The sequence below is a fragment of the Macaca fascicularis genome, chromosome 4 (assembly GCF_037993035.2).
Source record: "Macaca fascicularis isolate 582-1 chromosome 4, T2T-MFA8v1.1".
NCBI classification, from domain to species: Eukaryota; Metazoa; Chordata; class Mammalia; order Primates; family Cercopithecidae; genus Macaca; species Macaca fascicularis.
The window spans coordinates 39,834,548-40,386,266 of NC_088378.1; the positions used below are offsets into that span (position 1 = coordinate 39,834,548).

The following is a 551,719-nucleotide window of genomic DNA, read 5'->3' on the forward strand; positions in this document are numbered from 1 at the left end:
TTCCCATCAAACTACCAAGGACATTCTTCACAGAACCAATAAAAACTATTTTAAAACTCATATGGAACTGAAAAAGAGCCCAAATAGCTAAGGCAATCCTAAAAAACAAAAAACAAAAAACAAAACAAAACAAAACAAAAAAAAGGCTGGGGGCATCATGTTACCAGATTTCAAACTATGTTATAGGGCTACAGTAACCAAAACAGCATAGTACTGGTACAAAAACAGATAAAATAATGGAACAGAATAGAGGGCCCAGAAATAAGTCCATATGCCTAAAACCATCTGGCCTTTGACAAAGCTGACAAAAACAAGCAATCGGGAAATGACTCTCTGTTCAATAATTGGTACTGGGGTAACTGACTAGCTATATGCAGAAGATTAAAACTGGATCCCTTTACACCATATAAAAAAATCAACTCATAATGGATCAAAGACTTAAATGTAAAACCCAAAACTATAAAAACCCTGCAACATAACCTAGCAATATCATTTGACACAGGATTAGGCTAAGATTTAATGACTAAGGCACCAAAAACAATTGCAAGAAAAGCAAAAATTGACAAATGGGATCTAATTAAAGAGCTTCTGCACAGTAAAAAAAAAAAAAAAAAAAAAAAAAAATTATCAACAGAGTGAACTGACAACCCACAGAAAGGGGGAAAATTTTTGCAAGCTATGCATCTGACAAAGGTCTAATATCCAGTATCTATAAGGAACTTAAATTATAAGAGAAAAACAAACCCCTCAAAAAGGGGGCAAAAGACACGAACAGATACTTTTCAAACGAAGACATACATGTAGCCAACGGGCATATGAACAAAAGTTCAACATCACTTATCATTAGAAAAATACAAATCAAAACCACAATGAGATACCGTATCACACCAGTTAGAATGGCCATTACTAAAAAGTAAATAAACAACAGGTGTTGGCAGGGTTGCAGAGAAAAAGGACCGCTTATACACTCTTGGTTTAAGTGTAAATTACATCAACCATTGCAAAAAACAGTGTGATAATTCCCCAAAGACCTAAAAACAAAACTATCATTCAACCCAGCAATCTCATTACTAGGTTTATACCCGAAGGAATGTAAACTGTTCTGTCATAAAGGCACATACAGGCATATGTTCATTGCAGCACTGTTCACAATAGCAAAGACAAGGAATCAACTTAAATGCCCATTAATGGTAGACTGGATAGAGAAAATATGGCACATATATACCATAGAATACTATGTGGCCATAAAAAAGAATGAGATCATGTCCTTTGCAGAAACATGGAGAAAGCTGGAGGCCACTATCCATAGCAAACTAACTCAGGAGTAGAAAACCAACAGTGCATATTCTCACTTACAAGTAGGAGCTGAATAATGAAAACAGATGGACACATAGTGGGAGCAACAAACATGGGGCCTAGAGGAGGGTAGAGGGTAGAAGGAAGGAGAGGATAAGGAAAAATAACTAATAAGTACTAGGCTTGATACCTGGATTACTAAATAATCTGTATGACAAACCCTCATGACACAAGTTTACCTATATAACAAATCTACACATATACTCCTGAACTTAGAATAATTAAGTCAAAAAGAAATAAAAAATTTGAACTGAAAAATTCTCTGGATGTGATACATCAAGGAACATTTTAATATTTTTTGAAAACTAATAATATAGAGATATCTTAATAACAGAAAGAAAAAAAAGACATTATAGACAGTGGAGCTAAAATAACAATGATTACTGAACTGAATACAAGCTAGAAGGCTATAAAATGACATATTTCATGTAACAAAAGAAAAATGGGCCAGGTACAGTGGCTCATGCCTATAATCTCAGCACTTTGGGAGGGAGGCTGAGGTGGGCGGATCACTTGAGGTCAGGATTTCAAGACCAGCCTGGCCAACATGGTGAAACCCCGTCTCTACTAAAAATACAAAAATTAGCCAGGCGTGGTGGTGCACGCCTGTAGTCCTAGCTACTTGGGAGACCGAGGCACAAGAATCACCCGAACTTGGGAGGTGGAAGTTGCAACGAGCCAAGATTGAACCACTGCACTCCAGCCCGGGCGACAAAGTGAGACTCCATCTTAAAAAAAAAAAAAAAAAAAAAAAAAAAAGAAGGCTGGACGCGATGGCTCAAGCCTGTAATCCCAGCACTTTGGGAGGCCGAGGTGGGTGGATCACGAGGTCAGGAGATCGAGACCATCCTGGCTAACACGGTGAAACCCCATCTCTACTAAAAATACAAAAAATTAGCCGGGCGAGGTGGCGGGCGCCTGTAGTCCCAGCTACTCCGGAGGCTGAGGCAGGAGAATGGCGCAAACCCGGGAGGCGGAGCCGAGATCGCGCCAACGCACTCCAGCCTGGGCGACAGAGCGAGACTCCGCCTCAAAAAAAAAAAAAAAAAAAAGAGAGAAAAAGAAAAGGAAAGAAAAATGGAAAACTCACCATTGCCAAATAATAATCGACAAGAAGCAATTAGATCTGTGACCGAAGATCTTATTAGAATTGTGATCAAAGGGTAAAACTCAATCATTAGAATTTTATTTTGTTCCCCTTCACAGGTACTACGTGGGCGGTACCAAAGAAAGAGACATCCGTGAACTGAAATTTTATTTTTCTGTTCTCAACTAACTGTGCAACTGTCTTACTGTCAAACCTCTAAAACAGGTAGTCAAACTAAATCTTAGACTCTTCTAAGATTCTTTGAAATTGTGATGTGGAGTAGAAGAAAAGTAATATCAAAATTAATGCTTCCTGATAGAGCATCCAAAAATGTTTTCTAACTGCATATTTGATGCAAATGTACCCAAAGAATTTATTATCTAGACAAATTATATTCAGGCATATGTATGTATGTGTGTATATATGAGTGTGTGTATATACATATATATATGTTTTAACATTAGAAATGCAATTCATGACATTGGAACCATTTTTATATTGAATTAGATGTAAAATAAATTGATACTGATTCCATTTTAGGAAAAAATTACCACATAGTTAAACTATAATAATTTCCATTGATGGAAGTTAATGCCACTGAATTACGTAAGACTGTAAAAAATATAGGCATATTACTTTTGTTTTATTTCAGAACATATTTCTATACCAATGAGTAAATAATAATTCTATGTTTCTTTGTGGTAAGCAGAAAGAAATGCAGACTACTCTTTTATTTATGCTGATTTAATTACCATATTTACATATTTTCTGCCTTTTGATTGGTTCATACATCTGTTCTTAATGTTTCTATGAAAATTATATTAAAACCACAATGTCAAGGTTTTGATGAGTAGCTCAGAAGCAACCCAAATACAAGGCTAACATCAGAACATAATGCTTTTCATGGCTAGTGATGGAGTGGGGCCATTTATCACAGAGGCTGCAAAGCCAAAAAAGTCAAACATTAGAGATACATCAGCCTCCATGTTTGAGATTTTTAAAAATAGCTAAATGCTTCCAAATGTGCAAGTTTACCCAAAGCTACTTTAATTTTACTCTGTTTCTATACTAGGAATAAAAGTTTCCAAGGATAGAGTAATACTTTCTTATGAAAATTCCAAATCATCATAGGTCAAAAATCCTGTTTAAAGGATACAATGTCATAGTGATTTTCTTGCATGTGAGCAACACGAAAATATAAAGACAGATCTTAAGAACTATTTAATGAACACATCATAAACAGTGTGTTCAAAATTGAGCAAATATATTTGACTATCTTTTGAATTTAGGCTGATTCAGATAGTAACCTATCAAGAAATAAACACCAGTTTAAGAACTACAGAATAAGGGAATTAAGTAAGATGTAAATTGGAAACTATAGCTAGCACTGATGGTTTAATACTGGAATAATCAGGAATACAAATTTATCCTGTGTCTTCTTGAGTGGTTCAAGTGCTTCTCCCAGATGGAGCACTGAAGTGCCATCCTTTAGCTTCTTTGGCCTTTTTCTTCACATCACTAATATGTGGAGATTCAAGTAGCCAGGTACAATAGACTCAAATATCATTATTCTGTTCTTCTAAGATACTTAATCTAAATACAGAATAATGAAGCAAATGAAATCTCATTATCAGTGATAAGATTCTTTGTCAATGTTTGATTTTGTTTTGTTTTATTTAGATACTGAGACAAAATTATAACTAATATAAGCACAAAATCTACAGGAAACTGAGTATTCACTAGGAATGGCTACCACTCCCTAGTCACTTTTCCAAAATAAGTTAAAGCAAGAAAGAAAAGATAAAAGGGAAAAAGGATTTATTGTTTTTCAGTTCTTATTCCCTATCCTTTCCTGTTTAATACAAATGGTATTAGACACCTGGAAGATTTTAAAAAATACATAAAGAAGGATATGATTGTATGAATTGGTTCTACCACTTGGGAGAGAAGTTTGGCTCAATGACAAATATCTCCAAAACATTATATTGAGAAGAAAACAATTGATAGAATATTAAATCTTATTATTGGGCACATATCAATATAAGAATAAAACATGCATGTAAACAATAAACATGACATCAGAATAGTGTTTATACTGGGGAGGAAAAGAGGAGTAGAAAATCCAGAGAGAGAAAAACACAGAAATATCTTATTATAATGATTAATATTTGTATACCAAGTGTTAGGGGTGTTGATTGCAGTAATATTTTACGTTTTGACATTTCTGAAATATTCCATAGTAAGAAAGTTTGAAGAAAGCAAGACTATTTAGCTTGAAACTAGAAGAGTGACTTAGTTTTTATGTGAAGCATGAGAACTAGCTGTTTTCTGCCTCCATAAATAGAATTGGAAATTTAGGTTAACTACAAGGTTTACTTTCCTAATTTAGTGAGTTCTTAAATATTGCCATAGGTTGCAAAGAAAATTTATGTGACTTTCTGTGAACATCTTCATGATGAGGCCGGATTCTTATCTTTGTTAAGGAGCTTGGGTGGCCCTGGTTTAAAGTGAACGACATCGCCTCCTGCTCCTCGCTAACTTTTTAGTTCCTATTGAGCGATTACAATCGTTTAAGATGAGGAAGCAGAAGAGGGAGAAAAGAACATGTATGAGTATAAATATCAGAGATTAAAGCTCCCAAATCAGGCCAGATAATAAACATCAGAGAAATAGTCTGTTTCGTTTTTGTCCTTTATTGTAGCACATTTCTAAGCCAACTAGATTTATCTTCAATTTTCATTTCATTCAATGTTTTGAATCATTTTTTAAATTGTAGAGGCAGTCGCCTGGAAAAAGACCTTAAAAATATCCCCAAATATTCAGTCAAATGACAGAGTTAGTTGGAAAGAATGCAGTCATTCACTTTTCCATTTCTATGTCCAGTTGAGATTGTTGCAGGCAATGCCCGTGTTCATTATCTCTTTTACTGAGACAAGATTTAACTTTACACTACATTTGGAAATGGGACCTAGATCAGACCTTTTACTTTCTGGCATTTCTAGATGAGGGACCACATTCACAGACTCTGTTTTGTAAGTACTATATAGGAAGAGCAAGCATTTTTTCAATACCATTTATCAATTGTTAATGCTTAAATTTCTGTTTTGGTGTGACATTTCTGAAATTCAGCCTCTTCCGTTACATGTTTAGGAATCAATGTGCATGTTTATGTAGACAGGATGGGGTTTGTTTTATTTCTTACCCCCTGAATATTTGCTCACTATGTCTGCTAGGGGACCTGCCAGTTAGAGAAAATGGCAATCATAAAACTAAGATTTTTTGCATTAATTCATTATGCAGTATAGACACATTTTCCAGAAAATCACTTTTGCCAACCAGGCAAAAGCACCATGACTGCCAGGATTTTTGTCTGTTGTGTGTGTGGCTTTTTTATTCCCACTAGATATAAACAAAAATAGTTTTGACTTCTCAGTAATAAATGTTTAACCTAAATGGTAAGGGATGAAGTCATTTTTTAATGTTAGAGGAATTTGGAAAATCCAGAAGTTCCTATCATATAATCTCAGTTATTTCTACAATAGTACAAAATTTGCCATTTTCTTGTATCTTGTATACACACACACACACACACACACACACACACACACACGTCTGCTAAGGAGGAAAATAACATATGGCATGAACCAGGTTATTCAATAACAATCTGGAAAATTTCTAGCTTCCTTATGCTAGGTCTTCCAAAATATTCGCTATCTATGTATTTCTTCCTGATACTATTCTGTTTCAATATGCTTCTCAATGGGTTTCGCTTAATCCACTGTGTATATGCAGTACAGTTAAATGGTAGAGATTTTTTAAGGTTTTTCCTAAATTTCTTTCCCAAACAGTAAGACTTCAGGTTCATAAGTGAGCTTCATTCCTCTCTGTCTCCACCATGGTAACAGTAGGATGATACTCAAGACCACACCAAGAAGAATCCAAGAGAAGAACCAGAGAGAAACAACACAAGCATGAGATCCCAGTTGACTAGGGAGGTAGCAGTAATGTGGATTGGATTCTGGAAGGTCTGAGTCTTAATTCTGTGTTTGTCAGAAGTCGGTTGACGAACCGGGAAGTTACTTAGCTCAAGGAGTTTACTCTTCTTCTATATAAAGTTTGGGAATAAATAGTATGAGGTTCTTATAAGTTCTCAAATTTTGTGAACCTATTTCTACTCCACTTTTATGAAAAAAATATATATAGAAAGTATCCAAAGCAAAATGTTGCCCTTTTATAAGACACTTTTTCTTATTTTTTTTTTAATCAGCTCTCCTTCAGGTTTTTAAAAAATCTGTCAGAATTATTTTCAGTTTTAGTAAAAAATAAAACTTTAACTTCCAAATTTTAAGAAATTCTTATTTTTCGAATCCAAAATCAAAATTTCCTGAGATTCTTTAGTTTATTTCTTTTCTTATTTATTATTAAATCATTGTTTACAAGATGCAAGTATTCTACAGCCTGTTCTTCTAAATTGGTATGTGCGATTATTTAGCATGTTCAGCTTATTAACTGTTAGGAATGAGGCTGCCATTCATTTTGATCAGTAAAACAAGTATCTTTACCTTGGAGGAACAATGTATCCAAAGCAATCAACAAGGGGGCACTTGTGAACCTTGTAGCTTTAGTTAAAGGAAAAAAAGTAGACTCATAACACACCAGTCTTGACCACAGTGATCTTTCCCCTGAGCTGCAAGGATTGTGAGGCATATTTTGTGAAAGCACCTCGTATGCTCTCCTCCAGTGGTTGCCATCTACACTTCAAAGTCCTAGTCCCCCAGCACACTGAGATGCACCTCTACTCTCGTGTTCATCTAGAAGAATTATTATTATAAAAACAAAATGAACTACGAAAAATAGCCTTTTTGAACACAAATTAATTTGGAGTAGACCTTATATAGTTATGAGTCAATTTTTCTTCCACAGCAAAACACAATTCCCACCAATAAACAATTGGTGGATTTTATAATAATTTTATAATAATTTTAAATCCAAAACCAAGTAATACCTTTGTATGTGTATATGTATATGTATATGTTATTTACACATGAATATAGTATGTATGTGTTATTTACATGTTATTTACCCACACACAAAGAGAGAGAGATTTTAAGAAATGAAGGAATGGCTCATAAAATTGCTGGAGCTAGCATGACCAAAATCTTCAGGACAGGCTGCAGGCTGAAGACCTAGGGAAGTGTTAATGCTGCAGCTCCATTCTGAATGCAGTCTGAAGGCAGAATCCCCATTTCATTAGGGGACTTCAGTATTTTTCTTTTAAGGCCTTCAAGTGATTAGATGAGGCCCACGTACATTAGGGTTGGTAATCTGCTTTACTGCGCTCTATTGACGTAAATGGTAACTTGATATAAGAAATACCTTCACAGAAACATTTAAACTCCTGTTTGACCAAATATCTGAGTACTGTAAGTTGACACATAAAATTAACCATCACAATGCTCAAACTAAATAACATTATTCTTTGCTTATTTAAGAAATAAACTGGCTGGGCACAGTGGCTCACGCCTGCAATCCCAGCACTTCGGGAGGCCAAGGCGGGCAGATTACTTGAGGTCAGGAGTTTGAGATCAGCCTGGCCAACATGGTGAAACCTCATCTCTACTAAAAATACAAAAATTAGCTGGCCATGGTGCGTGCCTGTAATCCCAGGTACTTGGGAGGCTGAGGCAGGACTCCAGCCTGGGCAACAGAGTGAGACTCTGTCTCAAAGGAAAAAAAGAAAGAAAGAAACTAACACACCCAGCAAATGTCAGAGTGGTACAGAATCTATGGGTGGTTTAGGAAATAGTTACCAGAATGAAACTTTTCTCCTCCACACATTAAGCTTTTTGCTCTAGCACACTCTATAAACATTTGTAATTCTGAAATGTTTTTCATGAATTCTGAAACAAGAATTTTGAAGGAGCATATGTCTTCTGGAATAATTTTTCAACACTGGAAATACTGATTTACTTATGTTATACATGAGGAAGTTCCTAGAAATACACTTTTAACTGAAATTGTTCAAGGGCTGAGGGAGAGATGGACTTTTTACATTGTATATTCCTTGATTCTAACTCAAGTAATTTAAAATGCAGGGGGTATAGTGTGTTAACAAAAGGGATCTCAGGTGCTATGGGAACAGAGTAAAATGATAGCCAGTCTGTGAGGGAGGGAATAGAGGAGGCAGGCTGTCCAGAGACCTGCACATCTGAGCTGAGAAACTGTAAATAACATGGTGGTTATTAAAGTGGCTCATGAGTTAGGTCAGCGAGGCTCAGATCCATGCTCTGGTACTAAACAATTGTGTCATCTTCAGAAGTTTATTTAATTTTTCTAGTACTCTGTCTTCTCATCTATAAACATACAGTTTCCAAAGTATGGAAGGATTAAATATGAAAAGTATACATAATACATCTCAGGCCTTGTAGTCAGTGGAACATAGTGATTAATATTATTATTATTATTGTCACTAGGTAGAAGATGAGGGACTAAAATGAACATGTACTAGTTACATTGATTTGTTCTGGTGTCTACATGGGATTGAATATAGGTGTCAGAAGGTATAATCAAATAGTAAAAGAAGAAAAAAAAGAGGAAATGATGATTTTCTGAAATCATTGTACATTTTAATGCGTTTAAAATATAAAGTAGGAAGGATGTTTTTGTAAGAGACTATTCTCTAATATGTAACTTTAGGCAAAATGGAATTGCTTTTAATAATTTGTGATAGGAGATTTAAATGTTCCAGTTAATCTATCTCTTTTAGATAGTCACCTGGAAAATAGCATTTTTCTTCTAGTGATGCCTCCATTGACCAAAAGGTTTTTGTGTCATCAATTTTTCTGTTTGTATTGTTTCGTTAGATTATGTCTTTTATGTTTCTTCAGTGTCAGGAAATTTTTTACTTTTAAATGTAATTCTGAATTTTGAAAGCTAAAAAACTGCTGGAAACAAATAGGGTGAACAATACGGATTATGTATTTTTTTAGTTTTTAGTTTTTGATCGTGTGGCTTGGTTCTGATTTTGAGGAGAGGCTGAAAAATTAACCAGGAAAACAATTTTCAAGGAAGTTTACAAAAAACATTTTATGATAGAATAGTTAGAATTGTCTTTAACATCAAAATGTAACAAACTGGAAGATACATAATAAATACCCTTTGCTTTGTTTGTAAAATAACAATTTCATTAATTTATATAGAAGCATCCTTTTGTTCCTTTTTATTGAATATATACAATTTAAGTAACATTACTGATGGCAAAACGCTAATGGGCAAACCAGAACCTAAATTCAGCAGGAAAAAAAATTCTACCTATGCGTGTGCTTTTTCCTTTCTCACACAAACTTATACTTTATTGACATTGAAAAGATACGATATTAAATTAGGACAGACTTATTATTTTCATATGCACGAAGTGTGGCAGTCTTTGCCTATGTCTAACATATTGGAAACACGGTTAATAGGAGAATGAGCCCTGGACCAGAAGCCAGAGCACCCAATTCCGGCCCTTGCTCTATGCATCTCAGAGTTATCAAGAGCAAGATGCCTAACCTCTTGATGCCTCAGTTTACTCATCTGTAAAATCTGGCTAATGGTATATATCCTCATTCCCTCCAAATGCTGTCATAAAAGCTAAATGTAGTTGTACATTTTGAAAGTCTGAAAAATGTAAAATACCAAGCAAATGCTAGGTACTGAAATATGTGTTCTTCATACAATTTCCTGGGGAAAAAGAGTCCCAACTAACAAATGCATTTTATAAGTCCTTTTATTTCTAAAATTAAGTAGATAAATTAAATCCCAGTTATTTTAGTTTGCTTTCTCTTCGTCATCACATGTGTAAAAGTTGACCTGCTTTAACTGTAATTAAAGATATAAAAAGCTCAGGTTTTTGGCCACACCCTTTTTGAATGTAGTAAAATGCAGAGGCCACTCACACTGTCAAACCAATTCTACAGGTTGAAATAGTGGTCTACACTAATTAGGTGTGCCAATGTTGAGAGAAAGTCTGTACGCTCTGAAGCCTGTCTATTCATGGAATATTATCTATTTTACCCACAAACAGGAATTTCCCCACAATGTACTGTCATCACAGAGCAATTAAATTTATGGTTTGCATGCCTCTCAATGGTAAATATTTTGCCTGGCTCATAAGGTCATATGTCACACATTTGTTTCTATTTCTGGCTAGAAGAGATGAATATAATAATTTTATTCAATAAGACTGGAATGTAATCCCACCTATGGTAATTTTTTTTCAAAACACACACATATATATATGTATTTTCAGGAGAGTTATTTTATTAAAATAACGAAATTTAGAAATCAGTAATCTTTTTTTTTTTTTTTGACAGAGTCTAGCTGTGTCGCCCAGGCTGGAATGCAGTGGCACAATCTCAGCTCACTGCAACCTTCACCTCCCAGTTTGAAAGATTCTCCTGCCTCAGCCTCCTGAGTAGCTGGGATTAGAGGTGCACACCACCATGCCCAGCTAATTTTTTTGTATTGTTAGTAGAGACAGGCTTTCACCATGTTGGTCAGGCTGGTCTCGAACTCCTGACCTCATGATCCGCCCACCCTGGCCTCCCAAAGTTCTGGGATTACAGGCATGAGCCAAATAATTTATTTTTAAATTTCAAATTTATAGCCAGAAATTTGGGTTTTGGTTTGCTGTGCTTACCTGTCCAATTATAGGTGGAAGAAAAATAAAATATTAGCATGTTTTTACCTATTTATTTGTTCTCTCAAAATAACATATTTTGAAGAACATCTATCACCCTGCTAACTAATGCTTGATTATTCATTAATAAAAATTCTTTATAACTTGAACTTTATTGCATAATTATTCAGACTATGAAACTCCACCAAATATTCTCATTAATGTAACTCATGTTTGGGATGTAATAAAGATAGCGAATTCTATAATTATCCCAGGTGCTATAAACATTTGTTGAACATGCAGAGCAAGGGGACTACAGACTTCTGCCAACACAAAGACAAGAGAAATTTGCTTTAGCAAATTTGCCTTCTATTTCTTTATTCAACCTGAATGAGTATGGTAGCAAGACAAAGACTTTTTTTCTGTTTCTGGTGATTTAATTGCACTGTTAATGTTTCAGAACCATATGGAAAAATTTCCCTTTAAATTAATATAAATGAGAAAATGTACCACAGTCTCTTTATATGCTTTGTTGTTTCTCCTTTAGAGCCCAATATTTCATGGCAGTCGAGTTTCTGGAATTATAAAAAGTATAAAATTATTTTAAAAACAGTAAAAAAGATTGTGCATACAAAAATAATTCTTCTAAACCCATTAAAAATAGAATTACCTTTTTCTCAGAACTAATAAGCAAATAAAACTAGCTGAGATTACAGTCACTCAATGTAAAAATTCTAATCTTAGACGATTTGAAGACAAATATTTTTCCCAAAGGCATAATAATAAGCACATCCAAATGTTCTTTCCAGCAGAGAAGAATGAAATAAAGCTACACTCTATAAACTTCAGTGCACGATGTGTCAGCTCAAGGGTTACTGTGTATTTCAGAAAATAATATTGAAATTTGTGTTTTTATTACTTAGAAAAATTCACTTCTGTAAGTCAAATTTATTCATATCTTTTTATTTGTTTATTAAATGCTAAAAGACTTCACATTAACATCATCACAAATATTTAGCCAAGAATGCCAGCTGTTGATTATGGGCCTATGACAGAGGACTTGGCGTATTTCCAATCAGATGCTTCTACTGTATCCCAAACAGAGCATTTTAAAATACAGTGCTTCTCTGCTAACGGATGTTAAATTTTCAAATGAGCATATTTGGGAGAATGCATCTAGGTATTGACACAAAACCATCAGACGTGGCCATTGACATACAGCTGAAAGGCAAGGACATATCCTAATGATACAGCACCGCCAAAAGCCAGAGAGGATTGTAGTCGCACACATACAAACTCCCATATACTCATGTCCAGAACAGTGATAGCTCATATTTCTGAGTATCTGCACTGTATAGGCTAAGTGATTTATAATGACTAGCTCATTTAATCCTTTGAAGCAGGTACTATTCTTCTCATCATTTTAGAGATGAAAAAACTGATGGCACAGAGATGTCACATTATTTGTCCAAGTTCCCAAAGCCATTTTAACTTCTAAGCCCACACTTTAAATCACTGTGCTATGCAGTGCTATCTCACACACACTGGAATTCAGATGCAGGGAATAAAGATTCAATTCAATTCAATTTAATAAAGAGACAATCGTAACATCAGATTAGGCATATGGTACTTCGGAAGTGCCTTATCTAGCACGAAGTCAGAAAACAAGTTGAGTGGCCTTTATCGCTCTGAGTCTTTTGTCTTTTGTTTAAGCATCACTGTGCCCAGAGTTGGGATTTATCATATGGCTACATTTAACTAAATAAAAATATCATCCTTTTTCAACATACAAAAATCCCCAGACTTCAAAGTTGACTCCAAAATGTGCTTGTTTTTAAAAATTGGCACTCAAGTATTTAGGGGTAAAGGCCATTTATGTTGGCAACTTATTTTCAAACAAGTCAGAAAAATCACTCATACACACATACACACACACACACACACAGACAAAGTAAATCTGATAAAAAATTAATTTGGGAATCTAAATGAAAGTATAGGAGAATTCTTTGGCTGTATTTGTACTTTTACTGTAAGTCTAAAATTAAAAGCTACCTGGAGATTCAAATAGTCAAAAAACTTATTGAGGAATAGCAATAGGAAAACTAAGGATAGAAATATATTCAGATTGACATGTCCAAAATAAAACTTATTCATTTTTTTCCCTCTATATGTAGAAGACTGCTTAACACCCCCTATCTTTTTTGCAATATAGACTAGGAGAGAAATTAGGACCTAGATTATATTTTCCTTTCTATCTAAGGCCCCTATTTCAGTTCTAGCTTTCTATTCGTGGGTTTTTTCCTCCTTCTAGGTCACCCAATCTGCTTTCTACAAGACTGAGTTGCATTTGAAAGTTTCAACAGAAAAACAAATTAGAATGCAAGAAAATAGCCCTAATATCCACAAAAGAAATATAATAGATTCACCTTTCTACAGTGAGGCTAAAATTGAATTTTGAGGCATTAGGTGAATTAGTGTATAGTCAAAACTATCCTAAAATAACCTTTACATAGCCCATCAAGTGGGGGATCATTGTTTTGTATGGTAATGATTATGCCAGTAAATTTTGACAACCGCTGAGCTGAACAAAAGGAACAAATTAAAAATTTACATGCAAATGTCTAAGCATTCAAATGATTTTGCTTTCAAGATAATTATCAAATCCTGAGCAGTATAAGGTGAGGAATAGGGGAGCAGTGAGAAGAGAATTTTAAGTGATTTTGCTTGATGTAAAGTTTATTCCATTTGGTTTAATGTTAAGTCTCTACAAACATAATATATGTAAGCAGATTTGTTTGTCAGGGCTAAATAAGAGTACAGAGATAAATTCTACTTCCAGCCGTGATGAAGGAAATCATATCACAGTAGGCCTTCTGTCACAAGCAAGTGTAAAAGTGGACAAAATGTGTGAAATCACTGCTTTTAGACATTGAACAAAAGGCACCATGTGACTATGACCCCTGAAAGAAGGGCAAAAACATGAGATGAGTCCTGTAATTGTACCAATTTTCTGCCTGGTGTCACTTCCTAGGCTGTGATTCGGAGAGATGGTGCCCAAACCAACACAGCAGTGCCCCAGAGCGGAGGAGACAGAGATTAGAATACAGGGCCAGTGAGGTGATTGGAATTTGTATGGCAGGATCAAGAGGGAAGTGAGCTGAGCAGAGAAGGAGTTCCAAAAATCTGCATAGAAGTCTTTTTGGAAAGAGGTCCAAAAATCTCATAGAGGCTTGAGTCTTTGAATAGTAAGCTGTTTATATTCAGATTGAAACTCTCTGAGGCAGGACAAAATATAACTCTTAGGAAGAGAACAAATATAGAAGAACTGTGAGCTGAACTCTCAGAGCTAGACAGAGTGCAGAGATATTTGCATTCTGACTTACCAAAGTGAAAGTACCTTACTAAACTCTGTAGGTACAATATTGCTATAGTTTGCAGCTTTGTCCCCTCCAAACCTCATGGTAAAATTTGATCCTCAAAGTTGAAGGTGGGGCCTCATGGGAAGTGTTTGGGTCATGGGGGCTGATCTCCACTAAATAGATTAATGCCTTCCCTGGAGGGCAAGCTGAGTGAGTTCTCATTCTATTAGTTCCCGTGAGAGCTGCTTATTAAAAAGAGCCTGGCACCTCCCTCCTCTCTCTCTCTCTCTCTCTTGCTGCTTCTCTCACCATGTGATCTCTGCACATGCCAGCTCCCCTTCACCTTCTGTCATTAATGGAAGCAGCCTGAGACTTTCATTAGATACTAAATCTTCCAGCCAGCAGAATTATAATCCAAATAAAACTCTTTTCTTTATAAATTACCTAGTCCCTAGTGTTCCTTTATAACAACACAAATGAACTAAGACAAGCAACACAAATGGACTAAGACATAGAAACTCCACACAGGCTGTATCTTAGAAATAGGGCTAATCTAGTCCTACAAAAAAAGTTATTCTTGACCTACCTTAACAACAAGACTTGAAAGTATCAAGCTCATCTACAAGTAAATTAAGTGCCTTTGGGAAAAAACCTTAACACTCTTATTAAGGAAGATGATAAAAATCCAGTCAACAATGAAGTATCCATAATGTTCAATGTATAACAAAAAATTATTAGTCATGCAAAGAAGCAGGAAACATGATCCATTACCAGAATAACAGTCACTCAATAAGAACAGACCCAGAAATGACACAGATAATGAAATTAATAGACTATGTCTTTAAAATAACTACTATAACAATATTCAGGAATTTAAAGAGAGAAGACAAAGATAGAAAAATAGAAAATCTCAAGTAGGAAACAAACTATAATAAGAAATACTAGAGATAACCAAAAATTTAAAATTCACCAAATAAGCTTATCACCAGATTAAATACTGCAGGGAAAACTATCAGTAAACTTGAAAATAGAGCAATTTGGAAATTACCCAAACTGAAGCACAGAAAGAAAAAACAGTTGAAAAATAGTAATGGATTCTCAGTAACTTATGGTAGAATTCCAAGAAGATTTAAGAAGTTAAACAATATCTAAGCAGGAATAACACAAAGAAGACCATACCAGTGCCTATTGATTAGTGTTCCATCAGGTAAGTGGAACGAATATAAGTGACATACAATCAGGGATTTATTTTGAGGATTAGACCTTAGGCAATTGTAGAAACTTCTTAAGTGGTCTATATAAGGCTATCAACTCTGTGCTAACATTAGGCCTGAAGTCATCAAGGAAATATAGACATTAATTAAGGGGGATCCAAGAGTGAACTCTGAGGGAACATGAGGGGGAAAAATGAAATCTATAAGGCAAAGCTAGAACCCACAAGAACAAATAGGAACATGTGTTTGTCCCACTCCCTCCAATCTTGATAATGTAAGTGAACTGAAAACAAAGCTGACACTCTTTCCTGTGAAGCTGTACATGACTTGGCCTGGGATTCAAAGATCTAACAAAGCATTTCTGGTTAGAAACACCGTAAGCCCAGGTTTTGCTCCCCATAAACCAGTAGATCAGTAATAGTATGCATGAGCTACAACAGTACCTGGCCCCGTGCCAACCTTGGCAGTGTAAAGACCAGCTGTGACTTCACTTCTCCCTTCCCAATCTCACACAAGTTTCTGTTGTGACCCATCATAAACTAGAATGATACAGTGAAAGGATTTCTGAGAAACATCTCCGTTTAGTTAAACTGAACAGTTGCCACAGTCCACCCCCTTACAACTTGGCACTCCCATATACACCTTCCAGCAATACTTAACTTCTAAATAAAGACAATAGTAAAATTATCTTTCTGCATAGCACAATACTGATATATACTAAAATACTGATATATAACTAAAAACATGCTAAAACTCTCTGAAAAGATGACACAAAATCCCTTTATTCAATTTTGGTTAATGTTTATTTTTCTTCTAATTGAATCACACTCCCCATAAGATATAACTTAAATACTGAAATATAAGCTCAGTTACTATTAATACTTCCTATGTTATATGTTAGGGAGATGGAGGGGGAAAAAGATAGTTGGATGGAGAAAAAATGTATAAATATCTTCATGTAAAAATAAGAAAGAAATTCTCAAGTATTATGGTGTTCATTTCTCCAGCTGGTGACATGATTTCAGTTAATATTTATTAATTCAGTCTTCTACTACCCACTCCTATTCCCTTTGTCTTCAGTAAGCACTTTGCCTGGTCATAATTCTTTGCCTAATGGGGTAAAACCAACCTTCATCCCTGAAGTGAGATAAACTGCTAATGGCCCAGCCATTTGCAGTTTTTCTGTAGTTTTTCTTTGACTCTTATCACAGAGCATGGCAGTATTAAGATGTGTCCTAAGATATTTTGTGAGTTACAAACACATTCCTCCTTACCACAATAGTGCAGTCAAAACTTAATTTCCTCTTGATGGTCAAAATCAATCATTGTAGTCAGTATAACCCCTCCTTCTCTGCCCATTGATTTACCACCATGAGAATCCCTAAGTGGTCAGATGACAGAGTCAAATTCTCATGTAATAGAACCATTGCTATGTACCCTGGTGGAAGCATTCCTCTCTTGAGAACTAAGACCTCTAGACAAGATGAGGCAAGGTTGCATGGATGAGAAGCAATAATTTTGTTAGTGATGGATTAGGGGTAAGCAGGGAGATAAGCCATTCACTTTCATTTCCACTTCTTGATTTCCAGATCTGTGTAATGAGAGAAAAACACCATAAATTGGACACAAATTCAGAGCATATGCTCTATTTTGGATGACATTACTCAAGCCCTACAAAGTGTTGCCATGCATCTGGCACCATAATTTAGTCTTCAAAAGGCTATTCTATCAGGCCAGCTGCTTCAGAGTGATGGAGAACATAATAATACAAGTGAAGTCCATGTTCACAGAGCCATTGCTGCATTTTGTTAGCTGTAGAATGAGTTTCTTGGTTAGAAGCAATGCTGTGTGGAATACCATGTTGGTGAATAGGGCATTTTGTAAATCCACAGAGGGTGATTTTGGCAGAAGCATTGTAGGCAGAAAAGGCAAATGTACATCTAGAATGAGTTTCTATTGCAAAGAGAACAAAGGATTCCCCCTTCTATGTTAGAAATAATTAACCTACTTGCTACCAAGTCACTAGCTGATCCTCCTGGGGGCTCAGTATCCATTTCAGATAGCAGGTTGGGCACTCAGCAGTGGCAGTTGTCAGATCAGCCTTGATGAGTAGAAGTGAACATTGCTTAGCCCATTCATAGCTTCCTTCCCTGCTGCCCATGACCACTTTGTTTATGAGCCAATTGGACAAAGATAGATGTAGCTGCAGAAAAAAGTTCACTCACGTCCATGGAATGAACCACTATGCCCACTTATTCTTCTGAAGTGGTTCTTTGGTGAGCCTTGATATGGGACACAAATATCTTCACGATCTATGTCCAATGTGATCTATGCCAAGATTCACATACATCTTTCCAGACCTCATTATCACCAAGTTACCAGTCATGTTCCTTTTAATTGAGAATCATTCAGCCAAACTGTTAGCCACACCCTTTAAACTAGTGGATATCTGACCATATCTCTTCCTCCAGATAAAACTTTACCCAAGGATTACAACAGGCAAAAACATCTTTTTTTGTGTTTTAGTCGGTGCTATGAAATGAGGAAATAAAATAAATAAAAAGCATAAATGTTGGAAAGAAAAAAGTATACTGTTTTTATTCAAATATAACATGGTTATGTATGTTAAAAACTATAAATATCTAAAAAAAATACTACTAGGCTCATACATGATTTTAACAATGTCACAGCTATAAGTTAACATTAAAATACCTATCGTATTTCTATAGACTAGCAAAGAATGGGAAAATTAAATAAAAAATCCAACACAATTTAAAATAGTATCAATTGACACAAAATACTTGGAAAACTTAAATAAAATATGTCTAAGATCTGTATGCTGGGAATAAGAAACATTGCTGCAAGAAATTAAAGAATACTTATTTAAAGAAATTAAAGAATATTTATTTAAATAGAAATATATACCATGTTCATGGATTTGAAGACTCAATATTTTTAAGATGCATTTTTTTTTCTAAATTGATCTGTAGAGTCAAAGTATTCCCAAACAAAATCTTAGGGTTTTTTTTTATTTTGGTAGAAACTGACAAGATGATTGTAACATGTATATGAAAAGACCAAGGCTGGGCACAGTGGCTCATGCCAGTATTCCCAACACTATGGGAGGCTAAGGCAGGTGGATCACCTGAGGTCAGGAGTTCAAGACAAGCCTGGCCAACTTGGCAAAACCCCAACTCTACTAAAAATACAACAACAACAACAACAAAATTAACCGGGCATGGTAGCACGTGCCTGTAATCCCAGCTACTCAGGAGGCTGAGCCAAGAGAACCGCTTGAACCTAGGAGATGGAGGTCGCGGTGAGCCAAGATTGTGCCACTGCACTCCAACCTGGGTAACAGAGTGAGACTCTGTCTCAAAAAAAGAAAGAAAAGAAAAGACCAGCTACTCAGAATAGCCAAAATTATCTTGAAATAAAAAAATACTTTGTAGTACTTATATCACTTGATCTCAAAACTTATTATAATCAAGGTGAATGATATGATGTAAAGATAGATTAATAGTTTAACAAAAGCAAATAGCGAGTCCAGAAACAGAACCACATTTACCCAGTCACTTGATCGTTTTTTAAATGTCATCAACGTAAGTTAATAGGGGGAAGAAAAGTCTTTTTGACAAAAGGTTCTGTAAAAAATGACTACTTATAAGAAAAAAATTGCGCCTCAAACTCTGCACCATTCATAAAAATTAGTTCAAGACACATCATCGTCCTAAATGTAAAAGATAAAATTCTAAAACTTTTTGAAGAAAACATGGAGGATTATTTTTGCAACCCTGTGAAAGACAATCCAATGAGACCCTGAACTGTGGATTTCCATGTCTGTTTTTGCATTGCCCAATTTTAGCAAAAATTCTGTCAAATTTGTTTAACCAGAATCTCTCACCCTTCATAACTGATCATCGTCAATATTTGATCAAATTCCTTATCTCCCACCACCTCCCAGGTGATAACTGATTACTCTGTCCTGACTTCAGCAAGAATCCTGTTAAGCTGATTTAACCAGAATCCCTTCTTACTCCTCATGTTTCCTCTTAGTAATTTTCCATCCACTGACTCCCACCTTACTTCTTGGCTATGAATGCTTCACTTGTCTTTGCTGGACTTTCAGAGGCTGGAAGTTCAAGATCAAGCTGTGAGTAGGGTTGGTTTGGGGGCTGGACATGTAGAATGTGCAAGTACAAGTGGTCTCTGATGTCTCTTTTTATAAGGACACTAATTCTGTTTGATGAGAGCCTCTCACCATTATGACCTCCCTTAACTTTAATTTCTTCCTTAGAGGTCTTATCTCCAAACAACCACACTGAGGATTAGGGCTTCAACATATGATTTTGGGGAGATACAAACATTTTGTCCATCGTGGTCATAAAAATGTCAGTTTGGATTAACTCTAAAATCAATAATGCATTACTTTACTTAATTAAGAATGAACCAATGTCTGATTCTCAAAGCTTGAGTTCTCATCAGCAAGCTAGGCCATTGAGTCAAATAGAAATAATTATACATTCAAGATCTTATCTAACTATAATACAAATTGAATATTAGCGTAACCTATCGACAGAAGCTTGCCCTGTTAACAGTACTTACAAAAAAAATTTGAGTGCCTTTTGTGCAATACCCAATGTATTAGGACAATACCCAATGTAACCTGGACATAGGAATGCTGCCATGTTTATAGCCCACTCAATAGGAAAGATGAAACTCATCAACCAAGGCAGACATATTGCAGCCACCTAACCTTGTCTGCCACATAATTGTTTCCCTATAAAGATTTGTCAATGCATTGACTGCTTGGTTTAAAGGTCCTAATAGTACAGCATTCATTTCTTATGAGGTGCTTTCTAATATCTTGCATTTAACTTCCAAATGTAACCTTTGCTATATTATGGGACTGACTCTTTCTTTTATTGCATTAAAACTAGCAGATGCATACTGAGTAATTAGCTTTGCCTTTCTTTCTATACTTTCTCTTAAATCTTTATAAGGGATAGCATGGGAACTGTATTTTTATCATCCAACTTTGCCTCCAAGTCCAACTGTGTAGTGAAAGGGCAGCAGGAAACTTCATGAAGTATGCCTTTTGCTCAGAGTCAGAACCCACATTCAGAACTTTGTTGGGGATAAGAGAAAGGTCAAACCTGTGGGTTAAAAGAGAAAGAGAGAGAGATAAGAAATTTACAGATTTTTGTGAAGAAAGCTACAGTAATTTGTGCTCTGGACACAAACAGACTTGGGTTAGGGTCCTGACTGTACCACTTAACCTATACAGGCCTTAGTTTCTATATTAATAAAGCAAGGCTAATGGTGAATATAAAGATTTTAAAGGCCCTAGAAAATAGCAGGGGTCAAAAAATGTTACAATTATTATTCCAAAGAGCATTTGGTGACATAAAAACACAAGGATAAATATCATCCAGGAAATATGGAAGATTCTGGGTAGGTGATAGTCAGTCCAAACACCATTCCCAAAGCCAATGCATGAGCAAATTGCTTTGGAGCCAAGAAATGCTAGGAATTAATGACATCTTGGGCTTCAAGGAAATAGTGGGGAACTGATCTCCCACAGGTGTGGGAACCTATTCAAACTCTCTGTTTTCCTCCATGTCCTCTGGCTGATGCCCAAATCCAACCTGGATGACTTGTCACACCTGTGACACTAGCACCCACCCAACTCTGATACTCGCCAGTTTAGCAAGGCCCTCTGCCATGTTCAGGAACCTAAACTCCAGACCCCTTGGGACACACTGATTTACACTTTGGGGCACTTTGCCCCACTGGAAGAGTATGGGAGTAGGGAGAATCCAGAACAATGGTAAGAGAAGCTTACTCTCCCAACCTCATCGTCTCTGGCTTTCTCTATCCCTGAACCCTTTTCCCATAGACTCTCCAGATCTCATGAGTTTGACTAAGTGACTCATGAAAAACTCTCATTACTGAAGCCTGAGATTTCTCCTTTGCCTGCCAGTCATCCTCTATCTCTCCAGAGTCAGAACATTTGCAATTTCCATCTCAATGATTATTTTAATAAGTGAATTAGGTTTGTTGCCACTCTGTAGATTTAGGAAGGACCCTCATCTATGAGTTATTTCGGTCTCACATCCCAAAAGTCCACATTTCTACCTCAGCAGGCCCATGTCATGTTTGTTCCACAGTTCAGAATATCTGAACTTTTAGTTTAGAACTGGCTGATTGGGACCTGGAGTTCATGCAGGCAACCTGCTCTGGAGTCTGCGTCCTTATTCCCATTCTAGACCACTTCCCTCTAACTAGAGTGGATGGGGAGGGGAGAAGAATGGAACATAAAAGGTAGGTTAAAGCTGGATTGAATAGAATCTTGAAAGCTAAACCAAAGAATTAGAATCTTACTGTGTAGGCAGTCGGAAATCAGAGAGATTAAACAAAGTGGTTTTTGAGGAATAGTAATTGGCTGGCAGAACACAGGATTGAATAGAATAAGGAAGATATTAAAAGATTAAGAGACTATTTAGGAGGTATTACATTAATCTAGGTTTAATAAGATGAAAACTCAGCCTAGGAGGTAACACTGGGAACTAAAAGGAAGTGATGGGCATGAGCCAGTTAATATCAGCATGACATGGTGGCTGATTGGAGTGGAGAGTAAAAGCGATAAGTCTGGTTTTAAGAGCAGATGATAAGCAGAACTAATTACACACACACACTCATAACTAAGGAGTTGTATTTAATAAATTATTTAATCTTAACCTAAATTTTTATTCCTTAATTTAAACCTTCTCTCTTTTTTTTTATCTTCAGCTTAAACATTGCTGTTTAAATCCTCCTTAACACTTTTGCTTAAGACTAAATGATCCTGATATTGTTTTTTCTCATTCCTCAATTTCTTAAATACATATTTATATATACATATATGTTAATTAATGGGCAATGTTGGTATGCATGTACTCTCTATTATATCTGTATAAGTGAAAGCAAAAAAGGGATTCTGGAGATAAAAATAAGAATGATAGCTCTCCTTTATTGAACAATTATTATGTACCTACTTCTGTGCTGAGCTGCTCGTATGTATTATCAATTGAATGCCCATAACAACCCTAAGAAGTAGGTATCATTATTGTCTTCATTTTCCCAGGAGGAGGCTGAGGCTTGGAGGAGTATGAGAACTTGCTGACAGTCATAACATCTGAAAGGGATTAGAATATGTCAAACCAAAATATGCCACTTTGGCATAATAATTATTTTAAGTTGAAAGCAATTGAGAAAAAGCAGACATAAGAAGAACTCTTTTCCCTTCCACTATCTGCCTAAACATAGGGCATAAAGCTTTCTTGTGAAAGTATTTCCCCATCTTCCATATCAGGAAAGGGAGAACAAACTGTACCACTGGAAATGGAGACAGCACCTAAATGAGTCTGTAAACCTTACTACATAAACTTTATCTACCATTTGTTTTCCCCCATATATTTACCTTCCCACAATTTGCCACTCCTAGAAAGCCAAGTCCCTTTCTTTTGTGTGGTCACTTCTCCATAATTTATCACTCTTTGTTAAAATGGTATATAAGGCCAAGTCTAGTCACTTCTTTGGGTTGTTTCTTTCTGTTTATTTAAAGCCCATGTACATGTACAAAGATTAACATCCAGTAAATTTTGCATGCTTTTCTTCTGTTAATCTGTCTTCTGTTAGTTTAATTCTCAGGCCCCAACTACAGAAGATAAGAGGGTATAGGAAAAGTTTTTCTTCTCTACAAACCAAAAGTCACAAGGCTAATATTTAATCCCCTGATTCTCTCCTCCAGAGTCCATACCCTTCATCATTATTGATAAAGGTATGATAATGAATTCTAAATTCATTTCTTAAAATATGCTAATTGGGAAAAGAAGTAAAGAAAAGTTTGATATTCTCCTTCATATAATGGCTTATTTATACCTATAACTTATTTGTCAAATACAAATGCTACTGTGGTACCATTTATGTGGCATGTGATCCAAAGACTGTTACCACACAGTATACTAAAAATGGATGTGACATGTTTCCTGTGAAGGAGAATTTGGTATGATTTAGAAAATCTTGACTGTTATTCAATAACTTAATTTTTTATCCAAGATATAAACATATAATTGTTTCAAGTATAAACTTCTGCACAGAATGTCAGCATATTATGGCACACTCCATAAAAAGACTGTAAAAAACAATTATTGTTTTATGTTCAATTAAAGAGAGGGAAAATTTTAAAAAGGGGCTATGTCAATCAGAAAGAAGAGTACCTAGAGCTCATTAATTTAAAGACAGAATCTCAAAAAAAATGGTAACTGACATGCTTGCTTCAGGTGAGTACTTTTCATATTGTCATTAATCAACTCTTCATTTGAGAAACACACACAGGGGAATTGCTCAAACAGTAGGTATCACATTTAATTTTTTCCACTATGTTTTTCCTAGTTTCAAATATGTTCTTCAAATCTGGCATTCACGGTTGCTACTGTATTGGAATAATGGTAACAACAGGCTGATGAGAATCTTAAGTGGCACTTACTCAGTGGAGTAATTGGAAGCTGCAATGGTTATACAAATAAATGCCCCTCAGAGGGAAGAATGAGAGATTTGCCTTAAAACTGCAGCTGTAAAAAGTTAGTGCTGGTAAGTGAAGAAACAGAAACTAAGTGAGAGAATGGGAACTATGGTAGAAATAACTAATGAAGATCACTGTGCAGAGCTGTAATGCTGTTCAGAGTAGATGTGCAAGTCCATATGTATGTAGCAAATACAAATCTCAATGCACAAAATAATGTGCAGATGAATATATTTTAATTTTGTTAATAAAGTTATTTTAATTTCTGTTATAAGCTCTCTTCCACCAAGACAGAAGCATGGTCACATGCCTGGGTAAAAAGAATATCCCAGATACCCATGTCTAGACAGCATGCAGGGGTGACAGGCTCATTAACTTCACACTCACTGGGCTATCAGTACTTTACTTATAATCTCATTCATGGTTCTGAACTTTTTAAAAAATGTTCCCACTTTGTTATTTGTTACACCTCTCTTATAAGTGATTTTCAGAAAAGCAGAAACATATTAAAGGAAAAGTTTATTTGATTCATTTGCAAGGCAGAGTCCACAGATTTCTTTTGGCTATTCCTCTTTGAACTTTCAATGGAACAAACAGTGCAATTTTTATCCCTTCTGTTTTTAGAGCAGCAGCTGTAAAAGTAATTAATGGCTAAAGAGACTCTAGCACATCCTACTGAAGGCCATTCTGGGTTCAGCAGGAGCTCTGGACCCCAGGCTCCTGCCTCTGCACATTCACAGACTTGCAGAGAGCACTCTGATGAATGCTGAAGGACCCTTTTCCCAGACTTGGGATCTCTGCAGTACCCTGATCCATTTTGACCACTGCCACTCATAAAGAAAACTGGCGTCAACAGGTGTTTTCATACTGTTTCCAATGATGATTTTGGTGCATATCCAGTATTTTTTTAAATCTCTGGGAGTTGACAATGTACTCATGAATTCTATTAAAAAATGAGAATTTCCCCTAATATGTTTTCTCTTCCTTTCAACCTCCACTTTCTTCTTTTTGTCTCTACCTTCCTTAAAATAGCGTTGTGCAAAAACATCCCTGCGGTTAAATAATAATCACGTATAATGAGGAAGCGTTCTGTGTGTGCCCTCTGCAGAGTCAGAGGCCTGATGTGGGACTGAAAACACAAGCTGGCCTCCAGGCCTGGTGAGGGTCATGCTCCCTGTGATCTCGAGTCAATTGCTCGATGCTTTGGATTCTCAGTTTTCTGATCTTTAAAATAAGGATAACAGTACCTACCTGGTCTACTTCACAGTGTCCTCGAGGGATCATGAAAGTGAGTGTATTTTGTAAACTGCAGTGTTCCATAGGGACATAAGGAATGATGGTCTTATTGATTTTGTTAGAACAAGACTCTTCAGAAACAGTGGTGAGAGAAAGGAATCAGTCCGGGATTCCTCTTTTCCATCTCATTGACTCATCTGATAACACCAAGGCAGTGACTTGATGCTGCATATGGCTTGATGCTGCATATTCCCTAGTGGACTGAGAGAACACACATTTGCTAAATATGGAGGGGAAGATGAGCTTTCTGAACGCCCTCCCATTGTCTGCACTGGAGCTGAGCCAGGCCACATCTTCAGGATACTGATCTGAGGACGGTCAGGCTCAATTCATTCTGCCTGAGCTTTGCTGCTGCTCCTTCAAACTACTTAGGAAAGTGGTATTAGGTTGTGATGGCTGCTGCCCCACCCTTGGGAGAATGCCCAGGGGATGTGGACTGCTTAGGCAGCCACAGGAAGCTGGACCAGAAAGTGCAGAGTCACTGTGTGCCCAGGCGCCTGCGTGCAGATCTTCCTCCACCACATACATTTTTAGTGGGCCCTCTCACAAATGCCTGATATTTAACATTTAAGAAAGTCAGCAAAATGTTTTGTTAGCCTTTTATTCACCATTTTAAGAATATAACGTTTATCCAGTTTGTATTGGATAAAATCGGTAAAAAAATAAAAATAAAAAAAATTTAAAAAAATATATGTATATGACTGCACTATAGACCCAGGGCCCCAAATTATTCTGATGATGGCCAAGTAAAAACATTAAAAGTTGAAAAATATAATAGCATCCAGGATATTACTGAAGATTAGTTTTAAGCTTAAGTTTTTTTCCCTTTCTTACCCAGATTTGAGTATGAGAAGATTTAAAGAATTCTATAAAAACTGTAAACATGCATCTGCTAAACTAATAACAGTATTTATTTCACAAAAATGTCCTAAGTTTTGTAATGCCTCTAAAACAATTCTCAAACTTCTTGGTCTCAGTATTCCTTTAAAATTCATACATTATTTAGGACCCCAAAGGGCTTTTGTTCATGTAGATAATATCAATATGTATTCATTGTATTAAAAGTTAAACTTGAGAGTTTTTAAAAATTTATTTACTAATTCATTTAAAATTAGCAAAAACAAACTCATACTACCTGTTAACATCCAGTGCAATGATAACGTCATATTGATGCAGGATTTCTTGCTCCTTAGCTCAGCTAAGTCTGGGTTCTTGTCTCATGACCAGGAAGAAGTAGGCACATGGGTACTCTAAGAGTGAGCAAGGCAGGAAATTTTATTGAGTGATGAAACAGCTTTTAGCAAGAAGGGGACTGGGATGGTCCCCCTACCCAAAAGCAGGAAAGTTCTCAATATGGCTGAGCCCAGGGCTTTTTAAGGGCTCAGAGTAGGGAGTGTGTGCTGACTGGTTTGTGAGTATGCAAAAATGGTCAAAGCAAAGATGCTACTCAAAGGTGGGCATGACAGTGTAGAAAACCAATTAGGAAAGGGTAGATATATGTAAAATGGGAGAAGGATGGAGATCAATCAGAGGAATGCACACCAAACAGGAAAGTGGGTTCTCAATCCAGTTCAAGGATTTAACTTGTAGCTTGGCTTTCAGGCTTTAAACTGTCTTCGGCTTGGAGATGGAATCTCGCTGGGGACCCGCCCCTACCTGCTTAGGCATTTGGCAGCCTCCTGCTGCTCTCAATATTTCATACAGCTATGGAAAAACTCCACACATAACCAATGAGAGTGAGAAAGGCAAATGACTTCTTAGTACTTGCTTGTCAAGAGCCTGTTTGACAATTTTGCTCTAAAATATTTTTGTCTCCATGAAGAAAGTGTTAAATAAAATGAGGAATTACAATTTATTATCCTAGGATTTTTAAAAGTCTGATTCATTGACCTTAAAAAGTATATTTGCATTGTTAAAATTGTGGGCAATAAGTTTGAATCCTCGTCCTGTCATGTACTGGTTGAATGACCTCGGACAAGCTATTTACGTTTCCTGGACTTCAGTGTCCTCATCTGTAAAATAAAAATGATAATTGTATACCCTCCCCTTGGGGATGTTGCGATGAGCAAATTACTTAACACTTAGGTATGTAAAAAAAAAAAAAACAAAAACAACAACAACAAAAAAAACACTTAGGTATGTCATGGTTGTCCAGAGGAAAAAAATATATATATATACATAAAAAATATTAGATATGTTCTATATATGTGTGTGTGTGCAACAGAGATACACACACAAACACACACACACAGATTTATTTTAAGGAATTGGCTCACATTATGGAGGCTGGCAAGTGCAAAATCTTCAGGGTGGACTGGTGCCTGGAGACCCAGGGAAAAGCCAGTGTGTTGCAGTTCAAGTCCAAAGGTCATCTGCTGGCAGAATTCTCTCTTGCTCCAGGGGAGGTTAATCTTTTGTTCTGTTAAGGCCTTCAACTGATTGAATAATTATGGAGGGCAATTTGTGTTGCTCACAGTCCACCAATTTAAATGTTAATCTCAGTCAAAACCACTCTCAAAGTAACAACCAGAATAATGTGATCACATATATGGGCACCATGACCCAGCCGAACTGATACAAAAAAGTAACTATATAAGACACTTTCATTGACCAAAAAAGTCAAACTCTATAAAATATTTGAAGATACTTATTCTGAGCCAAAAATGAGGACCATGACCTGCGACACAGCCTCAGGAAGTCCTGAGAATATGTGCCCAAGGTGGCTGGGTTACAGCTTGATTGTATACACTTTAGGGAGACAGAAATTACAGGCAAAGACACAATACATATAAGATTTATATTGGTTCGGCCTGGAAAGGCAAGACATCTAGGGGGACGGGGGAGTGTGACTTCCAGGTCATAGGTAAATTCATAGATTTCCTGATTGGCAATTGGTTGAAAGAGTTCAGTTATCATCTAAAGCAAGCTTGTCCAACCTGCAGCCTGCAGGCCACATGCAGCCCAGGACAGCTTTCAATGTGGCCCAATACAAATTCATAAACTTAAAACATTATGAAATTTTTTTTGTAATTTTTTTTTTTAAGCTCATCAGCTATCATTGGTGTTAGTGTATTTTATGTGTGGCCCAAGACAGTTCTTCCAGTGTGACCCAGGGAAGCCAAATGATTGGACACTCCTAATCTAAAGAGTTAAAGTCAGCAGAAAGAAATGCCTGGGGTTAAGATAAGGGGGGGCTATGGAAGACAAGGTTCTTGTTATATAGATGAAGCCTCCAGGTAGCAGGCTTCAAAGACAGTGATCATGGTAAATGTCTCTTATCAGATCTTAAAAGGTGCCAAACTCTTAATTAAATCACTCATGGATCAGGAAAAGACCTGGAAAGGGAAGGGGATTCTCTACAGAAGGTAAATTCTCCCCAGAAGAGATAGGGCCATTTCAAAATATGTCAAAGAAATATATTTTGGGGTAAAATACTTTGATTTCTTTCAGGAACTGCCATCTGTCATGTGATGCTATTCTAGAGTCAGGTTGGAAATTGGTATCTTATTGCTACAAAGAGTCTGTTTTCTCAGTCTTAAGATCTCTGTTTTAATGTTAATGTCAGTTGGTTGTGCCTGAATTCCAAAGGAAGGAGAGTATAACAAGGCACATTCAAACCTCCTTCCCATCATGGTCAGAACTAATTTTTTAGGTTTCTTCGAAATCCCTTTGACTGAGAGGAGGGGGTCCATTCAGTTAATAGGTTAGGGGGCTCAGAATTTTATTTTTGGTTTACACTTTGAATGGTGTCTGGCATATACAAACTCTAAACAAATGTTATATATTCTTAGTATTGTATTGAACATCTTGTTTTTAGGTGTTGCATGAAAAATCAAGTAATATACAAATTTTTATAGAGAAAAAAACATAAAACCCAGGAAACAAGTCATAAAGGTTAACATGGCATTTTATACTTAATAATACTTCACATTTTTTAGTTAATACATAAGAAGATTCAGAAAAATCAGTGGGAAAAAATATGTAACTGTTGACAAAATGAGTTGAAGTCTGTAAAATATTTGAAGGGATTTATTCTGAGCCAAATATGAGTGACGATGGCCCATGGCACAGCCCTCAGGAGGTCCCGAGAACATGCGCCCAAGGTGGCTGGGTACAGCTTGGTTTTACATATTCTAGGAAGGCATGTGACACCAATCAAATACATTTAAGAAATACATTGGTTTGGTTCAGAAAGGTGGGACAACTCAAAGCAGGGGGCTTTCAGGCTATAGGTAAGTTTAAACATTTTCTGGTTGACAATTGGTTGCGTTTGTCTAAAGACTTGGAATCGATAGAAATGAATGTTCATGTTAAAAATAAAGGATTGCAGAGACCAAGCTTTATTGTGCAGAGGAAGCTCTCAGATAGCAGACTTCAGAAAGAACAGGTTGTAAATCGTTTCTTACCAGATTTGAAAGGGTGTCTGGCTCTTAGTTGATTATCTTCTGGATCTGGAAAGAAAGGAAGGAAAACAAAGGGGGAAGGGGATTCTCTACAGAATGTGGATTTTTCCCACAAGAGACTTTGCAGGGCAATTTCGAGGTATGGCAGGGAAATATATTTCGTGGTTAAATATTTTTTCCTTGTCTTATAATGTTATGCTTATAAGGCTGATTGAAAAGTAAGTCAAAATGTTACTGGGGAGTCCTTGCTCACAGAACTCCCAAGATGGTGGCGGGCCGCTTCCAAGATGGTGGCAAACCTCGTGTTCTCTGACCTGGGGTTCTTGGCCTCACAGATTCCAAGGAGTGGAATCTTGGGCCATGCGGTGAGTGTTATAGCTCTATTAGAAGCCATGGGTCACGGAAGAGAACCATGGAACCCAGTGACTAGTGTTCCGCTGAATTAGGACGAACCCGGGCACTTAGCCATACAGGAACAATGGCACGGCTTTAGCCTGATCGGGAGTGGCAATGGGTGCCTCCCTGGATCAGGAGCACAGTGGACACCCTGCCGGATCCGGAGGGATAGGAGTCAGCGGCGGGTCTGCGACAGCGGCAAACAGCAGTGGTGGATGGTAAGCGAAAGCTCAGCTTGAGTCCTAAGAAACACGGACCAGAAGAGTGCAGTTGCAAGATTTAATAGAGTGAAATAGCGTGAAAACAGAGCTCCCATACAAAGGGAGGGGACCCAGAGGGGGTTGCTGTTGCCAGCTCGAATGCCTGGGTTTATAGCCCAATCCTTATCCCTCCGGCTGTGCTCTCAGGCAATAGATGATTGGCTATTTCTTTACCTCCTGTTTTTGCCTAATTAGCATTTTAGTGAACTCTCTGATTAGTCGGGTGTGAGCTAAGTTGCAAGCCCCGTGTTTAAAGGTGAATGCGGTCACCTTCCCAGCTAGGCTTAGGGATTCTTAGTCGGCCTAGGAAATCCAGCTAGTCCTGTCTCTCAACAATATATAGGGTCAAATAAAATCCATCTGATGAGAACTTATGGTTTGTAGGGCATGACTCCCTAGGCCCCTTAGATAGGAATTTGGGTAAGATAAAAAAATCAGAGCTTAGTTCTCATAACCCAGAAACAGATCTTATCATATACAGTGATATGATAAAAATTGGCATCACAATGTGAAAGGTGAGTTAATTTTTCAGTAAACAATGTTTAAAAAATTGTTAATTGCTTGTTTTAAAAAATTACTTTATATCATCACTTTAACCACAAAATAAATTCCAATTCTATTTAAGAGTGAAATGCCACACACACACACATATTACAGAAAATAATAAATTCATCTATAGAAATCTATAGATAAATATTTAGCTTATCTTTGGGTAGGATTTTTAACTCAGAAATCATTGGAAATATTACTAAAACATTAATACATTGATTGCATTAAAATTACCAATGTTAAAGGTAACCATTGTGAAAGAACAGCTACACAAATGTAACATGTAATCATTAGTATATGTAAAATCCTGTAGGCTTATCTAAATTGATAGGAGCAATATAACATCCCATTGGGAAAAAAAATGGCAATGGTATCATCCTGGTCTGTCAGTTTCCTTTGAGTCAAAAGGATAATAGAAGTACAGGTTCTTCAAAGTAATGGAAATTTATGTAGGACTCCTCAGAATGCAGAGTTAAAGAGAAAATCATCCCTTAAGCAACAGTCATCTGGGACCCCAATGTCACCTTAACGGGGATAAAGTGTTGGCTTCTAAGACAATTATGAGAACTGTCTTGTTTAGGACAATCTCTTGATTACCTTTCATTTGTACTTCATAAAGACTGAACTTGATTAAATTGTGTGGTACCCATAGATGGGTTGAAGAAATTGATTCATGGGAATACATTTTGGACTAGATTTGTCACACCAATAAATGAAAAGTGGACGTTTTCTAAATTTTCACTTATTTTAATTGATGCACATGGCTTGTTTAAAATGTTTCAGCCTTAATCCTCCCTCCCCCTGCTTTTTGTAAGATTTTCTTGTCTCACCAACTATAGTTCTTTTCAGGTGTTGGGGTGGAAAAAGCGTGATACCTTTTCATCCCATCATAAAGGTCACGGCCAACACTCCTATAACAAGAAACAGTTTAACATGAGAAAAGCGTAACACATTTCTTTAATCAAAGTTTTATATGACATGGGAGGCTTCAGAAATGAAGACCTAAAGACCTAGGGAAAACTGTCTATTTTTTTGCTTAGGATCAAAGAAAAATGGGCAGCCATATAGAAATGTGATTGGACCAAAGGGTGTGATCTAATGGTGATAGGTTGAGGGGGACACCCAGCAAGGCCTGACTGTTCAGATTCTTCTTGGTCTCTGTGTGTAGTATTTCTTTCTCCTGGGTATGGGGCAGGACCCCTCTGGAATGAGGGTCTTCTGACCTGCTTTCAAGCAAGGTAGGTCAGATGGGCTTCTTTGTGGCCAGCTCCTACACAGAAAGTTTAGAGCAATATTTCTAGTTTCTATGACCCACCTTGGGAAAAGAGGAATTCTAGTTTCTATGGCCTGCCTTGGGGAGCAGGAAAAAGAAAGGCAAGAGAAAGACACTTTGCTTCTGAGACCCTTCCAATGTCCTTCAGTTTAAAGCACTCAGCATGCCAACGTGCCATACTTTGTGGTATTGTTTTCTGAACCCCCAACACAGGACTGTGAGCTCATGGCTGGTGGGGACTCACGGTCTATGTGAGTCTGTGCCTCACACAAGTCCATCACACCCCCATGTCTCAACACCACGTGTAAACACAACTGCTTTGAAGGATTAATTGGTACTTTAAAAAAGATGTTGGAAGAGGGAACCAAATTCCAGATGCTTTCTTTCCCCTACCATTTCCACAAAAGGCACCATGCAGGTTGACTCTTAGCCCTGGTTGTCCCAAACCAGAATGAAAGATCTGGCTTGACTCATGGAGATTAGCTTAGGCTTCCGGGCAAAAGAACACCCTGGTCCTTAGTGTTGCATCGGAGCCTTCTGTGTGGTCTAGTGGAGAAAATACTTGCTGGGAGCCACGAAATTGAGATCTGCTCCTTGTCCAGTCTTCAGAGCAGGTGATGGGGTCAGCTTTGCCGGAGTCCAAGTGAGGCACTTATGTTTGCAGCCTTCAGATTTCTCTAAAAATAGCAAGACCCCTGCATCCATGTATCTTTTGGTTGGAGTCTCAATCACTTGTTTGCATTGAAGCTTGAGCTCAATCACTCAAGCTTCAATGACTAAATTTACCTCCCTGAACCTCAATGTTCTCATTTATAAAATGAAAGAACTACCTACATCATGCCCCTTAAGAAAATTAAATAACATTGCACTGCACACACAGAGCGTGTGTTTGGTGTATAAGAATCTCAGGAAATGAACTTCTCTCCCCCTTAAGCTTGTGTCACCATCTTGTTTTCTAACAGATCCATTTTTGATTAATTTTCAGAGAGGAAAGGATCATATACATTCAAATGGTGTTTTATTAGTTAATAAGGCAAACTAAATGTTCCCTCCCAAGCATATTGGTATTGTAATATGGAAAAATGGGAAATTATGCTATCATGGTGATACCTGAGGCAGCGAACAGATACCAACAAGGACTATATCCAGAGATTCTGGAGAAATTATCCAGAAATTCTTTGCTTCATAGCATTTTTGAATCAATCTGTTGATTTAAGCCTTCTGAAACTTAACTTGCCAATATTTTGAAAAGCGTGCTATCAAGATTGTTGTCAATCACACCCTAGTGTGGTTTAGCTTTTAGCTCCCTTTTTGGAAGGGAAGTTTTATTTAATCCGTGTGTTGAGAAGAGGAGGATGCAGTTCATATAACCTGGATATTTAGAGTGAAGGGAGAAAGGAGATACAGTGAATATGAAATAAAACTTTCACATGATTCACACATGTACCGAGACTTGCAAGGAGAAAACGAAAGTATTGGTATTTAAGTACTTTTACGTGAAATGATTTAAAATGTTTGTATATGGTATTTTTTGTTGTTGTTTTTGAGAAGGAGTCTCGCTCCGTCGCCCAGGCTGGAGGGCCATGCCATGGTATTTTAATTTATTATTCTTTATTTTGAATTTCTCTACTCAAAGGTACATTTTAAATACCCGTAACCATCATTATGAGCCCACACTTCCTGCAGATTCCCATAAAAAGTCACACATCTTCCTCCTGTTGAACTATTGCTCCGCAGATCACAGTATTTGCCTAGGATTTTGCTTTGTAAAGTTCCATTGCCGCATTTGTGGTAAATTCTATTGTGTATGGTAACACATGATAACAACAATGCGTAGGGCCTAAAAGCTCTAATGACCAGCAATTCTGTGGTCAGTAAAAGGAAATTACATAACATTAGTAGCCAATATGCTGTTGAGGGAAAAGTCCTCACATTTCTCCTGCCCATCCCTGCCCCTGTCACTTGCCACTAATAGTAGGTTTTGCAACTAGGTTTGGGGGTAAGTGGACCCTGGAGTACTATTCTCTGTACCCCCAAACCATGCCCAACCCTTCTACTTGGTTATTTCAACTCAGTGGTGGGCAAGTTTTGTTGTATTTAACTCCTACACAACTCTACTCTGTCTGTTCTATCATAAACCATGTGTGCCTAGTACCATCCAGCTAAGCATTTTCATTATTACTTTATTTACATAAAACCATTTTAAAAGAATAGTTTGACCTAAGATCCAGGTCATCCTGGACTTTCCATGTGTTTTCTGTTAGTGGTGGATTGTCTTTTTGTTTGGGGGATACTTTGTTTTTTTGTTTGTTTTGTTTTCACTTTTTGAGTATTTACTATTTAAATAAAAAGCAATGGCAGCAATGGTTTCTATTTCCATGTCCCTTTGAGCTTTTTCCCTGACATCCACTTCTCTCTCACAAGGATCTGGCCTTCACACCAAATCTCTGCTCATCTTCACTGTGGAGGGCAGCTCTCCCAGGAGAGGGCTCAGCCTCTCCATCGGCTGGTGCCGGCCTCACAATTGTCCTGACCCTGTGTCTGGCTTGTGTTGCCTGTGATTATGGCTCCTGCCGGCCGCTCAGCGGCCCATGGGATTGTGGAGCAGAAAGCAGAAAAGGAATTTTGGATCACAGAGGGAAGTGATGCTTTAAAAAGGCAACAGTTTTCTGATGTCTTTTTTTTTTTTTTCATTCTAAGATTGTTTCATACATTTCCTCTTCATTTCAACCAAGTACGCTTGGTTACACTTCCTAAGGAACTTTGTTCAACTAGATGATATGTTTTGGTGAATTAATCCAAGAGGACACTACTGAAAAAAAATTATATATGTGCAGCTTTCTTCACAGAACATATAACAGGATACATAGTTGGGATTTTAATTTAAAAAACAATTTTAAGGTTAAAGAATGATATAGTGTGTTAGATTAAGATTTATTGAGCAAGTCATGCTTTATCTTTTGTTCATTTTACTAAGTCATTTAAATTCCTTTTATGTGCTCCTCAGGGCAATTAACTCGACATGTTTGATTCAGTGCTTGAAAGGCTATAGGTATTGAAAGGCTCTAAAAAGTTAAGTGATTAAATGATTAGGTTCATTATCTTTATCATACTTGATGTTTTAAATACTGCTAATAATTTATCTTACTTTATTTGCACTAAGAAGCTATTCTTGGATTTAATATTTCTAGTAATAAAAAAAGTGAAAACAGAAGTTCTCTCATTTGTGTTCCTCAAAGTTAATTCTTTATTATCTTCCTTCTCCTCAACTATGAAGTTTTATCAATGGTGATGCTTTCCTTGTGTGTTTCTTACTCTATCAGGCTTGATCCAGTCAGACTCACACACCTGAGATGAAATCCAGACTCCTGGAAGCTATGAAATTGTTCAGTAATGTAGCTTTATAAGTAAGCAATTAAAGCGGGCCTGGAGTCCAGTAAGGTCTTTGCCATTCATACTGGCAACAGGCGATGTATTTTCCACCACTCTTTCCCCTTACCCAGATAACTTCTCTCAAAATAGATAGTATGTTTTATTCCATCAAGCATTTATATTACCTTTTCCTCCCTAGCCATTTTAATGGAAATGGGCAGAGAATAAACAATAACTCAATAAGAAGTCATAATTGCTCATTGTAGTACATCATTGATTGTGTGATTTTGTAATATGGTTCTTATTGGGCTCTTATTGACTGGATTCTGGGTTTCTCCTATCCTTGTTAGGTTTTGTGTTGACTATTTTCTCTTTCTATTTTTTTCCCTAAGACTTTTAAAGTATTTCTCAAAGTGTGGTCTTTGTTAAACTCTCTGAATCCCGTAATGTGGATGTTCAAAAGATTGCTAGTTCCCACTCGCTACCCACTGTCAACGGAATCAGATTTTCTGGAAGTGGAAGCTAGAAAAATACATCTTGAATAAGTATCCTCCCCTCCCTTGGTGCTTCTTATGCATGCAGAAGTTATAAAACCATTGAGGAAAATAGACCCACCAGCATCCCCTGAAACACAATTATCCTTCCAATTATGTTTTTTTCCCCCTACACTTTCTCCTTTTTTTTAATCTATCAATTCCTCCATTTTCAAGAGGATTTGTGAGTCAATGTAAACCTGTATTGCTGGGTCCTATCCACCAAATCTACACCCAGCCTTAGACATGACCAATATCAGGAATCATCTAATGGAAAGATTCAGGCTTATTCCACAGCCATAAATCCTGGAAACTGTCCTTAGTCATTTAGCACAGTCTCAGAGGAGGCCTCGGCATTCTGTGACTAATATTACACCATCCTTTAGCATCATCAATGTCAAAGTTGTGTTGAGATGAAGTGAAACGTACCTGAAATAAAAAAACAAACCAAAACAACTTCCTACTTGTTGAGCTTCTCCTACTTCCAAAAGTTACTCTGTTTCCAAAAGTTCCAGGTCCTACAAGTGCTCTAGATTCTATCCTATGCTTCTTTCTCATGAGGCTTTTGTACGTCTTCAGGCTGTAGTTCTTTTTCCTACTCCCATGTCCTTAGAATACAGTAGTTAAATATATTCTTTTTTCTTTTTTTTTTTTTTTTGAGACGGAGTCTTGCTCTGCCGCCCAGGCCAGAGTGCAGTGGCACAATCTCAGCTCACTGCAAGCTCCACCTCCCAGGTTCACGCCATTCTCCTGCCTCAGCCTCCTGAGAAGCTGGGACTACAGGCACCTGCCACCATGCCCAGCTAATTTTTTGTATTTTTTTTTAGTAGAGACGGGGTTTCACCATGTTAGCCAGGATGGTCTCGGTCTCCTGACCTCGTGGTCCACCCGCCTCAGCCTCCCAAAGTGCTGGGATTACAGGCGTGAGCCACTGTGCCCGGCCAAATATGTTCTTGTTATTATGCTCATTCTCTGTGTTATTTATATATGGGAAACACAACAGTGTCTCACACATGTGATCTATAATCTATACATTTTAATTATCATTATAAATATTCTTCAAAACTGTACTCAAGTAACATCTTGGGTAACAGAGCATATCACAGACAAACTGTGAAAGCCCAACACCTATTTAACTGATTTGTCAACATGCCGGTAGATACTTAAAGGATTTGGAGTTTACTACATATTAAAGTGTATGTCATGTTATTGAGTATCAACTCAAACTAATTAACAAAATTAGCCAGGTGTGGTGGCTCATGCTTGCAATCCTACCAACTTGGGAGGCTGAGGCAGGAGGATCACTTGAGGTCAGGAGTTCAAGACCAGCCCGGGCAACATAGCAAGACCCTGCCTGCTAAAAAGTAAAAAATAAAATAATTAGCCAGGTGTGGCAGCAAGCTTCTGTAATCTCAGCTATTCAAGAAGCTGAGATGTGAGGATTGCTTGAGCCCAGAAGTTCGAGGCAGCAATAAGCCAGGATTGTGTCACTGCACTCCAGTCTGGGCAGCAGAGTGAGACACAGATCCTTAAAATAAACTAATAGAATTTTCATCAACCTAGTTCTTCCTATTCTGGCAAGACCAGTTCAGAAGTCTCTGTCCTACTTTAGTGTGTAATCATATTACTTAAAAAGACCACAATTTTTAAAGTTGAGTGTTTAGTAACTCTGACATTTAGTGGAAAAAGATCAAAACAAATCCTTCCTTCAATTCTGGGCAATTAATGTTCACCCATCCTATGACTTTTATTCAGTCTGGTCCATCTGCATACTTGGCTAGCTTTTCTGGTCTCAGCGCAGGTAACTTCTCTTTTGAGAAACTTTCCTCATCCAGCAAAATCTAGGTTTGGGAAAGCTCCCACAGGCTCTCACAGCATTCTGCCTCCCCACACCACCAATGACATTTGTCACTGCCTCCTGGGCAGTCTGTGAGTCTAAAGTGTTTCATATTATAACTTCAGTACCAAGACAAGAGCCTGGAACACAAGTGGATGCCTTGATCAGTAAATTAATGCAACCTGTACATGTGAAAACAAACCCTGTATACTTTAGCATCATTTATGGCAGAGAGCCCTCTTTGCTTTACTCTGATTAAGTGGCCATTCATTCTCCTTTTGTTTGACTCCTGCTCTTTTGTTATGGCCCCCAGTTTCTGCATCCATTCTGCACCATGAATGTATCAGTTAGTTTCAGCAATCTTGGTTCCATCTTCTGGAGCTCTCAGGGGACTGTGGTTCAGACTCAACACACTCTAGAGATTCCCAGTTTTCACAGCTTTAGAACAATCCCCTGTTCTAGCCTCTTAAGCCAAACCCTGAGGGCCCCTTAAGAGAGAGGACCAAACACTCTGTGTCCTTGTGGGTGTTTTCAGTCTAGCATTCTAGCCTCCTTGAAATCATGAAAACATATTTTTTTCTTTGATTCATTTTATCTAAATGTCTTGGACAGTTCCATAAATGGATATGTTGATAATAACTATGAACATGTTTTCATTGAAACTATCTCACTGATGAGTATTTGGTGGCTTTAGAAAGAGAAATGGTTGCATATTAGCATGGGGTATTAAAACCTGAAGGTTAAATGGATGAAGAGGACTTTGAGTGACCTTACTGAAGCAACACAGTGTGAAAAAAGTCTTAACATTTTTTAAAGTCTTCTATTTGGTAGGTCCACAGAAAGGCATTCATCACCCAGAACTAGCTTTTGCAAGGACACAGACTTATATTTCCATATTGTCAATCACAGGTCAACAAAGTTTCTAGATTTTCCAAAGGTGTAGAACTGTACCTTAGGCTTGTTGGGTAGTTAGAGCAGAAGGAACAAGTTTATCATTTGACTGGTCAGTAAATCTCTTTGGTGTCTGGCCAGACCAAAAATATTTTTTGAAGAGGGGTTCTCTTTGTCATGTTAGTCTTAGTTTTGGCCCACATTGTCTTTAGTGATTATATTTTGTTGCCACCAAGGTGCGCTGCCAAGGAGAAGACCCCAGACTCTGAGCAGACTGCTAGGCAGAAGCAATCAGAAGAACACAATGAGCCCTTGATCTGAAAGAACTGACAGAAGAATTCAGGGAGTGAGAAGAGCTACTTGTATCCAGGAGGGCTAGTCTGAGTGCAATGATTAAGCCATCCTGGGGCACAGTGCAGAGCATTTGGTACTGATTCAATGCATTTTAAAAAAATAAGTGAATAGGGCTGGGCATGGTGGCTCACACGTGTAATTCCAGCACTTTGGGAGGCTGAGGCGGGTGGATCATGAGGTCAGGAGATTGAGACCATCATGACCAATAAGGTGAAACCCAGTTTCTACTAAAATACAAAAATTAGCCGGCATGGTGGTGGGCGCCTGTAGTCCCAGCTACTCGGGAGGCTGATGCAGGGGAATTGCTTAAACCTGGGAGGCGGAGGTTGCAGTGAGCCTAGATCGTGCCACTGCACTCCAGCCTGGCGACAGAACAAGACTCCATCTCAAAATAAATAAATAAATATATATATGAATGAATGAGAAATTTTATTTATGTAAAATTTTTAACCAGAACTTATGGCTCTGTTACTGAGCCAGTCCTCGGAAAGGGCTCAGAATCCAGTAGTCAGCAACATCATACTATTCAGGGTCTTCAAATACACCCTCGAGTTTGACCAACAATTCCAGGAAGTGACCAGCAAAGTCTGCCTCTATCTCCTTCCATTAAGCACTTCAAGGCCAGTTTTGTGAAGCAATTGATTACAACCCCCAACCCCAGGCAACCAGTGGAGAAACCTGCAGCTGAATCCCTTAACACCACTGAATATGAACTAAGGTGTTGGGCCTGGCCTTGTCTGTCTTACCCTTGAAAATGTACCCAAGAGACAATGTGGTTGGGAGTGCTGCTGTTTGGGAGACCTGATTCCACTCTGGGTAGATTTTTTTTTTTTTTTTTGACGATGTCTTGCTCTGTCGCCCAGGCTGGAGTGCAGTGGCGCGATCTCGGTTCATGCAAGCTCCACCTCCCGGGTTGATGCCATTCTCCTGCCTCAGCCTCCCAAGTAGCTGGGACTACAGGCACCCGCCACCACACCTGTCTAATTTTTTGTACTTTTAGTAGAGATGGGGTTTCACCATGTTAGCCAGTATGGTCTCGATCTCCTGACCTCGTGATCTGCCCACCTTGGCCTCCCAAAGTGTTGGGATTACAGGCGTGAGCCACTGCCCCTGGCCGATTTTTTTTTTTTTAAGTGAAATTAAAGGCCCATGTCCTCAGGATGGGAGTCTTCTCTTCTTACTGATGGGCCAGCGTTGTCAGTGCACTGTCTTTATGGCACCACGGCTACAGATTTGCTTTGGGCTCTTTGTGCTAATAAAGGCGAAGGGCTAGAAAAGATGGACCTTGTAACATCCTAAAGGCTCTAAGAGACAATTCTGCTTAGGGTAAGAAAAAGGAAATTGGACAGCTAGAACTATTGTTCTTACTCCATTCTTAAAGTGGGCTTACTCCTCGGATACCAGGGACTACAACATTGACATAGTATGGTCCAGTGGCTAAAAGTGACCTTTCTGAGGAGGATGGTGCATTCAGGATACTTCTGCTTCGTGTTAATGTTTCTTCCCTTCTAATCTATTATTTCCAAGCTTACAGATCAATGAATGGCTTTACTATTTAAGATTCCAGCTGAAGCGGGGGAAGGCAGGAATGTAAATTTGTAGGGAGGAGGGAAGAGCAATCAGCCACTCTAAGGTCCCATGGGAGCTGGCAAGCGCTGGACCACAGAATGGAATGGGATGTGCTGAATGAAGCTCTGTCTGTCTTGTACACACCAGTCACTCCAAGGAGGGAGCCAGGAAGCAGGCAGCAGGGTATGTGGGCTGTCAGAGTAGCCGATTCTGCTGAGAAGACATGTGTAAGGGAGAACTATTGCTTTACCAGAAGCGTTGACCAGAAATAGAAGCTGAGATGTCAGTGCAAAATAGAATGCACCGAGAGTAGCATTTGAATGTGAATGCAATCATTGGAGAACCTATGGTGAGGTCAGGACAAAGGAGGGAATGTGTGAAGCTTGTTTTGAGAGTTGGGAGTGAGAAAAAGTTGTTTGCTGTGATGAGCTGACAAAAGGAGGAGTTTTAAAAAACAGCTACTACCCTTTTCAAGGGTGACCAGTAACTATCTTAGAGAGGCAAGTTTTATGAACCAGGCCATGACGAGAACTGAAGAAAATGCCTGCCAAAGTCAAATGTCTAAAGTAAATATACTTTTATAAAGAAAGTACATTGTATATGTGCATTTTATGAAATATATTTTATAAAGAAAATGTAAAGTACATAATATGTGCAAGTATGTGTCTCTTTAAAGACTTATTTATACAAATAGCAATCTTAGACTTTTTTGGTCAAACTGTTTGGTCATATTAGACTGTTTAAAATTCAAAAAGAAATAGGCATATTGGTGTATATACGACTTTCTAGTATTGCTTCTCTAAGTATTCTCTGTTTCTCTGTCTGTCTCTGCCTCTCTCTCTGTCTCTCTCACACACACACACTCACACACACCATGCACAACCATTAGCAGAACTGTTGTTTTGCAAAAGTTCGATGGTTTTTACTTCTTGGAATTGGGTCCTACCAATTTGTCCATTGCCCTTCTGGGAAATGTGTCCACCTGTCATAGATGAAAATATTGCCAATGTGTCTTCTGTGTTACTGAAAGACCTAAGGGGGGGAAATTCTATTTTGTAACCAAGAAAAGACTAGAGTCAGTTCTTAAATGCTCCTTCTAGAATTCAAATAAAAACTTAGAACATATCTACTGGCCATGTTCTAATTAAAATATATCAACATTAATGCCAGTTATGACTGTGGGTACCCACACAAATGAAAGTCACCAAAAAAAGTGTGCAATTTCCACATAAAGGCTGTTTTTATCACTATTTTAATTTTAAATGGAACACGGAGAAATGCATGAAAATAAAATGCTGTTTCTACCTTCAGTATTTATACTTACCACTCTTGGTACTTTTTCTAGAAATGCTTTATGGGACTCTTGTTGTTGTTGTTGTTGTTTCCATCACTCTCCTCATTCCTCCAGGGCACCCTTTTCTTCTGAAGGCCAACTTTTGGAAACTCCAGGAGCTAGCTACCATGTTACAGGAGGCTGACCCTCCTTTGGACTCTCTCTTATGTCAGACTGTGGAATGTAAATTTTGGAAGGTGCCAGCAGCTATAGTTTCTATCATGTATAGAAAACTGCTCTGAAGTGAGAAAGACTGCAATTGACATACCAAGAAGAGCACAGACAGGACACAAAGGAATAGTCTTGTCAGTGTTCAGGCTCCTGGTCCCACTTATTTCTCTGAATTACTACCCATCCTGGGATTTAACCGTTCTCCAGTTCTTCGGGTTGCATGACCCAACAAATGCCCACTTGTCCTAAGCAAGTATTGCTTGGGTTTTCCATCATTTAATCTTCTATTCAGAAGATGTAACAAAGTCCTAGGTATGAATAAGGAAATAAATCTTAGGACAGATTATTTCCAGGAGCAGTAATTAGAAATATTAAACTGTAGCCAGACCTATCCATCGCCTGATGTATAGTTAGGATATGTACCATTGACCACAACACAGGTATGGTGGTTTTAAAAAATATGTTTCAAATTCTTTGACATTGATTCTCTTTTCATTAGGTCAGATCTAATTCCTTCTCCTTTCTTCATTTAAAGAAAACATGGACTTGACTTAGTGACTTGTTTCTAAAAAATAAAATATGAGAGAGTGATGTTACATGACTTTTGAGACTAGGTCTTAGATAGTTTCACCTGGTTTTCTTTTTCATGGATCACTTGTTCTTGGAGAAGTCAACCTCCAGGTCATGCAGACATGCAAGGAACCCAGAGAGAGGCCCATGTGGAGAGAAACCAAGGTCACCTGCAATAGCCAACACCAGCTTGCCAGTCATGTAAGTGAGTCATCTTGAAATGGATCTCCCAGTCCCAGTTAAACCTTGAGATGACTGGTCAACATCTTGAATACAATCTTATGAGAGACCATGAGCCAAGCCAATCCTGAATTCCTGACCCACAGAGATAATAAAGTGTTTATATTTTTAGGCTACTAGATGTATGGGAAATTTGTTATGTAATACGATACTAATACTATGTCAAAGATGAAAGGAAATTACTCTGAAGAGGTTCGTCAATTAGCATCAGTCATAAATGATGGCAGGAGATCCCAAATAGGCAACTTAGCCATAAAAATAATTGGAGTTCATGGTTACAGGTTTGGTCCCTGGGAAGTAGGGCTCCAGGTAGAAAACATTGTTAGTGAAGAACACGTAGGAATAGAACCATTTAATAGTATAAAAAGAGTGATTGAATAATATAATGGCTAAGATAAACAGTTTGAGAGTTAAACAGATTTAGATTCGGATCTTGGCTCCATTAGTTTCTGTGTGAACTTATTACTTGTCTGTATTTTTTAGTTTTATTTTGGGATAGTTTTAGGTTTACTAAAATGTTGCAAAAATTATCAAAAGGGTACCTATGTTCTCTTCACCCAGCTTCCCCAAATGCATAAGAATTTTGCATAAGAAAAAACAAAACAAAACAAACAATAACAAAAACACAAGAGGCCTGGTACCAAGTCCCACGAGTGACTGAAATCTCAATTTGTATTCATAGGAAGTCTGTTCATATTACCTTATCCTGTTCCATTTTTCTTGGTCCTACTTTTTCCAGGACACCTGGGTTGTCCTATTCTTCCTTCTGTGCCAAACTGTCCTTTTCTATTGAAAATTAATGTATGCAGGCTCATTTCTCTCTTTAAAAGATGTAGTCAGGAGCTAAGAAGCCAGCATGAACTTTCTCAACCTCCATTTCTTAACACTTTAGCAAACAACGTTTCCAAAATGAATGACCCTCCTCCATCATGCCCCACACCAAGAACATTTGAGAAATGGATTGTAATTTTCTCAGAAAAACGATAATTCAAGAAATTTCAAAATATAACAAACTATCAATATATGTATCATTTAAAGAAAACATTCCTTCTTTTTGCTCTCACATCACAAAGTAATTTGTCTTCAAAATTTGAATTTGAGAATGATTCAGGGCAGAAAAATGAAGACATCTGAGTCACATCACATGTATGTGCTGGTTGCCCACCCGCCTTCCCATCTTGAAGGTAAGCTTCTTGCAGGCAGAGCCAGCATCCTGAGTTCTCTGTCCTGTTTCTAACACAGTACTAGTCGCAGAGAAGGCATGCTGATCAACTTCGATATGATAGAGAAATTTCCTCTTAAGTATTCCATTTTTGCAGAATTGATTCAAAAGTCAAATACCCATTCTTTTTTTTATTATTATTATACTTTAAGTTCTAGGGTACATGTGCACAATGTGCAGGTTTGTTACATATGTATACATGTGCCATGTTGGTGTGCTGCACCCATTAACTTGTCATTTACATTAGGTATATCTCCTAATGCTATCCCTCCCCACTTCCCACAATAGGACCTGGTGTGTGATGTTCCCCTTCCTGTGTCCAAGTGATCTCATTGTTCAATTCCCACCCATGAGTGAGAACATGCAGTATTTGGTTTTCTGTTCTTGCAATAGTTTGCTGGGAATGATGGTTTCCAGCTGCATCCATGTGCCTACAAAGGGCATGAACTCATCCTTTTTTATGGCTGCATAGTATTCCATGGTGTATATGTGCCACATTTTCTTAATCCAGTCTGTCACTGATGGACTTTTGGGTTGATTCCAAGTCTTTGCTATTGTGAATAGTGCCATAATAAACATACGTGTGCATGTGTCTTTATAGCAGCATGACTTATAATCCTTTGGGTATATCCCCAGTAATAGGATGGCTGGGTCAAATGGTATTTCTAGTTCTACATCCTTGAGGAATTGCCACACTGTTTTCCATAATGGTGGAACTAGTTTACAGTCCCAGCAACAGTGCAAAAGTGTTCCTATTTCTCCACATCCTCTCCAGCACCTGTTGTTTCCTGATTTTTTAATGATTGCCATTCTAACTGGTGTGAGATGGTATCTCATTGTGGTTTTGATTTGCATTTCTCTGATGGCGAATGATGATGAGCATTTTTTCATGTGTCTGTTAGCTGTATGAATGTCTTCTTTTGAGAAGTGTCTGTTCATATCCTTTGCCCACTTTTGGATGGGGTTGTTTGTTTTTTTTCTTGTAAATTTGATTGAGTTCTTTATAGGTTCTAGATATTAGCCCTTTGTCAAATGAGTAGATTGCAAAAATTTTCTCCCATTCTGTAGGTTGCCTGTTCACTCTGATGGTAGTTTCTTTTGCTGTGCAGAAGCTCTTTAGTTTAATTAGATCCCATTTGTCAATTTTGGCTTTTGTTGCCATTGCTTTTGGTGTTTTAGACATGAAGTCCTTGCCCATGCCTATGTCCTGAATGGTATTACCTAGGTTTTCTTCTAGGGTTTTTATGGTTTTAGGTCTAACATTTAAGTCTCTAATCCATCTTGAATTAATTTTCGTATAAGGAGTAAGGAAAGGATCCAGTTTCAGCTTTCTACTTATGGCTAGCCAATTTTCCCAGCACCATATATTAAATAGGGAATCCTTTCCCAATTTCTTGTTTTTGTCAGGTTTGTCAAAGATCAGATGGCTGTAGAGGTGTGGTATTATTTCTGAGGGCTCTGTTCTGTTCCATTGGTCTATATCTCTGTTTTTGTACCAGTATCATGCTGTTTTGGTTACTGTAGCCTTGTAGTATAGTTGAAGTCAGGTAGCATGATGCCTCCAGCTTTATTCTTTTGCCTTAGGATTGTCTTGGCAATGCGGGCTCTTTTGTGGTTCCATATGAACTTTAAAGCAGTTATTTCCAATTCTGTGAAGAAAGTCATTGGTAGCTTAATGGGGATGGCATTGAATCTATAAATTACCTTGGGCAGTATGGCCATTTTCACAATGTTGATTCTTCCTATCCCTGAGCATGGTGTGTTCTTCCATTTGTTTGTGTCCTCTTTTATTTCTCTGAGCAGTGGTTTGTAGTTCTCCTTGAAGAGGTCCTTTACATCCCTTGTAAGTTGGATTCCTAGGCATTTTATTCTCTTTGAAGCTATTGTGAATGGGAGTTCATTCATGATTTGGCTCTCTGTTTGTCTGCTACTGGCGTATAAGAATGCTTGTGATTTTTGCACATTGATTTTGTATCCTGAGACTTTGCTGAAGTTGCTTATCAGCTTAAGGAGATTTTGGGCTGAGACAATGGGGTTTTCTAAATATACAATCATGTCATCTGTAAACAGGGACAATTTGACTTCTTCTTTTCCTAACTGAATACCCTTGATTTCTTTCTTTTGCCTGATTGCCCTAGCCAGAACTTCCAACACTATGTTGACTAGGAGTGGTGAGAGAAGGCATCCCTGTCTTGTGCCAGTTTTCAAAGGGAATGCTTCCAGTTTTTGCCCATTCAGTATGATATTGGTTGTGGGTTTGTCATAAATAGCTCTTATGATTTTGAGATACGTTCCATCAATACCGAATTTATTGAGAGTTTTTTGCATGAAGGGCTGCGGAATTTTGTCAAAGGCCTTTTCTGCATCTATTGAGATAATCCCGTGGTTTTTGTCTTTGGTTCTGTTTATATGCTGGATTACGTTTATTGATTTGCATATGTTGAACCAGCCTTGCATCCCAGGGATGAAGCCCACTTGATCATGGTGGGTAAGGCTTTTTGATGTGCTGCTGGATCCAGTTTGCCAGTATTTTATTGAGGATTTTTGCATCGATGTTCATCAGAAATATTGGTCTAAAATTCTCTTTTTTTGTTGTGTCTCTGCCAGGCTTTGGTATCAGGCTGATGTTGGCCTCGTAAAATGAGTTAGGGAGGATTCCCTCTCTTTCTATTGATTGGAATAATTTCAGAAGGAATGGTACCAGCTCCTCCTTGTACCTCTGGTAGAATTCAGCTGTGAATCTGTCTGGTCCTGGACTTTTTTTGGTTGGTAGGCTATTAATTATTGCCTCAATTTCAGAGCCTGCTATTGGTCTATTCAGGAATTCAACTTCTTCCTGGTTTAGTCTTGGGAGAGTGTAAGTGTCCAGGAAATTATCCATTTCTTCTAGGTTTTCTAGTTTATTTTCATAGAGGTGTTTATAGTATTCTCTGATGGTAGTTTGTATTTCTGTGGGGTCGGTGGTGATATCCCCTTTATCATTTTTTATTGCGTCTATTTGATTCTTCTCTCTTTTCTTCTTTATTAGTCTTGCTAGCGGTCTATCAATTTTGTTGATCTTTTCAAAAAACCAGCTCCTGGATTCATTGATTTTTTTGGAGGGTTTTTGAATTTGGGAAGATGGCCGAATAGGAACAGCTCCAGCCTCCAGCTCCCTGGTTGAGTGACACAGAAGATGGGTGATTTCTGCATTTTCAACTGAGGTACCAGGTTCATCTCACTGGGTTGTGTTGGACAGTTGGCGCTGGTCCGCGGGTGCAGACCGACCAGGGAGAGCTGAAGCAGGAAGAGGCATCACCTCACCTGGGAAGCGCAAGGGGGAAGGGAATTCCTTTTCCTAGCCAAAGGACATTGAGACACACAACACCTGGAAAATTGGGTAACTCCCACCCTAATACTGTGCTTTACCAAGGGTCTTACCAGGAGATTATATCTCACACCTGGCCCAGAGAGTCCCACGCCCACGGAGCCTCCCTCATTGCTAGTACAGCAGTCTGAGATCTAGCTGCAAGGCGGCAGCGAGGCTGGGGAAGGGGCGCCCACCATTGCCAAGGCAAATACCCATTCTTTAAGACATCTTGCTAAGAAAGGAAAAATTCATTATAAAGGATCATTTTGAATATTCAGAAGGAAGGCCTACATGTCAAATAAGTGAACAGACCTTTCTGCCGACGTACCTACAGAGACAGAGGTCCAGGCCAGTTCCCCATCACCTCTTACCCCCAATGTTACAGGCTCTTCTTAGAGCTTTCTCCATCTGGGCTCTTTCTCGGTAGCTTGTTTTCACATCTGGCTGCAAAACAGAACACAGTTAATCCGGTTTCCCTGCCTTGCTGCACAGAGGGCCAGTCAACAGCTCTCTTTTGACTTATCTTTAAATATTTTTTAAAATGTTCATTACTGAGGAGAAATAAAAAGGAAGTAACAGTGGCATAAACAGAGTGAAATGATAAGGCCTAGGAAATCTTACATTGTACTTTTAATCATGGCCCACATTCTTTGTTTCCCCAACTTGCTTTTGAGAAGGAGTGTCCCACCCCATGCTGGGCATCTGATCTTGCATTGCTCTGTGCTCTACTGGGTTTATTTCCATGTAGGTGCACGTGGCCTCAGGGCGCCATCATGGAGGGTCTTGTTCTCAGTGGACATGATACAAGGCAGTATCCTCACGTAGTAAAGGTTCAATCAGTAGTTGTTGAGTTAGTAAATGAATGACTCATATGGCTAATTTTTTACTGATCTGACTGATGGGTGGATGCAATCGAACATTGCCAAAGTGAAGGGTTACACAGTGGGAAGGCAGTGGGGGTGGATGCAGTTGGGAGGCAGCAGAGAGAAGTACAGGCCGATCCCTCACATTGTAAATGCAAAACATTCTCAGTGGAATTTGGCTTTCCCACATAGTGATTATGTGTCATAGTGTGTACATGCTCTATAGCTTATTTCTCAAAACATATTTGTGGGTATGCTTTTGCCAATGCTATTTTCATAAGACATGTCTCACAGAAATGTCCAGGAGCAGCCAGAAGCAAAACCCACCAAGTCCTGTTTCGTTCTTGTTCTCTTTGCTAATATGTGCAAGACTTAAGATAACTGAACTCATACTTTTCCTACCTAGAATAGAATTATCTTATAAATTCTTCTGTTAGCCTACAAGTAGTCTGCTTTGATCCTATGGAATTACAAGCCAGTAGAACTGCTGTATTTTACTTGAGTGTGGTTACCACTTGGTTGGCACACACTAAGGATATTTTTGACTCTCTCTTTGCTGACACGAGCTACAGAGCCTAGCTGAGAAAACCCTCTGAATGAAAACAAACAAAAACCTACCAGAACAAATTAGGGACAGGGGAACTTGGAAGCTGTGTAAGAGTTGTGAAACCATCAGAACATTAGGATTTAGGGTGTCCCTTTAAAGTTTGTTAGACTTTCTGGGAATACTCCTCGGGAAATGTTGTGTTTTCATAAAAAAGTTCTTCTGTGCCTGACAGCATGAAGAAGCACGTGAAGACTGGAGACTGTGAGAATGTTTTCAGCAAGAGCCAATCTGGTAGCAAAAGGCTAAAAATTGCATTTTCACAGCTCCGCCAGAATATGCAAAAATTTCTTGTCCCTATCTATTTTATGACATTAAAAATGATTTAAGGCAATTGACACTTCTATTTCCTCCAAGGGGAAAAAATAGATTTTGTAGAGTTCTGGCATATATCAGTGCATGATTGTTTCAGATCATTGTAGCTGGAATGGGCTGTTGTACCAAAGCTTATCTAATATACTTTGTTCATTCATTCAAAAAATCTTCACTGAATGCCCGTTAAGTGGCAGACACTGATCTCTTACTGCATATATAGAAATCAAGAGGAGAGCCGTGGTCTACTTAATCAAGAAGTAGGTCTAAATTTTTATCAAGCAACCATAGTGTAGAGACACGACAAAGTCAACCCATTTCTAACCCAACCACTAAAGATCAAGAAGGAAATATTTTAGTATATGAGTTAGGTAACCTGGTTATTAGTCATTTAGGATATGAAATAGGACTTGGAAAGATTATTAAGATTTTGAAGTAATAGACGGAAACCATCAGACTTGGGAAAGAACACAGATCTCATTTTTCTGGATTAGCTGCATTTGGTTGCTTGCGAGGTGAAGCTTTAGAGGAAAAGGAAAAAGGAAAAGAAATTTGGCAATCAGAGGAAAAGGGAAAAAGGAAAAGAATTTTGGCAATCAGGTTACATGAATAGCAGGTTTCAGCAGATGTAAGTAGTCCCAGGTAGGCTGGGCCAGAATGTCCTGAGATAATCAAGGGCGGCTTTACTGGCATGGTTATTATCCCAAAGGAGACCTGCTGGAAAAAGCTCAAGTCTGCTGCTGTACAGCATGACCTTTGGTGCTTTCTCTTTTTTATTTCTCCTGTAGGAGGCAAGAGCTACAGCTTAGTGGATAAGAGCCCATGCTTAGTGGCCAGCCATGCCTGGGTTTGGGTCCTGCTCTGCTACTTACCAGACAGCCCTGTGATTTGAGTTTCACAGCCTCTCTGAGCCTCTGATTCCTGCCTCATAAAAAGGGCATGATGATCATGTGATACTTCATAGAGCAGAATGAGCTTAGAATAAGCACTTAGCCCAGAGCCTGACGCAAGGCAAGGATCTAACTCTTTCTAGCTAATATCTCTTGCAAGGACATTAAGGCCATTTCTTGTTAATTAAAATGAGCCAGCTGGCATCACAGGTTGGAAATCCCTTAGCAACTGGTTAGCACTCAGTACAAACTTGCCTAAAATTGGTATATTGGCACACAGTTAGGAAGTTACCACTAATTCTGTCACACTTAACCATTTCATAATGGTGATCTGTTTAGAGCAGTGATTGAAAAACAAGAACTTTAAATTTGGTAAAGAAGCTTTATATGCTTTATTTGTTTCAGAAAAGGACAATACCTGAGTCATGTTCTAAGAAAAACATGAGCATTTTTGAAAGCACCCTATGCGGACTGAATAGTGAAAAAGGAAAGGCACGTGAAAAAGGACATTTTAAAATGCTTTGAAATCACAAAGTCACCAGCTAAGTTTTGTGGTGTTCTGGCCACTGAGGGACTGCCAGGGTCTGTCTTCCTTTTTTGCCCATAGAGACCCCAGCACCTGCAGTACTGGTAGTGAGGCTCATGGTAGCTCCCACTCATTGGACTCATTCTGTCATTTTCAAAAGATGTTCACTTCTTAAAATACACTTACAATAACAGATCAAGTTCTTATGATCTAAAATAATTTAATGGAAATTTGGAACAAACATAAAACTATATAGATCCCCATCTTCCCTGGCTGTTTCTCTCAGGTTATAAACATATTAAGCTTATCACCAGCCTAAAGTAGCCTGCTTGGGAATTGGCACTCTCTCAAGCTGCCCTTGCCCCCTCTGCTCTCCTCCACAGTCAAGAGTACATAAGAAGTAGTCCTCCCTGACTCTGTCCATTTCCTCCACTCCCACTTACTGCTCAACGTCCTGCAGTTCCCGCTACTCCCTTAAAATTTCTCTCTACCCAGCTAGAGGAGAGCTTGCAGCTCAGAACTTACCATAGGCTTAAAGAGAAAAACTTGATCTAGTCCCAGGAGAGCTCTACACTATCCTGGGCTGATATCAAAGGAACACAACTTTCCAACCCCATCAGTGGTCACCCACTACCAACCCCTGCCCTCCAAGGCAGGAAGCAGGTGAGTTGAGCTAAGGGATGAGATGGAAGCAGGCATCATAAAAGAAAGAAAGAAAGAAAGAAAGAAAGAAAGAAAGAAAGAAAGAAAGAAAGAAAGAAAGAAAGAAAGAAAGAAAGAAAGAAAGAAAGAAAGAAAGAAAGAAAGAAAGAAAGAAAGAAAACCAGTGACATCTCTGGAAGTCACAAAGTTACCTGTCTCAAGAGGAAATATTGAGTGCCTTTTATCAAAGCTAGCGTTCATTCTCCAAGAACCCATTTGTATTTGGAACAATCTGAGTTCCTTAAAGCTACAATGATCACATTCACTTAATTTCAATAAGTAGATACATTTGTTTGCTTTACAATAGCACCTAGGTTTACATTAGAGAAATTTAGAGGAAGCACCCCTCTGTCTTTAATTGGCTTCCTAATTACACTAATTTTACTTGATTGATATATTAGGCTCTGGAGGAAAGGGAAAAGAGGGGTAGAGAGGTCACAATACAGTCCTTTATTCTCGGCTCCAGACAGCACAGGAAATCCTCAATTAAACTATACCACTTCCCTCAGTACGCCATAAAGCCCATGCATTATATTTAATATCTTTAAGCTCATTTATAATAATGGTTTTATGTGATGTGGTAAAGTTAACTCATTCCTTCTGGACTTTCTTTTCATTATTATTGCAGAACAATGCATGCTTCTTGTGAAAAAAATCAGAAGTTCAGAAGAATAAGTCCTGAAAAATTAGTTTCCAGCTGTCCTCCTTAGGTTTTCTTTAGAAAACTTCCCTGTGACAATTCCCTCCATTTGGAGAGGCAGACGAGAGGGCATCTCCTCACTCACAGCCGGGACACTATGCCTCTCATATCGTGCTGGGACTTTTTCTTGACAGGATCGAGGGAGATTCAAAGTTCCCCAAACACAGAGAGGAACAAATGCATCAACACAGCATCTCAGACCCTGGAGAAAGTCCAGCCGCGGCCATGGTGTTGCTATAGAATGTTTTCTTCTAATGCGAAGTCTGACTTAGAACAAGGTCTTCCTTGTGCCTTCCCTTTCAGGAAGGGTTGGCTGGACCCCGACATTTAGTAACTTAGGACAAAGCCTTCTGAGTTGGTGGACCCATAAGGGCCAGAAGGAAGTGGTTTTCCTACAAGCTCTGTTAACCTGACCTGGGCCACAGCACAGGTGAAGGTTATTGGAGAAGAGTGGTTTCATCTGGGAGGATTTCCTTCCGGTATTATCCACACCTGAGCAGCACACAACCTAGATGCTCAGGTGGATCACAGTTGTGGGATGCCTATTTATTTTGTGGTGAGCATCTGAAAAGTCATCCCCACCTCCAGAGACTGCTCAGCTCCCCACGAAGGGGCGGGAGAACAGTTCTGTCTAGTTCTCCACTCTCTGCCCTGCATGGTATCTAGGAGTGGCACTTCCCCCTGAACTAGGAATATCTGACCCTCTGTGTCTCCTTGTGAACCCCGTTGAGGTGAGTATTCATGTCTCTGATCTGACCCAGCAGCGCCGGGTTTGCAAGCTTAGCTCCCAAACAGCCTTAAGCTTGTTCCCATCCAGGCAGAGAAAGGGAGATGTTAGAGAGGCTTGGGACCAAAAACAGGGAAAGAAGGGAGAGGTTCAGGGCAAAACCCTATCCAGAAGTGCTGTTTATTTAGCTGAGTGCTTTCTCTCGCAGAATAATAGATGACTACTGGGGTAGCGGGGCAGGATCCCTGACAAACATACCCTCTTCATATGCTGCCAAAACCTTCTTGGAGATTGTGTTCTAGGAATTACCCTGATTCTGTGATTTTCCACATTTCCACGACTGCTCTAGGGTAGAATTAGAACAAATGGCTAACAGGATACCACTCCTTACAGCTCAATAAGGCGGATTGTCTCTGGATTCTGCGTAAGAAGGAAACTAGGAAACATCAGTATCTAAGTACTTCTAGTGACTGGGAGGGAAATTTAGATGTCTGGCAAACTCTTTTTTTTTTTTTTTTTTTTTTTTTTTTTTGAGATGGAGTCTCGCTCTGTCGCCCAGGCCGAGTGCAGTGGCGCGATATTGGCTCACAGCAAGCTCCGCCTCCCAGGTTCACGCCATTCTCCTGCCTCAGCCTCCTGAGGCAAACTTTTTATTTAACCTTCTCAAAGAAAATTTAATGAACTTAATTAATTTTAATGACTTTTTAGCCTCTGAAAATTATTTGGTTACAAAATTAGCTTAGTAATGATTACATTGATAAAGATATTATTTTAGCACTAAATCTGAGGGGAGAAAATTACCATGAGTTTCAAAATATATTATTTTTGACTACTTCAAAAGATGTTTGAAGTTTTAAAATTATTTTTACAGTTTCTCTTACAACCAGAATATTGTATTGCCTTAGTCCATTTGTGCTGGGACAAAATATATAGCAAAATACCTGAGGCTGGGTAATTTGAAAAGAACAGAAATAAATTTTCTCATGGTTCTGGAGTCTGGGAAATCCAAGATTAAGGCACCAGCAGGTTTGGGTGCCTTGTGAGGGCTGTTCTCTTCTTCCAAGATGGCACCTTGTGGCTGCCTCCAGAGGGAAGTGACACTAAGGTAGAAGGGCAAGATCCTGAAATGCTGTGTGAAGCCTTTTTTATAAGGGCACCTGATCCCATTTAGGAGGAAAGAGTAGCCCTGGCTTAACCACCACTGAAAGGCCTCACCTCTTAATTCCATCACATTGGCAACACCTGAAATTTGGAGAGGATCCATTCAAATTGTAGCACTGATCTGTATGAATCAGATTATTGACATCGTGTCTAAGCGGCCCATTAAAAAAGGTGGTAGACATTTATCCTTCTTGTGCTCCTTTGTAGTCTAAGTGCATGTTGTACATGATGAATGCTCAATAAATAATGACCAGACCTCTTAGACCTGACTTATTAGTGATTTAAATTTCAACTTTGCTTTTGTGTTTAGAGAAGAAAGAGGAAAAGTTATGCTGTTCAGAGGAAGCAGCGCTTGAGCTTGAATTCTAGCTCTAACTCAAGTGATTTTGGACAGGTTAGTAAACTCTCTGCGACTCTATCTGCTTATCAGTAAAAGGCAGATAATGATCCTACTATCTCATAGAATTATTATGAGGACTATGATCACACATGAAAACACCAGCACAGGACATGTTCTTAGTGTGTAAAAAATGCCATTCCCTTCCTTTCTCCTTTATATGGTACAATTGACCTGACATCTACAGGTATTAACAAGAGTTCTAATAAACATCGAGGCAATATGTTCTTTCCCTGTCAGTGACACTAGAAGGATTATATATATGTAAGTATATATTCATTCATATGAATATTAATGAATTATATATAAATATATATTATGTAAATAATACACAAATTATATTATGTAAATAATATAGAAATATATTATGTAAATAATATATGAATTATATAGATATGTAAATAATAGAAATATATTATATAAATAATATATGAATATATATAAATATATAATATATGAATTATATATAAATATACATTATGTAAATAATATATGAATTATATATAAATATATAATGTAAATATATGAATTATATGGATATATATTATGTAAATAATATATGAATTATATACTTATTCATATGTGTTACATATGAATAAATATAAACATATTCATTCATATGAGTATGAATGAATTATTTATATGAATAAATTATACATTCATGCGTCCCTCAGCCCATCCATTGAGATTTTTACAAACATTTTCCAAGTACCTATATCTGCCAAACAAGAAAGTGAAGCAGTGGGGCTTACAAAGAAATATAAAACATGATCCTTCCTTGGAGGAGCATCTTATGAATCCTCCTCACTGTCACCCATCTGTTTTCCTACCGTGGAGACAATGGAGAAGTAGACCAAAGATTTGGGGGTGGGGGCCGGTAAAGGTCAAAACAAAGAGAAGTCCACCTTTGTTATATTCTTGAAAGCTGATTGGTATGAAAATGAAAATTTGTGTTAAAAAGAAAGTAATAGAACAAAATTATCCTGTTTATAACAGAACAGAAAATTGTGGCATCACCTTCTGTCGGCAAGAGTTAAGCAAAGTTGTTACCCTTCATTTTGAGGAATGTACTCTGACATTTTCACTGAAGTGAATAATGTTTTCTGTTTGTCCTAGTATAATTTTTTGAGTGTTTCTTTAAATTGTTCTTGTGTTAGTTGACAGATATTTTCCAGGATATAATTACTCAATATCATCCAATTCATAAACTTTTCCTTTTCAACAAATGTTCTCATCATTGTGGTGAGTAGCATCACGTCCTTGTACATTTCCTGGGTGTGTTAATATTGAAGGCAGGATATGCCCAGGGTGGTGACTCCTTCAGTTTTCTTTAACATTTTTACTATCTTTTGAGAAAGTCTTTTTGCAGCTTTAAATTTTGAATCAGGAACACAGCCTGTACTTTGCTCAGGCATACCTGGTGCTGACCTACTACTGAATAAAAAACATTTGGACTTCTGTTTTTGCCTAACTTGGAAGGGGAAAGAGGTATTTGTTAGAGTTGTTTTAGAATGCCAAAGAGGATAGCATAAACAAGAATATTCCCCCAAATTCCTTTCTGTTCCCTCTACCACCCCCGCAATGTGGGAGGGAACTTGATTCTGACAGCCGTCTGCAGGGAGGAATTTTTAGCCAATCTCACCTGCAGTTATCTGTCACTGTTGGTAGCATGATTTCTGAATAAGGAGATGGTTTCTTTTTAATGGAAAAAATGTCTTTATGTCCCAAACTTGGTAGGTATTTTAGTGAGAAAAAGGAAAAAAAAGTCTGATAAGGAAGGCTATAGTTGGTCTTAAACCCTATTTTTGGCCATAGCACAATCCTAACTGATCCCTAAAGACTGCAGTCCCCAGTAGACTGCCTTTCCTTTCTTAGAGCCAGTACAGCCCTGTCAGGAGGTCTCCACTGACTTCGTGCTGGGTGCTAGTGGGGCTGAGGAGTAGTATTTGCGCCACACTCAGGCCACAGCTGCAGCAGTCCCGTGGCCTCTGGGAAGTACTCGCCTCCCTGCCATTTTTAGTTTTAGTCTCTTGGGTAGCCATGCTCCTGCCCCTCAATTTCTTGGTATAGGGGTCTTTGAACAAGGCAGTCCTATCTGATTTCTCACCCAACGGTCTGAGATCTCCTTTCCCTTCTTAGATTCAGAACAAGCAAATGGCCACAATGAAAACATATCAGAAATTAACTTCCGTGTGTTTCTTGCTCTTGGAGCAAGTTTAGGTGTTAAAATAAAACATGGAAACCAACAAACAGATAAATAATGCATTAAGTAGGACCATTATTTTCAATTTTTAAAAATTATCAATGATCCTTTATTTTTCTTTTTGTCAATGAAGACTATTTTGAGAGATTTCATCTGCAAAGCAGACTGCATTGTGCATTAATTTTTCAGGTTTCTCTTCCTGTCACACAAATATATCCCCTTTTACTATAGTAATGAATGTTTTCTGTTCTTCTTACTTAACAATAAAAGTAACAATCCGCTAGAGCATTAAACAGCACAATGTAGTAAACAGTAACTTGCTAAGTTAATAAAGTTCCAACCCAAAATAAAGAACTTGACAATTTTATTGCTCTGTGAAGTCTTATGGTTTCAATTTAGCTTTTGAGAATTGTAAAATTGCTCTAGAAACTGCCCCCACAGTAATGCCACATTACTGTGGGATCCCTAGTTAGAATTTGTCAAAATAGATTTAGGCTTTTACCTTCCCATTTCCTGTAGCAGCTTCAGTTTTCATGGTTTGATGTTCACCGAGTAGTCAGAATGATACAAACACAATGTCCTGTGATCTTAACGCAAGGGTGTTCTATTGCCATCATGTGTATGAGGATTTTTGTACTACATGGCCTGGGATGGAAAGTACAACAGAAAGGAGGGTCAGGAAGAGAAGGACCTGAACCAAAAGAATAAGCAAAATTTGACTTCCCCCTATAGAGTTTTTCACTCTAAGTGCCATTCACAGAAATTTGGTATCCGTGGAAACCAATGCAGTACATGCTGAAGTTACATTTTCTCTGCAGATACAAAAGGCTAGTTATCTAAGCTGATGTTATGCTTAGGATTAGCAGAGAGAAAGTGTTTGAGTAAAGTATAGAATAATCAACTGGATACCTATCATGTGCAGGGAACCATGATTTGTACAATGAAGGATACAAAATATACAAGAAAGGATGATAGATATGGGACCATTTATTTCCATGTGGGAATGTTGACAACCTTTAGCATTCTGGCTTTCCTTAAATTTATAATGTTACCTATGAAAATATGAGAAAATGTTCCTGTCATAGTTTTAGATTTTATCCTCTGCTTTGGTAAAAAAACAAAACATTGTCAAACAGAAGATGGAATTTTCCTGAGACTTATTTTATAGTTGAATGATAAACAAGAAAGATTCCCAGAAATTGAATAAGATCATAACAACCTTGCAGGCTGTTGACCAGAAATGAGGCAAAGCTGGGGACAGAGGGAAATAATAAGACAAGTGAGTGTTTGACAGCATGTTGATTTAATCAGGGGTAAAAGAGCTGCCACCGCAAAAAGAAAAGAGTGTGTTCAGAGGAAGAAAGAGTAAGAAATGATTTGGAAACAAGAACCCATTCAACGAAGTTGATGTAGGTTATGACCAGGAACAGGAAGTTCATGGCGATTTCTGTGAGTCAGGAGAGGTGTACCCCTGGGCAGGGTAGATATTCGCTGTGCTGCAATTCTGCCTGAATTCAAGGGTAAATCATAGAGAAGTCAACTAAAAATAACTTTGCTTTCTTTACTATCAGCAGAATTGGGTGACAGAGTTCTGGCATAGCCTTGGGGAGTGAGTCTGGGTGTCTAGAAAATGGTGAAAAATGAAAGAATTAAATCTTAACACTGTTCTAATGGGACTCAGGGAATGATATGTTTGGATCAATTTTACACGTTAAAAAACTAGATAGTTTCTGACCCCTGCTACATATTCACTGGTCAGCACAAGTGGGATGTGGGTGTTCCTTTACTCTCTAGCAAACCCGGAGAAGGTGGTAAAGTCAGGATTGATTGGAAATCCTGCAGCATGGGAAATGTGGGTTTGGTTTGTGGCATGACAACAAGCAGGCATGGGAGACACTGAGGGAAAAAATAGACAACTCTAGAGAAAAATGCATCCATACTTCCAACCTCTTGCTGAAACATATTCCTAGCTATTCTTTAGTCTGAGAATCAAGAACATTTTCCTGTTGACAAATGTCTACCTCAATAAATAAGGTGAAAGTGCCATCTGAGGCACTTTAAATGCTGCACGTGTATGTCTGTGTGTGTTCATAGCTAAACATTTGAAATGGTTTTCAAGTTACAAAATTAACTTTACATGTGATTCATTTAACATAATTTGACTCAAACATTTCATTTTAAGTGTTACAAAACACGTCAGTTGTAGCCAACATGGCAGATTCACACTATACCCAGGCCTGGACGCTTGCTTCTCTCTTTAAGCATATGTTCCAGGTTGCCACAATGTGATTGGGAGTCAGAAGAGAAAAGTCACCCCACAGCTCTGTGGTCTTTGCCAGAAGAATTCTGTAGTGTAAGTGGTAAAAGTTCAATCATTTCTAGGTGGACCGGATAATATTTAATGTTGGTCATCATCCTAGACATGAAGCGCAAGATGCAGACATTTGTTCTATTTCTTAAATGATTGGTTAAAGCCATTTCAGAACATTAGGATGAGAGATCTGAAGTAAATAAACTGTCTCTGCTAAGGCTGTGTTTCTCAGGGAGCATTAGTGAATAAGTGTTCGGTTTGCTATCACTAGAAGTTCCTATTTTTTATTTTACTGTCTACACCTAACTACACCAACTCTGCATATATTTTCCTTGTTCTTCCAAGGTCCCCAAAAGAAATATAATGAGGGAAGTTCCTGCTACTAGCAACCTTCTCTGAGACATAATGTCTTCTAGCTCTTCTTTAATGCTAGGTGCAGCATCTATTTTACTGCCCTGCCCATCAAAATCTTTTTCCTTTTGCAAAAGAAAAGGCTCATGTCTTGATCATTCAATAAAGTTATCAATTTTCTTTCCCTTGGATTCACATAATCTGCCCAGTTTAACTGCTGGGTTATTGGGTATGTGGTTGTAAGGACCCCCTTTTAGTCTCTGAATTACATGTTTGACTTACACATAACTTCTCCAGCAATCTCTTTTCCTCATCAATTCAGTCATTAGACAGCTATATATTGATGATCTATTACATGCCAGGTACTGTGCTAGGTGTTGGGAACACACTGCACAGCTATTTAAGTTTAGTCCAGTGGCCTCATAAAGCTTACTATCTAATAGTGGCCTGTTACTGAATACTTAAGTATTTGGATGGCTTTCTGAAAATACGGGTAAAGTATTTCCCTACTCACTAGAAGACTTGTAAAAAACAATGTGTGAGTTAAACTTGTTAAGTAGAATTCAGGTTTTAAATGCTTCGTACAGCTTGCTATTTTAGAGCCTTCTGCAAAGTTAATAATCAAACTCTAATTTTTAATATGAATTTTAACTTTAGCACTGATACATTTTCTTAATGTTGATCAATATTATAAGCACTCAAAAACACTCAAGCATTTAAAAATGCATAAAAAGAAAACCTTTGTAAATGGAATCTCTATTTAAATGCACTAAGAGTAAATGCTGTTTAAAGGAATCCTGATACAATATTGTAAGGAAAGTGGTTAATCATTAACTTAATTTTTACATGTGGACTTTTATTATAATTTCTATACTGTAGAAAGCAAAACTTTTAGCAATACAAAAACTGCAACCAATAAGAAAATACAAAATATACTTTGTTATAATAAAAAGAACACACCAGCAGTAGGCTACCAGAGAGCCTTCACCTGTTGTGTTCTGAAGAAGAAATCTTTCCCCAGAGCATCTGCCTCAGGGTCTATGTTGTGGTATGTATTAGTTTGTTGGTGCGGCTATAACAAAATACCCCAGATGGGTGGCTTAAATAACGGAAATTTATTTCCTCACAGTTCTGGAGGCTAGAAATCCAAGATCAGATGACAACAGGATTGATTTCTTCTGAGGCCTCTCTCCTGGGCTTATAGATGACTGTCTTTTTTTCTATCTTCACGTGGCCTTTCTTCTGTGACTGACTGTGTCGTAATCTCTTCTTATAAATGCACCAGTCATATTGGGTTACGGCCCACCTGCATAACCTCATTTTACCTTGTTTAATTACCTCTTTAAAGACCCTATCTCCAAATACAGTCACGTTCTGAGACACTGGGGGTTAAGACTTCAACATATGTGTTTTCTGGTTGAGGGAGGGACATGATTCAGCTATAACATGGCACGTCTCTAGATTAGAAAATTCCGGTTTGCGAGTAAGTAGCCATAGGAGTCACAATGCAAACTTTTTTTTTCTCCTATAAAAACTTCAGCATGAATTAGGTTATCAGACAACTGCTACATTCAGAATAGGCATTTCTAAAGATTTGTTGATGATATGATGACAGCTCTCACCTTGAAGAGCAGAGGATAGAGGAATAGAAAATGAACCCAGAAAATGGGTGAAAGATGGGGTTGGAAAAATGCCAGAAGGCATCGCTTCAAGAAGGCATGCTCACAGTGGCTGAGTGGAGGGCAGGCGAGAGATGCAGATAGCTCCGGAAGCCTGCAGGCTGAGGGGGAGCTCAGTTACTCAAGAGGAAGGGGTTAACCAAAGCTGAGTTGTGATTTACAAATTTGCCCTGATGGAGAATGTCTGATGATAAGCATTAAATAGCAAAGTTTAGAAGAAGTTCTTTTCTTCTTGTTTTCCAATTGTTCTTTCTACTGGACACTTTGCCATGATTCTGAGCTAAATTAGCCCTTTGGAGACATGATCATAAGATAGTCTGTTGATCTGGAAAACAGTTTTCATGAAAAACGAGATGGTAGAAGGAAAAGAGAAAACAATTTGAAATGCAAAGCACTGTAAATGCATAGGAGAAAAATCCAGTAGTAGGGCTGAATAGCTTTTGCTTATCGAATTTTAAGCAATTCATTCTTAAAGTATTTGGTTGTTAATGACATAAGTTATGAATCACAGTGGACATTCAATAAATATTTGTCAACATTATTTACATTATGCTTATGGAATGATTTTTTGGTAAATGAGTAACGATTCTTTTTTTTTTTGAGACAGGGTCTTACTCTGTCATTCAGGCTGAAGTGCATGGTTCAATCACAGTTCGCTGCAGCCTCAACTTTACTGACTCAGCTTCACTAGTACCTGGGACCACAGGCACATGCCACCATGCACAGCTAATTTGTTTTTATTTTTTGTAGAGACAGATTCTTGCTATGTCACCCAGGCTAGTCTCAAACTCCTGGACTCAAGTGGTCCTCCCACCTCAACCTCCCAGAGTGCTGAGATTACAGGTGTGAGCCACCATACTTGGCCCAGTTCTATTTTCAAAGGGATTAAAATGTGCTCTGACTGTATCACTATCTTATTGCCAGCAGGGAGAATTCAGATGAACAATCGTGTTATAATGAAGTGGAAAGAAGTTGGTATAAGATATAGCATCAATTGGCAGAAATAACAAGTTGCTAGATAGATTTGGACAGGTGGCACATGCCAGAGGGTCAGGTCTAGGACGATTTGAGAAGAGCACTGTACTGGGAGGAGGGACTGAGGGAATGATGAGCTGCCCCAACCTTACTGGGGGTGTTAGAGATTAAGTGTGTATGATCTTTCGAAAGCCTTAAAAATCCTGAATTTTGAAATTCTGTCTGTACTACCTTTCAGAAATCTCACAAAGTCTGCATTCTAAAACCCTGGTCCCAAAGGTTTTAGATAAGAGGCTATAGACTTGGACCAGTTTCTATTCCCACCTGCAATGTACAGTAGTTTCCTTGGCCCCATATTCTCATCCACATTTTTTATAGCCAGACTCTCTAAGTTTTATAAATCTAATGGAGACGTATTAATGTGCAATTGTGTATCTTATTATTTTTTACAGGTTCAGACTTCTTTCCATCGATCCTTTGTTTTTTTACTCTATTTATAATGTATTTGATCTTACAGGAGACTATAATTTTGATGTTAGCTACTTTGCCCATTTTCTTTGTGGCCTTTACCTTTATGTCTTTTGTAGGAAGGTCTTTTGCTATGGATCATTGGTATATCCAATCAAATATTTTCTGACAATTTGACAGGTTTGGTTTTTCATGTTTAAGTCTTTAATTGCAATTTATATTTGTATAATGGATTTTGGAATGAATCTAAGTTTAACGTGGTTGGGTGTTATATTTTTCAGATGGCTAGCCTTGTTCTAACATCATTTACTAACTATTCCATTTCTTCTCCACTCATTAAATCATCAACTTTATCTTTTACTAAATTTTTATATACATGTTGATTCACTTTTAGACTTTTTTCTGTTCAATTTTTTAAAAATTGTAGATAACTACACCAATATTGCAATACTTTACAATGTACAGCTATTTAATCGCTATAAAAGACGTCTTCTTCTATTTTTCTCTAAGCAGATTTAACATTGTTGACTATATTGTACATAGTTTTCCTTGGATACTGTGATACCACATCCTTCTTTTTATCCTCATATATTGCCACTTCTCAATTTTATAATAGGCTTATCCTCCTTTCAATACTGGTATTCTTTTCCGTTTTCCCCCAGACCCTCTTCTCTCCTCACTCTAAGCACACTTCATGAGCTAATGTGCTTAATTTCACCAATATGATGCTACCCAAAACTGTTCTTCTAGCCCAAGTTTGTTTGCTTTGTTTTGTTTTGCTAAGTTTCATAGCCACATATCCATCTTCACTTTGATGTTAGGTTCAAAAGTGAACTTATCATCTTCCTTGCCTGATATAGTTTAGATATTTGTTCCCTCCATATCGCATGTTGAAATTTAATCCCCATTGTTAGAGGTGGCGCCTAGTGGGAGATGTTTGGATCATGGCAGCAGATCCCTCATGAATAGTTTGGTGACGTCTTTGCAGTAATAAGTTCTTACTCTACTAGTTCTTGCAAGAACTGATTGTTAAAAAGAAACTGTCAGCCATGATGGTGGCACATGCCTGTAGTCTCATCTACTTGGAAAGCCAAGGCAAAAGGATTGTTTGAGCCCAGGAGTGTGACGCTGCAATGAGCTATGATCACACCACTGCACTCCAGCCTTGGCAGCAGAGTGACACCCTGTCCCAAAAAAAAGGGAAATAAAAGAAAATGGTTTTGGACAGGAACGGTGGCTTACACCTGTAATTCCAGCATTTCGGGAGACCAAGGCAGCAGGATTGCTTGAGGCCAGGAGTTCAAGACCAGCCTGGGCAACATAGCAAGACCCTCTCTCTAAAAAAAAAAATTTTTTTTTAAAGAGAATATAGACAGTTGAATTGCAAAGGAAAGAAAATGACTAAAAATGGTCATTTCTATAAGTGATGGATCATGGGCTATTTAAGAAGATTTAGGATGAAAGTGAAAATAAAATAAGGTTACTCCTTTTAGATTTTAACTAATAAATTTTAGAAAGTGGGGTCATTTCAAATGCTGTTCTTCAAAGAACACTTTGAAGTATTTGTTAAATAATGGTGCCTCTGCAGACAAGTTAGTATTTTAAACTTAGTAGTCTTAGATTAATATTACTGTGTTTGGTGGAGATAATCGGATAGATACTGGGAAAGACATTGACATAGACATGGACATGCATATAGATATAGGTGTACGTATATCCCTGAAGTTTTCTCAAGCTACAAAGGGTGAAGTATTTGTATCATGGGAGAAGACAGTCAGCAGTTACGTCTAGGAAATGGGGACGCTGGACATTGAATTTGTTAGGACACTTCCTATCATGAGTAACAGAAAGCCAACTTAACCTCAGACAAAAAAGAAAATTCACTGACTATCATGACTGACTGTATTAGTCCGTTTGGGCTGTCATAACACAATACCACAGACTGAGTGGCTTAAACAACAGAGATTTATTTTCTCACAGTTCTGGAGAATGGAAGTCCAAGAATAAGATGCCAGCAGTGGTATCTGGTATCTGGTGAGGGCTCTTTTCCTGGTTTGCAGACAGATACCTTCTCTCTGTGTACTCACATGGTGGAGAGACAGAGACCCCTTGTGTCTCTTCTTCCTCTTTTGAGGGCATCAGCCCCATCAGATTAGGAACTCGCCCTTTTGACCTCATTTAAGACACTTGTCTGCTTATAAGCCCTATCTCCAAATACATTAGAGGTAAGGACTTCACCATATGACTTAGGGAGGAGGCATAATTTAATCCATAGCACCAACTGTTTGAACTTGATTTCTGAGAGACCATTATCTTGGCTGTGCATCTGCCTTCATGGTGCTCCTTCTTGATCTCCTTTGCTGGATCCTCCTCAATTTCACATTACTTCAACAGAGTTTAGCCTTGAGTCTATTCTCATTCCCTAAGTGATCTCATGCCCTCTCATAGCTTTCAATACTATTTCATTTGTCCGTGGTGCTCCAGAGTCCTATATAAGCTGCCTACATAAGATTTATACTTGGATGTCTCATAGATATTGCAAAGGTAACATGCTATCTAGCATCACCTTAGTTAATGACAACTAAACTCAAATAGGCCCTAGTGCTCTTGGCCATCATATTATATTTCTCTGGTAATTTGGGCTCTTTACTCTGTTGGATGACATTTTATATCTCCTTTCCTCAAACCTTCATCACCTCCCCATCCACTCTCTTAGACAATTGTTATTTCACTGAGAAATTAGAAGTCACAGAGAATGTTCACGTACAATGATGGTTGCATTGCCATTGCAACCCACCTACCAACACCTGTACCATTTACTTTGCTTTGCCTTCTATGTCTATGGATGAAACATTCACACTCTTTTCCAAAGCCAGTAACTCTGCTAGTTATATATCGCTGCTGAAGCAAACTAACACTAAATTAGTCCCTGTTTCTCTAGGTGGGTTTGGCTAGGTACTTTGCTTAAAATCTCACAAGGCAAGAAAGCAAGGTGTCAGTAGGGCTGTATTATTTTCTGGAAGCGCCAGGGAAGACTCTGTTTCCAAGTTCATTCAGGTTGTTGGCAAATCCAGTTCCTCGCAGTCGTAGGACTTAGGTGGCTCTTTTCTTGCTAGCTGTTAGTTGGGGGTCCAGTCTTTACTAGTAGAGACCTCTTTTGGGTCCTTGCACATGGCTCACAACTGAAAGAGACAGCAGCATTGTGTGAATCCTTCTCAAACTTGGAATCTCTCTGATTTCTGCTGCATCTCTCTTCTGCTTCCAGCCAGAAAAATCTGCTTTTAAGGTTTCATGTGATTAGATTGGGCACACTCAGATAATCCGGGATAAAATCTCCCTACTTTAAGATCCAGAACCTCAATTAAATCTGCAAAGTCCCTTTTGCCATGCAATTTAACATGTCCCCAGGTTCCAGGAATTAGAGTGTGGACATATCTGGAGGGCATGTAGCCTATCACAAATTCGATTTGTGCCCCAGCAATTTCCTCCCTCTCTTCCGCATCACCAATTATTCCCCTCAACTGCATTGTTTTCCATCAGTGTACAACATGCTGATATTCCCTTCCAATGACTGCTCCATTTCTCTGCTCTCTTTGGGGCAAAACACCTTGAAATAATTGCCTAGACTCTCTGTTCCCAATTCTTCTTTCGTTTTCCTTAACCTTTCAACTTTCTACTACACTCAACCTTCTTTTGTTAAAAAGAAACAAATAATTACACATTCTAAGTTTAAGGGTCAATTTTCAGTCTTTATTTAAGTGTCATTTAACACAACTGATGATTGAAATGTTTAATTTACCTTCTAAGAAACCATCCTCTCTTGGTTTTTCTTATACTTTCTGGAGGCTCCTTGTCAGTCTCCCTTGCTAGTCCTTCTTTTTTTTTTTTTTTTTTTTTTAATTTATTTATTATTATTATACTTTAAGTTGTAGGGTACATGTGCATAACGTGCAGGTTTGTTACATATGTATACTTGTGCCATGTTGCTGTGCTGCACCCATCAACTCGTCATTTACATCAGGTATAACTCCCAATGCAATCCCTCCCCCCTCCCCCCTCCCCATGATAGGCCCCGGTGTGTGATGTTCCCCTTCCTGAGTCCGAGTGATCTCATTGTTCAGTTCCCACCTATGAGTGAGAACATGCGGTGTTTGGTTTTCTGTTCTTGTGATAGTTTGCTAAGAATGATGGATTCCAGCTGCATCCAAGTCCCTACAAAGGACTCAAACTCATCCTTTTTTATGGCTGCATAGTATTCCATGGTGTATATGTGCCACATTTTCTTAATCCAATCTGTCACTGATGGACATTTGGGTTGATTCCAAGTCTTTGCTATTGTGAATAGTGCTGCAATAAACATACGTGTGCATGTGTCTTTATAGCAGCATAATTTGTAATCCTTTGGGTATATACCCAGTAATGGGATGGCTGGGTCATATGGTACATCTAGTTCTAGATCCTTGAGGAATCGCCATACTGTTTTCCATAATGGTTGAACTAGTTTACAATCCCACCAACAGTGTAAAAGTGTTCCTATTTCTCCACATCCTCTCCAGCACCTGTTGTTTCCTGACTTTTTAATGATTGCCATTCTAACTGGTGTGAGATGGTATCTCATGGTGGTTTTGATTTGCATTTCTCTGATGGCCAGTGATGATGAGCATTTTTTCATGTGTCTGTTGGCTGTATGAATGTCTTCTTTTGAGAAATGTCTGTTCATGTCCTTTGCCCACTTTTTGATGGGGTTGTTTGTTTTTTTCTTGTAAATTTGTTTGAGTTCTTTGTAGGTTCTGGATATTAGCCCTTTGTCAGATGAGTAGATTGCAAAAATTTTCTCCCATTCTGTAGGTTGCCTGTTCACTCTGATGGTAGTGTCTTTTGCTGTGCAGAAGCTCTTTAGTTTAATGAGATCCCATTTGTCAATTTTGGCTTTTGCTGCTGTTGCTTTTGGTGTTTTAGACATGAAATCTTTGCCCATGCCTATGTCCTGAATGGTACTACCTAGGTTTTCCTCTAGGATTTTTATGGTATTAGGTCTAACATTTAAGTCTCTAATCCATCTTGAATTAATTTTCGTATAAGGAGTAAGGAAAGGATCCAGTTTCAGCTTTCTACTTATGGCTAGCCAATTTTCCCAGCACCATTTATTAAATAGGGAATCCTTTCCCCATTTCTTGTTTCTCTCAGGTTTGTCAAAGATCAAATGGCTGTAGATGTGTGGTATTATTTCTGAGGACTCTGTTCTGTTCCATTGGTCTATATCTCTGTTTTGGTACCAGTACCATGCTGTTTTGGTTACTGTAGCCTTGTAGTATAGTTTGAAGTCAGGTAGCGTGATACCTCCAGCTTTGTTCTTTTGGCTTAGGATTGTCTTGGAGATGCGGGCTCTTTTTTGGTTCCATATGAACTTTAAAGCAGTTTTTTCCAATTCTGTGAAGAAACTCATTGGTAGCTTGATGGGGATGGCATTGAATCTATAAATTACCTTGGGCAGTATGGCCATTTTCACAATATTGATTCTTCCTATCCATGAGCATGGTATGTTCTTCCATTTGTTTGTGTCCTCTTTGATTTCACTGAGCAGTGGTTTGTAGTTCTCCTTGAAGAGGTCCTTTACATCCCTTGTAAGTTGGATTCCTAGGTATTTGATTCTCTTTGAAGCAATTGTGAATGGAAGTTCATTCCTGATTTGGCTCTCTGTTTGTCTGTTACTGGTGTATAAGAATGCTTGTGATTTTTGCACATTAATTTTGTATCCTGAGACTTTGCTGAAGTTGCTTATCAGCTTAAGGAGATTTTGGGCTGAGACAATGGGGTTTTCTAAATATACAATCATGTCATCTGCAAACAGGGACAATTTGACTTCTTCTTTTCCTAACTGAATACCCTTGATTTCTTTCTCTTGCCTGATTGCCCTAGCCAGAACTTCCAACACTATGTTGAATAGGAGTGGTGAGAGAGGGCATCCCTGTCTTGTGCCAGTTTTCAAAGGGAATTTTTCCAGTTTTTGCCCATTCAGTATGATATTGGCTGTGGGTTTGTCATAAATAGCTCTTATTATTTTGAGGTACGTTCCATCAATACCGAATTTATTGAGCGTTTTTAGCATGAAGGGCTGTTGAATTTTGTCAAAAGCCTTTTCTGCATCAATTGAGATAATCATGTGGTTCTTGTCTTTGGTTCTGTTTATATGCTGGATTATGTTTATTGATTTGCAAATGTTGAACCAGCCTTGCATCCCAGGGATGAAGCCCACTTGATCATGGTGGATAAGCTTTTTGATGTGTTGCTGAATCCGGTTTGCCAGTATTTTATTGAGGATTTTTGCATCGATGTTCATCAGGGATATTGGTCTAAAATTCTCTTTTTTTGTTGTGTCTCTGCCAGGCTTTGGTATCAGGATGATGTTGGCCTCATAAAATGAGTTAGGGAGGATTCCCTCTTTTTCTATTGATTGGAATAGTTTCAGAAGGAATGGTACCAACTCCTCTTTGTACCTCTGGTAGAATTCAGCTGTGAATCCATCTGGTCCTGGACTTTTTTTGGTTGGTAGGCTATTAATTGTTGCCTCAATTTCAGAGCCTGCTATTGGTCTATTCAGGGATTCAACTTCTTCCTGGTTTAGTCTTGGAAGAGTGTAAGTGTCCAGGAAATTATCCATTTCTTCTAGATTTTCCAGTTTATTTGCGTAGAGGTGTTTATAGTATTCTCTGATGGTAGTTTGTATTTCTGTGGGGTCGGTGGTGATATCCCCTTGATCATTTTTAATTGCGTCGATTTGATTCTTCTCTCTTTTCTTCTTTATTAGTCTGGCTAGTGGTCTGTCAATTTTGTTCATCTTTTCAAAAAACCAACTCCTGGATTCATTGATTTTTTGGAGGGTTTTTTGTGTTTCTATCTCCTTCAGTTCTGCTCTGATCTTAGTTATTTCTTGCCTTCTGCTAGCTTTCGAATGTGTTTGCTCTTGCTTCTCTAGTTCTTTTAATTGCGATGTTAGAGTGTCAATTTTAGATCTTTCCTGCTTTCTCTTGTGGGCATTTAGTGCTATAAATTTCCCTCTACACACTGCTTTAAATGTGTCCCAGAGATTCTGGTATGTTGTATCTTTGTTCTCATTGGTTTCAAAGAACATCTTTATTTCTGCCTTCATTTCGTTATGTACCCAGTAGTCATTCAGGAGCAGGTTGTTCAGTTTCCATGTAGTTGAGCGGTTTTGATTGAGTTTCTTAGTCCTGATTTCTAGTTTGATTGCACTGTGGTCTGAGAGACAGTTTGTTATAATTTCTGTTCTTGTACATTTGCTGAGGAGTGCTTTACTTCCAATTACGTGGTCAATTTTGGAGTAAGTATGATGTGGTGCTGAGAAGAGTGTATATTCTGTTGATTTGGGGTGGAGAGTTCTATAGATGTCTATTAGGTCTGCTTGCTGCAGAGATGAGTTCAATTCCTGGATATCCTTGTTAACTTTCTGTCTCGTTGATCTGTCTAATGTTGACAGTGGAGTGTTGAAGTCTCCCATTATTATTGTATGGGAGTCTAAGTCTCTTTGTAAGTCTCTAAGGACTTGCTTTATGAATCTGGGTGCTCCTGTATTGGGTGCATATATATTTAGGATAGTTAGCTCTTCCTGTGAATTGATCCCTTTACCATTATGTAATGGCCTTCTTTGTCTCTTTTGATCTTTGATGGTTTAAAGTCTGTTTTATCAGAGACTAGTATTGCAACCCCTGCTTTTTTTTGTTCTCCATTTGCTTGGTAAATCTTCCTCCATCCCTTTATTTTGAGCCTATGTATGTCTCTGCGTGTGAGATGGGTCTCCTGAATACAGCAGACTGATGGGTCTTGACTCTTTATCCAGTTTGCCAGTCTGTGTCTTTTAATTGGAGCATTTAGTCCATTTACATTTAAGGTTAAGATTGTTATGTGTGAACTTGATCCTGCCATTATGATATTAACTGGTTATTTTGCTCATTAGTTGATGCAGTTTCTTCCTAGCCTCAATGGTCTTTACATTTTGGCATGTTTTTGCAATGGCTGGTACCGGTTGTTCCTTTCCATGTTTAGTGCTTCCTTCAGGATCTCTTGTAAGGCAGGCCTAGTGGTGACAAAATCTCTAAGCATTTGCTTATCTGTAAAGGATTTTATTTCTCCTTCACTTATGAAACTTAGTTTGGCTGGATATGAAATTCTGGGTTTAAAATTCTTTTCTTTAAGAATGTTGAATATTGGCCCCCACTCTCTTCTGGCTTGGAGAGTTTCTGCTGAGAGATCTGCTGTTAGTCTGATGGGCTTCCCTTTGTGGGTAACCCGACCTTTCTCTCTGGCTGCCCTTAAGATTTTTTCCTTCATTTCAACTTTGGTGAATCTGGCAATTATGTGTCTTGGAGTTGCTCTTCTCGAGGAGTATCTTTGTGGCGTTCTCTGTATTTCCTGGATTTGAATGTTGGCCTGCCCTACTAGGTTGGGGAAGTTCTCCTGGATGATATCCTGAAGAGTGTTTTCCAACTTGGTTCCATTTTCCCCCTCACTTTCAGGCACCCCAATCAGACGTAGATTTGGTCTTTTTACATAATCCCATACTTCTTGCAGGCTTTGTTCGTTTCTTTTTCTTCTTTTTTCTTTTGGTTTCTCTTCTCGCTTCATTTCATTCATTTGATCCTCAATCGCTGATACTCTTTCTTCCAGTTGATCGAGTCGGTTACTGAAGCTTGTGCATTTGTCACGTATTTCTCGTGTCATGGTTTTCATCTCTTTCATTTCGTTTAGGACCTTCTCTGCATTAATTACTCTAGCCATCAATTCTTCCACTTTTTTTTCAAGATTTTTAGTTTCTTTGCGCTGGGTACGTAACTCCTCCTTTAGCTCTGAGAAATTTGATGGACTGAATCCTTCTTCTCTCATCTCGTCAAAGTCATTCTCCGTCCAGCTTTGATCCGTTGCTGGCGATGAGCTGCGCTCCTTTGCCGGGGGAGATGCGCTCTTATTTTTTGAATTTCCAGCTTTTCTGCCCTGCTTTTTCCCCATCTTTGTGGTTTTATCTGCCTCTGGTCTTTGATGATGGTGATGTACTGATGGGGTTTTGGTGTAGGTGTCCTTCCTGTTTGATAGTTTTCCTTCTAACAGTCAGGACCCTCAGCTGTAGGTCTGTTGGAGATTGCTTGAGGTCCACTCCAGACCCTGTTTGCCTGGGTATCAGCAGCAGAGGCTGCAGAAGATAGAATATTTCTGAACAGCGAGTGTACCTGTCTGATTCTTGCTTTGGAAGCTTCCTCTCAGGGGTGTACTCCTCCCTGTGACGTGTGGGGTGTCAGACTGCCCCTAGTGGGGGATGTCTCCCAGTTAGGCTACTCAGGGGTCAGGGACCCGCTTGAGCAGGGAGTCTGTCCCTTCTCAGATCTCAACCTCCGTGTTGGGAGATCCACTGCTCTCTTCAAAGCTGTCAGACAGAGTCGTTTGCGTCTGTGCAGAGGTGTCTGTGTGTCTTAGTTTACTGTGCCCTGTCCCCAGAGGTGGAGTCTACAGAGACAGGCAGGTTTCCTTGGTCTGCTGTGAGCTCCACCCAGTTCGAGCTTCCCAGCAGCTTTGTTTACCTACTTAAGCCTCAGCAATGGCGGACGCCCCTCCCCCAGCCTCGCTGCTGCCTTGCCGGTAGATCACAGACTGCTGCGCTAGCAACGAGGGAGGCTCCGTGGGTGTGGGACCCTCCCGGCCAGGTGTGGGATATGATCTCCTGGTGTGCCTGTTTCCTAAAGCGCAGTATTGGGGTGGGAGTTACCCGATTTTCCAGGTGTTGTGTGTCTCAGTTCCCCTGGCTAGGAAAAGGGACTCCCTTCCCCCTTGCGCTTCCCAGGTGAGGCAATGCCTCGCCCTGCTTCAGCTCTCGCTGGTCGGGCTGCAGCAGCTGATCAGCTCCGATCGTCCGGCACTCCCCAGTGAGATGAACCCAGTACCTCAGTTGAAAATGCAGAAATCACCGGTCTTCTGTGTCGCTGGCGCTGGGAGTTGGAGACTGGAGCTGCTCCTATTCGGCCATCTTGCTCGCTAGTCCTTCTTTATATTCTTGACAACATAATCATGGACTGCCTGCAGCTCTTCTATCTGCACTCATTCCCTTGGTAATCTTATCTAATTTCATGGCTTTAAGTACTACAGGTATACAGTGACTTCCAAATTTATATCTTTAGCCCAGAACTGTCTCTTAAACTCCATGCTTATATATTCCACTGCCTAGTCAACATCTCCATGTAGATATCTTACAGGCAAGGTTAACATAGTCAGTATCAAACTCTTCATCTTTCCCACAAAACCTGCTCCTCCCACCATCTCTTGGTCAGTGCTAGCTCTGTTCTTTTACTTGATGGAACCCCACATTTTGGAGATGTCATTGGCTCCTCTCACTAATCTCCCTCCTTTATACTTAGCACCCAATCCATTTAACAAGTCTTACTGTCCTTAACACCAACACATAATTAGAAGTAAACCACTTCTAGCCACCTCCACCAAAGCATCGTGGTAGACACCACGAGGATGTCTGGCTTGTTTATTGCAGTATATCCTTTATCACACTCTCTTCTACCTTGACCTCCACATGGTTGCCAGAGCGATCCTGTCATGACGTAAGTCAGATTGCTTCATTCCTCTCCTTAAAGCCCTGTTTCATGCAGACAGGAAGCCAAAGTCCTTAAATGACCTAGAAAACTCTCCATGATCTGTCACCTCTGCACCCATTGCCATCTCCTACTACTTACCAGCCAAATACTCCAGTCCCCAGAGCCTTGTACTTGATGTCCTCTTGTTTAAAATGCTCTCCCTATGCCTCCCTCATCAACTTCCCATTTGTGTCCAACATCACCTTTGCAGTGGCACCTTCTCTGCATACTCACTTTAATATTGCAAGCCTCTATCTGACTAGTGACCCTTCCCTCTCCTGTTTTTTGCTTCACAACATTATTACCACCCAATATCCTATATAAATTTTTTATTTGTTGTTATGACCATTCTCCTTTCAGAAGAATCTAAGTTTCATGGGGTCAAAGAATTACGTGTTGGAGGGTGTGTATGTGTATTACATGTTTTCACTGCATTCTCCCCAGCACCTAGAACAGTGCCTGGAACAGAGTACACAATCAAATATCTGTTGCTGTTCAGTGAAGGTCCAGATCTGTTCTTTATTTCACCTCAAAACCAGGCTCTTTTCCCAGGCTTCCCCATGTCAGTAAATGGCAACTCTAGTTTGCCCAAGCCAGGAACCTGGAAATTACTCTTGATTCCTCTCTTTTTCTCACACCTCTCATCTTCAAATACTGCCAATGCTCTCTGCAAATACACAGGCCCCTTTCCAAAATCTGGCCCTCCCACCTTCTCCACTGCTCTCACCCAAGTCCAAGCCATGATGCGCTCTCACTTAGGTTAGCACAGTGGCCTCATTTATCAGTCTCCCTGCTTCTACTCTTGCTCCCTAGGAGTCTATCTTCCACAGAGAAAAGAGAAATCTCTTCAGAATTCGTGTCGAATCATAAACATTCCTCAATTCAAAACACTGTGATAGGTAGGTTTTCACCTTGGAATAAAATCTAAGTCCTGTGTATGGCCTGTAAGACATGTCCTGATCTTGTCTCAGACATACCTTCTGAAACTTCTTTCTTCCCTTTGCTCATTCTCTTCGAGCCGCTCTATTTCCCTTCCTGTTCCTCGCCTCTGCCAAGCACTCACCTGTTGTGGGACCTTTACATGGCTTCCTTTGCGTGGGATGTAGAGGCCCACAGTACCTGCTGTGTCCCATCATTCAGGCCTCTGCTCCAAGTTGCTTTATCAGAGGGCTGCCCTGATCATCTTTCCTAAAATAGCAAACACACACCACACACACACATGCACGTGTACACACACACCTCATTCTCCCACCTTATTTTGAAGCCCTCATTACCACCTGACATTATACTTTTACTTATTTTTCTTTGGCAATTTCCCTGCTTCTCCAAAATGTAGACTCCATGGGGGAAAAGAACCATCTGTTTTGTTCACTGTTGTAACTTCAACACCAAAGATAAACCCCAACAGTTACAGGGTTGCTTAATCCTAGTGCCTAGCCTCTCTGGGATATAGAAATACTTTCTTTCTCAAAGAAACAATATTAGCATTTGAAAAAGGAATGTGGACTTTCCGTAGTGTTGTGCCCACCCTTAAAACATTGTCTGCCTCAGAGCAATGGAGAAATCTGATTGGCCTCTGTGGGTCCCATGCCCCCTTGTGGCTCTGTTGTAGGAATGGGGCTGGGGGGAAAGTCCATGCAATCCATAGAAGAGAGGAAAGTTCTGCCCCCCATGCTCCCCAAGAAAAGGGCTGTGAGCAGAATTCGGGATGGGGAAAAGGAGGATGATGTGGGGGAGGCAGAAACAACAGATGGCAACTATGGAGATTTTTCCAGAGTGGGAAGAGTAACCCAGGGATAAGCTGGGATCCCTGGTAAGGGAAGTATTCCTAAATAACTGGACCTTCATGCTTTTTGGGAAAGAACATGCTGAGGCCCCAGGAACACCTGCATGGCATCACCATAGCCCTGTTTCTTGAATGACTCCTGCTGGCATCAGGAGGCACCTCCCTGACAGGGACAAGCCTGAGGCTTCACCACAGAAGCTGGAGGAAATGCAGGGACCCATGGCACAAACTGACACCGGAGTTCTATGTTTCATTGCACATCATTTTGTTCACCAGTGCATTTGCACGATTCTGCCTCTATGGCTATCAAGATTAATTAACAACCCATTTTTAGGTACGAGTAAAAATGAATTAGGTAAAAAAAAAAAAAAAAAAAAAAAGCAACAGCTGCCAAGTGAGCATGTAGCACACATTCACAGATGGAAAAAATCTACATCTTGCTGCTATGATTTAGCTCAGGGTTTTATATTTAATTTTTGTTTTGTTTTGCTTTTGTTTTTATACACCTCACCACAAGGTATTTTAAATTCTTTAAATGTATTCCTGAATATAGAAAATGTTTCTTGGGCTCTCCTGAGAGTGGGGTGCCCAGGCTGACCACAGGCACACACACATTCTTCCCATAGTACAGTACTTTCAAATTAATAGCACATGCAGAGGAAAAACTAAACCCTTTGACGTCACTCTTGAAATGAGGAAACATAAACAGAAAAGGCTCCACTCCAGTAAGCTGCCAGAGTTGAAGCCGATTGGTCTCTGCTTTTCCTTGCCTGTGGCAACTGACAGCACCTCCCAGCCTAGCAGGCCGGCGGCTGCTCACCCAGCCAGTCAGTTGGTCTGGGTACTGCAGCAGACTCGGCTCTGTCCCAGCACTTGTCTAGGAGAAAAGTGGTGTTACTCACCCAGGGAGAGTCTCTTTCTACCTTCCCTCTTTCTCGATCTCCTTGTGTGCTTTTGTGTATCTTTATTCCTTTCCTTTTTTTTTCCTTTTTTTCTTTTTCTTTTTTTTCTTTCTTTCTTTTTTTTTTTTTTTTTACTTAATTATATTCCTAATCCTGGATGAAGTTGCTGGATTCTGCAGCACAAGTCTTCATGAACAAGCAGCACCGCTCAGAGATTTCACGGCTTTCAAAGGTCACAGAACTGCCACTATGGTTAAATGTCTTGTTTAATGGTTGAGGTATGTACAACAAATTTAAGCGGCAAGCTCAGTTTTCTCGAGAGAATAGAGTCACAGAGAGATGGCAGGATTTTTATTTAAAATGAACCTGTACATATATATATTTTTTGTCTGTGATTGTTACTACAGCAACCAGCTTTTGAATTTCCTTCCTTTTTCTAGGCGAACTGACTAAACATTATCACTTACCCTGAATTAACCGTTTAAGGGCAACAGGGTTTCATTCCAACCAGTGTAATGAAACTCCGGCATTTTCACTGCACTTTGAGCCCACACTGAGGTGGTCTTTAAAAAAAAAAAAAAAAAAGCATTATTTTTTCTCCAACATAAATCTTGGAGTTGGGTAATTTTGATTTTTGGTGGGACAGGATAGGAAAATGCTGGTAAAGGGATTGGTAAGGTTTGCAGAACAGGGAAGCAGGAAATTAGTTCTTTTCTTGAGTTTTTCATGTTGGTTGATAGCAGACTTCAAGATGAAGAAATTAGTGGCAAGAAGGGAAGAAACTGATCGTGAGACTGAAGGTAGAAAAAAATCAATAGAAGATGTCCAAAAAATGAATTCTGAAAAAAAATTCTTCATCACCTTGTTGCATTTTTCAAAAAAATGTTTTGGATTCAGAAGTCCAGGAGAGATGCAAATACTAAGTTATATGACCAGAAATTTAGATACTATTATTTATAAAGGAAAGTAAAACTTCTTTATTACCACTGCAAATTTGCTAATTATCTTTTCCTACAATAGTTGAAAATGGAGTCATATTCAATTAGGGGCTTAAGTGATTGAGCCTGGGGACTAATTAACCATTTAAAAATTCTGTTCTTCATGTGCTCTAGCCAGAGTGACTATTGCAATAAGAGTAAACCTTTTTGCACCAGAGGCAGGCATATGCATTCGTGTATAGTAAACACACTAAGTGCTGCAGGAAGCTTGGCAATTCAACACAGGGCTAATGTTGTTTTCAATGGCACATTATTATGTGTTAAGGGGGATCCCTGCTAAAAATCATTCCTATCCAAAGAGTCTGTTTTTGTAACAGCAATTTAAGTAATATATGGTTACCATGGATTTCCTTATTACCCTTCTCAAAGTTATGCAATAGCGAATAAGACGGGATTATTTGAAATCATAACCCTGTTCCACAATTTCTAACTGATTTTCTTAAAGTTTCTATTCTCAACATTGAGAACCTGAAAGCTTTAAAACTGGGTCATGTCAGCAGTAATATTAAGCATGATCTCAAACAAGAGCTGTATTTCAAAGGGTTAAAAAAATTAACTGCATAAGACTGTAATGTACCAAGTTAAGAACTGCAAAAATATTAGCTCTGAAATGCAGAGGATGTGCCGTGAATGGACAATTGCTTTTCTGCAGCGCCTAGTGGGAAAACAAGGACTTTGTGTGTTGCAAACGCATAACTGCAGCTCCTCCATTTCCTCTGCTTTATCTTTTATTACTGGCTGGTGAAACAAAGACGGGTGTCAGTAGTTACGTCTTGATTGACATTTTCTCCAATAAAATGAAGTCACTTTTTGTCTCAAGTAGAAATCCACAGTTAACTAGTTGCAACTCCAAAAACTGTATCTGTTTTGTAAGAATTTTTACCTGACACTGTAAGCTGTCTGATTTCAGAATGTACTCACTCTCTTGAACAACATGTGACAAAATCAGTGGTGACTGTCAGCAAATTAGCTGGGAGAAATGTTTTTTTTTTTTTTTTTTTTTTTTAATTAAGTGATTTAGGGCAAAGGTGGAAAAGTCTAAGATGTGTCAGGGACAGGCATTAATTTAGGGAAAATAATTACACTAGTGCATCTTTTAATGCCTTACACATTGTTCAGCACAAAGCTACTCACTGTCAGTTCTCCATGAAAACCTAGTTAAAATGTTTGCCTAGAATTTACTACCTTTCATGTACTGTAAATTATTTAAATAATTTTGGTCTTTTCAAGTGTTTTTAAAAAGCACTTTTGGTGTCAGTCCAGCCTAAAATATAATCTAAAAATCAAGTCAATGATACAGAGAAGGACATTTCAGACACTGACACTTTAGTTTCAGCCAAAGGACATCTTAAATGCAAAAGTAAAATGACCAAGTTTCCTCAAAGGGGGACTGTACCACCTGGAAAATGCCTCTGCCTAGTAATTATTCTTCTGAAGTCTAACTTGCTGTTAGCCAGGCCCAAATCACAGGAGGAAGCTGTTTGTTGACTCACAGGAGATAGTGTTGGAAGGAATTGATTAAGTGGTAAGCTAATCCCAAGGAATACTAAAAGGGCTTTGTTTGTATTAAAGAGAAGTGTCAAATTTAAGGATCAGAATAGACTTTGAAACATCTAAATGTAGAAGCTAAGAGGGAATCTAAGTAGTTTGCCTCACATCATTGGGATATATAATTGATTGGAAACTCTATATACAGAAATTCTTATCTAAATAATCCACTATCTTATGGATTCAGCTCTGTCTCCCCCGCAAAAATCTACAGCGAAGTAGGTGTCTGTGTTCTAGAGGGTGTATTTGGCTGAGGAAGACAGGACTTGGTATTTGGAAATGTCAGGTCCCTCTCGCAGCACAAAGACCATCTCTAATCTCTATTTACACCTCCTCATGGTGGCAGCCCCATTTCCCCTAAGATTGTCCTTTGGGGAGCACTTCCATTGTCCACAGGAGAATAGCCGTGGGCTCAGCACCACTGGCTTCTACAAACATCCTCAGTGGCTCTAGGAATCCCCACTTTGACTCATGAGATGGTGCTACTGTATATTAGCAGTCTTTAACGTGGTTTACATGCAAATTTGAAGAAGAGAAGGGGAAAAGGGATGTAGAAACCCAAACTGACTGAATACCTATTTGTACCAGACATTGTTAGAAATTTGAATACAGAGAGTGAAATATGTCAAAGTTCTTGTGTGTGGTCAAGGCATGTATACTTTCTACTTTCTCAAGAATCATGTAAGGATCTAAATGAGTTGATCTGTACTTAGAGAGTGATTTCATGAAGTGCACTAGAAAGGGCAGTGAACAGAGGTAGTGAACCAAGGTGGTACATTCAGGCTCTAACGAGCTGGGTGACTCTGAGCCCCTAGCTCACTCTTGAGCTCAGTCTCCTCACCTGTAAGAGCGACTGGTTGTGCTGGGTTATGTCTAACACCCGTTTTAGATCAGAATGTTTATAGTATTCTTACTCTCAACCTAGAATTTTTAAACTCCATTTACATGTAAATGTAGAAGTGTCAAACCTTTATTTCAAAAATCGTTACTACATGTTTCCAGGATGTCAAGGACTGTGCCTGTGAATAAGCAATGATTCCCACGTTAGGAAGCATATTCTGGTTGAGTATGAATATTTAAACAAATGACTGGAGTCTGTACAGAGAAATGAAAGAACAAAAGGAGAAGTTTGAGAGAGAGACAGTGATGGAAAACTGCAGAGTAGGCAGCTCTATGCAATTTGGAATTTAAGAAAAAGGTAAATTGTATTTCTATTTAGGTATTTATTTTTATATGATCTATAATGTGATTAATTAAGTACATTGTTATTATTTTGGAAATCATGTATTTGCAATGGTGTTCTTAAAACTTAGAATGTTAAAGAGAGCCAAAGTTTCCCATAGGTTGATTCAGCTGCTGTACAGGCCTGAGTTGGTAAATCAAAGCTGTGCATTGGCATCGTCTACATCATTCCTTGAGCTTAAAACCATAGGAGTTATAGAAAGCTGGAGTCTTTAGAGAGCACTATGGGCAGCCAAGGTCCCAGCAGGCATTCGAAACAAGCCAGCAAGGTTCATAGCTGTGATGGTCTTGAACACTGGTGCAATGTGGTGTCAACATGGCAGGAAATTCCCTCAGTGTTAGGAAAAGTCTCATGGTGGCTTGGAACTTCGAGATTACTTATGGGAGTGAAGACACATTTCTTCAACTCCAGAGCCCCAGTTTCCTCATCTTTAAAACAAGGCTGTTGGATGCCCTTTTTCTTTCCAAATTCTATGATTTGACCTGAAAAAATTAACACTGAATCATTAGCATGTGTTTGCTTTTATTTTTCCACCTCTCCCATTCCTTATTCCCACTACGTCTCTCTGTAGTTTGCCTTTACTCAGTTGTCCACATTTACACAATTTTCCCTCCAAGATAATCTTATTGCCAAGGAAAAGCAAAAACAAAACAAGGACTTGGGTTTGAGAATTTCTCCCCAGAAAGACTATCACTCGCCTGAGACAGTCCCCTCTCTCTGCTCCATTTCTCTTGTATCAGGTTGATGTACCCCTCTGTGACTGTGACAATTGTAGATAAAGCGAAGAGGCATGCTTTGTGAAAATTGTAGCTAGGAACTTTAGCGTTAGAAGACAAACGTCTTTTTCCTAAATGCCAATCACTGTCCTGGATTTTCTGTATTACTTCACTTAATATCTTCTCAACTCTAATTCTGATTTCTTTAGAGAATAAATGAAAACCTGTTGATAACTAAGTTGAGGGAATCTTCAGAAGAAATTTTTGGTGAATTGATTGTCCATTGAGTATCTGCTCTGAGACCTTGCCCCGCTGGTACAGGGTTGCTGCCGCTTAGCTAGTGATAAGACATGATGCAATTCAATCACCGTAATTGAGACATTTCTGGAATTCTGTGTGGCTCAGAGTGTTCTAGCTGGTGTCTCCTCTGAGTGAAGTTTACATTTAACATCTCAAGCATGGAGAATAGGGAGCTGATTTTGTAGATTTGGATAAACCTAAAAACAACATAACAGAAAACACACAGAAATCTATTAAGCAATATATAATTCTTAATACTACAGTATAAATATCCCAACATTTTAAAACCTTAAATCCTTTCATGAATGCTTTACGTATTTATATGTATAAAGTACAGAAGTATGAAAATAATGGCCACAATCAATATACCAGTAAAGAAACTTTGTCATGCATTTAAAGTTCCTTCCTTTCTGCCCTCCCTCTCTTCTTTCTTTCCTTCTGCTCTCTCTTGCTCCTTTTCCTTCCTTCCTCCCTCCCTCCCCTAAAATTTTTGTAAAAATTTTAGAATTAACTTAAGATTCTTCCCTAAAATAAAACACTGTTGGGATATAGATCAATTTGGGAAGACTGGCATCTTTTCTGAGTCTTCCAATTCATAAACATAATGTATCCTTCTATTTATTTAGGTGTTTGTTGATTTCTGTCAGTAATATCTTCTGGCTAGCTTTACGGTCATTTTACACATTCCTTGCTAGACATCTTACTAGGCACTTAGTACTTTGATGGTATTCCAACTGGCATCTCTTCAATTTCAATTTCCTTCTGCCCTCTCTTGCTCCTTTTCCTCCCTCCCTCCCCTCCCTCCTTTCCCTCCCTCCCTCCCTTCCCTCCCCTCCCTCCCTCCCTCCCTCCCTCCCTCCCTCCCTCCCTTCCTTCCTTCCTTCCTTCCTTCCTTCCTTCCTTCCTTCCTTCCTTTTCATTCTCCCTCCTTTCCTCTCTCTCTTTCTCTTTCTTTCTTTCTTGAATCTGTTAGGGAAAGAAGGCAAAAATAGATTGGTAATGAGGTTTTGAGGAGTTTTTCTTGTGTAAAATTTGGAGTAATATTTACTTTTTTTTCCTAGTGGTTGGTGAATTCATATAGTTTTTCATTAAATTTCCTGCTCAGATTTTTTTCTTATTAATACCTTCTGTGGTCTACATAGTCATAATTCACGTACAAATAGGAAGCATATAAAATATCCTTTCTACAAGATGAAAATTATCCCCACTGCTTTAGACATGCACAAAAAAGGATTCTGTTCAAAATGAAGTTTATACATGACTTAAATATACTTAATCTCTAAGAATCTTCTTTTGCTCTGACATGGGGGTGGGGTCCAGGACTAATCTGGTGTGAGGAGTATGTTTCCATAGGTCCAGGCATAGACATGGGGAGGCTACCATATGCCTGGGTTGGTCAAAACTTGATACCTGAAGGTACCAAACGGTCAATGTTTTACATTCTCTTTGACTTTAGCAAATCCTTGTCTAAGAACATAAAGAATTGTTTATTTTTGCATTGTTTACAACCTAAACAATATCAGAAACAACTTGAGCCTAATAATAGGTGAATTACTGAAAAATTATTGTAAAATCATACAATAGAATACCATATAGTCATTTAAAAGAATGAAGTACCTCTACATGCAAAAATCTGGAATGATTTTTCAGATGTATTAAGTGGAGGGGGGAAGCTACATTAACAGTTGTATAAATACATAGATACATTCATGTATACTTATTAAAAATTTCTGGAAATTCAAATTAAAAACTTAACAAACAATGCCTCTGGAAAGAGAACTTGGAGTATGGGATAGGAACAAGGCTTACTTTTCTTGTATATACTTTAAAATTGTTCAACTTTCCCCTCTATAAATGTATTACATTTATAATGGGAAAAAGTTGCTGACATTTATTTATCATGTGATATTTTAAAGTGACTAGAAAAATCAGAAGGTAAAGGAAGAAAGAGTTCTATTTTATTTTATGTTATTCGTTTTATTTAATTTAATTGCTTTTTGTTTGTTTGTTTTTGAGACAGAGTTCCACTCTGTTGCCCAGGGTGGAGTGAAGTGGCATGACCTCGGCTCACTGCAACCTCCACCTCCCAGATTCAAGCGATTCTCCTGCCTCACCCTCCCAAGTAGCTGGGATTACAGGCACGCACCACCACACCTGGCTAATTTTTGTATTTTTAGTAGAGATGGGATTTCACCATGTTGGCCAGGCTGGTCTCGAACTCCTGACCTCAAGTGATCCACCCGCCTTGGCCTCCCAAAGTGCTGGTATTACAGGCGTAAGCCACCACGTCCAGCCTGAGTTCTGTTTTGCTTAAAATTTCTTCATTAATTTCTTCCTTTGACCCTTACTAAATTTCTCCCATGTGCCTTTGACGTGGCTAGGGAGCAGAGAATTCCCTGGAAGTAAGAACCCTGGAAGCCAGAAGATAGGGAGCCCTATCACTCTTGTTTGAGTAACTTTGGGCCAATCAGCCCTCTGGGCACCAGCTTTCTCATGTATGAAATGAGGGGCTTGGTCAAGCTCAAAGTTCAAGCTTAGATCTGGGTCTAAGAAAATTTGGTCTGTTACATGCCCAATTATTTGAGATCTTTCTCCATAAACTGAATAAACATATTTTGCCATACATATTTTACTAGTTTGAACATCTTGGCTAAGTTTTGTTTTAGAATTGGTCAGTTCAGTTTAATTTTTCCTATTAACTATACATGCAAAATTTGTATTTATTCAAATAGTATTTGAGGAAATCACACATCATAGACTTTTAAAGTAAAATTATACTATAATATCCGTTACTCATAAAACAGTAGAAAACATTATATTAAGATGTACAGCTTGTGAAGTTATGCAAGCAACTAATGCTTCTTCTGTTTGGATATGATTTATACATTTCTTGGTTTTCCAGGAGAGAAAAAAAGAAAGACCTTCATTTCCCTTTCTCATTATGCCACTTGCCAGCTGGGTCCAGTCAGATGAAAGAACTCAGTCATTCACAAAAGTGTAGAAAGCATTCTTGTAAAAGGAGATGCTTCAGTAGTACAGAGGTCTAAAGAATGCCTCAATTTAGAAAAGGTCATTAAATCTAAGAAAAAAGTTATTTTCGATGTGATAGAAATATAGTGTGTTTCCATGTCCTTAAGATGAGTGTTCATGCTTTTCCAATTAAACAAAAACCTAATTTCAATTGGGTTTTTAGCTTCATTTGGAAAAGTGTAGGTATTGCTCATTTTCCATATTTAGTAGGTTTTATTTTCTGCTTTTCTAGATCTTCATTATCGTATTTGGAGTAAAAAATAATTTTTAAGTTAAAATAATACAAAAGGAACAAACATAAAACAGGAATTTGTGTGATAGCAGTTTGGAATGACAAAAACTAACATTCTAAACTTTTCCCTATAAATCCCTTTTAATTATTAAAAATCACTAAGTATTAGAAATATAGTTCAATAGCGTTTACATAAAATAATTGAGAAATATTGTTCTCTTTTTCATTGAATGTGTTGCCCCAAGTGCCCATGTGTGGGTGCATGAGAAAGGCCCTTCTTAAACTTGACAAAATGCATATAAAAACTTTGTATGTAGTAGTAATAAAAAAAAAATCAAAACATTGAATATAGCCTATTTAAAATATATTGTCTCCTTTAATGTAAATCTTTAGAAACCAAATAATCAATACATCTATTGGATTAAATGGCAATAATGAGTAATAATTTAAAATTCAATTTGCTTATTTTGTGTGAAAGGAGAAAAGGAAAGGCAGGAAAAAAAAATGAGGTTTCAATTTTTTTCAAGGAGCATTGAACTTGTAACTTAATGCCCTGAGTTCAAGTTCCAGATGCTAGGAATGATACTGTTGGCAAGTTATTTAACATTTTTAGATTTCAGGTATCTAAAATGTAAATTTAAACCTTTAGGTTCCAAAATTTCTGGCTTTCCTATGTAAGTAGTTACTCAGTTCATAATACAAATGTCCTGTAACTCTCTAGAACATTTCTGTTAGATGGGGATTTGTTATGCAGACTTTAAAGGCAAGGAAATTGAGACTCAGATAGATTGAAGCTAATAGTTGAAATTCAACCTCAGCTTTTTGCTGACAGTTTTTAATTGTTTTTATATGCTTAAAATCCATCCTTAATCATTCTAAGAATGAGTTAGGAAACGTTTTAAAATACACAAAACATAAAAATATCTGTTTTGAAAATGTTAATCTACCCACTATATTTTTAGAAATGAAGTTCAAATATATAGAAAAACAGCATTATTTCATTTTAAATGCAGTCACAGTGGATTAATCTGATACTTTAAACTTCAGAAATTTTGCTCTGAGAGGCAGGAGAGTGCACTGATCAGCAGAGCATAATTTGGTGACATTCAGTATGGTTCATTTATTAGCTCTGTGACCATGAAGAAGTTACTTAATCTCTCTAGGCCTCGCTCTACTTATTTGCTAGATTCAGGTGTTTCTAATATCTGCTTCGCAAGATTCTTGAGAGAATGGAGTGACTTTTTATTTGTACAATGCTTTGAACAGGCTTAGAACAGAGTATGAAAGAGTAAAACTTCATGTTAGTGTATCAACTGGTATTATTTGCTTTCAAGTTTTAGAAATTATTTCATGGAATTATAATTATTTTGTTTACAGTGTTGCTGGTGCTTTAAACATTTAAGAGAAATCTTGTTTAAAAATCTTTTTTTTTACTTTCTGAATTAAACTATAGCACACATAACAGAAAATTATCTAACATATAATTATGCACCATTGAACCCCTACATAGAAGTCAAGAGAGTCAAGAAATAGAACATTATTACATGTTTGGCACCTGAGGAAACCCGTCATGCCTCTTCCATTCTTTCATTCAGTATTCTATCTGACGACTAGATAGGTTGTTGCCTATCATTGTATTTTGTTCATTTTCATTGTTGCATGATGTTTAATTATCTGAATACACAGTATTTACCATTCTACTGTAGAAAACATTTTAATTGTATCCAGTTTTTAACATTATGAATAATGCTGGCCTGAGTATTCATAGGCCTGTCTTTTGGTGCACATGTACAGGTATATCTGTTGAGGTTATACCTAGGAATAAAGTCGCTGGGCCACAGGGAATGTTTATGTCCAAATTTAGTAAAAATTTCAAAATTGCTCAAAGTGGCTAAAATAATTTACGCCCCCACCAACAATATATGTTCAGTTACTCTACTTCCTCACTGGTAACTTACCTTGGTTTTCATTTTCACTTCCCTGATTACTAACAGTTTGAGCACATTTTCACATGTATATTGGCCATGTAAATACCTTTTTTGTCAAGTCTCTGATCAAGTTATTTTGTATATTTATAGGATATTATACATACTTATATATATATTGTATATATATTTGATACCTTTGATTGTTATATATGTTACAAATATTTTTTCCCTGTTTTATTCTTCTCAAGATTGTTTTTATCATTTTTGATTCTTTACATTTTCATAAAAATTTTAGAATTAACTTAAGATTCTTCCCTAAAACAAAACACTGTTGGGATATAGACCAATTTGGGAAGACTGGCATCTTTTCTGAGTCTTCCAATTCATAAACATAATGTATCCTTCTATTTATTTAGGTGTTTGTTAATTTCTGTCAGTAATATCTTCTGGCTAGCTTTACGGTCATTTTACACATTCCTTGCTAAATATCTTACTAGGCACTTAGTATTTTGATGGTATTCCAACTGGCATCTCTTCAATTTCTATTTTTAACTTTTTGTTACTGATACATAGAAAAACAATCAACTCTTGTATATCAATTAGTTATCAGCAATCTTGCAAAACTCACAAATTCCAATACGCTATCTATAGATTATTTTGCTTTTCCAAAGAGCTAATCAGAGCATCCAAGAATATTGGTGGTCACCGATTTTCCTTTTTAATACTGATAACTTGTTTTATTGTACTGGATAGGATTTTGAGTGTATTGTTAAAGGGGTAATTGTGACAACATTATCTTGTTTCCAGTCTCAGAAAGAAAGCTTTCAACATTCTACCACTAAGTTTGATATTTTCTATAACATTTGAAAGTTTCCTTTCATTCCTAGTTTGCTAAGCATTTAACTTATTAAATGTTCTTTAAAATATTGTCATATGATTTTTCCTTTTATTCTGTTTATAGTAGGTGATTTTATAATTTCAAATCAAACTGAAATCCTAGACTAAATCTAACTTGGTCATGATATATTATGCTCGTTTTGAAAATCACTGATTACTCTGTTTCTGAATTGCTAATAATTTTTAGGATTTTGAAACTATGTTGATGAAAACCATTAACCTAAAATTATTCTTTCTGGTTATGACCTTATCAAGGTTCCATTGGCTTTATTAAATTAGTTAGGAAATATTACCCTTGTAAAAATGTTCTGGGAGAGTTTTGTAAGTTTATTTTTTTTCCTCAAATATTTGACAGAAATTGCACATAAGTCCATCTGGGTCTGAATATCTGTGGGCAACTTTTTAGTTACAGTTTTAATTCCATTTATTTTTATGGGTTATTCAGATTTTCTATTTTCATTTTCAGTTTTAGTAATTTCTCATGGATTTGTTGTTGATTACTTCTTTTTGAATACATACATTTAAAGAAGGAAATTTATTTTTCACAGTTTCAGCTGTCTCCTCTAGGTTTTAAAATTTAGTGTCTCTATTAGCAGTTAATTCAAGACAATTTCCACTATAATTTGTTTTTAACCCATAAATTATTTAGAAGTACATTTATTAATTTGCAAACAAATTGGGATGTTCTAGTTCTCTTTTTGTCTTTGTTTCCTAGTATAATTCTACTGTGCTTACAAGTCATACTGTATACCATTAAGATCTTTGAATTTTTTGAATCTTGAATGTATAACCGAATATATAGTCAACTTTTCTAAATGTATTACATGTGCTTCAAATAAATGTATTCTGCAATTGTTAGGTATAGTGCTCTAGAGATGTCAATTAGAAGATTTATTCATCGTATCATTGAAATCTTTTGTATCTTTATTGATTTTCTTTGCTTCTATTAATTACCGAAAAAGGTATATTAAAAAACTTCATGATTGAGAATTATTTTCCTTTATTTTGCCATCATTTGCTTATATATCATATTGAACAATGTAAAATTGCCATTTTTTAGCTCAAGGTTGAATATCGGCAATTTTATAAAATTTAAACTAGTATTTTGATACTGTGCTGTTATATCCTGCCTTCACAGTAGGGGCAATAAATACTTGGTTCTTGGGGAGCCAAAAAACTCTTAGACATCATAATAGTTTGTGACCTCCTAAAAAGGTTCAGTATATAAATAGATATGCAGTCAATTTGGCATTAAAATTTCCTTGACTAGGGGGAGTGCGATGAGGAAAAGAAATATCTAAAATGGCTCCATAAGGGAGCAGGATGATAATGGAGAAAAGGTTGAGAATTCCCTATAAACAAATTTAGAACTGTTGTAACTTCCTGGTGAACTGAAATTTTACCATAATAAAACATCCCTTCAATTTTTTTTTGCCTTCAGTTCTCCTTGGGCTGATACTAAAATCTGTAAAACTAGCTTTCCATTGCTTAGCAGTTGCATGGCTTATGATTTTTTATTCTTTTAGTTTTACATTTTCTATATGTTTATGTTTTAGGTGTGTCTCTTCACAAGCAGCAAATAAGTAAATTTTCTTTTATCATTCGATCTGATATCATTCAGTCTGACTATATTTGCGTTTTCACTGAGTATTTAATCCATTTATAATTAATGGAAGCAGTGATATATTTGGGTTCAAATATGCTGACATACTATGTACAATTTATTTATTCTTCTTGTTCTATGTTTCTTTTTCTCTCCTTACTTTCCTAATTACGAATTAAGTATCTTTGTAATTGCACTGCCCCCTTTCCATTAGCTTTAGCTTGTTATTTTTACATTATTTTACATTGTTTTACTGGTGACTATTGCGGTTACAGGATGCATCTATGACCTAATGCCAGCAGAATGCATATTAGTACTTTTATTCCTTTGCAGCAAATTTGAGAACTTTGGAATGTCTTAGCTGCTTTTTACCTCCTAAATTATATGCTACTGTTAGGTATTTAACTTTATATAATGTAAATCTTTGAATAATTATATATTATTATGGTTTCTTACAATTACACATCTTCTTCATTCCTTCCTGCATCTCTGAGGTCACATATAGGATTTCTTTTAGTGCAGTGATGATTTTGTTTAGATTTTCATTTTGTATGAAATGGCTTTATTTTACCTTTATTTCTGATGTGCACTTTCGTTGGTAATAAAATTATAGATTGCAATCCCCCCTTCCTTACTTTAAAATATTATTGTATTGTCTTATCACTTTTATTGTTTCTGTTGATAAGTCAGAAAATAGTCTTTTAAACGCAATCTGCCCTTTGCCTCTGTAGCACTCTATTTTCATGTTTGATTTCTTGTTTTGCCATATGATTACTTAGGTATGGTTTTCTTTGCATTTATCCCAATTAGGGCTTGTATGGTTTCTTAAATGCATGTCTTGATATTTTTCAACAATTTTGGAAAATTCTCATTAATTATGTCTTTCAATATTGCTTCTGCCCCATTCTCTCTAGCCTTTCTTAATGGGACTCCAGTTACACGTATGTTCGAGTTTTGAATGTTTCTACTCCCATTACTTACCTTCAATCTCTTTGTTCTTCATTTTGAAGATTTTCTTTAGACCAATATTTTTATTTCCCTAAGTCTTTCTTCATCTGTATCTAATCTGTCATTTATCCCATAGTAGAATTTCTTAAGTTATGGTATTTTTCAGTTTTAAAATTTTTAGGGATTTCTGGTCATTTCTAGCTTTCTGTCAGAATTCTCAATCTTGTCTCTCATATCCTTAAACATATTCTGCAAATCATTTTAAAACTTTTGTCACTTTTATTTTGATTTCTTGAGTGTTTATAGCTATTGGCTGCTGCTGCTGCTGCTGCTGGTTGAATCAAATTGGCTGGTTTTCATATACCTGGTTATTTTTGATGAAGCACTAGGCATTGTGTGTGTGTGTGTGTGTGTGTGTGTGTGTGTGTGTGTGTGTGTGTGGAGAGAGACAGACAGAGAAATTACTTGAGGCCTAGTATGATGTTATCTCTCTAGATAGGATCTACATTTGCTTCAGCAGTTACCAGTGGTAATAACAATCTGTCTTAATCTGATTTCACTTTGAATGAATATATATGAGGTGCTTAAAACAGTGGTTGGCACTTAATAAGAAGTCTGCAGCTATTCATTTTTATTTATTATTGTTTTCTCTGAAAGACATGGAACGAGAGTAAGGGTAGTGAGGAGTAGTGAGCAGTGCATAGTGAGGAAAACACTTACAGTATTAAAATACTCCAATATGGACTAGAAGTAAATATTCAAAAATTTTTATCACTTTGTTGTATTTTATCTTGTATTTGAAACAAATTGTATCTTATTTTCAATTTAGCAGCTTTATTTTAATCATTAACTTTAAAAAACAAAAGTAGAACACACATAATTAGAAAATTCCAGCTGTTCAGAAGAGCATAAAATGAAAAGTGACAATCTTCCTCTTCTTCTCACCACCACCATTCACCTCAGTCTCTATTTAAAATTGTTTAGAATTTTTTAATATATTCATTAAAAATGTGTGTTTTATTTGTACCCATTTCTACATGTACTCACCTACCCTTTTGTACAATTAAGAAATACATTTTAAAATGAGAAGTATTTATCAAAATCATGAACTAAGTAAATAATATGTTCACCTTCCATATTTCATTGTGGCCATTATAATATTATGCAAACATTTCTTTACAAAAGCATTACAATCTCATCAGAGTAATAAGCTTATTTTGCAATTGTTACTTGCCAGTAGTACTTTAACAAAGCATCATTCTGAGGTTGCTAATAGGCTAGGGAGATCTTAGGTCAAAGAACTACTTGTTATAGACTCTGCCTTTCATCAGTACCTCACATTTTCCATCAAATATATCTGGCAAAATACATTATTGAGCTCCTGATTTATGGCTTTCGTGCGTAGAAGTTAGTGTTTTCTTGTATAGTCACTGATATAAATTAGCTAAAATTAGCTCATAGCAACTTTCTTCATTATCTAAATTGTTTCACAGTTTACAGTTCTATACAAGCTAATGTCTCAGAATGAAAATGATAGTGCATACGTGTTGTAAACACATAAAAGATTATTTCTAGTACACTAGCCATGTCCTGTGGAAATAGCAGATAAATTATTTAGATGATTGCAAATAATGTAAACCCTAGAGTAAGCTTAGCTATGCTACAGTAGAATTCTGGTCTAGTTATGTAAAACTAAGTCTTTGGTGTTCCGTATTTATCTGTTGCCTCTGGCGGTTTGTCAGCTTTTCTTGGGTGCTTGTGTTTTCCTAATACTTTATGCAGGTTTTTCCTGTGTGGGCGCTTTTTTGAGCACAGGTGAGCTTGAAGTTACAGCTAATAAGTGTAAAATATGCTAAGTCCTTAGCCTAGAGTCCAATCATTAATAATTTATGAGCAATTTACAAGTAACTTGAAAGTATATATGTGTAGAAGAGAAAGAGTAAACAGTTTTAAAACTGTGTTTGCTATAACTTTTTCAATAGGACAAATTTTCTGTATAAAAAGATATATATTTCTAGTTTTTGTAACATTATGCAGTATTTCTGTTCCTTTTCAAAACAGAAATTAGAAAATTAATAGTTTTAAGAGAATCAGTGTTCAACAACTTTAATGTATGTTACTAAATGTATGCTAAAACATTAAATTGAAAACATGTTAATACATGGTAAGGTTTAAAAAATTTTTTTTAACTTTTAAGTTCAGGGGTACATGTGCAGGATGTGCAGGTTTGTTATGTAGGGAAACGTGTGTCATGGGGATTTGCTGTACAGATTATTTCATTACCCAAGTATTAAGCCTAGTACCCATTAGTTATTTTCCTGATCCTCTCCCTCCTCCCACCCTCTGCCCTCCAGTAGGCCCCAGTGTGCATTGTTTCCCTCTTAAATGGTAAGTTTTGTGAAATGTTACTCTTCTCCATTGGTAATATTATACCTTACAGGTAACAGTAGAAGCTAAGGAAAAGTGACTTCATATTTAAGCCGAGGGACTAAGTACATTTTAATGTGTTACTCCATGAATGTTTTTAACTGAGAAAATATTTTTAACTTTGGCATATTTTAAAGTAATAATAGAGTTTTTACAAACTGGAGCTGCAGAAGTAGATAATAGCTAAGATACAGTTTTTTATTGCTACTTTCTCAAATTCTGTGAGAAGGTGTATGACTTGTTCTCTTTAATACAGCTAACATTTACAGTGTTTCTTCTTTAAAGTAATGCAAAAAGGTAACTTAAGGAATCCACAAATAAATTTTTCAAAGCTCATTTTATGTGTTGAATTACAAAAAACAATTTATAAGTCTGATAATTGTGACCTGCATTTAGGTTACTGATAAAATCTTGAGTAAGCAAGATGACATTTATTTTCTAACTATGAAGTGAACCCCAAATTATGTCATTTATCTCCAAAGAGGTCTCACAACATAGCTTTTTTTTTTCTAATTGGATTTTCAGGCTAGGATAAGTTCTTTGGCACTACCGAGATGAGTTTCAAATTCTACATAGCAGAGGGTTCTCCGAGTTTTTGTCCTTGTCTTGGGCTATTGTTCCACAGGTAAATGCCAGCATGGCCACGCCAGTCATTCACTCTGGTCAAGCTAATGGTTAAGTATTTTTACTATCACCACCACCCCCACTCCAGTGCCTATGTTTTATCAGGACAAAGATGGAAACATCAATAGAGGAGATTAACTTTATTTATTTATTTATTTATTTATTTATTTATTTATTTATTGAGATGGAGTCTCACTCTGTCGCCCAGGCTGGCTGGGGTGCAGTGGCACTGTCTCAGCTCACTGCAAACTCCACCACCCGAGTTCAAGTGATTCTCCTGCCTCAGCATCCTAAGTAGCTGAGACTACAGGCATGCGCCACCATGCCCAGCTAATTTTTGTATTTTTAGTAGAGACGGGATTTTGCCATATTGGCCAGGCTGGTCTCTAACTTCTGATCTCAGATGATCCACCTGCCTCGGCCTCCCAAAAGTGCTGAGATTACAGGTGTGAGCCACCACACTCAGCCTTGGGGAGATAATCTTAAAAGAATATTAATTGTAAGTGCTGCCAAGAACATATAGAATTTGAATTAGGTGGGGCTCCTCTAAATTTTCCCATAGTGTACAGGTACCATCAGAACCGTGTACTGAACACAGTTCTGATGGTGCCTGTGTACTATTCATTAAAAGTGAATTCTTATACCTGCTTAACTGAAATTGAATTTTAGGCACAATATTTTACATTGTCTTGTTTAGTATGTCCAAAACTTAAGTACACTGACTCAATTCTCTTTTCACTATGAGAGTCTCAGATAAATCATCACATGATTCTGTGTTTCCTACTGCTGAAGGCTGTGTACTTATGCGTATGTATAAATATACATATATTATGTCAAGCCATTGAAATCATTTTTTGGCCCAAACAGTAAATATCAGCAATTTCATATGGCTCAGTCATGTGTGTGTATGTATACTTGTATACATAAGAGGGTATAAAACCAGATGACTGGTATATAATGTTAGTCATTTAATTAATATAATCTAAAATTATAAGTAGTTTCCTTAGATCTTCGGATTGGGGTGGATATAGACTTCTTTTGATGGTGTGAAACTATCTAAATATTTGCACATGTGACAAACTATTAATCAGCCCCAAATTTTAGTATAAGTATATATAGATTTAGTACATATACTATTGCTGAATAGTATGTTTATGAAGTCTTGAGAAAAATTCTGATTCCTGCTTAAATCTCTCAAATAATCTCAGAAAATCTCTAATATATGGATAAAATTGTCCCCATCTTGGTGAACAAACTCAGACTCTCATTACTTAATTAGCATAATGTCAGTACTTTTAAGTGAGAGAGCCTAGATTTATTCATTCAACCATCAGTTACTTGGGGCCCTAGTATGGTCTAGGGACTGGAAATAAGCAGAAAAAACAAAGTTCTCATCCCCATGAAGCTTGCATTATAGTGAGAGATGACTGACAATTACCACATAGACTAGTAGATGTGACAGTTAATTTCAGAGATTGCTAAATCTGTGAAGAAAGTAAGACAGAGTAACGAAACAACAGGTTGCTGGCTGTGAAGACTTGGCTGCATAGCTGGAGAGCCCAGTGAAGTCTTTTCTCTGCTGAAATGATTGAGAAAGAGACAGCTAAACCTGGAAGAAGAGTGATTCCAGCAGAGGAGAGAGCAAGAGTGAAGTCCTGAGAAGAAAACACATTTTGATGTCTGAAAGACAGAAAGGCCAGTGCTTTTGTAGCAAAATGAGGTGATGGGATGGAAGGAGATGAGCAGGCATGGAAAGGTGAGGCACAGGGCATGTGGATCATCACAGGGCATGGTGGAAATTGTACTCTTATCACAGTAAATGAGAAGCCACTGAAACCATATAGACAGGGAGGAGAGACCAACTGATTCATGCTTTAAAAGGAGCACTCTGACTCCAGTGTGGAGAATGGGTTGTCAGTCTAGGCTAGGGACGACATCATAAGCAGCTGATGGGTGTTGTAGGCAAGATGGGAGATGACGATGGCTTGGAGTAAGCTGAAACAGTAGAGTGGTGGACAGTGTTCAGATTTGGCTATTTACTATAGGAATATAGGACCAAATGGTGGATTGGATGAAAAGAAGAGGCAGCAATACACAATGCTGTGATTCCAGATTCTGGAGCTGGGCTCCTTGGTGGCATGTTCTGGCTCTGCCCCCTATCAGCTTTGTAACCTTGGTCAAATAGCCTCTTCTCAGTTTCTGCATTGGTAAAACTGGAGGAGGGTGCTCATAGTGCCTACCTTAGAGGATTGCCATAGGATTAAATGTGTGTGTGTGTTTGTTTGTGCACACAGGCTTAGAACTGAGTTCAGTATTAAGTACTATGCCTGTTTAGTTTATTTAGGTGATGTGTACTTGTGTACATTTAGGTGATATGTACACTTGTGTGTACATTTCACAAGTACATATCACCTAAATAAACTAAATTTGAGAACAATTGAGATTTTTGGCCCACATCATTAGATGGTACCATTCACTGAACTAGGGAAGATTGAGGGAGGATCAGTTTGGAGGAGGGAGATGCAGGAAATAAGAGTTGTGTTTAGGACACATTCAGCTTGAGATGCCTGTCAGTGAAACAAAGATGAAGAGTCTGGAGCTCAGAAGAGAGATCAAATCTGAATTTAAATTTATCAATATATGTGCTATTTAAAGCCTTGGAACCGGATGAGCTCACCTAGGAAGACAATGTAAAGAGGAAGAGGGTGGAGAATAAAGACTCCCAGAAGCATGGGGAGGTTGGGAAAGGAGGAGGAGCAGGAAATGATTCAAATGCATCCACATCTGGTTTTCTCATAGTGCTGCCTATATTATTGGAGCCCTGCCCGAAGAGCTCATGCTACAGAAGCTTCTGTAGACACGAAAGTCTCTTTAGACATTCTTACTGGTAAGGGGCTGAGGCTTCCAGCTTGGACCCTGATGACAGGAATTTTCCACTTATACTTGAGAGTAGCACAAAGCAGCTGTGGTAAGAATCTGCTGCTCTCTATTTACTCTGAGTTGTTTTTAGTGCAATCATAATTATATAGATCAATTGTTTTAAATTGTGTCATTATTATATATTTTCCTTTACATGAAGATATGGGCATCTCCAATTTACAAAGATGATTAGAACTGAAAAAGAATATTTCCATGGACACTACACTATTCATTATCATTTGATTCCCGGTCAGCCCACAAAAGCCTGTGTAATCCACAAGGATGTGAAATCAAAGTTCAAAGACCACATAGATCCCAAACAGCAGAACAACAGGGCTTACAGAAATATTTGCTTAGATTCCTTAAGATACCAGAAATACATTTTCTTCTCCTCTTATTTGGGCTCAGCAAAGCAAGGACAGAGTTGCCTATTGGGTGGGGTGGGAGGAGCTAGGGAAGGCACTTCTGTGGCCAGTTACTCACATGGGTAAAGTAGTCAATGACTGTAGAAAACATAAATGTTGAATTGAGAAAAAGAATTCTGGGAAAAGACAGGAAACTGGAAATCTACTCTCAGCTTTGACAGCTACCTGTGCTATGGCCTGAAGGAAGTCACTAACTGTTCCATGACTCAGTTTTCTTTCATTTTATATTGGCTACAATAATCACTTTCAATGTTGTCGTAAGGGTAGATGTATACACAAACACACACACACACACACACACGTACGTATACTATACACATTCTTGTGTGACCGTGTGGATGGTGGAAAGATCTAAGTAACTATTAACTATTGTTTATTATTGTTGCCTTGTAGCCTCATATCATCTCTTGGTTTTTCATTTTAATTAATGATTCTTAGGAAACTGTGAATAGCAGAACTTTAATAATGTGGAACAATAATAACAGAAATGAGATTTAAATGAGATTTAAAAGAAAACAACTAATTCAAGCAATGCGGGAGAAATTTTATTCATAACATTGTGATGAGGTCACATAGTTTCTCACTAGCTCTTCCAATTTTTCCTAACAGATGCCTCAGTGAGTTGTCAAAAATGATCTAATTCCAGTCTTTTTAAAGGCTTGGTGCTTGCAGCAAAGAGTTCAGTTGCTTTAGCAAGTTATCTTATGCAAATATAGCCAGTAGCATCCTGGTAATTTGCCTCCAGAAAGCAATCTAGAATTTCATTATAAACTGTTACTTATTCTCATAGCATCATTCGGTGTACTAAGCAGGGAGAATTCCTGTTTAAGATTTTCATAATTTTATCAATGACTTCCCAACATTACTCACACTTTTCTTGTAGAGTATCATCCACAATACACTAACACTGCAATTGTCTTTTTAAAAATATTTTCGATTTCACATAAGATACTGCAAAAAAAAAATACAGAAAAAATGTATTTGGGCCTTGCAGTTTGTATAGCTTCTCCAAAGAATGCAGTATGTCAAATGCAAGTGTTTATAGTATATTAAAAATTGGTTAGAAATCAGTATTTCCTTTTTATACTGTCTGATTAATGCTCTTTGCTTCAAGACCACACAGAAGAAAACCCAACATTGTGGACCCTCCCCACCTAACAAAGTCTCACAAGGCAAACTCATTCTATGTTTGAAGTGAGTCTGTTGGATAAAGACTATCAAGGACTATGTAGACACATTAACTGAAGTCTATTATGGAAATTTCACCTGAAAATTTACTTTTCTGCCCACTTAATCAGCTTTTTGATAAGTTAATATATAATAAAATGCATTCAGTGTACATGTGAACTTTGGAAAACATAACCTTATTTACTATATAAATACTGCTCATTTATATAGTAGTGAGTGTGTGTGAAGGAGTGAATGTGCTTTATTTCTCATTTCTCCACATCCAAATCTTTCTCTTATGTTCTGTTTTTAAAAACTTCATAATCAGCAGATTAAAATTATCTTGAACTTAGGCATGATTTTTCTCAGTGTATACTTCATTCTATAAATAGAAAGTGTTCTATGTAACATAATAATTTTTGTGTGCATGGACGGTCCATGTGTACCATCACTCCATACAGTGAAGTTACTGATTTTGAAGCTGGGTGAGTGAGCTGAGAGCAAAACAAATCTAGTGATCTGTCAATAAGTGACAATTGTTGTTTAACTCCCTTCACTCTTCTCTACCACAAATTTCTAAATTTCTCCTGTCAAAAACACACCTGAATTTCTAAACCATTCACAAACACAAGATGACATGCAGACACAAACATCTATGAGGGGGGTAAAGATGCCTTCCCAATATCTTCAAGTTTCCAGGTTTTGCAAACTCAATATTTGAGTCCACAAATATTCACAAAAATTTATTCACTGAAATAATACAGTGTCTTGTGAGTAGTTTCATTCTGGAGGTTTTGGCTAAATTGTTTTTGAAGGATTATTGAATTATCTTTTACATAGATCTTCAATATAGTATGATGTAGTTCTGGTAGTTTTACGAATTCTGGAAAATAATGGGTGCTTGGAGACAATAGTAGAATTTACTGAATATATGAGGTAGGCATATATGATTGATTAATTTTGGAGGTCATTGTTTTTATCTTCATTTTGATTGCAATAGCAACATAAACATGTTGTAAGTAAATGGGCAAATAAGAAAATGTAAATATTGATAATAATTTTTAACTTGTAATCAATATAAACTTTGGTTTATATTCACCAACATAGACATTGTTTTTATTTTAAAAAGTTTAAAATTTTAATTGCAAATATTTCAAATGTATGAAAACTATCAGCAATATGACAGATATCCATGTATCCACCACCTAGATGATCATCTATTCATTAATTCACTTATTCATTCAACAAATATTTATTGGAAACTACTAAGCTAGATGTTCTAGGCAACTGCAGATTCGGCAGTAAGCAAAATAGATCAGAATAAATGCAATCCATATATAAAAGACGATAGTTGCTGATGATTGCTATAGAAAAAAGGAGAGCAGAGAAAATGCTAGGGAATGTGGGAGGATGGGCATGAAAATTTTAAGAAGGTGCTTGGGAGGTCTCACTGAGCAGCTAACTTCTGAGATTTGAAGGAATTGAGGGAGTAAACCACACAGACACCTGGGGAAAGAATGTTCACAGCAGAGGACAGAGCAAGTGCAAATGCCTGGAGGTGGGAATGCATCTGATGTCATGAGCCTCTCTGTTATCTCTCTGTCTGCTTCGTTAATTTACATCCTTGGTCCAATGGTTTTCTTTCTTCTACTGATTTGTGGCTTGCCGTGTTGCTGAGTTTTCATCTTCCTTTCTTTCTAATTCATGCTTTGCAAACTGTAAATTTCCCTCCAAATGCCTTTTTAGCTGAACATCACAATCTTTGAAAAAGGGCATATTCACGGTGGTCCATTTCTAAATATTTTGTAATTTCCATAATTTTATTTCTACTCAGTAATTATTTGAAGTGGTTACTTTAGATTTCTTAAGTATGACAAGTGGAAAGGAGATTGCTCTCTTTTATTATTGATTTCCAAATTTAATGCATTGTATTAAGGGAATGCTGCTTATGTAAAATGATTCCTAGATATCTTTGAGGCTTGCTTTGTAGCTTAAGTTATTAATTTTTATTTTTAAAACTCCATGTAGAAATGAAAAGAACATATTTTCTGTAATTGTTGGAAACGGTGATTATACGTAGTCATCAGAACAAACTTGTTAACTGTGTTGTCAAAATTGTCCGTTCGCTTACACAGGGAATAGTCTATTTCCTTACTTTTTTGCCTTCTGGGTCAATGACTGTAATAGGTAAGTTAAAATTTTCTGCTATGATTATAGATTTGTAAATTTCTCCTTGTAATTCTGTCCATTTTTACTTTGTATACTTTGAAGTTTGCCTGGTCGATAAATGTAAATTCAGAGGGATAATCTTCCTGGTAATTGTTACTTTTATTTCTGCTATGAAGTCTATTCCACTTATTAAAATATTAATAATATTCTAATATTAAAAGCTTCTATTCCAGTTCTCTTTGGTTACAGTTTTCCTGATAGATCTTTTTTATCCTCTTACTTTCAACATTTCTGTGAGTGCATATTCTTGTATGTCTTTTTAAAACAATATATAACTGAATTTAATTTTTAATGCAATCACTTTCTTTTAATCGTCAAGCTAAATCCATATATAAAGAATTATTTATTCAAATCTAACTTTGTTTTGCTTTCATCATGTTTTTTTGTTACTTCTTTGCTTTTTTCTGCTTTCAACTAGACGGATTGAAGTTTTAAATACATTTTATCTTATTGGTTTAGAGATTAGACATTTCATTTTTTGTGGTTTCAGTAGATACACTCACGTTTTTAGCATTTTATACTAGAATAAAAATATAAATAAATTTATGTGTATTTAATATCCCTATCATACCCCAGAAAAATATAAGAAACTTACTGAAATCATCTTAAATGAAATCATGTCCATCCCTAAAACTGTTATTGTTGTATATATCTGAGCTCTACTTTGTTTTGAAACCCTGAACTATTATCTGTTTAAATTTTTATAGCAAATGCTTATCTAAATTTCCTCATATGTTTCCCAATATTGCTCAACATTTCTTCATGCATTTCATTTTTCCTTTTCAGGTTCACATTCAATCTTTAAGGGTATGTAAGTGGGAAATATTTTCGCTGTTTAGACTAAAATGTATCCTTATTTAACCTTTGTTCTAGAATGATAATTTAACAGGATCTAGAATTCCCTAGGTTTTCGTTATTTTCTCTGAGCACTTTGAGGACAATATTCACTTGCCATTTGGTCTCTATTGTTGCCAACAAAAATTCTGTTGTGAGGCTAATTGGTGTGTGACTTTGTGGTCATCTGTTATTTCTGGTTGCTTTTAAGGTTTTCTCTCTGTGGGGGTTCAGGTCTTCTGCAAAGGACACACCAAGACAAAATTAGAAACACAAGAGATTTGGGGAGGAAAGTGCCTGTGGAGGACAGAGCAGAAGGGGAAAGGAATAGATGGAGACAGCCTTCAGACCTCAGGGCAGGCGTGACCCTGTAGAGGGAGAAGAAAGGAGTTTGGGGTAGGAAAAGGCTCAAGTAGCAGTGCAGCCAGGCTCCTGGGGGTCTGTTAGTAGAAATGGCTTTGAGAAGAGTTTGGCATTGAGCAGGAAGGCCTCAGCTGTGGTACCCCACCATGCCCCGCACAGAAGTGGAGCAGTCTGGGGAGAGAGTGGCCTCCGCACACACCGGTGGATCTGAGGCTGTCGTCTGTCAGCTAACTACACATCTGGGAGCAGCTCCTCTTTAAGATAAGAGCTGAGGGTCACCACACTTGTCTTTCATGTTCTACAGCTTCACTAAAGTGTCTAGATTTACTTTTATTTTTCCTACCTTGTAATCTCGCATTTCTTCTCCTACATTTCATATATTTCATCATAGCTGGTGAAATTTCAACCATGCTTTCTTTGAAAATGGCATCTCCTACCTTTTCTCGCTTTCTTGAGCTTATATAGTCGATAGATATGTTCAATATCCTCATTCTGGGCCAGGTGCGTGGCTCACGCCTGTAATCCCAGCACTTTGGGAGGCCGAGGTGGGTGAATCACGAGGTCAGGAGTTCAAGACCAGCCTGACCAACATGGTGAGACACTGTCTCTACTAAAAATACAAAGAATTAGCTGGGCATGGTGGTAGGCACCTGTAATCCCACTTACTCGGGAGGCTGAGGCAGGAGAATCGCTTGAACCCGAGAGACGGAGGTTGCAGTGAGCTGAGACTAGGCCACTGCACTCCAGCCTGGGTGACAGTGCGAGACTCTGTGTCAAAAAAAAAAAAAATAAATAAATTCTCATTCCATCATTCATTTTTAAACCACCCTTTCATATTTACCATATATTTATTTCACTGTACTTCATTGTGAAAATGTCCTCAGATTTCTCTTTCAGTTCAGTACTGTATTGAGCTGGGTCTAAAATGCTTTTGCTTCATATTTGAGTTTTCATCTTTAATTACCATATATCTCATTTCTAGAACATACATTTGTTCTTTAAAAAAATCTACCAAATTCTATGTCAGTGTCCATTCTTTCTCTATAATTTTGATCTTTTCCTTTATCTCCAGTAATATGCAACCTGCTTGTTTTGTGGATTCCTTGACATTGTTCCATTAACTTGTGTTCTGATACTTCTATCTGCTGACTCCTTCTTGATGGATTTGCTTTCTTTTTATTTATTTTTTTATTATTTACTTCTTTTTCATGTCATGTTTTGGGATTGCTTCCAAATAGTTTCCCAGAAATTTTGCCATTCCAGAATCAGTTTACACATTCCTTTTTTTTTTTTTTCCACCTTAGATTCCTGTACCATTCAGATGTCAGTTTCAGATTTGGGCTTTCAATTTTTTATGTGGGTTGCTTATTTGTTTGCTTTTTCCCATCCTGGGATGACAGAAAGAACTTGGCTTGTCAATTCCCTGGAATGATGACCTTTTATTTCTCCTTTCCCTGAGGGGCAGCCCAGAGTCATGCTAATGCAAAGTTTTAGGTTCTCCTTTCCTTCACTTTGGCTTCTAAATGGACAATAAAACCCTAACCCTATAACTAAGGTCTCAGAAGTCATTAATATCTTTCTTAGATTTGATTCCCCCAGAAGTAGATCCTGAGACTCAAGGGCATTCCATAGTCTTTGGGAAGTACACAGATCTCCAGGAAAACAACAAAACGAACAAACAAACAAACAAAAAAGGAGGGGCAGGGAGACTAAGGAAATCAATCAACTGTTTTTAAGCCGGCAACATCAGTGGATGATTAAAGTGGGAAATAGGAAAGAGTGTAAAACACGTGCTTCAGAATTAAGCCACCCCAAGGACTGAAGGAGCTCGTATATTTATATACCCTCTCTGGGAAGTCATTGGTTGAAGGTTACTAGAGCAGAGGTGGGAGATAGTCCTTGACATCTCCAACATGCCACATGCAATTAGAGCAGGTTTTCAGAGTTCTGGGGAAAGGAAGCCCTAATTTATAGAGAAGGAAATCCTGGCAGTTCCAAGTCAAAGGGAATACCCTAAAAGGCCCAAGGGATATGGACAGAGAACTTTCAGCATCTGTCGCAATATCCTGTTAGTTGCCACAGTTCTCTCATGACCATAACACCTGGATTTAAGTTACTTCTTTGCTATGGTTCTTAGAAATTTTATTTTCTTTGATATTTGTTTAACAAATTATTTACATTTTTGTTACATATTTTATCAGTCTTTTTTTAAAAATAGTATGTTTATAGTTGGAAAGAGGTCTGCTTAGGTCAGTGCTCATGTTGTTAGAACCAAACTTCCAAAATATTTTAATGTACACTTTAATTTTATAAAATAATATTAAATATGCCATCACAACTTGCCTTACTATTCAAAATAACTTTGACAACTTTTCCATAATCATAAAGGAAGGTCTACTTTACTTTGTAAAATGTATTTCTCCAAATTAATATAGATATTTGTTTAGAGGTATCACTATTTCAAATAATGCAATAAACATTATTTTACCTATTCTTTCGTACTTATGCTTGTATATCTTTGGTATAAATTCCTAGTACTAGATGGCAGGGATCAAAACTTTTAGCACATTTAAACTTTAAGTGATATTTGTGAAGTCCACCTAAATTGCTTTTAGCATTTTTTATTCTCATCCACAGCATGGGAGGGTATCTTTTTTTCTATCCTTACCAAAAATCTATAAAAATCAGTCATTTGATTCTTTGATGATGTGATGAGTCAATAGTGATAGATCACTTAATTTATTTTATCTTAATTATTAGTGAAGGCAAAACATTTTATATATTCTTGATGATTGATATTCACATGTACAATTTTTGCTCATATTTTTATTGGCCTGCCCCTTTTTTAATTTGATTCGTGACAGTTTTATATTATGAACACTAGTCCTTTGTCATATATCTTGAGTATATTTTTTGAAGTTTATATTTCATTTTTTGAATGTGTTTATTGTGATTTATTACCCATGTAAAATTTTATGCGGCCAATTTCATCCATTTTTGACTTCATGGTTTCTCATTTTTCAAATCACACATATAAAAAGCCTTCTATAATTATTAATTATAAAAAGATTTTATGCAGTTATTGGATGCCTCCCATGAATTGGATATACCATGGCATGAAGTGAAAGGGACAGAGATGAATAAGAAGCCTTTTATTGCTTCAAAGAGTATCATATTAAATATAAAATATTTTGTTCTCTAGAAGGAATGAAGTAAATAGACCTTTTCCCTCTACAAACAAACAAGGGAACAGATAACAATTCTCTAAACTTGTGTATCTTTTTTAAAAGAAAAACTCAAACCAGTCAAAACATCAACAAATACAGTAAATGTTCAGAACTGATCAGCGAGAAAGCCAGGCCTAGAACTCAAGGTCTGTTTATATACTGATACTGTAAGACTGTCAAAAACAGTGCCACTTCTTTATTAGCCAGAGCATATACTGCAGGACCTACAAAAAGCGGGATTTTTTAAATGTACTTTTAAAAATATTTAACCAATACTCATCTCAGTAGCATTTGTAGACAACTATAATGACCAGAATTTGCTAAATGTTGATGCAAGAAAAATACTTATTAAAGACATAATCCCTGTCCTTAAGAAAATACAGTTGGAGAGGCAAACTATATGTGAATGAAACAGCCTAAGAATGATATGAAGACAAGACAAAACCATGTAGGATAGATCCTGTGCTTACGGTCAGAGCTTAGGAAAAGGATCCTCAGTGCCCCTGTGGCAATCGACAAGTATTCATACTAACTCCATGTGGAGCTTCCTTAAGTTGTAATCTTACAGATTGTATTGACGCTTGCTAATATAAAGAACTCTTAGACACTGGGAATGATATAAATCTAAATAAAATTATGTATGTACATAATTATGCAAACCTATAAATATCTACCCCAAAATTAAAGAAATAAGGACAACCTTCAAGTCTTGATGTTTTAAATGTTAACATAATAGAGCAGAAAAGTGAGTAAGCCATGAAGGCAGATGCTCTGGAAAAATCACTCCTGTTTTCATATGCATCGTAAAACATCACCCCACAAACCACATCCTGACGTTGCTGACATTCACCCCTCCTATACACGCTCAGCCTGAGCCTGTTTGGCTTGAGTTGCCTGACAGTAAAACAGGATTCAGAGGGAAGATCAAAGGGGAAAGCAGTGGACTGCAGATAATCCACTAAACAGAAAATCAACTCAGGGAAGTCTCTGCTTGGGGCCATGTACTTTGGGAACAGGAATGTTGGTGTATAACTGGAGGTCTCATGAGTTTATTCATCCAACAAACACTTATGAAATACCTACTACAAGCCAAGCATCATATGTTTAGATGGATGGAGTCAAGAGGCACTTTTTAAGCAGTTAGGGAAGGAAAATCTCAGGCAAGGGTACGGTAAGTTGTATGTGGAGAACTAAGGACAACATCACAGACATAGTCTGATGGCTGGGAGGAGGCCTCAGATTGGCAGTAGAAAGAACTGAAAGTAAAACGGGATTGAAAGCAATGCTTGAAAGCAACACTATGAATATAAAGAAGTAAATTTGTCTTCATTCCCCTGTTCTGGGACTTAAGAAAAAGAGAATTTGGAGCTGATCTTCCACTGGACCCTGAAGTTGAGAGAGGCAGAGGAAGTTAAAGCCAAGATTGCTATGCAAAAGAAATCTTTCACCAAAGGGGATTTCAAAGTACTGACCTGAATAACTTCCATTTGGGGCTGCTGAAGAGAGGCAGTTGCGTTCATGAGGTGAAGCAAGGAGGAAATGGGAAGTTGACTGGATGCTTTCTTTGCAATCAAGATAATACTAGAGCTCAGTAAGTGAAGAAACAAAATTATAAGTTTGCTAATAGTTCTAGTCCCAGAGATGCTGAAGACGAAACTTTCTTTTTCTTTTCCAGGCAAGAATCATTTCAGGGTAAATCTTGGACCAGGTGTGAGGTTTGCACATTTCTCTCAGTTAGTGTATTTCAGAGCCTGGGAAATACAGAGACCCCATGGGGAGGGCAGGCACCATTTGCTCTTATCGTGTTTAAGTTTTTTGGAACATGCAAGTGCACTATGCTGTTGTATGAGGCTACATGGGAGCATATCTTTGAGACTCAGAATCCGTTGGAATCACAATGATGTATAAAGAAACAGTAAGGGGCCGGGCAAGGTGGCTCACGGCTGTAATCCTAGCACTTGGAGGCTGAGATGGGCAGATCACAAGTTCAAGAGATTGAGACCATCCTGGCCAACATGGTGAAATCCTGTCTCTACTAAAAATACAAAAAAATTAGCTGGGTGTGGTGGTGTGTGCCTGTAGTCCCAGCTACTTGGGAGGCTGAGGCAGGAGAATCACTTGAACCTTGGGGGCAGAGGTTGCAGTCAGCTGAGATCCCACCACTGCACTCCAGCCTGGCGACAGAGCAAGACTCGGTCTCAAAAAAAAAAAAAAAAAAAAAAGAGAGAGAGAGAGAGAGAAATAGTAAGGTCAGTGTTGGAGTCTGCATGCTAATAGGCAGGTCCTGCAATATGTTTTTAATAACAAACACCTACTGCAATGACCTGTTAATCTAGAGCAGCTGTAAGCTTGAAGACTTAAGGGAATGGAAGCTAATAAACACAAGCCAAAGTGTACTGTAAATAAGGCAACTTGTACAGAGATCAGAATTGAATCCATTTGAAGTCACTAACATCTCTCTAGATTATTTCCTCTCTTTATCTACATTACATGGGATTTTATTTTAGAAGAACTCAAAATACTCTAGAAGAAGGCAGTTGAGGTTACTGCATTGTATAACTGAATAACTGTACAATTCTATTTGTTACACATTATTTAAAAAAAAAAAAAAAGACTTGAAAATGTGTTGGAAACAAACTTGAGAAAGACCTGTCTACCCCAACCTCTCCCATCTTCCCACATGCGTGTTTAATTTGTAGACCAGGTTGAGGTGTGCTCTTTATTTAGTAGAGGTGAAATTCCTTTGCCATATTTTTCATAATATGCTTTGGCATCATTCTTCAATTTAGATTTAAATTTGCAAGAAGTTACTAGGCTTGGGATGAAAAGGAAGGCCGGCAGGAGCAGCTGGCCTGATTTATCTTAGAGAATTACTCAAAGCCTGTTAGGTATAAAATTTGTGGCTAATTCTCCTATTGGATATCCATAGCCCACCAAATTCTCATTTATTACCATGTGGTGTGACCCCCCCGGGAACAAAGACTTTGATTAAATTATTTTCTGTTTCCGTGAGTTACTCACAGAGCTGACTAAAATATACTGTGAACCTCATGTAAAAAAAAAAAAAAAAGTCTTCAACTGAGTAAAGATTATATCCAACTTTCTCTCCGTGTTTCTCCTACTTCCTGGCTTCCCCCTTTGTTGTTTCCCTTCAATATCAAATCATATTCCACACTGTTTCTCTCAGTTTGAACATTCTCACTTTCTCCCTTTCCATTCATCAATCTTTTTGCCACCTTCCCCTTAAGTATTTCCTCAATTTAAACCTTATTCAATAAATAAATACACTTCACAGACTGAACAGATGGATTACAGGACTTTTTCCCTTGTGATTTCCATGTATAGCAATTTTCACTTCTCAAAGAAAATAATGGTGATGATGATAGAGTGTCTATGCAGTTTTTTAAAGCAATGTTTGCGCTGTGTGAGCTCTGCAACTTCAGAAGGCAGGCTCCTTACCACACTTGACTTGTAATTTCTATTTTGTTAACTATATCTGTTATGCTGAGAATAACAGATTATCTTCCCCTATTTGAACACTTTCAATGACCAGTGGACACTTGAATATTTCACTAGATGGCTGGTAGTTTTATGGTTCCTGTTATTATAAAGTTTTGTATTACAAAGAGCTTGAAATCCATGTCTGTTTTTCACCATTGGTACAAAAGAGAACAAATATAATCTCTTTTTTCATAAGGTAGACATTGAAACATCAAAACACAAATCTTCTCTTTTTCAGACTACATATCCTCAATTACTTCAGGCATTCTTCAGGTATCAGGGTGTCCAGGTGCCTTGAGGTAATGGTTTCTTTTTAATAACACACTCCAATTGGTCAGGTTTTCTCTATAAATCTTGTCACTGATCTTGAGGAACGGCTTAGTCATACACAATTTATGACCACCACTAAAGTACTAATGTGTATTCTGTATATGGAAAATCCCCCTAAAGCCTGTTAAACATGTGGCTCAATTGGACATACACTAGGTGTCCTAACAGCTCTGTTTAACAAGGTGACACTGAGCCCTCATGAGAAAGCCTTCAAGCCTGCCCAGCTCACATTTGCTTCTGTTTTCTGCTGCTTAAATAATAAAAATTCAGCAAAGTTAAGTGAGAAGGACTGTCTCTCAATGTCTAATATTTATTAATGAGCTATGTTAATTCTCCTAGGCCATCAAGTCCTAGGAAAAGAAAGTAAATTTCTATGAAAAGTAATTTCTAAGTGTGTCTGCAAAATCCGATGATGTTTGTTGCTTGAAATATGAGTCTGCAATAGACGGTGCTTTAGTCAACAAGACAATTACAGTAAAGAAGTGTTGTCAATGAGATCAACAAGAAACCTGCTTTATTCGAAGAACTTTCATCTAGTACTCACATGTGGCTGGCGCTGAACTAGGCTGTGTCCTCTGTCTTTGGTCTACACTCATTTTGGGCTTTCAATTTGGGTCAAAATAAAGAGAGATCTCATGTTTCCAGGTCACCGAATGTCCTGCACTGACACCTAAAGCATTTGTTTCCGGGCCTCCCTCACCATGCCAAAGCTCCTTCCTGCTGGGGTCCCTCACTCTGATGTACTCAGATCACCAGTGAAAGGAGCTGGCTTCTATTAATTATCAGGTTCTGCCCAGCCTTGCTGGGTTAAATGGACATGACTAAATTTGCATGGTTGATTTCCCCATCGGCAAAGTCATCTGGGTTGCAGCTTTGTTTTGCATTTGGTAGGAAGAACTCATTTAATACACCAAATATGACTATATTTTATAAATGTTTCATATAAAATAATCTCTGAAACTTAGTATGTATAAATAAATTCCTGCCATTTGAATTATAGCAGCTCATAGCCCACACAACTGCAGAGTTTGCTTGCCAATACTGTCCATGTGGGATAAATAAATATCCCTATATATTTAATGGGTCTATGTTAGTCTCATATTTTGCTGAAATAATAGGTTAAATTAAATATTCCAAATTCATTTTTTTAAAAGTAGATTCTACTAGTAACCACTTAGTATGTATTGACTTGTCAGAATTTTCAGAATTTAAAGCATGCTCCAGTGGCACAATCAGCTAGCGTGCGGTACTTATACAGCAGAATTTTCAGAATTTTCCTGATTCTATATCACAGAAGTCCTTACTATGGCTCTTTGACTTCATGTCCTCGAATCTCTATCCTGGTCCCAGTACTTTCTTAAGGTCACTAGCATCCTATACACCAAATCCCAGAACACTTGCTAGGTCTTATTCTCTGTTGACTATGGCATTTAATAGTGTTGACAGTCAGTAGTATTTCTAGAACTCTCTTCTTTTGTTCTTGGGGACACCTGTATTTCTAATTTTATTGATTAGTCAATAGATATTTATTGAACCCTGGGATTGTATCACGTGCATCTTTCTTCTTGTCTCCTTCCACTGCTCTTCTCGTGATCCCTGAATTCAAATCTAGTCTTTGTCTTTCACTCTCTTTCTCCAAGCTGTCTGCCTATAAGTCAAATTAGTAAAATTACAGGAATTTTGAGTTAGAAGGGACTATAGTGATCAGTTAACCTAGTTAGCATTATACAGATGAGGATATTACACCCATTAAATTAAATGTCTGCTCTAAGATCTCACAGCTTGTCAGTGGCAGAGCCCACATCAACTCATGGAAAAGCCAGGGGATTTCCATGCCGTCACTTAACTTGTGTAGAACCTGATTCAGTGTCATCTGAATCCCAGATCCAACCCTCCACTCTCCTCTTGGTTTTCTAGTTCTGCCATCATATCTCTATTCTTCTGTATTTCAGAGTGTAGATTTTAGTAATATTTGATATCTCTCAATTTCTCACTTCCCCCTACTCTTAGAGCCAAATATTCATGATGTTTCATAAAGCCTGTCATCATGATGCCTTGAAAATGTGGGTTATTTGTTGTTTGTTTGTTTTGTTGTTGTTGCTTGTTTGTTGTTGTTGTTGTTTATCTCACTGCTACCACCTTGGCCCAGGGCTGCATCTCCATAATAGTGTGTACCTTTCCAATAATCTCTCGGGCATCGTCAGTCCATTCTACACTCAAATGTTTGAAATACCACTTTTCCCACATCAACATGTCAGCAAAACAGTGCTGATTTCCATTTATGAACAGTTCTCTTTAAATATTTGTAAATGTTCAGAAAAATAAGAGCCCTTTGGGGAAGCAATGTCTATGACAAATGAAAAATATACACATTCTGCTATTAAGTGTAACCCCATTCCAAGAAATTAAGCTTTGAAGAAGGGGGAAAAAAAACAAAGAGGTTACTGAAAGAAAAGAACTAGCTAGCTGCTGGAAAGACTGGTTGAAAAGAACACAAAATAGAATTGTAATGATCATATGCAATGACCAGAAGAACGAACCTACATACCTTGCATATTGTGATACCAAGCAATGCTGAGGAAACGTGTGAGATAGAAAAACAAAGCTGAATCAAATCAGTTGTTTCTCATTGTTGAGTTGTTAAGACAAGATGCTTTGGCGGACGCCTATTAATTCACAGGCATGCAGGCACATTTTGATCATGTGTAAAAACAGTCTATAATGGGGGATCCTTACTGCTGTGGAGATTTCTGTCAGCTTTGAGCAAAACGTACAACTTGACTCAATTTAGTTTGCTGCTAGTTTCTTGCCTAACCAAATATCAACCCCTGTCACATTTTCGGAAACATACAATGGCTTTGCTTCAATCAGGACAGTACACAGCTGTAGGCAAATGGCAGCTGACTGAAGAGTGAAAAATACTAAGATACCGGTGAGTGCTTTTAAGGACCCTGTAAGACATCCTTATATTGTAGGTATAATGAAACTTTTCCTGAGTGTAGAGTTGTGAATCAACAGCACTTTCATCATGCAGGTGTGCAAGAAGCCAAGGACCTCTGCAGGATGATAACAACATGTTACAGCAATATTTCCTTCCCTTTATCATTTTATTCCTACCTTTTTTCCCTGAACAAATATTTACAATTTTTTTTTATTTCAGTAGTTTTTTGGGTATAGGTGGTTTTTGGTTACATGGATAAGTTCTTGAGTGTTGATTTCTGAGATTTTAGTGCACCTGTCACCTGAGCAGTATATACTGTACTCAATATGTAGTCTTTTATCCCTCACTCACGTCTCAACCTACCCTCTGAGTCCCCAAAGTTCATTACATCACACTTATGTTTTTGTGTCCTCATAGCTTAGCTCCCACTTATAAGTGAGATTATATGATATTTGCTTTTCCATTCCTGAGGTTCTTCGCTTAGAATAGTGGCCTCCAGTTCCAACCAATTTGCTGCAGAAGACATTATTTCATCCCCTTTTATGGCCCAGTAGTATTCCACAGTGTATATATACTACATTTTCTTTATCCACTCATTGGTTGATGGGTACTTAGGTTGGTTCCATATCTTTGCAATTGCAAATTGTGCTGCTGTAAACATACTCGTGCGTATGTCTTTTTTGTATAATGACTTCTTTTCCTTTGGGTAGATACCCAGTAGTGGGATCGTTGGATTGAATGGTAGTTCTACTTTGAGTTCTTTAAGGATCCTCCATATTGTTTTCCATAGTGGTTGTACTAATTTACATTCCCACCAGCAGTGTTTGTAAGTGTTCACTTTTCACCATATCACACCAACATCTATTGTTTTTTGTCTTTTTAATAATAATCTTCTTGCAGGAGTAAGGTGGCATCTCATTGTGGTTTTAATTTGTGTTTCCCTGATGATTAGTGATGTTGAGCATTTTTTTCATATGTTTGTTGGCTGTTTGTAATCTGTTGAGAAATGCCTATTCCTGTCCTTTGCCCACTTTTGATGGGATTATTTATTTTTCTTCTTGCTGATTTGTTTGAGTTCCTTATAGCTTCTGGATACTAGTCCTTTGTCAAATCCATAGTTAATATTTGCAAAGATTTGCTGAACATTTATACTGTGCAAGACCTTTTGTTAGAGGCTGGAGATAGAACAATGAGTCTTGCTTTCAGTACTTTATAATTGCTCTGCAGATTAACTGTACAGACTTAAAATAATTTTCCCTAACCTATGACCCTACCAGAAAAATTAAGAGAACATGAAAGGATCTGCTTAAATCAGAAAAGTGAACATACCAGTCAGATGAAGTAATGATGGTTAACACAACATTGACAAAGAAAAGATACTAAATATACACTTAAGTTTGATATTTATTTAAATGTTGCGTACTGTATTCTGCTTTCAAAATATTAAGCAAAGATTTATCCTTAATAGTTAGCCAGTATTTACAGAGAATATTTTAATTAGGGGCTTTATTTTCTTGAAAAGGCTTAATTGGCTATGCAAATCTATACCCTCTCAATTATCTACATTTGGAGCAAGTTTACTTAGTTGGTCTAAATAAGCATAATTTATGGCAGTTACCTTGGTGTTGTCAAATCTAAACCTTTAAACAAAAAAATAAATCTCATGTACCCTTTCTTGAATGAATTCTCGTTTCTAGCAGCCAACTCAATCTTTCAACCTGATGTTTAGATTCCCGTGTAATCCAATAATGATTTACCTTTTGACAGTTTACTTCCTACTGCTCCCTAACTCTTTGTTCTGCTGTGCTTACTATTTCCCTGGACATATCTTTTTGATTATTTATATCATCTTGCGGCTTGTAATGTCATCTCTTAATTCTCTCCAACTCTAGTACTACTGGCATTTATCAAATTCTTACTACCTGTGAGCTACTGCACTGAGTGCTTTTGCCTATATTATCCCATGTAATTGCTATGGTACCTCTATGACCTCAGTGAGTTTCGTTTTAAGGAATTTTAAAAACTGAGGCTTACAGACACTGAGTAACCTCTTTACAAAAAGAGGACTAAGTAGTCTGCTCAAGGTCACACAATTAGTAAATGACAAAATAAAACTTGAACCCAGATCTAACTGCAAATCTAGGTACCTAACCATTATGTTCTACTGCTTCCAAGGACTTGGAGGTATACTACTAGATAATTATCTCTGGGACCTCAGATAAAGTAACTGACATTTCTGAGCTCCAATAAAGCCGAAATACATGCACACACACACACACACACACACACACACACACACACACCCGTGACCTTAGAATAGGTTCTTGTTATTTTATTTGTACTTATTATAGGTATAAAATAAATATCACTGTTCTGGACTATTTAGAAATATAGATCCGAGAAGAACAACTAATGTCAACAGTAGGTATAGTAGTTTTGGTTTTCCATGTTTACAAATATTTTTTAATTATGTAATTCTGGTATCCAGAAGATAAATGTAATTAATATAATCTACCACAAGCACATACCCTTAAGGAAAACAAGCAGAAATAAAAACAAGAAATACTATAAATATATCTAAAGTTGTGTGATTTCCATACGTTACAAGTGAATTTTACTAAATATCTAGTCTAGATGATTTTCCCAACGATTCATCCCCAACTTCAGTTTTGAGCAGAAATTCAGTTCTAAAGTTTGCCTAACAATATAAATGGAATCTTTTACTCAGCAGGTTGATCTTCCAGGGGTCATGCCCAGTTGATAGATTCTCGAGGACATCTTTAAATTCTCTTAAATTCTAAAGGAATCCTGAGATTTGAATACAGTGACCCACCAACAGATGCCCCAGGCCTATGAATATAGGTCTCATCTGACTCAGGCTCTCCCTGAACCACCTTCAACCTGACCTGGGAAGACCCTGGCTCTCTAGATCCACCATGTCCAACTGTCTCCAGCTGAATAATTTTTTTTTTTTTTTTGACAGAGTCTTACTCTGTCACCCAGGCTCCTGACCTCAAGTGATCTGCCCGCCTTGGCCTCCCAAAGTGCTGGGATTACAGGCGTGAGCCACCGCACCCAGGTGGTGCTACTATTTTTTTTTTTTTTTTTTTTTTTTGAGATGGAGTCTCACTCTGTTGCCCAGGAGTGCAATGACACGATCTCGGCTCACTGCAACCTCTGCCTCCTGGGTTCAAGTGATTCTCCTGCCTCAGCCTCATGAGTAGTTGGGATTACAGGCGCCCACCACCACGCCCAGCTAATTTGTGTATTTTTAGTAGAGACGGGGTTTTGCCACATTGGTCAGGCTGGTCTGGAACTCCTGACCTCGGGTTATCTGCCCATCTCAGCCTCCCAAAGTGCTGGGATTACAGACATGAGTCACCACACCCGGACAGTGCTACTTTTTATACCAGTCTCAGTGTGTGACTTGGACAGGGACATGAGTATACTGGTTATTTGATGTATATAATTATTTTCTACTTTGTATGATACATGATTCACAATAATTTACAAACGGATAAAACAATAACATTTTAAAAAATGAATTTTCATTATTAGAGATGTCTGAGGAAACATAATGTTGGGATATGGTGGACAAGCAAATAATTTCCTTAGAAAATTATTCTTTATCTCTGATTGTTTTAACACAGTAAGTTTATCAGACAGGTTCTAGATATTTCCTATAGTACTCAGAGCCACATGCAGATTGTTTGCGCATTCAAACTGGTCAAAGTTGCAGACCAGAGTGCTGCTATTGATTTGTTTCACTGTGGTGAATGTAAATGATTCATGTTTGGCAGCATTTGTCCTACTGGAGATAAAACAGGAGGAATATGTGCACAGCTTCAAAGGTGCAGCTTGACTCTGATGGTAACCCAGCACGCAGTGGGTATGACGGGCGTTTTTGAGAATACATCATAAACTCTCCAAGGAGTCAGCACCATCTTCCCTGAGATCATTATATATCCACCAAAATGAGAAGGAGAAGAATGTGGCAAGAGATAAAAAGAGGCAGTCAATATAAACTCACCTATTTTGTTGATGCAACACAAGTTGCACTAAGTTTAGGAAAGCAAAAAGATACTCTTCGAGGTCCAGGGAAGATATGCAGAAACTGCTAACAGGAAAATGAGCATGGTCCACATGGGACTCTGATATTAGAGTTGTTTTTGCTATACTGAGGCTGCTCTACCCATGAGTAACCCCATCTTCAAGAAACTACTAAAAGTTGAAGTGTTTATTCACATGTTATTTTCGAACAATTAACCATATGAAATAAAGGCATATTTTCTTTTCCTGCATCCATAAGCCATATGCCAAAAAAGCTCTTGTTTAACATGCTTGTTAGGATTAAAAGGGTTTCTGCTGCAAACAGGCCTGGATTGCATACACATCTTCCTGGAGTACAACGTGCCTCGGCTTTAAAGGGACCCATTCCACAAGTGAGGCTGCATTTACAGACGCAATAGATTTTCACTCCACATAAGCCAAAGAGCAGAGACATGCTTTAATATTTCTGACAAGATCTGAACTATAATATTGTTCTGTGCTTGGAAAACTAGGCTTCAAAGAAGAAGCCATACGTTTAATTTCAAGATGAGAACCCAAAGAGTAATAAAAATGATTGGCAAAAAGAATCTGAGTGAGACTCATTAAAATGCAAATCTTTGTAGTGATGCATATAAAATCATAGATCATTAGGGCTAAAGGAAGAATGTATTTGCCAGATGTTGAAATGGCCAGATAGTTTCATCTCTCCCTACCATCTGCTAAGAATTCCATCCACAGGTCTCATTAATAATCCTGGGGAAAACAAGGCAACCCTCAGGAGTATTGAGAAAATTATGGATGCATTATAATGAAGTCAGAGCAAAACTGAGGCAAGAAATTCAAATACCTTCTAAACACAGAGCTCCTAACCAGAGGTCCACACCAGAATCATCTGAGGACAGTGTTTCAAAATGTGCATTCTCAGGCTCCACTGCCAGCCATTTTCATTCATTTAGGTGTGGACTGAAACCTAGGCATATGAATTTTCAAAAAGCCTTCCAAGTGATTTTGATGACAATCCTGGTTAAGAAGAGAAAGCGTGTTCTACCTTGTCATTATATATCTGCCACCTTTCCTGTAGATTGCAAACTCTTTTGAAAGGATTCTGTCATATTTACCTTGTGTCTTCTGCTGTCTTTAGCATAGCTGGACTGTAAGCTTGAGGAAGGAAGAGAGCATCCTAGTTTTGTTTATTATCATAATTACTCCTGCCCACCCCTCCCACTCCAGTCCACAGCTAGAAGAGCACATGGTCTATATTTGGAACCCAAAAAATTGAATTAAAAAATTAATACTAGGAATTTAATTGTATCCATATGGATTTGAATTAATTTTTCTCTTTTCTGACATTATTGTTTACTATGCACCTAGTAAGTTCACAGATGCTTATTGAGTGAACACACTGAGTTTTGGAAGTTAAACGAGAGTCACTTTAAGGGGCTTTTGAATGGTGTTGGTAGAAATAAGTCTCATTACTTTATATTCCTGCCCTCTTTCTTTGGGCTTCTGTAAAATATATCTTTGGCTTATCCTAGACTTGCTGAGAGCAGTTTAATTATATCTGCTTTCAGAAACGTGGGAATCAACTAATCCAGACTAACAAAACAAGCAGATACAGTTGATCCTGTGACTTCAAGTACCTTCCCAAGTGGCACTGTTAATAAATCTTGACCCACAGGACTAGCATAATGCATTATTTTTATAGCTAATGCATCAAAAAGTTATTTGAACCACATGACCATATGATTTCTAAGGTCCTATAATCTGAGTTCCATTCTGAGGAGATATTTCCTATACTTTCTAGTGAAGCATATGAAAGGAAATGAAGCAGTTCTCGTCATTAAATAATTACTTCCATCAGTACATACATAGTATCAGGTAATAGGAATATACTATAATAGCTCACCTCTTCCATATTATTCAAATACCATTTGCTGATAGCTGGAAATAAGCAAGAATGCTAAAATTGACTGACATCTAACATGAGTTGTTACTTATTATGAGTCACCATTGAAGCCCATATATAGAAGGTGTGATTTGAAATGTTCAGCTAGTCATCTTCATATGAATTACAATAAGCTGAATATTTCTCAGTGTCTTTATTAAAGATGCCTGTGCCTTAGATACAATATATTTGCAATGGGCCAAGCTGAAGCCATATAAATGAGACATATGCTTTGTTTCCATCTTCACTATTGCACTTATGCTCCATGGAGTCTTTCTTATTCCCCTTCTACCCATAATCTTGCCTCTTTTTGAATCCACATGACATTGATTTTATAGCTCATTTGCGCACTTTTCTTGTTCTGCCTTCTTTTAGATTTCTACAAAATTGTAAACACCTATTGGGATAGCAGCCTCTCTTAATCATCCTGTGCTAATTGCTGTGATAAGCACATAGCAGGTATCCAATTGTAGACTCTCTGAATTGATAATCTCTTACACAGAAATTAATAATGACAGTATCTTCTTAATCCCAAGAATAATTACACCATTGTCACTGAAGTGACAAGAGAACATTTAATTTCAAATTTTGAAGTCTTTTAAAAATAGATATTACAAGCTGATTTAAAGTAGGTCTTTTAACCTGTCACCAAAAGCATTTATTCCAGTTAAAAACTTAATCCATTTATATATTCATGCATAATTTATATTCCACCCACTTCCAAAAATTAATTGAATAGGCCACTAAGGTGATGCCAGTTAAGGAAATTACTAAAATATCAGTAACAAAACCTACCATAAAAGTTTTATTCCCAAACTCATCTTGGTATTTTTAAATGTCTATAGGTTAAAATGTTAACCACATCTATATGCATTATTTCTGTACCAAATAGAGTTTGGGAAGGCTTATTTATTAGATGTTTTAAACTAGTTACTAGCTTATTACATGATTCTATCTCAAACATAGCTTTTTATATTATTTTTCTTTTAATTTACATTGTTTTGTAAATGTTAAGAACTATAGAGTGAATTTAAATACATATTTAAAAATCTAGGTGAAAGATACTTTAACTCCTGCCTTCAAGTGAATTCAAAAAAGGAGAATTCCAAGGAGTAGGGAAATTAGCCAAACACTTTTCCATCTCAGGAAAGCCATAATAACAAGAATTATAACCTGCTCCTAGTTTTCTTAATAGGTGATTTGGGGTAAGGACTCCAAGGAAACAAAAGGGTTCTGTTCTAAAAGAGAAACATGAGGCATATGGAGACAAAAGGAGAGAGGGGACCCCAAGGACAATAGCCTCCCACATTCCCTCCATCCAAGGCACACATGCCAAATTGCATGATTCCAATGAACTCTGCACAATTAACCTGTGCAAAGGGGTTGCGTGGCTGATGTTTAACTTTCCACCCAGCTACGTTGAAATGTACAGTACATCTTGAACATGTTGTTTAAATTGAAAATGAAACATTTGGACACATCAGTACGAGATGGGTTCCACTAAATATGGGAACGTGTTTACCCAGGTGGGTTCAATCATAATTTCTACTCTGTGAAATAAAATTTCAATCTCACCTGCAAAAACTAAAAGTTAATTTTAGAGTTTTCTTTAAGGAAATTTTTCTCACAGAAAGAATCATAGTTCAATTTTAAATATCAGATAATTTGATTGAGTGCCTTTATATTGAATGTGCTAAAAAGGGTATAAGATAGGATTACAATTAGAATATATTAATAATAAATTTCTATAAATAGAGTTATATAAAAGCAGTCAAATCAGAGAAAGCAGGCAAATCCTATTTGTTCAATAGAGAAAATAATGTGATGAAATAAAAATAAAGGAGTTAGACACATCTTTTTTGAGAAGTATGTTGCCCATTGGCTTTTAGAAGGTACATGTAACAAAACAACTTTGTCATTCGTAAAGAAATCCATAAGTAATTGGGCATCCATGAATAATGATAGCGAGCAGCAAAAGTTAAAGGCTTCATTTTCAAAGTCAATGTTGTTTATCAAGCCCTGGAAAATAAACCCCTGTTCACTTCTAACACACCAAATGAAATCACTGCCAAGTGTGAGATACTGTGATAACCTGGAACGGGGAGAGAAAGATCTGCTTGTAGACTGGAAAGAGACCTGATGCCCTGACCTCTCTCTGATAGCTGCCAACATTGCCGGGTCTATGACTAATTCAGTAAACTAGTACACTCCTCCTTAACATCCCCACCAAAAAGTCCTTTTTCCAATGTAAGTTCAGTGCTGGTAGGCCTGTAGGAGTTTCAGCAAAGATGAGAATTAAATGTGCTTTCAGGCAAAAACATTTCGGAAATATTGGCTAAAAAGTAGACTCATTGTAACCTGGGAATGGAAATAAGGTCTCATGAAAACACTTTAAAGGACCAAGCAGAGCTTTCTACTTGTAAATAAAGGCTTCTGTTGTGTACAGACAGGGCTTGCTAAGCCTTTAGCTTGAGTGTTCTTGGAGGGGCAAAGGGAAAAAAGGCAGAAAGGGAAAAGAATACAAGGAGGATTTGGGCAATAAAAGAGACAGCCTTGTATTTGTACTTCCTCCTCCACCACCACTCATTCCATCACACTCCCCAGCTCACCCTAGGGTCTCCTGAAATCTGCCCCAAGGGTTCCTTCTTCTTCAGTTGTACCAATGTTCTTATTTTCTGTGAATGGCGTCTTGAGAATGCCTCACAATTTTCTTCACATCCTTCTCTGCATTTGGTGTATTTTGTGTGACTAGCTGCAAACTCAATGCTATTTACAAGAAATTTAGCTGTCAAACAAACAGAGGACAATTCTAGAGAGGTTGAGCCTAGAACATGCCAAGCAACAGGTATATGAAAAGGTGGGGAGAGAACAGCCTATTCTCCTTGTACTGATGAACTCAGTCCAGTGAAAAGCACAAGTAGCAAGGTGGATTAGGGCTGGAGGTAGAGCTAACATGTATGAGCCTTGGTTCCTATAAACTTGTTCATACATGAACAGGTTGAGGACTGGGTCTCTGCCAGAAAAGAAAAGAACCTCCCTTGGTTCCCAAGATAACTACTCCAACCCATAGTTGCCTAGGATTGGCCTGGCCAATGCCTTCCTAAGCACTCTGTAAGACCTCATAACTTTAGCACTACCACCCAAAGCCTTGATCTATTTTTCTGCACCTGTTCCTATCTGACCAGGCTAATCTTCTGCTTCAAAACTTTGCTACCGTTTAATGGGTATCCACTATATGCCTGCTAATGTGTTAGGTGTTTTACATATAACTGCTGTGATCCTTGCAACTTATATTGTTGCAACTGTAAAGTGTATGTTACTGTCCCCATTTTACAGATGAAAGAAAGGAGATGCAGAGAGGTTAAAAAAATTAGCCTAAGCATGCAAAAAATGATGGTATAGCTGAGAATCAAACCAAATCAGTCTGGCTCCCAAGTCAATGTTCAACGCACCAAACCTCAGACTACCCAAGAGGTCCTCAGTATGCTTTCCAAAGCCTTCCACAATTCCACTGCTCCTTCCTTCTAGCTCCATCTCTGAGCCTCCTTGTGGAGGCAATAGTTAAATACTTGTTGTCCACCATCCCCCATCTCTTCGGTGTGTTTATTTATGCGTTTTCCTCTGCCTGAAATACCACTCTCCAATCAAGCTTAGCACCTCCTCCTCTTTCCAGATGTGGTTTCCTCAGGAAAGACTCTGATACCTCTCTCATGCATACAGAACCCTAAGCCATCTCCATCAGATCGCTTTCAGTGGTCCACTGCCACAATGATCAACTTTAGGTGTGTTCCCACCCACACAGTAGCCTTCCAAGGTAAGAAACATGTCTTTGTCACTTTCACATCTCCAAAACCTGGCACAATGCTTGGCATAAGCAGAAACTCTGAGAGTGCTTGTTGAATGGAATTCATCTGAAACTTCAGAAGTGCCTTCTCATTGTGTGTGTGTGTGTGTGTGTGTGTGTAGGTGGAGGAAGGAGGGACAGTGTGTTTAATCTTCTCAGCTAACTTTCACATTTTTTTGAGAGTAGGGTCAATGTCTTCTACTTTCATTAGTGTGCTTGTCTTTCAAAGCTCCTTGCCTACTGCAGACGGCAGAGCGAATGGCCCTATTTTCATGTCATGTTAAAGACACCCATGAAGGTGAACTGAGCTATGCAGAAGAGAAAGGTAGCCAGAGAGCTGATAGCAACAGAGAAAAATGATAATTTACTCAGCAGGTGGATCTCACCAACTTGCAGAAGGCTTTAAGATTCTAACAAAATTGAACAATATAAGGCTAGACAATTAAGAATAAATGTTGAATGGAGACAGCCTAAAAAGAAAAGTAGGTATTACTAGGCATTTGAAATGAACCACTTACTTCAATTTAGGCACTAAATTTAGTAATGCTTCCTGACAAATAAACAAAGTCAGAGGCCATTCAGTACCACGACTTACTCTTCATTCACAGTGGCTGAAACATACAAGGGTTCATTCCTCTCACGGGGATCTAAAGTCAGTGGCCACCAGCCCTGATTCGGTAGCTGGATCATGTCAGGGCCAGCATCTCTGCAAGTCTGTTGGTCTTTTCCTTGAACTGCTTGCGCTGTAAGACAGCTACTGCTGTTCCAGACATCACATCCAGGTTTAAGGCATGAGGAAGGGAAGACCTTAATAAAGGTCTTCCTTAATAAACCATGTCTGTTCCTTATATCAGGAAAAGCAAAAGCCTTTATAGACCACTTCTTATGTTTCACTGATTTGAACTATGTCACATGGTCACTCACAGCTGGAAGAGGGTTTTAAAAACATGTCTTACTTGTAGCCGGGCACATTGCTGCCCAGATCAAAACTGGCATTTTTTTTTTTCGCAAGGAGAAAGAAAGTAATATATACTAGATTAAAAACTACACTAATTGCAGATTGTAGTTTTCATTGTCTGCCAACAGACTTCATGTAAACCCCAGAAGAAATTTATTACACACTTTAATAACTAGTTGATGAACTAATTCACCTAACTGAACTTGGAAAATTTTTTTTTGTTTTTCAGAAAAAACACAAACTTTATTTTTCTTTATATTTTATAAAAGTACCTGTGAAAATTTTGGAAAATATGTTAAATTATAAAATATAAGACAATAGCGACCTATAATCATGTCCCCCAGAGATAGAATATTTTGTTTGAATGCTGTTTTTTTTATCTTAAAGAATGCAGTTATATATGTCATTATAGAATATTTAGAAATTACTCAGCACATAACATATAATTAATATCTCATAATTCTACCACCCATAGAACATAGATCAATTTTGGTCATTTTGAAAAGAGAGAATAACTTTTCACAAAATTTTAAATTATATACTTTCTTTAAAAAATACAGACATTTAACTAAAATTTTCTATAAAGCATAAATAGCGTGGCCAGAAATTTGTATACAAAATTTATTTAATCTATTTCCTATCATTGGACATCTAAGTTGCATGCATTATAAAGAACCCTAGCATTAACATTATTATAGATAAATTTAGGGACAAATTATTATTCTTTCCTAGGGAACAAATGCTAGAAGTAAAACTCAAGTGGCAAATGTATTAAATGTTTTCAAGATTTTTGATACATGTTACCAAATTACATATGATATGGTTTGGCTGTGTCCCCACCCAAATCTCACCTAGAATTGTAATAATCCCCATGTGTGGGGGAGGCACCAGGTGGAGATAATTGAATCACGGGGGTGGATTCCCCCATACTGCTCTCATTGTAGTGAATAAGTCTCCTGAGATCTGGTGGTTTTATAAACGGGAGTTCCTCTGCACAGTTCTCTCTCCTGCCATCATGTAAGATGTCACCTTGGTTCTCATTTGCCATCTGCCATGATTATGAGACCTCCCCAGCCATGTGGAACTGTGAGTCAATTAAACCTCTTTCCTTTATAAATTACCCAGTCTCGGGTATGTCTTTATTAGCAGCATAAGAACAGACTAATACATCGTGTCAGAAGAGTTCTACAATTTTCATCTTAACAATAATAATAAGATGGCCATTTTTCCTGAAACCTGGGTAATGTCTATATATATGTATCTGTGTGTATTTATGTATACTTACATGTATCTTATCCAACTGCAAAGTTATATATGTCTATATATAGGTTATTATGTATATATAATATAGATACAGATATAGATACATATGAGATCTATATGTAACCTTGCAGTTAGATAAGTTAAAAACTGGTATTAAATAATTTTGCTTAAATTAGTTTTTCTGTGATTACTTGTATGATTAAACATGTTCTAAAGTGGCTTATTAAAAATGTGTGTCTTTTTCCTTATTGCCTGTTTATATACTCCTCCATTTGCCATTGAGATAGTTATATTTATTTGTATGTGTAGCTTCATATATAAATAGTAATTCTTATTTATGAAATAAGAATACAAATATAATAGTTTGGTTTTGGATTTCTAATTTTGTTTATAGTAGTTTTGGATTTCTGTCTTTAATTTTAAAATATAGATCTTTTTGGAAGCTTTTAAAGAAACATCCATGGGTAGTATATTTTCAAAGTCATTGCACATATGATAAAATCTTTCTATTGTCTTTACATATGCCATGGATGGCAACTGTCTGGGTATATGATTTTTTGTTAACATCCTTTAATGTCAAAATTCTAGTTATTTCCTTGTATAACTTCTGGAATTCTGTGTTGTATACAATTCTTTGTTAACACCCTTTTAAGCTTCAAATTCTAGTTATTTCTCTATCTGACCTTAAGAAATTAATGTTGTAAACAAGCTGTCTAAAGTTAGTCTGAGGTGGTTCCTTTGTAGCTAACTTTTCCCCCATGTATCCTGGTTTTAAAAAACAAACAAACAAACATTATCTTTTAAAAAGGGAAGACCCCTGTGAGGTAGTTTGTTAGCATGAAACCTTCTCTTTTTTATTAAAATTTGATATCTTGGGGACACAGTGAGCATGTTTAATCTGAGCACGTGAATCTTTTTAGTGCAAAAAATATTTCTTTAGCCATGTCTTGGTCATTGCTCCTTAAATAGGTATACTCCTTTAGGAATACTGGCAAACTTTAGGTGGGTTTTTAATATAGTGTCTTTTATATCTACTATATTTTACATCTTTGTTCTCAACTCTTTTTGTCCTTTTTAGCTACATTCCTGAAGATTTTCCAGTGTTTTCTCTAGGTCTTTGATCCAGTTTTCTATAGTATTAATTCTGACCTTCATTATTTCCAATGATAATTCAGATAAGTGTATTGCACTTACAGTGTTCTTTCTATTCTAACCTATTTTACCCAATTCTTGCTTGATTTTCATCCTAATTTTTTTTGTCTTTTCTGTTTTTTCATGTCTTTCTGCTCCTGTGTCTTGAAAGGCATGTCTATTTGCTGCCTATTTTAGGAACCAAATCTTAAATATCTTCTTTTAGCCATAACAGTGATTTTTTTCCTATGTGTCCTTAGGATAATTTCCTTATTCTGTATTTTTTTTTTTCAAAATTCTCATGTATAGGATAGACTGACACACTCAGTATTTCCAATTAACAGAATATGTGATTGGCCTCGGAGCTCTCAGTTGTTTCAATGTTGATCATGGCAGATTCTCCTAGCCCCCTGTCCAGTACCTAGGTAGCATTCAACTAGAGCAGCTATGCTAGATTGGTGCGATATCTTTTATTCTCAATAGCTGGTTCTTTGGTCCATAAATTTGAATGCTGTTGGCCCTTCTAAAATTTTACCAAGATTTTTGAATGCCACGTCGGACTTCCACTTACAGAACTGCTAGAAATGTGACCATCACAGATGTTTACCAAAGAAATTAAAGTAACAACCACTGCTAAGGTTTTTGAGCTGGCTGGCCACAGAAGGGATGACCTTCTACCTATAAAGAATTCTTCTCTTTAGGAAGAAGCAGAATGAAGCAAAGCAGAAATAGAAAAACTCTACATTCATACTTAGGCTTCTCCTATGGAGTTAAATTTACACAACTAGCTGAATAATAGGTAATAATGTATACTCAGGGGCATATAAATTTAGGCATTCTCCTATATGATTCATCTATTCACTATTGACTGTTGTGTATATGGGATCTTGGTGGGGGAAATTGTAATTACTCATATTTTAATAAAGACAGTGGTACCTTATTAAAATAATTGAATTTGAAAATGTTTTCAATAGGTGGAAAGCCACAGCCCAGCTCATAACAGATGACTGAATGAGTACAGACCTTTTTTTGTAAGGATAAACCTGAAAGGAGTGGAAGCTGAGATGGAATTAGGGTACTCTCTTCTTCCTGTCTCCAAGAGGTAGCCTCTCAGTGATTGGAAGAGCACATGGAGCTGAGAAAGCTCTAGGTGGACAAGTCAAGCTCCAAACTGAAACCCGGTAGCACACCCCGGGGAGCAGCTGTATGCAGCAGCACTTTATGAGCTTCCAATTGTGTCCACAATCTATTCAATTCCAGTGCACTATGCTTATTTACTGTACGTACAGCAATTGGTAGTTTTACTGTACACACAAAATTCCTAGTTTTCACAGACAGTTGCCTCAGTGCTTGGGATTTATATAATGAGAGAGAAATGTGCAGACACAATGATTATTACACATCCCTTTGTCCTGAGCTGAGCAATGAACTAGAAAGCAGAATGCCTACGTTCTAATCCAGCCTTGGGCCCTGTCTGACCTTCGGAGTGTTCCTGAATCTCACTCTGAGTTTCAGCTTCCATATCTGATTGAACGATATCATCTCTAAAGCCCCTTCAGCTGTAACACCGTATGATTCTCTTTTCAAATAGAGAGGACATCCTTCCTCTTACTGGACACTAAGAGGGTTTACTTTGCAAATGTGGCTCTCAGAATTTTATAGTTGTTCATTTGAACGTAAACAGAAAATTTGTTTATGATGTTCTTCTCCATACTGTAGTTTGGGATAAGAAGGGTGCATTTTTTCAATATGTTCAACTTTCAAAAAGACATGCTGGAGGAAGTCAGCCAATTTCTGCCCACACAACTTCCAAGTGACGTCAATGGAAGCAGAGCACACAGATCTCTAGGCAAGTTTTGGCTCATTATGTGAAGGATTTTTTTCCTTTTTTAAAGAACAACTGCAAAAATGATTGCTCTCAACTCAAATTACACAATTTGTTCTTCTTTGTGCCCTGAGTCAGCAATAGACATAATGTGGAAAATAAAGCAAAATCTCCTTTTTACACATCAAATAAAAGAATCCATAGTTATCTGAAACAGAATGTTTGAGATTCTTGAGCAGTCTCTAAGCAATATTTCCTCTTGCTGTGGCCTCTGCTTAATTTCAATATAGAAAGTTGATCAATGATCATCAGATGGACAACTGGAAAAATATACCTACTTATTTTTATCCTAGATTTGTTCTTCAATCCTGCAATTGATGTTGTATATCATTGGCTTATTGCTTATCCTTTGGAAGTATTTTAAAGGGCTTACCAGACAGGCAGATATAACTGGTGTTTTGTTAGCTCAGCTTTTCACAAATAAGTCAAATAGTTCTGTTACTATGACTAGAAGAAGAAAAATAGCTAATAGAAATATAACTGTTAGTATATAACAGGCACATAGTGGCTCAATTATCACAGCAACCCTGTAAAGTTGATATTGTTATTGTACTCATTCTACTGATTAGGAAACAGGATGAGAGAAGTTAAATAATTTTCACAAAGTCACACCACTGAGCAAATGGTATTTGGATTCCAAACCAGGCAGTCTGGTTTCAAAATCTGTATTCCTAACCACAATGCTATCCAGATAATAATTTATTTTTCCAATCAAAATGTATTTAATGATGCCTAATTATTCTAGGCTCTAAGTAGAGTCAGTTACTAGGTAATGTGGAATAATGACATGGAAACAAAGGACAAAGATAAGGGAGGGAATTCAGATTTTCTTTGCACCTAAACTGGTCCAAACACTGTACTCGATAACTCACATCTATTTTGCCTTTGCAAAAACTATAAAAGCAAAGGCTGCATCAGTGGCATTTTATGGATGAAGAAACTGAGTTATAGGGAGGTTATCATTTGCTAAAGATTGCACAGCTGGTAAGGCTTGGTAAAGGCTTGAATTCTAACCCATCTCTGTGTTTCTATCACCGACATTTCCTTTACTCCAATATGCTGCTTCCAGGAGTATGTGCAAGTGAAATACTCAGTTTAGTGTCTGAGCTACAACGAGGAGCACACAAAGTTTCTTCCAATATTGGGGAAGCTCTAAAAATTGTTTAGGGGTAATGTCAACCAAAGCAAATTTCTACATTTCAGAGCTTCTCCTATAGTATTCTACTGTAGTCTGCAATGCCCAAATTGTGCTGAAAGGACTGCCTTCAAGTTCAGGGCCAAAGAGGTCCATGAATAAATTGGAACATAATTCCAATGAATAGCACACATATTAGAATTAAAATAGCATCAAAACATTAAATTCCTTTTTAAAGTAGTGATTAGTTCAGTATTTTGTGTACAAAATTTGTAGTTTTAGAGAAAATAATAGAAAACTTTTGCATGAACTTGCATAGTTTCTCATGAGTATGTACAGAAATGAAAACTGGCATCCTGTATAGAATGCCCTAGAAGGACCATTCTGTAAACATTAAAAGGTTAAATATATGAGAAATAGTAAGAAAGTACTTTTAATTTTTCCAAAGCAAAATGCAATATAGATTTAGTTGCTTTATTTGTTCCTTTTTTATTTGAATAGAATGCTTTTCCTAAAAAATATTACCAACTAAGAGGCAGTTTGGATTTAAATTGTTCTCCTTTCAGAGTTTGTTCCCATCACATCAAATGTCTTATTTATATTCAAATACCACAGGGAATGGGCAAGAAATTATATGTTTAAACTGGACTTTTTCAAGGCTTTTAAGGCCAGAATATTTGCTTTGCCAAAGACTAAATTATTGCAAAGTGGGGCAAGCACCTGACCTTGTGGCAAGTCAGAATAAGTAAATATCTCCACCTGGGATGGGAAGCCAATGCTCCCAAGACCCCAGAACATCCTTTATTAGCCTGATGGCAGCTGTCTGCTTGTTGCTGACTGAGCCTGATTATACATATGAAAACTGGGGATCACCCAGAGATTCTCTCTCCCTAACACATAGCCCACTTTGCTTATGTACTTGCTCTTGCAAATTCCATTACCTTCCATGCCACCACTGCCCCTTGAAAACCCAGAAATACTTACAAGCAACAGATTACCCCAGTCCATCCTTTCTCTGCTTCCAAATGGACATTCTGATTACATTTCTAACCAACTGTCAATCAAGGGGGTCTCAATAAATTTTCTTTCCAACCAGCTCATGGTCTTCTAATAGTATGATATTAACTATAACTATTATATCAAACATGATGTAAAATAACTTTGACATGTGTAGGGACATAGTCTTACTTTTAATCATAGCATCGACAAAATTTTAACGCATTTCTTAACTTGTCTCTCCTTCATGGGACATACAGGGTCTCTGAAGAGGTCCGTGTATACCTGATAAGAGACTGGCCGTTCCTATCCATCCTGCATGAGTAACACAAGATACGGCTCACTGCTGTTCATTAACCTCATAGAGTTAATTTACCTTCTGTGGAAGTGAAATTGATTTGCTCTTTGTAAAGCTGAGTGACAGAACTCTTAGGATTCCTGGAAGCCACATTCAGGGCTGGTGCATGGGCATGCAACCTGTGCAGCTGCACAGGGTTCCACACTCAGAAGGGCTCATTCTTGGTTTAACATTTTGCTGTCACCATCTTGAAATCATTAATAACTTCTGAACAAGGGGCCTTGCATTTTTATTTTGCACTAGAATCTGCAAATTATGTGGCCAGTACTGACTACATTATAATATCAATGTAGCAAATGCAGTTGATTGAAAATAAAAGAACTAAAAAATAAACGAAGTGCTGCTAACATATTTGAGAGTTTTTTTCCAAGTAAGATGTTGCATTTAGTAAATATACCTGAATTTTATTTTATTTTTTGGTAAAATAGTCCCGTTTTTTTAGACTGATGTAATTCTTAATGTGTTATGATACATGCACACATGCATACATACATGTGTATATGTGTGTGTATATATATGTATGTGTGTATATATATATACACACACACACATACGTGGTTGGGCAATGAATACATTTTTAATGGTTGATAAGAAAATTGAGCAGGAGGGAAGTGACAAAAGAGAAACACTAACCAGATGCCAAAGTCTTTTAGTTGTGGCTAAATGCTTAAAACATCCAATACTGTCTCCTTTCACTATAATCATCACATTGCCTCTTTCTCTTTCAGAGAATTCATATTCATATCTTATTTATTTTTGGATTATTGTAATTTATAAAAATATCGCAGATGTGCAATATGTCACCAAAGTTGAGCTTGAACGTGGCCAAACATCTTGGAAGCCTGGTACCTGAATGCCTTCCTAACAATCAGCCGAGCACAGCCCGTCTTGCCATGTTTCTCTTTCTTTCTCTGTGTGGGCGCGAGGGCGTGGGGAGTGGGCCGGCGTGACGCTAAACGCACTACGCAAAAGCCAGCATGAATCCCAGGCCTTTTTCTGGACAGAAAGGACTGATTGTGTGGCGAGCAGCTGGAATGCGTGCCGGTCACTTTTGGAGTGGTGTTTGCAGGCATCATTTTGCTGGATTGTTTGAGGAGAAGCAGAAGGACAGAAGGGAGCTCTCCTGCCCTGTGCTGCGGTGGCCCTGTAATTTTCCTCCTCTTCTTTGTTCAAATTATAAAGAAGAGTCCCATACGTTCAGAAAACTTCAGCCCGGTTTTTTCAATTGGACGCTGTTGTTTCAAAAGTACAACCTTCTCTTTCTGGCTGCTTAGAAGTGACGGTTCAGGAAATGTGCCCACAGTGACATGAGTTAGGGAACGCCGCAGAGCAGGCCTATGGTGGAGATTCAGAGGATATTTTAGTCAGGGTGTGTGGGTAAGGCCCATGTTAGGACAGTAAAGAGCTTGAAAAAGAAGGATTTTAGCGAACTTCTTGTATAAATGGTCAGAGAGAAAGCCAGAATGATTTGTAATATCTTAAAGTTTATTTTAAAAGTTTCAGATTCTTTACAAAACAAGCAAAATCTTTACCCACTGAACTACTTATAGATCTGCTGGCTATGATTTTACAAAGTTAGGGAAACTCCAAGCTCTCCCTTTGTCCTGCTGTTTGCTATTTAGCCATTATCCCATCAGTAGAGGTCTCAGTCTTCTGAACAGTCATCATTTTACACCATTTCCAAATGGATATTCTGATAACAGAACTTACAGCTCTTGCCCATCCAATCTCACCTACCAAGAATAGAGATTATAGATGATTATACCATATAAGAGGAAGACGTTAGAAATGTCTTCCCTATTTTGTTATTTTTGTTGGATTTTATTCTTCAAATTAAAGAGAGTCTTGAAGTTCTGGATTATATATAAATTCTCTGCAAGCACTTGCTTGACTAAATGGTATGAACGTACTTATATAGTGTCCTGATGTAATGACTCATACAAATACTTTTCATAGCAGAAACATTTACATTTCTTCTTTTGACTCAAATGATAATGAGATTTTTTTTTTTTTTTAATCCTCTAGGCTTTTCCCAGGATGTCATTGTGGAAAGGTGGTTAATGAGAAATCATTTGAGCCTAAATGCATTTTTACCTTTCATATTACATAGTTGGTAGGGTAACCAAACTTAACCAGCTAAATTGACCCCTAAATGCTCACCTACCTATTCTTCCCAGCTCATGAAAATCTCTGAAATGACATGGCAAGGTCAGAGGAAAGAAACCGATGAATGCTGGGTACTTGGTGTACTGCAAACTCCGTCTCCTACATCAGGAAATCTCTGCTCAGCAATCATTTGGCCTCCTAGCTACAGCTTTCTGCTGCTGCTTTTTATAAAATTCCTGGAGACCCTGTCTGCACATGCAGGATTTAGGAGCCAGTCAACAATTTAAGAAGACTTGGTAGAGAGATTTTGATGTTCCTTCCACCTGGCTCTTCTTTGAGAATATCTTCCATTTCTGACTCTTCTAGCAGCCCTAAACTCTGACCTCTGTTTCCTTAAACCAGTAAAATTGTGCCTTTCTACTTGGACTCTTCCCCCTGGCACCCCAAAGAAATACAGAGCTTAATTTTCACGGATCAGGCCTCTTCCAGTTTCTGTTTGCTTTGTTTGCTCAGTGGTGCTTTTAGTCAATTATTTGTTTATATTTTATCTAGTTTGTATAGTTGTTATCAGAGGAGAGTTAATCCAATACAAGCTACTCTGCTATGCTCAGGCCTGCAAATCTCAAATTACTATAACTAGTAAGAGAATATTAGAAATGTGCTGGTTAAAAATTGAATATACAACGTTAACCGTTTCTATATGCCTAGAAAAAGCAGTTCGACAATGTAATTTTAATTTACATTTACAACTTAGTACAAGGATATAAAATACAGAATAATATTTCTAAAAATACATGCAATACTCTTATAGATAAAATTATAAAACTTACTGAATAAACAGTTTTGAAAAAGTTTAAAGAAAACCTTAATAAAGAGAGATACAGCCTGCTCTCGGATAGACTTGCTATGAAGATGATATTTATTCCTCCTATAGGGAGGAAATGGGTAAAAGATTGAAAAGATACGTCGTATCAAAGGAAATAGAAGATGGAACATCTGGAACATTTGGAAGCATGCTCTAACTGAAAATCTCAGGAATGCAAAATTAAGTTCTTAGGAGATATTATTTCATACTTACCAAATTGGTGGAAATTTGAAAATTAGATAATATTTTGTGGAGTATTATGAAGAAACAAAGTTTGTCAACTGCTTTTTTTTTTTTTTTTCTCTTGAGACGGATTTTTGCTCTTGTCACCCGGGCTGAACTGCAGTGGTGTGATCTTGGCTCTCTGCAACCTATGCCTCCCGGGTTCAAGCAATTCTCCTGCCTCAGCCTCCCGAGTTACTGGGATTACAGGCATGTGCCACCACGCCCGGCTAATTTTATATATTTTTTTAGGACAGACGGGGGTTTCTCCATATAGGTCAGGCTGGTCTTGGAACTCCTGACCTCAGGTGATCCACCCACCTCGGCCTCCTAAAGTGCTGGGATTACAGGCGTGAGCCACCACACCCGGCCTATCAACTACTTTTAGGAGTGTAAACTGGTCCAACTTCCTTAGAAACTATTGTCATCACCTATTTTACAATTCAGTAAGTTTACTCCTAGATATTTACCTAGAGAAACATTTACATGTATCTATATAAAAACATTCATAAGAGTATCATTACTGATGTTAAAAAAAAAACAAAAATGAAACACTAGAAGCAACTCAAATGTCTACCAATAGGGGAAAGGATAAGTACATTGTATTATATTCACACATTAGAGTACAATACCACAGGAAAAATGAATAAAATCCAGCTATATCTCTAACATGGAGGAAACTTGAAAATCTAAGTTTGAAAGAAGGAAGCACAAGTATCCAATTTGTTTCCATTTGCAAAAATTTCAGGCAACATGCAGTAATATGCTGCTTGGGGAATACCTATGTAGGTGGGTCTAGTGAGAAAGAAAAGAAAGGAAATAAGATAAATTTCTGAATGGTCAAAAAAAACACCAGCATCAAGTAGAAAAGTCTGTTGTAGTATGAACGAAATCACGGAGAATTTGCCACAAATTAAGTTTACCTGGTATCTCCAGTACCTAGAAATATTTGCCTTTTTCAATTATTATAAACTAATCTAAACATGATCAAGATAAGTGGATTTTGTTAGTTAAAACATTAAGTTATCAAAGTGAACTTTGGATCTTATGCTAGTCGTGACAGTATTTGAGAATTCAGTTATGTTCCACAAGTTTTATTATAAATGATTTTGTGTTTTGAATTGTTGCAAGGCATATAAAATTGTTGTTAAATTACTGTGAAATTTTAAAAAGAAAAAATATTTCGGAGTGGTCATTTCCTCTGGATAGATGAAGAGGAATGCGAGTGTGTAGAGAAACAGACGGGATCTCACAGGTGTGGTGCTGTCATACCTTCTTTCATGCCCTGAAGATGGGAACATGGGTACTCTCTGATCATTCTTTAAATTGTGCATGAATAGTTATACATTCTTCCTGTAATCCCAGCACTATGGGAGGCCGAGGTGGACGTATCACTTGAGGCCAGGAGTTTGAGACCAGCCTGGCCAATGTGGTGAAACTCCAAAACTACAAAAATTAGCTGGGAGTGGTGGTGGGCGCCTATAATCCCAGCTTCTCCAGAGGCTGAGGTGTGAGAATCGCTTGAACTGGGAAGGTGGAGGTTGCAGTGAGCCAGGATCATGCCACTGCACTCCAGCCTGGGCCACAGAGTGAGACCCTGTCTCCAAAAACAAATAAGTAAATAAATAAATAAATAAATATAAATACATTCTTCTCTTTGTATGATAGTTCATAATAATCACATATGTTATTTTTATATTTTTAATTTTATTTTTTATTTCATCAAGTAGAATTTTTAACTGCTTTCTGGAGTTCCTGTGGGAAGATGAAAGTGTGTAGGCAAAAGTGGCCGGGTGATAGGGTGGGGTCCAGACCCCAATGCTAGCGGAGCCAAAAGTGCATTGCAAGGTCAGCAGCCGTAGACTGGGATCCTCGGCAAACGCAGGTGTGTTCTTGGGACTAGCTCTAGGCTGAATAGCTCACATCTAATTCTCTAGCACTATGAGACAGTTAGTCTTGTAACGGCGCCCTCTACTGCTTACATATGCAAGAGACTGTTCCTGTTGCTTGCTACCTAAAATCCTGAGAGGTGTATTGCTTTTGTAGCGTCTATGGGAACAGGTGAAGATATCCAACAAGGACACTCGAAATATAAGTTTGAAATTTAGGAATGATGTCTGACATGCGATATTGATGTTACCAATGTACAGTCATTTGTGAACACAGCTAAGTTCACCAGCGAGGGTGTGAAACTCAAAGAGTATGAACCTCAAAGCTTACCTGCTACAACATCCAAGGGGGATCCAACTCCTCACTTTCTAATACATGTGCTTAGACGGTATTGGGACAATCTTGGTATCCACAGGTCCCACTCCTCTACAAGCCAGTATTACAACCAACACTTTAGAACTTGAACTGTCAGTAACACCTAGGTTATACATGTAACTACTCACTAATTGTTTGTTTTTGTTTTGTTTTTTCACTTTTAAAGACTTTCTCTTTTAGAGTGGTTTTGTGTTCACAGCCAAATTAGGAGGAAGATAAAGATACATTCACCATATGCTACTTGCCCCCACACAGGCATAGCCTCCTCCATTAACCACCTCCCCGACCAAAGTTTGTTACAGTTGATGCACCTACAATGACACATCGTTATCATCCTAAGTCCATAGAGTCCCTTAGGGTTCACTTTTGGTGTTGTACATTCTATGAGTTTGGAAAAATGTATAATGATAGTGCCACACAGAGTATTTTCACTGCCCTAAAAATCTTCTGTGTTCCAGTTACTCATCCCTCCCCCAACTCCGGCTCCACCCACTACCTTCACCACCCCCTTCCCCCGCATCTAACCCTTGGCAATTTTTAAACTTTTTTTTATTGCATTATCTCCACACAGCCAAGGAGATTACTTTATGATAATATTGATGAGAATTTCCCCAAGAGTAACCCCATATTCTTCGAAAATACCTGACCATCATGGTGCATAATTAACCTACATTCTGGTCGCAGAAGCATGACTAAGAAGTTTAAAAAACAGATAGGTGGGGCAGTAATTATGCAGCTGATAACACAAAGCTCTACCGTCTGTACATAAATCTTTCGCAGGAGGAAAAATACTTGAAATGGAAGAATTAAAAAGCAAAAACATTTGGCTATAAAAAGGGATTCAGTAATTACAATGAACATCTCATTAAACATAGTCTTTATTTGTAAGAAGGCTGGGAGAGCTCTAATTAACTCATAAGCTGTCCCTATGAATCATTAGCTGTGGCAGGAAAATTCTAGGTGATCCATTAAATCTCCACACCCACTCAGGGAAAAATATAAGCAAACCCTAATTGCCCTGATTTTGGATGGCTGGTGAATTTTCTTCAGTGATCAACTGGATGACTTTGGCCACCACACATCATATATCTCTTCTCCCCGGGGGAAAGTGAAGTCCTCTTTTTCTACAACCAAGAATAGGATTTTCTCAACACTCAACAAATAGTTTATCCATCTTTGAACAAACTTTTAAACCAACATGATATAAACAATTTACAAAAGTTTATGGTAGACTTTAGATGCAAATCCTTGAGTTGACCCAGAAACATTCTGCTGTTTTATTATGTGAGTTTCCGAAGTCTGTGTCTGAATATGATTTTTCACCAGGCTATCTTTGTTTTTGCGTTTGCTGTGTACGAGAAGACACGATCTAATTATTAGGGGTCAGGCACTGTGGACCTATGCAGAAAACCACAAAAGTCCAAATCTGCACCATCCAATATGGTAACTACAAGTCTCTTGTGGATTTTGAGCACTTGCTCTGAAGCTCTGAACTGAGATGTACTGCAAGATTTCAAAGAGCTAGTACAAAAAAGTAAAATATCTCATGAAAAATTGTATAGTATTTTTGACTACTAGAAATATTTAGCCACGGCTGGGCGCAGTGGATCACGCCTGTAATCCCAGCACTCTGGGAGGCCGAGGAGGGCGGATCACGAGGTCAGGAGATCAAGACCATCCTGGCTAACACAGTGAAACCCCGTCTCTACTAAAAAATACAAAAAATTAGCCAGGCGTGGTGGCAGGCACCTGTAGTCCCAGCTACTCGGGAGGCTGAGGCTGGAGGATGGTGTGAACCCGGGAGGCGGAGCTTGCAGTGAGCTGAGATCACGCCACTGCACTCCAGCCTGGGTGACAGAGTAAGACTCCATCTCAAAAAGAAAAAAGAAAAAAAAGAAATATTTAGCTGCTAGAAATTTTTTAATTTCATATGTGCCTTGCATTTGTAGTATACCTAATATTTATATTGAATGGCAGGACAAGTGGCCACTGTGAGCCCAAAGTACACATGGAATATTTTTGAAAAGAAGACAGGAGTTCTAGAGCTATAGACTTTCCCAGCTGGAAGAGACTTCCAAAAGTAAAAGGTGTAAAAGTGCTTATATTTGCCCAACATGGCCCTCACTTTCCACCACACACACGTTAACACACATAAATGTCCATGCATGCAACGATGTGACCAGCATAAGTGAAGAGTTGCTATACGTTAAGAGTTTGGCATCACTGGCAGAATCTCCTACCTAATACAGTTGTGTCTCTGTATCCCTGGGTTCCACATCAGCAGATTCAACCACAGCAAAATGAAAATATTAGAAAAAAATGAAAAATACAACAATAAAAAATACAAATTTAAAAATCAATAGAGGATAAAAACTGTTTACATACATAGCATAGCATTTACCTTTTATTAGGTATTATAAGTAATCTAAAGATGATTTAAAGTATCCAGGAGGATGTGCATAGATTATATGCAAATACTATGCCATTTTATATTAGGGACTTGAGCATCTGCAGATCGTGGTATCTGCAGGGGTTCTGGAACAAATCCTCCGTGGATACCAAGGGACTATATTTCTAAATGTTGCGGATTTAAAGGAAGAATATAACTGAAAGAAGAAACTGAGAGAACAAGCAGGGGAGATCATTGGCAGAATGAATGGAAAAGTGGAGGGCATTCCAGAAAAGGAAAATAAAATTAGCAATAGCTGAGAGGAAAATAATAAGCATGGACTTTAGGAGAATAGTGACAGTTGGGCTATTAGTAACAATAATTAATATCTGAAAATAGCCTTTAATTTACATAGATTTCATCACAGGCATTATTTTATTTCATCATCGTAGATGCCTATTTTTATCATTCCCATTTTACAGATAAAGAATGAGGCCCAAATTTAAGAAGCTTGCCCAAGATCACACAGTCGGTAGTGCCAGAATTTAGGGGATCAACCATCCTGTCTGCGCTGGGCTGGGGTTTCCAGCACTCAGGACTTCCAGTGCTAGAAATGGGAACATCCTGGGTAAAGCAGGGAACTTGTTCACTCCACACTTGAACCCATATCTTCTGATTTTAAATCCCATTCTCTTTGCATTGATAATAATGACAAACATCTATTGAATACTTTCTGCGTACCAGGAACTTTGTAGTAAGAACTTCACATAATTATCTTTTTAATCTACAAAGCAACTTTATAAATTGAGTATTGATTTTTCACTTCCTCCTACCACCCTACAGAGTCCAGATATAAAAATTTAAGTTTCCCAGATCATCGATAACTTACCCAATGTCGCACAGCTGGTAATGTCTGGATTTGAACTCAGGCCATTCCAGTCCAGGGCCTGTGCTGCTAACCACCATGAAAGATGCCCAGCCTGGTGCTGCCACCTCACCTGCTTGCTAAGGCCCAGGGTTCCTGCGGGACCTTTCGACCCACTCATTTATTTTTTCATCATGTTAGTATGAAAACACAGCTTGACTGGAATCCAGCGCCCACTACGGCAGGCATTCTTTACTGCATAAGACCTATGCCTCCTGGCTTTGATCTTGCCAGTCTTCCATTTGAAATGACCTCTCATATGAACATTGTACCAATGCCTGTCCCGCCTTTTAGTAGGTACCTTGATTCAAAAAGAGTTCTTAAAAAGTAAAAGAAAAAAGAATTTCCTTTTCATTTAACATGTACTGGCAACAATTGCCAGATAATTTGTCTTTAAAATTAAAACAATTATGCTTTCTTTAATAAAACCCTAGTTTTTTGTTATCACCTTTGATGTAATTTTTAAAAAACTGTTCTTTGAAAGAATATGCATATTGATATATAGCAGAACTTTACACCATTTGAAGCACCAGAACAGATATAAAATGTTACTTCATGTTATCATTTCCAGTATGAGAACGATGAGCTTGTCATTTTCCTAAGACTGTAAATTCTTGAGTAAAAACAACTATGCCACTTTTTTTTTTTCTGTAACCCACACATCACTGACATAGTGATTGACATACATTTTCCAGAAATGGATTGATTGGAGTATAGTGTTGAGTGAGTCTAAGATCTCACTGGTCTCACTAGCACAGGGTTGAAGCCAGAGGATTTTATTTGAGTTTCTTATTGTCTGTGGCTTTAAGCCTTGTCACTGCTTCCTCCTCATGCCTCAACCTTCCATAGTCGTGTATTCTAAACAGTGTTGATATGTAATTGCCACTTCAGAAAGAAAAACTGATGTTGGATATTTAAATTATTTACCTTTTCATTGACATATAATTTATATATATTAACATTTGTCCTTTTAAGTTCCTTGAGTTTTGACAAGCATATAAAACTGCATATAGAACACAAGCAGAATCTAGAACGTTGCCATCACTTTAGAAAGTTCCCTGCGCTCATCTTTTGTCAACCCCTCCCCCACCCCACTTCCCAGCACCGATGTGAACTGCTTTCTGTCCCTTTAGATCTGCCTTCCCAAGTCGTGGAATCATACAACAGATAGCTTTTTGGACTGGCTTATTTCCCTTTTTATAATGCTTTTGAGACTTATTCCTGGCCTGACGTGGTGGCTCACGCCTGTAATCCCAGCACTTTGGGAGGCTGAGGTGGGGGGATCACGAGGTCAGGATTTCAAGACCAGCCTGACCAACATAGTGAAACCTCGTCTCCAATAAAAATACAAAAATTAGCCAGGTGTGCTGGCAGGCGCCTGTAATCCCAGCTACTCTGGAGGCTGAGGCAGGAGAATCACTTGAACCCAGGATGTGGAGGTTGTAGTGAGCCAAGATTGCACCACTGCACTCCAGCCTGGGCTACAGAGCAAGAGTCCATCTCAAAAAAAAAAAAAAGATTCATTCCTATTGTTGCATTCGTCAGTATTCTTTTTTGTTGTGATGATTATTCTAATGTGTGTATACCAAAATTTAATTGCCTATTCCCCAGTTGACATTTGGAGTTTTGTCTATCACATATAAAGTGGCCAAAACAGCATGTAGGTCTTCGTGTGGATGTATGTTTTCATTTCTCTTGAATAAATTCTTGGGAGTGGAATTGCTGGGTCATAGGGTAGGTGTATGTTTACATTTATATAAAACTGCCAAATTGTTTTCTAAAGTCCTTATAAGACTTTGCATTCTCGCCAGCAACATATGAGACTTCCAGATAATCCACATCTTTGCCAGTATTTGATATTGTCAATCTTTTTAATTTGAGCTGTTCCTGTATGTACGTCTAATAGGTGCATCTTATTGTGGGTTTAATTTGCATTTTCTTGCAAATACTATTAACAGACCTTTTGGGGGGTATAATTTGTATACAGTACAATGTTCTCATGTGTCAGAGTTGGTTTAGTTTTGGCAAGTGCACACCCCTTAGGTAACACACACCACGTCCAGGTATAGACCAGTGCCAGGCCCCCGGAAATCACCCTGTGCTCTGTCCAATTTCCTCCATCACAAACAACCGCTGTCACGATTTTTTCCACCATAGATTAGTTTCACCTGTTGAAGAACTTCATACACATAGAATTATACCGAATGTGCGTCTGTCTGTGGGCTGGCTCCTTTACTCAGCCTGATGTCATTCGAAGGTCATCTGAGCTGCAGCCTGGGACTGTTGTGCATTACCTTTCATTGCTAAGTAGCTTCCCTTAGTATGGATGAACCACAATTTGTTTAGCCGTTCTCCTGTTGATAGGCACTTAGTTGTTCTCAGTTGTTGTCTACTATGAATAAAGCTACTGTAAACATTTTTGTACAAGGATTTTTGTGAAGGCATGTTTTATTTCTCTTGAATAAGTAGCGAGGGGCAACACTGCTCAATCATAAAGTAGGTAAATGTTTATCTTTATAAGAAGCCACCAAGCTGTTTTTCCCAGTGACTTTCCCATTTTGCATTTCCACCCACAAAGCATAAGAGTTTCAGTTGCTCCACATGCTTGCCACAATTTGTTCTTTTTTTTAAGCTTAGCCATTCTAATGGGTGTGTGGTGGTTTTAATTTATATTTTTCTGACGACAAATCATGTGTTTATTGCCCATTTGTATTTATTCCTTTATGAACTGTGTCTACTCAAGTCTTTTGCCTTTTTTTTTTTTTTTTTTTTTTGAGATGGAGTTTTGCTCTGTTGCCCAGGCCGCAGTGCAACAGTGCAATCTCGGCTCACTGCACCCTCTGCCTCCCTGCACCCTCCACCTCCCTGCACCCTCCACCTCCCCGCACCCTCCGCCTCCCTGCACCCTCCACCTCCCTGCACCCTCCGCCTCCCTGCACCCTCCACCTCCCTGAGCCCTCCACCTCCCTGCACCCTCCGCCTCCCTGCACCCTCCACCTCCCTGCACCCTTCACCTCCTGGGTTCGAGTGATTCTCCTGCCTCAGCCTCCTGAGTAGCTGGGATTACAGGTGTGTGCCACCACGCCCAGCTAATTTTTGTATTTTTAGTAGAGATGGGGTTTCAACATGTTGGTCAGGATGGTCTCGATCTCTTGATCCTGTGATCCACCCACCTCAGCCTCTCAAAGTGTTGGGATTACAGGCATGAGCCACCACACCCAGCCTGTTCTGCCCTTTTTTATCGGGTTATCTGTTTATTACTAACTGTAGTTAATTGATTGACTTGTAGTTTTTAAAAATATATTCTACATACAATTTCATTATCAGATATATATTGAGAGTGTTTTCTTCCTATGCATGGCTTGAGAGAAGTATAATATATCTTCATGGTTTATAATATATTTTAATATAATTTATAATACATTTTTAGTGTAATTCATATAAAGTATCTGATGAGCAGATGTTTTAATTTGGCAGTTTAATTTATCAAAAAATATTTATAGTTTATCCTTTCTGTGTTCTATATAAGAAATCTTTGCTTAACCCAAGGTTGCAGAGATAATCTATATTTCCTTGTTTGTAATTTTCGCTTACATTTAGGTCTACAGTACATAATATTTTGTGTGTGTGTGTATGGTAAGGTGATACTACATTATTATGATGATTGCAGCTTTATAGCAGGTTGTAAGATCAAACAGTTTCCAACATTAGGCTTCTTTTCAAGATTGTTTTGGCTATTGTAAGTCCTTTGCATTTCCATGTGCATCCTAAAATTAATTTGTAGATTTTTACAAAAAGTCTGCAGGGATTTTTTTGACCTTTTCTTACTCTTTGTTTGCATACTTTTTTTTTTTTTCCTTCAAATTTTCCATGTCACTTATTTTTTTCTTCTGTAGTGTCAAGTATGCTCTTAAGCCCTACCAGTGAATTTTTAATGTAGGATATTATATTTTTTTATTCTAAAAGTCTCATGTGGTTGTCTTTTACAGTTTCCAGTTTTCTACTAAGATTTGTTATCTGTTTACCCATTATATTTATTTTGAATCCTTAAATGTGCTGTTAATAGCTATTTTAAAGGCGTCATCTGCTAATTTGAACATTGTCCTTTCAAGTCTGCCTCTATCGATTTGTTGTTGTTGTTATTTAAATTTTTCACTTCCTTTGCACATATAGTAAAATTTTTTGATATGCTGGATGCCATGAATCCTAACTGGAGAATCTGGATTCTGTTGTCTTCCTTTAATAATTGTTGAATTTTGCTCTGGTAGGAAGTTAATTTACTTATGAATCTGAATCAGTTGCTCCTTTTAAGGCCTGCGAATAAGCTTTGCCAGGACATAGTCTGTAGGACTAAAGTGGCCTCCCTCCTAAAGCGTAGTGATTGGAGATCTCAGCTGCATGCCCAAGGTGTCGGTGAGCCCTCTCTACTTTGGTTGGCCAGAACTCTTGTGACTCCTAGCTCTTTGTGGCCCTGGCATCTTCATTTCACTCACAGCTCCCCAACAGATCTACACTGTTGTACCTTGTAGTTTTCCCCTGGACATGAACGAGGAGGTTAATATTTGAACAAGTCTCAAAAGAACCTTCATGCAGATTTCTGGCATTTCTTCTCTATGCAGTTTCTACTTCTCTTCTCTCTGGGTGCCTGGTCCAAAATTCTAGCCTCAAATTCAAAGTGTGTTCCTCCTCAGGTCAGCAAGATCCCCGGGTTCTTCTTTGGCTCCACCTCCCTGGGCCTAGACAGAGAGCTGGGGCAACTGGGGGGCTCTTATCATGTTATTCCTTTCTCCTAGGAACCACAATTCTATTCTGAATGTCTTCCAATATCTGAAACAGTTGCTTCAAATATTTTGTTCAGTTTTGTAATAGTTTATGGCTGGATGAGTTCCTCATTACTGATTATTTTGTCGTGGCTGAGAATGGAAGCTACCCATATTGTTATTTATGAATCTAAAAAAGACATAAGTATACTAGGCCTCAGACATTTTCTTTATCTTTCACATTCGGTATCATCTCTGAAACCAGAATTCCAGTTTTGTTTCTGTACCACTACTAGAATATGTGCAGCTATGAAACAGAGTGAAAGTATTGGCAGTGAAACCCCTATAGGATGCATCCTAAATTTAAAAATATTTGGAATTTCAATTTTATTTAAAGCAAGTTTACTTTTTTATTATAAACAGATAGCTCCTGTGGATGACTTATGCCACAAAGGTGTTTAAGGTGGAAATACAATATCTTATGGCATTTTAAGGCATTCCATTTATGCGTGGACAGGGATTAATTTCAGATTTCTATCATGTTTGAAATATAGTATCTAACATTTTATAATGAACAAAGTGTTTTCCAATCAGATTATCACTATAAGCTGACTAGTAGGTTTTCACATGGGAATTGTTTTGTGTTGTGTTTATTTCCTCTGTGGTATTATGGGAAATGTTTAAAGCTAACTGCCTTATGTATTCATTTTAAAAACTCCCCAAATTATTATTCCTAATAAGGGGAAATAGAAGGTATCAAAATATTATTATATCATTTTTTCAGATCAACTGAGTATGGGAGTTATTCTCCTGGGTAAATGTGTGTTCAGCTTGTGGAAAGAATCGTAAATGTCTTCTCAAAATAAAAGAACTCCTCTGGCTATAATAGGCAGGGAGAACAATCCAAGCCAATCTTTCCACTTTTGCTACCGAATGCCTCCTTTTTTGAAAGTCTTCAGTTTCCATGGAAAAATAAGGGCAGCAGATAATGAACCCTTTGTTCATTTTGACCTAACAAAAGGCCTTTTAGGAGGCTCACCTAAGGAACCAGTCTTCCAGATGTTACCACTGTAACTCTGTGGCTTATTATGACTTCTTGAAGAACTTTGCTAAGAAAAAAGAAATATTTAAGATACTGCCACCCAATAAAACGTTATGAAAAATTTCTACACTTAAGTAATCACGTCCTCACTGTGAATTGCTCTATTAGTCCCTACAACCACATATAGATTTTCTCTCAACATGACGGTAGTACATCCCTACTGTGACTACATAAGCCTCATTAGATTACTTGTGATATGTTTATTACATAGGCGGTCTTTAGGCAAAGCATACTATATTTTTTTATTCCTAGTATTTCAATATGCACTGTATGGGCAGAAGCAGCTCATAATAGAAGACAGTATAAATTCTGACCCTGCCGTTTACTAACCAAATGACTTTGCGCAAATTATTTAACCTTTCTATGATTGACTTTATATGTTAAAGGGTTGCACCTGATCCACGAAGGAGTTGCGAAAATTAGAGTAGTTAATACAGGACAGAACAGTGTCCATCACATTGCAAGCACTGAAGAAACTCTGCCTAGTCTGTTGTTATTATTATTATCATTACTACCACTACTGTTTAGAGAACTCTTTAAAATTAGCTCATTTAGCCTTCACAAGAAATATTTAAAGTAAATATTGCTATCCTTATTTTATAAATAAGAAAACCAAACTTAAACCTAGGTCTCCTAACCCTAAAAGGTTATATTCTTGTCTTAATTATCCTAGATAATGTTGAAACATTCAGATTTTTAAAAAAGTGATCATGAGCCTTCACTAATTTTAGCTTAGTCATTTTCTTTAATAATTTTATAAGAATATTTGTAGGGTCATCCAAAAATTTCATTGGCAAAAGAGAATTCAAGATCATAATGCATTTCTATAAATAGGAAATGTGCCTGTATCTGCTTCATATCTTTTCCAATTAGAATACAGAACACATGCATTATAGAATGAGAAAAAGTTTAAATATTTAACACCTCAGCTGGCATATAGCATGTCAAGTCCTCTCCATGCTGCTTTTTCCATCTAAATACATGTATCCTAAATTTCTGATCTCTTAATCTTTTAAGAATTTATTTCTTTGATGCTAGTTTTCAACACCTAGGTATACATGACCCTCCCCATCAATGTGGACAATTTGCTTTTCAAACCATTTGCAGCTCTACCTCCTAAAAGACCAGTCTCTCTAGGACTATTTTTGTGTTACCCATATGATACTGAATGTTTTTCTATTCCTAGAACAAAGTCTCCATGAGTCTAACGATGTTTCAGAAAAAGAGTCACCTAAATGCCAGTAATTACATCAAGTTATCAACCGATAGAAAAATAACCACAGCATATGAAGTTCTCTTGGAATCCTTTTAAGAATCAACTTAGCCTGAGTCTGTGATTTAGGTTCCTTTCCACTTCTTTTAAGAGCTAAGCACAACGTAAGTAGAGGAAAAGTCTTTGAAGTGCAAGCTGGTTGACCATTTCCTGCACAGGGTACCTAATCCCATTGAAAATGTCTTGGAATTGTCCCTAGCTTCATCAGTAAGTGCTGGGGGATGACGTCACTGTGGGATTTCAACCGAACTTTATGTTCTGATAACCAATGCAGGCTTGGTTCTGGCCACTGGTGAATTCTTTTTCTCTTGGCAGGTGCCAGCAAAGTTCCTTATTCATTTTCAAGCTTTGTTGAAAGAATAACAGAGGGTAAGACATAAAGAGCTTGGGAGTGGTCAGGCCCGGAGGAGGATCACCTATTAAAGTCAGTGAGTGTAGACGACAATATTTTGGTTTAGTCCCACACTTCGAGTATAAAATAAGGAAATAACTGTCATTTCTTGGATAACAGGCTATTTCCAACTTACCGTCACTTGTCTCCTGTGTCAGTCTTCATCCTAACCATGTGACAGAACGCAGATGGCAAGGGTTATCTTGAATTTAATCCTTTTCTTAGATGAACAGATGTATTCAGGAGGCTGTAGAGTGCAAAAGTGGTGGTAAAAGCCCTTCCAGTGGCAACAATAATGATGAAAGAACCCAACAGGCAGTTTTGTAAGCTTTACCCTGAACAAAAGCCAAGAGAACACTGCTTGTAACCAAACAAGGAATAAAAATAATACTAGAGTTTCTACAAAAATCAGTGCATGGAAATTCCCTGCTTATTAAGCTGTTTCCATTATGAGATGTTCCCCTATATTAAAATTTTCATAGCGTAATACATCCATCATCTGGACATTCTGAAGATATTTATTTTTTTCAAGGAAAACTACCTAAATAATTCTTTATAAAAACAGGTTTCCATTTTCTTTAAGAAACAAGGCTGATTCACCAATTAAAATAAAGAAATAGAATAGATCTCCTAATTTTTATTCTAATACCTTCACAGAAAATGAAGCCAGGTACCAAAAAATCACAACTATTGGGTAGGTTGTGAGTGTTTCAAATTTGGAGGAATATTATCAGATCCTAAATTAATACAACCAGAGTTTCTTTCTAACCTGTTCTCCACATCACATCCCTTTCTACTATTAAAAAAATACCGCTTATGCTTTCATCCCAACCTCTAATTTCGAGAATCACCACAACTCCTATCCTTTCCGAAGGCATTCCCAAAACAATGGAGAATAAAACTTACCGGAGCAGACTGAGAACAAGCTGTTGAGAGCTCTCTCCCTCCTTCGATTCAATGTACCTGAAGTGAGCATTAGTATTAGAACTCAATTCATGAGGGTAATTTTTACTGTAGTTATATAAAATAAATCTTGGGGATTTACCTTAGAGATTGCATGAGGTCAGTCTTGCATCCAAGTTGTTACTAACTAACATTGTTTATTCTAACTCCTGTTTCCTTTTGCCCTCCTGTAAACTGCCACCTCAAGATCTCTCAAGCCTTTATTTCCTCACATACAACTCTGGGTAAGGTAAGAGAAAACACAAGCCCAGAGTGGCATTTTTTATGAGTCAGTAAGATACACCCATGTCCCAAATGGCATGGGAATCAGGGAATCATTTTGAGTTCTAGGTTCAGTAGTGAAACTCTGTAGTTTTCTTGGCCCTTACAAAAGCAGGTCACAGCTGCCTGGCTTCCTAATTTGGTTTGATGTACTGTGAATTCCCAAGGGAGTGAGTCACTGTCTTATTCATATGGAAGTACAGGAACCATTCCAAAACAAAAACCACTCTGAGTTTATTTATGATTTTATATGCTCTTTATCGCCCCACTATACAGATGATCCAGAGTTGACTTTCAGCTGTTACTTACCATATTGGATAGGAGATACATGGCATTTTTCATCTTTTGAATTATATGACTTCTTTAATGTGAATATTCCCTGAGATAATATTCCCAGGCACTTGCTTTCTGAATGCTTCACCGAAGACGGATATCTATTATGAAACAATGAATGCAAAATCAATCACACATGGAGAAAATGAAAGTAGTAAAATTAACAACAGAATACCTTAAGAAACAGTCTGTGTTAAGTCAGTGTAATTGCATTATTATACATTACTCTTGTTACCTATTAAGTGCACAAGAACACCATAAATACCTTGCTTTATAGACTTGATGAGGCAGAAAGACGTTCCCTGTGGGTCATCAAATTAAGATGCAGTATGACTTTATGGTTTGTTCCATCTTAGAATTTGGCTGTCTTCTATCTCGCTGTGATTTCCCAGAGCCATCCACTTCAGGCTGTTTGGGCTTCTGCCAGTGGCCATGGCACAGATGCTTTTAATAAAGGGATCCAACCACCTTCTGGAAAACCTCCTCGCTTCACTAGAACTTTCAAGAGATATCAATCCTGTTTTATTAGTGTTTATTTAAAAAAAAAAAAAAGAGAAAGAAACTGAAGTAGCCAACACTATCTATGTAGTCTACTTTATGTCCCTTCTTTTGTCACACAAAATAGAATATTTCTCTTGAAAAAGGCTCATGTAATTCCGTTACTATTGAGTGCCTAATGTATGCCAAACTCTGCACTAGGCATGGAAACACCAAGAAGATGTATGACTTGCCTTAGAGCTATTACACAGATGTAGTATTACTTTATAAAAATATCTGATAACTAAAATTAATCTGTAAGGTATATAGAGATCTTTGTATAAATATCGCATTTCATAGAATATTAAAAATACGTAAAATTGACACTAAATGATTTGTATTATATATGAAATGTTTAGTATAAGATCAATAAAACTTAATAAACAATGGGAAACTGACGGATCATTCAACAAATGGTATAGGTAAAACTGACTCTTTAGAAAAAAGTAGGTTATACCAATCTCAGATAAAACATAAAAAAAGTAGATTAATAGCTGTTTGTATTAAGAACAATATAAAATAGAAATGTACACATACAGTGGTCTTAGCATACAGAAGGAGTTTCAAGGCATAAAAGTCATGAGTGAGAGCAAATGTCAAGCTTGACAACATAAAAATGTAGAAATTATATATGGAAATTTTATAAAATTAAAACACAAGTGACAAACTTGATAATACACTTGTAAAATATGACAATGAATTAATATCCTTTATAATCAAAGAAATTTTATGAAACAATTACTATTACCAACCACACAGTAGAAAAATAACAACTGAGATGGTTAGCAGTACACAGTAAAAGAAATTCAGAGAAATGATGGACACAAACATATATTAAACTTCACTAGTAATCTAAGAAATCTAATGAAAGCAATAATAAATACATTATTGCTTATCAAGTTGACAAATTTTTTTAAATGTAAAAACAATTAGTGATAGGAAGGTGTACAGACACTCTCACTCAATTCTGGCCAAAATTTGAATAAATTTTCTAGAAATGTGTTTTACAGAAAGTATTTAGAAAAAAAAATTAAAGCTATTATTCTTTCATTCAATAATTCTTATTCCAGAAAAATTTCCTAACCTAAAAATACGTAAAAATACATTCATCACAATGCTCCTCATTATCTAAAAAATTAGAAACAATTTAATTATTCTGATGTAGAGAAATAGATATAGTCTATCCAAAGGATATGGTACCACATGGTAGAGCTTTGAAGGTGGCCCCACATTCTGCTCCCTCTAGATTCTCTCTGTTCCAGCTCCATCCTCGCTTCCTCAATTTCCCTGGAATGCCATAACCTGCCCTGTGTATAGGTGAGCAGTCTGAGAGCCTGAGAAGCAGGGTGACTTGTCCAAAGTCACACCATCTACTTGGTGTATCTGAAACTAAACTCAGGTCTTCTGGTAGCAGGACCAGAAATTGTTCTACCACATAATGCTTGCTTAGAACAGTGAATGTCAAACTCTGAGTAGTGGAATCTCTTTTTTTTTTCTGTGGGATGTCACCTCTAAGTATTTTTGTTTTTCTTTTATTTTTTTGAATGGCAGAATGTTATGCACAATTTCTAATAAATGAAAGAGATCAAAGTATTATAGTACTATATAGTTTTTAATGTAAAGGTATAACATTTACTTATAAAGTCAATCAGTGAGAAGCATAGGAAAATACAAGGAAAATTTATTAAGTTTTGTCATACAGTAGAAGTGGTTAGGTTGAGTGGGTAGGTTGGTTTTTAAAATACCAACAACAAAAGAAGAGGCTGTTCTAAAAACACAAACATTTGAAGGATGGGTGATGGATATAGTTTTATGTCAAAGTCAGCACACACTGTATTTCTATATTTGGGTGTTTTTTTTTTTTTTTTTGTAAAATAGGGAAAATCTTGTTTCATATGAATAAGTAGCTGAAAATGATGAACATTTTTAACAGTTTGTATGCCAATCTGTCTCAAGATATTATTCAATTAAACTGAAACAGAGGCTGAAAGAAAAGAAGTAGAAAATTTAATATTTAAAAAATAAATCATTAAAAATACCCAACAAATATTACATTCCCTAACTGCCAAGGGTTCAACTTGGAAAGAGTCCGTAGCAGGGTCCTCAGGCAGTTTAGATCTTGAGCGAACACTGGGGAATGTTATCTTGTAACATTATAAGATGTTCAACATGTCAGTTAAAATCCCTCAGACTATCCAAAAAGGACATACCTCACTCTCTACCTCAGCTAGATATTCACTTGAACTTTCAGTCAAATTTATTTCATTGCTGACACATTATTTAAAATTTTAAGTGTGACTACAATGTGATCTTACATTGCAAAACTGAGCTTCTTCTGTTTACTACAAAAATCAGCAAGACATGCAAACTAGTGAAATCAATTTTTTGAGAACTATTTCACTAGAGGAAATTCAGCGAAAATGAATTTTTGTCAGTACCTTGCCACAAAACACCCTAGGGACTTCAGCATGAAAAAAAAAAAAAATCCGAAACGAATACCGCACATATTGTTTAAATAAGTCTTAAAAGACAACAAAAAAGCGAAAGCCCTGGTTTAATAACATTTACAATTAGAATGATCTTAACGCCTTGCTTGAAAAATCTTCTTAACAGCTTAGGCTCTCCTATGCCACCCAAATAGCTTTTCAAAAATAGTGTTTCTGCAAGGCACTAGCCTGACTATTTCTTCCCCTGACATTCATTTTGCACAAACTGCATAACTTTTTGAAACAATGTTTTGCCCTTTGTTTGTGTGTTGAAAATTGTAGGTGAGAAGCAGTGGATTTTCCTCACCCATCGCTAGGTTCATGGCTGAGGGCGCTATTATAGAAGACAGATTAACAAAAGAAAAGAATATCAATTGATTATATAAGTTTTTCATGACACTGTAGACTTCTTTAGGAAATGAAGCCTGAATAATGAGGCAAATTTCTGTATTTTTTATGAAAGGCTTGAGGAAGGGTGGGCAGTCACAAAGAAATATGATTAGAGGATAAAGGGTGTGGTCTAATGGTACTGAACTGGGGGAAGCTTAGCAAAACCTGTGTGTTCACGTTCTTCTTGGTATCTCAGTATCTTTGACTCCTATACCCTGGGTATAGGGAGAGCACTTTTCTTTTTTATTATTATTATTATTATTATACTTTAAGTTCTAGGGTACATGTGCATAACGTGCAGGTTTGTTACATATGTATACATGTGCCATGTTGGTGTGCTGCACCCATCAATTCATCAGCACCCATCGACTCCTCATTTACATCAGGTATAACTCCCAATGCAATCCCTCCCCCCTCCCCCCTCCCCCCTCCCCATGATAGGCCCCAGTGTGTGATGTTCCCCTTCCCGAGTCCAAGTGATCTCATTGTTCAGTTCCCACCTATGAGTGAGAACATGCGGTGTTTGGTTTTCTGTTCTTGTGATAGTTTGCTGAGAATGATGGTTTCCAGCTGCATCCATGTCCCTACAAAGGACATAAACTCATCCTTTTTTATGGCTGCATAGTATTCCATGGTGTATATGTGCCACATTTTCTTAATCCAGTCTGTTACTGATGGACATTTGGGTTGATTCCAAGTCTTTGCTATTGTGAATAGTGCCACAATAAACATACGTGTGCATGTGTCTTTATAGCAGCATGATTTATAATCCTTTGGGTATATCCCCAGTAATGGGATGGCTGGGTCATATGGTACTTCTAGTTCTAGATCCTTGAGGAATCGCCATACTGTTTTCCATAATGGTTGAACTAGTTTACAATCCCACCAACAGTGTAAAAGTGTTCCTATTTCTCCACATCCTCTCCAGCACCTGTTGTTTCCTGACTTTTTAATCATTGCCATTCTAACTTGTGTGAGATGGTATCTCATTGTGGTTTTGATTTGCATTTCTCTGATGGCCAGTGATGATGAGCATTTTTTCATGTGTCTGTTGGCTGTATGAATGTCTTCTTTTGAGAAATGCCTTTTCATATCCTTTGCCCACTTTTTGATGGGGTTGTTTGTTTTTATCTTGTAAATTTGTTTGAGTTCTTTGTAGGTTCTGGATATTAGCCCTTTGTCAAATGAGTAGATTGCAAAAATTTTCTCCCATTCTGTAGGTTGCCTGTTCACTCTGACGGTAGTTTCTTTTGCTGTGCAGAAGCTCTTTAGTTTAATCAGATCCCATTTGTCAATTTTGGCTTTTGTTGCCGTTGCTTTTGGTGTTTTAGACATGAAGTCCTTGCCCATGCCTATGTCCTGAATGGTATTACCTAGGTTTTCTTCTAGGGTTTTTCTGGTATTAGGTCTAACATTTAAGTCCCTAATCCATCTTGAATTAATTTTTGTATAAGGAGTAAGGAAAGGATCCAGTTTCAGCTTTCTACTTATGACTAGCCAATTTTCCCAGCACCATATATTAAATAGGGAATCCTTTCCCCATTTCTTGTTTTTCTCAGGTTTGTCAAAGATCAGATGGCTGTAGATGTGTGGTATTATTTCTGAGGACTCTGTTCTATTCATTGGTCTATATCTCTGTTTTGGTACCAGTACCATGCTGGTTTGGTTACTGTAGCCTTGTAGTATAGTTTGAAGTCAGGTAGTATGATGCCTCCAGCTTTGTTCTTTTGCCTTAGGATTGTCTTGGCAATGTGGGCTCTTTTTTGGTTCCATATGAACTTTAAAGCAGTTATTTCCAATTCTGTGAAGAAACTCATTGGTAGCTTGATAGGGATGGCACTGAATCTATAAATTACCTTGGGCAGTATGGCCATTTTCACAATATTGATTCTTCCTATCCATGAGCATGGTATGTTCTTCCATTTGTTTGTGTCCTCTTTTATTTCACTGAGCAGTGGTTTGTAGTTCTCCTTGAAGAGGTCCTTTACATGCCTTGTAAGTTGGATTCCTAGGTATTTTATTCTCTTTGAAGCAATTGTGAATGGAAGTTCATTCATGATTTGGCTCTCTGTTTGTCAGGGAGAGCACTTTTCAAAGAGGGTCATATGACCTGCTTCAGGTGAAGATCAGAAAATCCCTCCTAGTTTTTATGACCTCCTTCAGGAGAGAAGAGCAGGGGTAGAGGGTGGTGGTCAGAAAGGCCTTCCTGTTTCTACTGCTTTCTCAAATGTCACGATGCACCACATTTTGCGGGGGCATGTCCTGAACCCCATCCAAACCAACCTAACCACTTCTACTGTGCAGCAAGGGCTTAATAAATTTTCCTTATCTTTTCCTGCATAAACCTACTGAACAAAGAAAAAAACAGCAGTAATGATACTCTCAAAACGTTGACTCATAAAGATTCTGCATAATCTCTATGAAGTCTTTGAATTAATGTAGCTGTTTGAATTAATGACGTATGTTGAATTCATGTTCTTATTAAATAGATTATTCTTAGGTTATAGTACCATAATTCTAATTGTTTCTTCAATAGCAGCCTATTCATCTATAAAATACTTGTTAGCATATAGTTTAATGAGCTTTTTCTGGAGAAAATGTGTCTCTTCTTCACAAACAATACATTTTGTCATTGCTTCCGGTTTTTTCTTTAACATGTATGCTAAATTAATCTGATAACCTTATTTTTATGCTCCCTATGCTTTGTTTTAAAATCATTTAACTTTATGTCTGCGTTCTCTATTCTGTCCCATTGGTCAATGTGTCTGTTGTTGTACCAGTACCATGTTGATTGGTTACTGTAGCCTTGTAGTATAGTTTGAAGTTCAGGTAGTGTGAGGCCTCCAGCTTTGTTATTTTTTCTTAGGATTACTTGGGTGACTTGGGCTCTTTTTTGTTTCTCTATGACTTTTAGAATAGTTTCTTTTAATTCTATAAAAAAAATAATGTTGGTAGTTTGATAGAAATAGCATTGAATATATAAATTCTTTGGGCAGTATGGCCATTTTAATGATATTGATTCTTCCTGTCCGTGGATATGGAATGTTTTTCCATTTGTTTGTCTCTTCTCTGATTTCTTTCAGAAGCATTTTATAATTCTCATTGAAGAGATTTTTCACCTTCTTAGTTAGCTATATTCCTAGGAATTTTATTCTTTTGTGGCTATTGTAAACCTCTATAATACCTGAAACTATAAAAACTCTAGAAGAAAACCTAGAAAATACCATTCTGGCATTACACTGACCTCAGCAAAGAATTTATGACTAAGTCCCCAAAAGAAATGACAACAAAAGCAAAAATTAACAAGTGGGACCTAATTAAACCAAAGAGTTTTTGCACAGCAAAAGAAACCATCAACAGAGTAAACTAACAACCTACAGAATGGGAGAATATCGTCCCAAATTATGCACCCAACAAAGGTCTAATATCCAGAATCTGTAAGGAACTTAAACAACAAACAAGAAACCAATAACCCCATTTAAAAAAATGGACATCAGTCATGAGTAGACACTTCTCAAAAGAAGACATACTTGCAGCCAGCAAATATATGAAAAAATGCTCATCATCAGTAATCACTAGAGAAATGCAAATCAAAACCACCATGAAATACCATCTCACACCAGTCAGAATGCCCACTGTTATTTAAAAGTTAAAAAGAAAAACAGATGTTGGCAAGGTTGCAGAGAAAAGGGAGCACTTACACACTGCTGGTGGGAATGTAATTTTGTTTAGCTACTGTGGAAAGCAGTGTGACGATTCCTCAAAGAGCTAAAAGCAGAGCTACCATTTGACCCAGCAATCTCACTACTGGGTATCTACACAAAGGAAAATAAATCTTTCTACCAAAAAGGCACATACACTCATATGTTCATTGCAACACTATTCACAATAGCAAAGACACAGAATTAACCTAGATGTCCATCAATGGCAGACTGAATAAAGAAAATGTGATTTTATATATATATATATATGTATATATAAAATACACACACACACACATACATATACACCATGGAATACTACTTAGCCATAAAAAGGGACAAATTCATGTCCTTTACAGTAACATGGACAAAGCTAAAGGCCATTATCCTAAATGAACTAACAGGAACAGAAAACCAAATACCACATGTTCTCACTTAAAAGTGGGAGCCAAACAATGACTACACATGGACACAAAGACAGGAACAATAATAAACACTGGGGCCTGCTTGAAGTGGGAGGGTGGGAGAAGGAGTGTGGGTTGAAAAACTATCAGATACTATGTTCACTACCTCGGTAATAGGATCATTGGTACACCAAACCTCAGCATCATGCATTTACCCATGTAACAAACCTGCACATGTACCCTCTGAACCTAAAATAAATAACAGAAAGTATAGACCTACTGTGCAAAATTTTTACAGCCTAAAATATAGTAAGAACTGGGTTATTTTTATACCTAATAACACTCAATGCAATTATCAAGTGCTATCTGGAAGGTTCTTCTGCATGCTACTTTTGTTTTGCACAATGTTGGTGTGGTAAACAACAGTGAAAGAATCCAGTATATCAAGTCATTGTTTTTGTTCAGTACATGATAAAATTTTCTAATTTGAGAGTCTTGTTACACCATATTTTTTTTTTACAAAAATTTACATTTTACAAAAATGATTCAAGAATACTTAAAACTTACAATGAGCACACAGGAAGTGCAAAATAAAACAAACAAGCATTTATTATTTCTTGTAAGAGTTTTATCTATAACTATGCTGTCTTAATATGGTACGGAGCACTTGAAATATAGCTTGTTAGAATTGAGATTTGCTATAAGTATAAAACATACTGCAGATTTCAAACATTTGGTCCAATAAAGTAAAATATTTCATTGTTAATTTAATGCTAAAATGATAATATCTTAGTTTACGTGAAATATATTACTAAATTAACTTCACTGGGGTTGTTTTAGTTTTTTCCTGTTTTCTTTTCCTTTTTATAATGCAGCTACTAGAAAATTTAAAAATACCTATGCGGCTTGCTTTATATTTCTAATGGACAACACTGAAAAGAAGTTAGAGGCCTTCCCTGATTTGATACTAGGAAATTCCATTCATGTGATTGATGCCTCAACAGATGGTGCTACGAGGGTTCTTAGAAGAGGCATTTGACAGAACAGTGGAGGTTCATGAAGGCCTCCAGGAGGACCAGGTGATACCAGAGCTGTAACCTGAAGGACAGATAAGGGGAAGCTTCTAAGAGAGGTGCAGGGGCTCAGAGGTAAGGAAGAATAATGGGCACTAGAAATAGCTCAGTAAAACTAGAGCAGTGTGTGATTAGGGAGCAAGAGCCAGAACTTGAAGGCCTTGTGTGTCAGACTAAGAATTCTGCGTTATTTTGAGGGAAAAGAGTAGTCAGGTGTATTAGTCTGTTTTCACACTGCTGATAAAGACATACCTGAGACTGGGCAATTTACAAAAGAAAGAGATTTGATGACTTACAGTTCTGCATGGCTGGGGAGGCCTCACAATCATGGTAGAAGGCAAGAAGGAGCAAGTCACTTCTTACATGGATGGCAGCAGGCAAAGAGAGAGCTTGTATGGGGAAACTCTGCCTTATAAAGTCATCAGATCTCGTGAGACTTACTATCATGAGAACAGCATGGGAAAGACCCACCCCCATGATTCAGTTATCTCCCACTGGGTCCCTCCCACAGCAGAAGGGAATTATGGGAGCTACAAGATGAGATTTGGGTGGGGACACAGAGCCAAACTGTATCACCATGTGAGGCTGTGGAGCAGGGAGGTGACTGACTCAGGCGACAGTAGATCACTCCGGCTGCTATGTGACAATTAGAATGGAGTGAGGCAATACTAGGAAAAGAGGGTCCCTGGGGCAGCTGTGCAGAAATCTAAGCATAGGATGAGAATGCAGTGAGAACTGAGGGCCCATGGTAGAATAAGGAAAGTCAAATGGATTTGAGAAGTAGAAGTAAAAGGACTTGGCAATGCATTCAGTTATTTGGAGTTTGGAGGGAAGTGGAGGAGACAGGCAATGAGAGAAAGGATGAAATCAAGTGAGACCCTAGGATGCTGGGTTGTGTAGCTGAGCTGGAAAATAAGAATAATCAACAATGCTATAAAAATTATTTTCAAGATATTCAGCTTCCATGTATCTTAATGGTACATGCGTGACCAAGACTACAATATACTTTTATGATTCACCGTAAGATTTCTGAGGCTACTTGGAGTTCTATGTGTCATTGAAAGTTTGCATAATTTTTCATATCCATTTTTCAAAGGTATCTTTTGCCAGAGCCCTTTGACTTTATTATTCTGATAATCAAAATAGTTTCCTTATGAAGAAATATTCTTGCCAACTCACCTAACCACATATTTGAAACATCAGATGTTAATAGGTTGGCTGATATTTTATCTTTTGTAAAATGTGCCTTACCTTAAAGGTTTTCCACTTTAAAGGTCAAAAAAGAGGTTTACTTTCCTTTTTAGAAAGTAAAAGCCACATACAGGTTCAAATTTGAAAATAAAGACTAGTAATGATTTCCTATAACTAACACACATGCCCAATGAGTAGTTAAAGATACTCAAGACCAGATCTTGATTTTAAACCTTTATGTGAATCCATTCCATACTTTTACTCCTTTATTCCTCAATTTCGCCTAAGTGATCTCTGTAAAATAATATTCTTTGATTATCCAATGCGAGTGATAGCACATGAATTACGTGTGATCTGTTTGTATAGATGACATTGAGAATGTTAATAACAAGATCATGTTTTTGAAAATAAAAATTACTCTTGGGGTTTGGATGAAGAAATGTTTCACTAACAAAGACCTCTGAAAGAATGTTGGCCTCAGTTACAGTGAAGGTATGAATGGTGGCAGGCCAAGAAAACAACTGAATATTAGTTTCTTGATTCCAAAGGTTTAATATTTTCACTTATAGTAAATGAGTAACAATGATAAAATTTTTTTCCCGGAAATAAAAACAATGGAATATATTACAGGAAGTGTTACAAGGGAATGTCTCCTCTCTTAACAACTTGAAAATAAATGAGAGATTTTTCAACATGAAGAACATAATTCCACAATGATAGCACGGTGCACAATACATCATTTTTTGGAACATTTTGAGGCTTAAAGACGCCAATCTAGGTTTAATACCCTTAGAAATGTATATGTGTGTACATATGTATGGGGAATGGTAATCTGTGTATAAACATGCACACAAACAGAAATGTACATTGAACTAAAAATCTTTGTAAAATGAAGTGGCGGGAGTGGGGAGCAAGATTTTAAAAACAGGTGTTCATTAAAACTTTTTTGTTACACCCCCCCCCCCACACACACACACACTGGTATACACACTATTTCAAAAGCAGAGTAGAATATTTTAATATAAATAAACTAGACCTGGATTCAGACCCTAAGGACCTCATGGATTCATAGACAAAGAAAAAAATGTAAAGTAGAAAGTGGCTTAAAAAATTTATAGGAAATTCAGGAAAGAAGAATGTTAACTTAGGTTCAAAAACAATCAGGAAAGTGTCATAAAAGATTACCATTTCTGATATAAAAAAAACCAAAACGAATGAATCAGCCCTACTATTCGATAGCACAACAGGGTGACTATAATCAATAATTACTTAACTATACATTTTTAAATAACTTAAAGAGCGTAACTGGATTGTTTGCAACTCAATAGATAAATGCTTGAGGGGATGGATACCCCATTCGCATGATGTGCTTATTTCACATTGTATGCCTGCATCCAAACATCTCATACACCCCATAGATATATACACCTACTATTTACCCACACAAATTAAAAATAAGTTTTTAAAAAATCACCATTTCAGCTAGGCCTTGAATAGTAGGGATAATTTGAACATATGGAGAAGGGGAGGCAAACATTGAAGTTTAAAAAAATGGAGAAAGAGATAGATAAATATATAGATACGCACATTCACGAAATCGTACTATTGAGCCAGGAGCTTTCCTGATCATATCTAATCCCCAGGACAACCTGTGAGGCAGAAAGTTTTCTTCACATTCCGGAGATGAGGAAGCAGGTTCAGAAAGTCTCCTGTGGTCATGGGACTGGGAGGTGCCATGCAGAAGCTGTTGGACCCAGAGCCCACATTCTCTGGCTCCACTTGTTTACACTTCCTCAATGATTTGGAGACATAAGCTTGTAGGACAAAGCGAAGAGCAAAGCTTCCCTTTGATTGGAGAACAAGATAGCATAACACCCAAAATGGAAAGTAAGGTTTTTCCTTATTCTTCTGTTTTACCTGACAAGGGCCAGAATTTAAGGGTCTGTTAGTCATAGATGGCATGGAGTATGCACTCCCTGTGTGCTGGGCACTGTGCTGAGAACCTTCTGTGTGTTATCTCATTTGATCTCTTAAGAGCTCTGTCTCCATGGTTTTCAGTGAAAGCACAGAGGGTTAGAATAAGGTCATTTCCAAGGTCAAAGAGCTAGAATACGGTGGAGTTGTGATTCAAACTCACTGTTACTAGACTCCAGACAAGAACCTGGGGTCCTAATCACTAAACATAGTGCACTACAAAGCACAGTTATGTAACATATCTCATATGTATCTGCGTATAAATATGCATGCATACATACATATGTGTTTACTTTGTGTGTAGACACACATACGTGCACAAGATATACCCCTCAAAAATTTCATACCTATCAGTGATCTCCAGGTATGCTTGTGTTGACATGTTTGAGTTTAACACAGTTCATTTAATGATCATGTTACTTGGTGATATTTTCTTCATTTGGCCATGAATTAAAGAGCATTTACTGGGCACCTGCTTTAAGCCAAACATTCTGTGGACAGCAGGATTCAAAGCTAAGATATAACTCCTGCCCTTAAATAAGCTGGTAGGTTTAATAACATTGGTCTATATGTAATGCATTATTTTGAAAGTTATTTCCTATTATTGTGTTCAATTTATTTTTTGGTTTACTAAGAATACATAGAGATCACAGTTTTAAATTACAAGGTTAAAATGATTCAAATAAGCAAAAACCTCCTAGTTTGCTAACCATCAGTTAAATAATAAGCATTAAGTGATGAATATATATGATATTGCAATGTCAGTTTCACAGGCAGATTTACTAGGAAGCTAATGAAGTATGATCTTCAAGATTCTTCAATTTCATTGACACATTCTAAGATTCTATTCTTATTTTTGTGACCATTCATTTGTATTCGTTTTCTTAAGAGTCCTCCCTTTTTATTTTATAAATTTTCAGATCTAAGAGGACCAAATATGCCCTTGATCAGTCTTTAATAATTTAAAGACAACCCAATGATTTGGGATTGATTTCACAGTCCACAAAAAATAAAGAACTATTTCTTTCTTATATCTCTGTTGGTACTCACTTCTATTTGGTATTTGCATTTTAGTTACTCCAGTAGATACCCATAGTAGAGCATAAGTACTAATAACAATTAAAACTCATGTCAGTGATTATCTCTACTTATAAAGAAGCCTGCAGAGGGTCTTGAAGCAATAAAGTAATTTGAATGAAAACTACAAACCATGAATAACATGGCACCTACTACTTCAAATAATCCCCAAGTGCACTTTATATAACTTTTCTTCTTGGACATTTGAAACACTTTGCTAGTTTAACTCCTTAACCCTGTACTAATGAGATAGAATATAGGTATTACCTCCATTTACAGGATATGGACTCTGATCAAGGAGATTTAAAACAAATTTTGTTTATTCATTTAATTTTGGTAATATTTGCCAGTGAAAAAAACTGCTATTTAAAAATATATATATATTTGGGCTAGGTGCAGTGGCTCACGCCTATAATCCCAGCACTTCGGGAGGCCAAGGCGGGCGGATCACCTGAGGTCAGGAGTTCGAGACCAGGCTGGCCAACATGGTGAAACTCTGTCCCTACTAAAAAAATAAATACAAATATTAGCTGGACACATTGGTGAGTGCCTGTAATCCCAGCTACTCAGGAGGCTGAGGCAGGAGAATTGCTTGAACCCGGGAGGCGGAGGTTGCAGTGAGCTGAGATTGCACCGTTGCGCTCCAGCCTGGTGACAAGAGTGAAACTCCACCTCAAAAAAAAAAATATATATATATATATGATATATATATTTTATATAGACAGATGAAATATATATAAATATACATATATTTATTTGAGATGGAAAAGTCTACATATATATACATATATATATATTCATGATTCTTGCTCTCCAGGAAAAATATCTTTCAAAAACATTGAAAGATATTTCAACACTGAGAGAATGGAGAAATCTTTGCCTTCAGGTTTGACTCCACCTGAAGCATCTGTAATAGATTCACCGCATGGCCCCAGATGCTAACTTCTTAGTGGAGTAATGGCATCAAAACTTGTAATTTGAACTAATTTAAGTATAACTTTATTCACATATTCTTCTCTTTAAGGATTTTTGCCTCACAGGTTTTAATTGCAGTAATAAATGGGTTCAGTGTATTTTTGCCCCAAATTATGTATTCATTCTTTCAGCTAAGCAATATTTATTGAGAACCTATGATGTGATGGATGTTGATCCTAGTGCTGGAAGCAGCAATGAATTAGACAGAAAGTCTCTACTTTCATGAAGTGAAGGAGAACTTTGAGGAGGTGTCTTTCAAGTATTGCTCTTGCCAAAGTCTGTTGTGGAGTTTGGTAAACTGTACCAAAGCAGTATATGACTACTAGCAAAATACACATGATTTCATTTTGACTTGCAGCTTATAAAACCTGTCAGTCATTTCTTCAAAATATTGGATTTTCTAGCTCTAGCTTGGGGTTGCCATTGATTGCCAGTAGAATTTAATGAAATTTCCTTTCTGAGGCCAACTGCATGTCTTAGCGCTGTCCATGTGGAAATGGTCAATACAATTTGACCAGTAATAGTTTTTGTATTGTCTATGGGAACATCTGGATCTTTGACCTCACAAGTAGTTAAACAACAAGCCCTTATCCCTGTGCAAAAGTGTTTGTTCCTGTGTGGCTCAGAGGCTCTGCGTTTGCATGTTGGGCTTCATGTTCTGGAAGTCATTTTCTCTAGCAGTGAGGTTATTTAATTCCAAGGACTGGTTTGAATTTCTTTTTAAACTATAAGTGTATGGGATTACATTTAATTGTTGGTTTATGTACAGGAGCATTGCTGCACTGAGCTGCAAGGAGCACATTATAAGTACTCATTTGTCCTGAGTAAATATTCATTCAGTTACAGACTGGATGAGAGCCCATGAATCTCTGAATCATGATGTCTGGAGATCTGGACATCAGATATGCAAATATCTGGAGATGTTGCTGACATTATCTATTAACATTTTGCTATCTGTAGGGTCTTATAAAGTAGCTTGACAATTGCAGTGTAAATCGGGAAAACGAATGCCTAAAGCTTGGACACGTTGACCAGATGGCTGGAGTTTAACAAGTGTGAGTACATATTTGTTGGCAACACACAGTCAGACGAAAAGGCGCTCGTCCCAGCAGCTCACAGTGACGTCTGTCCAGGAGCAACAGCAACACAGACCGAGGCCTTGCTGAACATAATATCAGGCTCAGGGGCAGGAACATAGGGTCCTGTTCTGGTTCAAATCTTCCTCTGAAGGTGACAGTCAAATCAAGGAATGATTTTCTTGAAGTACAGCATGCTCTTCCAGCAGTTTCTGAGAGGGAGATGTCCCTAAAAGGGTGAAGAGGGGGCATTTGTTCCAGGACCCTGGTTCCTCCACCTTCCAGGATCCAGAGGCCTAACTGTTCATCACCCCTTTTAGCTCATTCTCAGCGCTCACTCTCTGCATGATTCAGAAGGCCACATTCTTCATAATACAGTCATGCTAGACTTGGAATTTTGACAAGCCATGTTCTCATTTCTATGATCTATGCTTCATAAAGACCATATGGAGTATACTAAATCTAAAGAAATCTATCTGATTGTGAACACACTGTGTGAGGCACTACTGAGAAGGGAGTTGGAGTGAGGAGGGCCTCTGGTGGCATTGTCTAACTTGGCTGATTGACACAACTAAAAGTGTTAGACATAATTGGGAGGATGTCATTAGACACTCACTAACAAGGTGGTACCCCACTTAGTAGAACCCTTTTTCCACCTAAGGGTCCTGTTCAGTGTGGCGGGGAGCGACATTGGTCAGCAAACACGGCTGCTGCATGTGGTACTCATGTTACAGAAACTTCCTAAACCCTTTTGGGATCTCTCTCTATTGCCTTGAACAGATGGCCTGTGAGCTATGGGGCCTTCTTCCAGATCCACGGCCTGCAACATCTAGGCTTGTGTCCAATCACTAAATGGAGTCCTGCAGGGCCCTTCCTGAGCTGGCCCCTGCCAACTTCCCCAGCCTTGTGTCTCTCCACTCTCCAGTTCTACTGGTTATCTGAATCCTATTCCCTTTAGCCATTCTTCATTTCCTTCATTTCCTCAATCGCCTTCAGACTTTTGCATCCACAGTTTCTCATTCTTAGAGCAAACATCCTCCCAGCTTATCTTGCACCTCCAACCTCCACTGAAGACTTAATACTAGTTTCTCTCTCCCCTATTTAATCAGAATACATTATTCAGAAACTTTTAAACAACCCATCAGGATGTAGCCAGTTTGGCTGATCACCTAGAAAAGACCCCTTTTTCCCAAATCTAGGTGGGTTCTTCCCGCTTTCTCAATGCCAAGGTTAAGGGCACATCAGACAGGGTCACCGCCTCCATCCTGCCCCAACGACCTCTGCTCTCTAGACCTCTGGTCTTGCAGGCTAACGTCTGAATGACCAGGGCTCTCCATCATGGGAGGAGCAAAATCTTCCCCTCATAAAACCCTATGATTTACATGGTAGAACTGTGCTTTGTATCTTGTACACACTACCACCAAATGACCCTATTCTGCTTCTACCTCCTTCCTTCCACAAAACCACATACACAGCAGACCCCATTATAGTTTTAGGGTATAGAAGATGCTTTCACATATATTACATTTCTGTAGAGGAGTGAGCATTGTTACTCCCTCTACTCTATAATGAGTTTTGAAAGGATAAGTCAACTGTGACTAAGATCACACAGCTGTTGAGGAATAGGATTGGGATTTGAACCCTGATATACTCAGTTCTTTCCATTATGTGCACCAATCTGTTCTCTTTCTTTTTTTTTTTTTTTTTCTATATTGCCTCCTGTTTTCTCCAACACAAAGTGTCTGTGAACTTCACCTTTTAAAAATGACTATATATAAGTGAAATGTGTTTGGCTTTAGTTGTTTGCCTTCACAGATGTGTCTATCTTTCTGATAGATAGACACAAAGTATGGCTAGGTGCCAACCCTTGGGATTCTGAGACAATAAATAAAAGATGAAATTGTATTGCAAAATTCTGACATTTTTGCACTGTGTATCAAGATTTGTGGCATATGCATTTGTGTCTGCTACAGGAATATTCCTAGAGCACATACCAGCATTATTCCCAAAGTGCCTTGAACTGAGATGTCTAGTCAGTTCCTATAACTGGGTGCACCAGAGACTCCAGTGTATTCCACACCATCAGCCTTCACAGGTACAGATTTTTCTAAAATGGAACTTGTGCAGAGGTTATAGTCATTTTGCACAATGAAAGAGGCTGTCTTCAGTGTGCATTTCGATGTGTGCTATGGGAGTCAAGACTAACTATGACTCATGGAGACAACGCTGCATGACTTGGAGAGTGCAACGTAAGACACAATGACTCTGAGCCTGCACCACGCCATCTGACCTCAAGATCTCCCCACAGGAGTACAGGGAGATCTTAGCCATATAGCCTTTCTATTGCCCTCTACTGTCTAAGGATAAAATGACAGAAAACACGGTTCTGCATTTTGGAAGTTTGCTTAAGAACTAAAAAAATAAAAATAAAAATTACTCTTGGGCTGAAACCAGGTTTTCCAAGTTTTGGTTCATAATAAGTAGTTTTTAAACATTTAAAAATAGGGGTATGTAATAAAATGCTGAGAGACTCTCTGGAGACCGCTGCTGCTGGCACTGCTCTAATAGAAAGCATACGCCATTGAGCTAACATTCTGTTCTTTGACTGAAGAAGAAAACAAAGCTGTTAAAAGCTGGTAAGCTCATTTTCCAATAGCAATAGCATTAATATCTTTCAAGTCACTCCTAACCATAGCTAATTAGAGGTTTATAAGGGATGGCTCTTCTGGAAGGGTCACCTCAGGTTACGTAGCCCACAGATTTGCTATTGATTGTTGGCAACAATGGATTTGTGTAGAATTTCTGCTCAGCTCGAGGTGATTATCTTTTTTCTTCTTTTTCTTTTGCTGTTGTGTCTCTTATTTTGACTGGCTAAGGTTGGGCTGGACGATGAGGCCCTGATTTGAAAGCAGTGCCAGGTTGTTGCTGGAGATCTGCACTGACAGATTGTTGAAAACTTATTAGTCTCCGACGTTTTAACAGCCTGCAATGGGATAGAAATCTGCTCTTTCACTGGAAAAGCTTAAAAAGGAAAACATGAGCTCGAGCTGAAATCAGCCCCAGTTCCAAATCTGCCGTCCTCTGGCACCAGAGTGCTGAGGGCTGCCACAGTGTGAGAGATTGAGGCCTCACTGTGCCACCCACGTGGTAGACAGGACTCTGCATAAAATGATGTGGACCTGGGTCACTGTCAAGTACGAGACCCTGAAAATGCATCTTCTGGGAGCTGGGGTGTTCTCAACACTAGGTGCTAATGGCTTCAGCAGCAGGAGAAATCAGCCTCACTGAGGTTTCAACTGGGTGGTTGGGGGTTTCTTTTGGTCATAGCCATTCTATGAGATAATTCAAGAGAAAGGCCTAAAAACACTTTGGCTTGGTATTCCTCTTTGGGGGTAACTTCTACCTCAAATGGGCAAAATGATGGACGCCAATATCACTGGTGAGAGACATCTGGAGCCAATTAAGAGCTATAATACAGAGATAGCTATATTGTAATTATTTGATACAATGCTAAAGTAATTCATTAAGCATCTTGGTTCTTCCAGAGCAAACCAAGCCTCTCCAGTCCAGCCCATAAAGATTTTTTTTAAAAATCACTATTGACCCCAATTTTTCTCCAATCCCCTCTGTGATGTCCACTTTGATTAAGCTCTCTGCTTTCACCCACAGCAGTTTTGCTCCCATCCTTGGCAGCTGCTTGCAAGATCCTAACTAAGGTTCTGGACTTTGCCCAGGCAGCTATCTATGCCTGGAGAAGTCCTCTCTTTTACCAGACAACTCTTTCCAATGCTCCAGACTCAGCCTGCAGTCATCTCTTTCAAAGCCTTCTCCAGTAACACCAGTCAGGGGTGGGTACCCAGCATTGAAAGTGCCCGTAGCCTTCTATGTTCTGACTTCAGAGTAGGCTACAAACTTCTTAAGGACAGGACCTAGCCTGAATCTCATTTCATTTTGTATCCACACTCATGGTACAGTGTCAGCACAGAGTAGGCACTCAGTAATGTCTTGCTGACTGTTCACTTATTCATTCACTCACTTGACGGACATTAATGGAGATCCAAACTTCCAGGCGCTGTCAGGGAGTTCAGTCTCTTAATAGGAGATATCTTTTTATGCTCTACAGACCTAAACTACTTTCTCTCCAGGCCTATCTTGTAGGGGTCTGTCTTTGATTAGTACCATTCCATTCTTCGTTGGGGAAAAGTGTGAGATAAGAAGTGACCCAGATGTTTGGAAATGTCATCTCAATGTCAGGTTTCGCCCTTCATCAGCCCATCACAGCTGCACATCATGTGGCTGCATCTATGGCAGTGCTTACTGGTGTGTATGCAAAAAGGTCCTGGAAAAATAAGCTCTTCTCACGCTACCCCAGAAAACTTCAGAATAGCCCACAGAATTACGGTAAAGAATTATTCATTCATTCATTTAATTAACATTGGGAGTGCCCATTATGCCTTAGTCATTGTCCTAGACATTTAGGGATTCAGTGGTGAGCAAATAAAATAGATGCAATCCCAATGGATATATCAGCACACAGGCATTTGCCTTGTTTACCTACAACCTCATTTGGGAAATTCATGTATTATATGGCAAACTTGCAGAATCGAAGTAAGTAGAAAGGAAGTGAGGGTGGGGGTGAAGGCAGCCTGTGCTGAAGCTATGCCTACTCCAGATTCCCTTTGTCACTCTTGGGACAGACAATATGTACTTTACTTTCCACTCAACTTCAGCAACTTCCCCACAGACTGACCATGGTTAGCACTTTTTCAGCTCAAGAAACTTAGGTTTGATTTTTTTTTTTCCCCAAAAATGACTCTAGTCATATGTCAGGGGTTCGTTTTGTTTTGGTTTGGTTTGGTTTGTTTTAATGAGCTATCTAGCACAATCATGGAGTGCGTGGGTTTTTCTGCATCTCTGCAATAGCATTCAGTGTTTAGCTCCCAGCTTCATGGGTATCAAGAGGCAATTGCACCAATACATTTCTAAGCCCTGGATCACTGCCGTGGTGCTGTGTTCTTGAAGTCAACAATTCAGTGATGCTTCCCAGTTTTCCATTTTCTCAATTGTGACCCACTGGCCTAGTAGGCTCCCAGCTTGGTGAGTCAATTTCACAGTGTTGTTTTGAGTGTCATTTCTGGAGGCCTAGCCTATAGTCTAATCCTCCAATAATTTCATAAATATCTAATTCCCTTTATTAAATTCCTTTCTGATAAAAAACAACTATAAACATGAGAAGAAAATAATAAAAGAACCATGGCCTATTAATTTCTTTCTGATAACATTTAACATTACCTACTTGCAGAAAACTGTTATTTTCTCAGCTGACACTCAGGCAAACCTCCAAGCACCAAGGATTTCTGTCTTCAGTTTTATTTGTTTGCTAATGTTTCCACCGTTCTGAAGATATCAAGACACATTCTCTAAAAAGATTAGTTTCTGGAGGCCTGCTGAGAGAATAATAAATTAAAGTTATAGTAACTACTCAGAAAAATAAAAAGATATATGAAAGCTTATCTGAAGCAGAAAAAACACTAACTGGTTTAAGAAAGCTGGAAGTGCTGTCAATTGAACAATGAGAACAAAAACGTGAGCTTTTCACTGTTTTTAATAACTTCTATTGAATATGATGTGGGACTATTACCAATATTTTAATATTATCAATTGGTCATAATTTTTCTTTAAGGAAAAGAGATTCATTTAATACGTAAGGGTGACTTTAAAAATGACTCCTAACATCAATTTTTTTATAACTAAACATATGGTGAAAGTGATGATAAAATTCAGTTTACTTAAGAGAAATATATTTTGTGCACATTTTGCTAGAACATATTATTTAGTTCATGGAAATTATTTTAATTTAAAAATTGTCTTAATGTAAGGATAGGTGCAGTAATTTTTATTGTGTTTAAACGGCAAATTAAAATTACATATATCTATTGTGTACAACATGATGCTTTGAGATATGTGTACATTGTGAAATGGCTAAATCAAGCTAATCAACATATGCCTTACCTCACATACTTAACATTTTGTGGTGAGAATACTTAAAATCTACTCTCTTAGCAATTTTCAAATGTGCAACACATTGTTATTGCTATAGTCACCATGTTGTACAATAGATTTCTTGAACTTATCCCTCCTAAGTAAGATTTTGTAATATTTTACTAATATTTCTCCAATTTCACCCTCTAACCTCACAACCTCCCAAGCTCCTGGTAACTATTATTCTACTCTCTGCTTCTACAAATTCAACTTTTCTTAATTCAACATAGAAGTGAGATCATACAGTATTTGTCTTTCTGTACCTGGCTTATTTCATTTAACATAATGTCCCCCAGATTCATCCGTTATCACAAATGACAAGATTTCCTTCTTTTTTCAAGAGTGAATAATATTCCATTGTGTTTATATATATCACATTTTCTTTAGCCATTCAACTGTTGATGAACACTTAGGTTGGCCCCATGCCTTGGCTATTGTGAATAATAGATGCAATATTTTATAGCATTCATCTTTCTCTTCCTGAATAAAAGTCCAATTTTAGATATAATGTGGAAAATTCTTAATAAACAAATAAAAATTAGCAACCAACTTGTGAAATATTGTGACTTTTAAAATTAGAAGAATTTCTTCATTTTCAATCCTAAAAACTAATATGGGAATTAAAATAGAATTTTACTGGATGAGTTAAATTTATTAATTTTTATTTTTGTATTACAGTCTTATCTACAATAATTTAAATCAGTACATTCTTGTGCATAATGAAATAAAAACTAAACTTGCAATGATACTATGATGTAGATTATATTACCCTGTTTTACAGATAAGAAGGAAGATTTGCAAAACTAAATGCCCATGATAGTACAGTGATAAGAGGAGGCAGCGACAAGATTTGAATTTTGATCAGTCTGATCCAAAGCCTGTGGTCTACTAGATGGCAATTCTTGCAAACAGCCAGTGGTTAGTGGGTGAAAGAAGAGGACAAAAGTAACGATAGTCAATTTGGCCAAGGCAATGAGCAGGTCAAAAGTAGCCAATATTTGAGAATCTATGTATCTCGGTCAAGCATCCGGTAACCTGTCAACATTTATTCTATCCATCATTGGAGAAGAGTATTCCGTAGTGAGTGGTACTGCCTGTGCCTCAATTTTCTACTCTGCTAAAAGAGTACAATGAAAGTGTGAAAAGTAGATGCACAGCACTTAGTACAAGGCTTAGCCCATAACGTGGGTGCAAATGTTAGCAAGTCCACAAATATTTAGTCTACCTAATCCACAAAGATTTACGAAGGCACTGGTATGAACAAGGTAGCAGGGTTACAATAATGAGGCATGTTAGGAACACTAACAATGAACATGGTTTGACTTTATGGTCTCCGAGGGCAATAGACATTACACACATGAATTCATATCCTCTGTGCTATGGAAGGAGATCATGTGCCAGCAGGATCTCTCTGTTGCTAGCAGAGATCCAGCCCCTTGGACAAGGTCTTCAATAACTATGCCCTATTATCTGAAGGCAGTGTTGGCTGGGAGAGATGGGCACGAACAAAGCAGGTTGGTCTCAATATTTCAGGCACAGAAGACAAGACAAAGACAGAATCCCTAAGGAGAGATTGGATCCTGAGAATTAGACAGAATCCTGGTGAGCAGCACCAGGTACAAAGTCAGGGTCACCTGGCAGCAGGGTGCTTGGATGGGGACTCCCAGCAAGCTTGACTAGAGCATAGAAGGAGAAAGGTTGCAGCACCCGAAACCCAGCAGGGCACAAGACCTTCCCCCAGGGCAGATCCTGCAGTTTTCTGAAACGTAGACCCTGTGGCTTAGCCCAATTAATCTCGTAAACTGGGTCATCACCCTGGGTTGCACAGCAAGCAGGAGCCTGGCAGCAAAGACTGGATAAACACTGGCATCAATAGGAAAAAGCACTACAAAGAAACTGGTTTCTTTCAAGCCCTGAGAACAATCAGATTCCCTTGGGTGTTGCTTTCAAATCTGTTACCATCATCAGGTAACTTTACAAAACAGGGCAATTAAAGAGCTAGGTAAAGGTGCCTCAGCAATTTCCCAGACCTTCAGGGAGATGAAGACAAGGAAGAGGACCACCTCATTGTCATTGGAAGGGCCACCATACCTGTTCTTGCTACTTGGTGATGAGCTTGTCTGGCCAGTGAACCCAGGCAGGCCATGACTGTTAAGGAATGCATGCTTCACAGGAGTTTCAAAAACTCCTCCTGAATTTGTTTATGGCCAAGAAAGAGAGCAAGACCCCAGCTCCTGTGCCCCTATTCACACTAATTTGCCAGTTGAGTGGCACATATAAGGCTGCCCTTGGGCTATGGTAGCAAAGAGAAGTTATGCAACCTCAACCCATCAACCCCTGCCCCTAGAGGTCCTGGAAGGAAAGCGGGAAAGCTCTTCCTTCACAGCACACGTCTGGACTTTGTCCTTAGCAAATGGCAGGGGAGCACCCTAGGGTCCTGGAGTTGTTTCCCTGTAGGATGCAGAATGTGAACTGATAGAGCTTCCTAGCACTTCGTTTTGCCAAGAAGTTTAAAACGTTTTTGGAAACCTCTGATCCTTCATTTTAAAATATTAACACTTTCAGGTCAAAAAATATCACTTTAAAATGTAGGTAATGCAGAAAATGCATCCTAGTAATTTGAAAAGGTTTAATGTCTGCCAAAACAACAAAATAGGAACAAACAGTATGATCAGACTCCATGGGTCATTAGTCCTCACATTTGCTTCTCTGACCTGACTCGGTGGCATATATTGGCATCCCCATGTTTACTTATGAAGAAATGAAGCATGAAGAGATTAGGTGACATGATAAATATGACACGAGGCGAGCAGAGTAGCTGGGAAGAAAGCTCAAGATGTAGGATCTCCATTAAGAACTCAATGCTCTTTTGCAACCTTAAGTTGCATCCAACCTCCTTCCTCCACGGTCAGGCCTCTTGACTCACAAAAGCAGATTTCTTTCTTTTCACATCACTGAACCAACTGTCCAGCTCCTCCACATAATGTAGGCCACCTTAAAAAACTGGATTGACTTGAATGTAACAGCATCATCCTTTCTCCTCTCAACTTGCCCTTCTTTGTACCAGAGGCTGTCATAATCAGGTGTGAAGAACATGAATTCTCACATCCAGGAATTTTTTCACCTTAAATTACTTTGTCTTATAATATATAATGTATAGATACAACAAAGATTGATGGGAGTGGAATTAACCAAGTTGTGAACAGTAAAAGAAAGAGGAAAATGAGTGAATGTAGCTCATCTTCAGTCTCCTTAAGGACAAAGGAAATATGTAGTGAGAACAAGTTATTGATGAAGACAGTCCAGTCTATTACCAAATGGCCTCTCAAGGAAGACAGGTGCAGAGACGTATTGTGCAAAGGGCCATTTTTATATTCAGAGTTATGAATATGAGGACAATTCTTATTTCAAAATATTTGAAATGAAGGAAAACATTCAGAGAAGAATTTAAGGGACACATCATTACAGAAAAAATTGATAGCCCCAGTGTGCCCTCCAACATTTCATTTCTCAGCATTTCTTCCCCCTACCCTAAATTTGATGCTTCATTATTCATTGCATGAATAAACACTTATTTATCTGTTTTGTACCAAGACATTAAAGTTTTATATGAAATTTCTCTAGTTATAAATCTAGAAGACAATTTGCTATGTCATAGAGAATGAACATTTCATCTTTTCTGGATTTTGCAAATTTTTTCTAAAGCGATTATGTCATTTTATACTCCATCCCACAATGTGTGAGAGTATCCATTTCTCTACAGTCTTGAAAACACTTGTTATTGCCAGACTTCTAAATTTTGTGAAATCATTGAGTTGAAAATAAACCTCATTTTATCTTTAATTTGCTTGCTTCTGATCACAGCTATGGTTAAATATGTTGTCTGTGTTTATTGACCATTCAGATTTTTCCTCTTCTATGAATTGCTTGCTCACATCCTTTATCCATTTTTCTGTTAGCTTGTTATGTTCTCATTGATTTGAAAGATTTATGTATATATTCAAGTACTAATGCTTTGTCAATATATTCATCATACAAATGTGGCCTGTTCTTAAATAACTGATTGTATCTCTACAGGAATTTACCTTGCACAAAAGTTTTAACAAGCAAGTTAAAACTAAGACATAGATAAGAAAGTTGATATTTCCGTGAGTCTGTGAGTTCAGGAAAAGCATTATGAATGCCAGTTTTTCATTATTTATCTATCTGCTTTTCCTTCCAAGTTCAGAGAGATAAAGTATAGGCCACCTAGCTTTATGCTTGATAGTATCTCTGCTTTGCAGAGTGGGTAGTGTAGAATAATATGAGAGATGAATAAAGACCAACTTTGAGAATAATTAACCACAGATTATTGGGCCTAATAGATTGCATATCTTCCACTGAAATAGAAACTGTTTCAAACCAAGTGCATCTCTAGTCATGACTTCACATGGGAGCACACAGAATCCGCTTCATGCAGGGGCATAAGGCATGCAGAAACAATCTATTCCAACTTATCCCTCAAATATTTTACTACCAGGCCAGTCTCTGCTCATGACATAAGTTCCTAGACTCAGGTAACCAATGAAAACAAAAGTAGAATAATGTTATGGTAATGTCAGGGCACATGGATATTATTGCCTTGGGAATCTTGACACGAAATCTTAAAATAACCATGGCTATCTTTCTATTTCAGAGGTGTGGCGAAATCTTGTTTGAGAACCCCGATCAGAATGCCAAATGTGTTTGCATGCTGGGTAAGAAGGCTTCTCATTTTAAATATATTAAGCATGTTGATGTCATGTGGAGTTATCGTTGTTCTGTTGCCTTTTTGACTGTCTCTCATTCCATTTTGAAGAGGCTAATAGGTTTTTTTATGGGTATATAGGCAGATGTAACACATTTATATGTGTAACACTTGATGATGAGAAATGGTTTTGATTTTCTTAATTAGTCAGTCAAGGACCGTGCTTCTGAGTCTTTCAAAATTTTTCTTGGATCATCAGCATAACATAGAATTAGGTGGTTTGTATTCAGGTAGCTCTGATGAAAAGGTAATTCTTAAACCAGAGATGGATGATAAGATAGATAAGTAAATTATTAAATCCTTACATCACAGTGCAAAACCCTTACTTAGAATTCCTGGAAGAAATGTATATTTGAACTACTGTAATCTGAAGTCAGCACAACTATTATCCACACAGCATTTGTAACAAAATAACATTGTAATGAATAATCATGTGTTCTTATAGGACGATATATCATCAATGCCTTTGACAAACTCTTTTAATATGTACTGTTAGGTAATGAAGTTGGTATTATTTTCCTCATTTTATAGGTTGGAAACAATTATAGAGAATATAAGTGATGCACTTAACCTCAAAGTGAGAAATGGCCCAAATCATGATATGGAAGTTTCTAAACAGTAAAATTTTAGGTCTAGTGTTTAGATCTTATTTAAGCCATTAAACTATGCCCAATAAAGTTGCAATTCATTATGGTAATAGAAGTAAACAGTAGCATGGATAAATAAAAATAATTTCTAAACTTTATTTTCACCAAATTTTTACCTTTGTAGATTCTAACCTTGAACTATATTAATAAGCAAAGAAAAAAATATTCACTTTAGCATTTTCCATTTGCTCCGCCCGCTTCATATATTGACAGCCTAGATTATTGGTAAAAAACAGACAGTAAGATAAACAGAGGCAGGCAGAGATCTTGGTAATTTATAATTCAAAATAATCATGTAACAAATAATCAAAGGTGGTACATGACTTAAGAAACAAACAAAAACCAGACATCAGATTTTTCTACCCTTCTAATCTTTCTTAAATTCTTCACTAATTTTTAAATCTCTCTTTGCAGTTCTATGTTTTTATTTTAATTAAGATGGTGGCTATATAGTAATACATTCATTGAAAAATGAACGTTTTACTAGAAGCACATGAACAAAGAATATAGTATTGCATCCATATACCCATTTCAAATATCCAATATTACTTCCCCTTGAAAGTGTGAAATGAAAATGTCTCCAAAGTTCTAATATTTCAGGTACTACATAGATATATAGATAGATAGATAGATGATAGATAGATAGACAGACAGACAGACAAAATAGGTACAGATGGAAGCAGAAAAAAATCCTTTGTCAAGCCATGTGTCCCAATTTTGGATTTGGGAAACTATCTTACCACCACATCAAATAATCTATTCAATAATTAACTCATTTAATTTTCCACAATAACAAGATGAGGTTGGTGCTATTGTTATCTTCATGTCACAAATAAGGAAATTGAGGCAAATGGTCTAATACTGCAAGTACCTTACTACCACTGAAATATTATTTGATTGTAGCTTTCACCTGGTCTAGTAACTTGAATCAATGTTTAACTCATAATAATTTTAAGCACATGAATACATCATCTATTTTGACTGAATGTTTCTGTGTCCTGTCTTCCATGTCAGTTGCTTGATTAATTTATAGCTAGGAGAAGAGCAAGAGACTTTCTACTACTGCCTGTAGATTTGAATTCACTTAAAGTAAGATCAGTTCTCTTTCCATCTCTTCTAGATTATATAGTATTGTTGATATAGCTGCCAGAAAGCAATCCTGTCCGCCAAATGTGTCTCTAATGAATCTGCTAGATTGCACAAAATTCTAAAATTAGAAACGTATTTATATAAATCAGTTTTATGTTGCTACCACTGTCATAATAATTACAGTTAATTGAGCACTTACTATGTGGCAGGTGAAATCCATCCCAAACACCTTACATAATTAGGTCATTTATTCTAAGTAAATTGAGAGAAGCCCTATCTTTCAAAGTATATCTCTGGCAATAGAAGAGTTTTAATTAAGCTTCTGGTTTTTTTTTTTTTTTTTTTTTTTTTTTTTTGAGACGGAGTCTCGCTCTGTCGCCTAGGCTGGAGTGCAGTGGCCGATCTCAGCTCACTGCAAGCTCCGCCTCCCAGGTCTATGCCATTCTCCTGCCTCAGCCTCCCGAGTAGATGGGACTACAGGCGCCCGCCACCTCGCCCGGCTAGTTTTTTTGTATTTTTTTAGTAGAGACGGGGTTTCACCGTGTTAGCCAGGATGGTCTCGATCTCCTGACCTCGTGATCTGCCTGTCTCGGCCTCCCAAAGTGCTGGGATTACAGGCTTGAGCCACCGCGCCCGGCCACGCTTCTGGTTATTAACCTTGTAGATTTCATTAGTTTGTTAGATTTCCCTTTTCTTCATAATACAGAACTAAATAATAAAAGGAACCGTGAGAATGGAAGTTTTTACTGGTTTCAGGACACATAGGAAAAACAAGTATACATTTTACCTTTAAGATAGACAGTAAATAATGAGTGTTCCAAGATAATATTATGCCTAGTGAGTTTGAGTTGCTCACATAGTGAAAATTGTGCCCTTGAGGAGCTTATATTTAAGAAGGTTTAGATTTTTTAAGAGAATTGCTGCAACATTTAATTCAGACACTTATGAAGTCCTTTGAAATCTTAGATGGAAGAATACCAAAATAAAATCATTATGGATATCAATACACATGGATCAACCCCACCATTAACATATATTCACCTGAAGCCCAAGGACTGCCACTTCACAGCAAAATGATCCTAGATGATAAAAGAAAGGAGTTTAATGGTTTATTCCCTTAAACAAGAGAAATCAAGTTATGAGCACATAAGTCCCTAAAACTGAGCCCATACTTTGTATTTCTTCAAGAAAGAACATCTGTATTAACACAAAAAGCACCTCTTCACCACTATCTAAGGTATTAATTAGTTTGTTGCTATCTTCAAAAGGAATCTCAGATAATGTTCTTATGATTTTCTAAAGCATTTTTTGAGAAAACTTCACATCTCACACCACAAAGTATAAGGAGTCTCTGATATCATAAGTGTTTTATAAGCACTGCCAACCACAAATGTAGTTTTTATTTTTGCAGGTAATTTTATAACATTTTTATGAATAAATCAAAATTTCTAAATGAGAAAACCAAATACATGGGGCCACCTCAATATTCAGATCCCTGATGTGGGCCAACCTGAGACATCCTCATCTTTAACTAGTCAAGCCCTTGGCTCACTCCCCTGGAAACCTCCCTGTCTACCTGCTCACACTCCAGGCTTGGGTGCCTGCTGGATCCTAGCTGTGTACTGGTTTCATCACAGTTGGGGTGGAATATGGAGAAGGGTCACTAGCCAGAGACTCCATTTGCATTTCCTCGTCTTCCACTGGTGAGTCCCCAGATCATTCTGAAAAGTACTCTTTTTATGCTTTCAGTTGTCTACCTCACGACTTCCACGAATAAGTCATTCTTACTGAAAATCACACTTCTGACTCATTCTGTTAAATGAGACATAAGTGTAAAATTCACCTTGAGTTACTCTGGTGCGCTGAATTCAATGCAGCTTTAAATGGAACCAAACTACTGTCATGTATGGGTCTAGTAGGGAATTATTTCTGGCTTCAGGAGAATAACTCATGTTGGATATGAAGGTAAATACAGGTGTACTGCAGAGCTGACTACACGGAGTGTTAACTATTTATTCCTTACAATTGTTCAGAGAGCAAATGTGGATGATCAAGTTAAACATAAACACCAACTTGTAATAAATGTTGCTTTCTTCTTTCCTTCAGGCTTAGGGCAATGTGTGTAGAGTTTCTGCCTCCCTGTCCTCCCCTCTCCACCTTCCTTTTTATAAATTTAGCCATAAGATTTCACTCAAGTTCAAATTGGCTCAGAAGTTTATATAATTATATCAATGGATATACAACTGTATAGCAAGACTTTTACCTTCTTCAGGTCTCATGAAGAGATACTAAAAGAGGAAGTGGAAGAGACATGATCTCTCATTGTATAATCAATGCATGAAGTATAGCAGGTTACAAAAAAGAGTTTACTTTTCAAAAGCATAATGAAAACTGTTGGGCAAAAAGAGCCAAGAGTATGTAAAGAAATTATGTAAAATGATCAATGTTGATTCACTTCTCAGTTCATTTGTGAACCTTGCTCTGTGAAATGATAAATCATCAGAAAAGAAAATTTCAAAGAGAAATTCCTGAACAGATTTAGTGCTTCTTTGTATTTCCTCTTTTTCTTATTATTAGAGTGGGATTTTTTCAAATTATAAGCCTTAATTTTTAGTTTATGATATTTTGTTGGCTCAATTTCTCCGTCCTCTTTATCAAGGTTTAATTTTTTTAATTTGAAATTTTCAGTGGCCCTGTTTTTGTCTCATGTATGATTTCTTTCGTGCTGATGACTACTGGAATGTACAATAGGCACTTTTTTACCTGACATAACTTACATATACAAGGGAGTATTCATATTAGTCAGTTTTCTGGTTGAAAATTATTATAAATTATTTAAATGATTGCTAATCTTCAGAATAACAGAACACCAGAAAATCTATATTTTATTAACACTCAACATAGGCATAGAGGGACTTGCTTTGTAGCACTAGCTCTGAAAAATTAACCGTGTACTCATAGAAGTTGCTTCATCTCTCTAGGATTCAATTCATAGTTTTCCTGCAAAGTGGAAATAAAAACATTTATCCTTTCTAGCCCAGGGGTTTCTCTGGTGAGAGAATGAGATGTTCTATGAGGAGAAGCCTATGATGATATCTGCCCTAAATATTGTGTATGCATCAATAAGTTGATGCATAAATGATAAACAATTGAAAATGTAAAAATTGATAATAAGCAAATACAAATAAGCTAATAAAAATAAATTATTACTGATGACACCAATGGTGTTGAAAAAAGCAATTGAAAAGTTAAAACATTATATAAATGTAAGGACAATTTTTTAAAATATTAAATGCATTCTTCAAAATTGCAAGTTACCTCCAGGGTAGAACGAGACCTTCATCTAATTTTTATTAATTGGGTGTGCACCAAGCACCTACAAGGTCATGTGCTTAGCATTGGGAATCCAAAGACCAGTGGGGCATAGAGTCTCCCCTTAGAGGGTTTATTGTTCAGCAAGAGATTCAAGTACTGAAACCCAATGTATGCAACACCAACTCGACTGATAAATGCTACAGAAGAAATAAAGATAAAATATATTGGGACTTCAAAATATGGAGAGAGTGCATATAGCAGGGATGTGAAGACTCATCTATTTAGATATGAAAGTTGAGAACATGGCAGCACTCTAGATGGATGCAAGACCACTCTCAAAAGCCCAGAGATAGACTGGGGAGTGTTTCTAGGGCAGTGTTTCAGGCCATGAGGTAGATGAAAGAATAAATTGAAAAGAAATTTGAGACCTGATTATAGAGAGCTTGACTGTCATCATTGGCCCTAAAAAGGACAGAAGTACCAGATAAAAGAGAGTTCTGGTCTCTTTTATTTAGTTAGTTAGAGAGTCTTTTCGATTTAGTTATAGCGTGTCAGAGAATACTCTATAAGCTCCTAGGTACTGGGTAGTATTAAGTACAGCCATTCATCAGCTACTTGTGAAATTAAGTAATTTTAAACCAATGCATATTTAACCCAATGTGTATCTGACAACCTGAATTCTGGTTTGATTTTTTAAAAAAACATGTTAATTCTATTTTTCTCTTGATATCAAATATTATAGTATTTTATTAAGAAACAAGATAATATTTTCAACTGTGACAGTAGAGAAAAATTGTTTTCTTCACTTTTTTGGAACTTTATCACCTAATAAAGTTGGGAGTTATTTTATATTTATATTTTGCTCTTATCACTTGCTTCAACTTTTGGTTTTTGCATGTGGACACTTATGAGACCTATATACTGTTTCTTAAAAAATAATACACAATCTGTTTTAAGGCAAAATAAGATTTGGTATCAAAGTAGGCCACTGTGGTGTTGTAGAAAGAAGGCATTGAAAGACCTGGTACCAGCTAACAACTGTGTGAGCAGAGGCATGTCATTTAGGGGTTTGTAGACTTGTTCACTCTTGTCTAAAATTGAATAATAAACATTAATAACAATATTATTGTCTACCTTATTAAGTCTGTTGAGGATTACATGACAATAAGTATTAAAACATTCAGTGAACTTTTAGAAGTAGTATAAATATAAGTATTTTTATTAATAGTAATAATTTTTTCTAAGTCCTTGCACTTCATTTTATATTAGTAGTATTTTTATATGCAAATTGACAGTATTGTAGATTTTAAATTTTAAACGATCTCAATTTGGTTCAAGTGAACAGATATTTTCAAGTGCATGTTGGCAGTTTAGTAATAAACATATTATCCTCATAGGTTATGAAAGAAAGATTATTGTAAATATTATTTTGCATGCACTTGACTTTATAAGTAAAGTCTGTGTTGAAAGAAGTTTTCAAGTTGCTTAATTTTGATTTATTAAGATTAGAATGCCTCAGGAATTTGAATTAATTTTAACTTACACTTTCAAAGCTCTTCATTGCTGTCACTTGGATTCATGAATTCACTCTCTCTATATGCATGCTCAGACAACAAAATTGCTGAATGATATTTTCTTACTCTGCCCAAAGAGGGTAAAGTGAACCTGGATATTCCCAAGGGAGGATGATGGGAGTATCATTCCCCATCACTCACCCAAGGCCCTGTCTTGTTTTACTTTTCATTGCACTTGTCAGTAAAGGACATATTTTCTATTTGTCCATTGTTGTCCCCCAGCCTTGCCCTGCAACACACCAATACATGCAGAATGTGATTATCACAGAAGTAAGGACTCCATTTCATTCACTGTTGAGTAGTATCCAGCATCTGGAACATATAGCGGCCCAGCCCCTAAGAGGAACTCACTATTTGCTGAATGGATACATGCTGATGTGTTTGTGAGAACAGCAGAGTCATCCGGAGTGCATCTCCCGAGTGTGTCAAAGATGGGTTGGCCTAGTATTTAAAACCCCCTGCTAACATAGCCAAAGCCATGGGTCAGCTCCTACATAAACTAACTGGTGGCTTCCCAAGCACACTACTCCAGGTTACAAGATAAGAAAGAGTGGTTCTCTTCAAATAGCCAATGAGGAGCTATCCTAAGAGGGAGATTAACAAGTATTCGTTGAGCACTGCTGAATGCCCAACCCTCTGCTAGGAGTACTCTGAAAGTTGATATAATAATGAGCAAGGTAGGATCCCTGTTGCCACAGAGTATATTCTTGCGCAGATGGAGCATTGTGCTGAAAATACAGGAAGAGGCCCATTATTTTGTCTTCTCGTGTTTATGGGAATATACAGAAAATTATTTCACCTTGAGGTTTATGGTTTAAAAGGCATTCTACATTATCCTACTGCCTTTTAAAATTTTGGAAGTCAATATTGTTTTGCATAAGAAAAACAAGTTTCCTAGCTCGAAGGTTGCTTTCCGTGGAAGGTTGCAGCATTTCCACAGCAACAGAACACCTCATTTTTGAATGCAGCTGGAAGCCAGGGCTCAGACAAGAGCAGCTGCAGAATAACAACACAAGCAAAGTCCGAACTATCAGAACTGATGTTGCCAAGCCCAAAAGTGATAGAAGTGTCAGTCTTGTGTTGAATTAGCTTCATTTTCTGTCTGAAGGTAGAAAGAGGGAATTCAATGAGACCCATCAGCCTTACACAAAGCTACACTTGAGAAAACATGTTCAATCAACAAACGCTTTATAGATACACATTGTATGCCAGAGTAGGGATGCAAAGACATTGAAATTCTATCCTCAGCAAGCTCCCAATCTAGTGACACAGGGACAACCACACAAACAATGACAACATAGCATAATAAACCACAAGCAGGAGAGGCCAGGTCTTATGGGAAGGGAAAGGGTGGAGTGGTGTCAGGAGAGGCCTTGTGCAAGACATGGTAAGGAGCTGAGTGTCAAAAAGAAGCTCCAGACAGCCCTGGAGCTTGCACTGAGGACAGCCCATTGGGAAAGGTGTTGTTGGTATTTCTAAGAGCAACAGGTACCGGCAGCTTAATGTGACCAACTAAAAACTGTAAGAAAGTCTTTCTGCCTGGAAAATAGAATAAGAGGAATGAGATAAGACAATCGAGTGTGGAGAGAAAGGCAGGAGAGATTCTGAAGAGCCTTATAATAGGACAAATAACCATCGAAGGATGTTTAAGCAGAGGAGCTACAAGGTGAGATGCATGCTTTAGACAGATCATCTGGTTAGAGTAGAGAATACACAGGAGGAGGACAAGCTGAAGAGAGACTAGTTTAGGGAACAGTAGTATCTATCAGGTGAGAAATGATGAGTCCTACCTGAATCGAGACAGTGTCACAGAGAACAGAAGGCACAAAGTAAAGGAAACTTTTCAAGAGGGTGATAGAACTCTACAATGGGTTGAGTATATGAAGTGTTATTAAACAGATCGAGGTACTGCCCTGTCCTGCAAAGAAGAGTCTGAGACAATTGAATTTGCATGGGGTAGGGCAGTGGGGAGAGGTTAAATTTTAGACACAGTAAATGTGAGGAGTCCAAGGAACTCTCCAGTGCAGCGCAGCTCAGAAGAGGGATCTACAAGTCAGTGGCGGTCACGATATAACAGGAATGAGATCACTCGGGGAAAGGTGAGGAGTGAGATGAGGTTGTGCTTTGGAACGCCCAGAAGCATCCCCCAAAGGGTTGGTCAGGTTCAAAAGGAGCCTATGGAAGCCTAAATAGGCAGGAGGATAAAATAGAGTGGACAGAAAGATAAAGGAAAAGGAAAGAATAGTATCTTTGCCATCTTAGCCAAGAGGAGAGAGTTTCAAAAGGTGGGGCATGATACAAATGTAAAATACTGTAGAGGTCAAATGAGATCAAGCCTATAAAGTGTTGCTTGGACTTAGCAACCTGAAGGTAACAACAGCAAGATCATCAGCAGCAGAAGGTGGGGTGAGGTGGGTAGCATGGAGCCAGGCCACAGGGAGCTGAAGGCACTCCTCTGTCAAGAAATTGGTCTGAGAGGGCTGGGTGCAGTGGCTTATGCCTGTAATCTCAGCACTTTGGGAGGCCAAGGCAGGCAGATCACTTGAGCCCAGGAATTCAAAACCAGCCTAGGCAACATAGCAAGACTACACCTCTACAAAAAATACAAAAATTAGCCTGAGGTTATGGCACGTGCCTGTAGTCTCACCTTTTCAGGAGGCTGAGGTGGGAGGATCCATTGAGCCCAGGAGGTTGAGGTTGCAGTGAACCATGATGGCACCACTGCACACTCCAGTGTGGGTGACAGAGCAAGATCGTGTCAAAAAAAAAAAAAAGAAGAAAGAAAGGGCGGGGGGGAGAGAGAGAGAGAGAGAGAGAGAGAAAGGGAGAAAGAAAGAGAGAAAGGAAGGAAGGAAGGAGGGAGGGAGGGAGGGAAGGAGGGAGGGAGGGAGGGAAAGAGAAAGAAAAGGAAAGAGAAAGAGAAACAAAGGAAGCAAGAGAAAGAAAGAAAAGTAAGAAAGGGGGGTGGAGGATATGACAGTACCTCTCAAAGTCTACAATCAGGAAGGATTTCTTAGGATAGGAAGGATTTGAGAATGTTTCGATGGTGAGAGGAGAGAGGAGAAGAACTGGCTGAAGTTTTATGAAGAGAAAGGGCGTAGTTGTGAGCCTTAAACCTGCGATTGTGAGAAGATGGTCCCCGTGGGCGAGGAAGCATGGAGATGGAGACAGGTGTGCCTGGGTGCAGCCAGGAAGAGCTGGGAGAATTTCCATCTGATCGCTTCCCTTCTTTTTAAGAAGGAAATACCATGTTCTGATGAGCCTTAAGGAGAGGAACAGATGAATGCATGCATGCAGAACTAGGTTAATTCAAAACTAATGTTACAAGAAATTTAAAAAACTGAATAGAGGTGTTTAAAAAAATGTGGAGCAGTTTTGAGGACCCAGCTGAGTTAGATGCTAAATATCCAGGCCTATTCTTTAAAATTAAAAAAAAAAAAGAAAAGACAAACTAAGTGTTCTCAACTCTCATTTCAAAAGAGTAACTGCTCCATGCTCATAAAGACCCTTCCCTTTATTCTCCTTAACTGCTTCCCGGTCCTCTTCCTATGGCCAGCCACGGTAACCTGCAAGGGGATGTCTTGACCTCAATTCACAAATCCCTCTCCCTGCTATTGTACATGTGAAGTTACTTCTCTATTTCCCCAATGCACCCTCACATTCCAGGCAATAGGTCTCTGATTTAGTTTTCTAGCACCCAGTGTTGGCCTAGAATTCCAAGAAAACACAAAAAATAATTCCTGATGAAGGTAGAAGAAATGTGTTAGGTTACATATTCACCCCTAACGTTCTCCCACCATGCATAGCTACTCTAGAAGGTTATTTTATGACCTGTCTTGGCCTAAAAGGTGATGCCTCTACATCCACCTCCCACTTTGTGAAGGAAACCAAAGGTGCTAAGCCATTTGAGCTCTGGGAGTACCTATGTCCCCTGAGCTGGACCCACCTCTGTCCAATCACATCAAAACTGCCTCTTCTGGCCAGAAACAGTGGCTCACGCCTATAATCCCAGCACTTTGAAAGGCCAAGATGGGCGGATCACCTGAGCTCAGGAGTTCGAGACCAGCCTGGCCAACATGGCAAAACCCTGTCTCTACTAAAATACAAAAAACTAGCTGGGTGTGGTGGCATGCACCTCTAATCCCAGCTACTCAGGAGGTTGAGGCACAAGAATCACTTGAGCCCAGGAGGCAGAGGTTGCAGTGAGCCGAGATCACACCACTGCACTCCTACCTGGGTGACAGAGCAAGACTCTGTCTCATTAAAAGTTAAAAAAACTGCCTCTTCTTCCTCATCCTCTCTACTTCTGGTTCATTTTTCCCTTCTATAAATTTGATTCAAATGCTTCTTGCTTTCAAGATGAGTCCACCTAGGAATCTTTGCATACATAAAACTGTACTTTTTATAATGTTCCAGAGACAATGTCACTTTTAATTTTGACCCCAAAACAATGTTAGGCTTTTTATTGGAAGAAGTATAGATTATATTTCATTGTAAATTCATATTTTTAAACAAATTATTTATATAGGTTTGTGAGATCTCAACCTCCCAATCTCAAACCACCTGCCTTAGCAACTATGAATATACAAGGTTTTCTAATATTTGTAGATTATAAATATTCACAAAATATAGAAATTTTCAGAATGAGACAAATTATGTGTATTACAAAGGATGCACAAGAACAAATTTTGAAGTATTAAATAAATAAATACTTGTTCTCATTATATCAATTGCTATCTTTGAACTGTAGCATTTCTTTTTCATATCTAATTGCCAAAAGATATTTTGTTTCCTTACCAAGAGATCCATTCTAAAGAAGTAGCTAGCTGATGGTATAGAAAGCTCAGTTTTCATAAACCCAACATTTTCCCCTCTGACTGAATAATGCATGTTTTCAACTTTTGTGAGTCTAACATGAACACTATCAAGATTACTGATTATTTCTTACTATAAAAACCTTACAGGCAAATCTAAGGTTATTTATAAATGAAAACCAAATGTGTAGAATTTTTTTGCCTACTTCAAAGTAGCCAACCACATATGAGCCTAATACATTTGATTTGTAGTCAACATTTTTTACATTGTCTGACTTTTAATTTAATGAGATAGTTAACATGAAATCTTGTACATTGCTATTTTAGCTTTACCTAAATTCTGGGATTTGGGGAGCTCTAGTTCTTTGTGACACAATAGAAAAATTGAAGACTTCATTCTAAACGAGGACCTGACATTCTGAAATATAAGAAAATAGTGCCAGAAATGCTAATAGGATATAGAATTCCATGAAGTTGGTGAATAGCACCATCCTCATTTTTTCAATGATAATCATATCCTACAAATCTGAGAGTTTTGGAATATGAATAGTAAATACAAGAAAGGAGTTACTATGTCAAACTGCTTTCTAAAATTTATATAGAGATGTAAATTTCAGGAAAAGGCATTTCAATATTTTCTCTTCTTTTAGAAAATCAAGTATTTAAAAAAGAAATTGGACATCTTGGAAGTGTATATTGAACTCAAAAATACATTTTCCTTGTTTCTGAGGAAAAAAAATTAACATCATATTCCTGAATTACTGCATTGTTTATAGAATGGGTTTGTTAATAACTAATCACGCCAGGCAGTCTATGGAAAGGTACCTTATTTTGTCTGCTATTTCACTCTTTGTGTCAGGAAAAATATTTCCTCATGAATCATGTTTATAAGAAGGTTGACCAATGAAATGCCAAGAGGACTCTGGGTAACAGTATATGAATGACTATGATCATATTTTGTATAATTTAACAGACATTTGGAATCTCATGGAGTCTTAAAAAAAAGTTTATGTTTTTGGAGACAGGGTCTCACTTTGTTGCCCAGGCTGAAGTGCAGTAGTGTGATTATAGCTCACTGCCTCCTGGAATTCCTGGGCTTAAGCAGTCCTCTCACCTGAGCATCCCAAGTACCTGGGACTACAGGTGTGCACCACCACACCCGGCTAATTTTTAAATTTTTTGTACAGATGGGGTTTCACCATCTTGCCCAGGTTGGTCTCTAACTCCTGGGCTCAAGTGATTCTCTCAACTTGACCTTCATAATAGAGTCTTAAGCAAATCTCTGAATATCTGAAAGGACTTAGTTCTTTCAAATATTGCTTTCATAGGACTTTAAGTTTGCAGTTCAAGTAAGAGGGAGATGATAACTCTTCTCCCAGACTTGTCTACTTCCTAGGGTTCTAGAAATTCAATGGACAGGTCTCTGACATGTGATCTTACAAATTTGTGTAAATTTCTAGGACATAACAATAAATAAAAGATTTTTCCCCTGTAGCAATTGTACTGTTGAAAATGGAGAAGTGTTTAACTAAAAACAAAACATGTGACTGCCATGTTTATTTTGTTTACTTTCCTATGGAAAAATTTCTTAGATAAGTTTCAAACGTCAGCATCTTTAAGAGAGAAAATGTTCAATTACTGTATTTAACATTAGTAAGCATGAACCAACAATGTGCATACACATGTGTCAGCTTATGTTTATCAATAGCCTCAACAACTGAAATGGTAGTTTATATACTTATTGGCACTTCTATTTCTCTTGCTATTCATTTATTTAGCTATTAGTTTATTTTGATAAAAGTGGGGTTTTTAACTTTTTAATTGAAATATTGCTTAAATTCTGAGAAATACTTAGTTTTTAAGTGCAACTCAACGAATTTTTACAAAGTTAATGTATCTGTGTAAAACCACACAGGTCAATACAGATAACTTCCCTCATACCTCCTCCTAGACATTACCTCCCAAAGATTCCATTCTGATGCACTGAATTCTATCACCATTCACTGATTTTGAAATTTATTTAGATGAAATTAAAGAGTAGATTCTTTGTCCTGTCTGCCTTCTTTCACTCAATACTGTCTATGAGATTCATGCATGCTGCTGCATATAGATGTAGTTCATTCTTTTGTTTGTTTCTTTTGCTGTAGAGCAGAAGTCAGCAAGTCGCAGCTCATAGGCTAAACCTGACCTGTTGCCTGTTTGATTAGAACACAGCCATGTCCATTCATTTACATATTGCCTATGGCTGTTTTCATGCTACAAAATGGTAGAGTTTGGTCATGATAGAGACCATCTGATCCCCAATACCTAACATATATGCTATGTGTCCCTTCACAGAAACAGATTGCTGATTACCACTATAGTGTATAAATATTCTTGTACATGTCGTCTTATGCACAAAATTACACACATTCTTTTAAGTATCTACCTAGAATTGCAGATTGCAATTGTTGGGTCATTGTCTGTGTGTGTGTGTGTGTGTGTGTGTGTGTGTGTGTGTGTGTGTAGTTCGGCTTTAATTGATTCTGCCAAAAAGTCTTCCAAACCAGCTATACCAACTTATCCTCCTACCAGCTGTGTACAAAAGTCCCACAAATAATTTAACACTTGATGATTACCTTAAGTAAAAGTTAGAATCCATAATTCATCATTTGACTCAATAAAAACATTTTATGTAATAGCCTCTAATGAAGATCATGATTATCATTTAAGTAAACAAATCATCAGGTTGATGATGGTAGTAATAAAATGAGTAAATTTTTTTTGTTGATTATCCATGAGCATTAAAGAGTTGATGAAGTTCGTTGCATAAACTGAGTTAATAGTTATTCTTTGTTGAACGCTTGAAAATAAATGTCCCACAAAGGATCTTAATAAGTGCTTGCTCACCCACAGGGAACTATAAACAAAACCCTGGTTCATAAATAAAAACTCTTTTCCATTGACCTAATTAATTTCCATTTTTTCTTTCTCAGCAAAATATACAATTAACTATATTTTACAGGTCTAAAGTTATAATATGAAAAGTTATGATTAAGGGGGGAGGGCTGAATAGGAGGAACACAGAAGATGTGTAGGGCAGTTAAAATATTCTGTATGATACTGTAATGGTAGATACATTTGTCCGTAGAACGTACAACATCAAGAGTGAACCGTGATGTAAACTGTGGACTTTGGTTGATAATGATGTGTCATGAAGGTTCATCAATTATAACAAATGGACCACTCTGATGGGGGAGGTTGACAATGGGAAAGCTTGTGATGTGTGGTGTGGGGGGTATATGGGAAATTTATTTACCTTCCTTTCAATTTTGTCCTAAAAAAACAAAGACTTAAAAGACTTAAAAAGTAATAGTTAAGGCATCATATTTGGAAAAATCAATAGTTTAGTCCTTTCCTATGAAATCATATGGCCTAGCATTTCTAAACTTAACCCTCACGTGTTGTTTTCATGGACTTTATACATACTTGCTCTAGGAATGAAACAGCAAAGTGTTTCCAATTGGCCTCTTTTTTTTTTTTTTTTTTAATCAGTTTCTCTCAGTACTGAGTATGCGCAGGTGGGGATAAGAGGGTCACCTTTAGCTTCAGAATTGAGTTGAATGCAAGAATTGTAAATTTCCAATTAAAAAAAATTCAAGAAGTATTTTTGCTTCCAGGTGGTAAAATCATGTGTATTTTTTATTTCCCTTTTTTTTTTTTTTTGTCTGTTTATATTTTCCAAACATTCAACAAAGTGTGGTCATTCATTTTTCTAATAAAAGAGATTTTAGGTTATTTCTCTGATTTCTAAGAGTACAAAGAATGTTTCTTATTGTCATTTGCATTACTAAAACCTACATCTCCCAAGTGTCAAGGTTTTGATAACTTACTCCCATGGTGGAATATGCATAAATAGAGAGGTGGTTGTGACTGTAACTCTGCCTTAAGGTAAACTACTGCATCAGTTGCTGCATCTTAGAGATGAGTCAGGGCTTTTATTAAACCTCTCTCACAAATTCACCTGGCCCCAAACAAATGGAATTCCTGTGATCAGCCATCCTTTTGCAGAGGGCACGTGACACAAAAATCCAGTACCTTGTATCATAGATCAACATGCCGCCCATGGACATCCAGGCCATGACATAGCACAGAAGTTGCAAAACAATAAGAAAGTCAAGCAACTGAGGTTTGTGGTTCTGCGGCAAATGGAAACCTTCCAGAACTAACACACTAAGAGTCTGTTGCAGTAGGGATGGGTGAGAGCTCATTGCACAAATGATATCAAATAATATGGAATAAAACACTGTGGAACTTTCTGAGGTTCTCAAAATTGAAACATGTAACACAGATGTACTAGTGCACACACATGCATGTGCACATACACATACACAGACACAGCCTGCCTCTGCCTCAGAGACACCCTCAAGGTGTTGTCAATACATATTTCAATTATGCCAGGAGAATTTGCAGTTTTCATTAAGCTAAGAAACAAACAAAAGGCGATTGCACATTTCCAAGTTCAAGATCTCCAATTTCTTCCTTTCTTCTCAAATTGGACCCAAAAAGCAGAGTTTTGTTTGAGGGAATAAAGGTACAGTTAATTTGCGCAACCAATTAGTTTACTTTCACTGTTCAGAGAAGAAACAGACAGAAATGCTACATAACTCTGAGCATCCTAAAGTCTGCCTCAAATATATGAAGATCCTGCTGATACAAAACTCTATAAAGCACTACAAATACAGTGTGACTTTCCAAAGATGAGTGGTTATTTATATGTGCATATGTGTATAGAACCTTAAGTGGCAGGAAAAAATTGAATTTGGTTTGATTCGTCATATTTTTTCCTGCATTTTACAGCTTTTCTACCCTCAACATGTATTACTTTCATAATAGAAAAAAATAAACATGAAAAAGAAATAACCTGTTCATAACTTTAAAAAAAAAAAAAACATAGAAAGGAAATGATTGGCAGTCTCATCCTTAGAACACTTCCCTCCTCGGGGAATTCTCTTTATACTTGATTTGTCTTTAGAGTGGCTTTTTTCTATTTTTAATGAAGTGCGTTACCTCTGCTTCTGTTTTTTCTCTAAAAGGGGATAAAAAGAAATGGGGGAAAAAGCTGAGAGCAGTGTGCAGCTGAGGTCCAGTGAGCTCTAAAGAGGCCCTGTAGGGTTGTTCAGGGACAGCAACCTGTTGTAGAACTTTCCCGAGGACCAAGACACGGGAGGGGCTTTGTTCAAGCTCTATCATCTAGTTCGTTGTTCTCTCGTTGGAAAATTAAAATGTGTTGTGAGCACTTGTTTTTAAAATAAAAAGCTTTTTCTGTTTTTTTTTTGTTTTTTTTGTTTTTTGTTTTTTGTTTTTTTGAGATGGGATCTTGCTCTGTCACCCAAAGTGGAGTCAGTGGTGCAATCTCGGCTCACTGCAACCTCCGCCACCAGGGTTCAAGTGAGTATCCCGCCTCAGCCTCCTGAGTATCTGGGACTACAGGGGCATGCCACCATGCCTGGCTAATTTTTGTATTTTTAGTAGAGACAAGGTTTCGCCATACTGGCTAGGCTGGTCTCGAACTCCTGACCTCAGATGATCTGCCCGCCTCAGCCTCCTAAAGTACCGGGATTAGAGGCATAAGCCACCGTGCCCGGCCCTTGGGTTCATTTTTAAAGTAAACCATCATACCGGAAGGAAACTCAGTGGCTTCCCAAAAGTATGTAGTGTCTTTATTGCACCCATAATCATTGTGACTCTGAAGAGCAGTGTCAAGTAACAGTCATATACTAGGATTTCTAATGTACAATTATAAATTAATGATAAGGAAAAAGTTGATTTGTTTAATATTTTGCTTATACTCTGAGCCTGGATAATCTAGAGCTTATATAATATTCTGTTGCTATATGATCTGATAATGATGGATTTGTACAATAAAAGTAGGTATTGAGTTCCAACGAAATAGGTGCACTCTTCTAGGCACCAGAAAAACAGCAGTGAATACAACAGACAAAACTTCTGTCCCAGGAGCTTAGATTCTGGTAGGATGTGGGGGATGCAGTAAATGGACAGTAAACAGTATAAAAAACTAAATTAGATATTGCAGGCTGGGTGCAGTGGCTCATGCCTATAATCCCAGCACTTTGGGAGCCTGAGGTTGGTGGATCACCTGAGGTCAAGAGTTTGAGACCAACCTGGCCAACATGGTGAAACCCCATCTCTACTAAAAATGCAAAATTAGCTGGGTATGGTGGCGTGTGCCTATAATCCCAGCTACTTGAGAGGCTGAGGCAGGAGAATCACTTGAACCTGGGAGAAGGTGGAGGTTGCAGTGAGCTGAGATTTTGCCATTGCACTCCAGCCTGAGCAAAAAGAGTGAAACTCCATCTCAAAAATAAATAAGCAAATAAATAAATTAGATATTGCATTGTTTTAGAAGGTGATGGACTATAAAATAAAGCAGAAGTATCTGTGAGGAATGGAGTAACAGTGGTAGAGGCAGAGGTGAGGGTGCAGATTTGAGAAGGTGAGCAAGGATCTGCTTGCTCAGGAGCAGCAGGATCTGCAGCAAGTATCCTCAGTAGAAGGCGCAGCACCTACTAAAGCCCTGGAGCAGGAGTGAGCCTGGAGAACCCAAGAAACAGAAAGGAACGAGTGTGGCTAAAGCTGAGTGTGTTAATCTGTTCTCAAGCTGCTGATAAAGACATACCCAAGATTGGATAATTTATAAAGAAAAAGAGGTTTAATGGTCTCACAGTTCCACATGGCTGGGGAGGCCTCACAATCATGGCAGAATACAAAAGGCATGTCTTACATGGTGGCAGGCAAGAGAGAACTTGTGCAAGGAAACTCCCCTTTATAAAACCGTCAGATCTCATGAGACTTATTCACTATCATGAGAACAGCATGGGAAAGACCTGCCCTTATGATTCAGTTACGTCCCAGTGGTTCCCTCCCATGACACATGGGAATTGTGGGAGCTACAGTTCAAGATGAGATTTGAGTGAAGACACAGCCAAACCATATCACCAAGGAATGAGGATTAGGAGAGAAGAGGTCATGGGAGGCAGAATTGAGGAGTCCTCGTGAGGACTGCAGATTTATTCTTCATGAAATGAGGAGCCAGAGGAAATTTTTGAACACTGGTGTCACGGGATCTGACTTCCTTTTTAAAATACTGGATATCTTTGGTTGATTTTGAAAATGAACAAAATGAGGAAAAAGTGCCTACAGTATATTACCATTGTCCTTAAACAAGTACTGAAAGGATATGTTTAGGGTAATAACAATAAAAAGATTTAAAGCCATATGTTATATATGCTCCAGATAAGTAATATGGTAATTAATGTTCATCTAACATAGAAAGTTCAACTACAGGACTTTAAAGGAGTTAGGACTTAGAAAGGAAAGGTGATTGCCAACTTCATCCTTAGAAAACTCCCCTCTTTGGGGAATTCTTTCTATACTTGATTTATCTGTAGAGTGGCTTTTTTCTAGTTTTAATGAAGGGGGCTACCTCCGCTTCTGTTTTTCTCTCTTTGACTCTCTACCTTTATTAAAGAGTAACTTGGTATCATAGTTACTAGCTTACTCAGGAAACCAGTTTTACTAAAAAACAAAGGAAAGGGAAGCCTCTCCTTTTTCCATGATCTTTGAGGTAGGTGTTTACAAATGCTAGTAGGGGTAAGCAGACCCCAGAGTCTCGTTATGACAGAGCAGGGACTCTGCATTCTTGGAAAGTTGTCCACTGACAACACTAGTGGTGCCATTGACCTAGGCTAGAATGAGTCGTGCTCCCTAGAGTTGCGATGTGGCAGCCCTGGACGTGAGAGATTGGTTCATCACAGACATCAGGCTTTGGCCTCTCTGATGCCTGTTTTGTCTGAGAACCATGGACTGACCCAAATACCCTCTCTTTGATTTATTCAGTCAGAAAGTGAGAATACCAGCATTTCTCTACTCCCATCCCCCTTAATTTTACCCCCAAGGAAACATTTGTGAGAATTTTTAAAGAAAGGCACATCTATACAGAATTTATAAGGTAACTCAGTGAAAAGGAGACCCAAAACACAATATATAATTGTCCATTCAGTTTGGCCAACAGTTATTGAGCATCTACTATAATCCTAGAACTATGCTTAGTAGTAAAGATGGGAAGAAATGAGTGTGGCCCCATCTCCCGTGTTCTGTTTTCTAGCATTATACAGTCAGCCCCCTCTGCTCTGTAAGAGAATGAAACAGGACTGGCCCTTTCCCTGCAGTGGCATTGTTTTTAAAAAAAACTCATAGATATTCAGGCACACACATCAGCCTGGGACCTGGGCCTCCCCTATGAGTTGTTTCATGCTCATCCTGGTCAAAGCATTGATAGGCCCAGAAAAGTCTATAATGGGTAGATTCAATTGACAGTCTAGAGACCTGATTTTATGTCCTGACTTCTTCCCCAGATTGTACATCATAATCTCTCTCTGTCTCAAATTCCCCATCCTTCAAACATGTCCAACAACCTGCTATGTAACCCCAACTTTAACTGCATTGCTTATGAGTTTGAATGAAATGATGTAATATGAATAAAGGACACAGGAAAAAAACCAACTCTCTATGCCAATATCAGGCACGTAAAGGGTACGGTCACTTTCTATCAAGAAATCATAGTAGTTGAGTGAACTAAATTTTTCTTTAGTGTGCCTTTAGTGAAAAATGACTAACTGAATAGAACTGCTAGCACCAGAACTTCAGCTTTCAAAATGCTAAGCTATTGCTATGAAGGAGACAGCCCTAAAATCTGTGACCTTGGATCAGGCACAACAACCTATCTGCTCTTAGGCACCAAGAGCAGACTTGCCAAGCAAATATCCCTAGAGTCAATTTCCTGATGAATTCTTTAGAGTCTATGTCCATAATTGTCCTTTGTAAGAATGAGGGATGCTTAATTTTGTAGGATACTAAATGGTTTGGCTTATCTGCTTTCTCCAAAATACATGCTGACACTGTAGGAAAGCTCATAGCTGAACGAATACTGGTATAAGGAGAAGACTAAAGAGGTCATGGGCAAGAGCACGTAATAGATATCTACAAGGGACCAGTGCCACTTGGGCAGGACCTGAAGGCCGACTAAGACTGTGAATCCCCAAGCCAAGGTAGCTGAGAACAGAGAAAGTCAATGATTCCTGTAGAAGCATTCTCTTCATCTCTTTGGAAGCCTTGGCAAGAGTACTGTGGCTTTTGAAGAAAGGCTTGCTTTTTGGCAACACTGAAACAGATTTAAATTCATATTGAAACAAATGACGCAAGCATCTCAAGTTAAGATAGATTTGTTGGGAGAACTGGCTAGCCATATGCAGAAAATTCAAACTGAACCCCTTCCTTATACCTTATGCAAAAATTAACTCAAGATAGATTAAAAACTTAAATGTAAAACCCAAAACAATAAAAACCTTAGAAGAAAGTCTAGACAATAACATTCAGGACATAGGCACAGGCAAAGATTTCATGATGAAAATGTCAAAAGCAATTGCAACAGAAGCAAAAATTAACCAACGGGACCTAATTAAATGAAAAAGCTTCTCCACACCAAAAAAAAAAAAAAAAAAAAAAAAAACTATCATCAGAGTGAACAGACAACCTACAGAATGAGAGAAAATTTTTGCAATCTATCCATCTGACAAAGGTCTAACATTCAGAATCTACAAGGAACTTAATCAAACTTACAAGAAAAAAAAATTAAGAAAGTGGCAAATGGCATGAACAGACACTTCTCAAAAGAAGTTATTTATGCAACCAACAAACATAAGGAAAAAAAGCTCAAAATCACTGTTCATTATAGTAATGCAAATCAAAACCACAATGAGCTACCATCTCATACCAGTCAGAACAGCGATTATTAAAAAGTCAGGAAACAACAGATGCTGGTGAGGCTGTGGAGAAATAGGAATGTATTTACACTGTTGGTGGGAATGTAAATTAGTTCAGCCATTGAGGAAGACAGTGTGGTGATTCCTCAAAGACCTAGAACCAGAAATACCATATTTGACCCAGCAATCCCATTACTGGGTATATAACCAAAAGAATATAAATCATTCTATTATTAAAATACATGCACACATATATTCATTGCAGCACCATTCATAACAGCAACCCAAATGCCAATCAATGATAGACTGGATAAAGAAAATGTGGTACGTATACACCATGGAATACTATGCAGCCATAAAAAGGAATGAGATCATGTCCTCTGCAGGGATGTGGATGGAGCTGGAAGTCATTATACCTAGCAAACTAACACAGGAACAGAAAACCAAACACGAAATGTTCTCACTTATAAATGGCACCTGAAGAATGAGAATACACGGACACATCGAGGGGAACAACACACATTGGGGCCTGTGGTGGAGGATGCGGAGTGGGGGAGTTGGGTGGAAGAGAGATCATCAGGATAAACAGCTAATTTATGCTGGGCTTAATACCTAAATGATGGGTTGATAGGTGTAGCAAACCACCATGGCACACGTTTACCTATGTAACAAACCTGCACATCCTGCACCTGTATCCCGGAACTTAAATAAAAATTTAAGAAGTAATATACATTTCACATATTAAAATATGCATTTTTTCTAGGGATAACTTTGAAAAGAAACTTCTCTATAATGAGGAATGAATCAGAGCTTGTTAGCATGAAATCATATTTCGGGGTCTTCCTTGGCTCATTAGAGAGCAAAAGGGCTCATAGATCAAGAGATAAAGTCAGTAGCTTGTAAACAAAGCTTGAAATGTTGCCATCATTTGTGTTGAGTTTACTGACAAAATTTTACAGTAAGGTTGGACCTTTAAAATTTGCTTTGATTTCAAGAGCTTCAAGTTCAGAAGCTCCAGACAGTACCTGCCATACAATGAAATCATTATTAAGCATATATGATTTTATGTGGCTTTGGAAAGTTTAGTCGGAACTGTCTATTGATCATTCTGAGCCATTGTTTTTTTAACCGCACATCTACAACCATCTGATCTTCAATAAACCTGAAAAAAACAAGCAATGGGGAGAAGATTCCCTATTTATTAATGGTGGTGGAAGAACTGGTTAGCCATATACAGAAAACTGAAACTAGACCCCTTCCTTAACACTTTGTACAAAAATTAACTCAAGATGGGTTAAAGACTTAAATGTAAATCCCAAACGTATGAAAACCCTAGAAGAGAATCTAGGCAATACCATTCAGGACATAGGTACAGGCAAAGATTTCATGATGAAAACATCAACAGCAATTCTAACACAAGCAAAAATTGACAAATGGGACCTAATTAAAGAGCCTCTGCACAGCAAAAGAAACTATCATCAGAGTCTGAGTCATTTTAATGTACTGTATAATGGAAAAGGACCCCATGGCTATTCAGAGATGAAAGAAGGAAATGAGATGACAAGGAAAGGAAAAATAACCCAGGTGGGGAAATGATGAAGATGGTGTTGAATTAGTGAAGTACCATGCTATAGCCAACAGTTGACAAGAGTGTTTTACTAGAGAAAAAAATGATTGAGTCAGTACAAAAAAAGTGACCTTTCTCATATCAAAAATCCAGCAATTTGTTGCTTCAGTAAATATTTATTGAGTATCTACTATGTGCCAGCCATTCTTCTTTACCTGGGTGGAAATAGCAGTGATGAAAATAAACAGAATCGCTTGGGTCTCATAAAGTTTACACTTCACTGCTAGAGTTAAATAAAGTTAGGCAAACACATACTTAAATCATTTCAGGTAGTGATACAGACTATGCAGAAAAGCAAACAGGATAAGGGGACAGAGAGTGATGTGGTGGTGGCAGGCGGGAGCTTTCATAGAGAGGCTGGTCTAAGAAGGCATTCCAGGCAGAAAGGGCAATGGGTGGAACAAGAGGAAGGCCAGAGTGTGGAATGGGATGAACAAGAGAAGAAGCAGTAGGAGGAGATGAGTTCAAAGACCCCAGTGGGGCAAAATCATGTAGGGTCCTCTAGGCCAGGGCTTCTCAAACTTTAACATGCGTGCAAATCACCTGGGGATATTGCTAAAATGCTGATTTTAATTCAGGAAGTCTGAAATGGGGCCTAAGATTAGGTCTATCTCACAAGTTCCCACTGATGCTGATAATGTCAGTCCCCAGAATACATTGTGAATAGTCAGTTCCTAATCCATAATGGAGAGCTTAGATTTCATTCTATTACATGTGCAGTGTTCTGAACAAGGAGTGGCATAACTTATCTTTTTAAAGAGATCACATTTGCTTTTGTATGGAAAATAGATTCTACATGGGCACTGGGAAAGAACTATGACATTCATCAGAGCTGGAAATTAGTGGTTTGGCCTAGGGAGACTGTAGTGGGGCAGCGAGACGTTTGGATCCAGGCAATATTTTGAAGATAGAGCTGATATATTTGCCAATGAATTGGATGTAGTAAACAGAAGAAAAGAGGGAAGCGTGCGTCCTTTGCTTAAGCAACTGAATAATGGTGATGCCATCAGCTGAGATGGGAAGAGGGGGGCAAGGGATAGTGGATGGCATGGCAGCAGAGCAGGTGGGGGTATGGATTGAGTTGTGTCCTGCCAAGAGTCCCATTCTGAAGTCCTAATCCCCAGTACCTCAGAATGTGATCTTTTCTAGAGCTAGCGGTCTTTACAGACGTAATCAAGTTAAAGTGAGATAATTAGAATGGACCCTAATGCAATATGACTGATGTCCTTATAAAAAGGAGAAATTTGGATACACAGACACACATATACACATCTTCACACAAACATGAAGGCAGTCATCAACAAGCCAAAGAGAAAGGCCTGGAACAGATGCTTCTCTCTTAGCCCTCAGAAGGAACCCACCCTACCAATACCTCGATCTTAGACTTCTAGCCTCCGGAACTGTGAGAAAATAAATTTATGTTGTTTAAGCCACTTAGTTTGTGGTGCTTTGTTACAGCAGCCCTAGCGTCCTAATATAGTAGCGGAAAAGAGAGATTGCTCTTTTAGGCAGACCCTCTTAGAGAAGGAGTCAATTTTAATGATCAGGGGAAGGAGCTTTCCAGAAAGAGAGAGCAGCATGTGAGCATGTGTGAAAGCTGTGATACAGGAACAGATGGTGTAGAATAACAATTTTATTTTGAACCCAAAAAGTAGTGACATTACTGAATTGGAGTGTTAAAATAAAAAATTCATTGGACTAGAATTCAAAAGACATTGGTATGAGTTCTAGCTCTGCCACTTACTCGTTACATGATGTTCAGCAAGTGCCTTAAACTCTTTGACCCTTAGTTTCCTCACTGGAAATAGACTATCCATGGCACCTAACCACCAGGCTTCTGTGAAGTCCAAATAAAAGAGAAATACACGTGAAAGCACCTTACAAAGTATAAAACCTTATGTAAATTTAGTTGTGGCAGTTGTTTTGTTGTTGCTGCTGCGGCTGGTGTTATTGTCCCAGCCATAATAAATAATAATGTGCATAACGCTATAGTAAACAGGGATGTGCCGGGCGCGGTGGCTTACGCCTGTAATCCCAGCACTTTGGGAGGCAGAGGCGGGCAGATCACCTGAGGTTGGGAGTTCAAGACCAGCCTGAGCAACATGGACCTACCCCATCTCTACTGAAAATACAAAATTAACTGGGTGTGGTGGTGTGCACCTGTAATCCCAGCTACTTGGTAGGCTGATGCAGGAGAATCGCTTGAACCTGGGAGGTGGAGGTTGCAGTGAGCCTAGATTGTACCATTGCACTCCAGCCCCGGCAACAAGAGAGAAACTCCGGGCCGGGCGCGGTGGCTCACACATGTAATCCCAGCACTTTGGAAGGCCAAGGCAGGTGGATCACGTGGTCAGGAGATCGAGACCATCCCGGCTGACACGGTGAAACCCTGTCTCTACTAAAAATATAAAAAAATTAGCCGGGTGTGGTGGTGGGTGCCTGTAGTCCCAGCTACTTGGGAGACTGAGGCAGGAGAATGGTGTGAACCCGGGGAAGCAGAGGTTGCAGTGAGCCGAGATCGTGCCACTGCACTCCAGCCTGGGTGACAGAGCGAGACTCTGTCTCAAAAAAAAAAAAAAAAAAAGAGTGAAACTCTGTCTTAAAAAAAAAAACAACAATCACCACCAAAAAAACAGGGATGTGTCCGCTCCAGACATGCAACTCATGGGTCATGAGCTTTGATGTTACGAGAATGCTTAAGTCTGTTTTGGCAATTGTCAAGTCATCCATCTTATTTTTTAGAAGCTAAAAAATCCAAGTTCATGTGATTTTAATTATAACCACACTTTTATTTAAAGTGGGAAGGAACAGAAGATTGTGGTAGCGTAAATCATAAGTCATCTAATCTCATTTAGGTTATATGAAAACAAGATGGAAACCTTTGAAGTTAGTGTGTTTATTCGCTAATCTACCTCCCTCCCCCTGCTGCACACATCACACTATGGTTCTCAGAATTGTTCAGATGGGAAGTAACTTTTGGCAGAAATTTTTATTTTAAAAATAATAAGTTCAGTGTCTGCTCTAAATCAGTATTCCGTTGGTCAGAAATGAACCATCTTAGCTACTGTTGCATCAAATTTTGCAGCTCGTGGAAATAAGCCAAGAGGTTTTCTGACCATTGATAATGGACTAAAAGAAAACCCAAGACAGACAGATGACAGCTGCAATGTTCTTGGCACAACTAAGGTGGGATGGAAGTGGGTGTGAGGAGAGAACCATTTAGAAATACTTTTTAAAAAACAATCTTCCACACCCACAATGTTTGGGGGCTTGTTTATATGTCTCTTTTTGTATTTTTGTAACATATTATATTTCATTTTAATTTTACTTCATTGTGGTAAGACCACTTCACAGGAAATCTGCCCTTTTAACAAATGTTTGGGTGTATAATACAGCATTATTGGCTGCCAGTGCAGTTATCTAAGGCTCATTTATCTTGCATAACTGAAACTTTATTCCAGTTGATTAGTGATTCCTGATTTTCCCCTCCCCATACTCCATGGAAACCACCAGTGTTCTATTATTTGATTCTATGAATTTGACTAGTTTAGATACCTCATATAAATGGAGTCATATGGTATTTGTCTTTCTGTGACTGGCTTATTTCACTTACCATAATGTCCTCCAGGTTCATCCATGTTGTCACAAATTACAGAATTTCCTTTTTAAGGCAGAGTAGTATTCCATTGTATGCATCTGCCATATTTTATTTTTCCATTCATCTGTTGATGGATCTTAGGTTGTTTCCATATCTTGGCTATTTGAATAGTGCTGCAATGAACATAGAGGTGCTAATATGTCTTCAAGGTCCTGACTTCAGTTCTTTTGAATAAATACTTAGTAATGTGGTTGCAGGATAATATTATAGTTCTATTTTTAATGTTTTGAGTAACCTGCTTAATGTTTTCCATAGCAGCTCACCATTGTGCCTTCCCATCAATAGTGCCCAAGGGTTCCAGTTTCTCCAAATCCTCACCAACACTTGTTGTCTTTTTTCTCATAAAAGCCATAAAGGTGGTCACTCATTGTGGTTTTGATTTGCATTTCCTAATAATCAGTGACACTGAACATTTAAAAAAATTTACCTGTTGGCCATTTGTATATGTTTTAGAGCTTATTTTAATCTATTTCACATTGTCCTCTATTTTCTGTAATAAATTATGTTTTGTTAGAAGATGCCCATTTGAATGGTGACACTTTAGTTGGCCAGTGGAGAGTAATTTCCAGACTGAGTCACCATCAGCTGCATGTGCTGCCTTGCTACTCATGCCCCCACTCATAAGAGCAGGATGACAATTCAGTCTCCATGTACTAGGGGTCCTCTGCTCCTCTGCTGATATTCAGACTTTATAAACTGAAGAATGACATGAATCAATGAACAAGACTAAACCATTCCTAACATCTTGGTAATGCAGTGTTCAAAAGATGTTCTTTTCAGATGCCTAGAGCAAGGCTAACCACCTGTTATACACTAACTAGTAATTGATCATCTATAACAATAGATAACATTGACTGGACACTGTTATGTGATTCCCACACACTATTTTGTTAAATCTCAAAATAACCCTGTAATATTTTAAGTGCTATCAATATCCTGTCATTCCAATTAACCAAATCTCTCTGTGTCTATATACATATATATATATCTTATAAATATGTGTGTGTGTATATATATGTATATATATACAATTCAATCCTCTTTACAAAATACTAGACTTTTCTTATTTTCACCACATGGCTGTTATATTCCCTGAGACACTGACCCTGAGAAATAATCAGTCAATTACCGTGGAAAATTTTAATGATTTATATTCAAAGATTGAAGTCTTACTATATGTAGCAATTTCTGGTGAAAGAAAAGGAAGTAAATGATTTCTCTCCAAATGGCTCGAACAGAAAGTAGTTGGAAGTAGTTTGTGTTGCGTGTGCAATTCTCTGACTCTCTTTTTCAGGCTGATCATTTCTTGGTAGCATGCCTGACTATATCTAGGCAGTTACATCCCAGAAGGTATATTCTCATAGTCAAGAAAATGTGACAGACACCTCTCGTACTTTAAGTCAAGATATTATAGCTATCTTTACAGTTATACAATCATCATGATCTTGCAAATTTGGAGTCCTCCTGGTGTCACCTTTTCTGATCCAAAGATTCAAAATCGCTTCAATTCTGTCAGCATGTCAAGTGCTTATAGTTTCCAAGATGGCACTGGTGATTTCTAAGGGTGAAGTTGCAAATCTCTAAAATTCCTCTCTGGAGCTTCTTCTGGAGATCACACACTCAAATGCTTCCAGGAGCCAAAAGCATGAGGTACAAGAATGAGTGAAGCCAACTGGGTTCAATACAAGAGACAGTGATGGCGCTGAGGCCCCTGGAGAGTATGTGCCCCCAACTAGAGTAGCAGCTGCTGCTCTGCTACTGCCACACGATGTCATGAGGGAATGCAGGCTCCATGTGGCCAATTCCAGTCTTTTTTTTTTTTTTTTTTTTTAAGAAAATCTGGAAATTCAGATGTCTGTGTAAAATATACTGATTTATAAATGTTGGCAACTAATACAGATTTCTTTCTTTTAAATATAATGCAGCAAGTTCACCAGGTCACTACTTTGCAACTTACACTTTAGGGATTCTCTGTGGGGAAGAAGGTGCCAAAATATTCTCCCCCACTTGCCTCAGCAGCTTTTCCTCTCTGACCTCTCACAACCAGAAGGATATCATAAGCAGACCTCCCTTCCACTAGGAAGGATATGAGCTTTGAGGAAAGTGAGGAGCAGGCCCTTCAAAGAAAATCTTGGGCTTCCAAATCCAGCCCTTTCCCTACTGCCTTTGGACAGAACAGTGTGTAACTCAAGATCATCACAGACAAGAATGTGTGCATGTTTGGGTTTCTCCAAGGAAGTACAGCCTTGTTGAGCACTGCAGGGCCTCTGGCTGAAATAAGGAAGGTGGGAAAGTAAAGAAAAGGATCCTATTTTCAATGTATTGGGCTTAAGAGAACAGCAAAACTTCCCAATTAAAACAACTTAAGACATTTTGGGTAGATTCTCAATGAGATTAAAGACTAAAAGTTACATATTTGGCAGCTATAAAAATAGAGAGAAGTGATATACTCACTCCCTCAATGGGGATACCTTAGGTGCCATACTTGGTGCCACAGTCAGGACTGGGACAGTTGGCAAATGAATGTGGACTAGACCCACCCATAGCAGTGAGACCTTACAGTGAGCTGGAGAGGATATCTCCAACCACGCCATGCAACAGAATGCAGGATTTGGAACCTTGGGAACTTCTAGGTGATTCTTTACAGAAAAGCAAAGTCTAGCCTCAGGGAACCCAGAAATGGTGGCGTTCCCATATCCAGACCTGCAGTAGAAACCACAGAAACCTATGTAGAGTGGGACCCTGAAAACAGCCTACTTACTAGATCCCAGATAAACAAACTAGTTAAAAATGAGTTTGGCAAACTCTTAGAAAGCAGGGAACTGTGTAATCCCTTAGAAAAATTCTTATCAAATGTTTCAAATGAATCCCTTCTGCACTTTTACTCTCTATTCCTCAAGCAGCATTCTCCACAGTTCAACTTTTGCTTTCCTGCACCACTTGGGGAAGGAGCAGGAACAGAGAGAGTGACAAAGGTCCTCTGGTCCTCACAATAGGTTCTCAGACCCCATAAAGGCCCTCAGTGGTCAATTGTACTGTTTCCCCAATGATGCTGCTGGGAGCTGCTTGGTTCCACACCTCTCCCTGGGGAAGGGCTGCAGTGATAGTACACCTGTTTACAGGGCAGAGCAGGCGTAAGTAAAACAAACCTCAAAGAAGATGAAGGACAGCTTTCCATTTTTTTCCTTAGGTCTTTAGAATTCATTTGTTATACTATTCTTTAAATGATTCTATAAAATACATCTTGAGCACTTAAAAAGTAAAATGGAAAAGACAACTTAAGCCATCTTTTAAATCATAGCAAATGCCAAGAAATGTCTCAGAGGCCCGGTGATATCCCTTTGCTTAAAGCTATTTTCATTATTATTATTATTTGCCTTGGCAGTCAAATTCTTTACAAGTAGTCTGATCTACAAATAGTATAATAACTTTGGGAATGTCAGCCTTGACATTTTATTGGTTTAGGCTTCCTGCTGGTTCACGTAGGCTGTTTCAGGTTCTAAAACCACACACTTTCTACCCATTCATTATCTAAAGGTCCCCACATCCAGGCAGCAGAGAATGGGCATTGATGGCTTTTCCTAGTGTAGGACCTCTATACATCTGTCCAGATGTGGGGGAATAGAAATCTATCCTCTGAATTCTGTGTATTCTGAGAGAGCTTGAAGTCAGTTTGTCTGACTAGCAATATCCTGGTCAACACAGGGAGGCAGGAAGTGAGATGAGACCAGCCAGGCAGAAGGATTGGCCCTTTATAGCAAGAAGCCAAGAGTCTACATCATCTGGTCCAAAGAGGTAGAATCCTCCTGCTTCAGGTTAAGACAACAGTAATGGCCAACCATTGGAGCAGATGGACAGGAGCTTCTGAGAGGCTCAGAGCACTAATGATGTCTACACAATCATAGATCTAGGGATCCAGCCCTGATCTTGGAGGATGGGTGGAGATATGGTTCACCTCTAGAGAAATTGGATTGAAAACATTTGATGAGGGGTCAGGATCATTTTGCCATCAACTTGGATTCAGATTTGGTCCCAGCTCCACCCATGAAACTTGAATAGACTCCAGGGCCTAAAGCAGAAAACTACTCAAACAGTCTGCTTTCTCTTGGCATTAAGGACACTGCCTCCAAGACATGCTGACCTTGAAGGTTATGATCTCCCCCAAGTCACCAAAGAGAAAGTAGGAGTGGAGTAGCTTCCATACCCTTGTCAAAGGGGGAGATGGATCTTTTAACCTGACAGACCTCACTCTCACTGGGCCAAGGTGGGGACCAAGACAAATTTATTATCTCTAAGAACTGCTCAGGCCAAGAACAGCAGCAGTAAAGAGGCTGAGGTAGGAAAGGTGGAAATGAGAGAAAAGGGGTGGGTTATTATAAAAAAAGTTGGCTAATTCAGATGACCATCTTCAAAGTGTCCCCGACTTAAAGTGAGATTGCATGGACCCAGCATAAAAGCTATTAGATTGATGCAAAAGTAATTGTGGTTTTTGTCATGAAAGTAATGGCAAAATTGCAATTACTTTTGCACCAGCCTAATAACTCCAACAGATTGAGAACAATACTGTAATTCATGAGTTAAGAAGGTCTGGGTAGCATTCACACATAATGAGTATTTTATAATTTATGTCTACCTGGGCTAAAGCAGGCAAACCTGTACAGTCATGCATCACTTAATGGTGGGAATACATTCTGAGAAACGCATCACTAGCCTATTTCATCACAGTATAAACATCAAAGAGTGCACTCACACAAACCTGAATGGCATAGCCTACTACACACCCAGGCTATGTGGTCTAGCCTATTGCTCCCAGGCTGCAAACCTGTCCAGCATGTTACTGTACTGTAGGCAATTATAATACAACAGACAGAATTTGTGTATCTAAACATAGAAAAGGTACAGTAAAAAGATGATACAAAATATTTTAAAAAGTTACACCTGTCTAGGGCACTTACCGTAAATGGAGCTTGCAGGACTGGAAATTGCTCTGGATGACTGAGTGACAGAATGAGTGGTGAATGAATATGAAGGCCTAGGACATTACTGTACACTTCTGTAGTCTTTATAAACACTGTACACTTAGGCTACACTAACTTGATAAAAAATTCTTTCTTCAAGAATAAATTAACCTTACCTTACAATAACTTTTTTTCTATATGAACTTTTTACTCTTTTATAATTTTTTTACTCTTATAATACTCTTTTACTCCTTTATAATAACACTTAGCTTAAAACACAAACATACAACTCTACAAAAAATATCCTTTATACCCTTATTTTATAAGCTTTTTTCTATTTTTAATTTTTTTTTAACTTTTGAAACTTTTGTGTTAAGAACCAAGACACAAATGCACACAGTGATATTGATCATCTTGACCCTAGGCCTACCCAGGGTCAAGATGATCAATATCACTGTCTTCCACCTCCACATTTTGTCCCACAGAAAGGTCTTCAGGGGCTATAACACACATGGGGCTGCCATCTCCTGCTATAACAATACCTTCTTCTGGATACCTCCTGAAGCACCTACCTGAGGATGTTTTACAATTAACTCTTTTTTTTCAGAAGTAGGAGTGTACTCTAAAATAAAGTATAATATGGTAAATACATACACCATAGTTCTTTATTCTCTATAACATAGTTCTTTATTCTCATTATCAAATATCATGTGCTGTACAAAATTGTACATGCTATACTTTCATATGCCTGGCAGAACAGTAGGTTTGTTTACACCAGCATAACCACAAACAGTGTGATGCACTGCGCTACAATGGTTACAATGACTACGAAGTCACTAGACGATAGGAACTTTTCAGCTCCATTATAATCCTATGGGACCATCATTGTACATGCAGTTTGTCATTGACCCAGACAGTCTTACACAGCGCATGACTATACTTGGCCTGCCCCCGCTTTCTAGGTCCATGTCATACTCTTGCCACCCATGTTTGTTAAGAACTCTTTGGCCTCATGTATCAAGCACATTGCCAAACTGGCTTAAGCATAAGGAGGTGATGTATTATAAGGACCCACTGCTTTGTAGAACTCAGGTTTAGTAAATCTCTTGCTGAGACTTGGGAGGGAATCTCAAGAATGAGAGAGCCTGTTTCTGCTTCTCTGAACATCTGCTTCATTTTTTTCTCTCTCCAGACAGGCTTTCTCTGACTCTGAGGTTAGCTCTCTCTCTCTTTCTCCTACTTTCTTCTCTCTGTCTCAACTTCAAAACACAGGGAGAGAATCTGCCTGGCCCAGCTTGGATCTGGCGCACATCCCTTGTTCAATCAGAAACAGCTAAGGAAGGGGCAGTCTATGTATTGCATCATGACCCAGAGGAATCTTAGTGACCTGTGTTTCTCAAACTTTGATATGCACATGCATCACCTGGTCATCTGCTTTACATATAAACTCTGATGAAATCTGGGATGAAGCCCAAGATTCTACATTGTTAATAAGCCCCCAGTTGATACTACTGCTGCTGGTCTGTGAATCACATGTAGCAAAGTTCTAGAAGAGGGGTTGGGGCAAGTCCCAGACATGACGAAGCCATTTTTTTTCCTGTGCCAAATGCAATATGTGGCCTTTTTATGCCATTCTTCTGGCTCCTGGATACTCATCACACCTTGTCACAGAGTGGGGTTTCTTCAAATGTGCTTGTCTTCTCTGAGTAGACCCTCATGTCCTCTAAAGACTTCTCCCTTAGACTCTTCTAACCACCAATCTCAGAAGAACTCCCAGTCTCTGCTTTGTCCTCATCTAGTTTTCATGGAAAAAAGTGATCTGATGAGCACCATTAATGGTAGTCTAGTCCATGAGTATTCAATCAAAAATATTTATAAAATATTGATGTATTTCCTTTTTTATTTACAAAAATAAAAATGCTATATGGCTAAAGAAATGAATCTCTAATGGGGGAATTTCAATCATTGTGGTAAGTAGACAAAAAATTTAAGACAAACAGTGCTACCCAATTGTGCTTTGGGGTCTGGAGAAACCATGGATACTGGTTGCCATACTGACTGACTCGTTGTTGACTCAGAAGTGGGCTGAGTTCACCCCTATCATGGGCTGAACTGACTTCAGAACCAAGGGCGGTGAACAAAGAGACCTGTCCATGTCCTAACTAAAATCATCCAGGTAATATATGTGAAATTCATCGTCTACATTCAAAATTACATTTTGTTGTGTGTAATATCACTTGAGTATTTTCATAAAGAAAACTACATTAGATAAACACTCAGCCAAGAGAGGAGTACAGATGGGCAGTATTGGTACCTGAATCCTTAGTGTTGTGCAGGGCATAAGAAGTGTTGCAATTATTACATTTATCTTAAAACCTATAAATGTTTTTTTAAAATCCAATTGAAATAAGTTGGTCATAGCACTAAAGTTTCCTAAATAGGAGCTGTCTTTTTGTCTCTTTGTGAGCATTTTAATGAAAATACTCCCCCAATATCCTATAGGCATTTCTCTAAGCCTTCCCAAGAAAGTGATTCTCTACAGTCTATGTAAGGATTCATTGATTTCTAAAGACTAAAATGTATTGATCTTCTATATAAACACCCAGAATCCATTTGAAAATGCTACAAGATTTTGTTGCCTCTTGTACCCAGTGGCACAAAAATCTTGGAAGATGATAGCTGCTTCCAGCAAGGCCCTGTGTTTACTCAGGTTTCTTCATTTCTCATATGTGTGTGTTTGCACGCCAAGCCGGGAGCATGTACTCCCATCATTAGTAACCTCTTACAAAATAGACTTCCTCAATTTACTGCAAATTCTGAAGGAATAAAAATGAAGCAAATAAGTGTGGTCCATCTTTCTTCAGGACCAGATGCTCCTGCAGTGTGTATCTGGCAATTCTTTCATCCACCTATTAGACCAGCTGGAATGGGGAAAGAGGAATGCTTTGAATAAGAATACAACAGTTGCAGGAAGATTTTTCATCAGCCAGGGCTGTTGATAAAACAGTCAGTTTGAGGTTAGGAGTGACGCATATTGGAGTCTCTGCCTAAGACATCAAAGTTACTCATCAGAAGACCTGAAAGTAAATCGTAGTCTCCCTATTGTGTGTTTGTTTGTTTAAGCTAGTGTCATTCAGGCAATAGCATGCATCCAGGCTAATGCTAACCTAGAATTTGCCAGCTCATAATTCTATGAATAATTTTTCAAAGTATTTCCATCTAATCTCAGAGAGATAGACATTTTCAATTTGAGTAGTTAATTCCTCTAGTTACAGAAATTGCTTGCCAAATGTGCATATTAATTTGCCAATTAAAGGAGTCACCTGGATAATGGCCAGCAATGTCTCACGTGGCACATGATGGCTCTCCCACACACCCAATCCAGGTCTATTCCAGGCAAAATACATAATTTTGTGTAGAAAATAAGACTTAGACTGGGGTTTAATATGAGAAAAATGAGAAGAATAAAGACAATTTATTACTGTAGTGGTGGCAAACCTGGATCCTGGAATCACACATGAACTGAATTGTGATGATAAAACTTCCTTACTTGTGTTGTTTAGGTTCATCACCTGCAAAATAGAAATGTTTGCTGTGAAGTACACTGAGATCAGGTGGGAGACGTGTATACAGAGTCTGCACACAGGGAGAGCTCAGAGCTTAGAGCTGTTGCTGTACTTTTCTGATCCCACCAGCCCAGCTCTACTCAATCTTCACCAGCCCTAAGGAAAAGAGAACAGAAACAAACAAACAAACACAAGCAAAGGCTACATGGGAGAGAGAATGGGAAGAACTGTGAAGAACTTTCTAGAACTGTTGTCATACCCTCAGAAGTAATAGAATGAAGTTAAAGTCTTCTTTTCACTTGCTCTTTTGCAACCAGGCTGACCCAGTCTGAGCAGCAGACTTTACATTTTATGTTTGCATTTCTCTCTTTGTGACTATTCTCGTAAGAAAAGGACTGTCATGCTGCTGTTTTCCAAAAATTCAGGGGCAAATACCACTGGGGGAAAAAACCCTCCAAATAGCTGTTTCCTTATTCATCCATGACTGTTCTATAGTGCCATCTGCCCTCAGAGCTGAGCTTAGCAGAGCTCTTGGGAGCTCCACAGGCCTCTGGGATGCAGCTTTTTGAGGTTGGATAGGACAAGGTAACTAGAGGTTTCAGGACTATTCTAGAAATGTTGTTTCTTTGGAGGTCCAAAGTTTTCCATCATTTTTTCTACATGGGTAGAATAATGAAAATGAGTGTGAAGAGGAGGCTGAGGAGGAGCAAACAGATGAGTACAAACATTATTTTTCTCATCTGCGAAGGAAACAGCTTCTTTGGACATAGACTCCACTTTGACAAAGCTGCTGCATCCAAATCCTATACTGTGAACAACTTTCAGTCATCTAGCCACATTCCTGGCATGTACACAAAAGGTGACAGATATTCATAGTTTGGAATACCCAAAAGCATTTATATCCTTTAGAAGGATTTGGAATGTAGGAAAAACAGAGCAAGTTACTGTTCAGCTAGTTCAAGCCTGGCTTAATTCCAAGCATTTCAAATTCAGAGCATCTGGAACTTTCTTCGATGTACTACCAAGTACAGAGCTTACAGAAGCATGCGCTTTGATAATCCCAACCAGGGTGGCCATATACAAGGCCACTGAGCCCTTGACAACATGCTTTCTGTCTCCAGATCCCTACAGCAAGGTGTTTGTGAGGCTGGTTGCTCAGGCACCAGGCGGTGCTCTCCACTCTGCTCCCGTCCCACTGCTAATAAAACCCGTGGGAGCCAATTATAATGCAGTTACTCCTCTAGCAGAGGTTCAGCCCGTGTTTTATAGAAGGCACCCATATTGCTCACTAGAGACCCTGGAATCAGAGTTCTGTTCAGTGTCTGCTTGTATTCACTGGAACTATCACATTACTGAATCTGCAAAGAACACAAAACTTGGCTTTTTTTGAATATATGTGGGTAAAACTCGTTGATGGTGAGTGTGAGGCGCTTTGACTTGTTTACCAAAACATCTTTGAAATGAGAGTAATTTCAGTAACTGAAGTGATGACATTTTGTTTTAGCCCTCTCCTCTGAGTGGATTATGTGAAAATGTCTAAACAAGCAAAAATGCTCTTTCTGTACATTGCAAAATGGCAGCCTTTAAAGGAACTACTAATATTGTTTATTTAAGGGAAAACATTTAAGAAAGTGTAGTAGCCATGCAGTTAAGCAAGATTTTAAAAAACTGCATTCTAAGGAGATTCAATCTAGCTTTGAGAATCTACAGAACTGAAACAGAATAGTGGTTAGGAAGTTAAAATGCGGTTATGTTTTCAGTGTGGACATCCTAGCTCGATGGATCCCAGCAAGATGACACAGGTATTCCGTTCACATTTTGATACTAAATCTGTCCTGGACAGCTCTATCTGCCAAGTCTGAAAAACACAGGTGTGAGAAAAGATAAGGAAGCAGTCACAATTCTTCATACGTTTTCTGAATCTCCTTTAGAGGATGAACCTATATTAGTGTTACTTTCTTCAAGAAGTTTTCTGTCAGAAAGGAGTTTTGTGAAGGAAACGAGTTCTGATTAGGATAGTCCATTTTTGTCTTCCCAAAGCTTTGATCTGTCACAGACCAAGAATCTGACAAAATGGATCACAAAGTTTTGAGAAGAGACTGAAATATTCCCATTGTGTGACCAGTGCCATCTTAGGTTCAGACTTGGAGAGCGGAAGAAGTGAGAAGGGGAGACCTGATTGTTGTTTGTACATTTTTCACTGGCAGATAGCCTTGAAGCCTTTCCGAAGAGAGAGCTATTCTGTTCCTGTCAACTTTCTAGCTATTAAAGGAGGGTGTGTATAGACCTCATATCTGTAAAGTAATACCTTTATCCAAAATAAATTATCTTTACAAGTAACTACAACTTGCCTTCCAAATAACAAAGTGATCCTTAACTTTGAGACAGGTCTTGCTGCAATAGATGACCTGCCTTGAGGAGCAGACAATAAAGAACAGAATTTAGCACTTTTTAAATGATTTGGGATCATCTTCTCAGCCCGGATGAAAGCTGTTCAGAGTCGCAAGGAATGTCTCTGGGTTGACAGCAAGAATAAGGTGATGCCAGTTCATAGGAGTTGGGGACACTAACCCTCTGGACTCTGTATCGAGTATGAGTGGCCTCTGCTCCCAAGTATCTGACTTGGGAGATGAAGGGCTCCTGGATTTGCTGACTAGGGGGTTTCCCTGTACAATTATTGTAAAATTAAACACAAACACCGGGCTCGTGTTCATTCCATTTGTGATTGTGGTATCTCAAATGGAGGCCACCAGACCTGAGTCTTCTTCCCTTGAGAACAGCACTTGAGTTAAGTCACATAAGACAGATCCCACTTATTCCTGGAGATGTCTATCTGTCCCAAAAGCAGAGAGCAGAGTGTGCTCATGATCGCAGCAACGAGAAGGAGCCACTGGTTGCAGGAAGTAAGCCACTTTTACTAAGCAGGGCCTTTACGTGTCTCTAAACAGTGTTGTTCATCTTTTTGCTTTTATTCACTAATAAACACATGAGAAGATGAACATTTGCTGAGCAGGAAGCAAATAATAAAGACACACACACACACACACACACACACACACATATAATCACCTCCCAATGAACCTATCTCCAAATACCAACACACACACGGGAGGTTGGGAATTCAACATATGAATTTAGGTGGGGGCAAAGGGAGACAAAAATATTCAGTTCATAATACATGCTTATCACATTTGTGAATTACACAGAGCCCCAAGGGAGAATATGCCCTGTAATTTTGTGTCCAGTCTGAGCTCTGCATATCATGTGAGAAAATGAAAAGCAGAACTGTATTTAGAGGAAATAAATTAATTGGGCAATGTTCTAGAAAGCATATCATAGAAATAATTGAAGTTCAAGAAACCACAGTTCTTTATCATTAAGAAAGAACTAAGAAGGGAGCACAATCCACAAATATTGTTTGTGGATACTTGGAGAGTTGCCTGAAGAAGAAGGATTTGACTTCTCTGTAGTCCCAGCATGTGGAATAAGTGAAAGTTATAGAAGGAGGTAGATTTTGGAAAAATGGAAGGTAGAACTTCCCAGTAAAGAAAGCTCCTCAAAATTGTAAATTAGTAAGCTCTTCAGCACTGAGCTCATTTAGGCAGGCAATCCTCTTTCAGAGACGTTCTAATGGAAATATTTAAATTGGACAGAATTTGAAACTAGATTTCTCCACATTCTGACTCTAAGATGTTACATTTTAAGAGTCTGCTCTTTAATAATCAATCTTTAAATGATTTGTATAGGTATGGAAGAGAGAATATAAAGACCAAAGTAATCTATAATATTATTTTTGTCTTGAATGAAGGGTAAGAAGGGAGATACAAAATGTGTTCTTCTTCCTTAGAGGTACAGTTAAGATGAAGCATTCAAAGGAAATGGAAGTGTTCTGATCAAGTGGGTAAAAAGGATTATAAATTTAGGAATGAGTTGATAGGAAAATCTCACCTCAGGGAAATCGTGGGATAAGAGTTTTGTTGTTGCTGTTGCTTTGTTTTGTATAGAGGCCTACATTTTGTTTATTGCATGGCCTGTATCTCTATTATAGAAAAGACAAACTGATGGCTGTTTATTACCCAATAAATAGTCAGTGAGTTTGTTGCAAGAAAACTTAATCTCAGTCAATAGAAAATAAAATCTATCTGTGAGTTATCTGCCATCACTAAGGAAATGTAACCCTTACATAATCTCACTTTTATGTAATCAGTTTCTACACTGTAGTCCACTGGCTCTTTTTTTATGTTGGGAATATATAAAAATTCATTTTATTCTAACAAAGATATGTGTTTCAGATTAATTTGCTTTCTCTTCTGAAAATTAAGTTCTATGTAATTAAACCAACTGAAAATACAAACAACCTAAAATATATCAATTAGAAGGAACTTGCTAAAACACTTGTGGATCCAATGGTTGACTAAACGTACTAGAAAATGAGATAATAAGGGCAGGACAGTATCTATTTTATCTGTCACTATATAGCTTGCCCTTCATAGTGCCTGCTACCAGGAGGTCCTCAATAAAAATTTATGTTATCAGGGCTGGACACGGTGGCTCATGCCTGTAATCCCAGCACTTTGGGAGGCCAAGGCAGGTGGAACACCTGAGGTTGGGAGTTCGAGACCAGCCTGACCAACATGGAGAAACCGCGTGTCTACTAAAAATACAAAGATTAGCCAGGCGTGGTGCATGCCTGTTATCCCAGTTACTCAGGAGGCTGAGGCAGGAGAATAGCTTGAACCTGGGAGGCGGAGGTTGCGGTGAGCTGAGATGGCACCATTGCACTCCAGGCTGGGCAACAAGAGCAAAACTCTGTCTCAAAAAAAAAAAAAAAAAATTGTGTTATCAAATGAATGGAAAACTATTTTCAGGGAAATATTAACTCAGTTGATGAAATATGTGAAAACATATCAATCAAATTCATTCTAGAGAATTGGTTTAATTACAGTGGTTTATGTTGCTTTTTCAGGAGTTAACTGCCCACTTGATGGGTTTCTGGTTTCTCTCTATTTTCTTGGTTCTGTTTGCTGTTTTGTTATTGCATGGGCAACAGATGTTTAAGAAGATATGAAACTCAAATTCAATTTAAATATTGATTATGTCTCAAACTAGTTATAGATTCTATTAATAGAAAGTTTGCTTTTATGAAACCCTTATGGGTCCAAAACAAAGGATATCTAAAGCAAATATGTGGATAATATGGATTATGTGGGGAATGCATTGTTGCAGACTATGGTCACAGTATGAAAAAAATTGAAACAAAAAATGTGTATTTGGATGTCTTGAGGTGAGAAAACAAATGCACAATGTTATTACAGAAGGTAGAAGATTCAGTCAGAAAACACACCGAGCTGGGAGTTGGGAACTCTGAATTTTCATCAGAGTCATTGGTGTCATTTAGCATCTTGGACCTCAATTAACTCATTGATAAAATGAAGGCTAGGACCTAGTCACAGAAGATAAGACTAAAGCAATGGTTGTCAAAGTTTGTTTTCCTTCAGCCTCACTTGAGAACTTGTTGGAAATGCCAATTCTTTGGTCAGTTGCTGGACTTATTCAGTCATAAACTCTCGAATTGGGACCCAGCAATCTGTTTTAATTTTTTTTGAGGGGGGGCTTTTTTTTTTTTTTTTTTTTTTTTGAGACAGAGTCTTGCTCTGTCACCCAGGCTGGAGTGCAGTGGCATGGTCTTGGTTCACTGCAACCTCCACCTCCTGGGCTCAAGCAATTCTCCTGCCTCAGCCTACCAAGTAGCTGGGATTATGGGTGCCCGCACCATGCCCAGCTAATTTTTGTATTTTTAGTAGAGACAGGGTTTCGCCATGTTGGCCTTTCTGGTCTCAAACTCCTGACCTTGGGTGATCTGCCCGCCTCAGCCCCGCAACGTGCTGGGATTACAGGCGTGAGCCACTGTGCCCAGCCAGCAATCTGTTTTGAAAATCCTCCAGGTGTTTCTGATGAATATTTAATTTTGAAAACCATGAGCTTTGGGTTCTCTGGGAAACAAGTGGTGAGGGTTTTCAAGGTTCCTTTTCCCCTCTGCTCCCAACAGCTCTTGAAACAGAACCTCCTACAACCTGGGCGGCAGCATCCTGCTAGCCAGGAGTTGAAGTTAGACGTATAGAAATAGCAGCTGTTCTTTCTGGAGATATATTGTGCAGCATGGTAACTATGGTTAATGACGACATATGGTATGTTTGAAGATTGCTTTAAAAAGCAGATTTTAAATGTTCTCACTACAAATAAGTGATAAGTATGTGAGGTAATGTTACTAGAAAGGGGTCCCAATCCAGACCCCAAGAGAGGGTTCTTGGATCTTGTGCAAGAATGAATTTGGGGCAAGTCCATAGAGCTAAGTGACAGTAAGTTTATTAAGAAAGTAGAGGACTAAAGAATGGCTACTTCATGAGCAGAGCAGCCCTTATGGCTGCTGGTTGCCCATTTTTATGGTTATTTCTTAATTATATGCTAAATGGGGGTGGGTTATTCATGAATTTTCTGGGAAAGGGGTGGGCAATTCCTGGAACTGAGGGTTCCTCCCCTTTTTAGACCATATATGGTAACTTCCTTATGTTGCCATGGCATTTGTAAACTGTCATGGCGCTGGTGGGAGTGTAGCAGTGAGGACGACCAGAGGTCACTCTTATCGCCATCTTGGTTTTGGTGGGCTTTGTCTGGCTTCTTTACTGCAACCTACTTTATCAGCAAGGTTTTTGACCTGTATCTCGTGCTAACATCCTATCTCATCCTGTAACTAAGAATGCCTAACCTCCTGGGAATGCAGCTCATCAGGTCTTTTTCCCAGTCCCTATTCAAGATGGAGTTGCTCTGGTTCCAATATCTCTGACAGTAATGCATGTGTTGATTCATTAGGTTGATTGGTCATTCCACAATTAGTACATATTTCAGAACATCACGATGTACACCACAAATATATACAATTTTTGTTTGTCAATTAAAATAAAATTTTTAAAAAAGAAAGAGATAGTTCTCTTACTCTTCGTCATTTCTCCTCCCTACAACTCACATTCACCAATACCAGCAAATTGTTCTCAAGTGGCTAATTCCTGCTTGCTGATGGCTGAAATTCCTTCTGCTAGGAGAAAGCCTTTGGGTCCAAGAATTAGATTAGTGTTGTTATATATTTATATGTTAATATTAGGTTAACAATATACTAATAATATAATGAGGTAATTTTTCTTCGAATGCTTTTTAGTCATGCATAAAAAATTGCTTTGTGAGTGTGATGTCAGACAAGACAAAACCAGCTGAAGGCAGAAAGAATGATGAGGGCTATCAGAGAGCTGTAGAGAGAAACAAAGAGGCTGTAAGCTTTCAAGACTTTATGCCCATGCCTTGAGTTACCTTCAACATGCATGTTGATCGAGGAGACACCGTGAAGATAGATTATTTTCCTGTAGGTACAAAATAACACTGTTCTCTTTCATATGATTCTTGAAGGTTTTTGGTTTGTTTTGGTTTTTGTTGTTGCTTAATCCACAAAAGAGCTTCCTTGCTGAAGTATAGGTTAATCAAATGTTATTAAATCCATAGTTTATCCCTCTTCATCATCATTACGAGAAATCAAAGGTCAAAGATGGCTGCCTCATCATTCCTTTCCACAAACATTAGACCAGGGTGTCCAACCTTTTGGCTTCCCTGGGCCACACTGAAAGAAGAAGAATTGTCTTGGGCCACACATAAAATACACCAACACTAATGATAACTGATGAGCTAAAAAAAAAAAAAAAAATCTCAAAAGTCTCATAATGTTTTAAGAAAGTTTACAAATAAGTATTGGGCCACATTCAAAACCGTCCCAGGCCTCATGCAGCCCGTGGGCCGTGGATGGGACAAGCTTGTTCTAAATATTTTCACCACAGCAGTCTCTTAGATATATTCCACTTTCTAAGTATTCCATTTGAGGTAACATTTCTGTTTCATTTCAGGTTTCAAATATATATCATTAATGTACATTTCAGGTTATTTTTAGCTTATAATATGTTAAAGTTCAAATCAAGCCGGCACTGCACAGTGCCTAAGACAGGATCTTGAGCAGCAAACACTTAATAACATTTGTGATGATACTTCAAATTTTTTCTGTCCAAGCTTTTACGTATTAGAATAAACAGATTAGCTTTCCTTTTTACTTAATTGTTCCCTGTAGCTAGAATTTGTGGATGGTTTATATTCAGGAAAAATGATAGCAAATGAAGGAAAATATGACTCAAAATATGTGCTACATGTCCATTTATATTTCATCTACAGCTATTAAAATATTATTTCCCAGTGTTTGGTCGATGGAAAGAACACACTTAAGAAACTTCAAAGTAACTCTGTTCCATAAGTGGGAATAGTAATTTCTATGAAGTATGAAACTTTACAATTCATAAAGTGCTTTCAAGTACACAATCTCATGTGCCCCTCCCAACAGTCCTGTGAAGTAAGTGTAGGGTAATGACTTCTTATTTACTTGGCTGGAGAATATGGTTGGAGAAAATTCAATGACTTGCCCAATGTCACACAGTGAGTTGTGAAACCCTTCAGTGGTCCAAATGCTCCTATCACCATGCCCAGTTGTTACCTCCTCCATCCTCATCATGAGCTGAATTCCCCTTCCTCTGCCATCTGGTCAACCCCTGCTACATTGGGCCAGGTCACATTTCTGTAGGTGGCATGAAAAAAATGGGGACAACACTGATAGGTAGACTCAACTGGTGAGAGGTAAAGACTATCCTGAATGTGACTCCAAAGATAAACATCAAAAGTTCAGCGTTAGTCAACATCTTAGCATTCCACAATAGAGTTGAAGGTATCACCTATTTCATCTTTCAGAGGAATGTCTTCTTGGTTCTAAACTCCATAGTTTTCAAGTCTGGCTAACCCTTGGAATTACCTGGGAAGATTTTTAAAATTCAGATGCTCCAATCTCACCATGCAGTGATTGTTGCGTCAGGCTCAAGCGCTGATATTTATGAAAGCTCCCCAGGTGACTCTAACATGCAGCCAGGGTTGAGAGCCACTGATGCAGCGGAGATGGCAGCAAGACTGTTATAAGCTGGCATAGAAGCTGCCTTTTTCTCCCTCAAACTAGATAAAAAGAGCATGTCTGTTGACAGTCCTAACCATTTCTATGAGGAGACCTTGTATAATTTCAAAGCAAGCCAGAAGCTTGTGTCTACTCAGGAATTCCTGTGGGACATTATTAAAGGATTTATGGTTAACTGATGGGCTGAATTAATGGTGAGCATTAAGGCAGATTGAACCTCAAAATTCGGGCAGATTAACAAAGTGACCAAGGTAGAGGTAGAGATTTCAAGCTTAACTTTGAGTTTGCTGTCTTTCCTAAGACGAGTACTGGTAGTAATAAAAAGCAAGCTTTCTTTCCTTCACCAGTCAAGTGGACATGGACCAGCCCTTATAAAAACTCGGGTCTATCCAAAGAGACATAGGACGAGAGGTATAATTAACCCGAGGAAGCAAATAAACAACAGCAGCCTGAAAAACAGCTTCCAGAAATCTAAGAGGGATCCCAGTTTCTCAGTTCTGTTTTTAAAATACCCCTTCCTTCTCCTGCAGAAGTAAACTCCTAGAAATTATACTAAGAGCTAAAGTTGCCTCTTCTTGTATTGGATCTGTGTGTGTGTGTGGGGGGGGGGGGGGTGTTTTATGTATATTAAGAAGGGAGGTGGGAAGGAGAGGACATTGGCCTAATTATCACTGAGATTGTGTCTTGTGAATTCCATTGAGGAAACACTTCAGAATAAGCACATTTGTTAAAGTGGATGAGTTAGTTTACACTTCATACAAAAATGAAAAGATGAATGTATCATTCACAGTTATATTACTAGAGGGGAAAAAATAGTGTGATGCTCCTCAACAGGGTTGAGTTACACAAATTTTATCTGAAGCTTCTATTTCACCAAAGATACATCTGACCGCATCCTACCTAGAGTAAGGGAATATTTAATTATTAATTAATCTTTTGCAGCAAAGCACATGTATAAATGGATTCATAGTTAGAAAGCCATTAATGCCAACTGAAATGTCTTCAAAATTTATAGAAGTCATGGATACAGTAGAGCCTATGATACACTCAAAAAGCCGATTGGAAGAGACTTTTTAAACTCAAGAACCCTGTCTTTATTATATTAGAACACTAATTAATTTCATTTATTCAATTATATTAAACAAGCACTTATTGAGGGTCTAGGACAGGTTTGGCATTGTTGAGAGTAAAGAATAAGATAGCACCTCCTCATAATAACTACAAACATGTATCAAACAATTCGAGAATGCTAAGAATTATTTTATTAGATAGCATTACTAAAGCTCTCATTTTAAAAAATATTACTAGAGAAAATGTGGAATAGAAACAGTGAGTGCTATCAGCAGTTCAAAGGATCTAAAACAGAGTTAGTCACAGTCATAGGGCTCAGTTTTTAATCTTTCCTCATGCTCTCAAATCTTCCTGAATCAGCGCTTTCATCAGTAGTAAGCATTGGCTTCCCCATAATCAAAGATTATTCAGAATGAGACCCATCCATCCTGCTTTTTCATGTCCCCTCCCAACTCTGCATCCTCCAATCAGTGAGGCCAAGTCCCTTCATGCTGCCCTGGAACTCTTTGGCCCGGGCCTTTGGTCACACAAGTCCTACAGGCCTCCAGGCCCTCTGGTCGCTGAGTTCATGTCCCAAACCTTAACCCTCCCCCAGGCCCCACCCTCGATACAGATATACCACTGCTTCTCAATCCCTACTCATCCATCTAAATCCAGTCACAGACATGAAACTTCCTCTGACAAATCCAGGAAAAGGAAGCATGGTGTATATCAATAGAAATGTGTCTGAATCCCACTATATCTGAAACCATTAAAGGTTCTTAAAAATGTATTTTTTTAAAGGTTTACATCTGAAAGAGATACAAATAGTATTTTTTGTCGTTGGCAGAACAAATTTCTGACTCTTGCTTAATCAGCCAGTGAAGACACTGATGAGTATGAGTCGACTCAAGGGTAACAGCAGAAAATGAAAGCCAGTGCGTACAAATGGGAAGGTGGTCTCTTCTGAGGAGAATAGAAAATTATTCCCTAGTGGTAGAAAAAGACCGTTGTGGTGAAGTTCTTAAAAGTGATCAGCATACCTATATGTTTTGTGCAAAACAGGTTATCTTCCTCTGCTCTGCTTAGCTGATTAGTCTGAGAGACATTTTTACCTGCCCAGGGATACCAGCTCAAAGCCTTGCCCATATCCATTAACTAAAGACATTTTACTACAAGACAATTTGAGTGAATTATAAATAGTCTAAATTTATTTGTCAAAGGAATAATTGGAACTACATTAAAATAAAAATTAATGAAAAGAGAATTAACATAAACCTAGAGGTTTTCTTTAAAATCCTATTATATAGGAATTGTTTTGTAATTTAATTGTTAATTAACAGCATAAATTTCTCAGCTTTCTTTGAATAAATGGATACACACATGCACACACACAGCAAAGGAGAGAGAGTTGGGTTTGTTTGTTTTTTTTTAAATTTCTCAAAGTTAGATCAAATCTCATGAAAAGTTTACCATTGACTAAAATAAAACCTCTACTTGATGGTGATATATGCCTAGACACAGGATCTTTAGCAAGAGGACATCAATTTCTTAGTGTCAAATAGGCAAACCTAAATAAATATATTCAGAATAATAGCATAGAATTTTCTAATTTCAAAATTATGACTTTATATTTTTGGCATACTTATTGGTCCATTTGTAAACAAGAATGTCTTTCAAACTGGTTTCTCTTGATTTCTAGATTTGTTTATTCAAACAAATCAAGCAAGGATACATGCTGTTGTATAGATCATAAATATGTTTGAGCTAAAAATTAACCTCACTCAGAAATTCACTGATTCATCAAATGATTCATCAACCAGTATGTGATAGATTTAGATTCCCTTTAACTTAAATATTGTATAGACTCCCTACCACTAAGAAGTAACATAATACCGTATTAGTTTTCTATCCTTACAAAAGGCGAGAAAATAACAGAGGCAAAAGCACAGATTTTTATCCATATAGGACAAGGAGGACTATTTTGTAAGTTTTTTTCAGATTAACCCATTTAGACAATCTAGCTTTGTTGCTGAGAGAAGTATCCTTTTCTCTTTTTAACTCATTATCTGTCCTGTTGTCAAAGGTTAAACAGCAGAAATATGTTCATTTGGTCCAACTGTAGTCTTTTATCTTGGTCTCGTTGTTTTGATCCAATACTGGGAAGAAAAATCCATCTAGTTACCCCACTTCTTTTCTAGTGTGTGCAGCACTTGTGTGAGTAAATGTGAAAGATCCAGGGTAGATTACAGAAAATATACTGTTCGGTATTTTCTCCTCCTGAGAAATAGCAATCCCCACTTAGAGCACAGAGATGCTGTGAAGATTAGTCACATTAAATTTGAGTATAGTCCATTGGAGATATGCTACTGTGATCAACTGTTAAATCCAATAAGAAACACTGAGACCATCATCCACTCCTCTGAACTATCCTTTAATAGCCCAGTCCTGATGGAAGCTGGAGGCCATGATTCAGTTCAAATCTGTGACTTTATTCTCGTTTTCTGTTTTGTTTTGTTTTTTATTGACCATATGGTAATTTCAAGAAGCAGGCTGGGCACAATGGCTCAACCCTGAAATCCCAGCACTTTGGGAGGCCAAAACGGGCAGATTGCTTGAGCCCAGGGGTTCGAGACCTAAGCAATATGATGAGGCCCTGTCTCAACAAAAAATCCAAAAATTAGCCAGGTGTGGTAGCATGTACCTGTAGTCCCAACTACTAGGGAAGCTGAGTGGGGAAGATTGCTTGAGCCTGGAAGGTCAAGACTGCAATGAGCCATGATCATGCCACAGCATTCCAGCCTAGCTGACAGAGACCCTGTCTCAAAAATAAAATAAAATAAAATAAAACCCATAGAAAGCAGTTTTATGGTAAAAAGAACTCATATGCATTTATTCTTTTTCTGAAATTTCACTACTAGGAATCTGTCAAAAGTAAAAAATCTAAAATATCGGAAAAAGCTCTTTATTCAGAGATGTTTCTTATAAGCACCAAACATTTAATAACAATCTGCATGCCTATGAATACAGAAGAGATGAATTTAATTATCATAGAAGCATATGTTGAAACATCATTAAACACTATATTTGCAAAAAGTTTTTATGGAAAGGAGAACTGTTTTTCTTACAATGTTAAATGGAGAAGGAGAACACAAGATGGTATAAATGATACAATATCAACTATGTAACATTTATGTAGGGATAAGACTCGAAAGATAACAATATTAGCAATCGCCAATGGGTGGGAGGTTATTATATGGTTTTTCTTTTTAATACTGCGCTTTTATTCCTCACTTACTATAAGGATCGTTTATTACATTTTACAAAACAAACAAACATACACTAATGGAAATGGAGTCAGGAAACTTATTTTCCAAGCTACTCTACCATTGTAAATTTTATGTTAGGCAAGTCTCTAATGCAGTGCATTGATAGAATATGGCCATTTTACCTTCTAAGACTCCTATAATTAACTGATGTAACGTATTTGAAATCATTTTTTATTTTAAAATTCCAATATAATTACATAATTATATTATTTAGAGGAGAAAAAGAAGGATTTTTATAGTTTTTCCAAGTAAAAATACTTATTTACATAGTGAAAATAGACGTTCACTATGATTCTTTCTGCCACCAGTTGGAATTCAGTTTTCTGAATAGTTTTTTACACAGTTTTTTGTGTGGACTATGATATAACACATTGTTCTCCTTGGTTCCTATCGACTAAGTAAAATACATATAATGCAGATCATTTATCTAATAAAAAATACGTTTTGGTTTTTTTAAGTAATGTGATATTTATCTTGAATTATTTTTCAACCTTGCCTTAAAATTGACAAACATAATTTTAAACCTCTTAAAGTGATACTGGGACATTACAATTTTCATTCTTTTTCAATCACTGACTTAAATGGTGAAAGAAAGAAAGAGAAAGAGAGAGGAAAGAAGGAGGTGAGAGAGTGAGAGAAAGCAATATGGCTCTCAAATTTACTACAAGAGAGAAAATTTGCAAGGGAGGTTGGGAAAAATAATTTTGCTAATGTAATATAATATATACTGAGAAAGAGGAATAGAATGGTAAACTTATCACTTTTTCTCTGCCACAGACTCCTAGGCAAAGAGAGAAGAAATGTCTCCTCAGACCTAGAGGAATCAGAGAACTTCGGTCAATAAGTTGTCTGTGGTTCAGTCTAGTTTGGGAAGGATATAGATATTGTATATCCTAAGAGATATTTCTGAAAACTTTCACAAACCATCAGATAACACTGAAAAAAATCACGGGCTTCATAAGCTATAGAACCTTTGTTTACCTTTTTTTTCTTGTAACTTTTATTTTAGGTTCTGGGGTACATGTGCTGGTTTGTAACACAGATAAACTTGTGTCACAAGGGTTTACTGTACAGATTATTTTGTCACCCAGGTACTAAACTTAATACCCAATAGCTACTTTTTTTTTTTTGCTTCTCTCCCTCCTCCCACCTTCTACCCTCAAGTAGGCCCCAGTGTCTGTTGTTCCCTTCTTTGTGTTCATAAGTTCTAATTATTTAGCTTCCACTTATAAGTAAGAACATGTGGTATTTGGTTTTCTGTTCCTGTGTTAGTTTGCTAAGGATAATGGCCTCCAGTTTCATTCATGTTTCCACAAAAGACATGAACTCATTCTTTTTTATGGCTGCATAGTATTCCATTATGTATATATACAACATTTTCTTTATCCAGTTTGTCACTGATGGGCATTTAGGTTGATTCCATGTCTTTGCTACTGTGAATGGTGCTGCAATGAGCATATGCATGCATATGTCTTTATAATAAAATGATTTACATTCCTGTGGGTATATAGCCAGTAATGAGATTGCTGGGCTGAATAGTAGTTCTGTTTTTAGCGCTTAGAGGAATTGCCACACTGCTTTCCATAAAGGTTGAACTAATTTACACTTCCACCAACAGTGTATAAGTGTTCCCTTTTCTCTGCAACCTCACCAGCATATGTTATTTTTTGACTTTTTAATAACAGCCATTCTGACTAGTGTAAGATGGTATCTCATTGTGCCTTTGCATTTCTCTAATGATCAGTGATTTTAAGCTTTTTGGTCATATGCATGTCTTCTTTAGAAAAGTGTCTGTTTATGTCCTTTGACAACTTTTTAATGAGGTTGTTTGTTGTTGTTTATTTTCTTGTAAATTTGTTTCAGTTCCTTGTATATGTTGGATTTTAGACCTTTCTCAGATGCATAGTTTGCAAATATTTTCTCCCATTCTGTAGGTTGTCTGTTCAATCTGTTGATAGCTTCTTTTGCTGTAATGAAGCTCTTAAGTTTAATTAGATCCCATTTGTCAATTTTTGCTTTTGTTGCAATTGCTTTTGGTGTCTTTGTCATGAAAACTTTGCCTGTTCCTGTGTCCAGAATGGTATTGCTTTGGTTGTCTTCCATGGTTTTTGTAGTTTTGGGTTTTATGTTTAAGTCTTTCATCCATATTGAGTTGATTTTTGTATATGGTATAAGAAAATAGTCCAATTTTAATTTTCTGCATATGACTAGCCAGCTATCCCAGCACCATTTATTGAATAGGGAGTCCTTTCCCCATTGCTTATTTTTGTCAGATGGTTGAAGATCAGATAGTTATAGGTGTATGGCCTTATTTCTAGGCTTTCTATTTTGTTCGATGCATCTATGTGTCTGTTTTTTATACTAGTATCATGCTGTTTTGGTTACTGTAGCCCTGTAATATAGTTTGAAGTCAAGTAACATGATGCCTCTAGCTTTGTTCTTTTTGCTTAGGATTGCCTTGGCTATCTGGATTCTTTTTTGGTTCCATATGAATTTTAAAATCATTTTTTCTGGTTCTGTGAAGAATGTCATTTGTAGTTTGATAGGAATAGCATTGAATTTGTAAATTTCTTTGGGAAGAATGGCCATTTTAATGATATTGATTCTTCCTATCCATGAGCATGGGATGTTTTTCCATTTGTTTGTCATATCTAGCTTCTTTGAGCAGTGTTTTGTAATTCTCATTGTAGAGATCTTTTACCTCCCCTGTTAGTTGTATTCCTGGGTATTTTATTTTCTTTGTGGCAACTGTGAATGGGATTGCCTTCCTAATTTGGCTCTCAGCTTGGCTATTGTTAGTGTATAGAAATGCTGGTGATTTTTGTACATTGATTTTGTATCCTGAGGTTTTGCTGAAGTTGTTTATCAGCTGAAGGAGCTTTTGGCTGAGACTATGGGGTTTCCTAGATATAGAGTCATGCTGCCTGCAAACAGGGATAGTCCAACATCCTCTTTTCCTATTTGGATGCCTTATTTCTTTCTCTTGCCTCATTGCTATGGCCAGGACTTTCAATACTGTGTTGAATAGGAGTAGAGAAAGAGGGCGTTCTTGTCTTCTGTCGGTTTTCAAGAGGAATGCTCTCAGCTTTTCCCTATTCAAAATGTTGGCTGTTGGTTTGTCATAGATGGTTCTAATTATATTAAGGTATGTTCCTTCAATACATAGTTTATTGGGAGTTTTTAACATAAAGGGATGTTGGATTTTATCAAAAGCCTCTTCTGCATCTATTGAGATAGTCATGTGGCTTTTGTCTTTAGTTCTGTTTATGTAACACATCACATGTATTGATTTGTGTATGTTGAACAAACCTTGTATCCTGGAGATGAAGACTACTGATTATTATGGATTAGCTTTTTTTTATATATACTTTAAGTTCTAGGGTACATGTGCACAATGTGCAGGTTTGTTACATATGTATACATGTGCCATGTTGGTGTGCTGCACCCAACAACTCGTCAACACCCATCAACTCGTCATTTACATCAGATATAACTCCCAATGCCATCCCTCCCCTCTCCCCATAATAGGCCCTGGTGTGTGATGTTCTCCTTCGCGAGTCCAAGTGATCTCATTGTTCAATTCCCACCTATAAGTGAGAACATGCAGTGTTTGGTTTTCTGTTCTTGCGATAGTTTGCTGAGAATGATGGTTTCCAGCTGCATCCATGTCCCTACAAAGGACACGAACTCATCCTTTTTAATGGCTGCATAGTATTCCATGGTGTATATGTGCCACATTTTCTTAATCCAATCTGTCACTGATGGACATTTGGGTTGATTCCAAGTCTTTGCTATTGTGAATAGTGCCACAATAAACATATGTGTGCATGTGTCTGTATAGCAGCATGATTTATAATCCTTTGGGTATATACCCAGTAATGGGATGGCTGGGTCACATGGTATTTCTAGATCTAGATCCTTGAGGAATCGCCATACTGTTTTCCACAATGGTTGAACCAGTTTACCATCCCACCAACAGTGTAAAAGTGTTCCTATTTCTCCACATCCTCTCCAGCACTTGTTGTTTCCTGACAGTGATGATAAGCATTTATTCATGTGCCTGTTGGCTGTATGCATGTCTTCTTTTGAGAAATGTCTATTCATATCCTTTGCCCACTTTTTGATGGGGTTGTTTGGTTTTTTCTTGTAAATTTGTTTGAGTTCTTTGTAGGTTCTGGATATTAGCCCATTGTCAGATGAGTAGATTGCAAAAATTTTCTCCCATTCTGTAGGTTGCCTGTTCACTCTGATGGTAGTTTCTTTTCCTGTGCAGAAGCTCTTTAGTTTAATTAGATCCCATTTGTCAATTTTGGCTTTTGTTGCCATTGCTTTTGGTGTTTTAGACATGAAGTCCTTGCCCATGCCTATGTCCTGAATGGTATTACCTAGGTTTTCTTCTAGGGTTTTTGTGGATTTAGGTCTAACATTTAAGTCTCTAATCCATCTTGAATTAATTTTCGTATAAGGATTAAGGAAAGAATCCAGTTTCAGCTTTCTACTTATGACTAGCCAGTTATCCCAGCACCATATATTAAATAGGGAATCTTTTCCCCATTTCTTGTTTTTGTCAGGTTTATCAAAGATCAGATGGCTGTAGATGTGTGGTATTATTTCTGAGGGCTCTGTTCTATTCATTGGTCTATATCTCTGTTTTTGTACCAGTACCATGCTGTTTTGGTTACTGTAGCCTTGTAGTACAGTTTGAAGTCAGGTAGCGTGATGCCTCCAGCTTTGTTCTTTTGACAGGATTGTCTTGGCAATGCGGGATCTCTTTTGGTTCCATATGAACTTTAAAGCAGTTATTTCCAATTCTGTGAAGAAAGTCATTAGTAGCTTAATGGGGATGGCATTGAATCTATAGATCACCTTGGGTAGTATGGCCATTTTCACTATATTGATTCTTCCTATCCGTGAGCATGGAATGTTCTTCCATTTGTTGTGTCCTCTTTTATTTCACTGAGCAGTGGTTTGTAGTTCTCCTTGAAGAGGTCCTTTACATCCCTTGTAAGTTGGATTCCTAGGTATTTGATTCTCTTTGAAGCAATTGTGAATGGAAGTTCATTCATGATTTGGCTCTCTCTTTGTTTGTTACTGGTATGTAAGAATGCTTATGATTTTTGCACATTGATTTTGTATCCTGAGATTTTGCTGAAGTTGCTTAGAAGCTTAAGGAGATTTTGGGCTGAGATGATGGGGTTTTCTAAATATACAATCATGTCATCTGCAAACAGGGACAATTTGACTTCTTCTTTTCTTAACTGAATACCCTTGATTTCTTTCTCTTGCCTGATTGCCCTAGCCAGAACTTCCAACACTATGTTGAATAGGTGTGGTGAGAGAGGGCATCCCTGTCTTGTGCCGGTTTTCAAAGGGAATGCTTCCAGTTTTTGCCCATTCAGTATGATATTGGCTGTGGGTTTGTCATAAATAGCTCCTATTATTTTGAGATATGTTCCATCGATACCGAATTTATTGAGAATTTTTAGCAGGAAGGGCTGTTGAATTTTGTCAAAGGCCTTTTCTGCATCTATTGAGATAATCATGTGGTTTTTGTCTTTGGTTCTGTTTATATGTTGGATTACGTTTATTGATTTGCGTATGTTGAACCAGCCTTGCATCCCACGGATGAAGCCCACTTGATCATGGTAGATAAGCTTTTTGATGTGCTGCTGGATTCGGTTTGCCAGTATTTTATTGAGGATTTTTGCATTGATGTTCATCAGTGATATTGGCCTAAAATTCTCTTTTTTTGTTGTGTCTCTGCCAGGCTTTGGTATCAGGCTGATGTTAGCCTCGTAAAATGAGTTGGGGAGGATTCCCTCTCTTTCTATTGATTGGAATAGTTTCAGAAGGAATGGTACCAGCTCCTCCTTATACCTCTGGTAGAATTTGGGTGTGAATCTGTCTGGTCCTGGACTTTTTTTGGTTGGTAGGCTATTAATTATTGCCTCAATTTCAGAGCCTACTATTTGTCTATTCAGGGATTCAACTTCTTCCTGGTTTAGTCTTGGGAGAGTGTAAGTGTCCAAGAAATTATCCATTTCTTCTAGGTTTTCTAGTTTATTTTCACAGAGGTGTTTATAGTATTCTCTGATGGTAGTCTGTATTTCTGTGGGGTCGGTGGTGATATCCCGTTTATCATTTTTTATTGCCTCCATTTGATTCTTCTCTCTTTTCTTCTTTATTAGTCTTGTTAGCGGTCTATCAATTTTGTTGATCTTTTTCAAAAAACCAGCTCCTGGATTCATTGATTTTTTTGGAGGGTTTTTTGTGTCTCTATCTCCTTCAGTTCTGCTCTGATTTTAGTTATTTCTTGCCTTCTGCTAGCTTTTGAATGTGTTTGCTCTTGCTTCTCTAGGTCTTTTAATTGTGATGTTAGGGTGTCAATTTTAGATCTTTCCTGCTTTCTTTTGTGGGCATTTGGTGCTATAGATTTCCCTCTACACACTGCTTTAAATGTGTGCCAGAGATTCTGGTATGTTGTATCTTTGTTCTCATTGGTTTCAAAGAACATCTTTATTTCTGCCTTCATTTTGTTTTGTACCCAGTAGTCATTCAGGAGCAGGTTGTTCACTTTCCATGTAGTTGAGGGGTTTTGATTGATTTTCTTAGTCCTGAGTTCTAGTTTGATTGCACTGTGGTCTGAGAGACAGTTTGTTATAATTTCTGTTCTTTTATATTTGCTGAGGAGTGCTTTACTTCCAACTATGTGGTCAATTTTGTAATAAGTGCGATGTGGTGCTGAGAAGAATGTATATTCTGTTGATTTGGGGTGGAGAGTTCTGTAGAAGTCTATTAGATCCGCTTGGTGCAGAGTTGAGTTCAATTCCTGGATATCCTTGTTAACTTTCTGTCTTGTTGATCTGTCTAATGATGACAGTGGGGTGTTGAAGTCTCCCATTAGTATTGTATGGGAGTCTAAGTCTCTTTGTAAGTCTCTAAGGGCTTGCTTTATGAATCTGGGTGCTCCTGTATTGTGTGCATATATATTTAGGATAGTTAGCTCTTCCTGTTGAATTGATCCCTTTACCATTATGTAATGGCCTTCTTTGTCTCTTTTGATCTTTGATAGTTTAAAGTCTGTTTTATCAGAGACTAGGATTGCAACCCCTGCTTTCTTCTGTTCTCTATTTGCTTGGTAGATCTTCCTCCATCCCTTTATTTTGAGCCTATATGTATCTCTGCTTGTGAGATGGGTCTCCTGAATACAGCAAACTGATGGGTCTTGATTCTTTATCCAGTTTGCCAGTCTGTGTCTTTTAATTGGACTATTTAGTCCATTTACATTTAAGGTTAATATTGTTATGTGTGAACTTGATCCTGTCATTGTGATATTAGCTGGTTATTTTGCTTGTTAGTTGATGCAGTTTCTTCCTAGCCTCGATGGTCTTTACATTTTGGCATGTTTTTGCAATGGCTGGTACCGGTTGTTCCTTTCCATGTTTAGTGCTTCCTTCAGGAGCTCTTGTAGGGCAGGCCTGGTGGTGACAAAATCTCTAAGCATTTGCTTGACTGTAAAGGATTTTATTTCTCCTTCACTTATGAAACTTAGTTTGGCTGGATATGAAATTCTGGGTTGAAAATTCTTTTCTTTAAGAATGTTGAATATTGGCCCCTGCTCTCTTCTGGCTTGTAGAGGTTCTGCCGAGAGATTTGCTGTTAGTCAGATGGGCTTCCCTTTGTGGATAACCTGACCTTTCTCTCTGGCTGCCCTTAGCATTTTTTCCTTCATTTCAACTTTGGTGAATCAGACAATTATGTGTCTTGGAGTTGCTCTTCTTGAGGAGTATCTTTGTGGCATTCTTTGTATTTCCTGAATTTGAATGTTGGCCTGCCTTACTAGGTTGGGGAAGTTCTCCTGGATGATATCCTGAAGAGTGTTTTCCAACTTGGTTCCATTTTCCCCCTCACTTTCAGGCACACCAATCAGACATAGATTTGGTCTTTTCACATAATCCCATATTTCTTGGAGGCTTTGTTCATTTCTTTTTCCTTTTTTTTCTCTAGACTTCTCTTCTTGCTTCATTTCATTCATTTGATCTTCAATCATTGATATCTTTCTTCCAGTTAATCGAGTCAGTTACTGAAGCTTGTGCATTTGTCACGTACTTCTCGTGTCATGGTTTTTATATCTGTCAATTCGTTTATGGCCTTCTCTGCATTGCTTATTCTAGTTATCCATTCTTCCATTCTTTTTTCAAGATTTTTAGTTTCTTTGCACTGGGTACGTAGTTCCTCCTTTAGCTCTGAGAATTTTGATAGACTGAAGCATTCTTCTCTCAACTTGTCAAAGTCATTCTCCATCCAGCTTTGATCTGTTGCTGGCGATGAGCTGCATTCCTTTGGAAGGGGAGATACGCTCTGATTTTTTGAATTTTTTGAATTTCCAGCTTTTCTGCCCTGCTTTTTCCCCATCTTTGTGGTTTTATCTGCCTTTGGTCTTTGATGCTGGTGACGTACTAATGGGGTTTTGGTGTGGGTGTCCTTTCTGTTTGTTAGTTTTCCTTCTAACAATCAGGACCCTCAGCTGTAGGTCTGTTGGAGATTGCTTGAGGTCCACTCCAGACGCTGTTTGCCTGGGTATCAGCAGCAGAGGCTGCAAAAGATAGAATATTGCTGTACAGCGAGTGCTCCTGTCTGATTATTGCTCTGGAAGCTTCATCTCAGGGATGTACCCTGCCGTGTGAGGTGTGAGGTGTCGGTCTGCACCTAGTGGGGGATGTCCCCCAGTTAGGCTACTCAGGGGTCAGGGACCCACTTGAGCAGGCAGACTGTCCATTCTCAGATCTCAGCCTCAGGGCTGGGAGATCCACTGCTCTCTTCAAAGCTGTCAGACAGGGTCATTAACATCTGCAGAGGTTTCTGCTGCTTTTTTTTTCTATGCCCTGTCCCCAGAGGTGGAGTCTACAGAGACAGGCAGGCCTCCTTGAGCTGCAGTGGGCTCCACCCAGTTCGAGCTTCCTGGAGGCTTTGTTTACCTACTTAAGTCTCAGCAATGGCAGGCGCCCCTCCCCCAGGCTGGCTGCTGCCTTGCAGTTAGATCTCAGACTGCTGTGCTAGCAATGAGGGACATGGGACCCTCCTGGCCAGGTGTGGGATATAATCTCCTAGTGTGCCGTTTGCTAAGACCCTTGGTAAAGTGCAGTATTAGGGTGAGAGTTACCCGATTTTCCAGGTGTTGTGTGTCTCACTTTCTAAAGGGATTCCCTTCCCCCTTGTACTTCCCAGGTGAGGTGATGCCTTGCCCTGCTTCAGCTCTTGCTGGTCAGGCTGCACCAGCTGACCAGCACTGATTGTCTGGCACTCCCCAGTGAGATGAACCTGGTACCTCAGTTGAAAACGCAGAAATCACGCATCTTCTGTCGCTCACGCCGGGAGCTGGAGGCTGGAGCTGTTCCTATTTGGCAATCTTGCTCGCACCCCCTGGATTAGCTTTTTAATGTGCTGCTGGATTCAGTTTGCAACTATTTTGTTGAAGATTTTTACATCAGTGTTCATCAAGGATATTGGCCTGACATTTTCTTTTTTTGTTGTGCCTTTGTCAGGTTTTGGTATCAGGATGAAATGGGCCTTATAGAATGAGTTAGGGAAGAGTCCCTCCTCCTCAATTTTTTGGAGTGATACCAGCTCTTCTTTGTATATCTGATAGAATTTGGCTGTGAATCCATCTTATCCTGGGCTATCTTTGGTTAGTAGGCTATTTATTACCAATTCAATTTCAGAGTTCATTATTGTTCTGTTCAGAAAATCAATTTATTCCTGGTTCAGTCTTGGGAGGGTGTATATGTCCAGCAATTTATTCATCTCTTATAGGTTTTCTAGTTTGTGTGCATAAAGGCGTTCATAGTAGTTTCTGATAGTTATTTTTATTTTTGTGGGGTCAATGGTAGCATCCTCTTTGTCATTTCCAATTGTGTTTATTTATGTCATCTCTCTTTTCTTCTTCATTAGTCTAGCTAGTGGCCTATCATTAATATTTTCAAAAAACTAACTCCTGGAATCATTGATCTTTTGAATGGTTTTTCATGCCTTGATTACTTTCAGCTCAGCTCTGATTTTGTTTATTTCTTGTCTTCTGCTAGCTTTGGGGTTGATTTGTTCTTGCTTCTCTAATTCTTTCAGTTGTGGTATTAGGTTGTTAATTTGAGATCTTTCTAACTTTTCTATGTGGGCATTTAGTGCTGTGAATTTCCCTCTGAGACACTGCCTTAGCTGTGTCTCAGAGATTCTGGTATGTCATGTCTTTGTTCTCATTTGTTTCAAATAACTTCTTGATTCTGTCTTAATTTCATTACTTATCCAGAAGTCATTCAAGAGCATGTTGTTTAAATTTCTATGCAATTGCATGGTTTTGAGCAATTTTTTTTCTTGACTTCTATTCTTATTGCGCTGTGGTCTGAGACTGTGTTTGGTGTTTGCCTTTTAAAGTCAACACTTTGAAACAATCTATACCAGGTTTTAGGAATTCTAACCTGCAGGGGCATGGCTAGGCATTGGATGTCATCCCATTATTCCCTTCTTTTCTTTTTTTGAGATGGAGTTTCACTCCTGTTACCCAAGCTGGAGTGCAGTGGTGCAATCTCGGCTCACTGCAACCTCTGCCTCCTGGGTTCAAGCGATTCTCCTGCCTCAGCTTCCCGAGTAGCTGGGATTACAAGCACATGTAACAACATCTGGCTAATTTAGAAACAGGGTCTGCTTCCCTTTTAGATGTATTTTTTCTTTTTCCTTTCTTTTTTTTTGTGTGTGTGTGAGACAGAGTCTCGCTCTGTCACTAAGGCTGTAGTGCAATGGCATGGCCACTGCAACCACTGGGTCCCTCCCTTGACACATGGGGATTATAATTTGAGATGAGATTTGGGTGGGAACACAGAGCCAAACCATATCAGAGGCCAAAGTTAGAGGTTAAGGAAAAAGAATCATAGTCCTGTTTCCAGGGTTAGAACAAGGTCAGGACAGAGAAACAAGTCTGAGTGCAGCCTGTTGAGAGGCTGCACCCGGTGCTCCCAGAGTTACTGCAAGGGAGGTTCATTCACTTGGGATTATACTTCATGCCATGTGGGAAATGGCATGCTCTCTAGTCAACTGTTGACATTACCAAGACCCTCAACCTTGGAGGTTTACATTTTACTCACACCTCAGACATAGACACAAGCTGGGGTTCATTTGTTAGTTTTACTTTTTCAGATGTTGGATGAAGAAAGAGATTCTTAATACTGGTTTTTCACTTCTAACTGCCCCTTTCATCCCATTAAAAAAAACCAAAGAAACGAAAAGTCTCGAAAGGCTTTATTTTCCTTTCCCTTTTTTTATAGCAGAGGTATACACAGAATTTGTGTGGGGTATCAGGCTGCTCTCTTATCCAGATGGCAATATTCAAAGTTTCCCAAGATTTAGTCACCTCCCTTCTCAAGTGAATATAAAACATGGACCATCTTTCTTTGCAGAGTAAGACTGACTTTAGGTCACCATGAACCCATTTATCATTATTTATTTGAAACATTACAGAATCTATTGGGTCATATAGCCAAAGTTATAGAAAATATAATTTTCATTTTTAAACAGATGTTTTATTATGAATGGTTACTTGGGCTGCCTGGCCTTGGAATATCTCTTTTGCATGATTGCAATATCCTTGTGTCCAAGTGCAGATCTTGGCCTCTTAAGTAATGGTCTCACATTTTACCCAAACTTGTCGGTGTTGGCTAACCAGAGGTTTAATGTGGACTAATCAGTGCAGGGAAGCATTACAGTGTGAGTATATTTCTAAGTGCCTGAACTAACATGGGATAGGCACTATGCATAGTTGCTAACCTGATGAAACAGCTTCAATTAGAGCCTCATCGCTGACATTATCCAGAGTGGATGGAATCAGGATGCGCAGGTATCTGTGGTCAGATTTTTACTTAAAACAAAAAAAGAGGAGACAAAGTTTCAGAGTATAAGTTTTATTGGATTTGGGGAATTGGAGTTCTTGGAAAATGATAATGATTTAGAATATAGTTTATACATCTCCCCTGGGTGAAATTTGCGGATCTTTGTTTTGTGTATGCCTTTCTCACAAGGTAGAAGATCGATTCTAAGTCAAGAACAAATTTGTGACAATGTGTTGTGACAGGTGAAATATACAAAAAAGCTCTTGAACAACCCCTTTAACTTCCTTGTTCTACTTGCCCTCACTCAAACTATGCTGCTTCCCTCCCGTCTCTCAGCACCCCTCCCCATACAGAATGCCCACTCCCTTCTTAGCTCCCTTCCCACCCTTTGAGTGCTCAGGAGGAACCACTCCCAGCAAAATTAGGCCTCAGGGCTTCCTTCTTCCTAGGCTCCCTTTCTTGAGGTGTCTCTGTTGGTTTGCTCTCTCTTGATCTGTTTCTGGCCCCCGGACTGTGAATTTTAGATCCTACTCTTTATCAGCAATGTCTGGGTAAGAGAAGAAATCAAGATTCCTGCAAAAAAATGGACATGCTGACTCAGCCTAGAGTTATGGAGCTGGACTGGTTTAAGTCACTGCTTCCTTTGTCCTAACTTACTCTTTTTACTAATACAACCATTCACAAATACTTGCAGAGTCATGATATGGAAAAACTGGGGAATGAGGAATATGTGTTTCATGTCTTTTCTATTTCCCTGCGAGTGCTTATAGAATCCATTCTCTTACATGGCAGCAGGAGAAAGAGAGTGAGCGGGGGAAATGCCAGACACTTACCAAACAACCAGGCCTCCTGAGAACTCCCTCACTATCAGGAGAACAGGAGAGTAGCAAGGTTTTCAGCAGCTCAGTCATTTTAGCTGAGAATTGAGGAAGGGAAGCGTTAAAGCCTACACACAGAAAGAGGTAGTCAAACATAAGGAAAAGAAGGATATAATTCCTTTAGTTAAAGAGGGTGTTCTGACAACAAACTCTAATATGAAAGTAATTTCCCCCCTTTTAATTCATAGCAAACATCTGTATTCAAACATGAACTTTTTTCTGATGTTATCTTTCACTGTGGAGAGCAGAATTAGCCCCATTCTACAGTTAGAAAAATGAAGACATGAAGCATTCAAGGATTTCATCCAATATAACAAAAACACCAGACAAAAGCTAATGGCTTACAGATGCAGGATATTTTTCAAAGAAGAAGCAGAAATCATGTTACCTTTGATGTAACATGTGTAGAATTAACACAAGTGTTTGCCTTTGAGAATTACAATAGTCAGAGGGGAAAAAAATCTTTTTTCATCTTTTTTATTTTAAAATTCCTATGTGTATGTAGTCACTTCTCTAAGACAGGCCAAGGTATTTTTTTATGAATAACAAATTTTACTAAATAAGTTATGCAATAAGCTAAATCACAATTTCCTCATAATAAATCTTTAAGGTTTCTGCCTCTTTTCACCAATTATTTTGTGGAAGAAAAACACGGGCATGCTGACAATGGCCAAGACAAAGGTGTTCCTCTTTCTTTCCAAATCCTGCAGACTGGAATAGTTATGGAACTGGGAGAAGTCACAGCAGTCCCGATTTAATGAGTCACACTTAACTATGTACTAGGCACAGGGATCTCTGCCCTCAAGTGTCTTTCAGACCAGAGGTGGTGGACAAGACAAGCATGCTGTTAGGAATGGACGTGGGATGGTCACAGTAGCACATGGGAGGCCATTGAACTTGGCCTTGGGGACCAAGATGTGATTTCTGGAACATAAGAGCAAACTCATATCTAAGATAGGTGTAGGAATTAGCCTGGTGAAGGAGTGTTCCAGGAAGGTGGAACAGGACATGAGAAAACCTGGAGTTGATAGGGCCTTCAACAGATGAGAAGAACTCGAAGCAATCCAGCGTGTCAGGAGTAATGGGCAGTAGGGTTAACTTGCCTGCTAGAATCTTCCTTTTGTACTTCTTGTGTGCGTTAAATTTATTGACGGTAGTGTGCTACATTGAAGAGACAAGGCTAAAGGTAACTGCTTCCTGACATACTGTACAAACTTGTGGATAAATACAAAGATTTTAGATCTGGGCAAGGACTAAATATTTTCTTAAATAATAGGTGTTCTCTGAGCGGTTCTTCCTGTTGTAAACTAAGTTCAAACCCAAGTATTCTAGGACTGGCACTAAATTTGACCAATTCATTTATGTCTCACCCCAAACTTGTCCTTTTAGAATTCAAAGGAATTTTTTCTTAAAATCTCTGCCATTTAAATTTTACCTGAGTAATTTCCCCCTTTCAAGTTAGTTTTTTAAAATATATTTATTGAGATTACTTTCATAATTTTGTAAGAATATGATGTCCGTTTTAGGAAACTCAAAATATAGAGGAAAGCTGTATCAACGAAAATAAAATCACTCACGATACCACCAAGGTGATAATCTTTGTCAATATTAACTTGTACAGAGTATTTGTGATATAATTTTCTAAGTTTCTCTATGAAAATATTTTGTAACAAATATTTCAACAATTTGGATGCATTTCCTGTCTCTGTGTGCATGTATACATATGATATATATTCCACTCATTTTAAAGTTAGTTTGAATTATTTAATTTATGAACACACTCTTATTTGCAAGTTTTTATAGAACTATTAATATATCTAGTGTGTGAACTTTTAGCCCTGTTGAAAATAGCTTGTAAGCTATAAGCTGGTTATATTTTAAAGAGCTGAAGGCTCCTGTAGTTCTCTATTCATTAGTTTTAAAGCACCTCTATGACATGACGTAGGTGGCAGTATTATTATCCCTATAGTGCAGATGCGGCAGCCAAAGCAGACAGCAGTTGCATAACCAAAGCAGGGCTAGAAACAGAACTGGGGTTCTTTTGAAAGTAGGTAGAGTAAAAATTATACATAAAATGAAATATTGGTGATTCGTAGCTCTATTCAAAGCCTCATCTCTTTGATGACAATGCATAAAACACATTGGCCCTCTGTTATTTTTCCATCAATTCAGAACCAAATCTGACCTTGGGGAGTCCACACAGATATCAATGGAACATTTGGCCGATTGCATGTGAGGAGCTGCTGCCAGAACTTCGCCTGAAAGCTTAAATACCCTATGAGAACTGCAAGGAATTCTGAAAAATTACGTTGAATATCGATGTTGAAGTTAAAATACACATATATGCATGTGTGTGTGCAAGCACAAAGACACACACACAGAATTTTAAGCCCAAAAGTAGTACCAGAGCCAATTCCATGATATTTGTATTAGTAATCTTTACTTGGGCACAATTTCACTTGAAGCTGGTGGGATTCTTTTTACTGAGTCAAGCCTGTAGAATGAAGCCTGCTGGGAGTCAGCAAACCACAACAGACGTCATCAGCTCTCTCCTGCTTCAGGATATACATACTGATCGCTGCGGGGGTCGGGGGAGAATTTTATTTTTGCTTGCACAGGCTTACACAATTGTCAGCGGATATAACCCTTGCCTTTCTTTGAAGTGTGAGCTATCAAAAACTAAATAAACCAGATGGAGCTGTTTTCTGATTCAAGGTGACAGAGCAGACCAATGCCTGTATAATATGTCTTTTTAAAGATGGAAATAGAATTACAAATTTGCTACATCTAATTTGCACTTTCCTTTGAAAAGGTGGAGCCCTAAAGGAAATTTTTCTCAAGAGCCTTTTCCGCCTGAGAATAAGTAGTAACATTTAAAATAAGAGAAATGTCAGAAAATTGACCACACAATACGTGAAGTTAACAAGAGAATGAGGGAGAAATTGTCAACTATAAAAGTGACAAACACTGAGTCGCTGGCATTCAGATAACCCCTCTTCTCCTTGCGACCAGATAAATATACATTCTTGATTCCCGGATTCCTTCCATTCTTAGTGCAATACTTGAAAAAAAATTTGACCAGGTTTTTGGCATTTTCATCTTTTCTGGGAATACTTCTAAATGACCTAGGGGAAATTTTCTAAACCAAAGAACAGTTTTGGCAGCAAAAACAAGCCTCAGTATGTATTATGATTGAAAAACAAGTAATTTAGCCTTTAACTCATGCAAGGATCTACAAGAACATCTATGTCAAGCAGAATAAAATGAATTTGATATCTTTATTTTTAATGTGTGGAAAAGATGTTTTTCACCTCATTATTTTAACTCTCTAAAAGAAAAACTTGTTTGATGATTTACTAAACAAGAAGGAATTAACTAGGTTGTTAATGTTAGTGTTATAATTTACTCTTATAGGATTGAGTTTCTCAATTGTACTAAATTTGTTCTGTTCATCTCATGGCTCCCTCTAATATGTAGGCAAGTATAAAAACAACCTATCTGGGTCTTTATTTTTCTCATCTGTACAGTAAGGATAATAGGTCCTATTTCAAAGCATTGCTGAGATGATTAGATGATACAAGGAAAATGTCCAACCTCGTATCTGTACATGGTAGGTTCTTTCTGATTCATTCCCTTCTACTTTCTTTTCTATGGCATTTGAATATTGTGTGAGGACTTCAGCAGACTAATTGTGTGAAGTTCAACTAGTAAGGGCACAAAGCCAAGTGTGTCTGAAGGACCTACTGTTTACATGAGTGCTAACTACATACCTGGCACCTAATAGGTGCTCGATAAATATTAGCTATTGTTATACCACACACCTCACTTTATCCTCACTATAACTCTGGGGAGGTTTTATTTTCATTCTCATTTTCCAGTTGACAAAACTAAGTCTTGGGAGGCAAAGTAGCTTGCCCAATGTTGCACAGCAGGACTATGACAGAGCCAGAATTCCAGCTGAGATCTGCTCCGGAGCTCCTGGTCTCACTGCTGCAGCATGCCACACCTCTCCCTAAGTATGGGCTGGGCAGGCCTCGGACAAGTTCAACCACCTGCAACAGAACTGGAAAGCCAGAAGGACTTCTGGGAGAAAAAAAAAAGTGGCTGTCATACTCATCTGCGCATTCTAACAGAAATTCTCTTAGATACACCTAATTTAATTTCTCAGCTATGTTTAGAAATTAACTCTAAGCCTATTTATTTACAAGAACAATGCACTTCAAAGACACTGTTAACCAGCTTGGTTATCTGCCTTTGCAACTTCTAGAAGATTCAAAGCAGTTGAATTGAAGGTAGGGACCGTTGCTACAGTCAATTGCCTTGAAAACAGTAAAAGTGACCTGAAAACCTGCCAAATGCTGGTACAAAAGCTTTGAAAGCCATAGTAGCCTGGAGCTATTTAGCATAGGGGCAAATAGCCTGAAACCCTCAAATAGTCCTTGAAGTATAATAATTGACATCATCATAAAATCATTTAGATTATTAAACAGAAGTATATTACTTTCATAGAACTAGAAATTTCATCCAAATATTATTTTTTTAAGTTCAGTAACTTAAATAGGAAGTATTAGTGAAAGAGAAGAATCACTTAAATAAAACACCTCTTCTATTGAAACTACTAGCAAAATAAAACTAGTGATAAAACTAATTTTTTCGGCAAACCCGAAAGCTTAACTACGTAAACTTTAAACTCTGGCTTTGTTGGTCTTTTTTCTATTATATATAACTTTTTGAATTGGGTGACTGAAGTTATACCAAAGATAAGTGTTATATTAGGCATATAATGAATCATTCAAGCATCTCTAGTTAGAATAGGAAGTAGGTTCTTGCTTGGCTTAAGGAGTCAGCAATTTTTAATATAAATTTTAAGAAAATTTTAATCTAAATACGATCAAGAAGAAAATTAACACATTCTTCTGGAAATACACAAACATACACACATACCCTAAGCATTCCTGCGTGAAGCATTGTTGACTAATGTTATATTGCAACTACATTTATTTACAACATCAGTTCCATAGCCCTGGGAATTTGGGGACTATGATGGTAGTGGATAAGGTAGCCAGGGAAAATTTCAATAGCGTCAAACAGTAATTTGGGATTTAAAAAGTCCTAGCTGTCTTTTGGATTTTATCTATAGTTTCCATGCATCTTGGACAAATCATTTGAATCCCACAGGAATCCCAATTTCAGCATGATTGGCAGGATAGAACGATTGGCAGGATGGAGGCAGAGTATCTTCAGTCCCAAGCAGCAGATCACCAAATCCAACATTAGTCAGAGAGATACTCCCCAGAGACCTGTCCCCTCTTTGGGCAGCCCATAAATTAAGAGTCAGGCAAAACCACACTACACCTGAAGGACAGACTGATTTTCCTTTTTGTGTTGACTTCCTGGATGGTCTTGGATAGATACAGAAATATGATCCAGTGGACTTAACACCTGAGCATTAGAGCTAACCTGACTCAAAATGAGATCAACTCCTCAACATCACAAACAATCCTGAACCCAACTTAGTCAAGAAAAGAAGGCCAACACTTGGCATGTGTCTGGACCATCATGACATTCAAAGTTAAAGGAAAACCTTTGAACAGTCTAAGCAATGAAAAGAACATAGCGCTTCCTCACCACAAGTAATTCAAAACAAAATAATACAGACTCTTAAATTACCGTTAAGAGGTCCAACAAAGTTTTTATGTTTTTATATATTTATTTCCACATTTATGAAAAGATAATAAATATGTGTACAATTTGCCTTTTGATAAATATATTTATATATTATCTATACATATACGTGTGTGTGTGTGTGTGTGTGTGTGTGTGTGTGTGTGAAAAGCCAAATCCTTATTTCAAGAAACTTTGGTGATCTTGCTTCATTGATCCCCTAACTATGGGCTTAACCTGTGTTTTAACTGATTTTTGTGGCCAAGCATCTCCCATGTTCAGCAGTGTATGACTGGGCTTTCCCCTTCCCTCTCTCCCTCACTAAGCCCAGAAATGTCTCATGGCCATCCACCCAGCTCAGACTCTATTTTATTAAAGGGCAGTCTCTGCTTGTACTGACTTCACAGAGACAATATGCAAATTACTAAGTGGCTTCTTTAACATAAAATCCTGGAAGTAAATACTGCAGAAATACAAAGTACTTATTAAAATTTACCTTCCTCTGAGATTAATAAATGATTCTTTGGGAACAAATTGTTCAACCAAGTAAGATTAATAAAGTTAAGGGCCATTAGCCAATTTTCTTGTAGTAAATTGCAGGGTGCTTTGCAAGAATTGCATTATTTCATATAAGTTAATTCATTGAAAATATGTATAATTTTAACTTTATAAGTAATGAAAATAACTAATAAAGAAGTTGAACAGCTAGTACAGCTGAACAAAAAGAAGGAAAAAGAAAAAGCCATCAAACTGTCAAAGCATACCTATCAGGGCTGGCATCAACACTATAAATATGCAAGCCACAGATACACAAAACATGCACCATCAAACATGCTTTTTGTCATTTTGTCCCCCCTATACTCCATGGTTTGAAATATTTCATCCACAAAACTACATTAATTTGGCAATACAGTTGATCTTTGAATAATGAGGGGGTTAGGGGAACCAACCCCTGCATAGTCGAAAATCGGTGTATAACTTTTGAGTACGCCAAATCTTGACTACTAATAGCCTATGTTGACCAGAAGCCTTACTAATAGCATCAACAGTCAAGTAACATGTATTTTATGTTTTTAATGTATCATTTACTGTATTCTTACAATAAAGTAAGTAGAGAGAGTGTTATTAAGGAAAGCATAAGGAAGAGAAAATATATTTACTATACATTCAGTGGAAGTGGATCATCATAAAGGTTTTCATCTTTGTCGTCTTCAAGTTGAGTAGGCTGAGGAGAGGGAGGAAGAGGAAGGGGGAAACTTGTTGTCTCAGGGTAGCAAGAAGAGACAGAAGAAAATCTACTTATAAGTGGACCTGCACAGTTCAAATCCATGTTATTCAAGGGTCAACTGTAATTATTTTGTTTTTCCTCTTTATTCACCACAATCAATTAGAGATTCTGCTTAATAAGGCATAACAGTATCACTTCGCTGAGTTGATATAATTACCCTCTTCAGTGTGTCTCTTCTTATTGTGCCATAACCAGGTACTGTGAACTCATGCCTGGTTTTCCTAGCTCTTGTGAAGGTATTTTTGTGCGTGGATAGTTGTTCAAATGGATGTTTCTGGGGGACGAGGGAGACAATCACTAGAGAGCCCCATTCCGCCATCTTGCTCCACCTTCCAGCTGACTTGATATAATTAAAGAATTTGACTTTTTTGGCAATCTGTATAATCTTATTAAAGTTAAATATTTCATTTCTACTAACCTTTTTATATATGTGTGTATCTACATATACATGTATAAATATTTATATATGCATATATCACGTAATATATTGAAATATGCATGATAATATAGCCTTTTAATATATTGAAAAATATATTCTTATTGAAAAATATATTCTTATGGATCTTCTTTCTTACCATACCATCTCTCTGGGGCAGGAGCCTGCTGATCAAATTCAAGCCTCTCTTTTCACAGAGGAGCATGTCATGTCCCAGAGCGATTATTGCACTGCCCAAGATCAAACAAGCCATTGAAGATTGAATTGCCTGTTGTCCATATAACACTTCTACAACAAACTCCATCTGTTTGCTATAGTCTCTAAATAAGCACCCATATTAAGAGCAAGGGACTCACAGAAAATTATTCCAGTGAAATAATTATCTTTCAGCTCACCTGTTGTCTCTGCTGTCCCAGACACTTTCGGGCATAAGTACTTGTTCTATAACATAGCTTTCTTTATATTTATGCCTACCTCCATTTTACCATTGCATTATAACAATAGTATTGTGCAATAGTAATAATGCATTTTAACAATAGTATCGTGCAATAGTAATAATGCATTTTACCATTGCATTACAACAATAGTATTATGGCCTGCCTCTCCCTCTATTAATAGTTCCTACAAGTACAAGAGCTATGTCTTTCTGATCTAATTCTCCTTGGCACCTACTGTACCTAGTTTCCTAAGGGTTGTTTTAGGGTGGATGAGATAAGATTAATCTGGCACAATGTTTTGTTTTCTTATGTTTAAGTACCTTCTATATGTCAGTAATTTCCAAATTCATAACCAAGGACTGACTTTTCCCCTGTACTCTATACTCAGACTACCTACTTGACATCAACTTAGGTATCTCATCATTCCAAACTTAAAATATCCAATCAAATGCATGATTAAATATATCTAAGTATATTTCTTACCATCCCAGCAAATAACACTAGAACCACTGCTTTTTTTCCTTCCACATGCCAATTCATGGATTTGTTCTAAAAATCCTGCCTGCAAAATATTTCCTAGCTGGGTGCAGTGGCTCATGCCTGTAATCCCAGCACTTTGCAAGGCTGAGGCAGGTGGATCATCTGAGGTCAGGAGTTCGAGACCAGCCTGGCCAACATGGTGAGACCCCATCTCTACTAAAAATACAAAATTGGCTGGGTGTGGTGGTACATGCCTGTAATCCCAGCTACTTGGGAGGCTGAGGCTGGAGAATTGCTTGAACCCAGGAGACGGAGGTTGCAGTGAGCTGAGATTGCACCACTGCACTCCAGCCTCGGTGACAAGAGCAAAACTCTGTCTCAAAAAAAAAAAAAAAAAATCCTGAAACCATTTATTTTTCCTTCAGTCTCACAGCTACCGCCCTAGCCAATACATCATTTTTTCTTTTCTTGAATTGTATTAGCCTCCTGATTAATTTCTGCCTCTATTCTTGTTCCTATGCAATTTCTTCTCCACAGAGCTACCAGTGTGGTCTTATGAAAACTATTATATATTAGATTGCATCACTCGTCTTCTGAAAACCTTGTAATGGCTTGTCAACCCACTTGGAACGGCATCCAAGATCATTCTCTAATCTACATAGCCCAGCATTGTCTGGTCTGGAATTTCATCTCATGCCACCTTTTCCCTTGGTCATTGAGTCTCTGTCACTGCCCTCCTTTGTTTGTCACTGGCCTTCTTTGTGTCTTTAGACATAGTAAGCTAGTTCTTGCTTTTGGATCTTCCCATGGGTTGCTGCTTCTGCCTCAAGTCCTCTTCCCCCAAATCTCTGCCTTCTTCTTGTCCTTAATTTTCAGCTCAAACGTCACTTACTTCAAGAGGTCTCTCTTGACCATACAATTAAAACAGTTTCTTAGCCACTATTTTATTAATCAATTAATTAATGAAATTTATGTTTGAGAATTTTCTGGTTAATGTATTTGTGTGCTTTTCAACTTTTCAATTAAGAATTACTTCTTAATTCTCACTAATATGTGAAGTCTGACTTGTTCAAAACTTTGTTACATGCTTAGACCATGACTGTCCCATAGAAGGTGCTTAGTGTTGGATGCTTAATGATGTTAAATTCATTTGCCTGCCTTTAACATCCACAAGTGCAAGGAGAATAAATGAATGTGCTCAGAATTCACCTGATAAAGATTTGTCATCTAGGGTCAAGGACCTCCTCTTTTTTCCATTTGGGGGCACCTATTTATTATTGCTTCTGTGGAGGCTGATATGTTAATGTGTAGTAACCTTTTGCACCCAACAGTTTCTTCCTTTAAGCTCCACCATTGATTTTCCTCATCTTTGTGCCTGAAGAGCCAGAATGATTCCTTTTGTCCCCACTGTCCTGACAGTTTGCAGTGACACTCACTGTGCAAGTGGGAGCCATTGCCCTTCAGCTATCAGAAGGCTGGCCCTGCCCCAGAAGTGCAGGCAAGGAGCTTTGTACAGCAGCTGTTGGTGTCTGTGCACAAAATGGCATCCCTTCTTCCAGAGTTAGCCCATGGTCTTGGGAGGGTGGGAACTCAGCTCCTTCTGGATCAGATTCACTTACCCCACCAGGAAGCACTGGCTGAGAGGGTGAGAGAAACTACAAAGCAATGTTTCTATTAAGTCTTAGAGATTAGAGATGGAAACCAGAAAGAGGAAGAAGGGGAGAAAGGGAAAGAGAAGGGTCTCAGAAAAAAAAAAAAATCAGCTCACTCTTCCATTTTACCCCTCTGCCAAGGGCCTATAAAATCCTTTTTCCCAATTATCTATTTGTTAGTGCAGTTCTACACTGGCTGAGTCTCCATCAGGCACTGTGAGACCCCAGCTGTTTCCCAAAGTATTTTTAGATGCCCATGGGGCTACTCAGGGGTACACAGTCCCTTATTCCTTAAATGAGTATTTATTTACTGCACCAATGAATAACCTGGTCTGATTAATAGTTATAGCAGTAATGTCACTCTTAGTCCAGGCCCATCTCTTAGTGCAGAAGATCCCAGGACGAGCAGGACACAGAGAAGGTCTGACAAGCCCAGAGACATTCTACAACCTCAAACTGGAATCTTGCCTTTACTAACCAGGCAGGACCCTGAACAGAAGCCAGTACCTTGGATCATTTTATCTAAAGCTTTCATGTAGCACAGGGCCACCAAGTCTCTGAAGTTGTTCCCAGTCCCATACACCACATGAACTGTGTCACATTCTTCCTTCAGTCCTCAACAGAGAGGCTGAGGAGCAGACCATTCAGAGTGGCCCCATAATGATGGCTCCCTTCTGCACTTTGAGCAGAGCATCTTTCTTTCCCCATCCTGATTTTCTGAGAGTGAGGAAGAAAGCTGGTTTTTGACACTATCAGTCTCTTTCAGTGTCCAAGTCAGACATCACTCTTATAAGAAACTTCATTATAGGAGCCTCATGGCAAAAAATAAATATCTATAGCTATAGAAATAGATAGATACAGATTTAGATATCAATATAGATATAAATAGATATATCTATGTGTATAAGACTTTCGGGAATTGCTTTAGTTTTTTAGGCCAAAGACCTAAAAAAAGAAAATCGCTACTTTAGTGCCCTAAATGATGTTCTTAAGGCCCGAAAAGATAAGGAGCTTCCCAGAGTGCATTATTTATTTGCCAACCAGGAGCAGGCTTTGTACAATGTCGTTAAGGACTGACTTACAGGTGACAATGCCTTACCAAGAAAGCCCTTGATAATTCAGTAACCACCTCTTCTAATAGAGATCTAGGAAAGGATGACATTTAAAAAAAAAATGTCCTCTGGGAATAATTCTGTTATAATGGGTTTCTAGAGATTTAGGGAGAAACTAATTGGATATTCACTGTTGATGGCTATGTATTTAGATCACACTAGAAAAAAATAATGTTCATCCATGTTTATAGAAATGGATCTGGAGAATTTTGCAGATGAACTGAAACACATGTTAAATGTTGAAACATGAGGAAAAGAAATGGCAGCAGATCAATAGTGAGGTAAAGGGCTCAGCAGCTGATCACCTCCATGGGCTCAAATTCACCTTTAGCATCATTGCTAGCAGAAATCTGTACTTTTTTTTCCTCTTTAGTTTTTATGTAATCTTTATCATCCTTTTCTTTCGTCTCCTGACCACTTCCCACCAAACGTATGTCCTTTATTTTTCCTTTCTTTTTACCTTTACTATGCATTTCCCTTTATCTGTCACCCTCGTCTCATGGCTGCTGGTTCCACTGATGGCACCTAAGATTGAAGGGGTTACCAATGCCAGCTCTACAGAAAAAAGAGCAGATAATTTGGAGGTGATGTTAGTGATTGGATTTCACAGAATGCCTACTTTGTGCCTGGCCTTGTTAGAGATGCTTGTCAAATATGCTCTCATTTCATCATCTCAGTTGTCCTAAGAACTCAGTTTAATATGCAACACGCTAGTTCAATTCGAGAATAAAAGAAGTTTTGTTTTGTTGTATTTTGTTTCTGAAAAACTCTGCCTCCAAAGGTTGTAGAGAAAAAGCCCCCAAGAAATGCCAACTTGAAGATGGTTGGAAGTGGGAGGTTTGACCAACAGGTTAAAGATAAGAAAGTTGCAACAACTGGGTAAATCTCTGAAACCACAAGCAGATTTCTATGACCAATCTGTTTTATTTGCACGTTTGTGCTCTTGGGGGAAAACGTGACTTTACCAACCATGTTAATGGGGGAAAAGTTCTAACCCTTCAATAATTTCAAGAAAACCAGAATATGGTTTAGGTCAAAAAAGAGTACTTGATTTTGCAACACCAAATATCCCTTTTGAGGTTTCCCAAAAATGCTGTGGCAATCCCACACAGAACTCTCTCCATATTTTTACCACAGAAACAATAGTGCTAATTCAGCATGCACTATGATTTAGACCACTTTGGGAGGTGCTTTAAGGAAGATATCAAAGAAATGAATACCTGCACTCTTATAATATCATAAAAATGCAATACAGAATATACTAAATTTCCATGTAAAATGCTAAATAAAATAAAATGCATTGATTATAATGTGTTTAAGAAGTGTGGAAAAACAAATGGAATCATTGGACTTAACTAGGTTTAGTAGGTCAAAGATTTAGAGTATCTACTATTAGATACTTATTCAAATAAGTACATGGGCTTATTAATAAATTATTATTAGGGACAGAAACGAGGAATGCAAAAAGTAGTTGAAGATCCTAAATGTCAGAATGATTTGCCTGAGGGTTTAGACTCTCCTTCCCTTAGGGATATCACACGGGAGCCTAGCCTTTCTATCATTCTACAACACCTTTGAAAAGAAGGAGCTATATAAGGGTGATGTGGAATTTATAGGTTTACATTGCCCTAGTAGAACTATAAATACACATGACTAGGTAACAAGGTTTACCACGTGGAAATAGAAAAGGTGTCTGATCCACCAGACACAAGTCTGTCTTCAGCTTCATCACTGCATCTACCACCCCAGGACAGAAATCAGCCTGGGGCCAGACTTGAATTTCTGTTGTCCATGCAGAAAGTGACCCAAGTCATTTCCTCAACACTCGGAAACATTTAAAGCTCTTTTTTTTTTTTTTCTTTTCCATTTCTGGCCAAGCTGTTTAGAAAGCACAGATGCAGCTGGCACTGTAATATTGTAAGCAGCCTCGCTAAATGGCTCCAAAAGGGAAATAGCTGTCCAGTGTCTTGGGTAGATCTGTGAGCTCCATTCACCAATGTCACGTCATCATTCTCTGGTTCTTCAGACCCAAGAATCGAGGTCGGAGACAGCAGAGTTGCTGCTGCAATTTTGTTTACCTAACAATGTAAAGACTACTCTGATAACCCTCCATTGCTAGCCCCTTTTCCTAAGAAATAAAGTCACTTTAGGGGTTTAGTATCTGATTTGAAGAAACCACCCCATTACTGAAGGGAGATAAGATGTTCATTTAATTTTTTTTAATGTTCATGTGAACCACGTGCAACATGTTCTTCCTCTCTGGTCACGCTGAGAGATGAAGGCTTTTTTCAGCACTTTTTGGATAAAGGTTGTGGCAGAGATCTAAAATCCACCCTGCTGGTCACAGTCATGACCCTAGTGGTAGTGAAGATGTGACTTTGGCTTGAGAAATACAAGGTGTAATCCTACCATGAAGAACAGTTATAGAAAAAGGTGCTGGCGTGTTGTAATTATTCTTATTTTTCTTCAATTCATCGGACTTAAATGTTTAGCAGCCAGATATGATGATAAGCTGTAAATCAAGCAGAGTTTCTACTGCTTTATACAACATCCCAACCGCACCAGCAGTATAGCAGAGTGCTAAGAAGGTATGCTTATCATCCTTCTAAAGCCTGATAGTATCTGCACCTTGAACAAATTACTTTCATAGGAGATCATGATAATCCCTACCTTTTGGGGAATTCTTGTCAAGATTCAATAAGGAATTGCATATGAAATGCTCAGTGCTGTATCTGGTACATAAGCATTCAAAGGAAGTGCTTGGGCTCAGGTCTGTGGGAATCCAAAGCTTCTGTTTTCTTTATCATGCTTCATTATTAGCAAAATTAGAAAATAATCTGCTATTGACTGAATGTGTCCCTTCAAAATTCATATGTGTTGATACCCTAACTCCCAATGTGATGGTATTTGGAGGTGGGACCTATGGGAAGTAATATGGATATAATGGTGGAGGCTTTGTAATTGGATTAGCACCTTTATAGGAAGAGACACTAGAGAGCTTGCTTTCCCTCCCTCTCCCCACCATGTGAGGATACAGCAGGAAGGCAACCACCTGGTAACCAGGTAGAAGGCCCTCACCAGAATCTGACCATGCTGGTTCCCCAGTCTCAAACTTCCCAGCCTCTGGAACTGTGAGAAATGAACTTCTGTTGTTGAAGTCATCCAGTCTATGGCACTTTGTTATAGCAGCCCAAGCTGACTTAAGATGTGATCTAATGGAAATAGTCTATCTCTGAAGTCCCTTTAAACTCTCACATTATGTGATTCCTTTTTCTTTGCTTTGTTGTAATAAAACACTTTTCTTTTTTTTATTATTATTATACTTTAAGTTCTAGGGTACATGTGCATAACGTGCAGGTTTGTTACATATGTATACATGTGCCATGTTGGTGTGCTGCACCCATCAACTCGTCAGCACCCATCAACTCGTCATTTACATCAGGTATAACTCCCAATGCAATCCCTCCCCCCTCCCCCCTCCCCATGATAGGCCCCGGTGTGTGATGTTCCCCTTCCCGAGTTCAAGTGATCTCATTGTTCAGTTCCCACCTATGAACATGCAGTGTTTGGTTTTCTGTTCTTGCGATAGTTTGCTGAGAATGATGGTTTTCAGCTGCATCCATGTCCCTACAAAGGACACAAACTCATCCTTTTTTATGGCTGCATAATATTCCATGGTGTATATGTGCCACATTTTCTTAATCCAGTCTGTCACTGATGGACATTTGGGTTGATTCCAAGTCTTTGCTATTGTGAATAGTGCCACAATAAACATATGTGTGCATGTGTCTTTATAGCAGCATGATTTATAATCCTTTGGGTATATCCCCAGTAATGGGATGGCTGGGTCATATGGTACTTCTAGTTCTAGATCCTTGAGGAATCGCCATACTGTTTTCCATAATGGTTGAACTAGTTTACAGTCCCACCAACAGTGTAAAAGTGTTCCTATTTCTCCACATCCTCTCCAGCACTTGTTGTTTCCTGACTTTTTAATGATTGCCATTCTAACTGGTGTGAGATGGTATCTCATTGTGGTTTTGATTTGCATTTCTCTGATGGCCAGTGATGATGAGCATTTTTTTCATGTGTTTGTTGGCTGTATGAATGTCTTCTTTTGAGAAATGTCTGTTCATATCCTTTGCCCACTTTTTGATGGGGTTGTTTGTTTTTTTCTCGTAAATTTGTTTGAGTTCTTTGTAGGTTCTGGATATTAGCCCTTTGTCAGATGAGTAGATTGCAAAAATTTTCTCCCATTCTGTAGGTTGCCTGTTCACTCTGATGGTAGTTTCTTTTCCTGTGCAGAAGCTCTTTAGTTTAATTAGATCCCATTTGTCAATTTTGGCTTTTGTTGCCATTGCTTTTGGTGTTTTAGACATGAAGTCCTTGCCCATGCCTATGTCCTGAATGGTATTACCTAGGTTTTCTTCTAGGGTTTTTCTGGTATTAGGTCTAACATTTAAGTCTCTAATCCATCTTGAATTAATTTTTGTATAAGGAGTAAGGAAAGGATCCAGTTTCAGCTTTCTGCTTATGGCTAGCCAATTTTCCCAGCACCATTTATTAAATAGGGAATCCTTTCCCCATTTCTTGATTAAAACACTTTTCTTAAGCTCCCAGTTTGCTAGGAACATAGTAACAACTCACCTGAGGAAAGTAGTAGGAATGTTCTTTAAGTCTGACAATCACTAGAGCTAAGCTTTTAAAAATTCAATAAAATAAAAAATAATCAGCAAAAACATAATTAATCATCCATGTTTTCCTGGCTATGAACAAACTCTATATCATATAATTTCTATTTTTTTTTAATGTGAAGTAGAAATTTCTAAGACAGTGTTTTAGTTGTCAAGACATTAATAAAGAATTAATGAAGAAAATTGGTTCTCATTTTTAAATATTTATTTATTTATTTTGAGACAGAGTCTTGCTCTGTCACCCAGGCTGAAGTATAGTGGTGCTATCTTGGCTCACTGCAACCTCCACCTCCCAGGTTCAAGTGATTCTCCTGCCTCAGCCTCCCGAGTAGCTGGGACTGCAGGCATGCACCACCCTGCCTGGCTAATTTTTACATTTTTAGTAGAGACGGGTTTTCACTATGTTTTCCAGGCTGGTCTTAAACTCCTGACCTCAGGTGATCCACCTGCCTCGGCCTCCCGAAGTGCAGAGATTACAAGTGTGAGCCACCACGCCCAACCTGTCATTTTTAATAACAAAAACTAATTTGGATCTATTGCATCCATATTTATATTACAGCACTATAGTTCACCGTGCTTTATAGTTAGTTGTACATGTGTCTGTCTCTCCACCAAACTTGTAAACAATTTTAAGGGAAGGGAGCATGTTTTTGCATGTCAAGCACTTAGCATAGGGCAGACACAATTCACCACTCAATAAATGCATGTTAAATGAATTAATGAATGAATGAAAGGTGCAGCAGTGAGATTTTAAGTTACAAAGTATGGTTCAATGGCCTCTGCAATCCAAACTAAAAGACGGGCCAGAGCATCAAAGGCAAGTAGTGACGTAAGTGAAGTTACGTCCCAGATAACCAAAATGGATAAGAGGTGCTGCTTTGTTTAAATAGAAGAGTCAACTTTAAGGTGGGGCACAAAGACTTCATGAAAAAACATGGAATTTTATTTGGATTAGACAAATAGAAAAATCTTTCCCAAGAAGAAGGACCATGTGAGCAATAACATAATATATTCGTTTCCTATTGCTGTTAGAACAAATCATTACACATTTAGAGTCTTAAAACAACACAAATTCATTATCTTACAGTTTTGGAGGTCAGAAGTATGAAATGGATTCCACTGGGCTAAAGTTAAGGTGTCTACAGGTCTGTATTTCTTTCTGGAGGCTCTAAGGGATAATCTGTTTTCCTGCCTTTTTTATCTTTGAGAGTCTCCTCCCATTCCTTGGTCCAAGGCCCCTTTCCATCTTCAGAGTCACCAATGACCAGCTGACTCTTTCTCACATATCACTCTGACACTGACACTTCTGCCTCCCTCTTCCACATTTAAGGACACTTGTGATTATTTTGGTCTCGTCCAGATAATCCAGATATTCTCTGTATTTTAATGATGGCTGATTAGCAATCTTAACTCCATCTTCTACCCTAATCTCCTTTGCCGTGTAACCTAACATATTCACAGGTTCCGAGGACTAGAATGTGGGCACCTGTGGAAGGCCATTATTCGGCCTACCATACATGTCAGATGCATCTGACATGTTTGTGCAACAATATGACTTCCACAGAAATTTTCCATATTCAATGTAAGTTTGAATGTGTTTACAGGACTAGGTGAGTGGGAGCCTATTTTTGAAAGTGCCAAATGCCCAAGAAAGGGATTTGAACTATTTTTATAGGTAATAATTATTCTTTGCATCAAATTAGTATTAATGTTGCCATTACTTTTCATGTTACATATTTGAAAATGACATGATTATAAATTATGTTCAATCCAGAATATCATAACTTTTAAAGGTAAATAAGGCTTAACTGAAATTTTCAATGATCAATGAGAGACTTGAAAAACACAATAGTAGCCTCATCAATTGCCTCCTCAAAGTTTGAAAGCAGGAAAAAAAAGTAATAACAGCATTTAAAAGGCATTTATTAAAAGCCCAGTTATCTGTGGTTTGAAGTTGACCCTTGATATTCTAATTGAGACACGCAAACATAAAATCAGCAAGGTATATGAACATCTGCAAGTCAAAGACGGGTGTATTTTACCTTGCACCTAAGTGGACAAAAGAATGTTAAAGTCAAATGCAAAGATGTCTCAGAAAACACGGAATGCAAGAAATCTTACCAGCAGACCACAAAATAGGTCCAGGAAGATCATGGAGGACAAAGACTAGATAGACCCCGAAGTCCAAATAAGCAAATAGAGGAGGATCAGTTAGTATCCATATCCTATAAATAGAAAGACACGCAATCATTTTAAAGTAATTTTCAAACTAGAAGGAGAAAAATGTGGTTAAAATTTCAATGTGTGATGAAAAAAAATTACCAGAGTGAAATTCTTAGAAAATCTTTTGATAATAAAGATCTTATACACATGTCAAAGTTGTAAAATGTTCTAGTGTACTGGGCTTTTTTTCCTTGATTGTGGTGCAATAATTCTTCTAGCAACACTGCATATCAAACAAAAAGGGTTCAGTAGGAATCCCTGTACTGTACCATGCAAAGAATGTGTTGTCTACGTACTATATGTTAAATGGCCACCCCTTTAATTTTCACTCTTAATTCTCCTGCCATTACCAGGGGAAAAAACTCATAAAATTACCAGAAATAATAAAACATTCTGTATACTAGTTTTTAATACAGTATCTTCCAACTTTCTCTTTCTCATTATTTAGTTACTCCCCTGGATTATATATATCAGGAAATATTGGTGTTCATAACCATAGCAAAGCACTTAGCCTCAGAAAGAATCAGGAAAGACAATGGAAAAAATAATACAGTGAACTGTGTTTCCAATTACCAGCAGATGCTTTCATTTATTCTAAGCGTTCTTGTTTAGTTAACTGTACAAATTTTTAATCATATAAATCTGGTAATGTTCTAGACCCACGCTCTTAGTTACCCTGGTCTTCCAGCTGATTTCACATGTCTCTTCCTTCTGGCATTGTTTTCCCACGAATACCGTGCCTACAGCTGTATGAATTCCAGGTGATACCTGTTAAAGAATGCAGCCTATTGCAAAGTTTACTTGATTCAACTTTTGTGTTGTGTTTGTTGTGTGTGTGTGTTTCGCTGAGACTGACATTGCTGTAGATTTCTCTGAATCAGCAGCACCATTCGCCACTGGCTACAGCACCATGAATGCCTGCTTCCTTTTTTTTCCATCTTTATTTCTTTGAGGAATCATCTGGTCACCATTCATTCATGCCTGGAATATCATAGTGGGAAAGATTATCAGGCTTCATGGGAAGACCACTTTACATAAATCTTTAATAAACCAAATGAAAGAGCAGGTCTTGCTGAAAGTATCCCTGATGATGGAGATCAAAGACTCAGAGCGTTGCCTGTATTCCAACCATTCTGAAAATAGCGGGAGGGGTGCAACAAAATGCTAGAAAGAAGGAGTCATGGAGAAACTGGCCTAACTAAATTGCACTTGACATTTGATGAGAAAAGACTGTCAAAAATAGTATTTGTTTATGAAATTATTTAAGATTCCATTGCATATATTTATTGCATGGGCTTATAGTTGATAGTCAACCTTATCTTTAAAGTTAACCCATAAGGGGAAAAAAAGAAAAAAACAAAATTGACAAGCTGTGGTTCAATGTCCCTGGATACAGCACTTGTTCTTACATAGCAGTTCTGGTTGCTTCTTTCCATTGAGAGTATTTGGCCTGCACCAGCATGACTGTTTTTAGAAGTCCTAATAGGTGTATCTGGAAAGACTGGGATGATTGCTGCATTTTCTTTCATAAATAACTAATACGGAACAGGCATAAAATTGTTGCCACATAGTTATACTCTAGCGTTGCTACTCAGAGTGTGATCATGACCAACAACCTTGACATCCCTAGGAGACTTGTTAGAAATGCAGAGTCTCAGGTCCCTGCCAGACTTCTGGAATCACAAATCTGCATTTTAATGGGATCTCCAGGTTATTCAAATGCACATTAATATTTAAGAAGCCTGGATCTAGAATAGCCTCTAGGAGATACCATTTGGCATAGCTGTTCTGTGTAATTCATAATTACCAGGAGGTAATAAGTGAAAAAGGGGAAATAAAAATTAAGTGGAAGAGGCAGCAGGATCACACGCAATACACATGGAGCAGTTGAAATTTCCTTCTTCCAAATTAACTTTGAACTACATAAATATGAACCTAAATGAATGTCAAGGACAAAAAGGAATCTTGTTAGAAGGCTTGATTCCTCATAATTTTCTCACTTTCCTTTTGTTATTTCATTTATATAAAAAATCTTTCTATATCTTATTAGTGGCCTACTTTATTTTTATTAGATTAAGAGAAAAGAACCCTCACTCAGGCATTTTCCAGCAGTTTTTTGAGAATGTTTGGATAATCTCTCCTCCAGTCTCCTTGAGATCTTCTTAAGCTGGTTGAATTCTTGAGAGCTTTCAAAATTTATGCATCTCACTTATTTTTTTTAAAAAAATCAACATATTTCAGACTTTGTACAGGCCACTTTTTAAATATCACATTTGATTCTGCACACTACATTTCTTTTAAGCACACTTACAAATTAAACAGAAATCAGTTAGGAGCAATCGAAGTTACAAAAATGTTTGAGAAATAAAGCCCCCAAACAAAACATTGAGGCCCTCATCAGTTTGTCTAGGGAAATGAGACCAGTAGGGGGCCTGAAGACACATGTTCACCACCACAGCATATGACACAAAGCTGCACAGCTCATGAACATCAAACGCATTTTGTGTTTAGTCACTTTGGACTAAAAACAAAATTCCCTATTAAGAGAACCTATACAGCATTAACTAGAGCACTACATAATACATGGTAACGATCATGCAGGATGAGACCCTAGACATGATTCCTGGGCTTTCATCACTCCAAAATGCACTTACAAAGAATATTTATCTTATGAGTCACATACATTGTTCTGTATCTGTCTATTCTCATTCATATTTTCACCAGGCCTACCTTAAAGACCTTGCTACCATCAAGTCTCTTACTGTCTTCTGCCACAGGTCACTCCCCAATACCCTTTATCCAACAGCCCTGCTTTTGATTTCCTTTACACCTGCATTCTCACTGGGGAACCCAAATTTCCGAAGTAAGACCTACTTCAAGGGTAGAAGGGCTTGACTTTCCAGCTTTCTAACAGATCCCCGGAAAGGATAGCCAAAATTTGTGTTTAATGAACTTGTCAACTACGATATCATATAGCTTAAAAATAACAATATTAAATTTTTATAGCACATTACAGTTTAAAAATAACTGACATTCTAGTCTTATTTAATCCTTTCAGGATCCCAGTGTGATGGATAAAATGTTTATTGCCATCATGCCCATTTATAGATAAGGCCCCAAATTTGGGGCAAAGCTCAGTGGTGAGTATAGATCAAAACCCAGTTTTTGTAACTCTCAGGTAAGTAGTCTCAGAGAGTTACTTTAGAGATTTCCTTGTTGTAGCTGTTTTCTAAGAAGTTGACACGCTCGAATGTGAAATTCTGAAAAGTGTACTCTACCACCACTATGATCTTTCACAATCAGAAATAAGTCCTGAAATCCTAGAAAGGCTATAGTCAGAGGGTGCCAGGGGCACACACCAAAGTATCAGATGTTCAGTAGTGGGACAGAATAGGAGGCTGTATTCATCAGCAGGCAGGAGCTGAGTAGAGAAAATCAAGTCTTCCTTCCATGTTGTTCTCAACCTTTGTCTGACTAGGCCCATTTTTGTTGGGAAATTCACAGAGACAGTAAACTTAGCATTAGCATTAGTTAAGATCTTTAACAGCCAGGATAGAGTGTGATGTTAGCTGAAATCCTAGTTTCTCTCTTAAAACGTACAAAAATAAATGAATAAGTAAAGAGGCAGAGGTCACTCACACTGAAAACCAGAATTAAGGCAAAAGAGGCCAGGCAGGTCCCCAGTACCTGAAAAAGGACCCAAAGGCTAGCACAGAAGGTTTTCCCTTCTGCTGTTTCTCTGGCAGTTAATATTCATTTGCAGAGCGAACAAGAGAATGATTGGGTATGGTTGAGACACCCCTCCTACTTCACCCCACCTGTCTTTCCTCATCTCGCCCCACATGCTTTCCCCCTTTCCCCTATGACAATGGAAATATGTGCTGCCTTCTAGGGTCGGTCTGTAGACTAAGTCGTTTTTCCTACTTGCTGGCATTATTTCTTGAGATTAGCTAAGGCCAGAGTTATACATTTCTAGGTCTCCTAAATTCTTTGCACTTCTTCTACTTAGACTGTATAGAACCAAGTTGAAAGACCTGTTTTTCCTTCCCTGCTCATTTTGAATTTTTTTTTGAATTGCATTTGTAAAAGCAGACTGGTCGTGTGTGTGTGTGTGTGTGTGTGTGTGTGTGTGTGTGTGTGTGTGTGTGTGTGTGTGTTTACACATCCATGCTTGAACTGATGGAGAGGAAAGTTCAGGACAAAATAAATAAACTCCCTCCATAGTTTGCATTTTTTTTCTAAAAGATAGGCCACAGATGAGGGTCAATAAGAGTATAAAACAATTCCAAAATATCTGAGTGAGAAGATTTTTATTAAACTTTTTGTTTTGTAAGAATCTATTAATAGACTGAAAGTGAAAGAAAATGACAAGGGATACATGTTTCTAAGTTTCCATTTTTTAAAAAAGGTACATTCTCTAGAATTGTTAGAAATACTTAACATTATAAATGCCTTATTTTACAAATCATGTATAATAAATGCTTATCTGCCTAGTGACTAGAGCACCCATAGTCTACAAGACTTTTACATAGCCCTCAGAACACCAAAAATTCTTCAAAGTCCACATTCTAAATCAACTATATTTTTGACACTTTTCTTGGTTGTATACTTTAGTATTGGGGTTATCAATTCTTTTATAGCTCCAACCACAGTGCAAAGTCTTTTTATTTTTAGTTTTTGGAAGAAGGAGCCAATGCAATGGCTAGTTTTTATCAAAAAGAAGAAACTTTATAGCACATTTGGAGTAACTTAGTGCAGGGGCTCAGCGGGCCAGCTGGTGAGGCAGCTTGTAATAGTTGCCACAGTCAGGACATCACCGGGCCTCACCTTTGTCCAGCCAAAACCAGATGATGGCTCTATTCTCTTCACAGATGCTGCCCACTGCTGGTGAAGGACGGGGGCTAAATTAAGGTCCTCTTTGGTACCTGAAGCTGCCTTTGGGGGTAGTATATTGTATGGGTCCATCCCTTCTGTGCAGCCATTATGACATCCCTCTCCAACCCAGTCACCTCCTCGTTGTCAGTAAGAACATCACCTCCAGATGCCTTGGAGTGCACTTCGACCGCCCCTCTGGGACTCTGGGCCCTCAGGGCCCACGCAGCCGGCACCCCAACTCCTCAAAGTAACCTTGAAGCCATCACACCCTCAACAAGTAGCAGTACTTCCAGGAACAGCAAAGTCTTTTTGCTACAATTAGGTGTCCATTGTCCATTGGAACAAGCTGTTTCGCCTGTTAGTTCTCATTATGTTGGGTTGATTCACAAGGCCTGAGAAAGAACTTGGTTATTTTGAAAGTCTATCTTAAAATGTCCTGTCTGCAGCCCATTAATTACTGATATTAGCATGCGTAAGAATCCTCACAAGTTACCTGTGGGTCTTCTCTGTTCCATGATTCCTTTGATCACGTAGCAACCCCACCCTCAGCGATCCAAACTTCTGTCTGCAGATACCATATCAAGGTGAATGATGTCCACTGAGTAGTGAAAATTACAGGTTTACAGACATGCTCTTCTAAAGTAACTATCTGAAAAACAAAAGAGATCACAGCCTATGAGATGCTAGCTACAAAATGTAACAAAAGCACCTTTCAGATAATTCACATGGTAGAGAGTTTTAGTCCAACAAGCATTAGCCTCGCATCAGTTTGTCCCAATCTCTTGAACCTGCAGTTGAGCCAAAAATTTCCGAGCCAAGCTTTCTCGCAAGATTTCCTGTACTTCCTGTTTCTATGTGAGCCAGAAATACCATGAGAACAACCTTTCTTGTGGTATTTTTGCCCTTCTACTCCAAGATGAAAATAATCCCATATTGGGGGAACTTTTTTTTAAATTGTGCAAATATTTCCAATTTTCAAACCTTCAAATGAAGTAGATTCCTCCTTGGGAATGAAAATGTGAAATGGTGATTGCTTGGCCCTGACTCATCTCCACTAGGAAGTATTCATGCTCAGTGATCCAACATTTTGTAATTTCTGTAAGATATTTTTACAAGGAACTAGGTAAAACAGTACAGAGGATACAATGGAAATGTATATCCTTGGAATTTTTTTAGAGTCATTCTTGAAGAAATGAACAATGAAGTGTTATGTTCTTAGTACATTAGTGTATGTGATATATTATATCATATATTTGTTTTCTTTGTTCTTAACCCCTTTGTTCCAAGGGTCAGGATATCCTGATGCTAAGTGCTATTGCAAAATAACTGAACAAAAATAAAAATAGTCAAACACTTAGGAAACTCTTCAGTTGTTATGTCAAGGAAGTTTGTGACTGAGGAGTGAGTTTAAGACATTATTCAGGAAATATGATAATAAAGTGAAACAGTCTACATGTGATTATTAAACAAAATCATCTCAATCCTAGAGAGCCTTGATGCCCCCAGCCTGATGGAAGGGTAAGATAAGGACTGGACAGGCTGTCAAAGTGGTGGAAGTGTGGAACTGATACTTAAATCCTTTCATCTCTTATCAGAGAGGGAAATAAGGAAGAACACATCTTTCTAATGAAGTAGACCACTGATTATGCCCTAATTGTGTTGTATGAATATCTAGTTGTTATAGAAAGAGCCACTAGATCAATATTTTAATAATGAAATTCAACAAAAGCAGTGTCTTCAATGTCTTTATTATTGTTTTATACCCTCTTGACCCTTCTTCACCTGTTAGGAAGGAAAGTTAGGTTTGCCAGTATACTTTTCCATCCAGAAAAAAGAAAATTCACCTGATCCAGTATGGAAAACTAAACTTATTCACCATGGATTTAGAGAAATAATAAAACAACAATAAAATTACAGTTGTCTTTGCTGGTTTCAACTTAAAAAAAAAAAAAAACAGAGGTGGGAGCAATGAAAATAAAACACACTCTACAATAATCTTTCTCCTCTTCCCCAAGTTTCCTCCTTTCTCCCATGAAGAAATATCAAATAATTGTGTGATAAACCAGCCTTGAAAGGAATGTAGAGCAGAAGCAACAGATTATACATCAGCAAAATGGCATGCCAAGCAAAATAAAGCACTTTGCAATGTGGAGACATGAAGAGGAGAGGAAGACGGGATTGTTACAATGTTCTTCCAGAAAACAGGGACTATTCACTTGAATGTACAAGTTCAAATTGTTCCTACAAACCAATTTGCTGGCAAAAGTGCCAAATACAATACTACCCCACTTTTGTTTCTGTCCAAGGCCTTTCACATAAGCTACAGGGGGCATTGCCTTTTGTTGAATTGGTTCTTACTTTCAGGGTTAGCGCCTCCATCTCTGAGACTAAGAACAAGAGGCATGGCCCACGGTTGAGGTTGCCCTCAATTCAACCACTCTCAGGTCGGGGACACAGTAGTCAGTGGCCCACATAATAAGTCAGAAGTGCTCTCCCTCCAGAAGGTGAATCGTTAACATTCTTTTCTTTCTTTCACTGCCATTTATGTCCCCTGTGAACATCCTTTAAAATGATTGTTCCTTTGAAAATGGGTTTTGAACGGTCCTGAGCCACATGTCCAGGCTATGCAGGCCACTGCCCGTTTGCATGAGGATCTTGATGCTTCCCGAATTCTCATCTTTCGGAGTTAACTGTGGAATGTGATTCAGTGTTATTTCCCTTCCAGCTGAAGGGCAGCTGAGGTTATGAAGGGATTTGACCAGTAGGTCATAACCCAGTTAGGTTTGCTGAGAACCAAATGACACAAGGGGGAGGGATGTGGAGAAAGAGCGAGAGTGATCAAACTGAGGCACTGAGGATCAACCCAGCCCATCCCAGCACTGGTCTCAGTGACTGGGCAACGTGCCCCCCAACCCCCATCAGGCCCTCCAGGGAGAAGCAGCCGCAGATTGGTTCTGCAGACGCTCAGCTTCTGTTTTTTTGGAGATCTCCTGGGGGCTTGCAGGGCCTGAGTCTGCACCACAGGGGTGACTACTCACCTGACACCTCCAGATAACTGGCCTCCGGCAAGGGGGGAACCCCTCTGTGAGGTTAGCAAAGGGGAAGCCCCACTTCTTTGCCTGAAGTCCTTAAGAGCTAAGCCAACAAAGAGCTAAGAGTCGACAAACTTTGACAAGCACCAAAAGAGAATTGAGAACAAATAAATCAGAAGAAAGAAGAGGAAAAGCAAATGCTAGAACGTCGATGGCTTTTTTTTTTTTTCCTCCCTGCTGTCGTTCCAGCTGTAGCCTGGGATTAATTAAGTGCTGTGAACTCAGTGCCAGAGAGAGGAGGGGAAAAAAAATGCATTCTATCTCTAAGGAAGGAGTACAGTAACAGTTTCTCACCAGTGAGAAACCTAGGGAAGTGAATCGCTCTCGTCGGCAGTGTTTGTGGAGGGCCTGAGGAGACAGGGAGGCTGTGCCAGGCTGGAGGAGTCTTGTCTTTCCGAAGCTGGAAAGGATCTTACGGAGGTTCGCCTTTCCCTGCCTGGGAAGAATTTCCCCTGTGGTAGCAGCAGCAGCAGCAGCAGCAGCAGCAGCAGCAGCAGCAGCAACAGCAGCAGCAGCAGCACCACTGCCTCCTCTTCTGGGGCACAAGACAGAATGCCTGTGCTAGAGCGCTATTTCCACCCAGCAGAGCTAGGCAGGAGGTGGACAGGCCCAGAAGGTGTGCTGCCCTCCTCCCCGGGAAGCCGGCCGGGGTGCCAGCAGGGGCCGCTGCCCTGGGACTTGCCAGAGATGATCAGGATGGTAAAGCTGGTTTGGAAATCCAAAAGTGAGCTGCAGGCGACCAAACAGAGAGGCATTCTGGAAAATGAAGATGCTCTCCGCAGCTTTCCAGGTAAATTGACCATGGGGTGTAACAGGTCACAGGACCAAGTCTGATAACTAACTCCCCTTCTTTGGAGAGTCCAAGCCATAAGGAGGAAGATGAACTGTGTAGCATAGGGTCCGAGGGCTGTGACTTCCAAATATCTGCTCTGATAGAAATGCATCTTGAAATTAAGAGTGATTTAGTAGGAGGAGCATTTGACTGGAAATCAAGAAACCTGGGTCCCGGACTCAGCTTGACATACGCTTGCCCTGTGGGCTTGCACAAGTCAAATTTCCTGAGTTTCAGTCCCCACCAAGGAGGGGGTGGAATTGGATGCTGTTTAATGGCCATCCTGACTCTAACATTTCTTGTCAACAAGTTAGAGATATCCCTAAAAGAATATTCTCCTCAGGTTGCTTTTTATCATTTTTTATATAAAGTAAAATACATTTTCCAATTTTTAGCTATGCCATTTACAGCATGTATTATGTTCCCAGCACTGAGTTTGGCATGCAAGCTTTTTATGTCCTGGGCAAGTTGGTAAACTTTCTTGACTTGGTTTCCCCTTTGACAAATGTCAGTAATATAAACACCTTTATTGATATCAACTCACTCACACTTTGTCATGTCATAAGAATGTGCTGTGTTTGGGACGGTTGTGGAGAACTTCACTGTGTTTCTGACAGTGGATGCAGCCACCACCAAGACTCCCAGCATGCCTGGGAAGGATCCCAAGGGGCTTTGTAAACTAAGAAAGCCACAGCTGACTACAGGGCACTCTCTTTCTTTGAGGAGTATGTTGCTAGATATTTGGAAAGTGGTGGGTTCACTTCAGAAGAAAGAACATGAGTGTGTGTTTATGCATCTGAAGTCTTGGCTAGCCCGGTGCAGTGGAATCCTGGCGTGCCATTGGCGGTGAGGGATGGGGTAGATGGAAAAGATACACCAAAAATTACCTCTCCCTTTCTCATGGAAACAGAGTAGGAAATAAAAATCTGGCTAGTTTTGATTTTAATTATTTATGCCAGGAACTTTTTTTTAAGTTGTGACTTTATAAAGAATATTATTAAGAAGTTAATACTCTGGGAAAAGGAAAGACTTAAAAGGGAGAAAAAAACAGGGTTGGCCTCCAGTAAACAATGAGTCCTTGGGTACACAGGAAAGTGAAGGAAACCAATAAAACTGAGGTTTATGTGGCAATTGGGAGAAGGATGCCCAGGGAGATGGGTCTTGGTCAGAAGAAATGAGGTAACACTAAACCAGTATTGCATGTGAGTAGGGCAAGAAAAATGGAAAAACCCACCTGGGCAGAAAATTTTACTCTGACACTTCAACTCTTAGCACTTTAGGTTTGTTTTAGTCAATTAAATGATTAAAATTCATATTTCAAACTGTGCCCTTTGATAAAACTATCTAATTCAACAATTGTTAGCATGTCTGTGGAGATAGGTGTACGTTATTACTTATATTCTATATTAATGAGCATCTAATTCCTGAAAAAGCACTCTGGAGAAAAAGTAGAACTCCTGTAGCTTCTTACTATTTAAAATACACATTTTTCTGGACATCACAAAGCAGGGCTTGTTGAGTCTTACTATACCTCTCTACCACTGCCTCACCTTCAGTGGAAACTGTCTCTGAAGCCACTTGGATTCCCAGGGGAGCTGCACCCTGGTCTGCTGTCAAGGTTGCCTGCCTGCGTGGAGACAGGCTCTATAACACCTTTCCAAAGGATGTGTGTTTGCCTCCTGTCCTTCCTCCTGCGCCTGCTCACTCTCAGGGAGATGAGGGCTCATCCCTACTGGAATGGTCATGAAACCTTATCATCATCATCTGTCTATGCGGTAGAAGGTCACAGGATGCAACTCCAAAGATGAGTCGCTTCACTTTCCAAACTGTCTCTTACCTTCTTCCTCACTCATCCTATCCCTGATGCTGCATTTGCTCCGAGCATCAAGTGTCTTCAGCTGCACCATTTTCACCACAGCAGCACAATAATGGGGCCCTCAGGAACACTTAAAGACTATTTCAAAACTTCTGGCATTTTTTTTGTTTGTTTTTAGAAAGTGGTGATTTAAGCTGTTTTCAGTTCATGCACAGAGGCAGAGGTTTATGATAGAAAGCTCTTCAAAAAACACCAAGACACATAGTGTGCTCTCTCTCTTCTCTCTCTCTCTCTCTCTGTCTCATTTCATCCTTGCCTCAGTCTCCTCAGTTTATACTTTCACAATCCTTTTAAGCAACTGGCTACGCATCAAGTGAGCCTTGCTTTATGCTTGAAATGTTTTTTCTTTGGCTCAGTCAACTGAAAATTTTCTATTCAAACAACAAAGCCCAGGTCAAGCATCTCTCTCTTTAATGCCTTTCCTGATCTCCAGCGGCCTCCCATCTCCCCCAGTGGTTATCTATTCCCTCCTCTTTGCTTTCTTTACCTGTAGTTATTTAACATTTTACATTTATAGCCCACAATATTTTTGCTGTGCTAGTAACTAAAAACAGGAAAATTAAATGTTATAACATTCTGTGTATATTTTGACTGCTTATGATAACGAATTGATTTAAAATTTTTTAAACCATGAAATTGCAGAAATTCTGAATCAAACCAACAGTTACTTTAGAGGACTTTAAAGATGAGGGTTACTGGTTCTTAATGTGTTTAATGGAACCTTAAAAGTCCCAGTGTTTCTTTTCCTTAGCAAAGGACATCATTATTTTTATGCACACTTCTTCAACAAGACTGGAACTTTGTTTCTCACAAGTGAAGTAGAAAAATGTTTTGAGATTTGGCTAAGGTAATAAGAGGAGAGAATAAAAAAAATATGGGAACATAAATATGTGCTCATGAGAGATTTTAAGGTGAAATATGCTCAATTGGGAGTATGGAATGGAAAGAATAGTCCCCTGGAGAGCGTGGGGGAGTGCCGGAGAGACGGTGATACATAGAAACACCTTCCGCCATCTTCAGACTCGCATGCTCTGCAGACTGTCAGGTGGCTGTCCAAAGCAATAGACTGTAGGAGGGAATGGGAGATGATAGAAGGAAGGAAGAGGAGCTTGTCACCTTCACATGTTAGGGTCCATGCATCTGAGAGTGCCCCTAAAGCTGGGCATTGGCCAAGGCACTGTTAACCCTAGCGAGGGGCTCTGGAAGTTATCAGCATGCTTGAGGTCCAAGTGTCAATTCTGTTCTTTGAACGGTACCCAATTATGTAATTGCCTTAATTCTCATATCTTTTTCCCTATATGAAGCAAACAAAGGATTATCTAATTGTCTAGTTAACCCCTGTATTTGGAGGTGAGGTAAATGGTTCAGAGAGACTCAATAAGGCATCCAGGGTCACACATTGAAACTGTATCAGAACCAGACCAGCATTTCAATTGCCCAACTCTGGTCCACAAAACTCATGTGGTCAGGGTACATGCTGGGTAATAGAAATTTAAATTTAAATCAAGACATGGCTTTATTGATTTTATGTAGATGGGGCAAAATGAGAACTCATGATGTGATATAAACCTTGGCCAAACCAGAAAAACAGTGTTACCATGCAGAACAAATCAAAGGATTGTGTCTCATATACATTTTCCACTTACTCTGTGGGCTTTAGTCTTAGATCCAAGCTTCAAATACTGCAAATATCCAGGGAAAGATCCCCAACTATTATCAATAGAAAGTCAGCTTATACCATTGCAGTGAGAGCATGCACCCATGTGGGGAGTGGGGAGAGGGACAAGGATAGAAAATAAGTGGCTTCTCAGATGCTGTGAGGACAAAGATGCTAATTAGAATTCTAGTCAGCAACCTGTTTAAGACTAGATATCCCTTAGCAGGACTTGTTCTTAGTTGAATAAATAATTTGATTTTGGAATTCAACCAAATAACTGTAAACTCTGCAACTGTGAAACTTACCTTTCATTTCGGTGTCTCTGATCTAAATTTTGCATTATAGTTTACTTATTTATCAAGCTTGTTCCCATTTCAATAAACTTTGGTTCTATGAAAATATAAATACACACAAATCCCTCAAAGAAAGAAACTCATTTTCCCCATAGCCATTGTAATGTCTCCTGCCTTTCAAGGAGAATACAAAATCAGAAATTTGCTTTATGCTCAGGCCTGAATATCAAACAATTTCAGAGAAGAAAATCTCCAAAACCGTTCTCTGATTCCAGTACTCTACAATTCAAATTAACATTTAAACTACTATTTCAAAATGCCTCAAGTATCAAGCATGATATAAATCAAATATGTTGAAGAATGAACATTTCGATCATTATAATCAAGAAACATTTATGGGATGCTTAGTGTATGCCAGGCACTGTAGTAGGCACCAGGGACTCAGAGATGAATCAAAAGCTTAATAAAAGAACAATTATGGATTTATGAATCAGAGGTCTGTCTACAACTACAGTGTGAAAACAAGCACTTGTTAGTTTAAACCCGTCAACTCAAACTACTGGCTGTAAAACTGATAAAATTCAAAAACACTTGTACAAATTTATACATACTTTCAAATACTCATTAGTTCTAATGATTTCATTCAAAGCAGGACAAATTGCTTTGAGCAAAGAAATCGATTAGTCTCAATGGTAGATAAGTATTAATTCATAACATTTTTCTAAAACTACTGCTTTTAGCAGCCTGTTTTCACTCCGTAGTGATGCTAGATAATAATCATTAATAATTTAATCCATCTTTTAAATGTGAATGCAAATTGAGTCAATGCTGGAGTACATCATCTCACTTTGAACTAAACCTTCTCCTTCACCTGACTTATTTTCATGAATCACAGAAACCCAGGTTCAAAACTGCTAACTCCAGCTCCCCAATTCCCACTAGTTCTAAGTCCATAAGAGAGGCTAAGGGTGTCAGAGTGTGGCTGCAGTGTTGAGATTTTAAAAGTTTTAAATTCTGCATCTCTATTACTGAAGTATGTGACTGTGGGTGGGTACTTCACCTCTCGGTGCCTCTGTTTCTTCTTATATAAAAAGAGAATAAATAATAGCACTTTTGCATAAGGTTGTTGTCAGGATTAAATGACATAATAGCAAAAAAAAGAAAAAATGCCTAGAATAGAACCTAAGTTCCAACACACTCTCAGTAAATGTAAACTTTCATAATTATTGGTGTTGGTGTTATTTTCTCAACAACTTCTCTCATTCATTATCTTTTCTCTGTTCAGTTGCATGGCCCTTGGTCAAACCTCATGTAGTTTTGTCTATAATCTTGCAATAGCCTCCAACTCTCTCTATCCATTGTCATTCTATTCTGTGATTTAGATCAACAGTGTTAAAAGAAAAATCAAGATATGTCTCAACCCTTCTTGAAAATCCTTTAATAATTCTCTAATGTCTACAGAGAAAATCCAAATTCTTTCCTCTTGCATTCAAAGTTCTCCATCTGGCACTAGCTCACTTTTCCAGTCTTAATTGTCATTATTGCCCTCTGAGTACTCATATTCCACCCAGACAAGACACATCTCCCACAGCTTCCTACTTGCTTTCTGCTCATTGTTCTCAATGCTTAAAATGACTTTGCTCCATGTCCCTAATTTCTCCCATTCCTTAATATCCCACTCATATGCTAGCCCCTTCATGAATCCCTCCTGAGATTACTGAAGGAAAATATGCCTTTCTCTTCTGAAGTTCCACAGAACTTTCTTTGTATTTACCTAACAGGTAAATCACTTTATTTTGTTACAATTAGTGTACATTTTCTTTCTCTGCTCCTAGATTCCAGCTCTTTGAGAGTCTGGAGAACATTCTATTTTCTTTGTATTTTCCCTGACATCTGTCATATGTCAGCCACTCAATACATTTTGATATGTGAAAAAAATAAAATTATCAGAAGGAATAAAACAGCTTACAAATTGCCATCAGATGCATGAATGAACATCTTTTTAGGGACAGATTACTCAAGAAACATGAATTCTAGCTCTTGTTTTTAATGGAATCCTATTTAAACATATTCCAGCAGAAGATCAGGATTAGTCATTATAGCTTTTAAAATAAAAGAATACACAAGAGTGAAGTTCAGAACTATTAAAAAAGGTAAAAGTGCAAAACTAATATGAGACAATTCTCTCTTCATATAGAGAACTTGTAATTTACTGATAATTACAAAATTTTACGGCAAATGCATGCATTTATAGACTTTTAAAATAATTACTCTGTTCATGCATTTTGGAACACTTTACATAAACTGAAGTTTCAAAAGCGGCTTCTTCTACAGATAACAGTCTGTAGACTACTGAACATAATTTCAAAAATAGAGTGCAGAAGGTGTGTGTTTACCCAACCCTACAAATGAGCTTTTGAGGGGCTGGCGCTCAATGGAGGATGGTATTCCTAAGCCCTCTGCTTGTTCTCTGCAAACAGTTTCTTTTTTCTTTTCTTTCCTGTTTAAAAAAAAATTTAAACTAGGTTGCTTCAACTAGACAGAAAAGCATTGACTTTTGCATCAGACCAATTCCAAAAAAAAAAAAAAAGAAAAGAAAAAATTAGTAGCTTTATTGTGAAAAGTCTGAAAGCTTCAGGTTTTTTTTTTTTTTTAACTCACAAAAGTAACTGAAACTGTGTACAGTCTTCTATCTGATTTTTTCCACTCTTTAATTTTTAGTACACTTGATAATATGTATATCTCATCATATTAGAAATAGTAAGCAGAGCTCATGGCATTTGTGATTTAATGCAATGCTGTAGTCTTGATATTCACAGAGTGTGAACTTCATACTTCATTTTCCTGTTTACCCCTCTCTGCCTTTCCATACATTTCTCTTTGGAATTGACTTCAGTCTCTAAAATGTCAAAAGACCACCCCAAGAAATGAGTTTTGTGTCTTTGAACTTGTCTTAAATTTCCTCGAACTACAAAATTATTAGAGACCCCTTCTTCTAAGCACTTCTTATTACCTAAAAAGTCCATATGACATATATTTTAAAGCTTATAAACCAAGCCACTGTCCTGAGCATTTTGTTACTTCATCGGCTGTCACATAAATTATGAGGGAGTACTCCAGTGAGTAGGTCACAGTTCTCATCATGAGTGACAGGAGAAAACTTGTCAGCCTTGTACGCAGTTGGAAGGCATGGCTGACAAAGACAAAGCTGACAAAGTTGTGGAAGGCCTTGGGTCCAAGGGGCCAAGCTTACTACAGAAAAATAAAATCACTAGAGAGAAAAGAAGGACAAATTTCAAGAGAGACCGAGTTGCAGTTGCATGAACGTGGTAGTAGAAATTGAAAGGTATGGGAGCCAGAAAATTGTAAAATAAAATCACAGCTATTATGGGAATGAATGTAAATCTTCTATAAATGTATCAAAAAGGAAAATTAAATAACCAAGGGTAATAAGGCACATGTCATGTAATAATTAGAATTTTAGTGTTTCTTAACCTCGAATTAAAGCCAAAGCTAAGGAAAGATTCTCTTTCTTGCTTCCTTCTCTAAATCTTTTTGGATGACACCCACATATTTCACATAAATCTATAAAGACAAGCAACAAGCACTTCAGAACACCTGAAGACATGTACATTTAGAGGATCTGTGCCAGTCATTCATTCAAAGAAGTGGATAGTTTGCTGAAGAAAACAATTTAGAAAGAAAAGAAGGGACAGGCAGACAGCCAGGCCTAGAGCATCCAGGAAAAGGAAGTCAGGTAAGGTCACTACAAAGAAACATTCAAATATAAGAAGTGTAATCAAAAATATATACAGAAATGAGAAGGAAACAGTCACTGTTTAAAACATTTGTAACAGAGATTTCAAATCTGTGCCCTCCAATGTGTGATGAAATGTAGCCTGAGTCTCTTCAACCAAGAAAATTATCCTCTTGAGGCCACCCTGATGGAGAACAGGGAAATTTAAACTTGTTAGTTAGCAACATGGTGGTCAGTCTCTTCTCGATTACTTCTTCTGAATAAATACCTTCCCACTCTTTGCTCCTCTGCAAGTTGGCATCTGGGTGAATATGTGTCTCGGGTTCCCACATACCTATCCAATGTTTATCCTGCACACGCCTGAGATGTGCCAGCCTCGGAGGGAGAAGCAAAGGCATGTTCATGTGCCACTGAGCCCTGCCTATGACTCTTCCCTGCAATTCCCCAGGGTATCAGGAGTAGACTTTGCAGCTGTCTCTTTGACATGACCTTACCCTGTGCCGTATCCTCTTTCCTCCCAGCAGAAGGAAACCTCAATGTGCCCATATCTACAGACCCACCTTTTACCATATCAAAGGGATATAATAAAAGAATAAAGAAAATCCTTTTATCTTTCCACAAAGACAAGCTGTTAAGATTATTGTCCTTCTGCAAACTCACACACAAAACAAATCCCAAAAACCTGTTACTCCGAAGGCCAAACAATGAATATCAACTCCCTTCTTTTCTTCTCATTCTTGCTATAATATTCCAAATGATCTTCCATGTATGCCTCTGGAGGGGAGGAAGCAGAAAATATGCACAAGAGAGTGCAAAAGAAAAGAAAATGGCACATGGACATACATCAAAAAACATTATCTCTATCACACGTTGGTTAAGTTACTATGTTCTAGGCCCTATCCTTGAGCACTGCATATTCAACATGATTTGTTTGAGTTACATTCCCATGCATGAGCTAGACCTGATTCTTATACCCTCTCTACCACCTCTTTCTCTGTCTCTCTCTTAAAATAAATACATACATTTTCACAACCATCTCAAAACGTTGACACTGAAAAGTTTGACCAAATGACTGTAATACATGAAAAAGGATATGTACAAATCTCACCTTTCTGGTTGATTTTCACGTTGAGAGCTGAGGTTTTATATCTGCCACTAATTGGAATTGTGTTCCTAATTGTACAATGTATTGTATTCTGGTCAGGTCTGATACATTTTCACTGCTTAAATGTGCTAATTGGAAATTCTGAGAGCTCTTCTCCTTTCTTTGGCCCTTATCCCCTAGAAAGAAAATGGGGAGGGAATATAAATAGACAAAATTGGACCAAAACAAATTTTGTTTTGAAAAATTTTTGAAAATGTCTCAAATCCTCCAAAAATTGTTAGAAACGTACTAGGAGGTCACAGAATAGAAAATGATGTTTCAATGTTACGTACAAATACTGAACTTCTTATGCTAAACAGTAAGCAGCAACCAAATAGGTGTTATTTCCAACTTAGAAATAGAAGAAATTTAGACCTCTATTTACTGGTTATTTATTTAAGATATTCAGAAAGGGAAACAAAAAATTCAAATTTCTAGTTTTCTTTACTTTCTGTCTGGGACAGAATAAAGGAGATTATGGCCTGTTAGAAGAGACAGATACAGAAACAACTCACTGATATCAAGGCAGAATGGCATATGCTTTACAATTAAGTGGAAATAATACTCTGTGGGAACATAGAGGAAGAATCAAAAGTGTTCATTCAACTAAGTTTGTTTAGTGCCTATCATGTGCCACACTGTTTCTTCATTCCTTAGAAAATAAATATTCATGAACCAAGAATGTTGAGGTGGATGGGTAGATGCATGGATGGATGGATGGATGGATGGATGGATGGATGGATGGATGGATGGATAGATAGATAGATAGATAGATAGATAGATAGATAGATAGATAGATAGATAGATAGATAGATAGATAGATGGGTAGATGCATGGATGGATGGATGGATGGATGGATGGATGGATAGATAGATAGATAGATAGATAGATAGATAGATAGATAGATAGATAGACAGACAGACAGACAGACAGATAGATGTGATATATAATATACTAAATGTATATACACAAAGTCTGTGCCAATTGCCAACACATAAGAGAGTGATTCATTCTGCCTGTATGATGGTGGTAAAGGAGGTGTCAAGAAAGGAGATGATGGGCTGGGTGTGGTGGCTTACGCCTATAATCCCAGCACTTTGGGAGGCTGAGGCAGGTGGATCACCTGAAGTCAGGAGTTTGAGACCATCCTGGTCAACATGGTGAAACTCTGTCTCTACTAAAAATACAAAAATTAGTCAGGCGTAGTGGTGGGTGCCTGTAATCCCAGCTACTTGGGAGGCTAAGGCAGGAGAATCCTTGAACCCAGGAGGTAGAGGTTGAAGTAGGCTGAGATTGTGCCATTACACTCTAGCCTGGGCAACAAGAGCAAGCCTCCATCTAAAAAAAAAAAAAAAAAAAAAAAGAGTGGTTATTTTTTCTGAGGTACCATTTAAGGTAAGTTACATTTCTCCAAATGAAGAAGAGATGGAATACACTATAAGAGAAAGAAACATAGGACCAAATGCAAGAAATTCCAGGGAAAGCCAAGTTATGGGGTATAAAGTGAATCAGGGGAGGGCTAGGGTAAGACTAGAAAGAAAGGCAGGGGATCAGGTTGCCAATGGCCTCATCTGTCTTTCTGAGGAGTTTATCCTACAGGGATAAGGAAACTTCAGACAATTTTAGTAGGAAGTGACATGATAAATTTTACATTTTAGAAAGATTATTCTAGCAACAGTGGCTGGTGAAGAGGTGGAGTTAGGGTGAGCATACTAATGAATATGTATAACCATAAGTGGCATTCATTGACCGTATTTGGAAGATGTTGAAAATTTTGAGATGCTGAATATTTTCCCTTCAACTTACAAACCAAATTTCCCAAGTGCTATAGTATTTTACACAGAGCTACAAGAAATAATATAGAAATAATCAAGCCAAAGCCCTTGACACATGGTATCATCCTATCATGAAGGATTTACATATTTTTCCATCTAGACCTGCTGTTCCAGTCATGTTCATCTCTTCCCCAAATGCAGAGCACAGTTTATCGCCATAGTATCAGAACAGTCTATCCTTCTTACATTGCCAACTCATATTTCTTCCAGTCCTTAGATTGCCTGTTTTGTTTGTTTGTTTTTTAAATGAGGTCTTTCTCTGTCTCTCAGGCTGGAGTGCAGTAGCTCAGTCACAGCTCACTACAGCCTTGAACTCCTGGGCTCAAGCAATCCTCCGTCCTCTGCTTCCCAAGTAGCTGGGACTACAGATGCACACCACCACACCCAGCTAATTTTTTTATTTTTGTAGAGACATGGTCTTGCTACGTTGCCCAGGCTGGTCTTGAGTTCCTGGCCTCAAGGGATCCTCCTGCCTCTTCCTCCCAAAGTGCTGGGATTACAGTTGTGAGTCACCATACTGGCCCTCCACATTTTTCTAAGCAAACAATTCTTCCAACACTAGATGCCACTGGATTGATGAGAAAACATATAAGAAAAATATATTTTTTAATGTAGCTTATAATGTAGTGCATTAAAGTTACGTCCTCAAAAACAAACCAAGTGTGAAGAGTACTCCATGAGGATTGGGCATTAACTGACTCTTTGTTGGTTGACCCAGGAAGGCTCTGTGGTGGATTGATCATTACAGCTATGTCTTTAAGATGGTTAAGATCTCAACAAGATGTGAGAAATTTAGTGAGGGAATAAACATGAACATAGGTACAAAGCAGCATAGGAAATGATTGAGAATGGAGATTAGTCAAATTCACTTGGCACAGCGTTAGGAGTGAAGAAGAGTGGGAAACAGAGAAAGACATTAGTGGGACCAGACTGCATGTGGACGAGAAATCTTAACTCTTGTAGAACCATTGAAAATCTTTAAATGGAACAGTAAAGGGTACTTTCAGTTGAATTTTTTAATGAAGATGGGTCTTTGAGAGGATCTAGTTAAATCACTGCATTTTTGTGTGTGTGTGTTGAGAAAGCTGAGACTTCACAGAAGTTACACAACATATGAGGGGCACAGAGCTAGTTATTGACTGCACAAGGGCCAACTTGGGGTCCCTTGACATCTAGCCATGCCATTGACTCAGCCTCGCTGCCAGTCATGGTCTAACCCTGAAGCCACTCAACTCCAGCCGAGGCTTCTCTAATATGATAATCTCTCTAAATCTAATTTTCTGTCCTTTTCACTCCCAAGTACTTAACATCTCTGTAATGGCATTACATAAGTGTGTGGTGTCCATCTTTCCATGAGCAAGAGTTAGATGTTTACATGTAAACCTACATGTGATATGTATACACACATTTTTCTTGTTTCCAAATTTAGATTAGAAATTGTTTAGGCAAGTCCCAAGCCCTCTCTTTGTGAATTTTCCCATCTACATTGCCTGCAATGTACTAAAGAGATAGACATTCACCTGAAAATTAAAAAAAAAAAAAAAAAAACAGACGTGAGAATTTAACCACGATTGTGAATTAACAAAGTTATATGTGAGAGAGAGAGAGGTGGTAGCTGCTGGTTGCTTAACCATTATAAATAAAATGTTACTGTGGTCCTTTTCAGGAGTTCTGCTGCCTTCTGCATTGTTGCCTGGAGGTAGAATTTCAAGCAGGGCCTGTGTAAATAGCTATTGAGGCTTGGGTCTGTGGTACATGTGCCTATAAGCTACTGAGAATCAGCCTCTCAGTTCCTCAGGCTTTCTTTGCAAAAGTAGTGGTGACCATGATTCAGGGCCTGTACTCAGAAAGCAAGTTGAAGATTTAGCTACATTTAGGCAAGATTTTATAAACTGGACAGGCCCATTTGTTTTTCTCCCGCCATTTGTTTTTCTTTCCTGCTTCTATAAGGTGTTTGTAGCCCTGAAGGAATAGTGTAATCTTTGATGGCCATTTTTCCTCCTTTATCCTCTGAAACTTTCTCCTTCTCCTCCTCTCAGATGCTTCCCAGGCTGCCTGCTAATGCCGTTCAGAGCCTGTCTGCTTATGACTACCCAAATAAGGCAATAGTTAGAAGTACAACTGAAGTGGATTCTTCTTTTAAAACAACAATAGACCTTGTTCCATTAAAAATAAGATCCTACTCTGAACCATTGCAGAAATTTTTTCTGATGCTTATAAAGAAATGTCAGCGAGTGAGGGGAATGGGGGCGGGCAGAGATTTCTGATGTTATTCTTAATTATTTTTACTCCATGTTCTCTGTACCTTTAGATCTAGCTGAGGCAGAAACAGTGAAATGCCATAAAATAACCCTCTCTCGAAGTATATTTGGCCTCACAGGAAACAGGAAATACCAGAAAAGATCACAAGAAAAGCTGTAATCATAAGATTTCTAGCCTAATTCTTTTGACGTCAGCAGTTTAGATAAGTCAGATAAGCAATCGCGAGCATCCGCGAGTTCTTGAGTGCCAATCCAAATACCCACAGTGCATCTTCAACCCTTTTGAACTCTCGCATTGTTGTTTAGCCCCTGCAAGGAGGTTCTCCTCTCTTCCCCGCAAGAAGCATATCCTGAAATTGTGAATTATGGATTTTATGTCAACATTAAGGTGTTCAAAGACATTACGCAGAGCTTCTAAATTGGTCCTGCAGCCAATTCAGCTTGCTAGATGCATTGTAAACCCTGGATGAAGCTGAGTGTTAATAAAACAAAGGAAAACCAAGCCTGGTTCATCTCAAAGGGAGTTTGCTTCCTGAAGTTTAACTTTTCCAGTCTGGGCAACTCATCTATCACTGTGTAATGTCTTTGATAATATGCTAAGAGATTTCTTACCATATCCAAAGTATTTAGTAACTCCTTCATTCTTCATTATTTCCACCTTTCCTTAGCTACCACCACCTCCATTGCCCACCACAACAACATACTTATGGGTTGGTTAGATATAAATGATACTAAGGAATGCATTGCCCTTCAAGACATTTTCCTAACTTCAGAACCAGGACCATGAAACTTGACCATTATATAATAAGCAGAGGCACACGTATGGGCTGTTCAGAGGGATGAAGTAGGAATTTAAATCAAGATTTAAATAGATATTACATTACATGTACATTTAAAGTAAAAAAAAAAAAAAAGGCTGAAGATAAAAACTTCTTTGCACAATATCTACCTATTTCCAAAAAGACTTGTAAGATTTTAAGAAGCTTACAATAAAATGTAAGTACACAAACACATAAAACCATTCTGTCAGGATGAGAGATAAAGCCATATATAAAAAGTAGGAGGAAGGAGAACAGTTACACAAAGCAGTTGAGCAAAACTGGGATCTGAACTTCCTAGCAGACAGGGCAAAGGGGAAGCAAAAATGATTACAACATTCATTATCTCCAGGAAGATTTGCTAGGAAGAAAAATATTTTTCCTGGCTTTGGGTATGTGGAGCAGTTTTCGATGAGGACTGTCAGTCTGGTGCTGGAGGATGTCCTCCTGAAGAGTTGAAGTAAATGGGAAGAGGTGAGACACCTGGGAAGAGTTTTGCAGGCCCTTGTAGTGAAAGACGGTTCCATAAAGAACTGAGGAGTTCCAACTGGGGCCCATCCCATTGGCTCCCCATGGAAGGGTGTAGCCATGTAGGAAAAGTGCAAGTCTCCACCCAGAGCTCAGTTCTTGTGGGTGTGTAAAGTTAGGGTACAGCCCCCCACCCACAACATGCCAAACACATGCTGCTAATCCCATCATGGGCATACCTGCCATTATAATCTTTAAAATGGAAAGAGAAAAATTAAGGAGCAATGCTTCCTTTTAGATAGTAGAAGTGTTTTTGTATTTGCCTTTGGTCTGTGCCGGGCATTTGACTTCAATTATATACACATTGGTAAGGTGCTCTAACTCACTCATAGGTGGGTCCTGAGTCTTTTACCTGGTTTTTAACTTGGCACTTCCCTCATATGGCTACACTCTGCCATCCCCATTCCCCCCAATTGTGGACATGTTCTTGATCCCTTAGGTCAGACCAGTCCCAAGGCACAAGCTGGGACCTATCCCGTTGGCTCCACTGAATGGTATCTGTGTGTACTAGTCTGTTCTCATGCTGCTAATAAAGACATACTCGAGACTGGGTAATTTATAAAGGAAAGAGGTTTAATGGATTCACATTTTTCACATAGCTGGGGAGTCCTCACAATCGTGGTGGAAAGTGAAGGAAAAGCAAAGGAACATCTTACATAATGGCAGGCAAGAGAGAGTGTGTGCAGGGGAACTTCCCTTTATAAAACCATCAGATCTCATGAGCCTTATTCACTATCACGAGAACAGCACAGGAAAGACCTACCCACATGATTCAATTACCTCCCACCAGGTCCCTCCCACAACAGATGGGGACTATTACAATTCAAGGTGAGAGCCAAACCATATCACTGTGGAACTGTCTTTCATTGTGAGGGTCTGTAAAACTGTCCAGGTGGCTCATCTCTACATATGTGTGTAGAATTAGAGCCAAATGTCTGGCACAGACCAAAGGCCAATCTAAAAACATTTCTACTATCTAAAAGGAAGCATTGCTTCTTAATTTTTCTCTTTCCATTTTAAAGATTATAATGGTAGGTGTGCCCATGATGGAATTAGCAGAACATGTTTAACATGTGGGGAGTGAGAAGGACGGGGGAATGATGTACTCTAACTTCTGTGCTGTAAAACATGTGGATTTGCCTTTGCAGTAGTAAACCTTGAAAGTATTCTTTACTTCTACTTTTTAATGAAACCTTTTGCTCTCTACCTTGAGTGCCAGCACTGAGTATTTTACTTCATTGGTATTCCCTCAGTGTAGGAACACATGTAGATGAAGACACTCAAAAATTCATGTTGTGTTAAAAGTTCAGAGTAAACATCTGAATACATTTTTCATTTTATTTGAACCCATTTCACACACTTTGCCCAACATTCTTCGCAGTGTAAATCCTTTTAGTGTTTCCCAAGGATCCAGAAAGATTGGAAAGAATGTACATGTTTAGATTAAAAGATAAATATTACACTGAAAGAAGCACAGTAAATTTGAAAACAAGTGGATCCATTCCTATTCAGTACAAAAGTGAGGAGCAGCTGGGTGCTAAGTGTATCTAGATCTGCAGTCCAGACATTGTTTCTGAGACCACTTCCAAAGAAACTTACAGAGGAGGCCTGCCCATGTGGCATGGGCAAGGGGGCGGGGTCTAAAGGAACCAGGTTAACAGCAGAAACAAAACAAGGTTCTTGCTTCTTTGTACAAAGAACAAGGTTCTTTCTTTGTATTACTCTTGGTAAGAGTAATACACTGGACAATGATCCTGCAAGATAAGGAAGGAGAAGAGTGGAAGACTAAAAGATTCCAGAAAGTATAATTCCCAAAGTAACACCTGCTTTTTAAAAGAACAATGGAATTCAGAAAGGAAAAAGAAGACCAGAGCTAGATAATGCCAGAGGTGGCACACAGAATGAGGGGAAATGTAGAAGGAGGAGGAGGAATCTGGATGGCACTAGAAAGATGTGTTCTGTGTTGTGTGTCTTAATTTCTTAGAGCTGAGCTGCTCCTATTCCTGACAGCTCACCAAGGTCAAGGTCGACAGTTGCTATACATCATCGGTCTTTCCCACACTAACCATGTTGAATAATTTTGCCCCTTCATTGAATCCAAGTTTGGATGAAGGGCCAGCCAAGATATGTGCATACACAGTTGAGCTGTTTACTTATAACTGTGATATGACTTCTAATTATATTAATGTGTTTTAAGGCCTTCTTGGGCCATCTTAAAGATTGTCAAGTTCTTTTCTTTCTGCAGTTCTTGCTTTTTTTGTTTTTTTTTTGTTTGTTTGTTTGTTTCGGTTTTCTGTTTTCTTAACGGGGTTTTGCCCTCGTTGCCCCGGCTGGAGTGCAATGGCGTGATCTCGGTTCACTGCAACCTCCACTTCCCGGGTTCAATCGATTCTCCTGCCTCAACCTCCCAAATAGCTGGGATTAAAGGTGCCTGCCACCACACCCAGCTAATTTTTGTACTTTTAGCAGAGATGGGGTTTTGCCATGTTGGCCAGCCTGGTCTCGAACTCCTGACTTCAGGTGATCCACCCGCCTTGGCCTCCTAAAGTGCTGAGATTACAGGCATGAGCCACTGTGCCTGGCCATCTCCATGTTTTTTATGTTTGTGGTTCTGATTTATATTCTTTTTTGTTAATCTTACGGAAAATTAATAGCCTTCTACTTCCCAAACGCCCTCTCCTTTGGCCCTATCATTAGGCATACTTCTCTTTAATTCATTATCATGGTTAAAAGAAGGGCTCCGGAGCCCAATGGCCCTGTATCTTTACTAAACTCTTTGGACCTCGGTTTTCTCATTTGTAAAATGGAAATAACCAAAGAAACTGCATTGTAGTGCAGTTGTGAAGGTTAAGTCAGTTAATCCACACAAAGAACTAGCACACTGCTGGTACATAATAAGCTAAGTGCTGTAAGTGCTAATGATTATTATCCCACACTATTCTTTTTTCTACTGATTAGCCAGAATATTAAGTTGCCTTTTTAGCTTATCATCGAAGATCAGGAAGCACTAACTCAATTCACATTCCCTCATCCATGGTTCATTACTCTGAGTCATAAATAGTGGGAAGAAAAGTCATAGAACAGACTTTTGGCTTAATTATATTTGCAATTCCAGTGGTAAATCTTGAAAGTATCCTTTACTTCTATTTTTTAATCAAATTCTCACCCATTATACATCAAAGTATACGATGAAAGCCTAATACCCCTAATCATACAATTACCATAATGTTTTGAATGGTTTAGGGTGGAGATGCAGAGTTTAAAGTTTGGTTGGGTCAAATTACATGCAAAAGTAATTTTGTCCACACAATGTTGAATTTTCCAGTATTTGGTTGTCAACTAAATCCTTAGTTAAAAGGAGCAGTTTGTGTTCTTATTTTTGAGTTGTCAATTTTTCATGGTATGAATGGCCACTTAAGTCAAAAACCCATGTCATCACAAGGCTTTTACTTGAATCTAGACTCTAGATCACCATTTTGTTGGGATGATATCTTGCTCTGTCACCCAAGCTGGAGTGCAGTGGTACAATCTCAGCTCACAGCAACCTCCGCCTCCCAGGTTCAAGCAATTCTCCTGCCTCAGCCTCCCGAGTAGCTGGGATCACAGGAGTGCACCACCATGCCTGGCTAATTTTTGTATTTTTAGTAAAGACAGGGTTTCACCATGTTTTCCAGGCTGGTCTCAAACTCCTGACCTCAGGTAATTCTTCCTCCTTGACCTCCCAAAGTGCTGGGATTACAGGTGTGAGGCACTGCGCCCCGCCTCTGCTCACAATTTAATAATGCAAAAAGGCAATCTATAACACGTTGACATTAGAATTCCAACCACAGCTTTTTAGGAATCAAGACTGATCACTCTTGACAAGCGGCAGATCTTTCCAAAGCACCAGATGGGGGGAACTCAAAAATTAGCGGTTTTGTAAAGAGATCAACATACAGTAATAGTTTATCTCCTAATAAAATTGGCGGGGGTCAGGTCTTCCAGTTATGTTCAAGAAAAACCATTAGATATCCTCATGAGATTTCAGAGTTTGGATAATCTTCAGTTGGAAATAAAGGACACCCTGAAAACATGTAACATCTGCTCACCCACAAATGTCCAAAGGAGCCTGAAAATATTCAGAACTCCCAGCATGTTCACTGGACAAAGGCTATGTCCCCATCTCACTTCCAGTGTCTATTTCCTGGGAATTCAGCAGCAAAGTAGAAACAATAACCAAAGGGAATTAAGAAAAAGAATATCTGGTTAATTACTTCTAAGGTAATAGTACTAGGAAGAATTATCTGAATTTTGGATGTACTACTCATTAGCAGCCCTAGTTTATGATATTCCAATGTTTTAAGCAATGGTAGATTCAGGAGGCTTATAAACCTCATCTTTTATCAACACATATATTGACTGGTATCCTTCTGTGCTGTCAAATGTGGATTTTGGGAAAATATAAGAGAGGGGATGAGGAAGAGGGATTTTAATGGGTGGTATTTTACAGAATTCAGGGCAGAAAATACTCATATCATGTCCATTTACTAGAACCAAATGATTACTAGAACCAAAGTCATTTACTTTAAATAACTACTCAACCATTGAGGACACTGATTTGGAAAAAAAAAAAGTGATTTATATAAAGAATAGTTTAATAAAAAGTAAGCCTTTTAGATTCTGCTATGAAAAAAACAGAAATAGCATTAGAAAGTCAGCAAGTTACTTACACATAATCCATGCTTATATCTTTTCAGATGCATGAATTATGAATGATTCAGTCTGAACAGTTGTCTGGCATGAAGAGTGTTGACAGGTCAAGTTGACCTGTGCTTTGGGCCAGGGGTGGTCTAACTAACAGCAACTTTACAGGTTAGGAATTAACCCATTTATGCCAGAGGTTGCAATTTTGTTTTTGTAAAAAATCAGACCTTGGTAATGACCTTGAGCAATAGAATATAAATAACTCTCAAAGCCTCGTGTTCCAATAATGGAACACTAGGCATAAATGGGTTGAGTGACTTGTTTCTGAGGCAAAGATGGAAGAATGAATGCAGACTTCATCTCTGACCCCAGTTGCTCAATAAATCCTCAATGCAATTATACAAAATTAATTAAATCCCTGGATGAAGAATCAAAAGGCAATCTTCCTACTTGCTATGCAGAAGTAAACTTTTCTTTTATATGCACCAAAGCCAGACAAACTGGATGCTGTGGAGATCTGAGCTGTGGTGGAACCCTGCCAGGAAGGCACAGTCACTTGAAACAGAGCCCACATTTGATTTAAGCTCAGAATGACAACTTTGGCACGGAGGGGTGGTGGCTTTGCTGCAGTTGAGCAGGAAAAGCCTAGATGCTAGGCATAAATTTGTAAGTTTTAATTATGCAAACTCCAAGAACGTAGTAGCTGCTTGAATACTATCCCAAAGTCTACTCGATTAATCTCCCCAAAATCATGCTGCTCAGTTTTCATGACTATTTCACATACAAAATTGTAACTCTTACCTCCTCACGGTTGAAATAAATGGATTGCTTCCGTCAGTAAAAGGCTAATCATCCTACATCTTAATTAAGAAAATAGTGAAGGTGGTGGTAGGAACACTGAACATCACTTTATAGGAAGTATTTGCCATAAATTAATCATTCCTGATCCACCTCAACTCTGCCAAGCTTGGAGAGGGATAGGAAGACATACAAATTACAGCCCTTCCCTTTGAGAATTTTCAATCCAGTTTGGAATTGAGGAACCAGGCATGAAGAACTAACTAAAATTCAAACCCATGTATTCTAATGTGGAATGTTAATCTGAAAAATTGGAAGACACATATATCAGAATGAAAATGGATAATTATTTTAAATCTAGTTTATAAAAATGAATAGCTAATATATCCCTCCTTCTTCTTTAGCTAATCATCGTTTTGCAGAGCACTTTTCCTGAATAAGGATTATTTCTAAATCTAGGTCGTAATCCCAGACCTTCACCCTGTTCCTGACCTTATGGGGAAAGGGAGTGATTCTTTTGGCTCCCATTTGATTTGTTATTTTTTCCTCTCCTTGTACTTTCTCCTCCAATTGTCTCCTCTGCCCTTTCTCCTTTTCTGCCCACTTTAAGGAAACATTATATTAAAATTCAAACGTATAAAAAGTAGTATGCATGAGAAGTATGCAAGTAAGGATCTAAAATCATTTTATTAGCAGAATAAAAATGCCATCAATCAGAGAAAAGGTTTACATTACAAGAACATCTAAATTGTGGTAATATAAACAAAGATTTATTATAATAACTTCTATGAGACAGCAATTTAGAATGTGCAAAAATCATTTATTTAGATTACTCCTTGATTCTTATAACAACCCTGTGAGGTAGACACAGAATTAGCACTCCACTTTACAAATGGGAAACTGAGGTTCAAATCACATAAATGACTTGGCCCAGATCACACAGCTAGCAAAAACCTAAATAAGACTTCGTACAATATCTGCCACTGTCTGTGCTAAGTAAATTCAAGGTTGTATCACTGTGTGACCAAGCTGAGATTCTAATCCTATCCTCCTGATTCTAAGCCTAGAGTTCTCTTCACTTCATATGCTTCATTTGATATATTCCACTTGTTTTTCTTTTTTTTTTAAAGAAGTCCTTGGAGTTGTATTGGCTGTTCTCTCAGTGAAAGCATCAGTAGGAGAATTGTCATACTATTTTCTGGAACACTGTGCCATGCATAGTGACTGCGGTGTAACAGATGCTTAATAATCATTTGTTGCACGCACAAAGGTAAATGAATAAGGCAAATGCTATGAAGTTGGCTGGCACCCTCTGTTTTATGTTACTTTAAAATAAATTGTTACTATCTAGTAGCATAACAAACAATTTTATTTTCAAAGGAATCAATATTAGTGTCAATGGCGTTGTTTGCAGGCATGTCAAACCAGAGATCATAAAAAAATCCTCCGTGTGTGTGTTTCTGTGTGTGTGTGTATGTGTTTGAATTCTTTTTCCTCTCATCTGGCTGATGTATTGACTTCACTTGTCCAATTCTTAACAAAATATTCACACAGTTACATTTAGTTGACTAGATACCTAGTTTGGAATTCTTATTGATTAATTAAACACTTTCTTTAAAATTAAATATAGATTTGAATACTCACAAAGAAAAGAAAGAAATTTGGCACAGTTCAAGGAGAGCTGTTGTGGGTGAAGAGGTCTAAGGATGAGTCTGGATCAGGAATTCTTGGGCAATTAACTTTTAATGATTCCTCTTCCTGTCTCCCACCCCCATATAAGAAATAAGGGCAGCGTTGCCTGCCAAATATGAAACTCAAAGAGATGTAAAAATTGGAACAACAATACCCCTCACTGCCTTCAGCTACTTAGTACCCTGCAGAGGTCATCCGTGTTCAAACTCAACCACTCATAGAGTAGAAGCCATCAAACCCATTCAAGTATTAAATAAGCATTGAATCAGTGCTGGGCATAGTACCATGCTGGGTAGGGCAGTGACAGTGCAAGGTGAGGGGATAGAGGGATTACAAAGACTAAGATAGTACAAGAGGAGATTGAGAATGCAACTCAATGTTCCCAGCGCTGAATCCTGATCTGGCTCTTGCTACATACATGATTTTTGGCAAACTAACCTCTCAGATCTCAGTCCTCTCATTTGTAAGTTAGTCCAATTCCTGGCACATTGCCAGAACTCAAACATGGGATATTAGCATTACTGTGCCAGTCTTTACGGAGTGTGCGATCTAGGGATAAGACAGAAATTGAAACAGTAAAATAGCATGTGATGCTTACTGCGATAGAGCCGGGCAAAGGTCTGTGGAATCGCCAAGGCGTGGAGGCCTAACCACCTCTAAGGGTATACTGGAGTGGTTGTGAACTAAACCACGTTTTAATGCTTTTCAGGCAATCCTCACGCCATCCTCATAAGGTAAATACAGTACTATTATCCTTTTGTAAAAACTGTTTCCACCTTTATTGAGATATAATTGACAAATAAAAATTGTATACATTTAAAGTAGACAACATGATGTTTTAATATATGTATACATTATGAAATAATTACCGCCATGAAGCTAATTAATACATCCGTCACCTCACATAGTTGCCTTTTTGTGTTTGTGTGGTGGTGGGTAGTGGTAGGAATATTTAAGATCTAAGCTCTTAGAGGATTCCAAGTATAGAATGCATTTGTTTTAATTTACTGTTATTGCAATAGTTTTGGGAGCACAGGTGAAAAAAACATTATTATTAACCATAGCCAGCATGCTGTACATTCAGTCTCCAGAAGATATTCATCTTACAGCTGTTTGTACCCTTTCATCTTACTGGTGGATAGGGAAAAAGAAGCATCAAGATGTCAGGACAGATATCAGGATCACTGAGGTGCCAAGTAAACAAGACGGAAGAAGATCATTACAGACACGAGAAGAGTAGCTCTAGGGTCCTGAAAGATCCCTTCCTCTCACCACCTCATCCCTTCCAGCTCCAGTGCCCAGTTCGCCTGTGACCTGACCTAAAGGTCCAAATTGCTCTCTGGAGTGAATCTGGAGTTGTTTCCAAGGCCCCAGTTTGAACTGAAGGCTGAGATTGCTCTAGGCATGCACTAGAATCTAACAGTTGATTCCAGGCCATCTCAGATTCTTGTGGAGCAGAGTAGACAGGAAGAGGAAGCAAGGAGAGCAGAGACTGTTAACACTGACCCATGTTTAGATTTTCTGTTGTCATTCTAGAGTCTCAAGATATTAGTATGGGTTTTAATCTTCAAAACTGAGACAGATGGAGAGACAATAATAAATAGTGATGAGAACCTTTAATTGAATATTTGCTAGTATAACTTTGATCAGGCTTTTCTGTAAAATTAGACTAGTATTAGTGACCCTGCCTACAAAAAAACAAGGTTCTAAAATAGCAATATGTAAATCTGAGTCTCAAGTAAATATGGGTAAATATTATTGCAAGGACTTGCAAAATTGTAGGCAGTGACCTGGAAGAGCATGTGGAGTTACTTTAATGAATAGCATCTGATTAACCAGACCCATGGAGACTCTGGCTCAGTGACTGATAAAACCCTTAGATACATACCATTTTAAAACCACAGTGGGATATCTTGAGATTAAACCACAAATATCTCACAAAAATCAAAGGAACTATGTACACTCATTAATATTTTTCCCATCCGTATCCTCCTGACCATTTCTTCCACCACCTTGGTAAGTCAGGACCTCCTCATTTTGCACCTAGACTACTGCAGTAGTCCCCTACCTGTGCTCCCTACTTTCAGCATGGCTTAAAGATGAACCCATCCTAATACAAGTTACTCTTTCCAAGGCACAGCTCTGATCATGCTATTCTCTGGGAAATCTTCCAGTGGCTCCCACCTAACTTAGCATCGAGGGCAGGCCATAAGGTGGCCCCGCCCCTACTTTCCACTTCTCCGCCTCACTTTCCCTGCACACCAACAAAACTGCACAGTTCGTGTTTCTCATATTCACTGTTACTTCTGCCTCTGAACGTTTAGTCAAAATTGTCCTCCCTAGACATTCAAAACCTCATACCCAACCCTCTCATTTCCAAATTCCCTTATCCTTCAAGAATCAGCCGTACCCCGTCACCCACAGCATCTTCTAGCTTATGCTATATTTTTCAATATTCCGTATCTTCCTGGCTAACATAATAAATTCCCCTCTAACACCCGTTCGCCCAGTCCAAGGTAGCTTCTCATTAAAGTTTTATTTTTAACTACATAATTAATAATGTTGACTGAAAAATATAATTCTTTTTAATGCAATGTGTGGAGTATCATCTGGCTTTGGATTTTATTAACGTGATAAAACTATAAAAACATTCACAACTTCTTAATTGAACAGCTTTTTACTCTGGGATTTGTTTTAGTGTGCAATGGAAGACTATTAGTATTTAAAATTTCTCTGAGAGTGCAGCTGTATTAACATTACAGCTATAAAGGAAAAGCACAAACAGGCCAAACAAATGCTTTGAGAGAAGAAAAACAAGCCAAATTACTTATGATTATTTTCTCTCTGTGCACAAGGAGCCAAAAATTACCAAACAGTAGGCAAAAATAAAAACTTCAGTTTTTTAATCTCATAAATGCAAAAGCTACCCACCCGCTTCTCTGTTGGTGGCAAGTTCATTGAATGCCAGGCTAGGAACAAGCGGCTCGAAAGAAGGAATCTGGAGGAGACCACTTAGGCTGTTACCAGTGCTCTCAAATGTGGGGCCTTCGTGGAGACAGTTCTCCTTAAGCTTGAGTGTCGCAGGTTCACTCTCATTGGTCCCCTTGCCTGGTCCTGATCCCTCTCTCAGCTGTCTCTTTTAGTTTTTTCCACCTTCATATCTGGAACCTTCACCAAGAACTTTTGTTACAAAAGAGGTAAGACAATCAGCTCCATGCATTTCCCTTCCTTCTGAAAGCAAGTCAATTCCCGTGGCCCATAAAGCATGGTTTTCATTGCCTTTAGCTGAATTGTCACTCTTTCTGGAGGGCCTTTCCTGAGGTCCCAATTAGGAGGTTAGGCACCTACCCTTCATTCTCCTTCATGATATTCATCATTATGTTTCATTTCTGCCTTCCTCTCAAAACACTGTAAGCCCCCCCAAGAGCAGAAACAGTATTTGTTACTGCTCTATGCCTGGCACTTGGTAGAGATGCTCAATAAATATTCATTGTGAATGAATGAATAAACAAATGCAAGTAACAGAGTCCAACAATTTGTAGGTTTACAAGGGTGGCATTTATTTATGTGTGCAAATGCATTTATACCTAGTCATTGCCAGAGCACAATTTCGTGTGTGCCTAAAAGTCAATGGACAAGACATCTACTTGAACCCCTCTGGTACTAGTAGGACTTGACAGCAGCTACCTGAAAACAAAACACTACAGCTCGTATTTCTTGGTTTGCTTGTAGGGTTTTCTCCGTTTGCTTTGAAGATGTCATAAAATTATATTATTAACCATTTCTCCTACACAATTATTTACAAATCGGCTTATCAAATTAGACATTTGCTTCACAAAACCACCTTTGAGGCTAAGTCACAGGACTAGAATAATATTTAAAAAAACTGAAATTGTTATCCTTCCTTCCTCATCTGAGAAGCCATACTAATGATTATGAGTGTCGTGCTAATTTAAAAAGAGACTTTGGGCTTGATTTGGCTATTTCGTAAAGTTCTATTGTAGTTAATGGTATACTCTGTAGTCAGGGAGTGAGAAGGCATCACAAAGCATCTAATTGAATCTCAGGGTTCCAGGAATATTGCTGCTTTAACTTCAATTTCAGAAGCATTGTAGGATTCTGTTTAAAATCGGCTCACCCCTTCCATATACCCTGAAGCCATACATGTTGCTTTCCAAAAAACCAAACCAAACCCAACAGCAAAACAAGAAATTCAGCGTATACAATTGTATATCAATTAATGTTAAATTATAGAGTTAAGTGTCTCAGATTATATTACTTGGTAATTATATAATGTTTTCATCTACATAGTTTATTCCGGATTTTTAAAAGTCTGATTAGGCATAAATTTCAGAAAGATCAGATTTCTGGAATAGCAGCTATTATGGAACAGTTAATATTTCAGATTTTAACCACTAAGGTATGCTCTTTATTTTTTATCAGTTCTTAGTAACAATGTGAAAATAGTATACCCCCTGTGATCTTCAGAGTTCTAACTGGTGGTTTGCAACCAGGTCACCAATTTTACACACCACTGCCAATGGCTTCCTCAAAGCTCACAATCCAGTGATTTCCATAAAGACTTTTCTTTTTGTTTTAAGTTTTATCCAGGCATGTCTATAGGTGGCTCTTTCCTTATTTTTAGCCAGTCTGACTTAATAGCAATTCAGAGGGAAAGACTCCTGTACCTGCAAGGCAATACAGCAATTCCTGTTTCCATTGCACAACAGCACGAAGGCTTTGCCCATAATATTATACCTAATGCTGGGAAATGTGACTCCCCCAGGATGACTCAATAACCCTGAGAGCAGATGTGCACCATGGATTCCATGTTGGCTGTTTGGGTTTGGTTTGGTCCTTTTAGAAGGCAATGTGCATGGCCTCAGAGTAGATAGGAGAGGTGGGAAGACTCCGAACCAAATACTGAACAGAAATGAAATGTTATTGATGCTCCTTTATGAAGCCATCACTTTCTTACTATAGCACCCATAAATTATGAGAGATGCAAAGCCCTTAGAGAACATGAATGTGGCACTTTGGATAAGTTAATGACATAGGCATGGCCTGGGCAACCGCAAAAGAATAGATGTTCAACTCTTTCACTATGCAGGTGCAAACCAGTTATGGAAACAGATATCTAAAGTTTTTACTAAAAATCCTTTTTAGGATTTTTTAAAAATCTTCAGGTATGCAATATATTCTATTACACAAAGTCTCAGGATAAAGACTCTTAAAAAAAAGTTGAATATCACTTAGCAACCGAAGAACAAAAGCAGAAGAAATGGAGAGACAGAGCACAAAGCGGAAGCTGGAGAAATATAAATACTGGTTACATCCTTAGCAATGACTCCCTGAGTATTCCTAGAACTCCTGGCCGCAAGTGATCCTCCCACCTCAGCCTCCCAAGTAGATGGAACCACAAGTGTGTGCGACCACACCCAGCTAATTTAATATTTTTTATAGAGATGGGGTCTTACTATGTTGCCCAGGTCTCAAATTCCTGGCTTCAGGCAATCCTCCCACCTCAGTTTCCCAAAGTGCTGGAATTACAGGTGTGAGCCATTGCACCCAACACAACAACCACGTTTTATCTCTGTGGGAATTCCTCCACACATTGGGAATGTACTTTTCTCCCTCGTTCACAGAAATGTTCTAGATAAAAAGATGAGGCATACATGTAAAATGTTCAGCTTAAAGCATCTTCAAATGAACAATTTATCCATTTTTCTCCAAACCAAATAATCCCAATTCTAAGTGAGACCTCATTGAATTTATTTCTGTTTCTCAGCTCTAATCATCTGCCTTTACTGATTTCCATTGCTCACTTTCACTTCCCTACTAGACTTTATGAAGACCTGTATACCCAAAGCCCAGCGTAAATATTTTTAATTGAAGTGACTGCATGAAATGTGTTATAATTTAATATAAAACCTAAAACTACATAGGACAATCTAATTAAGACTTGACTAGCAATATCTAAGGATTTCTATGCCAGAAGCATAACTAGAATTGAAGTGTTTGACTTTTTCGGTTTGCTTTGGTTTTATATTCTATTTCCACTATTGTAAGTGTGATTTTTGACCAGCATTTCATGTTGATATAGATGTGGCTTCACATCTAAGCAAGGAAGGCGTTTTTCAAGTGCTGGAAGTGAGCTGCCAGTATTTCCCACACATCAGGCCCTGTTTTTTCAACACCTTGTGGATCGCTAATTGGAGTTTGCATAATCTACCACCAAATTGCAAGCATTCCTTTGAGATGAGTGGAACACACACTTCCCTTCCAGAGTCAATGAAAAAAGAAGGTCAGGAAGAGGAAAAGCAGCAAACAATGATCTAATTAATTTAGAAGAAACTGAATTTCTGGTTCTTGATTTCCTTCAGAAGAAAAAAATGAAATGGCATCTGAAAGGAATGTTTGTGATTCATGTTTTAATCCCCCAAACAGTTCAATTGTTAGCTGCTGTCGACAAAAAGAGTTAGACTGCGTAAAATATTTGAAGAGAGTTAGTCTGAGCCAAATATGAGTGACCAATGGCCCGTGACACAGGCCCAGGAGGGCCTGAGAACATGTGCCCAAGGTGGTCGGGCTACAGCTTGGTTCTGAGCATTTTAGGGAACATAAGACATCCAGCAGTACATGAAAGATGTACATTGGTTCAGTCCGGAAAGGCAAGACAACTAAGAGAGCTGGGGCTGGGAGTGGGGGCTGCGTGCCAGGTCATAGGTGGATTCAAAGATTTTCTGATAGGCAATTGGTTGAAATCTAAATTCCTGGAATCAATAGAAGGGAGTGCCTGGGTTAAGAGAAGGGGTTATGGAGATCAAGATTCTTATTACACAGATGAAACCTCTGGGTAGCAGGCTTCAGAGAGAATAGATTGTAAATGTTTCTTAATCAGACCTTAAAAGGTGCCAGACTCTTTAGCTGATTCTCTCCTGGATCAGGAAAGAGACATAGAAAGGGTCAAATATATGTGAAGGCAATCTATTTTGAGGTAAAGTACTTCGATTTCTTTCAGGGCCTGCTATCTCATGTTAATATCTTATTGCTACAAAGCATCTGTTTTGTCAGTCTTAAGGTCTCTGTTTTAATGTCAGTACTGGTCAACTGTGCCTGAATTCCTAAGGGAGGAAGGTATGAGTCATGTCCAACCACCCCCTCCCCTCATAGCCTGAACTAGTGTTTCAGGTTTACGTTAGAATGCCCTTGGCCCAGAGGAGGGATCAATTCAGTTGGTTGGGGGGCTTAGAATTTTACTTTGGGTTTACATAGCAAAGGAGAAAGAAATAATTTTGAAATAACTTTAAAATGTGCTTTCGCTTTAAAGGCTGAGAAGCTGGAAGCAGTAAGCAGGCAGGGACAAATCATGACAAGAAAACACTCTCAGCATGCAGTGAATCGTCTTTAAACCATTCACAAGCACGTGCATAAGTAAATATGCACATATGAGGCTACACTGATCAAATCCGTGGAGGAATTAGAAAATAATCAGTAGTGAATGCGCCCTCCATCAACAAGTCCTGATGGTTTCCCCTTGAATTCAGTCCTTGAAATCGTACAGTTCAAAACTGTCTCAGAAAAACAAGGCTAATATTTTTTAAAAAGCATTTGATTATATAAATGTGCAGCGTTTTTAAGGCATTCGAGAGTACAGTTATTGCCTATTTTAAATTTTTGAAATTAATGTCTAGCCAATAAAAATAAACTAGGTCTTTTAAATGAGTCATTTTCAGCTTTTTTAAACACTTAGTTCTGTAATAATACAATTATAAAATGTGAAAAATTATCTTTAATTTTTGTTTGTTTTAAATTGCTGTTAAAATCACAATATCTTCATCAGGAAATAATGCAGAGATGAATTGCCTTGGTAAAAATATCACAAAAATTAATGTTAAAAAATTCAGAATGGTAAATGAAGTGCTAAAAGAATCAGTTTAAAACAAGGCAAATCTCTTTTTCTATCTATTGGTCAATGAATCTATCTCTAATCTGAGTCACCATCAAAGTGTATGCAAACAGTAAATCTGAACTAAAATGAGCACAAAAGACCCCAAAACTTTAAGTATATTAAACTGATAAATATCAAAAAATTAGAAATTCCCCCAAGAGTCAACTCTTTCTAAGCATACATATTAAGTTGCAGGGAATTGATCAGTTGAATAGCTCAACTCAACTATATTCAGCTGTATTCAACTGTACTGTATCTTAAAGTATGAAAGCCTATATTTTAAAAAAAACAGAAGATTTAAAATGAATTTTAAGAAACAGCTACTTAAACTCAAAACCAGTTAATAAACATACATTTTGGTGCAACAACAGGAACAGTTTAATTAAAAGTGGATTAAGTCTTTGAATTCCAATTGAACAGGAGAGAAAATCCAATACATTTGAATTCTTTTGGGTTAGAATCCATCAATTATATTAAGGCAAATTATTTATAATTTCACAATGATATCCAGTGAGAATATTTATTAATCTCTATAAATACCCACACAATTTGCTTTCAGGCCTATATTTTTCACATTTTATATGATTATAACATGTCATTCTCAAATAATATTAGCATAATCAAGTCTCATGAATAACAATATTGTTGAAAAAAATTAAGTGTTCTCTAATCTGCTTTTTTATTTTTAAAGGTTAACCATTGATCCAGATAGAATAGCATTTTATTCATTCTTTCAAGACTTAATTCATTTAGTTTAAAAAATATCGAAAATGTTTTAATACTTTAAGATACTAGAAAATACACTCTCATGTAGAATGTCGTTCTTTAAATTTATTGTTAATAATTTGCAACATACTGACTTTTTTATTATGACCAAACTAAAATTCCATAATAGATTGATTTTCTTACATGATAATAACAGCAAAGATTTGAATCAAAAAAATCTAAAGTCAGTATAAAACAAACTATTTGGGCTTACGTAGGAACCAAACCCAAACTCTTGCCCAAATGAACAATTGAAATTCCTGTTGAGGTTTTAAAAAATCTCCACCACCCCCTCAAGTGCCCTACTTTTCATGCAGCTCAGCACTTCCAAACAGAGCCAGCATGAGGAGCCCTGAGATCCCTGTGGTCGGCCCTTTCCCAAGTATTCCAAACCCACGCCTGGACCAAGAAGCTCCAGGAATCTCATCAGAAACCTTGACTCCAGGAGGTTTCGAGTTAGATTTCCAAACCAGAGAGGTTTGGAAAAGAGCATGTTGAACCTTCGACCCACTCTTCACTTGCCCATCCATATTTCAGTTACAGGCACTCACCTAAGAGTACTGACTTCTTTCATGACAGCTGCATAGTTAATGTGCCATTTCCACTGTAAGAAACTTGGCTGGGGCCAGTCAAGATGGTTCAGTTTAACAACCTAATAAATATATTGAAAATAACCAATGAAAACAAAATTACAGAGACTGCCTTGTAGTTCAGCTGCCGTCATCTCTGTAGCCAACCTCAGCCTTCACCTCAGCATTGCACAAAGTTCAGAATCACTAACACATCAGAAAGGTTGGGCAAGAGAAAAAGTAAACTGGAAATACACACACACACGTGTGTGTGTGTGTATATAAGTTTAATTCTGAAGTATTGAGAATTTTATTTTCAAAGTGCTAGAAAAGCAACAGAGAGATAGTTCATTTCACAATTACAGAAACACCAAGAAATTACAAACTTCTCTGGATGTCAGTTTTCTTACTGAAAAATTATGTTAAGATTATATCACTCTAGCCAAGTGTAGTGGTGCACGCCTATAGTCCCAGCTACTAGGGAGGCTAAGGTGGGAGGATCGCTTGAAGCCAAAAGTTCGAGGCTTCACTGAGCTATGATCACACCACTCCAGCCTGGGCAACTGAGCAAGATTCCAACTCAATAAATAAGTGAGTGCAGCATTCTAATGTTTTAAGGATTAAATGACATGACCATATAACAATGCCTTACAAGGCACACAGTGCAGTAACAAGTAAATGTATTTTGGCTTTTTTCCTTGATTTCCATTAACATTTTTTCCTTTAGTTAGTCATTCTAAAAATATTTATTAAGCATCTATTATGTTTTAAGAATTAAACGAGGTGACCCTATAATAGTGCCTTAAAAGGTACACAGCACAAAAACTAAATGTATTTTAGCTTCTTTCCTCAGTCTCCTTTAACATTTTTTTCAGTCAGTCATTCATTCTACATTTATTGAGCATTTCTTATGTAGCAGGCACCATAATTGGTCTTGAATATATAATGGCAAATACAATAAACACAGTTCCTGCCCTTAATGGGGAAAACAGAAAATAAATAGGCGGGGAGGCAAGAAGAGAGAGACAAATCAAAATTGTCCTCTAAGTTCTGTGAAGGAACTAAACAGGGTACAGTGAGAGGAAATGGTGGGAGAGGTGCACCTGGTTAGATAACTCATGGCATAGCTGATACTTTAATTTTGTTTTTTAGGTAGAGATGAGGTCTTGCTGTGTTGCCCAGGCTGCTCTTGAACTCCTGGGCTCAAGCGATCCTCCTGCCCCGGTCTATCAAAGTGCTGGGATTCTGGGTGTGAGCCACCTCCCCCGGCCCTGTTTCTGTATTTTTCTACTGATCTTAAGAAAGAAAAGAAAATGTCTTCTAATAACTATTTTACCTTAATCAGTTTTAAGACAAGTTTTGCAAAGCACCATGACCCTCTGAAGAGACTGTGGCCACCTTGCAGGTTAGAGTATTTCGGACAGATGGCTGTACTATCGAGAGCTTTTCTGGACATGGCCGTTCTGGCTAACTTTCATCTTGTCGTTACATTTCCTTTTCTGAGAAAGGTTGCAGAGGAGATTTTGACAGAGTGATGCTGTTGGTATTTAGAATCCTGACTTTCTTGATCCTTTTTGGTGGAGCTGTGGGACACATGTGCGATGGAAACTGGCCTGGTTGCCATGGTGGATAGTGTTCTGACAACAGTCACATGGGTCAGGTGTCCATTTCGGATCTTTCAGGCCTGTCAGCAGCTCTTGATAAAGCTGGCCATGTGGTTTTTCTTGGCTCACCTGTATATCTTGGTAGGAACAGCTAAGAGCCACTCAACACACCCTTCTCTTTTTGGAGAAACCCCAGGGAGTCGTGTTGCTTGGGGCTGGGCCACTTGGAGACCATGTTCTTTGTCTTTTTGGCCTGCTCTCGGGGCTAAAGAGCGTTGATGGAATATCTGAGATGGTGGTGTCAGCAGGGATGGCCATGCTGAAGTCTGTTCATATCACACAACTAGGTCCACAAGCTAAGCCCTCCATCTGAATGACATTTAGGAGGAGTCCATAACTCAACGTGTGCACAGAGTGCCTCTGTACACCATGCACTGTGACAGGTCCTGCAGTAACAGATCTGAAAGACTCCTCCTTTGTGTGTAAAGAACATGACTGGGTTAATGAAGTAAAGGTGAATATTTTCTTTACTGAGTCATAAAATTACAGGCATATGTCTTAATCAGCTAAGGCTGTCATAACACAGTACTGTCAACTGAATGGCTTAAACAACAGAAACTGATTTTCTCACAGTCCTAGAGGCTAAAACTCCAAAATCAAGGCCTCTGTGGAGTTGGTTTCTTCAGAGGCCTCTCCCCTTGGCTTGGAGATGTCACTTCTACGGTCTTCCCTCTGGGCCTGTGTCCTAATTTTCTCTTCATATAAGGGCACTAGTCATATTGAATTAGGGTAATGTCCTCATTTAACTTAACTGCCTTTTAAAAGACCCCATCTCCATATAGGTCACATTCTGAGGTACTTGGGTTAGGACTTTAACATGTGAAATTTGGCAGGGGACACACTCTAGCCCATAACAGCATTTTTACAGCCACATATAGTAAAAATCTGGAAATATACTACCACATGTATCAGAGTATAAGTGGAAAAGGTTGATGATTATATGTATCTCTCAGTTGAGAATTTCAACGTGATTTCTAAAAACTTGTTGTGAAAGTACAACGCAAATAGGAGAAAACTGAAATTTCACCAAAAGTCCCATATCCGAAGCACATAAAAAATTTTAGTTCCCATATTCTTTCCAGTAGAACTAATTCCTTCGTGGAGAATTTCTGCCTATCTTGTTCCTATGACAAAAAAGAATTTGGCCAGCCTGGCCAACATGGTGAAACCCTGTCTCTACTTAAAATACAAAAAAATGAGCCGGGCATGGTGGCACACACCTGTAATCCTAGCTACTTGGGAGGCTGAGGTACAAGAATCACTTGAACCCAGGAGGCAGATGTTACAGTGAGCCAAGATCGCACCACTGCACTCTATCCTGGGTGACAGAGAGACCCTGTCTCAAAAAAAATAAAGGCGGGGCGATTGGGTTTTTTTGTTGTTTAAGAGTTTTTTAACTTTTAATTTTTGTGGGCACATAGTAACGGTATATATTTATGGGTACATGAGATATTTTGATACAGGCATACAATGCAGCATAATCACATCAAGGTAAATGGGGTATCTATCACATCAAGCATTTATTTTTTTCCTTTGTGATACAAGCAATCCAATTATACTTTATAGGTTATTTTTAAATGTATGATAAAATTTTGTTGACTGAATCACCCTATTATGCTATCAAATATTAGATCTTATTCACTCTATCTAATTATATTTTTGTACTGATTAACCATTCCCCCTTCCCACTACACTTCCCAGCCTCCGGTAACCATCATTCTACTCTATCTCCATGAGTTCAATTGTTTAATTTTTAGCACTGACAAATAGCTGAGAATATGTAAAGCTGATCTTTCTGTGCCTAGCTTACTTCACTTAATCTAATGACCTCCAGGTGAATCCATGTTGTTGCAAATGACTGGATCTCATTCTTTTTTATGGCTGAATAGTACTCCATTGTGTATGTGTCCCACATTTTCTTTATCCATTCGTCTGCTGGTGAACACTTAAGTTGCTTCCATATCTTGGCTGTTGTGAATAGTGCAGCTGTGCACATGGGAGTGCAGGGAGCTTTTCGATATACTGATTTCTTTTCTTCTGAATATATACCTAGAAGTGGGATTTCTGCATCATATGGTACAAAAAGGAATTTAAGGGAATCTAGATATATTTTCTCTATGCAAGATCATTCAGTTGTTTCCTCTAGTAAGGAAAAACCTCTGAAACAAATTCACAAAATTAATCAAGATTTTTGTTAATGAATAAAGTGTTCTCAAGCCACCGTCTCACTCTGTCTCTCTGGGTGCTTTCCTTCTGACATAGCAAAAGCATATTTCAGACACTTTTAGACTCAATTTTTCAAAGCATTAAAGGAAAAAGGGGCATCTGAAAATTATCTTGATGTTCTCTGACAGCTGTAATACTATATAAATTATTACTAATGTACTAAGATTTCAAAGTGCTAGGCAAAGCCTCCCCAACCCCCTGCAGGTTCTCACAAAAAGGAAAACATGTTGAACTGTATTTCTTGGAGCTGTTGATGACTTCTCTTTGTACATAATAAATGAGATGTTGTAGAAATGGCACAATCGCTGGGACACACTCAGGAACACGATGCTCCTCGGTCTCCCACACTTGATGCCAAGGATCCTGGCTGTCCCATTATCTACCTCAGCTGTAGGGGGTTTGTGTGCTCTAATTTGCCCTGGCACTGCTTTATCATTTAAAAACTTAGTTCTGGGTGAAGTGCGGTTGCATATTGCAATTCAGAGTGCCTTCAACACATACTGTTTCATGGCTGTATCTTCTCCCTTGTTTCCCCTTCCCTTTTATCCTTTCCCTCTTCTTGGAGCCCCTCTTATTTGAGTGATCCCTGAGAAGGGTACTAAGAAGAACGACCTGGGTTACATAAAAAATCCTTACAGAACAATGGGTTACACTGGGTTACACTGGATTACACTGCTAAGACGAACGACCTTGGTTATATAAAAAATCCTTACAGAACAATGCCTCAAGAGGAGGGACAGCTAGTCAAGGCACCGAAAGCAAAATCTAGCCCTAACGACGCTACTCCTTTACCTAGGATCTTATGTATCTTATTTTCTGTGACTTGACTTCTGCATCTTTGCAGGGATGACATATTTTGTCTCCATTTTTTATAGGGAAGATAAATGTAGTAGGTTGAATATATCTGCTTATCACCAAAGCCTTTGATAGAATAACAATAAAAAATGAATGAACTCACAAGAATAAAGAGTGGAAAAGGAAATGTCAATCAGCCAGCGGTACAATGGGAGGATGGAAAGTGGATAGATGGATAGTGACTAAGTAATATTTACTTCTTGGTACCACTAAATGCCTGCAGAAGAGAGAAGCCTAAACAAAATAAACTGATGCAGCCGGGCATGGTGGCTCATGCCTGTAATCCCAGCACTTTGGGAGGCCAATGCGGGTGGATCACTTGAGAGGTCAGGAGTTCGAGACCAACCCGGCCAACATGGTGAAACCCCGTCTCTACTAAAAATACAAAAATTAGCCCAAGCATCGTGGTGGTTGCCTGTAATACCAGCTACTTGGGAGGCTGAGGCAGGAGAATTGCTTGAACCCAGGAGGCAGAGATTGAGTGAGCCAAGATTGGGTCATTACACTCTAGGCTGAGCGACAGAGCGAAACTCCATCTCAAAAACATAAAAATAAAAATAAGCTAATGTGCGCCTCCAAAACTTAGAAAGTCTCAGGAATTGAAGGCAGCAAGGAAATGTAAAGACAGGAGACAAGAGAACTGAGAGAATGCTCAAAATAAAAAAAAAATTTCGTTCAAAGTCTTTATGAGTTGCAGTTAGATGCCCAGATCTCTTCCCCTACCCCACACATCCAATCAGATAGTCGCTCTCACCCTGGCAGAAGACTAAGACTTATTCTCTAAGGAGGCTGAGTCAGGGAGCTTCTGAACTTAATAATGCATTCCATAATGTTGAAAGTATGCTATTCTGGATGATGGCAATGGGAACACCTGGGTAAGGAATGAAGCACTATTCTAAAGTCATGGGAATGAAGGCAAAGATGTGTCCTAAACGACAGCACCTAAAGCCTTTCTCCATGGAAAATGGTCACCCAGGGAAAAAAAACTAAGGTTATTGACATTTGGGGGTCCCTGAACAACATGTCTCTCTCGACCCCCGACAATAAGTAAAGGTAAGAATACACCATATGCAGGGATGCAAGATGTCAGCTTCTTTCTTCTTATGTACCCTGTGCCAGGGAGCCTGGAGGATGTGTTCCAACAAAATCAGGGTATAAACAGAGAAGTGGGGAGGTGGGGGTGGGAAGAGAGGGAGGGATGGGAAGAGAGAGCATCCAGGAGAGAAGAAAAGAGAAGCACCAGGAGGACAGTGACAAATAGCTATAGGAAGTCGACCTATCAGCAGAACAGTCCTGAGAAGAAAAATCTCCAATCTATTGTGATTGACAATATTATTGTATTTTACCATTATTTCAAACACACAGAAGAGTGAGCAAGCTAAAAACATAAAGATGTGTGTTTTCTTTCAATAAAGAAAGAAAATGTAAACATACTATCCAAAGTGGCTTAGTTGAGAATTATGAAGACTATAGTAATGAATGTGATTTAACCCTAAATTGGAATGATTGGGAAGTTGTGGGTGTAGGGAAGGGCATGAAGGAAGAATGTATAAGAGCATTAATTTCTAATTGTCTCTATGTCTAAAACTGAAAATCGAGATGTAGCAATATAAATATATTATTTGGAAATATGGAGGTAAGTACCATAACAAAAAAATATGAGACTGTTGAAAGTAATTACCAATGGGGTGTGTGACTAGGGACTGGGGTGGCAGTGAAAAAAGGGAAATGTTTTGGATTGTTGTAAGCCTTATTGTGTTAGTTGACTTTTTAAACTATGTACAGTATTACTTAGATAAAAACTAAAATTAAATTTCATATGTAAGGTTAATTAACCCATATGAAGCACATACTTCAACATGTATTTTAAAATGCAAAGGTATTCTTAGTGAATATTAATCTCAAAGGCTTTCAGGTCTTCCAAAAGGCAGAATTTTACAAATGTAAATATTTAAAATTATTATGGTATTATATAATATTCCTGCACTAATATGTGTTAAAAGGCTTCTATCAACCCTGGATTTTTATTTTTCAAATGTATGGCATACTTTCTTTTGTTGTTTATTGAAAAGCTGAGCTACTTGGTAACGAATGTGAATGTGTTTGGAAGCCCAATTCAGCTCATGTAGATGCATATTGGATTCCACGATTATTTGAAATTCTATGGAGTCACCACGGCTGATTCAAACCTGGCCAGGCTTCCTGATTCTAATCTCATCCCAGGGTGAATTGAGGTTAGCTACTGGAGGGAATGTTCAGTTCAGTTGAATGTAAACCTAGCGCCAAGCCACATGTGAGCTGAGTGTGCCAGGATGCCAAGTGATAAATCGAGGAAAGAAAGATCACATAAGGCTGACATCGTAGCACTGGCACATGGCCCTCTTCTGCAGAAATATTGGGCAAAGAGCTGTGAGTCAGCTACAAAGAAGATAGGGCTTTCCATGAAAAAGGCAGTGTTCAAAGGACTCATTCATCAGAAAAAAGAATTCCCATGCCAGTGAGAGCTGAATGTGAACTACACTCATCTTTGGATAGGTATTTGATGAATACTTGTATTCTTGGAGTGACTTTCCAACATTTAACTAAGACCATTCAGCCTTCACAACCCATTTGACTTAAAGGACTAAAGTGCCTATCTGACAATTTTGATGATCAGACATTGCCTCCTTCCCCTTCTACTCCTGCTAGATCCATTCTAGTCCCTGTCTAGTTAATTCCCTTTAAAACCTCCATGATAAAGTAAAATTCGATATCTAGCATCCTAGTTCCAGATGAATGATGATACCAAAAAGGTATCTTAGATTGCACATGGTGGTGAAAATGTTTAAATATCCTGAAAAAAAAAAGATAGTATGTAAAAGAGACAAGAGAGAGGAAAACTCTTTGGATTTTTTGATCAGCAGAAGGTACACATCTTTATGTGCAAAAACCTGCCCCATCTCCTAAATATCCTTCTTTGGGGCAGTGTAGGTCATAAAGGGTAGAATTTATATTTAGAAAGTACATATACATTTTAAACTTAATAATGTTGAAAGGTATGCACTATATGCTCATAAAATAGCCTTATAATTTAAAAAAATCTATATGCATTTATTGCAAGTATTTTAAATAAACCAGAAAAGTCTAAATCAAAAGTAGCCCAAATTCTGTCACCCAGGGAAACTCTATTTTATTAATATCTTTTCAGATAGCTCTGTATGACCACACATGCAATTTTATAATAGGGTTATAAAATTGGGGTTATACCCTCATACTGTTGTCCACCCTGGAGAATTATACATAGATGCTCCTCAATTTATGATGCCACTGCATTCCCAATAATCCATTCTAAGTTGAAATCTTCAACTTACAATGGGTTTATCTGGGTGTAAGCCCATTGTAAATTGAGGAGTGTATTGAATATGTATCACTTTCACATCATCACAAAATCAAAAAACTGTACATCAAACCTTCCTAAATCAGTGACTGCCTGTACCCTTAAACAATGAGATAAACTTCCATCAAGCATGGCAGTGCTCTGGCTTTGTTCTCCTTTTGAAAAACCATCACTTTGTAGGCTTAATATATCTATTTTACACATTAAGACTGTATCTTCAAACTGTGTTGTTCCATACAGTAGCCCTAGTCATGTGTGGTTAAACTTGAATTAACAAAAATTGAATAAAATTTAAAATTCAGTTCCTGAGTTGCACTAATAACATTTCAATGGCTCCAGAATAACATATGGCTGGTGGCTACTGTATTAGACAATACAGAATGGTTTCATCATCACAGAAAGTTCTGCTGGACAGTGCTGAGTTGGAACCAGGTGTTCTTTATGCACAGACCACTTAAGGACTGAGGTTTTATCTATACACCTGAGTTTTCCAAGCACTTTGATCTTTGACTGTGGCCAACATTCTGTAGGGCTAAATCCCAACTTTAGCAGCCAGAAGTCACAACCGAAGAGACCAGCCATTTGGATTAGGAAGACAAGACAAAAAAGAAAAAAAAAAAAAAAAAGACTTTCCCACTGTTACCAGTGACTTCTCAAAGGGTATGGCTTCCAGCTGTTCTGGTGACCAGAATGACACTCCCCTTAACTCTGAGCTTCCTTGGGACATGACAGCTCTTGCTCACTGAGAATGAGTGTGAGAGTTTGAGGGTGGATCCTCCTTCGTAAATTGGGACCCATCCTACGTCAGCCTGGGAAAATCACTCCAAATATCAGAATATAAATAAAACAAGAACAATTAAAGAGCAGCAAGGTCTGGGAACTGGATCCAAACCAACCACCCACCTGCAGTTCCTCTAGATCTTACGCTGTCACGAGGAGGGGGAAAATAATAAATGAAGAAAAAAACTTCCATGTGTTCAGTGTTATGCTCTCAAGCTGAGCAAATAAATAACCCTCTCTCCCTTTGGGTTCCCTGTGTCTCTAGAGGACAGGATGCAAAATTAAATTCCAAGCTTGTTCCAATAATTTGAGAAGATAAACTTCCAATCTATTAGAATTTATGTTCAGTTTGAATAAGCACCTAAAGTTACATGCTCTCCAAACTCACACAAGTCCCCTACCCGCAGCTTTAAATCCCTGGAGGCTAAAAGTTTGGCAATGAGAACAAACATTCTCACAGACAATTTCTTATTCTTCCTTCTTCCACTTAAATTTTAACTTTCTCAACAATGCCCTTCAGAAGTTTCCTTTCAGCACGTCTTCCTCCAGTCCTAGGAGGAATGTGGAAATATGAGAAGAAGAAATTAACAGCATGAGAAGAGATTTTCAATTTCTATGGGTCCCCAAAATGGTTCAGTCTAAAGTTCGTAGGAAGATGTGCAATCATTTCTCATTTGTTATGAACTGTCATATCTCTGCTTATGAGCCATTTTTATTCAGTAGATGTCCATTTGACATGGAGATCTATCCACTCTCTATCCTAAGGGGCAGGCTTTGGAAGAACTACTGGTTTTATTTTCAATTTGTTCATTTATTTGCTCAATAAACATGAATTGAGCAGCTGCTATGTACTAGGGACAAAGCCAAGTGCTATGTTGACAAGCATTAATAAGAAATGACTCCTGTCCTTAAGGAACTCTAAGGAAAAAGAGAAGCAAGATATGGCGATGAACGCTAGGATGGAGAGCTGCATGGAGGAAGGGCACCCATTGCAAAAGGGGCGAGGGGAATGTGGTCTGGGAAAGCTGGCTTCAGGAGAAGATACTTGAACTGAGTCTTAAAACATAGCTCTAAATTAGCCACACAGTGAAGGTAGATAGAAATATCCCAGCACAATGTTTGCGGAGGGACAAACAAATCTATGAGGTTGGCACAGCATAGTGGCAAGAAATAAGGCTGGAGAATTGGACAGAGTCAGATGAGAAGAGGCCCTTTATTTTACCCTGAAGGTGATATAGTCCTAGAAGGGTTTTTAACATGGAATGATGGGAGAGGGTCATCATTTCAGAGAGATTACTGCGGCATGATTTTGGGAGATGGACTGAAAGTGAACATGCATGAGGAGAGAGAAACACCACAGTAGATGGCAACAACAGTATCTCAGGGAGAAACTAGGGGACTACTAAAGATCAAAAAGACCCAATGAGAGGAATCCAATAAATATTAGGCAAAATTTTCAAGATTTGATGACCAATTGGATAACTAGAAGGAGACTACAATGCCTTCTAAGGGCAATTGAGTGATTAAAAAATAAACTAGTCTTTTAAGATTTGTTTGGGGGGGATGGTAGTTATTAACAGAATATCTACTCTGGCCTCTGACATACACGCTAACATTCCTAAGACAGGAAAAAGAGGACAAACTTTCATATGAGCATCACAACTGATTCTCATTCTTCTAGAAAGCCTTGCCTCTCACATTAGTGTTCTGTTTTCTAGACTTCATTGACTCTTTCAAAACATAGGCAAAGAAATCTGAGATATCATTCACTAGGTAAAAGAATTTGAATTTTGGCATCAACCTAAATGAGACCCTTTCAGTTATTTGGTCAACAGTGTTTACTGGGATTGATTCTGTGCTGAGCACTGCAAATACAAGAAGAGATAAAACCCACATTTGAACTCTTCATTAGCCTGTATTCTTTGTATATTTATGTTTTTATTTGTTTGTTTGCTTACACCTGGTTATGATCATACATTTCAGCAGTGGTCCTCAAACTAGAGCATAAATAGGAATCACTTGGAGAGCTGGTCAAACTACAGCTTCCTGAGCCCTGTCCCCAAAGTTCATGATTCACTGAGTCAGTCAGGGTAGGGCCCATGAATTTGCCTTTCGATCAGTGCAGTTTCTAGTGCTGCTGGTGGGAGGTCCACACTCTGAGAAGCATTTCTTTATGGCTTTGAGTGAGAGTAACTTTGTGAAGCAATGTAAGGTTCTTTCCTGTGGTCCTGACGTATCCATAATGTGGAATTGACGTCAATGGGAATTACACAGGCCACAGAGGTGTCACACAGAGGCCTTAGGTGCTCATGACCAGCCTCTCACCATGGAGCTGTTGCCTCCTGTTTTTCAGTTGCCTCTCCCATTGGGCATTGCTGTTGCTGTTGCTCCATACGTTGCTGCAGTTACGGCACTTGAGGAGGTCAAACAGTCCCTCTTGGAGAGACTGGAGAAATGGGAGCAAACCTGTCTCTGTCTAAACTTCTGTTATTCTATCTGACCTTAAGAGTAAGATTAATAATCTAATCACCTAGTCATCGGGAGAGGACAGCGAGATTTGCCAAATATTAACAGACACTGGAAAGGCTGTGATGTTCAGCTGAGGGCCGGTCATGCAGTTAGCCTGGACCACAAAAAAGATAAATGGGTAAGAACCTGCCTTGCAGTCACATCGTGAGTGTAACTGCTTTGCCAAATGCCTTGGCTATGAATGAGTTTTCTTGTATGGGTGTCTTCTAGGTGGAGCAAAGTCCCTTCTGTTTACTTACAACATTCAGTAGTGTTTCTGATATTTGCCTTTAGGTATATACTTTCCAATCCCACATACAGGAAAATCAAACAGGAAGTTACTGGGTAATTCAAGTATCAAATGAAGTGAGAGCAATGGGAGTAGAAAGAAGACACAAATTTCAAATTTAAAGAATGTTGGAAAACAAACAGTAAAAGACTTGTTTTCTACAACAGAGGGCGATGTGAGACGAGAAAAAAAAATAGGTGAAATTAACTCCCAGATGTCCACCTCTTTTGAGCAGGAAGAAGATGGCATCAATTACATAAATATAAAGATTGAAGAATTGGTTTCAAAGACCAAATTCTGTTTTAGACATCCAGGTGATAGTGGGACAGCCAGGTAGAAGTATTTTGAAATATTTGGAAATCCAGGACTGGAGTCTGGGTGAGAATGGTGGCTTGGAGGACAATGTTAGAAGGCTCCTGCTTAGCTGTTACTTAGAATTGATAACTGAGGCCTATCAGTGATGAGCTCACTGAGAGAGGGTCTGTGAGAGAACAGTCGGAAGACTGCGGGTGGAACCCTGATATTCCTTCCACACGGGTTCCAAATAAGTTCTTCTAGGATTTGATACCTTTGTGCATTCTCAGTTCACTGTTTCAGTTAAAATGTAAGTGGTATTCCTGGAACATAGTATTGGACTGCCCATGGAGACCTCCTCGAGTACCTGAGCATGTGCACATGACTATTTGCATCTATGCCCACCTGTATAGAAAAAAATGGCTTCTCTGCTCATTTTAGAGGGTGAATTGGGGCATTTTCAGTTCTCTCAGAAAGACGTAATAGAATAGTCTGAAATGGCATGCAAACTACCCTTAAAATGTCTGTAGCTTTTCTCCTTTTTTTCGATATTATTCATGCCATGCGATACTGACGTGGGGATACTTCCCAGCCACATTTGAAAGCCTCCCCTGAAGTTGCAAACCCAATGGTTTGGAAAAGATATTTTGAATAACTTAAAATATACAGTGTAAACAAACTGGCCTTTTAGTATGAAGTGTACTAAATTAAAGAAACCAGATGCTTTGGTTGGCTTGGAACAGCTGAATTATGATTGGCTCTCCTTCACTAACCATTTTCTTTGGGGCCTCCTTTCTCCACTCCTTCGTCTCTCTCTCTCCTCCCACATCGATTTTTTTTTCTTTTTTTCAGAAAGCCATAAGCTCATCAGATACAAGAGACATAGCTTCCTAATATCAGCAACAAATGATTTCTGAAATTAGCATTGTTGTAAATTTAAATTGTTTGCCTGTACTCGCTGAAATTTTCTTATAAAGACTTGATGTAAGAGTGAGTCATCCTTCAATCAAAGTTCTACATGCAAAGGACTTTTCTATATAACAATTTGATTTGACTTCAAAATTAAATATTCCTCTTTCAATTAACTACCAACTGGGACATTGTGTAAGGTCTAAAGGAAATCATTTCAATCATTTCAATCCCTAACTCTCCAAATTATTTATCCATATGAAATCAAGAAGCCCCACAACCCTCTGAGATAGGGTTCCAAACCCAAATATCCCAATTCGCTAAAGTTAGATAAAACTCCATGCAACCGAGTAGGTTTCCCTGACACACGATGGCCAAATTTATGCCATCTCTAATCAATTGATACCTTGGAAAATTACTAGTTAATGCAAATTGAAATCTGCTTTCATCTGAAATATCTGCAGAACTGTGCCAGAAATATATATTCAGCTTGGACTCTAGGAATAGAATCTCTAGAAAGGGAAGGGGATGAAAGGAAGGAAAGAAAAGAGTAGGGAAGGGAAATTTTACACAGCCCAATAACAGTAAAAATAGATCAACACTCTTACCTCAATGATTAATATGCCACATAGTTGAGAAAAACTTTGTGTTTCTGTGATTCAAGATAAACACTAGCAGTCTCTGTCAGAAGGGTCAATTATGGTTTAGCTAATACAGGTAGTTGTGAAACATTTTGTAAGTATAGTGTTCTTATTATAAGTATTAGGTGTAAAAGGCAAATTGCCAGATGCCATCTCATAATTGTGGAATCCTACTGTATTTGAACTGGATAAGGGAATCTTATCATAGACCAAGGCATCTAAAATGTACTTATCTTTATGTTCTCCCTTTAAGGATACCTTTTTATTATGCTTTAGTAAATCAAGTCTCAGAATGGAATTGGTTCCAAATAATTTGCAGGGGCATTAACTTCATTTCAATTTCAAGGTGATGGAAAAAAAAAGTCACTCCAGAAATTCTCCATGGCCTCTTTTTTTTTTCTGGAAAACACCCATCTCCTCTACCTATCCCCTTCACCCCTCTTTCCTTCTAGGTCTCAACTCCTAGCTGATGGCTGGCCCCTGGGACCTCTGCCACTTGCAGGAGAGCCGGGTGGAATGGAGCAGGCACACTTTGGAGATGAACATTACAGGGTTTTTCCCATCCTAGTTGAGCCTGACGGATCTTTTCCAAAATGCACTGTTGTATTAGATACATTTAAGAGGGTCTTAAAGTGGTAACTGGCTCACCAGAGTTACAGGATCTTTTTGTCGGTCAGCATTTTATTGTACAGTCTGACTTCACTTCCCAGTTCTGAGACAGGAAAAGAAAAATAGGTCTACAACTCTTTCCTGCCAAATCACTCAATGCTCAAGGCAGGGGAAAAAAAAAATATATATATATATACTTTTTGCTAGAAACTTCACAAAGAAAATGAGTCAGTATATTCTATTTTGTGTCTTGACTTTGCATCCTTATGCCAAAGTGCTGTCCTGGTATTAATCTGTTTTGAAATGTGTGGGGATTTGTGAAAAGCAAAGGCAAAACTTTCAAGCCTGGTAGCCCAGTTTGTCTTGCTATTCTAATGCGCCGGAGGGGGCTGAGTGTTCAGAGAAACAGCTCTGTGCCTGGCTGACTTTTGGTTGATGGAATCAGTTAACATCCACAGGCAGATATGGAAATCTTGACTTTCATCAGTGGGTTGCTGGCTATCTGGGGATCCAGCACTGAAGGCAAAGAGTGGAGGCAAAGTAGTGCAAAGAAAAGTCAATACTGAAAAGTGCAGGGAATTTACAAAGCTCTGACCCGTTGTCCAGGACAGCTCCATTTCCAGTACCGGGAAGTCATTGCCTCCAAATTAATCCCTGGCTCCATGGTACCGTAACTCACTGGGCCACAGGGAGATGAGAGTGTGACTGAGGAGCACGGGCCAACTACACTTCAGGCTCAAGCAGTATTTTACAATTCATTACACCTTAGGGTCATTATTAAGCACTGAGCTTTGTGGGTTCTTTGGATTACTCATCCTTAGAATGTTTGCCCATCATACTCTTACAGTTTTGCTTTATTGGCCAAGTTTTACAATTTCTCCAGGCTGTGCTTCTTTCTTGCATAGGTATTTTTAACCTTCGTCCAACAGATAGTTATTCTGCAGTACTTTCTAATAGATCCCACCAAAATGCCTCTTTGTCAAAGGAGAATTATTTCCATTATTCTGTTTCCTGTGTTTGGATTGAGTGTCTGGGTAACTGGAGTTATAACTCCTGTACTTGGTGAATATTCTAGTACTCTGTGTCATCCTGAATAGCTGATACCTTTTCTTTTGCATCTACTCTTATATCAGTATCCCTTTCCAGTTCCATTGTGAAGCTATTTGTCCATTCAGTATCTAATGCTTTTCTTAATGGCTTTTATTTATTTTTTTTTGGGGGGGGAGATTTAAGGAGTGGAGAATTTAATAGGCAAGAAAGAAGGAAGAGGCACCCCCTGTACAGAGACAGAGGGAGGGGGGCTCCAAGCTGAACGAGGGAACCCCCTCGTTACTGGTTTTTAAATATTCCCTTATTCTATCTGTTTTTTTTCCTTCACTCTCCTACTCTTAAGCCACTTTGGTCCCATATTAAAACTTTTCAAAACAACAAACATTCCAATAGTGGTATATGTGGGAATCCAGTTTCTCTTTCCCCCATCAACACATCCAAAATAATTTTCAAAAACCTTGACACCAATCTATGAACGTGCATTTTCTCTGAGGGTGAATTTTAGTTACATCGCCTCTGACTAAGGATTAATAATGCAGATATTTTACTCAGACTAAAAAACATAAAATGGAAAATACTGTTATTAGAGACACTCAGCAACAGCTTGAGAATGTCAGCAAGTAAAGCTGCGTGTGTACGGTGCCAAGGTAGACGGAGCAGCTGCTTCGGAAGAATATTGAGAAGCCAGCTGTTATTCCCATTGGCACCAGAACGTGCCAATCACCACCCAAACTGTGGGCATCGTGCGCCAGAATCTGGGGGAGAAGGCGCCTCCACAAGCCAACTAGAAAAGGGCCCTTGTTGTTTCTATGTGTCAAAGTTGTATCTGCAATTATTTGTATACTGTTCTTTCTTTACCCATTCTTCCTTCATAGGTTAGAATGAGAAAGACAGTATCCTGAGGAGAGAAACATCTTTCTCTTTCACTTTACATTGTTATAACAAATAATTTTATGGTTTAATTGTTGATTGTGGCATGGCTGGGCATCTTATGTTGATTAATGGAGCAAACATGAGCAAATCCAAGTGGATTTCAGAGGGTGACTCATTCACCATCTGATATGGACCAGTCCATTTTCTAAAGCTCTCTATCTGGGAACCAGAAGTTTAGGCTGATAAAAAAATAGTACCTCAAAACATCTGTACAGTGACAGACAAAAGAAAAATTTAAGAATAAAAAATTAAAAATATATACCCCTAAGGAACTTTTTTACTTCCAAGCAAAGAAATAAAAAAAAAAAGTTTTTCCTTTAATTTGATTACCACAAAGTAAGAAGAGCAAGAGACATTTTCCCAAAAAATTTATTCTGACTTGGAAATTAAGTTAATTCCATAAAATGAGGCCTAGTTAACTTTCACTTTGGCTTTATATAAACAGGTTTTTGAGACCTAAAAGCATTAACCTAGATAAGCAATTAGAAAGCACTAACTTCATCCTCAGTATGCTAAGGCATGCAAAGCTTTCTCATTAAACAGCATTGGCTTCTCCAGAAGAAAGGGGAGAAAGAATACGCCTCATATCTACATATTTCTAGTTTGAGAAATATATGTATATATATAGTCCTACTTTGAGGGCAGTGTTGTTCTCCCATGCTAGTTTAGCGGTTGTAATGCCATGTAGCCATGTGACAAGCAGAGTTATGTTCTAGAATTGAAATTGGGAACATTCTTGCTCTTAGAACTATCTTGGAAATTTAAATAAATCAATCAATAAACAAAAAAGCAAAAAAAAATAATCTCCGCATTATGTTATCAATGGTTTCAACAAGTCAATATCATTGGGAGAAAGCCTTTTTCTCTAAATCACATAAGGAAGTGTGGACAATCAGTGGCAAACCTGCGGGGCCATCCATCCCATCGGCAGTATACCGGTGCTACAAGACTAAAGTTCAATGTCACTCTGAGTATTTCTTTTACCAGGGACATCTTTAAACCTAGTAAGTAGGCTGCTAAGGCGCATTCCTGAAACACTGTACAGGATGGAGCTAGGAGCAGATGGAGACTGATGTCATCAGAACTCAGCACAGGAAATAAAGACATGAGTTGTAGCAGGTTATAATATGACTATACCGGCATGGGGACAGAAAGAGAAGAGGCAACCCCCCAATGGGGCAATGGAGCTGTGGGATATTTCTTACAGAAATATTACAGACAACTTCTGCAAAACATCAACAATTTGTTTGTAAATTTACAAACACTCATTGAAGGTGTGCTGTAAGTGATGCACTAAGCTGGGCACCTCTGAATCCAGAAGAACACAGGCCTAGAAGGAGAAAAAGCAGGAACGCATTAAAAGTCTTCAAACTTTTGAGCATTACCACCAATATCATAGGGGCAGAGTAGGATTAGAAGTCAAGTGGACAAAAGATCATGTATTGTTTGCATTTATGGATATGTCCAGAAACAGGACATCTGTGGAGACAGAAGGTAGAATAGTGATTGCTTAGGGCTAAGGACAGTAGTCTGGCGGGATAGGAAAACGACAACTAAAAGGTACAGGGTTTCTTTTTGCAGTGATGAAAATGCTCTAAAATTGACTGTGGTGATGGTTGCACATATTCTGGGAATATACTAAAAGTCATTGAATCGTACACTTTAAATGGGTGAATTGTGTGGTATGTAAATTGTATCTCAATAAAGCTGTCATTTTAAAATGTGAGGTAATAAAATTTGGCAGGGGGTGGAGGGGGAAGCCAAGTAAATGGAAGGAGCAATAAATACTCCAGAAGTGGATCCTCTTCCTCAGGTCCCCGTCCCCAGCCTGTATGCCTTTCCCACTTACCCACACACACACAAAAAAAAGAAAGAAAAAGAAACACGGGGAAATATCAGATATTCTTGCTCAGCTAGAAACCGCAAAACACAAGAAAAACTGTTCAGAGAACCTCGGTGTCTCATTTTCTATTACATTTGAAGCCCACTTAAATGTGGAACGTGATGAGGTCCCACCTCAGTCCTAGGAGAACTGTGAGCTTGTGAATTATTGTTCAGCGCCTCTTCTAGACAAAAGGGCTTTAGCTCATAACAACACAAACCTCTGGATAAAAAGAGGAGACTTTCAAGCTCTGTGAGGCCCTCTCATAAATAACAAAAAAGATTGGCACCAGGTACGTCATCCCAGAGACTAGAGCATTTACAAAGTTCTTCTATTTGAATTTATTTCAAGCAGTCAATAAATAAATGGTTCCTTGCTATTAAAAATGGAGAAAAGAGAAGACTACAAACAAGTGCTTCTACCTCCGGCAATTTGGTCCATTTCTCCAGCTCCCTTCTCAGAGAAAGATGCAATTGTTCATTTGATGACCCTGGTACTCAGCGTATTTTCTTTGGGGCCATCTTTTGAATATTATTTTTGCATAAAACCAAGTAAATGAATGGGAAAGTTGAAAAACATAATCAGAATGTTATATTGACACTGTTGTAGATTTTCCGAATGTTGAAAAACAAGAAATGAATGGAAAAGAGTTTGCCAAAGTGAACATTTTATGCATCTTTATATAGGGCATATTCCCAAGTGGAAAAACATACACTTGGATAAAGTAAAATGGCAAAATATTTTTGAAAATCTCAAATTTATGACCGTTATTGGTCGTAATTAGGCAGAACCCTTGCCCTCAAAAACTTACATTTTAAATATTCACTTCTTTGTGTGTGTCTTTTACTCCTTCCTTATTTTCTACGTCTAGTGTTCAGAGAAGGCACTTTTAGCTCTTTTGTAGGAGCTACAATATTCTGCCCCACCAGAGGAATATAATCTTTCCTAGAGCATCTGTTTTTCCAAACCATCTATCTTAGTGATACACACAGTGATTACCAGTGATTGTGTAGGCCCTCTGAAATACTGAAAGACACCAAATGAGGTTGTGTGTTTTTTTTCCCACTAACTCAAAAAGTGCTGTATTAATGTTAGCCTTGAATGACTCACAAGTGACTGTTCTTTTTTATCGTCAGAGATACAATCAGAGATCATCTCCCTTCCATTGGGTGGGGTAGCTTGGGTTCCTTCATGTGGCTGTGAGAAAGGCTGAACTGTGGAGCATCACGATTTGGGGGGAAAGCCATGCTAAAAGTTCCAGAAAAGACCCAGGAAGATGTCTTCCATAAAGTCGGTGATCAGTTATTGCCAAAGGAACACTGCAAATGTAAAGTCTCTCGTTTAGGAATTTAGAGAATTTGTGCTTTTAGTTCAAGGGATTGTTGGGATATGAAATGGCTTCCCAAATGCTATTAACATCAAATTAGGCTTTGTATCATGGCCTGGTTTTTTCTTTTTCAGCGCTTGCATTGCGCCTTCCCTATAGTAAATAATATGAAATGAACATACATCTTATTGTGCTCTTCATCTCATCACTAAATATTTTTCAACAGTAGTACATTTTATTATTTTTGTCATTTTGCCTTGCGTGTGAGTACACATTGTTGTCAAAGTCCTTTCTCAGCTCTGGTTTGGGCAATTCAAGAAGAGTGTGCCAGCTACCCTCTTAGTTTGGACCAGGTTATATGCAGAGTGCCTTGGGTTTTGTTAAACAACTAAGTCTCCTAGGAGGGCCAGGAAGTTTTCACCACAGATGCCCTAACCTCCCTGTCTCTGTCTCCCACTCCTCTGCCTCCCATATTATCTCTCACCAAACAAACCACTGTACCACTATTTCCTTATGCCAACCTCTAAGAAGTTCATACTCTAAATTATCACTACCTTTTTCATTTCAAAATACTCTACAAGTCAATTCATTTCACAGAGCCTCCCCTAACACACCAGAGCAATGCTAATTCATTCCCCTAGCCAAAGTGCCCACATTCCAACAGGACACAATTCACAAATGACCAAAGATGATGCATATTATAAATATTTGCTTTCTGCCCTATTTGCTTTTGCCTCATGTGTCCTCTCTATTTTGTGCTTTGGGTAAGACCTTGAACATGTGGGTTGGGTTACAAAGTGAGATAGCCATCAGTGGTTCTCAACATCTCCCCATTGAAGTCACCAGGGAGACTGTAAAAATATGCCCAGATTCACTCCTGCCCAATTAAATCAGAATATCTAATTGAAAACAACTGATCACAGATGGTACGAAGGAGAGTAGAATGTTAGCCTAATTTCTTTTTTCCTCCCATACTGAGCTGAGGGGGAAATTCCTGGCCGGTTTCAAATATAATGAAAAAAAGGAAATAAAAGAAAATGTTCTGATAACAAGTTAACAACTGCAGAATCCTGTGATTAGAAGGTTAAAGGTGGGCAAAAGCTTATCTTTTTCTAAGTCACTGCACGTCAGACCAGAGAAATATAAACATTTGTTTTAAATAATGGTTCCCTTTTTCTACTCACTCTTACTATAAAGTTTCCATGACCCGCACCTCACCTTACTCAGCTGCTGTTGATGAGTAGTAAGATTCTCTGAACATTGATTCTATGAAGTGTTTTAACCTCAAGAAGTATATATTCTAAAACATCAAACATAGGATAAGCTATGTTTGAGGTTCGTTTGCAGGTAGTATTGTCTTAATCGTGCAGCTTAGAATTTTGCAACCAACGTGCTGTGAATGAACCTCCAGTGTGCTGAAATACTCAATTCCCTCAGCCTCCTGGGTGGCCGGGCAAGCCTGGGACAGCCAAGACTGGGAATCAAATATTTTTTTTTCTGATGTGTGTTATAAAGTGCAAAAGAGGGGAGCCATGGAAAGATACAGATGGTAGAATCTTGAATGTCTGAAGTAATAAGCAATACAGAGTATCAAGTTCGTGCTCTATGTAGAAGACATTATATACTGTACATAAATCCATCCAACAGTTACAATTATACATATAGGAGTAAAGCCATAAGCAGCATATCACTTATGAGAAACTAAGCAATTCGTACTAAAAGAAATTGTCCCCCAATTATCATCCTGTAGCATAAAAATTACTGTCATTACTTTATATTGCTCATAGTCATAGTAATCTCCAACATAATAATAATACATGAGTCTAGAATAGGTATTCAATGAACACTAAGAATGGATATTGCTGTTTATCATCTCCAAAATAATTTTTCAACATATATGTAAAAGTTTTTCAGTTCCAGTTCTCAAATTCAAACATTAAAATCATGTAATTGGGTTTGGACATGAAGAACTACTTCTCTGGGTTCAATTATCACAAAAAAAGGGATATTTGCAGATATGTTTGCAAAACTCCTGTCAATAATCCTAGTGGAATTATGAAGAGTGAAAAAAGTGCCAGAAAACTAGAAAAAGGCAAAAATTGTCTAAATTTTCAAAGAGGGGGAAATGGCAGATTCAGTTTTTTAAACACTCAGAGTGAAGGCCGGGCACAATGGCTCATGCCTGTAATCCTAGTACTTTGGGAGGCTGAGGCAGGCAGATCACCTGAGGTCAGGAGTTCGAGACCAACGTGGCCAACATGGTGAAACCGCGACTCTACCAAAAACACAAAAATTAGCCAGGCATGTTGGCGGATGCCTGTAGTCCCAGCTACTTGGGAGGCTGAGGCAGGAGAATCACTTGAACCCAGGAGGCGGAGGTTGCAGTGAGCTGAGATCATGCCACTGCACTCCAGCCTGGGCAACAAGAGCAAGACTGTCTCAAAAACAAAACAAACAAAAAACCTCAGAGTGAAATGGGGAGATGTTGCTCAAGGGGTACAAAGTTTCAGTTAGACAGGATAAATAAATTCAGGAACTCTATTGTACAGTATGATGACTATAGTCAATAATGAGGTACTGTATGCTTGAATATTCCTGAAAGAGTAGACCCTAAATGTTCTCAACACACAAACACACACACAAGATTTCTATGTGAGGTGATGGATGCGTTTATTAGTAAACATTTCACAAGGTATACATATATCAAAACATCATGTCGTATACCATAAACACATATAATTTTCATCTGTCAATTATACCTCAGTCAAGCTGGGAAAAAAACACATCAAATGATCTCTGTAAAGTATCTCCACTTGAGTTTAATTACCTAGTATGATGGCTGTGTAAACAAACGATGCTGCCTGTCAGGTGTATGTTTAATGCACAGTGGAGGTCTGATGGGGCAAATTAATATACGACCCAGTCAATCCTATCACAAGTTAGTGAGGCCCAGTCACAGAAGGGCAGGTTTCAGGGACTATTTCTGCCCATGGGCAATGTTATCTGAATTTTATATGCTTCCCAAATAGTCCTTTCCAAATATCAAGAATATATGCTGCAAGGTCTTTCTTCCAAGGATGTATCTTGCACAGTCCAGCTTAATTAATTTTACAGACAAAATATTCCAAAATACCCCTCTCCCTAAAATACATGTATTTGCATGTTATATACTTATAAAATCGATGGTCAACTTGTGTGAATGAATAGACCCATGGCCATGTGCCATGATCCATTTTCTGCCTTCTCTGTGCAGCCAGGGGAATATTTATGGTGGCTTAGTTCCCTTTTCCGGAGAGGCCCATGAACACATAGGCCCTAGGAGAGGGTCTACACCACTGAGTGAGAAAGCCACCTCTGGGAGCCGTGAGCAGAGAGAGAAGGGGGCACAGTAACAAGACTTGCCACAAATGGAATGGGAAATGCAATACAGGACCTGGTTTATAGGGAAAGATAAAACATTTGTTTGGGGATCTATTTAATGTATAAAGTGCCCTAACAGTCTGCTCTCAACAGAGCAGCTAGTGCAATCCTTGAAAAACCTTTGATCATGTCAGTTTCTCGTTCAAAATTCTCCTGTCTTCTGTTTCACTCTAAGTCTCTAAACTATCTGCCACTCTCCTCCTTTCTTAGTCTAGTCCCTTCAGACTGCTATAGCTAAATGCCTTAGACTGGGTAATTCATGAGCAATAGAAATTTCTTGCCTGTGGTTCTAGAGGGTGGGAAGTCCAAGATCAAGGTGCCAACAGGTTCTCTGTCTGTGGAGAGCATGCTCTCTGCCTCATAAGACAGCACCTTCTATGTGTCCTCTTGTGGTGCAAGGCGCAAGCCAGCTCCTTTCAACCTTTTTTATAGTTCCATTTGTGGAGGGTAGAGCCCTCAAGACTTAATCACTTTCCAAAAGGCCTCAGTTCTTAATATCACCTATTGAGGATTCAGTTTCAACATGAATTTTAGAGGAACATGTTCAGACCTACTACTACCTGCTTCTCCACTCTTGTTATCTCCTTGCCCTCATCCCCTCATACTCTTGCACGTCACTCTCCCTGCTCCACCATGTTGGCCCCCTTGCTGTTTCCAGAAAGTACCAGGCATATTCCTTGTTGTCCTGGACTTGCTGTTCCCTGAACCTGAAATGCTCCTCCCAGATAGTCTCCTGGCTTCTCCCACACTTCATTCAAGTCTTTGCTCCATGTAACCTCAGGGTGGCCTTCTCAGGCCCTGCCCTGTTGAAATTGCAGACCTACCCCACCCCTGCACAGTGGAGTCCACCCAGCACTCCCTCATCCCTTCGCTGCTTATTTCTCCCCATAGCACTTACATTATTTCCCTATAGAGGGCAATTTACTTATTGACTTGTTTATTGTCTGTCTTCCCCACTAGAATCTCAGTCCCACAAGGGCAGGCGCGTTTTATCTGTTTTGTTCACTGCTATATTCCGAGCATCTAGAACAGGGCCTGGCACATAGTGGGCAAACAAAAACATGTTTGTGGAATAAATGAATAAACATCCAGTTGGTCTGCAGTCCAAAAAAGAAATTAGAACCACAGGTATAGACCTAGTCATGCAGACAAGGATGCAATGGCTGATGATACCAGAGAATGGAGCTAGGGGATCTCTAAGTATTTTACATATACACACACACACTCCACATACAGCAGTATCTACCTAATTATTTTCCCCAAAACAGTCATCTCAGCAGAAACTTGGAAAACACGTTTCATAGACGAATATATTTGAGAAATACTATATGATCTCACTTTCTTGGCTATTCTGTACACATTAACATACTGAAGGGTCTGAGAAATTCTACAATGAAAAAAAATTAATTTTGTTAAACCTGCGTGTTTCCCAATCAAATTTGATAACACCCTTTAATTCACATAATGTTTAATTGCATATCAAAGAATGTTCTTCCCTTTAAACACACTTTGACCTAGATTTTTATAACAGTATCAATAATATGATTTATATGATATATAAAGTATAATAATGCAATATTGAATTTATGTAACACATTTTTTATATTCTGTATTTATATGGTTATATCAATAAGAATACTCTTAAAAATAAAATTTTATTACAAAGTGATTGGCAAAGCAGTTTTATCCAATTTTACTCATGTGATTTCATTTGATTCCTACCCTCTGTGAAGTATACAGAGCAGATCCCTACTTAATGAAATAGAGGATTGGATGAGACCCAGAATGGATAGGACTTACCAAGGTCACAGGAGGGAATGGATCACTTTTCATGCCACTGATTTCTTTACTTTGTGATACGGTTTCAAAATACTATGTATTAATAATACTCATCCTCCCTTAACAATAGATCATGGCTGTCAGCTCAAGACATCTTTAAACAGAGATTGCACCACATTAGTTAAGGGCACAGGCTGTGGAGCTTAATTTCCAGTCTGTCTTCATATTCACTGGCCATGTCTTCTGGGCAAAGTAATTTAACAGCTTTGTCTCTCAGAGGATGATATTGATAATAGCACTGATCTAAGGGAGTTGTGAGGATTACATGAGTTAACTCAAGAAAAGTATTTTAAACTATTACCTAGCACACACTCAAGATTCAATAAATGCTGGCTATTACTATAGAAATATATGTTACTGTGTTTAATAACAGCATTCTATAACATGGGTATAATATAATCAATTCAACCACTTCCCTACCAAGTCTAGGTTTTGCCATCTGTTTCCTTTCTGAAAAACAAACAAAAAATGAACAACAGTTGGAGCTTAAAAGAATCCCAAGTGCCATGTTGGCACAGATGTCTGGAATGAAGAACTCCCAAATACTTCCTGGTGCTGAGTGGGCTCCAGCGGTGAGTGTGGTGGTTGAATGGTCCTTCTCTGGTCAGCAGACTTGGTGTGGAAGTCTCCTAAGAACAGACTATCTCCTGGGACTTGGAGTATTTCCTATCCGTGATCAGCAACATTTTTTCTTGCAGTATTTGGCAAGTTTGTCCTTGTTCCCGGCCAGAATCAGGAAGTTCAGAAGCACATAAAAACAAACAATACATAAAAACGCTTCTCTCAAATTATTCAAAGTTCAAAAACAGAAGAAATTGTCCATGATATTGGGATCTACTTGGTATTTTATCTAATTACATTTATTCTCATCAATGTACCCATCTTTTCCTTCCCAGTGAATGCTTTTATTTTATTTTATTTTTGTTTTTGGCATGTTTTTCATTGTACCTTTTTTCTTGAAGTATATTTATAGAGAGCAAGTGTTTAGACAGGTTATTACTATATTTTGTAAAAATTTACAGGTATTTTCATGATACAGACTGTTCTAGCCTCAGTTTTCAAATTATATTTTATTATTAATACCATTTTTAGAAATTACTATTCTTAAGATCAGCATAATTTTCTAAGAATGTCATTTCAATGATCACAGTTGACCAATTGCAAGCCAATACAATAAAGTGCTGGTTTTTGAAATTTTACTCATCATTCAAGATCCACTTAAGTATCAGCTCCTTAATAAAACCTTCCTTGTTCCCCAACTCCATGTGATGACCAAAGGACTATGCTTCTCTCTCTCTCTCCCCCCGGCTCGCTCGTGCGCTCTCTCTCTCTCTCTCTCTCTCATGCACTTCAGTCACTCAACTAAATCCAATGGACTTTGTTCAATCACCATTTCACTTGTGCTTCTTCCACAAAATCCATCTGGAAACCACTCCCTTGCTCTTCCATGACACAATTCTGGTTTTCTTCCTATCTCTGGCTCCCCCTTCTCCTTTACAGACTCCTCCTCCTCCAACAAGTGATTAAATGTTACAGATACTCAAGGCTGGATGCTAGACCCTATTCACTTCTCGCCTATTTCCTAGGCAACTTCATGATGACCCATAGTTTTATTTGACATGAAATCATCGTTTTTTATGGTTACATAGTATTCCATGGCGTATATATGCCACATGTTCTTTATCCAGTCTATTATTGATGGACATTTGAGTTGGTTCCAAGTCTTTGCTATTGTGAATAGTGCTGCAATAAGCACACCTGTGCATGTATACCCAGTAATGGGATTGCTGGGTCAAATGGAATTTCTAGTTCTAGATCCTTGAGGATTCGCCACACTGTCTTCCACAATGGTTGAACTAATTTACACTCCCACCAACAGTGTAAAAGCATTCCTATTTCTCCACATCCTTTCCAGCATCTGTTGTTTCCTGACTTTTTAATGATCGCCATTCTAACTGGCATGAGATGGTATCTCATTGTGGTTTTGATTTGCATTTCTCTGATAATCAGTGATGATGCATTTTTTCATGTCTGCTGACTGCATAAATGTCTTCTTTTGAGAAGTATCTGTTCATGTCCTTTGTCTACTTTTTGATGGGGTTTTTTTCTTGTAAATTTAAGTTCTTTGTAGATTCTGTATATTAGCCCTTTGTCATATGGATAGATTGCAAAAATGTTCTCCCATTGTGTAGGTTGCCTGTTCACTCTGATGATAGTTTCTTTTGCTGTGCAGAAGCCTTTTAGTTTAATTAGATCCCATTTGTCTATTTTGGCTTTTGTTGCCGTCGCTTTTGGTGTTTTAGTCATGAAGTCTTTGCCCATGCCTGTGTCCTGAATGGTATTGCCTAGGTTTTCTTCTAGGGTTTTTGTGGTTTTAGGTCCTACATTTAAGTCTTTAATCTATCTTGAGTTAATTTTTATATAAGGTGTAAGGAAGGGATCCAATTTCAGCTTTCTACATATGGCTAGCCTGTTTTCCCAGCACCATTTATTAAATAGAGAATGCTTTCCCCATTGCTTGTTTTTGTCACGTTTGTCAAAGATCAGATGGTTGGAGATGTGTGGTGTTTTTTCTGAGGCCTCTGTTCTGTTCCATTGATCTATATCTCTGTTTTGGTACCAATACCATGCTGTTTTGGTTACTGTAGCCTTGTAGTAAAGTTTAAAGTCAGGTAACATGATGCCTCCAGCTTTGTTCTCTTTGCTTAGGATTGTCTTGGCTATGCAGGTTCCTTGTTGGTTCCATATGAAATTTAAGGTAGTTTTCTCCAATTCTGTGAAGAAAGTCAGTGGTAGCTTCATGGGGATAGCATTGAATCTATAAATTACCTTGGGCAGTATGGCCATTTTCACAATATTGATTCTTCCTATCCATCAGCATGGAATGTTTTTCCATTTGTTTGTGTCCTCTTTTATTTCATGGAGCAGTGGTTTGTAGTTCTCCTTGAAGAGGTCCTTCACATCCCTTGTAAGTTGGATTCCTAGGTATTTTATTCTCTTTGTAGTAATTGTGAATGGGAGCTCATGATTTGGTTCTCTGTCTGTTTGTGGTGTATAGGAATGCTTGTGATTTTTGTACATTGATTTTGTATCCTGAGACTTTGCTGAAGATGCTTATCAGCTTAAGGAGATTTTGGGCTGAGACGATGGGGTTTTCTAAATATGCAATCATGTCATCTGCAAATAGAGACAATTTGACTTCCTCTTTTCCTAATAGAATACCCTTCATTTCTTTCTCTTGCCTGATTGCCCTAGCCAGAACTTCCAATACTAGGTTGAATAGGAGTGGTGAGAGAGGGCATCCTTGTCTTCTGCCGGCTTTCAAAGGGAATACTTCCAGTTTTTGCCCATTCAGTATGATATTGGCTATAGGTTTGTCATAAATAGCTCTTATTATTTTAAGATACATTCCATCAATACTTAATTTATTGAGAGTTTTTAACATGAACGTCTGAATTTTGTCTAAGGCCTTTTCTGCCTCTATTGAGATAATCATGTGGTTTTTGTCGTTGGTTCTATTTATGTAATGGATTATATTTATTGATTTGTGTATGTTGAACCAGCCTTGCATCCCAGGAATGAAGCCGACTTGATCATGGTGGATAAGCTTTTTGATGTGCTGCTGGATTCGATTTGCCAGTATTTTATTGAGGACTTTCAGATCGATGTCCATCGGTGATATTGGTCTAAAATTCTCTTTTATTTTATTTTATTTTATTTTATTTTGCTGTTGTGTCTCTGCCAGGCTTTGGTATCAGGATGATGCTGGCCTCACAAAATGAGTTAGGGAGGATTCACTCTTTTTCTATTGATTGGAACAGTTTCAGAAGGAATGGTGCCAGCTCCTCTTCATACCTCTGGTAGAATTCAGCTGTGAATCCGTCTGGTCTTGGACCTTTTTTGGTTGGTAGGCTATTCATTATTTCCTCAATTTCAGAACCGGTTATTGGTCTATTCAGAGATTCAACTTCTTCCTACTTTAGTCTTGGGAGGGTGTATGTGTCCAGGAATTTATCCACTTCTTCTAGATTTTCTAGTTTATTTGTGTAGAGGTGTTTATAGTATTCTCCGACAGTAGTTTGTATTTCTGTCCTCACCTATTTTTCAACATTTTGTGTAATGTTTTGCATAAGCTTTTGTTGAAATCAACTAAATCAGTCTAGGATCCCCTCTGAGCCTGCCCAAGAACTGGCCCCTTTGCTGACTCCCATACCTAAATGTTCTACCAAACTGCGAGATATCTACACACTCCAGTGGAGTCTACATCTCCCTATAGTCTATCCTGCACCACTGGGGGTTCATGGATCCGAGCTCTGGTCCACAGCATACCTGTTGTACTGGGCATATAATGTTGCTGTGAAGAAATACCAGAATAAACGTTCAGTTTTCCTCAGGACATGGTTTTGGTGCTCACTTTTATGAACCCTGACATGTCCAGCAGAGAGAGTAGAAACACAGCCTGGAAGACTGAAGGACCTGTGAATTACATCATGCATAGTTGTTCCTGGTCTCTGTTGTGGAGAATGGAGATGCTGGCCACGTGCAGGAGTGCTTTAGAAAGCAAGGGTTCCCGAGGGCACCTAGAATCCCAATTTAGTCACTTTGTAAGCTGTCTGTGCTCCTCAGGACAGTGGGGATCATACACACACCTATGTCTGGGGCATGTCACAAGGACTAAAGACGCTCATATACATAAGGCCCTTCAAACAGATCCTGACACTTAGAAAATCCTCCTAAAAATACCAACAATTAAGGAGCGGGTAGGGGGCAGGTGGAGGGGCGGGAAGGAACACAAAAGGTCAGAAGAATGCTAACTAAGTAAGAACAATAGCTACTGGTTTTTGAGTGCCAACTATGAGCCAGGCACTGTGCTAAGTAATTTATATATAATGCATTTCTAAAAAGCAACAAACTTTGCTTTGTTGAGATTCCAGAGATTAAAAGTATTATCCTAGAAATAAATGAATGATGCATAATCTTAGACCCATCCGTGTTTCATTACTGAAGGCAGACCCAGACTGCATAGTCCCCAAGGTGACTCCTCAAGTTGTTCTCCTTCTACCCAACCTTTGTAAGAAGATATGTCTTTGTGTTCTTTTAAGTTCTTTTACAGTTTCTTGAAATTCTCCTTAGGCATTCCCGCTGCTTCTTGTTCAATATCTTTTTTTATGAGACTCCTGTGTTCCTGGTGATTGAAGCTTACTTTTTTCTCATTTTCTGTCTGAAAAACTATCAGCTCAAAAATGAGGATTGCTCTTGTTAACACTAGTCTAAAACCTGCCTTACTGTCTTTAGAAAATAAACACACTACTATTTACATATTCACTTTTGCAGCATTCAAGTTCCAAAATGCACATTTGTCAAAAAGCCATTCTAAGCTAAAGATGCAAGGTGGTGCAGTATTGTTTGGCAACTCGAACTTGGTGAAATTTCCCTTTTCTCTGATTTCGATATACAAATCAAGATTTTTAAGAAGAAAAGAAAGAAAGAACTTTTTTCACATGCAAAGAAAATTGTATTTCATTCCTTTTGCCAAAAATATGGTTTCTGGACGACTAACTCCTGGTTTGCCTCTTTCCTACATACGAAGCTCTCTCACTGACAGCCCAGGAATACACAGCTATTGAAACAGACCAATGGACAGGAAGCCTCCTACTTGGCCAGTTCAGCACATAGTGCTTGGTGACCAGACAGGCGCAGCCTCACTCAAGAAAGTGGAAGATTGAACCTCCACCAGGGAAATTTGGGTCTAATCAGCCATCTTGGGTCCCTCCTGTAACATCACGGTACTCGGAACAATAATCTCTGCCTGAGTTATCTGAACTGGCTGCTTGTGCTACCCCACAAATCTATGGAGTGATTAAATTGCACAACCTTCCTCCTCTCTTTTAGGCCAGATAAACATCTTAGGAGAAATCGTTCACTTAGTTAATTTGGAGAGTAGTCAGCTGAAATAAACAACGCTTCCAGCTGAGATGTGCAGTATGGTGAAAGTTCTTGTCTGAGATTTGGGATCTGGGTTTTCTCTGTCTTTATTTTGCAAGTGGTGGCAGTGACATGAATTAGTAATGTGCTCAGCAAGCTCAAAGGAATACCTTTCATGAGAGCTGCTTCTTTCCCACCATATTTGGGCTGCTTTGCGGCTTCATCTTTCTGATACCAGCACTATCTCATCTTCCTGGTTCCTAGTGACGCCCCTGCTATGAATCTCTATCTCATATTCCGTGCAACCTGTTTATACCAAGAATGTCACTATCTTCTTCATTTATCTCAGATGCCATGGGAGCCCAGTAGCTACTGCTCTGTCCCTCTCTGACACCTTTTCCTCACCCTGAAATGACCTTGACATACCACGACAGGGGCCAGAGTCTGGTTCTTGTCACATGGCCTGTGTTTCAGCCACTGTAAGTTGTCATCGCTGTCAGAGTCTCCACCCTCTTTGCCAGTTACATAAGAGGCCACATAGACGTCTGCTTCCTAGCACAAGCTTTTATTAACCAGAGGCAGCACAAGAGGCCAAGTAAGCAATAGGTCTATTCCGGAGCCATGTCCTCAGGGAGGGTGAGGGGCTGTAGTCAGGTCAGGTCGTGGCTCCTGGGGCAATTCGGCTCAGCTCTGGGCCTGTTTGCAGCCTTCAGTACAGGGGATGACATGTGATGTTGTCAGCCTGAAGGGGCAAAAAAAGCAGCAGCCCTTTCAAAATCAGAATGCCCCTGCTGTTTGTTTCCTTTTGGAACACAATAAGAACAGACTGGGGACATGACTCGGGGCTGTCAACGCTTCCTACCAGCTTCCCCAGCACCTTTCATTTGCCAGAAGAAAAAAAGCAAGTTGCTTAAGTTAAACAAGGACTTAATGAATGGTCAAAATAATTGTTTAGCTTGGATATAAGGCCTTAGGTAAATAGATGATTGCCTGAGACCCTGGGCCAGGAAAAGCAGCTAGGCAGGACACCACTTGTTCTTTCCCTCGGACAACAGCCCAGTAGCCTCTGCTCCTCTGAGGACTGTTGTTACTGAATTAATTCTCTCTTCCCACCAGCGTATTAAAGCAATTTAATATCAGAACAGGCTTCTTAAAGCAGGCAGAAGGAAAGAAAACTTTCTATATTAGAAATATACCATTAACACATAAATCCTACTACATGAGTGCTTCTATTAAATGGAATGCTTAAGATTGGGAGTATCTGGTGTGTTTGTATTAAACTGTTTTCATGTTGTGAAATTTCTCAGATGCATTGTTAGCATACTTAACAACTGTCCTGCCTCCTGCCTTATTGGTATTTTTAACATGATTTCATCCTTTTGCAAATGATTATTTACTACACCAAAGGGGCATTGTCAGGTTTCTGAGGAATCAGCTTCTCAAAGTGCAATGTAGTTATGGACAGTGTCGGCACTGAAATGGAATCTTCCAGGTATGGTTTCCTTATTTGTTGTTAGTGCTGACTTGTTTGGGTTTGTTTGCTTGTTTAGGTATCTTTGCCCTCACCTGGCTCCATTGCTACTTATCTCTTCTTCCCAAAGTAGGATGCAGTATGAAAATTTGTTGTCAGCTAATTTCAGTTCTGCTGAAGAATACTTTTAGTAATTGTTTTCTTACTTGAAAGTAATAGATTCCTTGTTGATCCAGGACAGGATTTGCTTGTCTTGCTTGTACAGTCCATTTCCACCGAACTGCTTTTGATTCAACTGTGAACTCATCAAGGGAGTGGGATTCTCCTGGTATTCTTTTTCCACAAATCATGATGACTGTATATTTGGTTTATTGGCAAACAGCAATCAAAGCATACATTATGTAAGAAAAAGTTAATGCTGACCTGTTTAAACAATTTTTCATCTTAATAATATAGGAGAGTGGTTAAGAACATGAGGTTTCAAGTCAGTTCTGAGTTTAAGCATAAGCTCTGCACTTTCTAGCTCTATGAGTCTGAACAAATTATCAAATTTCCATTGGCTTTGTTTCCTCATCTGCAAAATGGTCAAATAATAATAATAATAACTACTTTGGGTTGCTGGGTTGATGATGTGAAATAATATGTGTAAAATGCTCAGCACAGTGTAAGTATTCAATGAATGTTATCTACCATATTATTTTCACATACCTTATAATTTCCTTACAACAACTCTGTGATGTAGACAAAATTGCTATGATTTATGCAATTTAAATATTAGACAACTGGACTTCAAAGTGATTACTGATTCATCCAGGGTTACCCGAGATGGCAAAATGTTGGTCTTCTCAGTACAGGAGCCCCCAAGTTCCCAGTGTATTGCCCTCCGTTCATCCATTCGGCCACAGGGTACTCTTCTTCAGTTTCCCTAAATCTAAAACCTTACATGCTAATGGGCCTCCTCTGCCCTAGACTCTCAGGTGGAGACCAGGAAGAAATCCTGTCACAGGCATTAAAACCTTCGTCAATATTACATAGACACTTTCTGGGGAAATGGTAACCTCATAGCTACAAAGTCAAGAGGAACTCTTTGGTAATACTGAGAAGAAAATACTAATGGAGAAGTGATTTCCAAAAGGTGAGACTGAAAGTGCTGGAAGGAGCCCATGAGATTACAGCAACAGGTCAACAAATCCACAAGCCCAGTCAGCTTGGTAGACAAAATCTATACGGTCTCCTCCATGCATCATTTTTACTATATACCATTATACAACACAAATGTGTTTAAAGTCAGTGCGTCTGTTATATCCTTTTAACATGCTGTATTTTCTCAATTGATATTAAAACTACAACTTCTTTTATGTGAGGATCTGAGAATTTCATTTCTTTTTTCATTTTAAAAACCTGGTCTACACACTCCGTAAGGTGTGTGTTTCTAACCATAAGGTTAGAAACCAGTGGTATTGTGGAGAGAGCTCTGCCTATGAAGTCTAACAGCCTAGATTTAAGTGCTAGCCCCACTGACTATAAGCTGAAACCACCATCAACTTAGGCAGCTCAGTTAAAGTCCATAAATATTTACTATATCAGGACTTTAAGGGGCTTGTGCCTTTACCTGGGACTACAGAGCAAATAGTAGTCCTTTATAACCATTCTTCTCTGAGCCTCTATTTTCTTACTTATAAAGTAAACAGAATAAAGGTGTCTCTCCTGACTGGGTTATTATGAAGACCCAATGAGAAAAAAAAACAAGAAAATAAATACATTGTCATGTTGTGAAAGTGCTTTGTAAACATACGGTGTTCAAGACAACTGCTGAGGAGAGAAAAACACTTCAACTTTCCTTGGTAGCTTTCCTTTATTGACCAGCCACCCCATATCAAAATAAATAAGTACATTTTTTTAAAGCTAACAGCATTACCCTCATTGATGTAAGTTTATATTCACACCTATAAAAGTACTTTTCCATCTGTTTCCTCTTCCTCTCACTTTGGTTTATAACATTTATCCATAAATTACAATATTCTTTCATATCAATATGGCAATGTAATATCAGATTATACAAAGCATTAAAGAAGGCACCAGTATAAAATTCAAAGCAGAGAATAGCTCAAGAGCTCATGGCTTGCACTTTACAACCCCAAGTACAGTACACTCAAGGCCCATCTGTGAGGGTCATTTTAAGCATATCAGTTGCATGAGTTGCAGCTGATGGGGATCTCACCCAGGTCCTGAGTTCCTCCAGGAATTAGGAAAGAAAGAAGAGAGGACTGTTCTTCCTTTCAGCTCCTAGGCTGGGGCCCCAGTGCCACCTTAGTTTGCGGAAAAGGTGATTTATGGGAGGGTACCCGTTACTACTGGAATTGAAACCTTCCCTGATTCAGTTCTTCCAGAGATATATTATGTCTCACGTATTTCTACCTCTCCTCTGATTCCATGGTATATATAATAACTGGTGAATTTGGTCTTTATTTTCTACTCTTGTCAACAGAGAACATTCACTTAGAATCCACTAAGTAACAGACAGCATTCAAAGTGCTATAGAGAGATGTAAATAACATGATATGCATGATCCCTGCTTTGAAGGAGTTTAGAAGGAAGCAAACCAGCATTTATTGCCAGTCAGTGAGTATTATTTTAGGTTCTCTGACAAGGACACTTCGAAGTGGGTCTTAACTTCATTTTATAAATGAGGCATCTGAGGCTCAGAGAAATAAATCTGCCAAGATCACACAGGTAGCAAGTGTCTCAGCAAGGTTTCTCCAAAGCCTACCTTGTTCTAAAGTCCATGCTCTTTCCACTCTACTCCGTTACCTCCTCTGATAAGAAAGACAGGACACATACCAAAAAGGAAAACGAACACAGATATTAAATATGAAAAGAAACCAGCCATGTATGGTGGCTCACGCCTGTAATCCTAGCACTTTGGGAGGCTGAGGCGGGTGAATCATGAGGTCAAAAGATCAAGACCATCCTAGCCAACATGGTGAAACCCCTTCTCTACTAAAAATACAAAAATTAGCCAGGCGTGGTGGTGTGTGCCTGTAATCCCAGCTATTCGGGAGGCTGAGGCAGGAGATTCGCTTGAACTCAGGAGTCAGAGGTTGCAGTGAGCTAAGATCACTGCACTCCAGCCTGGCAACAAAGTGAGACTCCATCACAAAAAAAACAAAAAAAATATATATATATACACACACACACACACACACACACACACATATATATATATATGGAAACCAAATAAATAAGTACTAGAAACTCTACAGACTGTCCTGTGTGCAAGAGTGGCCAAGTGCCTGGAGCAAGGCTAGCCTGTGAGGCGATTCTAAAGCACATTAATGATACAGTATGGAAAAAAGGAAGGTGGATGCTAGTCAGAAAACAGTTGTGCTGGAACCAAGAAAAATTATAGTCTGGGTGATTAACACTTCTGAGAATGAAAGCTACAATGCAACACTCATTTATCCTTCTGGATTCAGATGCTTTGTCTCTGTGGCCCTGGGAAGCATAAAAATACTTTTGTCTTTTTATGGAACTTTGTAAGTTGCTGTGATTTTCACAGACCCGTCTTCTGAGCACATACAAGAGACCCATGTTTCTTGTTGGTGTATTGCCAAGCTCATTACACTCAGCATTAAATATCCCTTTCCACACAGCGCTCGCTTCCGTATGGTAAAAGGGAACCATTTTTCTCCTGACATCTGGGGTTGGTTTCATTGAGGATTTACACAGGATTTACAGGGGAAAAGTGAATGCACGTGGCAATGTTTTCAAGCCTTTGTTTGGATTTTCTGTTTTCTAGGAGATATACGACTAAGGGGTCAGACGGGGGTTCCTGCTGAACGCCGTGGTTCCTACCCATTCATTGATTTCCGCCTACTTAACAGTGAGTAATCAAGTGTACCTGGAAAGGAACAAACGTTTTCTTCAAAAAGAAAAAAAAAAAAAAATCCTCATTTCCCTCTGAACTTCAAAACGTTCCGGGGTCTGCCTTCCTTCCTGAATCTCTCTTCTGCCAACTAGAACTTAACCCTTTGTCTTTGAATTTCCTCACAAGTGAAGTAATTCTGGCCCTGCCCTACCTCTCAGAGCTTCAGTGAGGGTCAAATGAGATCAGGTCAGCTTTAAAAGTATAAACCTCTGGCCGGGCGTGGTGGCTCACGCCTGTAATCCCAGCACTTTGGGAGGCCAAGGTGGGAGGATTGCTTCAGCCCAGGAGTTGAGCAACATAGTGAGACCTTATTTCTACAAAAAATCAAAAAATTAGCTGGGCATGGTGGCGCAGCCTGTAGTCCCAGTTACTTACTTGGGGGCTGAGATGAGAGAATAGCTTGATCCCAGGAAGTTGAGGCTTCAGTGAGCCAAGATCTCACCACTGCCCTCCAGCCTGTCTCAAAAAGAATAAAAATTTTTTTTATAAAAAGTGTAAGTCTCAAAAACTGTGATGTCCTATACAAGAAAGCTACTATTTTCATTTTCCAGCACATTCTCTCTACCTTCAGCCAGAGCTAGACTAGGTGAGATTCCATTTTATTTTTGAAACCCCCACAGGGAATCCTCTTCTACAGTTGCCCTTAGTAACCCACGCATTATAGAATTCTCACTTCTTTGTCTAATATAAATCCTCAAGGTCTATTCTTGCCTTCCTGGTAAACCTCACCATGGCAAAATCCAAAGCATTGCTGCTTTCTCCCTTGAAACTTACAAGTTCATTGACTTCTACCTTTCCCTCCCTAAACTACTCCTCATCAGGAGTTTTGCTCAACCTTTGGTCCATAATTTTCTTAAGCTTAGGTTCCTTTGCAAACCCAAACCAGTGACCGGTCATCCCTCCAGATTTCATATCTTATAACGATCGTAATCATCCTTCACTGTAGACTTGTGGGGGAGGTGGAAGAGCAAGTGGATAAATTTCACAATTTGCTCCAAGGTTTTCAGTGTTTGGTTCTCATATCACTTCCCATCTATAAATTTCAAAGTACTAGATTATACCCAAAGAATATTACTTTCCTTTGACATAAATAAGCTCAGCTAAAGAGGTAATTTGATTTACTTCAACCCCTGGAAATTACTAGGAGAAATTAGAACTTGTTATTTCTAATCCTTCAATCCTTGAGAGGCCAATAGTAGGTGGCATGTTTGTATTTCTCCTGGCTTGTCAATCTCCCCTATCAATGTGCAACGTCTGTTTTTCTAAGCACTTTCAGGGACACAGAGACTTGGAGTAATTCTTTCCACACTAGAGATAACCTTCCCTACCCAGACCCTCAAAAATGCTTTTTGGAAGACCGAATTGAGCCGTTAGACCAATTCAATAATATGGGATACAGCCTGTGGGAGCTCTAATGGTCTCTCTGACCTTTCCTTATACCCTAATTGGGCTGTTCCAGCTACCCGTGGAAGTTACACCTTTGACAGTCTCTAGACTGAATGGATTTCCAGGTCCTAGGCATGTGGTTTCTCTAAGCAGGACAAGGATGAGCAAAGCGTTCCACTTCACGGTTTCATATAGACCAGAACTCTCCAACAGCATCCCATTTTGAAAGTCGGAGAGAGAAAACAACCAAAAAGCCTCTTCTCAATAGTAGATGAGTGTTAGTTCATGTTTTCTGATATGAACCTCAAAGGAATTAGGAAAATAAGGGGATATTTCTGTTTATAATTCCAAAGTTCCATTATTTTAAAACCTTAATCCCAGTGTTAATAAGCAACTTTACTGCTAATGGTGGTTATCTTTGCAGGCGGGACAGTGGAACACTTTTTTTGTTTGTTTTTGTTTTGTATTTTTTTTACAATTTGCCTCTTTTACTTTTGTAATCTGAAAACAACGGCAAATATAAATGACATTTAAAGAGAAACTCATTGCAGACAATATTTCAGTGTCATATTGTTTACCATGTAAGAGATCATCTGCCAGCAGCTGCTATCCCGTCTCCCCTCTGCTGAGATCCTCCAGGACTTCTGAGTACCTGGGCTCAACCCCAGCCTCGTTTCCCTGGCCCTGGATGCTGCCTGCCCCTCCACCCCCATTTCACCCCACCTGGTGCTCACAGTCCTCCACTCATCGAGTGACAGTGCTGGCCATCCACCCTGAAATTCCCTTTAGGGTCTCCTCAGCATTCCATTCTGGATAACTCTTTCACCCATGTCTCACTCTATAACATACTGCAGAGGCAATATTAATTTTTCTTTAGCATATTTTCCTTTATATGAGGTCTCCAGTTTTTTTAATGTATCAAACACACCCCAAATAGACTATAAGATCCTAAAGACAATCAATTGCTATTGATCACTTACTGACTATAGTTAACTTACCAATTATTAAAGGGTCTCCTCAAAAACATTATATTAAATAACTGTGAATATAAATCATCCCCTGTGTTTAACTGAACAACACAGGTAGGAATGAAGACCTCTAAGATATTCCTTTATTTGTGATATGATTTACCTCTTGGTATAATGCACCATAGACCCCATTGATGAGTTGAAACTAGAACAGATAACATTACTGTGGCCACCCTCCACGGTTCCTAACTTAGTTTGCAATTACAGCAGCTTGTCACCATGGAGCAGAGATGTATGAACATCTGTGTTAGTCACAGTCACATAAGGCATATATGTCATATCTCCTACCACTTCATACACTGTCTACTTAATTCTCTTTAATATCACTCATGTCCTTGTGGTTTGCCTGAGTTGTTAGTGTGTGCTTTATGCCTAAAAGGAAACATCTTAGGACATCTGGGGATTTTCTCCTAGAGCTTTTCTCTTTACCAGTTCATTCTTATTCTACACTGTAAGAGCTGAGCTAGTTTAAAGTGATTCTTTAGATCACTTACCTTAATTTTGAGTCAAGTTTTTCCCAGTGTGGGCACAGACCCCAAACTTCATTTGCCTCGGGTGCTTGCAGTTTTGTTCTCTCTCCCACAGTAAAATCTAATCTAGGATTTTTTTTAAACCATTTATAGGAAAAACCAAATCACCATAGCCGTCACTCCCCAGCTCTGCATCCCTGCAGCCTTCCTTCCAAAATGTTAGTGAAACCCACACAACTGCCATCCCCTTTCCAAAGTGTCGCCGGGTGGGTGTCCCTCTCCCACCCACCTCAGTACATGCATGAATCACTGGAGCACGCAAGAGCAGAAATGTATACTAAATAGTGAGGCCCATGCATTTCCCCATTGGTCCCATTAGTCACAGCCCCAGTCTGTCACAGGAAGGCGGGGAACATCAGAATTAAAATCTAAAATTACTCGTCTTCAACCAGAACAGTTTCTAGGCATTAAAATGGATTACTAGGTGGCTCACGCCTGTAATCCCAGCACTTTGGGAGGCCAAGGCAGGTGGATCACAAGGTCGGGAGATGGAGACCATCTTGGCTAACATGGTGAAACATCGTCTCTACTAAAAATACAAAAAAATTAGCCGGGCGTTGTGGTGGGCACCTGTAGTCCCAGCCACTTGGGAGGCTGAGGCAGGAGAATGGCGTGAACCCAGGAGGCGGAGCTTGCAGTGAGCCGAGATTGTGCCACTGCACTCCAGCCTGGGTGACAGAGCGAGACTCCATCTCAAAAAATAAAAAATGAATTACTAGAACAGAAGTGGACAAATGACTGCCCACACACCAAATCTGTCCCCTTCTCCTGCCTGTTTTGGTAAATAAAATTTTACTGGGATATTGCCATGCCCATTTGTTTATATGACATCTATGACTGCCACTGAAACAGTGGCAAAGTAGTTGCATAGAAACTGTGTGGTCTACAAACTGCCCCCCACAAACCCCAGAATACTCACTCTATGGCCCTTTATAGAACAAGGTTGCCAACCCCTAGATTTTTTTAAACAGATTTAAGAGAGCTTTATGACAAAGCCACAAGCACATTCAGTCCAGTCTGTTTACCTTTGTTCATGTCTTTTTTTTTTCTGTTACATTTCCAGTGCCATCACTTTACTTTCAAGAATGGACTCATGTTGACTAAATTTTTATGGACAGAAGAATAAACAGAGAGGGAACCTCTGTTATTGATGCAGATTTTAAATTCCAATTTAAAATTATAATTTCTAATTGCACATTCTTCTGGAAGAGGTTATTTTTGCGGGGAGGGGAAGCACATATTTGGGGCAGAGGGAAACACAGTACTACTGATTTCATGTACCTATTGTCTGCATGTAAGGTGGCTCTTGGTTTGCCTGGCATATTCCTAGTTTGCACATGTTCAGGAGTATTTATTAATAGTGCCATCTTTCATTCCCAGAGTGTCCTGATTTGGACACTAAATTATAAGGCCAACTGCTTGTATAGGTTTTCTCCCAAAAGAGCATTTCAATTTGATGTTTCTCAAAGATCACATGGAGGAATAAGTTTAAAAGATCTATTGTATAATGTAGTGTCTATAGTTAATAACAAACATATACTTGAAAATTGCTAACAGAGTAGGTTTCAAATGATCTCATCACAAAAAGTTATAAGTATGTGAAGTAATGCATAAGTTATTTAGCTTTACTTAGTTATTCCACAATGTGTGTGTGTGTGTGTATATATATATGTGTGTGTGTTATGTATGTGTATATATATACACACACACATATATCTTGAAATGTTGTATACCATAAATATGTACAATTTTGTCAGTTAAAAATAATAATATCATATCATATGCATTCCAGGCATAAAGATTAGAAAATCATTTTCATAAGAGATTCATCTAGATCAATAGAAATACATAAGACTCATTAAAAGCTAATTTCATTTCCTGTTTCTATTTTACACACACAATTTAGAAGAGAGTCATCTCTATGAACTTCTTGAAGCTTCTCTGGATAAGTAGCAGGAAACTGTGGCCTCAGCACCATTTGTGTGGAACATTGGAAAGATAGATCTTTAAAGACTGTTATCTTTACACCTAAGCATAGAGAGCCCGAACAGAGAGAAAAGGGGACAATTGTTTTTATTCCAGATGATGTCCTAACACAGAGAACTGGAGGGACAGAAAAGTAATGGCTGTATTCTCCCAATGTCGATTTCCTATAGATTTATTTCATTTGCTAATTCTGTTTGTAGGGGGGAAACAAAGGAGGAAAAAATGTAGACAAGAGTGTTCCGAGACTTGTGGACCCAGAGGGGAGAGTCGCAGGAGCAATTACAACCTTCTGCAGAGCAGGCGGCTCCAGCAGCCCCGTCTACAGCTCTGTCTCCTGATTTAATATAATCAGCAGCCTGAGTAGATAATGACTAGGTTGAGATGTTCCCGTGGCAACCGTCTCAGAGCAACACAAAGTGATTTCCACACCGGCTCAGCAGAGGAAGTGACATACAAAGAAAACATGCTCAGGGACTGTGGAGCTTGAGGGAAAGAAACAGCTTCAGCCTGAGGTTTTAGGGCACCAAATATCTGCTGCCACAGAGAACCCAGAGCTCCGGACCAGCCCCTGGGCTTTGCAGTAGTAGGTTAATTGGCTATTTGTCTTTTCCTGCCTGTTAATTTGCTAATCTTGATCTTTAAAGCTCTATTCCTTCAGACTTGCCTCTCCTGTCAGGGTCATCTTAACTGCACAAGCATGAGGTCATTTTAGTAGAGCTACAAAAATATTTTCCTTTACTTATTATTTCCCAAATGGAACCAATATATACAAACATATATATTTTTTAACCTTTTTATGAAGAAGTGACCCAGAGACTCAAATATTTTTTAAAGCTGCCATCTAAAACATATTATACCCTGCAGCCATTCTTTCTTTGACATATAAAACACACTCTCCGTGAAGGACTGTTGACCAAAAGCCACTCAGTATGCTGGAAACCATCTGGCCCTAAGTGATAGCCCCATCTTAAAGACGGAGGGACAGTTTCTTTACAGACTCCATTTCCTATGAGAGAATTCTTGGCAGACAGTTACAGCCTTTTAGTAACCTTACAGATACCTTTTTCTGTCACCTATAAGAACTACACAAAATGCAAAGAATCCGAACTAAAATGTCATCGGATGATTTGAATTCAGTCATGCTGAGAAGATGCTATCCCACCCCCAGCCCTGTGTTCCCCAAGCGGAGAAGGGAGGTGTCCGCTGGGACTTGTTCAGACTTCTCCTCACACTTGTGAGTGCCAAGGTAACACCCTACAATTTCAAAGTTCAATATTTACCTTCCTCTAGAAGAAAGGCAAGGCACTCGCTGTGGCCGTGGTGCTTTCTGGCTCAGCTGGATCTTGCTCCATGATGGTGCACTCAGGGCTTCTGGCTGCAAGCTCTCAGCACTTCAGCTGCGGAAGTCCCAGGGCAGCAGGATGGTTAGCCACTGAAATGCCACTAGCCTGCAGAAGACAGAGTTGGCGATGACCCCGCTCTCCCTATGACTACCCCTTGACGGAGCACCTCCTATGGGAGGCATGTACCAGTGCTGGAGATACAGAGATGAATGAGACATGGCCGCTGCCCTGGAGGGATTTACAGTAGCATAAGCTACTGTATCTACAATTTATTTACAAATAAATTTTGATGTGGTGTGATACACCAAGTAATACACGCCTGTATAACAGCATACATAATATAAGAAATATATGCATCTATGGGATTCAGAGGAGTTCAAGAAGGGAATAATTAACTCTGTCTTGGAAATTAAGGAAGGCTTCCTGGGAGGAGTTAAAACACAAGCAGATTATGGAAGCAACAGTGAAATAAAAGAGGGTTGTATGCTAAGGCCAACTATTAGTGCCATTATAAAATATGCTTTAAGACTTAAGAAACCGGGAGAACATTGTCAACGAGTTTGCTCAGCTAGATAAAAGTATTATTGAAAGACAAGGTATTCTAGTGGGATCCGAGCAGAGAAATCAGGAAAAATCATACAAAATATGTCTGAGAAAAACCATATTCAAAAAGAAACCATTTTCACCTTCTACATCTAAAAGTGAAAACAGCCACTGCCTGTTAACCTGCCTGACATCATTTAATGGATTACTTTTTATCTGAGGGATGAAAAATAGAAAATTGAGTTAGGGAGTCCAGTACTTCCTCTGGGTTTTCATTCATTTATTCATTCAACAAACAGAATGCCTACTCTATGCCAAGAAGGCCATGAAACCAAGGTGCTCTGAGCCACACCAACCACCACAGGACTGAGATAGCCTTTTGTATGATGGCTACCTCTGTCTCAGACAGCAGTGGGACTGGGATCTACCAGAGACTCCAAACAAAAATATCTGAACAATTCCTTTTAAGTCAATAAGGACTGGGGAGATGGGGGAGAAACCTGCTATATACTATATCTGGGCAGAAAATTCTGAGGGCTAGAAAGGAAGCTATGAGATATTCTGCTACCCTCAAAGAGCAAACAGTCTCATTACATAGACCAGAAAAATAAACATTACACCAAGTACCCTACAACAGAGTAAATGATCTAATTCTAAAATAAGTAACAATAATCAGAGACAAGAGAAGGCAGAGATTACCGAAGTACCCTGAGCAGAAGGATTTATGGTCTTGTGCTAAACCCTGAAAGATAAGACAGAGTGTTGACTGATGAAGGAATTGTCTATAAGGGAGACTGACCTACATATGGGGACATAAAGTCATTAAGTAGGAAGAAGATCCAAAAAGTAGCAAATAAAGTTCATTAACTAGAGAGAAAGGCTTGGGATGCCAAGATAAAGAATTCAAACTTGTCTCATTAAGCAGAGGGTCTCTAGAGAATTTTGAGAAAAAGATGAACAGGATAAAACAGTGTTTGAGAAAATTAACTAACATCCATATGTAGGAGACACAGACTTAATGAATCCAAAGAAATGTAATCAGGCTGCAGACTGCGATGGCTGTAGAGAGGAAAGTGTAAATCCACAGATTTCATATAAAAGAAGACATAAAACTTGAGGATACTGAATATTGGGAGAGCCAGAGTTGGTCTGGCCATCTGAAAAATTGGAGATGAGATCAACAGTCAGAAAAGTCAGAGGATGAGTTAGGGGAAAGATGGTAAGCTCCGCTGGGATAGGTTGAGTTTGCAGGAGAATCGAGTGGAAATGTCCAGAAGAAAGCTAGAAATAATGGACTGAAGTGCAGAGGAGAAGTCTATTTTGGAAATTCCACTTGGGAATCATAATCATTCATGAGCCATCTGGCCAGAACAGGCATCATGAAGTCAACCAACTACTTTTGTTCAGGGACCCCTGTATTTTTAGTTTATAATAAGCTTCATTTTGTAAAGCATTACAAGACTGTCCATGAGAAAGCCCACAAAGAAATGAGTTTCCTTTAGTGAGAAACTCTAAATTTTCCTCTGTGAGAAACTATTTAGACATCAGCGTTCAGGCACCACCTTACTCCCTCATGATGGATTCTATTGAATACAAAAGTGACTTGTGTCAGATCCCAGCGGGTTTGCTAACTCACCTGAACACAGCACAGAGAAATGGCCGTTTTCTACAACAGCACTTCCTTGAGAGAAACTCTAACCCACTCAAAGTATTTTCAGCATAGTGGCTTCTCTGGATATCTGGAGACATTAAAATATAGAGGGAAGCAGAAGTAAATTAAGTTTTTTTGACTGAAGTTACCTATGAGTCACTGAGCTAAAATGACTTGTTTGTTCAATAAAATTAAATTCAACCTCCTACCCAGAAACAGGCAGAGCCTATCTCTTGTGACCTCATTAATAAACCAAACGCAGGGCTATTTTTTTCATTGCCATCCCACCTTCAAAGTTTCAGAATATCTAAGGGGTTCACTGTGGTCCCCATTCTACTGTATGTATGAAAAACTAGAGCGTGGCCCCATCCTTAATATCTTTTGTATGTTTCCAAACTGAGATCTCAGGGTTCACACACAAGATCAAAAAGATCTTGTTTTCTATCTAGCAGACCAAATTGCCTTGGGGCATCTGGCATCTGGATGGTTTATTACTTTTAAGTAACATGAGGAAGGAGGGCAGAAGTTACGCAGGAAAGTCCCAAGAAGAAGTTGGTCAATGCCACTACATCTAACAACGACCACCGTAACAGCTCTAGTCTGAGAGGTGCTTAACCCCAGGCACAGGGTGTATGAGGCCAGGTGTACACCCCTCTTAGGCAAGGTCCCCAGGATGTAGGTCTCTTGGAAGCCCAGAAGCACAGGAGAATTGCTGGGAATACTAAAAATAAAAATGAGTCCCTTCACAACCAAACCACGGCTGCCTCTCTGCCTCTTCTACCATGGTTGCCCCACCCAGAGCTCCAAGCTCACTAAGTCATCATCAGTAGAGGGAGCCCACAGAAAAGACCATGAGCTTTGAAGTTAGATGTGGGTTTGAATCCTACTTACACTGTGAGCTTGAAAAAGATGCCCAAACTACTTAATGTTCACATACATGCAAGGAGATTTTAATTCCACCCTGACTGGGTTGTGGTGAGGAGTAAATGAGATAAATGTGTTCAGAAGCCTGCCTTGCTTTTAATAAGTCCCTAATAAATATAGTTGAGTTTTGGATGTCCCTTCTCTCTCTGCTGAGTACATCCCTCTCCTGCCACCTCTTCTCCTGGGAAGCATCTGTTCACCCTTCAAGCCGTGGCCCCATTATTATGTCCTTTGTGAAGACTTCTTCAATCCTCCCAAAGGAGTGAACTCATCATTCTCTCTGCACTCCCACTACATCTTCCAGAAAGCATCATCACATTGTAACTGCAAAGTCATTGAACCTGAATTTCTGGAGGTAGAGCCCAGGATATTTTCAAAACAGCCTCAGGCAATCTGAAGCAACAAGGCTGGCTCTGGGCCTTCCAGGAGTATTTGGGAACCACGATATATGTCAATTATGGCATACAAATTATAACTATGCTTTGCACAGATAGACTCATTTAATCCCCACAAACACCCTATAAAGTAACCACTACTATTACAGATGAGGAAACTGAGGCTGAAAGAGGAGAAATAACTCAACCAAGGTCACCCAGCTTGTAAGCCAGAATTTAAACCCCAAATATATAATTGCAGAGCACAAGCTTTTAACCATAGTAAAGTATAATCCTTTTTACATATGAATTTTAATGTTCAAAGGCAATATATGATGCCGTATACTCCTTTTACATGGAACATATATATGACAATTTTTCCTTTTAAATATTTTTTATAAATTATGAAAATTTTCTTTTTATAGTACATTTAGATCATTTCCTTTTGGTATTAAATGACTTCAGTATCATTGAACAAATATTTCTATAACTGAATGAGAAAATATGTCATTAAACATCTAAATTATTAGATTTTGCAATATTTCTACTGTATTTTCTAATATTCCTGCCACTCTCGTGGAAGATGCCAAATGACAAATTGCGCATTTCATCACCTGACCTTGTGTTCTTTGATAAGAAAGAGAAGGGCGTGGTGGTGACAACTGAGGATACTTGTAAGCTGCCCCCAAAGAAGAAGGAAATGGAATCGCTATTGTGACAAATTAAAGTCAGATTTGTAGCTGCCACCAGTAGCTTTAATTTTTCTCAAGGGGGAGTTGGTTATTTCCTGTCGTGCAAACCATGAATTGCTGAAAGAAACAATTTCTCAAAATGTTTATAATATATTAGATAAAAAGAAGCAGAATAGAAAAGTCTATATCCAAAAAGAAGATCTCAGTTATGTTTATTAAAATATGCCAAAATCCTAACAAGGGCTCTTTCTAGACGATTATTGTTCTTCTGTTTTTCTATTTTTTTCCTACTGGAAGCATGTATTCCTTTTATAATCAGAAAAAAAATGAGATTTTATTTTTAAAAATTTCAATGTCCGCCAGAAAAAGAACCTTTATTTTTTCTTCCAAAGGAATACCAAGATGCAGAAAGTGAAATTGCAGCCATAGGCCAGAAAACATTATTTAACAGGCCTAAATTGGAAAATTGGTTGGAAATTGTGAAGTTGGGTGTTTCTCAAAAGCTATGTATGCTACTTTACTTGTCATTTAAAAGTGAAATTTATTCCAAAGAGCACAAAATCAAAGTTCTTATTCACATTTAGACAGCACTTTATACTTCGCAAAGCTTTTAAATGAAGACACTCAAAAGATCATTGAACCCAGTTTTTCATTTTATACGCAAACAAAAACAAAAACAAAACAGGCCAAGTGATTCATTGCAAAGCTATGAAAGAGTTAACCAGGGTTTGGCTCTTACATTCTGTCTTTCCACTCAACCATATAAGGCTTCCTTATATAAGCCTTACCTTCAAGATATAAAATAACTTTTACCACTTGCAAAGAGAGAAAATAAAACACCAGGATTCCCCTTGAAGGTGGTTGGTGTTGGCTCCAGAGCCGGCTGCCTGGGTTTAGATTCCAGCAGCAGTTGCTACAGGACTTTGATCTACTGACCCCTGGTCCTCTGATTCCTCCGGGCTAGAAAAAGATGGATTCACAAGTGCACACATCTCACAGGTTATTGTGGGAAGTAGTGAGTAAGCATGCTTAGAGTGCTAGCGTAATACTGCCACGGTATCAATTCTTTTATTGTTACAGATATTAGTATTCCCATTTAAGAAGAGCATAGGACACGTAACAATATAAAGTACTTGACTTATAGTGAAGTAGAGAATGGCCTATTAACCATTTTCAGTTTTCCATTCTTTAGTTTAACCTTTCTTCTGACAGGTATTTATTGAGCTCCCCCTACAATGCCTGCAGGATCGCTTTCCAACATGTGATTGTAAATAAAGTGGTAGAGAGACTGATGGCTGGAAAAATGAGGCTAGGGAAGGTTGTTTTGTTTTGTTTTTCACAAGACATTGAAGCAAGCTGAAATCATGGTGAGAAGGATCTAGCTGAGAAAGAACCATGGAATAAATAGACCAGAAAAATCGTAACTGAGAATAAAGTGTCCTGAGAATATGGGAGCAGATGACAGGCCTGAGAAAAGGAGGAAGCTCTCCTAACAGCAAGTGGGAGGAAGGAAAGAAGGGATGCCACGCAGGGAGTTTGGTAGGTTTTACAGCAGAAAAGTAAGGAATTTCCCATCTAACAACTTCGTGTTTCTCCATGAAGTAGCAAGCCAGGTAGAGAAGAGTAGAGAAGGGGCAGCCCCAGGGGCCACCAGAGCTTGGTAGTCTTGCTTTTGTGGCACTATATGTCAGTATGGCCCAGAGAGATAGTTCTGTGCTCCACCTGGCCACCAGCAGTCAACGTCATCAAAAGCATCACAGGGAAATTCCATTGGCAGTGTGGTGGCCTAGCTCGGCCTCGGTCATCTAAGTCTTTACCATTGTTTTCAGCTTTCCCCTCCTCAGTTTGGGCTGGTATAGATAAGCCTACCACTATTCCCACCCTCCCCTACATGCCCACATCTCCCTTAGCAATGCAAACTGAAAAACAAGAAAAATTATAACCTTGTGTCTGACTCCCTCCCCTCTCCTTCCTGAGCTCATTTGTGCTCTGTGGGTAATATCATCTATAAGGAAGGTCTAGCAGTGGAAACAAGTTTTCCCTGTCCCTCAGTGTCTGGGCCCTATCACAGCCACCCCATCCACATGACCATCCACTACTGGTCATTCATCACCTGAAGACAGCTGTGACTGCAGCTAGTTCACTTTTAGGCAGGGGTTGGGAAATGTTCCCTCCTTGCTTTCCTGTGATTCTGGATCCTATAATTCTAGTCTTTTCTCCCAAGAGATGCCAAGAAATTAGGCAAGTAGAAGCCCAGTATCGCCTTCCCTCTCCTACCTACCATTTTTTGACAATTCTTTATATGCGAGGAAAAAGAATTCCCCATCTCCTGTCTTCTTTTCCCATTCTTTCATTTTGTGCTCTACCACATTAGCTTTATTTTCTGTTTTGCAGAAAATTCTTGGTAAAGACCAGAAGTTAAAAATCTATTTTTAGAAAGTCCTCCTTGGAAGACCTTAGATCATCCCTTTTTAAAAAAAGGAGAGAGGGTAAACTAGATTACACTATTCACATTTAGTGAGCAACTACTGTGTACCAGGCCATAAGCGCTGTAAGAAATAAAGGATGAACAAAACATTATGGGAAAGAGCTGATACAGAACTCACTAAAACACCTGCTACACTGGCAAATGCAAGGAGGTTCTAATGGAGAAAGCACTGGACATTCTAGTGAAGGACCTTGTGGAAAGGTTGGCACTGGCATTTGGGCAATGACTGGATTTTTGTAAGTAGAGTTTTTTTTTAAAGTGCATTCAAAAAAAGACCAGGCTTGGGAAAATGCTGGATACATTCAAAGGGCAAGCACCTTCAGATTCTAGGGTAAATGTGTAGTGCTAAAAGAAGGGTACTGCATGGTTGGAGGGAAGGTAATCAGCGTTGACGTAAAACTAGGCTGAAACCCTTACTAAATGTTGAGAGTCGGTTAGAAACAGACCAGTGATGGTCTTGAATGCCAATTTATAATTTAATCTTTTTTAAATGCATATTTCACTGAGGGCTTGTGAGTAAAGAAATATGTATTTTCTTTCCCTCATATCTTACGTAGCAAGTGGTTGCTCCTGCCTAATATTAAAACTAAGTTACAAAGAAATGGCCAGTTTTTCCTGGGTGTAAGATGAAAACACATTCTCTCTCCAATCCCTAACCCAACCGCCTATACCTAAGATCAAGAGTGCTTTTACAATATGCTTTATAAAAACCCAAAAACTCATCTCAGTACTCAATTATATTTCAAAATTGTTGCATAGAAAGCCCAGGATTTCAATCCAGTATCAGTGTACAATCTATAATCATATATTGGAACTCTAAAATTAGCTGGTATCTATTGAAAGTGTTCTATGTGCTAAGCACTTTATATGTATAATATTATTTATTCCTCTCAAAAATGTGGTAAATTCTGTAAATTATTATCCTCAAGTGACACAAGGGGCAACAGAAGCACTAAGAAAGTAGAGAAGTTCAGTAGCTGTATGGGGGCATAGACAGGTTGCAAAGTTTCACGGAAGACTCTAGAGATTGTCCTCTGTATCTCTCTGCAGGCAGCTCCCATCACCCTCCCTCCTGAGGATGGATGCTCTTCAGGCAAGCCCCCAGACACACTAAGACTGCCGGGCTATTCTTATTCATTCATTTATTCACATAATACATATTTATTGAGCACCTACTATGTGTCAGGCACTCTTCTAATTGCTTAGCTCTTGCAGTGGAAAAAGTGAACAAAGTTCTTTCCTTTGAAAGGCCTCTTCTCCAGTTAGGTGAGGTGGCTAAGGCCTGTAATCCCAGCATTTTGGGAGGCTGAGGCAAGAGAATCACTTGAGGCCAGGAGTTCAAAACCAGCCTGGGCAACACAGCAAGACCCTGTCTCTACAAAAAATAAAAATAAAACAATTAGCTTGGTGTGTGATGATGCACGCCTATAGTCCTAGCTACTCAGGAGGCTGATGTGGGAGCATTTGAGCCCAGGAGTTCAACGCTGTGATGAGCTGGAAGATACCGACTCTATAAAGTAAAAGACCTCTTCTCTTAGAGTATTTTCTCTATCACATTTATCCCTCTCCATTATAGCAATAATTATTCTTTTAGAGGAAATATTAGGTCTCCAAAATGTCAGCAGTGTTCTTCATACCACTGCCAAACTATCTCAATATTCACATAGAAAATCATTTTAAAGGCAAATAGATTATAACATCTCAGAAGGAAATGTCTTCAAAGATAAGTGCTGCCTAATATATTAAAAGACAAGCAAGCTCTAGTTGGTCGAATGTTTTCTTCGTTGGGAATTGCCAAACAAGGATAACCTGTTTTGAAAGAATTATAGCATAATCAAAAACTCCTAACACAAAAGCTATTTGGGGCATAACTTAGCTCTTCCCCAGTGACTCATGACTTCTCAGAATCTTGGAATGTTTCAGAGTGAATTACTTTAAACAGCAATTATTAATTGGAACTTCAAAACAATCTTTGTGAAGAGTTTAGCTTTCTTATTGTTGCAATTTCCATTTGCTGAACCAATTAAGGCCAGTGGTACCACCTGAGATTTTGAAAATAAAGCAGTGGGTTTTTATTTCAGCTGTTTGGAAATGACTAACAGAGTAATACAATAGATGAATTTTATCTAACATTAATAGCTGGATACGTAAGAAACACCCACTCTCTAGAAATTAAGACATGTCACCATAGTCTTATGACAAGACTGAGTCTCTTATTTTTGAACTTTCTATTCAACAGCTCTCACCACCTTAAATCACCCTTTGTTATGAGTTTTTAAGTGTCTTAAATAGAGAAGATTAAGAAAATGAATACTTATACTCCTTTAAATACTAATTAAGAGGCCCTGGTAACCATTTATCAGTAATATTAATGGCATGAAAAATGAGAAAGTGTGACTCAAAGGTGAACTCAGGGCAATTTAAATTATATATAAAAAATAAAAACTTAGGTGGAAGAATTAAAAAATTTTAAAATTCTGCCCAAATTGTGGAGTGCCATTTTATACACTGGGAAAAAAAAAATGACAGCAATAAAAATTTTTAAAAGATAAAAAATCTTTTTTAAAAAAATCGTGCAACCCAATTCTAAATGGAACTGAGAAATATAAGCAAAGTTTCAACAAAATAGCATATCGTTAGAAAAGCTATGCAAATGAAAGAACATTAAAATCACTTTGCTGTATAAAACTCAATGTCAAATGACAGTATCAAGTGTCCACATACCCTGATGCCAAGTTTCAGTCATCTAGTCCATATGGAGAGTGATGCTATGCCCTCATCTATTTCCTTCTTAGGACTAATGGAAATCAAATTAGCTCCATTTTCATATTATGTGAATAAAAATATAAATTGCACAAGGAAAAGGACTTTATTGTGTTCATTGCTATATCCTACTCCCCAGAACAATGCTTTTCACATAGTAGGATCTTGACAGATAATTGTTGAATGAATAAATATTGAAGGCATTTATTCAAAACGACTTGTTGCTATGGATGGCGTATTTTATTTTTACTAAAGGTAAATTATATATAACATGCTGACAACAGTGGCTGGAGAGTTTGCCCTATTATATGAAGTTTTTCCAAAAAGAGTTTAGTAAACAGCATATTCGTGAAGATTATCAATATGTGGAATGGGTGTGACATTACATACATTTCAAATTATTTGAATTTGTGATAAAACAAATATTTAAAATACAATATTGAGGATTTATTTTAGTAAAAGGAGAATTTGTCGCTTCTAAACAAAGAAAATTATAGGGTATGACTAGATCATCCTTTATCCTTAAGTCATATTTTCCAAATCTTTATCCTTTATAGCACCATTTCCCAAAGCGTGGTATGGGAACACAGGCGATATTTTTGTTATAGAAACAACCTTTTATCTTTTACTATAATCATTACATGTATATTTTAACATGTACTAGAGAAAATGTATTTAACACATCAAATCTGTTTTTTATTGATACTAATTTTATATAAGATATATGTAACTAAGGGCCTGGGCATGGTCACTCACACTTGTGAATTAGCACTATGGGAGGCCAAGGCAGGAGGACTGCTTGAGGACAGGAGTTTGAGATCAGCCTGGGAAAAGCCATCTCTTAAAAAAATTAAAAAATTAGGCGTTGTGGTGCACACATGTAGTTCCAGCTACTCAGGAGGCTGAGGTGGGAAGATCACTTAAACCCAGGAGGTCAAGGCTACAGCGAGCTATAATACTATTGCTCCGGTGCAACTCCAACCTGGGAGACAGGGCAAAGATCCTGTCCCTAAAAAAAAAAATAAAGAAATAATATGTATATATAGGTAAAAATGAATTTGTATGATTTTTCAAAAAGATATTATGTAAGTAGTGGTATAGGCAGATATGGTAAAAACACTACTAAAGGCAAGAGGATGACTGAAATTGAGGAAACTCTGACCTTAGTTTCTACTTGGAGCAGTGAGACTCAGAGCAAATACTCCATTCTTCCCAGGCTTCAGACAGGAACCCATTACACAACACCCTTCCCGGGACGTTTTTACCCAGTAGAAAGACTTCTAACCCTCTCAGACCCAATGCCTCCTTTCTATAACACATTTTATAATCTTTACTACCCTGATAGATCCTTTACCCTCTTGAAATCTATAGCCTACTTATTCTCATAAGCTCAAAAACAATCATAATAAGGCCCTAGCTTTTAATACACAAGAAATACAAGAAAAGCAACTTATGACAAATAAGTAAATGCTTGGGCATAATCACCCTAGAAGGCCTAAGGATATAGTCTGTATTGCACCCACATGCAGAGCCTGTGAATGTGACAGTCCAGTGCAATCGATACAGGTGTATCATGTTGGAAATGCAGTCAACTGTCATCAGCAGTCCTGCCACTGGTAATTTCCTAAGAAGGGGAACAACTTCTGGGAAAATCATGTCCACCACTCCCTCCTCTTACCCACAACCCCCCCAAAACAACATTCTTTCCTTAGTTTGCATAGTAGTTACACTTCTGAAAAGGGAATATTGTATTAAAACTGTACAAGAGAACAACCACTATGGAAAACAGTGTGGAGATTCCTTAAAGAACTAAAAGTAGAACGACCATTTGATCCAGCAGTCCCACTCCTGGGTATCTACCCAGAGGAGAAGAAGTTATTATATGAAAAAGATACTTGCACACGCATGCTTATAGCAGCACAATTTGCAACTGCAAAAATATGGAACCAACCCAAATACCCATCAATCAATGAATGGATAAAGAAACTGTAATATATATAAATGATGGAATACCACTCAACCATAAAAAGGAATGAATTAATGGCATTTGCAGAAACCTGGTTGGGATTGGAGGCAATTATTCTAAGTGAAGTAACTCAGGAATGGAAAACCAAACATCGTATGTTCTCACTCATAAGTGAGAGCTAAGCTATGAGGATGCAAAGACATAAAAATGCCACAATGGACTTTGGGGACTCGGGGAAAGGGTGGGAAGAGGTTGAGGGATAAAAGACTACAAATTGAGTTCAATGTATACTGCTCAGGAGATGGGTGCACCAAAATCTCACAAATCACCACTAAAGAAATTACTCATGTAACTAAATGCCACCTCTTCCCCAATAACCTATGGAAATAAAAAAAATTTTTAAAACTGTACAAAAGAATACTTTGTGATCCCCATAAAAAATATACATACCTAGTATGTACCCACAAAAATTATGATTTTAAAGAAAACAAAACTTTGAGCTTATCTGTCAAACAGAGAAGTGGGGTTAGGTTCTGGGTTCAGATCATTATAAATAGGCTTTTCACCCGTATGAATACCTGACCAGCTATTGAAAAGTTGAAGGTGATACAGGACAATCCTCTGTTGTGCAGAAGAGCCCCACATACTTTGCGACATCCCACATCCCTGGCTCCCTTCCCATTAAATTCTGTTCTGGCCATTTCAATCATTTTGACAGCCAAGAATGCCCCCCAACATTTCCCCAATGCCTCCCACATTGACTCATAAATCCCAATAGCACTCAAGGGTTTATTTGTATTTTAAGCCATCCATTACTACCTGACATGTAGTCATTAAGTCCCTTTGGGCTTTTTATTTATCAGTGATAGCTTTTGGTTCCAAAGTGTCCTAAACATAAAAGGTGATGGCTACTAAGACTGTTATCAATAATATTCTACTATTATTACAGAAGTGTTATTGTTTATGGCTTGTTATTAACCACAAAATTTCTCTTTTGGCTTAAAGTTGGTAAAAAAAAATAAATACTGTTAAAGTAAATTTCAGAAAGTTTGGTTGCTCTTAAGAAAAATACTCAGAGTTGGGGGGTCCTAAAAAAATCTGAAATTCAATATAATTAGAAATCTGGTTACTGAAAACCAGATACTTTAAAAATTAAGCCTCTCAGGCCTGCAAATTTTGACAGCATAGTTTTAAAGGCAGATTCTTGGCATAATGTTGAGTGGGTTTTGACCAAGTCATGCTGAGAAATTTGCAACTGCAGCATTCACTGGGGTGAATGCAAAAGAGAAAAAACACATTAATGAAAACTTTCCAGGATGAAAGACCTTAAACTTAGCTTAACTTCTGAACTTTTTGCTCTGCTGTGATCCTTCTGACACTTTGAAGAATGATTCTGGATGGGCTCCAAATAGCACACTCCTCACTCCTCATTCTTAAACAGTGTGAAATCTGTCAACCCAATCAGGTCATCAAGAGGGCAGACTGCCACTTGTCATTACTGAGAGGGGTGTTCTCTAGGACGTTGAAAATGTTGGGCAGGTCTTGCTTTTTACCAAGAGCTAGAGCCTGGCATTTTGAGAAAGACACTTATTTCCACTTATTGGGAAAACTAGCTTAGCACCCGTGTGCAAATCAAGTATGCCCTATTCAATTTACCAGAGTGATGCTTTGACATCATTCCCCTTAACAGAAAGCTGATAATCAAAAATAGCCCACAGGGCTTTATTTGCAAAGATGGAAAGCTCAAAACACTTGCCTCAGCTCAAGATGGAATCTAATTTTTTTTAACTAATTCTAATGCATGAGACAAAGTAACAATATCAGTTAATGAGAAGCATGGGAACTGTTTGAATGCCTGTTCTTCTACTTGTTGCATGTGTTTCACCGAGTTTCTTAATCTTTTGGTACTCTGTTTCTCTGCTTCGAAACCTGGAATAATGATAGGTATTAGCAGCTCTGATTATTTTGTTGTGAGAACTCAGACCCCCCAGGCAAAATTACCAAGTGAATTAAGTTTTCCTTTGACTTTTACCCCTTCCTTACTCACACCATTGAGCTAAGCACTAGGGATTATAGGTAAGTAAGGAATAGGCCCTGTCCTCAAGGAACTAACAGTTTAGTGGGTGAGAAAGACAAGTTAATATGACAATGCAGATATGGCTGAAGAACTGCTTTGCTGAACATAAGTAGGGTGGGGTTGCTTTGGGAGCCCAGCACAAAACACCAGCCACTACTGGGAAAAGACTAGGAAGACTTTCCACCCAATCACCTTCTTTCTCCTCTGTCCTTTTGTCCCACCTTCCTGCTCCCCACAAAGCCACCGCCCTATGACTTTCCTTCTGAGATAGAACCCCAAGCTTTAGACTGTTCCTTCTGCCCTCTTCCATCAGAACCTATTCCATCTGACATTGCCTACCTAATTGCAAACTAATTCAAGCTAAGGCATTCATTGATTCATTAATTCTGAGTGGTATTTGCATTCTGACTGGAGCTGTCCTTACACACTCTACCAATCTTTATTGAGCATATACCATGTAGGTTAATTTCAATCTTTTACCTAAAAGACTGGTGAGTGGAAGAATCAAGCCTTGAACCTCATTCTAGGCCAAGTATCCTTTTCTCAGAAATAGTTTCTTATTCCATTTCATCACAGTCTGTAGGCTCTGCCTAGCTTGGCAGCGCCTATAGCAGAGATTTCACGTACAGCAATAGGACGGTGCTAAGGTTCTTCTACGTGGAGATGAGACATATACCAGAGAGAATGGAGAAGACTGCCATTGTGACACCCTAACTTGTATTAACTGGATTGACTCTCTCTAAGCTGAAAATGCTGGATGGATTCCATTCGGCTCCTTCATTTGCAAGACATTAAGGGCTCCTTACCCACCCTCTTCCTCAAGGACTTAACTTGTGCAAGCTGACTCCCAGAACATCAAAGAGTGCAATTAACTGATAAGGTGGCAAGCTATGTCCACAGTGCCCAGGAATTTGCTCAGGTGATAGTACTCTAAAGCCCCCACATTTGGGTCCGGAGCCCCCACACCTATCACCTTGTGATGAATTTAAAGCCCCTGCACCTGGAACTGTTTGTTTTCCTGTAACCATTTGTCTTTTCAACTTTTTTGCCGGTTTTACTTCTGTAAGATTGCTTCAGCTCAATTCCCCCTCCCCTCTCTAAACCAAAGTATAAAAGAAAATCTAGCCCTTTCTTTGGGGCCGAGAGAATTTCGAGCGTTAGCCATCTCTGGGTCACCGGCTAATAAAGAACTCCCGAATTAGTCTCAAAGTGTGGCGTTTCTCTATAATTCACTTGGTTACAACACCATGGCACCATAGCTGCTCTTGGAGGTCCCAACTCCATGAGGGCACTGCTTAGTTCTCCAGCCACACTACCTGTCCACTAGAAGGGCAGCTGGAAGTCCCAGGAAAGGGCAGAGATTTCCTCCTACCACACCCCTCTCCACTCCCCACCCCAGGGCCACTGTTTTTGCCCGTTGCTGCTATGGAAGGACAGGAGTGAGCTCCCGCTCCTGACAGGAAACTCTCCAGGAGCAGCAGCTATAACTTCCTCATCTTTGCATCATCAGCACCCAGCCCAGTGTCTGAGCCAAAGTAAACCCTCAGTTAATGTTTGGAGAAGGGGATGGAAAGGAAGGGAAGAGTGAGATGTTGAGACAATCGAAGATAGTTCTTCTCTTTGGCAATTCTAAAAGTACTTAACTAAATTTATTCTAAAACGCTAGGTCTCTTCCACCTTCTGCTTCTCTCTGTTCCCTCCTTCAGACACAGCAATTAAACTCTTCATTCTGAGCAATCCAGTGTTAATAACCTAGATTAACCTAGATCCACTCCATCCCTGCCATGGTGCTTTACCTCATCTGGAAGGGTGTGCAGGACCCAGTCCATTACCAGAAAGGATACAATCTCATAGAGGGCAACTCTCAAACTCATATGGGATTCAGAGGGTGGTGCCAAAAACTTCTCACATTTCTTCTCAGACTACCTTTCACTGGTACAGAGACCTCCTCCGATGGGTGCTTGAATGCCCCTTCTCTCTTGATCTCCCTTCCTCATTCCTTTTCTACTGTTCTGTCTCCTCGCCCTCTCTACCTGACCACACCCCCTACATATACATCAGGTGCCATCTTGCCTCTATGCCATGTGGAAAGAAAGGCTTCTGACTCCAAGTGTGAGGGGCAAAGTAGATCATCACTTTCTTGAGAACGGAGCACCCGCTAGACAAATAATCTTCCTTTCTCTTGCTCATATTTTTTGCCTTATATAGTATTTTAATTTCTAGGTATTTTTAAACTAAAACCTTCCTTACCTGCCACAGCTGAAGCAGAAACAAAAGTAGTGAAGGGGATAAACAGCCAATCCCACCACCTTCCTCTGGGTAGTTGAGGGCAGAAACACTCACTTGAATATTCTTGTATGAGTCCGTTTTCACACTACTGATAAAGACATACCCGAGACTGGGTAATTTATAAAGAAAAAGAGCTTTAATGGACTCAGTTCTACATGGCTGGGGAGACCTCACAATCATGGTGGAAGGTGAAAGGCACGTCTTACATGGCAGCAGCAAGAGAGAAGTGAGAGCCAAGTGAAAGGGGTTCCTCTTATCAAACCATCAGCTCTCATAAGACTTATTCACGACCATGAGAACAGTATGGAGGAAATCACCCCATGATTCAATTACCTCCCACTGGGTCCCTCCCACAACATGTGGGAATTATGGGAGCTACAATTCAAGATGAGATTTGGGTGGGAACACAGCCAAACCATATCCATTCTGTATATTCAGGTACCACAGTGCCTTGCACAAAGCAAGTGTTCAAAGGATATTTATTGGTGGAGGCTTCCCAGTGTTCATCAGACTACAAAAAACAAATAGCCAATTCATTCAACTGCTTCCAGTTTGTTTGACAACTACCAAAGAATATTATATATTTCTTATAGCCATTCCTAATTAAAACATTATGCAAAATTATCAAGGTAGGTAGAGATAGTTAGAAAACACATAAAAGACATATGTGTTTTCTAGAGGGAAGGAAAGAAGAAAGAAGACAATGCCTATGGGCCATGTTAAGCAGCAAGGAAATATTATGGATTATGCCCTGACACCATGACTCTATCAACAGATGTCCCTTCAGGTTAAATTTCAGGCAACTTTAAGGCTTGGCTCCTAAGGGTTAAACACAAGGTCTGTGTGCATCCCTGTGCATCCCGGCAGGGTTTTCTTTTGAGCCGCCTGTTTGCCCAAGTACCTCCCACTCTCTCCCTTCCCCACAAGCTGCTGCTCCACTCTATGTACACAAAAAAAAAGTTTGTCTTTTCCAAAGCTGGAGACACCAACCAATGTCTGTGAATTTCTTTGTGTAATAACATAATAATCAAATCACATTAACTCAGTGTCCAGGGAGACATGTGTTTTCAATTTTAAAACCCACAAGTGATTATTTATTCCCTAATACTTCATTTGTACATTTAGTGAGAGAAGTAGGAAAGTCACACACATAGAATCGCTTCCAACCTTTGCCATGAAGTTATTTCTCTAGTTGTTTTCTAGTTATTTTACAAGTTGTCTTTCAATATTAGCATTACGGTATTTCTCACTCTCTTGTTCAATGATACCAAGTTTAATTTTCAGCCTTTACAACTTTATTGATTTTTAAACACTTGTATTTATGAATTACACAGTTAGAAAGAATAAGTAATGTCCTCTTATTGGTTTTGTTTTACTATACTTTTTATGTGGTAAATAAGTCATAATATGAGATCTACCATCTTAGCAAATGTTTAAGTGTATAGTACAGTCTTGTTAACTGTAAGTACAATGTTGTACCACAGACCTCTAGAACTTTTTCATCTTGCGTGACTGAAACTCCATACCCCTTGAACAGTGATTTCCCCATTTCCACTTCCCCAGCTGCTAGCCACCACCATTCTACTTTCTGCATCTATGAGTTTGGCTACTTTACTACACTTTTTTTTAAAGGACCAAAACTTAAAATCTTTCGGGTGCTGATACATCATTTTGGATCACTATACCCCAGAGAAAATAGGGTCCTGTGCTAGACTGCCTTATGTCTCCACTCTTTGCCCTTTCCTGTAAAGAGCAGGATATAATGAGCAGAGCATCATCTTCAAGGTCAGAAAGACCCAGGTTCCAATCCCTACTCTGTTACTTATCCATTGCATGACTTTGGCTAAATTATTAAACCTTTCCAAACTCATTTTTTCATTTGTAAGATGTACCTATTTTAATATCAACTTCACAATACCCAATTTTATGAAAATTTATTGGATCGCAAATGTAAATTACCTAGTAGGTACTCAATATTTTGGTTCCATCACCCCAGCTACAACCTCTAGTCTCGTATGGATTGAATACATGGAATCGGAGACCCAGTGTGTTTGTGCTAGATGAAATACATCAGATATGTCTTTGGGAGCTGTTCAGACACTCACGCAGGTGAACACTGCAGTAGTCATCTAAAACAATTCTTTCTTCTCTCTGAATTAGTTCAATGTGAAAATATATAACTTTCCATGGCCTGTTAATGTCTTAATGAAACCTGCTTCCTTAAGAGTGTCCTACACCAAGAGTACAGACATGATTAGTCCTAAGGTGCCACTAAAATCCATAGACAGCCATGGGCCCTAAGAGAGAAATCTCAATGCACAGGTAAATTTCTCGAGTTCTCTGAGGAACTAAGGATATTTACATTTAAAGAGTTATATTCCAACCACATATAAAAACCACATAATTAAATCACAGAATCCACTCCAGTGAAATATAATTCAAGCAGCCTTTGTAACCTATAAAGAAAAAGGAATTAGCTTCCAATGCATTCCCTTTCTAAAGAATAAAGCATAAAGGTTTTCTTTCTGGAAGTTTTTAGAGATCAAAGTTTCTATCTAGGCCTCTACCAATGGGTAAAGTTAGTACTAATCTACCGTCTTTCTAAAGATGCACTAATAATCACTTAGGAAAATCCAACAAATTCAGAAAAGAAATAGAGGTTCAAGTTCTTCTATACAGGGGATCATCCCTGTTATCTGACGTGTTAGATGAATGAGTCTTGCCTGTTCTGGACAATTACTTCAATTCGACAATTACATGGTAGCACCTATCATGAGCCAGAAAATGTACTACAATAAACAGAACAGCAGCTTACACCTCAATAGTCATCTCATTCCTTCATTCCTTCTTTTGGTAAACACCTTTTCGGTAAGCCAGGCACCATAATAATAGATAAGACATAGTCCTAGCCTAACAGGGTTTACAGCAGTGTGCGGCATCTGCCGCACAGCAAGAGAGCTAAGTTACTGCAATACTAGGAAGAGAGCTGAATGCCTCTGACCAGGAGCCCAGGAGGAAGTACTTGAGGTGGGCTGCCGAAGGACAGATGACATTTCAACAGGTGGGGAGAATATTCAATTGAGAAGGAATGTGGGAATCCAGATAGAAACAGAAAACTCTGGGGGACCTGGCGTAAAAACAGCAAGAGCAGAGATCTGTTTATCTGCAGGGTACTTTTGGGAGATAAAAATGGAAAAGTAAGTTGGCCTCATATTGTGGAGGGCCACGAATGTCAGAATAAATAATATAAATTAAGGAGACATTGTGGGGTCCATTGAAGGACTTGGAGCAGGGGGCTGACATGTAGGAGTTGTGCCTGAGGAACAAATATGTCGGTGGTAGGTGAGATAGATTGAAAGGGATGACTAAAGGCCCTCAGAGGGGTTCATCGAATATCCTGGGACAGGGAGTAAACTAGCAGAGAGGGTGAAAGGAGAGAAGCAGTTGTAGTACGTTACGGCACACATCTGGAACTTCTGCAGTCAAATTTGACAGTCCAAACATATCTCCCAGATAAAAGACCACACTTGCTTTAAATGTGTGCTGAGAACTAGAGAGTTAATGCAGCAGTTTTTAACCTCTGGAGACTTAGAATCAACTGAAAGTTTGGTCACTTCAATTTGCTCACCACAAACTGTTGCCCTCAAAACTCTGGATTTGCTATAACATTTCAAACTCTGAGAAGCGGAGGGTTCAATAAAACCACATTGAGCCTGGCACGTATTACTTCTTTAGGACTGAGGAAACTTGATCTGCTTCTTACTAATTCATTTAAATTTCATTCAAACTAGGATTTTGAAAAACCTTTCGATTGCCCAGAGAAGCCTTAAGAGCTTATTTTTAAAGCGTTTTCTCCCCTCCTTACAAAAAGGAAACAATAGTTTTCCAACCATCCCTGAACCCCGGATGTCAAAGATTCATAACCCATTTGTTGGGATGGAGTTTATGGTAGGCCAAAAAAAAAAAATCAACTAAAAACGGCAGATTTTGCCAAAAATCCATGTGTTGCATGGTTAAGGAGACAAGCATTTGATCCTCTTGAACACCTACAAGCGATGCAGCAGGTGTGCAGACAGTCAGCTAGGAAGGAGCTCATTCTACTCCATGACTCAAACAGCCATGTTGGTTTTCCCTTCACTGTCAAGAACATAAAGGAAAAATGGCAATTGGAAAAAATAAGCATGTTAAAAAGGAGAGTGAGAGAAACAATTTCACTCTGTCTTAAAGACTTTCCTATTCCTCCCCCTCCTCCTCCCACTCAGTGGCAATGTTGAAACAAAACTCTTCTTCTAGTGACAGCCGTCAAGAAGTCGTGAGTATTTTTTGTACACAGAAGAGCTAATGACATAAGGCTTTAATACATTCTATTCAAGACCTGAGTTTCGAGAACTTAAAATAACTTTTGAGTTCCTTTAAGCTCAAACAGGTTTCCCAACTTCAAATTAAATTTTAAGATGATGGTTTGTTTTATTTTGGTTTAAGTTTTTTTCTCCCTTTCTTACTTTTTTTTCCTCTTTTTGGTGGTTTTATTATTGTTGTACATGTTTTATTGTATGTGTTATTTGTTTTTTAATATTTACAGCTGATCTTTTCTATTAAAAACTAAGCCTAGCAAATGCCCTAAATGTTAAGAAAGTTAATTTTTTATCTTAATTAAATTGCTCAGAATTTCAAAGTCATTTATAATGACTTTGTCTTAAAAATAGGTCCACCCATGTGAGGAAATCTCCACACTTGATGACATTAAGGGCTGAATAATATATTTGGTTGTCATCAGTTTCTACCCATCATTTTCTGACCACTAAGAATACACACAGTAAGAAATAAACAAATATGGCTTACGACCACTGGTGATTTCCGAAAGGCTGGGGGAGACATAGTATTTTATTTTAAAAAGGTTTTCTGGAAGCTCTTTTATGAATAAATGGAACTTTAATGTCTAGAGATGCTAAACTGTGAAAGGGGTGATTTGAATACTGAAGTCATTACAACCAAGTCTAAGTTATGAAATTTGCTAAAAGCACATGAAAATGAATCGAAGTGTTTAATACATTGAAGGAAGCACTGGTCTCATCCAGAGAATGTCATCTTTAGCACCTCGTCAAAGTCCATACTGTAAGTTCTGGAAATGAGTCAATATTGTTTTCTACATACAACCTCTTTAAAGAATTCTTTTAAATTTCTTAAAGTAGTCTATATAAAAATTATTTTTACAGGGTAACTGCATCTTAGGCTAGGTTACTTCAACCTTAAAATCCTCATGTATGCTTTCAAGAAAACTGTCATCCTAGACAACACTAACCTTCCAATTTTGCAGGGATCCTGAACCCTGAACTAGTAGAATGTGTGAAAGAGTGAAAAAGCTGTGCTGTAAATCTGCTACTTCTGCTTCAGGACACTTAAAGTCAAACTAATTACCAGTTTCTCCTGTTTTTTAAAGCTGCATATTGAAAACTAGAATTTCACCCTGATTCCTCCAGAGCTCAGCATTCTTGAACTTAGATGAGAGCACACACATCAGGAAAGTAATTTAATTCCATCAACATGTATTTCACACCTATAACTTGCAGGACTTTGTGGAAATTCAAAGAAAATTTAACAGAAATCTGGTCTCCAAAACCTTACAGCCTAATAAGAAAGTCAGATATGTGAATAAGAGTGAACTTTGCAACCATACAAGGCACAATTGTTACAGCAAAAGTCAAAAAAAGCAAAGGACAAAGAGGGTGGCTATAGTCAATAATAATTGTACATTGAAAAAATAACTAAAAGAGTATAATTGGATTCTTTGTAACAGAAAGGATAAATGGTTGCAGGAATGGATACCCGATTTTCCATGATGTCATATTACATATTGCATGCCTGTATCAAAACGTCTCATGTACCCCATAAATATGTATATACCTACTATGTACCCACAAACATTAAAAATAAAACAATTATAAAAAGTGAAAATAAAATAAATAACAAAAAAAAGCAAAGGACAGTGGCAGTGGCAAGAGGGCCTGGACCCTAGAACTCCATTTTGAGGTTGATTCAGAAAATGATTACAAAGCTAATATGTGTAAGTTTTAGCATCTTCCACTTAACAAATTGGCTTATTGTTCAAAAAGAGCATTTAACAATGATGTTTCTGTAAATGAATAATTTATTCAAATTTTATCAGCAAATTTTTTACTGTTTCCATTATATGTAAGACTATTATACACTAGATACGAGGGGTCACAAAGGTTGATTAAATGGTTTCTGACTTTGGGGTGTAATAGTTGTTCACCAATAACTCTGTAGTACAAGACATATGAAAAATCCTGTAACAGTTGAATGCAGTGGTACATACTTGTAATCCCAGCTACTCTAGAGGCTGAGGAGGGAGGATTGTTTTTAGGGAAGGAGTTTGAGGTTGTAGTACACTATGATTGCACACCTGTGAATAGCCACCACACTCCAGTCTGGGCAGCATAGCAAGACTGTCACTTAAAAAAAATTCCTGTAAAAGGAAGATAAACAAAGACTATGAATAGTCACTAACCAAGCAAGAAATTTTATTAGAATAATTACTAGCTCAATAATTATCAAAGTAGGGCTTAATAACACATTATTAAGAGGTTCAGTTGGACTGATGCTCAAAAGTGCTAATATTTGGTTTATGGAGTTGGATCTCCATGGGTGCTTACAGTCAGCTCTGCTCACTTAAACACAAAGGCTTTCTTTGTTCTCAGTATCACCTGAGCTACTTCTGCACCAATTACTCACTACTGGACTTCTGGAAACAGTTGACATAGACCTATTTCAGGAAACCAGGTATACAGTTGACAGAAACAGCCTCGTAATATGGATATATTTATAGCTTTCTTAAATCTCAGATATTTATTCTAGGTTTAAAGTTTCTCCTGGTACCAAAATTAATCAGCCCCTATACAGAATATTCCATAGAGAAGGTACTCAAAAATGAAAATAATTTTTATTAACATATTTTTGCATTTGAGCCAACCCCAACTTGTAAAATTTAAAAATTACTGTACTGGCAGTGCCAATACAAACTTTGTATTCCTAAAATTAGCACCAAAGTAGTGCAAAAATGTGTTAATATGTAGATATTTGTGATATTTACAAAAGAAAAGTGAACAGAAATTGAATTTCCCAGTTCGGGTCAATGCGCACATAGATTAGGCAATGAAACATTCTGGAACACTTTTTATAACTATTCCAAATAAGAATCTGGAAACCATAAAACAATAAAATCCAACAAAGGTGCATTAGGATAACTGTAAATGCCTTTAAGTAATGATTTGTAAAATTGTATAAGGGTCTTAAATAAACCTAGCATTTTATTACCAGGCACATTCTTAACATTCCCCAGATTTTTGCAAGAGGAATTTAACTGAGCCATCTGTAACATTTAGCTTAGCTAATCATTTACGTTTCTACCCAGAAATACATACAAAATACATTATCATATCATATCAAATACATATCAATACATTATCAAAGTAAATATGGTAGCTATGCACTGGGAGTCCTTTTGGAAACAAATATATCAGATCTTTATCAAAAATTGATTAACACATTTAAATACTTCAAAAAGCAGGACCTTGTACTATTATACAGAGGGTGCTTTATTCAGATTGTTATGTGAATTTTTTTCTCCCATCTTCAGCTTCTTATATCTTCGTTTTTCATTATCTCACAAAACACAAATTGCTCCCTAAATGACACTCGATTGATAAGTTATTAATGTTAGTTTAAATAAACTTATTTTTCTTGGATTGTTGCACGTTCTTCCCCTTTAGAAAGCTACCTTGAGGATTTTTTTTTCCAGTTAGCTTTATGTATGTCCTCAAATAAGAAAATTAAGTGCTATTATTTTCACAAATGGCTATGTAGCATTGCTTCTGAATCATTTGCTTGTTAATTAAAGGATAACCCAGATAGAAGTTAAATGGAGTAGTCATGGCCTGCCTTGGTATTTTAGAAAATATTGGCCACCAGTTAACACTGCAACTTGTCAGATATCTACCTGCCCAACTGAGACGGTAGGTTTGAAAGTATACAAATAAAGAATATACGTCATGATGAACAATTCATTCAAAAACTTTGAACAATTTTATGGGGAAAGACATTGTATGCTACATTTTTTAACCTACAAGGCATCATAAAAAATTAACTATGAAAAGATTTGTTGGCTGGCTTTATTTAATTACTGGATTTTTTTTAACGCCATCTGAGCTTATGTTTCAAAGACTGGCCCAGTATGGTAGCTCATGCTTATAATCCCAGCATTTATGGTAGGCCTAGGCAGGAGGATCACTTAAGCCCAGGATCACCAGCCCTGGCAACACAGTGATACCCCCATCTCTATTCTATTTTTTTAATTTGAAAAAAAAAAAAATGCAAGACAGGCTAGACTAGAGTGAGAGGAATGAGGCACTAGCCTTACTTAAAATTTAGGGGAATACCAAATAACACAGTGATCAAGATGTATCATATCTTAATGCAATCTTTTTAAAAATCAAAATTAAAACCAAAAACAGTCATGAGAAACAATATAACAAAAATTTAAACAAAGATCCAAAGAGGTCCGCATTCTGTCATGTTGCCGAACTAATATTACTATTATTCGTTTGACTCTAGGTGAAAGAAATAGGTAAGGAATCTTGCTGTTTTCTTCTTCGTTATAAAGATAAAAACAGATCTAAACTTATTATCTCCAGCTCATGGCATCATTAGTTTAGTGATATTTTAGTCAAAATTAGTGAATGGTAACCATTATTTCCTACCATCTACACTTACAATATGTCACTTAATTTCAATGTCATTATCTTAACTATGAATCTTCCTAAAGTACTACACTACTTGGAAAACTAAAGGGAAGTTTAAGAAGTAATCCATTTCAATTTGCTATGTTTATGGCATATTTCCATCATTCAGGGTTATTTTACTTGCTTCTGAGTTTATTATATAAATATAGATATACCCCCAGCTACATAAGACATTTTCTTTTAGTATTTTGGGATGGGGGAATTTTTCTAGAATATGAAAAAAAGGAAAAGATCATCTATAGATATTTTCTTTTAGATTTTCCTTATACATAACACAGGAATAATTTGTTCATTGAATAATTGATTTCATTCTATATAGAGCTATCACTACATTTCTTGACTTTCTTATGTAGCAAAACTCCTTAAAAGAGTGGTCTACACTTGATATTGTTCAAACTTCTTCACATTGTTTCTCTTCTTAAACTTTTTATCATAAAATAACTTCAATTTATCAAAAATCTGCAAGAATACTCATATACTCTTTCTCCATATGCACCATTTGTTATATTTTGCAATCTTTGCCTTGCTGCAATACATTTTTTTCTTAACACTTTATTGTACATATACCACTTTATCACTAAATATTTCAGCATGTATTTTCTAACAATGAAAGCATTCTTTTGTAACCACACTTCAATTATCATTCAAATAATATGTTTGGGGTATTTCTGGGCAATCACTGTGATGTCAACACTCAAGTTTTAAAAGGCACATGTGAAATGAGTATTAAAATATTTATAAATATGAATGTCTCATGCATAAATCCGTATCCAAAATTATCCTAATAATGTCATTTATGAAATTTTTTTCTGATACAGAATCCAGTTAAGGGTCATGCATTGCATTTAGTGCACTGTCTCTAGTATTCTTTATTATGAAACAATACCTAAAGCTGTCTTTGTCTTTCATGATATCAACATTTTTTAAGAGCGCACAGGCTGATTGTTTTGTGGAGTGTCCTTCAACAATTTTGTCTAATGTTTCCTCTTTATTAGAATCAGATGTGCATTTGGGGCAGGAACACAATATGTGTGAGGTTGTATCCTCAGTGCATTACATTAGGAAGAGCATGATGTCAGTTTCTGGTGGCATTAACTTGGATTACTTAGGGAAGATGATGCCCCCTCTACATTTTTCCACTAAAAAACTACCCATGTTTTTCTTTTCCAATATTAATAAGTCTTCTGTGGGTAAATGCTTTGATATTGGGTAATTACCCCATTGCTTTTTAAACTTTTCACTTAATAATTTTAGTATCCGTTAATGATTCTGGCCTGAATCAGTCATTACCATATTGGCTGCAAAATGGTAATTTTCCAACTATTATTTCTTCTACATGTATCAGTTGGCACATTCTACAAAGAAGAGATTTCACTTCTCCTTATTTACTTACTTACCTTATCACCAGTATGAACTCATTGGTTCTTACTTCAGCCAATGGTTTATAATCCATTCTTTTGTTATTCATTTTGAGGCTCAGATTTCCCATATTTTCTCAGACCCCTTGATGTTGTCACTTCTGTCATTTTTAAATGATTCCATCATTTTTTTAGTTCCCTCTTATTTTCTAGTATAACAAGATGCTACAGTTCATCCGGTACATTTTCCATCCCTCCCCTAGAACTGGCCATTTCACCAAGATAAATCTGGTCTCTATTAGCAAAAAGTCATATTTTAAAACCACAGTCTGGGTGCTAGGTGTGCTCATTGCTACCAGAGTGTTGCTGCTTCTAGGCACACAATAAAATGTGCTCAAGTACTGTGCATAGTTCATGGCCAACTCTCAGTCTTCAAGGTACCTGACCCATTAGCAGCATTTAATTTTGATGATCACATCTTCCCACTGGCAATACAATCTTCATGAAGCTTCTAGGAAATGATGTTCTCTTGGCTTTTCTCTGTCCTCATGGGATACTCCTTCCCAGTCCTCTTTAATTTGCCCTACTTTTCTCTAAACCCATCTAAAGTCAAGGTAGAGTCTAGAATTCAGACTTTGATCCTTTTCTCGTCCATATCTATACTTACTCCCTAGGTAATCTCATCTGACAACTATCAAGTTTTTATCTCAAGTCCAGTCTTCTCCCTCAAGCTCTGGATTTTATATCCATTTATTTCTACTTAGCATCCTCACCTGCATCTCTGATAGATGTCTAGATACAACATGTGTAAAATCGAACCACTCCAGACCTGGTCCACCTATAGCTTGCCCTTGAATTATGCCTTTGCATGCATAATGCAGCCTAAATAACAAACTGAATTTGGTCACTCACTGCCATCAGGGAGCACCATTGTTTCCTCTGCCTCTGCCCTCTGTTGTGATTTTTGAGTTCCATAGAGGAAAGGGGGAGATAGGGGAAGGCAGGACAGAAGCCAAAATTACTTTACATATGAGCCGTACATTTCCTACTAGACTGTTAAATTGACTCTACATTCAAAATTGGCAGCAGACGTCACTAATGTGGCCCTAGAGTGATTCATATAATTTCAGCTGAGATAAGAAATATCTTGACAGACATTCAAATAATGTGTTTGGGGTATTTCTGGACAATCACTGTGATGTCAACACTCAAGTTTTGAAAGGCACATGTGAAATGAGTATTAAAATATCTCTACTGGTAAGATTCGATTTTTATGGCAACCAGTAAGAGAGAATACACCATTAGAAAGTAAACACTCTCTGCTTCTTGTCAGGGGCATCCAGGTTACTTTTTGTGCTAAGATTATTGGTTCCTTTGCCAGTGATGTTCCTGGGATATTAGGAACCATTTCCTCACATGTAAACTGGTATATTCACAACCCTTCTAATTCAGGTGGAAAACATCATACAAGTGAGAGTGTGGGATGAGAACTTGGTCTAAATGTTTGAGTCTCAGTTCCACTATAGTAGAAAAAGAATAACTGCTCATTTCAAATGCATGCAGAACTGTGTGAATTTCACTTAGCATACCAGCATCATTAACAAGAAAATGAAATTCTTAATTCATATATTTCATGGTCTTCCAAAATTACATTCTGAAACACCTTGACATTTTAGTAAATGTAATGCATAAGAAATATAGTTAGGTCGGGTGCAGTGACTCTCTTCTATAATCCCAGCACTTTGGGAGGCCAAGGTGGACGAATAGCTTGAGCTCAGGAGTTCAAGACGAGCCTGGGCAACATGGCGAAAACTTGTCTCTACAAAAAATGTAAAAATTAGCTAGGTATGGTGGTACATGCCTGTAGTCCCATCTACTCAGGAGGCTAAGGTGGGAGGATCACTTGAGCCCAGGAGTCAGAGGTTGAAGTGAGCCAAGATTGCACCGCTGCACTCCAAACTGGATGACAGTTGTGAGACCCTGACTCAAAAAATAAGTAAAAAATTTAAAAAATATATCAGGTGTGTTCATGAAGCATTTCAAATGTAGAATTCAATAGACTATATTTTTAAAAGTATAGAAAGCATCCTCTAAATTTCTCTCCTTTTAATACATTATATTTTTACAGAGTGGAGAAAGTTGGCTCTCTTTTAAATATATAAATTTCTTGACTTGATGACTTTCCACAGATACAACATACTCAGGGGAGATTGGCACCAAGAAAAAGGTGAAAAGACTATTAAGCTTTCAAAGATACTTCCATGCATCAAGGCTGCTTCGTGGAATTATACCACAAGCCCCTCTCCACCTGCTGGATGAAGACTACCTTGGACAAGCAAGGGTAAGCTGACTGCCCCTGTCTCCTCACAGCAGGCCAGCGGCCAACAGTATGTGCCTCGGCCGATAGCACTGGTGTTGGAGTCCTACTCTGCCTCTTGAGGAGCTCTGTGACCCTGAGCTCATTATTCCATACATCTGGACTTATTCCACTAATAACAAATGAAATTAACAGAAACATCCCCCTTATGAGGTACACGAAGTAAACCATGTTTATATGCTTAATATACCCATGCCTAACTAGCCATTTTCATTTTTATAAAGGTATGAAATATATTTGCATGATACTAAGTAAAGCAAAATTTTGGACTGGCAGATTACTAATGAAGGAATAACTAAAGTTTTTAATTTATTAAATTAGCTCATTGTAATAGCTACACTAAAAATAACCCAATCATTATCAACTCTTAATTCTACTTTAGGCTGTTGATGCACTGCATTTTCCTTTTCATAATTTTTAATTCATTTGAATAAATCTTAATAACTCTACAATTACTTTTGTAATACATTGATCTGACTGAGGGTGGAAATTAATGTGTGACAATCTGCAAAAAGTGTTCAGGTTATGTCCACCCCAAACTGCCAGAGGAATTTAAATTTCAGCAATAAATGCCCCAGTTTAAACAGAAGTCAAAGATAGATTTTATAGCTTGCATGCCAAGTGATATTATACTATTTATATACTATTATGAAATATATACCACTGGCAAAGCCCAGTGCCTCATGCCTGTAAATCCCAGTACTTTGAGAGGGCGAGGCAGGAGGATTGCTTAAGCTCGGGAGGTTAAGGCTTCAGTGAGGTATGATGATACTACTGTACTCCAGCCTGAGGGACAGAGTGAGACCAGGTCTCAAAAAGAAAGAAAAAGAAAGAAAAAGAAAAGAAATAAAAGAAAGAAAGGAAGGAAGGAAGGAAAAAAGAAAAGAAAAGAAAAAAGAAAAGAGAGAGAGGAGGAAGGGAGGGAGGGAAGGAGGAAGCAAGGAAGGAAGGAAGGAAGGAAGGCAGGAAGGCAGGCAGGCAGGCAGGCAGGCAGGCAGGCAGGCAACTAATATATGCCATGAGCAAATGAACAGCAAGTAATGTCAAAAGAGCTAATTCCCAATATTAGGCCTCCAAAAGGATAAAAAAATCATTTCTAACAACTTAAGGTCTGATATTGGGCAATTTTTGAATGTTTGCTTGTTTGTTTGCTTATGAGAGGAGAACAAGTCTAAGCTTCCCCAGCCCTGGAATATCACTGACAGAGCACTCTTGGTGGTCTCTCTCCTCTAAGCAGCCACCTTTCAAGAAAGGTGGTGTGAGGTGTGGAAAGGACAGAGGGCTGGAAGTCCAGCTATCAGAGGCCAAGTCCTGGGGCTGCCTTCAATATTGTGTGAGTTAGGTAAAAGTCTCACACAATCTAAACCTCAAAAATAACCTAATATCCCTTCATTTTTCTGATGTGTTGTGAGGGTATTTTTGTGTCACGCCGGGGCATTTGGATTTTATTGTAGGACATAGGAAAAACATTCAATTGTACTAGATGATATTATGCGAGGATTTTCAACTTTTTAATTGTTTAATCCACTGTATCTCAAAGTAAATGTTTGAGTCTCCAATGTGATTCATTTGCGTGCTGTTTGTTGTTTGCCTTTTCAGCATATGCTCTCCAAAGTGGGAATGTGGGATTTTGACATTTTCTTGTTTGATCGCTTGACAAATGGTAAGTTACCCAAAAGAATTCTCACTAAAATATATACCATAAAATGGGATTAATTTCATGAAAAACAAAATTTATTTTTAAACATTGCTATTCGTTTTTCCTTCTTTCCCCATTTTCATAAATCTACAGCTACTGAAGAAGGACCTGGGTAAGGGAAAATCAACTCAAATGAAGAATAAGGACTGAATTTGACCTTAGAATCTTAAGACAGTTTCCTTGTGACCTTGATCATCCCAAAGGAATTTAGAAACCACAGATTAGATTCTTTTCTTGCAGAATATTTTGGCCACATCCAAAAGTAGGGAGTTCATTGTTAGTTGATGAAAACTAGAAACAAAAGTATATCTGATCAGCCCTGACTTTTACTGGGCAGGGTGCTTGTGCAGTTTTATTAAGTGAGCTAAGTCTGCCCTGTTGTGGGTATTGCTCAAATGTGTTTGACATCATCAGAAGAAAACAATTGCTGAGGAAAGACTATAAAAGCTTAGGCTGCAGCCAAAGGGAAAAGTAAACATCCTCATTGGTGTCACTTCTTAAGTTTTTGTACCTATAAAGACCTTCCTTAAGAAAATAATAAAAAATCTATTATATTTTTATCTGGCCATTAAACAAAGGCTGATGACTTTGAGGGCCAATGAAAGACACCACATTTAATGCTGATGTTGATAGGCCTCATCATTTGCTAGACTTGTGCTTTAAGTCATTATATATGGTTTTCTCATCATTCTATTACTTGGCAAACAATATGCAGTTGAGAGAAATATAGCTTAAGACCATGAAATGGACCTTTACACTGTGGAAAGCAAACTAGATCACAAAGAGATGAATCCCATAATTTTGCATGTCATTTTGCTCAAATCAACTGAGAAATGGGTACTGGTAAACTAAGTTACCTGTGAACAAAAGAACTTGTTAAATGGTGTTTGTTTGAAAGAGAATATAATCATGACTCTTATAGACATATGAAATGACCACGTCAGAGATTTTCAACTCAATTAGAGATCCAGTAAGATGCTACAACTGGTTCAAAGGAGAAGTCAAAGAGCCTCACGTGTATACAAAGTATATACCACACATATCTAAGAAATGCTGAAATTGATTTATAAGTAGGTACAAAATCGAGAGGGGGAAATAAATTGTATTTCCACCTAACCGATTTCATTTCCCATATGTTTTCTTCCAGAGTTTCAGGTCTTATGTATAAGTCTTAAATTCATTTAGTGTTGATTTTTGTATACAGTGAAAGATGAGGGTCTAATTTCATTCTTCTGCATGTGGATATCCAGCTTTCCCAGCAGCATTTATTGAAGAGACTGTCCTTTCCCCAATGTGTTTTTGGTGCCTTTGTCAAACATTAGTTGGCTGCAGAAGCATGAATTTATTTCTGGGTTCTCTGTTCTGTTCCATTGGCTTCATTGTCTGTGCTTTTAAAATTCAAAATCATTATTCCTAAATAAACAATATTTCTTGAATGCTTACAAGTCATTACAGCTTCAATTTTGCATCTCTGCTGACTTGAATTCTAAAATAGCTCATAGTCAGATCTCCTCTTGAGTGATTTTCCATAGGAAGAAGAATAGGCTATGATTATTAAGCAGTATGGTAGTTTAGATACACCTGTAAATGGAATCGTCAATTGGAAGTGACTTACGGAATATTTCAAGTGGCCATAAGCTGTGTCTTTAAAAAAATACACATGTACACGTGTATTTGTGTGTGTATGTATGTATCCCCGACACCCCAATAGGCAGATTCCTTCTAACTCTTAATGTCTTCATTGCCTTTGGTGAAGGGAGAAGGTCTGAGCTAATTTTACTTGTACAATAAGAAAAAACCTAGGATCAGATCATAGTAATAATATGCTCTATACTTGAATAATTTCACATCTAAAGGGAAAAAAATTCTATCAAAGAAACTTTATTACAGAGATTTTGGATCTTATTGTCAATCTTGATATTTTAGTGATGGTCAAAATGAGTTAAAGTAAGTGACTGTTTTCCTACAGGAAACAGCCTGGTAACACTGCTGTGCCACCTCTTCAATTCCCATGGACTTATTCACCATTTCAAGTTAGATATGGTGACCTTACACCGATTTTTAGGTAAGTCCTTGTTTACACATTTCTAGCCCCATTCTGTTGAATAATGGCAATGCATAATACTCTTTAATATAAAGTGGTAAGAACCATAGGACGATAGATGAAGACCTCCAATTAATCTTAAATGATCTCATCTTACTTTTAAAATATGGCTTGTTCATCCTAAATCATTTAAAAAGTGTTTGATCACAAACAACTTGGGGGTTAGGGGTGCTGACCCCCTGTGTAGTCAAAAATCTGTATATAGCTTTTGACTGGAAGCCTTACCAATAACCAACAGTTAATTAACACATACTTTGTATGTTCTATGTATTATTTACTGTATTCTTACAATAAAGTAAGGTAGAGAAAAGAAAATGTTATTTTAAAAATTATGGGGAATCCCAGCACTTTGGGAGGAGAGCAGATCACAAGGTCAGGAGTTCGAGACCAGCCTGGCCAGCATAGTGAAACTTTGTCTCTACTAAAAATACAAAAAAAAAAATTTAGCCAGGCTCAGTGGCAGGTGCCTGTAATCCCAGCTACTTGGGAGGCTGAGGCAGGGAGAATCGCTTGAACCCGGGAGGTAGAGGTTGCAGTGAGCCGAGATCGTGCCACTGCACTCTAGCCTGAGTGACAGAGCAAGACTCTGTCTTAAAAATAAATAAATAAATAAATAAATAAATAAATAAATAAATAACAAGGAAGAGAAAATGTATTTACTATTCATCAAGTGGATGTGGATCATCATAAAGCTCTTCATCCTCATCATCTTCACACTGAGTAGGCAGAGGAAGAAGAGGAAGAGGAGTGGTTGGTCTTGTTGTCTCAGGGGTGGCAGAGGCAGAAAAAATCTGAGTACAAGTGGACTCACGTGGTTTAAACCCATGTTCTCAAGGGTCAGGTGTAGTTATGTTTATAATAAATTATATGTAAAGAAAACCATCAGGAACATATCATTTTCAAAGAGATACTTGTCTGCTGACATATTAACAAACCTCCAGCAGCATGTGCCTCAAATAATTCTAATCAGGACATGAGTTATTGAAAATTTTCAATAGGCTTTTTAAAAAATAATAATAACTACCATTTGTGTAGTGCCCACGATGAGCAGAGTACTTTTGGCAAATTATTTCTAACCATTTAAACAAATCTGCAAGTAGGATGTTATTATCACCATTTGTCCCATAGTTTAGGAGAGGTACAAAGAGGCTTCATTACTTGCCCAAGGCCAACAGCTAGTAAGTGGCAGAATATGAGTCCAAGCCTAGCTCTGTTGACTTGGGAGTCCACCATCTTTCCACTCAACTCCATCATTACTCTGTATCAAAAGGCAGCCTCAGTTCTCATTTAAATTTGTGTGTATTCTTATTTATCTGCTAGTGAATTTTTCAGGGCACATTTCTAATCACCAAATGACTTTCCTCCGCCATTTAGCATGTTTCTGGCTTCTTTTTGACTTGCCACATGGCTGTACTTTGATTTTGGAAGCTGACTTAATGCCATTAGAAGAAAATAACAGGCGTGACAATAATAACGGGAGCCACACCCAGGTTTCTATGGTGCTTACATCTGCTGGAAGCTCTTCCAAGGACTTGCATATATTAGTAAACACATTTAATCCTTATTCCACTTTGAGCTCAGAGTTATTGCTATCCCCATTTTACAAAGGAGGAAACTGGGGGAACTTGCAGCTAAGTAACTTGCCCAATACAGACATTAAAGTGATAGAGGATTTAAATATAATTGTAAAATATACCTGCTGAATATAAGGTATGTGCAACGCAACAGAAATATTTGAAACCAGTCACAACATGGCTCATTTCCAGAAATCCAAATAACCTCAAGCTGATTGTATTTTAATTGATGGAACAAAGTAATGGCCATGCATAGGGCCAAATAATTTTGATTTGTCCAAAAAGGGAGATACAGATATAGATACTTTGGACATGTGTATCTACCCAGAAAATATGTAAAGAATACAAAGACTTGACAACAGAATTAATACCATAATCCAGAGCCAGATTCATAGCAATGGCCTGAGAGAATCTGGCTGTACTTGCAAAGCAGGACACTCTATAGACACTGAATATATTGCATCCTAAGCATCGCCTTGGTTATGAGCTGAAGCAGGCTAGTGTCTTCCATAAATAGCAAACCAAAATTGCCTTGTCTGTGTCTCTACTTGGTTCCAAGAGCACTCTAAGCCTTGCATTAGATTGCAGGAGCATGAAAGATGATACTCTAACTTGAATAAGGTAGAAATAAATGCAAGGAGTCCACAGTTGGATCAAGGCAGTACTCTGAATCTCTGCCCTAAGAGGCCCTGATTTGCTTTCATTGGTATTTGTTATTCAAGTGTTAAACCAGTCTTTGGATATCAGTATTCTGATGCTACTAGGGCTCTTTGAAGGAAACCTCATTTGTGGCATATTATTTATAAATGGCAGAAACTCAGACTATCGTGTGAGATAAAGTTGTCCTTTTCCTACATATTTATTTTTCCTATGAATGACAGCCTTTATGAAAGTCAGAAAGGTGAGATTTATGAAGGAGGTGAGAAATCCCAAGGCTTCACAAATCCTTTTGGCCTTTCTCCCCTCTGCTGTCCATCTCTGCTCTCTGCTAAAAACAGCCTAGCAGAACTGCCAAGCTTGCAAACCACGTTTATTTTTAAAGCATCTCTATGCTGCACATTTTGGAGGCACTGATATTTTTAAGCAAAAAGCACCCACAGTAAGTCTAAGCTAGTACACCACTCCTATTTGGGTTTTAGTTGATTGAGTTATCTGTTTACCTCCCAGTCATGGTTCAAGAAGATTACCACAGCCAAAACCCGTATCACAATGCTGTTCACGCAGCTGATGTCACCCAGGCCATGCACTGCTACCTGAAAGAGCCAAAGGTAAGATGACCCAGCTGCCTTCTCAGCCACCTGGAAATGCCAAGGAAACTAGCTGCTGGGCCCAAGTTACCCAACATATCTGAGTAACTATGTTATGTGTCATTAACAATGTGAACACAAATTATGGATATTAAGTTTCCAGTATCAGCTCTGAAAATCTTACAATGTTCATGAAAAAGAATGGGACTCATCTGAGGTTTTCTTTCATATTTTGTATATTTTTGAGGCTGCATTAGGACAAAAAAAAACTTCCTCTCTATGGCAAGCTACATCTTAGGTATCTTCAACAGTACATAGAACTAGCTCCGTGCCTTAGATCTCTGCCACAAACAGCACCAGCATTGAACTTTGCTGGGAAAAGTCTCCTACCGCATGAGTTTTGATCAACAAATGGAATCAAAGCTCCTCAAGTCTGATGTTCTATTTCCTACTGAGCCAACTGGATATCCTGATTCAGGGCCCAAGAAAACTTGTGAATGTCAAAGACCTCTTAGCAAGCATGTTCTGATGCAATGAACCAATCCAAAGTTAAAAATTAAAAACATCATAATAATGCTCAATACTCAACATTCAGGCAGTCCTTAGCTGTATCAAGTCTGTTGGTACAAGGTACAGGATGAGTTTTCTTAAGGTTTCGGGAAAATTATATTCTAAGACTGTTGAGTTCAATCTGTTTTTAACATCCCCCTACATACGTGGATGCTTTGACAGTAACCACTTAATGTTCAGATGTCAAGCAGGCACTCTCAGGGCAAAGCTGAGTGGGTGCCTCATCCCTGCAACATATCCCAAGGACATTAATGGCTCTGTTTTTTAATTTCCAAGTAGTCTAAGCATTGCAATATGTCATGCAGTTGTATATTTAAAGTTAGTATTGGATTCCCATGTCTCTGCTTATTTTCCTAGCTAAACAGAAAATCACAGATTCTCATACATTCTCCCACTATTTATTATACATTGAAAAAAATGCAGATCTTACAAGTCGGCCCACTTCTTTCAAAGTGGCAAAGATATATTAGACAGTTGAAATACACAAATGATTTTTTATTAGGTCCATCACATGACTTCAACTTTTTTCTTCATTTACACATTTCTCTAGGAACAAGGCTGATTTTAGGCCCTGTCTTTTCCCTATCCACCCAACAGCAGTGTTGCCAACAAGCAATGCCATCACAACAACAAAACAAAACAGAGTGGAATAGGAAGAAGGGGATACCAGAATGATCTACACAATTTGAGTTTACCCAATTATTTTCCACACAGTCCTTTCCTTTTTGCCTGTGATTTCCTGTGACTGTCACCTCATTTAATGCTTCAAAGGGTAAAGATCTCGCTGATAGGCTTAAACAATGCCATGATGATCCATTGTGTTTGATTTAGCCAAAATGATTATGAGCTTATTTGTGAAAACATACCAATCTCCCAATTTGTTTTTTTAACAGCTCGCCAGCTTCCTCACACCTCTGGACATCATGCTTGGACTGCTGGCTGCAGCAGCACACGATGTGGACCACCCAGGGGTGAACCAGCCATTTTTGATAAAAACTAACCACCATCTTGCCAACCTATATCAGGTAAGGGAGCCCAACCTGGCGCCAGACACAGTATGGTCAATTGCCTTAGGCCCGGTGCTCAAGCTTGAATCTCGCCCATGGAGAAAATCTTCTTTTAGGGTTAGCCTCAATGATGGAGACCACATCCAAAGAGCATGGGTTTGAAATAGGCCCAGCATATCCTGTAAGGGAGATTAACTTAATTTACAAGGATATCCAAGGAATTCAATTTGCTCCAAAGCAGGTTTGAAATTGTCTTAAGTTGAACAGGATCCTTGAACCTCCCCTCTCATGGTCTGAGAATATCTGTCTCCATGGAGACTATCTTGTACATAATGGCCAGTTAAAGCCAGTTCCTGCAGGACTGCCGTGGATATTTCCGAGGTGCAACCCTAATTCAGACTTGACTCTGGGGCCATTTCTGAACTGTGTTGGCCTCTGAGTCAGAGATATGTTATTAAAGACAATAGGCATACTTCATTGTTATAAAATAGTTGAGCAATATGAGAAGGTTGGCCTGAAGAATTCTTCTCTACAACATTGTTTCAGATATTAAGCCCTAGATCGTAAATGAGTTACTTCCAGAATTTTCAATGTGGTTATTTGAATACTTTCAGCTGTCATTAACAAAATCATTTCACACAAGAGAGTCATTGATATCAGTTTTAGTAGATCTTTTGAAAAAAAAAAAAAATGAGTGCTGAAAGAAATCCTGGCAGATGCCCATAAAACAGCTGCATTAAACAAGATTTTGCAACTTGAGGATGCATTTTTTTTTCAATAAAGTACAATTGGAACATGAAAAGAAGCCTTTCTCCATCCAGTTGATTAGCTTTGGGCACAGATAGGAAACAGGTTTCCAAGACATATATGTTTACCTAGCATATATTTCAATTCTGAGCTCCCTTGAGCTGCCAGCCAGCACCTAGAGCTGGGATAGATATGGCCACGTAGAGGAGACAGGATAATAGAACCAAAAAAGCCTTTTGATGGTGACCTAAAATCTAAACAAAGATTTAAAAAAAGCTAAAACTTAATTTTCTAAACCATCTCAGCAGCAAAATGTATTGCTTGAGAAAAGACACAGATATTTAACTAGGGAAAAAATGAATGACTATCGTGAAAACCCCCAAAACAAGGTTTTTTTTTTCCTCCTGTCAATTTTGACTTTTTCAAATGTCATTTATTAGAAAAAGAAAATCAGTCAACAAGGTTGGCTACTCAGTCCATTAACATATAATGTAAATGTTTACATGATTCTAATTTCTCATCATCAAATAAATCCTACCAATGACGTTTCAGAGAGTAACTACTGCTATTGACTGATTTGTACATAAAAACCAAGGTCATAAAACTACACTTTCACATGTAATATACGAAGAACATGTAGCAAGTTCTTATTTAGAGAGCAATTCAGAAAGAAATATGCTAAATATTAAAGAAAGACATAAAAACAAGAAAATAAGTATAGAATTTCATTAGTAAGTGAAGAATTACATGCTCACTGATGATTAACAAAAATTGATTCTCAGAAATACCCCAATCTATCTGATTCAGATACTAAAGATTTTCTCGGAAAAATTGATTTTTTTCTCAAACTTTTGAAGTGAAGATAGTTTTTAATAACATTTCTTTTCTTTTTTCTTTTTTCTTTTTTTTTTTTTTTTTGATGGAGTCTTGCTCTGTCACCCAGGCTGGAGTACAGCGGCTCGGTCTCAGCTCACTGCAACTTCTGCCTCCTGGGTTCAAGCGATTCTCCTGCCTCAGCCTCCTGAGTAGCTGGGATTACAGGCGCCCACCACCATGCCAGGCTAATTTTTGTGGTTTTAGTAGAGATGGGCTTTCGCCATGTTGGCCAGGCTGGTCTCTAACCCCTGACCTCAGGTGATCCACCCGCCTTGGCCTCCCCAAGTGCTAGGATTACAAGCGTGAGCCACCATGCCTGGCCTATTTTCATCTTTTTATTAAAAATGAACACTCTAATACAACCAAGTTCTACAGGCCTTTTCAATGCAACATATAGTCACATATTTTTAATCAGAAATATAAACTTACTGCATATATTGCAATATATGGCTGATTATCCAAGTCCTAGAAGTTCAAAGATGAATGAAACACAATCTCTGCCCTCAAACATTTGTTCAAACTCAGATGCTCAAAATGATTAAAATCCAAGCAAACTTAATCCCAATTTGAAAGAGGTTTGAGGGATTAGTTCATGTTGATACAATTGTTTTTTTAAAATCTTTAAAGAGTAGATACTTGTGCTGTTCTTTGAATCCAAAGACGTTACTAGAATAAAGTGAGCTACTGGTTTGGTTTTTTTCTCCCCCCACAGTAGTAAATTTATTCTCTAATTCTCTGGCCTTGTCCCTGTAAGGAAAGAGAAGAGAGAGGGATCCATGTATGTGTCTGTGTGTGTGTGTGTGTGTCTGTGTGTGTGTCTGTGTGTGTGTGTCTCTGTGTGTGTGTGTGTCTGTGTGTGTGTGTGTTTTCAGAAACAGGGTCTTGCTTTCTCACCCAGGCTGGAGTGCAGTAGTGCGATCATAGCTCACTGCAGCCTGGAATTCCTGGGCTCAAGCAATCCCTCCACCCCAGCCTCCCTAGTAGCTGGGACTACAGGCACCTGCCACCACACCTAATTCTGTTTTTTGTAGGGACAGGGTCTCACTATGTTGCCCAGGCTAGTTTCGAACTCCTGGCCTCAAGTGATCATCCCACCTCAGCCTACCAAAACATTAGGATTACTGTCATGAGCCACGTGGGACTACAGGCCTGAGCTACCATGCCCAACCAAGAAGGATCTCTTTGATGATGACTAGGGAGAAATTGAGGTATAGGTCTAGGGACCACATTCAGGACACTACCTGTATCAGTCACCTGTTCAACTGGTCTTAGGATCTCTTGGAGGCTGTAGATCCATGTCGTTTAAGATTTCAGAACAAAGTTAAAGGCAAGGCAGTATCACATAGCACCATACAGATATCTCCAGTGTTCCACAGCTGGCTAGAATACAAGCTGAAACTTTTCTTAGCCAAATTGCTACTTGTAAATACTGAAAGTAAAAATTGTTTAAAAGGACTTGAAAATAATAGGAAATTTCAATTTTGTCAAAAAATTATGATCCCTTTATTTTTGGCTATATACAATCACTATTAACTATACTAAGGAACATCAAAAAGATGAAAAACATTTCTTTCAAAAAGTTCAGTTCAACAAACTATTTAACTAACCTTTGTTCAACACTTACTATGACCCAAACACTGTGCCAAATGCCTTTGATGTCATATATTATTAATCTTCACAATAGCCCAGTGGCTATTGATACTTGGGAAATGTGTTTTTCCTGAAAATAAGCAGATAATAGTAGAACTGGAATTAGAACTCAACTTTTTGGTTTCCAGAGCCAAAGTGCCTAAGAACTATGCATACTGCCTCTGAAATTCATACTGATCACCTACCGTGTGCAAGAAACTAACAGCTCTCCTACAATCCTCCTATTGTAGTGAGGCAGACAAGAGGGTTCTAGAAAAGTGATCAAGGCCAGGAGCAGTGGCTCACGCCTGTTATCCCAGCACTTTGGGAGGCTGAGGCAGGGGGATCACTTGAGGTCAGTAGTTGGACAGCCTGGCTAACACGGTGAAACCCCACCTCTACTAAAAATACAAAAATTAGCTGGACGTGGTGGCACATGCTTGTAATCCCAGCTACTTGGGAGACTGAGACAGAAGAATCACTTGAACCCAGGAGGCAGAGGTTGAAGTGAGCCAATATGGCACCACTGTACTCCAGCCTGGGCAACAGAGGGAGACTCCGTCTCAAAGAAAAAAAAAAAAAAAGAAGAGAAAAGAAAAGTGATCTAAAGTGTGAGAGGCTTGATAGATACTTTAAAGTATTTAGCTACAAATGAATGTGATGGGAAGACAGGGGAAAGGGAAACTGATTCTGCAGATAGTTTCAGGGGGAAAATAAAGAGCATAGAAAAAGAATGCTATAAATTGGGCCTTAGAAAGTTTGAGTAGACCGGGCGTGGTGGCTCACACCTGTAATCCCAGCATGTTGGGAGGCCAAGGCGGGCGGATCATGAGGTCAGGAGATTGAGACCATCCTGGCTAACACGGTGAAACCCCATCTCTACTAAAAATACAAAAAATTAGCCACGCACGGTGGCGGGCGCCTGTAGTCCCAGCTACTCGGGAGGCTGAGGCAGGAGAATGGCGTGAACCCGGGAGGCAGAGATTGCAGTGAGCCCAGATTGTGCCACTGCACTCCAGCCCGGGCAACAGAGCGAGACTCCATCTCAAAAACAAAAAAAGTGTAACATTTTTAATAGCTGAGATGAAAATAAGGCAATAGAGGCAGGATGAGCTGATGTACTTTTAGAATTAAATTCCACAACTGCAGAATAACTGAAAATGGAATGTCTGGTGGCCTTTAGCTGAGTATGGTCCTGCCATCTACAGCCCCGTCTCTGATCAGTGTCTTGTGCCTATCATGATTCCGTGCCCATGCTCTCTTTTGTAGTAACTTCAGATTAGTTGGACAGGACATGACCTGGATCAAGAAATCTTTACTCCGCATTACGTTATAGATGAGGAACTGGCACAAATCTTCAAGTTTTCAATATCAAAGGGAAAAAAGATAACGTTACATAATATGTAAGCTGAGCAAAACCAACCAAAATACAACACGTGATATTTTAAAATCTTTGCAAACGTAGCCTTTTAGCCTCTCAAGGGCCTGTTTGCTGAGATACAAATGGGCTTTCAGGGAGCTATTTGCAAATTTTCACAGGATGTCTGTATGAACATTTGTCTAGGAAGAGGGTCTATAACTTACTGTCATCAAATTTTAAAATGAGTTGCAGATTCTGAAAATGTTAAGAACCATGGTAATGAATGAAAAATATATATGTACATATATACACAAAAATTATGCATGCACATTTGGTCAACAAGAATACCGTAGAGAGGATGTGCCAGGAATTATGTGGCTTGGGGAACACCCTGTGCGTGACTTTGCTACAATCCAGACTTATTATAAATGAGATAAAATGGAAGAGGGCTTCCTCTCCCTCCTTCTGTTGGCTGTGCTCTTTTAGTTCTAATAAATAAGAAGATCATTGCATAACATCCAGCCTGTTATTCTGCCCTGAGATAAAGAGAGAGAAGGGCAGCTGGAGTGAAGGTCAGGTCAGAGGGCTCCCTCCCATGGTCTGTTCTCTGGGCGGGACTCACTCACTGAACTGCCAACCAAGTTCAACATGAAGGCACTGAAGGCACTTCCACTTGGCACCTCTCTCTTCAGACTGGAAGCAGTCCAGGTGTCCAGGATGGACTGGGAGGAAAAACAGCACGTGAGAAATAGAACCAAGAATTTACTTTCTGTTCCTTCACCCTCCAACCCACATACAATTTTAATGGTGGGCTCGGCAACTGTGCAAAGTAAGCATTAAGTCACATACAACATTGGTGATTATGAATTGTAAAGGCATAACTTTCAGTTCAATTTTAAATTTAACTCCTTTCGATAGAGTCCAACAACATGGACTCTATCATTTACTCATGACAGAGCATCCTTAAAATAATGACTTAAAACATTGTCCCATAAACATTTTATTTATTGCATTCTATAATGTCTTGCAGAAGTTTATAATCAGTTTTCTCAGTCATTTATCACAAGCACTTAGAGGGGGTTCAGCATTTTGAACCACTTTTTATTCTTAATGAGTCTGAATCACAGACATGAAGTTGACCTAGCCAGGAGAATATTCCTTCCACGTGGTCCTATGACCTCCCCCCCATCAAACAAACCTCTGCAAAGATTAACATAAGCTCACAATTTCTACAGTATGAAAGGTGTTTTTGGAAAGTAGTGTTAAAATTATAAAAGGAGCCTCAAATTTGACTTTCTGTTCCATAAAGTTTCTGCCATCCCCAATCTGAACCCCAGGCTTCTCTGCAGACAGCAATTGGTATCCCCACTCCCTGCTCTCAGCTCAGTGTCTTGGACAGATGAAGAACAAATAAGAGAAAGATATCTTCAAACAGTCATTAAACAAGGCAGTGCTATCGTTTCTTCAAGGGCCAAGGTCTTGTTTAGGGCTCAAGGAGCTTCTATTCCACTGAGACCTCCTAGGCTGGGGCTCTCATAGCGTTACCAAGGAGACCACTTGGCTTGTTAGGGAAGAACTCAGCAGCCTCCATTATCTCCTAAAGTCTTGCACCTTGTTTCATGAGCAATTAAAAATGAAAATATAGACAATGTTCCTGATGTTTTTCTTTCTGTATCCTCTGGATTTAAATTGTGCAATTAACTCTGGTTCCTGTTGTACCCCAGATTCAGTTTATCATCATCATTTGAAGTATTTTAATCAAATAAAGTATCCAACAAATAGAGGAAAAAGCAGTTTAAATCTGCTTTGTATGATAGCAACTCTGCTCGGCCAGATTCTGTTTGCCAAATACCCTCTTGACTTAATTTGAAAACCTGTGTTGGTGGTGTATTAAAGGCCAGGTACGATACTAGCAAAGGGATTGTTTTGTTTTTAGGGTGAAAAATACTTGCTAATTCAGGCACAAAGGGAAGTGAAGCTTTTGCCTTAGAAGTTGGAAGGGTTTTTTTTTTTTTCAAATTAAAGTTCGAATAGGTTTTGTTGTCACAAAGGTAGATGCTCACTCCTTCAACTTTAAGATGAAGATTACTCTTAAAACTGCAAGTAGGAACAGTTTGAGCCACTAGAACACATTGTCATCAGGATAATGTGAAATTACTGAACTGATACTTCTTAAAAGTAGACAGACATGGTACCTGATGTGGTATTCTAGAACCGGTTAGGGTTTCAAAGGATAGTAAATTGTATCCTCTCACCACGTGTTTAGATCTCCATGACCATTTCGGATGCTTTTCTTCTTTTTCTCAGTCTACCTTTGGTTGATATGAGTCATTGAGCCTCTGTGAAAGATGAGTCTGTAGGAGTAGAGCTGCTTCTTGCTAGGGAGGGTACAGCATTCTTATCTCTGGCAATTCACTAAGAAATCCCAGTGTATGCAAGTCTGCTCGCCACCCCTAGGTTCAGGGCACCAGCATCATCCTCTCATCCACCTACTCTCAGCCTTGCCTGGTTTAGCCATTTTTCCACTATGAAGACAGAAGGAGTTTCCTGAAACTCAAATCTGACCACATCAATTCCTGCTTAAAACCCTACTATGCCTCAGGATTGAGTCCAAATGACTTAACACAATTTACCATCCCCGTTCTGATCTGACCCCTGCCATTCCTTCCAGCCTCACTTCCCACCATTCCCCTCCCAGGCTTCTGTGCATCGAGGCTGAACTTCCAGTTTCCCAAACATATCACTCAATCCTTTGTCCATTCAGCAGATATATATGGAGTGCTGAATATATGCTAGGTGCAGGAGTACAGAAGATGAACAAAACAAACAAAAAAGTCTGCTTTATTCTAAGGGAAACAGAAAGTAAGTAAAATATGTTTTCTATTAGAAAGTGATAATTCCTAGATAAAAACAAAACAAGATAAAGATATAAAGTATTCCTCTTGCTTACAGATCTTCAGACCCATGCTCTTTCTTCTATTTGAATAAAATGTAATATTCCATGGTATATTTTACTCAAATACAATATACAATAGAGTATGTTGTCTGTACTCTCTGATTCCTCTCTAACTTGCTCATCCTTTTGATCTCAATTTGGACATATTTCCCTCCTGAAAGCCTTCTTTTTCTCTAAAATTCCATCTTAAAGCCCCTCCTATGTGATTTTCCAGTACTCTCTTACTTTCCTTATCACAGTATGTTTCACTCCAATCGCTATTGCCTGATTAGATGTCCACTTCCCAGACAGACAGTACATTTCTGGTCACCTAACTCATTCACTGTGATATCCTCAATACCCAGAACAGTTCTGATGTCCAGGGAATATTTAATAGCTTCTCCTGCTTATTATTGCAGTCTTACTAAGAATACACAGAGAGTATACCATGCAGAAGGAGTAGCAATGATTAAAAATTCTTGGAATGATCTCATTGCATCTTGGAATTGACAAATGCAAGCTGATACATGTTATTTCTTGAGTCATTTACCTAATCCTGTTGTCTGTGAATGAGTAGTGGGAGGGAACCAATTGCTGTAATAATTTTAAAATTTCTTTGGATTTTACCTGAGTCTAAGGATTTCACTACAGAAGATCCTAAATCTGGCTTCTATCAGATATTGACCAAAAATTCAAATAGGGCTCTTTCTTTTAACAGTTCTTTTAACTTTTGCAGCTACTGAACTTTGGGGTATCAATTACTCAGCACCCATTCAACAAATATTTACTTATTTAAGTGGCACTGTGCCACATACCATGGCACAGAGATGAATACGATATGCTCCCTGCCCTCAATAGCAGTCATATATGGCCACAGTTTTCACACAGGGTATGTGTGCCCATGGGGATATGTGAAGACTTTCCAAGGGGTACACAGGCATAAACAGTGTTAACAGAATCCATTTTTAGGTCCTTAAACTGACCTGCCTGGAATGTGCTTGCAGGGCAGTGAAGCCAGTTCCACTTTTCCACTTACCTTTCACAGTTACCCTATTTCCACTTTCCAAAAGACAGACAGATGTCTGACTCATTCTAAGTTATATTTTATACTGATATGGGTATAAAAATACCAAAGGAACTGTATTAGTCCATACTCATGCTGCTATAAGGACACACCTGAGACCAGGTAATTTATCAAGGAAAGAGGTTTAATTGACCCACAGTTCCGCAGGGCTAGGGAAGCCTCAGGAAACTTACAATCATAGCAGAAGGGGAAGCAAACACGTCCTTCTTTACATGGTGGCAGGAAGGAGAAGTGTGAGCAAAAGGGAAAAAAACCCTTATAAAACCATCAGATGTAATGAGAACTCATGCACTATCACGAGAACAGCATGGGGGACCACCCCCATGATTCAATTACCTCCCACCAGGTCCCTCCCATCACATGTAGGGATTATGGGAACTACAATTCAAGATGAGATTTGGATAGGAACACAGCCAAACCATATCATTCTGCCCCTGGCACCTCCCAAATTTCATGTCCTTGCATTTCAAAACATAGTCATGCCTTTCCAACATTCCCCACAGTTTTAACTCATTCCAGCATTAACCCAAAAGCCAAGTCCATAGTCTTATCTGAGACAAAGCAAGTCTCTTTTACCTAGGAGCCTATAAAATCAAAGCAAGTTAGTTACTTCCTAGATACAATGGGGTCACAGGCATTGGGTAAATACACCCATTCCAAATGGGAGAAATTGGCCAAAACAAAAGGGCTACAGGCCCCATGCAAGTCCACCATCCAATAAGGCAGTCATTAAACCTTAAAGTTCCAAAATGATCTCCTTCGACTCCATGTCTCACATCTAGGTCACACTGATGCAACAGGTGGGCTCCCATGCCTTGGGCAGCTCCATTCCTGTGGCCTTGCAGGGTACAACCTCCTTCCCAGCTGCTTTCACGGGATAGTATTGAGTGTCTGTGGTTTTTCCAGGTACACAGGTGCAAGCTATAGGTGGATCTACCATTCTGGGGTCCGGAAGACAGTGGCCCTCTTCTCACAGCTCCACAAGGCAGTGCCCCAGTGGGGACTGTGTGGCGGGGGGGGCTCCAATCCTACATTTCTCTTCTGCACTGCCCTAGCAGAGATTTTCCATGAGGGTTCTGCCCCTACAGAAACTTATGCCTGGACATACAGGCATTTCCATACATCCTGTGAAATGTAGGTGGAGGTTCCCAAACCTCAGTTCTTGATTTCTGTGGACCCACAAGCTCAACACCATGTGGAAGCCGCTAAGGCTTGGGGTTGCACCTTCTGAAGCAATGGCCTGAGCTACACCTTGGCCCCTTTTAGCCACGGCTGGAGCTGAAGCAGCTGGGATGCAGGGCACCATGTCCCAAGGCTGCAGAGAGCAGAGGAACCCTGGACCCTGGCCCAGGAAACCACTTTTACCTCCCAGGCCTCCAGGCCTGTGATGGTTCGGGCTGCCATGGAGGTCTCTGATATGCCTTGGAGACATTTTCCCCATTGTCTTGGTGATTAACATTTGACTCATGACTTATGCAAATTTCTGCAGCTGGCTTGAATTTCTCCCCAGAAAATGGGTTTTTCTATTGCATCATCAGCCTACACATTTTCCAAACTTATGCTCTGCTTCCCTTTGAATGCTTTGCCACTTAGAAATTTCTTCTGTCAGATACTCTAAATCATCTCTCTCAAGTTCAAAGTTCCACAGATCTCTAGAGCAGGGGCAAAATGCCACCAGTCTCTTTGCTAAAGCATAGCAGAGTCACATTTATTCCAGTTCCCAACAAGTTCTTCATGTTCATCTGAGACCATCTCAGCCTAGACTTTATTGTCCATATCACTATCAGCATTTTGGGCAAAGCCATGCAACAAGTCTCTAGGAAGTTCCAAACTTTCCCACATTTTTCTGTCTTCTTCTGAGCCCTCCAAACTGTTCCAACGTATGCCTGTTACCCAGTTCCAAACTTACTTCCACATTTTCAGGTATCTTTATAACAGCACCTGACTCTCAGTACCATATTAGTCCATTCTCATGGTGCTATAAAGACATACGTGAGATTGGGTAATTTGTAAAGGAAATGGGTTTAATTGACTCACAGTTCCACAGCACTGGGGAGGCCTCAGGAAACTTACCATCATAGTAGAAGGGGAGGCAAACACATCCTTCTTCACATGGTGGCAGGAAGGAGAAGTGCCGAGCAAAGGGGAAAAAGCCCCTTATAAAGCCGTCAGATCTCATGGGAACTCTCTCACTGTCATGAGAACAGGTTGGGGGACCACCACCATGATTCAGTTACCTCTCACCAGGTCCCTCCCATCACATATAGGGATTATGGGAACTACAAGATGAGATTTGGATGGGGACACAGCCAAGCCATATCAGGAGCAATTAAAAATATTAAAGGAAGTCTCCTGTAACTGAGGTACGATAACTCCCCCATTCATCTCATAAACAGACATATGACCAATAAATTATTATTCTTGAGCATAATTATTATTTCCAAATTTGCAATAAACATGTGTTTTGACCAATGAGTTACTGATAAGAGTTACACTATAAACTCAAGCTGGAAAAATATTTAGTACTTAGAGCCTGATGTTAGGAAATATTTTTAAATCAAATTTCAATTTATAGAATTTTGTTGCAGAGAAATAATAGAATGATAATAAAAGATTTTCACATATAAAATTATATTATGTTAAAATAAAAATATATGGAGAAATAGAATGAAAATATAAGCTCTAGAGGTAAAAGAATTTATTTAATAGTTCTGACTTAAATAAGTTAAATTATTCATGTGGGTGTTTTTCAATGGGTGCTGAATGGGCATTAAATGCCGTTGTTATTAGGTTCCCTTAGACACATTTAATACCCAAAAGAGTGATATAGTAATTTTATATTAAAATACCAACATTCACTAATACACTTGACATTACATCTTTTGTAACCACTCACACTTATGATTTTTGAAAGTTATCAGCTCTGAAAAGTGTGAGAAAAATACAGTTTTTCAAAATTCACTGAATGAGCAGTCCACTGACATGTGGGAACAAGGCCAGTGAACAAAGTTGTTACAAGGTATAATAGACACTAGGATAGAAGTTTCCTGTGGGTGTAGGAGGTCTGGAAGATGAAGCTGTCAGTTCTGTTGAGAGAACCAAGAAAGGCTTTCCAAGCAGATCAATGATTTGTCTCAGAAATAAGTAGATAAGGTCATGTGTGTGTGTGCATGTGTGTTCCCAACTTTATTAAGGCAATTCCTCTCACTCTTTTTTGGAGTTATGTAATCCTTTATTATCATTTCCTATGCCCAAACCAAGCCTTACTATAAATCAAGACATTGAAAAGGCCCTCTCATTAGCTCTTTCGGGATGACATGGAAGACAAATTAACTTTAAATGCACTTGGTATATTTGTGATTTAAACAAGAGAGAAGTTTATTCCTAACTTTCATAAAAGTTTGGCAGTTGGAAGTCCAAGGAAGACACAATAGCTCCACAAAATCATTACAGACCCAGGATCCTTTTAGTTCTACAATCTGTCATCTCTTGAGTAGGGCACTTGTCCTCCTCACCCAAGGTAGCTGCTGGAGGTCAAACCATTCCTGCTGCATTCCAGTGAGAAGATAGAATGGGGAAAAGCAAAAGAAGCCTCTCTCAGATGAGTCCACCTTTGCTTTAAACAACCTTCCTGGAAATCCCACACACTTCTGCTAACATTTAGTGGATCAGAACTTCACCAAATGATCCCACCTAGTTGTAAAGGAGGCTGAGAAATGCTGTCTTTATTCTGAATAGCCATAAGCCCATTTAAAAACTGAGGTTCTATGAGTAAGGAAGAAAGGAAATCGGGTAAACGGGATGAACAAACAGGAGTCTCTGGCATACCTGACACTTAATCTTAAACCTAAGGCCATCAAAATGATGACTTGGTGTGATCCTTCCCTTTGTGTAACATTCTTCCTCTAACCCACCAATTACTACAGCACTTACATAACCGTTGTGTTTTCCTTTTGTTGTTGTTACTGCTTTGGTTATTTGATATCCTCACTGTGCTGCCATGTGTCTAATGGCACCTCAAACTCCACATGTCCCACACTGAACTCTACACCTGCTCCACTGCAGCTTTCCCAGTTAATGGGCACTCCATCCTTCTGTGCCCATACCAGAAACACTGGAATCATCCTGCAGACCCAGAAATCAACCACCTCTCACCACCTCTGCTGCTACCTCCCCCATCCACATCTCTATCACCTCTTACCTGGATGAGTGCTATTGCCCCAAATAGCCTTCCACTTGTGTATTAGTGCCTTCTCACATTGCGATAAAGAAATACCTGCGACTGGGTAATTTATAAAGAGGTTTAATTGGCTTATTGTTCCACAGGATGTACAGGAAGCATGATGCTGGCATCTGCTTGGCTTCTGGGGAGACCTTAGGAAATTTACAGTCCTGGAAGATGGCAAAGGGAGTAGGCATTTCACACAGCTAGAGTAGAAGCAAGAGAGTGAGTGATGACAAGGTGCTACATACTTTTAAACAAGCAGATCTCATAAGAACTCACTATCGGCCGGGCGTGGTGGCTCAAGCCTGTAATCCCAGCACTTTGGGAGGCCGAGACGGGCGGATCACGAGGTCAGGAGATCGAGACCATCCTGGTTAATACGGTGAAACCCCGTCTCTACTTAAAAAAAGTACAAAAAACTAGCCGGGCGAGGTGGCGGGCACCTGTAGTCCCAGCTACTTGGGAGGCTGAGGCAAGACAATGGTGTGAACCCGGGAGGCGGAGCTTGCAGTGAGCTGAGATCTGGCCACTGCACTCCAGCCTGGGTGACAGAGCAAGACTCCGTCTCAAAAAAAAAAAAAAAAAAAAGAACTCACTATCACAAGAACAGCATCAAAGGGATGGTGCCAAATCATTCAGGAGAAACCACACTCATAATCCAATCCCCTCCCACCAGGCCCCACCTCCACTATTGGGGATTACAACTGAACATGAGATTTGGCTGGGGAAACAGATACAAACCATTTCAACTTGTTTCTTCCCTTACCCCTACCAAAGTCTATTGTCAACATACACCAAAAGTGGCCTTATTTAAATGTAAGTCATATAATTTTACTCCTCCCAAACCCTTGCAGTGGCTCCTTATTTCTCTCAGAGTAAAAACCAAAATGTTTGTAATTGCCAGAAGGCTGTGCCTGGTCTGGTGTCTCATGACCTTGCTGACTTCATGTCTTCATACTTCCCCTCTCACTGTGCATTGACCTCACAGCTGTTAGCTCCTCCCTTGAGGCCCTTGCTCCAGCTGTTCTCTCTAGAATGCTCTTCCCCCAGACAGGAATGACTAACTCCCTCCTGCCTTCAAGCTTTTGCTCAAATCTCACCTTTCCCCATGACTACCTTACCAGCCCCCACTATATCTGAAAGTGGGGACTCTCAGATGCCCATTATTCTGCTCTTCTCTCCATGCATTTATTATCTTCTAACATGCTATCCAACTCTTTCCAGCATGAAAGTATTTATTATGTTTATTGTTTATTGCCTGTCTCTCCCCATCTGATATGGTTTGGCTGTGTCCCCAGCCAAATCTCATCTTAAATTCTGTGGGAATTGTGGGAGGTACCCGGTGGGAAGTAATTGAATCATGGGGGCAGGTCTTTCCCATGACCTTCTCGTGATGATAAGTCTCACAAGATCTGATGGTTTCATAAAGGGGAGTTTTCCTGCACAAGCTCTCTGTTCACCTGCTGCCATCCATGTAAGATGTGACTTGCTTCTCCTTGCCTTCCACCATGATTGTAAGGCTTCCCCAGCCAGGTGGAACTGTAAGTCCATTAAACCTCTTTCTTTGGTAAATTGCCCAGTCTCAGGTATGTCTTTATCAGCAGTGTGAAAACAGACTAGTACACCATCTCTACCACTACTAGTTCCTTGTCTGTTTTGTTCACTGATGTATTCCAAGCACATATCACAGTGCCTAGAACATAGTAAGTGCTATGTTCATTTGTTGAATGAAATCAAGTAATTTGTTTTCTTAGCAAATTTATAGAAACTCTATGTGAGGCATAGGTTTGAGTGGGTACAAAAGGAATAAGGTCAGCTGCCTACTCATACCTAGCTTATAATGTAGTAAAAGAAAAGGAAGTGCATAAAGAACTCTAATACACATCAATGGGACTGAATTTAATAGGACCCAGGACTTCTGGAATGCCAGAGAAAAATTCAAAAAGAGTATAAGACTCAGGAGATAAAGCATTTGCCTTTGCCTGGAATGATTGCAGATGGCCTTGTGGATGAAGTATTTGAAGTGAAATTTGAAAGGCAGGGGCTGGTTTGATAAGTGAACACAGAGAAAGAGGTGTTTGCAGATAATAAACCACCTTGGGGGGCATTAGGGTAGCAAAAGGAAAGGACACCATCATATATTAATAATTTAATATTTATATTCGTAAGTTATAGTCTTACTAACATGATATCATTTATTTGGACTATAAGAGCTTTGTTGGAAAGGAGAGGTCACAAGATTTTTAGCAATAGAACCAGATTCAGAGGTAAATGCAAGAATTCCAATGTGGGTTTAGAAACTAGTATCTAATTAGAACAATCAACCTTAGTTTTTTTGTTTGTTTTTTTGAACAGCAACTATAGGTAATTTTGGCAAATTAGGTATAATTCCAGGTATTTATCAGCTTGTCAATTTCAGGCTTCTGATGCTTGGATGTGGTAGCACAGAGAAAATTCTTGGGAGGCAGCAAGGGCGGTATGCAGAGCTTAGGTTTGAGTCTGCAGGCATGGGTGAGGCCTTCCTCAGCTACTCACTAGCTGTGTGGCCTCCCTAAGAAACCTGAGTTTTTTATGACCTATGAATTCATGATCAAAATAGTGGAGGGGTATGTGAGGTTTAGATGAGGGCATGAAAAGTGCCTGGCACAGAGTTGGTGATTGATGTTAGTCTCTCCTCTCCATGCTGTTCTTTTCTTACTCTCTGGAAACCACCATAGTGCCCCTATTTCCACCGCAGTTCTGGCCAAAACATGCTTTCATGCGTAATGACTCTTCCACAAAGGCTGTGTTTGCAATCATCTACTCTATTGTCTTTTAATCCATACCAGCTTCCAAGCTAACCCAATTTTCTTGCATTTCCCTGGTGCTCATCTCCAAATATGGTTTCACCAGCAAATTTCCCAAGTATCCTTTTATTCTGTCTTCAGGAAGATTATTAATGAAGATGTTAAGTCAGGCTGGCATACATCACCATGCTTAAGGCCATCTTCCAGACATTTTTGTTCCACTACAAGGGGATATGGTGTCATTTATCATCAGGTCTTGTTACAGCTTTCTGGCCCTTGAAAAACTAACAGGAGGGCACTCATATTCACATCTACTTGAATTAGTCTTGCAAATGAACTCATGAGCGACTGAATTAAATGTCATCGCAGAATTGAACATCTGTTACATCACACTAATCTATCACTCTCTTCTCTCCTAGATCTTTACAATCAAAACAAGTTAGCCTAGCATGTGATTTCCAATCAAGCTTCTCTTTTGTTGTGTGCCCAAGAGGAATTAATAGACCAGTTGATAAAAGTTACAAAATTTAATTACTGCTTCAAACATGGTCAAGTGGTAAATAAAGAATAATGACTCCTTGGCAATTAGTGAAATGAATAGCAATACGACAGGCTCTACAGAAGATGGGTATGAGACTCAGCCTCGTGAAACTTACCTCATAACAAAGTCTTGGAGATAAATGAGTGTGTAGTTTTAGAATCAAGAACAGTTGCAGCTTTCCTGACTTGTGTTTTCCTAATGGAGTATTGGTTGATTGTGTCACTAACAGAGATTCTCTTTCCTCATTTGCTGAAAAAGTTGAACATGATATGGGTGGCTCAGATACAGTAGGGACATGATATAATGGGATGGTTTTTAGCCTCACTTCTGACTCCATTTCGTCACTATATTATTTTCCTTGCTTCTTTTCCCTTACTTTTTAATTGTGGTAAAATACATGTAATATAAAATTTACCATCTTAGGCCAGGCACAGTGGCTTACGCCTGTAATCTCAGCACTTTCCGAGGCCGAGGCGGGCGGATCACGAGGTCAGGAGATAGAGACCATCCTGGCTAACACGGCGAAACCCCATCTCTACTAAAAAATACAAAACAAAATTAGCCGGGCCTGGTGGCAGGCGCCTGTAGTACCAGCTACTCAGGAGGCTGAGGCAGGAGAATGGCGTGAACCCAGGAGGGGGAGCTTGCAGTGAGCCGAGATCGCGCCACTGCACTCCAGCCTGGGCGACAGAGCGAGACTCTGTCTCCAAAAAAAAAAAAAAAAAAAAAAATTACCATCTTAACCATTTTGAAGTGTACAATTCAGTGGTATTAAGTACTTTCATAATGTGCAATCATCACCACCACCCATCTCTAGAACTCTTTTCATCTTGCAAAACTAAACCCTGTGCCCATTTAAAAATAATTCCCTGTTCCTCCCTTTCCTTAGTCCTTGGCAACCACCCATTCTACTTTCTGTCTCTAAGACTGTGGCTGCTCTAGGTACCTCATATGCATGAAATTATACAGTGTCTCTCACTTTTTATTGAATGTTATTTTCTTAGTCCATTTTCTGTTGCTTATAACAGAATACCTGAAACTGAGTAATTTACAAGGAAGCAAAATTTATTTCTTACAGTTATAGAGGCTGAGAAGGTCAAGATAGAGGGAGTTGCATCTTGGTGAGAGTCTTCTTGCTAGTGGAGACTGTGCAGAGTCCTGAGGCGTCTCAGGGCATCACACAGAGAGGGGACTGAGCATGCTAAAGTGTTAGCTCCTCTCTCTTCCTCTCTCATAAGCTACCAGTTTATCTTCCATGATAATCCATTAATCCATAAATAGATTACTCCACAATCCAATCACCTCTTAAAGGCCCCACCTCTCAATACTGTCACATTGTGGATTAAGTTTCAGCATGTGTTTTGGAGGGGACATTCAAACCATAGCAACCATCCTCTTATGTTTTGTAAGATTATAACCACTCTTGAAACAAAATGGAGACTGAATGAACAAATAAAATATTGCCTGAGGTCAAGAGGAGTTCTATTCTGTATCTATGAAGTCAGTGGTAAGGACATAATGTTTGCTAATTAGAACAAAACACAATCGAGTGTAAGAAATATTCATCATTTAAATGGTTAATTGTTCAGATAAAAAGCATATTTAAAATAACAGGTCAAGGGAGAGATTGAATATAACACAGGTTCCCTCAAGGACAGCAATGTTAAGATAACTGAGCAAGGAAGTAATTGTAGATTCCAACTCACGGATTTAATCAGCTAAATGCCAAGGTACTGGTCACAAAGATTACCGGCAGAGCTGCCTGCAAGATAATGGTTCTCAAACCTTAGTGTACACGTGAATGTATTACCACAAGCCTATCAAATCAGAACCATAATTACTGCGACTCAGGAGTCTGAATGTGTCACCAGCTACCCTGGTGGTTTGGTCTTAGGAGGTTCTTAGTGTTAAGAAATGATGGTCAGTGCAGTAGATTAGACCAGAGATTGTGAGGCTTGCCTCCAATCAGTCTGCTAGTATAATCTTGGATTATGTTATGACTATAGTGCCATGGTATCCATTACTACCTGTTTCACTTTCTTTCATTTAGCATGGCCTGACTGAGCTATTTAAAGAGGGGCAGAGGCAGGAGTGAATGATGCTGGAAATAGATCCTTATTCAACCCTGCAGCAGAGGGTCAGCTGTGGGCCCTGCTGGTCTCCCATCATCATCATAGCCTTGAGACTAGACCTCATGGTTGTTTTATCTTGTGGGTTTTGTTTTTTTTCTTCCTGGTCTGCCTCTGTGTCATCAGGTACAAACTGGAGGGAAAATGCTGGCATCCGTGGAGCTGTATTCAGCATGAAAGATCAGTATCTGGCTTCCCTCTCGTTTATAACTCTTTCTTTCTTTCTAGAATATGTCTGTCCTGGAGAATCACCACTGGCGATCTACAATTGGCATGCTTCGAGAATCAAGGCTTCTTGCTCACTTGCCAAAGGAAATGACGTAAGTGCTGCCAAGATGAAACATACTGATGTGCACACAGTAAAGATAAGCCACTTTCTCTAGGGCAGGCTTGGGACCCTTTGCGTGAATGGCAGAGAGCCAGCCGGCTGTGCTTCCTGCCTGCACTGAGCTGTCTATCAGAGGAGATTTGGTGTCAGTTACAGCAACCCAGAAACCAAAATCTCTGTGTGCTTTCAAAGGGCCTTGCACAGTCAATGACCTACAGTCAGGAAAAGGGATAATAAACAGCTCTCAGTTTTCACACGCTTCAGCATCAGTGCTCGGCTTTGCCAAATTCCCGTCCTTTAGTTTAGCAAAATTGTCCTCCCATGTAGATCCAAGTAATAAATATTTATCAAGAAGGAACCCAGGCATTCTCAAGCTAGAGTTCAAAAAGTATGTTTTGTAATTGCCAGTCTTAGCAAAAATAGAAGTCAGAAATTCTTTTCTAAAATGTCTTTTACTAAGTAATTGAAATGGCCCTAGCAGTTTTTTCACCAATTAATTTACCTTATGTCTCTTGCACTTTAAACAGAAGAGGAGACACTCGTTTTCTGGTTCACTATTTGATAGCCATGGTATATAGGCCGAGTCCCACTAAATCCGAGGCCATTGCTTCGTTTTCCTGCCGGCCCCAAGTTAGCTGCTAATACTGGCTTCCAAGGCCACCATTAATTCTGATCTGTTTAATGAACACGTGCAGAGCCCAAGAAACTTAGGTGAAAAGAGGACATAGATTGCTGTACCCTCCTTCGAGACAGGCACATAACTTGAGGTCAAGGACCAAGTGGTATCTCCCAACTGAACAAGCAGCATACTCTGGGTTGTGGATTGATTCCTGGCCCTCTGATTTGATCTCATGCTATTTCCTAGCACCCAGAGGAATGTGAAATTTGCAGGAGTAATTTCAGTTCTGATAAATTGTAACTCCCTGGAACTAAATAAAACCAGCTCTCGTGCATGGAATAAAAACTTATGCCTTTTACTAAAATAATAAATTGCAAAGATTGGAGAATTAAATGTAAAAAGAACTAAAAACTAGAGCAAGAAATCAAGTGAGAAGAAGAAGAGAAAAGAGGAAGTAAGGGGAGAGACAGATAAAGAAGAAAGGAGAAGAAGGAAAGGAAGAATAGTGAGAACAGGAAAGAAGAAAATGCAAGAGAAAGGGGAAAGGACTCTTGGGTGACCAGGCTTCTCCCAGTCAGTACCTGCATTCATCCTGTTACTCAACTAATATTTCTTTCCTAAAATATTCATTTCATGTCTATGGATTCCATTGAAAAATATATTTTTATGTGTCTTTGTGGAACACAGTGTTATAAATTGCTTTTGCCAGAAGAATAATTGTTATACAATAGTATATGTGAAAACTTTATAACAAAAGTCATTATCATAATCATTATTATTATTCCTTCTATCACAGGTAAATGATTTAATGTCATTTTTCTGATTTTAAAGGTAGGGCAGGTTAATTATAAAAAGTAAGGAAAAGTCAGGAAAGTGTTAGTTTGAACTATGTGAAGTTGCTCTTTTTAAGGGCCAAAAATGGAGATTTTTAGCACTTTCATTGATTCAGCTTGATATGAAAGAGAAAACTGAAATCACTAGTAATTCTGCCATCCAGGGATAGTTCACGTTAACCTGGCTAGTTTATTTTTGTTTAGTCTTTTTTCAAAACAAACTTATTTTAACAAACTACGGTTATTTGGGGAACTTATTTTACAGTTTATGTCCTGAAATTTTTTGTTTACTATAAAGACTTTTTTTCCAAATTATTAAACCTGCTACGTAAATTAAAATTATTTTATCAGTCATATGGCATTATTGTATACAACTACTGCCTTTCATTTAGAATTTAAATGGTTTCCAATATCCCAAACTTTGATACTCTGTTTTCTCAGGAAGTATTTGTAGATAAAACTTGTTGGTCAGAAAGGTCTGAATTTTTAAGTTTCTTGTATATTATTCAATTGTTCTTCTAAAAGGCTGCATCTACCTGTATTCCCACTGATGGATTATAAGAAAATGTACCAATGTACCATCACCAAAACTGAGTTTTATCTTTATTATCTTTTTAAAATATTTGCAAATTTGACATTTTTGTATGAATATATATATGCACAAATACATATATAGAGAGAGAAAGTAGTTTTCATTAAATTAGTATGCATCCTTTACTTACAACCAAGATTTCATATATTTGCTGATCATTGCTATTTCTTTAGAGAACAGATTTTTATATTTGGTCTCTTCCTATTTTCCTATCAGTGTTATTCATTTGTTAGAACTCTTTGTATATTAACTACAGCAACCATTTGTTATATGTGGTAAATATTACTTGAAGTTTTTAGTTTGCCTTTTAATTTGATTCATGAAACATTTCACCTAATTAAAATTTTATTTTCCAACTATACACTTAAGTATTCATATTTTCAAAGAATTCATATAATTTTGAGAAGTATAAAGAAGAAAATTTAAGAATCAACCATAATCCCATTATAGATCTTTCCAATTTATTTTCTATGACTATAGAGATCATGCTTTACATGCTTTGCATTTCATTTTTAGCATTAAAAAGATAACATTTTTCAATGTCAGTTACTATAGGTGTACATACTTCATAATTGCACAGTATGAGTGTACCATGGTTTATTTCACTAATCTCGTTATAAATTTTTGTGATTGTTTTTGCCAAGGAATGCTTCATTATCATAAACAACAATAGAATAAGCATCTTTGTAACATATCTTTACTAATTATATCTTTACTAACATGTTAATGTTAATTTGTAGATGGACTGTTGGTCAAATTATTTATGTTCATCAAATGCTTTTTCCACTAATTCCTAAATTACCCTCCAGAAACATAGTACTGATTTATAATCCCTAACAAAGAATGAGGGGAACCATTTTTCTGATACCATTGACAGCATTGGGTATTACAATCTTTCAATAATTCAGCAAATTACTTAGCAATTACTTTTAATCCTCACCAATAAAAATGGGAGAGATAATATCACCTAGTGGTTTGAATTTGCTTTCTGCTATACTAATATTTAATATCACTTTATTTTTTGAGATATTTTGTATTTCTCTTGTAAATTTTCTGTTTTATATAATTGTTTTTATGTTCAGAACTGGATTAAAGATATATGTATGGCTTAAAAACAAAAATGTTCATGGTGAAATTATAAAGCTTTTAGAATATAATGTAGGGAAATTTTTCATCAGAGTTGGGAAAAATTTCTTAAAGAGGAGAAAAAACTAGCCATAAATAAAAAGATTTATAGATTAAACTATATTAACAATTAAGACTTCCTGGTGGCATTGTGGTTCATGCCTGTAATCCTAGCACTTTGGGAGGTGGAGATGGGAGGATCACTTGAGGCCAAGAGTTGGAGACCAGCCTGGTCAACATAGTGAAACTCCCATCTCTATTTATAAATTTAAAAATAAAAATTATAAAAATTAAGACTTCATCAATAGACATCATAAAGACAGCTAAAAGACAAACCACAGACGCAATATTTGCAACACGTAGCTGACAAAGGACCGGTACTTAAAATACATAAAGAACTTCAGAATCAAAAAGAAAAAGACAACTTAACAGAACAATAGACAAAAACCAGAGTAGAAACTTCACAAAAGAATAAGTACAAATGGCCAGTAAACACATGAAAATATGTCTAGCCTCATTAGTAAACAAGAAAATTCATATTAAAACTACAGTGAGTTACATGACATGTCCATCAAACTGGCAAAAAATATAAAGGGTAAGAATGTAGAACAATCTCATCTGCTACTGCTGGGAGTGCAAATTTATACCATCATTTTGGAAATAATTGACATTATCTAGTAAATTGAAGGTAAACATACCCTGTCATCCAATTATTGCATTCCTGAATATAAACCCTAGGGTGACTTCTGCACATGCATAACTGGAGGTATATAATTATATTTACTGTGGCTTTTTTCATAGTAGCCAAACACTAGAAAAAACTCAAGTGACCATGAAAAGTAGAATGGATAATGGAATGGATTTCACTATCAATGGAATTTTATGGAGTGGTGTACACTGTAACAAAAGAGGATGAACTATAGCCTACACATCAACATGAAGGAATTTCAAAAACATAATGTTTAGCTAAAGAAGTCAGTCACTGATACATACCATATAACTTAAAGTTCAAAAGCAGTTAAAATTAAATTGTGTGGTTTAGAGATGCACTCACAGGTGGTAAAATCCTAAGTAGCAAGAAAATTATTAAAACAAAGAACAGGAGAGTGGTTACTTCCGGGCTTGAAAGGAAAGGGGATGTGATGAAACAGGCAATGTGACCTCTGGGATACTGGCAGGTAGTGTTCTTGACCTGAGTGGTGATTACAAGGTGTTCATTTTCTATTTATTCATTAAACTATATATGTATTCCCTATGCACTCTACTTAAATATATTTTATTTTTAAAGGTAAATTTTACAAATATTTATAGATCTTTCCTTTATTACTTTTTATATGTGAGGTAAAGCTCTAACTTGCTTTATCTTTCTAAGATATCCCATTTTCTCTATACCATTTGTTGACTAATATATCTCTTGCCCACTGGTTTTGTAAGTGTCTTAATTATTGTTTTTGAAGTTCCAGAATCTCTTTCTGGTCTATGTATTGTGTTCCAGTGATGGATCTTTCCATCCCATAGTACCATTTACTATTATTCTCTTCATTTTTATTACTATTCTTATGCCCTTTTCTCTCTCCATGCACATCTTCACATATGAACTCTAAAAACACACCACAGATCTCATGATTCCTCTAGTCTTTTGTGTCCTCCCTAAAGCATGCATTTCTATTTGGCTTTCAGGTTTTTTCACCCGTAGGAATGTCTACACTACCACAACTTCGTTTTTCAAGGTTTCAATCACTTTATACGGTTCTTGGCATGCCTCCTGTCCAAGGACGGAACTGGTGGGTGAGAGACTTGCTCTTAGGCAGTGACAGACTGGCACATTGTGTAATAAACAGAATCAAACGCAGAAATTAGATTACAAGCCACCTGATGATGAAATCAATCACCCTCATCAAAGGGATTTGCTGTGTGTGTTTTTCTCTTTCATTCTTGTGGATGCAGACAGGATATTGAACAGCAGCTGGGCTCCTTGATCTTGGCAACAGACATCAACAGGCAGAATGAATTTTTGACCAGATTGAAAGCTCACCTCCACAATAAAGACTTAAGACTGGAGAATGCACACGACAGGCACTTTATGCTTCAGGTAAACAAAACAATAAAAGTTATTCTTTTTGTTGAGTAAAAACACTCAGCTGTGCTACAGTGAGCTATGATTGCACCACTGCACTCCAGCCTGGGTGACAGAGTGAGATCCTGTCTCTAAAAAAACACAAAACAACAAAAATCCACTCAGGGCCATGATCAATAATTTTAGCACATTTGAGAAGGAGTTATCTCCAATGGTATGAGTTAGAGCAGTGACCTATTTTAGTAAAGGCTTTGAAATGCATGAAAGTTATAAGTGGTTCCCCACCAAGCAAAATCTGGGTTTTAGGTCAACAAGTTGATAATATCTCATTTTTCTTGTTCAGTAACTCATTTATCACAGAGTAATCCTGCTGGATGGCTGCATGCAGTAAAGGTCTACCACATTTTGTGGCTTGGTATAAAATCAGCTACTGTGATACCCATGCAATTTTAAAAGTCTGTTTCTGAAACACAAAAGCATATTATATTAACTACAGTACATACAAAAATTGAAAGACAAGTGGCCTCCCTTTACCTTAAACCTATTTAACTTGATTTCCTTTTACTATCTAAACTTCTATTTTCATCTGAGTCTTAAACATGTTTATCTGGTCTTATTTCTAGGCAGCAAAAAATAAAGTCGAACTGAATTGAATTACATTGGGTCAAGTCCATTCCTGTTTTACTCCATGGCAAGCAGCCATTTGTGACATGACAAATTACATCAGGGCAGAGTGGACATCACAAATAAAAATGTGACCTGGTATCCAAACCAGAACCTTCTTTCTTGATCTTCCATTTTCTCTTGTCTTCCTTTTCTTTTGGCTCAAAAAACAGTGAATGGACCCCAGACTCATCTAGATAGAGGAGATGGAGCTATACCTGGAGACTGAATCATACAGTTTTGTTCCAGGCTTTTGTGCTACCCTCTGTAGCTGTCCAAAGTGCTCCATCCTTGCCAGGAAATACCCTACTCCCAGCTGTAGAACTATGACTCCTTCCTTATTTCTTTCCAAACTAGGCTTCTAGTTCCTGAATGCCACAAGGATCAGCCAGGTGTCTGATTTGAGTGACTAAAGCCAAGTTGTGAATAGCTGAAAGATTTGGCCTTTAACACTTGCATTTCAAAAGGAAGTCTTGCTAACTCAAATGCATTCCTTAAGGCAGAGGCTGGAGGCTTCTCTGACACTTACCTACTTCAACATGTACTGGTACCCCCACTAACCAGGAAACAAATATAAACAACTAAATTTGAAAGTTGATATGATCCAAGGCTCTTCCAGACTCCAACATTGCTCTCTGTTCTGTGATCCCATGGAATTGTGTCAAACCAATGAACACTGCTGGTCTCTTGATAGCAGGTGGTGGTTAAAAGGGATAATCTCCTTCTCTGGGAATTCAAGGTAACTCTCATAGGGTCATCATTACTGACAAAAAGCTGGCATCCCAGATCCAGACCAGTGTGAGGCAAGCCAAGAAGGCCCTAATTTAGCTGTGCAAACAAAGCATTCCTAGATTTGATATGACTTCGTTCCCTGACTGGCAGTCTGAGTTTACACATGCAGACATAAATGCCAACACGCATAATTTAAGTGATGTATGGAGTTCATCAGTGTGGCTACTGTGAGAGTGAGGTCCGGATGATCTCACTTGAGCCTGGCCAGGGACCCTGCAACCTCCCTGCCTGCAGGAGGTGGGACTACAGAAGGAGCCAGGCCATGGCTTTCCTTGGCCTGCCCACCCAAGTCTCTTCCAGCAAGCTACATGTCCTTGGACTGTGGCTCTTCTCTCCTCACTGCTATAAAGCCAGCATTCTCAATGCAGGCTTTGTATAGTGGTGAATAAGTGCAGTTTCCTGAAGAGGCATGTCGGGGAGGTACTCTGTAAATATGGGCCTGGTACTGTGAGCAGACTGAACAGCTTGATAGCCCCTTTGGCTTGGGGTGCTTTGCAACTGAAGGAGGATCCTCTGACAATCTCTCCCTGCCCTGTCATTTCTCAGATCGCCTTGAAGTGTGCCGACATTTGCAATCCTTGTAGAATCTGGGAGATGAGCAAGCAGTGGAGTGAAAGGGTCTGTGAAGAATTCTACAGGCAAGGTTAGTAGTGATCCAACAGCTGAGATTTCATTGCCCTGTCTTCTTGTAGGCATTTATCCTAATAAAACAGGAACTGGCTGATCTATCATGACATTTGTTCTTTCATCAACTCTTGTTATCCTAACCTTTCTCTTTAACTCTCTTGGAACTAATCCAACGCTTTTTTGGAAAAAGTTAAAAATAAATAACATTGACGTATTGACTTACTACAGAAACAGGTAGTAATGAGGCAAAATAAAAATGAGCAAAAGTGGGACATTGATTATAAATGGCTATCCTCTGTGGATATAAGAATGTGTGGGACAGTTTGATTTTGACTTTGACCTTCATTTTAATGAGCTAAGTGCAGCCTAAAGGCTAAATGTCGTTTGAGGTCAATGTTTTCCACTCTGACAGAACTTAGACTCCTTTTGTACTCTTTCTCCTTGCTTTCTTAAAAAAAAAAAAAAAAAAAAAAAAAAAAAATTAATGATGAAATTGGACACAGCTTACCAAAAAGTGAGTTCTTCCTTTCAAATATAGTTTCAACAGTGAGGTAGAAGGATTTTGCTCTGAAAAGACAAGTGGATCTGAACTAGGGTATAATTTTTTAAAGATTAACCTCATTCAGAAATAAAGCAATGAATTAGCTAGCAGGATCTTGATGTTGGGTGGAGTATCAGCCTTTAAATACAGCCTTGTTTCTTCAGGCTGGGTTTCAATGTGCAGGATGTTTGTTCAGGCATCAGCAGTGCCCTCATGCTAGTGACAGAATCAGGTTTGAGAGGCTGAGAACAAATAAAGCTTGAAGTGTCCCACATACCAGCTCTGTGGGGAGGTCAAATAGCAACAGTGAGCCTTTTGGAGAAGGCACCATTGACAGATGCGTCAATAACATCGTGATGGCCCCAAAGACAGAAGAAGAATTGATTGAGCTCATGTGGGGCCAGAAGGCTCTGCTCACTGTATCTTTCTCTCAGAATAAAAGGGCTCATGTAACTCCTACAACTCTGTATATAATTTCACTTGAATTGAGTATAAGTGGTTAGAAATCAAAATATCAGGTTGCCCCTAAATAAAATCTCCAAGGAGGGTAAAACAAAAGGAAATATGATGAAATTGGAGCCAGGGGGCTTTAAATTGGATATAATCAATATTTTCTTTACTGTTTGATATGTTAAATATTGAAATACCATAGTGAGAGAGGGGCTAAGATCTCCGGCCTTGCAAATCAAACAATGAGACAGAGGAAAGAGTCTACTCTAGCCCACTTGGTTTTGACTCAATCATGTCCAGCATGATTAAAGTGCACAAGTCAGCATCGACTGCAGTGTAAACCTTTTGTTTTCTCATCCTGCACCTTATTTGGATTCTGAGCACCTTGGGGCAGGACCATGTCACTTAGATAGATAGTAAGGCCCATAGTGCCAGTAAATCAAAGTTGTCAACTAAGTACAGTAAATGGTATCAACCAAGAAATGTAGCCTAGAAGATTTCTTTTCTCGGGCCTGGCATGGTGGCTTACGCCTGTAATCCCGGCACGTTGGGAGGCTGAGGCAGGCGGATCACCTGAGGTCAGGAGCTTGAAACCAGCCCAGCCAAATGGCGAAACCCAGTCTCTACTAAAAATACAAAAATCAGCCGGGCGTGGTAGCACCCACCTGTAGTCCCAGCTACTCAGGAGACTGAAGCAAAAAATTGCTTGAACCCAGAAGGGCGGAGGTTGCAGTGAGCCGAGATCGTGCCACTACACTCCAGCCTGGGTGACAGAGCAAGACTCTGTCTCAAAAAAAAAAAAAAAAAAAAAAAATCATCTTTTCTCAAAACTGCTTATTGTGCTAGTAATATATGCACACATAACACGGAAAAACCTAAAACATTTGTGAGGCTGATCACTAAAAGCAGGCTTTCATGTACCTTCCTTTGGCATGTTTCCTGGCAGAGGAAGAATAGAAAGAATAGATCTAGTCCTTTTTATTTAATAGCCTTATGGTCTAGTAGAAATTCTGCTTGTTTTAAGAGAAGATTATAGGCTGGGCGCGGTGGCTCACGCCTGTAATCCCAGCACTTTGGGAGGCCGAGGCAGGCGGATCACGAGGTCAGGAGATCGAGACCATAGTGGCTAACACGGTGAAACCCCGTCTCTACTAAAAATACAAAAAAATTAATTAGCTGGGCATGGTGGCAGGGGCCTGTAGTCCCAGCTACTTGGGAGGCTGAGGCAGGAGAATGACATCAACCAAGAGGCGGAGCTTGCAGTCAGCTGACTTCACGCCACTGCACTCCAGCCTGGGTGACAGAGCGAGATTCTGTCTCAAAAAAAAAAGAGAGAAGATTAGATTCCCTGGTCATCCAAACTGCCTGTCCTCCCTACTGAATTATTATCTTTTTAATTCTATAAGGATGATTTGTGTCATTTTGATTAATCTTTCAGTTTAAGATTTGGACTCAAATCTCAGCTCGTTCCAGCCTGCTCCTGGCGGGTAGGCTTCCACAGACTACTAACAGTCCTGGACAAAGTATCTTTAATGTGATTCATGATGTTAAGCAAAGGAAAACCCTTAAAATCAAGGCTGAAGACACAGCGGGAAAGGAAAACAAGATCCCATGAATTAGAAAAACTGTTATATTCTCAGAACAGAGATTAGGATTCCAAATACCATATACCTCCCTCCTCTTCCCCAAAAAACCTTAAAAAAATTAGACTTTGTCCTCTTGTGACTATAGATTGATATTATCTCAACCAACCTAGTTTCCCAGAACCTTTTATTGAACGTCTGCTTCCAGCTTTGTCTAGTCCTCAGCAAAACTGATTGTCCTATGTACAAAGCCCCACTGGAGATATTATGAAGAATACAAAGAACTACAGGTAGTCTATGCTTTGTACTCTCAAAGTACTAATTAGTATAGTTTCTACAGGAAAGAAACTATTCAAATTTCCCCTTTATATTCTCTACATTGGTTAGCAAAGTGTCTGAAACATAAGCATGTTGAATAAATGAATAAATGATCTAATTGGAAAACCTCTAATGATAGAGGTCACAGGAGAAGATCCAGTACCTTGAAAGGTAGGATCTGAGCTCAGTATTGAGTGATGTGCATTGTTGTATACTTTCCAATATGGTAACAAGACACATGTGACTGGTTAAATTCAAATTAAAATTTAATAAATAAAAAATAGAGTTCCTCAGTCTTGTTGATCATATTTCAAGGGGCTACCACAGTGGGCAATGTAGAGAACATCTCTATCATTGCAGCAAATCCCATTGGACAGCACAGGTCTCGATAGAATGGAATGGAAGCCACTGAGGCAGGGATGCACCCTGCCTTGTAGACCAGCTCGGTCTCATGGAAGATAAGAATGAAAGGATTGTGGAGGCCCCTGGACACCAGGCTACAATAGAGAACATGACAATGGGTGCCATCTCAAAAAGTGCATTTAGGGCAACGTATATAGTTGAAGTGGAAGAAGAATTGGAGGAAGAAAACTAGCTAAGAAGCAACAACTAAGAATAAATTATCAACACACCAGACCAGGTTAAAGCAGAGTGAAAGGGGGCCAAAAAGGTCGTCTAAGAGGGAGAAACAGGATGTGAAACAAGATTTAAGAGGAAGAAACAAGCAGGGACGTAGCAGGGTCCACAGCCAGGCTCAGATGAGATGGAGGGTGAAGGGAAAGGAGAAGTCAAAGACAATTCCTCCAAGTGTCACACTTGACTGAAAAATCACTATTAACAGAAATATGGAGGTGAGGAATGGAACTGGCTTTAGCAGAGTTTGTCTTAATATTATATGGTGTCCTGGCCTGCCCTCAGAAGGCTACGATCATCTGGAGTTGAACAGTTAGGGTGGCCACACTGCCCTGAACCACTCAGGTTAAGCCCGAATGAATGATTTCCTCACTTCAGCCTTGAGGATTACCAGGGACAAGAGACCCCATGAGGCAGACTACAGTCTTAAAATGACAGAACTGTGGCCTCGATAGGGCTTCAGCTCAATGGTTAAGTGCAGACACTTTGAAACCAAACTTCCTATGCTGGAATCCAGGCTCCCCACTTTACTACTGGTGTGACCTACTGGCAACATACTGGGTCAGTATACTTAATCTTCCCTGTGTCTCCCCATTTTCTTCATCTGTAAATCCCCATTTTCTTCATCTGTAAAATGGGGATTATAATAAGGTTATTATTTGGATTAAATTAACATATGCCTGTGAGGGGGGCTCACACCTGTAATCCCAATGCTTTGGGAGGCTGAAGCAGGAGGATTACTTGAAGCCAGGAGTTTCAATCCAGCCTGAGGAACATAGAGAGATCCTTTCTCTATTTAAAAAAAAAATGAACAAAACAATATTAGCCAGGAGTGGTGGTACATGCCTGTAGTCCCAGCTACTCAGGAGGCTGAAGCGGGAGGATCCCTTGAGCTCAAGTGTTCAAGGGTACAGTGAGCTATGATGGCACCACGGCACTCCAGCCTGGGTGTCAGAGTGAGAGCCTGCCTCTTACAAAAAACCATGACGATTTTTTATTAACATGTAAAATGCTTAGAACAGTGCCTGGCACACAGTAATCACTATATAAATGTTTTTCTCTCTTCTACTTTAGCAGAGTAGATTCACAACTGTGAACCTTCCACTGATTAACCAGATTAATTTTTGTGTTGGGAAAAACACTCAATTTTTTATGCTCAGGAAGGACTGATGAAGTATTTCAATGAAGTTTTATACAATGCATTTCTCCTTTGATCTTCTATTAGGTTGATGCAAATGTAATTGCGGGTTTTGCCATGGAAAGTAATGGCAAAAAAACACAATTACATTTGCACCAGCCTAACAGCTGACAAAGGCAGTAAAAAAAAAAAAGCATTTCAAGCTGGGTGCTGAGATTCACACCTGTAATCCCAACAGTTTGGAAGACGGAGGCAGGAGGATTGCTTGAGCTCAGGAGATTAAGATGAGTCTGGACAACATAGCAAGACCTCATCTCTACTAAAAATTAAAATTAAAAAATATATATTAGCCAGGCGTGGTGGCACATGCCTGTAATCCAAGCTACTTGGGAGGCTAAAGCAGAAGGATTGCTTGAACCCAGGAGTTCGAGGCTGCAGTGAGCCAAGATCATGCCACTGCACTCGAGCCTGGGTGACAATGAGACCCTGTCTCAAAAAAAAAAAAAAAAAAAAAACACCATTCTGACCTTTAGTTTTTTCACCTTCAGTTGCATTAGGTAAAATACTAAGGAATCAGAATGGAAGATTCTGATTAATTTTGTAGTTACAGACTGAGGTGCTGCTTAGATGAGATCTTTCTAGTCCTTCTACCTCATTTCCTACCTACTTACTGTTCCTGGTTGTCCTCAGGTGAAACAAGACTAGGGTCAGGTAGCGTGAAAGCTGAATGGGGAGAAGGAAGGATAAAACCTGTTTTCTTAACCTGTCACTTAAAGCCAGAACTTTTATTTCATGTGAGAAAATTTCTCATTTGTTGTTTTCTTGTTTTTATAGGTCTTGTTCAAAAATTTATTCTAGTCCCAGAGCACACCTACTTGCAATGAACCATTATGAACGGTCATTGGCACCATGGTATTTTAAATTATTATGGAAACTACCAAAGGCAGAGCAAGTCGGTGCTGAATGGTCCTTAAGTGATAACAAGTCAGGAAACAGTAATTCCCAGAATAACTTCTTCCGACGAGGTCATTAAAATTATTACTACTCATTTTATAAATTCTAGATTACCAATGTGTTTTTTTTTCTTCTTAGGTGAACTTGAACAGAAATTTGAACTGGAAATCAGTCCTCTTTGTAATCAACAGAAAGATTCCATCCCTAGTATACAAATTGGTGAGTTGAATTCAGTGTTAATTTCAGATAAATACCTTTGGCACATCTCACAAAAGTCACAAAGAAAAGATCTACACACAGCTTTCAAAAGATCAGCACTGGAGGTTTAATCAACATCCTTTTGAATGGCTGAGTCCAAATTAACATTTTAATCATGACTACTCTGCTAATTATCTGTCAAGATCTTATGAAACATAGGATCGAAGCTTTGTTATAGGCCCTTAACTTGTATTATTTTAATTTTGTAGTTTAGAATAGAATCAAAACCAAAAAGAGTAGAAGAAAAGTAACAAGAATCAACTATTCGCGCTCTCTGCAGGGCTTGAAGGTGGGAATCAGCAGAATCTGCCCTTAGGACCCTTCCAATCTGGGTCACTACCCCTCATCCCTAACACTCGCTCCCAAGAGCCCAATCTCTAGGCCTAGAGCCTGTGAGCCATGCTATCCCGCTGCATGCTGGGATCCCCTATTTCACTAGTCCTTCCTTCAAAACTTATTTTCAGGTTATTCTCCTAAACCACACTCTTTCAAATGTCAACGGTGGGAAACTGTTAAAGTATGATGTCAATGCATCCAAAATAATTATTGCTTTATCTAATTAAGTTATGCACTAGACCAAGAAGCAAATCTGTGGAAATTTTAGGCACTGTAGTGGAAGAAATATTTTTGCTCCAGTAAGAATTTCTATCACACCTAAGACACTCCACCAATTGCACCAACCTTTAAAGCATGTCTTTCTTTTCCTTGCAGTTTCCTTCCATTGAACCTGAACTCAGAGTTTTAACTCTTTTCCTTATAAATTCTGACCCTGACTACCAGTCAAATTGTCCTTAATATTGTTACGTAGTGTTCACAATCAAACAGATTCCTCCACCCCAAAGTTGGGAGCTGGGGGTGGTGGCATAAAAAGAAAACTGGAACCCAGGAAAGATGATAATACAGAATTGCTGGGTGGCTGGCGGGGGAGTATCAGCAACAGAAATGCAGCTGTAGCCTCAGCCTCCTGGGAGGCAATTCTCTCCTATCAATTGCTTTAGCCGTGGAGGTTCTGCAGACGTGATTCAAAATTAGATGCTAACCAAAGTCCTAATCCTGAGGCTCCCTGTGTTAAGCTCTAGCGGGAAAGAAATTTACCAGGCAACTGTCAACTGACATTTTGAACCCCACCCCCGAACAAAAGGACTCACATGCTTCAGCACACAACCTGGATTTGTGAGACAGACCTGATTTCAGAGATTCTGTCCTGTTGTTGTCATGAGAACACACTTATTTTGTCAGATCGTATGTCCTGATTTTCAGCTCAGGAAAATGTGGTTACCATAGATACCTCTTTTAAAAAGGGGCTGGGGGTTGAGTGAATAGGAAAATCCTATGGATGCTACACCAGCACACCAATAATAAAGAGAAAGGGAAGGTGATTATAAAACAATCCTTAGTACATAGATCTTTCTCTGCTTCTGTTCTACATCTGCCAGCTTATAGAAGTTGAGGGTTGAGAAGTGGGGTGGCAGGGACAGATCAGGCTAAACCAGAAAAACCCAAAGAGATAAACGGAACTTGGTGGATGCTACAGGCTCTAGCCCCTAAGACAATGATTTTTCCAGTGGGTCCTAAGTAATGCAGCTATTTCCTCTGTCCTTATTCCTCTGACTGAAATGTTCCCCTCTTTTTCCTGCCTCAATCCAAAATGAGAATTTTCTGAGAGCTACTCTCAGGCTTAGATCTGATTTTTCTTTTTAAGTAATTTATATCTACTCAAATGGAACTAGGGCTTAATATCTCCTCCCCAGCTCCACGCTTCCCTCTCTCTACCAAATTCTACATTTTAAAAGGAAGGTATTAGCCGGGCGGGATGACTCATGCCTGTAATCCCAGCACTTTGGGAGGCTGAGGTGGGTAAATCCCTTGAGGCCAGGAATTCAAAACCAGCCTGGACAACAAGGCAAAACCCCATATCTACAAAAAATACAAAAAAATAAAATTAGCTGGATGTGGTGCCATGTGCCTGTAGTCCCAGCTGCTCAGGAGGCTGAGGCAGGAGGATTACCTGAGCCCAGGGGGTAAAGGCTGCAGTGAGCCATGATCACGCCACTGCACTCCAGCCTGGGCGACAGGGTGAGACCCCATCTCTTAAAAAATTAATTAAAACAAAAAATAAAAAGGTATTAAATCAAATGAATCTCTAATTGGTGAAATCTATAGAAGGCTAAAGAGAGAGGTTTTCCTTCAATCCTTGTCTACTCTGAGGCTACCATTCCTCCCTACTCCCCCTTCCTCCCCCCAACCCCCTACCACCCCACCATCCCTCCAGGAGGACAACAGCCCAGCAATGTCAGTTCATCCCTTGAGAAGAGAGAGGCTGGCAGAACACACTGATGGAACAGGTTTCCAAATCTGATAATGTGGAAGCCTTCCTTAATTTGAAAAACTGCCTCTTGGTGTCTATTCAGACTTTAAAATCACTTTCCTACCTAGCATAAGAAGTCTTTATATCTGAAAAGTGTAAATATAATGCCAGGGTCACTTAAGAAAATGAAGCTTCTCTTTTTTTTGAGAGTGGGATTTTAAAATGTTAGATTTGTAACTTTTTTATACTGAGATAAACTTGATAAATACACTTTGAACTTGAGAATAGTGGAATTTTGCAAACTGTCTTTAGATATCTAATATCTCATCTCTTTGAAGGTGAATGATATTAGAAATTAAATATGGATATTGTGGAGGAGGTAAAGAAAATTCAAGAACAGCAAGCAAAACATGAAATCCTCATCTGCTGACAGCCTATACAACCTTACCAAAATTCCAAATACAGACATCGAGTCACTGGCTTAACTTTCCCCCTCCAGTTCAGGTTCTCTACAATGATCTCACAATATTTAAATCATATTTCACATAAGATGAGACAATGCAGAAATGTATAGTAACACTGTGTATTGCTGCATCCCTCTTCCATCTCTATGGCATTCTCAAAGGCCAAGTGTCTGCCGTTTGTCCAACAAAAAGATAATCAAATCTAGCCTTGTAATTCACATGCCTGTAAACATACAGGGTTAGCTGTTGGAAATTTTTGTTAGGCTGAAAAACATTTGCCTTTCTCCCCACAGCCACACATCAAGGAAATACAATAAAACCTAAATAAGTCCAAGTTTGTGATGATTCCAATAAACAAGCCATGTTTATTATGAAAAGCACATTAACGCAGCAAAACACGATTAGAAAGCAACAAATCTTAAATATGTAAGAGAACAGACATGCAAACAAAGAAGTCTCATAGCAAACAATCTTATCTAGTCATTAAAGCAGGACTTTCATACAAGTAAAAATCTGTATTGAAAATGAGTGAACTTTATTTAAACTTAGTTATTTAACATAACTGAAAGCAAGACAGAACTGTAAAATGATCATCTTGAAAAAGATATCCCACAGGGTAAGGGTATGAATTATTCAGCTGATCTAAATTTGTGAGGTGTCCCTCTCTGGTGTCATTTGCCCTCTCCATCCCTTCCCCACCTGCCTTCTTTAGCTCCGGCAGAGACTTTTTTTTAAAGAACATTTTTTACTTATACGTCTTTCTCTCTCTGCAAATAATAGCCAGTATTCACTGGGAGTTTACTATGTGCCAAGAATTTTCTAAGCATTGTACGTACATTAAGTCATTTAATTGTCATAACAGCCCTGTGAGTTTAGTATTCGTTTTAGCATCTTTTTACACATGAGGAAACTGAGGCACAAAGCCATTCAGGGACAAGCCCAAAGTGACACATCTTATGCTCCTATGCTGAGGGTAGCCACCCTCATCTTGCTTGCCCTCCTGGCCTGGGAGCTGGAAATTTTTATTAGGCTGAAAACATTTGCCATTTCTCCCCACAGCTACACATCAAGGAAATACAATAAAACCTAAGTAAGGCCGGGCGTGGTGGCTCAGGCCTGTAATCCCAGCACTTTGGGAGCCCAGGACGGGTGGATCACTTGGGGTCAGGAGTTCGAGACCAACCTGGCCAACTTGGGGAAACCCCATCTCTACTAAAGATACAAAAATTAGTTGGGCATGGTGGGTCCCCAGTCAAGCTTGGGAGGGAGAAAGCAGCGGGTTTCACCGCCCCGTGGTGCTAAGTCTGGCCTTGCCTGTTCTAGGTTTCATGAGCTACATCGTGGAGCCGCTCTTCCGGGAATGGGCCCATTTCACAGGAAACAGCGCACTGTCGGAGAACATGCTGGGTCACCTCGCGCACAACAAGGCCCAGTGGAAGAGCCTGTTGCCCAGGCAGCACAGAAGCAGGGGCAGCAGTGGCAGCGGGCCCGATCAGGACCACGCAGGCCAAGGGACTGAGAGCGAGGAGCAGACGGCGCGGGAAGGCGACAGCCCCTAGAGGCCGGCCCAGCTCAGACGCGGAGAGGATGCTTTCCTCCGGCAGGGACCCCAGAGGGCAGAAGCAGCGTGGAGGGGCCCTCACCCAGCAGCCCAGCTAGTTTCTGGGTGTTGTCCTGGGGCTCTTTGGAACGCCACCTTCCTCCCACTTACCTGCCTCCCCTCCTTTTCGCAAATGTACAGAAGCCATTTGTCACCTCAGCATTCGCTGCCAAAATGAGCAACTCCATTCAGTAATGTGGGAGCTGATCCCACGGGCAGGCTCACCCTGCTCCAGGAGAAGACTAGGAGGAAGGAGGTGCTCCTGCCCTGTCCGCCATGGCCCCGGGTCACACTGGAACAGGCAGCAGTTCCTAAGTCTGGAGCGTTTGAGCGTTTGCCGTCTGACTGCTGATCTGCGTGACAGAAACACCAGCATATTTGCAACGCCAAGGATATTGGTCTTAAGTGCAAGAGCACAAATGAGAGTGTGAGAGAAAGTACCTTCTATTTTAATAATAATTATTATAAAAATAATAAATCTTTTTAACTTTTATATTTTATGCACTAGACAATGGATCTGCAACTTTGGACTAAGATCATTCAATGTACCCAAACTTGAACAGGGGGTTCATTGTTTTGCTATTGACTTTATTATGCCACTTTGGGGCAGAGACTTGGCATCTTCTCAGTTTAAGAAACCATGTTTCCTATCCAATCTGAAGGGAAGGTGCTGTACAGTTCATTCCTTTGCACCATTAGCCAATCTGTCTTTTATGGATTCCATGACATGTTTATATTCACCCATGTACATTTTCTGTAAATACCAAACGCTACTGATTCCCATGCCAAAATACATGAGTATTATGGGATTGCTACCTGTATAAACAATGGCACTGTGAACAGAATACTGTTAGTTTTAATACAAGAGAATGCATTTGTAAATATGGTATAGAGTTTATTAATATACTATTGTTTGCAGATAAAGGCCTTAACTTTAAACATCTTTCATCTTCTGAAAGCTGCCCGACTTAAATCCTCATAGATGTCTTTCTCAACTGCCTTCCCATGTCCATCTGTATGTTTTCCAGCTGAGGTCACAAACCAAAACTGAATAAAGTCTTTGAGGAAACATTCTGGAAACTTCACATGCATTCCGCTTGAGACCATAGTGTTTAATCTATGGCACCAAGCATCGTTTCCTCAGATTAATGAGACCCTTCAACAAGCCTGAAGCAGTCACTTTTCAACGCAGCGATGTTTTAACAAGCCAGCTGCTAAGCTTGTGTTTATGTGACTCTTGTTACAGAACGTGGTGGTGCGTCAGCCTCACAGGAGACATAGCAGGTCTCGAAAACCTTCTATGACCCTGTCATCTAACCATCAGGGAATTCCCTGCTCCCATGCCACACATTTGTCTATTATGGCTACAGTACCAAAGTACTTTTGGTGTTTGGTTGGTGTGCATTTCTTTAGTGTCAGTAGTAACTGGACTTTTCTTTTTCCTTAATCTCATGTGAACAACTACCCAACTGTTTAGCTGAAGTTCGTATTATTTAAGTAAAGAAAATATTTCAGTTTTATAACAGACTTTACCTTCCTGGCAGGTCATTGTAGTTAATTATGTCTCTAGCTTGGAGTGTCACCTTGAAATTTCGTTGCCATTTTTTCTGCAGACACTTGGCCATAAAATCTGTTACAGCATTCTTCTCTAGGCTGCTAAATGCTGTGCATTGAACCTTTTCTTTAGAAGTTTCAGCATCACTAATGTTGAATGAAAATTGTTGATGCCCCTTTCTTTTTAAACAGTGTGGTAGTGGGAGATGACTGTTCCTGCCACTATCAACCTGATCCTCGTGCTGACAGAATGACAGCTAGCACTCATTTCCTAAGTGCAACTGTTTCGGAGATTTTTTCCTAACATACAAATGAAATACCGATTGGCCTGTAATAAGTTCCTACAGAGAGACTGAGGCTTGCAGGATTAAGGTTCAGGGGAAACTTTGGAGAGCTGATTATATTTTCATTAAAGTAGGAGAGACTGTCAGGTGGTGCTAAAGAAAGTGTGACGATCTTATGAAATAGGTGGATGGTAAGTTGAAATTATTGATGTGGGTAAGAAGGAAGGTTGTGGAAAGTTAACACTAGCTTTGTATTTTTTTTTTTTCTGTAAAACCATGAACTGATATATTTTTCTTTATCACTTTAGTATTCTGCAGTTCTCAGCTTGGTGAGGCCCCAAAAGTGAATATGTCAGATGTATTTCTGTTTCCAAACCTGTCTTACTTTGGTTTGATGGTATAGAGACGGCTTTTGAGTAGTCTATTTTTAATGTATATGAGGTCAAATCAAGGAAGGCAATTGCTGGGGACAAGAAAAGTAGAGGTAAGAAAAAGACACTATTTTAGCTAATAGGGTTTCTGCCTTGGGACTAAAACATTGCTTTATTTAAATTATAATTATATAATAATTTAAATAAATGAGATTGCAGGTGTTCTTAGTAGTTCAGAGTTGATAGGGCAAAAGTGTTTACGTTACAATTAGGTCTTGAAGAAGAGCTCACAGAGAAAAAACTACCAAATATCCAACGGGTAAGCCCGTGATGTAGCCACTAGTACAATAAAAATCTGAAGTAAAATGAGGCATAAACTGGATGCAGCTGCCTCCCTCATTCAACTGGAGAGTTCTTGAGTTCCTCATTTGTTGGTAAAAAGAAAATGACTGAAAATGTCTTTTTTTTCTTGCCTATTAGTGGTTCTCTTACAATATTTCAATAGGAGTCCAATTACTAGTTCAAACACAGTGGCTGGGCACGGTGGCTCACGCCTGTAATCCCAGCACTTTGGGAGACCAAGGTAGGCAAATCACAAGGTCAGGAGATCAAGACCATTCTGACCAACATGGTGAAACCCTGTCTCTACTAAAATACAAAAATTAGCTGGGCATGGCAGTGTGTGCCTGTAATCCCAGCTACTCAGGAAGCTGGGGCAGGAGAATCACTTGAACCTGGGAGGTGGAGGTTGTAGTGATCCGAGATTGCGCCACTGTACTCCAGCCTGGCGACAGAGCTAGACTCCGTCTCAAAGAAAAAACAAAAACAAAAAAACACAGCTATTGGATCATCCACAGATTTTTTCTTTACAATCTTGTTCTCCTTGTCCGTGGACCATCAATAGTTGACTCACCAAGTTTAATTCTTCCATTGCTTGAGAAGAAAGGAATCAAAAGACTGTGTGTAGTAAGCTGGCAGTAAAGTTAAGATCAAATTAAGACACAGAGAGAGAATATGTATCACCGCCAGGCCTGATAGGCAAAACCTGCTCTTCCTTTTGATAGCAGTGATGAATTGTCAGGACCTTATTTATGAAACCCTGACCTACCCGTAACTCCCTGCTAGGCTAAGTAAAAACCAGGCTCTTTCTCCCTGCTTATGGCTCCCCACAAAGGGGCTTGCAGCGTGTCCTGCAACTTTGTCTTCAGTTAGTGCTTCCTACAAAACTAGGACTTGTTTTGTAATCTTTTCTCATGTTGAATCAGATCTGCTCACTGATCTAGGTTTGGTTATGAGCTTGTATCTCACTGTATTTCTCATGCTTTGTTCTTTTAAACAGATCCTTTAAATTGTGTCATCTTGTGTACACATGTGAGGTTTGGAAAAAAAAAAAACAACAAAACACCTTGTGAGTTTTGCTCAAAATGTGGCCTAAGTAGCCATTGGCATGTCTAGATGAACAATTAAAAATAAAGATAATTTCTTTAAAATATCACAAGACGAAAATATCCTAATTCTCACCAGGTAACATGTTACCAGCCAACAAATTAGATTCAATAAAAGGAACCCACTGCTCAGGAGAGGAAACATTCAAGGAAAGAACACAGATGCAAACATGGTCCACATGACTCATTCCACTTTGGGGGCACAGAAACGCCCATGTCCATGAAGGTATCACTTGCTCCTTAGTGCCAAGTTAGGGAAACAGGGCCACCATTCAGCTTTCCATTTCCTCAGAGTCCTGATATTTTTCTGACTCATATTTGTCAAACTCATATATGAATGAGAATGAGGTACAATGTTTTAAGTTGTAAAGACATAGCCAACTCAGTGCAAGAATTATTTGTGAAAAATATGGTCTCACATTTCAGGATTACAGGCCGTGAAGAACAATGGAACAGTTCAAGCAGAGCAACTGAGTATTCTAAAGCCATCTGGAAATAGAGGAGAAAAAGAACACTGCCAATGTTTCCAATGTTTTCTTGTATCTTTATGTATTCTCCCATATTCATTTTATTAAGATCTGTGTTCAGAATCCCTCTGATTCCTTAATGACTCTCCATGTTTGAATGCAAAGCTACTTTTTCATTTGATATTCTATATCACACAAAGCTAAAATCAAAAGAGATGCCCCACTAGTCGTATAAAGGTCAGGCATGACTTTCAAATGTATGTGGGAACCTAGCTGAAACACTATCAAATAGGCCAAGCCTACATGAGCAGTTAGATTTCAATTAAAGAAATATTGATTGAGGATCTACTATGTGCCCGATGTTGTGCTAGATATTGGGATTTAAAAAGACCCAGAACCTCCAAAAGCATTCAGACTTGTGCCAGAGACTGGTGTTACCAGTGAACACTTCTTAGAGAATTCGTGAAACACCTATGATTGCTCAAATGCAGCTAAAGCTCCCTCCTGGCATACAACACAATAGAAAGCAGATACACTTCCAACACAGAAATGGATCCCAATCCTAGTTCTGTCATTAACTTATCCTCTGACTAGAGAGAAATTACTAAAACTGCTATAAAATTATTTCAAGATGGCTGGGTATGGTGGCTCACGTCTGTAATGCCAGCACTTTGGGAGGCCAAGGGGGGAGGGGTGGATCATGGGGTCAGGAGTTCAAGACCAGCTTGGCCAAGATGGTGAAACCCTGTCTCTACTAAAAATACAAAAATTAGCCAGGCGTAGTGGTGGGCTCCTGTAATCCCAGCTACTCAGGAGGCTGAGACAGGAGAATCGCTTGAACCTGGGAGGCAGAGGTTGCAGTGAGCCAAGTTTGTGCCACTGCACTCTAGCCTGGGCGACAAAGCAAGACTATCTCAAAAAATAATAATAATAATTTCAAGACAATATTTTTTATGGTATTGTTGTGGCAATTAAAAGAGTTTGCATATAAAAAGCACCAAGCATGCTCTCTGGTACATGGCAGATGCTCAATAGACACAGGTTCTCCCTTAAATTACAGACAACTTGCCAAATAACCATTCCTGTATGCATAAAGAATGGGGAGAGTTTACAGGGGAGAAAACATAGTAAAAGTTGGTGGTTTCACGTTAGGAAGTCAAACTTCTAATTAAGCCAGAGAGATTATTAGAAAAAACGAGTTTAAGTTATAGCTGATATGGTTTGAAAATGTAAGATTGGCTTGTCTTAGTCACCTAAGCAATGATGTATCATTGATTCCATTGCCTGAAATTCAAATTCTCATATTAAAAGTGCTGATATAATCTTTAGTATTTTCTTTCCTTTTAAGGAAGCAATGCAGTAGGGTTTTAAAGCATTGTCAGGGCATGGTGGCTCGCATCTGTAATTCTAGCACCTTGGGAGGCTGAGGCAAGAGGATTGCTCACGTCCAGGAATTTGAGACCAGCCTGGACAACATAGTGAGACCCCATCTCTACAAAAAAAATTTTTAAATACATAAATTAAAGTGTAGGCTTTGGACTGGGTACAGTGGCTTACACTATCTTAGCACTTTGGTAGGCAAAGGTGGGAGGATCACTTGAGGCCAAGAGTTCAAGACCAGCCTGAGCAACACAGCAAGACTCCAGTCTCTACAAAAAGTAAGAATTTAAAATAAAAAAAAAAAATGTGGGCTTTAGAGTCAGACCAGAATTTAAATCCCTCATTATCATTAACTACCTAACCCTAGGCAATTTGTTTAATCTCTGAGTCTCCATCTCCTCATGTATAAAATAGTTACATCAACCTCCTGGGTGGTCATGAGGGTGAAATTAAATAACATACATAAAATATATAGCACAATTTCTAGCAAAAAGGGAGTACTCAAAAAAGGTAAATTCCTACATCACTGAAGGAAAAAATATCTACGAAGTGGGAGTTAGGATACATCTTTCACTTTCTGTAGATTGTGCCAATTTTTGTGCAAATGAAAACAAGACGCATTAACAGAGACCGAGAGTGATTATATCTACACGTGGCCAGGTCGGTCATAAAAATAATCCTTGTATTACAGACAAAAAAAAAACTATTTTAAAAAGTGATTAAAGAAAAAAAGACAGTGACCCAGAGGTGCTAAGGATACACTGATAAGACCAAGGACAAATAAGGGACTATTTCTTATGATTTTAAAGTAAATATTCCTCAGGTCAGCCAGAGAGAACTAGTCCGTCTGGTTAATCTAAGACTTTCCTGGAGCTGACAAGAATACAACCCTGGCTAGACAGAAGGATTAGTCAAATAAGCAAAACTTGATAACCTGTCAAGTTTCCATGAAGTCCACTCAAATCCTACAATTCCTATCCATCAAGGTTCCTGGTAGCCCTTGCCCTTGTCACCTCTTCATCAGATCTTTTCTGGCCACTGACAATAGAGGCTGAGGACTCCTGGGAAGTCTCCACAAATAGATGGTCCTGGGCAACATAGGCAGACCCCATCTCTACTAAACATTTTAGAAAATTAGCCAGGCATGCACAGCGGTGGTCCCAGCTACTTGGGAGGCTGAGGTGGGAGAAGTGCTTGAGACCAGGAGTACAAAGCTGCAGTAATCTATGTGCCACTTCCAGCCTGGGCGACAGAGTGAGACTCCGTCTCAAAAAAAAAAAAAAAAAAAAAAAAAAAAAAAAAATCTATGTGCCACTTTACTCCAGTGGTGACAAGACTTTCTCTCAAAATTTTAATGTAAAACTCAATTCTAAACTAACATTTTCCAAATTGCATAAAAATGTGTGTGCCCAAAGATGTTTGTTAAGTGTTCCCTGAAAAAAAAAAATGGCTTCGTAGCCAAAGAATTTTGAGAAAACATGGATTAAATACATAGGTTTTGCTCAAAGATGTTTATTAAGTGTTCTCTGGGGAAAAAATGGCTTCATAGTCAAAGAATTTTGAGAAACAATGGATTAAATGCATAGGTTTTGCCCCTGTCTGCTTCCCAGAATGCTCAAGTGCTAATGGACATCTTCAACAAGGTGATACAGATGACACTGTTTGCATCTAGTTTTGATTTCATATCACAAAATCTTCTTTAACTATTCCAACCCAGGATGATCTATCATTTTATCATTAGTGATTTTTAGCTGTTTTGTGTTATCATTAATGATGTATGTGTGTGTGTGTTCTGCCCAATTTGAGGTGTAATTTGGCATGGTGGTTAACTTGCCCGAGTTTGTGGCCTGACTTTACCACTTAGTAGGTATCTGACCTTGGGACAGTTTTCGAACTTTCCGTGCCTCAGTTCCTTTATCTGCAAAATGGTGATTAAAATATTACCTATTTCATAAGGGTTTTGAAGATTAAAAGAGTTCAGGTATGGAAAGCCCTTTGAATGATGCCTGAGAGAGAAACCACTAAATATTAGCAAAACCATCATCTTCTCCCTTCATCCCCCTCTTAACCTGACTTGTAAGCTCTTTGATAACAGGGATAACTACCCCTTTAAAAACTATTCTTGGCCGGGCGCAGTGGCTCACGCCTGTAATCCCAACACTTCAGGAGGCCGGGGCGGGGGTAGATCATGAGGTCAGGAGTTCAAGACCAGGCTGACCAAGATGGTGAAACCCCATCTCTACTAAAAATACAAAAATTTGCCAGGCGTGGTGGCAGGCGCCTGTAATCCAGCTACTCGGGAGGCTGAGGCAGGAGAATCGCTTGAACTCAGGAGGCAGAGGTTGCAGTGAGCTGAGGTCACACCACTGCATTCTAGCCTGGGTGACAGAGCAAAACTCCGTCTCAAAAAACAAACAAAAAAATATATATTCTCCATAGCGTAGCACAGGAGATACTGAATAAATACGTATTGAATGAAAGAACATATTTTTGATGGACAAATTGGAAATCATATCAGAATATTATGTTAACATTTAAATCCAAACAAGTAAACTCCAATTGTAACAATAAACGTCCCAATAATTTGAATGCAGATGCTGTGTTTTTCAGGTCCACAGTTGCTATCTGGTAGACCTTTAGCATTTTCAAGAACATAGTTTAGGAAAACAAGAGGTTTTCTCCTCTCAGTTTATGAGCATACTCTTCTGAGTGATGACAGTAGAAATAATTTCCCGGAAGGACTTGATATCCAAAGATCTCTAGGTTTTTCTCTATACAACTGGAAAAGAAACCAACAGAAACACCACTAAATTGCTTCCTTTGTGGGACAAATATGAGTCTGTTGTAATGCACAATCCAAGAGAAGACAGAGACAAATCCCAGTGCTCATCTTTAAAAAAGAACAGGGAATGGCAGATGAGTCTCTTTATTTTATCCTTGTTAAAAGTACTTCAGATTACACATAACCTACTCCTACTCTTCTTCCCAGTAAGCAATTATATGTGCATTTTTTAAGTTGTCAGCAAAGTAAGCCTAATGGACCAAAATGTACGATCAGTTTTGGGGGTTATTTATTTCTTCCTTCTTCCCACTGCTATAATTTACTTTGAGCCTTTTTTTAACAGGAGACTCAGACTTTACATTTCAATGAATTCATTTTCTCAGAAACATCTGTCTCAGTCCACACTTGAAAAAAAAAGAAAAACTTCTACATGAAAACAAAAGACCTATAGTGTTATAGAATAGCATAAGTGAGAATTACACTCTACAATTATCAGTTTTCAAGCATTAACCTTACTGAGATGGAGGCAACAAAAAGTTCTGATAGGTCTTTCAATACTTGCATTATGTAACATGTTCTGAAATATTTCTGAGATGCCTCTACTGACTTTAGTTATTAAAAATGTGTTATTTTAGAAATAGCTTATCAAAAAATACCTTTTGGCATCTGGAGCTTTATCTTAAACTCTGATGGAAAGGTTGAGATTTTTTTTCTCTCAACAGTGTGGGCTTTTTTTGTTGTTTGAGACCGAGTCTCACTCTGTTGCCCAGGCTGGAGTGCAGTGGTGCAATCCCGGCTCACTGCAACCTCCTCCTCCTGGGTTCAAGTCATTCTCATGCCTCAGCCTCCTGAGTAGCTGGGACTAGGATTACAGGCACATGCCACCATGCCCAGCTAATTTTTGTATTTTTAGTAGAGACGAGGTTTTGCCATGTTAGCCAGGCTGGTCTCAAACTCTTGACCTCAAGTGATCCATCCTCCTCAGCCTCCCAAAGTGCTGGGATTACAGGCTTGAGCCACCATGCCCAGCCTCCGTGTGTTTTTAGTAGTAGGTTTCCAGTTCTTAAGTATGATTCAGTGAATGTTCAGGCGCACCACCAACCTGCAGAAATGTCAGGCAGCCAGGCACAGGCCCTATCCCCACAGTGATTGTCTAGCCACTGCACAGACTGTGAAGCCCCCAAGCACCAGTGCCAGCCTCTGAGGAGGATGAGATGAGAAAAACCTTCAACAGGGTGGGCAGGCCACAGTGCAAGGGCTGTATGCCAGGACCTCATCCTGCTGAGAGTTGGGGTATGTACAAGTGTCATTGAGAAAGGCCTAGGATTGTGGAGGGAGGTGGGTAACCTGACTTGAATATCTAAAATGTATGTGACATGTCAATAAAGTTTTATTTGGGCTAGCAAGCAAACCAGAAGCAATTAACTAGACATCATTGTTTCTTCTTTGAATAGTCAGAGCTAAGTGTTCTAGGAACACAAACATTTTTGTACACATTATTGGTAAAGGCTCTGACCAGATGTCAAGTATATTGGCAAATTTTGTCCATATAAATCAGGTGACTTGTAAGAAGTGTTCACTGAGGCTTAATTTTATTTCAGAAACAACAGCATTACTGCCTAGTTTGCAATTTATAGTGAGCATTAGAGCTGATGTTTTGTGTTCCTTGCACTGTATTGACACTTGTGAACAGCAGGCATTGGCCAGAAACAATGGTGGTGCCATCTCTGTTCCGTTTGCTGCAAGAAATGACTCAACTCTTATTCTAACTCAAATGAGACTGCCAATGAAGATAGGAGGCATGGAGAACTGACAAGAGGAGTAAGCTTATATTGATTCTGTATCCTGTGAGGGAAAATAAGCATTTAAGGAAGAATAACCAAGATGAATCAAAATTACTCACTGAGTATGAGTTTCCAAGAGCTGCCCTAACAGATTACCAGAGTGACTCCAAACACAAAAATGTATTCTCTCACAGTTCTGGAGGCGAGAAGTCTAAAATCCAGGTATCAGCAGGTCTCTGAGCTCTCTGAAGCTACCAGGGAAGAGTCCTTCCTTCCCTCTTCTAGCTCCCAGAGGTCACCAGAAATCCGTGCTGGTCCTTGAGTTGTGGCAGCGTAACTCCAACCTTTGCCTCCATCTTCACAGGCCTTCATCCCCATGGGTCTGTTTTCCCTTCTTATATGGACACGAGCCAGAGACTAGGGCCCACCCTAATCCCATATGGCTTCATCTTAACCAATTACATCTGCAAAGACTCTATTGCCAAGTAAGGTCATATTCTGAGGTTCTGGATGGACATGAACTATAGGGGCAGTATTCAGCTGAGGACACCTAGACACTCCTCACTCATCCACCCAATGCTTTACCTCCTGCCCGTCCCCAGTACACACACATGCTCCATACGCATCTGTCAAACTTTTTTCTTTTTTTTTTTAACTTCTTATGTGGAGATAATTGTAGATTTAAATGTTCTTGTAAGAAATCATACAGAGTTGGAACTTGGGGGTAAGTGGTCAAAATGAAAATAAAAGAAATAATAGAGAGGCTGGGTACAGTCGCTGATGCCTGTAATCCTAACACTTTAGGAAGCTGAGGCAGGAGGATCACTTGAGGCTAGGAGTTTGAGACCAGCCTGGGCAACATAGCAAGACCTCATCTCTACTAAATTTCTTTTTTTAATTAGCTGGGTGTAATGGCACACACCTATAGTCCCAGCTACTTGGGAGGCTGAGGTGGGAAGATCACTTGAGCCCAAAGGTTGAGGCTGCAGGGAGCTGTTTCACACCACTGCACTCCTGCCTGGGGCAACAGAGTGAGATCTTATCTCAAAAAAGAAAAGAAAAAAGAAATAGAAAGATCCTGTGAACTCTTCACCCACTTTACCCAATTTTCCCCAATGGTAACATCTTGTATAACTGTATTACAATATCACAATCACGAAATCAACATTGATAATCCAGTGACAATTCAGACTTCAGCAGTGTTACATGCAATTGTGTGTGTGTGTGTGTGTGTGTGTGTGTGATATCTTTCAGATTTCACCTTAATGACAGCATTGAGATAGTGTTTCAGGTTTGAGATGTGGTTGTTTTTGCATATTTGCAGGTAGAGTCTGAGGAAATGTGGAGAAGTTTCATGGAAGGAGGAACAAAACACATCTTTGTTTCTCTCTTCCATATCCTTTCCTTACTAATTCAGACCTGGCTCAGGAAAACAAAACAAAACAAAACAAAAAACACTCTTCAGAATCCCAATGGCATCAGCCATCTGGAGATGACAGTATGATTCTTGTTCTACATTTCAGCTTCTTCACTATTTCATCATTGGTTTCCTAAATACTTTCATTCATTCATTCATTTGTGCAACAAATATACATGAAGCACCAAGTTTGTGTTAGGTGTTGGGGATACAATGATAACTGTCTTCTCTGTGCTTACAATAAAGTGAGCAACTAGGGAGAATTCATAATCAGCAAATAATAAGTAGTGAAATAACGGGAGAAGTAGGAGAAGGCGGGATCATAGAAGAGAAACCTAATACACGACAGGGTGTGGGAGATGTCAGGAAGTCCTCCCAAAGGAAGGGATGCCTAAGTTGAGATATAAATGGAGAGTGAGGCAAGGGGAGGAATCTGGGAAGAAGAACTGTTCCTGACCAAGGGACAATGGTTGAAGTGTTTCTGAGGATGAAAAATATCCCCAGAAACACCAAGAAACTGAAAAAAAAATTAACACTCAAAGGATTTATGTAGGTAGTTGTGCAGGTAATAAGGAAGAGTTAAAGACATAGAAAATGATAGGTGCAACAGTTCCTTATAAGCATGGGACTTAGAGTAGAAGGCTTTGGAGATGAGGTCGACTCACCACCATTGTGATAGGTGGGAAGGAGATGAAGCCATGTGGGACACAATTATGTTCATGCATTTTGTGGCAAAAGTTGCAGAATTCTTGTCTGGCGACCTCTACATTCTGGGTCCAGTACAATGCACAGGCATCTGCTGGAGTGAAGGGGGTGCTGGCAGGGCCAAAAGTGGGAGAAAAGAGAGGAAATCAATAGCATATCTGTATATGAGAGAGTGTTGACTGAAGAAAGAAAGAGCATAGGAGAGACAGTTCACTGAAGAAACTTCACATGATCACATACAGCACCAATGCTAGAAGTCAGGAATTGATAGCCACAACCATCTTAAACATCCTGTGGCATCTCCAGCAGCTCTCAGCCCCCAGATGAAGATGAGAAGGTAGAAGTCAGATTCTTCCAAGGTTTGGATTTTGCCCAGAGGAAACAAGAGTAGAGCAGCAAGGCAAGGGAGTTGATTGTAGTTGTAATTTAAGCTGAGTAGAAAAGGCGGTGAAGACGAGAAGCTGCTAGAGAGAGAGATAAAAGAGCCTTAGAAGACATGCTGAGAAGAAAGAACCAGATCGAGCTGGAAGGTTAGGCTTGTGTGGTCTGAGGCTGTGGAAGGTCTGAACGTATTATTTTAGAGGTGAAGTGGCTTGATGTGAAGACAGGTCCAGGAGCTTTGGGGGCAGACAGCTTCAGGAGCGTGGAGAAGTTTATTATAGTTAAGGAATCAAGAGTACGTGGCGGTAGGTGAGTTATCCACTTGGTTACTGAAGTCACACAGGTTATTGGCAGGACTTGGAGTGAGAAGAAGCCTGGAACTTCTCCAGTAACTGAAGTGGCAAGAATGAAATGTCAAATGATGCCACAGACAGGAGGTGGTAGCAGCATCCACTACAAGAACCCCAAGGGAGATGGGTTCTCGGTTTCTTCGAGTCCTCACTGAGGGTAGAGGACTAATGGTCTAGAAGTGGCAGTAACATGCAAGGGAGATGCCGATCCCATGTCCCAACACTGACATGAAGGACAGTTGGTAATAAGTAGCCTCCATTCGAGAGGCTTCCATAAGGCAATGTTGTCAGGGAACAGTTTCAGATAAAGGAATGTCTAGGGCAGACAGTAGTTGTAAGAGTGTTTATATCCTCATTTGGGAGTTTCAGGGAAAATAATAGAAGGGCCAGGAAGGAGGATTGTGGCAGGAAATGGTGGGTACCGAATATCATGAAGCATGAGAATGTGGAAGAGGATAAATGAAGGAATCATTATTCTTAGGTGGTAAACAAGGGTTACAGGGATGCGAGGGAGTGTAGATTAAGCCAGCCACTAGACTGCCAACAGAATTAGTCCCACCGTCCCTCCTATAGATGGGATCAGGCTCTCCAGGATTCACATAGCCCTGCCAGATGTACTTCCAAGCCTTAAAAGAAAGGGAAACTCTTGGCTGTTGGAAGAAGTGACCTATGGTCTGGATTGACTGTGGTGGTCTCAGGGAGGTTGTGGCAATGAAGCAACTTCCACTCAGGTACCCAGGGAGTGGTGAAGGACACTGCACCCAGAAAGCCTGGGCTGGGAGTGGGTGATGGGTCCAGACTCTTTAAGGGAACAGTGATGACCAGGAAATACTGGCACACAACCTGCTCTGCTTCTCCCTCTGGGACTCCAAGCTCAGCAGTGCTACGGTTAGAGATTCTGTGTGCAGTCTGCAGGTTGTAATAAGGATCTGTAGCTGGCATTTTTCAATCTCCCTTCATACTACATCCCCAGAGGTCAACTGAGAGCCCAGGCAGCTTGCTGTTACAGGGAAGGCCAGCAGACCTGTTTTCTGAATGAAACAGAGTCCTGGTATGTTCGAAAAATGGAAAGAAATCTGTCTTCAATTAACCAAACGGTCATTCTTCAATAATGGAAAAGATCAGGTAGCAGCAAAGACCAAAAGTGGGCACTAAAAGGTATGTGATCTTTTTTTTTTCAGGTGAGACAAGGGTCTATATTCCTTTCCATTACAGGCGGGGTCATTTCTATGTCTCAAACCTGAACAAATACAGGTAACAATCTAAATTCAATCATGACAATAAAATACTTTCCATTGTCCAAGTTTGATGGTAATAAATATTTACATTTTAAAAAATAATTTGTTCTTGTTTTTAAAAAAGAGAACATGCTCAAGGTTACACAGAATCTGGAAAAAAAAAATCACTTCATCGGCGAGAACAACAGGTAGAAAAAAACAGTATTCTTACATAATAACCCAATTCAAGAATGGTATCACCATGGAGTCTAACATGGTGTTTATTTCAAAGACAATATTCAAGTATGTCATTTAGAACACTATGTCTAATGTATGTATAAAGAAGCAAACACTGCTATCCAAGATCATTAGGACAAGTAGTGGCGCCAGCCAGGAGAAGACCCCACGTGCCATTAGTAAGGTGCTGATGGGAAGGATGCCTGACAGCAAAGGCCAACCAAATGAAATTAAACTCGCTCCCCACCCAGAAATGCCTCCTTGACAAGAAGGCAACAGTGGTTGGGGGGCGGGGGTGAGGAGGTGATGATAGAGGAGGTTTCCAAGGCAGGGGAGATTATGGTGGAAGAGAGAGCTGTGGTGGAAGAGACTATGGAGATCCATATGGAGAAGGTGGTGGTGGTGATGAAGGTAAGTAATTTTTTTTTTTTTTTTTTTTTTTGAGACGGAGTCTCGCTCTGAGGCCGGATCTCGGCTCACTGCAAGCTCCGCCTCCCGGGTTCACGCCATTCTCCTGCCTCAGCCTCCCGAGTAGCTGGGACTACAGGCGAAGGTAAGTGATTTTTAAGGAACACTTCCAATTACACATTGAAAACCCAGGCAATCCCTTTGTTAAGGTACAAATCAAGCAACATTTAGATTTTAATCCAAGTTCAGGGTCCTGTGCCCAGTTCCCAGACACACTCAGTTGAGAAAGAAAAAAAGGTTCTACTCAAGCTCTTACACCTGATCAGAGTTGGCTCCCAAAAGCAATGGAGAGCGTGAAGAAAACGAGATCACTTAGACAGCATCCTCTTTACGCAGTGATTTCTTATTAACCCTTAATGTAAGGAGGAGACAATTCTTAGAATTTAAGAATTTGCTAAAAAACAAAATATTTTTTCCCTGAAATTAACCTTTGTGTCTTGAAGCTTCCAAGCCTTCCTGGAATTTTTGTTTATTATTCCAGAGGGTTCAGTGAAGATTTTCAAATGCAACTACATACTCTGCTAACATTATATGCAGATGCCTTCCTCCTACAATGACAGGGTATATCACACAATCTTCTCTAGAAACAAAAGGGCAATATGATAATTCTAACAACAACAAGCACCAGTTCAACCAGAGTTTAGTTTCCAAATTAAGACTCACTTTACATGAGATCTACCCTCTTAAATATTTAAGTGTACATTACATTATGGTTGACTATAAGTATAAATGCCTATTTTTCTTATAAGAACACTGACATCTCAAAGTTGTAACTATTCATTTTCCAATCATGTAAATAACATGTAGAGGAAGGATCGCCATCAGAGACTTACACAATTTATGGAAGGGAGAATGAGAAAGTCATTTCCTAAACCAAACTCAAAGGGATTCAAGGGCCAGGGAGTCTGTAGTCTTGAGTCAAATAATTGAAATTTGTCCACTAAGGGGACTATAATATCTTATCAAAACATAACAAGAATAATTTGCGGCTAGGTGCAGTGGTTCACAACTATAATCCTAATGCTTTGGGAGGCTGAGGCAGGAGGATTGCTTGAGTCCAGGAGTTCAAGACCAGCCTGACCAACATAGCAAGATACTCTCTACAAAAAAATTTAAAAATCAGCCAGGCACGGTGGTGCATACCTGCAGTTTTAGCTACTCAGGAGGCTGAGGTGGGAGGATCACTTGAGCCCAGGAGTTTGAGGCTGAAGTGTGCTATGATCACACCATTGCACTCCAACCTGGGAACAGACAGAGACCCTCTGTGAGGGGTATCAGTGAGGCTTCCAGTTAACAGTAGTCTATTAGTAGTTAAGCTTTTGGGGAGTCAAAAATTATGCGAATTTTTTACTGTGTGGGGGTGGCACCCCAACCTCCCTGTTGTCCAAAAGTCAACTGTATTACAATTCATTCTGCCAACCCGAGTCTTTCTAAAATGCTAACGTAATTAACCTTTTTGCAGTCATTTAACCATTCCCCTTGTGGCTTTTCACATTAGTCCATTCTTATGCCGCTAATGAAGGCATACCTGAGACCGGGTTGTTTATAAAGAAAAGAGGTTTAATGCACTCACAGTTCCACATGACTTGGGAGGCCTCACAATCATGGTGGAAGGTGAAGGAAGAGCAAAGGCAAGAGAGAGCGTATGCAGGGGAACTCCCCTTTATAAAACCATCAGATCTCGTGAAACTTATTCACTGTTATGAGAACAACATGGGAAAAACCCACTCCCATGATTCAATTACCTCCCACTGGGTCCCTCCCAAGACACATGGGGATTATTACAATTCAAGGTGAGATTCAGGTGGGGACACAGAGCCAAACCATATCATCAGAAATCCAGTTCCTTGGGTTAGAACGCTAGGTCTTCATAATCTGAATGCTGTCAATCTCTATAGCCTTCTCTTCATTCACTTTCCCACCCTCCCTCTTGCCAGCCACCCCAGTCTCCCAGTCTTAGGTTCCAATCATTCTAAACACCTGCAGGTCTCCAAACCCACCGGCTATTTCCCACCTACGAGCCTTCCAACAAAAGTTCCCTCCACTGGGAATGCTCATCCCCCACCCACCCTTTCTGAGTTTTTCCAATTCAAATAACAATACCTCTGTCTGATACAGCTATGCTCCTTCAGACAACCATAGCGCCCTCTATCAGGGCACTTCCTACCTAGTGTCTTCATCACTGATTATATGTATGTTTCTTTGACTAGACTTCGAGCAACTTGAAAATATCCCTTTGCTATTTTAAATTCAACACCTAAAGCCACAGTGCTTAACAAAAGTTTGTTGAATAAAAGAATTAATAACCCACGGGCAAATGAGTGAATATCTGGAAACCAGATGTCCTGGCTGTAAATGGTTTTATGAGCTTTATTCCTTAAAGTTGATGTTTTCACATTTTAGAAACTAGAGAAGTTTCCAGAGTGGTGAGAATGAAAGCAAGGTTCACACTGATGAGGAAGTGTGAGGAAACTTAAAAATATCTATGATTAATAAAAAAAAAATTTTAATTTTTTAAAAGGCCAAGTGTGTTGGCTCAAACCCATAATCCTAGCAGTTTGGGAGGCCGAGGTGGAAAGATCACTCAAGTCCAAGGGTTCAAGACCAGCCTGAGCAACATGATGAAACCCTGCCTCTATCAAAAAAAAAAAAAAAAAACTATGTTTTTATAAATGTGTTGTGAGGATTTTTATAAAATGCTATTCAATTGTTTGAGTGAATAAAGCAAGCATTGCTTAACTGTCCTTGGGCCTATGTCACTGAGGAAGTGAGCACACACCAGGAAATGTTTGGCAGATTAAGAACAGAACACAATCACTGCCTCCAGGAGCAATTATCTGGTTGGGAGACAAGACATTCGGGATAACATTCAATGAGGACCTCACAGAAGAGAAACATCTTGCCTTGGTCTGAGTCAAAAAAGACTTCACAGAGGATGGGGGCCTTAGAACTGATTTTGAGAGGGGATCTGTATTAGTCTGTTCTCACACTGCTAATAAAAACATACCCAAGACTGGGTAATTTAATTTATAAAATAAAAAGTTTTAATTGACTCACAGTTCCTCATGGCTGGGGAAGGCCTCAGGAAATTTACAATCGTGGCGGAAGGGGAAGCAGACACCTTCTTCATAACGTGGCAGGAAAGAGAAGCGTAAACACGGCAAATGCCAGACACTTATAAAATCATCAGATCTCATGAGACTTACTCATTATCGCGAGAACAGCTTGGGGGGCACCGCCCCTATGATTCAATGACCTCCACCTGGTCCTGCCCTTGACACGTGGGAATTATGGGGATTACAATTCAAGGTGAGATTTGGTTGGGGACACACAGTCAAATCATATCAACATCTAAATGAGAGTGACAGTGAGTGAGAAGGAAGAAATACACTAAGGTGTGGGAAGTAGACTTACCACAAGTAAGGGCAAAAACTTGCCATTGTGTTCACCTGGTCGTGAGGCCCTCAGCAAGATGAAGCTGAAAGTAACCATAAATAGGACTATAGGGTCAGCTGAAAAGCTACAACAGGCTCAAATACATAGGGCCTTGAATGCCTAACAAAAGGCAAAGGGCAAGAATCCCCCTAGAGTGGTCAGGACATGAGGGAAATAAATAGTGTCGACTATGTAATTGGCCCCCAAGCCTGCTGAAAGATAAAGAAAACAGAAAGCAATCAAAGTATGTTTGTTACCATAGTAATATGAGCACTGAAAGGGGAAAACTGGAATGCTCCATCTTTAGGGAGACTACACTGAATGGAAAGTCTCCACAGCTGGTGGAAGGAGGGGGCCATGGGGTATGATCCAGCTGGGCTGCAAATCTGAGTCCAGAACACAGACCAGCATAGCAGAAGGTGGGGTAGCACGACAGACGAAATATCCAAGCAGAAGAAATCCTAAATCTCTGTGAGGAAGGTCCATCTTGAAGGAACACGTTTGTGTAAAAGAGATAATGCATTATCACAGAATCAAGAAAATTAGCCCAAGTTGGCCAGGCGCGGTGGCTCACACCTGTAATCCCAGCACTTTGGGAGGTTGAGGTGGGAAGATGACCTGAGGACAGAAGTTCGAGACAAGCCTGGCAACATGGTGAAACCCCATGTCTACTAAAAATACAAAAATTAGCCAGGCATAGTGGTGCACACCTGTAATCCCAGCTACTCAGAAGACTGAGGCAGGAGAATCACTTGAGCCAGGAAGGCAGAGGTTGCAGTGAGCCAAGTTCAAGCCACTGCACTCCACCCAGCCTGGGTGACAGAGTGAGACTCCATCTCAAAAAAAAAAAAGAAAAGAAAAGAAAAAAGAAAATTAGACCAAGTTAGTAATAATGACTTTTAGGCAACTATAGAAGTTGCCACGTAATAATAAACGGGGACTTTGATGCCGTATCAGGACAAGATGTAGAGCTGAGCTTTCCTTAAACAACAATGACTGCTTCACCAGTGCAGGGCGAGCTGCCAGGGCACCTGGCGAATACAAAAGGCCTGAGAGGTGAAAAGGCAAATCCAGATACTGAGGCTAGAAACTTTAGACAGGTGCCTCCAATCTAATTATGCAGAAAGTTTATTCCAAACTGATAAATAAGTTCCTATTTCTTTATGTTTGCTTTTTTCCATTTGTTTTTCACATACATTATTTAATTAGCACCTCAAAATGACCCTGTCAAGTAGATGGGGTAGGAATTATTACCCTCATTTTAAGACCAAGGAAACTGGGAGTCGACATTAGTAAATTACTTACCCAAGATACCACGGAGAGTCGAACATGGAGCTGGGTCTTGAGTTCTCATTTCTAGTTCAGCTCTCCTACCGCTGTAACAGGGGGTCTCTCTGATTTAAGGCTTAAATGACCCTAGAGAAATAGAAATTAAGGAAGCATGTGGAATAAGGAGGCATCCTGGCAAGGCTACAGCTCCAGACCCTTGTGGGAGAAGACAAGTCAGCAAGCAGCAGATCTATGGGGAACCCTGAAAGAGGATGGCAACCTCGGTCACCAGGTATCCCTTGGGGTGACAGCAAGTGGGCAGGGTCACCAACTCATCCCAGTTTGCCCAGGTCTGTCCCCATTTTCAAACTGGAAGTCCCATAGCCTGGGAGCTTCATGCTGGTGGTCTCAAGCACACCAACATAGTGGTTGGGAGCCCTGTGTAGGAGCAGAAGCTCTGAAATCAGAAGCAAGGCCCAGCTTTCAGACCACACTGTCACAGGACAATGCATGCAGCCTTCAGTGTGTCACTTAACTCTCTGAGTTGCAGTATGGAGATGGAGTTGGTCATTAGCACCTGCCCCTTCTTCACCTCCTGCCATGATTTAGTTGGACCTTTTGAAGTTGCCTCTTTTTTTGGTCAAACAGTGTCACATATTTGTATGGTTCTACCTAAGACTTCATACTGCAATTAGGAAGACAAATGAGGTTATGTTTATGAAAATACTTATGAACAGTAAAGAGCTAATAAATATAAGTTATTATTATCATTATTACTCTAAAAGGACCCTTTATTATCAATAGCAAAGTGGACACAGGCTGGAGTGACCATGAGCTTCACTCAGTGGGAAAGCCTTGTTTTGTAATATTTTTAAGACTTCCAGGAAAAAGTCACTGTTCTTTTACGTTTTCTCACATAAAATTTTTTCCTGCCCAAGATGAATGGTCATTCAGATGTCTACCAGATAGAGAGCAAACCAAGAAAGCCATAGGGTTCTGACATCTGATTCGCTCTTACAACAAGAACACGTTACAAGGTTGCATGGCAGATACGTATCACAATGGGAATAAATACATACAATCATGAAAAGACTAGTGAAACCAAAAGCAAACCACAAAAATGACCCTAGTTAGGACCCTGGGAAATATATTGGGAAATGCAATGACCCCCCCCCACACACACCCATGGAGGCCGTGTGAACTTTGTGTTACTCAGAAAAATTTGTGTAAATAATTGATTGGGAAATGTCATGATATTGCTTCTGTCTCACACACATCTCAGAGAGATGCAGAAAAAAGAAGACAGAGCTCCTACCCTCCCCTTCCTTATAAAAGAAAAAGGAAAAAACAAAAAGCAAAAGTCCTACAGAAAGGGCACAGTCTATCTTCTGAGCCAGACATGAGCTCAGACAGGGAGAGCAATTTAGAGCTGTCGAAATAGACCCCTTTGGCCAAAGGCGGCTCTGTGTACCTTCTCTAACTTCACAGCACACTCACAGGCTATCTATAATAAGTATACAGCTTCTAGAAAATCTGACTGCTTCAAACACACATGTTGATTTGCCAAAGTGACATAAACAAAACATACATGGAAAACTCCAGGGCCCTGAGCAAGCAGTCTTGGCAGCCGCGCTGTGAGGAGGGTGCAGCTAACACAGCACAGTCTCCAAGCAGAGGACAGCATGGACCAGACTCCAAGCGCTCGTTTCTGCTACTTCAATTATATTTATATGACTCGATGCTGAGGTGTTAATTTGCAAATAATGCCCTTATAACATGGAAAATGTTCTCCTTATAACCCTGAAAATCGTCATCACCTTTAGGAAAAGAAATTTTTCTCAAGCTCAGAAGGAACAGCACACTATTTTGGACACATCCAGCACTCACATAGTAGCTTTGGGAGTTAGTATTGCTGCCAAAACCCCTTTAGAACATGAAAAGTGAGGTCTAGAGCCACGGCCTATTAGTCAGTGAGCGGGGACACCTGCTCCTCCCTCCCACCACTTGTGTGTCAGCCTCAGGACATTGGCAAGGTCCTGGCAACTGGACCTTGGCTGTGGGCTCACCACAGAACAGGGCAGGCAATTGCAATCACCCCATGCCCCAACCCCGCAGACACACACACACACACACACACACACACACACACAAACCTGGAACTATGCACATTGCTGCAGTCTTCGTAAGAAGCAGTAAAGAACTCCACCTTTAGAGAAAATAAATGGCATAAGTCCAAGGAGGTCTCAAATTCTGGCAGCAAATCAGTGGCAAATTACACAGGGAAGCAAAGTGAGAACTCACCACGAATGTCAGTTCCATCTGAAACCCACTGATCTGAGGTGCAGGGCCTAAAATGTGAGACCTCAGGCCTCACTGAGGTTTTCAGAGAGTCTATCCAGAAGTCCAATAATACAGTAATGATAAGGAAGAAGAGAAGCAAGAGAAAGAGCGGGAGAGTAGGTAACCTTTACTAAGCACTTACCAAGGCATTGTTTAGGAGCTTTGCATGTATTAACTCACAGTGACTCTATTCAGTGAGAGCTACTATTTTTTCCAGTTTCTATATGAAAAAAAGTTGAGAACCAAAGGGTTAAATCATTGTCAGGGTCCATGAAACCAGGCCAGCTGGCTCCAGAGCCTGACAATGTCGTATGGTCATTCAAATCCTCCTGGAAGAGTCACCTCTACTTGAATACCTCCGAAGCAGACAACTCTACATCCCCAGCCAGCCCTGCCATTAACGTCATCGGTGTGAACGTGCACAACTGCACACATTCTAGCCACAGTTGCACCTCTGGGAATTTAAGATACACATGTGCATGTAGGCAGTTATTTATTGGTGCATGGGTATAGTTTGTACAGAAAATAATCCGTATTTCCATCAACAGATAACTAGTTAAATTCATTGCCGTGTGGTCACACAGGGCACTAGTCTATAAAGCTGGATTCTCCCTTCCGCTCCCTGCAACCCTGGAGGCACGTGGCTTTGTCAGTGGATAGCACTTTGATGGGAAGAAAACTGTGCCTTTTCATCCAAATGGAAGCAGGGCACTTGTACTGCAAGCCATGCAGCCCCATAGCCTCGCAATGAATTACCATGCAGCAGCAATAGAAAAGAAAGTGGTGCACATACATCCACGCGCAGACCATCTCTGGAAGGACCTGTGGGAAACTGATGACCACATTTGCCTCTGAAGATGAGACCTGGAGAACTGGGGTGGGAGGGTGGACTTTTTGCTTATAAGTCTCTTTGCTATGTTTGCATTTTACATGTATATGTAAACCAAGCATATCTTTTATCACGAGGTCAGGAGATCAAGACCATCCTGGCTAACACGGTGAAACCCCGTCTCTACTAAAAATACAAAAAATTAGCCGGGCGTGGTGGCGGGCGCCTGTAGTCCCAGCTACTCGGAGGCTGAGGCGGGAGAATGGCGTGAACCCGGGAGGCGGAGCTTGCAGTGAGCCGAGATCGCGCCACTGCACTCCAGCCTGGGAGACACAGCGAGACTCCGTCTCAAAAAAAAAAAAAGAAAGACTAAAATTTCAAGTTAAAAATTTCTAGCCTGGGCAACATGACAAAATCTCTTCTCTACAAAAAAATACAAAAATTAGCCAGGCATGTACCTGTAGTCCCAGCTGCTTGGGAGCCTGAGGTAACAGGACTGCTTGAGCCCAGGGGGTCAAGGCAGCAGCAAGCTGAGATCACACCACTGCATTCCAGCCTGGGCAACAGAGTGAGACCCTGTCTCAAAAAAATAATAATAATACAAAAAATAAATTTAAGAAAAATTTTAATAAACCAGTGAAAAATAAAATATTCATTACTAATCAGTTATAAGCAAAAAATTAGAAAAGGTAAAACAAAAAAACTAAGTGTCCAACAATTTGGGAAACGGAATACAAAAATTAGTTGGATATGGTGGCATATGCCTGTAATCCCAGCTACTCAGGAGGCTGAGGCAGGAGAATCGCTTAAACCCAAGAGGCAGAGGTTGCAGTGAGTCAAGATTACGCTACTGCACTACAGCCTGGGAGACAGAGAGAAACTCCATCTCAAAAAAAAAAATTGGGGAAATGCATAAGAATATAAGAGGATATGTCTTCCGTGAAATATCACGTCATCATTAAATGATGGGGAAGCTATGTAGCAACAAGGGAAATGTTTAGATTACAATGTCAGTGAAAGAGCAAAATGCCAAATTGTATGTTCCATGTGATTACGATCACTATAATATGAAGAAAATTGTCTTCTCTTAGCAGCTAGAATAAGTATTTCTTCTACAGGTGGGGGTAGGGCCGAGTGAGCTGAGATCGCGTCACTGCACTCCAGCCTGAGTGACAGAGTAAGACATTGTCGCGAGAAAAAAAAAAAGAGGCAATGAGACGCAAATACGTTCCAGCTCCAAAAGGCAGTTGGAAATCTTGCAGAAGACAGTGACAGCAAGGATAGTAACAAAACCTCCACGTTTCTCAGATCCTCAGGGCGCTTAGGTTCTTTCGGCCACCATGTCCAAGCCCGTCACTCCTGGGATCAGGTAGAAGTGTAAAAGCGGCATGAGCTGCAGGAGAGAGGGATGGGTGGGCAGCAGGAGGAGGAAGGAGTTTTGGGTTTTTTTCCTTCTGGGACGGAGTCTCGCTCTATCACCCAGGCTGGAGTGCCATGGCGTGATCTCAGCTCACTGCAACCTCCGGCTCCCAGGTTCTAACGATTCTCTTGCCTCAGCCTCCCAAGTAGCTGGGATTACAGGCATATGCCACCACACCAGGCTAATTTTTGTATTTTTAGTAGACACGGGGTTTCACCGCGTTGGCCAGGCTGGTCTCAAACTCCTGACCTCAGGTGATCCACCCACCTCGGCCTTCCAAAGTGCTGGGATTACAGGTGTGAGCCACCACCCCCGGCCGGTTGGAAGGAGCATTTTGTAAAACACCTCACCCTACCAATGCATCTCAAACAGATAACTGATCCTGATAGAGAAATTCAGGCTCAAGAACGGAAATAACAGGTCTTTCTTGATTATATCCGTTCTGTAGAATATATAGCTAGACAGTCATAAGGTTGCTTACCTCAAAGAGCACATGTAATAGCTAAGCAGGTAGATGACAAAGAGCATGCAGTATTTTATAAACCACAGTTCAATCCTTTCTCCTCTGCTGGTCTTCCCCACTCTTGTTCCTCCTTCATCCTTTATGCCCACAGAATGTAGGACTGACAGTGAACCACTGAGCCTCAAGCCTGAGACTTGAACAGAGCACAATTTACCACACCACTTAAGCCCCCTAAGCCTCAGAACTCCACGAATGAGATGGGAACAATAACAATATTTAGCTGTTGAGGTTATCTTGAGCATTAAATGAGATCATGGATGTGAAAGGCCCCTGGAATTTTAAAGCATTCTATAACATTATCAGGGGCGAAAAAGCTTATGCTGTTTCGGAAAATACAGAAAAATATCCCCAAGAAATATGATGGCTAAAATACACAATTTTGGGATACCACATAATTTTATAGCATTAGAAATTCAAATGTTAATAAACTTGAAACTAGACATTACCGTCTTGTTTTTATTTTATTCCGATATGTACTTATAAATAGAATCTAGCTTAAAGAAAAATGGGCTAATTTGACTCCTCTTTTACTTTAATTAAGGCCTCTTAAAAAGTAAAAAAAATAAAATAAAATATCTTTGAAAGAGAGGTTGTTTCTTTAAAAAAGGGACAATGTTACTTTCTTGAAGTCACTTTTCAAAATGCAGCAAAAAAGTAGGCTTCAAATTGAATTGAGTGGAAAACTCAGTGATAGCTTCCTAAAAATTCCACATAGCTTAATCGGAATATTTCCACATGTTCTTTGATTTTTCTAGGTAAAAAATATTCTTTTTTTTTTTTTTTTTTTTTTTTTTAGACCCAGGCTGGAGTGCGATGGTGGGATCTCAGCTCACTGCAACCTCCACCTCCTGGGTTCCAGCAATTCTCCTGCTTCAGCCTCCCAAGTAGCTGGGATTGCAGGCACCCACCATCACACCCGGCTAATTTTTGTATTTTCAGTAGAGATGGGGTTTCACCATGTTGACCAGGTTGGTCTCGAACTCCTGACCTCAGGTGATCCACGCACCTCAGCCTCCCAAAGTGCTGGGATTACAGTCGTGAGCCATGCGCCCAGCAAAAATATTCTTTCTAAGTTTACCTTTCTCTTTCATCATATTGAATATAAGCATATTCATAATAATTAGTAAACTGATGTGCATTATATTTACTATTATAACTATAAATAAATTGGTGTCAATCAATTGTAAGTGACTATTCTAAATGAAACTCAATATCTACACCAGGTCACAGAGCCATGAGGTCATGGTCAAAGCCCCCTTTGGTAGTGGTCCAGAGTCAGAATCCCAATCATTCTGTCCGTCTCCTCTACCCAGCGCATATTTAGAGCTGTTGGACCGAAAGGGAGGCCATGGCAGGGAGCTCATGGCCTTACAATGCATCCAACTCCAGGCTGAACAGCTCCTGGTATTAGAAGGCCATCTTGACTCTGAGCTTCCATCTACCATCCTTTGACTTCCAGCCATGAACGTAGAGCTTCCATCTGGAGCAACACATAAAATCAATCCCCCTCCATATGAAGAGAACTACCATGTTCCCCCATCATTATCCTTTTCCAAATTAAATACATTACATTGCATTAACTCCTCCTTATAAAACACGACATCCTGACTCCTTCGCCATCCTGGTGAAACTTCTCTGGGTACAAACTTCTCTGCATCTTCCCAGATGGATATACTATTCCAAACATGCTCTAAACTATTCCGTGTACAATGGAATTCACTCCTCTTACGAACGAATATTACCTATATAATTGTAACATAAATTTGCATGCATTGTATTGTTTGCTTGTTTGTTTTGAGAAAAGGTGTTTGTTTTGGAATCGTTATCTCATTCCAGGCTTATGCTGAGCTTGGTGCCTTATAGTTGGAATTATCACGATTATATAAAAAAATTTGTCTTTAAAATGTTCAGAAACTATCTTAACGTTTTTACTTAAATTCAGCATTCTTACATTCCTCAAGGTCAAAGAGGAAAGAACTACATATGTCTTAATACTAAGTATTTTCAGAAATGATGCCACAAATCTCTACAAAGAGTAAGGGACTTCTGAAAAATGCTGTGTGGTCGAAGTAAAGACGATTTTTCATCTTCAAAGTATATAGTAGCTAAGTGTCTTGAAGGGGGACGTTATAAGAAAATAGGCTGGCTGGGTCCTGCACCAACTGATGATATCTCAAATAAGAAAGGTTTTAGCAAAACATGTGATAATCATAAGCTAATCTAAGCAAGAGATGCAGTTGGGGTGAGATTTAAAAGTGTTTTATTCTCTCTCTAGGACCTAGCATGGTACCTGGAAGACAGTAAGCATTTTGGAATCAGGCCTTGTTTCGATGCCAGAGACACACCTGTGAATAAAGCAGACACAATTCCCTATCTACGCACAGCTTATGCCTGCAAACATAAGTATGTGTATGGTGATGGTAAGTGTCTGTATTAGTCCATTCTCACAGTGCTATAAGGTCATGCCTGAGACTGGGTAATTTATAAAGGGAAGAGGTTTAACTGACTCATAGTTCTGCATGACTGGGGAGGCCTCAGGAAACTTACAATCATGGCAGAAGGGGAAGTAAACACTTCCTTCTTCACACGGCGGCAGGAAAGAGAAGTGAGAGCAAAGGGGAGAAAAAAACCCCTTATAAAACCACCAGATCTTGTGAGAATTCCCTCAGTATCACAAGAACAGCATGAGGGTAACCACCCCCATGATTCAATTACCTCCCACCAGGTCCCTCCCATGACATGTGGGAGTTATGGGAACTACAATTCAAGATGAGATTTGGGTGGGGACACAGCCAAACCATATCAGTGTCAATGAATTCATAAAAGCAAAATTCAGAAATTCATGTTTGCCCTCCTTTTCCATGAAAAAGAACAAACCAAGACTAGACACAGTGGTTCCCACCTCTAATCCCAACACTTTGGGAGGCTGAGATGGGAGGATCACTTGATGCCAGGAATTCAAGACCAGTCTGGTCAGCAGAACGAGACCCTGTCTCTACAAAAATAAAAAAATTAGCCAGACATAGTGGTGCACACCTGTAGTCCCAGCTACTCAGAAGGCTAAGGCAGGAGGATTGCTTGAGCCCAGGAGTTCAAGGCTGCAGTGAGCCATGATTGTACCACTGCACTCCAGCCTGAGTGACAGAGCAAGACCCCATCTCTAAAACAAAACAAAACAAAAAAACTATAATTATAGGCACAATTCTGAAATAGAAATTTTTCATGGTTCATTTCCTTGAGGGATCATTGATGTTCTATGAATTAATCGGGCAAGAGAAAATATTTCAGGCTTTAAAATAAAATAAATAAAAGAATAGACATGACATCTTGGATTTGTTTACTTTACAAAATAAGGTCAACATACTTAGTCATTTGTGCAGCTACCATAAAGGAGACTAGGTAACTAATGTATCTTTTAAAAATATACACATTTTATATTCCCTATTGAGTCATAGGGTTTTTTTCTAAAGTCTTCATTTTATAAAGAAGGAAATTGAAGCCAAAAGACATTAAAAGACTTGGCTAATGTGACTCAGTAAATGAGGGTCATTGCAAGGGCTAGCTCTCCAGTCTCCCACGCTCAGTATACTCTTTCTACTCACCCCAACTTCTCCCTGTGACTTCAGACAGAGGAAAAAGAGATGAGCAACTCTAATAAAATGCACAGATCATTCTCTTTTTTAATTTAATTTTTTTTTCCCACAAGTTATTGGGGTAGAGGTGGTATCTGGTTACATGAGTAAGTTCTTTAGCAGTGATTTGTGAGATTTTGGTGCACCCATCTTCTGAGCAGTATACTCTGCACCATATTTGTAGTCTTTTATCCCTCGCCTCCTTCCCACTCTTCCCCCCAAGTCCCCAAAGTCCATTGTATCATTCTTATGCCTTTGAGTCTTCATAGCTTAGCTCCCACATATCAGTGAGAATATATGATGCTTGGTTTTTCCATTCCTGAGTTACATCACTTGGAATAATAGTCTCCAATCTCATCCAGGTCACTGCAAATGCTGTTAATTCATTCCTTTTTATGGCTGCATAGTATTCCATCTCATATATATGATTATATATATGATTTTATATATATATATGATTTTATATGTGTATATATATATATACACACACACACACCCCACGGTTTCTTTATCCACTCATTGATTGATGGGCATTTGGATTGTCCCACAATTTTGCAATTGTGAATTGTGCTGCTATAAACATGTGTGTGCAAGTATCTTTTTCGAATAATGACTTCTTTTTCTCTGGGTAGATACCCAGTAGTAGGATTGTTGTATCAAATGGTAGTTCTACTTTTAGTTCTTCAAGGAATCTTCACAATGTTTTCCGTAGTGGCTGTACTAGTTTACATTTCCATCAGCAGTGTAAAAGTGTTTCCTGTTCACCACATCCATGCCAACATCTATTGTTTTTTTATTTTTTGATTATGGTCATTCTTGCAGGAGTAGGGGGGTATCGCATTGTGGTTTTGATTTGCATTTCCCTAATCATTAGTGATGTTGAGCATTTTTTCAAATGTTTCTTGGCCATTTGCATATCTTCTTTTGAGAATTGTCTATTCATGTCCTTAGCCCACTTTTGGATGGGATTGTTTGGTTTTGTCTTACTGATTTGAGTTTGTTGTAGATTCACACGGATCATTTTAATATGTTCTTCTAAAACTCTAGATCTGAAATCAGGTTGAAAGAGACAAAAGTTGGAATTCTTACAGAACAAAGCTTGCACTAAAAAACACTATGAATCTAGTGCTGAACACAGCATAGGGTAGATTAAATGCTCGAAGATCAGCAGAATTCAACAGAATGTTTTCATTCATTTCAAACTGATTATCACCAGTATTAACAATTTAGGCAGTCAGATTCCTGGCAGCAGGCATGTGCCATTAATGAAAGAGAAATTAACATCAGTGATGTTTTACCTTCCATCCGCTTCTTTAGTGACTAAATTTGGTCATAATATTCAGTTCAAGTAGAAAATAACAGATGGGTATAAAAGTCTCACATACATTACACCTTGAAGAATATAGGAAAACACGTGTATTTTTTATGCAATACTTCAATGGCTTTTGTCATAACTAACCTGCTTTTAACTTAAATAGTCAAAAATATTTTCATCTTTCTTCAAATTTTACTCTACCATCTGCTAAAACTAACTTTAAATCTTGGATCCAAATACCTATCCAGGCAATATCGATCACAACATACGTTGATGATTTTAAAGTCTTATGACTGATTTACTGACACTATTACCAGAAATTCTGAAAAATGAGTAAATTCTTTAAAATGAGTTGTATTAGTTCTCACACTGCTAATAAAGACACACCTGAGACTGAGTAATTTATAAAGAAAAAGAAGTTTAATGATAAAGGGGTATCACCACTGATCCCACAGAAATACAAACTACCATCAGAGAATACTATAAACACCTCTACACAAATAAACCAGAAAATCTAGAAGAAATGGATAAATTACTGGACACATACACTCTCCCAAGACTAAACCAGGAAGAAGTCGAGTCCCTAAATAGACCAATAACAAGTTCTGAAATTGAGGTAGTAATTAATAGCCTACCAACTGAAAAAAGACCATGACCACAGCCAAATTCTGCCAGAGGTACAAAGAGAAGCTAATACCATTCCTTCTGAAACTATTCCAAACAATTGAAAAGAAAGGACTCCTCCCTAACTCATTTTATGAGGTCAGCATCATCCTGATACTAAAACCTGGCAGACACACACACACACACACACACACACACTTCAGACCAATCTCTCTGATGAACATTGATGTAAAAATCCTCAATAAAATACTGACAAACCAAATACAGCAGCACATCAAAAAACTTACCCACCACGATCAAGTGGGCTTCATCCCTGGGATGCAAGGCTGGTTCAACATACGCAAATCAATAAACGTAATCCATTACATAAACAGAACCAAAGACAAAAACGACATGATTATCTCAATAGATGCAGAAAAGGCCTTTGATAAACTTCAACATCCCTTCATGTTAAAAACTCTCAATAAACTAGGTATTGATGGGACATACCTCAAAATAATAAGAGCTATGTATGACAAACCCACAGCCAATATCATAGTGAATGGGCAAAAGCAGGAAGCTTTCCCTGTGAAAACCAGCACAAAACAAGGATGCCCTCTCTCACCACTCCTATTCAACGTAGTGTTGGAAGTTCTGCCCAGAGCAATCAGGCAAGAGAAAGAAATAAAGTGTACTCAGATAAGAAGAGAGGAAGTCAGGCCAGGTGCGGTGGCTCATGCCTGTAATCCCAGCACTTTGGGAGGCCACGGCAGGAGGATCACGAGGTCAGGAGTTCAAGAACAGCCTAGCCAACATGGTGAAACCCTGTCTCTACCTAAAATACAAAAAAAGTAGCCAGGCATGGTGGCAGGCACCTGTAATCCCAGCTACTCAGGAGGCTGAGGCAGAGAATTGCTTGAACCCAGGAGGCAGAGGCTGCAGCGAGCTGAGATCACACCACTGTGCTCCAGCCTGGGCAACAGAGTGAGACTCCGTCTCAAAAAAAAAAAAAAGAGGACGTCAAATTGTCTCTGTTTCCAGATGACATTATTTTATATTTAGAAAACCCCATCATCTCAGCCCAAAAACTCCTTAAGCTGATAAGCAACTTCAGCAAAGTCTCAGGATACAAAATCAATGTCCAAAATTCACAAGCATTTCTTTACATCAACAATAAACAAGCAGACAGCCAAATTATGAATGAACTCCCATTCACAATTGCTACAAAGAGAAGAAAATACCAAGGAATACAGCTACAAGGGAAGTGAAGGACCTCTTCAAGGTCCTTTCTTATTTCTGAACCACTTCTCAAGGAAATAAGAGAGGACACAAATGGAAAAAATTCTATCCTCATGGATAGGAAGAATCAATATTGTGAAAATGGCCATACTGCCCAAAGTAATTTATAGATTCAATGCTATTCCCATCAAACTATTATTGACATTCTTCACAGAATTAGAAAAAACTTCTTTAGGCCAGGCGCGGTAGCTCACGCCTGTAATCCCAGCACTTTGGGAGGCCGAGGCAGGCGGATCACTTGAAGTCAGGAGTTCGAGACCAGCCTGACCAACATGGAGAAACCCAATCTCCACTAAAAATACAAAATTAGCGTGGTGGCACATGCCTGAATCCCAGTTACTCAGGAGGCTGAGGCAGGAGAACCGCTTGAACCTGGGAGGTGGAGGTTGAGGTGAGCTGAGATCATACCACTGCACCACTCTAGCCTGGGCAACAAGGGCAAAACTCCATCTCAAAAAAACAAAAACAAACAAACAAAACAAACAAAATAACTACTTTAAATTTCATATGGAATCAAAGAAGACCCTGTATAGCCAAGACAATCCTAAGCAAAAAGAACAAAGCTAGAGGCATCATGCTACCTGACTTCAAAGTATACAAAGCTACAGTAACCAAAACAGCATGGTACTGGTACCAAAACAGACATATAGATCAATGAAACAGAACCGAAGCCTCAGAAATAACACCACACATCTCCAACCATCTGATCTTCGACAAACTTGACAAAAACAAGCAATGGGGAAAGGATCTCCTAGTCAATAAATGGTGCTGGGAAAACTGGTTAGCCATATGCAGAAAACTGACACTGGACCCCTTCCTTACACCTTATACAAAAATTAACTCAAGATGGATTAAAGACTTAAATGTAAAACCCAAAACTGTAAAAACCCTAGAAGAAAACCTAGGCAATGCCATTCAGGACATAGGCATGGGCAAAGACTTCACGACAAAAACACTGAAAGCGATTGCAACAAAAGCCAAAACTGATAAATGGTTTCTAATTAAACTAAAGAGCTTCTGCAGAGCAAAAGAAACATTATCAGATTGAACAGGCAACCTACAGAATGGGAGAAAATTTTTACAATCTACCCACCTGACAAAGGTCTAATAGCCAGAATTTACAAGGAACTTAAACAAAATTACAAGAAAAAATCAAACAACCCATCAAAAAGTGGGCAAAGGACATGAACAGACACTTCTCAAAAGAAGACATTTACACAGCTAACAAACATATGAAAGAAAGCTCAACATCATTAATCATTAGAGAAATGCAAATCAAAACCACAATGAAATAACATCTCATACCAGTCAGCATGGTGATTATTAAAAAGTCAAGAAACAGATGCTGGTGAGGCTGTGGAGGAAAAGGAATGCTTTTACACTGTTTGTGGGAATGTAAATTAGTTCAACCATTGTGGAAGACAGTACAATGATTCCTCAAGGATCTAGAACCAGAAATACCATTTGACTCAGCAATCTCATTATTGAGTATATACCCAAAGGAATATAAATCATTCTACTATAAAAACACATGCACACATATGTTTATTGCAGCACTATTTACAATAGCAAAGTCATGGAACCAACCCAAATGCCCATCAATGATAGACTGGATAAAGAAAATGTGGCCCATATACACCATGGAATACTATGCAGTCATAAAAAGGAATAAGATCATGTCCTTTGCAGGAGCTTGGAAGAAACTGGAAGTCATCATCCTCAGCAAACTAACACAGGAACAGAAATCCAAACATTGCATATTCTCACTCATAAGTGAGAATTGAACAATGAGAGCACATGGACACAGGGGACACAAGGAGGGGAACAACACACAGCAGGGCCTGTTGGGGGATGGGGAAAAAGAAGAGGGAACTTAAAGGATGGGTCAATAGGTGCAGCAAACCACCATGGCACACACATACCTATGTGACAAACCTGCACTTTCTGCACATGTATCCCAGAACTTAAAGTAAAATAAAACAGATAAATAAGTAAAATAAATTTAAAATAAGTAAAATAAAATTTTAAATCTAAAAATAAAATTAGATTACATTTTTAAAAAGAAGAAGTTTAATGGACTCACAGTTCCACATGGCTTCAGAGGCCTCACAATCATGTTGGAAGCCACAGGAGGAGCAAAGGCATGTCTTACATGGTGGCAGGCAAGAGAGCGTGTGCTGGGAAACTGCCCTTTATAAAACCATCGGATCTCATGAGACTTATTCATCATTACAAGAACAGCAAGGGAAAATCCCACCCCCATGACTCAATTACCTCCCACCAGGTCCCTCCCATGACACATGGGGATCCAACAGACACCACCAGCACCTCATCCCACTTCAAATGTGGTCTCCCATGCTTGAGAAGCAGTACTCACCTTCTGGTCTGCAAAGCGCCATCCTGGCATAATTTGCCTTGGCATTTGTCTTTTAAACGAGTATTTTAAACATATATAACATCTTTGGAAGCCCTTATTTGCATGTATTAGTTATGATATACCTTATACAAATTCCACCACTCTAATTTACCAATCTTTACCAGTTATAAAAGCAGAAACTATAATCGTGTCTTTCAAAATAAGCCTTGGGCTATTTTGTAGCAGTGAAATCGATAGTTGTACTTAACCTAAAGAACCTGTGAGAATCCCACTGCAATGTTGAAGTTTAACAATTAAGCAATACTATCACTGGCTTTCATCATTGAATTTCACAAAATACGTATTTGCTGGGAAAACAGTTGAATCGGCCTGATGACATGAAAAATCTCAGGCCTGTCAAGGATACAGCTGTATTATAATTCCTTAGTGTCCTTTAAGCTGCTTTTGCAATTAATACTGAATGTAACCTTGCTTTTTCCATAATTTCTATAGTTTCATTTGAACGTGTTAACAGGTTAGCAGGGGCCATCAGCCTTGGCGCTGCCGGTGTTATACTGTCCTCTCGTGGTAAATATAGAGAACTGCAGCCTGACGGCTTTTTCCTCTTTCATTTTCCCGTTCCATTATTTTTCCATGCTATACATATCCTTATAAACTGCCTTAAATTCTTTCTGGATTACAGCAAAATCTAAATAAATAGATAAATAAACATAGAATATGGGAACTGTTGACTAGGAGCTTAAAACATGGGTTGGAAAACCCATCTGCCTGGGTTCAAATCCCAGCTCTTAAAGCCCAGCACAGTGGCATGCGCTTGTAGTCCCAGATTCTTGGAAGGTTGAGGCAGGACAATGGCTCAGGTTCAGGGGAAAAATAAAAAATGAAAATTCCAGCTCTGCCACTTAATCAGCTGTGAGAACCTGGGTTATCTACTGGGGTGGAGACTGTCTCTCTATGCCTAGCTCCTCATCTGTAAAATGAGGATAACAATAGCCAACATTGCATAGTGTTGATATACCTCCATGGCAAGCACTAAGAACAGAACTGGCACATGGTAGGTGCCATTCAATGTGAGAGCTTTATGGCTGGGCCAGGTGGCTAACACCTGTAATCCCAGCACTTTGGGAGGCCGAGGCGGGCAGATCACTTGCGGTCAGAGGTTCAAGACCAGCTGGGGCAACATGGTGGAACCATCTCTACTAAAAATACAAAAATTAGCCGGATGTGGTGGCCCACACCTGTAATCCCAGCTACTCTGGAGGCTGAGGTGGGATAATCGCTTGAACCCAGGAGGCAGAGGTTACAGTGAGCCGAGATCGTGCCACTGCACTCCAACCTAGGCAACAGAGCAAGACTCCTTCTCAAAAACAAACAAACAAACAAAAAACCAAAGTGAGAGCCTTATCACCTAAAAGGTCAATTACAGTTTATTCTTAAATACAGTGGAACAGAAGTTCTCTGGGACCCACAGACCACTTCCCCACTGTGTCCAAATTTGACACAGAGTGCAGAAACTGAAATTGCAACCCAGCTGAGCTGTGATTGTGTTTTTTTCCACTGGAGGAAGTAAATCGTAGAACGTTAGTGTTGTACATTGGACCTTGGAGCACGTTCCATTTGGCCTCCTCATTTTACAGTTGAGCAGTTTGAGGCCAGAGAAGTGATAGCTCAGTTCTCCCGATACACTTCCATGCTGTGATCACTGCTTCATGCTCTGAGCCCTTGTAAACACAGGAATTTCCATGAAGAGGAAAGGACAAAGCTGTGACCAACCAGCCATAGGTTTCCCAGCCCTAGTTTTCCCCATGCAGCTACAGAAGTTACCCTGGAATAACCCATGAGCAAGGCCACAGGCACAGACACTTCAGGAGCTGACAGGAATAGATCTTTAGACACAGGAAGGCTTTCCTACCCAACCCCACCACCAACTTTTACAAGCCAACATTTCCCACAAGATAAATATAAGAACTAGTCTGGTCAAAGGATAACAAGGCAGTAGGTACTGGAAATGCTGGACCATTTGTACTACTCAAGCTAACTACAATGCAAGGCAGGCTTTGGAACTTAAGGCAAGCTATTATGTCCGGCTCTGCAACAATTTCAGAATCCGTGTCCTCTGTAGTGGACGGACTGTGATGCACCACCATGCTCTGTCCTCAACAGAGGCTGTCCTCTGACAACCCTCTCTGAAAACTGCCCTCAGCTCAAGAAGGTTGCTTTGTTCAAGGTCAAGCCCCCCAATGCTTAGTCAATGAGAAAGTGTAGAGACTCAGCACTCCCAGAGCGATGGGGGACAACTCTAGAGCCCCCGGGTTTCTGCTGAGGCCCTGCTGAGATTGCACCACAGCCCAGCTCCCCCCTCACTTGAGTATTATCCTGAGGACATGCCCAGAGAGATGTCCCGCACGTTCATTTCTACTCAGAGCCTGCTTGCCAGAGAAACCAGATCAACAGCCCTTTTCTGATATAAAATTTCACACTTCTTGATATAAAATTTCGCTCTTCTTGACCTGGTTGGGATTTTGTGGGGGTTTTTTTGTTTTGTTTTGTTTTTTGTTTTTGTTTTGAGGGGAAGAGGATCATTTTAAAATAAATCCATCGTACACTTAGCCTCTCCAATCTGAGAGTGTGCTTTCTATCTGGCAAAACCTGTTTAAAATGCTCTTTCCCGATTGCTGCCATCTAAATTATCCTCTGTGTAAATGGCTATTTCTCCGCATACCTAGTTCCAATGATGGAATGCTTCTGTTCCCCCAAAATTCACACACTGAAATCCTAACTCCCAAGGTGACCGTATTTAGGAGGTGAGGCCTTCGGGAGATGATTAGGTCAAGAGAGCGAAGTCCTCGTGATTGCATTAGTGCCCTTGTGAAAAACCCCAGAGAGCTCTCTCACCCCTTCCGCCATGTGAAGACACAGCAAGAAGATGGCTGGGCCTTCTGTGAACCAGGAAGCAGGCCCACCCCAGACACCAAATCTGCCAGCACCTTGATCTTGGGCTTCCCAGCCTCCAGAACTGTGAGAAATAAATTTCCATTGTTTATAAGCCCCTCTGTTTATGGTATTTTGTTATAGGAATCTTAACGGACTGTTGGAAATTTTTATTTAGATTTCATAATTAAAACACAAATACATATTCATTGTAAAAGTGTGACCTTTTGATCCCCCCTCCCCAGGGGGCCCCTGCCACTGTTTCCAATCTGGGTCCTCTTCAGATTTTGATACACACTCCTGGGTAGTCACGTCTCCCCTCCCTGCCTTGAAAACCACTATCATCTGCATATCAACCAGTCAAGATTTTGAACATTACCTTCTTGCAGTCTATATTATAAAACCTTTTATAAAAATGTCTCCAAATATAAAATACTATTAGAATGCTTGGTGAAATGTCCTTGCTTAAGCACCTTAGTTTGAGAGCACCAACACACACCCAGTTTGGAGGGCAATGCAACCTACTCAAAGGCATTTGAAGAAGTGGGAGAAGGGACTCTTCCAGGGCAAGAGGGAGAAGTCAGGAAAAGAAGCTATTAACATAACTTTCGAGAGAAAGCATCAGCATTTACAGTAATTTCATCAAATTTAAAAGTAATCAAATCTGGATTTTATAACATTTAGGCATCAGGTCATTTATGTATAGGCTCATGAGGAAGGCCTAAACTGAATCCCCAATCCTCAAGAATTCTAAAGTGAACACAGCAGTTACCGGGAGCCCAAAATAAGGCCCCTGAGGCTTCCCAGGATTTTAGGGCATATGGTCATGTCCCCCAGGATACCAGGAGTTATACTTCGAAACACCAGGGAGCACAAAGTCAACTCAATTCTAATGCATCACTGGTGTTGAAATGTGCTTTGGGAAGGCAGGAAATCTATTCTAATGTAGAACAAAAAAGCCCACCAAAAAACCAACTTGGGGTTTGTCAAGAAATAATATACTTCACTTGGCAGAGGATAGTATCTTCCTGCTGGTTGTTGAGGGATTGCTGATTACATATTTTTGAACAAGGAAACTAGAAAACTGAAAATGCAAGCCTACCTACTTGGAAAATAAAGTTATTTCAAGAGAAAAAAAAAATCTTATTACAAGGATAATGAGAAAAGTCAGGGTGGGGAAAACATTTAAGAGAGTCAGGAACAACAGCAAGAACAAAAACTGTTGGTAGCTAGATAAGAAATATCAAAAACAATCACAGGCTGGGTGCAGTGGCTCATGCCAGTAATCCCAGCACTTTGGGAGGCTGAGGCGGGTGGATCACTTAAACCCAGGAATTTGAGACTAGCCTGGGCAACATGGTGAAACACCATCTCCACAAAAAATACAAAACTTAGCCAGGCATGATGGTATGTGCCTGTAGTCCAGCTACTTGGGAGGCTGAGGTGCGAGGATCACTTAAGCCCAGGAATTGGAGGCTGCAGTGAGTCATGACTACACCACTGCACTCCAGCCTGGGCAACGGAGGAAGACCCTGTCTCCAAAAAAAAAAAAAAAAAAAATCACAGAAGGAATAATGAACAGGCAGGCATTGAAACTACACTACAACAGGAGCAGGGACTCACGCTTATAATCCCAGCACTTTGGGAGGCCAAGGCAGGAGGATCACTTGGGGCCAGGAGTTCGACACCAGCCTAGCCAACATGAGACCCTGTCTCTACAAATTAGCCAGGATGGTAGTGCACACCTATATTCCAGCTACTTCAGAGGCTGAGGGAAGAATATCACTTGAACCCAGGAATTTGAGCTTGCAGTGAGCCATGACTGCACCACTCACTCCAGCCTGCGCAACAGAATGAGACCTTATCTCTTAAAAAAAAAAACAAAAAAAAAAACAAAAAACAAAAAAACTACACTATGCTTGTGGTGTCATTACAAATGCTTTTGGCTGCAAGTAACAGAAAACCCACAGGGCATATTTTTCTAATATATCTTTCTGACAAGAAGTCTGCAAACAGGACTTGTTGATGTTGGTTCAACAGCTCAGCAATGTCATCTCTGTGATTCTAACCCTTTTCTTCATGGTCATAACTGCCCCACAGCCACTCCTAACTGGAATATGGCCAGGAGAAAGGGTTGAGAATGGAGGTGGGGCCAGGCAAGCAACTCTCTGCCACAACAAGAAAACTGTAGGAAACCTGGGCTTTGTTGAAAGTGAAGAGCTTGGCAGAATGGGTGGGGCTGAGTCCATTGCAATGGTGACCTGAGCTCCCTGGCTGCTGCATACAGTCTGAAGGGTTCAGGGAAACATGTAAATTTCCATATCACATTAGTATGTGGGTGAAGAGGGACAAAATATCTGTTGCAAACTTATGTTTCATTTCTATTATCCAAGAAACTACCTATGAAATTCCTCACAAAAAACAAACAAACAAAAAGGTCAGACTATGTGGTGAGAAAACATGAATTTGAATTGCTACAAAACACAAGCAAGTTCAAAAGGAATGTTTATTTTAAGCTCTATGTACAGAAGAACAGAGTGTAAATGTAGAAGGAACAAAGGAAACAAAAATGACAGGCATAGGTATTTACATAGCAAGTGTAGGCAAAATGTGTCAAGAAAAGTCTTTAAATACATCTACTTTTAGCCTTTAACAGTCCAAATCAGTTTCTAAGAATAATTTATCATCCAGGAAGAAGTTTTAGAAGTCTAAGGCTCAACCTTAAGTTGAGTTTAAATCCTTGAGTTTAGAAGGCTTGTATTGCTGATACCTTGGTCAACAGCTTTTGTGTTGACCATTTCTTCTTTAGTTCGCTGTCCTTCTGACTGTGAAATGTGATGTCCAAACTGAAATAAAGCAAATATTTAACATACAAATTATTCTAATGTTAAAAAAAAAAAAAAAAAGAATGGCAAGACAAAGGGCCGATGACCCTCTGAGGTTTAACACACAATATTTACTTACTGTATGTATTACTATAATACATCGTTATTTGGCTGTGTATCAGGTACTACACTCAGAGCCAAGGACAAACGTGAACGAGACACTCTCAGCGGCACAGACTGAGCTCTTAGGCAACTAAAATTTGAGTCCCTGTGTGCCCAGCCTGAAATTAAGTGCTAAAAATTACGTAAAAAAAAAAAATGATGATTCTCTAAAAAACTTGTAGTTGGTTGGAAAGAAAGTGCGAGAGACACTAAACTAACAGCAAGCAGTAAATGACAAGCTAGTAACACTTCGCTTATCCACTATCACTGGGAAACGGTGTGTCCCGCCTACGGGAACTTCTCAGATAACTGCAGGTTTTCAAACATCCTGAAATTTTAAGAAACCAAGTTCTAGTCTCTGCTCTGCCCCTTATATAGGGGATTATAGGCACTACAGGGCTCATTTTCCTCATATTTTTCGGGGGAAGGAGGTTACCGCTATAAAGATCTAGTGAGATGAGTAAAAAAGATACTCTGCAAGTTACAAATTGCTCTACAAATGATAAAATTAAACATTTATTTTAGACACATTTGCATTTTTATGGTAATAGTTCTAAAGCAAACTTCTTGTCTTCCTTTTTTTTTTTTTTGAGATGGAGTCTCGCTGTGTCACCCAGGCTCGAGGGCAGTGGCACGATCTAAGCTCACTACAAGCTCCGCCTCCAGGGTTCACGCCATTCTCCTGCCTCAGCCTCCCAAGTAGCTGGGACTACAGGCACCCACCACCACGCCCGGCTAATTTCTTTTGTATTTTTAGTAGAGATGTGGTTTCACTGTGTTAGCCAGGATGGTCTTGATCTCCTGACCTCATGATCCACCCACCTCAGCCTCCCAAAGTGCTGGGATTACAGGCTTGAGCCACTGCGCCCGGCCTTGTCTTCTTAAATAGTTAAAAGAATATAATTTTCTAAGTCAACGTGCTAAACATCAGATATTAAAGTACACACACACAAACACACACACACAATGGTGAGCTAAGAGGTTGCTAGCACTGGAGTGGGAATGTGTGTGTGTGACAAGTCCCTCCACTCTGTTACATTTTTTTTTTTTTTTTTTTTTTTGAGATGGAGTCTCGCCCTGTCACCAGGCTGGAGTGCAGTGGCACAGTCTTGGCCCACTGCAACCTCTGCCTCCCAGGTTCAAGCAATCCTCCTGCGTCAGCCTCCTGAGTAGCTGGAATTACAGGCACACACTACCACGCCTGGCTAATTTTTGTATTTTTAGTAGAGACGAGGTTTCACCATGTTGGTCAGACTAGTCTCAAACTCCTGACCTAGTGATCTGCCCACCTCAGCCTCCCAAAGTGCTGGGATGACCACGCCCGGCCCTGTTACACTCTTTGAGGACTCAATGCATCTGAGCTTTCCAGTTTCTTCCTCTGCTGACATCTGTCCTTCCTCAGTGCTATCTAGCTGACTGTAGATGCTGTTCCTCTTCCACACTCCTGTCCAGGGCTTATTTTTATGTGTTAATACTACCTCAACTAAATTAAGACATGTGAAAACCACCCCAAAATTAGAATTACTTCTAAATTTAAGAAAAGAGACTTCAAGTAAATAGTGGTCTTAAGGCTCAAATGCTTAAAATCCAGTGTTTGTCATCCTAGGCATCCAGTAAGTGCTGTCACTAAAGATAACTATAATCCCATTTGCTTTTTTATATGCAGAGTTAACATTAGATTCAACAAAATATCCAAAGTCTGTATATTTGACAGAGAAAACTCTTGGCGTATTCACATTCCATATGGTTAAGGGGAATCTATTGCACCATTCTTCCCCGGCCCTCTCAAACTGTCAGACACCCAGTTCATACTGCAGATGGCAACATCAAATTGGCACCTAAGATAAGTCATTATAAACATATGCACAAATATTTTTAAAATTAAGTATTTTATTTCAAAAGACCTCATAATAGGCTAAAAGTGAAAATGAGCATATAAAATTAACAACAAAAAAACCCCCAGAAACATTAGCAGCATCAATAAACAATTATATAGCCCATTCTGCACAATTACTTCAAGAGAACTTGAACACAAAGCTGTAACATAAACAATACATCTGAGAAAAACTGAAAAATTAATATTCCATTAGTGTAGCTTACCCTTGAAGTTTCTGGACTAGAAAATGGGGAAGATTCCCAAGATCTATTCTCTTTCTCAAAAGAATCATCTTCTTGAAATGCAAATTTCTGCTTAAGTGCATGAGATATTAAAGAAACTGGATCCCAATGTGAATTCTGTCTTTTCCTCTTATGAATGGGTCTACCGCCAGGTGACCTATTTTTTTAAAAAAAAAAATTGAATTTATTAAAACTTGGATGTAATTTTAGCTCCTTGTTGACAAACATAGCAGGAATACAAGCATAATATCTTACAATTTAATTAGTCTTCAAGAGACTGAAAATAATCTAACCTTCAAGAAATTTTTGCAATGAACTAAGGAAAGCACAATGAATGAAGAATCAGAAAAACCAAGAACCGATCTGACTTGGGACTCTGCCATAACCCTGTTAGGACCTGAGATTTGTCAGATGTCACTATGCTGAAGATCTTTATTATTGTAATTTTCTAATTTCCTAATGGGTAGGAAAATTCAAATAAGAACTTTTAAAAGGACTAGAGTTCATGCAAAAAAAAAAAAAAATTAGGCAAATTGTTCATCGGTTTGGGCATTCATTCATTCAATCTTCATTGAATGCCCACTGCTACATCCAGCTCCATTTTATGCTTTGGGAGTATTCTGCTTCCTATTCTTACAGCAAGATTATCATCAATATACTAGTGAGTAAGATCATTTGGATGGTAATAAGTGCTGTGAATAAAACCAAACAGAGGCTGGGCACAGTAGCTCGTGTCTGTAATCCCAGCACTTTAGGAGGCCAAGGTGGGAGGACTGCTTGAGCTCAGGAGTTCGAGAGCAGCCTGGGTAACATAGCGAGACCCCATCTCTACAAAAAAATTAAAAATTAGCCAGGCAACTACTTGGGAGGTTCAGGCAGGAGGATCACTTGAGCCAAGGAGATCAAGCCTGCTGTGAGTCGTGGCACCACTACACTTCAGCCTGGGTGACAGAGCAAGACCTTGTCTCAAAAAAAAAAAAAAAAAAAAAAAACTAAATTAAAAAATAAAAAATAGGGAGATGTAGTAGCGACTAGGGACAGAAGCACTTTAGATGAGACATGATCAGAAACAAAGCCACTTTAAGGAAGCAACATCCTCTTTAAGAAAATGACAAGGGGTCAGTTTTAGTGTAAACATCTGGGGGTGCATCAGGAAGGAGCCTGGCATGTGTGAGAAATGGAAAAAGGAAACCAACTGCAGCTGGAGCTCAGTGGACAAACACGGGACATAGGAGAGGAGTTCAGCGAGAGAAGCGAGGGCTGGCTCCTGGAGGGACCTACGGACACAGCAAGGGCTCTGGAACTGATTCAAAGCACAATGGAAACCCACAGAAGAGTCTGAAGCAGCAGAATGGCCTGATCTGACTTCTGGTCACTATCTGCAGAAAATATAACGAGGCAAGAATGAAAACAGACCACTGAGGAGGCTGCTGCGGAAGTTCAAGCTAGATAAGAATGGGCTTGGCCTGGGGAGGTGGCAGTGGAGGTCAAGAGGGTCCATAGAATTGAGCTATGTGCTGATGGGAAGTGTGGGAGATAGAACGGAAAATAAAGACGAATGATGATTCCTAGATATTTGTTTTTGTTTTTTTGAGACGGAGTCTCGCTTTGTTACCAAGGCTGGAGTGCAGTGGCTCACTGCAACCTCCGCCTCCTGGGCTCAAGCAATTCCCCTGCCTCAGCCTCCTAGTAGCTGGGATTACAGGTGTGCGCCACCATGCCCAGGTAAGTTTTGTGTTTTTAGTAGACACAGGGTTTCACCATGTTGGCCAGGCTGGTCTTGAACTCCTGACTTCAAGTGATCTGCCCACCTCGGCCTCCCAAAGTGCTGGGATTACTGGTGTGAGCCACCACACCTGGCCTGATTCCTGGTTCTTAAGCAACCGGGTGATCGTGTTGCCATTTGCTAAGATGCAAAAGACATGGGAAAGAACAGGTTTTCAAGGTGGCGGAAAAGAACAGGTAGGAAGGAAAAGTCCTATTTTGGACCTGTGAAACGAGATACCTGTGAGACAGGCAAATAAAGATGTCAAGTAGGAATTTGGGTGTATGCACCCGGGCTCAGAGGAGAGATCAGGGCTAGAAAAATAAACATTTGAGTCATAAGCATACAGCTGGTATTTAGAGCCACAGGACTAGGTGAGCTCACCAAAGGAAACAGCATGGACAGAGAAGAGAGGGGACTGAGGTCTGAACCAGGTACTTCAACATTTAAAGACCAGGCCCAGGGGGAAGAGTTAAAGGAATAAGAAGGAATAGCCGATGAGGTCAGAGGAAACCTGGGGGTATGCTTTCTCAGAAACCAAGTAAAGAAAGTGCTCCAGGCTGGGCGCAGTGGCTCACACCTGTAATCCCAGCACTTTGGGAGGCCGAGGCAGGCAGATCACGAGGTCAAGAGATGAGACCACCCTGGCCAATATGGTGAAACCCCGTCTCTACTACTAAAAATACAAAAATTAGCCTGGCATGGTGGCACACACCTGTAGTCCCAGCTACTCGGGAGGCTGAAGCAGGAGAATCACTTGAATCCAGGAGGCAGAGGTTGCAGTGAGCCGAGATCGTGCCACTGCACTCCAGCCTGGCAACAGAGCGAGACTCTGTCTCAAAAAAAAAAAAAAAAAAAAAAAAGAAAGTGTCCAAGGAGGAGATGGAGACCACCATGGGCTGTATCAAATGCTGCCAAGAAGTCAAGTAAGACGAGCAACGCAAAGAGACCACTAGATTTAGCCACATGGAGAGTCACTAGTGAAGCAGTTTCCAATGGAGTCACTGTGGGTAGAAGGCGGCATTAATAGAAACAAATTATAGACGACTTCAAGAATTCCTATTAGAAAGGGGAGCAGAACAGAACAACGGCTGAGAGTACATGTGTTCTGAAGATGGGAAGTACTTAGGTATGAGGAGAAGGATGAGGTAAAGAAGGAAGATTCAGTGATGCAGAAGGGCTCATTTTAAGTGAAATCCTTGTGAAAAGGAAAGAGAAAGGAAACCAGTAACCAAAGGAAGAGCCTAGCCATGAATGATGACACTTCGTTCACAACAGCAAGACGGAAGGCAGGGAATCTGCATGGGGAATCTGTAGGTGTAAAGAGGTAAGAGAGCTCATCTGATTGCTCAGCAATGTACAAAACAAAGTTAGCTGTACAGGCAATTCAGGAGAGAGCAGGCGGACAGGAGGCAGAGTCTACTGGTCTTTTAGTTGTTTTTCCAGTGATAGTAACAGTCACAGAGTTGCTGTTTGATACTAAGCCTGATGACATAAGTACAAGATCTAGCTGGGGCCAGGCATGCACCTACAGCCATGGGATTTTTCTCAACAAGCTGCCTCAGGCTCTTCCTTTGGTTACTGGTTTCCCTTCTCTTTCCTCTTCACAAGGATTTCACTTAAAATGAGCCCTTCTGCATCATTGCAAGGAACAAACTCACAACCTCATTAAAAAAGGAACTGACTTATCTGTCCTAGGACTATTACTATACAGAAAATACATCTATTTTCTCACCAAAAACCTCACTAAGGGATTTCCAGGTAAACATGGCAAATACCTTGTGAAATCCTACTAAAATGACAGTAAAGAAATAAAAAAGGTCTATATATCCACAAGGACAAAGAGATTAGAAGGGGGACAGGAGATAAGAATTGCAACCAGATGCTGGAAGCTGGAAAGCTGATGAAAGTGAGAGCGTGGGGCACGAGTGAAAAGTCTGTGCTGAATAGACACTTCTCTCTTGCTCGTCTTTCCCCACTCAGCTCTCCAATGACCTGGCTTGCACCCACTGTGTAATCCCCACCCCTCCTGACCATGAGGGTGACTGAAGAACTTTCTAAGGAAAATCCTGTAGCCCAAAAGAAAAGACATACAGCTCTGGGATGTGGCCAACAAAATGGTCCTCTCCCTAATCACTAAATTGTGAAGCCCCCAAGTTGATAAGCCCACCTCACACAAATAACATGCAATCAGCTTTTCCTTGTCTCATTTTTAAATAAGAATCACCAGATGCTTACACAAGGCTACAAAACTAAAGATAGAGATCAAAGCTAAAAGGAAAAAAGAAACTCACAAAAAATAGAGTAATTCAAGAAGACAGAAAAACTTAAACCTATACTTTTAATACTATCAGTGGGATAAGACCAATAAAACCAAAAAGATTTTAAAAAGAAGCACGTGAAGAAAAAGAAACAGCTGTTAAAAATTAAAAATGTGGGCCAGGCACAGTGGCTCACACCTGTAATCCCAGCCCTTTGGGAGGCTGAGGCCAGCGGATGGTAAGGTCAGGAGTTCATGACCAGCCTGGCCAACATGGTGAAACCCCGTCTCTACTAAAACTACAAAAAGTAGCTGGGTATGGTGGCACGTGCCTGTAATCCCAGCTACTTGGGAGGCTGAGGCAAGAGAATTGCTTGAACCAAGACCCGGGAGGCAGAAGTTGCAGTGAGCCAAGATCATGCCACTGCACTCCAGCCTGGGCGACAGAGCCAGACTCCGTCTCAAAAAAAAGAATAAAAGAACATTTTTGGACATGCAAAGTATTAAACTAATCTACCTTTTATGTTTCTCCAGAAGCTACAGGAAGATATGATATTTAGGAAATCAGTGATGAAGCATAGAAAAAAAGGGGGCAAGAATGCTCAAGAGGTAAGCGAAGGAAATCCTTTGGGCACAGAGGGATCCTCGAGGAGAACCACCAAGAACTAAATGGAGGTTCATCCAAAAATTAGAAATAGAACTACCCTATGATCCAGCAATCCCACTTCGGGGTACTTATCCAAAAGAAGTGAAATCAGTATCTCAAAGACATATCTACACACCCACATTCATTGCAGCGCTATTCACAATAGACAAGACATGGAAGCAAACTAAATGTCTACCAACAGATGAATGGATTAAGAAACAGGATATATACATATAATAGAATATACAGTATGCTAAGTGAAATAAGTCAGTCACAAAAAGATAAATGCTGCATGATTCACTTATATGAGGTATCTAAAGTAATCAAACTAGGCCGGGCACAGTGGCTCTCGCCTGTAATCCCAGTACTTTGAGAGACCGAGGCAGGAGGATTACTTGAACCCAGTAGTACAAGACCAGCCTGGGCAACACAGTGAAATCCTGTCTCTATTTTTTTTTAATAAGATAAAATAAAAAATAAAGCAATCAAACTATAGAGGTAGAAAGAAGAATGGCAGTTGCCAGGGGATGAGGGGAGAGGGAAACAATTACTGTTCAATGAGTATAAAATTTCAGTTATGCAAGATGAAAAAGCTCTAGAGACTTGTTGTACAACATTATGCTTATGGTTAATGATACCGTATTACACACATAAAAATCTGTTAACAGAACAGAGTTCATTATGTTTTTTCACCACACACACACACACACAAATGCAACTCAGAGAGGCAATTATTAACTCTAAAAAAATTATTCAACAAACAAAATGTAGTCAAAATATATGAAATGGGGCCAGGCACAGTGACTCACACCTATAATCCCAGCACTTTGGGAGGCCAACATGGGCAGATCGCTTGAGCTCAGGAGTTCGAGACCAGCCTGGGCAACATGGCGAAACCTCATCTCTACAAAAAATACAAAAATTAGCCAGGCATGGTGGCACATGCCTATAGTCCCAACTGCTAAGAAAGCTGAGGTGGGAGGATCACTTGAGCCCAGAAGGTCGAGGCTGCAGTGAGCTATAATTTCAACACTGCCCTCTAGCCTGGGTTACAATATGAGAAATGGCTTACTGTGGATGTTTACCATTATAATAAGGATATTAATTTTGAATACTCATTTAACTAAAGATTGTGGTTTCACTATTTCAGGAAAATGTAGCAAGATGTGTGTGTGTAGAATATCTAAGAAAATATATTCCTAATATCCTACAACTGGAAGTCAATATAATTAAAATATCAAGAAATAGCAAATAAGTATGTTGTTTCAAAAATATGGTGATAAGAAACAGTAGAAGTAGTAGTCAAAAATAATTGAATGTCATTATCTCTGGGATAGGTATTCAGGGGTAAAGAATAAGAAAAAAGACATATATGTTAATTTTCATAAACATAATAATTTTTCTAAACATATAATTGACAAAATTTCAGTTCACTTTTCAAATTACAACAACATACCGCTCAACTGCACGAAGCTTAACCTTATTCATATCCTTCAGAACGTCCAACATGTTTGGAATATCTTTATTTCTCTGGCTTTTTGAATGATGACTATAATTGGTCTTATTAGCAGCCAGGTTCTGTTTGTTCATTTCAGTAGCTGGATTATCTGAGTCACAAATATTACTAGATCTTGGTTGTACGGGAGGAAAACACAGTGGCTGGAGAGATGAAAACTGAGGAGGAAGTGGTGGTGGAGGAGGAGGAGAAGAAAGCACTGAACTTGGAAACTGATCCGGCTCCACACTCAGACGGGCAGCCCGCGATGATGACAACTGGCCCAAACTAATGGGCTTGTCATTCAAGCCAAAGGAACCTACAAACAAAGTGGTTGATTACAAAATCATGCACAATTATCTCTAACGTAATATATATTAATAACACTAATTAGAACCAAAACAGGAGCAATTTCTGTAATGCTACTAAAAGTAGCGATATAGTAGCAAGGAAAGAGAATCAATTCCATCTGCTTAGTAATTTAAGAGTCAGGTCAAATTGTGAATTCATTTTTAATCCAGTTAGGAATTTTCAGTGTGGGCCCAAGAGCAGAGGGGGTTGGAGAATGCGTTTTAAACAAACAAACAAAAAAATGTGTTTTTTCAGTAATTCACATACACTCTGAACTTCATCCTCTATTTTAAAAAGCTAAAACATAATCAACAACTTGTAGTTAGAAATACAAATTGATGTATTCACTCTATAATGACATTGGAGAAATAAGCATATTATTTTCTAAGCAAAGCTTAAGATGGGTACTGAGTATTTAACTTTTCCACAACAGATTTGCTCCTAAAGGACTGTGGGTAAACATGATTGCTTAAGAAAACTGTGTATAGTTATATATCATTTTACTTATTATGTATAAATATAAGTTATTGTATATTATATAATGTGTTTATATGTAAATTATGTTATAAATATATACTGTATAAATATATTAAATTATGTGTATTTATGCATTTGTATACATATTAAACCATTTTTAGCAATTATATTTACACACAGCCCTTTACAGCCAAATCTGTTGTGAAAAGCATTCAGTACCTAGATTGCTTTACATTTTATACACACATACACAAATACATACACGTTGTGTGTGTGTGTGTGCATATGTTTAAAGCAAGCTGTATCTCTATAAATTTATAAAACAATCATCAGGAAAACATTACTCACCTCAACTTGCTGGAAGTGTAGCAGCAATAACTAAAAACTATAAACATATATCCTCAAACCTATATCCTCTTTCAAACCAATGCATTCTTCCTCTTTAATCTCCAATGCTTTCATGAAGAGTTAGAAAAGCTTTCTGAGGGCCGGGCACGGTGGCTCATGCCTGTAATCCCAGCACTTTGGGAGGCCGAGGCAGGTGGATCACGAGGTCAGCAGATCGAGACCATCCTGGCTAACACGGTGAAACCCTGTCTCCACTAAAAATACAAAAAATTAGCCAGGCATGGTGGTGGGCCCCTGTAGTCCCAGCTACTCAGGAGGCTGAGGCAGGAGAATGGCGTGAACCCGGGAGGCAGAGCTTGCAGTGAGCCGAGATCACGCCACTGCACTCCAGCCTGGGCAACAGAGGGAGACTCCGTCTCAAAAAAAAAAAATAAAGAAAGAAAAGAAAAGCTTACATAGAAGACAACAGACTTTTTAATACAAAAATACAATCTTCTAGTATAGTAAAGCTAGTTCTTCTTTAAATCAAAGCCATCCCCTCACTACAAATGTGTCTTAATTTATCTTGAATAAACATCAGATATAATAATTTTGTATATCCAACATCCTTTTATGTGCATTTAATGTTTTCATGGTACTTATTCAGAATTGTACTCACTTAAATATTAGATGTTCCTGTATGCTACTGTATGTACTATATTCAGTACAGTATCATGCTGTACAGGTTGGTATAGGCTATACCATGAGTATCATCTAACTGAAACAAAACTCCTGGTGTTACTTACTAGAATTTGCACTGTTTTTCAGTTCCTGCATTTCCACAATTGCTGCAATCTGAGAGCGAAGAAAAGTCAGCTCATTTTCAAGGGCAGCTATTTTTTTAATTGCAGCTTCATTTACAGGCATATCATTTTTCACTGTTTCTTTCTGTCTTACAGCAGGTGACAGTGGATCCCGAACTAGTTGCAAAGGATGAAAAATTTCCACCTTCTCTTCTTCATTTTTCCATATACTATTTCTGTGGGTGAAAAAAACAAGAAATGAAAATCAGAAGACAATAAAACAAAATAAAAGCTACTCTCAGGCCAGGCACGGTGGCTCACGCCTGTAATCCCAACACTTTGGGAGGCTGAGGCAGTGAATCACCTGAGGACAGGAGTTTGAGACCAGCCTGGTCAAAATGGCGAAACCCTGTCTCTACTAAAAATATTTTTAAAAATTAGCTAGGTGTGATGGCGTGGCCCTGTAGTCCCAGCTACTCGGGAGGCTGTGGCAGGAGAATCGCTTGAGCCTGGGAGGCAGAGGTTGCGGTGAGCCAAGATCGTGCCATTGCACTCCAGCCTGGTTGACAGAGTGAAACTTCGTCTCCAAAAAAAAAACTACTCTCTACCCCCCATGATTGTTTCTAGAGTCACTGAGGACAAGGAAAACATCTTATTTAGCTTTGTATTCCCAATATAAACAGAATGTAGCCTCCAATAAAGGACCATTCAGTGACCAGGGAATGAACAAAAGAAACCCTGCTTTTAGATTATAAAACAAAAATAATTATTCTGCAATTGCTCTACTTATTAACTTTAAATGCAGGTAAGTTAATTTATTTAGAAGTTCTATATAAGTTAATAAAGAGTCTTACATTCAGGATTACATTAGGGTGAAATGTATGTTCTTTTAACTATTTGAAAATTGGTGCCAGTTTGATACATCAGCCAGAATACTTAAAGAATTGACACTGTGCTTAGAGCCTGTATCTGAATATACTAACATATAAGGTAATACTCTCTAGGAGTAACACATCCAAATTTTGAATTACATTTAACATCATTGCCTGGTGCACAGTAAACACTATGTAAGTTTTGGCTAAATATATGATTCTAATATCCCTTTGATAACCACTCCCTCCTAGGTCTGGTGTTAGGTTTAAATATGCATTTAAAAAAAAAACTGGCTAAAAAAATGAAAAACAGCCAGGCTTCTTTACTAGGAAGATACAGTAGGGCACAGCACAGTTTGAAGATAAACAAAACAAAAAAAGCTCCATCAATCGGAACAAGCTTTGACACAAGCAAGAATTCAGTTTATAGCCCACTTCCCAAGGTAAGCATATAAAATTACCGAAATCTGAGATAACTGGCTTCTTCATCATTTGCCACATACAAAATATCAGCAAAAGAAGGAACCACAGATCCACAATTTTCAGAGTCTACAGAGTTCAAGAGCGGGATCAACTAAAGTAAAAAAAAAAAAAAAAAAAAAAAAAGTCAGAGCTCTGCAGGGAGTCAGGAGAAGACACATGCCCCATGGTATTAAATTAGTTAATGATCTAAAAGAAAGAAAAATAAAAAGAATATTCAATAGAAAAACATGCACCTGTTAGCAAGAAAGAACACTGAGAAAAATGTTATGCTGAAGTCTAAGCACTAAGCAATATTCTCTCCTCTGGTTAATTTCATCTATCATAAAATGCAAAATAAAATTAAATAAGCTCTTCAGTTATTGTTCACACTTGCCCATCTGTGAATGTCATTACAGACATGTACCACGTAACGTTTAGGTTGATGATGGACTGCATATACATGGGGTCACATAAGATTACAGTGAAACTGAAATATTCCTATCATGAGTATTTACTATATTATACTTTTTATTATTATTTTAGAGTGTATTCCTTCTACTTTAAAAGAAAAGTTGGCTGAGCATGGTGGTGCATTCCTGTCATCCCAGCACTTTGGGAGGCCAAGGCAGGAGGCTCAATTAAGGCCAGCAGTTCAAGACCAGCCAGGACAACATAGCAAGATCCTGTCTCTATCAGACAAAAAAAAAAGTTAGCCAGGTGTGGTGGCACGCACCTCCCAAGTAGTTCCAGCTACTCAGGAGGCTGAGGTGGGAGGACCACTTGAGCCCAGGAGGTTGAGGCTGCAGTGAGCAATTATCATGTCACTGCACTTCCACCTGGGCGACAGCAAGACCTTATCTAAAAAAAAAATTAAAAAAAATAAAAAGTTAACTATAACGCAGCCTCAGGAAGATCCTTCAGAAGGTATTCCAGAAGGTATTGTTATCGTAGGAGGTGACAGCTCCATGCATGTTATTGCCACTGAAGGTTTTCCAATAGGACAAGATGTGGAGGTAGAAGACAGTGATACTGATGATTCTGCCCTGGGTAGGCCTAGGCTAACATGTGTGCTTGTGTCTTAGTTTTAACAAAAAAAATTTAAAAAGTACAAAAAATTAAAAAATTTTTTAAATCATAAAAAGCTTATAGAATAAGGATACAAAAAATATTTGGATAGCTATACAATGTGTTTTAAGATAAGTGTTACTACAAAAGAGTCAAAAAGTTTTTACAAAATAAAAACATTTATAAAAAAGTTACAGTAAGCTAAGGTTAATCTATTATTGAAGAAAGAGTTTTTGTATAAACTTAGTGTAGCCTAAGTGTACAGTGTTTATAAAGTCTACAGTAGTGTACAGTAATGTCCTAGGCCTTTAAATTCACTCACCACTCACTGACTCACCCAGAGCAACTTCCCGTCTTCCATTCATGGTAGGTGCCCTATACAGAGGTAACATTTTTTATCTTTTTATTAGACTGTTACTGTACTTTTTCTATGTTTAGATACACAAACACTTATCATTATGTAACAACTGCCTACAGTATTCAGTACAGTAACATGCTGTACAGGTTTGCAGACTAGAAGCAACAGGTCATACCATATAGCCTGGGTGCGCAGTAGACCATATACCATCTAGGTTTGTGCCAGTATACTCTGTGATGTTTGCACAATGACAAAATCACTGAACAATGCATTTCTCAGAATGTATCCCCCCATCATTAAATGATGCATGATTGTATTTAAAAAAACAAAACCACAAAAACATATATGAAATGGCTTGTTCCCAAGGGTAAATTAAAGGTTTTTGGCTTGCAGGAAATGTTTCTTCCTTTGTTGTTCCACCCTGTATCTGTAAGAGTACCTAGGATTATTTTGTACTTGGTACTTAAACAATTTATGTTGACTAACTTACCTCAAAATTAGGTCTTCGACAAGGTTCTAATGGAAGCATTTTCCCAATGATACGAACAATACTCCTAGTTGATCCATAGTCTTTATTTTCCCAAATCAGCAAAACCTATTTTAAACATAAAGTATGAATTAAAATGCACTCTGATTAAGCAGATTTATATAAGTATGAAAAAAGGAGATATAAAAAAGATGCGGTGGCATTTTTTTAAAAATACAGGGAGTCCTGTAAAATACATTTATTTTTAAAAAGAAGTATAGAATGGCAGAGCCTTTCTTCAAGAATAGAACTTTATGAGTATTTGTCTTAAAAAAAGATGGTAGTAAACATATATACATTCCAGGAAGATCTCTTAAAAAGCACAATTCATTTTGTTCTGTTTCTGATAATGTTCAAATACCCTGGAGGAAACTTTGTTCAAAAAAATTGCATCCCCTCCTCCAGCTACAAATCCCATCTTTTTGGCCCAACCAAAAATTGACAATTTCAATTTATCAAGCAACGAGGTAATACAGAGTATACTTATGTAATTTCCTTTAAAGGAGAAATAAAAAAGGGAATAAATAAATCAGGTCCTAGACAATTGAAAGAGTTATTGACATAAAGCAAAATGTATCTGCTGGCAGTAAGCTCTTGAAAAGGTATTAGAAGTGAAAATGTGCCACTATAGCTCAAATAATACTTCGTCCTTTAGTGTGGGCTTCCCAAATTAGTGTAAACCATTGCCACAGGAACCACTCTCCCCCACCAGCCAAAAGATATAATAAATTGGACATTTTTCCTAATATCCCAACAGATATAAGTAGCATCCTATAAGCATCCTCGTTAAAACATCCAATAAACAGCCTGTCTCAGCTGTTAAACAACAGCAACAACCAACAACAGCAGGCTAAGTAAACTGTGGGTTATGCACCTGCGTGTTGATTGTGATCCATCATATGAGGTTAGGTGTAAAATTTTCCCATTGTGGTGTCATGCTGGCACTCAAGTACTTTGGGATTTTGGAGCATTTCAGATTTCAGGTTTTGAGTGATGCTCAACGGATAATATTTTTAAATTGCTAAGATTATTTCACATTTTTTTCACACTCAGTCTTCAAAATCCCTTATATAGTTTACACCTACAGAAGATCTCAATTCAGATATTTTGAGTACTTAAAAGTGACATGTGGCCAGTGGCTATCATACTGGATTTCACAGCCTAGAGGATATAGATCCCAGACCTATTACTAGTAGAATATTTGGAGGACTGAGCATTTATATTTAAAATATTCTATAGACCATTCATCTGCGTAGCCCTGCTAAGAACCACAGGCATAGAGGCTTTGCTACCATGAGGGCTACCTACGGCATATACAGTCACCCAAGAGTTGGGTTAGCTCTTAGTTAATTTAAATGATACCTTCCTATCTTGCTCGGCAGTTTCTATCCTAATAAACTCCTGTCCTTCCTCTCATTCCTTCATTGCCCCTGGACATCTTCACCACTTTCGTTGTTGTTGTTGTTTGCTTTTTGAGGTGTTTTTTTTTTTTTTTTTTTTTTTGAGATGGGGTTTCACTCTGTCACCCAGGCTGGAGTGCAGGGGCATGATCAGGGTTCACTGCAACCTCCATCTCCTGGGCTCAAGCAGTCCTCCTACCTCAGCTTCTGAAGTAGCTCGGACCACAGGTGCACACGACCATGCCTGGTTAATTTTTGTATTTTTTATAGAGCCGAGGTTTCAACATGTTGCCCAAGCTGGTCTTGAAAACCTGAGCTCAAGTGATCTGCCTGCCTCAGCCTCCCAAGGTGTTGGGATTACAGGAGTGACCCACCACATCTGGCCATCTTCATCATTCTTGTTATTTCATCTTCCCTCTATTCCTGGTCTAGCATCCACATTTCGACTTCACTAATTTTCCTACCAAGCATGGATTTTCTGGTTAATTATTTCAGTAATATGTTCAACGTCACTCAAAAATGGTTCATTCTTTTGATATTATGTGCTCCCACATTGCTAATGAATACACGACCCTAATTACTCTTAGCTAGGAAAAAAAAAAAAAAAAACCGACAATATTTAGAAAAACTATGACTCCATGATGACTTCAGCTGGGTTCTCACAGGTATTCTGAAATCCCTTCATAACAAGTTAGATTCTATACCACATTGCCCAGAGCAGTCTCCAATCTCTGAAATCCCTTCTCAAATCCCACCACTTCATTACCTGCAAGTGACCTTGTCTCTGCTCTTACTGAGAAAACCGAGAACTTCAATTTGACATACCTCAACTTCATTTCTCTTACTTAGCTCCATTCAAAATCTCTTTTCAGGCCGGGCGCGGGGGCTCACGCCTGTAATCCCAGCACTTCGGAAGGCCAAGGCAGGTAGATCACTTGAGGTTAGGAATTCAAGACCAGTCTGTCCAACGTGGTAAAACCCCATCTCTACTAAAAATATAAAAATCGTTGGGCATTGGTGGCAGGCTCCTGTAATCCCAGCTACTCAGCAGGCTGGGGCAGGTGAATCACTTGAACCTGGGAGCAGAGGTTGCAGTGAGCCAAGATTGCACCACTGCACTCCAGCCTGGGCAATAGAGCAAGACTCAACCTTAGGGAAAAAAAAAATCTCTTTTCACTCTCTCTCACTTTCATTCTGTTCTTTAAGGCAGAAGAGTCTCTCTCCTTTCCAAGACTTATTTAATTAGATCCCTTGCCCAACTACCTTCTCAAAGGTGTTGTTTAATCACTCTCTCATGTGTATCTTAAATTTCTTCCTGTCTGTTTCTTCCAGAGTGATGACAAATATGCTGAAGTTACTTTTAACTTTAAAAATAAAAATAAAAATTCCATCCTGCAGCCCCTTCAGGTTGATGGCCTCTCTCAATTTCTTTTCACAAGCAAACTTTTCAAAAGAAGGTTGCTGATCCCACTTCCCTTCCTGACATTCTTCAAACTATTCCAACACAGTCCCATTCTCCACTTACAGAAATTCTTAGGGGCACCAATAATGCAATAGTGATAAACAACTGTTCAGCTGTTATCTTCAGTCTCTTGATTACTGCAATGTAAAATGTTTCAATCACATCTAACGACATTTGCCATTATCTAGGTTCATGGCTTCAAATATCAAAACAAAGCAGGTAACCCCCAAAACTGAATCTTTTTCTTTCCTACATTCTAAAACCATATATATATATCCAATTGTCTGAAGGATATTTCTACTTATATGTTCTAACATCACCTCTGACTCACCTCATCTCCATATTCAAACTACTTTCTCATACTAATATGCCCATTTATAATAATGGCACCATCATTTTTCAACTTACTTTTGCTTTAAAAAAATATTAAATTATCCGTGACTACTTTCTTCTAATTCACCCCACCTGTTTTCCTTATAGTCAATCTCATATTACAGTTATCTTTATTGTTTCTTATTCTTCATATTTTAAGTATTATGAATACAAGAACCATGTATTACTCCTCTGTATTACCTGCAGAAACAAGCATATTGTCTTTAGATACAGTAGATGTTCAACAAGTAGATAAAATTTGATTTGCTTATGATAGAGTTTGGCTGTGTCCCCACCCAAATCTCACCTTGAATTGTAATTATCCTCACGTGTCAAGGGGGGGGCCAGGTGAAGATAACTGAATCATGGGGGCAGCTTCCCCCATACTATGCTCATGGTAGTGAATAAGTCTCATGAGATGTGATGGTTTTATAAAATGGAGTCCCCTGCACAAGTTCTCTTGTCTGCCACTATGTAAGATGTGACTTTGCTACTCATTTGCCTTCAGCCATGACTGTGAGGCCTCCCCAGCCATGTGGAACTGTGAGTCAATTAAACCTCTTTCCTTTATAAATTACCCAGTCTCGGGTATGTCTTTATTAGCAGCATGAGAACAGACTAATACAGTTTATAATTCTCAGGCCTAAATCACCCTCTTTCCATTAGATTTATTCTGGATTTATTGAGGTTTAAATATTGAACTTGTTTATAAATTACCCTGAATAGAAATTTTAATGTATCTGTGCAATAAATGTAATTCTGTGAAGGTCATGTCTGTATTTTGCTTCCTTTGTATCTTCTGTTGGCATTTGTCCTATCAGGTAAATATGTTCTCAATAATCTCATCCCTCTTCTAACTCAAACCATCAAAGCTATACTATTGCAAACTCACCTTTGTCCCACCTAAAAAGAAGCAACAATTTTGCCTTAAATCAAATGACTACATACAAGTCATTTCAAAATGAAACCCAAGAACAAATACAACAGATCCATTCCAATCCATTAAAAGATATTTACCTGGTCTACAGGAACGCCAAAATATTCCAGCATCTCTCTTAAGATATTCAGTATGAGAGACATTGATGAAGCAAATACAGAAGCCAATTCAAAGGAACATTATCAGTTTCTTGGTGCCTTTGGGGAAAATTTTAGAAAATGTTACTCTTGACAAATAAATGCCACACAAATTGTACTACATAACCTGGAAAAGTCCTCTTGATACACACTACACCGTCAACTAATTTCTCCTAGCCAGCATTATTTTGAAGGAAGTCAAAGAAAAAGAAAGGAAGGGGAAGTCTGGGGGAAAGAGAGGGTTGTAAAGGAAATTTCAATTTATTGGTTAAATTACATTAAAACCTCATAGGATGTCTGAGCTTATGAAGGGGCCTAGTTAACAGAGACCAATCAAGAACAAACTGGACATCTACTTAGGCAAGGCTTCAAGTTACATGCCACAGCGAAGCTCGCTTTCCTGAAAGCTTTGGGCTGAGACTCAGCAGATGGGTGAGTTTAGCCGACCCTTGAAAGCAGGCAAGGGCCCGACTCAAAGTTTTTAAAAAATGAACAGCTCTTCTCACACACATATCGAAGTACTGCCCATCCCTCCTCGCTCTTTTAAAATAACGAGCATGAATTCCAGATAGGTGACGTGACTTGGTCACCCATCTAGTAACAGGCCGTGACCAGAGCCGGATCGCGTCCCTCGCTTTGGCCACAAGCTTCCCGGTGCTCTCCAAACACAGCGTGGTAGCCTTGCTCACCTTCCTCCGAAGCCGAGACCCCGGGAATCACCAGAACATCAAGCGGAGGGGTTAGGAATTCTCAATCGAATTCCAGACTGCGCCACTCCTTGTTCACATCGCTCAGACGTCTACCCAGACCTCGACCCAGTTTCCACCCGTGCGCCTCGGCTTGCAGCCACAGGCGGTAACGATGACCTCAGCGAGGAACAAGAGGTCGACCCAGTGCCCAGCCCTGGAGCCTCACGTTCAGCCAAGGTAACGTTACGGGAAGCTCGCCCACCTCCTCCCGCACCCAACCAACCCACCTTCTAGTCCCTAGGACTGGACTGCTACTTCCGCATGACGGGACAGCTACTTCCGCATCCCAGGACGAAATCAAACTCCGCGGGCCAGGACCCGTACCCAGTCTCACTGGGCAAAACTGAAGATCGCTGCTTCTGATTGGTCATTGCATGACGTCAGGCAATTCGGCAAGCGACGGCTTTTCCTTCTCAAGAGGCGGGTCTTCCGAGAGGCAGCCAATAGGAGATGACGGGCAGGGCAGGTCGCGTTAGGACGGCGGCGCTCGCGCAAGGCAAGGTTTTAAGGTACAAAGCCGTGAGCTGGACTCGCAGGCCAGAGTTCGTACTCCATGTAACTCTTCGCAGGGAGTGCGTTACTCACTACAGCCGGACCCTAAGCGCATCCGCCTTCCCAAGTTCACCTGACACAGTCGCGATTTATTTTTTGGTTATTTCATTTGTTCAGCTAATATTAAAATACCTGTGGGACTAGCAGAAGCCAAGCACTACCCCCGAGGGTTCTGAAGCTTTGCAGTGGCTAGGATGCATTTGTTAGTTCACTAAATACACCTAAGTATCCAGGCTACCGAATATGGGTCGGACACTCCTGGATTAGCCGAGGACGGCAAGTGATGACAGGTGGTATCTGTTTTCATTTCTGATTTGAGATTATTGGCTTCATACGAAATAGCTTCCTCTTCTGAACTTCAGCAAGACGTGCACTGGAGTAATATAACAATTTAAGATGTGTGTCTGCTACTGACATAATTTGAAAATATAAGTTTTTAATTTACATCATTTACTCATTCAACCAATAATGGATATCTACTACGTAGCAGACACCATTCTAAGCACGAAAAATGCCTTAATCAGCAGGGCAGGTCCTTGTCTCCTGGAGCTTACATGCCAGTGGGGCATCTCTTTCCATTCTAACCCTCATTTGCTTTTCTCTATAGCACTTACCGTCATATTCAGATATGCTTCCCCTACCACCAAACAAAATTGTACACTCCAGGAGAACAGGAATTTGTTTTGATCCATGCTGTATCTTTCCCCAGTGCTTTAGAAGAGTGTCTGGTATATAATAGGCATTCAGTTCGTTTGTTGAATAAAATACCTAAATGTGGTATGACAGAAAAGATGATAAAGAATGATTTGGGACTAAGCAACTAGCAAAACAATTGATAGCAATTACAGTGATATGCCCAGTAGTCTGAGCTGGATATGGTTGAAAGTGCAGAACAAGGATGATGATGGATCAGAAACCCCACATGGAGTAAGTCACAATTTTCTCAAGTTCCTTGTCCTTCCCTATGCCCTTGTGAATAAATCATGGCTTTATAACCCCCTCCCTTTCCCACTCTCTTATCAAACAGCAGAGTCAGAATGAAAACATTCCTGCAGAATAAGAAGGGAACCACTACTGTTCCAGCTGCACTATTAGCATAGCTTAATATTCCAACTGATTTAGATAGCAAGGAGGACCCAGGTCAAATACTACATCCATGAATGCTTTGCTGACAACTTTCTTCTAAATTCTTTAGAGGTATTTCCTCCACGGTTTACTAAAGCATTCATAATTCCATTTTGACAAAATCCTTTTATGTGATTGGACATTTTTTCCATTGCTCATTTTTACATGAAATTAGATTTTCCTGAACTCTTAGAATGATAAGGTCCAAGAAAGCTTTTCTGACACCACAAAGCTAGCTTTTCTGTTGTCTCTGAGTAGTGTTAAAAAATATGGTGGCTTGCTTTCTGAGGTTTTTCCTGTGTTCCCCTCCCCCAGTTTGATCCAGGCAGAAAACTTGCTATTCACAAGCTGCATGTAAAAGTATCTAGTTGTCAATTATTAGCTCATTATATTGAATTAGCTCATTATATTGAGCTGGTAAGCCTATGTCCCTAAGATTTTTTACCTACTGACTGATTTGTCCTTTAAACATGTAACATGTTAAAATGAGGAAATCGAACAAGGAAGTATCAAATACCAGTCTCCTGATCCTATGTGATTTGAAAGTGTCTCTTATCTGGGAATGCCCTTTAAGGATTTCAACACAGCAATCAAGAACCTATCTCGGCCAGGAGCGGTGGCTCACGCCTGTAATCCCAGCACATTTTTAACACAACTCAGACTGTACATGTTTCAAGCAGCAGCAGCCATAAAATTAAATCAAGCCTTTATAAATATGGAATTACCATTCTTTCATTTATACACTCAAGGACCATTTATTACATAACTACAGTATGTGTGCCAAGCACAATACTAAATGCTAGTATTTTATTCTGGCGGAGACACATAAGTGGAATGAATTACTAGTTTAATATGTGCTGCATTCAGTGGCCTCAGAACAAAAACAGGAATTGGAAATTTTTTGCTAGGGTGTAAGACTTTAAGATAAGTGAACAAGGAGTAGCGTAAGGCAAAGCGGCCAAAAACAGTTCATAGGGAGTTCCTATAGTTCATCATGGCTAAGGTTCAGACAACAGGACATCAATGACTAAATTCTGGTTTTAAAATGATTGTAATTTTGCACTTGAAAAACATCCCAGAGATGGCAATATAAAGATTAAATTTATGGGTAGGGTCCAAACTAGGAGACCAATGCAGCAGTTGGGGATAGTGATGAGCATCTATTATTGGGGGTGGGGGTTTTAGGGGGGGGCAGCGGTGGAGAGGAAAAGACAGAACATACACTTTATAGGGATGTCCAACTAGCTTAATGGATAAAGGAAAGAACATCAGTTTGCAGTAGGATGGGGTACAGGTGATGAATTCAGTTTGGAGTGTTGAAGTTCCAGCAGAACTATCCAGGGAAGAGTTGGAGAGAAAAAATGGAGTTCAGGAGAGAAGTTTAAGAGGTAAACTTCAGAGTCACCACCATCTAGATAAAAATGTTTGAAAACCTGTCATTCACAAAGTACTTCCATTCTTGTTCCTTCCACATACCAATGTTATTTACTGATTTTTGCTACCCCCTCTCACTTTGTAAACTTAGCCATAGACAATACCTGTGAAATGCTGGATCTGAAGTGCTAGAACATGTTTAACACTAACCTGAAATATGACTGCACCATGAAAACTCTTTACGGCTGTTCCAATTACTTTCAGGGCTTCATCTGAAATCTGTATTGCCTTTCTACTTCCTTTTAAACAATAGCTTATCTTTTGGAATATTCAAATAGTAAAATGGCAAGAGAACTTTGTATAATTGTAAGCTTGGAAATTCTGAATAAAAGTGGTATTTAAAATAATGTGAGGAAAGTTTGACATTGAAAATGAGTAATAGGCCAGGCGCGGTGGCTCGCACCTGTAATCCCAGCACTTTGGGAGGCTGAGGTGGGTGGATCACAAGGTCAAGAGATCCAGACCATCCTGGCCAACGTGGTGAAACCCTGTCTCTACTAAAAATACAAAAAAATAGCCTGGGGCGTGGTGGCGGGCGCCTGTAGTCCCAGCTATTTGGGAGGCTGAGGCAGGAGAATCACTTGAACCCAGGAGGTGGAGCTTGCAGTGAGCCAAGATTGCACCACCGCACTCGAGCCTGGTGACAGAGCAAGACTCCGTCACAAAATTGTTTCTAAAACAATAGGAGTCCAACTCATAAATCAACAATCTCTGTGGCTCTCAATTAAATACAACTAGATTCCATATATTCCCGAATCCTAAGAAATGTAAAACTTGTTCATTTAAACTTCATTAGGACAGTGTACTAATTTTTAGTATCTACCCCAATAAAATTTGAAACAGATTTAACAATAGTATCAACTATTTGAGAACTCTAAACATATAATGGATATTACTTTCTCATATTAAGGCTCAAGAGATTGAGTCTAGCCAAATTAATCCCAATGACAATCAAGTTTATTTCTCCATTTGCCTTCCCCTTCAACTTTGTAAACTGAGGAAGGCCTCCGTACTTCTCTTTCTGGATGTGACAGTGTATTATTCCACAAGGAAACTATAGGTACATCCCCACCAAAGGGATTCCAGTTGAAACCCAGAAAAAGTAAGTTTAATAAATGTCCTTAATAATGCAGCATACTTATATAAGAAATTTGTATATAACATTACAATTATCCAGTATAACTAAGCTACCAATGATCTTACACAACCCTTTACAAGCATATATATGTACACACAGTGTTCTTATTTCTCTCACAGAATTTTTAAGGACTAATTTGCCATTTGCATGAGTCAAAATGTGTCAGTTTGTCATAGCACACAAACTTCTATGAAAATGCTTTGTTAAAAGTGACAGGATGGCACATGGTAAGAATTATACCAGATCTTACTCAAAGTGAATGAAAAGACCATTCTTTTTAGTTATTCACCAGCTACTGCATTTTTAGAAAGAGAAGTAATCACCATATTATTATGGGTGTAAGGTCCCAGATTAACATAAGAAAAAGAGGACAAACTAGAAATCCAGAATTCCTATATTTCAAAATAATGGCTTAGATTTACCAACTGTAAAATTTCCCACTTTCCCAGGGGAGACAAGGGAAACAAAAACAAAAACAAAACACAAAAACAGTAAAGAGAGGTTTGAGGGATTTTATAAAGCATTTATCAAGCCTTACCACACCAGTAATCTTCCTAACAGATGTGCTAGTATTCTAAAATAGGCCATAGAAATAAGTTGTGTGAAACAGACACAGGTAAACAAACAACAGCGGTTATTACTTGTGACATTTTATTGGCGTATGACAATTTACAAGGGTCCCTGTTGCATTATACATCACACTGAGTAAGAATCGTTTAGCCATCTACATTCAATGTTACTTACTGGGTAATATTTTTCTCAAATTATAATTCCCGACACTGATTTTACCTGTGACAAAAGGAAGAATAGTAATTCCTTGAAGTAGACTGTAATTGGAAAAACGTTTTGCTTTTAATATAAAAATTCCTAGGATGCTGAAAGGTACACATACACACCTAAAGAGTCATGGCCTTCTTAAACAGCTTTCTTAATCCTTTCTGGAAATATCCTTTGGTTCAGTTTTTATTGCCCTTCTCTAGGCAAAATATGTTAACGCAGGTATCAATGAGTTATTTCCTAGCATTTGTAAGCAAATATCCTTGCCAAGAGGAACCATTCAACTTTTATAATGTCGTAAAGTGTGGAGTTAAGATGTGTTTTAAAAAAATATACAGGCTACTTTTTATATGCTTGATCTGAAAAAGATAACATCCATAATGACATTCTATTACAGAGTTCTTACCATCACCCTAGCCTACTATATTCTGGTATAACACTCTTTCCTCAATTTTGTTTAATAGAATAAAAGTAACCAAAGGTTAAAGCAGTGCATTTGAACTTAAAATATAACCTGCCCACAGGAATTAAGTAGCTTTATTTCCACTCCCTATTAAATAATTTCTCAAATCCCCTTTTATCTATTGTCTTAAGTGGATAAGCACATGGTCATGCACACAGATTTGATGTCTAACCAAGTAACTGTTATGTATTTATTTGTATACAATAAAAGGGTCATGAAAATTCTGTGTTGGGGATCACATCCATGTTGCTTTCACACGTATTATTCTGAACAGGAAAATATCAGTTATGTCCTGATTAATGCAATACATACTTCCTTTGGCAGGTATTTCCTCTGCTTTAATAGACAATTTCAGAAAGACATGTTAAGGGGGGGAAAAAATCACAATACTAAGGATCTGAGGGCCATAAACATCACATATGTTGAGTTTGCTTTTAGTTTTGTTTCCAACAGCTCTTAACCAACGTCCCTGGCTGTAACCGAGGTGCTAGACGCATTGCAAATCCTCGAAAATGTTTTAAGATGAAAGAGCAATACACTTAAGATCTTCAAAAGTTTACATTAACAGAATAAGCATTAGCTCCTTTTAACACACACAACTAAATTAACAAATGAAATGTGTCTTTTATATATGCCCATAAAGCAGATGGACTTAACATTGAAATTTAATATTTTAGATTTTCACTCCTTTAAGAGCTATCAATATATAGACACAAAAGATAATTCACATTTGAAAAATTATCTACCTGAAGAATAGAACCCTTAAGAGAAAAAAGAAAAAGCCATTTTACAAACTGCAACTGAAAAGGGGGGAGGTCGGGGGGGGGAAACAAGTTAGATCAATGCAGCAACAAGCTTCCTGCCAAAACTTTTATTGGTGACATTTGAAAAACAATTTTCTTAAAATACTATTAATGAACAGTATGTTGTGTTTCTCTATTTTTACTAATAGTTACACTACAAACTAATGTTCAGCTCAAATAAATATGTAAGATATGAAATCAGGTACTAATGTATCAACTTATTCTGCAGGATAAACCTCCTCCATACCAACCCCAGGATTACAGTTTTTCTTCTGTTTAAAACTAGGATGTTCAGTAGAAATGGGGTTTCTATTTGCAGTATTATTACAAACCAGTTTCCTCTCACAAATAGCTAATATCTAAGACCATGACTCAAACTATCAAATAGGAATAGAAAGAGAACACTCGGTTTTGAACGCAAATAGAAAAGGCTCCTAAGAATGTTCTTTATAGGCCACTGCTTGCTTTCAGTAAAAATAACATTTTCTCAAAACTTTTCAGTCTAATTTTTAATAGCTTGTACTTTTTAGCTATTGGCAAAGCTTTTTTTTTTTTTTTTACTCCTTCTTAAGCATTTGCTCAAGTGTTAAACTAGCTTAGTTTACCAAAGTAACAACCTTTTGTCTGTGGTATACTTCAAAAATTAGTCACCCTACAATGTAGTGTGTTCAAATTAAACAGATGTATACAGTTAAAATAATTAGTGTAATCTCTATAAACAATTTCTGTTCCAGGATTTATATGTAGAGCTAACGTTTACTTCAGAATAAAACATTGACAAACAGGGAAGGAAGAGAATCAGAACTTTCACAGAGCTGTACTTGACCGTATCTTATAGACAAAGCAGAATTACAATGCATGTAACAAAAACGTTAAAAGTTTTTTTTAAAAGTTGATAGTTACAAATATGGTACGTAACAATTTTCTACTTTATTTCAGTACAATTTTCAACATACAGTCTACTATTTCTCAAGATATTTGAAAACTTAAAACAAAATTTCTATAGACTACTTGCAAACAGTAAAATTTAAGTAAAATGCTTACATTCTTATTTGAAAACAAAAATCAGGTAAAAAAATGGTGGGTGCAAGTTCTGCTCTGCTGTAATCTTACTTCATTATTTATTATTCCTAAAAAAGAGAAAAAAAATTAAAGATTAACACAAGATGTGGAGAGTGAAAAGGAACCATATTAATAATTATTCCTAAAAATGAAATAACTAATTCACCCACCAAACCTGTATCAAAAAAAATCTGTCAGAATCACAAGGTGAAATTTTATACCTTTTCCTCCTTGCGTCTGTCCTTCTTTTCTTCATTATTTTCCATGGTCTCTTCTTCATCTTCAACAATCCCATCCCCTTGGTATTTGTCATGAGTCCATTTAGGACTGCTACCTGATTTTTTGAAGTTAAAGCGCCCTCTGCCACGTTGAAAAGTACCACGACCTCTTCCTCTTTTGGCCCAATAATCCACACCATCATCTCTGTCGTCATGCTACAGAAAGGTTAAAAACAATTGTCAATGAAATGTTTCTTGTAAAGATCATTTCTCCAATCATAAACCACAGTATTAATCTTCTGAAGATTGGATATATGAGATTGCTAATATTCTAAAACAAAACCAGTAAAACTGCATTTTTCAACAAAAATATATTCCATCGTCAAGAGAATAACCACATCTTACTACTTAGCAACCCAAGCACTGAGGGTTACCCAATCATTTGGAGAATCTCAACTGCTAAATTACCACTGATTTTTAGAATTCTCAGTTTTGTTTTCATATTATGTCAATCCAAGTCCACTTATTACACCAAATGCAATGAGATAAAATAACCAGTTTTTCTGGTTATTTCTAACCATGTTAGTCATAAATATGCGGCAGAAAGTCATAAAAATATCACTAACGTTCACTAAAATGAAACTGGTGGTATGAATTTTATACTTTACATATAAAAGTAGATTTTAAATATACTGAGATTGAAATCTAGATCAATGTATAGTACATATCAATGTTCTGGGTTAGAGAATTTCAACGGTAAATCATGACATGGTCCCTAGAATTAACACCTCACTCAGTTCTTCTTCATCAATCTAAAGTACTGCAGTTATCACATCCCAGCTTTAATTATTAATTATATTCAAATACAGATGTTCCCTAAATTACGAATTGTTCTATTAAGCAAAACAATCTGCAAAACTGAAAAGTACTAGACTTTGTAGATGAGTAGAGATGGGTATTATATTCATACAAAAGGCCAAGGGAGTCCTGTATGTAATTTAATTAACTGCTAACTTACTTTGTCACCCACAAAAATGAGAAATAAAGCAAAATGCCCCTGTATGAGAAAAGCGGTATAATGCAAACAAAATGTTGTGTAATCTATAGAGTACTAGTAGTGAGCAATCATCCAAAAGCCACTAAAACTTTTTTTACGTAATATGTGATATGAGTTTTTTTCCCCCAAAACAGAAGACTTTGCCTTTGGACATATTCATTTAACTGATTAACCCCCTTCATGACTTGAAAAGTTCAATTATATGGGTAACTAACAGGCTATATGAAAGAGAACTTACCAACTGCTAATAATCTATCTTTATCAAACCATTCAAAGATTACTAGGTAGAGGTGTATATGACTCTATAATGAATCTTGGAACTACCAAAAGTGCAAATTTAAATACAGCAGTTTATTGCAAACCCAAAATAAACTACTTTAAAACAGCCTGTCACTAAAAATAATGCCCACTTGACTACATAATTTCATGCTCCCTTATCACATTAACATACCCAACTCTTGAGAGCTTTTTTATGATATTTACACAATACGCCATGGATTCTGGGAAGAGGTTTTGGAGTACAAGCACGGATTTAAATCACCACAAACTGTGTGACTTTGGGCAACCTCTCTAGAATTTACTTCATTTTAATAATATGTTCCTTGAGGGAACACAGATCAGTAGAAAGTGCCTGGCCCAGTGTCTGACAAGCAAGCACTCAACAAACGGTGGCAATAATGTTTCTATAGTGTGTAATATGGGTCTGGCCCTGTTCTAAACACTTTACATGTACTTTTTTTTTTTTTTTTTTTTTTTGAGACGGAGTCTCGCTCTGCCGCCCAGGCTGGAGTGCAGTGGCCGGATCTCAGCTCACTGCAAGCTCCGCCTCCCGGGTTCACGCCATTCTCCTGCCTCAGCCTCCCGAGTAGCTGGGACTACAGGCGCCCGCCACCGCGCCCGGCTAGTTTTTTGTATTTTTTAGTAGAGACGGGGTTTCACCGTGTTAGCCAGGATGGTCTCGATCTCCTGACCTCGTGATCCGCCCATCTCGGCCTCCCACAGTGCTGGGATTACAGGCTTGAGCCACCGCGCCCGGCTACATGTACTTATTCATCTAATCCTCACAACAACCCTCTAAAATACTGTTACTATCCCCATTTTAGAAATAAAGAAACTGAGGCACAAAGAAATTAAGTAACTTGCCCAAGGTCACAGAGCTAGCCCTTTCTTCTAACCCTTGTGACCATCACCCATAAAACACATTTCCCAGATACCCTGGTGGCAATATATGATTACCACACCAGGTAGTTAAGAGTTAGCAGAAACAGAAAAGCCAATGGCAAAGCTAAACACTGGGGTTAAATTAGTCATTGCTTTTAATATACAATCATCTGAAACTTGGCAAACACAACAGCACCTAAACAATGACTGTGTCTTTCATAGGGTATCCTGGCAGCTACTTAATTGAGATTTTTGATGCTAAACATATTCTTAATACTCAAGTTTTATATCAAAGATTTCAATCTCATTATTAAAATTTTTAAATTTTAATTATCTCAGATTAAGATGGGCCGGAAGTTAGATATTTATACACAGCTAAGAACATGTTAACAAAGGAGTCTGTATTAGAACCAAGACCTTCTGAATCATCTTCTCTCTTCTCTACACAAGGATCAAGTTTCAAACAATTAATTACCAAAACTCCAATCTTGAACCCCCTTCCCCACCAGGGATTTTCTCTTCCTTTGAAGGCAGCAACTCAACACTGAGAACCTTCAGTACTTTCCCACTTGCTCCAAACTCTTCACACTCATCACTCCATAGAATTTCAGGTTCTAACTAAAACTAGTATCTTTCCTGGAATTTTTATTATTGAAAACATTATCACACCTTTGCATAAAACAAATCTTAGAGATAGGAAATTTCAGAAAAGAATGCAACAAAGATTACTATAACTCAGTATTGGACAACAAATAGTACAAACAAGACCTTTCAGAACCCTGACTCTGAAGCCCAATGAGTTAAGTCCTGACCCCACTGCTACTAGCCACATAACTCTGGTTAAGCTACTCAACCTCTGTACCTCAGTTTTTTCCATCCACAAAAATGGAATAACAGCCCCAACTCAAAAGGCTTTTTAAAGTATTAATACGTACGGAATACTCACAACAGCACCGAGCATGGTACATAATGCTTAATAAATGTTATCTATTATTACTAAGCTTTGTTTTGTTTTTTTGAGACAGATTCTCGCTGTCTCCCAGGCTGGAGTATAGTGGCACAATCTTGGCTCACTGCAACCTCCGCCTCTTGGGTTCAAGCGATTCTCCTGCCTCAGCCTCCTGAGTAGCTGGGACTATAGGCAACGCGCCACCACGCTCGGCTAATTTTTGTATTTTTAGGAGAGACAGGGTTTCCACATGTTGGCCAGGCTGGTCTTGAACTCCTGACCTCGTGATCTGCCTGTCTCGGTGTCCCAAAGTGCTGGGATTACAGGCATGAACCACCGTGCCTGGCCTGTTATTACTAAGTATTAATGTTTCATCCAAATGGGCAAACTCTCTTAAACTGGTCAATTGTTCTGAAAGAACCTAAGGGAATGAATGTCTAGTTTTAGAAGACTTTCCTTCTGAATCGTATTTTTCTTTTTTTCCCTCAACATTCCTTTACATGTAAGATACAAAATTTTTAATTTAACTATCCATGTGAAAACCAAAGTTGCCATTTCAATGGCTCATAATTAAGTAAAAACCAAAATAATTAACTTTGGGAATTGATTTATAAGGAAACAGTGTGTAATTTTGCTTGATATTCTAGTGAACATGATCAGTCTGTGGCAAATCAATGTGTACGGTTTTATACAGAGACCAAGATTTTTAAATATAACCCAGCAAAGCAACATATAAAAATACTACTGCTACTTATATATGGCTAAATTCTTAAAATAAGACACTCTTCTTAATGAAACTACTGCCTAATTAAATGCCAACCCAAAATGAGTATGTATTTTTTAAGGGATAGCAGATTCTTAAGAGAATGCCATAGAAAAAAAGGCCTAAATTTTGTATTTGTAAGTTGTTAAAAGTGGCAAACAATTACTATCTACATGTTCACCTCTCATTCCTTCTTCACCTCCTGACCTATCATACCTGGTCTACTTCTCTGGCATTTTTACTCTCTCTCACTTTTCACCCCACCTTTGATATGTTGGTCTTTATCTCTTCTCTTCTGTGATCTTACCACAGCTTTAACGGTGACCTATAAAATTACAGCACTTTTTTTTGTTTCTCTAAATTTGAATTACCAACTATCCACTGGACAGCTCCATTTCTCCCAAGAACTTCAAATTCAACCTGTTCAGAACAGAACTTAATCTTTTTAAAGCAGCTTCTTTCCTATAGATTTAGATTCCTTCCTCTCACTACCAACATCCCTGAATTCAAGTCCCCATAAATGTTACTTTTTCTCAAATCTAGCCCCTTAGTTCAGACACTATATTTTCTCAAATTGCTTAACTTTTAACACCCATGATTTATGTAAACTCTGCTTAAAACTCTATTTTCTTAAAAGTTTTAAGACCTTTGACACTGTGACTCCTTGTACTCAATTTTCCCAAACTTATACCAACCATCTAGCCATCTGAATACTATAGTTCTCTATACCATGCTGTTTCACTCCTTCTGCTATGTGCAGTACACTTGCCTACCTCTTAACCTCAAGATTAATTAAGGTCAAGTTCCTCTACAAGTCTCTTCTAATCACTCTCTCCCTTTGCAAAAATCCACCTATTCCTTCTTTGGGAAAAGCAAAAAGCCACCATATATATTTAGAATGTTTGTTTCTCTACTACTAGTCTCTAAGTCAAAAATTGGAATCACATCCTACTTGTCTTTCCATCCTTAGTACCTAGCATAAACATAATCCTACTTGTCTTTCCATCCTTAGTACCTACCATAAACATGTCTGTTAATACATAAATGATTGAACCAAGAAGTAGATGGATCTTTCACATTTTTCTATGTATCAAATGCCTTTTACTTTCCAGAATGTCAATTCAAGCCACTCAAGAAGCATAAACTGAGAAAACATTATGCATAACGCACTCTGTAACTTTTTTTTTGGTTCTTGGTCATTAACATGCCAAAAAAGAGGCAAATGGAAATATATTTTTGAAACAAATATATTGTTTTTCCAGACAAAACAGAGATCCACTTTGAACTACAGCTATAATCTCTAAGTAGGTATGTCATGGACATTGAGGTTTATTCAAATATATTCATAAAAAGCCAACTGAAAAAGTCAACAACTCTTCAAGTCCAATACAATTTTCTTCCATGGAAGCAACTCGTTTTCAGAACTAGTCTCTGAAACATAAATTCTCTGAAAAGCCATGATAAAAAAAATGAATACTTCTGGTAATAGTTTTGGTATATTCTCGTACACCTCTATAATGCAGCAGGGACCCTTTTCCCCATGCCAAACAGCAGAAAATGCCCATCCTTATCTAGAGAATCCTTCGAGACCTATCACCTCTAGCTTCATCCTTGAAAAACTATTTCAGAGGGAAAAGCACCTCTACCACAGGAAGCACCAAATTAGTTTACCTAGCAGCAACTTTTCTGTAATTTTTCATCATCTTTTTTCACCAATGAAAGCTGACAGCCTCCCTAAAATTCTTAATTACACGTACTTTGAAAAAATTCTTCTCCTTTTCATTTAAACAAATAGCTATGATGATGGAAGGTACATCTTAATGTGAAGTTTCTACAACTGTCACTGTCTTATAGACAGATATAAAACAAACATTAAGCTCAACTATAATATAATGTTCTTCTCTGAATGTGGGTAACAAATCAGGTATATTTTTCGCTTACCCTGATCAGCCTATGTTTAATATCAAGAAAGTATGAACAGGACTAAAGGGACCCACATTTTCAAAATTTCAAATCATCTGGGTAATTATTTTAAAAAAGGTTTCCCACATAACGGTGAATCTTCTTATAATAGTGGTTATCTGTACTCAAATGTATTCACCTAGTATGCTTTGAAAATTAATGCAAACCAAATAAACACAGATGTCTAACACCCACCAAGAAGTACTTCTTGCTCTTTGGGGTATATTCTGGATCCCATTCCTCTTCCTTCGGTCTCTTTTGAAAAGTAGTATTTGAGTTGTTTGGACCAGTATTTGTCCCAGCAAAAACTCCTCTGGCTCTTCCTCTGCCTCTAATTCGAAACTGATTAACATTAACAAAGTTGTTTAGTGATGCAATCAAAAGGTATTTAGTTACATGCAAACTCTAATTTTACTGCAGTAACAAAAAACATACGCCCTAATTTCCTATCTAAATCTCGTAGCCATTGAGGATGAAAAGGATGGCCATTTTATATCATAGGCAAAAAATTCTGCCAACTAAAAGTTGAGTAGGTTAAGAAGAAATGATCAACCTAAGTGTTAGAATACTGTACTTTCAAGGACTGAACTAATTTTTTTATTTTTTTGAGACAGTCTCGCTCTTTCTCCCAGTCTGGAGTGCAGTGGCACAATCTCGGCTCACTGCAAGCTCTGCCTCTCAGGTTCACGCCAATTCTCCTGCCTCAGCCTCCCGAGTAGCTGGGACTACAGGCGCCCGTCACCACGCCCGGTTAATTTTTTGTATTTTTAGTAGAGACAGGGTTTCACCGTGTTAGCCAGGATGGTCTTGACCTCCTGAACTCATGATCCACCCGCCTCGGCCTCCCAAAGTGCTGGGATTACAGGCATGAGCCACCGCGCCCGGCCTGAACTAATATTTTTAAATAATCAAGCTGTTTTTCCTTTTTACTAGCCAAAAGTTATCTAATTTCTTTGAATTACCATAGAAGCCCCAAGTATTCAGCCATACCTAACACTATATAAGCAAAGCTCTTCTCTGTCCCAAATTATCTAATTAATGAACTCCACCAAAACCCAACTAGATAACTCGCTCAAGGTAGGAGTGTGAATCTAGAAATTAAAGAGGCAAGAAGATGCACTACCATAAAGTCATTATATTAATAATTATAACGACTTACGGAAACATGGGGATAATGTACACGCTATATGAAATATTTCTGATTTCTATGATTGATACCCATATAAGCAAGGATTTGAAGAAAGCAGGCAAAATGAATGTAACTGTAATACAGAGATGAACATACAGGGGTTTTATTAAGGCGTTAAGGTACTTTTTCAAAAACTAAGTGATTAAAGAAATGTTATTACCAATCAGTAACTTTCCTTGACTCTTGGTCTTTAAGGACTAGGTACAGTTATTGATCTCGAAGTCAAGAAAAGTACCTAGTTTATACAGATGCTTCTAGATCTCAAAATGGTATTTCTAAATGAAGACAGCACTTCAAACACCAATTCATGTTTCAATACTACCTCTGACTTTAGGAATAATGACACACATAACATCTCTAAGTCATGTATATGACCTTCCTTATGTACATTACTCTAAGATAAACTCCTACCAAACAATCAAAGATAATTTTTTCACTTACAAAGGTTCCTCGTGGTCGGCTAACTCCTGCAAAGCCTGAGTATTCTTTCATTTCATGGTGAGTTTTAAATTCTTCTTCTCTTTCCTTCTTACTCTCCTTTTCTTCTCGAGAACTGGGAGAAGAAGGTGATGCTGAAGAGGATGAAGATCGAGAATGATCTTGCTCTCTACTTTTATGTTTACTGCAAAATAAAGAAAACAAAAAATGTGCTACTTTTAAAAAGATAAAGACCCTGCTGAATCTTACAATAGAAGAGATATTTTTCAAGTCAAAAACACTATCCCCTAATAAAATTATGTAAATAAAATAATTGGGTGTTAAATTTTGACACAATCTGTTTCCATTCTCCTTCAATATGTGTTTTACATCAATAATGAAAAACATGCTAGGGCCTGCCAGTTAGAAAATAGTAGTCTGTAAAGGTCAAGAATAAGGTTCAGTTCTTTAGTATTTTTAAATTAACTTATATCTTTTATTACTTTAACGAAAGGAAGAGAAGAGTAGGAAAAAGTAAGGATGTTCTTAAGGCCAAGTTTCAAAATGACTGCAGTTTGTACACTCTGGGTGAAAATAGTTGGTATAGTTTGGGCTATAGTACCATTATAGCAAATAAAAAGCATATGACATTACAAATAACAGCCATAAATTTAATAACACAAATAAAATCCACCATTTACCTAATGAATAGCAAGGAAAAAGATTATCTATAATACTTTGTGTTCCTATTTGCCTCTATGATGATCAAATTTACATGATTTAATGCAACACCCGAAAAGGTCATACCTGTGGTTAACTCTTACCACTGCTAACAGTTTCCATGGAAATATTATTTTGAAAGACTAATACACATTGCTATTTCTAGTCCTTCCTCCCCCCCATCTCTCCCATGTTAAACCACTAGATATCAGTTTAAAATTCTTGTACTCTGGGTGTTATGAGTTGAAAAAGTGCGGAATCAAGCATAACGAACCAAAGTTCTTACACAAACTGTTTCTAGAAATGCACTGCATTGAAGTCCAACCTCCTGATGTAGCCTGGATAATAGGACACATTAATTTGTCATTTTTTTTTTCAGTGTTAGCTTGCTATTCCAAAGTTTTTGTCCTCATCCACCATAAGCCGTGTAAAAGACAAATACATTTTTGCTGTAAAACAAATAATTTTAATTGTTTAAATTTAAACATTCGATTACACAGTCAAAATTGAAAGCAATTAAGCTGACAATTATTAAAGGCTAATTAGAAGCTAAAACCTATCTTAGTCAGTTTGAACAATTACCTGTCATCTTTGTAAGATTTGTATTCCTTGTAATCTTTTGGAGTTTTTTCCTGCTTTCTTGATCCACTGGATTCCCTGGAGCCCTTGGAATCTCCCCGTTCTTTACTTCTTTCTTTTCTACGGCGATCAATGTCATGCCGAAGGTCAGCAGAGTCACACCTTAATTTTTTATCTCCCTATAAAAGACAGACGTAAAATACAGATTTCAGGGGAGAAATAGAAAAAATATATATATACATATTATAGAGTTAAATTTTATGCCAGCTTCTAAACTGGCATTTTAGTATCAGAAAATAATGAATCATATAAGATACTATCACTTAGTTTTTGTTAAAAAGTACTTGATTATTTTTACTAAACATTTGGGTATACAAAGTGCAGTGGAACTGGGGAAATTATTAAAAGCTAAGTATCTTGAGAATTTTGCAGGTTTTTATCCAAAACAATCTATAATAAATTTTTGTACAGTAAATGATACAAATATTTTTTCCACTCAGCATATCCTATTATCCCTCATCCTTCCAAATGCTGTTTTCAATAGTTGAATACAGATGTTATAATCTGTAGTTGTGATGTAGCCTTCTACCTAAAAAAGAGAGATCCTAACATAATGGTTCTCATTACTTAAGCCTCATTATGATCAAGCTCTTCCCAAATAATCTGACCAACCCAATAAAAAAAAAACTTCAAAAGAATTCTATAATTTCCATAACATGCACGTAAAATATGATTAATGAAACCAATTGAGGTTGAACAAGGGTAGAAACAAAGCCAGAAAGATATTCGCAATCCTGTACTCAGTATCTTGGGCCATATACTGCCCTTTCTCAATTCAGGTATTGCAACGGACATTAGTTTAACTGGGTCACAATTCACCTCCTTCTTGTTCCATTGCTTTTTCAAATACTATATAATTTAGGAAGATGGAAAGAGGCATCTAGGAATGAAGAGAAATTATACATCAGTAAGATGCTAAGCAATGTGGACATCCTTGCTAGTATTCAACAATAAGTAGTATTTACTCTGGGAAGTCTGGCTATAATATTCATAAGCATTCATAAAACTGAAAGTACGTATCTCCAAATGGTATCAACTACTCACCTATTTGCTCCCAAAGTCACAAAGAAAAAAATCTGATCAAGAGCAAAAAAACCTTCCTATTCACCTAGGTATTACCAAGTCCACAAGTAACAAGATAATATAAGTGAAACCACTTTGCAAATTACAAACTATATATACATAATTACATATTAACATGTTATTCATCCAGACAGGAAGATAAAAACCAATGGCATATCCTCTTATCTATTCATCAGTTATCTCTACTTTTTCTCCTCTGGATCAAAATCTGGTCTAAGTAATGAGGAGAGAAGATACTCACTGTCAGAGCATGAGGACAGACTAAACTGTTGGGAAAACTAAATTAACAACTTTGAACCCAAGGTGTTATTTAAGTTAAAAACCAAAAAAAGCATTCACTTCTCAGAATCTGTTCTTTCAAGATCAATACACCCCATGCAAAACAAAACAAAACAAAACAAAAAAAACACCTTATTTGTAAGCTCTAGATTCCACATCTAGTAATAGCATGCCCTATTAAACTTGTACACTACCACTGTCCATAATAGCTTCTAGTAACAAATGTGCCTGTTTTCAAAATAACCCAATTATTCAACAACTCTGCAAAACAGAAGCATTCTCGTTTTTCTAATTAGAAAAGCAAAGTTCAAGAGGTTATTTTCCAATTATCATGTAGATAGTACTTAGTGACAGCCAGAATTGGAATCAAGCAGTACTTCCAAGTCCCCTAATCTCTTCAAAACAGTTGTTCCCTATCTTTCCCCACATTTCTACTACTAGACATTTTATGGCCTGATATAGATTAGTCTACCTGGCAAAGGTCATTTTGAATCGTCAGAGTATATTGGAGACCCCTTAACCACTGAATTCCATTCTCACCAAGACCCCTCAATGTCTTTCACAGGCTCCTTTCTCATGTTTAAAAGACATTCCCCCATTCCCCAAATATTCCAAGAGTGATAAGTCTTTGCTCCAAACGTTTTTTGTAAATCAGTACTTAGAATGCTTATTTCTTAATCCACATCAAAAATGCCCAGTAGCATGGGGATTACTTCTTGTTATCTGTGAAGAACCTAGAGATATTAAATTTAGACACACAAATCGAGAAATATTTACTCTCGCTAATGAATCTCATCTCAAAATTCTTCTTTGATTTTATAATTTTCCTTTGTCTACCCACTGATTCTTTACGGTTTTCTTAGGACTATTTTTTTTCCTTTCATTAGCGTTTTGAAAAAATATTCCTGGTTTAAATTTAAGATAGCATAGTGTCAGCTTAATTTCTTCCAGGAAGGAACAGTATGCATACTACCATGATGTAGTTATGAATTAAAAGTAGAAGATATCTATAGACATTTTACCTTGAGAAACTATATTTGGTACAATATCATTAACTAAGCTGAACTTAACATGAAAAAAATTACATTCAAAAACATACCTTCTGATTTTCTTCTTTAAAAACTCTCTCTTCCCCTGCTAAACGGGTATGCTTCCTCAAGGTACTTGGTGAGATGTCAATTCTCCTTAATGTAAAATAAAGTATATTTTTAGTCATATTACTAACTTTTTGGTTTGAAAACATCCACACGATTACCCATTTTCCTAAGACAGTTATTTCTCTCCCAATCAACTAATTGAGCACACCAAGACTATTAATTTACTAATACATAATTAAGAAAAAATATCCACGAAGAATGAATTAAAATGCTCCAACCAGATATTTTTATATAGAAGTCTGGCCTTTAAAACATCCATCTTATTGACCAAAAATAGAAAAAATGTGTTTTGATTAAACTGGGTATCATTTTAAACATCAACAAACACACATGAATAGGATTATTTGCTCCTGTCTTCAATATTTTTAGATATTCAGTGCCCCTTTGGTTTTATTCTGCGCCTTTCCTTTTTAAGTCAGTATCGGTTGCAACTACCCAGTGCTGCTTTAGCAGTCATCACCAAAACCACACCAACTGTGTATGAAGTACCAAGTCAGATACTTCATAGCCAGTATCACTGACACTGCCACTCTGCAAAATGGGCATGATTATCCACATTTCATATATGAAAAAATTGATGTCCAGGGATTAAGTTGTTCATCACAATGCAATGAAGAGACACAGCCAGGATTTCAACACAACTATCTGACTTCAGTGCTCATGCTTTTGTTCTCTCTCTCTCATGGAACATTTTTTATTTCACAAACTTACTAGAAATTCAAAGGTTACTCTAGGCCTTCACTGCCCCTCCCAAAAACCAGACTAACTGATAACTATTTAATTCCATACTGCAGAGAAGTAAGAGTTAATATTTCAAGTTCTAACAACCAGTTTCAACTAAGCTGAAAATTGAGAATTATAGAATTTTCAAGACTTAGAAATATATTTAAAGCATAAATGAGGAATAAAACCAAATTTGTATCAATGACAAAAGCAAACTTCCAATACAATATTGTTTTAACAGAGTCTTCCTACCAAAACAACGTTTTTATATGTCAATTCAGCAGGATACATACCTGTGTATTTCAGGGCTCTTTTGCCGAGTACTATGTTCTTCAGTGGCTTTCTGATACGAAGTGAACCGCTCGTTTAGGGTCATTGCAGCTGACTTGAAGTATTGCTCTGTTGATTTAGAAGAAATACTGTCCAATTAGTTTAGTTTACTTTAAGAGAGATTTGTTTGTGACAGAAGGGCATGTAGCAGGTGAAAAGAAAATAAAAATACTCAAGAAACCTAGCAAAAGAGAATCAAGTGTTACAAGGAACTCCTACCCTTTCAATTTCTTGTACCTCAACAGGAAAGTGCTTCAAAAGTTGCTCACAGGTCCCTGTCAATACTACATCTAATCCAAGAGCAATTAATAGATTAAATCAAGAGTCTCTAATTCTACTTCATTAATACACTACTTCCTCAGAATAAAAAGGAACACAATCTATGGATGTTCTAATACCTTGCCAATATGAACCAATGACGTTACCTCAAGTAATCATTTGCAGAAAACAAAAATTAACAGGAAAATATGGAGTTAACCAAAAAGCTAGTTTGAGTAAACTATTAAATTTCATCAGTGACTATGCTGCCATATCAACAAAAATGGATTTATAAAAACACTGAATACTATCATTGAAATTGGAAAAATATTTTTAAATCAACTAACATTCAATAATTATCCAAAAATCTGGCATCTTGGCAAACCCAACAGCACATTTGATATTGCTGTTTTGTCTCTCTTTAAACAATTTTCAAACTAGTAATATCAATACTGATTATTTTAAAAACCAGTTAAAAAGATATGTTGTAAATGTAAAATAGAAAGACGTATAAAGTCATGAGCTATGAAATGTCACATTATGAAGCAAGCTATCTGCTTAACAGGTCAACATACATCTGTGTCAACTTACCGCCCAATATCCAGCACATGTCTCATAACCAATCATTAAAACTTGAAACGGCCACTACAAGGGTAGTGCCTCAATCATAATTCCATGAAACCCAGGAATTTGAGCTAGCAACTCAGTTTTTATGCCATTTTTGCCAGGAAGACAGAAGATTCAACTTTGCCTGTATCTTTCAACAGCTATTTTACTTTGAAACATGGATTTTGCCATTTCAAAACATATTCCAGGACCTAGTTACAATGAAAAAGAAAACATCACTGGGCATTTTCAGCTCTATATAAAGTAAGAGCTGTTCAGATCGGTTGCACAATACCAATTATGAAACATCACTACAGTTTTTTTAAAAAAAAAAAAAGAAAAAAGAAAAAGGAAAAAATTTATCAAAACCTGATCTCAAAATTCAGCAATAAATTGTAAAATGTGGAGATAGGCCAAAAAAGATTAAAAAATTTAAAAAAAGAATGTTTCATATTTTATGTACCACAGTAATATGGTCATAAACTGGTTCACAAACCTACTTAGAGCCAAATAGCAAAACTGTCTTGTTACCATGTTTAAATAATTACAGCCCAAAAGAAATTCATTTAACTGTTCACTGTTCTGATATATCAACTGCATAAAGAACTGCTAGAGCCAAGTTTCATCTATTACAGTGAGCTGTTCTCATGTCAAAAGACAAATTTTTTAAAAGCTAGGAGGGGATTAATTTTAAAGGACAACAGTCTTTGAAGTTCCTGGGAAAGAACATGTCTCATAGTAAGTTGCTTTTTAAACACAAAAACAAAACTTAACCTAACCCAAAAGAGATACCTAAAAATCTTTGAAAATTACTAGTAACTTTGCAACTATAATTACATACTGGTAAAAATTTAAAAGAAAAAAAAATCATTACTTTAGTTGAAATAAACACCCTTATCTTTAGGACCTAAAGAAGTGTCATCATTATCCTAGTTAGTGACTATTCATGTAGCCAGTATTTATATAATATTCTTCTAAATTTCTTGAACGTTTTTCCTCTAAAAATCCTGATAAATTTTCTTGTTTTATCATTTTAAGTTTATATATTAAAAATTAAGCGCAAAAAAGAAAGTTTTTCCACTTTGTATTTCTTTAAAAGTTGAAAAGAAATTCCTAGTAAATAATATTCAATAATCCTGTCTGACTTTGTTATAAATCTATGCCAAGATTTACTATCACAAGCCATAGGCATGCAATGAAAGACTATCTGTAAGCCTTCTGCACTTCAAATACACTACAATGACATACTTAAAAAACACTTTTAGCATTCAACAAATCTACATCATGTTCTACCATGATACAGATTTTTAGGGTATGGTTTCTCCAGCATTTCAATCACTTTTTATTAATTATCTTCCTAAGTTTCAATGCTATCAAGACTAGGGACTCTTCCATGAAACTACTTTTCCAAGTTTTAATAGCATTGATGTATATTTGCTAGCCCTGGGGTACATGAATTATTAAGCATAATTACTCATTTTTTTATTTGCATGCAAGAGAAATTTAATTCACAATACTAAACATACTAAGCATACCTTTAACATGATGAACCAAGGACACAATGTGTTGAATAAATGACTCTGAAGTGCTTTTGCTGGCCTGTGGCAACTTAATGTGGTCAAAGATGGATCGGAACTCTTGCTCCTTCTTGACAGAATGGACAAGTGTACTAGCAAGCAGCCTGTCTTTAGTCAAGGAAGCAGGTCTGGAACATATTGATAACACACACACACAAAATATACCATTGGTTTAAATAAAAAAATGGTATGTTCAGAAAGTTTAAGATAATTAACTGGAATATTAACTACCCACAGATTATTTACTGGGGATCAATATGGAATTACCTGTTAGAATCATCAAGAGGAACAGGTGCCATTTTGAGTTTGACTTCAGGACGATGAGAATCACTCGCTATCATTTTGATCCTAAGTGGGCTTTCCTCTCTGAAGGTAGATTTTTCCCGTGCATCCAGATTCTTGTGTAGAGGGGGACTGTAATCAAAGAGGTCTTTGAGCTTTTCAGACTTTACCTGCTCAGGTGACTGAGTTTCTTTCTTTACTGTTATTCTTTCAGAATTTTTGTCTTCTTCTTTGTGCTTATCTTTTGTAGTGCTAGGCCTTTCCACTACATATCCAGTCTCTTTAAGTTTATAATTTTTTTCTTCTCTAAATCCATCACTTTCTCTATTGCCTTTCAGTGAAACTTTGGACTTGTACTTGAGTCCTTCCTCCTCAGTATTCCGGTGAGATGCAGTAGCAAAACTTTTACCCTGATCTGCGAGGACTGACTTCCTGAACTGTCTATAATCCTCTGTCTCCTCTGTGTCATCCCCTTCTGAATCATTAAACTTTTGTTTTCCAGACTCTTTATCACTGAAGTAATCTAGAGCTTCCTGATCTTCCCATTCTCCCTCTGCCCTCCCTTTCTCTGATCCTTTCTCTTTTGAAGCCTCTTTATCCCTGGTATTACCCCTATCAAGCAGGAATACTCTAGACTCTTCATCTGTGAACCTGCGAATAAGCAAAGAAGAGGATAGTAACTCTGGATTGCATTCACTGTAGATCGCTTCCATATTTAAATGTGTTGCCCAATCCCTCAGGACCAGCAAGAGAGAAAAAACCCTATTGAAAAGTGCTTTTTCAGATCCCACTTTTAAAAATCATTGAAAGTATCCACATAGAACTTATGTACTAACTTTTAAAATAAATTTACATTTGACTTCTGAAGTTTAAAAAGTAAAGCCAACCAAAAACCTGTCCTATTTAGTCACAATCCACAATTCTGCACTATCATGAACTTCTAGAGATTGCCTGAATTTAATTTTTGAAGCTAAGAACCACTAAGGATAATACACATTATGTTAGAATTCTATTGATAACTACCCCCCAAAATTCAGACTGTTTCACTTACTTATCTATTAATATAAACAAGAGTTGACACAAATGGATTTAAATACCATTCCAGTAATACTCTTTATGAGCATCACAAAACAGTTCATATCTACTTGCTCTACAAAAATAATGATTTCTGGCACTGTTTCATAGAAACTAATGATCAGCTCAATCATAAATTCTAGATTGTGCAGTGCTATTCCACAAACAGCATGTTTCCTCTATTTTCTCACTTTTAAGTCAAATCACAATATATGAAGCAACCAATTTTCATTGTTAGCAACTTTCAGCAACACTTGAGATCAGAATTTAAACAATGTTATCTGTTCCAAATGTCATTAGTCAGTGAGAAATACCATTACCTTTTGTATAGTCAGGCTGAAATCATTAAATATTGACAGCCAGACTGTTTATGCCACCTAAGAACATGCAATATAGCTGCATTATTTATGTAGGTCACATTCTAATAATGAAAAGAACAAAATAAGCCTCCAATGCTTTAATAAACTAAATTTCTAAAAGATTTACAGTTATTAACAACATGTATCATTTAGTTATGCTCTAAGCTACTCAACTTCTCCTCATCTGTATTTTTAATTCTGGACCGAAAATGGTAAAATTAAGAGGAGAAACAGAAATTAGTGTTTTTTTTTTTTCTTTTTAAAGAGACAGGGTCTTGCTCTGTTGCCCAGGCTGGAGTGCAGTAGGCACAATCATAGCTCACCAAAGCCTTGAACTCCTGGGCTCAAGAGATCCTCCCACCTCAGCCTCCTGAGTAGCTGGATACATTAATTTTTATTAAAACACTTAGCCTCCAAAGTTCACCAGATAAAAGTAAAAACAATTTGGAATTATCTTAAAATGAAGGAAGTCAAGAGTAAAACCGCTAGTTAAACATGTATCACAAATTTACATCTTTTAATTCCAAATAGAATTCAAAGAACAAAAACAATATTATACTGTAGATTCTGTATTTTAGTTTTTACCTTTTTAAGAACTTCCCAGTCTTTGCAGTTTCCTGATCTCCACCATCAGGATAAAATGAGGAACGGCCCCTAGACTCATCTCTTGGAGCATTCTGTGGTGCGATTGTCTTTGCAGGACTTCTTCGTGAAGGGATGTGATGAATTGGACTATTCTGAGAGGGACTGTATCGACTAGATCCATTTCCAACAGAACCAGACCCAGACCTTTCAGGACTATGCTGAATGGAATGTGAATGCTGAGAAGGAGTATTTTTTGCAGAATGAACTGTACTGAGCATGGGAGCATCAGAGCAAGATGAACTCTGACTAGGTGGTGTAGCAATAGGTGAAGGACTATGGGGTGATCTAGGACTATTATCATAAGCTGAAAGGCCAGGCCAAATATCACCGGATGTGGCTGATGACTTATTAAATTCATCGATAGATTCAGATGGGTCATGTTCAAATGTATCTTTCGGTTCCTCCTGTGATTTACTTTTCAACGGACTCTCTTCTTGGGGTTCCCCTTCAGCTTTTTTGGTTTGTTTTTCCTGAGACCCTCGTCTTTTAGAAACAGGAGATTTGCTATATGGGGATGAAGAACGAGAAGAGGATGATCTTGGAGACCTAGAAGATCTATATGACCGGCGAGATCTGCTTCTGGATCTTTGAGAAGAAACGGATCTTCTTTTTGGACTCCTGGAACGTGAACGACCTCGTCTAGGACTCCTAGAGTGCCTTCTATTCCAGACAGGTCTATAACCACCTCGATGGTATCTACCTCCTCCTCCTTGATAATACCCTCTACCCCTTCCTCTGTACCCGTAAGGTCGTCTCATTCCTCTATTATTTCTGTAATCACGACGATAATCTCTAGAATACATACGATCTCTACTACGAGACCTTGAATATGTTCTGGAACGAGACCTAGAACTAAAAATGAAATAAATATCAATGCAAGAAAAATAAAGCATTCCATCTTACCATTCTAAATACTCTGGTTGAAAATAACATGTAAATAAATGGTAAAGATAAAAATAGACTTTTTTAAAAAACCTCATCTGTACAAAAGTTTATGGTTTCTAATCAAAAAGCCTAAGGTAACTACTGAGAGAATACATTAAAGACCTTAAAAGTAAAGGCACAAAACACACACACACACACGTGCGTGTGTTATATATATATCACACACATTAGGACATATTAGCAAATTGTAGTACATCTAGGCAAGCACTTAAACTGATAATTGTGAAAGAATATTTAATGGGATGACATAATATACAGTTAAATGGGGGAAAAGATTACACAAAACTGTATCAGTGAGATACTATTAATTAAATATATACATAAAATAAAGTTAAGCCTGGGGGGGAAAAAAGAATAATCATCAACTACTATTAATTCATAATGGGATTATGGTCATTTGTATTTTCAACTTCTGGTTTCTGTTTTCTATGCTAAGTATGTATTACTATTTAAAGAAAAATAACCAGAATTGTTAATTTTTTAACAAAAAGAATTATTTTGTTAGAATTCAAAGAATCAAAGTCAGAAATGAGAAACTATAAAACAATACGCACAGATTTTTCACTGTCAAATTCTTGCATTACCCAATTCATCTCTTAACATTGTGGACAAATACAAAGAAACCTACCATATATTATATAGTAAAATTTGAGACCTGGAGTCAGACTAACTGGATTTCAATCCAAGCTCTGCCATACTAGAGCTTGTTAGTTGAACATTCCCAATTTCTTGCTTACAATAAGGGTAACAACAGATCCATTTCACAGAGTTCTTATAGAATAAAATACATTTTGGGGTTTAGCACTGTGTTTAAGATACGCATTCAACAAATAATAACATATCATTATTTTAAAAATTTAAAGCACATTAAATCACCTGTATCGCTTCTTTCTAGAATGAGATCTTGATCTTGATCGAGAACTAGACTGTGATCTAGACTTTGACCTTGAAGAATGTGATCTAGAATTGGAGCGACCCATTTCTTTTCTCCTAATCAAATGATAGGGCAAAAAAAGGTTAAAATTACAATATGATTTTTTAAATTTTATGTTATTTTCAGATAAAATTTGATTTTTACAAGTTTCTCAAAGGCTATTATTCACCATCATTTTCAAATCAGTATTCAGAAGACAAGTCAATTATCCCTGACTAAAACTGTTTTCACCTGCATGATAGATACTGTAGATTAAAGACACAACTGAAGATTTTTATGGACTGCCCCACTTAGGTGCCTCAATCCAAAAAGGCAGCAGCTACAGAAGCCAGAAAGAGCAATGAGATCAGACTGCAGCAGCATGTTATGTGTTATTCCATGCCCAATACAAATGCCTACCTCTCCTGTAAGAAAGATAAATAAATAATAAAGGTATTACAGATAAGGCAACTGAAATAAAATAAAGTGTCACAATACTAACAAAAAATAAACCTACTAGGCTGTTATCTTGTGTTTTATGGCCTTGAAAATGAGACTGAGCTGACCACTCCAAATACACAATACTGTCTGGAGTGGTACTATATAGTATACAGGACACAAAGTTTCTGAACAGCTGGAGCCGTGGGTCTGCTCTCAGTACTCATGACTCCAGAATAAAGTGGACTTTTGTGATGACTAGTTCACCCTGAAGCTTTGTTAAGAAGATATAAGAAGAATAAAATATAAAGAATTGGAGGGATTACTTCAAGAAAGATATATTAGAACTACAAGAAAAAAAACTTGGGCACCAGTAGTTTAACTTTTCCAAACACTACATAGTATCCAATGCTATAATTAGACCTCAATGGGTACAGAAATCAGTAACTGTCAGAACTAATTGATTTATAAGATCTACTCCTCACAAAATTGAAAAAATATACATACATAGCAAATCACTGCATGTACATCCCAAATGTCACATTTTCAACTTTTCAATGATTGAGATATCTTAGCCTCTCAAGCTTGTTTTTGCTGCATAGAACTATTTCCAAATTTACACTAACTTACCAAAAAGTATTTATTTCAATAAAAATCAACTTATTAAACTTCTAACAGCTTGCAATTCCCATAATACTTAAATAGTATCTCCTACAACCAAATATTTTTGAAGGCACTTATTTTACCTACCTAGACTTTGTTCAGTATAATAAAATACTATTTGAAGGTACTAAGATGAGTTCAGTTATAGAAAAGGTAATGGTAATACCTGGATAGTTCCTCATCAAACAATATAAATAACAAATTCATGCTGATTTCAAAACAGAACATAACTATCCTCTAATAGACTACCACCTTTGTCTTCTCTCACTCTTCTTCTGAATCCCAAGGGAGCAAGAAATACATAAAGACAGAAATAAAACATAGGTTCAGGGTTCAAAAAGGCAGAATAAGAATTCCACAACACAGAAGAAAGAAATTTAGCGTTAACATAGGGAGATCTGATACCTCGTAGAACACAAATTTGGTTTAGCAACTGTAGTTTTGACAACATCATGAAATTGGCAAAAACCAAATTTACAGCCTGTAAAGGAAGGAATCTCGGCCACTGGGAACTGCGACATTCTAGTGCTATCTGATTTCAAAATTCTGTCCTCCCAAACATTTTAAAAGAATATAAATACGTAATTTACATTCATTGTGATCAAATTTACTTTAAGATATTTATTTTTATCCCACTCTGAGATAATCAGACACACTGTAAGAAGAAACCAGAGCTGGAAATGATTTTGGAGATCCAGTCCAGCAATAAGGCAACATTCTTTTCCATTGTATTAATCCGTAAATAAAACACTATGAGTTTACTAAGAGCTAGAGATGCTGTGTTGTGCTGTATCTCCAGAATCTCTGTTCTTGGCTCTTGAGGCTTTTTGGATGGTAATTTCTGTTAAGGTTTCATGAATTCTGTAGGCTTTTCCAGTCAACAGGATGTAGTTGGGCTTGTGGCACATAAGCACAACAGGTATTTAATAAGTAACTATCAAATGAATGCATTCCCCAGAACCTGGATATTTTTTAAAGCAGCAAGTTTATTTTTAAAGGTTTGTGTTTTGCTTTGTTTTTTAATAGCTACACCTGAAACTTCAAAAACTAATGGAAAGAAAGCATGCCTATCAAATAGCAGTCTAAAAGAAATGGATATCTTCTGCTCTACTGCAAAAATACACTTAGGAAAAAAGCTAAGAACATGGTCTCTGCATTTAAACTACATGAATTCAAACTCCTTAAGCTCCCTGAGCCTGTTCCTCAACTGTAAAACAAAGAAAATAACAGTGCCTACTTCGCAGACTTGTAGAGGTCTTAATGAGTTGATAAACTTAATTCACTTGACACACCTAGCACATAAGAAACAATCAATTTGAATTACCTAAACACTACAGTAGAAACAAGTTATGAATCTCCTCTTGTTTACATTAGGGAAAATGGGTTAAGTAGCAGAGTTTATCTTGTATGTCCTGAGTCTTTTAGTAGATGTGTTTATAGAAATAGAAAAAGCAGGAACACAACCTGGAAGAAGACAGAAAAAGAACCTTTTTCCTAAAACTAACTTAATATCTGACTTACTTCATACAAGCCACCAAAATAAACAAAAAACTGAATCATCAATTCAGTAGTGACATTTCCTCAAAAAAGTCAAAAGTGAAAACTAGAAAAATGAATGCTCTTTACCTTGGCTTTAAGCAGGATCAAGAAGTCAAGTGAAGTCTTTCAGATACTGTAAATATTCCTCCTGGAGAGAATGCTCTGAGAGATTAAACTCTAAATTCAAATTCCTAGCGAAGACAAAAAAACATTATATTGATTTATGTTAAATTAAATAACCATTATTTACAATGCATATAATGGGCATTGCAATAAACTCTAATAAATGCACTTACAATTTCAGGGAAGGAAAAACTAATTCAGGAAATAGGAAACTTTTAACCATAAAAGCCTAAAACTCAACTTTTTTGTAAACCACAATGCAGTAGTGTATTATGAAACTGACAGCATCTTTTTACTTTTAACTACCTGAATTCTAATTTTAGCAATTTGAGCTTTAGGAAACATGATATGTTGTCGTTCCATCAGAAAATTCCAAGGTAGCTAACATAATGCCATCTTGTTAGAGGGGCAAGGTAGCACAAGCCAGTAGTTCCAGTTACTTGGGAAGCCAAAGCAGAAGGAGTTTGACGCTGCAATGCGCTGTGACCACACCTGGGACTAGCTACTGCACTCTGCAATGCGCTGTGATCACACCTGGGACTAGCTACTGCACTCTAGCCTTGGCAACATAGCAAGACCCCATCTCAAAAAAAAAAAAAAAATGTAATCTATAATTTTCATAATGCTCTACTTTATAACATCTAAAATATGAGTTTAATGTTCTGCTACTTATTCTCTTTGGTACTTCCTTTCACACAATTTAGTTTCATGTGAAACTGATTTTAAAATCCACATTAACAGCCATCATAGTAACTTCAAATTCTGTGCCTAAAAGCATCTTGATACATGTATATTCAAATAAAAGAACAGTCAGCAATGAAACTTTTATCTATCGAAAGTATTCTTCCTAAAATAATTTATCATTACTCTGTAAATACACTTCGCACAGAATATTCAAGTTACCAATACTGAAAAGTTTAGCTCTGTGTATATTCACATCAAGTATGTGCAAAGGATAGTCTAAAGCACTAGGGGAACAGAAACTAAAGAATACAAGATTAATATATGCCAGCACTCAGAAGAATTCATGAACAAGTTTAAATGGAAATCTGTAACTCTCACCAAGATCCAATTTTAAAAATAAAATGAGACTGGAAATACAAAGAAGAAATAGTAACATTAAACTGGTGAATCAAGAATAGTGTCTCCTAAAATATCCATGGCCCTCCAACTGGAGAGAGATTTGAAGTTCAGGCTAGGAAGGAGGAATCGGAACCTATTATGGGAAACATACTAAAAAAGTAGTAAAGTCAAAAAGCCAAGTAAGGTTGGGTATAAAACAAAAGGATTTCTAAAGGACATATAAGTTTAGTTTTTAAAATATCAAAACCCCAAGTGGCCAGAGGAAAAAAATGGCAGTATTTTAAACTGGAGTACTGATAAAAAACTGTATTCTGACCTGGAAAGTCATTACTACTGATTCACTCCTAGAAGTGATACAAGGCTCATTTTAGCTAACATTTTCCTAAACAATTTCAAAAGGCTAATTTCTATATATATCCAAAGAAGACTCAACTGCCAGATCTCTTTACTGCAAGTCATGATATGCTGAAGTTCAAAGAAAATAAACACTAGATACAAAAAACTGACAGAAGAGGGAACATAGGCTGTTAGACCAGTGGATATACATTCCTGTTCACAATCTATAAATATATTCAAGTATCCACACCAATAACTCAAATAACACACAAAATGTGATACAATAAATAAATCAGTATCTAAGCTGATTAGTTCAGCTAATTTTTAAAAAATGAAAGTCTATATACAAAGCACAATACTAGTTACTATAGGAAATATGTCTATGTAAGTGGTCCCTGCCTTCCAAAAACCAAAGCAAGAACAGATATCAGCAATAAATCATAGTAAACTAAACATCTAAATACTAGCCATGTGCCAAGAATCGTGCTAGGTGACTTAAATAAAATAATCTCATATTTGATCCTGATAATCTCATGAGCTACATATTAATCCCATCTTTCAAATACAGAGAACTCTAAACTTTGCAAATAACTTGAAGTAAGTGCCTTACATGCCAGACACTACTATTCTAATGCTGGGAATACAGCATTTTAAGAAGGACTTTAAGTTCCCTACTCTCTTGAAGCTTTCAGAGAGGGGAAGACAGAAAACAAGAAAAAAATCAAATAGTGGCAAGTGCCACATTGGAGAGGGGGGAAAAAGTACAAGTTGACATGCAGAGGAGGTGGGCAGGGGCACTACTTAGGTGGATCCTTGGGCCCTCTTTAAGGAGGTAACATTTGTGTCTAAGGACAGGGAACACAGAAAAGATCCACAGAGTAAAGAGCATACTAGGCAGAGGACACAAACTTAGCAAATTCAGGACAGAAACACCAATAAGAAGGTTGAGGCAATGTGATCAAGGAGTTGAGCGTATGAAATAAGGCAGCAGAAGGAGGAATGGACCAGATCAAATAGCATCTAGTAGATCACCAAAAGGGGTCAGGATTTTACTTGGTTAAGAAACCCTTGCAGGGTTTGCTTGGGTGAGTCACTCATCTGATTTCATTTTAAGATGGCTTCTATATAAAAAATAAACAGCAATGAAAAAAAGAGGCAAATTCAAGATGTGGTTTGTCAAAATGACTTGTTAATGGATTGTTAGGGGTGTGAAGTACAGAGTGAGGAAAAATGAAAAATCACTAGTGCCCTTAAATTCTAGGTTTTAGATTTAAACATCTCGGAGAAGGACAAGTTTGAGGGAGAAAACAAAAGATATGTTTGCCGTTTTTTGTGCCCATAGTCGGACTGTAAATGGTTAATCCAAAATTTGACTGAAATCTCCTGACTCCAATTCCAGTGCTCTTTCTTCAATACCCTAAAAGGTGCCTGAGGTGGCCAAAGCCCAAATACAGAATTAAAAATGCCAAATTAATCTTCCCTTTATTACAACCAAGATCATTTAATAGATTCCCACTTGTTTAGAGAGATAAGGAATAAATTGCAGTATGTATCTTTAGCCAATTGATACACTAACCAATGAGGAACACAGGATAAAATAAAGCAGGTTTTTTTTTAAAAAAATAAGGTTCTTAAATATCTAAACAGAGCCTATCTTTCATGAAATAATACATAATGACCAGCTAGAACATAAGTGATCAGAAACTAGCTAGAAAACAATTATATCAGGCCAGGCATGGTGGCTCACCGTGTAATCCCTGCACTTTGGGAGGCCGAGGTGAGCAGATCCTGAGGTTAGGAGTTCGAGACCAGCCTGGCCAACATGGGGAAACCCCGTCTCTACTAAAAATACCAGAACTAGCCAGACGTGGTGGTGCACGTCTATAGTCCCAGGTACTCCAGAGTCTGAGGCAGAAGAATCACTCGAACCCAGGAGGCAGAGATTGCAGTGAGCAAAAATTGCACCACTGCACCCCAGCCTGGGCAAGAGCGAGGCTGTCTCAAAAAAAAAGGAGAAAATTTGATCAGAGCAAAGAAACTGGATTCAACAAAATATCCAAGACAAAGCCACCCAAAATGAATTCTTTAAGATTACGATTTCAAGCGTACTTGATCCTAGTCTTCATTTTAGCAGACTCAAGGAGTTTGGTCCCCAGATTGTTGTAAACAAAGTAATGCTATTTCCATCTTTTCAAATCCTAAAAATATAGCCCATGACTATTATTCCAGTTGACTAGATTCAAATCCTGGCTCAGCCATTAACTAACTGACCAACACTGAACAAGTTAACTTAATCTGTCAGCTTCATATTCTGTTGGTGTTTTTTTGGTTTTTGTTTTTGTTTGTTTTTTTAAGGCTACTAATGGTACTTCCTTACAAGTACAGGGTTAAATGAACTAAGGCACGTAAACAGCTTAGTTTAATGTTTGACTCATGGTATACAATCTAGCATTAGCCATCATTATTGGTAAACCTTGTTTAGGCAGCCTTTCTACAAGCTAACCACGTTTACTTAAAATGATTCTTGCATGTAAGGTTACCTTAATATTTTTGATACAGCATTAATCAGCATCATTTAGAAGTCTTTCCAGACATGCTTAATAAAATGTCTGGGCTGGATGCAGTGGCTTACGCCTGTAATCCCAACACTTCGGGAGGCCAAGGCGGGCGGATCAACCCAGGTCAGGAGTTCAAGACCAGCCTGGCCAACATGGCAAAACCCTGTCTCTACTGTAAATATAAAAATTAGCAGGGCGTGGCGGCGGTCGCCTCTAATCTCAGTTACTCTGGAGCCTGAGGCAGAAGAATCGCTTGAACCCGTGAGGTGGAAGTTGCAGTGATTCAAGATCATGCCACTGCACTCCAGCCTGGATGACAGAGCAAGACACCATCTCAAAAACAGAAAAAGAAAAACTAGCCGGCCTTTGTGGCGTGCACCTGTAATCCCATGTAATCCCAGCTACTGGGGAGGCTGAGGCATGAGAATCATTTGAATCTGGGAGGCAGAGGTTGCAGTGAGCCAAGATCACGCCACTGCACGCCAGCCTGGGCGACAGAGCAAGCGTGTGTCTCAAAAAAAAAAAAAAAGAAAAAGAAAGAAAAAAGAAAAATTAGCGGGACATGGTGGCAAGCGGGCGCCTGTAGTCCCAGCTACTTGGGAGGCTGAGACACAAGAATCGCTTGAACCAGGGACGCGGAGGTTGCAGTGAGCCGAGATGGCGCCACTGCACTCCATCCTGGGCTACAAAGCGAGTCTCTGTCTCAAACAAATAAATAAATAAAATTAAGGTGTTTGAAAACTCTAAAATACTACACAAATACAGGCTAGTATTATCTTCGTGTTAGTATACTGGCTGGCTTTCAGCCTTAGGGACAGTCAGAAGATATTAAATGCTATGACTGAGGTAACACTTATTACCTGAGTGTAAACAATTAACAAATTCATATCCAACAAGTACCCAGAGATTTTAGCTTCTTAATTCCCTCTTCTTATTTACTAAATAACAAACCACTGTAAATTACACAGCTGAATTCAGCTAGTGTGCAACTACTGATTTCCAACGTAGTTTCCGGAAACTCCCAGCCTAAGCCCTACATAGAACTGATAAAACTTTCTCCATTTCTAAGTCTTCTCATCACATAGTTAACCTCTTACAGCTTGCTGCCCACAAAAGTTTAATAAATTCAACCGAGGACGGGGATAGGGGCTCACCCCTGTAATCCCAGCACTTTGGGTGGGCCAGGCGAGTGGATCACCTGAGGTCAGGAGTTCGACACCAATATTGTGAAACCCCATCTGCACCAAAAATACAAAAATTAGCCGGGTGTGGTGGCGGGCGCCTGCAGTCCCAGCTGCTGGGGGGGAGGGGGGCGGGGGGCTGAGGCAGGAGAATCGCTTGGACCCGGAGACGGGAGGTTGCAATGAGCCGAGATTGGGCCACTGCACTCCTGCCTGGGCGACAGAGCGACATTCCGTCTCAAAAATAAATAAATAAATAAATAAACCAGACCTGAGCTGAGCCTACCAGTGGGCCTATCAGACCTACAAGTCTGTCACCAAGTCTTACAATACCACTGTTCTTCAAAGTCAAGAAGGGCTCTGGCTAAACAGTTTCCTTTGCCACCATTTTAATTACCTGAATTAAAGAAGATATTTCAGCGTTCACCACAATGTAATGGTTAAAGTATGATATCACTAAGAGAAGATGCTCCAAGGTTGTTTACCATGAGCTGCCTTTTTAAGTAACAAGGTCTCGCTCTGTTGCCCCCTCTGGAGTGCAGGGGGACGAGCATAGCTCCCCGCAGCCTCAACTCCCGCCGAGGAGTCACTTTTTTCCTCCCATCAAATTATTTATCCTGAATTGGTTATGATCAAAAATGCACAAACCTTGTAGCAGTTTTTCCTACGTAAAGGTTATTTACTGCCTAAACAGTATCCTAACATTTCAACTAGAGTCGAACTGAAATGAGAATTCACACGAGGAGCAATACATTTTGTTTTGCTTTGTAATACGAAAAAATTTGAAAGACGCTGTTGCAATGAGATACAAGTCTGAAATAGTTCATCTTTTTCATCAGTGTTAGCCACACTTGCTTTCAACTTGTCTTAATTTTTTTCCAATTCTAAAATGCTTTTTCAAAAAGTCTGAGGTAGCAAAGTAGCTGCTGGTACTTCAGCTTGATTCTGAAGAAATAAATTTTAACAGCGAATCTTAAAAGCCAACTCATGAATTTAAAATGAAGGCAAAGTCCAATTCGCCACTCCCACCCATTTCTCACACCAGCTGTCTACCAATTGTGGCTGCAACTTTTCTGACACGACTAAACGGGCTGAATCACTTGCTGAAGCCTCGGCTTCGCTAGTACTCTTGAAGAACCGCACTTTCAGCCGGATGGGGCAGGGCCAGGCTCAGAACCACCAGCTAAGACCCAATCCCCTCGCTAGGGAAACGTAACTAGGCAACCACCACAAGTCAACAGCGCGCGCTAGCTTCAAAACAGCGGGTTGCAGGGGGTACTGAAATTAACTCCAGAGAACCAGGGTCAGCAGCGAGGGGCAGAACAGAGCCCTAAAACCTAGTAGCATCACAAAAACGAGGCATCAACTGACGGGTAGTCTGAAGCTGGGGAGTTGTTTTAAAGACCACGAGAAAAGGGGCAGACCTACTCAACGCACTTTGCTGCGGGTCACAGTTATTTTCTCAAAACCCCAAAGGCCAGGAAGAAAGGTGGCAGTCCCAGCCAATGAGAGGCGGACACAAGTTGCACCTCCGGCGGCCGTCGGCGCCGTAGGCGGGGTAGAAAGAAAGGAACGAGCGCGCGTGCGCGGAAGGCTCAGGCGGCCGCGCGCAGAGATACAGGCTGAAGAAATGGGGGAAGGGTGGAAGAGGAATATATGCGCACGCGCACCGGAGGCCGCGCGGGCTCTGGGTCTCGAGCCAGGTTCGCAAACACGAGCGCGCGCGCCGTTAGCACTGCTCAGCGCCCCCGCCCGGCCTTTTCGGCCCGTAGTGCCTCGAAAACCTGAAGGAAGCTGACGAAAAAACGCACAAATAACGGCGCAACGTCTCCTTGGTTCTCCTTTTGCCGCCAACCCGTCACCACCCACAGAAGAGTCAAAAATATGGCCTGTCCTCGGTCTTCACTGCTTCTTGAGTAACTTGAATACAGCGCGAGGCCTACCTGACACGCCAAATCGCGGTTCCGGGGATTTATCTCCGTTGCAACCACACAGCGGCCATTTCCCGACTCAAGAACGCGAGGAAAACCATAGAGGTACCTTCGACGCGCTAGCTCGTCTCCGTCACTTCCGATCTGGGGCGTGGCCTCGGGTGCCGCTAAATATGCGGGCAAGCCCCGCCCACCCTTCCGCTCTGGTCCGGCTTCCTGGCTGCTATTAAGATGTTGCCTGAGGCCTTCTGGGAAGTCGCGTGGCTGGTCTCGCGCGAAGGTGTGGCGGCCCCGCCCTCTGGTCCGTAGCGACGGCCTTGGCCGGAGAGGCGGTAGAGTGGGGTGGGTATTTTACTAGGCCTGAGTTAGCTTGGCCGTAAGGCGCTTTTTGCTGGCGTCTCTGCCTAGTTCCGAGGAGACCCTCTAGACCTCACCGCCGCCCCTACTTTTTACCTCAGTAAGCTTGTCTGGTCTGTTCTTTCCGTGGGGCCAGCTAAGACCAGGCAGAAAACAAAAAGACAATCCCACATTGAGGAAAAGACCGGGACGCGAAACGCGGCTGTGATTGCAGACACGCTGCTCCCTCAGCCAGCAAGGGCCACTTTTCTTCCTCTTGGACGCCTAACTGGAGATTAGAAAGCGTGGCTTTTGCTTTGCTATTAAGTGCGGCAGACGCACTTAGTTGAAAAATGGCCACTATCTAAATCCCTTTCCTGAGTGGCGTCTGATCAAATCGGAGCTCACGCCGCAGCAGCCGGAAGCCTCTTAAGCTGCTCGCGCCAAAGGAGGCAGCCCTCCTGACGGCGTGGTGACAGCTTTACCACATCGGCAACGTTGGCATAGGCATAAAAAAATAAAGAGCACGAAGCAGTTGAGCTTTCAGCGTGTGAGGATGATTTGTGGCAGCCGAGGAACACAGCCCAACGTAGCTTGGTTGGCCAAAATTATAAGTCAGATTGAAAATAGGCAAGCCACATTTGATTTGAATAGAATTTAAATAGCAGCCTTAGCACATTTTCCATTTATACTTCTCCGGGCCTAAAACAGCTATTACTTTGATGTTTAGGGATGTTAACTACCTTGATGGATTTCAGACTTGTAATTAGCAACCAGAGTGTCAGTGAATGAATCGAATCTAGTATTGGGCCCTGGTTGTGAATTTACCACTGTGCTTAGGGCATTCTTTCTTCACAGTCCAATTTACCAGCTCAACTAGAAAAACGACAACATTTTCATGGAGTGAATCCTAGGTTTTTATTGTACAATCTGTCCCTCACCCCATTACCACCTCAGGATGTGGACACAGGAATCTTTGGCCTTTTTGTTGTGCCCTGATGTCCCAAGCATTCGCAGGTATCAGGGGAAACCCCACCCCCGATATTCAACGTTTGTTCTTTTCTATTTCCCTAAGCGTCAGCTGGTCTGAGATATTCTCAGTAAATGTTTGTTGAGTGAATGAACTATATTAAAAAAATAAATAAAGGCTCAATACACCTCTGCTATTCTGCATGTATTGGGAGTCGGGGCGCTCAGGGCTGACAGCTTTTATTCATTTATTCAAAATACACCAAATTGCAGGCTAGGATATTATCTTGAACCACCCTCTGCAGTTCTGTTGCACATGTGTTGAAAATGAAGTCATCTATTTGAGGCAATATAACTGATTATGATTTTATTTACATAACATGAGGTAGTAACAAAGGAGATCCTTTGGAGCAAAGCCTTTAGTAAATGGAAGTTATCCAGAGTTCTCTTGAAATAGATCCATTTGATACGTGATGCTTTCCCAATCTACAAAGTAGGAGGTTCTTGAATTTAGATGTTTTATGCACATTCTTATTTTCAGAACCTGAAATTCCACCATTACAGATTCATTCTTTGTAATAAATGTTTTTTCCTATTAAAATACAAACGCTGAAAAGAAAAAAGAGCACATTTAACAAATGGGCATTGGGGAAAAATAGAACATTATCTCAAGAAGAAATATAGTTGTAAACAAATGACCAAAACTGCTAAGAAGATACAAATAGAATGCTGAGATAAATTAGTAAGCTGATTTTAATTTTTTTTTTTTTTTTTTTAAGACAGAGTCTCGCTCTGTCACCCAGGCTGGAGTGCAGTGGCGCGATCTCCACTCACTGCAACCTCTGCACCCTGGGTTCAAGCGAGTCTCCTGCCTCAGCTTCCCAGGTAGCTGGGGTTACAAGCTCCTGCCACCAAGCCCGGCTAATGTTTGTATTTTTAGTAGACACAGTGTTGTACCATGTTGGCTAGGCTGGTCCTAAAGTCCCAGCCTCAAGTGATCCGCCCGCCTCAGCCTCCCAAAGTGTGGGGATTACAGGCGTGAATCACCGCACCAGGCAAGGTAATTTTAATTTATGGTCATGGAGAAGTTATTGTTAATATGATTATAAAACTCTTTCTTGAGAGATGTTGCTTTTGTTTTGGTTTGATTTTAAGATAATTGAAAAAGAGAAATGGACCAGATGCTGTGACTCACGCCTGTAATTCCAGCACTTTGGGAAGCCGATACGGGCGGATCACTTGAGGTCTGGAGTTCGAGACCAGCCTAGCCAACATGATGAAACTCTGTCTCTCCTGAAAATACAAAAAGTAGCCGGGCTTGGTGGAGGGCACTTGCAGTCCCAGCTGCTTGGGAGGCTGAGGCAGGAGAATTGCTTGAACCCAGCAGGTGGCAGTTGCAGTGAGCCAAGGAGTGCACTCCACTACACTCCTGCCTAGGCGACGGATCAAGACTGTATCTCAAAAAAAAAAAAAAAGAAATGAAGGGGTGGCCTGCCCCTCCACACCTGTGGGTGTTTCTCATTAGGTGGAACGAGAGACTTGAGAAAAGAAATAAGACACAGAGACAAAGTATAGAGAAAGAAAAGCGGGGGCCCAGGGCACCGGCCTCTGATTTCCCTTAGTATTTATAGATAATTATCTTTACCATCTTAAAGATAAGGGAGTGGCAGGACAATAGGATCGTTTTTAGGGAGGAAATTAGCAGTAAGACATAAGAACAAGGATCTCTGTGACATGAATAAGTTTAAAGGAAAATCCTGTGCCTTGAGATAAACCTTTTAGCAACATTGTTTCATCCTATCACATGGGGATAAACCTTGGACAACACCTAGCTTTTCTAGGAACAAAGACACACCCTGCACGCCCAAAATCCATTAAACCTTGAGTTACCACAGCACATGTGTCTGGCAAGGACAAGGTTGGGGGTAGGGTCACAGATTAACAGCATCTCAAATACAGAACAAAATGGAGTCTCTTATGTCTACTTCTTTCTATATAGACACAGTAACAGGCTGATCTCTTTCTTTTCCCCACAAGAAAGAAAAGGAAAAAGAGAAATGGAGAAGAATGGATATGTGAAAAGGACAAAGACAAGAAGATAGGAATGAGGATGGAGTTGGAAGTCTAGCACAAAGGCAAGCTCCAAGACCTGACTGGTTTTGTTTGGTTTGTTTTGTTTATCTTTTTAGGTGGAACATCTGAACTATTTCCATTCTACATTATGGTGAGTTGTATAATTATTTCATTATATATCACAATGTAATAATAATAGAAATAAAGTGCACAATAAATGTAATGCACTTATATCATCCTAAAACCATCCTACCGCCCTCAGTCTGTGAAAAAATTGTCTTCCACAAAACCGGTCCCTGGTGCCAAAAAGGTTGGAGACCGCCATTATAGCCTGCAAAGCAGTGTAAGACATCATTGCTGCTTCTCTGCTGTAACTCAGAATCCAGCAGAGATAGGGTGTAACTCTCACATCAGATCTACATGGGAGCACGTACCAATGGTGAAAGAGGGAAAGAACTAGCATTTTAAAAATGAGTGGGTTTTCACCTGTCATTTATTAATTTGTTTATTTAGTCAGCAAATTTGCCTGAAGCATATGTCATTTATAGGTACTAAGCCAGGTGCTCAGAATGGAGCAGTGATGAAGCCTAACGCTGACACTGCTCCCAGGTAGACTTCCTGTCTGTGAGGGAGACAGAACACATGTAAGCAGACACAAAGTCTGCTATCAATCAGGAAGTGACAGAAAATCAAAGAAGGAGACCTTATTTATTTATTTATTTATTTATGTATTTATTTAACTTTTAAGTTCAGGGGTACAAGTGCAGATTTGTTATGTAGGTAAACTCGCATCCTGGGGGGTTGTTGTAAAGGTTATTTCATCACCAAGGTATTAAGCTGAGTACCCATTAGTTGTTTTTACCCATCCTCTTCTTCCTCCCACCCTCACCTTCCTAAAGGCCCTAGTGTGTGTTTTTCCCCTCAGTGTGTCCATATGTTCTCATCATTTAGCTCCCACTTATAAGTGAGAACATGTGGTGTTTGGTTTACTGTTCCCATGTTAGTTTGCATAGGATAATGGCCTCCATTTCCATCCCTGTCCCTGTAAAGGACATGATCTCATTATTTTTTTATGACTGCATAGTTGTCTATGGTGTATATGTACCACATTTTCTTTATCCAGTTCATCATTGATGGACATTTAGGTTGATTCCATATCTTTGCTATTGTGAATAGTGCTGCAGTGAACGTATGTGTGCATGTTATCTTTATAATAGAATGATTTGTATTCGTTTGGGTATATACCCAGTAATGGCATTGTTGGGTCACATATTTCTTTTTTTTTTTTTTCCATTTTTTTTTTTATTTGAGACGGAGTCTCACTCTGTCGCCCAGGCTGGAGTGCAGTGGCGTGATCTCGGCTCACTGCAATCTCTGCCTCCCAGGTTCAAGTGATTCTCCTGCCTCAGCTTCCTGAGTAGCTGGGACTATAGGTGCGCGCCACCACACCGGGCTAATTTTTGTATTTTTAGTAGAGATGGGGTTTCGCCATATTGGTCTTGAACTCCTGACCTTGTGATCCACCTGCCTTGGTCTCCCAAAGTGCTGGGATTACAGGCGTGAGCCACCGTGCCCTGCCTGGGTCAAATATTTCTTTTTTAGATCTTTGAGGAATTGCCACACTGCCTTCCACAAGGGCTGAACTAATTTACACTCTCACCAACAGTATATTGAATTTCTTTTTCTTCACTACCTCACCAGGGTCTCGTATTTTTTTGACTTTTTAAGAGTAGCCATTCTGACTATATGAGATGGTATCTCATTGTGGTTTTTATTTGCATTTCTCTAATGATCAGTGATGCTTTTTTTTTTTTTTTTTTTTTTTTTTTTGAGACGGAGTCTCGCTCTGTCGCCCAGGCTGGAGTGCAGTGGCCGGATCTCAGCTCACTGCAAGCTCCGCCTCCCGGGTTCACGCCATTCTCCTGCCTCAGCCTCCCGAGTAGCTGGGACTACAGGCGCCCACCACCTCGCCCGGCTAGTTTGTATTTTTTTAGTAGAGACGGGGTTTCACCGTATTAGCCAGGATGGTCTCGATCTCCCGACCTCGTGATCCGCCCATCTCAGCCTCCCAAAGTGCTGGGATTACAGGCTTGAGCCACCGCGCCCGGCCTCAGTGATGCTTTTTTTTTTTCTGTTTTTTGTTTTTTTTTTGAGACAGTCTCCCACTGTCGCCAGGCTGGAGTGCGGTGGCACAATCTTGGCTCACTGCAACCTCCACCTCCCGGGTTCAAGCGATTCTCCTGCCTCAGCCCCCCAGATAGCTGGGACTACAGGCACACACCACCAGGCCCGGCTAATTTTTGTATTTTTAGTAGAGACGGGGTTTCCCCATGTTGGCCAGGATGGTCTTGACCTCTTGATCCTCCCGCCTCGGCCTCCCAAAGTGCTGGGATTACAGGCCTGAGCCACAGCACCCTTCCCAATACCATTATAATAGTTGGAAAGATTGGAGAGAATGATAGGGAAGGGAAGAATGGAATAGATTGGGAAAAGGGAAGGAAATCAGGGGTTCAATTTTGAATATATTAGGCTTAATACATGTGTGAAACTTTTAAGTACAGAGGGAAGGTATGAAGTTAAATGTGTGCATCCATGGTTCAGAGGTGAGTTCTAGCCAAGAGATAAAGCAAAAAGATTATATATTAAATTATTGGATGAGTCTTGGTGCATTGGCTCACACCTGTAATCCCAACAATTTGGGAGGCCAAGGCAGGAGGATGGCTTGAGCCTAGGAGTTCAAGACCAGCCTGGGCAACATAGGGAGACCCCATCTCTATTAAAAGTAAAAAAAATTGGCTGGGTGTGGTAGTGCACACCTGTAGTCCCATCTACTTGGAAGGCTGAGGCAGGAGGATTTCTTGAGCCCAGGATGTTGAGACTGCAGTGAGCCATGATTGCACCACTGTATTCCAGCCTGGGTGACAGAGCGAGACCATTTCTAAAAAAAATAAAATAAGATAAAATAAAATCCTAGGATGAGCAATATAGGCAGACAAGAGAAGACAGCCCAGGACTGAACCCTAAAGAATCCCAACATTTAGGGATTTGTTAAAAGAGGAGGCCGAGCCAGTAAATGAGACTGAAGTAGGAAGTAAGTGAAATCAAATGTATTGGTTTCACTTACTATCAAATGTATTGGTTTCAATTCCTATGAAGTAGGAAGTAAGTGAAATCAAATGTATTGGTTATCTACTGCTGCGTAATGAATGACCCTGAATTTACCAGCTTAATGTTTACTATCTCACAGCTCCTGTGGGTCAGAAATCTGAGAGTGATTATTTGGGTGGTTCTGGCTTAGGGTACCTTGAAGTTGCACTCCAGCCGGGGTGACATAGGGAGACTGTCTCTAAAAATAAATAAATAAATAAGTCATTTTAAAAATCTCATTTAAGAGTTTATCTATGTAGAAACAGAAGAATCAACCTCAAAATGATACTGATCTGCGTTTGTATTGAGTGGCCACATTATTGGCAATTTTTAAACCATTTTCTTCCTTTGCTGTTCTGTATTTTCCAAAATTTCTACAATAAAAATTACTTTTATAATATTAATATCAAAAAAACTTTTAAAAATGTAGACCATTGAATTTTATTTGAATTGTGTAAGATAATGAAGACCTGAAAACTGAGAGGTTTTGTTTTTGTTTTTGTTTTTGTTTTTCAGATGGCGTCTTGCCCTGTTGCCCAGGCTAAAGTGCAGTAGCACGATCTCAGCTCACTGCAACCTCCACCTCCCGGGTTCAAGCGATTCTCCTGTGTCTGCCTCCCAAGTAGCAGGAATTACAGGCATGCACCACCACACCTGGCTAATTTTTGTATTTTAAGTAGAGTCGAGGTTTTACCATGTTGGCCAGGCTGGTCTAAAATTCCTGACCTCAGGTGATCTGCCCACCTCGGCCTCCCAAAGTGCTGGGATTACAGGCATGAGCCACTGTGCCCAGCAAGAGTTTGTGTGTGTGTGTGTGTGTGTGTGTGTGTGTGTATGGTTCTTCCAAATCAAGTGTAAAAGCTCTCATTTAATAAGAAGAATAAGGATGGGTATGGTGGCTCATGCCTGTAATCCCATCACTTTAGGAAGCCAAATTGGGAGGATTACTTACACCCAAAGTTTGAACTGTATGAGCCACTGTATTCCAACCTGGGTGACAGAGAGAGAACCTGCCTCTAAAAAATACCTACATACATATATACATAATAAAATATCCATTACTAAATCACAATCTTGATAAGCCTAATTATAAACTGCTGCTAGGAGAATATTTGCTTCCAGAGAGAATCTTTTAGATTTGTTTTTGTGGAATTTTGGGGGTTTTTTTTCCTAGAGTGCTCTAGAGCCCTCTTTTAGCTGCATGAATCTTCTGTCGAGCAATTAAGGGGAGTACTTGGTTCAACAAGAGGAAAACATATATAAAATTGTTTGCTTCCAGTTAAAAGGAACCTTTATACTGAATTCCAACCAACTGTGATAGTTAGGCCTAAAAATGGCTTAATCCTTTGCAAGACAGTTATTTTTCAAAATTCTATTTGTCATATTAGGGTCTGGCTAGTTAAGTTAAAAGCACCACTGGCTGATTTCTTAAGTTCAATTTTAGAGAGTATAATAAAAGCACAGACCTGACTTTGTGTTTCTAGTATTTGTGCCATTATTTTTTTAATCTACATTATTAAGCTTAAGTTTGTACTGTAATGAGGTTAATTTCTGCCCACACAAGCCCATCCAGTAGCTTTTCCTAAACACATTCGTTCTCCGTTATATATTCCAGGGAGATATTTCTGTTAATGGCATGTGAGATGATCTATTGACCCCATGATGAGATGCTTACTGCTTGAAAACAAATTCATTCACATTCTTAAAAATTGCTCAGGAGCAGGAACTATACAAATGTTTATTGTTATTGGCCATTTATAATTTATTCGTAGAGATCTAGGTGACAACCATCTGCTGCATAAAACTGAAAATTGGAAGAAAAAAAGTAAAAATCACTGGAAAAATATAATTTAGTCTCCATATGTCTTTGATACATAATTCAATTTATCACTTGCTAGTGGTATGAGATGCTTTGTAATAATAGATACATATATGAAATTTAACACAAAGGGAAATTGAAATTTTACTCAAAAGTATATGTTGAAGGACAAAGTAAAGACAATAGTAATAATACAGTAATTAGCAAATGTATATTGGCAAAGATAGTATAAACTAGACTGTGATAACGACTCCAAAATACATAATGGCTTACATGCAATAGAAGCTTTCTCTCAAACAGTCCAAGATAATTGAATTAGGTTGGTAAGTATTTTCTCCATGCAGTGATTCAGGGCCCCAAGCCATCTTGTGACTCCACGGGTAGAACTCAGGGGTCTACCAATTCCCAAAGAATCCATGGATAGAATTCAGAGCTGTCACTACAATTTGTTGTTGTTTTTAATTCAATAGTTTTTTAGGTGGTTTTTGGTTACATGGATGAATTCTTCAGTGGTGAATTCTGAGATTTTAGTGCACCCATCACCCAACCAGTGTACACAGTACCCAGTATGTAGTCTTGTATCCCTCATAACCTCTCCCAACCTACCAGAGATGTCACTATATTTGTATGGGAAAAATTGCATCCCTGTTGGGGCCAGGCATGGTGTCTCACGCCTGTAATCCCAGCACTTTGGGAGGACAAGGCGAGCAGATCGACTGAGGTCAGGAATTCGAGACCAGCCTGGCCAACATGGTGAAACCCTGTCTATACTAAAAATACAAAAAAATTAGCGGGGCATGGTGACAGGCACCTGTAATCCCAGCTACTCGGGAGGCTGAGGCAGGAGAATTATTTGAACCCAGGAGGCGGAGGTTGCAGTGAACCGAGATCGCACCACTGCACTCCAGCCTGGGCAACAAGTACATCCTTGTTAGCTTCAAACTAAAATTTATCATTTCCCCTAATTATGAATGTAGGCAAAACCACAGAAGTATTACCAGTACTTACGACTTTGAAACAAATAAAAATCACCGATTTTTTAAAAATCATTACTGTTAGGCCAGGCATGGTGGCTCACGCCTGTAATCCCAGCACTTTGGGAGGCCAAAGCAGGCAGATCACGAGGTGAGGAGTTCGAGACCAGCCTGGCCAATATGGTGAAACCCTGTCTCTACTAAAAATACAAAAATTAGCCGGGTGTGGTGGCGCATGCCTATAGTCCCAGCTACTTGGGAGGCTGAGGCAGAAGAACTGCTTGAACTCGGGAGGTAGAGGTTGCAGTGAGCTGAGATGGCGCCACTGCGCTCCAGCCTAGGCAACAGAGCCACAGCAAGACTCCATTGCAGAAAAAAAAAAAAAAAAAATACTGTTTTGCAGATCTTTCAAAGAATCATTTCTACTTGGAATGCTTTCAAGATTATAGCAGTTGTATACCCGCCTCTAGATCCTCTACTTTAATATATTTTTTAAAAAGCATGTTATTGTAAGAAACCTTTACGTTAGCTCCCAGTGATCCTGGTTTCCTGGCATTCATACCCTTGTGTAATCCCCTTCCAGTAACAGAATATGGCAGAAATGATGGGATGTTATTTCTGAGATTAAGTGTACTGAATCTAGATTCTGTACCCTCTCTTGGAGCACTTGCTGCAGGGGAAGTGAACTGCCATGTCCTGAGATAACGAGAGTTTGGGGAGAGAGGTGCCATGAGTCTGTGGAGAGGTCAATATGACAAAGAACTGAAGCTTGCCAAGAGCCATTTGAGTGAGCTTGGAAGTGGATCTTTCCCCAGGTAATGCCTCCAGATGACTGCCTACTTAGTTGGCATCTTGATTGTAGCCTTGTGAGATACCCTGAGCCGCAACCACCCAGCTAAGCTGGTCCCAGATTCCTGACCCCCAGGAATGTGAGAGAATAAATGTTTTAAGCTACTGAGGTTTGAGATAATTTCTTATATATCAATAGAGAGCTAGTATATACATATATCATTAACTTTTTTTTTTTTTGAGACGGAGTTTAGCTCTCGTTGCCCAGACTGGAGTGCAATGGTACAGTCAGTCTCGGCTCACTGCAGCCTTTGCCTCCCAGGTTCAAGTGATTCTCCCTGCCTCAGCCTCCTGAGTAGCTGGGATTACAGACACGCGCCACCATGCCCAGCTAATGTTTTTTGTATTTTTAGTAGGGACAGGGTTTCGCCATGTTGGCCAAGCTGGTCCCAAACTTCTGACCTCAGGTGATCACCCACCTCGGCCTCCCAATGTGCTGGGATTACAGGCATGAGCCACTGCACCCAGCCCATATCACTAACTTTATAAATGTTTTTAGAATTGTATTCAATATAATTTATTTCCTTTATAATTCTATTATTTTATTTTATGCATTTTAAAACATTATTTTGCCAGGCTTGTGCCTCTAATCACAACCATGCAGGAGGCTGAGGCAGGAGGATTACTTGAGACCAGGAGTTTGAGACCAGCCTGAGAAACATAGTGAGACTCTGTCTCTAAAACAATAAAAATTAAAATTTAAAAAATAATAAATAAAATGTTAGTCTGAGAAGGGATGCAGAGCATTCTTCAGTGTGCCAAACAATCCGTGCATGGTACAAATAAGATTAACCCTTCCTGGCCAGGTGCAGTGGCTCACATACATAATCCAGCACTTTGGGAGGCCAAGGTGGGCAGATCATGAGGTCAGGAGTTTGAGATCCGCCTGGCCAATATGGTGAAACCCCATCTCTACTAAAAATACAAAAGTTAGTTGGGCATGGTGGCATGTGCCTGTAGTCCCAGCTACTTGGGAGGCTGAGGCAGAAGAATCGCTTGAATCCGGGAGGCAGAGGTTGCAGTGAGCCAAGATTGCAACAGTGCACTCCAGCCTGGGCTGGAGACAGAGTGAGACTCCACCCCCCAAAAAAAAAACAAACAAGAAAAGATTAACCCTTCCTGTGGCCTCGTTGTTGCCTTGTACTAGCTGGCGAAAGGAGGACAGAACAGGGAGGAGGCATACCTCTTTTTAATATCCTTGACCTAGGAATAGCAGACTTTTCTAATCACATTTATTGCAATAAACATGGACACATCTTGATGCAATAGAGACTGGCAAATGGAGTTCCTAGGTAAACTGGCATTTGCTCTATATGGTGCAAGGACCTATTTTGATAGTACCAGAGCAAATGCCAAAAATGTTAATAAAGCAACGAAAATAATATCTGCCAGAATAGAATCTTAGGGTTTTTTGAAAAATAGACACAAGGAATCAAATTAAAGAAACATATGCTGATGACATAAAAAATTTTGTGAACTTTTATTCCAAATAATATTTGTAGACCTGAAGATGTGAAGAACTGATTTGGATTTAGAATCTAGATCAGAAATCAAATTATTCTTCAGTCTTCCTTAAGAATAAATAAATGTTGTAAGACTATGAACATAAAGTCTTAATTTTCCTGAAGTCATGGAACAAAGAATGGGATAGGATCCTTGCTGTTTATTTATTCAGTAAACATTTGCTGAGGGTCTACTGTGTAACAGGGACTGCACTAAGAACTGGGGAAAATGAGACTGCCAAAAATATGACAAGACCCCTGCAATGGACTGAATGTGTTGCCCCCAAAATTCCTATGTTGAGACCCTAATCTCAATGTGATGGTATTTGGAGGTAGGGCCTCTGGGTAGTAATTAGGGCATAAGGGTGGGGAACTCTTAAATGTATTAGTGCCCTTATAAGAAAAGCCCAGATAACTAGCTAGCTTTTGGTAGAATTATTGAAAATGCCCTGTGATGGTTAATGAATGTCAACTTCATTGGATTAAAGGATGTAAAGTATTGTTCCTGGGTGTGTCTGTAAGGGTGTTGCCAAGGGATATTAACATTTGAGTCAGTGGACTAGGAGAGGCAGACCCACCCTCAAACTGCGTGGACACCATCTAAGCAGCTGCCAACTGGGCTAGAAAAAGCAGGCAGAAGGTGGAAGGAGATGACTTGCTGAGTCTTTGGGCCTTCATCTTTCTCCTGTGCTGGATGCTTCCTGCCCTCAAACATCATACTACAAGTTCTTCAGCTTTTGGACTCTTGGACTTACACCAGTGGTTTTCCAGGGGCTCTTGGGCTTTCAGCCACAGACTGAAGGCTGTACTGTCAGCTTCCCTGCTTTTGAGGTTTTGGGACTCAGACCGGCTTCCTTGTTCCTCAGCTTGTAGATGACCTATTGTGGGACTTCCTCTTGTGATCCTGTGAGTCAATTCTCCTTAATAAACTCCTCTTCATATATATATACACACATATATATACACACACACATATATATGTGTATGTGTGTGTATATATATATCCTATTCGTTCTGTCCCCCTAGAGAACACTGCATTTATGAAACCACATAAATGGTGGTTTCATAAATTCAGTGTTGTGCGAAAACATCAGTTATCTTGATGACTAATGACTCCTGGAGAAAAATTAAGACACAGATAAGTTGGGCTGCCAGTAGCTCATCAGATGTCTTTGAGACGATGAGGCAAACCTACCCTTTCCTTGAACTTTCTGCCACTTGAGGATATAAGGAGAAGTTGGCAGCCTGCAACCCAGAAGAAGACCCTGACCAGAACTGGACCATGGTGGCACTGGATGTCCACTTTCCAGCCTCCAGAACAGTGAGAAATGTTTCTTTTGTTTGTAAGCCACCCAGCCTATGGCAATTCATTCTATCAACCTGAACTGACAGTCAGCATGTTTCCAGAGATCTTATACTGAGGGAAGTGGCTCAGCAAAGTAAATCCGTACAGTGATCTCTACTAAGTTCTGTGACATACATAAACAGAGTGCTAAAAGCAGTGTGCTAACAGCAAAATCATTCAGTTTTTTAATTTCAACATCATTGGACTAAAACGATAAACTGGAAAGTCAGGCTTCAATTGTTAAATAGGGTAGGATTCCTATGGGGATAATTTGTTATGCCTTCCCAGGACCCTGAATCCACAAAGTAAAGCTGTCCCTCAATGTTCACAGAAAGTTTTCAGAAAAGATCTTAGGCCTCTGCTAATGGGGAATGACAAGAAAGACTTGAAAATCCATGATGTTGTTCCATAAATGCAGTGTCATGTGAAAAAACTAGTTATCCTCTGCTCCCTCCAATGTTTACAGGCTGACTCATGACTGATGACTCCTGGGGAAAAATCAAGACACAGGTAAGCTGAGCTGCCAATAGCTCATCAGATGTCTTTGGGAAGATGAGACAAACTTACCCTTTCCTCAGGCTGAGGCATCCCCACGCTTAGGCATGTGGCTTGAAGAGCAGGTGAGCAGAGTGCAGGCTGGAGCTCGGCCCTCTTTGAGCCTTTGGCTATACATTCTGGCACAGCAGTGGCCCTGCCAGAAGCTCCCTGGCAAAGAAACACCTCTCCCCACTGCACCCTTCCTTCCGAGCACCTATTTGTTATTCATCCCTCAGCAACTTGGGGTTCCTGGGACTATGTCATTCTTCCTGCTTAGTTGACAGTGTTATACAAGATTATATTCTTTTTCATAATGTTGAATATTCATTCTTCAGTCAACAAATACTTATTGAAGAATAAATGAGGTATTTGAAGAAATGAAGTATTATACACTTATGACAGATAAATAATAGAAAATTATCTCATTGAAACCCAGGGTCACATCAAGTAACTGGTATAATCTGTATTTCATTGAAACATCACTCTTTGTCATTGCATATTTCAGGAATAAGCAATATGCTTAAGGGAATAAGCAAATGAGTAACCCAGTTCTATTTAAGGAAATATTTGATTTTCAAGAGGTGGTCTTCGAAAAGTTCTGATTGCCTCTCAGGAAAGATACTAATGCTGGCATTCTGCCCAGGTGATTGTATTTTGCCTCTGTGATATATGTATATGTATGTGTATATATATGATAATGTATATCCTCCCTTCACTAAACGGTTTTTAACTGTGGTACTCAAGCCTGTTGTTTTAACATACTGATGAGTTGTACAGCATTTTCAATGTGACTTACTACCATGTGGGCTGAACTGAGATAGTCCTTCTTCCTTCTTCCAGGAGAGGAAGGGTATTCCCATTCATCCCAGTAATTCTGATAGAGGAAATAGTCCTTGGACCTGCAGCAACAGCGTCATCTGGGGATTTGTTAGCAATGCAAGTTCTCAGACTCCACCATAGAACTACTGAATCAGACATTCTGGGATGAGGCCCAGCATTCCATGGTCTAACAAACCCTCCAGGTGACTGTAATGTACATTCAAGTTTAAGAACCACTGCAGTAGACCCATTTCCTGGTTGATTAAATGGCCCTTACATTGTAAATAAGCAGAATAGTCAAATATTCCTTCACACAATAGGCTAGGGCTGTCATTTGACAGGATCATAGTCGTTTTAACAGGAGGAATATGATGAATCTGAAAAGCGGAAACACTATTTGCAATGGCAGTTGTGTGTCCCTATGCAACATGAGGCGAGGAGGCCTTGAGGATTCCACTGATGGAAAGAATTGAGCTGAAATCTGAGCACCTACCATCCTCTTCCTCCTCTCCCCTCCCAACATCTGCATGGAACCACAGCCCTCCCCTCTTTCCTTTGGAGCTGGTGAAGCATGGAAAGGGGAAAGTCATTCCCAGCATCCACCAAGGTTTAGAGGTAGTGCCATAAGCAAATATCTATACCACCAAGTTCTCCAGTAAGGAGGGGCAGAGGCAGCGTGTGGGCCACACACACTGAGTTTGAAAAATAGCAAAGTTTGAAAAGGAGTTAAGGGGTTATGGGCAAGAGATTAGGTGGCCAGTGGGAGGAGATTGAGAATAAAGCAAACCAGAAATCCTCAAAGACCTGAGGCATGTGACTTGAAGAGCAGGTGAGAAGTTGTTGCCTGCCAATGCGGTTAAAAGTCGCAAATCCCAGTTCATCTAATAGATGCAGCTTTAGGAATGATTTTACAGTAAAAATCCACTGCTTAGAATGTCATTATAGTTTGTTCTGGGAAGACAGGTGAAGTGGCACTCCATCCTGGAAAGACAGCTCCGCTTTCTGACCAGGCAGGACTTTCTCACTCCCTCTCACACTTCAAGTTGAAAATTCAACAGCCAGCTAAACCAAACGGCCCGCACACAGTTGCGTCTGACTGACCATTGTCAACAGTAATGCCTCTTTGTTCTCTGTGAAGTAAGTGGAATAAATGGAGCACTGCAAGGCCCTTGCCAACTGAGTACTCAATAGTTCTGTTGTTTAAGGGCTCAACCGCTCCCACTACCCAGAAAGTAATGTGCTCTGAAATCTAGTGACAACCCAAGGTAGACTGGGCACTCTGGAAAGGAGGCATGGCCTGGTTGTTATAATGCGTGTAATATAAGATATTTTTAGGACTAGAATGAAGTGAAGGATATTGAAAATTCCAAAAAAAGCCCAGGCACAGTGACTTATACCTGTAATCCCAGCACTTTGAGAGGCCGAGGAGGGCAGATCACCTGAGTCCGGGAGTTCCAGACCAGCCTGGCCAACATGGTGAAACCCCGTCTCTACTAAAAATACAAAAATTAGCCGGGTATGGTGGGGCATGCCTGTAATTCCAGCTACTTGGGAGGCTGAAGCAGGAGAATTGCTTGAACCTGGGAGGCAGAGGTTGTAGTAAGCCAAGACCATGCCACTGTACCCCATCCTGGGCAACAGAGCAAGACTCCATCTCAAAAAGGAAAAAAATAAAAATTAGCAGTGCATGGTGGTGCGTGTCTATAATCCTAGCTACCCAGGAGGCTAAGGCAGGAGAATTGCTTGAATCCAGGAGGCAGAGGCTGCAGTGAGCCGAGATCACGCCACTGCACTCCTGCCTGGGCGACAGAGCGAGAATCCATCTCAAAAAAAGAGAAAACGCCAAAAAAAGTAATATTCACACGTAAGGTTTAGTCTAGGCTAACTGTTGCCTTAAACCAGGGGTGGGCAAACTATAGCCCATGAGCCAAATTTAGCCTGCAGCCTGTTTTTGTAAATAAAGTTTTATTGGAGCACAGCCAGGCTCATTCATTTAGGTACAATACATGTCTACTTTTGTCATACAACAGCAGAATTGAATAATTGTAATGGAGAACAGATGGCCTGCAAAAGCCTGAAATATTTGCTGTCTGACATTTTGCAGAAAGAATATGCTGGACCTCCCTTACACTCAACTGTAACCTTTGGGCTTGGAAGTCACCACAGGCCCTCCATTTTTAGGGCTGTTTGATCAATGCAAGGGCTTAGTTATGTGAACTACTGTTACCCACCAGTAAATGCCCCAATTTTTATCAGAATAAAGTAGAATATCTACCTCTTCTTGTCTATTTTGCTTTTTCTTTAGTTCAAAACCACATTTATCATTCACTTTCCCAAAATGATGGGAAATTTTGCTTATCCCAGTTATATTTAAAGAAATATTTGATTTTTAAGATGCCTCTTTGCCTTTTTTCAACAATGACCCCGCCTTCTCCTTGGCACCTTCAGTTGACAGTTTCTCACTACTTCATACTAGGTGCTCATTTGTCGCCCATCTCCGAGTGACTTTACCATTTTCCTTATCCTCAGCCACTGACAGCCAACATATTTTTAAAATGCAGTGGCTTGGCCGGGCGCGGTGGCTCACACCTGTAATCCCAGCACTTTGGGAGGCCGAGGCGGGCAGATCACGAGGTCAGGACATGGAGATCATCCTGGCTAACACTGTGAAACGCCGTCTCTACTAAAAAAAATACGAAAAAAAGCTGGGCGTGGTGGCGGGCGCCTGTAGCCGGGAGTCTGAGGCAGGAGAATGGCGTGAACCTGGGGTTCGGAGCTTGCAGTGAGCTGAGGTCGTGCCACTGCACTCCAGCCTGGGTGACAGAGCGAGACTCAGTCTCAAAAAAAAAAAAAAAAAAAAAACCAACAGTGGCCTGTGGCACTAGCCACAGTAAAGATCTGCAAGTCTCCTCTGTCCCCACTCCCTGCTTTGAAATCAAGTCTGGTAAGTCAGCCCACTTCTTACAATTCACATACACAGATGCAGGACTTCATACACAGGTACCCTTACAAACACACATTGACCCATAGTCTGCAGTTTTTTCTTTACTTCTTTGGGACTAAACTTTTCGTTCAAAATGAAGTCTGTTTTATTATTCCATATATCTTAGGGCTTGAATTCTTCCTAGGTGGAAAATGCTGGGAGCTCCAAAAACTTGGCATATTCTGAAAAGAGTGTATTGCAGCCATTTGTTTTCTACTATTATGGTGGACACGTGGGCCGGCAGCATAAGTAGGCAGGCTTCACATTAGTTTTTGATGTTAAAACTATGTAGGTAGATATTCAAAATACCTGATAAATAATTTTTTAAGAGTGCATACCAGCTGGGCACGGTGGCTCATGCTTGTAATCCCAGTGCTTTGGGAGGCTGAGGTGGGAGGATCACTGAGGCCAGGCGTTCAAGACAACCCTGGGCAACATAGCAACACCCCATCTCTACAAAACGTTTTACAAATTAGGTGGCACACACCTGTAGTCCTAGCTACTTGGGATGCTGAGGTGGGAGAATTGCTTAAGCCCAAGAGTTGAAGGTTACTGTAAGCTATGATTGTACCACTGCACTCTAGCCTGGGCAACAGAGCAAGACCCTGTCTCTTAAAAGGACAGAGAGAGAGAGCATACTTTTTAAGACTGACCATTTTTATAGACAATATGGAAAAATGTTGATGTAGAAGATTCCAGATCATTGCCTTCCTAGAGAATTTCAAATCTAGAACTGTTTCTATACTTTTTTGCAGTAAGCCCACAGCTCTCCACCTAATATGTAGAATACTTTAAATGTTGCTAAAATTTAATATAATAGAGGTTCTGCAGAGGCCACTTTTGCCCCTAGTGAAATTCTTGCTAAAACAGTCATTATGAAATGGCAGATTATCTTTTCTACGTCAAAATCTATGGTGAAGTGGGATATAGCTTCTCACCACTCCAGGCAAGGCACAGGACCAAAATGGCAGAGTACCAGGTAAGTTGGACATTCCTGACCATAAATAAAAAGGAAGATGAAAAGGAGGTGGAAGAGGAAGAGGAGAAGAAGGAGGAAAAGAAACAGAAGTGACATGTTTAAGGACTGTTGTTATATCTTTCTTTTTTTTTGGATCTCCTGGTCTCAAGCAATCCTACCTCAGCACCCCCACCGAGTAGCTGGGACTACAGGCATGCACCATGATGCCTGGCTAATTTTTGTATTTTTTGTAGAGATGGAATTTCACCATGTTGCCCAAGCTGGTCTTGAACTCCTGGGCTCAAGCAATCTGCCCACCTTGCCAACCCAAAGTGTTGGAATTACAGACATGAGCCTACCACTCCCAGCCTGTTGTTATATCTTTCCTTTAATGAATTGTCTCTTTATATTTTTTATTTGTGTCTTTTTCTCTCACTTTTAGAAAAGTTTTTAATATATTAGGCATATTGGACCTTTATGACATATATTGCAAATATTTCCTCCCAGTTTATCAGCCCGACTTTGCTTATGCAATTTTTGCCATGCAAATGGCTTCTTTTGTTATTTTTTATTTTTTGTAGAGACGAGGTTTCACCATACTGCCCAGGCTGCTCTTGAACTCCTAGGCTCAAGTGATCTGCCCACCTTGGCCTCCCAAAGTGTTGGGATTACAGGTGTGAGCCACTGCACCCAACCTTTTCCTTTTTTCTTCTCTTTCTCTCTCCCTCCCTCCCTCCCTCCCTTCCTCTTTCTCTTTCTTTCTTTTCATTCTTTCTCTCTCTTCTTTCTTTCTCTATTTCTTCCTTCTTTCTTGCTTGCTTTTCTTTCTTCTTTCTTTCCTCTTTCTTTTTTTTCTTTCTTTTTCTTTTTTCTTTTCTTTCTGTTTTTCTTCTTTCTAAAAGGTTCTCACTCTGTCACCCATGCTGGAGTACAGGGTAGCCGAAGTGATTCTCCTGCCTCAGCTTTCCAAAGTGCTGAGATCACAGGCCTGAGTCATGGCACCTGGTTTTTATTTTTATGTAATCAAATTTGTCTGTTTTTCTTTCACTGCATCTGGACTTTCAGTCACAGTGAGAAAGTCTTTCCCAACACCAAAGATAAAGATGACACCCATGACATGAAAAATCTTCTCATTTTTTACATTTAGATCTCTGATCCATTTGGAGTTTGTTCTTATACATGTGAAATATAAATCTAATTTTATCTTTTTCCAAATGGTTAACCGGTTGTTTGTTTGTTTGTTTGTTTTGAGACAGAGTTTTGCTCTTGTTGCCCAGGCTGGAGTGCAGTGGCGCAATCTCAGCTCTCTGCAACCTCCGCCTCCTGGATTCAAGAGAGGTTCTCCTGCCTCAGCCTCCTGAGTAGCTGGCGTTACAGGCGTGTACCACCACACCCAGCTAATTTTTTGTATTTTTAATAGAGACACGGGTTTCTCCATGTTGGTCAGGCTGGTCTCAAACTCCCCACCTCAGGTGATCCACCCACCTCGGCCTCCCAAAGTGCTGGGATTACAGGTGTGAGCCGTTGCACCCGGCCTAACCAGTTGTTTTAACATCATTTATTAAAATTCTTTCTTGGTCCCAGTGACTTGAAATGGTACCTTTATCATTTACAGTACTAAAGTTTCATATGAGCTTGGGTCTTTTTCTAGATTATCTATTTTACTCCACTGGTGTCCCTGCATATTCACATGCCTGTACCATATAGGTTTAATTATAAAGGTTTTATAGTGTGTTTTCAGTCTGGGAGGGCTAGTGGGCTCATCCCTTCTCATAGATTTTTAGTGTTCTCTGTTTTTGTTTTTGTTTTTGGGGGGGTTTTTTGTTTTTTTGAGATGGAGTCTTGCTTTGTCGCCCAGGCTGGAGTGCAGTGACATGATCTTGGCTCACTGCAACCTCCGCTTCCCTGGTTCAAGCAGTTCCCCTGCCTCAGCCTCCCGAGTAGCTGGGATTACAGGTGCACACCACCATGCCCGGCTAATTTTTTTGTATTTTTAGTAGAGATGGGGTTTCACCATGTTGGCCAGACGGGTATCAAACTCCTGACCTGAGGCAATCTGCCCGCCTCAGCCTCCCAAAATGCTGGGATTACAGGCATGAGCCACAGCGCCCGGCTAGTGTTCTCTGTTATTACATGTTTATTTTTTCATATGAAGTTAAGTATCAACTTGTCTAGCTTCATGAAAAAAAGTTAGAATTTGAAGCGGGGGTGGAGACTAAGTTAAATTTACAAATTTAGGGAAAACTGACATCTTTATGATGGTAAGCCATCCTATCAAAATATGAGATGTCCTTTCTTTTGTCAAAGTTAATTTTGTCTCTTTTAGCAGAGTTTTAAAGTTTTCCTCATATAGATTTGCACATTTCTTATTAAATGTATCCCTAATATTTTATCTTGTTTCTTGCTATTATAATGAGGATTTTCTCCGTCATTCTGTCTCTAGATGGTTACTTCCTGTGCATGTGAAAGTTACTGATCTCCACATACTGTTGTTATATTCTACTATTCTGTTCAATTGTTTGAATTAATTTTATCATTTTCTAGGGTTTTCCAGGCACACCATCATATCATCCAAAAGCAGCTAATACATTTCTCGTGGAAATTGTCAAGTTGATTTGAACACTTATATGAAAATGCAGTGAATCTAGAAGAGCCAAAACAAAAAGAAAAACATACTGCTGCCACCTGATTTCAGATTCCACTGTACACCTGATTTCGGATTTCACTGTACACCTGATTTCGGATTTCACTGTACACCTGATTTCGGATTTCACTGTACACCTGATTTCGGATTTCACTATGGTGTGAGGACAGACAGATCAATGAACAGAATAAACAGCCTGGAGATGACGCAGTCACCAAGACAATTAAATGGGGAAAAGAAAGTCTTTTTGAATAAATAGTGCTGAACAACTGGTTACACACATGGAAAGGAAAAACCTTGATTGATTACTGCTACTTCCTGATCTTTACTGCTCTTTTGTCGTCTTAATTGTATCATCTGTGAAATAATTATGCTGTAGGTCTACAGTTCCTTACTTGTGGATCCAAAACAGAAAATTCTCTAGAAACTGCAGGTTTCTTTCTAAGGCTTTTTGTGCCAAAATCCAACCGTACCTAGATTCATTTGGTCACAGACCTTATCTGAAATGATTTGAGGCTACTTGTAGTCTCTATGTAATTTAGTGTAGTCACACATTTCACTGAAAATATACACATTTACTTGATTACAAGTTGTTACCTAGACCCTGCTGATTGAGTTCCATACTATATAGTATATGCAATATATTACCTAACTAAAATCAAAAAGTTCTAAATTCATACATACATAAGAATTAAACAATCCATGTAAAGCACTTAATATAGTGTCTGGCACAGAGTAACCCCTCAATATAATATAGGTGGTAATACTGGCCCGGCCCAGTGGCTCACACCTGTAATCCCAGCACTTTGGGAGCCTGAGGTGGGCATTTGAGACCAGCCTGGCCAACGTGGTGAAACCCTGTCTCTACTAAAAATACAGAAATTAGCCAGGCATGGTGGCGGGTACCTGTAATCCCAGCTACTCGGGAGGCTGAGGCATGAAAATCGCTTGAACCCAGGAGGCGGAGGTTGCAGTGAGCTGAGATTGCACCACTGTACTCCAGCCTGGGCAACAGAGTGAGACCCTGTCTCAAAATAATAATAATAATAATATAGGGATAATACTACCACTATAACTAGTACTATTACCTCCACAACCACTATTATCATTACTATTATTATAAATTGTAGGAGTAGCCAATAAAGTGACTAAACACAAAAGGAATTAATAACAATAGAAGTTTAAAGGACTTGTGCAGTATCTGTAGGTGAGTCAAGCCTCCCTAAAGTCTACAGGGAAGTGGCATTGGTGATTCAACAGAGATACCCAGGAGGAGATGGTGAAACAAAGCTGACTGCCTGTCAGGAAACTTGCCTCCTGCCCTTGCTCTTGGGTGGAGATTCTCCTTGCATTGCTAAATTTAGAGAACCTGAAGGGATTCGAAGACGTGGCATGCTTCCTGATAGACCACAGTCGGGAAAAGATTGTTACCATCCAAAAGGCATTTACTTTTCAGGGAAAGAGAGAAAGAAAGAGAGGAGAAGATAAATAAATACACGGAGAAAAAATAGGGAAGGGAAAGAGAGAAGAACCCAAGAGAACAGCCACTTTTCCTCCTCCTTTTTCTTGGGCCACTGCCCAAGAAAAAGAGTCGTCACCTGCAGTGACTCCGACTGCTGGTGCAGGTGTCCTCAGGAGTAAATCAGTCGACTGCACAAACTCTGAAGTAGGGGGGTAGCTGAGGACAACAGGTGGAGAATGACTGGAATAGTCACCTCCCCACACTTCAGGCCAAAACCCCACGACTGACAGATGGCACTTAGAGAAGGGGCTCTTCCTCCTTTACTCTCTAGAAGAGCATATCACATACAGTGGGACAAGAATCAAATTGATAACAATATTGTCAACATGAACACTGGAGGTAACATATATGTAATATACAAATACATATTTATTGTTGTCCTATAAAGGGGAACACATCCCAACCCTTTTTTAAGATTAGCATGACTTTGTTACCAAACCAGGAAAAGACATTATCAGAGTAGTAAGCTATAGGCTCATTTTACACATAAATATAGATTCAAGAATCCTTAAAAAAAAAAAAAAAGCAAATTAAATTCAACAACACACAGGGAAGGTAATACCCTTGCCCAGTTGGGTTTATCTCAGGCATCTATATGTTAGCTTAATATCAGAAAAACTATGGATATAATTCACCATAATAGCAGATTAAGAAAAAAGATTTGTGATGATCTCAAGGTTTATGCTGATAAAATGCAACATAAATTCATAATACAAACTTTTACTAAATCAAAAATATAGCCAGTTTCCTTAACCTCATAAAAATGTCTATAAAAAGCCTTTAAGCAAACATCATTCTGTATGGGAAAACACCAGAAATATTTTCTTTAAAGCAAGAATGAAACAAGATGTTCACTCTTACCGCTCCACAATAGCAATAAAAAATTAGAATCATAAAGATAAACCATTTTTATTTATAGATGGCATTATTATTTACACAGAACAAATAAAATAATTTATAGGCCAGGTATGGTGGCTCGCTCCTGTAATCCTAATACTTTGAGAGTATCACTTGAGACCTGGAGGTGGATCCAAGCAGATCAAGGAGGATCACTTGAGTCCTGGAGTTTGAGACAAACCTGGGGAACATAGCAAGACCTCATCTCTACAAAATATTTAAAAATTAACCAAATGCAATGGCTCGTGCCTATAGTCCCAACTACTGGGGAGGTTGAGGTAGGAGGATCTCTTGAGCCCAGGAGTTTGAGGCTACAATGAGCTATAATGGTGCCACTGCACTCCCGTCTTGGAAACAGAGCAAGACCCCATCCTACCCCTACTCCCCTCCCCTACCAAAAAAAAAAATAATTTACAGGTGATGTATTCGAAATAGGAAAGGTTAGCAAATTAGCAAGACAGTTGCATTTCCGAACACCAGCAACAAACACGTAAAGATTGAAATTAGAAAGAAGACATCATTTGTAATACTTCAGAGACTGTCAGGAGCCTAGAAAAAAATTCTAGCAAAACATATAAAACATATACAGGGAATTTTTTAAATTTATTTTTTAGAGACAGGGTCTCACTCTGTCACCCAGGCTGAAGTGGTGTGCACTATCACAGCTCACTGCAGCCTTGAAAAAAGCAACCAAAATGAATGAAATATAGCAACATGCAACAATATGGATGAATCTTATCAATATGAACTTTAAAAAGTCTCAACATACTTACATAAAACCTGCTATCCTTTTCATAAAATGGAAAAGTACATTTTTTAGAAATTCATATAGTTGAGTGAAGAAACTGCATAGAAAGAAAGCAACAGATTGATGGATGCTGGTCTTTGGATTCTGGTACCTCAGGAAGGCAAGAGAAGAAGAAAGAACATGAGTAAATGTAAGATACTGTCAAACTCTTAGTGTTTATAATGAGAGATGGATTCATGGTTGCTTATTATATAATAATAATACAAAGATGAGGAGAGAGAGAGGGGAAGAAATGGGCATTCATAAGCCAATGATAAAAGTGAGTTGGCCGGGTGCAGTGGCTCACACCTGCAATTCCAGCACTTTGGGAGGCCGAGGCAAGCAGATCAACTGAGGCCAGGAGTTCGAGACCAGCCTGGCCAACATGGTGAAACCCCCATCTCTACTAAAAATACAAAAATTAGCTGAGGGTGGTGGCACACAACTGTAATCCTAGCTACTTGGGAGGCTGAGGCAGGAAAATCACTTGAAGCTAGGAGGCAGAGGTTGCAGTGAAGCTGAGATCATGTCACTGCACTCCAGCCTAGGCCATACAGTGAGACTCCATCTGGAAAAAAAAAAAAAAAAAGAGTCATGACCAAGGATTACGATTATGTGGACTTCGATATCCAGTGAAAAACGAGCCATAACAAAAGCTATAAAAGTTATTGACCAAGAAAAACAAGAAAAGTAGGTGGTTTGGATTTTGCAAAGTTTCTGGAATAAGTAAACCCACTTAGCCACAGTGTGATTAAAATTCTACTTTAAAGTGATATCTGAGAGTAGGTAGACAGAAGATTAAAAACTTTTTGTTATAAGGGATAAGAAACTTGATAAAGGAATTCTCCAGGTTCAGGACAGATGGCAGAAGACAGAAAAAGGCTCAGATGCACAGCAGAGAATCAGGGAAGAAAAGAATCCCCACAGGACCAGAAATACATCAATTCTCTTGATTACAGCTAAGAGCTTTGCCAGCTCCTTCCTGAGCAACCCACTATACATCTTTGCAGTTAGATGTTGTTTTACAGACTGAACACTTATGCTCGCCTCTCCAAATTCATAAGTTGAAACCCCAAACCCTGATGTGAGGGTATTTTGAGATGGGGCCTTTGAGAGGTAATTAGGGTTAGGTGGGGTCATGAGGGTGTGACACTAATGATGGGGTTGGTATCCTTATAAGAAACAACACGGAGAGCTTGCTCTCTTTCACTCTCTGACATGTGAGCACACAGTGAGAAGGGGGCAATCTGCAAGTCCGGAAGAGAGCCCTCATCAGGAACTGAATCAGTTGGCACCTTGATCTTGGCCTTCCCAGCCTCCAGAACTGTGAGAAAATAAATTTCTATTATTTAAACCACCCAGTCCGTAGCATTCTGTAATGGCAGCCTGAGCAGACTGAGGCAATTGTATAGCAGTGCATTTACATGTTTACTCGTTCATTCAATGGTGTGAGGTTAATTGTTTCAAATGAATCCTGTTGCCATTCGTCCAAAGTGAAGAGCCCTTCCAGTTATTTTTATTTATCTATCTATTTATTTATTTATTTTGGAGATGGAGTCTCACTTTGTCGCCCAGGTTGGAGTGCAGTGGCATGATCTTGGCTGACTGCAACCTCCACCTCCCAGGTTCAAGTGATTCTTCTGCCTCAGCCTCCTGAGTAGCTGGGACTACAGGCGTGCACCACCACACCCGGCTAATTTTTGTATTTTTAGTAGAGACGGGGTTTCACGATGTTGGCCAGGCTGGTCTAAAACTCCTGACATCGTGATCCGCTGGCCTCAGCCTCCCAAAGTGCTGGGATTACAGGTGTAAGCTACCGTGCCTGGCAGATATTTTTATATTTACATGGATTGAGTGGCCCTATCCAAGCATTGTAGACCAGTGAGATCAAAACCAGGGAAGAAGCACCCTTCCACTGCTTTAGGAAGGACTATTTCTGCCTGGGAGTGCTACACATTAAATAATTGAAAGAGGATAAAATGGCTAGATAGGCCAACTTCTCCGCACGATTCAGCTTGGTTACTGGCCTTTGAAGGCAGAAAAACCCGTTGGTCTGAAATCTCAGTGGCTCACTGCCTCCACCTTCTGGAGATTTGGAGACATGGTAGTGTTGTTTATTTATTTATTTATTTTGGCTATGGTTAGCTTTCTCATTTCCTTTAACCATTCTCATTACTAGAAATTAGTATCAGGACAAAAACAACCAAAATCCTATCAAGATATTGTAGCTTGAAGGCTTTAAAAAACACTATGTTCTTTTTAATGTCACTTTTATAATAGGAAAACAGATAACTGGTACCTAGAGTCTCTTTTGCTCAACTTGTTCAGTTTAAATAGGTATTTTGAACCTGGGCAGCATAGCAAGACCCCACCTCTACAAAACATTTACAGATAAGCTGGGTGCAGTGGTGCACACTGGTAGTCCTAGCTACAGCCCAGGAGGTTAAGGATGCAGTGAGCTATGATTGCACCACTGCACTCCAGCCTAGGCAACAGCGTGAGACCCTGTCTCTAAAAAAAGAATAGATATTTTGTGATCTATAGTCTATTCCATTTTCAACTAAGGACAAAGTAAAAAGGTACCTTCTTTCACATACTTACACAGACCTCTGTTTTATTTTCATAGATCTTTATGAGTTCAAGGCCTGTGTCTTCCAGGCTCTTAGAATAATACACCATCAATTCATCATAGAAACTCTTAGGAGACTGGTACTAGAAAATAATTTCCTTTATCTGATAAAGGCTATTTACAAAAATCTACAGTAAACACCTTTTTTTTTTTTTTTTTTATGAGACAGAGTCTCGCTCTGTCACCCAGGCTGGAGTGCTGTGGCGCAATCTCAGGTTTGCTGAGCTTGAAGGAGACTGATTGCTGTTCCGGGAGGAAGCTGGCAGATGGCCCCAAATTCTTGAACTCAGCTAATGCTGCCACCATTGATGTGGTTCCTAGCAGGCTCACGTGTGCTGACAGCTTCTCTGACTTCTTCTCCGAGTTGTTTTGCTGTTCATGAAGTGAAACACACAGTTGCTGTGGGTATCATCAAAGCAGTGCACAAGAAGCCTGCCAGAGCTGGCAAAGTCACTGAGTCTGCCCAGAAAGCTCAACAGGCTAAATGAATAGTATCCCTTATACCTGCCCCCAGTCTTAATCAGTGGTGGGAGAATGGCCTCAGAACTGTTTGTCTCAGTAGGCCATTTAAGCTTGATAGTAAAAGACTGGTTAATGATAAAAATGCACCATAAAACCTTCAGAAGGAAAGGAGACTATTTTGTAGACCACACACCACACAATGTGTTTGTGTGTGCGTGTTTGTATGTGTGTCAGTTTTAAGTTACTAGTTTTTAAAATCAGTCCTTTTAAATAGAAACAACTTAGGTTCGGCATGGTGGCTAACACCTGTAATCCCAGCATTTTGGGAAGCCAAGGCAGGCGGATCACTTGAGCCCAGGAATTTAAAGCCATCCCGGGCAACATAGCTAGACCCCATCTCTACATAAAACACACACACAAAAATGAGTCAGGTATGGTAGCACACGCTTGTAGTCCCAGCTCCTCGGGAGGCCGAGGCAGGAGAATCGCTTGAGCCCAGGGAAGTCAAAGCTGCAGTGAGCCATTACTGTGCCACTGCACTCCATCCTGGGTGACAGAGCAAGACCCCGTCTCAAAATAGCAAATAACTGGAAACAACTTGGCAAAAAAAATCTGCCACAGAATTTTGAGAACTATTAAAGTTTAATGAGAAACCTGTGTCTTGGTCAACACTGAAACTTCTACAGAAATGCAAAGTCATCGGTTTCTAGTGTTGAAAATCTGCTGAAACTTGACGAGAATTTGAACTTTGGGGGTTAACATTTTTTCCTGGGCATGAATTGATGAGTTTTGTTGTTGTTGTTGTTGTTTGAGATGGAGTCTCGCTCTTGTCACCGAGGCTGGATTGCATTGGCATGATCTCAGCTCACTGCAACCTCTGCCTCCCAGGTTCAAGCACTTCTCCTGCCTCAGCTTCCTGAGTAGCTGGGATTACAGGCGCCTGCCACCACATCTGGCTAATTTTTTTGTATTTTTAGTAGAGACAGGTTTCACCATGTTGACTAGGCTGGTCTCGAACTCCCGACCTCAGGTGATCCACCTGCCTCTGCCTCCCAAAGTGTTGGGATTACAGGTGTGAGCCACTGCGCCCAGCTTGAATTATGTGTGTGTGTGTGTGTGTGTGTGTGTGTTTTCCCCCCACTTATGTCTAAAGAGGAGTCCTGTTTTAAGTACCTAGTGAAAAGCTGTGAAAGGGATTTGTTGGTTGCAACACTATTGGATAGGACAGAAAAGCAGAGTAACTTTGTTTATATGAAATCTAAGTTGGGGGCAGGTGCAGTGGCTTATATATGTAATCACAGCACTTTGGGAGGTTGAGGCAGGAGGATCACTTGAGACTGGGGGTTGAAGGTCAGCCTGGAAGATATAACAAGATCCTGTGTCTACAAAATAATTTTTTTTTTTTTTTTTTTTTTTTTGAGACGGAGTCTCGCTCTGTTGCCCAGGCTGGAGTGCAGTGGCCGGATCTCAGCTCACTGCAAGCTCCGCCTCCCGGGTTCACGCCATTCTCCTGCCTCAGCCTCCCGAGTAGCTGGGACTACAGGCGCCCGCCACCTCGCCCGGCTAGTTTTTTGTATTTTTTAGTAGAGACAGGGTTTCAGTGTGTTAGCCAGGATGGTCTCGATCTCCTGACCTCGTGATCCACCCGTCTCGGCCTCCCAAAGTGCTGGGATTACAGGCTTGAGCCACCGCACCCGGCCAAAATAATTTTTTTTTAAATAGCCAGGCATGCTGGCACATGCATGTAGTCCCAGCTATTCAGAAAGCTGAGGTGGAGGCCGGGCGCGGTGGCTCAAGCCTGTAATCCCAGCACTTTGGGAGGCCGAGACGGGCGAATCACGAGGTCAGGAGATCGAGACCATCCTGGCTAACACGGTGAAACCCCGTCTCTACTAAAAATACAAAAAATTAGCCGGGCGAAGTGGCGGGCGCCTGTAGTCCCAGCTACTCGGGAGGCTGAGGCAGGAGAATGGCTAAACCCGGGAGGCGGAGCTTGCAGCGAGCTGAGATCAGGCCACTGCACTCCAGCCTGGGCGACAGAGCAAGACTCTGTCTCAAAAAAAAAAAAAAAAAAAAAAAAAAAAAGAAAGAAAGCTGAGGTGGAAAGATTGAGCCCAGGAGGTCGATCCTGCAGTGAGTCATGATCACATTACTGCACTCTAGAATGAGCAACAGAGTAAGACCCCATCTCAAAAGAAAAAAAGAAAAGAAAAGAAAGAAATCTAAGTTGGAAGGCCAGATTTTAAAGGCCATGTGTTACATATCAAAAAACAAAAACAAAAAAATTGGGGAGAAAACCAAGAAAAATTAGCAAGAGACATGAATATCCAAATGGCCAATTAAAAATCGAAAAAGTGCTGCATCTCATTAGTAACCAAGGAAATGCAATGAGATACCACTCTATACCCACTGAAATGGCCAAAATTAAAAAGTTTAATAAGACCGGGATGGGAATGTGGACGTCTCATCATTGCTGGTTAGAATATAAATTGGTAAATTTATCTTAGAAAATGCCTTGGCATTGTCAACTACGTTTGAACATTTGTATTCTTGTCGTCAAACATTTCCACTCCCAGGATATAAGACGTGTAAGTTGACTGGGCCCGGTGGCTCACACTTGTAATTCCAGTGTTTTGGGGGGCCAAGGCTAGAGGATCACTTGAAATCAGGAGTTTGAGACCAACTTGGGCAGCATAGCGAGACATCATAACTACAAAAAATAAAGAAAATTGGCCAGCATGGTAGCACACACTGGTACTAAGAAAGTGTAGGATCACTTTCTTACTAAGGCAGGAGGATCACTTGAGCCCAGGAGTTCAAGGCTGCAGTGAGCTATGATCATATCACTGCACTCCAATGTGGGTAACAGAGCGAGATCCAGTCTCTCTAATAACTATATAGATGTGTGTGTAAGTGTACACAAATACATGTGTTCAATAATGTGTATAGCAGCAATATTTTCAACAATCCCAAACTGGAAACAACACAATATCCATTAAGAGCAGAAATAATATGTACTTTTTTTTTTTTTTTTTTTTTGAGACAGGGTCTCATTTTGTCACCCTGGCTGGAGTACGGTGGTGTGATCTCAGCTCACTGCAGCCTCAACCTCCTGGGTTTAAGCGATCCTCCCGCCTCCGCTCCCCAAGTAGCTGGAACTACAGGCACATGCCACCACAACCAAGCTGATTTTTCTATTTTTAGTAGAGACGGGGTTTTGCCATGATGCCCAGGCTTGTCTTGAACTCCTAAGTTCAAGTGATCTGCCTGCCACTACACCCCAGCTCCACTGTGGAATATTCATACTGTGGAATACAATAGAGCATCACAAATAAATATGAAATTTTAAAATGTAATATTGTTCAAAAGAAACCAGACACAAAAAATACATACTGTACAATTCCATTTACACTTGATATACAAAGCATAGCGTCTAGGCATGCACACTGAGGTTAAAGGCTTAAAGAGTACAAGTAAGAATAGTGGTAATGGCCAGGCACGGTGGCTCTCGCCTGTAATCCCAGCACTTTGGGAGGTCAAGGTGGGTGGATCATCTGAGGTCAGGAGTTTGAGACCAGCCTGATGAACATGGAGAAAACCCATCTCTACTAAAAATACAAAATTAGCCGGGCATGGTGGCACATGCCTGTAATCCCAGCTACTCGGGAGGCTGAGGCAGGAGAATGACTTGAACCTGGGAGGCGGAGGTTGCGGTGAGCCGAGATCACACCATTGCACTCCAGCCTGGGTGACAAGAGTGAAACTCTGTCTTCAAAAAAAAAAAATAGTGGTAACTTTTAAGAAGGCAGGAATTTGTGTTTTGGGAAGGGCATGTGAAGGCTTTTTGAGGTTCTAGTGAAATTGTCTCTGACATAGGAGGTATTAACATGGGTTAATACCCATGTTAATGTAGGTTTAAAATCTACATTATCTTAATTCAGGTGGTAACTTCAAAACAAAACTGTAATTTATATTTTACCTATGTTTCTGCATTTGTGTTATATGTCACAGTACAAAAAGGTAAAAATTACTTTGTCTTTTCAAATTCTAGGCAAAGCCAGGCACAGTGGCATGCACCTGTAGTCCCAGCTACTTGGGAGACCGAAGCAGGAGGATCGCTTGAGGCCAGGAGTCTGAGGCTGCAATGCGCTACGACCATGCCTGTGAATAGCCACTGCATTCTAGCCTGCGCAACAGAGTGAGACCCAGTCCCTAAAAAATAAATAAATAAATAAATAGATACAGTAAAATCCTAGGCAAGACAATTAGGTATGCACTCTTTACCCAAGCTAATGATCCTTGCAAAAACACTCCCACAAATTCAAATACTATGTCCCCAGGCAGAGCATAACAGCTTCAGTCTTCCTTTTGTTGTTCTAATAATAGTAAGAGGAGTAGCAATAACAACAATAATAATAGCTAATATTTATTTCAAGAACTATTGTAAGTGTTTTCCACATCTTATCTCGCTTAGTCCTTATTCACACTAGAAGGTTGGTACTATTACTATACTCATTTTTCAAATGAGAATTAAGGAACAGAGAAGTTAGCAGAGAGCCTATTAAGTGGTGCAGTCAGAACTCCAGATCCTCTTAATCACGACATAGTGGCAGCAGCAGTCTTACTGCTTCAGCAACCTATTGGGTGCTTATCTCTGCCAGTTTGATTCCAGCTTTAGCCTCACTTGGATCTGTGTGACTGGTTCCAGATGCAGTGATAATCACCAGTGAGAATGAAAAGAAAAAGCTTTTCACGTCCTAATAAAATCATTCCCTGACTGTCAAAACATTTGAAGTTTTTAAACCTTATGTTGAAGTCCTTAGTGAACAAAAGCTTGCGTTTTCTTTTGAGGTGAAATGTATTGTGTCTTAATCGCTCCATAAGAGGTTCACTTTCTTTTTGGATTTTTAAAAATTGCTTTTGTAGTAAAGTCTGAAAATGTTTTGACTTGCGCTAGATGCCATGCAGCAAGCCTTTTGCGTTCTGAAATAAGATTTAACATTTATAGTAATGTAAGCTATTGTTTTTAATTAACTTGCAGAAAGTCTGAACAAGGTATTAATTTATGAGAGGGTATAAAAAGGGAGGGATAAATAGTGGGCAAATGGTACAATGCCACAAACTACAACTAATAGGTACTAACTACATGGTATAAAGGAGTTTAATGCAATCTAAAGGCCAGGGGCAGTGGCTCAAGCTATAATCCCAGTGCTTTGGGAGGCCAAGGCAGGAGGCTAGCTTGAGCCCAGGTGTTGGGAGACCAGGCTGGACAAGATGGAAAGACATCTTTCCTAACCCCAACTCCCACTGCCACCCCCACTGCCCGCCATCTCTACAAAAATAAAAATTAAAAAGATAGCCAGGCATGGTGGCATGTGCCTGTAGCTTTAGCTACTTGGGAGGCTGGGGCAGGGAGGTCGTTTAAGCCCAGGAGTTCCAGGCTGCAAAGAAGCCATGATCACACCGCTGCACTCCAGCCTGAGTGACAGAGTGAGACCAAGTCTCTAAACAAATAAAAAAATAAAATTGAGGTAGATGAGGAAAAGGAGGAGGAGGAAGAGAAAGACAAGAAGTACAAGAAAGAGGAGAGAAAAGAAGGAAGCACGTATGATGATGATGACATGGTTGCAGGAATAAAGGACACAGATTCTTCATTTGAAATAACCCTCAGAAAGCAAAATATACTCCAGCTGACAACAAGCCACATTACCGAACTGCTGAGAACTATTAGAGCCCATACTGGATGGGCTTTTGGTACTTTGAGATCCTCTTAATGACTCTAACTACACTACTGCATTTGTTTAAAAGTCTTACAGGGCTGGCCTGGTGGCTCACACCTGTAATCCCAGCACTTTGGGAGGCCAAAATGGGTGGATCCCTTGAGGCCAGGAGTTCAAGACTAGCCTGGGCAATGAGGCAAAACCCATATTGAACCCGAGAGGTTGAGGCTACAGTGAGCTGAGATTATGCCACTGCACTCCAGGCTGGGATACAGAGCAAGACTCTGTCTCAAGAAAGAAAAAAAAAAAAAGTATTATGTGACCTCTGGATAGTACAGCTCTGGTCTTTGAAAAAATCCATGTTTACATAGCACATGATTCAACATAGCCAGTGTTGCCTGATGTAACTGCGGAGGCTTGATTGATTTTCATTTAGGTTGAAAGCTTGGATAGCAGACTTAGTCCATTTATATTCTCTTTCTCATTCTACCCTTTGTTATACATTTCCAGAGAGGATAAGTCTCAGTGTCAGAGGAGCCATGTCGAGGGCATACAGTACTTAACAAAGATTATAGGTTATGTTCAGAAAATGTCCAGTGTTAAAATGAAGGTTAGGATGTCTCTGCTGGCTGTGTTTTGTTTAAACCTGTTTTCTGTGGCCTTGAATAGGATTAGGGCTCAGAGGGAGGCCGGAAGGCAGTATCTGGCGGAGGGAGAGAGCTTCACAGTGAACAGCGTGAGCCAGCTTTTCCACAGAATTGCTCAGTCAGCTTGTGGTGAGGAGACTTCCAAGCCCATGGAGCTGCAATATCAAATTATGAAGTTGGTAGAACTTTCTCATAGAAGTTCAGTTACCGTCCCTGAGGGAAGGAGAGCCGAGTTTTGTTTTGTTATTTTGTGCCAGGCACTTTAATGTGTTAGAAGAGAATATCCTAAATATATTCCCTTTAATTAATTAGTTAGTTAGCTAATTACTTAATTTTTTGAGATAAGGTCTCACTCTGTCACCCAGGCTGGAGCCAACACAGCTCACTGGAACCTCAACCTCTGGACTCCAGTGATCCTCCCGCCTCAGCCTCCCAAGTAGCTGGGACCACAGGTGTGCACCACCATGCTTGGCTAATTTAAAAAAAAAAAATGTTGTAGAGATGGAATCTTACTATGTTGCCCAGGCTGGCCTGGAACTCCTGGGCTTAAGTGATCCTCCCGCCTCAGCCTCCCAAGTAGCACAGCCATTGCATTTTCTATTGGAAGTTTTTCTACTCTGAGTATTGACCTTTTGAGAGACAGCGTAAGATTTTTTTGACCTAAGTTTAAAACATTTTTTCCAATATCTATCTTTAGAAATAAGGAATAAAATAGTGCCAGACTGGCCAAATTAGTAACCCCCATTTGGGGTAGAATGCGAGGCAGCATGTGGGGGCACACAGGATCAGTGTTTTATTTGAAGACGATTTCTGTTTTTCAGAAATCCCTATTGCTTATGGGAAATCGAATATATCTCAATGTTAAAATAGCAGCATAAATGTTTTAATTAAGAAAGTGCCAAGCATGGGTGTGGAAGGCCTAATTAGACCCCGTGGGTATCAGTGATGTCTGCCAGATTAGAAATGTGTCCTAGCCCTGAGAGAACCGCCTTGCTGAGAGCCATGGCTGCTGCCCGCTGCCTACAAATGGCTGGTCCCTGTAGAGGTTTCTTTCTCACCTTGAAAATGTTTGCAAATGGAGAAGTAGTTTTTTGAGTGTATATCTCATTACAAAATCCAGCTGATGGTCCAGTTCTAATGAAAATGGGAAAGGGAAAAAGAGAGTGAGAAGGAAGAGGAAGGAGTCCGCTGGCACAGGGCTTGGAGGCTTTACACAGCGCTTGTCTCTCCACTGGGCCTCTCTCGCAGCTCTCGGTCACGTCCCTTGGGCAGCCTGAATTCCAGATACATGGAGGAGCTATGTCTCCATGGGAACAGCATGGGAGAACAAAATGAGGAACAAAGTTAATATTTATAGCCCATGCCTGCTGATTTTCTGTGCTGGCTTTATTCATTAAGCGATCTCAGGGCTGAGGTGAATGCGGGAGTGTACGTCTCCCTTGGTATCCAAATCATTTTTCTTTTTTTTTTTTTTTACATTCTCTTTCCAACCCATCCCTGAAACATCAAGCACAAATAGTGAGGATTAGCTATGGAGCATACCTGTGTAACCCTCCTTCCACTGTGCTTGGTAGACGGAACGCAGGCTTTAGAGCCTGGGTCTTTTGTAGAGACTCTTGTCTCTACAAAAATAAGCCCAAAGCCCAGGATTTGGAGACGTGGATTTAAATCCTAGTGCTGGCACTAACCCACCTTAATTACTTCCAGTTCTCAATTTCTTCATCTCTAACATACATAGGAATAATGATACTTAACTCTACCATCAGTTGTAAGGACTCAAAATGATTCATACAAAGTCCCCGAGTCTGGCGCAGGGTAGGTCCTTAACAAATGGTAGTTATTATTCATTATATTATTGACTCTCTGATTACTTAAATGGTTCTTATCACATTTTGATTCACAGAAAAATTAAATGGGGATAAGGAACAGAAGGAAAAATCATATTCTTTGGCAGAGCTCAGTTTTACCAGTAGAGCTTGTATCTTGAATTGGAAGAAAATGTTATATAATTAAACATCTGGATTCCTCAGGCTCAAGGAGCATGAATAAGGATCTTGTTTTCCTGGCTTTCTTGCCTTCACGTATTTTTTAAAACATCTCAACATGTTGCCTGTGATGTTTTAATTTTATTGTTCTTTCCAGGATGTCAGACTGGCCGATTTCATCAGCCATGAGAGCCAAAGACTCAGAGGATACACACCCACGTACAAAAGCCTCTGCCAGCAAAGCCTGTTTGTTTTGTCATGACAACCTTTGTCACTTCCATCTGGAGGGTGAATGATGATGTCATTATCAGGAGAGGATGAGGGCACAGACTGAGAACCTGTCTGAGCTGCAAGATTACAGCGAATTCTATTTCACAGTCAAACGATTATGACACAGAGAGAAGCCATCAGTATAAGGCGCTTAGGCTTTACATAAAGAAGCATGCACTGTCTTTGACAAGGAAACAACTGGGCTTGAAAATTTCACATGAAGAGCAATATCGATGTGTATGTGATTTTAAGAGGGAGAGAGTGCATGAAGCTACTTCAGTGTGCAGGCAGTTCTGTACTGGTGCTTAGTGAGGCTATAAATGGCTCTCACGGTCTGGTGGTTCTTTTAAGTCTTGGGCACAAAGTTCGCCATGGTCTGGTCAGTGATCTGCTGACTAGAGATGGAAACAAATCGGAGGGTGCATAGGAGACAGACAGCCCCCGGGAGGCGGGGACAGCTAGCATCAGGAGGGGGGTTCCAGCAGCCTAGTATAATCCAAACAGAGACCCTTTGAAGAATAAAAGGGGATGCTATCAATACTTGTTGCAGGAGAGCTGGCATAACGGGGGACTGTTCTAAGCAAACAGGGATGCGAGGTCACTGCGTGTAAGTGATGAAGAAAACCATTTCCTGGTTCCCTCTTAAGACAGCGATGCTGATGTTTTAGAACTAGAAGTGCTGCTGTGTGACAAAACACAGCTAAGAAGACGACACTGGTCATCTACACGCAGATTAAGAGAAAATAGCAGGTGAGGAGTTCATATGTCACCTCAACAAACTAGTCCTAGCCGAAGCTTCACACACACATGACGACAGCAGGTGAGAGGCCTGATTCCAGGAATCAGCTGTGACAACTGTTAAAATATACAATCTCAGGCCAGACATGGTGAATCACGCCTGTAATCCCAAGACTTTAGGAGGCCAAGGCAGGAGGATCTCTTGAGCCAGGAGTTTGAGACCAGTCTGGGCAACGCAGGGAGACTCCTGTCTCTACAAAAATAAAAAAAATCTGCCAGTGTGGTGGTGCACACCTGTGGTCCCGGCTACTTGGGAGGCTGCGGTGAGCTATGATTGTGCCACTGTACTCCCGCCTGGGGCAACAGAGTGAGACTTTGTCTCTAAAAAAAAAAAATATTAAGCAACAATATATAGAATCTCAAGCCCTCCCTTGCCACCATACCAAATGAATCACAGTCTCCAGAAAAGAAACCTGACAAAACATCTTACAGAACCTTTATGCCAAAAGCAGCATTAGCAGTCATCTAGGGCAATTTGGTCTTTTTACAAAGTAGTATAACAGAGTGGCAGTTAGCCTGAACAGTGCATGAGATTGGCCTTAATTCATAGCCTGCCCTTACTCCTTAATAACTGTGTGTGGCCCTGGATAAGGTGCTTAGCGCCCTGAGCCTCCTGGCTGTGTTGGGAGGATGGTGTAATGTTTATAAAGTGATTTGGGCACTGTTTCCACAAAGACTAAGACTTCAATAGACAGACACCATTGTTATGTTTGACCTGCTGAATGTCACAGCTCTGGTTTATGGCACAGCTGTGACTAGATTCCTTAAACTGTCATAATTGTCGTTATATTTTTTGTGTTAATGGCAGGCAGAAGGAACAGAGATCATGCCAAACTTGTGTACATATGGTTTCTTCAAATCTTTGTATTTTGAAGTAACTTCAAATTAATAGAAAAATTATTAGGAACAACACAAGGAATTCCCATATATCCTTTACACATTGCCAGTTGTTAACTTTTTATGTTTGCCTCATGTGCATATATACACATACATATAAGTTATATATTATATGTATATTACATATATTCCCCCCTAAGTTATTTGAGGATTACAGACATACCCTGATATCCCTTAATACTTCAGTCTTGTGTTTACCTGTGTAACAAACCTGCATGTTCTGCACGTGTAGCCCAGAACTTAAAGTAAAATTAAGGCCAGGCGCAGTGGCTCACACCTGTAATCCCAACACTCTGGGAGGCTGAGGTGGGCAGATCACCTGAGGTCGGGAGTTCAAGACCAGCCTGACCAACATGGAGAAACCCTGTTTGTACTAAAAATACAAAGTTAGCTGGGCATGGTGGCACACGTCTATAATCCCAGCTACTCGGGAGGCTGAGGCAGGAGAATCTCTTGAACCCAGGAGGCAGAGGTTGCAGTGAGCAAAATCGCGCCACGGCACTCCAGCCTGGGCGAAAAGAGCAAAACTCTGTCTCGACAACAACAGCAACAACAACAAAAACAAAAAAACTTCAGTCTGTAGTTCCTAACAAGAGCAGTCTCCCACCTATTGAGAGTACAACTGAGTATCAGAATGTTAACATTGATACATTACCAATTAATTCACAGACCCCCATTGGTTTTGCCTATTGTTCCAATATTGTCTTTTACAGGCAAAGGAGCCAACCCAGGAGTGTCTGTCATAGTAGATCTTACATTGTTGTTGAGGTCACTTTTGATCTGGAAATATCTGTCTTTCTTTATCTTTCATAGCTTTAACATTTTTGAAGAGTACAAGCCTGTTACTTTATAAAATGCTCTTTACTCTGGGATTGTCTGATGTCTCCTTGTCATCAAATTCAGGTTATGCATTTTTGGCAGAACACCAAAATGCCATGATTTATCAGTGTATTGTATGAGGAGCCACACACGTGTCTTTGTCCCATGACTAGGACTAGGGTTAACATTTATCCATTGGTTAAGATGATATTTGCCAGGTTCCTCTACTTTAAAGTTAATTGATAAGTATTTTGTACCTTTTTTTTTTTTTTTTTTTTTTATGAGATGGAGTCTCACTCTGTCGCCCAGGCTGGAGTGCAGTGGCCGGATCTCAGCTCACTGCAAGCTCCGCCTCCCGGGTTCACGCCATTCTCCTGCCTCAGCCTCCCGAGTAGCTGGGACTACAGGCGCCCACCACCTCGCCCGGCTAGTTTTTTGTATTTTTTAGTAGAGACGGGGTTTCACCGTGTTAGCCAGGATAGTCTCGATCTCCTGACCTCGTGATCCACCCGTCTCGGCCTCCCAAAGTGCTGGGATTACAGGCTTGAGCCACCGCGCCCGGCCTGTACTTTTTGAATAAATAAAGGTCAGGTATTTTGTGGAAAGGTACTGTAAGACAGCATACACATGCTGTTTCTCATCAAATTTTCACTCACTCATTTGTTGAATTCATTGATGATTATTGCCTAAATCAATTATTAGTGTAATTGCAAAATGTAGTTTTTTTTTGTTTTTGTTTTTGTTTTTGAGACGGAGTCTCGCTCTGTCGCCCAGGCTGGAGTGCAGTGGCCGGATCTCAGCTCACTGCAAGCTCCGCCTCCCGGGTTCACGCCATTCTCCTGCCTCAGCCTCCCGAGTAGCTGGGACTACAGGCGCCCGCCACCACGCCCGGCTAGTTTTTTGTATTTTTTTTAGTAGAGACGGGGTTTCACCGTGTTAGCCAGGATGGTGTCGATCTCCTGACCTCGTGATCCGCCCGTCTCGGCCTCCCAAAGTGCTGGGATTACAGGCTTGAGCCACCGCGCCCGGCCGCAAAATGTAGTTTTAAAACTCCATCATTCTTTCTGTATTTATTACCTGGAATTTAATTGTGAATTAGATCTTTTCCTTCTTCTCTTTTTTAATTCATGTATTAATTTATATCAGTATGACCTCAAAGATTGTCTTGTATTCAATAGTCACAATCTATGACTATCAGTATTATTTTGGTGCTCAATTTGTCCTAGATTTAGCCATTAGAAGACCTTTTAAACTGGTTCCTTTGTCATTTTGACATGTTTTCATAATTTTGGGGGCATTTTCTTACTTTCTGGGACATAAGATGTACCAAATTCATCTTATACCTTCCCTGCACCCAGCCTATCATCAGCCATTTCTCCAAAGAGCCCCGGTTCCTTTAGTGGAGGACGGTATTCAGTAACCAATATGTAGACCCTAGGTATGTTTGCTACTAGGGATTGTCGTTGCTTCTAGGCCCTCTCAGTAGACAGAGCTTAGAGATAAATGCACGCATACACATATGTACACACATAAATCTGTCAGAAACTGTGCATTCACATCAATACCTGCAAAGCCAGTTCAACACTATGAGGTTTATTTTAGCCTTTCCTCTTTCCATATTTGTAACTACACTGCCTGAGAATGAGAAATCTGACTCCAATTATCTCCAATGTATTTGCTTATTTGTTCAGTCTCTCTGTGTTTAATTAAAACTGCCAGCTCCTTTTTTTCTTTTTTTCAAGAATTGACTGTTAAACTAAAGCAATAATTCTCTTCATATGCAGCAGAGCACATGGATTTCAGTGAACTCATTTTGGACGTCACATCACAGATGGAGCAGTGGTTGTAAGCTTGGGCTCTGGAGGCAGACAGACCTGGGCTGTAGCCCTGGCCATGTACTCAGGAGCTGTGCAACATTCACAGAATTCTTCACTTCTCTCAGTCTCCGAGGATAATAACCATAATAGGATTAAAGGAGCTGTGCATACACAGCAACAGTGCTCAGCACATAGTAAACACAACGAATGATAGCTATTATAATTGTATTCTCTATCGAATATAGGAAATTTTTTAGAACTCCCTAGGCCAGGATACAAATTTGCAAAGGTAGTTACCACTAAGCTTCAGAATTCATCAAAGCTTAGAGATAAAACAAGTCTTAACAACATTCTTATTACTCGTATCTCCACATAAGAGAAAGAAACTGACTTACATTAAAAACCTAACTATTCAAAAGTTTTACACGCGTTTTTTGGGTCTCTGTTGAATACAAAAGGAAGAAAGTGTTAGATGTTATGTAATATTTTCCTTTTTCTTTGTTTAGGTCACAAGTATTCATCTACCTTGAGTCCAAATCAGTGGACTTTTTTTTTTTTTTTTTTTTTTTGAGATGGAGTCTTGCTCTGGAGTACAGAGTGGTGCGATCTCAGCTCACTGGAACCTCTGACTCACTTGTTCAAGCGATTCTCCTGCCTCAGGCTCCCAAGTAGCTGGGATTACAGGCCTCTGCCACCATGTACAGCTAATTTTTGTATTTTCAGTAGAGACGGGATTTCACCATGTTGACCAGGATGGCCTCGTTCTCCTGACCTTGTGATCTGTCCGCTTCGGTCTCCCAAAGTGTTGGGATTACAGGCGTGAGCCCGACCAATGAATTTCCTTTTAAAGGCCTCCATGAGCTAAAAGCTATGGGGAAACAACAAAAGGTTTTGAGCAGTGTCCATGCATTAGATGGTAAGAGTTTGATCAGACTGTGTGTGGTGACTCATGCCTGTAATCCCAGCACTTTGGGAGGCAGAGGCAGGAGGATTGTTTGAGGCCAGGAGTTCAAGGCTGCAGTGAGCTATGATTGCACCACTGCACTCCAGCCTGAGCAACACAGTGAGACACTGTCTCAAAATATATTTCATAAGAAGTGGCCAGCAGCCGGATGCAGCGGCTCATGTCTGTAATCCCAGCAGTTTGGGTGGCTGAGGTGGGTGAATTGCTTGAGCTCAGCAGTTCGAGAACAACTTGGGCAACCTGGTAAAATTTCGTCTCTACAAAAATTACAAAAAATTAGCTGTGTGTGGTGGAGCAAAGCCTGTAGTCCCAACTGCCTGGGAGGCTGTGGTGGGAAGATCACCTGAGCCCAGGAGGTCAAGGCTGCAGTGAGCTGTGATTATGCTACTGCACTCCAGTCTGGGTGACAGAGTGAGACCTAACATATGAGTGTGTATTTGTTCAGGCTTCAGATATCTCTGTCCCATATTTCTGATATTCTCCTATTGATACAGAGAAATAGGTGGCAGAAGGTAGATAACAGGAAAACTATAATCAGGAAACTTCCAGGTAGAACTGGGAGTTTGGGGGTGGATCTTTCTCATGTCTTAAGGATTTGAGTGGGGATCACTCATGCATGATCCTATAACAGGAAAACTCAGAAATTAGGCAGAGGAAAGCTCAAAGTCTAAGTGACACTGTTGCTTTCCTCACATGATGGCCTGTGTGGCGTTTGAATTGAGTGATCCTTCAAAGCAAGAAGGCAACCAAGGCTAAGTATCTATCTGTCTGTCATCTATCTATCATCTATCTATCTATCTATCTATCTATCTATCTATCTATCTATCTATCTATCTATCTATCAACTATCTCTCTCTCTATCTATCTATCTTATTCTATCTAATCTATCATCTATCTATCATCTATCTAATCTATCTGTCTAATCTATTATCTATCTATCTATCTATCATCAACACAGGGTCTTACTTCATTTTCCAGGCTGGTTTTGAACTGCTAAGCTCAAGAAACCCTCCTGCCTTGGCCTCCCAAAGTGCTGGGACTACAGGCTTGAGCCACTGCTCCTGGCTGAGGGGTTTTTTGTTTGTTTGTTTGTTTGAGATGAAGTCTCGCTCTGTCACCCAGGCTGGAATGCAGTAGTGCAATCTTGGCTGACAACCTCTGCCTCCTGGTTTAAGTGATTTTCCTACCTCAGCCTCTCAAGTAACTGGGATTACAGGTGCCAGCCACCACGCCCAGCTAATTTTTGTATTTTTTTAGTAGAGATAGGGTTTCCCCATGTTGACTGGGCTGGTCTTGAACGCTTGACCTCAAGTGATCCGCCCGTGAGACTGTTTGAACCTTCTGAAGCAAGAGGTGTTTCAGCTGTGGTGTGCTGCTGCAAGGAGCAGCAAAAAACAGGGTAGAATCAGTTTAGAAGAAGCTTCCTCACCATGAAACTTGGAGACTGCATGTGCAATAGAAAATTTTAAGAAGAATGATTGCTGATGTTTTAAGCATGGATGAGAGAAATGGTGGTGGGATGAAAGATGGGGATGTCAAAAGGTGGAGTTGATTTTGGGGGTGTAAATGATAAGGTGAATCTCAAGTTGAGTGGGAAGTGCTAGCAGGGTGTGCCCGTTGTTACACCTGACAGGCAGGTGGACCAACAGAACCACCTTAACGGAGCAGGGAGGTCAGGCAGGGCTGGGAATTAGAATTCATGATTATCTGCATTGGAGTAGGAGATCATTCGCTGTGCAAGTCTGTTTAAGAGGAAAGAGAAAATGGTTAAGGGCCAAATTGTATTGGATGAAGTAGAGTGCTGGAAAGAGAAGGGAGGCTCAGATGAAGAAGACAGAATTGAGGCAAGGAGAGGACAGGTAAGCAGCAGGACCCAGGAGCTGTGAAGTACTGTGCAATGACTTGCTCAATATCCATTCCACCTGTGTCTGGAATGTCTTTCTATACTATAGAGGCTGGAGAGCTGAAATCTATATTCCCTGGATTCCTTTGCAGCTGGAGGGTGTGGATGTGGTTTAGACTCTGTGAATCACATGCTTTTGAATGAGACTCGAGAGAAGATATAGATAGCACTTCTGGTCACTTCTGCTGGCAGGTAAGGTCATGGAGTTGTTGGACTTTGGGAAAGGGGATTCTGCATCCAGGCATTAACTTCATGGGGAACAAGAGGCGCAGGGCTGGAAATCCATGTTTTTCTTGTGTGACTCTAGCAGAAGGTTTAGTTGTGGTAGCTTCCTGACCTCTGGATCTCAGTTAAGGCAATTATGTTGCTGAAGTCAGCGGTTCCAGCCGGGGGAAGCCTCCTGAATTCTCATCTTCCTGATGTATGAGCAGTAGTAGCTCCCCGGTGAGTCAGATCTGCTGTGATCTTGGAGTCATTCCTGAAGGCCCCATCGAGAGCCAGCTCTTTCAGTGCTTTCAACAACTTAAAAAGCATTTAAAACCTCCTCTGCTTGAAAATACTCTGCTGGTTTCTATTTTTTGCCACTGAGCCTTGACTGATACAGAAACCAATGGAGAAAAAGATATTTAAGAATAAAGGGTTGGCCCAAGATGGCTGAATAGGAACAGCTCCAGCCTCCAGCTCCCAGCGTGAGTGACACAGAAGATGGGTGATTTCTGCATTTTCGACTGAGGTAACAGGTTCATCTCACTGGGGCATGTAGGACAGTTGGTGCTGGTCCGCAGGTGCACCCCGACCAGCAAGAGCTGAAGCAGGGTGAGGCATAGCCTCACCTGGGAAGTGCAAGGGGGAAGGGAATTCCTTTTCCTAGCCAAAGGAAATTGAGACACACAACACCTGGAAAATCGGGTAACTCCCACCCTAATACTGCGCTTTACCAAGGAGGGTCTTAGCAAATAGCACACCAGGAGATTATATCCCACACCTGGCCCAGAGGGACCCATGCCCACGGAGCCTCCCTCATTGCTAGCACAGCAGTCTGAGATCTAACTGCAAGGCAGCAGTAAGGGTCGAGGAGGGGCGCCTGCCATTGCTGAGGCTTAAGTAGGTAAACAAAGCCGCTGGGAAGCTAGAATTGGGTGGAGCCCACCACAGCTCAAGGAGGCCAGCCTGCCTCTGTAGACTCCTCCTCTGGGGACAGGGCATAGCTAAACAAAAGCAGCAAAAACCTTGGCAGAGGTAAATGTCCCTGTCTGACAGCTTTGAAGAGAGCAGTGGCTCTCCCAGCACAGAGGTTGAGATCGGAGAACTGACAGACTGCCGGCTCAAGTGGGTCCCTGATCCCTGAGTAGCCTAACAGGGGGACATCCCCCATTAGGTGCAGACCGACACCTCACACCTCACACACTGGGGTACACCCCTGAGACGAAGCTTCCAGAGCAAGAATCAGACAGCAACACTCGCTGTTCAGCAATATTCTATCTTCTGCAGACTCTGCTGCTGATACCCAGGCAAACGGGGTCTGGAGTGGACCTCAAGCAAACTCCAACAGAACTACAGCTGAGGGTCCTGACTGTTAGAAGGAAAACTAACAAACAGAAAGGACACCCACACCAAAACCCCATCAGTACGTCACCATCATCAAAGACCAAAGGCAGATAAAACCACAAAGATGAGGAAAAAGCAGGGCAGAAAAGCTGGAAATTCAAAAAATCAGAGCGCATCTCCCCCTCCAAAGGAACGCAGCTCATCGCCAGCAACGGAACAAAGCTGGGCGGAGAATGACTTTGACAAGTTGAGAGAAGAAGGCTTCAATCAAACTTCTCAGAGCTAAAGGAGGAACTACAGAACCAGCGCAAAGAAACTAAAAACCTTGAAAAAAGATTTGACGAATGGCTAACTAGAATAACCAATGTAGAGAAGTCCTTGAAAGAACTGATAGAGATGAAAACCATAACACAAGAACTACGTGACAAATGCACAAGCTTCAGTAACCAACTTGATCAACTGGAAGAAAGAGTATCAGCGATTGAAGATCAAATGAATGAAATGAAGCAAGAAAAGAAGTGTAGAGAAAAAAGAGTAAAAAGAAACGAACAAAGCCGCCAAGAAATATGGGATTATGTGAAACGACCAAATCTACGTCTCACTGGTGTGCCTGAAAGTGACAGGGAAAATAGAACCAAGTTGGAAAACACTCTACAGGATATCATCCAGGAGAACTTCCCCAATCTAGTAAGGCAGGCCAACATTCAAATTCAGGAAATACAGAGAATGCCACAAAGATACTCCTCAAGAAGAGCAACTCCAAGACATATAATTGTCAGATTCACCAAAGTTGAAATGAAGGAAAAAATGTTAAGGGCAGCCAGAGAGAAAGGTCGGGTTACACACAAAGGGAAGCCCATCAGACTAACAGCAGCTCTCTCAGCTAAAACTCTCCAAGCCAGAAGAGAGTGGGGGCCAATATTCAACATTCTTAAAGAAAAGAATTTTAAACACAGAATTTCATATCCAGCCAAACTAAGTTTCATAAGTGAAGGAGAAATAAAATCCTTTACAGACAAGCAAATGCTTAGAGATTTTGTCACCACCAGGCCTACCCTACAAGAGATCCTGAAGGAAGCACTAAACATGGAAAGGAACAATGGGTACCAGCTTTGCAAAGACATGTCAAAATGTAAAGTCCATCGATGCTAGGAAGAAACTGCATCAACTAGTGAGCAAAATAACCAGCTAATATCATAATGACAGGATCAAGTTCACACATAACAATATTAACCTTAAATGTAAATGGACTAAATGCTCCAATTAAAAGACATAGACTGGCAAATTGGATAAAGAGTCAAGACCCATCAGTTTGCTGTATTCAGCAGACCCATCTCACATGCAGAGACACACATAGGCTCAAAATAAAGGGATGGAGGAAGATCTACCAAGCAAATGGAAAACAAAGAAAAGCAGGGGTTGCAATCCTAGTCTCTGATAAAACAGACTTTAAACCATCAAAGATCAGAAGAGACAAAGAAGGCCATTACATAATGGTAAAGAGATCAATTCATCAGGAAGAGCTAACTATCCTAAATATATATGCACCCAATACAGGAGCACCCAGATTCATAAAGCATGTCCTTAGAGACTTACAAAGAGACTTAGACTCCCATACAATAATAATGGGAGACTTTAACACCCCACTGTCAACATTAGACCGATCAACGAGACAGAAAGTTAACAAGGATATCCAGGAATTGAACTCAACTCTGCACCAAGCAGACCTAATAGACATCTACAGAACTCTCCACCCCAAATCAACAGAATATACATTCTTCTCAGGACCACATCGCATTTATTCCAAAATTGACCACATAGTTGGAAGTAAAGCACTCCTCAGCAAATGTAAAACAACAGAAATTATAACAAACTGTCTCTCAGACCACAGTGCAATCAAACTAGAACTGAGGACTAAGAAACTCAATCAAAACCACTCAACTACATGGAAAGTGAACAACCTGCTCCTGAATGACTACTGGGTACATAATAAAATGAAGGCAGAAATAAAGATGTTCTTTGAAACCAATGAGAACAAAGATACAACATACCAGAATCTCTGGGACACATTTAAAGCAGTGTATAGAGGGAAATTAATAGCACCAAATGCCCACAAGAGAAAGCAGGAAAGATCTAAAATTGACACCCTAGCATCACAATTAAAAGAACTAGAGAAGCAAGAGCAAACACATTCAAAAGCAAGCAGAAGGCAAGAAATAACTAAGATCAGAGCAGAACTGAAGGAGATAGAGACACAAAAAAACCCTCCAAAAAATCAACGAATCCAGGAGCCAGTTTTTTGAAAAGATCAACAAAATTGATAGACCGCTAGCAAGACTAATAAAGAAGAAAAGAGACAAGAATCAAATACACGCAATAAAAAATGATAAAGGTGATATCACCACCGACCCCACAGAAATACAAACTACCATCAGAGAATACTATAAACACCTCTATGCAAATAAACTAGAAAACCTAGAAGAAATGGATAATTTCCTGGACACTTACACTCTCCCAAGACTAAGCCAGGAAGAAGTTGAATCCCTGAATAGACAAATAGCAGGCTCTGAAATTGAGGCAATAATTAATAGCCTACCAACCAAAAAAAGTCCATGACCAGATGGATTCACAGCTGAATTCTACTGGAGGTACAAGGAGGGGCTGGTACCATTCCTTCTGAAACTATTCCAATCAATAGAAAAAGAGGGGATCCTCCCCAACTCATTTTATGAGGCCAACATCAGCCTGATACCAAAGCCTGGCAAAGACACAACAAAAAAAGATAATTTTAGGCCAATATCCCTGATGAACATTGATGCAAAAATCCTCAAAAAAATACTGGCAAACCAAATCCAGCAGCACATCAAAAAGCTTATCCACCATGATCAAGTGGGCTTCATCCCTGGGATGCAATGCTGGTTCAACATACGCAAATCAATAAACGTAATCCAGGATATAAACAGAACCAAAGACAAAAACCACATGATTATCTCAATAAATGCAGAAAAGGCCTTTGACAAAATTCAACAGCCCTTCATGCTAAAAACTCTCAATAAATTCGGTATTGATGGGATGTATCTCAAAATAATAAGAGCTATTTATGACAAACCCACAGCCAATATCATACTGAATGGGCAAAAACTGGAAGCATTCCCTTTGAAAACTGGTACAAGACAGGGATGCCCTCTCTCACCACTCCTATTCAACATAGTGTTGGAAGTTCTGGCAAGAGAAAGAAATCAAGGGTATTCAGTTAGGAAAAGAAGAAGTCAAATTGTCCCTGTTTGCAGATGACATGATTGTATATTTAGAAAACCCCATTGTCTCAGCCCAAAATCTCCTTAAGCTGATAAGCAACTTCAGCAAAGTCTCAGGATACAAAATCAATGTGCAAAAATCACAAGCATTCTAATACACCAGTAACAGACAAACAGCCAAATCATGAATGAACTCCCATTCACAATAGCTTCAAAGAGAATAAAATACCTAGGAATCCAACTTACAAGGGATGTAAAGGACCTCTTCAAGGAGAACTACAAACCACTGCTCAGTGAAATAAAAGAGGACACAACAAATGGAAGAACATACCATGCTCATGGATAGGAAGAATCAATATTGTGAAAATGGCCATACTGCCCAAGGTAATTTATAGATTCAATGCCATCCCCATTAAGTTACCAATGACTTTCTTCACAGAATTGGAAAAAACTGCTTTAAAGTTCATATGGAACCAAAAAAGACCCCACATTGCCAAGACAATCCTAAGCCAAAAGAACAAAGCTGGAGGCATCATGCTACCTGACTTCAAACTATACTACAAGGCTATAGTAACCAAAACAGCATGGTACTGGTACCAAAACAGAGATATAGACCAATGAAACAGAACAGAGCCCTCAGAAATAATACCACACATCTACAGCCATCTGATCTTTGACAAACCTGACAAAAATAAGAAATGGGGAAAGGATTCCCTATTTAATAAATGGTGCTGGGAAAATTGGCTGGCCATATGTAGAAAGCTGAAACTGGATCCTTTCCTTACTCCTTATACGAAAATTAATTCAAGATGGATTAGAGACTTAAGTGTTAGATCTAAAACCGTAAAAACCCTAGAGGAAAACCTAGGTAATACCATTCAGGACATAGGCATGGGCAAGGACTTCATGTCTAAAACACCAAAAGCAACAGCAACAAAAGCCGTAATTGACAAATGGGATCTAATCAAACTAAAGAGCTTCTGCACAGCAAAAGAAACTACCATCAGAGTGAACAGGCAACCTACAGAATGGGAGAAAATTTTTGCAATCTACTCATCTGACAAAGGGCTAATATCCAGAACCTATAAAGAACTCGATCAAATTTACAAGAAAAAAGCAAACAACCCCCTCAAAAAGTGGGCAAAGGATACGAACAGACACTTCTCAAAAGAAGACATTCATACAGCCAACAGACACATGAAAAAATGCTCATCATCACTCGCCATCAAAGAAATGCAAATCAAAACCACAATGAGATACCATCTCACACCAGTTAGAATGGCAATCATTAAAAAATCAGGAAACAACAGGTGCTGGAGAGGATGTGGAGAAATAGGAACACTTTTACACTGTTGGTGGGACTGTAAACTAGTTCAACCGTTGTGGAAAACAGTGTGGCGATTCCTCAAGGATCTAGAACTAGAAATACCATTTGACCCAGCCATCCCATTACTGGGTATATACCCAAAGGATTATAGGTCATGGTGCTATAAAGACACATGCACACGTATGTTTTTTGCAGCACTATTCACAATAGCAAAGACTTGGAATCAACCCAATTGTCCATCAGTGACAGACTGGATTAAGAAAATGTGGCACATATACACCATGGAATACTATGCAGCCATAAAAAAGGATGAGTTCGTGTCCTTTGTAGGGACATGGATGCAGCTGGAAACCATCATTCTCAGCAAACTATCGCAAGATCAGAAAACCAAATACCACATGTTCTCACTCATAGATGGGAATTGAACAATGAGATCACTTGGACACAGGAAGGGGAACATCACACACCAGGTCCTATTGTGGGGAGGGGGTAGGAGGAAAGGATAGCATTAGGAGATATACCTAATGTAAATGACCAGTTAATGGGTGCAGCACACCAACATGGCACATGTATACATATGTAACAAATCTGCACGTTGTGCACATGTACCCTAGAACTTAAAGTATAATAATAATAAAAGAAAAAGAGACTCAAAAAATAAAGAATAAAGGGTTAATCATTAATTTGAAAGCTGCCAGAAGTTGAGAATTTCATTTATTTAATTCATTAAAAACAATTATCAAGTTCCTAATATATATCAGGCACCATGATGGACATTTGGGAATATTATATGGAAATGAATAAAACAATCTTTTCCCTCAAGGAATTCAGTCTAGTAGAGAATCATGAATACAAATGTGATAGATTGTGGCACGTACAGTGATAGAGACATATTCGAGAAGTTAGCATGAGAAAAGAGGAAGGGTACTTAACCTAGCTTGGGACTCTGGGGAGGAAGGTTGGCTTTTTGAAGGTATGCGAATTGAAAAATGGAGGATTAATATTTTTATTTAGCTAATAAATACCGAATACTTACTATGAGGTAAGCATGGTGCTAAGATCTTTAGATTCAAGATCTCATTTGGCCCTCCAAACATTCTATGAGGTAGAGTATTATCACCACTTTACAAATACAACTGAGGTTCAGATCTGACTATTTGAAGGACTCCATGCAGAAGGAACAGCATCAGCAAAGAAGGGCGAGAAACCTATGACATGAGCTACAAGCAGTTAGGTTGGGTTGGAGCAAAGACCCGAGGCTGAGTGGGTATAGAGCATGCACTAGGTCAGAGGAGTAAACCGGGGCCACATCATGTGGGGTTGCAAAGATCATGTAAATATGGAAACTGTCTGCAATGGGGAACCCATGATGGAAAATGATAGAAAACTCGCCTTGCAGAAGGTTGTGTGGAAAATGGATTCGAGGGCAGATGGAGGCAGACAGTCTAGCTTCGAAGTTGTTGCTTTAGTTTCCTAGAGATATTGTAACAATGCACCACACACCGCTTGGCTGAAAACAGAAGTTTATCGTCTCACAGTTCTGAAGGCTGACAGTCCAAACGCGTGGAGTTGGTGATACGGAAGGTGGCAGGGAGGTGCTGGGAGGAGAAGGGCAGGTCCTGGCAAGGGCTCCACCCCCGGGCCTGTGCCCATGGACCTAGGTGAAGACAGGTACTCCTGCCTTCATGCCCAAATGTTGCATTTCCTAAGACCATCCTGGCCCACCACACCCCCATCCTTTGCCTATAAAAACCCTGAGACCCTAGCAGGCAGCCACACCAGCGACTGGACATCCAGAGCAGCGCATCAGTGGAAGAAGACACAAGCAGCTGGACATTGAGAAGCCATCTAGGGGAGCATGCCGGCAGAAGAGCACACGACAGAGGCCAGCACACCGGTGGGCCATCAACTTATGGAATGACATGGAATTTGGCTGGGGTGGTCAGAGGAGAGCCCAGGCTGCCAAGCGGCCTAACTCCAGGGGAAAACCATCTCCTTTCTGGCTCCCCAATCTGCTGAGAGCTACTTCCACTCAGCAAAACCATGCACTCATTCTCCAAGCCCATGTGTGATCCGATTCTTCTGGTACACCAAGGCAAGAACCCAGGATACAGAAAGCGCTCTGTCTTTGCAATAAGGCAGGGGCGTGTAATTGAGCTAACACAAGCTGCCGAACTAAAAGAGCACCTGTAACACATGCCCACTGGGGCTTCGGCTGTAAACATTCACCCCTAGACACTGCCGTGGAGTCGGAGCCCCACAGCCTGGCTGTCTGCCTGCTCCCCCTAGGGGTTTTGAGCAGCGGGGCACCGAAGAAGCGAGCCACACTCCCATCACACACGCTGAAAGGGGGACAAGGGGACATTTCCTGTTTCATTGGCTGGGCCCTGCTC

At 38.9% G+C, this 551,719-nt stretch overlaps 3 protein-coding genes and 3 long non-coding RNA genes across 53 annotated transcripts; 2 read left to right on the forward strand and 4 right to left on the reverse strand.

Moving 5' to 3' along the window:
- The first annotated feature begins 75,887 nt into the window (after positions 1-75,887).
- PDE7B (phosphodiesterase 7B) lies at positions 75,888-406,297 on the forward strand. 3 transcript variants are annotated; one of them, XM_005551917.5, is made up of 13 exons: positions 75,888-76,343; positions 171,517-171,577; positions 326,088-326,171; positions 360,623-360,774; positions 362,410-362,473; positions 364,479-364,574; positions 367,355-367,455; positions 368,898-369,029; positions 387,552-387,643; positions 392,768-392,912; positions 394,899-394,995; positions 400,735-400,815; positions 404,950-406,297. In XM_005551917.5, the coding sequence occupies exons 1-13, from the start codon at positions 76,323-76,325 to the stop codon at positions 405,183-405,185; spliced, it is 1,362 nt and encodes a 453-aa protein (XP_005551974.1). In that variant the 5' UTR covers positions 75,888-76,322; the 3' UTR covers positions 405,186-406,297. The 3 variants fall into 3 exon arrangements, with proteins under 3 accessions (XP_005551974.1, XP_065399506.1, XP_005551973.1); XM_065543434.2 differs by lacking the exon at positions 75,888-76,343 and having other exon boundaries at positions 171,481-171,577; XM_005551916.5 differs by lacking the exons at positions 75,888-76,343; positions 171,517-171,577 and adding an exon at positions 259,164-259,621.
- LOC102131099 (uncharacterized) lies at positions 144,493-145,661 on the reverse strand. Its single transcript, XR_006697747.3, has 3 exons — positions 145,404-145,661; positions 145,265-145,321; positions 144,493-144,605 (listed from the first exon to the last, which is right to left on the reverse strand). It is a non-coding gene; the product is annotated as an uncharacterized lncRNA (long non-coding RNA).
- Positions 255,158-259,757, reverse strand: LOC141410056 (uncharacterized). Its single transcript, XR_012433462.1, has 2 exons — positions 259,126-259,757; positions 255,158-256,388 (listed from the first exon to the last, which is right to left on the reverse strand). It is a non-coding gene; the product is annotated as an uncharacterized lncRNA (long non-coding RNA).
- A 38,232-nt stretch (positions 406,298-444,529) lies between the features above and the next one.
- On the reverse strand, positions 444,530-463,863 carry MTFR2 (mitochondrial fission regulator 2). Of its 9 annotated transcripts, none has more exons than XM_074037093.1 (10): positions 463,838-463,863; positions 462,805-462,921; positions 460,779-460,939; positions 458,518-458,622; positions 458,007-458,044; positions 456,604-456,716; positions 455,274-455,506; positions 453,274-453,631; positions 447,129-447,303; positions 444,530-444,887 (listed from the first exon to the last, which is right to left on the reverse strand). In XM_074037093.1, exons 5-10 carry the CDS (start codon positions 458,028-458,030, stop codon positions 444,774-444,776), a joined length of 1,017 nt encoding a protein of 338 aa, XP_073893194.1. In that variant the 5' UTR covers positions 458,031-458,044; positions 458,518-458,622; positions 460,779-460,939; positions 462,805-462,921; positions 463,838-463,863; the 3' UTR covers positions 444,530-444,773. The 9 variants fall into 9 exon arrangements, with proteins under 9 accessions (XP_073893194.1, XP_073893192.1, XP_073893193.1 ...); XM_074037091.1 differs by having other exon boundaries at positions 460,779-460,942; positions 463,551-463,863; XM_074037092.1 differs by lacking the exon at positions 460,779-460,939.
- Positions 463,864-468,493: 4,630 nt separating this feature from the next.
- BCLAF1 (BCL2 associated transcription factor 1) lies at positions 468,494-500,263 on the reverse strand. Of its 18 annotated transcripts, none has more exons than XR_012433468.1 (14): positions 500,135-500,263; positions 492,998-493,101; positions 490,234-490,347; positions 488,353-489,258; positions 486,320-486,466; positions 486,011-486,180; positions 483,575-483,680; positions 482,501-482,585; positions 479,983-480,158; positions 479,687-479,849; positions 478,705-478,885; positions 477,270-477,416; positions 471,186-471,398; positions 468,494-471,032 (listed from the first exon to the last, which is right to left on the reverse strand). XR_012433468.1 is itself a non-coding variant. In XM_045391483.2 (13 exons), the coding sequence occupies exons 3-13, from the start codon at positions 490,335-490,337 to the stop codon at positions 471,027-471,029; spliced, it is 2,241 nt and encodes a 746-aa protein (XP_045247418.1). In that variant the 5' UTR covers positions 490,338-490,347; positions 492,998-493,101; positions 500,135-500,263; the 3' UTR covers positions 468,494-471,026. The 18 variants fall into 18 exon arrangements, 11 of the variants coding, with proteins under 11 accessions (XP_045247418.1, XP_005551979.1, XP_005551983.1 ...); XR_012433465.1 differs by having other exon boundaries at positions 486,320-486,985; XR_012433466.1 differs by having other exon boundaries at positions 488,353-489,264.
- On the forward strand, positions 499,874-521,679 carry LOC102132270 (uncharacterized). Of its 21 annotated transcripts, none has more exons than XR_012433472.1 (8): positions 499,874-500,227; positions 503,465-503,651; positions 510,105-510,255; positions 513,603-513,646; positions 514,179-514,316; positions 514,514-514,695; positions 515,438-515,629; positions 520,978-521,679. It is a non-coding gene; the product is annotated as an uncharacterized lncRNA (long non-coding RNA). The 21 variants fall into 21 exon arrangements; XR_006697741.3 differs by having other exon boundaries at positions 515,452-515,629; XR_012433471.1 differs by having other exon boundaries at positions 515,456-515,629.
- Positions 521,680-551,719: the final 30,040 nt, after the last annotated feature.

Coding starts and splice junctions, on each gene's coding strand:
- PDE7B (XM_005551916.5), top strand. CDS start 259,384: ATGCCTGTGCTAGAGCGCTATTTCCACCCAGCAGAGCTAGGCAGGAGG. Junction 360,775..362,409: donor ACTACCTTGGACAAGCAAGG/GTAAGCTGACTG, acceptor TTGCCTTTTCAG/CATATGCTCTCCAAAGTGGG. Junction 367,456..368,897: donor GCTACCTGAAAGAGCCAAAG/GTAAGATGACCC, acceptor TTTTTTTAACAG/CTCGCCAGCTTCCTCACACC.
- MTFR2 (XM_005551919.5), bottom strand. CDS start 462,867: ATGTCTCTCATACTGAATATCTTAAGAGAGATGCTGGAATATTTTGGC. Junction 456,717..458,517: donor GTCGAAGACCTAATTTTGAG/GTAAGTTAGTCA, acceptor TTTTTACTTTAG/TTGATCCCGCTCTTGAACTC. Junction 453,632..455,273: donor GAAAAACAGTGCAAATTCTA/GTAAGTAACACC, acceptor CTTTGTTTGTAG/GTTCCTTTGGCTTGAATGAC.
- BCLAF1 (XM_005551921.4), bottom strand. CDS start 490,337: ATGGGTCGCTCCAATTCTAGATCACATTCTTCAAGGTCAAAGTCTAGA. Junction 482,586..483,574: donor AAGAGCCCTGAAATACACAG/GTATGTATCCTG, acceptor TTTTACATTAAG/GAGAATTGACATCTCACCAA. Junction 477,417..478,704: donor GCCGACCACGAGGAACCTTT/GTAAGTGAAAAA, acceptor AATGTTAATCAG/TTTCGAATTAGAGGCAGAGG.